This window comes from Phyllobates terribilis, unplaced genomic scaffold, assembly GCF_046119375.1.
Source record: "Phyllobates terribilis strain yellow unplaced genomic scaffold, ASM4611937v1 Scaffold_1__5_contigs__length_1240528914, whole genome shotgun sequence".
Lineage (NCBI taxonomy): Eukaryota > Metazoa > Chordata > Amphibia > Anura > Dendrobatidae > Phyllobates > Phyllobates terribilis.
In genome coordinates, this window is record NW_027362761.1 from 565,016,363 (window position 1) to 565,593,078 (window position 576,716).

Consider the following 576,716-nt stretch of genomic DNA (forward strand, 5'->3'; position numbering starts at 1 on the left):
CATACTTTTGATGCTGAATTTTATGGTGAGGCTGCAGGAGAGGTTTTCTTCTGATGACTCTTCCATGAAGGTCATATTTGTGTAGGTGTCTTTGAACAGTAGAACAATGTACCACAAAGCTAGAGTCTGTTAAATCTTTCTGTAGGTCTTTTGAGGTCAAGCGGGGGTTCTGATTTGCCTCTCTAGCAATCGTACGAACAGCTCTCACTGAAATTTTGCTTGGTCTTCCAGACCTTATCTTGACCTTCACTGTTCCTGTTCACTGCCATTTCTTAATTACATTTCAAACTGAGGAAAGGGAAACTTGAAAAAGCTTTGCTATCTTCTTATAGCCTTCTCCTGTTTTATGGGCCTCCACCATTTTCATTGTCAGAGTGCTAGGCAGCTGCTTAGAAGAACCCATGGCTGCTGATTTTTTGGCATAAAGTTAGAGGAGGCTGGGATTTTATAAAGCTGGGAAATTTTCATCACCTGGCATTTCCTAACGATGGTAGTGAACAAGCCATAACACTAACAGGCTAATTAAGGTCAGAAACCTTGGTCAAAATTATCAAAGCACACAAATCTCCAAGGGTGCCCAAACTTTTGCATAGGCCCATTTTCCTTATTGTAATTTTTTAAAATGAAAAAAAAGACCATCTATATACTTATTTGCCTAAAATACAACTGAAATATGTCATCTTTAACAATATGCCTTTTAGAGATCATTTAATCTTCAACTTGCTTAACTGTTCACAATAACAATGATCTTGACCAGGGGTGCCCAAACTTTTACATGCCACTGTAACTACTATAATACTGCTCCTATATACAAGAATATAACTACTATAATACTGCTCCTATATACAAGAATATAACTACTATAATACTGCCCCCTATGTACAAGAATGTAACTACTATAATACTACCCCTATGTACAAGAATATAACTACTATAATACTGTCCCTATGTTCAAGAATATAACTACAATAATACTGCTCCCTATGTACAAGAATATAACTACTATAATACTGCCCCTATGTACAAGAATATAACTACTATAATACTGCTCCTATGTACAAGAATATAACTACTATAATACTGCCCCCATGTACAATGATGTAACTACTATTGTTCTGCCCCTATGTACAAGAATATAACTACTATAATACTGCTCCCTATGTATAAGAATATAACTACTATAATACTGCCCCTATGTACAATGATGTAACTACTATTGTTCTGCCCCTATGTACAAGAATATAACTACTATAATACTGCCCCTATGTACAAGAATATAACTACTATAATACTGCTCCTATGTACAAGAATATAACTACTATAATACTGCCCCTATGTACAATGATGTAACTACTATTGTTCTGCCCCTATGTACAAGAATATAACTACTATAATACTGCTCCCTATGTATAAGAATATAACTACTATAATACCGCCCCTATGTACAAGAATATAACTACTATAATACTGCCCTTATGTAGAAGAATATAACTACTATAATACTGCCCCTATGTATAATACTATAACTGCTATTATACTGCTCCTATGTACAACAATATTAGTATGATAACCAGATTTGATACTCTGAGATATGCCTAAGAGTTGGGAACACAAGTCATAATAAAAGCCAAACCTCGATCTGAGGAATAAACCCAGCAGTAGAACTGGGACCAGGTGATCAGAATGTCACAGTCAAACTAAAGTCAGTCCCCAAACACCACTTATAGTACATAGAGTAGGCCTTGTAAGCCACATATAGGTCATCGTCAGGTGGATGTAGCATGTTTGATTTCACGGGTTAATAATATGAATTCTGCAATATCTCAGTCTCCAGTTGGGTCAGACATCAGAACATGCAGTTCCACTCTTCCTAGAGAGACAGTTTGTCTAAGCTTAATACACAGTGATGACATTCTCTGGCATTGAGGTATCATACATCTGAGGCTTCGAGAACCCTCTCAGCAGATTAACATTCCGGCTTTATCAATCCCACATCATAACTTATCGTGTTTGCGACATAAATCTCCAGCCTCATAGTGTCGGTTGACCATGGAAACACCTTAATGTATAGTCTTGAGGGAATCCGTTACCTCCTTGTGCACTGACACCACATTCCTAATTTGGTGGAAATCACAGTCGAAGCAGTTGAGCCAGGATCTGATGAGCTTTAGATGATCTGTCTTACCAAACAAGTACTGATAGTAAAGTGTCTTCTGGAGTGCTGAAAACATGAAGAGTATGTAGGATTCAGTTTATACCCTTCAAAGTTTCCCTTACTTCTCCCTTCGGAGAAATACAATCAAATACGAGGTGACTTCCAGCCACCTATTCATCACAATGTCTTGCTGTGACCCTTGGAGGAACATAGATAAAAATATCTCACTTCTTCAAGAATAACAAACTGATAATATAATTCCAAGGGAATGAGTGAGCTGAATAGTTCAAGGGGCCCATAACATGTTAAATGTGGGATCCTCTTCTGTACCACCTTCTTTATACTATGACTGCTGAACTCAGTATTGACCCCTTTAACTTCTCATCCTTTGTAGTAGAGAAGGCATCCTTGGCCTCCAGGTTGGTTCCTCTCCAATGCTTGAAGGGATGGTGTCAACTTTTGCTGACCTTCCCAACATACCATTACATGGACTGTCAAGATGAAATATCGGCTTATTCGACCTGTTACCTATCATGGATCCATAGCTGAGCTCATAATCCAAAAACTTTTGGGGGGTTGACTACTGACTACAACTTCGGTCCTTCCTCTTTGTGACCAATCAGAGAGACAGTTTTTTTGAAGTTCATATTGTTCATAAAGTAAAGGGACAGGGGCAATTCGAGCTAGTCTTCAACTTCATAGTAGTTGCATGGACTACTACTAATGTCCATGCAACGTACCTCTGGGACCAACAGAAAAGTAATCCAACTTTTATATAGTTAAAGGGTTACTCCCAAAAGAACAAGTTATCCCCTATCCCTTTAACATAGATGATAACATATTGATCAATGGGTGTCTGACCTCTGAGATCCACAGGAATCTTGAGAATGGGGCTCTTAAATCGAGTAGAGGTGCACATGCTCATCCTCCGCTCAGGCGCGTATATAGAAATCATGGTGTCCCATAGCAGAAGTCCTAGCAGAAGTCCTAATTGGGTCTCCCCCATCCCCCCAAAAAAAAATTCAAAGGGGTCACAAAAGAGCTTATGTCACAACTTTGCAGCCCTTACGGAGTAATTTCACTCCTATTAAAGCCCCTTGTAGCGTCGGCGTCCCTGCCCTCTGCTAGGCAGGGACGCTGTTCCCCTCACCTCTCTGCTCCGAGCCCGGCATCCTCCTCCCGCTCTGCTGGCAGCGCGCGCTCCTTCCCGGCCACTGTGCTTAGGGCGCGCGCGCGCTCCCTCCCCCTTAAAGGGGCCGCGCGCGCCGTCCTAAGGAGTCCCCGGCCAATGGCCGGAGGACTTCACCATATATAAGGCACCTCCTCCAAAATGGAGGTGCCCGAGCAATGTTGTTGCACTGTTCACTACTCTGCTTCAGCCCTCAGGTCCCGTTGCCAGTTACCTGCCAGTTACCTGCCTGATTCCTGTCAGAGTCCTGCCAGTTTGCTGTCTGTTTCCTGCCTGATATTCCTGCTACCTGCTTGCTAGCCTGAGGTCCGACGGTCTGCCTTCCTACTCCTGTCAGTCTGTCTATGGACCAGCTTGCCCGCTCACCTGGGAGCGCTCCTCTGCTACCTGCCTGCTAGCCTACCTGGAGGCTCCGCCGTCACGTGCTGTGACCACCTGCTATTCCAGAGACTCTTGCCCGCTCACCTGGGAGCGCTCCTCCGCTACCTGCCTGCTTGCCTACCTGGAGGCTCCGCCGTCACGTGCTGTGACCACCTGCTATTCCAGAGACTCTTGCCCGCTCACCTGGGAGCGCTCCTCCGCTACCTGCCTGCTTGCCTACCTGGATGCTCCGCCGTCACGTGCTGTGACCACCTGCTATTCCAGAGACTCTTGCCCGCTCACCTGGGAGCGCTCCTCCGCTACCTGCCTGCTTGCCTACCTGGAGGCTCTGCCGTCACGTGCTGTGACCACCTGCTATTCCAGAGACTCTCGCTTGCTCACCTGGGAGCACACATCTTCCATCTGCCTGCTAGCCTACCTGGAGGTTCAGCCATCACAGGTCGTACCTACCCTTTACCCAGAGACTGCCCCGGTCACTTGCCGTGACCTCCTGCCCGTTCACCCAGAGACTGTCCCGGTCACCTGCTGTGACTGCCTGCCCGTCTTCCCTGGTCACCACCCGCTCCCTTACAAGGACCGCCGGCTTGTATAGTAGCTCAGAGGTTCCGCCTACCAGACCCGTTACACCCCTTAGTGTTCCCACACACTAAGATACCCCTTTCATGGCCCCCATAAAGAAAGATACCCCAAACACAGTAAGTTACTCTCACAGTGAATTCCTCCACAGCACCCTCCACACCCACAGTATGATGACTTTACAGTCCCCCCCCCCGGTATGTATGATACCCCCCCACAGTGACCCCAACACAGTATGATGGCGTCCATAGACCACACACAGTATGATGGCCCCAACACAACCTTATATACAGTATGATGGATCCCACAACACTCCACACAGTATAATAGTCTGCACACATTATAATGGCCACCACTAGCCCTCCAAACACTATAATGGCCCCAACTCATAGCCCTGCAAACAGCAGAATTGTCACGGTTTCACGTCTGCCTGTGGCCTAGGGACGCTGTGAGTGACAGCTCAGCCGCCCTATGGGATCTGTGGTGTGCTGGACTGTCAGTTTTGTGAGTGTCAGTCCAGTCATCCAATCTGATCCTGCAGCTGATTGTCAGTTGTAGATCTGCTTTAGATGGGTGTGTGTTTGCTCTGTGTCTGACTCGGATCTTGCTGATCACCATGGATTTTATTGTGACTATTCTTTTGGATTTTCCCCTCTGCTTTTGACTCTCTCTTACTTCAGGTTTCTGACCCCAGATTTGGCCTCTGACTATCAGTTTGTTGTACTCCTGGTTTTGACGTATCCTCCTAGCATTTGACCCCTGACTGTTACCTGACCACTCCTTTGTCTCACCACTCAGTACTACGAGCCCTCCTGGTATTTGACCTCGGACCTCCTGACTTCCCTGTCTCTTTGCTTGCCCGTAAATAGTGACTTAGTGACACATTACAACTGACCGTATACGTTTTGTTTGCCAGTATTCAGCCTGCTCACACGCTCTGTGACCAAGTGGTAAATTTGACTCAGATGATGCAGGACCTGGCTAAGGAATTCCAGAGTCTGGGATCATTACAGTTCCAGTTTCAGGGTCAAATAATTAGTCTTATGAAAACTCTCCCTAGCCCTTCACAGCTTGCTGAGACTGTGATGTCTGTCCCCTATGACATTTAGTTAGACTTCAGGTATCTGACCAAGGACTTGGCCTCTGACTATCCCTATGTTGTACTCCTGGTTTTGACGGATTCTCCTGGCATTTGACCCCGGGCTGTTACCTGACCATGCCTTTGTCTCACCACTCAGTACTACGAGCCCTCCTGGTATCTGACCTTGGACCTTCTACTACCCTGTCTCACGGCTTGCTTGTGAGTAGTGACTTAGTGTCACAATAATGGCCCCTGCACAACCACCACACAGTATAATGGCCCTCAAACAACCCTTCACACAATATAATGACCCTCACAAAACTCTCCACACTGTTTAATGCCCCACACACATAATGGCCTCCACTTGCCCTCCAAAGAGTATAATGCCCCCCACATAGCCATGCAAACAGTATAATTTCTCCCTCCAGCAGATTAGGTGGCAAAAACCTGGTGATAGATTATTTTTAACTCCAACCCCACCGCAGTCACTGACCACACACTGGTGTATTTAGTGGCACGTTTGTTGCAGGATCTGTTTACTCGCAGGAGTTTGTCGGAATCGTATCTACCATAGTATCCGGTATATTATCCTCTGAGAGCTATAATGTCTGGACTCCAGGTTTATACAATGTGTCTATGCAGGTAAAATGTAACTTACTGCATTCATCTTCCAAAGATTTGTCTAAACTGGATACAATTTTACCAAAGTTAGGCTGTGTGCCCACGATGCGGATTTAACACGTTTCTGCGGCTGCATTTCCGCCGCAAAAATCCATTAAAAATGCTTGTTAAGTTGTCTGCCATGTTTCCCAATGATAATCCGCATGCACATTGTGCGGAAATTTCCGCTGCGGATTATCATTGGGGAAAAATCCGCAGCACAACCGTTTCTTATGCGTAATCGCGGCGTTTTCGCTGCCATTGACATGCATTGAACCACATAACATCCGTATGTATACATGTATGCATGCAGATGTTATGCGGTTCAATGCACGGATGGTACCCGGGTCTGGAGAAGAGGAGACTCTCATCCGACCCGGGTACCATTAGTAAAAAAAAGAATTAAAACGTAAAAAATAAAAAAAAACATTATACTTACCTCTCCGGCGGCCCCCGGTCTCCTCTCCGGTGGCTTCCTCGGTCCTCGGTATGCCGTGGTGTCCTCAAAGGACCTGTGGTGACGTCATTTAGTCATGTGATGGTCACTCGACCGCTGATGTCGGCTGTTGCGTGACCTGTTAGCTGACGAAATGACATCAACGCAGGTCCTTTCAGAACACCGCGGGACGCCGAGGACAGAGGACGCCACCGGAGAAGGAGACTGGGGGCCGCCGGAGAGGTAAGTATGTTTTTTTTTTATTTTTTATGTTTTAATTCTCTTTTTTACTATTCATGCTGCATTTAAAGCAACATAAGTTGGTCACACAATATAAATCCATGCCAGTTGCATGGATTTATATTGTGTGAGCAACTTGTCAAGCACTTGATTTTGAGCATCACTTGGAAAAGCGCTTGAAAAAACGCTTGCGGAAATGCATGCAAAACGCTTAAAAAACGCTTCTCCCTGGCAGAAAAACGCATGTAAAATCTGCATCAATTCTGCATCGTGGGCACATAGCCTACTAGCTTAGAATCTTGATGTCAAGAAAAATACTTCCATTCACAGACACGAAATGAATTACCTACAGGCATTAATTATACATTCTCAGAGGATTTTTTTTTAGATTCACCCATCTGACAAGACCTTCCAGTTATTGCAGCATCAGGTTTAGGGTCATGGATGACTGAAGCTGAGATAAGGTCTGCGTTAATCCTGATGGTTCTGTAACCAGAAATAGCCCCATCCTGAGAAATGGCTTGGAGGGAGGAGACTTGTCTGCTCTGCATTGAGGAAAGTTAATATTTACTTTAAGGAACAGCCACAAGAGGTCATTAGTATGAGAGGTGTAATTACAAGGCTGATATTAAGATACACAATGACATGGCTCATCAGTACATTAGTCTTGGATGCCCCAAGAATGCCAGTCACAGATTTCCCCTAGTGACAGGCACCCACCAGTGTTCCAGGACCTTAGACCACACTAAACTTTCTCTGGTGACTTTTTCATTACATCAGTGCCTCCCATGATGGTGACGTGTAGTACTCTAGTGAGTGAAGACTGGCTGTATTAATTAGGGATGAGTGAACTCGTGGAAGCTTGGGTTCGTTGGGTTCGACTGAACTTTAATCCGGTTTAGGTAGCAGAACTGTACCAGAACTTTAAACAGAACCCCATAGAAATCAATGGAGACCCAAACTTCTCCTCCCCAAACAGTTAAACGGACTTCCATGAGTCTGTGTTCGGAGTTCAGCACCGGACACCAGTTGTCCAGTACGAACCCCAAAACTTTACAGTTCGGGTTTGCTCATCTCTGGTAGTAATGTCTCCCATACACAGCACACACAGACATGAGCTGTTCCTGCTCCATTGTCTCTATTTTGCACCTATTCTCAAAGTAGCAGCAGCATGTGGAGGACATAATTCAGCAGTACTGAGCAGTGTAGCTGGGAATCCATCACAGGAAAGAGATGAGAAAGTAGCAGCACCCTCTACTATTTCCTCCTTTTTATAAACTTCAATTGCCAGCTGTAATCTGATCCCTCAGTGATCGAGTTAGACTAAGATGGATTTTAGGTGTTGATCACAGTCAATGATGAGCTAAGGAGGCAGGGAGGAGGAGAAGAGATGGCTCATTAGTGAAGAAAGAATCATATTTATCTGAATTAGCTTGTTTTGATTTATGCAGTATCTGTTAATATGACAGTGACCATTTATATATGCATAGAGGGAGCCCTCTAGTGGTGGATTTTGGCAGATGGAATTTTAACACTGAATTCTATTACACTATACGAGTATTGTTAGAGGAAGGGCTGCTGACAATATTTTTTTTTTGGAGGGGGTGGACATTTTAGCTCTATTACAGGGTTGTGGCTCATTTTGTGTACGGTGCAGAATGGTAAACCACCATAGAGCCCTCATCGCCCACAATGAAGGCATCAGTGATTTATAAGGGGTTAATGCTAAGGTTTCTTACAGATGGAGGGTTGAATGGGTTTTGCTCAAAGTTTATTCCAGTTCAGTGCTCTTTAGATCCAGGGAGAAGCCCACTGATGGGGATGGCCCATGTCCGTGAATTGGATCAGACTGGAACAAGCTTTTCCCAGACACCGGACCACAAGCAGAACAGCCGGATAATCTCCGGACTGTAACAGCAGAGACGCTGCGTGGAGCGCTGCCATTCAGTAGATTTTTACAAAAAAATATGTCTTATTTCATTCCAGCTGCTAAAAATGGATCCTACAGAAAGCCAAGTCCAGATCCAAGATCTTCAATCTCCACATGTAACTTCACCGGATCGGCCAGCAACAAATATCGACCGGAACGGAGAAATAAATTCAGTGCTTTAACTCGGTCCAAGATGAGAATTCATCATGATCAGAGAGAAATGAGACAAACTGTGGCTGCAGATTAGGGAGGAATCTGGCGCAGTAATTATCACTCATACACGTGCCGTATTTCATAACCCCCCAAAAACCAGTCCCGGGAAATGTCATTAAGTTATATCTGTTTTTTGGAAAAGCAGGTGATACCAATATGGCCGCCTCTGGAGTCCTCGCTTTGCTTACAGTTAGTCCTACTAAGTGTTCGTGGTGTAAAAAGTCACAAACCACATTTACCACATTGATGGTAAAAATGGGCACACTGATAGTAAAAAGGGGCACACGGATGACAGACTGATAGTAAAAAGGGGCACACGGATGACAGACTGATAGTAAAAACAGGCACACGGATGACAGACTGATGGAATAAACGAGCACACGGATGACACACTGATGGAAAAAACGGGCACACGGATGACACACTGATGGAAAAAAAGGGCACACGGATGACACACTGATGGAAAAAACGGGCACACGGATGACAGACTGATAGTAAAAACGGGTACACGGATGACACACTGATGGAATAAACGAGCACACGGATGACACACTGATGGAATAAACGGGCACACGGATGACACACTCATGGAAAAAACGGGCACACGGATGACACACTGATAGTAAAAACGGGCACACGGATGACACACTCATGGAAAAAACGGGCACACGGATGACACACTGATGGAAAAAAAGGGCACACGGATGACACACTGATGGAAAAAACGGGCACACGGATGACAGACTGATAGTAAAAACGGGTACACGGATGACACACTGATGGAATAAACAAGCACACGGATGACACACTGATGGAATAAACGGGCACACGGATGACACACTCATGGAAAAAACGGGCACACGGATGACACACTGATAGTAAAAACGGGCACACGGATGACACACTCATGGAAAAAACGGGCACACGGATGACACACTGATAGTAAAAACGGGTACATGGATGACACACTGATGGAATAAACGGGCACACGGATGACACACTCATGGAAAAAACGGGCACACGGATGACACACTGATAGTAAAAACGGGCACACGGATGACACACTCATGGAAAAAACGGGCACACGGATGACACACTGATAGTAAAAACGGGTACACGGATGACACACTGATGGAATAAACGAGCACACGGATGACACACTGATGGAATAAACGGGCACACGGATGACACACTGATGGAATAAACGGGCACACGGATGACAGACTGATAGTAAAAACAGGCACACGGATGACACACTGATAGTAAAAACGGGCACACGGATGACACACTGATGGAAAAAACGGGCACACGGATGACAGACTGATAGTAAAAACGGGTACACGGATGACACACTGATGGAATAAACGAGCACACGGATGACACACTGAAGGAATAAACGGGCACACGGATGACACACTCATGGAAAAAACGGGCACACGGATGACACACTGATAGTAAAAACGGGCACACGGATGACACACTCATGGAAAAAACGGGCACACGGATGACACACTGATGGAAAAAAAGGGCACACGGATGACACACTGATGGAAAAAACGGGCACACGGATGACAGACTGATAGTAAAAACGGGTACACGGATGACACACTGATGGAATAAACAAGCACACGGATGACACACTGATGGAATAAACGGGCACACGGATGACACACTCATGGAAAAAACGGGCACACGGATGACACACTGATAGTAAAAACGGGCACACGGATGACACACTCATGGAAAAAACGGGCACACGGATGACACACTGATAGTAAAAACGGGCACACGGATGACACACTCATGGAAAAAACGGGCACACGGATGACACACTGATAGTAAAAACGGGTACATGGATGACACACTGATGGAATAAACGGGCACACGGATGACACACTCATGGAAAAAACGGGCACACGGATGACACACTGATAGTAAAAACGGGCACACGGATGACACACTCATGGAAAAAACGGGCACACGGATGACACACTGATAGTAAAAACGGGTACACGGATGACACACTGATGGAATAAACGAGCACACGGATGACACACTGATGGAATAAACGGGCACACGGATGACACACTGATGGAATAAACGGGCACACGGATGACAGACTGATAGTAAAAACAGGCACACGGATGACACACTGATAGTAAAAACGGGCACACGGATGACACACTCATGGAAAAAACGGGCACACGGATGACACACTGATAGTAAAAACGGGCACACGGATGACACACTGATGGAATAAACTAGCACACGGATGACACACTGATGGAATAAACGGGCACACGGATGACACACTCATGGAAAAAACGGGCACACGGATGACACACTGATAGTAAAAACAGGTACACGGATGACACACTGATAGTAAAAACGGGCATACGGATGACACACTCATGGAAAAAACGGGCACACGGATGACACACTGATAGTAAAAACGGGCACACGGATGACACACTGATGGAATAAACGAGCACACGGATGACACACTGATGGAATAAACGGGCACACGGATGACACACTGATGGAATAAACGGGCACACGGATGACACACTGATGGAATAAACGGGCACACGGATGACACACTGATAGTAAAAACGGGCACACGGATGACACACTCATGGAATAAACGGGCACACGGATGACACACTGATAGTAAAAACGGGTACACAGATGACACACTGATGGAATAAACGAGCACAAGGATGACACACTGATGGAATAAACGGGCACACGGATGACACACTGATGGAATAAACGGGCACACGGATGACAGACTGATAGTAAAAACGGGCACACGGATGACACACTGATAGTAAAAACGGGTACACGGATGACACACTGATGGAATAAACGGGCACACGGATGACACACTGATGGAATAAACGGGCACACGGATGACACACTGATGGAATAAACGGGCACACGGATGACAGACTGATAGTAAAAACAGGCACACGGATGACACACTGATAGTAAAAACGGGCACACGGATGACACACTCATGGAAAAAACGGGCACACGGATGACAGACTGATAGTAAAAACGGGCACACGGATGACACACTCATGGAAAAAACGGGCACACGGATGACACACTGATAGTAAAAACGGGTACACGGATGACACACTGATGGAATAAACGAGCACACGGATGACACACTGATGGAATAAACGGGCACACGGATGACACACTCATGGAAAAAACGGGCACACGGATGACACACTGATAGTAAAAACGGGCACACGGATGACACACTCATGGAAAAACGGGCACACGGATGACACACTGATAGTAAAAACGGGTACACGGATGACACACTGATGGAATAAACGAGCACACGGATGACACACTGATGGAATAAACGGGCACACGGATGACACACTGATGGAATAAACGGGCACACGGATGACAGACTGATAGTAAAAACAGGCACACAGATGACACACTGATAGTAAAAACGGGCACACGGATGACACACTCATGGAAAAAACGGGCACACGGATGACACACTGATAGTAAAAACGGGCACACGGATGACACACTGATGGAATAAACGAGCACACGGATGACACACTGATGGAATAAACGGGCACACGGATGACACACTGATGGAATAAACGGGCACACGGATGACACACTGATGGAATAAAAGGGCACACGGATGACACACTGATAGTAAAAACGGGCACACGGATGACACACTCATGGAAAAAACGGGCACACGGATGACACACTGATAGTAAAAACGGGTACACGGATGACACACTGATGGAATAAACGAGCACACGGATGACACACTGATGGAATAAACGGGCACACGGATGACACACTGATGGAATAAACGGGCACACGGATGACAGACTGATAGTTAAAACAGGCACACGGATGACACACTGATAGTAAAAACGGGCACACGGATGACACACTCATGGAAAAAACGGGCACACGGATGACACACTGATAGTAAAAACGGGCACACGGATGACACACTGATGGAATAAACGAGCACACGGATGACACACTGATGGAATAAACGGGCACACGGATGACACACTGATGGAATAAACGGGCACACGGATGACAGACTGATAGTAAAAACGGGCACATGGATGACACAATGATGGAAAAAACAGGCACACGGATGACACACTGATGGAAAAAACGGGCACACGGATGACACACTGATAGTAAAAACGGGCACACGGATGACACACTGATGGAAAAAACGGGCACACGGATGACACACTGATGGAATAAACGGGCACACGGATGATACACTGATGGAAAAACAGACACACGGATAACACACTGACGGAAAAAATGGGCACACTGATGACACACTGATGGAAAAAACAGACACACGGATGACACACTGATGGAATAAATGGGCACACGGATGACACACTGATGGAAAAAACAGACACACGGATGACACACTGATGGAAAAAATGGGCACACGGATGACACACTGATGGAATAAACGGGCACACGGATGACACACGGATGGAAAAAATGAGCACACGGATGACACACTGATGGAAGAACAGACACATGGATGACACACTGAGGGAAAAAACGGGCACACGGATGACACACTGATGGAATAAACGGACACATGGATGACACACTGATGGAAGAACAGGCACACGGATGACACACTGATGGAAAAAATGGGCACACGGATGACACACTGATGGAATAAACGGGCACACGGATGACACATTGATGGAAAAAACGAGCACACGGATGACACACTGATGGAAGAACAGACACACGGATGACACACTGATGGCAAAAATTGGCACACAGATGACACACTGAGGGAAAAATCGGGCACACGGATGACACAATGATGGAATAAACGGGCACACAGATGACACACTGATGGAAAAAACGAGCACACGGATGACACACTGATGGAAGAACAGACACACGGATGACACACTGATGGAAAAAATTGGCACACAGATGACACACTGAGGGAAAAATCGGGCACACGGATGACACACTGATGGAAAAAACAGACACAAGGATGACACACTGATGGAAAAACAGACACACGGATGACACACTGACGGAAAAAACGGGCACACGGATGACACACTGATGGAATAAACGAGCACACGGATGACACACTGATGGAATAAAAGGGCACACGGATGACACACTGATGGAAAAAACGGGCACACGGATGACAAACTGATGGAAAAAAACGGGCACACGGATGACACACTGATGGAAAAAATGGGCACACGAATGACACACTGATGGAAGAACAGACACACGGATGACACACTGATGGAAAAAATTGGCACACAGATGACACACTGAGGGAAAAATCGGGCACACGGATGACACACTGATGGAATAAAAGGGCACACGGATGACACACTGATGGAATAAACGAGCACACGGACGACACACTGATGGAATAAACGGGCACACGGATGACACACTGATGGAAAAACAGACACACAGATGACACACTGATGGAAAAACGGGCACACGGATGACACACTGATGGAATAAACGGGCACACGGATGACAGACTGATGGAAAAACAGACACACGGATGACACACTGATGGAAAAACGGGCACACGGATGACACACTGATGGAAAAACAGACACATGGATGACACACTGATGGTAAAAATGGACACACTGATGAGAAACAGATGAAAAAACATGACACACTGACGGTAAAAAAAGACACATGGATGACATACGGTTGGCAAAAACGGACACACTGATGACACACTGATCCAAAACACTGATGACACCGGCATCATTTTTTTTACACGGAAGTCTTTATACACTGACATGTGAATGATGCCTTATATTATAAAATGAATGGTGTAATTAAAAAACTACAGCTCGTCCCACAAAAAAATCCACCTTCCTACGGCTATGTCTTCTGAAAAAAAAAAGAAAAAAAAGAAAAAAGAAAAATGATGACGCTTGAAGGGGGAAAAAAGTGAGAACAGTGAATAAATAAAATATAATGGGCAGGTCTTGAAGGGGTTGAGTAGGAAAATGAATTAAATATATAAGATAGTAAACAAAATAAATAAATAAATAAACAAATGTGATTGTCCTCTTAAACACTCGCCTTGAACTGCTGGCAACAATGTATCTGCAGGCCACTATTAGCCTGTGACTATCTGTTCCTGTAGTAGTTTTGTTGCAATGTGTGACATTTGCAGATACTTTGTGTAATACTAGGAAGAGACAGACACTGATTAGTATGTTACCATCCAGATGCAGGAGTCCTACACCCCCTGTGAGGAGGTTAGTAGATGACATACCAAGCTCAGCCCCCTCCCTCTCTGATCACTCAACCTCTGTGCACAAAAAAAAAGGGGGAAAGGAAAACATCCCACAAGGTTTACAATCCAAACCTGTCACATGAAAGCATGAAATCAATCCCACCTTGAGGAGCAGCACAGAGGCAAGGAGAAGCAGGGGCCAGGATGACAGGGAGACACATATAACTGAAAGGTGTTACTGCAACTACAAACCCATGATCAGACATCTCTGCCTTATGGGGGAGAGGGGTCTACAGAGGATCCATGCAAACCTGGGAGATCAGAGAGAAAACAGAGGCTAAGGGGAAAAAAAAGCTGAACAGAGATAACAGAGAAGATCCTCACAACTCACACTACTAGAAAAGTCCAGACATGAATCCAGTAGACACAAGAAGATCCCCAGGAGATCAACTACAAGAAGCGATTAAACTCCAAAGATAAAATCTGCAAGAAAAAAAAAAAGAGACCAGTTTCCAAGTGGAGGTCAAGAAGACCTTCAGAGATTCTGCAAACACCTTCACGAGAAAAATCAAGCTCCAAAGACAGATCTACTCCAACCAGAATTAAAAAAAAAAAGGAGGATCGAGCTCCAAAAGAAGATCAGCCGCAAGAAGAGAGCGGACCAGAAAGAGAACTGCTCTCCTGGAGGCGCAGCCAGGAGCAGCTCCGGGACCGTGTGTGAGACTTCCAGTGTCCTTCACTCGTCTTCCAGAGGTCTTAGATCTGCATTTAGAGCTCCACCTCCAATGTTATACACCAGGCAGGCAGAGCAGCTCCAGCTATAGTCTGACTTGTGCTTCTTTCTCTCTGAACCTCACCAGTTCTTCTACACGATCACCTCTTACGGTCTCCAGAGCGCCCCCTATAGCTCATCCCTGGTGGTGTCCTGCTTATCCAGCGCATGTTGGAAGAACAGCAAGGCTGAAGATCAACTGAAGTGGTTGGGTGTGAGAGCAGAAGACTTCACACAGCTGGGCAAGGAGGGGGCAATGTGTGAGAGAGGTGCCCAGAGGATCTGCCTGTGCCTGGGCTGCCTCCTGCTGCTTGTATCCCTAGGACTGGCTTGGACATACAGGGAAGAAGTGGAAACAGACAGGTGGGTGCCTTCAGGTTACTTATATATTTTTACTTTGTCTCCAGGGGAACTTTTGATGGATTGTCACCTTCAGGTGAGGTGACACCTGCCAAGACCTTCCCTGTTGATAACACAAGTCTTGGGGACTGCACAGGGCATCTCCGGTTATTGCATCTGTTTCACTGATCTCTCTATTGGATGATTTTCTCGGTTTAGTGCTACCCATGGTTTTTACGGATAGCACTCATACGTATGATATTCTATGTACAACTTTTTAAAAAAAATTTTCCAAAAATCAGAGAAATGTCCAATTTTTATATGAGTGTGGGATCAAAATCGAAAACGCAAGTCTATGAGTCCGTGAAAAAAAATGGGGCCGATCTCGGATGATATCCGAGTGTGGTCCGATTTTCACAGACTGACACAATGGAGAAGGAGGAGAGACTATTTTTTTTTTTTCTCTCCACATCCGAGAAAAACTGATGAAACTCTGATCAAACTCTGATCAGAATAAGTGGATCGTTTTTTTCGGATATGGAGACATCGGTCGTGTGATCCTAACCTATGGGACGTTCGCAATGGGCTCAAAAATGACATTTGCAAGAGTTCAAGGGGGCAGTTTAAAATAATTCTCACTTTAACATCGATTGTCATAGTTTAAGGCCACGTTCACACGTTCAGTGTTTGGAAGCCAAAACCAAGAGTGGGTGATAAATGCAGAAGTGGTGACGTGTTTCTATTGCACTTTTCCTCTGAGTCTTCCACTCCTGATTTTGGCTTCCAAATACTGATGTAAAATACTGACCAAATACTGAACATGTGAACGTGGGCACAGAATTTTTTTTCTATTAAATATTAAAAAAATTAGAATTCATAAATTCATAAAAGGTGGGCACAACATACATTGAGCATGTATAGGAAAACATTACAGAAAAGTCACTCTGTATATATCTAGAAAAATAAATTCTTATTCCATATTTCGAATTCAGACAGAAGTCTAACAAGTATTTCATCACTGTCAGACTTCATGCACTTTTTTCAAGCAACCTGCAAATTACATAGCTCACGTAGCCTGAAATGTTTCTGCAATGGTTGCGCCTGTCTCCTTTAATAGCTTTATAACCTGATCACTTTACCATGGTAATTACTATTTCACGATCCTGTACACATTTTGCAATTACTCCCATCATCCCAGTTTAAAATCCTATTCTGTGTCGTAGGAAGCCAGTAGTAAACCAACCAATGTGCCTTTTTTTTTCTAACAGGTACAATAAAATCTATATTTTTCCTGTGACTACCCTGTAACTTCACATAACTAGATTATAATTTCCAGGTTGGAGACACCTGTCTAAGATTAGAGCAACACGTTTTTTTTTCCTTCCAGAAGCATTGACTTTCTTGTCCATGTTCTGTGTCTGGTGTTAGCCCCATTTACTGTACATGAGCTGCAGTACCAGACACCGCCTATGAACAGGTGTGGCGCTGTTTCAAAAATATAGTAGTCATTTTTTTGGTAATCTTATACACCCCATTTAAAAATGGTTTCTGACACTACAAGATATTTTCTGACAACATTTTGAAACGGAAATTCTGCTCCGGTCCCACAGTTTATGCCACTTTCACATCATAAAATAAATACAAGAGCCATAAAGACATATTGGGTGGTGAGCAAACATGCAGGTTTGGCAGAATTTTAAAAGTAAGTGTAGACCACAGTTATTATACCTCCATATTGGGAGTTATATTCCTTATTGTTGGAAAACCCCTTTAAGGCCATGTTCACACGTTCAGTATTCGGTCAGTATGGAACAATCAGAGGAAAAGTATAATAAACACGTCACCACTTCTGCATTTTTCACCCACTCCTGGTTTTAGCTTACAAATACTGATGTAAAATACTGATCAAATACTGAACGTGTGAACGTGGCCTAAATTTGATAATATAGGTAATGAACTGGGGAATATTCACATATGGCACACAGTGTCTCCAACCTTGAGGCTTCTCAGCTATTGCAAAATAAAACAATTCCCAACATGTTGATAGACGCAGAATGTCAGGGCATGCTGGGAGTTGTAGTTTTTCAAAAAATACAGGTTAGAAACGCCAGCTATACTGCAACAAGAACAGATGATGGCAGTCTGTACACCATAAAGCTTTGTGCAAACTTTTAAGAAGTTTTTTGAATCACATCCATTCTGAAAAAATTCATAAAAATTGCCTAAAAAGAAAGACTCGTCCTGCTCATTTTAATGTTAATCCACTTTGCTGACCATTTGTTCAGTATTTGGAGCAAAGTTTTTACACTTTGGGTTTTAAGTGGGAGAAAAAAAAAGTGCATGTTAATTTATTGAAGCGGATCCTGGTGGAATTTTCTCTAAACTAGGCATAGGCCAAACTGAAGGCTGAAAAAAAAAATATTCAGGAAAAAAAAAACACTTCCAAGATTCTTTGAGGGTATGACTTTTTCAGGCAGATTCCACTTCTGAAACTGCCTGAAAAACCTATCAGAAAATGAATGAACACCCGCATTTCTATGTAAAAATGACTTTCTGCGTTTATGTTCAGACTGTTGAACATTTTCTAACCACTTAAGGTTTCTAAAAACGCCAAGCAGTTAAATGAAGTGACCTGACTAAAGATAAGTGAACCGCAACTTAAAAATTTCGGGGTTTGTACCGGAAAGTTAGTGTCCGGTGCTAAACGCCGAACATGGACTTCTCCCGGAAGTCCGTTGCAATGGTCGGAGTTCCAGGGGAAGTCCGTTGCAATGGTCGGAGTTCCGGGGGAAGTCCGTTGAAATGTTCGGAGTTCCGGGAGAAGTCCGTTGCAATGTTCGGAGTTCCGGAGGAAGTCCGTTGCAATGTTCGGAGTTCCGGAGGAAGTCCGTTGCAATGTTCGGAGTTCTGGAGGAAGTCCGTTGCAATGGTCGGAGTTCCAGGGGAAGTCCGTTGCAATGGTCGGAGTTCCGGGGGAAGTCCGTTGCAATGTTCGGAGTTCCGGGGGAAGTCCTTTGCAATGGTCGGAGTTCTGGGGGAAGTCCGTTGGAGAGAGAAATTTTCCTGCTCCAAAGTTCGGCTCTCCATTGTTTTTAATGGGGTTCGGGTTCTGGTACTTTGGACTAAAGTTCAGGTCAGGTACCAGAAACTTCCACGGGTCCACATATCCCTAATCGGGTGTTTGCTCTAACAAGCCCTCTTGTCAAAACTGGTGAGAGAATCGCCAGTCAAAATGAACCGATCCCTCATCTTTTTCTTTTAGTATGTATAAACTAGTGAGCATCTTCCAAGCAAAAGCCACCTGAAGAATGGTCAGGTCACTTCATTGCAACTTCACAGCTTTCAAAATGGTTAAAAGAAGCTCAAAAAGATGGAACATTTGCACAATAAGCTTGTGCATATGATAATTCTTTATAGCAATGTCTTAATGTTTTAAGCGTCTTTTCAAGCGGATTTCAGGCGTCAGACGTTGTGTGTGTACATACACCGATTGCATGTGCACACTGCGACTTTTAGACGCCGGTGTATCTGCATTATTTTTACTATAGGAAGAATCTTCAAGAAAACGCCGGCTATGTTTTCCTTGAAGTGTATTATCTATTGTCTCTTCAGACTTCTTTTACGGCGCCACTGCTGCCGGCGGCTTTTTTTTTTTTTATTACATTCTATATATAAAATAATGACAGCTTCCAAATGGAACCACCAGAAGAATGGACAGGTCGTCCCTAAGGGCGACGCGGCATCTTTAATTCAACGGTGGAGCTGCCAGAGTTTTCTTTCACAAAGTCACTTCAGGAAAAGATGGCGGCTTTTTTCCTGACACGGCTCAGTTGGCGTTTTTGCAGCGTCGGTGGCTTTTTCCTTTATTTTTTATAATAGAGAGAGAACAGCTTCCCAAGCCACTCAAAGAATGAACGTGCTCCTTTATTTATCCTCTTCTTGGTTTTCGCACCATGAACCAGTTATAAGAAGTGACATAAAACGGAATGTGTGCACAGCAGTGTCGGCTTTATATTGCTGTGCACGGTGTTCATTGTTTTGCTGCGCTTTTTCAGGCTTATTCCAGGATGTCTTATGCACATATCCTAAAAATGGAGCGATTCCTCAAGAAGTTCCTGATTAGAAGGGCAGGAGCAGACGAGCGTATTTTCAGTTCAATGCAACCCGACAAAACATTGGATCGCACTCGGGCCAATGTTATTCTATGGGGCCGTGCACATGTCTGATTTTTGATCTGATTTGCATGCCCGATTCGGATCGCACTCAGCCATGCAAGTCAATGAATACGTGGAAACATCGGATTGCACTCGGATGACATCGGAGTGCAATCCAATTTCCACGGCTTCACAGAAAGGAGAAGATGGAGAATTTTTATTCTCTATTCTCCGCATCTGAGAAAATCAGAGCACACTATGATCACACTCTGATCACAGTGTCATTCGCACCATCGACCTGGCAGAGTGTCATTCGCACCATCGACCTGGTTCCCTCGAATGAGATAATTTATGGCCGTCTGCACCTGCCCAAATACTCATAGTTTTTGAATGCCTCAAAAATAAAACCTCTGTTTGCGCATAACTAGACTTAAAAGTTCGGGGTTCGTACTAGACAGTTAGTGTTTGGTGTTAAACGCTGAATGCAGACTTCTCTCAGAAGTCCATTTCCATGTTCGGAGTTCCAGGGGAAGAGAGAGAGAATTTTCTAGCTCCAAAGTTTGGGTCTCCATTGCTGTCAATGGGATCAGGGTTCACTTTGGGTACAGTTCTGGTACCCAAATTGAACTTTGTACTAAAGTTCGCATCAGGTACCAGAACCTGAACTTCCATGTGTCCACTCGCATTACCTAACTGTCCTTTTCGCAGGCACATAACCCTTTTCGCAGGCACATAAGTTGTGACGTAAATGGTGCCAGCATGTTGCAGGAAAGCAGTGTTTGCCAGGATTAACCCATTGCCACCAGACTCACTGTAGATCCTGATAGAAAATTATATTAAGCAATCACTTACATTGCAATTCTCTAATAGAAAAAAAAAGTCGCTCCTAACATCAGTCTTTACTTTAGGATGTTCCCCGTCATCCTTATGTTGACTCTTGCTTGTTCTTTATGATCTGTAGGGAAGTCTGTTCGGAGAACAAAGTCACCACCACCAAGTACCCCTGTCTGAAGTCTACAGGAGAGCTGACCACTTGCTTCAGGTGAGTTCTGCGCTTCATTTGATGCTGTTGATCATCACAGGTGTGGTTGTGATGCCGCGATGTGGGCGATAAGCAGCAGCGTGTCCGGGCACCAGAGGCGTGTAGCGCTTTCCATCTGGGTGATTAACCCCTTTGTTGCAGTGGATCTGTGCGGTGATTACACGGATTGTGATCTTCTCACTGTGCAGACAGAAGAATTATCCGCACATGTGTTTTGAGTGAAGTCAAGAGTCACATTCATTCAGCGCCTGGAGAATTGATGCGAATTTAGCATTCATGAAAGCGAGGTGTCTGCTTTTTGACTTGTTTAATATTTGGATGCACGAAAATGGGGGTCCAAAAAAAGTCAGAAAAGAGAAGCTGCGAACGCTCTCTACCATGTAAATACACGCGCTCTGATCCTTTACTGCATTTGCGCCGTTTTATCATCTGGTTTCTGATGCTTTTTGATTCTTTAAATTGCATTTTATTTTTGCTTGCCTGTTTTTTTTTTTGTTTTTTGTTTTTTTTTATGTTCATCATTGTAGACACGGTTTGGAGTTTTCAGATGATTTCGGCTGATTCATCTTCTCCAGATCTTTCAGGTTTCGGGGCTGTCACTGGGCCACATTGAGTTTCAGCTCCCTCCAAAGATTTTCTATTGGGTTCAGGTCTGGAGACTGGCAAGACCACTCCAGGACGTTGAAATGCTTTTTACGGAGCCACTCCTTAGTTGCCCTGGCTGTGTGTTTCGGGTCATTGTCATGCTGGAAGACCCAGCCACAACTCCTCTTCAATGCTCTTACTGAAGGAAAGAGGTTATTGGCCAAAATCTCACGATACATGACCCCATCCATCATCCCCTTAATACGGTACAATCATCTTGTCCCCTTTGCATAAAAGCACCCCCAAAGTATGATATTTCCCCTTCATGCTTCACGGTTGGGACGGTGTTCCTTCTTCTTCCTCCAAACATGGCGAGCAGAGTTGATACCAAAAAGTTATTTTTTGGTCTCATCTGACTACATGACCTTCCCCCATGCCTCCTCTGGATCATCCCGATGGTCATTGGCGAACTTCAAACGGGCCTGGACATGTGCTGGCGTGAGCAGGAGGACCTTGTATGCCCTACAGTATTTTAATCCATGATGGCGTACTGTGTTACTAACAGTAATGTTTGAGACTGTGGTCGCAGCTCTCTTCAGGTCATTGACCAGGTCCTCCCATGTAGTTCTGGGCTAATTCCTGACCTTTCTCAGAATCATCCTTACCCCACGAGGTGAGATCTTGCATTGAGCCCCAGATCGAGGAAGATTGACAGTCAGCTTGTGTTTCTTCCATTTTCTAATAATTGTGTCAACAGTTGTTGCCTTGTCACCAAGCTGCTTGCCTATTGTCCTGTAGCCCATTCCAGCCTTGTGCAGGTCTACAATTTTGTCACTGGTGTCCTTAGACAGCTCTTTGGTCTTGGCCATGGTGGAGAGGTTGGAGTGTGATTGAGTGTGTGGACAGGTGTCTTTTATAGAGGTAATGAGTTCAAACAGGTGCAATTAATACAAGTAATGAGTGCAGAGTAGGGGGGCTTCTTAAAGAAAAACTAACAGGTCTGTGAGAGCCAGAATTCTTGCTGGTGGGTAGGTGATCAAATACTTATTTCATTCAATAAAATGCAATTTACAATGTGATTTTACTGGTTTTTATTTTCAGATTCTGTCTCTCACAGGTGAAGTGTACCTACGATAAAAATTACAGACCTCTCCATTCTTTGTAGGTGGGAAAACTTGCAAAATCAGCAGCGTATCAAATACTTGTTTTCCCCACTGTAGATAGATAGGTGATAGAAGATAGATAGATAGATAGATAGATAGATAGACAGATAGATACAAAAAACATTCCTGATCCATGATATCCACTTACCTGCCATTAGATGGCGCTCTTCATTACCCAGCTGTGAGCGATTGTAGGCATCCCATGTCCCAAACACAAGAGAAAGCTCTCTTGGAGACGTTATAGTGCAGGTTTTAGGCTGCGTGTCCACGTTGCGTATTACAAGCGTATATGCTGCGGAATTTCCGCAGCGTAAACGCTTGTAAAACGCATGTATATCCGCACCCCATGGTCCCCAATGGCATTCCGCAATGTCAATGCCCATGCTGCGGTCAAAAATCCGCAGCATGTACATTAATTTTGCGTTTCCGCATGCGGAATCAATGTGCGGATGGTACCCAAGTCTGGAGGAGAGGAGACTCTCATCCAGACCTGGGTACCAAAGAACCTATAAAAAAAGAATAAAATAAAGTTTATACTTATCTTCTGATGTTTTCCCTCCGTCGCGCTGTTGTGTGAAGGACCTGCCACGTCATTGAGTCATGTGACCTATCACATGACTCAATGACGTCACCGAAGGTCCTGCACACAACAGCGCGAGCCGCTCAAGACTCCTAACGGGGCCGAGAATGCATCGGTAGGTGAGTATAAACTTTATTTTTTTATTTTTTACCATTCTGATTCTTTTTTTTTAACTATTACTTGGTCACACTATATAAATCCGTGCCGGTTGCATGGATTTATATAGTGTGAACAAGTTGTCAAGCACTTTTCCAAGTGATGCTAAAATCACTTGGAGAAGTGCTTGATAACCCGCATGCGGAAATGCATGCAAAGACGCTGCAAAGACGCCTCACAAACGCTTCTACCTGGCGGGAAAACCGCATGTAAAATCCGCGTGCAATTTTCCCGCCAGGGAGAAGCGTAAAAAATATGCTTCATTTCCGCAACGTGGGCACATAGCCTTATACTTGTACATGAGACCATTGTATGACTGGCAACAACACAATGCACTTCCACTACCTCCATAATCTGTATCGTGCCTTTTCTTGAATGTTAGGGAGTTGCACATTTAGCAATTGTCCTATATTTCCAGAATCGCCTTTGTCATTTGTATGAGTGATTTAGGCCATTTTGGGGTAGCCTGCATCTTCTGGACCCTTCTGCATTACTTGTACCAGGATCCCCCACCAGTGGTATTGTGTGGGTGGTCAGTGTCTTCAGCTAGCCATGCATCCATTGTCCCTCCCAAGTCCAGTATTGAACCCCTTATCCTCCAAGCACATGTATTATATTTTAAAAAAAATACAGATGTCGGTGTTTGCACTTTGACTTTTTTTTTTTCAGATTTTTGCCTAAATCCAACATAAAATGGTAAAAATAAAAATTTCCTCATTGTTATATTTCTTCACTTTTTAATTTTCATTACATTTTTTTATGCAACTATTTTGAAACCCTAGAACTACTTTTAACTTTAATCCTAACCCTAGTTTAAACTCTCACCCTAACCCTAAGAGTAACCCAAGCTTAAACCCTATAAATAACCCTAGCTAAAACCCTAAACCTAGTCTTAATCCTTGCCTAAACCATAGCACTAAGCTAGGCTTCAACCCTCACCCTAACCCTAAGACTAACCCTAGCCCTAATCCTAGCTTAAACTCTAAGACTAAACAAAGCCCTAACCTTAGCTTAAACCTTAGCTCTAACACTAAGATTAACCTTAACCATAGCTTTAACCCTAACTCAACCTCTAGCACTAACTCTAACTCTAGCTATAACCCTAGCCCCAACCATTGTCCTGTCCTAACTCTAGCTTTAACCCTAGCCCAAAGTCTAGCAGTAACTAAAATTCTAGCCATAACCCTAGCCCCAACCATTGTCCTGTCCTAACCCAAGCCATAACCCTAGCTTTCACCCTAGTCCACACTCTAGCACTAGCTCTAATTCTAGCCATAACCCTAGCCACAACCATTGTCCTGTCCTAAGCCTAGCCTTAACCCTAGATTTAAGCCTAACCCAAACTCTAGCACTAACTCTAATCCTTGCTATAACCCTAGCCCCAACCATTGTCCTGCCCTAACCCAAGCCATAACCCTAGCTTTCACCCTAGTCCACACTCTAGCACTAGCTCTAATTCTAGTCATAACCCTAGCCCCAACCATTGCCCTGTCCTAAGCCTAACCCTAGATTTAAGCCTAACCCAAACTCTAGCACTAACTGTAATTCTTGCTATAACCCTAGCCCCAACCCTGTCCTGTCCTAATCCTTGCCCTAACCCTAGCTTTAACCCTAGCCCAAAGTCTATCATTAACTCTAATTCTAGTCATAACCCTAGCCCCAACCATCGTCCTGTCCTAAATCTAACTCTAATCCTGGCTGTAACCTTAGCCCCAACCATTGTCCCGTCCTCCTAACCCTAGCCCTATGGTTGTTTTTTTATTTTAATGATAGCATTTCATTTTTACAGGAGACTGTTTGTACATTTGGTATAGCTCTCTCAGGAGGTCTCTGTCTCTCCTCACCCAAAATTTGGTGCCACGGCCCCCCACACCCACCTATCCAACAACTATGTAACATTTCTAATACCGGTGTCCAATGTATTAGAGGAGTGAGTAATGCAATTTCTGTTGCTCCTATAGATACCCCCCCCTCTGCTTACCAACTTTTGCATCTCAGGTCACTTCCAAAAAATACCCCAAATGCAGCCAGGACACTTGTTTTGATGCATCATTTCAATATAATATGCCACGGGGAAACCTAAGTCACCGCAGCTGCTTGCTGAGCTGATGGTATGACGGGGTCATTTAGTGAATACTTTCCTAATATCAGGGAATTTATCGTCATGAAATTTCCAAAAATATATACAGATATTTGTAAAGGGAGTGGAGCTATTGACTCAGAGCTCTACTGCTCTAATCACACAGGGGATTTTGGGACCCTCATTCTCAGCAGGCTGGACCCCCAGCAATCATAGATTTATAACTCATCCACTGGATTTTATGTGGCGAAAAACTCCTTTAAATGACAGTTTAACCTCTGCTACATCTGCGTTGTAATATACATGTGTTTTAAATACTAACTCGCTCTTCAAACTGTCTGCGCGCTCCTTGTTCTTGGTAAGTGTCCTTCACGCGGCTCTTGAGATGCATTCCTTACATTGCGCAGGCAGCTCGCTCGCTGACAAGGCTTTGTTTGAGAAGCACAAGTGGCGAAGATTTAGTCTAATTTAGGCTTTTTTGCACCATGTTATCCCAGCGCTAATCTTGGCTATAGATGGATGTTTTTATACAGGTGGTTCCGGCTCTCCTCGGTGTCTTACGGTTAGTAAGTTGACTTTGGTCAACGGCTTGTGCAACCTTAAAGTATCGCAATCCTCTTAGTCCTGCCGATATGGGGTTAATCTGGAGGTAAATAGCTTTCCAATGCTGCCCGACTGTCGGCTACCTGGAGAAGATGAACTTATTTCTTCCCGGGAGCTGCCAGCTTTAATTGATGGAGGCGTGCACGGGGCAATTACAGTCATTGCTCGCCATACTGTGAGCGGCAGCTGTAAGCACGCCCTGGCGTTTTGATTGACAGCCGGCTTCGTAGAGCATCTGTGTAGATGGAGCTGTCAATCAAAGTATTGACAGCTGTCGCTCACAGTATAGCGAGAGGTGACAGTATCCACACTGTGCAGGCTCACATAAATTAAAGTTGGTGGCTCCCGGGAAGAAAAAAAATTAATTTTCTCCCAGTAGCTGCACTTCCAGTAAGGCTGCCGGACAGCATTGCAACCCTATTTACCTTTTAGATTAACCCTATGTCTGCAATTAAATAGCATTTTCTGAGGTGACAGGTTTTATCCTTTAATTGAGATAATCTTTTGTGACAAGTTTATCAAGATGTTGCATTATTTATTTGTCAAGTTAACAGGGTTGTCCACTACTTGGACAACCCCTTCGGAATCGATATGTTTCCCCCGTTAGTGAAATAATAGCACGTATATTTACCTATAGTGCTGGCGCCGTCCCAGCGGTGTCAGCATTGGCTCTCTCAGGGATTGCTTGACATTTTGATGTCACACAATCCCTGCAACCATTGCCCTTGGGCAAATCAAGAAATCCAGAGGAAGAGAAATCTGTGGCTGCTTTCTCACCTCCTCCGGATGTCAATTATGTCTGTAGAAGAGGAGGGTGAAGCCAGCACTGATTGGCCACAGGGATTGCGTGACATTGTTATATAAGCATTGCTGGGTTTTTTTTGTTCATGTCACCTCCAAAAATAGAATAAAAAACAATTGAAGAAAAAGTTCTATGAACTATAAAATTGTATCAGTACTACTGTACAATACCAGTTGTCCATCCTGCAGGTCAATGAAGGGAAAAGTGAAAATGTCATAGATGTGTTTTTGTTGCAAAAACAAAAAAAGTTTATGAAAAGAAAAAGTTTTTTGATTGTGCAAAATTATTATATATACAATATAAAAACTATTTTAAATCATCTTCTTTTGTCGTAAGAAGTTATATCAAAGTGTAAAAAACAAAAAACAAAATTTTACATCGAGGCAAATAAAAAAAGTTTCATCACAGAAAGAGTTATGGATGAGCGCAGAGATTAAGTATGTGATTTCTCAAGCTCATACATTTCAGGAGAAACTTTGAGTAATTAAATTCGCTTTTAATTCTCAGTTCGCAGGAAAATCTTATTAGTGTAATCATCTCCCATTCACTGTGAGCGATCACTGATACTCCAGTTTGGCAACAAGAAACGACAGCGGAAGGCTGTGTGCCCACGTAGCATTTTTCAAGCGTATATGCTGCGGAATTTCCGCAGCGTAAACGCTTGAAAAACGCATGTATATCCGCACCCCATGGTCCCCAATGGCATTCCGCAATGTCAATGCCCATGCTGCGGATTTTTCCGCAGCGTATATGCTGCGGTCAAAAATCCGCAGCATGTTCATTAAATTTTGCGGAAGCGCAGCGGAATCAATGTGCGGATGGTACCCAAGTCTGGAGGAGAGGAGACTCTCATCCAGACCTGGGTAACAAAGAACCTGTAAAAAAAAGAATAAAATAAAGTTTATACTTATCTTCTGATGTTTTCCCTCCGTCGCGCTGTTGTCTGAAGGACCTGCCACGTCATTGAGTCATGTGACCCACCACATGACTCAATGACGTCACCGCAGGTCCTGCACACAACAGCGTGAGCCGCTCAAGCCTCCGGACGGGGCAGAGAATGCATCAGAAGGTGAGTATAAAGTTTATTTTTTTAATTTTTACCATTCTGAACAAGTTGTCAAGCACTTTTCCAAGTGATGCTTGGAGAAGTGCTTGATAACCAGCATGCGGAAATGCATGCAAAGACGCCTCACAAACGCTTCTACCTGGCGGGAAAACCGCATGTAATATCCGCATGCGATTTTCCCGCCAGGGAGAAGCGTAAAAAATATGCTTCAGGTCCGCAACGTGGGCACATAGCCGAAAACTCCACATTCATTGTTATGAGACCGGGAAATTTCTATCTGTCAAAAGGTCGGATGTGGAGAGTCCACAAGATGGAAGTTACCCATCACTGCAATGTGTCACTCTTACTGGATACATCACAGGGTGGATTTTTGGGAGCATAAATATAAGAACGGAATCAAAATTAAAACAGATAATAATAGATAGATGGATAGATAGATACATACATACAGCGGCGTAACCTGAGTCTGAGGTTCAAGATTTGGACCGGGCTCCTCCACCCTGAATATATATATACATATGCACCCTCCATCCTAGTATATATGTCCCTCATCCTAGCCCCATCCTGGTATATGTCCCCCATTCTGCCACTGTTCTTTAATGTATGGAAAAAAAATAAACCATTATACTCACCAGTGGAGTATATCGAAGTCATGAGGCCCCATGGCTGAAGTATAATGCACTCCCCATAGTCCTCCATATAGTATAACGCAAAGCCTATAGTCCCCCATATAGTATAATGCACTCCTCATAGTCCTCCATATAGTATAATGCACACCCCATAGTCCTTCATATAGTATATTGCACCCCATAGTCATCCATACAGTATAATGCACCCCATAGTGCTCCAGATAATATAATGCATCTCATAGTCCTCCATATAATATAATGCACCCTCCATAGTCCTCCATACAGTATAATACACACCCCATAGTCCTCCATATAGTATAATGCACTCTTCATAGCCCTCCATACAGTATAATGCTCTCCCCATAGTCCTCCATGTAGTATAATGCACACCCCATAGTCCTCCATATAGTATAATGCACTCTTCATAGTCCTCCATACAGTATAATGCACTCCCCATAGTCCTCCATATAGTATAATGCACTCTTCATAGTCCTCCATACAGTATAATGCACTCCCCATAGTCCTCCATGTAGTATAATGCACACCCCATAGTCCTCCATGTAGTATAACGCAAAGCACATAGTCCTCCATACAGTATAATGCACTCCCCATAGTCCTCCGTGTAGTATAATACACTCCCCATAGTCCTCCATGTAGTATAATGCACACCCCATAGTCCTCCATATAGTATAACGCAAAGCACATAGTCCTCCATATAGTATAATGCACTCCCCATAGTCCTCCATATAGTATAACGCAAAGCACATAGTCCTCCATATAATATAATGCACTCCCCATAGTCCTTCATATAGTATATTGCACCCCATAGTCCTCCATATAGTATAATGCACTCCCCATAGTCCTTCATATAGTATATTGCACCCCATAGTCCTCCATAGAGTATAATGCACACCCCATAGTGCTCCAGATAATATAATGCATCTCATAGTCCTCAATATAATATAATGCACCGTCCATAGTCCTCCATACAGTATAATGCACCTCCATATATATAATGCACAGCCCATAGTCCTTCATTTAGTATAATGCACTCTCCATAGTTTTTCTGAGACTTTTGATAGATTAATTGTATTTCGGTTATTTTTGCTTTTACTCTCATGGAAGACAGAGATTAGTAAATAACTTTGAGTGCAATTTAATTCTACTCAAATTTTACAAAAATCCACTGAAGCCAAAATATGGAAATTTTGTAATTCACTTTCACACGGATTTAGCAAAATAGTAATAATAAAAGGCCATCAAAATGTAAAAAAAAAAGCCTTCTCACGTGGAGCCAGGGCTTCCTAGTGGATAAGCTCGCGAGCTCGTGATGCCGGGACCTTTGGTGCGCACAGTTGGGGAATTCAACGTGAGGTGGTGACAATCCCGAGATGCAACGAAGACTGGACAGGTGACAGTGAGGAGCGGAGGGGCCGGGGAGGTGACTATAAGGATTTTTGTTTTGTTATTTTTAAGTCTTACATTTATTTCACTCTGGGGTATGGAGAGAGACCCCAGAACATAAGAACAGACATTAAATTTGCAGAGAATAATTTCACTGGAAAATCCGTTCGAACAAGCAAATTTGTTTTTTTTCCTGATCCGCTCTATTGTCTATTGGGAGTAAAACTCCACTTTTTTTGAGTTTTTTTTTTTCCATGCGCCAAATTTATTAAACACAGTTGACAAATTTGTATGGTTTTCAGACTCACCTGACAATTTTCTATTTTGTTGGTTAAAGTGGGCATGGCGTAGAGTAGAGATTCAGAAAGTTTTTGACAAATTAATTAATTGTAACTTTTTCCCACTCGGAGGTCGTCTCTCTGTTGCCCGGGGGGGGGCAAACACAATGACTTATATAAATCCTCACAAATGACATAGTACACAAAATAGGATCCGCGTCTGACATCTGATAAGGAGCATCACCTTTTTCAGGTGGTTTACTTTCTTCTCTGAAAACCCTGCAGAATTTGGGATATTCTGTATTGCGAGAAGTAATTCTGCTATGGAACAATCCTCTCTGTTCTCAAGAAAGGAGGGATTTTTAATTCTATATTTTACTACTGGTTTCCTAGGTCTCCAGCCACTGCTGCAGCCTAGCAGAGGTGGTCATTTCCCTGGAGCATGAGCTTGCAAGCCAGATTGCTGGATTTGGCGACACAGCTTTATCTTTACACTCCTCTGATGCTGCGGTGCGACCATGCCACTGGTCATCAGGAGCGCACTGCTCCCCGGCAGGCAGGACCCCCGGAGGCAGGTGAACAGTGCGCTCCTGAAGAGAGAACATGAGCACATCCCTATAAATTATCTGAGACAGACTGATTCCTATATACAAGAAAGCAGATATATTGTTTCCATTGTAATTATTAATCCGATTTGTTATAAAAATGACTGTCTTTTCAATAACAATTAAAGGGGTTTATCTCTTTTACCTATATTTTTTACCAACAATCTCAGATGTCCGTGAAATAATAAACTGAGCTTTACTTATTACGCTTTGCTTATATATCGCCATCAGCGTTGTACAGACCCCATCATCACTGTCCCCATTGGGGCTCACAATCTACATTCCCTATCAGTATGTCTTTGGAGTGTGGGAGGAAACTGGAGAACCCAGAGGAAACCCACGCAAACACCGGGAGAACATACAAACACCTTGCAAATGTTGTCCTTGGTGGGATTTGAACCCAGAACCCCAATTCTGCAAAGCAACAGTGCTAACCACTGAGCCACTGGGCACGTCTTCAGTGCTAACCACTAAGCCACCATGCGAGTCTTCAATGCTAACCACCGAGCCACAGTGCAAGTCTACAGTGCTAACCACCAAGCCACTGTGCAAGTCTATAGTGTACTGAGCCACCATGCAAGTGTAAAGTTCTAACCACGGAGCCTCCGTACAAGTCTACAGTGCTAACCACCAAGCCACTGTGCAAGTCTATAGTGTACTGAGCCACCATGCAAGTGTAAAGTTCTAACCACGGAGCCTCCGTACAAGTCTACAGTGCTAACCACCAAGCCACTGTGCAAGTCTAAAGTTCTAACCACCGAGCCACTGCAAGTCTACCGTGCTAAGCACTGAGCAACTGTGCAAGTCTAAAGTTCTAATCACCGAGCCACTGCAAGTCTACAGTGCTAAGCACTGAGCCTCAGTGCAAGTCTGAAGTTGTAACCACTGAGCCACCATGCAAGTCTACAGTGATAACCACTGAGCCACCATGCAAGTGACAGTGCTAAGCACTGAGCCACTGTGTTGCCATTAATTACCATTCCCCAATCCAGTGCTGCATCTCCACTACTGCCCAATCTCTATGGATTAACTGCAATGGTGAAGTATCATCAACAGCACTGCAGGCAATCGCTGAGCTTAGCGGCTTGTGATGTCTTCATCAGCCCTGCTGCAGAGATCAATGATTGGCTGCAGCCATTCAATAGAGACTGGGGCAGTGCGGGATCTGGAGAGGGTAAGTAGAGCTCGGGTTGTTTTCTAATATATTTGTGTGGGCAAAAAATAGATGAAAGGGGAGAACCCCGATGTGAAAGTCTAATTACTCAATAGCTTATCAATTACATAGTTAAAGGGTTCTTAATGGGAAAATCTGGTGAGAGGATTCCTAACTATGGCCAGGCTGTTTCCTAGCGTTGCTGCAGAAGGCTTGGTGGTAGTGATAGGTGCGCGCCACCACCAGTGAAGTGGACGGGCAATGGGACCATTATGATCTTCTCCGCTCCTGTAGGGCACCGTGTTGATGGATGATGTTGGTCACCGCTGCACAGTAGTCCGGTGCGTGTCTCCGCCAGTTATGTTCTGTCCGTCCTAACATCGCGCACAGCGTTCCCATTCTCCATCCTGGATCTCTGTTTCCCATCACAATAAAGTGCACGGGGTTGATATTGCCCAGATCGGTTTCGTGTCCGTTCAGCTCGCCAGCAACGTGTTTACAGATCGAGGACTGAATTCTGGAAGCCGCTCACATAATCTGTGCGAAGTGTTTACAGTTTTGCTGGATTTTCTCGTTTGCTCCGTGTTGGACGCTTGTTCTTCGCTTCCATAAACATTTATCTCTTTGCCGTTGTCTATATTTGTACAATTTTTGCATCATACATCGTCCAGAGTTCTCAGCATTGCTGCCAGCACAATAAATTACAATTCGAGGTTTCATTCACAGAGGTCCAAAGTTTAATGTTCTCTAAAGTCCTACCATGAAGAACTGGATTTCTACAAACATTACGACCTTATTCACAACTGGAACAGAGAGTTAAATCATGAAATTCCCAAATATGTCTGACCGACAGCTTCCAAACCAGATGTACAAGTCGAAATTTGGTCAGAAGTCCTTGGGTTGACCTTGAAACTTCAGGTGGACACTATGGATTGAATTCATCATTTACTGGAGTCACATTTCATGTTTTCTCTTGTGGTATCTGCTGACATTTTTAGGGTCAATTCTTCAAAATGGCACATTTGGTTCATGAACTTGGGGCAAATTAAAAAATCCCCCCCCCTTTGACCAGTTTTTGCAACTTTTTGGCAACAAAAGTCGCAAAAATTGAGAACTGGAGTGAGATGCACCAAAAAAAAGTGACATTTGGTAAAAGTTGCATTCCATGAAATCTGTCTAATGCTATGTTCACATATTGCATTTTTGCAACTTTTTTTGCTGCATTTTTTTAATGCAAATTAAAAGCTTTTTTTTACAGTATCAGCAGAAGCTGTGAGATACGCACAATTGTTTTTTTTTCCAGACTGAATTGAAAAAATGCGGCATTTTTTAAATCTGCAGGATGTCAATTCTTTCAGGGTTTTTGCAGCATTTTTTTCCACCCATAGAAAACCATAACAAAACTGTAAAAATGCTGCAAAAAACAACTATTTTTCTCCGTTTTTGGTGAATGAAACTAACTTTATTAAACATGTATTGTAGACAAATGATACATATAATCTGCACTAAAAATCTACCCAAAAAAGCAATTAAAAAAAGTAGCAAAACTTTTTGTAAGTAACTTCTGCTAGCAAGAGAGCAAGTTGTGCCTGTTCATAAAAACATATCCTAAAACGTTTGGATTAGCAAAATCGTCAAGGAAAAATAAAAAAAAGACTTAAAAAAGAAAGAGAACTTAAAAAGTGGCGCAAAATGTATAGAGAATAAGGTACAAATACTAATGTCACTAAAAAAGAAGCAAATTACTTAAAAAAAACTGGAGGAACATCAGTGATGAATCGGGGTCTTGACCCTGGAAGCAGACACTGAATTTTGACTTTTTGTGTCTGCGGTAGAGCGGACTACTTGACCAAGTCATGACTTGTGTTGAAGGATCTAATTAATTCAAGGGAGTATGTGCAGACAAGTCTGGACAAATCTAAGGATGATGATGGCTAATAAGTCTAGAATTTTGTTCCTGACACTTAAATTGTTCTGTCTATTAGGGGCCCTTTTTACTTGGACATTATGAAGATCAGATTGTCTCCTGAACTGATCTGAAAGGGGTATACAAAAGGCCACCATGTAGCACGTTAAAAACCAAACCTGTAGATCTGGTTGTCATCGTATGGTATGGATGGGCAGAGAAGTCTCTACTTTGTGATCGAATTGCAAAAAAAAGATTTTGGAGACGTGTCTGTGGCGCCCCTGCGGGTTCAGTCGCCACAGAGGTACTGCATCTCACCCAGAGGTGTGGTATCTCACTCTCAGGTAAGGATGGAGTACTGCCTGGGACCCAAACACCTGCATCCAACAATACACTACTCCAGACAGGCAGGAGGGGCAAGATGCGCTGCTCCTCTGCTGAGCCCTGTCCCTGGCTGGAGTGGGGGGAACAAAGAGAGGGGGAACCATGTAGTGGGTGTGGGTGGAGGAAGAAGATCAGGGGAGCACTTGAGAAGGAAGATATAAAAAGGGAAAGCCATCTTGGGAGTGGTCAGAGCAGTCTGAGTGTTCAGTTCAGTGAGTCAGGACAGTGAAAGGAGCAGGAGCTCTGCAGGAGCTCTGCTCAGGAGGAGGGCCTAGTGAGAGAGGCCCAGGACAGACTGAAGAGAGGAGAGGAGCAGGAAGGAAAGCTCCAGAACAGAAAGGATCCCAGGGGCACGGGCAGTGCAGATGCCACCCGTGCGCCCTAATCTACCAGGACTGGAAGGATCAGGCCGCAGAGGGGACCCGCACCTAAACTAGCAGAGTTCTTCAAGTCTCAACTAGATAACCGGAGGGTGCAGCATTTCAGGTGCTGCAGCCAACACCCACATCTAATCGCTAAAAAAGTGACCATAGAGGACCCAGGGGACAGAGAAGACGAAGGTCCGCGGTCACTGACTTGGGACACTGGATGTGAGGCGCAGGGCAGGAGGGTGAGAGCCAGCACAGGAAGACGGCCAGGAGGAACACACAGAAAGGAGTCCCGCTAGGTGCTCTGGGATTACCTGAGGATTGCTGAACCCCTCCCTGAGTAAACACAGGACGACGTGGGAGGTTATACATCGGTAACTGTAACCTGGAGTCTTAGCAAACTGTGAGTAAAACCTTGAAGACTGCACCCCACTGTCTCTGTGAATAATTGCTGCGCCATCACCCCCTGCACTACACTGTAACAGCAACATCTATGACATCCCCACTACACTGCCCTGAAGCTAAGCTCTACCTGTGGAGAGCTGAACCAACTCTGCTGCGTCATCATCAGCTCCAGAGGATCTGCACCACAGCGGCAGCTCCATATAGCCGCATACCACAGGTGGCGTCACAAACATTTAAACATAAAAACTATATTTCCTTTTCTTTATTCCCCTTTTATTGACCGCCCTGGGTCACGGACCAGGTCACCGCCACTGTGACGTCTCCCCTAGCAGCGACCGGCCCGGCTACCGAGTGCCCCACAGCCCAGGGAGCGCGTCATGTCCATGTCCTACTATATCCTTGCTATCATTATCAAGCCATGGTTGTTTGTGTTGGTCTTGGGGCTTTTCGATAAGGTACAAGCTAACATGTGCAGGATTCAAGAGAATGTAAGAGTCACAGAAATTTCCATAGAAGAATCCATTTCTGTTGGCGAATTAATGTCTAAAATTTGTAAGCGTCCTAAGTCCAGGATGATCAGAGACTTCATAGGGGAACCCATCTACAGGAGTAATGTGACTTCTAACTGGGGCAGACACAAATTCCGAGCCTGGAGGAGACCTTCAAAGCAGTCTGGGCAAGTGAGTATGACTCAGTTTATTATTTTTAATCAATTCATATCTAAAAAAAATCTATATATTTTACTGGTGGACAACCCCTTTAAGGGCTTAGGTGGTTTCACTATAAAGATGAGACATCCCCTTTAATTGTGAGGTGGCTTCATTATCTTGATAAAACAACCCCTTTTAATGATAATATTAATGATCCAACCATAAACAGCAGTCGTGAAGAATAATCTCTGTGGTTAATGGCATAGATTAGGGAGTAGTCTTGATATCCGTGGCGTCCTTAAAGGGAATGTCTTTATGTATGTAAGTTTAGGATAACCTCTTTAAATTGTTGTAGCTATTGGTTTTGTTCTTATTTTTTTATTTTATTTTGAAAGACTAATCTGTGGTTGGCCATATTGGAGCCCCATTTACTGTATTGTCTATGTGGACGGCAGCAGCAATTAATTGGAGTCCGATATCATAGTCAAGGAAGTGATGTAGAAAAGCCCTCTCCCCCAGACAGCATGGAGTAACAGGGTAGCTGTATATTATCCCTTTCTATGTGTATAATGCTCCTATCCTTCTGCCTTATCTATACCCACACAATAGAGCTGTCATTATCTCTTCCCCTCTTATTAACTTTTCCTGAGATGACTCTGTTACATCTGTCCCAAACTGTACAGTAAAGATGAAAAGTGAAAAGCAGAAAATAGGAAGTGCCAGCCTATTTTCTCTGCTTTAATTGCCAATGTGAAAACTGCAATATTTCAAGATTTCTTTTATATGAATAATAAGACTGAAAAAAGTAAAAAATGTTTTGTTTTTTTATTTATGTGTGTATAATAACAATAAAAAAGTAAAAAAAAAAGTTTTTCTAATAAAAACTATAGCACTATGTGTAAAATGCTACTATCCTGCCTTATCTAGGCCCGTATAATACAGCTGTCATTATCTCTTCCCCTCTTAGTAACTTCTCCGGAGATGACTCTGTTACATCTGTCCCAAACTGTACAGTAAAGCTGTTAAGTGAACAGCAGAAAATAGGAAGTGCCAGCCTCTTTTGTCTCCTTTAGTGGCCAAAGGGAAAAACTACAATATTTGAAGATTTATTTTATGTGGATAATAACTATAAAAAAGTTAAAAAAAAAATTCTTTCTAATAAAAAAAAAAACTATAGTACTATGTGTAATGTTATTATCATGCCTTATTTAGGCCTGTATAATAGAGCTGTATTGATCTCTTCCCCTCTTATTAACTTTTCCGGAAATAACTCTGTCACATCTGTCCCAAACTGTACAGTAAAGCCACGGCCCCATTATCAGTATTTGGTCAGTATTCAGTCAGTATTTTTTCTCAGGAGTGGGAGCCAAAACCAGGTGAGGAACAATCAGAGAAAAGGTATAATAGAAACAAGTCACCAATTCTGCATTTATCACTCACTCCTGGTTTCGGCTTCCACTCCAGAGAAAAAATACTGATCAAATACTGACCAAGTACTGATACTGCGGCCGTGGCCTAAAGCTGACAAGTGAATAGCAGAAAACAGAAAGTGATAGCCTATTTTGTCTACTTTAGAGGCCAGTGTGAAAACTGCAATATTTCAAGATTTATGTGGATAATGAAAAAAGTAAAAAAAAAAAATTCTTTATAATAAAAAAAACTATAGTAAAAAAAAAAAAAGCACTTTGTGTATAATGTTACTATCCAGACTTACCTAGGCTCATAGAATAGAGCTGTCATGATCTCTTCTGCTCTTACTAACTTTTCCGGAGATGACTCTGTTACATCTGTCCCAAACTGTACAGTAAAGCTGACAAGTGAATAGCAGAAAACAGGAAATGATAGACTATTTTGTCTACTTTAGTGGCCAATGTGAAAACTGCAATATTTCCAGATTTATGTGGATAATAACAATAGAAAAAGTAAAAAAGTTTTTTTTATTAAAAACAGTCTTAAATAATATATTTAATAATAAGTTAATTTATATATGTGTAAAGCAGAATTATGATTTATTGTGGAACTCTTGGCTTGTCTGTTCCTGCGCATCAGGGTTTTGCGTAGTGTCTGTCTATGAAACCTCAGATGATGAGAATATGGATGTATGGATTTCATAATCACCATTTTTGACTGATGAGAATGACGGCCACGATGATGAAGATGAAGCTCGGTAGAATAAGAGGAGGAGTAATGAGGTCGGGTAATTATATGTTGTGGTTTTTGTGAATCAGTGTCAGGATTTTCCTCTGATTTTAGTCTCATATTATCTCAATCAGCCTGAACTGTCTGGATTAAATAACATTGTTTTAGCCTTTAACAACTTGTATGTCATTATTACATTCCCATATGAAGTTTATTCCCCCTCCCGTATTTGTGAGTTAGAAGTCAAAATCATATTAGGAGACCTTCTTCAGGAAGCAATATTATACTATAACTGTCCAAGATTGTGGGACCACCCAGTTATGGCCATAGACTTGTAATAGATGCCTGTCGTGAGTTGACTCAGTCATCATCCCTAATCTTCCAACTAACAAAGCATCTTCCCCAAAACATCCCCCGTCAGTTCGCATGGTGTTCTTATGATTTATGGCTCTTCACATCTGGAGCCGTGAAGACCATAATATAAAATATTCCAGTAGATAGGGCCAGGTTAAGGCTGATGGAGACCCTTATACAAAAAATGTTGTAGGGGCCTCCATCTCACCTTTGGAACCTGGAATTCCTGAGACCCTCTTTTAGAAGCTTTGTATAGAAGAGTTGCCATTTTTGTTGTGATCTCAAGTCTATGGGAGTTATGGAAATAGCCAAGCCGGCGATGCATGCTTCTCCACCATTTTTGGGTGGTTTGAACAGCCATCAGATGCTCTTTCTTTTTTAAGAGGTAGGGGTTGTTCAGTCCCCCCCCCCCCTCATTGTAGCCACCTGTCACTGGTGTGTCAGAAGTGACAGACCATCGCCCTGCAGTTGGTTGCAGAAGATCTCTTCATTTGGCATTACAGACACCTTCTTAGCTGTCTCACTCTAGGACCCAGCGGCTACCTCTGTCCAGCTGATTGACACCCAGGCTGGGTGTTTAAATACTGGCTGTTGCTAGAGGGAGGTGCCAGTGGAGACCTCCTAGGCTGATCTGTAGTCACACTGGATCCTCTATCATCCCTATATTGGTTCCTCACCAATCGCCGCACAGGAACCTATCCCTGTATTTCCCTAGCACTTGGCCCTGCATAGAGAAGGAGGCGGTGAGTGCTAGTTGATCCCCACTGACAACTAAAGATAGCTAGGGGAGACAGACACGGGGGAAGTAGCTTAGCTTGAGTCAACTTCAGAGAGATGGCACACACATCCTCTTAGCACCAGAGAGGAAGTAAGAACTGCACTTGTTCTAAGCCTTCACAAGGGGTCATGTGAATATCACCGGCACCTCCCTCTAGCAACAGCCAGTATTTAAATAGCCGAAGGGAGGTAGCTGCTGAGTCCTAGAGTGAGACAGCTAAGAAGGTGTCTGTAATGCCAAATGAAGAGATCTTCTGCAACCAATTTCAGGGCGACTGTCTGTCACTTCTGACACACCCGTGACAGCACCATTTTGCCTGCACGTTGCCAGGAACCAGACCACAAAAAGTTTTGGAGCTTTGAAGAACCAAATGCAAAGTGGCCGTTTTTGGGAATATTAATACATTTTGAGACATTTCTGGGTGGTGCTTGGGTGGGGCGTTTGCAAATTTTTGGTAAGTATGTGATATTATTATTGGTTACAGACAAGAAAATCTGGTGAAATTTGAATTCTTCATATTTGCTTGAATTTGGCTGGAAATTTGAACAAAGTCGGTGTGAATAGAATCGACCAAAATGGTGTTGAAATAAAATCCTATACTGATTTCAACTCTGCCCTCACTTTAACGGTCATCGATGTAAGTGATGTGTGTAAGTCCCCAAATGGCTGCATGTCATTGTGTGATGCCATGGGGCTAGTGAAGAAAGGAGGCCTAGAAAGAGACAAAGACAGAAGAGAGAAGACAAAGCTGATCAGAGGACCATTGGTAGTGGTGATGAGAGAGGTATGAAGAGGGCCGAGGAGAGGTGAGTATATGTGAAAAATTTATAATGAATTTGATTCCCATATCCTACATCTTCTCATGCTTACTTTTGGATGAGAAGGAGAATCCTAAAACCAGTCTGTGCAGCAGGAAGAGGCAGTCTATTACATATCAGATAGGACTTCCTGTGGATTTTCCAGTACCCGCCTCCTGTTGTCTATCTTTTTCCATTTTACTTCTCTAAACTACACAGAAGACTTCTCTTGATTTAGGCCCAGCTATTGTACCTTCTCGATGAAGCAGGTGACTTGTCCAAGAAGAAGGGCGACCCAGCATTACTTCCGTATGTCGTGTGAATTGGGCAATGCCAAAAATCTGAGAAACATTTCAGTGACCAATATAGTAACAAAGTCGCCCTTTTTCTCAATAACGGTCATAAGCTCCATCCGTGGGGTCTGTCAGTTCCTTAATTTGTTGATGATCGGCTTTTTCGGCACCACCAACTACAGCCGCTAGACACTGATCAGAGAAGTGACTGTTTTGCCTTCACCATAAATCTCCCATTTAAGAAGGGCCACAAGTTCCCAGTAGGGTTTAGGTCAGGCGAGGAAGGGGCCGAGTCATTATTCTTTATCTTTAAGTTCATTACTGGCACCGAGCAGTGGAGACTTCGATGCTGCAATGGAGCAGCGTCCTGCAGAAAAATCATGGTTTTCTGGAGAGACTTTTTCCTGCTCCACTGCTGGAAGAAAGTGTCTTCTAAAAACTGTCAGTAGATTTAGATTTGATTTTGAGTCCATCTTCAACCTGAAAAGGTCCAACTAGAACATCTTTAATAATCCCAGCTCATACCAGCACCCGACCTCACTGGTGTCTGAGCTGAAGTGAAGGCTTGTGCCAATTTCTGATCCAGCCATTGGCCCATCCATTTGGTCCGTCAAGAGTCGCTCTAATCTCATTAGTCCATAAAACCTTTGAACAATCAGTCTTCAGATATTTCTTGAACCAGTCTTGACATTTCCTCCTCTGTGTCTTGCTCAGTGGTGATCGGGGTCAGCCTCCTCAACTCGGCCGTGTCTCTGAGCACAGAACATCTTGTACTTCTGGCCTCTAGGGAGGCTGAAGTTCTGGAATATGACATCACTGGAGGATAACGGCTCCTAGTCACTTCACATTAAATTTTTCTCCAATTTTTGGCAGTTTAATGTCTTTTTTTTCTTAACATGTTTTTTTGCCCTCTGTTGACTATTTGCAACAAAAATTTTGGTGGTTCTGCGATTTCACCCTGATTTCTACAGCTCGGAGCTGGAAAATCTGCATAAAAATGATGATATGGTCAAAATACTCACTGTCTAATAATTCTGCACACAGTCTATGTTTGCACAAAAAAAAAATGGATTCCATACGGAACCACGGTTTAGCATCCGATTATTATGGATACATTGCAATTATCTAACATAGGAAACGGTATTTGGTCTTCCAAATTTATAATAACTGGTGTTGTAAGGAAACGGATCGTACACGGATGATAAATGAGAAGAAAATCGTCTGGATGAAACGCTGACGATTTTTTTTACGGCCGCGTGAGCTGAACCTAACATTCATGGCTGATGCTGGAAGCACAGAGTGAGATCATCCCTGGATATCCGTATCTGTGGTTGGGGGTAGGTAGACCTCAACGTATCGCTCATTTTCTCTTTGGGGAGGATGAGACATCTAGATAAATATGAATTAAGGTTAAGAAGGTGCAGCTACTCGCACAGGTTTATAAATTACACACAGAGAAGAAGAATTTCATTACTAAACCTGATATATTATTCCTGCAGATGGAATTATTAACATTGCTGGATTATCAGGAATAGACCAATATATTATCATGTCCTCGCACATAGGTCATTCTCCGAGCAGAGAAAACATTCCTGCACTTGTAGAAGCGCAGCTCTCTGTAATAAACCAAATGTATATTATATGGCTGGGTCCTTTCCCCGCTGAAGGGCTGGTAAATCATTGGAGAGTATAAAGTATATAGTGGTGCCGGGTCATAAAGCAAAGCCACAAGATGAAAGAAAGAAGGATATAAGTAAGGTGGATATTCTGTAATAGTAATATAGATAGATATAATATTTACGGTGGGGAAAATAAGTATTTGATACACTGCCGATTTTGCACGTTTTCCCGCTTGCAATAAATGGAGAGGTCTGTAATTTTTAACGTAGGTACACGTCACCTGTGAGAGACAGAATCTAAAAAAAATCCAGAAAATCCCATTGTATGATTCTTACATAATAAATTTGCATTTTATTGCATGCGATAAGTATTTGATACGATAGAGAAACAGAACTTAATATTTGGTACAGAAACCTTTGTTTGCAATTACAGAGGTCAGACGTTTCCTGTAGTTCTTGAGCAGGTTTGCACACACTGCAGCAGGGATTTTGGCCCCCTCCTCCATACAGATCTTCTCCAGATCTTTCAGGTCTCGGGGCTGTTTCTGTTCAACATTGAGTTTCAGCTCCTTCCAAAGATTTTCTATTGGGTTCAGGTCTGGAGACTGGCTAGGCCACTCCAGGACCTTGAAATGGTTCCTACGGAGCCACTCCTTAGTTGCCCTGGCTGTGTGTTTTGGGTCATTGTCATGCTGGAAGACCCAGCCACGACTCATCTTCAATGCTCTAAGGGAAGGAGGTTGTTGGCCAAAATCTCGCGATACATGACGCCATCCATCGTCCCTTAAATTCGGTGCAGTTGTTCTGACCCTTTTTCAGAAAAGCACCCCCAAGTATGATGTTTCTCCCACCATGCTTCACGGATGGGATGGTGTTCATGGGGTTGTGCTCCTCCTTCTTCTTCCTCCAAACATGACATGTGGATTTGATACCAAAAAGTTCTTTTTTGGTCTCATTTGACCACATGACCTTCTCCCATGCCTCTTCTGGATAATCCAGATGGTCATTGGGGAACTTCAAACAGTCCTGGACATGTGCTGGCGTGAGCAGGGGGACCTTGCGTTCCCTGCAGGTTTTTAATCCATAACAATGTAGTGTGTTACTAACGGTATTGTTAAAGACTGTGGTCCCAGCTCTCTTCAGGTCATTGACCAGGTCCTCCCGTGTAGTTCTGGGCTGATTCCTGACCTTTCTCAAAATCATCCTATTCCTTACCCCACGAGGCGAGAACTTGCATGGAGCCCAAGACCGAGGAAGATTGACAATCATCTTGTGTTCCTTCCATTTTCTATTACATAGTTACATAGTTAGTAAAGCCGAATAAAGACTTGCGTCCATCAAGTTCGACCTGTTAGTTCTGTAATTGCTAAAGTTGATCCAGAGGAGGGCAAAAACCCCAAATGATTTAGCCAATCTTCACCTGAGGAAAAATTCCCTCCCGACTCTGAAACCAGCAGTCAGAATAAATCCCTGTATCAACCTACTATTTTATTCTATTTTTAAGTATATGCAGAAATCTGCCTGGTATCTAGAAATGCATCCAGTCCCCGCTTGAACTGGTTTAGTGAATCCGACATTACCGTCTCCTCACTCAGTGAATTCCATATTCTCACTGCTCTTACCGTAAAGAACCCCTTCCTATGCTGGTGCTGAAACCTTTTCTCTTCCAGTCTTAGTGAGTGCCCTCTTGTTACCGTAATATCCCTCCTTTTGAACAAATCCCGGGCAAGGTCTCTATACTGTCCCCTAACATATTTGTACACATTTATTATGTCCCCCCTCAACCTTCTCTTTTCCAGGCTGAATAGTCCTAGTTTTGCCAACCTCTCTGGGTATTGCAGTCCCTCCATTCCCCTTATTAATTTTGTTGCCCTCCTTTGTACCTTTTCAAGCTCATTTATATCCTTTCTATATATTGGGGCCCATAACTGAGCACAGTATTCCAAGTGTGGTCTGACCAGTGCTTTGTACAGTGGAAGAACAATGTTCTCATCCTTTGCAGCTATACCTCTTCTGATACATCCCATTACCCTGTTTGCCCTTACAGCAGCGGCCTGACTTTGGGCACTCCAATTTAGTTTGCTATCAATCAAGATGCCCAAGTCCTTCTCCATCTCTGAATTCCCCAATGATTTCCCATTCAGTGAGTACTGGTGACTTCCATTTTTCCTTCCCATATGTATGACCTTACATTTCTCCTCGTTAAACCTCATTTGCCATTTAATGCTCCACCTACCCAGCTTATCCAAATCCCTCTGTAGGTCTGCACTGTCCTCTTTTGTATTAATTGTTTTACATAACTTTGTGTCATCTGCAAATATTGATATTTTACTATTTATCCCGTTGACTATGTCGTTAATAAAGATATTAAATAACATTGGGCCTAGTACAGACCCCTGTGGTACCCCACTAGTGACGCTTACCCAATCTGAGTATATTCCATTTATAACCACCCTCTGCCTTCTATCCTTTAGCCAGTTAGCTACCCACTTGCAGACATTTTCCCCCAGCCCCATCATTCTCATTTTGTATACCAACCTATTATGTGGCACGCTATCGAACGCTTTTGAGAAGTCGAGATACACGACATCCACTGGTTCCCCCTGATCTACTCGAGAGCTCACCTCCTCGTAGAAGTCAATCAGGTTTGTTTGGCAGGAGCGATTCCTCATGAATCCATGTTGGTTCGGGGTTAATAGATTATTAGCATCAAGATGCTCCGTAATTGCCTCATTAATAAAGCCTTCAAAAATTTTGCCCACAACGGACGTCAGACTCACCGGCCGATAGTTTCCGGTGTTACTTTTTGCTCCCTTTTTGAATATTGGCACTACATTCGCCTGTCGCCAATCAAGTGGTACAGACCCAGTCTCAACAGAGTCCTTAAATATAAGATATAACGGTCTGTCTATCACATTACTTAGTTCCCTTAGTACCCGTGGGTGTATGCCATCAGGTCCTGGTGATTTGTTTATTTTAATGTTACTGAGGCGTTTCTGTACCCCAGCTTGGGTTAGATTTGTCATACTTAGTGGAGGATTAAGCTTGTCACTTCTCATTTCGCCTGTTAGTTCTTTTTCCTTTGTGAAAGTTGACGAAAAAAATTTATTTAATAGATTAGCTTTATCCTCATCTTTCTCTATTAATTGTGCCAACAGTTGTTGCCTTCTCACCAAGCTGCTTGCCTATTGTCCTGTAGCCCATCCCAGCCTTGTGCAGGTCTACAATTTTGTCCCTGGTGTCCTTAGACAGCTCTTTGGTCTTGGCCATGGTGAAGAGGTTGGAGTGTGATTGATTGAGTGTGTGGACAGGTGTCTTTTATACAGGTAATGAGTTCAAACAGATGTAATTAATACAGGTAATGAGTGCAGAGTAGGAGTGCTTCTTAAAGAAAAACTAACAGGTCTGTGAGAGCCAGAGTTCTTGCTGGTTGGTAGGTGATCAAATACTTATTTCATGCAATAAAATGCAAATTAATTATGTAAAAATCATACAATGTGATTTTCTGGATTTTATTTTTAGATTCTGTCTCTCACAGGTGAAGTGTACCTACGATAAAAATTACAGACCTCTCCATTCTTTATAGGTGGGAAAACTGGCAAAATCGTCAGTCTATCAAATACTTATCTTCCCCACTGTAGATATAAATGTCACTGTTGCAGAACGATGCACTTATAACGTCGCGTCGGACCTACTATGGTAATGAGAGGATGTGTCGGGTATGTCAGAAGTTAGGAAGAGTTTTGAAGGGTTCTGGTCTGGTAGCCATGGACATATTAACTCTAGGAAAGAAAAAAAGTTATTATTTGGGGTTATACATAATAGATATTAGAAAGAAAGAGAAATAAAGTGATGGATTGACAAATAGGTAATATAAATAATAATATTATAATTAGTGATGAGCGAGCACTAAAATGCTCGGGTGCACAATGCTCGGGTCGAGCACATTGGAATACTCGGGTGCTCGACCCAAGCAACGAGCCCAATGTAAGTCTATGGGAATCTCGAGCATTTTTCAGGCGGCTCCCCCCGGCGGTCTGCAGAGGGCCTAAAAATTGCCCAAATCGATGGGAACAGTGCTCAAATGACATGGGAACAGCATGGGGAAGACCCCTGGAAGCATTTCTGACTCCCCGGTCACTGCTGTCAACAAAGTTGTCAGAGTATTACGCCACTTTTACGGACTCACAATAAAACATGCAAAAACGAAAACAAAATGGATTTTCCTGGGAAATATGTTAAGGAACATCCTTTCCAGGGAAAAGACTTGTATATAAAGCAAAATAAATAACCAAATACAAAAATGCTCCTCCACACCTTGGGCTATGTTCACACGTAGCGTTTTTGATGCTTTTTTTCACTTTTGCATTGCTTTCAACCGTGACAAATGCATTCACCAGGAAATGTCATTTTAACATTTTACAACCTTATCTGGCCTTGTGGTGTGTGAGATATCATCAGAAAAAATTGTCGGGGTAAAAGATAATATATATTTTTGTAACTTTTATACTTTTGTAACTTTTATACGCTTTTTTGCTAATGTACTAACCACCATTTTGTGTCTTATAACAATAAGCTTTCCTTGCTACATATTACTCAAATCGAAACTTAAACTAAGACAGTTCCAGTGTTGCCAAGACTTATTTCAGAGAAACGAAACAAGATTATAAGCTGACGGCTGCAATATCTGCCCAGAGACTGAGATAAGGAGATGTGGACCAATCAGGAGTGGCCAGACACTGGACTTTCATGGCTTACCCCGCTCCGGACAACCTCTTTCCCCTCCCATTATGTAGTGTATTTAGGTTTGTGTATGTAGGAATAAACACAGAACATTGCTGAGAACGTTGTCTGTAGTAGTCTTTTGAGCGTGCTCTGAGTTTGAACCAGCTTGTTGTCTGACTCATTCTTTGAATGGTTGACCCATGCTCATAGTTTGAATTTGGAGTCACTGGAGGACGAGTGGAATGTCATCACGACCCCCACAACATCATGTTTCATTTATGAAGGAGGGACCCTGAAAGTCACAAAGCCTATTTTTATAGGGCCATCAGGCGGCCTTTACTATTCTTAAAGGACCAGCAGTCGGCCCTCACTATTCTTAGAGAGCCATCAGCTGGCTATGTTTTATTGTTCCCATTACTAAAGAGTGGGTCTCCTATACTGTTATTGCGTATGCAGTGAGTGACAGGGCTGCCCAAAATTTGGATGCACCCCAATACCACTTTGAAAATTTGGATGCACCCCAATACCACTTTGAAAATTTGAATGCACCCCAATACCCCTTTGAAGAGACTTAGAGGAGGGCCTCCTGAAAACAATGTTCCCATTATTAGGAAGTAGGTCTCCCATTGTGTTTGCCCATGCAGTGAATGTAAGGGTTGCCAAAAATTTGGAGGCACTTAATGCCCCTTGGAAAAGACATGGAGGTCAGAGGGCCTCCTGAAAACAATGTTCCCATTATTAGGAAGTGGGTCTCCCATAGTGCTGGCCTATGCAGTGAATGCAAGGGTTGCCAAAAATTTGGAGGCACTCCAATGCCCCTTGGAAGAGATGTGGAGGAGGGCCTCATAAAAAAAATGTTCCCATTAGAAAGGAGCAGGCCTCCTATACTTGTAATGCCCATGCACTAAGTGTATGGTCTGACAAACATTTACCCCTGGGGGTATACATGAACATACTGTATAAAAAATTTTTTACGGGCATCATAAACGCCCTATAAAAAAATTATGTGGGTGTTGAATCACGGACCATGGTCACCCTGGTGATATGGTGGTGGAGGATGAGGAGAAGGAGAAGGACAAGAGCAAATAGCCAAAATCAGGAAGCGTTTATCCATGTGTGGGTGTGAAGAGATGCATGGGAATACACCTCCCAAGAAAAGACACTGAATTGGAGTTTATGTTACTCTGCTATCATTCGGTGGTGTTGAGAAGTCTGGCCCAATCCAGCCCTTGTTCATTTTTATAAGAGTCAGCCTGTCAGCATTCTCAGTTGACAGGCGGATGCGCTTATCAGTTATAATTCCACCAGCGGCACTAAAAACCCACTCTGATAAAACATTGGCGGCAGGGCAGGCCAGGACCTCCAAGGCATAGAGAGCCAGTTCATTCCACGTATCCAGCTTGGATACCCAATAATTATAAGTCACAGAGGAATCACGGAGGATGTCGGTACGGTCGGCAAGGTACTCCCTCAGCATCTTCCCAAATTTTGCACTCCTTGTGAGAGTACCCATCGCCTCAGGGCCTGTGCGATGGGAGGGGCTGAGAAAACTCTCCCAGAATTTTGACAGTGTTCCCCTGCCTCTGCTGGATTGAAGTTGTGTCTCTCTCGCCTGTACTCCTTGGTTGTCCAACGAAGTGTGCCCTCTGCCGCCAGCGTTTTCAGATAGGAATTTTTTTAATAGTTCCGAAAACAAGGGCCTTCTGGTACAGCCCCATTTTTGTAGACCTGTCCGCCTCAGGAATAAGAGATATAAAGTTCTCCTTGTAGTGTGGGTCTAGAGTGTTACCAACCAGTAATGACTGTCACCCAAAATTTTGAGAACGCGAGGGTCATGGGAAAGGCAGCGTAACATAAACTCAGCCATGCATGCGAGACTACTAACAGGCAAGACTTCCATGTCCTCACCAAGAGGATGACTGACCATGCTCTCCTCCTCCTCCTCCTCTCTGTCCTCTGGCCATCCACGCTGAACAGACGGTATGACACCTGTGCAGGTAGTACCGTCTATAGCGCATTAAACTAGCTCCTGTCCTTCCTCCTCCTCCTCCTCTTCCTCATTGTCACCCAATCCACATTGGGATGAGATGAGGCTGGGCTGTGTGTAATCACCCTGTATGGTTCCTTACTCCATCTCATCATGCTCCGCCTGCAATGCATCCTCTTTGATTGTGAGCAGCGAGCGTTTCAGAAGACAGAGAAGTGGGATGGTGACCCTAATTATGGTGTCATCGCTGCTCACCATCTTGGTGGAGTCATCAAAGCTTTGGAGGATGGTACATATGTCTGACATCCAGGGTCGGACTGGGGTGCCTAGGGCCCACCAGGGGAACTGACTCTAGGGGCCCACACTACAGCCCACCATAAACGGTTTTATTACTTGTTATGCTTGTCTATAATGCACTATAGTTACATGATTGGCTGCGCTGTGGAGCACTGAGCGGCAGGACTTTGTTCGAACAGTAATTCCGTACTGCCAGAGTCCCTTTAATGGTAACTTGTCACCTTGAAAAACGCTATTTATCTGCAGATATAGGGGTAATCTGCAGGTAAATAGGGTTTAAAGCCTGGTTAGACGGCTTAATAGAAAAGCGTTGGCTACACGGAGAAAATTACGTTTTATTCTCCCTGCCGCCACTCGCTTCCTGTCATAGGATCGGTGCAAGGAGGGAGACATTACAGTCACTGCGAACTACAAAGTGAGGGTGCTGCAATAACGTCCGGCACCTGGATTGTGACACTTCCATGGAGCCCAACCCCAGGCTGAGCTTCATTGAACGACTAACATGGCAGCAGCACCTGGTAACTAGTGCTGAGCGAGAATGGTCAGATAAGGTGTGATCCCAGCATGCTCAGGTGTTATCCAGGTATCTTGTAGTGCTCTGCTAATATGCTCGAGTCCCCAGGGTAGCATGTTTTGCGGCGGTAGACAGACGCAACACATGCAGGAATTGCCTGTTTGTTAGGTAATCCCTGCATATGTTGCTTCTGTCTACCGCCGCAAAACATGTTACCGCAGGGACTCGAGCATATTAGCAGAGCACTACAAGATACCTGGATAACACCCGAGCATGCTGAGATAACACCTTGTCCGACCACGCTCACTCAGCACTACTGGCAACCCATCAGCAACCTGCAACTGCGTCACAGGGGGCAGAAGGGAGCAGGTGACTGCATGCACCGGTTAGCTAAATGCTGCTGTCAGTGATTGACAAGGGCACTTAAATACTCAAAACAGCAGCAATCAAGGCGAGCTCTGATCACTGCTGTTACAGGCAGACGCCGGCTATGTAACACAGCCGACATCTGCCTGGTATGGAGCAGGCTCAGCTCCTGAACCCGCTCCATACAAGTACAACCCTATGGTTATGACAAGGTTAGCAAATTTCACTTGTCTGTTCCTAAATGTGGAAAGACAAATGGAATTCCCTAACACATGTGAGTGAGTCCTAATAGATTTAGTAAAGGTGCCTCAAGCATATGAATGTTATTACACACCACAATGGACTCTTACATACACACATCTTACAAAATACATATTATTCCAGATACGTAGACGCGCACACACACGCAGACGCGCACAAACACGCAGACGCGCACAAACACGCAGACGCGCACAAACTCATCAGTACATGAATACATCATCTGAACCACCATCATTTGTAATGTCAGGTCAGCCCCATATATCTTTGTATCACATAAACCTACAACTCCCAGTATGTAACTAACAATAGAGATACTGGGAGTTGTTATCAGTCATCATCAGACTGCGGACCATACAGGAACCACAGTACTGATGAGACGCAGGCAGGATCACAAATGAACATTTACATCCAGGTATCTTACCTGAGACGTCTTCTCTGATTAGAGTCGTTCTCTCTCTTTTCGTCTCCCTCTTGTCCAGTCTCCATGATGACTTTTCTCATCCACAGCTCGTCTCTGCAGACTTCCATCTTCTCCGGTCTTCTGCAGCACATCCCGACACGATGCCCTTAAAGATAGCAGTGTCATTATAATGCTCCTGAATAAAAATATCTACACTGAGCCCCTGAATAAACCTAACTCTTACAATACTCCCTGCACAAAAAAATGACATACACTGTATCCCTCTTATGGTACCTGCTCTCCACACTGTCCTCTCCTTACCATACTGGGCCCCCTCTTCACACTGTCCTCTCACACTGTGCCCCCCCTAAACTGCCCAGTCTCTATACTGTGCCCCTTCATCACACTCCCCCTCCTCAGCATACTGTTCCCTCCTTGCTGTGCCCTCACACTGTTCCCCCCATACTGCCGCATCTCTATACCTTCCCCCACACTACCTAGTCTCTGTGCTGTGTCACCTCACACTTTTCTCCCGCCATACTGTCTCCTCACACTATTCCCCTACTCTCCATACTGTTTCCTCATACATCCCCATTCTGTTCCCGCACCCATTCCCACCCCTTCCCTAGTTCACCATACTGTTTCTTCACACATCTCCCCATTCTGTCTCCTAAAATTTCTCTCCCATCTCTCTCCAAATATAATAAATCTTCGGAAGAGCACACAGACATGCAGAAGCACGCTTACACACACAAAAGCGCACACAGACACATACTAAGGGCTCTTTCACACGTCAGTACATGTGGTGACCGTTTCCACACGTACCAGAGACACTGACACACGTAGACCCATTCACATGAATGCGTATGTGCACATGTCAGTGTGTTTCCACTTTCTACAGACCATGTGGTGTCCGTGGGCAAAACACGCTGGCATGTCTGTTTTTTACCTGCTGTCCAGACCGCAAAAAGTCCCGCACACTGATGACAGTTAGCACCCGGTGCTTGGGAAGAGCGCTGAGCGCTGCCCTCATCATAGATCCCTGCAGGCGCTGCGATCAGTACCAGCAGGGTCAATGATGAGAGTAATAGTCTATACAAGCTGTGTCCAACTGTAAAAAGAATAAAATAAAAAAAACCTTATACTAACCTTTACTAAGTGTCACCCACTGTAATCCGTGCGAGCGCTCACGCCGAGGAGAATGTCTCCTGCAGCGAGTGGGCTCCGGAGCTGCGCTCAACAAGCGGTGCCCTGTCATTCACTAAGCGCAGCTCTGGAGCAAGCTCGCTGCAGAAGTCATTCTCCTCGGCGTGAGCGCTCGCACGGATTACAGCGGGGGACACTTAGGAGAGGTGAGTATAAGGATTTTTTTATTTTATTCTTATTTTTACAGTTGAACACGGACACGGTGGGAGTAGACTACTACTCTCATCATTGACCCCGCTGCTGCTGATCACAGCGCCTGCAGGGATCTATGATGAGGGCAGCGCTCAGCACCCGGCTCTTGGGAACAGCGCTAACTGTATACTGATTCCCAAGCGCCAGTATGTGTCACTTGGATGACACACAGGTGGACAAGGATATCTCCAGTCCCGTAAATATCAGGACATGTGAAAGAGCCCTAATATACACACGCAGATACACATACTCACAGAAATGGGGACAAGTACACACACAGGCAAGCACACACAGAAATGCACAGACACACTCAGACAATCACACACAAAAATGCAGACACGCAGCGAAGCACACACACACGTATGTGTGAAGACACATAAACACACAGGCATACACAATGGACACACACAGGCATATACACACACACACCGGCATATACACACACACACACACACATACAGGCATATATACACACACACACACAGGCATATACACACACAGGCATATAAACACACACACACAGGAATATAAACACACACACAGGCATATAAACACACACAGGCATATAAACACACTGTACACACACACACACTGTACACACACACACACACACAGGTATATACACACACTGTACACACAGGCATATACACACACTGTACACACAGGCATATACACACACTGTACACACACAGGCATATACACACTGTACACACACAGGCATATACACACACTGTACACACACAGGCATATAAACACACACACACAGGCATATACACACACTGTACACACAGGCATATACACACTGTACACACACAGGCATATACACACTGTACACACAGGCATATACACACACTGTACACACAGGCATATACACACACTGTACACACACAGGCATATACACACACTGTACAAACACAGGCATATACACACACTGTACACACACAGGCATATAAACACACACACACAGGCATATAAACACACACACACAGGAATATAAACACACACACAGGCATATAAACACACACAGGCATATAAACACACTGTACACACACACACACTGTACACACACACACAGGTATATACACACACTGTACACACACAGGCATATACACACACTGTACACACACAGGCATATACACACTGTACACACACAGGCATATACACACACTGTACACACACACACACTGTACACACACACACAGGTATATACACACACTGTACACACACAGGCATATACACACACTGTACACACACAGGCATATACACACTGTACACACACAGGCATATACACACACTCTACACACAGGCATATACACACACTGTACACACACACACAGGTATATACACACACTGTACACACACAGGCATATACACACTGTACACACACAGGCATATACACACACTGTACACACAGGCATATACACACACTGTACACACACACACACATACACACTGTACACACATGTGACACCCCAGGGGTCTGGTTGCCACAGTGATAGAGATATTACGTCTGAGAGCAGGTGGGAGGTCTCTTGGTCAGGAATCCTATGCATGCCACACCTCCTGCCCAGTCCTGGGAGGGGAAGAACTTCCCCTATATAAAACTGGGGCTGAGGCAGGGTTAGTGAGTAGAGAAGAAGTAGAGACAGAGAAAAGAAGCAAATATAGGAACAGAACATCAGGAGCTCTGTGGGAGCAGTGTTACAAGGAGTCAGGGGCTGGCAGCTGCAGAGCTCGCCCTGACTGAGAAGATTTCTTACCGGACCCGGAGTCCGAGGCTGTGGGGACTAACTCCTACCCAGCAGCAGAATCCGTCAGGCAGGGGATTCCAGGTCCTCTGGCCAAGAAACCCGAAGGCACGGTCACACGCATGGGACCAGCACCGCCGTCGTGGAGCGGAAGCTACTAGAAGGCCCCGAGTCACCGGCCATACGGGTGAGCACCACACGGTACACTGAGGGACGTGGGCTACTTATACCCGCCTCTAGCAAGGTAGCCAGAAGAGTACAGTTAGTTTGGGAGGCCTACAACTCCGCCTGGCCAGGGGAGATCCCATCTGCTCAAGGACTGACCAGGCCCCAATCGCTAGCCAGTACTCCGGGAGGGTCTATCTTTGTCACCAGTAAAGACCCTGAACTACACCGTACCGTCTCCGAGTGGTTCCTGCTACCCCCATCATCCACGTCGGCTGCCCTGAGGCCATACCCCTCCCGTTGGGGGTTATACTATCACGCTGCACAATCCTACCACCGGCCTCAGCGGTCTGCCCTGCAGCAGCAGCTCCTTAGCTGTACTCAACGGGTGGCGTAGTCGTCCAACATCTCCCGCTGATACATCGCCGCTCAGTTTGACTCCCTGGGCACGGACCGGGTCACCGCCACGAGACTACAACCCTCAACAGATCCGGCTCCGGGTAAGCTCCCGCGTGCGCAACGCAGCGCGACACAGGCCCAGGGGCGCGTCAACTTTTGGCGTAGTCGGCAGGATCTCGTGCCCGCAACCACCGGGTACTGCGTGCCTGAAAAAGACTGTTCAAACTTACCTGTGGTGAAGATTCCCGCCATCCGGCGCCATCTTCAGCCTTCTTCCCGCCATCGGTGAAGATTCCCGCCATCCGGCGCCATTTCCAGCCTTCTTTCCGCCTTCCGTGGAGTTTTCCCGCCGTTGGACGCCATCTTGAAGACGTCGCGCGGGAAGAAGAGGGGCGTGGACTCCGAAAGCGCGCGAGAACTGAAGCCCCGCCTCACGTCCGGACGTCGCGTAAGGTCCTGGAAGGAGCCCAGCAGACGCCGACGTCACAGGAGCGCGACGGAAGGTCCTCAACCCTGACGATCTACTGCGGAGCCGCGGCCTACGGAAGAGGATCATCGCAAGGTAGGCCACGGTCCACTAGGGGGGAGGAGGATGTCGGATACGGAGGAGAGCTTCACTGCCTCAACCCCCGCCAGCGCCACCGCTGCTGCAGTCATGCCTTTCACCATGCCCTATATCCCGGGAGCGGCCTGGCTACCCCAGTACTCAGGGGAGTCACATACCCTGCATGACTTTAGAGAAAAGCTGGATAGCCTCTTCCAGGTGTACCCCCTCACAGAAGAGCAAAAAGTGAGCATCCTGGTGGCCCAATTAACTGGGGCAGCCCGAAGGGAGGTAAAGTCCTGGCCACCTGGGGGGAGGACTGTCGCAGGGATACTAACCCGGCTGAGGGACACCTTTGATACCCGCACCTCAGCCGAGATCAAGCTTAGATTCTACGGGTGCAAACAGCGGGCACATGAGAGTATAAGGGACTATGCCCTGAACCTACAAGAGGCCCTGAGAGCCATTAACCAGACCGACCCTGACGGCGTGGGAGACGAGGACAGGCTGTTGACTGAACAATTTACAGAGGGTTTATATTGCAATGCCCACCGAACCCAGTTGCGGGCAATGGCCTTACAGGACCCTCATCTGGGATTTGCACAGTTCAAGGACAGAGCCATCCGGGTGCTTCGAGAACCGGCACCAAGTGGCGTTGTGACCCCCAGACGCCCCACTACCACTTACCACCAGGAGGCGGCGCCCTTGTCGGCAGGGCCTGTGGGAGCTGATGCGCAGGCTTTGAACAATGACCCAGCTCCAGACCTGCACCATCAGGTCCAAGAGCTAGCTAAAAGCGTTGCTGCGCTAACCCGAACTGTGCAGTCTTTACAGGTTTCCACTCCAGGGAAGATCCAGCTGGCATCCGGACCGGAGGACATCCCGTGGCGTCGACCAAGGAGGACCCCACCGGCCAGAGGAAGACCCAGCGACCGATACAACGAGGACGGACGACCCATCTGCCGCCGCTGCAATCAACCCGGACATATGGCAAGGTACTGTCCTTTAAACTGGCACAAGCTGGGGTAGAGGGCCAACCCCCAGGAAAAAGATCACCAGGCCCATCGAACTGGCGCGACAAATTTGTGGGAGGACGTCCAGTCTTACCCGTGGTACTGGATGGCATTCCTATGAGTGCCCTACTGGACACCGGGTCACAGGTCACCACCATCCCGTACGTGCTCTTCAAGCAGTACTGGAATGACTCGGATATAACCCGCTACCCTGACGACGACTTGAGTATCATCGCCAGCAATGGTCAGCCCGTGCCACAGATCGGATTTAAAGAGGTGACCATTAAAATTGGTAGAGTTGAACTGGCAGAACAGGGACTGATCATTGTAGACATTGACAAACACGAGAGTCACCCAAAGATAACTCTAGGAACTAATGTAATTGAAAATTGTCTTGCAGAGGTGATTTTCCTTTTACAGCAGGTTGCCAAGAACGCCAGCTCCGGCGAGCAGCGAGTGCTCCAAAAAGAGATCCGGGCACTGATGCGACGGCAACAGGTGGAACTCTCCGGCGGTGAGATTGGTAGCGTGAGAATGTGTGACCCTTTCCCTATTGCCATGCCCCCAAAAAGTGAAATGATGATTTGGTGCCGGGCAGCTATTGGTCTGAGAGGTAGAGATTACCAGGCAATGGTAGAACCAGTTTACTCAGACAGTAGGCCCACCATCTTGACAGCACGGGGGGTGGTTAATGTACGCCATGGGAGGGTGCCCGTTCGCATAATCAATATCGGGAAGAGGGAAGTGTACCTGCCCCGGTATGCCACGCTAGCCAAATTATATACCATTAACCAAAATGCTATACAATCTGTGGAACCCTTGCCTCCATCTCACCCGGAGGAAGGTAACGGCTCTAAGAAAACAATGGAGGACTGTCAGCAACTACATTTGGGTACTGACTCCACTCCCTCACACCAGAAACAGGGAGTCTATCGGGTGGTTCAAGAGTACGAGAGAGTGTTTAGTAAACACCCGTTAGACTTCGGGCGAGTCAAGGGGGTAGAACACCACATCCCCACGGGAGACCATCCTCCCATAAAAGAGAGGTATCGACCCGTACCCCCTGCACACTACCAACACGCCAAGGGGATGCTTAGAGACATGAAGGAGGCTGGGGTGATCAGGGATAGCTGTAGCCCCTGGGCAGCTCCACTAGTCTTAGTCAAAAAGAAAGACAACACCATGAGGATGTGTGTAGATTACCGGAAAATCAACCGTATCACACACAAGGATGCGTACCCCTTACCAAGGATAGAGGAGTCTTTGGCTGCTTTAAGATCTGCTAACTTCTTCTCTACCTTGGATCTCACTAGTGGGTACTGGCAGGTTCCTGTAGCAGAGGTGGACCGGGAGAAGACCGCATTCACCACCCCGATGGGACTTAGCGAGTTTACCTGTATGCCGTTCGGACTCTGCAACGCACCAGGAACCTTCCAACGATTAATGGAGTGCTGTCTGGGCCACAGAAACTTCGAGACGGTCCTGTTGTACCTGGACGATGTCATCGTATATTCTAAGACTTATGAGGACCACCTGAAACACCTGGCGGAAGTGTTCGAAGCTCTGGCAAGCTACGGCCTAAAGGTGAAACCCTCCAAGTGTCACCTCCTGAAACCAAAGGTGCAGTACCTGGGACATGTGGTGAGCGCTGACGGAGTGGCTCCCGACCCTGATAAGATCACCGCAATTAAGGAATGGCCAAGTCCCTCCAGTGTAAAGGAAGTGCGGCAGTTCCTCGGGTTGGTAGGCTACTACCGCAGGTTCATCCCCGGTTTCACCAAAAAGGCAGCTCCTATGCAGGACCTCCTGATAGGCCAGTCCCGGAAGGCCAAGAACCAGAAGCCGCCCTTCAGATGGGAGAAGTTGGAAGAAGAGTCCTTCCGCCAGCTGAAGATGGCCCTCACGGGGGATGAAATCCTGGCGTACCCGGATTACAGCCAGCCCTTTATCCTCTACACCGACGCAAGTAACATCGGGCTAGGAGCCGTGCTGTCCCAGATCCAGCAGGGGAAAGAGCGAGTAATCGCTTACGCCAGCAGAAAACTGCGACCCACCGAAAGAAACCCTGAGAATTACAGCTCATTTAAGCTAGAGTTCCTGGCAGTGGTGTGGGCAGTCACCGAACGCTTTAAGCACTACCTCGCTTCTTCCCGGTTCGTCGTGTACACGGATAACAACCCGTTGACACACCTGGACACGGCAAGACTCGGTGCCCTAGAGCAGAGATGGATGGCCCGCCTGTCCAACTACGAGTTCACCATCAAATACCGGGCAGGACGCTCCAATACCAACGCGGACGCCCTGTCCAGGATGCCAAACCTACCGGACGTAGGAGAAGATCCAGAGGGACTGGAAGAAGTCGAACTCCCCGCGTTTCACCGTCATGGGACTATCCAGTATTCCCATCGGGTAAGGAGTAAGCAAGGCGCTACGCTTAACCCCTTACCTCACTACAACTGGGCGGAAACGCAAGACAGTGACCCTGCCGTCCGGCTGGTGAAGGAGATGCTGACTCGGCCAGAGGCTCGCCTTGACCCAGACGCTCCGGAGGAAGCCAAGCAACTGTGGGCAGAAAAGAGTAGACTGTTCCTTTACAAGGGGAAGTTGTGCCGCAGGATGGTTAACTCCCGGACGCATGAACTAATCTGGCAAGTAGTGGTGCCACGACGAGACGCAGCCATGGTGATGGAGGCATACCACGATGGAGCTGGGCATTTCGGATGGAAGAAGCTGGAGTTCCTGCTGCGCGGGCGGTTCCATTGGGTAGGCATGAGGGGAACCATCGAGAGGTGGTGCAGAGACTGTGGCCTGTGCAACCTGAGGAGGAAGGACCGTGCCAGCCAGAAGACTCCCCTGCAGTCCATCGTCACCCGGCAGCCGTTGGAACTGGTAGCCTTGGATCATGTAAAACTGACCCCAAGCAGAAGTGGCTACGTCTACGCGTTAACCATCGTGGATCATTACTCCCTGTTCTTGGTTGTCGTCCCCGTCAAGGACTTAACGGCTCAAACAGCAGCTAGAGCCTTCCAGCAGCACTTCTGCCGTCCACACGGGTACCCGGACCAAGTGCTGACGGACCAGGGACCTGCCTTTGAAGCGGAGGTCTTCCAGGAATTCTGCAATCTGTATGGCTGCCGGAAGATAAGGACGACACCCTATCATCCGCAAACTAATGGACTTTGTGAGAAAATGAACCAGGTGGTAATGGATCTTCTGAAAACGTTGCCCCTGGAAGAACGCAGTCTGTGGCCTGAGAAGCTGCCCGATCTGGTGGACCTATACAACCACATCCCGGTAGGTTCCACCAACTGTACCCCGGCTTACCTAATGAGGGCGAGACCTGGTAAGTTACCTGTTGACCTGGAAATGGGAGTCCTGACACCCGAGGACACTTCACCAGAAGCAGACTGGGACACAGAGAGGCAGCAGCAGTACCGGAAAGTACAGGAGAGCGTGGAGCGAAGTCTCTGTCAGGCTAGGGAGAGACAAGAGAAAACTTACAACCAGTATGCTCCCGCTGTTCCCCTGGTGCCCGGAGAGCAGGTCTTGAAGAGGAAAAGACGGCTCCACAAGTTGGACGACCAGTGGGAGAAGGACCCGTACACCGTACTGCCCTCAAGCCACGAGAACCCGAAGGTCTGTACCATCAGTAAAGACGGAGGGGAGACCACAGCCATTGTATCCCGGGATCACCTGAAGAAGTGTCCTGAACAGCTACGGAACCCTGAAGAGGAACAAGAAGACCATCGACCCGTAGAGGAAAGGGAAGATATGGTTAGTACTGTGCTCGGAGACTTCCCTCGGTCTTGGACTCAAGTCAATGGTGCAGTTGTGGTACCCGTACTCACCTTCCTCCAACCAGCATCCCAAGCACCTACGGAGCAACAGGTAGAGCTGGAAGAACAGCCGGTCCAGGAGGCAGAAGACCCCACACCAGCAGATCAGGAGGATCAACCCTCTGCTTGCAGTGAGCCTGCCATATCCCTAGTGAGCCAAAGGGCCCGTAGACAGCTGCCCAATTTACCCTTGACAGCTCCTACACCCTGTAGTTCAGGGCCAGACAGTCAGCTCCGTAGGTCCACTAGGGCTACTAGAGGCCAGTTACCCGCACGTTGGAGGATTTGAAGTGTATAAATTGTTTTATTTGTGGTTACCTGTTTTTCTTGTTGCTTGTGTATAATTATGTGTTTCTAGTTGTTTATAGGAGTCTTTGGTGGATTTACCGGGAATCCTGTGTACATAGTTGGAGCGTAACCCAGGACGGACTAAAGACTGTTAAGGACTCGGGGCAGGACAGACCCCTACCTGGTTACGTCTCCCTGTTTTGGTGAAATGGACACCTTGCTTTCTTCAGAGACTGCACCCGGTTACGGACATGCCGTGACCACCTTTATGTGTTTCTTTATTGTATTGTTATTGTTATATCTTGTTATGTTTTTCTAAAATATGTTTAGTCCCGGAGTACTAAATTTCACTAGGGGGGAATGTGACACCCCAGGGGTCTGGTTGCCACAGTGATAGAGATATTACGTCTGAGAGCAGGTGGGAGGTCTCTTGGTCAGGAATCCTATGCATGCCACACCTCCTGCCCAGTCCTGGGAGGGGAAGAACTTCCCCTATATAAAACTGGGGCTGAGGCAGGGTTAGTGAGTAGAGAAGAAGTAGAGACAGAGAAAAGAAGCAAATATAGGAACAGAACATCAGGAGCTCTGTGGGAGCAGTGTTACAAGGAGTCAGGGGCTGGCAGCTGCAGAGCTCGCCCTGACTGAGAAGATTTCTTACCGGACCCGGAGTCCGAGGCTGTGGGGACTAACTCCTACCCAGCAGCAGAATCCGTCAGGCAGGGGATTCCAGGTCCTCTGGCCAAGAAACCCGAAGGCACGGTCACACGCATGGGACCAGCACCGCCGTCGTGGAGCGGAAGCTACTAGAAGGCCCCGAGTCACCGGCCATACGGGTGAGCACCACACGGTACACTGAGGGACGTGGGCTACTTATACCCGCCTCTAGCAAGGTAGCCAGAAGAGTACAGTTAGTTTGGGAGGCCTACAACTCCGCCTGGCCAGGGGAGATCCCATCTGCTCAAGGACTGACCAGGCCCCAATCGCTAGCCAGTACTCCGGGAGGGTCTATCTTTGTCACCAGTAAAGACCCTGAACTACACCGTACCGTCTCCGAGTGGTTCCTGCTACCCCCATCATCCACGTCGGCTGCCCTGAGGCCATACCCCTCCCGTTGGGGGTTATACTATCACGCTGCACAATCCTACCACCGGCCTCAGCGGTCTGCCCTGCAGCAGCAGCTCCTTAGCTGTACTCAACGGGTGGCGTAGTCGTCCAACATCTCCCGCTGATACATCGCCGCTCAGTTTGACTCCCTGGGCACGGACCGGGTCACCGCCACGAGACTACAACCCTCAACAGATCCGGCTCCGGGTAAGCTCCCGCGTGCGCAACGCAGCGCGACACAGGCCCAGGGGCGCGTCACACACACACAGGCATATACACACACTGTACACACACACAGGTATATACACACTGTACACACACACACAGGCATATACACACACACAGGCATATACACACACTGTACACACACAGGCATATACACACACACTGTACACACACACAGGCATATACACACACACTGTACACACACACACAGGCATATACACACACACTGTATACACACACACTGTACATACACACACAGGCATATACACACACACTGTACACACACAGGCATATACACACACACTGTACACACACAGGCATATACACACACTGTACACACACACATGCAGGCAGCATATACATAAAAATCCATACAAACACACAAATATTACAGTACCTTGACTTGTCTCCAGTCCACAGACACGCTCCTAATGTGGGAGACTGCAGTGCAGGGCGCGCTGTGACGTCACTTTTAGCAGACGTGCTTCCCTGTTTGCTGAGTGTGACGCTGCAGTGCAGCCCCTGCTCTCCTGCTCCCAGGCCCCTCCCGCTACTGTCCTGGGCATCGCGTCGGTGAAAGTGCGTGCGCGCGCCCTTAAAGGGCCCACGACCACTTTTTTTTTTTAAATTCTTCAGTTCCCTCTGCATGGGGCCCGGGGCCCACCGGGAAATTTCCCGGCGCCCCGCCAGGCCAGACCGAGCCTGCTGACATCCATGTCCACTCCTGAGGTCTTATGTGTGGAGTCTGAACTGAATACCGACGGCCTTGTTGATGCTGGTACTCAACAACTGCCCTCTTCTGCTTACAAATCCTTCCCAACATCTGCAGTGTAGAGTTCCAATGCGTGGGGACATCACACACCAGTCTGTGAGCCGGAAGCTGCAAACGCTGCTGAAACACTGCAAGGGCGGCGGAAGCTGTAGGTGACTTTCTAAAATGGGCACACAGGCGGCGTACTTTAACAAGCAGATCCGGCAGCTCCGGGTAGAATTTGAGAAACCGCTGAACCACGAGGTTAAGCACATGGGCCAGGCATGGTACGTGTGTGAGCTTGCCTTGCCTCAGAGCCGCCACCAGGTTCCGGCCATTGTTACACACGACCATGCCTAGCTGTAGGTTCAGCGGTGTGAGCCACAGATCTGCCTGCTGTTTCAGAGCTGTCCACAACTCTTCAGCATTGTGCGGTTTATCACCTAAGCATATTAGCTTCAGCACAGCCTGTTGCCGCTTGGCCAAGGCAGTGTTGCAGTGCTTCCAGATTGTGACAGATGTGGTCATTTCGGAGATGGAGGCTGAAGAGGAGGAGGAGGCTGAGGAGGAGGAGGTGCAGGAACTGTAGACCGTGGAGGCAACCATGATTGACCTAGGGCCCGCAATCCTTGGCATCGGGAGGACGTACTCCGTCCCAAGGTCTGACTGGGTCCCGGCTTCCAGTATGTTAACCCATTGTTAACATATGGGTCTTCAGCGAGATGTACCGTCCCTGCCCACAAGCACTTGTCCACATGTCCGTGGTTAGGTGGACTTTCCCAGTAACTGCGTTGTTGAGGACATGGCTAATGTTTTAGGACATGTGCTTATATAATGCGGGGACGGCACACCGGGAGAAATAGTGGCTGCTGGGGACCAAGTACCGAGGGACGGCCGCTGCCATCAGGTTGCGGAATGCTTCCGTCTCCACGAGCCTAAAAGGCAACATTTTGAGCGCAAGCAGTCGTGAAATGTGAGAATTTAGTAGTGTGGCTTGTGGGGCGTTGGCTGCATATTTGCGCTTGCATTCCAAGGACTGGGGTATGGACAACTGAACGCTGCGCTGGGACAAGGACATGGACGTGCTTCCTGATGCTGCTACTTGAGAGTGTGCAACGACAGGTGCAGGGCAGGAGGCATCTTCGCATGCACCATGGACAGGAGATTGGCTTGCATGCACAACAGCAGAAGAAGCAATGGTGCCACCCGCAGACACTGTTCCTGGACCCTGGGGTTCGGCCAACAAAGTTGGCTGCTTTGCTGTCATGTGCCTTATCATGCTGGTAGTGGTCAGGCTGGTCGTTTTGCCACCCCTGCTGATGCTGGCCTGACAGGTGGTGCAAATGGCCTTTTTTGGGGTTATCTGCAGAGTCTTTAAAAAACAACCAGACTCGGGAAGACCTAACAGTTGTACTGGCTACTTCCTTTGTGTTGGTGTTACGGGGAACGGTTGCCTGCCTTCTGTCTGTGGCCACCACACTGCTTCTTCCTGCCTGTTGGGGTGCTCTGCCTCCCTCCCCCTATTTGCTGCTGTCCTCGCTCTGCATGTCCTCCTGTTAGGTTGGGTCAGTTACTATATCATCCACCACCTCGTCTTCCACTTCCGCACCCTGGTCCTCCTCCTGACTTTCTGGCAATTGTGTCTCATCATCGTCCACCTCTTGTGACACTTTCCCACTGTCGCCTTCGTGTGACTGTGGCTGCTCAAATATTTGGGCATCGCTACACGCGATCTCCTCTTGCCCCGCTTCAAGTGGACCGGGCGAGAGGCCCGAATCTATAAATGGAAAAGTGAACAGCTCTTCAGAGTGTGGGATCAGTTGTCTCCGGGCACTCGGCATGGTGGGAGGAAGGAGGATCAGGGTGAGGAATATGCGTCCAGACTCACGACTGCTGAGACTTGACCGTGTGGAAGACAGGGTGGTGGTGGTGGTGGCTAAGTGACTGGAAGCATTATCCGCTATCCAACTAACAACCTTTTGATACTGCTCTGGGTTCAATAGTGGTGTGCTGCGGTCCCCTAGGAATTGGGTCAGGAAGGTCGGGCTAGAAGATGTGGGTGTTTGTTGTGGCACAATTTCAGCTTGCCTACGGCCTTGTCCTCGGCCTCTGCATGCACCATCACCATCATGTCCAGTTCCCCTTCCCTTGCCACATGCCTTGCCCATTTTAAATGGAGGACAGTATCTTCCACGCTCACTGCAAATGACTAAGTTTGTAGCGAACTTATATGTAATCCGTGTGACGGAGAAAACAGAGTTTTAAATACCTGGCCTGTAGGTAATGTAATGCAGCGGCTTGCGGCATTACTGTAATGGTCCAGGGTGTATTTTGGCCGACCATGTACCTCCCCCAGGTGACTGGTCACATGACTGTGACATCAGCACAGGTCCTGTCTGTGCACTAGAGGATATATAAACCCTGGTAGATTTGAGACAGGTGTGAAAGGCGTGAGGCCTGTTCCCGTGTGGGACACCGCTAGAGTGTGAGGCCTAGTGAAGCCGTAGCCGTAACTAGTTTGAACAGCAAACTGGTGTCAATTGCTTCACTGACATACTGAAACAAATTTTTAATGGAGGCCAGAAATGGCAGTATTTTCTGACAATGTATATGTGATCCGTGTGACGGAGAAAACAGATTTTTAAATACCTGGCCTGTAGGTAACTAGTTTGAACAGTAAACCAGTGTCAAAAACTTCGCTGACACAGTGAAAAAAAATTGACAACAAGCAAATGGCGCAGAAAAACGGTGTTCTCTGGATTGCTTTTTAAGCAAATAATGAGGATTAAGATCCAAAGAAAAGAATTCCTGGCCCCTGAGACCTGGACCTTTGTCTAGAAATATCTAACAGCAACAGCGGACAGAACTGGAATGGAGCCTCTTGTGCTATATGCACTGCAGTCTGCTATATACCCTGCCTTCCTATATACAGTGCCTGCCTGATATCTCTGCAGATGGATTAGTCCTCAGAAGGACTGTTTGTTAAGATGGATATGTGTAATGTATGGTTTTTCTCCCTACACTACCTAATACACAAGCAAATCTCTCCCTGACGCAGCAGCAGCTCTCCCTACACTGTCTTATCTGGAGTGACTGTGACGAGCATGGCGGGGCCAGGTCTGATATAGACCTGATGACACTCTGCGCCATCCAGTCACTGTAATGCCACAACCGCTATGGCTGCAGCATTACAATGAGTGGCAGGCAATCCCTGCATGTTGATTGGCTCTCTAAAGAGCGCCAAACATGCAGGGTGGGGACCCGAGCATCTCGCAAGTACTCGGCGAGCTCCGAGCATCTCGAGTACTAAGATGCTCGGGCGAGTACCAAGTACTTGCGAGTATAATGCAGTAATAATGCATAATATTTAGATAAATATGAGATATCTATCTATTATCTATATATCTCTTATCTATCTATTATCTATCTATCATCTATGTATCTATTATCTATATCTACTGTATCTATCTATAATACTGTGGCACCCCAGGGGTCTGGTTTTCCACAGTAATGTAATGTTATGTCTGAGAGCAGGTGGGAGGTCCTTTGGTCAGGGATCCTGTGCATGCCACACCTCCTGCCCAGTCTTGGGAGGGGAAGAACTTCCTCTGTATAAACCCTGGGCTGAGGCAGGGTTAGTCAGTCAAGGAGAGTAGAGACAAGAAACAGTCACAGGAAGTCTGCCAGCTGCAGAGCTCGCCCTGACTGAGAAGCTTTCTTACCGGACCCGGCGTCCGAGGCTGTGGGGGACTAACTCTTACCCAGCAGCAGAAGCCGACCGGCAGGGGATCTCAGGTCCTCAGGCCCAGAAACCCGAAGGCCCCGAGTCACCGGCCATACGGGTGAGCACCACACGGTACACTCAGGGACGTGGGCTACTTATATCCGCTTCTAGCAAGGTAGCCAGAAGAGTACAGTCAGTTTGGGAGGCCTACAACTCCGCCTGGCCAGGGGAGATCCCATCTGCTCAAGGACTGACCACGCCCCGTTCACTAGCAAGTACTCCGGGAGGGTCTATCGTTGTTACCAGTAAAGACCCTGAATTACACCGCACCGTCTCTGAGTGGTTCCTGCTACCCCCATCATCCACATCTGCTGCCCTGAGGCCATACCCCTCCCGTTGGGGGTTATACCATCTACGCTGCACCATCCATCCACCGGCCTCAGCGGACTGTCCTGCAGCGGCAGCTCCATAGCTGCATTCAACGGGTGGCGTAGTCGTCCTACATCTACCGCAGTTACATCGCCGCTCAGTTTGACTCCCTGGGCACGGACCGGGTCACCGCCACGAGACTACAACCCTCAAGAGATCCGGCTCCGGGTAAGCTCCCGCGTGCGCAACGCAGCGCGACACAGGCCCAGGGGCGCGTCAACTTTGGCGTAGTCGGCAGGATTTCGTGCCCGCAACCACCGGGTACTGCGTGCCTGAAAAAGAGACTTTTCAAACTTACCTGTGGTGAAGATTCCCGCCATCCGGCGCCATCTTCAGCCTTCTTCCCGCCATCGGTGAAGTTTCCCGCCATCCGGCGCCATCTTCTGCCTTCTTCCCGCCATCCGTGGAGTTTTCCCGCCATTGGACGCCATCTTGAGGACGCCGCGCGGGAAGAAGAGGGGCGTGGACTCCGAAAGCGCGCGAGAACTGAAGCCCCGCCTCACGTCCGGATGTTGCGTAAGGTCCTGGAAGGAGCCCAGCAGACGCCGACGTCACAGGAGCGCGACGGAAGGTCCTCAACCCTGACGATCCACTGCGGAGCCGCGGCCTACGGAACAGGATCATCGCAAGGTAGGCCACGGTCCACTAGGGGGGAGGAAGATGTCGGATACGGAGGAGAGCTTCACTGCCTCAACCCCCGCCAGCGCTACTGCTGCTGCAGTTATGCCCTTCACCATGCCCTATATCCCGGGAGCAGCTTGGCTACCCCAGTACTCAGGGGAGTCACATACCCTGCATGACTTTAGAGAAAAGCTGGATAGCCTCTTCCAGGTGTACCCCCTCACAGAAGAGCAAAAAGTGAGCATCCTGGTGGCCCAACTAACCGGGGCAGCCAAAAGGGAAGTAAAATCCTGGCCACCTGGGAGGAAGACTGTCGCAGGGATACTAACCCGGCTGAAGGACACCTTTGATACCCGCACCTCAGCCGAGATTAAGCTTAGATTCTACGGGTGCAAGCAGCGAGCGCATGAGAGTATAAGGGACTATGCACTAAACCTACAAGAGGCCCTGAGGGCCATTAAGCAGACCGACCCTGATGGAGTGGGAAACGAGGACAGGCTGTTGACCGAACAGTTTATAGAGGGACTGTATTGTAATACCCACCGAACCCAGTTGCGGGCAATGGCCTTACAGGATCCTCATCTGGGCTTTGCACAGTTCAAGGACAGAGCCATCCGGGTGCTCCGAGAACCGGCACCGGGTGGCGTTGTGACCCACAAGCGCCCTGCTATCACTTACCACCAGGAGGCGGCGCCCTTGTCGGCAGGGCCTGTGGGAGCTGATGCGCAGGCTTTGGACAATGACCCGGCTCCAGACCTACACCATCAGGTCCAAGAGCTAGCTAAGAGCGTTGCTGCGCTAACCCGAACTGTGCAGTCTTTACAGGCTTCCACCCCAGGGAAGATCCAGCTGGCATCCGGACCGGAGGACATCCCGTGGCGTCGACCAAGGAGGACCCCACCGGCCAGAGGAAGACCCAGTGACCGATACAGCGAGGACGGACGACCCATCTGCCGCCGCTGCAATCAACCTGGACATATGGCAAGGTACTGTTCTTTAAACGGGCACAACCTGGGGTAGAGGGCCAACCCCCAGGAAAAAGATCACCAGGCCCATCGAACTGGCGCGACAGATATGTGGGAGGACGTCCAGTCTTGCCTGTGGTACTGGATGGCATTCCCATGAGTGCCCTACTGGACACCGGGTCACAGGTCACCACCATCCCGTACGTGCTCTTTAAGCAGTACTGGAATGACTCGGATATTACCCGCTACTCTGACGACGACTTGAGTATCATCGCCAGCAATGGCCAGCCCGTGCCACAGATCGGATTTAAAGAGGTGACCATCAAAATCGGTAGAGTCGAACTGGCAGGACAGGGACTGATCATTGTAGATATTGACAAACATGAGAGTCACCCAAAAATAACTCTAGGAACTAATGTAATTGAAAATTGTCTTGCAGAGGTGATTTTCCTTTTACAGCAGGTTGCCAAGAACGCCAGCTCCGGCGAGCAGCGGGTGCTCCAGAAAGAGATCCGCGCACTGATGCGACGGCAACAGGTGGAACTCTCCGGCGGTGAGATTGGTAGCGTAAGAATGTGTGACCCTTTTCCTATTGCCATGCCCCCAAAAAGTGAAATGATGATTTGGTGCCGGGCAGCTATTGGTCTGAGAGGTAGAGATTACCAGGCAATGGTAGAACCAGTTTACTCAGACAGTAGGCCCACCATTTTGACAGCACGGGGGGTGGTCAATGTACGCCATGGGAGGGTGCCCGTTCGCATAATCAATATCGGGGAGAGGGAAGTGTACCTGCCCCGGTATGCCACGCTAGCCAAATTATATACCATTAACCAAAATGCTATACAATCTGTGGAACCCTTTCCTCCATCTCACCCGGAGGAAGGTAACGGCTCTAAGAAAACAAAGGAGGACTGGTGTCAGCAACTACATTTGGGTACTGACTCCACTCCCTCACATCAGAAACAGGGAGTCTATCGGGTGGTTCAAGAGTACGAGAGAGTGTTTAGTAAACACCCGTTAGACTTCGGGCGAGTCAAGGGGGTAGAACACCACATCCCCACGGGAGACCATCCTCCCATAAAAGAGAGGTATCGACCCGTACCCCCTGCACACTACCAACACGCCAAGGGGATGCTTAGAGACATGAAGGAGGCTGGGGTGATCAGGGATAGCTGTAGCCCCTGGGCAGCTCCACTAGTCTTAGTCAAAAAGAAAGACAACACCATGAGGATGTGTGTAGATTACCGGAAAATCAATCGTATCACACACAAGGATGCGTACCCCTTACCAAGGATAGAGGAGTCATTGGCTGCTTTAAGATCTGCTAACTTCTTCTCTACCTTGGACCTCACTAGCGGGTACTGGCAGGTTCCTGTAGCAGAGGCGGACCGGGAGAAGACCGCATTCACCACCCCGATGGGACTTAGCGAGTTCACCTGCATGCCGTTCGGACTCTGCAACGCACCGGGAACCTTCCAACGACTAATGGAGTGTTGTCTGGGCCACAGAAACTTCGAGACGGTCCTGTTGTACCTGGACGATGTCATCGTATATTCCAAGACGTATGAGGACCACCTGAAACACCTGGCGGAAGTGTTCGAAGCTCTGGCAAGTTACGGCCTAAAGGTGAAACCCTCCAAGTGTCACCTCCTGAAACCAAAGGTGCAGTACCTGGGACACGTGGTGAGCGCTGACGGAGTGGCTCCCGACCCTGATAAGATCACCGCAATTAAGGAATGGCCAAGCCCCTCCAGCGTAAAAGAAGTGCGGCAGTTCCTCGGGTTGGTAGGCTACTACCGAAGGTTTATTCCCGGTTTCACCAAAAAGGCAGCACCTATGCAGGACCTCCTGATAGGCCAGTCCCGGAAGGCCAAGAACCAGAAGCCGCCCTTCAAATGGGAGGAGCTGGAAGAAGAGTCCTTCCGCCAGCTGAAGATGGCCCTCACGGGGGACGAAATCCTGGCGTACCCGGATTATAGCCAGCCCTTTATCCTCTACACCGACGCCAGTAACATCGGGCTAGGAGCCGTACTGTCCCAGATCCAGCAGGGGAAGGAACGAGTAATCGCCTACGCCAGCCGAAAACTGCGACCCACCGAAAGGAACCCCGAGAATTACAGCTCATTTAAGTTAGAGTTCCTGGCCGTAGTATGGGCAGTCACCGAGCGCTTTAAGCATTACCTCGCTTCTTCCCGGTTCACCGTGTACACGGATAACAACCCGTTGACACACCTGGACACGGCAAGACTCGGTGCCCTGGAGCAGAGGTGGATGGCCCGTCTGTCCAACTACGAGTTCAAAATCAAATACCGGGCAGGACGCTCCAATACCAACGCGGACGCCCTGTCCAGGATGCCCAACCTGCCGGACGGAGGAGAAGATCCGGAGGGACTGGAAGAAGTTGAACTCCCTGCGTTCCACCGTCATGGGACTATCCAGTATTCCCACCGGGTAAGGAGTAAGCAGGCTGCTACGTTGAACCCCTTACCCCACTACAACTGGGCGGAAACGCAAGACAGCGACCCTGCCGTCCGACTGGTGAAGGAGATGCTGACTCGGCCGGAGGCTCGCCTTGAACCAGACGCTCCGGAGGAAGCCAAACAACTATGGGCAGAGAAGAGTCGACTGTTCCTTTACAAAGGGAAGTTGTGCCGCAGAATGGTTAACTCCCGGACGCATGAATTACTCTGGCAAGTAGTGGTGCCACGAAGAGACGCAGCCATGGTGATGGAGGCATACCACGACGGAGCTGGACACTTCGGGTGGAAGAAGCTGGAGTTCCTGCTGCGCGAGCGGTTCCACTGGGTAGGCATGAGGGGAACCATCGAGAAGTGGTGCAGAGACTGTGGCCCGTGCAACCTGAGAAGGAAGGACCGTGCCAGCCAGAAGACTCCCCTGCAGTCCATCGTCACCCGGCAACCGTTGGAACTGGTAGCCTTGGATCATGTAAAACTGACCCCAAGCAGAAGTGGCTACGTCTACGCGTTAACCATCGTGGATCATTACTCCCGGTTTCTGGTTGTCGTCCCCGTCAAGGACTTAACGGCTCAAACAGCAGCTAGAGCCTTCCAGCAGCACTTTTGCCGTCCACACGGGTACCCGGACCAAGTGCTGACGGACCAGGGACCTGCCTTTGAAGCGGAGGTCTTCCAGGAATTCTGCAATCTGTATGGCTGCCGGAAGATAAGGACGACACCCTACCATCCGCAAACTAATGGACTTTGTGAGAAAATGAACCAGGTGGTAATGGATCTTCTAAAAACGTTGCCCCTGGAAGAACGCAGTCTGTGGCCTGAGAAGTTGCCCGATCTGGTGGACCTATACAACCACATCCCGGTAGGTTCCACCAACTGTACCCCGGCTTACCTAATGAGGGCAAGACCTGGTAAGTTACCTGTTGACCTGGAAATGGGAGTCCTGACACCCGAGGACACTTCACCAGAAACAGACTGGGACACAGAGAGGCAGCAGCAGTACCGGAGAGTACAGGAGAGCGTGGAGCGAAGTCTCTGTCAGGCTAGGGAAAGACAAGAGAAAACTTACAACCAGTATGCTCCCGCTGTTCCCCTGGTACCCGGAGAGCAGGTCTTGAAGAGGAAGAGACGGCTCCACAAGTTGGATGACCAGTGGGAGAAGGACCCGTACACCGTACTGCCCTCAAGCCACGAGAACCCGAAGGTTTGTACCATCAGTAAAGACGGAGGGGAAACCACAGCCATTGTATCCCGGGACCACCTGAAGAAGTGTCCCGAACAACTGAGGAACCCTGAAGAGGAACAAGAAGACCATCGACCCGTAAAGGAAAGGGAAGATATGGTTAGTACTGTGCTCGGGGACTTCCCTCGGTCTTGGACTCAAGTCAATGGTGCAGTTGTGGTACCCGTACTCACCTTCCTCCAACCAGCATCCCAAGCACCTACGGAGCAACAGGTAGAGCTGGAAGAACAGCCGGTCCAGGAGGCAGAAGACTCCACACAAGCAGAACAGGAGGATCAACCCTCTGCTTATAGTGAGCCTGCCGTACCCCTAGTGAGACAAAGAGCCGGTAGACAGCTGCCCAGTTTACCCTTGACAGCTCCTACACCCTGTAGTTCAGGGCTAGACAGTCAGCTCCGTAGGTCCACTAGGGCCACTAGAGGCCAGTTACCCGCACGCTGGAGGATTTGAAGTGTATAAATTGTTTTATTTATGTTTATCTGTGTATTGTTGCTTGTGTATAATTTTGTGTTTCCAGTTATTTTTAGGAATCCTTGGTGGATTTACCGGGAATCCTTGTACATAGTTGGAGCGTAACCCAGGATGGACTAGAGACTGTTAAGGACTCGGGGTAGGACAGACCCCTACCTGGTTACGTCTCCCTGTTTTGGTGAAATGGACACCTTGCTTTCTTCAAAGACTGCACCCGGTTACGGACACGCCGTGACCAGCTTTATGTGTTTCCTTATTGTAATGTTATTGTTTATACTTTGTTATGTTACAAAAATATGTTTAGTCCCGGAGTACTAAATTTCACTAGGGGGGAATGTGGCACCCCAGGGGTCTGGTTTTCCACAGTAATGTAATGTTATGTCTGAGAGCAGGTGGGAGGTCCTTTGGTCAGGGATCCTGTGCATGCCACACCTCCTGCCCAGTCTTGGGAGGGGAAGAACTTCCTCTGTATAAACCCTGGGCTGAGGCAGGGTTAGTCAGTCAAGGAGAGTAGAGACAAGAAACAGTCACAGGAAGTCTGCCAGCTGCAGAGCTCGCCCTGACTGAGAAGCTTTCTTACCGGACCCGGCGTCCGAGGCTGTGGGGGACTAACTCTTACCCAGCAGCAGAAGCCGACCGGCAGGGGATCTCAGGTCCTCAGGCCCAGAAACCCGAAGGCCCCGAGTCACCGGCCATACGGGTGAGCACCACACGGTACACTCAGGGACGTGGGCTACTTATATCCGCTTCTAGCAAGGTAGCCAGAAGAGTACAGTCAGTTTGGGAGGCCTACAACTCCGCCTGGCCAGGGGAGATCCCATCTGCTCAAGGACTGACCACGCCCCGTTCACTAGCAAGTACTCCGGGAGGGTCTATCGTTGTTACCAGTAAAGACCCTGAATTACACCGCACCGTCTCTGAGTGGTTCCTGCTACCCCCATCATCCACATCTGCTGCCCTGAGGCCATACCCCTCCCGTTGGGGGTTATACCATCTACGCTGCACCATCCATCCACCGGCCTCAGCGGACTGTCCTGCAGCGGCAGCTCCATAGCTGCATTCAACGGGTGGCGTAGTCGTCCTACATCTACCGCAGTTACATCGCCGCTCAGTTTGACTCCCTGGGCACGGACCGGGTCACCGCCACGAGACTACAACCCTCAAGAGATCCGGCTCCGGGTAAGCTCCCGCGTGCGCAACGCAGCGCGACACAGGCCCAGGGGCGCGTCAATACATTATACCTGCTGCCTTGCTCGGTGTGATCAGCTGCTTGGGGTCCCGTTCCCTGTCACCATTCATCACCCCTTCTGCCTGCATTGGGGTCAGTGTTATTTGGACATTCCTGTGGTTTCGGTTACAGTTAGTAATGATAATGGATTGTTGGGTTCTGCTGGGAGCGAGACCCCTGTAATATGTTGCCCTAATTATTAGGTATCAGGTTATAGACACTTGTGCACGGCCGGGGGCAGGGGTCTTCTATACAATCCGTCTTATTCTCTTCTGGAATCCACATTAGCGCTTGTGCTTCTCGCTGGAATCTCTGCATTTTCTTGGGACTGATACAGGTGTAGTAGAGTTGAGTTTGTCAGATGCAGCAGAGCTGAGCTTGTCTTACTTATTTACCTTTAGGGTATATTCACACTATGTTTTTGTCTGGCAGTCAAAAATGACAAGGTTCTGAAGTGGAAACCCTGGCAGTTTTTCTTCATCCTGAAGCGCCGTCTTAATGTTTTTGTTGCCATTTTCTGTAAACATTTTTTGAGCATTTTTTTATTCTTTGCATTTTTTGCATGTTTTCAACATTAAAGTGCTAGCATTTTTTTTAATCGAAAACACTTGCAAAGCACTAAAAAAGACGTCCAGGATTCTTCCCGAACCTTCCTATTGGCTTCTGTTATAAATTATGAAGCGTAGAGCTGAAATTGCCTGAATAATGCTCTGGTTACTTTTTTTTTAAATGTTTGGTGTTTTTGAAAGCCTAAAGAATTAAAAAAAACGCTCAAAAACAATAGAAGAAAATATCAAGAGCGAACGTTTTTTCCATGGAACTAAATAGGTAAATTCTTTTGAGTGTTTTGTGAGTGCTTTTTGACCTTTCTTGGAGCGGACCTGCTCAAAAAAACTCTGGTAAAAACATAGTGTGAACATGTCCATAGGATTTGTGCACATAGAGGTTTTTTTTAACCTGGTCCAATTCATAAAATGTCTTAAAAGTTGCTTTAAAATCGCTTGAAATACTCTTCTTATTGTAGCACCACTTTGCTGTTCACATGTTCAGTCTTCGGAGAGTTTATTTTTTTCCTCACTTCAGGTTTTGAAAAACGCCTGTTTAAAAAGAGATTGCATGTCACTTCTAAAGGTAAACACTCCAAACGAAGAACCGTCCAATCAAAAGGCTTAAAAAACACTTCAGGAGAAAAAAAAACTTTTCTAAACTCTTCAGGAAACAAAAAAATCTTCAAAAACTCTTCCAAAGACGGAGAAGAACATTCCACTAGAAAACACTGTTTTTGAAAGCCTCAAAAAATCTCCATGTGCACATAACCTTACAGTAGAGTCCGCAAACAGCTGGAGCTATATATAAAATGGAGGCGTGGCAGAGTTAAATTTGCCTTTTTTTTTTTTTGCATAATTTATGATTTTACATGGGACTGCAATAATCATTCTGTTTTAAATGAAAGTCAAGAATTCTGGTGTGATCTTAGTTAAGCCATGAAATATACTTAATGCTGGTTTAGAGCTAGGTTTTGTATTGATCTACAACTTCCTAATAATCTTTATGTTTATTTTCTTTACTTTTCTCAACATCTCTGCTTGCTGTCATTGAATAGAATCATTCTTATGTATTCCCAGAGAATGAATATTTTAAAAATATATATATATATTTCATTGCTAAGAATTTGCTACACTCGTTTCCAATCTTCAGAATTCTTCCTGAGCTAAATACACAAGCAGCACAAATCTCTCCTGTCCTGATAGCTTGCAACAATGTATCACTGCAGCTAAAAATGTATCGGTCTGGAATATAGGTTTATTAACTAGTTTAGATACAATGATAAAAACTTCAGTGGTCAGAAAAATTCCGTCTTTGCAGGATTTCATTCTCTGATTGTTACCAGAACATTGTTAATCACTGACAGCAAGCAGAGATCTTGAAAATGGTGATAATTAAAATGAATGTTTTATTAGGATGATTAAACATTACATAAAGCTCTGCTGAGTGCTACTGCTGACCCTTAGATATATCATTTAAATCATTGTAGGAGATTTTGTTGGATTTGCTTCCAAGATAAAAAAAACACAAAACTTTATCCCTAATATCTAATAAACGTGTCCTTTTTTAAATATTATTAATTATTATTTTTTTATTATTATTATTTTTAAATATAAGTCCCTGAAAATTAGTTGATTACAGGTTGTCCCAATACAGGGTCCATCAGTGATAAGCTAGGGAAAATATATATTCTTGTACCGTGTTAGCCAGAACTGTTTATTTCTTCCATAATAACTCTACTTTCCATCACCTGTCTTACCTATTGCATTTTTTGTGTGTCTTATTGTGTATAAATATGTGACTCTTCAGATTTTGTGGTATACTATGCCTGATGAAGAGACCTGAGTAGTCTCGAAAGCTTGCAATTTGTTACCATCTTTTCAGTTAGCCATTAAAAGGTATCAACCACTGAGGACTCTCAAATCTAAATATTTTTCAGTGAAAAGCTGCAAATCATGGGGAATTTTTCCTGCAGCGCCACCACTGAAGAAAAGAAGTATTACACAGTTGTCATTATAATAAATGGACACTGTGCAGTGGTGTAACTTGGAGCTCAAGGGCCCTGATGCAAAAGCTCCCACGGGGCCCCCCAATTATTGCAATTCTTTAATAGTATTGGTCTTTTCATATGTGTAAAAGGGCCCGGGTACGATTGCAACCCCTTCACCTATAGTAGTTACGTCCATGTCTTATGAGTAATGCATGGACATGCCTGGTCCTCCACAATATCAGACACTGAGAGATAATAGAGGGAACCCCCATAATTCCCTAAAGGGTAAAAGAACAAGGCTTTCTTAAAACAGACAAGCCCTATAATCCGATTTATAGCACATGCATTCTTTGTAATCTTGGATTCTTCAGCTATCATCAGATGAGCAGCAGGGTTGTGAGGGGGGATAATCAAAGCTTTCTGCTGTCCATATGGTGATTTATGTCCAACACTTTAAAAGCCTTTAACCCCCTTAATAACTAATTGATAAGCACTTCCCCTTTAAAGTGACATCTTAACAGTAATGGGGTTATCAGGGGGCGCTGATGATGAATGAGGGGGCTGTACATTATGTGAATTACACGTACACACATGTCCAGACCTGTCACCCACATACAGACATAACCCTGAAGAAATACTGACACCACTGATACATGACACTTTGTTCTTATCTGGAAATTAGACATACAGAATACACTGTGCAGTATCCAGGAGGTATACAGCTACGCGATATCTGCCAAGACTCTTCTTTTTTTTCTAGTACGTTTGGTGTCATTTATTTGTCTATTTATTTGTTATAAAAAAAAGGGTATAAATTAATTTTACAAACATTCTTTTATTTACCAAATACATCGGAAGTTAAACAAACAGGAAAAGAAACAACTTTGCAGAAATCCTTAATGTCTAATGTCCTGTATTTGGTTTGTATATACAGCTGAGGTGCAGAATGTGTCACCGATCCCCGTGCTTCATACTCACTTCTATCCTTTCACAATTTACCAAGAAGCAAAGGTCAAAAATTTATTTTAAGTTTACTGATATAACCTCCTTAAAATTGAAATTGTAAGACCAATGAATTATTTTGTACTGAGTACTGTACTGCATCCCGGCAGTTACAGAGAAGTCACGAAAGGATGGAAATCACAGGATGGAGATAGGACATAGGAGCAACGAGACAACGCAAGCAGCCTGTGTGGCCTAAACGTGCTACCATGGCTGCAGCGTCTCCGGACTTGTCTCCCATCGAGCACATCAGGGCCGTCATTGGTCAGCGATTATACAGGAGCTGCCAGCAGTGGATCTTGATGACTTGCCTAAGTTCATTCAGCAGCAGAACCTTCATCAGACGTCCATTAATAACCTCACTGATCACAACCGAGGCTGTAAGTTCCAGGATTTCTGAAGTTGGTGCTCATGCTCTAGACTGAGTAAATTGAGATGTGAGAAATTTTGGGTAATATTCATTAAGATTAAGCAGTTTTCACCCCAGTCTTAATGAAGGAGCATGGTGGAATAAGATGCACCTAATTGCTTAAGCGCTGCACTCACTATTCTGCTGGTGGAGTCACTGTGAACACACATTACATTACTGATCCTGAGTTACATCCTGCATTATTCTCCAGAGCAGCACTCACTATTCTGCTGGTGGAGTCACTGTATACATACATTACATTACTGATCCTGTACTGATCCTGAGTTACATCCTGTATTATACTCCAGAGCTGCACTCACTATTCTGCTGGTGCAGTCACTGTGTACATACATTACATTACTGATCCTGTATTAATCCTGAGTTACATCCTATATTATACTCCAGAGCTGCACTCCCTATTCTGCTGGTGCACTCACTGTGTACATACATTACATTACTGATCCTGTACTGATCCTGAGTTCCATCCTGTATTATACTCCAGAGCTGCACTCACTTTTCTGCTGGTGCAGTCACTGTGTACATACATTACATTACTCATCCTGTACTGATCCTGAGTTACCTTCTGTATTATACTCCAGAGCTGCACTCACTATTCTGCTGGTGAAGTCACTGTGTACACACATTACTGATCCTGTACTGATCCTGAGTTACATCCTGTATTATACTCCAGAGCTGCACTCACTTGAACAGCCGTCGTGGATGCATACTGCTGTGCGAGATGTGTGCACGTTGTGCGTTTGGAAGCCCAGGTACTGGATCTAAATGAACAGCTGGCAACACTGAGATCCATTGACAATATGGAAAGGAGTCTGCTGATCATTGAGCTGCTGCTCACTGGGGTAGATGTGCAGGGGGGTGGTAGTAGGGAGCTGCAGGACAGTGAGGCAACTAGCTGGGTGACAGTTAGAAGGGGGGGGGTAGAGGGAAGAGTGCTAGAGAGGCTAGTCCTGATCTGGCACATCCCAATAAGTTTGAAAAGTTGGCAGATGAGGGGGGTGTCGGTACCGGGGTAGCACTGCTGCAGCAAGGCATGTCCTCTGAAAGCCAGAGGAGTGTCAGCTCCAGTAAGGGGGGAAATAGGAGAGCAGGGCAGGCCAGGAAGGTGCTGGTAGTGGGGGACTCAATTATTAGGGGATTAGATAGGGCAATCTGTCACAAAGACAGGGATCGTCGAACAGTGTGCTGCCTACCTGGCGCTCGAGTCCGGCACATCGCTGATCGGGTTGACAGATTACTGGGAGGGGCTGGTGAGGACCCAGCGGTCATGGTGCACACTGGCACAAATGAAAAAGTTAGAGGTAGGTGGAAGGTCCTAAAAGATGATTTCAGGGAATTAGGCTGCAAGCTTAAAGCATGGACCTCCAAGGTGGTATTCTCTGAAATACTACCTGTACCATGTGCCACGCCAGAGAGGCAACGGAAGATTAGGGAGATAAATAAGTGGCTCAGGAACTGGTGTAGGAAGGAGGGGTTTAGGCTCCTGGAGAACAGGGCCGACTTCTCAGTTGGCTACAGATTCTACGCTAGGGACGGGCTGCACCTCAATGGGGAGGGTGCAGCTGTGCTTGGGGAGAAAATGGTTAGAAGGTTGGAGAAGTGTTTAAACTGAGGATTGGGGGGGAGGGTATTCATTTTATAGGTGGGGAAGATAGTGCGGATAGTGACCCAAAAGAAATTGGGGGTGGGGTTAGAACAGTCAATATAGTAAGAATGTATAGAGGTACAGAGAGATATATAAAATGCATGTACACTAATGTCAGAAGCCCCACCAACAAAATGGAGAAATTAGAATTAATTTTGTTGGAAAATAATTATGACATGGTAGGGATATCTGAGACGTGGCTGGACGAGAGCCATGACTGGGCAGTTAATTTACAGGGCTATAGTCTGTTCAGAAATGACCGTACAAACAAGCGAGGGGGGGGGGGTTTATATGTAAAATCATCCTTAAAACCCATCTTGCGTGAGAATATATGCGAATCGAATGAAAATGTAGAGTAGCTGTGGGTGGCTATAAGGGGAAGGGGAAAAAATAATAAATTACTGAACGGGGTTTGTTATAAGTCTCCAAAAATAATGGAAGCAGGAGAGAATATCCTCTTAAAGCAAATAGATGAAGCAGCGACTCAAGGAGAAGTCATTATTATGGGGGACTTCAACTACCCTGAAATGCATTGGGGAACAGAAACCTGTAGTTCAAGCAAAGGTAATAGGTTTTTGACAACTATGAGAGACAATTACCTTTCACAACTGGTTCAGGACCCAACAAGAAGGGGGGCACTGCTAGACCTAATATTAACCAACAGGCCAGACCGCATATTAAATATACGAGATGGGGGTCACTTGGGTAATAGTGATCACAAAATAATACGTTTTCATATATCCTTTAATAAGATGTCTAGTAGAGGGGTTACAAGGACACTAAACTTCAGGAAGGCAAATTTCCAACGGTTGAGAGATGATCTTAGTGCAATAAACTGGGACGATATCCTGAGACATAAAGCTACACAAAGCAAATGGGAGACATTCATTAACATCCTGAATAGGACCTGTGCACAATATATACCCTATGGGAATAAACATGCTAGAAATAGGAGGAAACCACTATGGCTAAATAGAGCTGTAAGGGGTGCAATAAGGGACAAAAAGAAAGCATTTAGAGAACTAAAGCAAGTAGGTAGTGATGAGGCATTAAATAAATATAGAAAATTAAATAAATTATGTAAAAAAAACAAATCAAGGCAGCAAAGATTGAGGCAGAGAGAATCATTGCCAGAGAAAGTAAAAATAATCCCAAAATATTCTTTAACTACATAAATAGTAGAAAACTAAAAAATGATAGTGTTGGCCCCCTTAAAAATAGTCTGGGTGAAATGGTGGATGAGGATGAGGAAAAAGCCAATATGCTAAATGATTTTTTTTCAACCGTATTTACACAAGAAAATCGCATGACAGAAAACATGATCAGTGATGACAAAAATTCTCCAGTAAATGTCACTTGCTTAACCCAGCAGGAAGTACGGCGGCATCTAAAAATCACTAAAGTTGACAAATCCCCGGGCCCGGATGGGATACACCCGCGAGTACTGCAGGAATTAAGTAATGTCATAGATAGAACATTATTTTTAATCTTTAAAGATTCCATAATAACAGGGTCTGTACCACAGGACTGGCGTATAGCAAATGTGGTGCCAATATTCAAACAGGGGACAAAAACTGAACTTGGAAATTATAGGCCGGTAAGCTTAACCTCTACTGTGGGTAAAATCCTGGAGGGTTTCCTAAGAGATGCTATACTAGAGTATCTGAAGAAGAATAACCTCATGACCCAATATCAACATGGGTTTATGAGGGACCGTTCCTGTCAGACTAATCTGATCAGTTTTTATGAGGAGGCAAGTTCTGGACTGGACCAAGGAAATGCAGTGGATGTTGTGTATATGGACTTTTCAAAAGCTTTTGATACGGTTCCACACAAAAGGTTGATGCATAAAATGAGAACAATGGGGATAGGGGAAAATATATGTATGTGGGTTAAGAATTGGCTCAGTGATAGGAAACAAAGGGTGGTTATTAATGGAAAACACTCAGACTGGGTCTCAGTTAACAATGGGGTACCACAGGGGTCAGTATTGGGCCCCCTTCTTTTTAACATATTTATTAATGACCTTGTAGGGGGCATACAGAGTAATATTTCAATATTTGCAGATGACACTAAACTCTGCAGGGTAATCAATACAGAGGAGGACAATTTTATATTACAGGAGGATCTATGTAAACTAGAAGCTTGGGCTGATAAATGGCAAATGAGCTTTAATGGGGATAAATGTAAGGTAATGCACTTGGGCAGAGGAAATAAAATGTATAATTATATGCTTAATTGTAAAACACTGGGCAAAACTGTCACTGAAAATGACCTGGGTGTGTTGGTGGACGACAAGCTCACGTTTAGTGGCCAGTGTCAGGCAGCTGCTGCAAAGGCAAATAAAATAATGGGATGCATTAAAAGAGGCATAGATGCTCATGAGGAGAAGATAATTTTACCTCTATACAAGTCATTAGTGCGACCACACTTAGAATACTGTGTACAGTTCTGGTCTCCGGTGTATAAGAAAGACAGAGCTGAACTAGAGCGGGTGCAGAGAAGAGCGACCAAGGTTATTAGAGGACTGGGGAGTCTGCAATACCAAGACAGGTTATTACACTTGGGGTTATTTACTGTGGAAAAACGAAGGCTTAGGGGTGATCTTATTACTATGTACAAGTATATGAGGGGACAGTACAAAGACCTGTCTACTGATCTTTTTACTCTGAGGTCTGAGATGGGGACAAGGGGGCATCTTCTACGTCTGGAGGAAAGAAGGTTTAATCATAATCACAGACGCGGATTCTTTACTGTAAGAGCAGTGAGACTATGGAACTCTCTGCCCCATGATGTTGTAATAAGTGATTCACTACTAAAATTTAAGAAGGGCATGGATGCCTTTCTTGAAAAATATAATATTACAGGTTATAAATACTAGATTCCTTGATAGGGCGTTGATCCAGGGAGCTAGTCTGATTGTCGTATGGAGTCAGGAAGGAATTTTTTTCCCCCAATGTGGAGCTTAGTGTTTGCCACATGGGGGTTTTTTTTTTACCTTCCTCTAGATCAACATGTTAGGCTATGGGGTGAACTAGATGGACTTAGTTTTTAAGTTTGAAGGAAGACTATGTTACTATTCTGCTGGTGCAGTCACTGTGTACATACATTACATTACTGATCCTGAGTTACATCCTGTATTATACTCCAGAGCTGCACTCACTATTCTGCTGGTGCAGTCACTGTGTACATACATTACATTACTTTTCCTGTACTGATCCTGAGTTACATCCTGTATTATACTTCAGAGCTGCAGTCACTATTCTGCTGGTGCAGTCACTGTGTACATACATTACATTACTGATCCTGAGTTACATCTTGTATTATACTCCAGTGCTGCACTCACTATTCTGCTGGTACAGTCACTGTGTACATACATTATATTAGTGATCCTGTACTGATCCTGAGTTACATCCTGTATTATACTCCAGAGCTGCACTCACTATTCTGCTGGTACAGTCACTGTGTACATACATTACATTAGTGATCCTGTACTGATCCTGAGTTACATCCTGTATTATACTCCAGAGCTGCACTCACTATTCTGCTGGTGGAGTCACTGTGTACATACTGTACATTACATTACTTATTTATAAAATATGAAATGCAATGCACATGTACTGAGACCTTACCATAAGTGTAATGTATGTACACAGTGACTGCACCAGCAGAACAGTGAGTGCAGCTCTGGAGTATAATACAGGATGTAACTCAGGATCAGTAATGTAATGTATATACACAGTGACTGCACCAGCAGAATAGTGAGTGCAGCTCTGGAGTATAATACAGGATGTAACTCAGGATCAGTACAGGAAAAGTAATGTAACGTATGTACACAGTGACTGCACCAGCAGAATAGTGAGTGCAGCTCTGGAGTACAGGATGTAACTCAGGATCACTATAGAATAAATAATGTAATGTACAGTATATATAGAAAAATGTAAGGTCTGGTGTAAAAGATCAAGGCTTCCCCATCTATACGGAGTGAGATGTTCTTTATGTTCCACACGGATTCACCTGAATGCAGCCTGTGATGTGCCGTGTACATACATTACCTGTCCTCGTCTTAGTGTTACAGGACATGTCGGGGGATTAGTCCGTCACGTCTTGTAAACACAATTTCCTTTTGATTTTCTTGTCTTTGAGGAGAGACTCTTTTCCTTTAAGTAAGCCATCGGGCCTTTAACCAGAGGTTTTACGCTTGAGCGCATTTGCGTTATTGCAAATCCATTATAAATTGCAAAGTGGTTGTAGGGATTTACGAGGTCTCCGCTATGTGAAATCAAACAGATCCCGTTCCAGGAGCTCGCAGTTCACTCGTGTAATGTGGATACATAATCCCCTCAGTTAATCTGGATTTCCAGAAACTAGTGGTTTTCAGTTTCATCAGATGTAAGTCACTTTTTTGCCATTGCCATATTTCATACCCAGCCATCTAGGCGATTTGCTGTGAAATTTTGGGGTAAGTGAGGACTGTAAAGTTGTCGGATCACGTTCTGATAAACCGTTTTGAAGCCTTGGGTCGACCCGGGGTCCTGTCGAGGTCTGTTTTCCGAAATCCTATCTTTTCTGCTAACCTGTTATGATTGAGTTATGGAAAACAGTTCTGCCATAAGGGGCCGATAGCAATTCTCTTCCAGAATAATATGACCTCTATTGGGGTTTTTCGGACAAGCACATTAGGTCACTACAGGTTCATCCTCTGTTTTGGTGCCGAGAGGTGACTGAGATATTTTCTCATAATTTTGCATTCTGACGCTCTTCTGTTATTCCTCTTAGAAATGCTTAAAGAGAAAGGGACATACCTGATGAAGGAGTCTGATCGACTCCGAAATACATAGTTACAATACAACCTTATCTTTTACCTCCTCTGGATCCCTCATGTAACACTAATGCTGGCGCCCCTGCATGGTTTCCCTTCCCCCTCCATGCAGGGACACTGACATACTCACCGCCTCTGTCGCACAGCTTGCTCCTTGGCATGCTCCCTGCATTCTGTCTCTGTGCACTTCTTGGTAGTTCACGCACTCCCTATTCTTGAAGGAGCAGTATGTGCCCCTGGGAGGCATCTAGTATAAAAGGCACCCTCCCTAATAGGAAAGTGCCAAAGCATTGATTTATTAGTGAGTTGTTAGGTCCCCTGTTCTTTGTGTGGCCAGGTCCTGAGTCTGAACCCCTGGTCCTTGTGTAGCCAGTGCCTGAACCTGCTCCCATGGTCCGAGTGTGGCCAGTGCCAGAACCTACTTCCCTGGTCCGTTTGTGGCTAGTGCCGGAACATGTTCCCCTGGTCTGTGTGTAGCCAGTGCCGGAACCTACTCCCTTGGTTCATGTGTGGCCAGTGCTGGAACTCACTTCCCTGGTCCATGTGACGCGCCCCCTGGGCCTGTGCTGTGCAGGGGGATACCCGGAGCCGGATCGCTGGGATGCTGGGGGTTGTAGTTCTCCGTGGCGGTGACCCGGTCCGTGCCCAGGGCGGTCAAACCAATGGCAGTCTTAATGTAATAGCAAATGTCCGACTACGCCACCCGTGGATTGCGGTCAGTGGGGACTGCCGCTGCAAGGCAGACCGCTGGGGCTGATGGTATATGCAGCTTAGGTAGTGTGACTCCGCACGGGAAGAGTGCAGCCCCAGGTTCAGTTAATGTGGGCGATAGGAGTGATGGTGAGAGAGTCCCAGTAGTAATGGTGCTGGTGCGGCAAGGAATCACAGAGACTTGTAATTGCAGTTTCCAAAGCTTTACTCACGGTTGTTATGCTGGTCACTTGTGCACATGAGGGACCGCCTGAGCCGTGCTGCGTTCACCAGGCAAGGGACTCGACCATCTCCCAGGCAATTCCAGAGCGTGGCACAGGGCTCCCTTCCTTTCCTTTCTCTGGCCGTCCCCACCAGTGACCCACCTTTGTCCAGCTCCCTCGGGCCTTCTGTTGGCGAAACCTTTCTCCGGTTTCCCTGACCCTATACGGTATGCCTTTCTGGTGGATGTAGTGAGGGGTCGCACCAAGATGTGGTAACAACCTCCGGTCTTTGGCTGAGGAATCTGTTGCCTCCACCAATTTGGGTTCCGGTACCCTGTTCTGCCAACCCGTCACCCGCAGTCTCCTGGGTCCTTAGGGTTCACTCTGTCCTCGTGTCTCTGGGCCTCTCTTGATGTTTCCTTCCTTGTTTCCTTTCTGACTTTCCTTTCTCTTCCTTCTCCTCTCTCTTTCTGCTGTTTCTGGCCTCCACTCCAGGCCTGGCTCTGGAGCTAGGCCCAGATGAGCCACAGCTCCCTGTCAGCCCTCTCTGGCTGAACTCCTGACTGAACTCGCTCCTGTCCTAAGATGGTGCCCACCTTATATACCTCCCTCTAACACCCGAGCCCAGGTGACTAGCAACCAAAGGGGTCCTACCTATGCCCAGAGACCCACCCCTATCTGCTCCTACACCACTGGGTGTACTTTCCCCTCCCCACTCCAGTCAGGGACAGATGCTGTCGTGCCTGCACTTCTATCTTGTGGGAGCACCGTTGAGCTGTCCCTCGGAAATGGGGTGTGTGTGGTGCATGCAGCCTACCGAGTCCTGGTCCACACTCCATCCTTACCCGGGAGTGGAATATCACACCTCTGGTCTGAGGTGCAATACCCCTGTAGCAGCCGAGCCCTCGGGGTGCTACACATGTGTGGAGCATAAATCTGACTCCACCATCAGGAGCTCAAGTGAACACCAGGTAGCCGCTTAGCTATGCCCCTTCCTAGGTAAGCCCGGCCCTTTAGCACAATTGGTCCACCAACCACGTGCGCCACCTGCGGGCACGGCACTTCACATCCTTGGCAGTGTTCACAAAGTTTGCAATTTTTGTCTATATATCCTAGAAATTCATGAATTAATTAACAATTGGGCATTACCCTTCTCTTTTTCAAAGGGATATATCCCGACAACCAACTGATATTGTCAGCACTGATTGGACAGTGTTAAGGCTTCTTCAGAGGTCTGTGCAAACCGATTCGAGCATGGATCGTGTTAATAGAAGTTCAAGAGGCTCACTGGGTGATGTGGATCCTCTAAGCCCAATGTCCAGGTGGGCACATGGGCAAGGGGCTTCGGTGCAGCAGGCTGGTGAGTAGAGGGACTGGAAACTATAGGTAGCAGATGGAATGCTGGAAACCGCAGGCAGGTGGAGGACATCAGGAAACCGCAGGCAAGCAGGTTGAGTGCAGGAAACCCCAGGCAAGAAGGCTGGAGAGTTCCAGGAAACTGTAGGCAAGAAGTTGGACATTAGGAAACCACAGGCAGGCATGTGGAGGTCAGGAAACCGCAGGCAAGCAGGTGAAGTGCAGGAAACCGCAGGCAGGCGGAGAATGTCAGGAAACTGCAGGTAAGCAAACTGGAGACATCTAGAAACCGCAAGCAGGTAGCAGATAACACTCAGGAGTAACAGGAAAGTCAGCAATCAAGGAAGCCGCACAGAGCCAGGAAGACATCCTGAAAACCACAGGTGGACACAGAGAAGAGGTCCATGAGACCTGGGGACAGGTAGCCGACAAAACTCCAGAGTCACAAGAAGCCACAGACAAGTATTAAGAAGCACTAGAAGCCGCTGAGATATATGAGGCTGTGACGTTCGGGTCGGGAGACCTGTGGTCATTCTGTGCACTGCAGTCCGTGCTGGGAACGATTTGCAGGGATGGCAGGGACACCCCCCCAACTGATATCCCCTGCTGTCAATTAATCAATTTATTTTTAATAGCAATTACAGAAGAATGTCACAATGCAGAGCCTTAAAATAAATAAATAAATATATATATATATATATATATATATATATTTATTTATTTATTTATTTATTATTTTAAATATGTTATATATATAAATAAACATAGGGAATTGGACCACTTTTCATTTATTTTTTTTAATATGCAGGGAGACAGATTGTCCATCATTACAAGAAATGTTTTTGCTTTTGGTCCCGCACATCTGAAGCAGAACAAAATAAAACAACAAAAACAAAAAGTTATTTCATTAGTCATGGAGACACATAGATCAGTATTGGAGCTGTATACACAAAACGGCAGGATATTTTCTTAATATTATTATTCTTAATTTTAGGTGCATTGGAACAAAACTGATTGCAAAAAGTGGACGCATCATTTGTGAGAAGTAAAGCAGGGGATTTGGATCTTTGGGTATTAGAAAAAATAAGTTCTGATACCAATAAAAATATAGGAGATAAATCGAGGTATGATTTAGAAAAAAATTTTTAAAGGATTTTTTTTCTTTTAATTTAATATGTAGTCCAGCTTATATAATGGGGCCCATTTAGGCTTAGGGCCAAATACTTGCGCTCATGATTGATAAATGTAAGGCCGGTCTGAGCTTGCAGTGACCTCTCCGGTGGGAAATGTGGAATGGTTCCTAGTATCAATCCCCTCCTTCATTACCTTAGTGGCATGTGTGGGTCACATAGATTATTCTTGTGGAAATCGATCTCCCACTGATAAAACCAAAACATCCCGAGCTGCTTATGTCACAGGGGGGAATGGGAGAAGCTCGGGGGTGGCTGGACCCGTCTAACAATATCCTCTCTGTGTTTTTAGCACTATATAAATGCCTGTCATTCTTCTTTAGTGGAAGTAAGTGATAATAAAACCCAAGCCAGGATTTCGGCTCCCCCCCCCCCCCCCAACTTAGAAAATTCCATCTATTTCGAGCCACAAAGAGGCACAAGTGGAGTAGGGTGGTACTACATATTATCCGTATTTAATCTCATTTTTATTACTAATGTATTAGTACCAGATGAGTTCAGCCCTTTCCTGGTTGGGAAAACATCAATGAATATCGCACTTTATCACTGCCAGATGGAAGATCTGCTTTGGGTCAGTCGTTCATCGCAGTCTCATCCTTTTTGATAAATTGGCACCTCTGGAACGATGCACGGGAGAATGCCTTTCTTACTAGGTAATGGTGGGAGGTTCGTGGTCGGCCATTCAGAAAATTATTGTCATCAGGTTCGGAGACAACAGGAATTTTTACAGCTTTACCTGGGTGGATCTGGGTCAGAGATTCAGCCTTGGCCTTTGGAGAACAATTATGTCTATAGCCAAAATTTGTACATGATGTCTTATGACTTTTTTTTTTCAGTTTGGAGCTCCTTGGGTCAAACTTCACCCCAGTGCAATGTCATATATGACGACGCTACCAGTTGACTTACTTGGGTATTGTGCAAGTTGTTGTATCCATACCATGACCGATGATTAGAGATGAGCGAACCCGAACTTAAAAGTTCGGGATCGTACCAGACAGTGTCCGGTGCTAAATTCCGAACATGGACTTCTCTCGGAAGTTGGTTGCAATGTTCGGAGTTCCAGGGGAAGAAAGAAAGAGAGAGAAGGAATATATTCTCCAGCTCAAAAGTTCGGGTCTCAATTGTTTTCATTGGGGTTCAGGTTCTGGTTCAAGTTCGGGCACAGTTCTGGTACTTTGGAATAAAGTTTGGGTTGGGTACCAGAACCCGAACTTCCATGAGTCCGCTCATCCCTACCGATGATCGAACTTTGTGTCCCTGGAATCATCTATTTTGTCTCACCTCTCTTCCTAGCTAGGGTGAAGATTTGGGTAAAAAGATAAGTTTAGGCATATTTGTCTCTGCCTAGGAGGCAGCTTCACCCATACAATACTGTGCTAAGCCATGCTCCTTTTAGCTAAGCCCCATTCGGTAGCATAACTACAGTTCTATGGGCCCAGGTGCCAAATTTGGACCGGAGCCCCCATGAACATCATGGTCAGATATATTGGCCCCTGTAATACTTACCCCATCCTATAATAATGTACCCTGTTATGGCACCTATCCTGTAATAATGTCACCCATCCTGGCACCTTTCCTGTCCTAATGTCCATCATCCTGTAATAATGTAATCTTGTAACAATGTCCCCCATTCTGTAATAATGTCCCCCATGATGGCGCCCATCTGTAACATTGTCCACCTTCCTATTGTAATGGCCCTTGTCCTATAATATTGTCACCCATCCTTTCACCTTTCCTGTACTAACGTACCTCGTTCTGTAATAATGTTCTCCATCTTGTAACAATGTCCCCCATTCTGTAATGTCCCTCATCATGGCACCCATCTGTAACCTTGTCCACCGTCCTGTAGTAATGGCCCCCATCCTGTAATAATATTCATCATCCTGGAACAATGTCCCCCATCCTGTAGGAATTGCCCCCGTCCTGGGGTCTTTATTTAATAATGGCCCCAATCCTGTGATAATGTTCTCCCTCATGCTGCTCTCCTCAAATTTAAACATTAAAAATAAATTAATTCTCCTTACCTTTCCTCGCTCTCGCGGTGAGTAGCATCATCTTCCTCCCCCATTGCTGATGCGGGGGGAGTGACGTCATGTGCTGCTTGCAATGGGCACACTGACAACAGCTGGCGATGGGCACACTGACAACAGCTGGCGATGGGCACACTGACAACAGCTGGCGATGGGCACACTGACAACAGCTGGCGATGGGCACACTGACAACAGCTGGCGATGGGCACACTGACAACAGCTGCTGGCCTCTGATAGGCTGACAGCCTCTATAGCTTTTGTGGTGTAAGAAGCCGGTCATTCTTTGCACTGAAAACAGAGCTGGCATCAGAGGGCCCCCCTCTTGTATTGACCCGGTTGCACCCTCTGTGACCGCAATCGTTACTCCCCTGGCCCTACTCACTCAGTCAAGAAATGCCCAAAGACGCATCCATTTTGTCTCTTCATCCCTCTCACCTGTCCAGTTCTAACATGGGAAATAATAGATTTGGGGGTAGAGGTATATTTAATTATGCTTCTCTCTGACTGGGAGGCAGCTTGCTGCTGCAGAAACCTACACCAATGAGACAGTATTACTCAAATCATAGTTCTTTGTACTTATTCCCACTCATACAGTCAAGATCTTATTAAAAAGTTTCCCAGGATGCATTCATTTTGTCTCCTTATGAATAGGAACCATTAAGGTTCGAAACGCGTCAAACAATTGTTTGCTTTGACTTGCTGTAGCATGAATGAGAATACGGGAATCTCCATGCACCATACAAAGTTTTTAACTTTGCTGGAAGAAATGGATTTGATATCGTCTTCTTCTTCAAATTCAGGACTTTTTGTGATTTTTGTCTCCTTTACCTTCTTACCCTTAAAGTTATGGCATGTGAAGCAATAGATTTACGAAAAGGGGCAAGTTGAGGCATATTTGATTCTGACTGGGAGGTAGCTTGCTGCTACAGAAACCTTCACTCAGTGGACAATAATTCTCTAAATCATAATACCCCTTTTAGGTAATCTCAATTTAGGGCTACTGAAGACATCGTTTTCACGTATGAATTCTGGTAATGTCATGTGTCTACCATGACAGAGTGGGCCAGAAGACCACAGTGTCTGATTTCCCATACTCCTGCACTGATTAGAAGCCTTTCAACATCATATTAAACAGTGCAGGGGTTAATATGCTCAGTTGAGAGCTCCTGGAGCTTTCTTGCTTTGATGGTCTCAGCTGTTCAGTGTTGGCCACTCCTCTCTGCTATATATATTCACCTCTGACAATCAGGGATTGTCAATGTTAGTTTTATACTGCCTGGTTCTGGAGTTGGACGTGTTTGTTGTTTAATGAGGCATTTGGAGTGTTGTTCTGAAGACTGTAGCTTGGTGTTTGTCTGTGTGCATATCCTCATCCTCTCTTATTTGGTTTTTCCTTCCTTTACTTTACTTCCCGATGTTCCACTCTGTTGTTTGTGAGTGAATATTTGTTTGATTGGCATTATCATTTATCCCTGTACGTCTTCCCTTGTTATTCTGGTTTGTGTATTCTTATACACTACTACTCCCCACTTCCCTGGGTTGGGAAGGAGACAGATAAGGGCTGATTTAGGAGCTCAGCAAAGCACGTGGCCCCAACGTCTTCACCATTAGAAGTGATCTGGAGATTAGGGATAGCTAGGGATAGGAAATCAGCCCCTAGCCACGGGATATCAAACAATAGTGCCGTGACAGGTAATAATTATGATAGTCTATGGGGTATTGCACATGTCTGATATTTTCCTTGGACCATGTGGTCTACACAAAATTACAGAGACTTGTCCGATATTTATCTGAGTTTCGGATCGCACTCGCCATTGCAAGTCTGGGATTCCGTGGAAAAATTGGACACCACTCAAATGCCATCCATGTGCTCTTGGTTTTTCACTATTTGATATGAGAACTTTGCGAAACCTTCATCAGTTTTATTTTTCATTCAATCTCAACTGTTGAAACTCAGAACAAACTCTGATATAAAAAATGACACTGACCAAACACTGATGAAACTCTGATCAGAATCACTGATGAAACTAAGACCGTTTTTTGCATGCGAGAAAAATCACTAACGTCTGAATGAGACCTTACTCAGTTAAACCACCCATCAAGGAGAAGCTGTGATATATTTTTCACGATTTTTCTTATTTATTTAAAGTTTTTTTTTGTATTTAAATGTATTACAATCACCACTTCATCATATGGAAAAGAGAATGCAATAATGTTCGCACAATAGCATATGGAGTGGCTGCATGTTCCAAAACAAAGTGATGATCAGGAGAAAGTTATTAAAGGTTGGAAATCGTTGCTGAAAAGCTGTTTTTTATCAGCAGGACATGGAACGTTGCGGTAAGCACAATATTCTCCATGCTGTAATGTGTTTGTTCAAGCTGAGATATTTATTATTAAACATTAGAAGCTAAACCTGCAGTAATCCCCTCACATGTCAAACATTATTGATGTTGAGTTACTCTGCTTCTATTGATTAGATGTGTTGGCATCGTCGGACTCGGCTTCAATGTTATGTTGGAAGCAAACGCAAGGTCTACCTATGAGTCAACCCTGAAGAACGGCAGTGTGGTTACTAGTTTATGTTTCTTTAGGAAATATGGAATAGAAAAGACTGGAACGTTGGGAAAGTCAAGATGTTCAAGGAGAAACCTTAGGTTCTTGCCTGTGGCTTGGAACTCCTTGGATGACCACTTATGGATCAGATCAATATCCATATTTTGCTTGGACAGCCTACTATATAGGACTGTTTTAATCCATGATCCAACTCTGTCTGCCATTTTTCATCTTTTGGTCTGATATGAGTGCAAACTACAAGTACTTCTTCTCAATACGAGTGTCAACAAGGGATCTTCACAATAGAATGGGGTTTTAGAGTTGTCAATGATTTGGCTATGTTAATTGCTATTTGGCAAAAGCCCCAAGAAACTAATCTTAATAAACATAGTGGTAAATCATTCTAAAATAAATAATAAAAAATTACAATGGTGAAAGTTAAGGTGGCCAATGAACATATATAGGATGTGGTCAAACCAATGGGATTGGCGATTCATCTACGTGTTTGGTTGACCTCTATTTGGCAGAGAATTATGATCGGTCATGATGGTATTTTTGACATGCCTGACTTTTTGCTCTTATTTTAGATAATTTGCTGCCAGAGGTGTGTGACAGGGGTACCCTAGGTCAAACTAGGATTGGATATGGATAGTGAAGGTTGGGATGATTAGCTGTTAGCCTGAATGGGGCACTTGGCTTACAACTGTTGAAGGTGTATAGCTGTAAAGGAGTGAAAGATGGTTTACACTCTCTGAAAAGCTGCTGATGTTAGTAAACTGTATTGCCATTTTCTATATTGATGCATTTACTGCTATGTTATAGTATGTTGTAGTAACGTTATCTGGGAAGGAAGGATAGGTAGCTGGTCAGTGAAGATATATAGGTAAAAATGCATGTATTTGAGAGGAATTTTGTGTGTAAAAGGGGGATACTTCTTGGTTAGTAAGGAGAGAGTTGCAGTGAGTTGGAGACTGAAAAGGAAGGAACCAGGCTGCATATTGTGTGTGTGTTAGAAAGGATGAAAATAGCAAGTTCGTGAACAGATTATGATACTGATTTGTGGTTAAGGATCTGGAGACCAGCTGGCAAAATCCTGAGATCAGTACTGAGCTCTGGAAAGAAGTGGCTTCAGTGGTACTGAGCTGGAAGTCAAGAAAGGTAGTCGTGTGTTTTGTTGGGACCCTGAGATGGCAAAAGTGACAAGGACAGAGGCTACATGTAAGCCTGACTTGTAGTTTAGCAGAAGTCTAGATAGCCAAGCAGGGGACCGAATTGTACTCTGGGAGTGTGCTTCAGGCTAAAGTAAAGGAAAGCACTATGAAGAAAGATGAAGGGCTAGTGATAGCTAATTAGTGTGACCGTTGGATACTGTAGAAGATATTTGCCACAGATGAAACCACTATATTTATGTCTTTGTTGGGAACAGAAAATGTGATGTTCAAGACATGTACCTGCAATTTTCTGTATAAAACTTCTATCAAGTTCGTTAGTAAAATCCAGGTTATCTTTTTTTTAACATGGAATGATCCTTCTTTGTCTACACTCTAAGTCTGAAGTTCCTTTATCATTTAGAAAAATACGGTCATAGATGGAAAAATCTGCAACAAGCACCCTGAAGAAACCCTTTCACTGGTGTCTAGGGCCACATGAGAATACCTCTGCCCATATAACCATTACGTTAGAGCACCATCATATTCCACAGCATTTTACAAACATCATTGTCACTTTCGCTATTGGGGTTCACAATTTAGATTCCCTATCAGTATGTCTTTGGAGTGTGAGAGGAAATCGGAGAACCCGAAGGAAGACCACTCAAACTCTGGGAGAATATACAAACTCCATGCAGATTTTGTTCTTAGTGGGATTTGAACCCAGGACCCCAGCATGCAAAGAAACAGTGCTAACCACTGAGCCACCATAATTTTAATAGAATATACTTGTAATTGGGTAATGAAAACTTTGGGAATAAGAACTCAAACAGAAATAATCAAGATCTTGTAAGAAGAGAGAAAATATCTCCATTCAATGACCTCGTAACTGATGATTATCAAGAGTCAAGTAGATGTTTAGGTTCAGTTACTTGGTTGTATTTTTTTGATCCTTTTTCAATAGGGAGAGAACCAAATAAATATATGTGTATTACCCATAATCAATTAAGAAATACTAATCGCTTTTAATGGAAAGAAAACCCAATGAACTAATGGTTTTAAAAGATTTCGACATTTCAGTAGGAAGAGAAGTGACTAATTGTTTGGGTTGGCTTGTAGTTGCCAGTAATCCAGAAATTGAAGAAGAATGTAATGACCTTTTGAATGGGAAGAGAACCCTGTAATCTTAAGCTTTTGTTTTGAAAAATTATCCCCAATCCAAAGAGTAGATTCTCCTTAGCTAATGATATTTGATTGTATGACCGTTGCTTGAGAAATTACCAATTACCCAAAGGATACAGGAGTAATATTAACGGTTTATTTATGGGAAGATAATTCTTTAATTCTAGGGTTGTGTCTTAAAAGCTTCCCAGTAATGTGGATTCAAAATGAGGAAGACTTTTGGTCCATCCATAGTAAAGAATCTTACAATCATAGCTTGTGCCTTGAAGAGTCATCGATAATCCAAAGAAAGGATGGAGAAAAAATATGAACAAATCCCTGCAATCTGACAACTGTGACACCCCTTCGAATGCTAGATCAAAGACGCTCAACCCTCAACTATTGACTATAACTGACAAAACATTCAGTTTCCAAGTTGAGCTTTCGGAAACTCAGGGAGTTTCATCCTTCAATTCACCACAATGATCATTTTCTAGTGGTCATCGGTAGGGATGAGCGGACCCATGGAAGTTCAGGTCCTGTTTCTCAACCCGAACTTTATCCCAAAGTTTGGTTCAGCTACCACAACTGTACCTGAACTTGTACCAGAACCCGAACCCCATTGAAAACAATGGGGACCCAAACTTTTGAGCTGGAAAATTCTCTCTTTCTGCAACGAACTCCCACCAGAACTCAGAACATTGCAACGGACTTCCGTGGAAAGTCCGTGTTCGGAGTTTAGCACCGGACACCAACTGTCCAGTGCGAACCCAGAACTTTTAAGTTCAGTTTCGCTCATCTCTAGTCATCGGAGATCACAGCAGTCATAGATCAGATATCTGCCAATTTGACATTGTAGTCAGACCATATAGAAATGCTATTAATGTTTTCATGATACAGCCCACAGACTTTAGCTTTGAAAAGTCCTTAGTCAAAAACATTGATTGATTTAACAAGATAAGAATCATGATTCTGTTCCATACCGAGAGACCCTGGTTGGAGACCATGATTGGTTGTGATTACAGTTGGTGTGAAATGATGGCTACTGGACAGGAGCTCTGAGAACTACCTTCTACCTCCTGGCATTTGTGGCTCCTCGTGTCTTGTTGGCCTGGCATGACATCAACATTATAGCACGATGTGATATCGGCTAAATGAAAGAAGAGCTGCAGATGTCGGTAGCCAGGAAGGAGATCTCAGGGTCCAACAGTCACAGATTGACGAAGTTCTGAGAATCGATTTGCACCAACTCTAGCAGCGATGGTTAAAGCGCCATGCTTCATTCTTTTATTGGTGCCCAAGAAATACAAATCTGTTTATTCCGGTAGGTATATTATACTGTACCACAAAAATACAAGCATCCTATACTAGCTCTATGCATCTGGGGAAATGCAGATCTTCTAAGCACTGTGTTGCCATGTTGATAGTCAGATGCCATGTTGCATAGTGACGTTATATGCTGGACCCATTGACCTTACAATGTGATTACATCTTTCATCTGATAAAGGAGGCTATAGCTATTGACACGTGCCCTGATATCCAAGATGTGATCATAGACTCATCATTTTAGTCACCACTTGGTCCTTATGTTGATGTCCAAGTGTCAGGAGGCCCATACACATTATAGTCGTTGTCCAGGTTTGGGGCTCAAGTATGCAGTCACTCTATGTGACTGCAGACTTGTGAATGCTCAAAGTGTGCACAATGAGGGCTGTCAGGATTCTTCGGCAGCAGCAGACGCACGCTTGACTGCAAGTATGGGATTTGCACACTTGCGGTCACATGCCAACTAGACGTGTGCAGCCTCATTCAATACATGTGAATTGAGGCCGGACACGTCGAGTCGGGATATGGCCGAAAGTATTCACATGCAAACTATACGTATGCAGCCTCATTGAATTTGGGCCGGACATGTCTAGTTGGAATGTGGCCGAAAATATGCGATTTGCATACATGTGGTCACATGCCGACTAGATGTTCTTGGCCTCGCTCGATGCAAGTGAATTGAGTGAGGATGGACAAGTCTAATCGAAATGTGGCTGAAAGTATACAAATTGCAAACTTGTGGTCACGCGCCTACTCGTTTCTTGGCACCGGATAATCCTGACAGTGTGCACTGTGTGCAGAGTGACTGCAGACTTGAGCCCGAGCCTGGACAACCGCTTAGAAGAAAAATTGACTGAATTAGATGTTTTCACAAGGACCAGGCAACTATGTTAGGTGTACACTTCTGGCTATCCCTTGACAAATGATGTTTGGGGAGGGAAGGATTGGGCATGTTGAGTTTCTGCATGCCCAATTCTTTTGTTATCAGATGAGGTAAAGCACCAACTGAGGCGGTGTGACTGATTCTCCTCTCCCTATTAAAAACACATGCACGCTTGGCTAAGCTGAATGTACATGTGTATGAGACATCAGACATCTACTAAAGCTCCATAGGCACCTCTTCTGTCTTTATGTATAGATAAGAGATTCAGAATGTCCCATCACCACTTTTCTATCCAAAAATTGCTCACTGATACATGATTTTTGGTGACTCTATAAGTAAGACGTTTGGAGGTCTGTAAAAGCCAAAGACTTCATTTTAGGTTCCTGTTGAGAATAGTAGATACGAGATAGAAACATAGATCAATATGAATTAGGTAGACAAATTGATATTGAAAAATTAAAGCTATAACCCATAGTTAAAGGGGCCCTTCTTTAGTGTGGCAACTTGCTTTATTCCCGAGATACTTTCTATATTTGTTCTGGAATTTCCCAAAGGTCTGATTATTTACTACGAATGCAACTACAAGATACATTACTGGAGGACCTATCACCAAGTAAAAAGTGGTCAGCTTTTGCTCTTTTTTTTAATTCTTGCTGGATACTCAGCGGAGCAGTGAGAATAAAAAAAGGAAAAAATTGGACACTTTTGACCTGGTGACAGATCCTCAACCTTAATATTGCTGTCACCGGACATGTCTGGAATATGGACCTTTCAGCATTTCAGGTCTAAATAAAAATCATATAAAAGCCAAGACTATTATCTTTGATCTTTAAGATAAGCTGAAATCTTTAGGAAAAAAGATGGAGAGATAACACAAGCCGGTTCCTACCTCAAAGGTCCGGCACTGTTATCTGATAACACAATCTGTGTCACAATCAGTGGTCGGCCGGGTTTAGTTTTAGTCTAGAATTGTATTATTGCTCCTTCTTGTACTTTGATCTCCAAACAAAGTAAAGTTATGATGCTGAATGTTGGGTTGGGCAGTTTTGTCATTGACTTAAAGGGGTGGGCTACTTGTCATAAGGTGGGTTCTGGGACTGACAAAGATGACTACATGTGCCTGTCCACCTCTCCAGTTAAATGTCATGTCGAAAAGCTTAGACTCATCTGACGGCCAACAGAACTGTAAAATACTTTGGATACCAATCTACCTTATAAGCCTGAAAAATAACTCCAAAGTGCCACCCACTAGGTGTCTTCTTTGTGTTTGACCTACTGTCTCCTGCCTGCTGTCAAGTGTAATCCTTCACTAGCAGCTGAGATGGATTATAGGAAGTAGGGGCAGGTCTTTGCCTCTCTACAATGAGGGGCAGGTCCTATATGTCTGGACAGTAAGTGGAAGGTGGGTCTTTGTCTCTCTACAGGAAATGAGGGGGGTCCTTTGCATTTGTACAGTAAGTGGGTGTGGACCTTTGTGTCTGTATAATAAGAGGGACGGGCCTTTGTGTCTGTATACTAAGGGGGATGGGTCTTTGTTTCTGTCTAGTAAGTGGAGCTGGGTCTTTGTGTCTGTATCATAAATGGGGGTGGGCGTTTGTATCTGTATAGTAAGTCGAGGTGGGTCTTTGTGTCTGTATAGTAAGTGGAGGTGGGTCTTTGTGTTTGTATAGTAAGTGGGGGTGAGTCTTTGTGTCTGTATAGTAAGTGGAGGTGGGTCTTTGTTTCTGTGTAGTAAGTCGAGGTGGGTCTTTGTGTTTGTATAGTAAGTCAAGGTGGGTCTTTGTGTCTGTATAGTAAGTGGAGGTGGGTCTTTGTGTCTGTATAGTAAGTCGAGGTGGGTCTTTGTGTCTGTATAGTAAGTGGGGGTGGGTCTTTGTTTCTGTGTAGTAAGTCGAGGTGGGTCTTTGTGTTTGTATAGTAAGTCAAGGTGGGTCTTTGTGTCTGTATAGTAAGTGGAGGTGGGTCTTTGTGTCTGTATAGTAAGTGGAGGTGGGTCTTTGTGTCTGTATAGTAAGTGGGGGTAGGTCTTTGTTTCTGTGTAGTAAGTCGAGGTGGGTCTTTGTGTTTGTATAGTAAGTCAAGGTGGGTCTTTGTGTCTGTATAGTAAGTGGAGGTGGGTCTTTGTGTCTGTATAGTAAGTCGAGGTGGGTCTTTGTGTCTGTATAGTAAGTGGGGGTGGGTCTTTGTGTCTGTATAGTAAGTGGAGGTGGGTCTTTGTGTCTGTATAGTAAGTGGAGGTGGGTCTTTGTGTCTGTATAGTAAGTCGAGGTGGGTCTTTGTGTCTGTATAGTAAGTGGGGGTGGGTGTTTGTGTCTGTGACGCGCCCCCTGGGCCGCACATGTGAGGGGATACCCTGAACTGAACCCGTTGCGGATGCTGGGGGTTGTAGTCCTCGTGTGGCGGGGACCCGGTCCCGTGGCTCAGGGTGGTCAACTCAAATGGCGGTCTATTTATGTTTTTTTTACGATATTAAATGTCCGACTATGCCACCCGTGGATTGCGGTCAGGATGAACCGCCGCTGCAGGGCAGACTGCTGAGGCTGGTGTTGTGGGTGCAGCAGAGTGTAATACAACTCGCCACGGTAGGAGTGTAGCCTCAGGGCAGTGTATGCGGAGGATGGGGGTGATGGTGCAGGAGTAGCAGTGACGACACAGAGTCAGTGATGCAGTCCAGGGTCTTTACTCACAGTTCTTATTATCCAGACCACTTCTGCAGGTAATTGCTGCCCACGTCGTACTGTGCTTACCAGGTGAGGGGCTCGGCCGACTCCCAGGTATCTCCGGAGTGTTTCACAGGACCCCCTTTGTGCGTCCTTTCTCTGGCCTGTCATACCCCGTCAGTGAACTCGCTTCTGTCCGGCTGCCTCGGGCCTTCTCTTGGTAAACTTGGCGCCAGTTTCCCTGACCCTATATGGTGCCTTCCTAGCAGGTGTAGCGAGGGGCTGCGCCACATGAAATGTCACAGCCTCTGGTTCTTAGCTGAGGGTAGTTCCCCGCCTCCACTAGTTTCGGGGACCGGTCTCCCCCTTTGGCCTGACCCTTCTACGCAGGTAGATTCGGGCGTGCGGTGGCGACTCGCTGGTCCACACCCCTGGGGTCCCTTCGTTTCTTGTTCCTGGAGCCTCCTCCGCTCCTCTTCCTTCCTTCTCCTTCCTTCTGCTTCATCCAGGCTCCGGCCTCCCTGTTAGGCCTGCCTGCGGAGCAGAGCCCATGCGGAGCCTCTGCTCCCACCTCCTGCTCCCTCTTCTTCTCTCACTGAACTGACTCACTCCCTGATCTAAGATGGTGCCCACCTTTTATACCTCCCTCTAGGTGCACCCAGGAACTGCTTCCTCCCTGCTCCTGCACTACAGGGTTCCCCCTTCCTCGGTGTTCCCTTCCCCCACTCCAGCCAGGGACAGGGACTGTTGTGCTCTACTTGGAGCATATCGGTCGCCCTGCCCCCCGGAAATGTGGTGTAATGCATGCAGGTGTCGGGGTCCTGATCCACACTCCATCCTTACCTGAGAGTGAGATATCGCACATCTGGTTGAGATGCAATACCTCTGTAGCAACCGAGCCCTCGGGGTGCTACATCTGTATAGTAAGTGGGGGTGAGTCTTTGTGTCTGTATAGTAAGTTGGGGTGAGTCTTTGTGTCTGTATAGTAAGTGGGGGTGAGTCTTTGTGTCTGTATAGTAAGTTGGGGTGAGTCTTGTGACGCGCCCCCTGGGCCGTGTGTGGGGGAATACCCGGAGCCGGGTCTCTGTGTAACGTCAGGGGTTGTAGTCTCCGTGGCGGCGACCCAGTCCCGTGGCTCAGGGTGGTCCAACCAGTAGCGGATCTGTTTACTTGGTTTTTAATGTTGAAATGTCCTACTACGCCACCCGTGGATTGCGGTCACTGAGAACCGCCGCTGCGGGGCAGACCACTGAGGCTGATGTTGTGTGCGCAACAGAGGGTAGTATAACTCCCCACGGGAGGAGTATAGCCTCAGGGCAGTGAGTGCAGATGGTGAGGGTTGTGGTGCATGGGCGCAGCAGAAATGACTCAGAGTCCTTGCAGTGCAGTTCAGGGTCTTTACTGTTGGTAATGAAGAAGGCCCTGCCGGGAGTACTGGCTAACATTAGAGGCCTGGTCAGTCTGTGAGCGAATAAGAGTCTCCTTGGCCAGGTGGAGGTGTAGGCCTTCCCGTCTGACTGCACTCTTCCTGGCTACCATGCTGTAGTCGTGTAGTAGCCCACGTCCCTGAATGTACCGTGTGGTGCTCACCCGTATGGCTGGTGACTTGAAGCCTTTGGTACCTTCCGCTCCTGTCCCGGGGCAACCTGCTGGCAATCACTCTCAGGGGCAGCCCCCCCACGTTGATGGACATCTCTACAGCCGCACTCATGGCTGTTGGGGGTGGGCTCCGTTTTTGGTGCCATTCTGGGACCTGGCCCACGATGGGAGATGGCTTCTTGTTGTCTTTTGGTGTGCACATAATGGCGTCCGTTCTTCTGGGGCGGGCGCCACATTCAATACAGTGAAACAGTCTCTAGGCACACAATACCCGATGATAACGGGTTGGTTTCGAATCCTGCCGACTACGCCAAAGTTGACGTGACGCGCCCCTGGGCCTGTGTCGCGCTGCGTTGCGCACGCAGGAGCTTACCCGGAGCCGGATCTCTTTAGGGTTGTAGTCTTGTGGCGGTAATCCGGTCCGTGCCCAGGGAGTCAAACTAAGTGGCGGTCTATGGCAGTAGATGTTAACTTGATCGACTACGCCACCCGTTGAGTGCGGCTTTGAAGCCGCCGCTGCAGAACAGTCCACTGAGGCCAGGTGTATGAGGATGTGCAGCGTGGTGGTATAACCCCCAACGGGAGGGGTATGGCCTCAGGGCAGCAGGGATAGATGATGGGGGTGATGGTGGTACACGAGCGCAACAAAGACAACTCGGAGTCTTGGTGGTGCAGTTCAGGGTCTTTACTCACGGTTACTCGGTTACTGCTCCAGGCCACCGCTGCAGAGGTGGCCGCCTGTGTCGCGCTGTGCTCACCAGGTGAGGGGCTCGGTTAACTCCCAGGTCTTTCTGGAGTGCTTTGCAGGACCCCCTTTATGTCCCCTGTCTCTGGTCTTCAACCCCACTAGTGACCACGCTTATGTCCAGCTGCCTCGGACCTTCTTGGTGGGCAAACGTTGGCCTGCGTTTCCCAGGTCCTATGTGGTGCCTTCCTAGCGGGTGTGGTGAGGGGCTGCTCCACATGTAATGTCGCAGCCTCCGGTTCTTAGTTGAGGGTAGTTTCTCTCCTCCACTAATTTGGGATCCGGTTCCCATCTTCTGGACCTGACCCCCCTACTCAGGTAGCGGCGGGCGTGTGGTGGCTCCCAGCCAGTCCACACCCCTGGGGTCCCCTCAGTCCTTCCTGGAGCCCAGTCTGCTCCTCTTCCTCCTTCTTCCCTCCTCCAGGCTCAGGCCTCCTGACAGGGCCTGCCTGTGGAGCAGAGCCCGTAAAGCAGCTCTGCTCCCTGTCTTCTCCTCTCTCAACTCACTCCCTTTTCAAGATGGTGCCTCCCTTTATACTCCTGTACAGAGTGCACCCAGGATCTACTTCCCCCACGCACACACTACCGGGTTCCCTTCTCTAGGTGTTCCCTCCCCCCACTCCAGCCAGGGACATGCTCACTCGTGCCTGCATAACTAATGGGAGCGCCGTCGAGCTGTCCCCCGGAAATGTGGTGTAGTGCATGTGGGTGTTAGGGTCCTGAGCCACACTCCATTCTTACCTGGAAGTGAGATATCGCACATCTGGGTGAGATGCAATACCTCTGTAGCAACCGAACCCTCGGGGTGCTACATTCCCCCCTGGCAAAACCCAGCACGTCCGCGGGCTGGAACTGAGCAAAAGACAGGGTATACATTAGAACATGCAAATTTTTCATAAACAACAAGTATAACAGGTATCAACATTCAGTTTCCCTTTATGGGAACGGCTCTCTCTTAAACGGTATAAGTGCATATGTACTGTTCTGGAACTCTTTTTCATAGTAACACATTCTAGCATATAAATTTTTCATATAAAACATTTCTAGCAGCAGATCCACGAAGACGTCTCTTTGTAACAGGTCACAGTTTATTCTGCAACCAGGTGTCCATTTTCCTAAAACAGGGAGACGTAACCAGGTAGGGGTCTGTCCTGCCCCGAGTCCTTAACAGTCTTTTAGTCCATCCTGGGTTACGCTCCACTAACTGTACAAAGGATTCCCGGTAAATCCACCAAGGACTCCTATACATTACTAGAAACACATAATTATTTACAGGATATGGCCGCTCTCAGTCCTCGGCCAGGTAGGGGTGGCTGTTCTCAGTCCCCAGCCAGTTAGAGGGAAAAGGGGGTGGCTGTTCTCAGTCCCCAGCCAGGTAGGGGGTAAGGGAAACAGTTCTCTTTCTGTCCCAACGGGGACCACACTCTTAGTGGAAACAGTCCCACAACAGTCCTTATACCCGGTCGGGTAACTATTTACATCTCCTTTTTTACCGTTTACGATTAACGGTGTGCTCCACACGCTCCTTTCTCTTTCTCAGGTTCAGACCCGTCCGGGCCCTCTTGGTACTCGGGGTCTGAGTGGTACTGTTAATGACGCCCGGGGTCAGGGGGTGCGACTTTGGGCCTGGGCGCGGGCTAGTGGTGGCAGTGCCCAGGTCTGGAGGGCTCGGCTGCAGGGCTTGTTGCGGGGTCTGGAGCAGGTCTGCGTCTGCAGCGCCCGGGATCGGCGGCTCCACCGGGTGGCCCGGGAGCAGGCTGACGCTGGCAGCGTCCGGGACAGGGAGACTCCTCTTACCTGCTCCCGCGACCGCTCCTGCGTCACGCATCTTCTCCTGGTGCTGGTCGGGGCCCGCGACGGCTGGGGCGCTGCCGATGCTGGGCAGCTTAGTCTGCTGCCGGTCCGCCATCTTGCTGTCCGTTCCTGGTGTCCTCCTCCCCCCTGGTGGACCGTGGCCTACCTGGCGATGATCCTCTTCCGTAGGCCGCGGCTCCGCAGTTGATCATCAGGGTCGAGGACCTTCCGTCGCGCTCCAGTGACGTCGGCGTCTGCTGGGCTCCTTCCAGGACCTTACGCAACGTCCGGACGTGAGGCGGGGCTTCAGTTCTCGCGCGCTTTCGGAGTCCACGCCCCTCTTCTTCCCGCGCGGCGTCCTCAAGATGGCGCCCAATGGCGGGAAAACTCCACAGATGGCGGGAAGAAGGCTGAAGATGGCGCCGGATGGCGGGAATCTTCACGGATGGCGGGAAGAAGGCTGAAGATGGCGCCGGATGGCGGGAAAACTTCACGGATGGTAAGTTTTAAAAGTCTCTTTTTCAGGCGCGCAGTACCCGGTGGTTGCGGGCACGGTATCCTGCCGACTACGCCAAAAGTTGACGCGCCCCTGGGCCTGTGTCGCGCTGCGTTGCGCACGCGGGAGCTTACCCGGAGCCGGATCTCTTTAGGGTTGTAGTCTCGTGGCGGTGATTCGGTCCGTGCCCAGGGAGTCAAACTAAGTGGCGGTCTATGGCAGTAGATGTTAACTTGATCGACTACGCCACCCGTTGAGTGCGGCTTTGAAGCCGCCGCTGCAGAACAGTCCACTGAGGCCAGGTGTATGAGGATGTGCAGCGTGGTGGTATAACCCCCAACGGGAGGGGTATGGCCTCAGGGCAGCAGGGATAGATGATGGGGGTGATGGTGGTACATGAGCGCAACAAAGACAACTCGGAGTCTTGGTGGTGCAGTTCAGGGTCTTTACTCACGGTTACTCGGTTACTGCTCCAGGCCACCGCTGCAGAGGTGGCCGCCTGTGTCGCGCTGTGCTCACCAGGTGAGGGGCTCGGTTAACTCCCAGGTCTTTCTGGAGTGCTTTGCAGGACCCCCTTTATGTCCCCTGTCTCTGGTCTTCAACCCCACTAGTGACCACGCTTATGTCCAGCTGCCTCGGACCTTCTTGGTGGGCAAACGTTGGCCTGCGTTTCCCAGGTCCTATGTGGTGCCTTCCTAGCGGGTGTGGTGAGGGGCTGCTCCACATGTAATGTCGCAGCCTCCGGTTCTTAGTTGAGGGTAGTTTCTCTCCTCCACTAATTTGGGATCCGGTTCCCATCTTCTTGACCTGACCCCCCTACTCAGGTAGCGGTGGGCGTGTGGTGGCTCCCAGCCAGTCCACACCCCTGGGGTCCCCTCAGTCCTTCCTGGAGCCCAGTCTGCTCCTCTTCCTCCTTCTTCCCTCCTCCAGGCTCAGGCCTCCTGACAGGGCCTGCCTGTGGAGCAGAGCCCATAAAGCAGCTCTGCTCCCTGTCTTCTCCTCTCTCAACTCACTCCCTTTTCAAGATGGTGCCTCCCTTTATACTCCTGTACAGAGTGCACCCAGGATCTACTTCCCCCACGCACACACTACCGGGTTCCCTTCTCTAGGTGTTCCCTCCCCCCACTCCAGCCAGGGACATGCTCACTCGTGCCTGCATAACTAATGGGAGCACCGTCGAGCTGTCCCCCGGAAATGTGGTGTAGTGCATGTGGGTGTTAGGGTCCTGAGCCACACTCCATCCTTACCTGGAAGTGAGATATCGCACATCTGGGTGAGATGCAATACCTCTGTAGCAACCGAACCCTCGGGGTGCTACAGACGCGCCCCCTGGGCCGTGTGTGGGGGAATAACCGGAGCCGGGTCTCTGTGTAACGTCAGGGGTTGTAGTCTCCGTGGCGGCGACCCGGTCCCGTGGCTCAGGGTGGTCCAACCAGTGGCGGATCTGTTTACTTTGGTTTTTAATGTTGAAATGTCCGACTACGCCACCCGTGGATTGCGGTCACTGAGAATCGCCGCTGCGGGGTCGACCGTTGAGGCTGATGTTGTGTGCGCAGCAGAGGGTAGTATAACTCCCCACGGGAGGAGAATAGCCTCAGGGCAGTGAGTGCAGATGGTGAGGGTTGTGGTGCATGGGCGCAGCAGAAATGACTCAGAGTCCTTGCAGTGCAGTTCAGGGTCTTTACTGTTGGTAATGAAGAAGGCCCTGCCGGGAGTACTGGCTAACATTAGAGGCCTGGTCAGTCTGTGAGCGAATAAGAGTCTCCCTGGCCAGGTGGAGGTGTAGGCCTTCCCGCCTGACTGCACTCTTCCTGGCTACCCTGCTGTAGTCATGTAGTAGCCCACGTCCCTGAATGTATCGTGTGGTGCTCACCCGTATGGCTGGTGACTTGAAGCCTTTGGTACCTTCCGCTCCTCGATGGCGGTGCCGGTCCCTTGCGTGTGACTGAGCCTCTGGGCTTTCTATGGCTAGAGGACCTGAAATCCCCTGCCAGGTGGTTTCTGCTGCTGGATGTGGATATCCTCACAGCCTCGGACTCCGGTGTCCGGTTCTCTGCGTCTTCTGCCAGGATGAGCTCTGCTAGCTCCAATCCCTGGCTCTCTGCTCCTGTGTTGCCTCCAGAGCTCCTTGCTGCTTCTCTGTCCCTGTCTCTGGAACTACTCACTAACCCTGCCCCAGATCCAGTTTATAAAGGGCAGGTTCCTCCCCTCCCTGGACTGGGGCAGGAGGCGTTGCATGCAATAGTGCTCCTGACCAGGAAAACCAATGCTCGCTCTCAGACATGGTATTTCTACCACTGTGGCAACCAGACCCCTGGGGTGCCACATTTGTGTCTGTATAGTAAGTGGGGGTGAGTCTTTGTGTCTGTATAGTAAGTGGGGGTGAGTCTTTGTGTCTGTATAATAAGTGGGGGTGAGTCTTTGTGTCTGTATAGTAAGTGGGGGTGAGTCTTTGTGTCTGTATAGTAAGTGGAGTTGGGTCTTTGTGTCTGTATAGTGAGTGGAGGAGGGTCTTTGTGTCTGTATAGTAAGTGGAGGGGGTCTCTGTGTTTGTACAGTAAGTGGAGGTGGGTCTTTGTGTCTGTATAGTAAGTGGGGGTGGGTCTTTGTGTCTGTATAGTAAGTGGGGGTGAGTCTTTGTGTTTGTATAGTAAGTGGGGTTAGGTCTCTGTTTCTGTATAGTAAGTTGGAGTGGGTCTTTGTGTCTGTATAGTAAGTGGGGGTGAGTCTTTGTGTTTGTATAGTAAGTGGGGGTGGGTCTCTGTGTCTGTACAGTAAGTGGGGGTGAGTCTTTGTGTCTGTATAGTAAGTGGGGGGTGAGTCTTTGTGTCTGTATAGTAAGTGGGGGTGAGTCTTTGTGTCTGTATAGTAAGTGGGGGTGGGTCTTTGTGTCTGTATAGTAAGTGGGGGTGAGTCTTTGTGTCTGTATAGTAAGTGGGGGTGAGTCTTTGTGTTTGTATAGTAAGTGGGGTTAGGTCTCTGTTTCTGTATAGTAAGTTGGAGTGGGTGTTTGTGTCTGTATAGTAAGTGGGGGTGGGTCTCTGTGTCTGTACAGTAAGTGGAGGTGGGTCTTTGTGTCTGTATAGTAAGTGGGGATGGGCCTTTGTCTCTCTACATCCTTCTGTGTCTGCTCTCATATCTGTCAAGCTACATACAGGCATAACAGAGAGATGTGCTTTCAGTTCAGCTCAGGTAAGTTACTAGACAATGGCACAAGCATTGTATCCTGGGAAGTAAGGTAATGGAAGTTCCAACAGCTATAGTGCTGGCAGAATGCTGATGAAGCGGAACCTACCACCCAAAAAAGAGTGGATGGTAAAATACAGAACAGGCCCATTTCTGGACATATTAGACAGGTATGTGCACCTAAAGTAGTTTTTCCTTGTCACAGAGGATGACGGCAGCAGGTTTTGGTTGAAATCACAGATATGCTTTAAGTCAACTTGAGTTATGGAAGACTTTGAATAAGATCAAGAGTTTAAGGAGCTCTTTATAAGGGATTGTGACACTTTTATGCTAAGCATAATACCTCTTTAATTGAATTTTATTCTTTACATTAATTTGGAGGTTTCCCTGTTTTGCTCCACTGCGAATGCTGCTTGGGGGTGGTCTTGTTTGAAGCTGAATACCCACCTGCCAGGAAACAAAGAAGCAGTACAACAAATTGAGGAAGATTATAAGCCAGAAAATTGATGATTTATTGGTATTTTCACCAGAATGTACAGAAGTCAAGTAGATCATACGGATGTAAGGCCGGATTCTGCAGGGCCTCATATCCCAGCTGCTGGGAGGCTGCAAAGGTGTGAACTGTGAGCAAAATCCATTCCAATATAACATTTATAGGCGAGCAGTTCTGCCGACAGATGGAAAGTTTTCTGCTTCAGATTCTACATAGAAGAAGCAATGGACAATATAAAAAAGGCTAAAATGCCTTATAGGAATTCTTTTTTTTCTGTATATTTTTATACATATACTAGGGGGAGCAGCAAGAATAAAACTGTCAAATGTGCTTGATGGGGAATGCCCCTTTAACATTCAATTTTTCCATATTTTTTTTCTTTCCATTTTTTTTTAAATAATGTCCTTGTAATATTGACAACGATCCATGCTTTTTTACAAGTAGTTTTTACTGGTGTGTTCCAAAGTAGATGAAGGAGAAATGGAAGAAAAATGCCAATCATGGAGTAGTGCGTGGAGCCGCCCTACTGGTCACTGATGGAAAGTGCAGGTTAAGTTGCTGTAGAGCTTCTACTGCCTGCACTGAGTTACATTGTGATTTATAAGGCAGTGTATCCGCAGTACCACGTCCTCACCACTTACCCAGCGCTGGATGATTTACATCCGTCTGATGTGGTCCACATTATCTACGTATTAAACGTAACGGTTATATGTGAATGTTAATTTGCCGCACAACATCTGTTTTTCAGCAGTTGAAATGTCGGAACATGATTGCATGTAATCGGACATAGTTAGATGTCAGCTGTGTTTTTTCAGGTTAATTTATGCAACCATAAGAATTTAATAAAATGATCGCTGTTTCGGGTTCGGATTTTTATTGCTTTTATAGTTAAGAACAGATTTGAAATTTGGCTAAGTAAATCCTATTTCTGTACCAAATGCAAAAAGTTTGACGGGCGAGAGGCAGTAATTGTTGTATCTGCTAAGTATCCACTGCCGGATTTGGCTGGGGATTGGATTTCATAAATCGGAGCCTTTGTAGATTATATAGAGACTCATGTATAGGCAACAATGTGCAAAGTGGTCATCCAACACTTATCACCTCCGAATTGGGAGGTGAAAGGCGCTGCCGTGGTGGCATCCGTCAGCCGGAAGTGTGTATCCTATTCTAAATAACGGGATACCTGCCGATCCTGCACAAGACTTGCAAAGTGGCCGATGTGCAGATATGCTGGATAAACCCTTTACTCTATTCTTGCCACCTGTCTGGTGGAAATTTTGTCTTGAAAATCTTTTGCATGATAATTTGCAACTTTTTCAAAATTTTTTTGCAGCTTTTAGGCTATGTGCCCACGATGCAGAAATGAAGCCGAAAATTTCCGCTTCATTTCTGCATCTCCTTGCCCGGAAAAACGCGTGCGGAATTTGACACGCGTTTTTCGAGCGTTTTGCACATGCAGAATTGCCATGCGTTTTCTAATGCATTGTAGATGGCAATTCCGCATGCGTAAACGCACAAATAATGGACATGCTGCGGATTTTTGAGCGCATCAAAAACGCTGCGGAAAAATCCGCAGCATGGGCATTGAAAGTGCGGAATTTCATTGGGGACCATGAGGGAAGGTTTACCAAGCGTTTCCCAAGCGTTTATGCTGCAAAAATTCCGCAGCATAAACGCTTGAAAAACGCATCGTAGGCACGGACCATAAAAAAAAAAAATGGTAAAAAGTGGGTTTAGTTGAGTCGACAAATAGAGTTGGGGGAAATTCAAATTTGCGGAGCTCGGTACGCGGAGAATTTATTCTTCACAAATTAAATGCAAATTATTATGCTCAGGGTTCTTGAAAGAGATGTAAAAAATAAAGAAAATCCTTATACTCACCTCATCGCTCACCTCTCTGGCCCCTCTGCTCCTCACCGTTACCCATCCCATCCTTGCCACATCTTCACATCCTGGCCACTCGTGCTGAAATCCCCGGACCTCTAACTTTGGACTGGGATGAGGCCCGGTTCTGCGTCATGGTCTTTCGCGTTCTTGCACAGAACCCTCCCAACCGGGGATTTCAGGGCAAGCAGCTGTGATCTAAAGATGCGGCAAGGACTGGATAGGTGCCGGTCAAGAGTAGAGGGGCTGTAGAAGTGAGCGTCGAGGTGAGTAAAATGATTTTTTTTTTACTTTTCAGCATTTTGATGGCCTTTTGCAGTCCAGAAACTTGGTGCCAAGCTTGGCCGCCATATTGCTGAATGTGAGAGGAAGTAGAATGAGATGTGTAACATGATCATAGGGGTGTGATGTTCAAGTATCCACATACTTTTGGAAATCCTTTTTTATACCATTGCACCAAAACCAAAGTTGTCCAAAGTTCTGGTAAAATTAAGCTTGATGAGGTCAAGACTTTCACAAAATCTTGGATGGTCGTAGGATGGTATTCTTCACTTTGTGCTACTGTAGCGCATGAGGTAGCAGTGGGCGAGGTACTCGTCTCCTCTTATGCCATGGCACGCTACATGAAAGTGTGGGTCCTGGCTGGGTGTGTGGACTCGTGCTCTGAGGGCCTGAAGCCCGTGCCGTCATGCCGCATGTAGCCGGCAATGTGGGCTGGCCAAGACCATGTGTTTCACAGTTCAAAGGGAGAGACTTCCATTCTAAAAAAACTCTTTTCTGAATGGTAACTTAGTGGTTATATAAAAGGGATAGCGGGTACAAAGTCTTATGGATGTCTCCTTTACAGTATTAAGCATTTTCCACTTTCAATATCCTTCCTTCGTAGTTTTCTCCAGGGATAGTGAGGCACACTGTTTCTCTCTACTCCGCCGCAACCCAGCTTTAATGCTACAGTCCTGATCAGCAAGTCTCTTTACTTGCTCTTCGGCTCCGTGTCTTATCTCTTTCACTACTGGCGCCCTGGAACACTTGCAGTCAGGACTCCCACTAGTCAGTAGTATTCAGTCCTGCTTAGGTCCGTTAACTTTTGGGTTACAAGCTCTGGGGTTCGTGACTCAGTGTCCTATCCAAGGACCCTTCTCTGGAAGACCACTCTTTCTCGTCAGTAACTTCTCTTCAGAATCTCACTATCCCTAGCCTTTGGTCTCCTCTTACTATGGATCACCCATTAGTAAGCACTGCTCACTTTTCACTTTAAACTCGAACTCCCTAACTATTAGGAAGAAGTCACTTGCCCAAACACTAATCCCACCCCATGTGGGCTAGTCCCAACATTAACTCTGTCCTAACTTAACCTATCGTCACTACCTATGTAACAATCAACTATCTACACCCACTACCTGCCCTATACTAGACATTACTAACATTACACAGGAACATATTACACCATGATATATACAAAGACGCATGACCCAATACACACATATAACGCGATGTGACCCCGACTTTGCATGATCCATCCCACGTGACAAAACAGGCTTTTACTTCATGATTTATGAATGGTGATTGCTCAAGGCACATTGTGTCGGACTGTCCACAGAGACTCCATTAGATTGAGATCTCAGATGTTCCTTAATTGAGCTCTTGGAGAAAAAAATGTGACCACTCCATTGAAGAATTGGAAGATCTCCAACTAACAGAGAACAGGGAATTGAGGCCATTCATTGACTTTAGTTGTGTAGCAAGATTTACTATGAAGATCTGACACACATCATATACTATGGGGAGTTACCACAAGGACATAAAGAATGGCTTATCGGGAAGGTGACGAATCCGTGTACAAGTTGGGCTCTATCGTAGCCTGTACAACTCTCCACTGGGTTACGATAACAAACGCGTGGAGTCACTTCAGCATCTGTTTCTCTTCTCTCAAATCCCACTCCTTCAATTCAGAAAATTCCCTTTGAAAAATGGTTCTTACATAACACTCCGACAAACCTGGGTTTTCTGCCAGAAGAAAAAAAAAAAACGTTAATTATTTTTTAACTGATTATGGGTCATTTTGATGAATGACCCAGAAACATGGAGCGCAAGTCCAAAATAAACAGAGAAGTGCAGTAACTGCTTGGGGGGAAACAGGCGTCCTTTCTCTATGAATTTAAGTGTTGGGAGACATATGGCTGGCTTAATTAGTTTTTGCATTTTTACTGGTGCAGCCTAATTTATACGTTTCCTCCAAAATCCAAACTTATGCAAATATGGCCGTCTTATAAATTCACAGAGATGTCAACCAAAGTCCTGCAATGTAAATCAGCAACTACGGACAACAAACATAGCAAGCGACAAAAATACAAACGTTCTGGTGACAGGCGTTCTGCACATAGCGTAGAGCGGAGAACCAATGGCCAACAGATGTATCCTGACAAACGTTCATTTCACACTTGCTACATCTGTATATCGAGACGTTGAAAAAATGGATTAACAAACTTCTGAATCAGTTACTAATGGCGCCAAAACCTTTGCACCCAGAAACTAGGTAATAGAGCACCAATGCGGTAGACAGTGACTTATGGATTTTTTTTTTAATAAAAGGTAAATCACAAGAAAAAATGGAACATGACAGAACATTAAATCGTACAATAAAAAAGCAGACAGTTTGATCTGTGGTTTATCTCATCATGTTGCAGCGGTCACTTATTTATGACACATAACTTCGGGCGAACCGTAAATCAGCAGAAAATCCCTTAAATCGTAGAAAATATTTATGCGAGAGGCTACAAAGAGCATCTGTATTCCTGGAGGAACTGGCATGTCCTGCATTACACAGCCTTATGATTATGAAGATAGATTATGTACTGTGTGTATGTATGTACAGTACAGACCAAAAGTTTGGACACACCTTCTCATTTAAAGATTTCTCTGTATTTTCATGACTGTGAAAATTGTACATTCACACTGAAGGCATCAAAACTATGAATTAGCACATGTGGAATTATATACTTAACAAAAAAGTGTGAAACAACTGAAAATATGTCTTATATTCTAGGTTCTTCAAAGTAGCCACCTTTTGCTTTGATGACTGCTTTGCACACTCTTGGCATTCTCTTGATGAGCTTCAAGAGGTAGTCACCGGAAATGGTCTTGCCACAATCTTGAAGGAGTTCCCAGAGATGCTTAGCACTTGTTGGCCCTTTTGCCTTCACTCTGCGATCCAGCTCACCCCAAACCATCTCGATTGGGTTCAGGTCTCGTGACTGTGGAGGTCAGGTCATCTGGTGTAGCACCCCATCACTCTCCTTCTTAGCAAATAGCACTTACAGAGCTTGGAGGTGTGTTTGGGCTCATTGTCCTGTTAAAAAATAAATGATGGTCTAACTAAACGCAAACCGGATGGAATAGCATGCCGCTGCAAGATGCTGTGGTAGCCATGCTGGTTCAGTATGCCTTCAAGTTTGAATAAATCCCCAACAGTGTCACCAGCAAAGCACCCCCACACCATCACACCTCCTCCTCCATGCTTCACGGTGGGAACCAGGCATGTAGAGTCCATCCGTTCACCTTTTCTGCATCGCACAAAGACACGGTGGTTAGAACCAAAGTTCTCAAATTTGGACTCATCAGACCAAAGCACAGATTTCCACTGGTCTAATGTCCATTCCTTGTTTTCTTTAGCCCAAACAAGTCTCTTCTGCTTGTTGCCTGTCCTTAGCAGTGGTTTCCTAGCAGCTATTTTACCATAAAGGCCAGCTGCACAAAGTCTCCTCTTAACAGTTGTTGTAGAGATTTATCTGCTGCTAGAACTCTGTGTGGCATTGACCTGGTCTCTAATCTGAGCTGCTGTTAACCTGCGATTTCTGAGGCTGGTGACTCGGATAAACTTATCCTCAGAAGCAGAGGTGACTCTTGGTCTTACTTTCCTGGGGCGGTCTTCATATGAGCCAGTTTCTTTGGAGCGTTTGATGGTTTTTGCAACTGCACTTGGGGACACTTTCAAAGTTTTCCCAATTTTTCGGACTGACTGATCTTCATTTCTTAAAGTAATGATGGCCACTTGTTTTTCTTTACTTAGCTGCTTTTTTCTTGCCATAATACAAATTCTAACAGTCTTTTCAGTAGGACTATCAGCTGTGTATCCACCAGACTTCTGCACAACACAACTGATGGTCCCAACCCCATTTATAAGGCAAGAAATCCCTCGTATTAAACCTGACATGGCACACCTGTGATGTGAAAACCATTTCCGGTGACTACCTCTTGAAGCTCATCAAGAGAATGCCAAGAGTGTGCAAAGCAGTCATCAAAGCAAAAGGTGGCTACTTTGAAGAACCTAGAATATAAGACATATTTTCAGTTGTTTCACACTTTTTTGTTAAGTATATAATTCCACATGTGTTAATTCATAGTTTTGATGCCTTCAGTGTGAATGTACAATTTTCATAGTCATGAAAATACAGAAAAATCTTTAAATGAGAAGGTGTGTCCAAACTTTTGATCTGTACTGTATGTGTGCGTGTATATATGTGTGTGCATATATATATATATACACTGCTCCAAAAAATAAAGGGAACACTCAAATAACACATCCTAGATCTGAATGAATGAAATATTCTCATTGAATACTTTGTTCTGTACGAAGTTGAATGTGCTGACAACAAAATCACACAAAGATCATCAATGGAAATCACATTTATTAACCAATGGAGGCCTGGATTTGGAGTCACACCCAAAATTAAAGTGGAAAAATACACTACATGCTGATCCAACTTTGATGTAATGTCCTTAAAACAAGTCAAAATGAGGCTCAGTATTGTGTGTGGCCTCCACATGCCTGTATGACCTCCCTACAACGCCTGGGCATGCTCCTGATGAGGTTGCGGATGGTCTCCTGTGGGATCTCCTCCCAGACCTGGACTAAAGCATCCGCCAACTCCTGGACAGTCTGTGGTGCAACGTGACGTTGGTGGATGGAGCGAGACATGATGTCCCAGATGTGCTCAATCGGATTCAGGTCTGGGGAACGGGCGGGCCAGTCCATAGCTTCAATGCCTTCATCCTGCAGGACCTGCTGACACACTCCAGCCACATGAGGTCTGGCATTGTCCAGCATTAGGAGGAACCCAGGGCCAACCGCACCAGCATATGGTCTCACAAGGGGTCTGAGGATCTCATCTCGGTACGTAATGGCAGTCAAGCTACCTCTGGCGAGCACATGGAAGGCTGTGCGGCCCTCCAAAGAAATGCCACCCCACACCATTACTGACCCACTGCCAAAGTGGTCATGCTGAAGGATGTTGCAGGCAGCAGATCGCTCTCCACGGCGTCTCCAGACTCTGTCATGTCTGTCACATGTGCTCAGTGTGAACCTGCTTTCATCTGTGAAGAGCACATGGCGCCAGTGGCGACTTTGCCAATCCTGGTGTTCTGTGGCAAATGCCAAGCGTCCTGCACGGTGTTGGACTGTGAGCACAACCCCCATCTGTGGACGTTGGGCATTCATACCACCCTCATGGAGTCAGTTTCTAACCGTTTGTGCAGACACATGCACATTTGTGGCCTGCTGGAGGTCATTTTGCAGGGCTCTGGCAGTGCTCCTCCTGTTCCTCCTTGCACAAAGGCGGAGGTAGCGGTCCTGCTGCTGGGTTGTTGCCCTCCTACGGCCCCCTCCACGTCTTCTGGTAGCGCCTCCAGCCTCTGGACACTACGCTGACAGACACAGCAAACCTTCTTGCCACAGCTCGCATTGATGTGCCATCCTGGATGAGCTGCACTACCTGAGCAACTTCTGTGGGTTGTAGAGTCCATCTCATGCTACCACGAGTGTGAAAGCACAACCAACATTCAAAAGTGACCAGTGGCCAGAAAGCATTGGTACTGAGATGCAGTAGGGAAATGGGAGAAAGTTCCACAAAGTCAACTATCACTGCAGCCCTCCACAAGTCAGGCCTTTATGGCAGAGTGGCCCGACAGAAGCCTCTCCTCAGTGCAAGACATATGAAAGACCGCATAGAGTTTGCTAAAAAACACATGAAGGACTCCCAGACTATGAGAAATAAGATTCTCTGGTCTGATGAGACAAAGAACTTTTTGGTGATAATTCTAAGCGGTATGTGTGGAGAAAACCAGGCACTGCTCATCACCTGCCCAATACAATAGTGAAACATGGTGGTGGCAGCATCATGCTATGGGGGTGATTTTCAGCTGCAGGGACAGGACGACTGGTTGCAATTGAAGGAAACATGAATGCGGCCAAGTACAGAGATATCCTGGATGAAAACCTCTTCCAGAGTGTTCTGGACCTCAGACTTGGCTGAAGGTTCACCTTCCAATAAGACAATGACCCTAAGCACACAGCTAAAATAACAAAGGAGTGGCTTCAGAACAACTCTGTGACCATTCTTGACTGGCCCAGCCAGAGCCCTGACCTAAACCCAATTGAGCATCTCTGGAGAGACCTGAAAATGGCTGTCCATCAACGTTCACCATCCAACCTGACAGAACTGGAGAGGATCTGCAAGGAAGAATGGCAGAGGATCCCCAAATCCAGGTGTGAGAAACTTGTTGCATCATTCCCAAGAAGACTCATGGCTGTACTAGCTCAAAAGGGGGCTTCTACTCAATACTGAGCAAAGGGTCTGAATACTTATGACCATGTGATATTTCAGTTTTTCTTTTTTAATAAATTTGCAAAAATTTCTACATTTCTGTTTTTTTTCAGTCAAGATGGGGTGCAGAGTGTACTTTCATGAGAAAAAAAATGAACTTTTTAGAATTTACCAAATGGCTGCAATGAAGCAGAGTGAAAAATTTAAAGGGGTCTGAATACTTTCCGTACCCACTGTATATATATATATTTTTTTAGGTATGGATTGATTAAAAATAATAAACTGAGTCATACTCACTTGTCCAGACTGCTTCGAAGGTCTCCTCCAGTTTCGGAATTTGTGTCTGCCTCAGTTAGAAGTCACATCACTCCTGTAGATGGGATTTCCCTATGAAGTCTCTGATCATCCTGGACTTAGGTCGCTTACAAATTTAAATGAATTTAAGTGAAAAATTTAAAGGGGTCCGTATACTTTCTGTACCCACTGTGTATGTGTATATGTATGTGTGTATATATATATATATCCAACCTCTGGGACCCCCACAAATCACAAAAACAGGAGTCCCATATTCTCCTGTATGAATGGAGAGGTAGTGAGCATGTGCGACCACTGCTCAATGTCTACATGAGTGGTGGTCGCACATGCTCACTAACTCTTCACTTGCGCAGAGGACTTTGGCACCCAGTTTGCATATTTAGTAGCCAGGTTCCCTTATGATTGTGACTCGCCCCCTGGGCCGTGGGGCACGCGGAACCAGGCAATAGGGAGACGCTGGGAGTAGTAGTGGCGGCCCGGTCCCGCGGCTCAGGGTGGTCAGACCAATGGTAGTCTGCTACTGTACTTTAGATAATGTCCGACTACGCCACCCGTGGATTGCGGTTATTAGGAACCGCCGCTGCATGCAGACCGCTGGGGCTGATGAGGTGTGCAGCTGGGGTAGTGTGACTCCCCACGGGAAGAGTGCGGCCCCAGGGCAGTGCAGTGGATGGTGGGAGTGATGGTGGTGAGAGTCCCCGTGCTGATAGTGCTGGAGGAGCGAAAAAGCACACAGACAACGTACTGCAGTCCAATGTCGTTTACTCACAGTTCAGGTACTCCAGGTCACCTCTGTACAGGTGGTGACCGCCCGAGTCGTGCTGCGTCCACCAGGTGTGGGGCTCGGTCAGCTCCCAGGCAGTTCAGGAGCATGGCACAGGACCCCCTTTAATCCTTTCTCTGGCCTGCCTCACCAGTGACCCACTTTTGTCCAGCTGCCGCGGACTTGTGCGGTTAAACGTGGGCCCCGTCCTCCGCTGTCCTATATGGTGCCTTCCTAGCAGGTTTGATGAGGTGTCGCACCAATATATGATCACGACGACCGGTCTTTGGCTGAGGGTTGTTTCTCCTCCACCAACTTGGGATCCGGTACCCTTAATCTGCCTGACCCTTCACCCTGGATTCTCGTGGGTTCTTAGGGTCCCTTCCACCTTCTTGTTCCTGAGCCCTTCTGTTTCTCTGTCTCTCCTTCTCTTTCTCTGTTCCTTTCTGTTCCTTTCTCATGGAGCTGGGATGAGACTTAATCACAGCTCCCTTTCACCTCCTCTCTCTCTCTTCTCCGGCCTCTCTCTAGGCCCGCTCCTGAGTGGAGCTCATACAGAGCCTCCACTCCCGGTCTTCTCCTCTGACTGAACGAACCTAGATCTAAGATGGTGCCCACCTTTTATACCTCCCTCTGACCATGAGCCCAGGTGACCAGCAACCAATGAGCTCCTTCCTACACTCAGGAACCAACCCCTATCTGCCCCTACAGCACTGGGTGTTCCACCCCCCTCCCCACTCCAGGCAGGGACATAGTCGGTCGTGCCTGCACTTCTGTCTAGTGGGAGCACCGTTGAGCTGTCCCTCGGAAATGGGGTGTGTGTGCTGTATGCAGCTAACTGAGCCCTGGTCCATACTCCATCCTTACCTGGGAGTGGAATATCACACCTCTGGTCTGAAGTGCAATACCCCTGTAGCGGCCGAACCCTCGGGGCGCTACAATTGTACATTTATTATCCTATCATCTGGTTTGATAAAAAATGGTGTTTATAGGACAACCCCTTTAATGACAACCGTGTAATACCTTATTTCTCCTGAGGGGGCACTGCAGAGAAATGTAATACTTACTCGTAAGTTTCTGATACAGTTCATAGCTGACTTAATCCAGTGTCCAAGTTCTATGCACCATTGATTAATTCTGTACTTGCTCGGTAGGGCCTCCCACTAGGCCACAAGTGTTACATCTCATTACAGAGAATTGGCGCAGCACGCGAGACGTCTTGGAGATGGGAATGGGACGTTCGGATTATTGAGGATGTTAGTCTTAGGTAATTAGCAGAATGGAGGGCAAGGGTAGGGTGATAGACAGAGATGAGGGAGGAGATGTAGAGTGGTACTGAATCGTGGAGAGCTTTGTGGCTGAGGGTGATAAGTTTATATTGAACTCTGTAGTGCATGGGTAACCAGTGCAATGACTGGCACATTGAAGAGGCACCAGTGTAGCGTTTGGAAAGGAATGTGATCCTGGCGGCTGCATTCAGGACATATTGGAGAGGAGAAAGTTTGGTTAGAGGGAGACCGATTAGTAGAGAGTTGCAATAATCCAGTCGAGAATGAATAAGAGGAAGAGTAAGAGTTTTTGCCGAGTCAAAGGTAAGAAAAGGTCAAATTCTAGAGATGTTTTTGAGGTGTAGGTGACATGAGCAAATCCCGAGGCACCAGAGGATGATCCTTAAACAGTTAGATCTTTATTCCATGATATTAAAAAAATCACAAAAATAGGAAGACAAGGCAACTATTCGGCCATATGTGGCCTTTCTCAAGCCTCAATATCTGTATTTTGAGGCTCGAGAAAGGCCAGATATGGCCGAAACGTTGCCTTTTTTCCATGATTTTTTTTAATATTATGAAATAAAGATCAACCTTTTTAAGGATTATCCTCTGGTGCCTCGGGATTCTTGGATATTCTACAGATCATAGCTGATCTATCTTCTTGTAGAAAGATTTTCTCCTATCAGATTTTTGGCCGCAGGTTCCCTTCTAGCATAAAAGGATTGTTAAAAAGAAAAATATCAAACGGCTCATTAAATTTCAATCCCAACTGTAAGTACAAGTCATGGGGTCACTACTTCTGTCAAGTACTTCTGTTAACTATTTTAGATCTGTTTCTGGGAAATTTGTGTGACATCCAATATGGTCCCATATGAGCCCCTCCCCATGAGGTTTGACATCTAATTTTTTGAAAGGGAATGAGGTTTACAAAGGGTTGTCCACTTTTCGGGACTTTTTTTTTTACTTTTTAGGAATCTGTCGACGGGTTTTTCAATGTAATCTGAGAACACCATGATGTAGGGGCTGAGACACTGATTCCAGCGATGTGACACTTATTAGGCTGTGTGCTGTAGTTTCAATACTATCAGTGTTTTATCAGCAGGAGATTATCACTGCAGGACTAGGTGTCTGGTGCCTCCTGGTCCAACCACATCCCCCACCACTGATTAGCAGCTTTGTGTCAATATATAGTGTACACAGAAAGCTGCCAATGTGTGAGTGGGATCAGCTTTCTGAGCTCTGCTACATTTACAGCAGGGAAAACTGTGATTCTATTGCAACTGCTGCACCCAGCAAACTAAGTGATACATCACTGGAATCAGGGTCTCTTTCTCTACATTATGCTGCTTTCAGATGAGATAGCAAAAACCTGCTGACAGATTCCTTTTAAATGCATGTATTTGGAGCTTAAAATCATTTTTGCAATTGGGTATCATTAAAAATGTTGCACTTTTTTGACTTTTTACAGGCTCTTTGTATTCCTGCACATTCAACTTTGATGTGGTCTGTGTCATAAATCAGCTGATAAGACAGATAACAGTTGTGAGCTCCCCCCATGACAGCTTCAAAATGTTCTCACTGACAGATTATCAGTTAACTCATTCTGCTGCCTGCAATAGATAGCGCAACCTAGAGGTTATAAAAAGGCAAACTGTGCAAAATTTTTAATGAAACCCATTTGCAAAAATAACTTTTAGCCTCAAATCCTTGCTTTTAAGTAAAAAAAAAAAAAGATCTTCGAAGGAGGGAAACGCCTTTAAAAATCCCTACATTGTGTATGGTAAAGGAATGACTGCTGAGAATACTCAGGAATTGTTAGATTATTATTATTATTAATAATAATAATAACATTTAATTCTTAATTATTATTGTTTTTTTTATTTAGCAGCCATTCGAGTCCTTGCATTCAGTCTTGCAGCATGATCATGTCAGGGAATAAAGTAGCCATATTGATTGTGTAAACCCCATTCAGAAGCTGACAAGGACTTCCTGCAGCATTCCACACGCCAGCGCCGCTGGTCATGAAACTATCCACAGCAGTAGCAGGGTGACCCAGGAGTCACGGTGTCACGTCAGGGCAAGAAGTCATTTACAGCCAAAATAATAATAATGAAAAAAAAAAAGTAAAAATGTGATTTTCTTTTTATTTTGAACATGTTCCAAATAGAGACTTTTCAAATTGAAGATACAAATTAATTGATTTAATGCAAATTTAATTCATGTAAAAAGTTTGGGAATTCTTTGTACTTCCAAACAATTTGTTTTTCACGAATCGCCAAAAATGCCCACCAATATTTTACACAATGCAAAAGGTTGCATCCGCCAGAGAAGTCTGACACAACCAGCTGGTCTTTCCCATAATTCCTTGTACACATCACATGGTATATCACAGCTAATAAGGAGGGAATATTAAAGCCTGTGTAAAAGCCAAGGCAGGGAATGCGGCAGCCAACTTGGGATGAATCTGGCTAGTGAGAGTTAGAGATGAGCGAATCCAAACTTGCAAGTTTGGGGTTTGGTCCAGTGCAAAACGCTAAACATGGACTTCTCCTGGAAGTCTATTTTAATGTTCGGAGCTCCAGGGGAAATCTGGTAGAGAGAGATAGAGTTTTTTTCCCCCAGATCCGGCTCTCCATTGTTTTCAAAGAGGTTAGGGTTCTGCTTTAAGCTCTGGTCACCGAACCCAACTTTAGACTAAAGTTTGGGTCGGGTACCAGAAACTGATCCTCCACGGGTCCGCTCATCCCTAGTGAGAGTACATCACAGCTTAGCCATATAGAGAGGGAGATAAAGCCATGAAACACTGAATAAACTGTACAGATAGTGTGTGACAGCACAACAGTGAAAGAACAGGCTGCTGGTTATCACCTCTTACCATCCAACTGTCCATAGCCATTTATATTGAGGTCACTTTTGACAATACGTAGATTTTATGTTTAAGAGCTTGGAAGTAGTTGGAATAGTCCTAGGAGACCTCAGTGTGTTATATATGTCTTTTCGGGGCAATTGGAGTACCTGCGATTTGCGGCATCTCGATTTGCTGCAAATCTAAATTTTCTGAAAAGTTCGACAAAGCTGGTAAACTCGATTTTGCTCATCTTGAAAGTTAATACCTCTTTTCAGGATTTTCTTTTCTTGCTATGATAATTATTGCTATGGATTTATTTATTTATTAGAAAAAAATAGTGATTTTAATTAACATTTTATTTATTTTTTAAAATGTCAAAACTTAGAGTTCTGGAGCATATTCAGGCAGTGATAATCTCCTGCTGATAAAACTCTCATTTTATTGAAGATACAGCGTACAGCCTAATAAGTGACAGATCGCTGGAATCAGGGTCTCCGGTCCTACATCATGCTGTTCTCAGATTACATAGCAAAATCCTGCTGACAGATTCCCTTTAATCCATTATATTACCGTTTAGAAAGTCTAATAATTCAGCACTTGTTTACAGCAAAGATTAATGAATAGCTAAAAATGGGCCTGACTAATATGTAGTTTGGACAGATATGCAAATATTTTTATATTTATGCCAAAAAGAGGAAAACAATGAACAGTTCTTGGAGCACTGCTCCCTTCCTATGTGGTAATGAAACCATTGGTCCCATCAGAACCCAGACGGCTGGCGCTGCCCTGCACCCCTTATAGTCGTGGTCCTGGATTAACTTGTATTTTTGCCATTCAGTCGTGTAACGCTGGTAGCAAATGTTATGATGGAGTAAAAAAAAAATCATTAGATGTTATTTTTGTAAGACTGAACATATTCCACAGTGCTCGGGATCATTCTCACCTCCAGGCTCCTTACAGAGCTATCAACCCCCCGTCTGCACATTGTCATGATCAAGTGCTTGTCTCTGCTCTCCGCACGGTCCTACTTTGGGATGCAGATAGTCTCCTTCAAGGAGAGGTCCGTACCACAAAGACTGAATTATGTTGTCACATCTACAGCTTGTCAACTCCTTCCTTCCATTTCAGCCTCCTTCCCCCTGACTTTAGTCCCAAGCATACTTGTCATTTTCTATAACTATTTCTATAAATCCATACCCCTGCCCCCCCCCCACCTACTTTTTTGTAAAGTTGGCTGACACCGGTAAGACTTTTCAGTTCCCACAGACAACTTTCCAAACTGTCCAAAAGTAATAGAGATCGTTAACAGCACAATGCCTTTAATTCATAGAACTGTACCAACATGACTGTATAATCATTACTACAAGTTTAAACTGTCTTTGCCATCCTATTATGACTGACAGCTCCTCAGTGTCCCTCCTCCCTGCTGCTAAATCTCCATCCATCTAACTTATTTAAAAGCTCCTCCCTGACAAATCTGTGCCCACCTAACTTGCTTGACATCTCAGTATCCCTCTTTCCTGCTGCTAAATATCTGCCAAGTTAGACTGATTTGCAGTTCCTCAGTGTCCCTCCTCCCTGCTGCTTCTGAAATCTCACACTGCTTAGTACAACCTGCAGCTGTCAGTCAGGCTAGGTGGACAAAGATGTATTTATTTTACTCACTTATATAGCGCCATTAATGCCACAGCAGTTTATAGACATCATTCATCATCACTGTCCCCATTGGGGCTCACAATCTACATCCCCTATCAGTATGTCTTTGGAGTGTGGGAGGAAACTGGAGAACCTGAAGGAAACCCACACAAACACGGAGAGAACATGCAAACTCCTTGCAGATGTTGTCCTTGGTTGGATTTGAACCCAGGACCCCAGCACTGTAAGTCTACAATGTTAACCACTGAGCCACCATGGTCAGGATACATTTGGACTCATGAGTTCCCTCACTCATAAAATGCTCATATTAATATCACATATTTTACACCTGTGCAGTGTCTACTTTTGCCACTCACAATATTGCTGTATTTTCGGCATCTAGCGGACCAGTGGAAGTTCGGGTGCCAGAACTGTACCCGAATTTGAACCAGGAACCATTGAAAACAATGGGAATCCGAACTTTGAAGCTGGAAAATTCTCTCTCTCTCTCGGACTTTCCCCGGAACTCCGAACATTAAAACAGAATTCCGGTAGAAGTCCGTGTTTGGAGTTTCGCTCCGGACACTAAGTGTCGCTCATCTCTAATTGGCAAGAAAAATGCTATGTATATTACGCGCATTTTTTATGTTTTTTTAAAAAAATAAAAAAAAAATTTTATGCATTTTTTTTATCCATGTGATTAAATGGATAAAAAACGCAGCAATGAACGCTGAAAGAATTGACAGGAAAACGCACGCCGGCTCAAAAAAAAACAGAAGGAACGAAAAAAAAACTCGCCATTTGAATGACATTTTAAAAATCTAATTCATTCTGCTGCAACTGTAAAACGCTTTTTCAACACGAAAAAAAAAGCTGCAAAAATAATTCTATTTGTGAACAAGCCCTAACGGGTCAATAGAGTGACCACCACACCCTTCTGAAATATTTTTGTTTTTTACTTTATAGGACATTTATTTTTATAAATCTAAATTTCACAAATTGTATCCGTGTTATAATCATAGGAAAGTACATTTTTGCATTCGTGTTTTGCGACGTTCCATCGACTCCGATGAGGAGATGACCATCCATCACTTCCATAAACAAGGTGCGGCGCTGCTTGACGGCTGTGCTAGTGTAAGGAAATCCTTTAATCCTGACCCTTAAGGACTGGAGCTACGATCCTTCACTGTATTACTTGGAGCTGAGGGAAGCGGTGTAATCCTTCTCTGGGTTGTTATACAAAACCTTCTATGTTCTATTATTACCACATCGCTCACTGGGTTTATATGCAACCGGCGGACGCTCTGCATTTGTCATCATTATACAAATCCTACACGGGGCAGGATAATCATCACCTTCCTTATGTATGATCTGTCCCGGGATGTGGTCGTCAGCGGGTGTAATAACTCACCGTGGGGTGTAATAACTCACCGTGGGGTGTAACGCCGATTAACCAGAAAGGAGCGCAGGATACAAATGTTACAAAATGTATCTTTTCTTCAGATGGATTTTACTAAAAAAATAATGACCCCATTGGATATGGATCACTATAGTTTTTAACGTGTGGTCAAAAAAAGACTCCGTCTCATCCAAAAGTTCATCCCCTTGCTAAATTTCATGCATTCGTAATGTATCAAATGTTTGTAGGCCGTTGGCGTTGCTTTAGAGGGTTTGTCACTATCTATCTTTAGGGGAAAACCATTCGCCTGCCTCCCGACTTCTTGCTTGGTTGATTGACAGTTGGACCAACGGCATTGTTGTGTCTGTGGTCCCATCTGTGCTCTCTCCGATGTTGCAAGCAGATGCAACTTTGCCTCTGCGGTATCTGAGGAGGGCGATGAAAGACTCTGGCAGGATTCAGCTCTCTGGCTAACTTTGGGGCAGCGCTTACAAGCTCTATTGAAAAGAGCTTGTAACTAGGGATGAGCGGACCTAAACTTTAAAGTTTGGCATTCATACCGGACAGTTAATGTCTGGTGCTAAACGATGAACACGAACTTTCCCCGGAAGTTTGTTGCAGTGTTTGGAGTTCTGGCGGAAGTCCGTTGCAGAAAGAGAGAGAATATTTTCCAGTTCAAAAGTCCGGGACCCCATTGTTTTCCATTGTGCTCGGGTTCTGGTTGAAGTTTGGGTACAGTCCTGGTACCCGAACCAAACTTTGTAATACAGTTCAGGTCGGGTACCAGAACCCAAACTTCCATAGGTCCGCTCAGCCCTACTTCTAACTAATTACTGTACTCCTTGCCTAGGAGATTGGCCAAAACTCCAGAGGTGACAATGAGAAAGTTAACTATAGAATTATAAATCCTACCATTTCCCAGAACAATGAGGATATTTAATAACAAGTAAATTGTAAAGTTATTTGTTTTCACATGCACTTTGCAATTTTAACCATTTATTAAAATTGGTAAAACAACACACCATACAGTCCTACTGCAGCGATGCAAATTAAATACTCCTTTGCTCCCTAAAATGCTGATACGGTTGCAAGATTGAGAGGTGAAGACTGTGATCTATCACCACTACCATTCCCTTTTGGCTGATCGGACAAGAGCGATCGCTTGTCTTATCCCACCACACTGTTGCGTGATCTGGAATTTGGGGACCAAGTAGTCCAGCTACTCGTAAAGCTTCTATTGGGTACCTTACTGGTGCCATTATTTAAAAGGATTTTTATATAATAAAAGGGCCAAACTCTAAGGTTGCTCATAGAGGAACAGATTAAAATGAAGCCCTTGCCAGTGCTCGTTAACACTACCACACCCCTAATTACCTGTTAGGATGGCCTTGTGAAATGGACCGAGTAAGCCCCAGATCGAAGTAGGTATACAGATCCCAGGCGTTGGTGCAGCTGGCATGATGGCACGTGGGGAGCCATGATGTGGCACACTCAAGAATCTTGGGAGCAGCAGGACTGATGAAGTGAAGTCAACAGAGATAGAAGCCAGGTTAAGCCAGGTGTGTACAGGAGATGGAGAACACCAATCTAGAGTCTTGAATCACAATCTGAAGACACCTTTTTCGTGTGTCCTAATGTGCCTTAAAAGGGATCATAGAGGTGACATCACTGACCCACGCCAGGCAACTTGTAGAACCCGAAGTGGAGCACAACAGAGGGAAACTGACCGAGGTGAAGAAAGCCGAGCCTGGGATACCCAGGACAGTTGTGTAATACTACCTGAGACAGGAGAACTTGGTGCTTATTTTGCCACCATCAAGTTTCCATGATTTATGGGTTGATTTATGATGATACCTTTTATTTCAAATAATGTAGACCCTGTGTAGAAAACATATTCTCCTACTCATTAAGATAAGAGATGCAGCCAATCTTGGTCTCCTATTTGCGTGGATCCGATGGCAGCCCCATAGGCCACCTATGTCATACGTCCTTGCTCTTTAGCCCAATTCTACACACCAAGCACTGAATGGCATGCAGAGAGATATTCTGATAACATGTATCAGTGTGTCCTAGGTATCTCTTTGCAGGAAGTTCTTCCTATGTATACGTTTGTTATTGGCCACTTAGGAGAAGACTTGTTGGGAAAGATGTCCATGATGTTGTTCTTCCATTTCCATCAATAACCTTCTACAAGCTTTGCAATCCATACTGAGGGTAAAAACTGAACAATCCCTTTTTGATACTTTGAGACACTCCTCAGGGGTTCTCTGTTTTGGTGGATCCTGAACTAGAGAGCTTGATGCTACCATGTTTTAGATCAGTGTTCCCCAACTACAGTCCTCAAGAGCCACCAACAGGTCATGTTTTGAGAATTTCATTAGTATTGCACTGGTGATAATTCCATCACCTAGGCCATACTAAGGGAATCCTGAAAACATGACCTGTTGGTGGCTGTTGAGGACTGGAGTTGGGGAACACTGTTTTAGACGATTGACCATTCAGTGGTGTCATATAAAGCCACATTTGTAGAAAGTATGTGAACAGAAATTGACTTCTATGATGAAAGCCAATTGTCATGGGTGCTCTAGTTGGATCTTCTTTGGGAAAGATGGTTGTCATAAAGGAGCAAACTCTTCGATGGATAAGAAACCTTCATGATCCTCTTCTAGGTCTTAACCTACTACATTGTAAGTGTTCAAGATGAAAACTAAGACCCTCCAAAGAGCTCTTTGACTGTCATCAGAAAGTCTGCTGATCAACATTACTGTAATTAGGAGGCGAGTAGGTCAGGAAGGAGGGCTATCTCTATATGGTCTCCTTCTCCAGCTATCAGTAAACCACAGGGCATTGCACTATTACACTTTGGAGAGGATCTTTCTACTTTGTTAATATGTCAGGGCTTGCATACCACTAACGACTGGAATTCCACCTACTGTAAACATTTGTGCGGAGCTGAACTCCTGTGCCGACCACTGGAAATGCTTCAGTGGAAATGATTATGAAATTATGAAGATGTATGTGCTGTGCGCTCAGCTTTTTAACTACAGAATATCACTGAGAAGATCATTTGCAATGGATTGTCTCTTTACTTTCCTCTTGATGGGTTCCAGAGGCATGAAATACAAGCGAATGTCAAGAAGAGAGAATCTCAGACCTAGCTTCGGGCAAAATAAAATTAATCTAGTTCTTGCCGTAAGTGGGTTATTAAGAGTCAAACTAGATGTAGCAAAAATCAGAAAAAAACAAGTATTTGGGAAATTTAAATTGTGAGTTTACGGTATCAGGGTTGGCCTTTTTTTAACATAAATGTCTGTGTCATGTAAAGTATCTTGCCGAAGACTATCAAAGTGACCCACATGGGCATTCTCCATTATCTGCCCTAATTTCAAGACCAAAAGAGTTTATAGTATTTTTTAGGGAATCTTTCAAACTTGTGATAAATAATGGAGGCTCATGTACATTAGTGAGCCAAACTCACCTGTCGAGTGCCATCCACCCATTATGTTGGGCAACCCTAGTTCCTAACATGCCTAGTTAGTAATCTGCTCCTTGCAAATCCACTAAATAATATGACTATAGACTTTAGAGGCTGCTTACATTGAGCCACTGAGATCGAGAAGAAGTGTGATAGCCTTAAAGCCCATTTAGAAGGGCCATTTAGAATCGACCATATACAATTCGCTCACTGGTTAGTTTACTCTTTTACTCATTCATTGATTATTGGCTCGAATAAATGGGCCTTTACTTAGCCGTACACAAAATTTTTGCAATAAACCACTATTTTCTTGATAGTTGATGATCCCCGAGGTGAGACTTGCTCATCTCAGGTGGTTTTGGTATCAATTTCAGATAGCAAATACCCTCCTAAAGAAGATTTTCATGATTTTGAAATTGATGGCCTATGATTGTCTATTTTTTAATCGGCGGGGTTCTGGTTCTTGGCACCCCAACTAATTAGCTCATCGCTGAGGCTGCAGCACTGCTTTGTTGGTTCCTTGGCACAGCTCTGCAGTTTTAGTAGCATCTGTGCCTGGTATTGCAGCTCACAACTGAGCTGATTGGCATCCCTTCTCTGTTTGGCAGGCACTCCTCCATAAAGTCCTATTTACCTGAATGTGAATATGGTATAGTGAGCTGAATGGGAAAACCACCTGTCCCTAGACTGCATTTAGCTTTATTCCTCCTCCCTGGGTCCAGTACTGAGTCTCCATCGCTGCCCCTGGTGTCTTTTATGTGCCCTGCCTGTATCTGTGTAGCAGCTGGCTGCCCTCCTGCGTGCCCTGCCTGTATCTTTGTAGCGACTGCTCTCCCGCATGCGTTGCCTGTATTTTTGAAGTGGCTGGCTGTCCTCCGGCGTGCCCTGCCTGTATCTTTGTAGTGGCTGGCTACCCTCCCACATGCTCTGCCTGTATCTTTGTAGCAGCTGGCTGTCCTCCCACGTGCCCTGCCTGTATCTTTGTAGTGGCTGGCTGCCCTCCCGCATGCCCTGCCTTTATCTTTGTAGTGGCTGGCCACCCTACCGCGTGCCCTGCCTGTATCTTTGTAGCGGCTGACTGCCCTCTTGCGTGCCTTGCCTGTATCTTTGTAGCACCTGACTGCTCTCCCACATGCCCTGCCTGTATCTTTGTAGTGGCTGGCTGCCCTCCCAAGTGCCCTACCTGTATATTTATAGTGGCTGGCTGCCCTCCCGCGTGCCCTGCCTGTATCTTTGTAGCGGCTGACTAACCTCTTGCGTGCCCTGCCTGTATCTTTGTAGCGGCTGACTACCCTCTTGCGTGCCCTGCCTGTATCTTTGTAGCGGCTGGCTGCCTTCCCGTGTGCTCTGCCTGTATATTTGTTGCAGCTGGCTGCCCTCCCACATGCTCGTCCTATATATTTGTTGCGGCTGGCTGCTCTCCCGCGTGCTCTGCCTATATTTCTTCTACAGTACGGATAACACTTCTAGAAGACTCTGAATATCCTAAGAATTATCATTGTTCTGTGTTTTTTTTTCCCGCACTTGATGGAGTCTTTTGGGGTTACAATTAAAACGCATCATAAATTGTATCTATTCTAAGAAGCAAAAGCTGCTGGGAAACACAAATGGGACACATCTGCATCGATGTCAAGTTAGAATGGCACAGTTTCTCATTTCATGTATGCCATACTGATCACGCTGATGTATAGAAATAGTAGTTCCCTGCTTGTAGTTGTGCTTCAAGTCAGGAGCAGACATACCATTGGTGCAAATGGGGTCAGACTATTGCAGTGTCTGGTGACACATACACCTGAGGTAGTTAGAACAGCTTCACTGTCCTATTAGCAGTTCTGGCTTTCTCTTCTCTGGTGCTGCAAGGGTTAAACTGCTTAGTTGGACTCCTGGAGTTCTCTGTCTTGGGTTATATCAGCTGTTCTGAGTTGTTACTCCCAACAGGTATAAGAACCTTCCTCCTTGCTTCCTTTCTTGCCAGTGATAGTTACCGCTACCTGGTTTTGAGTTGAAGGAGAGAGTTCAGTGTTTGGAGTTGGTGTCTGGAGAGTTTTTCAGGAGATTGCTGTGTGGAGTTGGCTTGCATGTTTATCCTTACCCTCTCCCATTTGGTTTCTTCCTTCCTATGCTTCCTCTGTTTCCCACTCTGTTGTTTTGTGAGTGTATGTGTATTCTTTTATCCCTGTCTGTTAACCCCTGTCTGTCTGGTTAATGTTTTCCTATACATTTCAGCCCCCTCACCTCTCTGGGTGGGTGAGGGATCAGATAAGGGTTAAGTTAGGAGCATAGATAGGTACGAGACCCCGGCGTCTCCACCATCTGGGGTAATGCAGGGGACAGGGATAGATTAGGGCGCCTCTAGTTCGAGGAATTGGGTAGGTGCTTACAGTCGCTTGTCACTACGTGACGGTTAAGGGGGCCTTAGCCACCTCCAAAGCAGGTGGAATTGTACATTATGAAGAGCTATTGCACTGCAGAGGGCCCATATATTGTTCCTGTACAGGGGCCACTTCTGTCTGTATCCGAAAAGTGCTTCAAATAGTCTTTATTACATGTTTCGGGTCTGTATTGAACCCTTTCTCAAATAAAACTACATATGTATTTACAAAAATAGTGCACTGATCTATATGTCTAGGATGTGACTCGCCCCCTGGGCCGTGGGGCACTCGGAACCGGGCTTCAGGGCAATGCTGGGAGTAGAGGTGGCGACCCGGTTCCGTTGCTCAGGGTGGTCAGACCAGTTATAGTCTGCTATGTGCTGCAGGTAATGTCCGACTACGCCACCCGTGGATGGCGGCTACTATGAACCGCCGCTGCAAGGCAGTCCCCTGAGGCTGATGGTGCGTGCAGCTGAGATGGTATAACTCCCCACGGGAGGAGTGTAGCCTCGGGGCAATGTAGTGGATGGTGGGGGTGATGGTGCAGGGAGTCCCAGTACCGTTAGTGCTGGCAAAGCAAAAAGCACAAAGACAACGTGTTGCAGTCCAGGGTCTTTTACTCACAGTTCGTATATTCCCAGTCACTTCTGTCAGCAATGACCGCCCAAGCCGTGCTGCGTCCACCAGGTGAAGGGCTCGGTCAACCCCCAGGCAGTTCAGGAATATGGTACAGGACCCCCTTCCATCCTTTCTCTGGCCTGCCCCACCAGTGACCAACTTTTGTCCATCTACCGCGGACCTGCGCGGGTAAACGTGGGCCCCGTTCCCCGCTGTCCTATATGGTGCCTTCCTAGCTGGTTTGGTGAGGTGTCGCACCAATAAATGATCACGACCTCCGGTCTTTGGCAGAGGGTAGTTTCTCCTCCACCAACTTGGGATCTGGTACCCTTAATCTGCCTGACCCTTCACCCGGTATTCTCATGGGCTCTTTGGGTCCCTTCTGCCTTCTTGTTTCTGAGCCCTTCTACACTTTGGGTACTTCTCTTTTCTTTGCTGTTCCTTTCTGTTCCTTTCTTCTGTTTCTGTTCCTTTCTGTTTCTGTTCCTTTCTTCTGGCTCCGGCCTTCACCATAGGCCTGCCTCGTGGAGCTGGGCCCACACTGAGCCACAGCCCCCTGTCAGCCCTCTCTGGCTGAACTCCTTCTCTCACTGAACTCAACAACCCAGAACTAAGATGGTGCCCACCTTATATACCCTCCCCTGTGTGTGTGAGCTCAGGTGACCAGCAACCAATGAGCTCCTACCTATGCCCAGAAACCGTCCCCTTCTGCTCCTACACCACTGGGTATTCCACCCCCCGCCCCACTCCAGCCAGGGACATGGTCTGTCGTGCCTGCATTACTGTATAAATGGGAGCACCGTTGAGCTGTCCCCCGGAAATGGGGTGTGTGTGATGCATGCAGCCTACCGAGCCCTGGTCCATACTCCATCCTTACCCGGGAGTGGAATATCACACCTCTGGCAGAGGTGCAATACCCCTGTAGCGGCCGAACCCTCGGGGCGCTACAGATGCATTTACCATGTACTGAAAAGTATCCACCATATGGATTGCACGCATGGTATAAATGTAGGGCACACGTATGACAAATGAAGGCACATCCCCGAACTAGAATCAGCCACATTTTCCTTAAAGAATAATCTTCGTTTAAATTAGTATTAAATAAGTCAATGGTAAACGTTAAAATAAGAAACTTTGTAATATATCTAATCAGAGAAATCTTCTTCTTTCTCATACTGGATTGATCATTCAGGGGTAAAAGTTTTAAAACATGAATATTCAGTAAAGACAGATTTTCCTATTACTGAGATAGATGACAGTTGGTGCTTTTAAAATTCTATGGAAAGGGGAGGAGCTACAGTTTCTGCTGCAAGTTCTCCTGAAATGACAGTTACAATTCTCCATAGAACTTTATAAGCACCAGCTGTCATCTCACTAGTAGCAGCCGAGGCTGTAAGTGACCGGATTCCTGCACGTGGTTCATACTCCATATAGAATACTCTGAGATTTAGTTTCCATTTTTTCATTTATATATATGGTAAGTAATACGCCTATCCATCCTGTGATTTCCTTAAGAACGTGACTTCTCCTTCTTGGTGGTGCAGTCTCAATGTTGAAGAGTCGCACATACTGTATATATATAATAGTGTCACAGTATATACAGTCATGGCCAAAAGTTTTGAGAATGACACCAAAATTATATTTTCACATGATCTGCTGGCCTCTGGTTTTTATTAGTGTTTGTCTGATGTTTATATCACATACAGAAATATAGTTGCAATCATATTATGAGCACCAATAGGTTATATTGACAGTTAGAATGAGTTAATGCAGCAAGTCAATATTTGCAGTGTTGCCCCTTCTTCTTCAAGACCTCTGTAATTCTCCCTGGCATGCTCTCAATCAACTTTTGGACCAAATCCTGACTGATAGCAGTCCATTCTTGCATAATCAATGCTTGCATTTTGCCAGAATTTGTTGGTTTTTGTTTGTCCACCCGTCTCTTGATGATTGACCACAAGTTCTCAATGGGATTAAGATCTGGGGAGTTTCCAGGCCATGGACCCAAAATCTCTATGTTTTGTTCCATGAGCCATTTAGTTATCACCTTTGCTTTATGGCAAGGTGCTCCATCATGCTGGAAAAGGCATTGTTGGGCGCCAAACTGCTCTTGGATGGTTGGGAGAAGTTGCTCTTGGAGGACATTCTGGTACCATTCTTTATTCATGGCTGTATTTTTAGGCAAGACTGTGAGTGAGCCGATTCCCTTGGCTGAGAAGCAACCCCACACATGAATGGTTTCAGGATGCTTTACAGTTGGCATGAGACAAGACTGGTGGTAGCGCTCACCTCTTCTTCTCCGAATAAGCTGTTTTCCAGATGTCCCAAACAATCGAAAAGGGGATTCATCAATGGAAATGACTTTGCCCCAGTCCTCAGCAGTCCACTCCCTGTACCTTTTGCAGAATATCAGTCTGTCCCTGATGTTTTTTCTGGAGAGAAGTGGCTTCTTTGCTGCCCTCCTTGAAACCAGCCCTTGCTCAAAGAGTCTCCACCTCACAGTGCGTGCAGAAGCACTCACACCAGCCTGCTGCCATTCCTGAGCAAGCTCGGCACTGCTGGTAGTCCCATCCCGCAGCTGAAACAGTTTTAAGATACGGTCCTGGCGCTTGCTGGTCTTTCTTGGGCGCCCTGGAGCCTTTTTGACAACAATGGAAGCTCTCTCCTTGAAGTTCTTGATGATGCGATAGATTGTTGACTGAGGTGCAATCTTTGTAGCTGCGATACTCTTCCCTGTTAGGCCATTTTTGTGCAGTACAATGATGGCTGCACGTGTTTCTTTAGAGGTAACCATGGTTAACTGAAGAGAAACAATGATACCAAGAACCAGCCTCCTTTTAAAGTGTCCAGTGATGTCATTCTTACTTAATCATGACTGATTGATCGCCAGTCCTGTCCTCATCAACACCCACACCTGTGTTAATGGATCAATCACTAAAACGATGTTAGCTGCTCCTTTTAAGGCAGGACTGCAATGATGTTGAAATGTGTTTTGGGGATTAAAGTTCATTTTCTGAGCAAATATTGACTTTGCAAGTACAGTAATTGCTGTTAAGCTGATCACTCTTTGGCATCCAGGAGTATATGCAAATTGCCATTACAAAAAATGAAGCAGTAAACTTTGGAAAAATTACTATTTGTCTCATTCTCAATACTTTTGGCCATGACTGTACACTGCTCAAAAAATAAAGGGAACAGTTAAACAACAGAATATAACTCCAAGTAAATCAAACTTCTGTGAAATCAAACTGTCCACTTAGGAAGCAACACTGATTGACAATCAATTTCACATGCTGTTGTGCAAATGGAATAGACAATAGATGGAAATTATTGGCCATTATCAAGATACCCTCAATAAAGGAGTGGTTCTGCAGGTGGGGACCACAGACCACATCTCAGTACCAATGCTTTCTGGCTGATTTTTTGGTCACTTTTTAATGTTGGTTGTGCTTTCACACTCGTGGTAGCATGAGACGGACTCTACAACCCGCAGAAGTTGCTCAGGTATTGCAGCTCATCCAGGATGGCACATCAATGCGAGCTGTGGCAAGAAGGTTTGCTGTGTCTGTCAGCGTAGTGTCCAGAGGCTAGAGGCGCTACCAGGAGACAGGCCAGTACACCAGGAGATGTGGAGGGGGCCGTAGGAGGGCAACAACCCAGCAGCAGGACCGCTACCTCCGCCTTTGCGCAAGGAGGAACAGGAGGAGCACTGCCAGAGCCCTGCAAAATGACCTCCAGCAGGCCACAAATGTGCATGTGTCTGCAGAAACAGTTAGAAACCGACTCTATGAGGGCCCAACGTCCACAGATGGGGGTTGTGCTCACAGCCCAACACCGTGCAGGACGCTTGGCATTTGCCACAGAACACCTGGATTGGCAAAGTCGCTACTGGCGCCCTGTGCTCTTCATAGATGAAAGCAGGTTCACACTGAGCACATGTGACAGACGTGACAGAGTCTGGAGACGCTGTGCAGAGCGATCTGCTGCCTGCAACATCCTTCAGCATGATCGGTTTGGCAGTGGGTTAGTAATGGTGTTGGGGTGGCATTTCTTTGGATGGCCGCACAGCCCTCCATGTGCTCGCCAGAGGTAGCCTGACTGCCATTAGGTACCGAGATGAGATCCTCAGACCCCTTGTGAGACCATATGCTGGTGCGGTTGGCCCTGGGTTCCTCCTAATGCAGGACAATGCCAGACCTCATGTGGCTGGAGTGTGTCAGCAGTTCCTGCAAGATGAAGGCATTGAAGCTATGGACTGGCCCGCCCGTTCCTCAGACCTGAATCCGATTGAGCACATCTGGGACATCATGTCTCGCTCCATCCACCAATGTCACGTTGCCCCACAGACTGACCAGGAGTTGGCGGATGCTTTAGTCCAGGTCTGGGAGGAGATCCCACCGGAGACCATCCGCAACCTCATCAGGAGCATGCCCAGGCGTTGTAGGGAGGTCATACAGGCACGTGGAGGCCACACACAATACTGAACCTCATTTTGACTTGTTTTAAGGACATTACATCAAAGTTGGATCAGCCTGTAGTGTGTTTTTCCACTTTAATTTTGGGGGGTGACTCCAAATCCAGGCCTCCATTGGTTAATAAATGTGATTTCCATTGATGATTTTTGTGTGATTTTGTTGTCAGCACATTCAACTTCGTACAGAACAAAGTATTCAACGAGAATATTTCATTCATTCAGATCTAGGATGTGTTATTTGAGTGCTCCCTTTATTTTTTTGAGCAGTATATATAAACATACATACATATTGGTGTTGATTGTGGGAAGAAGCAGTCATATTTCTCTAATCTTTCCAATAGTGAATTCCACGGTCAGTGACAGCGCCCGAGTCCAAAGAACATCCCGTCATATCGCAATGTTTGGGTTATGAAATGATATCCTGTTACATAAAATATAAATAAATTGTGTAAAGTTCAATCCCAATGATAAATAAATGGAGGATTCGGGAATCGGCCGAGGTTTTGGATTTATTTTGTGTAGACGGCAATGTTTGGCGGAGCTGTGAAGTGTCATGAAACCTAATAACATAATAGGATGATTGCGCTGCAGCATTTATAGAAACCAAAGGGGGAAGGAAGAAAATGTAAAACCGCTATAATAACTGTCCAGGCATGGTGAGACTACAACTCCCAGCATGGCCTGACAATGATAGTGACTATAGGGAACAAATTGTGATGTTCCCAAAAAGGCTCCTGCTCCTGGACCCTACTAGATTGGGGATAATTCCTTTTCCTAATTACTTTTATGGACTTGGTGATGGTGATATAAGGAGAGCCATATTGTCTGGGCAGTGTATATGTTGAATGTTGCGTGGAAGCCGTAGAAGAGAAGTATATTACAGTACTATTTATATTAAGCATGTGTTTTTATTTAGGCACGGTATAGGGGTCTTAATTGAATGTTGCGTGGAAGCAGTAGAAGAGCAGTATATTACAGTACTATTTATACTAAGTCTGGTGGTTTTATTTAGGCACTGTATAGAAGTCTTACTTGAATTTTGCGAAGAAGCATTAGAAGAGCAGTATATCACAGTGGTATTTATACTAAGTATGTGGCTTTATTTAGGTATTGTATAGGGTATTGGATGTTGCGTGGAAGCATTAGAAGAGCAGTATATCACAGTACTATTTATACTAAATATGGTGGTTTTATTTGAGTACTGTATAGGGGTCTTAATTGAATGTTGTGTACAAGCAGTAGAAGAGCAGTATATTACAGTACTATTTATAGTAAATATGGTGATTTTATTTAGGCATTGTATAGGGGTCTTAATTAGATGTTGTGTGGAAGCAGTAGAAGAGCAGTATATTACAGTACTATTTATACTAAGTCTGGTGGTTTTATTTAAGCACTGTATAGAAGTCTTACTTGAATTTTTTTGTGGAAGTGTTAGAAGGTCAGTATATCACAGTACTACTTATACTTTATATGGTGGTTTTATTTAGGCGCTGTATAGGGGTCTTAATTGAATGTTGTGTTGAAGCATTAGAAGAGCACTATAGCATATCACAGTACTATTTATTCTTAGTATTGTGGGATTTTTTAGGCACTGTATAGGGGTCTTAATTGCATGTTGCGTAAAAGCATCAGAAGAGCAGTACATCGCAGTACTACTTATACTTTAATATGGTGTATGTGTTAATTGAATATTGTTTGGTAATATTAGAAGGGCACTATATAGCAGTACTATATAGGCCTCATACAGATGTCAAGTTTTTTGACGTACAAGAAAAACTGACCAAATTTAAGTAGTTTGTCGGTCAGAGTTTCGGCAGTTTTTTTCACTGATGATAAAAAAAAAGTTTCTCCACCTTCCCGTATATATCAGTCAGTGAAAATCAGACAGCGCACATATGGCACCGGAATGCTATCTGTTTTTTTTTCACTGACCCATAGACTTGCATTGCTGATTTTCATCCGACACTCGGAGAAATATCGGACATGTCGTCTTGATTTTGCACCGACCACTCGTTCCACAAGCTCATATGTGAAAAACTGACGTGTGAACGAGGCCTTACGTATAGCATTGGGGTTTTATTTTGGCGCTGTATCTTTGGGGCCCCTCCGGTATTTCCTATCTACAGTCAGTATAAAGGGTTACTGACTGTCAGCAGCTGCCTGACACACTGTGATATTGTCCTGATAGAGCAGTTTAGGGGCTGCCGTCTAATTCTAGTCTGATGGTGTCAGTTTAGGGGATAAGGTCCAATTCCTGCATAATTATCTGCAATATCAAAGGCTCCGGAAAATTGTCTCCGACGAGGTTTCTTTACAATCACTTTAACTGTTTCTGTAACTGCGGAGCGAGTTCAGGTATAAAACAGATCACAATTAACTGAGAAAATTGGATTTCTGGCCATAATTGTGTATCTGGATACATTTTCCAGGATTTTGCAAGGTGTGGGCAGGAAATGGGGATATTATGGGATTATCGTCGTTATCCTTTATTTTTATAGTGCTGGAATATTTTTCAGTCCCGTTCAGAGCATTCACACCAGAGGAGCTTTCAGTCTAATTTTCTAAACTTAAGCTCATGTAACCGGAGCAGCTGAAATTTCAGATGCAAAAAAAAAAAAAAAAAAAATTGCAAAGCATGAAACGATATAAGAATTTGCAAAGGTCTAGTGTTTACATGGTGCGACCTGTATTGGAGAACTACAAGTACCAGAATATTTTGACTGTATTGTCCTATTAAGCTAAGTTTTAAAACATTTTGGCAGAAACTTCTCCAACTTTTGATCCATCTGAATCGAGTCAGCGCCAGTCACCAAAATAATCCTATTTAGATGGCAGTAGCGTTTCTTCAAGAAATCTGCCACCTATGAATATCCCCTAAGGCTATGTGCACACGGTGTGTTTTTTCCGCCCAGAAATGGGCCAAAAACGCATTGCAATCCTTATCCCAGCATTTCCTATGAGAATTTGGAAGATCTGTGCACTTGATCACAGAATTTCATGTGCGTTTAAATAAGCAGCATGTCCATTCTTTGTGCGGATTTGCCAGCGTATTTCCTATGCAATGCATTGGTAAAAACGCATGAAAACGCAAAAAAAAGCATAAAAATTTGCAGAATTTCTGCAGAGTTTTTGCTGCCAAAAGGTGCAGACACTCTGAAGAAATTTCTGCAAGCAAATACTGATCGTGCGCACATAACCTTAGGGTGTATGGATATAATAAGGAGAAGGGAGATCTGGTCAGCACTAGGGATGAGTGTATCCGGGGAAGTTTAGGTTCTGCTACCCGACCCGAAATTTATTCCAAAGTTCGGTTCAGGTTCCAGAACTGTACCCAAACTTGAACCAGAACCCAAACCTCATTGAAAACAATGGAGACCTGAATTTTTCAGCTGGAAAAAAATCTCTTTGTACTGGACAGTTAGTGTCCGGTGTTAAACGCCGAATACGGACTTCTCCCAGAAGTCTGTTGCAACGTTCGGAGTTCCGGGGGAAGAGAGAGAGAGAATTTTCCAGCTCAAAAGTTCGGGTCTCCATTGTTTTCAATGGGGTTCAAGTTCTGATTCAAGTTTGGGTACAGTTCTGGTACCGAAACCACTTTGGAATAAAGTTCGGGTCGGGTACCAGAACCTGAACTTCCACGAGTCCACTCATTCCTAGTTAGGACCCTTCTGTGTCTGAGTTATTCAGACATCATATGAGTTTTATCTGTGTTTTCGTACCTATAAGGCCACATTCACACGTTCAGTATTTGGTCAATATTTTACATCAGTATTTGTAAACCAAAAATGTAGAAGCGGTGACGTGTTTCTATTATAATTTTCTTCTGATTGTTCCACTCCTGGTTTTGGCTTACAAATACTGATGTAAAATACTGACCAAAATACTAACCGTGTGAACGTGGCCTATGGCGGTCTATGAGTCTGCGAAAAAATTGGACAGCTCCTGGATGCCCTCTGGGTGCTGACCCTTTTTCACTGACCTTCATCAGGTTATTTTTTTAACATGCAAGAAAAACTGATAAAATTCCGATGACAAGAACTGACAATGAATAGGGATGAGCGGACCTGTGGATGTTCGGGTTCGTCGGGTTCAAGCAATCTAGTCCAAAGTTCGGTTCGGGTAGCAGAACTCTACTTTACAGTTCAGGTTCACTCATCTCTACACACGAACCAAAGTCTGATGAAAATCTGATCCAAAACACTGATGAAAATTGATCATTTTTTTTGCGTATGAGAAAAAGTAAATGGTGTGTGAATGAGCCCTTAGCCTTATTTTTTCAGGCATGTGCTTACAGTGTCTTTTAGACAACGGCACAGCACCTGAGTTTTCCCAGGCAAAGTCACTTAAGGAAAATGCCAGCTGGAACCCTTAGTATTGTAGAGTTCCATCCGGAATGGAGTGGAGATCCGCATGCTTGATCTTCATTCTATTCATTGTCTATGGGACTGCTGGAGAAAACTGAGTAAAGTCCTTGGGTATTTCCAGCAACCCAAAGCATGAGCATCTCCAGAGCCCCGTCCTTGGTATCACTGTTGGATCCTATAGTCAGACCCCCGCTGTGAGCATGTCATTCCCTATCCTTTGAATCCATGGTATCACTGGGGGATCCTATAGTCAGACCCCCACTGTGAGCATGTCATTCCCTATCCTTTGTATCCATGATATCACTGGGGGATCCTATAGTCAGACCCCCGCTGTGAGCATGTTATTCCCTATCCTTTGTATCTGTGGTATCACTGGGGGATCCAATAGTCAGACCCCCGCTGTGAGCATGTCATTCCCTATTCTTTGTAAACGTGGTATCACTGGGGGATCCTATAGTCAGACCCCCCGCTGTGAGCAAGTAATTCCCTATCCTTTGGATCCGTGGTATCGCTGGGGGTTCCATTAGTCAGACCCCACTCTGAGCAAGTAATTCCCTATCCTTTGGATCTGTGGTATCACTGGGGGATCCAATAGTCAGACCCCCCGCTGTGAGCATGTTATTCCCTATCCTTTGTATCTGTGGTATCACTGGGGGATGCAATAGTCAGACCCCCCGCTGTGAGCATGTTATTCCCTATCCTTTGGATCCGTGGTATCGCTGGGGGATCCAATAGTCAGACCCCCGCTGTGAGCATGTCATTCCCTATCCTTTGTATCTGTGGTATCACTGGGGGATCCAATAGTCAGACCCCCCGCTGTGAGCAAGTAATTCCCTATCCTTTGGATCCGTGGTATCGCTGGGGGTTCCATTAGTCAGACCCCGCTGTGAGCAAGTAATTCCCTATCCTTTGGATCTGTGGTATCACTGGGGGATCCAATAGTCAGACCCCCCGCTGTGAGCATGTTATTCCCTATCCTTTGTATCTGTGGTATCACTGGGGGATCCAATTGTCAGACCCCCCGCTGTGAGCATGTTATTCCCTATCCTTTGTAAACATGGTATCACTGGGGGATCCTATAGTCAGACCCCCCGCTGTGAGCAAGTAATTCCCTATCCTTTGGATCCGTGGTATCGCTGGGGGTTCCATTAGTCAGACCCCGCTGTGAGCAAGTAATTCCCTATCCTTTGGATCTGTGGTATCACTGGGGGATCCAGTAGTCAGACCCCCCGCTGTGAGCATGTTATTCCCTATCCTTTGTATCTGTGGTATCACTGGGGGATCCAATAGTCAGACCCCCCGCTGTGAGCATGTTATTCCCTATCCTTTGGATCCGTGGTATCGCTGGGGGATCCAATAGTCAGACCCCCGCTGTGAGCATGTCATTCCCTATCCTTTGTATCTGTGGTATCACTGGGGGATCCAATAGTCAGACCCCCCGCTGTGAGCAAGTAATTCCCTATCCTTTGGATCTGTGGTATCACTGGGGGATCCAATAGTCAGACCCCCCGCTGTGAGCATGTTATTCCCTATCCTTTGGATCCGTGGTATCGCTGGGGGATCCTATAGTCAGACCCCCCGCTGTGAGCAAGTAATTCCCTATCCTTTGGATCTGTGGTATCACTGGGGGATCCAATAGTCAGACCCCCCGCTGTGAGCATGTTATTCCCTATCCTTTGGATCCGTGGTATCGCTGGGGGATCCAATAGTCAGACCCCCGCTGTGAGCATGTCATTCCCTATCCTTTGTATCTGTGGTATCACTGGGGGATCCAATAGTCAGACCCCCCGCTGTGAGCAAGTAATTCCCTATCCTTTGGATCTGTGGTATCGCTGGGGGTTCCATTAGTCAGACCCCGCTGTGAGCAAGTAATTCCCTATCCTTTGGATCTGTGGTATCACTGGGGGATCCAATAGTCAGACCCCCCGCTGTGAGCATGTTATTCCCTATCCTTTGTATCTGTGGTATCACTGGGGGATCCAATAGTCAGACCCCCCGCTGTGAGCATGTTATTCCCTATCCTTTGTATCTGTGGTATCACTGGGGGATCCAATAGTCAGACCCCCGCTGTGAGCATGTCATTCCCTATCCTTTGTATCTGTGGTATCACTGGGGGATCCAATAGTCAGACCCCCCGCTGTGAGCATGTTATTCCCTATCCTTTGGATCCGTGGTATCGCTGGGGGATCCAATAGTCAGACCCCCCTCTATGAGCATGTTATTCTCTATCCTTTGTATCCGTGGTATCGCTGGGGGATCCTATAGTCAGACCCTCGCTGTGAGCAAGTAATTCCCTATCCTTTAGATCCGTTGTATCGCTGGGGGATCCAATAGTCAGATCCCCCACTGTGAGCACGTTATTCCCTATCCTTTGGAAAGAGGATAAGTCATTAGTCTGTGAATAACCCTTTAAAGGAAGATCCCGATTCACTGACCCCTTTTCACTACTGACCCCATTCTCCATGCACTGTAGTGGTGACGCGGCACTGCTTACATGGCTCTTTTCATAACTCCCATAGACTTCAGGGGAAATGGTTTCACAAAGGAGGACACTTCTGCATTGAATGTGATGAGTGGGGTTTCTAGATCCTAATTCTCCCTTGGGTGAAGCATACACACATATGGGGCAGACGGATAGACCTGTTTCTTATACATCTGATTTGTTTTTTTTCATAATTTACAGTTACACCCAAAGTCTATGCATATTTTTACGTTTTGCAAATTCTTTCAGATGCATGGACAATTGATTGCCGGTACGGTTACGTTTCTCATACCACACACAGTCCTACTTAGCCTTCATTGACCCTCACATGAGTGATTTCTAAATGCTGCCCTTACAAAATTACTTCTCCTTTAATGCAACCCCCTGACACAGTGTAGAGGTCATATTATCTTATCTTCCACCACTTCTCATACAGTATCCAGACTGAAAGACCTCATACCTCGGTTAAGTGAGGTACGCCCAAATTCTTCATATTTTAAATCAACCAAGATGGATTCATGTGTTTCTGACCATGACAACCTCCAGCCATTCTCCTACCTCTTCTAGACTTGAAATACTAGCTTTGATTTACAGAGACCTCTGAGACGCTGACAAGTCATCCATCAGTGGAGCCTACTCCCTTAAACGCCTTTTTTTTTCACTCTGGTCATCTCTCCCCCTCTTGTATAACCTTTCCTTACTCCATCAACAATATGTCTGGAATTCCTAATCATGCCAGACCCAAATCTGGAAACAAAGACAAAGATTGTAACTGAACAGATCGTGTAGGACATTTTCCAATACCTAGGACTTCATTAAAGCAAACACTTAAAAAGACGACCTGGAAAATAAAAATGTCTATAAATGTTTCAGGAACCTGTCAGGACTCGATATATTTAGCATTGACTGTATTTCAATGAAGGAAGTTCCTGGTCATGTTTGGAAGAGTATGGATTTATTTGTAGTCCTGGAGAATCTTCTCATGTTTCCTCCCTACTAACCTACCTGTAACCGAAATTATAATATCTGTGGGTGGTTCTACCATCATTTCCAAGCAGCACGCTCGTGCTTTCAGGGTTACATTTGACTCAGGTCCTTCCTTCACTCTAGACTTAAACAGATTGATCTGCTGAGGGTCAAATTTGAGTGATTTCACGCGAATTTGAACACACTTTGCAGTTCGCAAAAAATGAAACTTGGCCGACACAGTTTCCCACACTTCTGAAGCAGGGCAATGTCTTTGTAACACTATTACCAGCTCCCCTGCATGGTTTCCCTTCCCCCTCCATGCAGGGACGCTGGCATACTCACTGCTGCAGCTCCGTGGTGTGGTTCCCTTCTGCTGGCATGTCTCCTGCTTGTGTACATCGCACTTCCTGGAAGCACGCCTAGTGCGTGCGCAAGCGCTCCCCAGCACGCACAACATAGCAAAATGCCCCCAGTGAATAGCTGGGAGACATTTAGCATGATACGAACGATAGAAAAAATAGAAAAATCATCACTCACCATTTAATTAAAAATAGTGTCCTTTATTTCATGGGGCGGAACAATCCTTTTAGAAAAGCATGGGGAGCGGGGAGATTGATCAGGACAACAGCCGTGTCCCGCCACATGAAATAAAGGACACTATTTTAAATTAAATGGTGAGTGCTGATTTTTCTATTTTTTTCTATCGATCATCTGAATTTATGAATTTTTTTCTTGCACCACTATTTGAATAATTGCGAAGGTTTGCTCTTAAACAACAGGTATTCTCTTTAACTGATGATGTGTTGCTGCCATTTTTCTTTCATAAATTAGACATTTAGTATCAGTTCACCTGCTGGATGGCTCTCAGCCTATTACTGAGAGTCATCCTTTATAAAAGATTCCCTCTCTCTTAGGGAGTCGCTGAAGCAACAGCTTTCATTAGTATGTAGTCTTTCCTACAAGAGAGCTGTTAGGTACTCTGGTTCCAGGACTTGAACCCGAATCCCTGGTCCCGGTATGGCCAGGTCGTGAACCCGAATCCTTGGTCTCGGTATGGCCAGGTCCTGAACCCGAATCCCTGGTCCCGGTATGGCCAGGTCCTGAACCTGAATCCTTGGTCTCGGTATGGCCAGGTCCTGAACCCGAATCCCTGGTCCCTGTATGGCCAGGTCCTGAACCCGAATCCCTGGTCCGTGTGGGGCCAGCGCCTGAACATTGTCCCCTGGTTTTGCTGCGGCCAGTGCTGTTCCCCAAGTCCCAAGGTCCCAGTGCGGCCAGTATCTGAACGTTTCCCTATCTGAATCTCAGTGTCAGTAATCATTCTGCATTCTATTAGTCTGAATGGAGCCCTAGTCTGTGTCAGCTAACCTGACCTGACCTGGGGTCAACTGCGCAGTACCGGCATCTGCCTAGGAGTGGTACCAGGGCTACCTGCAGCCCAGCCAGTCTCCACCATCTGGAGCTGCAATGAACACCTGGTAGCCGTTTAGCTACGCCCCTACCTAAGCAGACCCGGGCCTGTAGCAAGGTGGGTCCACAAATCCATATGGGGCACCATTGAGAGTAACAGTCTTTTTGCGTGGCCATGAGGGTGTCCTTATAATGCATTGCAACTATGAAATCTTACAGATTACCATACCTTGTACAGTGATGGTCAGTACCTAGGCCATCACAAAGGAGGAGTTCCCAGTGGAGCACAGTTTGTATGAAAGAGTTGTTTTCCATCTCCAGAATAAATGGGTAAGGCCACGTTCACACGTTCAGTATTTGGTCAGTATTGTACATCAGTATTTGTAAGCCAAAATCAGGAGTTGAACAATCAGAGGAAAAGTATAATAGAAACACGTCACCACTTCTGTATTTCTCACCCACTCCTGGTTTTGGCTTACTAATACTGATGTAAAATACTGACCAAGTACTGAACGTGTGAACGTGGCCTAAGTCTCTCTCCAGTAGAGTGTAAGCTCTTATGATCAGTGAGGTCCTCTCTTTCTCTCTCCTTTTATAGTGAAAGATCTTATAGTCAGTGAGGTTCTCTCTGTCTCGTCTTTCCCACTTGTATTTTCTGAGCTTTGCAGTATTGAGATTCACGGAAATTGAATTTTGGGGGAAAATTTAATGAAGTTGGCAAATTCTAATGTCAAAAGACACATTCATCTCTACTTCACTCCCTATATCCAATCGCTCGCTCAAGTCACCTACAGCTCAAAAACATCTCTAGAATTCGACCTTTTCTACGTTTGACTCTGCAAAACCTCTTACTGTCGCTCATATTTATTCTCATCTGAACTATCGCAGCTCTCTACTGATCGGTCTCCCTCTTACTATACTCTCCCCTCTCCAATGTGCCCTGAATGCAGCAGCCAATCTCCTCTTTCTTTCCAGCAGTCATTACACTGATGTCTCTACCCTGTGCCAGTCATTGCACCGGTCACTCTCACCCACAAAGCGCTCCATGGTTCTGCACCACCATACATCTCCTGCCTCATCTCGATATGCCACCTTACCTGTGCTCTCCATTCCACTAATGATCTAAGGCTACGGCCCCACTATCAGTATTTGGTCAGTATTTTTTCTCAGGAGAGGGAGCCAAAACCAGATGAGGAACAATCAGAGAAAAGGTATAATAGAAACAAGTCACCAATTCTGCATTTTTCACCCACTCCTAGTTTTGGCATACAAATACTGAGAAAATTACTGAGAAAATACTGATAGTGTGACCATAGCCTTAGACTAAAATTTTGTATAATCTGAATGTTTCACTCCCAACTCCAGGACTTCTCTCCCACTTTACAAATTCTCTGGAATGCACTACCCTGGACAATCCCGATAATTTCCAGTGTCCACAGCATTGAGCATGCTCTAAAAACACATTTCTGTAGACTAGTCATTTGACTTCATTAGTTTAACTACCTTTTCTCTCCTCCCAACTTTTCCTTAGAATCTGGACACTTCTATCATGTTTCCACACTCTCCATGTGCTCGGTTGTACTTTGTATCTTTGCATTCCTGTTTTGTATCTGAATAGTTGATGCAACGTTATTTGATTGCTCCTATTTATTATTTCGAAGGCTGGACCGTACAATAGAAGCACTTTTTTATTTTTACCTTTCATGTCTCCCCTATTTTCTCATGGATTGTAAGGGCTCTAATCCCTGTAGGTATGTGTTGAATATGTTGGTGGCAAAAAAATTTAATTATTTATTATTATTATTATTATTATGACCTGTAACTTTGTTTCACAGGATAGAACAGTTAGTGATGACAATTTTATATAGTTTTTTTTTTTTCACTACTTAAATATAAATTATCAAAAATATTCAGCCTTCCTTCAGTCTCTTTATTCCTTTTTTTTTCAGTTGACAGACTTGTACAAGTACTTGTGCTGTAGTTTTTATTGGTATCAATTTGGAGACTATTCTACTTTCTAATTATGGTACTTTTTCTCCATTTTTTTTTTTTTTTTTAAATGTGAGCGATTTTACTAATTTGAACTTTTTTTTACATTTTTTTTCACCGTATGTGATAAATATTTTAATATTCTATTAATTTATTCAATGATGATCATACAAAACAGATGCTCTTTTTTTTCATTAGATTTTATGTTTTGAAAAAAGTTGTTTTTTTTTACATTTTTTTTTAATCTGCTATTGCTTGATTGGTGATCAAAACTGACGATCCTCTATGAAGCCAAGCCAAAGTCTGGACTTCATTAGTGTAGTAACATGGCTGACAAGGGGGCCCCCGCTGTCATTTCAATGAAAACGTCATGTAGTGGCTGAAGGGGGTCAAAAGCAAAACCCTAACACCCATTCCTAAACTCTTAAATGCAACGATCACAATTTCCAGTGTCATCTATGTGGTTAAACTGTTATGATTTAATCTAGCTCTGACTACATCAGTTACTCTCGAGTGATGGCTGTATAACACAGCCACCGTCCACACTATAAGGCGCGGGCTCAGCTCCTGAGGCCTACCCTATCCTGCTTTACTTATGGTTTATTAGTGACAGTCATACTAACAGATTCCCTTTAAATATATAGCATTTTTAAGTATTCAACCCCAAAAAAGAAGTTCTTGACTTGCTGATTGAGCATGCACAGTTCCTTTAGACTTTTTCCCTACATTATGTGCTGACTTTCTCTGTGTGGGGAGACTTCTCATGTGTATTTATCTACCCTGACTGCATTCGCTATGTCAACTTCTTGCATCCTCCGTATTCATTATAAGTTCCAATAGCGTCAGGGTTGTTTTCAATGCAGATTTTCCCATTACTTAGATGGAGATAACAGTTGGTACTTTTAAAATTCTATGTTATAGGTAGACACAGATATTCTGCTGCAAGTTCTCTTGAAACGACAGTTACAGTTCTCCATAGAACTTTATAAGCACCAACTGTCATCTCGCATCTCATTAATGGGAAAGTCTGTATTCGCTGAAGGCAGATTTTACTCTCGAATTGAGAATAAAGGAGGAGAAAAAAAAAGCGTTTTTTTTAATAAGACTTATTGCAACATTTCTTATATTCATAGTTACTATTGATTTAAGTAAAAAAAAAATAAACCTATAGTTACTCTTTTAATTTTGCTTCTAACTGCGCCCTTTCTGGGGAACGGCCGATGCCCTTTCCGGGATTACTGACCCACCCTAGAATGTGCACTTTTGGCGGGGGTTTACATAATGGGCACGGGGGAGCTCTAATCTCGGCCATATTGACTGTCACTCAACTACGTAAACCGTGAACAGAATTAGAAACTAGAGGACGACCGTGGGTCTGATATGATGGTGCATAATATATATATACAATACAGATCAAAAGTTTGGACACACCTTCTCATTTAAAGATTTTTCTGTATTTTCATGAGTATGAAAATTGTCCATTCACACTGAAGGCATCAAAACTATGAATTAACACAAGCGGAATTATATACTTAACAAAAAAGTGTGAAACTACTGAAAATATGTCTTATATTCTAGGTTCTTCAAAGTAGCCACCTTTTGCTTTGATGACTGCTTTGCACACTCTTGGCATTCTCTTGATGAGCTTCAGGAGGTAGTCAACATATATATATATATATATATATATATATATATATAATATAATTTTTTTTATTTTATTTTTTGGGGGGAATTCTTTTTTTTTTTTATAGGCAAACTAGAGTCGGCCTTTAAGTGCCGGCAGGAATCTGTGGCTCCGTGCTTCTAATCCTGGCAGTCTTGTTCCGTGCTAATGTCCAGGTGAGTAATAGACATTTAAGTGAAATAATATGGCAGGAGGCTTAAAGTTAATAATCCGTACAATCCAGCCAATGAATCGTCTCTAATATACAGAGGAAGAAAAGATCAGACGAGGGGTCTGGAACTCATCAGGATGGGTGTAAATTGTACAGAGAGCTCCGCCATATTATGATTGAATCTGTGCAGGAACTGGACGGCCGACATCTGGAAAGCATCTCTATCCCAGCGGCATTCAGACGTATTATCTTTATAAGATCCTGATCCTATATGGGATCTTCCTTACTATAAAGGGATGGAAAGAAGCCACCCGGATAGACCTGTGTAGGGCACAGAAACCAGGATCAGACATGTTACTTTACTTTATTCACCCTTTGCTGGCAAATATGGCGGCATCGTGAGTAAGATAGAGGTGTGCATGGCCTAAGCCAACCCATAAAAGAAAAGTACAGCAACCTTTATTTACTGTATATATACATAAATATATGGGCAGCATGGTGGCTCAGTGGTTAGCACTGCAGCCTTGCAGCGCTGGGGTCCTGGGTTCAAATCCCACCAAGGACAACATCTGCAAGGAGTTTGCATGTTCATATAGGGCCCTTTGCATCAAAGCTTTAACACCAGAATCCTGGTGTAAAAGCTTTTAAGAAGTCGCAAAATTTTGCAACTTTTTGAGTTCTCACTCCAGTTTCTCGGCACGGGGGAATGGCCACCGCCGTTTGTCAAGTTCATGATGAGCGGTGGCATTTGCTATTTGACAAATCTTACTCCAGTGGGGTCTTAGGTAAGATTTGTGGCGAGGCGCACACAGATGTGTACGCCGCTTATCCGATGCTCCCTATTCGTGAAGAGACCCCAGCCCTTCTCCTCAACAATGCCTATCTTGATGCATTGGGCACAACTTCAAGTTGGGGTCACAATATAGTCGGAAAATTTAGGCACAACTCCAAGTTGAGCCTAAATTTTGAGACTTTTCAAAGCTTTTATAGCAGAATTCTGGCATGAAAACGTTGATAAATCGGGCCCAAAATTGGGCACATTTATCAAAAGTGCCTAAGTGAAAGTCTGTTTTTGTTGTCCATAGCAACCAATAAGACTGTTTTTGTAGTTCATAGCAACCAATCACAGCACAGGTTTCGTTTTATCAGAGCCATCTATAAAATGAAAGCCGAGCTCTGATTGGTTGCTATAGGCAACAAACACGGTTTTGCCTTATAGATACTCTTGAACCTGTCAAATTTGCATTAGGACTGCATTATTTGCCCCTTGTAATAATCCAAGAGGGGAATTTCGGAATATATAAGTCAGATCGGTTGCAATTAGAGAGGACTGAATCGATTCGTGACTAATCAAATTGGGTTTAGAGGATTCCATTTCCACAAGTACATCACAATGGCCACCAATTTAGCTGGCTTCTTTGTAGGGTTGGGGTGAGGTTGAAAAATAATAAAATATTCTATTCCCCTGTTCTGTCGCCGCAGCTCCCCGCATAGTCATCCAATCACTCTGAATTGATCGGCATTCACTCTTCAGTCCTGATCTTCTGGCGCTGAATAGACCTCATACTGTCACGATGGGGCAGGACGATCGCTAGTGACGTGAGGCCTAGTCAGTGCTGGAAGATTTGAAGCTTGAAGACTAATACGAAGAGCGATCTGAGGACCAGCCGGGGGAATTGTGGTGGCAGGATAGGTGAGGGTCTAGTGATTGGTAAGTATTATATTTTATTATATTTTTAATCCCCTCTCTCCCCTCTGTTTATTATTATTTATGGCCCGGGGAGACCTCAGAGGATAATAGACATCTTTCAACAGTAACCAGGGCACTGATTGAATCAAATTGATACCACTGCTCCCTCTCCTGGCTTTCTCTGCCTGTGGTGGGAGAGAGGGATTTTCTTGTGACCCCTGCAGCCAAGTAGTGGCTGCATGACTCAAGCAGTTGATTGACTGCAGTGGTCACATGATATGTACCCCTGCCTGAAGAGGAAGCCTGTCCTGTGGGGGATGCTGGCAGCCGTACGAAGCAGTGGCACTGATGCGGTAGATGAATATGTTTTCTGGGGTTTTCTGCAGCAGGTATATATTAGGAGATAGAATTATGTTACTTCCAGGCGGCCATTATGAAACCATTTTTATTTTTTTTTAATTTGTAAAAATGTCCTTCCCTGATAAGAGTTAGACGCTAAAACCCCCATATTAGATGAACGTCGTCCGGACCTGATGATTTTGGTAGGACTCACCTATCATATAATGTATACGGGGGTCTTCCAACTATCTCCCAACAGATAATGTTGGAGGAGAGAAGGATCGGACAGTTGGAATTTCGAGACTTGATTCTTTGGGTTCAGGGAAGATAAGACGCTGGCAGCGAATTTCTCCTTTAAAGCACGGCCAAGCTGAGCACTCATGTATGGAGGAATTTGGAAAGATAGATGTCCAATAGAAATGAGTTTGGGGTTCTTACCGAATGGTTAGTGTGCGGTACTAAACATCGAACACGGACTTCTCCCGGAAGTCCATTGAAATGTTCGGAGAGAGAGAATTTTCCAGCTCAAAGGTTCGTGCCCCCCATGCTTTTCAATGGGGATTGGATCCTGGTGCAAGTTCGGGTACAGTTCTGATAGACGGACGTGTGAAGGAGGCTTAAAGCAATATCTGGACTTTGCTGGAATTTCCTGCTGTGCTAGAGGCAGAGGGGGCTGCTTTGTTTCATGTACAGAGAGAGAGATGTTGATCTTGCTGAAATAGAAAACACAGCTAATATATTTATAATAGTGGCATCCATTTCACGTATATGAAGAGGATTTGTTTTTTGTTCATTCCTTGTATTCATTTTCCTTACGCCTAGAAATAAAATTGTAAAAACAGCGAATTCTTTTCCACTTATTCCCTGGCAGCATGAATTGTTTTTTTTGCAATTATTTTTTCTTTTCTTTATTTTTTTTTATCAACAGTTACCTAATTTGTTAAGAAGATCCTCCACCTCCCTTTACTACCATCCTATTCTTGGATTTGCCCTGGAACACTCGGCCAACGAACAGTATTTTTTTGGTATTCAAGCAGCGGCCAAAGATACGTCACTTTATCTGGGATTTAGCACAGCTTTCTGCTAAATAGACTTCAGAATGAAATCATCCCCGAGACCCATGAACTTTGCAGTTTGCAGAGCTTGCATCCAATTAGTATTTATGACAGCACTTAAGTTCTGTGTACAGGACTCTGATTTAAGTGACTCCATTTACATAAGTAGTTCTCATACTGTTGTCTCCCGCGATGTCCGAGGACAAAAGTGCATTTCAGAGCACCACATTCCAGCTTAATAAATGTGGACACACTATAAAAAATGTAAATGTATTCACACCCTCCACCAAGCAGAAATGAAAAATAAGAATTTACTCAGCAAAATCTATTGGGGGTTCCAGAAGTGTTTCTGCCCGGCCAGCTAGTTTCCAATGGAAGTGGACGCTCCCTTTAATCGCCACTGGTCTGGCTTCTGAAATCTTTTGTGATCAGCAACCTCTATTGGGGACATGGAGTATGACCTGGTAGCCATTTATTAGAGTTGAGTAAAAAGATTTGCAGAACCCTTTGTTAGAACAAATTTAGATTTTATTTGTGGCAAAATACATAAAAAAAGATAAATTCTGCCATTTTTTTTCATAGTTTTCCAATTCATTTTCCTTTTAACTTCTTTTATATTTTTATGTATTTTTAAAGGTTATATATATATATATATATACAGAGTGGGCCATTTATATGGATACACCTAAATTAAATGGGAATGGTTGGTGATATCAACTTCCTATTTGTGGCACATTAGTATATGGGAGGGGGAAAACTTTTCCAGATGGGTGGTGACCAAGTCGGCCATTTTGGATCCAACTTTATTTTTTTCAATGGGAAGAGGGTCATGTGACACATCAAACTTATTGAGAATTTCATAAGAGAAACACTGGTGTGCTTGGTTTTAACATAACTTTATTCTTTCATGAGCTTTTTACAAGTTTATGACCACTTATAAAATGTGTTCAAAGTGCTAGCCATTGTGTTGGATTGTCAATGCAACTCTCTTCTCCCACTCTTGACACACTGATAGCAACACCGCAGAAGAAATGCCAGCACAGGCTTCCAGTACCTGTTGTTTCAGATGCTGCTCATCTTGTATCTTGATGGTATGGTGTGGTATATGGGGTACAAAGATAGTGGGGCCATTCTTCATCAATGGAAACCTCAATGCCACTGGATATCTGAAATTGCTACATGATAATGTGTTGCCCTCTTTATGTACTGAAGATGGCACGTTCCCTGGGTTTTTCCAACAAGATGGTGCACCACCACATTATGGGTGTTTTTATACAATCAGTGTTTTATCAGCAGGAGATTACCACTGCAGGACTAGGTGTCTCGTGCCTCCTAGTCCAACCACGCCTGATTGGCAGCTTACTGTCACTGAACATAGAAAGCAGCCAATTAGAGGTGTGGGCGGAGTTATACACAGCTCAGCATTCCAAGCTCTGCTGCAGAGAAAACTGTGATTGTATCTCAACTGCTGCACCCAGTAAAGTAAGTGGTACATCCCTGGAATCAGAGTCTCTGTCCCTACATCATCTCAGATTACATTGAAAAAACCTGCAGACAGATTCCCTTTAAACCTGCAGCAAAAGTACAGTCCAAATCCCAATTTTCCAGCTATGGCTGCAGAAGCCTTTTTTTTGCTTTTGGGAGCATTTTTCAATATTACATATCATTATTACTTCTGACTTAGTTGGAGAATCTAAATGATATATTTGTGCGATGACAATTTGAATCCATATACAATGGCTTGATGTACAGAATTGTTTGAAGAGAAGTCTATCAGCTGACCTGGAAAATACCTCTCGAGGCTGCACTGACTTGTATTAATTCTTTTCTACTTTGAAAACCTAAGGAGAAAGGAAAAAAAAAACATTATTTTGTCATTTTTGGCGCTTTTATTTTATTTACGTCTTTTTCCATATGGTTGAAATGTTAATAGTTAAACTTTATTTTACGTGTTTTTACAAATGCAGACATACAAAATGTGTGCACTCTTTTGTGAAATAAGCTCACTTTTTATGATAAAATTTATTTATCTTTTTCTTTTAGTAACCGCCTAGATGCCACACGTACTATTGACCGTGACATCTAAAGGGTTAACAATACAACTGCAGTGGTAGGCGAGGGGTTAATCATTTAAAGTCACGGGGAATAAGATGTTTTCATTTTTGGTTGAGCAATAAGACAGTACAGTGAGTAACATGTCCTATGTCTTGTACAGGAATCCACATTGCTGACACGGAAATAGTTGTGTGACTCGATGTCAGAGGTATTTTATTTTATTTTACAGCTTTCGCAACATTTAATAATAACACTTTATGCGCTCAAAGCTGTCAAGGACCCAACAGATGAAGCCCATCGCGATATCCTGAGGAATGTGCTTTTACTTTGTATCTTACTAGGAAATCACAGACAACAAGAAAATATTCTCAAAGTCTTCCCAAAGGAAAACTGATCTACTGCTAAATTAATTTTGTGCCATTCATTATCTATTTTGTGTGGGGTCTTTTAAAGGGAATTTATTCTAGAAAAAAAAATACATCATACCAATCAAATTTTTATTCCAAAAGTATTCAAGCTATAGCATAGCTTTTGCACTCTCCACTAGGAGATGCTATAAGCTGACACTTCATGCTTTCTGCAGCCCACTTGTCAGCTTTGTTGTGTAGAATAGGACTGGATGAGCACAGTCATTTCATTATCATTAGAGATGAATCAACCTGAACTGTAAAGTTTGGGGTTTATATGGTGCTGAATTCTAAACAATTACTTCTCCCAGAAATCTGTTTTAGTGTTCGAAGTTTGGATGGAGAGAGAGATTGTGGGGATATTCTGCTTTCTTTGGCAGTCCCCTAGCCCATACTATGACCATTTTACAGCACCAACGTTTGGGTACCCATTGTCCACTCTTCTATGGGGTTCGGATTCAAGTTCTGGTACCTGAATCGATTTTTGTAGTAAAGTTTGGTCGAATCCACGGGAGAGAGAGGAGAGAAGAGATAGAGAAGAGAGAAGAAGAGAGAATTTTCCTGTTTAAAAGTTTGGGTCCCCATTGTTGTCAAGGGGGTTCAGGTTCTGGTTCAATTTGAGTACAGTTCTTATACCTGAACCGAATTTTGGACTAAAGTTTGGTCGAACACGACTATCCACAGTAGATAGAGAGAGAGAATTTTCCTGTTTAAAACTTCGGGTCCCCGTTGTTTTCAAGGAGGTTCAGGTTCTGGTTTAAGTTCTGGTACCTGAACCGAACTTTGGACTAAAGTTTAGTCTAACACAACTATCTACAGGAGAGAGAAGAGAGAGAATTCTCCCGTTTAAAAGTTTGGGTCCCCACTGTTTTCAATGGGGTTTGAATTCTGGTTCAAGTTTTGGTACAGTTCTGGTACTTGAAACCAAACTTTCACGGGTCGGCTCATCCCTAAAGATGAGTTAATGATGGAAAATAGTAATATACACTGATAAAGTTGTGTTTGCAGTTCTTCTGCCACTTCTTAGTGTTTGAAGGAGAGGGCTTTGCTTCTTTACTTCCTGGAGACCATATTGATGACATTTTCCTTTCAATTGACTCTCATTCATGGCAACTGCCACAATGCACTCACCCCCTTGCTGCAGAAAATCCAAAAAGGAAGGGTCCCCAATTTGGCCCCTTATTCTGACAATAACGACTCCCCCTGCCAGGTATGAAACATAAGTGTCCTGATGAACTGGAGAGCTTAATATGATCTCTTTGCTTCACTGACCAATGTGAAACGCCACAAGAAAGTAAGAAGGGATGGTAGAAGCGGAGCAAAAGTTACAGTCAATGATTGAGCAGAGAAGTCCATCAGTCTTATCATGAGCCATGTCATCCAGCTGTCAGTACAGACAGGGGCGTCTGCTGCCAAATGCACCGCAAATTATTTGGCACCTATCTTTTCACGACAAATAAAAGGCAAAAGCCAAGTTATTTTTGCACGAGTAAACTCTGTTTCCAGATAGGCAGATCGCCCGCTGGTGTAAGAACAGCCCTGAGCATCTGAAGCATCTCAAATCAGTGACAGCTGTGCTGATTCTGCTGAAAAATGCTGAGCGTTCAGTAGCAACATCAGACTTTAAGGTAGGAATAGACGTCTCCCAATGTACTGATATTAAATATTTTAGATATTAAAGGGCTTGTCCACTACTCAGGCAATTCCTTTTGAATCCCTGTTTCCCTCCCCCAGTAAAATAATAACATTTATGCTCATCTCTGGTACTGGCACTGTCCCAGCAGTGTTGGCACTAATCTCTCCCGGGGCTTGCGTGACACAGCAATCCCTGCAGCCAGTCAGCTCTGGCTTCACTCTCTCCACCTTCAGACAAATCAAGGCTTCAGAAGGAAGTGAGAGAGCAGCTCTTCCTTTCTCCGGATGTCAATAACGTCCACAAGATAGAAGATTGAAGCCAATGCTGATTGACCTCAGGGATTGTGTGACATAATGAATGAGGAGAGCCAGTGCTAACACCGCTGGCACTGGAATAGCGTCATCACCGGAAGTGAATATAAGTGTTATTATTTTACTGGTGGAAAACATAGGGATTCAAAAGGGTTTTTTTGAGTAGTAGACAACCCCATTAATCCTTTGTAATACTGGCATTTGTACTCTTGAAAAATAAGGGTCAACACTATTTAAATGTTGAGTCTTTGCATAAACTTGATGTATTTGTCAATAAAAATGTAAAAATGATAATTGCACTTCAATAACCATAGAAACATCCAACTAACAGATCAGAAAACACTGAAGCAGAAAACTTTGTGAAAAACAAACTTTGTATCAGTCTCAAAACTTTTGGCCACAACTCTACACCTATACGATTTGCTTGCCGTACCACTATATATAAGTGCCTTACTGTTGTGTTACCATAAAAAATTGCCAGCCAGCTTTGCCCTCATAATCAGTGCTTCCTACATATTCTACTGACTGTTTAACGTATTTGCCAGCTGTGCCCATCCATCAAGTGCCACCCAGCAATGCCATCATGTACAATGCCTGCTAGCATTGCCGATCAGTTGTGCCCCATAAATAGTACTTGCCGGCTACTCCACCTCTAGTTTTGTCCATCTCTCAAGTTCCAGCAGTGTCACTATATACTGTGCCAGCCAGCTATGTCTCCCTAAATAAAGTACCTGCAAGTTGAGCCTATATCTTTATCTCCTGCAGTTGTTCCTCAATTTAATAGTGGCATCAAATAATAGAAATACCGGTGGCATCCCATGAAAAGTGAAGAATATAGTTGGGTGAGGGTGTAGAAAACAACAACCCAAGTCCAAGGGAAACAAATGCCAATGGTCATTACAGTTCCTCCTCAATTCTTTTCAGGGCTCTAACCAATAAGTAAAGATTGCCCTGCACTGATCTGTATGGCGGTATTATATTGGCAGTACTATTAGACAGTATTATTTAGGCAGGTACCTGGAGACTGTATGTCGTTTTGTGTGGGGGCACTGAAGGGTAGTACAGTGTGGGCAAAACATGGTAATATTATAAGAGCACTATATACTGGTATTATTATACTATATGGAGGTATTATTTATTACAGTAATATCTTATTTTGCAGCATTTTATATTACTGGAAAAAACTCTACCATTAATTAATGGAGGTGGTCCGACTTTGCCTCATTTTCTATAAACCCAGCCCTTCATGTGGCCCTTGCTACATCTCACTGCCGGGACCTTCTTATGTTCCCTCTTACCCGCCCAGTCTGTGTTTTCACCTTGTAACTTGCTTTTCTTTACGATACAAGGTGCTAAGTGGTGTGAAGAACGCGGCATTTAGTAACATTAACTCTTAGGTTTTCTGCCGCTGATTGGGTTCTAAGTGGCCACAAATGATATCGATTTCACCAAGGAGTCAGCCGAGGTGACAGGTCAAACACCTCCAGAGGTTGCGGTCACAGACTAAAATAAATGTTAGTTGTTTGGTCTCTTAAACACTTCCAGACACTTGGGATCCTTAACCTCATAGAAATTCCAGTGCCTAAAGTCAGTGGTGAACCTTGAACTGCTGTCATTTACTCACTGGCTATGTAACAATCAATTACTGTTCTATCTCTTTCCAGTAGAGCTGAATGACCTGCAATATGGCCACCATTACAGCTCTCACACCTTTCCTACACTCCTGAATGGGGCAAATTTTGTTAAAGGGAATGTGTCACCCGTAGGGACGAGCGAAACCAAAGTTAAAAATTTGTTGTTCATACAGGACTGTTAGTGTCCAGTGCTAAACGCCGAACACGGACATTCCCCGGAAGTCCGTTGCAATGTTCGGAGTTCGGGGGAAGTCCGTTGCAATGTTCGGAGTTCGGGGGAAGTCCGTTGCAATGTTTGAAGTTCTGGGAGAAGTCCGTTGCAATGTTCGGAGTTCCGGGGGAAGTCCGTTGCAATGTTTGGAGTTCTGGGAGAAGTCCGTTGCAATGTTTGGAGTTCTGGGAGAAGTCTGTTGCAATGTTTGGAGTTCCGGGAGAAGTCCGTTGCAATATTGCGGAGTTCCGGGAGACATCCGTTGCAATATTCGGAGTTCCGGGAGACATCCGTTGCAATATTCGGAGTTCCGGGAGACATCCGTTGACGAATATTTGGAGTTCCGGGAGAAGTCCATTGCAATATTGCGGAGTTCTGGGAGAAGTCCGTTGCAATGTTCGGAGTTCCGGGAAAAGTCTTTTGCAGTGAGAGAGTGAGAATTTTGCAGCTCAAAAGTCTGGGTCTCCATTGTTTTCAATGGGGTTCAGATTCTTGTTGAAGTTCGAGAACAGTTCTGGTACCCAAACCGAACTTTGGAATAAAGTTTGGGTCAGGTGCCAGAACCCAAACTTCTACAGCTCCACTTATACCTAGTCACCAGGTTTTTCCTATGTAATCTGAGAGCAGCATGATGTAGGCACAGAGACCCCGATTCCAGCGATGTGTCACTTACTGGTCTATATTTTGCTGTGTTTCAATAAAGTCACTGTTTTATCAGCAGGAAATTATCACTACAGGACTAGGTATCTCGTGCCTCCTGGTCCAACCATGTCCCCATTAACAGGCAAGTGGTGGGGACATGGTAGTAGTGTTTATTGTATAAAGTATACAGTATGCTCCCTCTAGTGGTGGTTGCTCGCAGTTAGAATAATATTTATCTCACCAGTTGCTGCCTTTTTCCCCTGACTATCCTTCTTGTGGTGTTGCATTTTATTCAGCTCTGGTCCCAAAATGATACATGTTACACTGTGTCTGGGACTGTGCCAGGAGGAAGACTCTCCTCACTCATCATAGTGGAAATTCCACATATATGACACCATAATGATCCGGGTCAGGACCGGGCTGGAGCAGCCGCTGAGATCTGGTGCGTCTGTGGAATGTACAAGGCTCCGGTGTTAATGAATCGTCTTAAGCCCCCCATAATCCACATAGTGTTCTGATGTCATATCCTTAAGAGGAAAGTCAAGATGAATGGTAAGTGGACAGGGAAGGCGTCGTCATTACTTTTCGAGGGAATTTTTCTAAAAGGGTTTTTATGTAAACAGAATTTACCATTTTCTATAAAAAATATAGGTTAAGTGGATGTTTTCAATAAACCGAATTCCATAAATTTGGACGCTACCTCTCAGTTCTCGCATTTTTTTCTCATGCATCCATTACTTTTGAATGAGATGAAGCAATATTAATGGAGACATAGTGGGCGTAAATTGAAATTCAGAGTGTAAAGACTGTAGCAAGACTCTGCACCCATCAGATGTCATTCGCAGTAGTGGCCCCTCATATTTAGAAGAGACCTTGTAAGCTCCAAGTATGGTCAGGAAAAGGGGTAGGCGAGGATAAAGGACCACCTAGAACACCATGTGTCAGAGAATCAAGAGATCCCCTGACCATTCACCCTGGAGAGCTAGTAATGTACCCTTCACCCCCTTTTCTCTACCAATAATCCAGTCATCTATCTATCATCTATTGTCTATATATTATCTATCTATTATCTATTGTCTATATATTATCTATCTATCATCTATCTATCTATTATCTATCTGCTATCTATATATTATCTATCCAATAGTTATTTAATATTATAACATCTATTCATCCAGTTTTCTTTCTTTTTCTTTTCTTTCTCTTTCTTCCTTTCTCTGTTGATTTCTTCTTTTCTTTCTTTTTTTCTCCTTTTTTCTTTCCCTCTTTTATTTTCCCTTCTTTCTTTTTCTCTCTCTTACTTTTCTCTTTTTCACTCTTTTTAATTCCTTGTTTCTTTTCTTCTCTGTCTATTCTTTTTTTCTGTTTCTTCTTTCTTTCTTTAATTTTTCCTTCTTTCGTTATATTGCTTTATTTTCTCTCCCTCTCTCTTTTTCGTTCTTTTTTCTCTTTCTTTCCCTGTCCTCTCTTTTTCTACTTTTTTCTTTCTTTTGCTCTCATTCCTTTTTTCTTTCTCTTCTTTTTTCCTTCTTTCTGTCTCTTTTCACTTTTTTTCACTGTTTTTCACTCTTTGTTTCTTTCTTTTTTCTGTCTATTCTTTTTTTGTTTCTCCTTTTTTTCTTTTTCTCTTATTTTCCTTCTTCTTTCTTTTTTCCTGTCCTCACTTTCTTTCTCCTTTTTTCTTTTTCTTCTTTTTTTCCTTCTTACTTTCTCTTTCTTAGTTTTCTCTTTTTCTTTTCTGTCTATTTTGTTTTATTTCTGTCTGTTTCTCCTTTTTTTTCTTTTATTTTATCCTTATTTCTTAATCTTCTCTTTTCTCTTTCTCTTTCTTTTCTGTTCATTTTTTTGTCTTCACTTTTTTCTTTTTTTTTTTCCTTTCTTTCGCTGTCATTCTTTTTTTTCCTCTCTTCTCGCCTATCCTTTGCCTAGTATTTTTATGTGTTTCTTTTACTACTTACTATGCTATGTGCAATAGTGTGTTGAATATTTTAAGATCAGGACACTTCTGACTCTTCTGGTTTCTAGATTTTACATGGCAGCCATGAGCAGTAAACGAGGGTGGTGTCCTAGAGCTGAGTAATAGGAGATGAAGTTTCTTCCCTATGAGTCTCAATGGAAGAATATGAAATTATAGATAGACAGTAATAGTGCAAAGTATAGGAGGCGATGAGCAGCGTTTTATGGAAGATCATTACTGTCGGAGCCTCTTAGCGTTGCGGGAGAGTCGATGAGCGAGCTCCATCAGGCGGAGCACTGAACTATGAGCGACATGTGCCGAATCTGCAGCTCATTATGGGGTCACTGTCAAGCACTTTATATAGAGAGATGGAGATAGCACCGACACCTCTGCTCCGAGCATAACTGCACTGAGGATATCTATTATCTATCTATCTATGTTCTCTGAGGTCCACTTTATAAAATATGTAATGCTTCATTTCTCCTGTGGAGGTGCTGCAGGGAATTAAACACTTACTTCTTGGTTCCTTGTGGCCCATTTTTAGTCAGAAATACGTTTTTCCTCTAAGATATTAATTGGCTTCTGCCTTAGATGGGTTGTTTGGCTTTCCTCTAGATTGTAATAGTCTAGGTTTTATTAAATGGATATATGAATTTAATAAGTAAAGGGAGCCTGACAAAAATTTTAACCGCACCAGATCTTTTATACCACCTTGTAGCTCTTTAAAACAAAACCAGTCAATCCCTTTATGACTCCAAAGAACTTTTCCAACAGTGAGAAATTATGTTTTGAAATTTAGTCTGGAAGTGCATTGGGGCATGATGATGCACTTACAGCTTCTCAGCCTCACGCTGTATTTCCTGCCTCGTAGCACTGTCCCCAAGTAGATTGACAGATTGTTTGCTCTGGTACATGGCCAGTGACCTGTCAATCAGCCAAGGGAGGGTGCTACTAGGTAGGAAATACAGCGGAGGCTGAGGAGCTGTAAGTGCATCTTCATGCCCCAATGTATTTCCAGACTCTATTTCAAAACTTGATTTCTCGCTGCCCCAAAAGAGCATTGTTGTTATAAAGGGATCAACTGACTTATCTGTTAAAGAACTGCATAATCATATTATAATGGTTTGGGGGTAAAAGTTTATGAGAGGTTCCCATTAAGTGCTTAATGGATTTAATGACTTTGTTACTTTGTTCATCCTGTGATCTTCAATAGGAATTATATTGTCATGCAAGATGTGGGAAAGACTAAGTGTAACACGAAGGGAAGAGGAGAAGGGAGCCCAGACTCTAGGGAAAGGGGGAGTGGAGACCTCCTAGGCTGATCTGATATCACCCTGTCTCCCCTATCGTCCCTATATTGGTTCCTCACCAATCGCCACACAGGAGCCTAAACCCTGTATTTCCCTACCGCTTGGCCCTGAATAGGGAAAGGGGGGGGGGAGCACTAGTCAGTCCCCACTAACCACTAAAGACGACAAAGGAGACAAACACGAGGAAAAGTAACTTCGCTTGAGCCGACTTCAGAGAGATTACTCCTAACGTCCTCAAAGCACCAAAGAGGAAGTAAGCAGACTGCAACAGCTACAAGCCTTCACAAGAGAACAAGTGACTATAACTGGCGCCTCCCTGTAGCAAACATCAAGTATTTAAACATCCAGGCCTGGGTGTCAATTAGCAAGAGGGAGGTAGCCGCTGGGTCCTAGAGTGAGACAGCTAAGAAGGTGTCTGTAATGCCAAATGAAGAAATCTTCTGCAACCAACTGCAAGGCGACTGTCTGTCACGTCTGACACACCCGTGACATATATCCATGGAATTTGCCCATAAATGTCAATTAGATGACAGTCTCACAAGCGTTCCCTCCTGTCCCACCTCTGGGACCTCCGTGTGGAGTACAAGTATCCCCATCCTACCTGGTCAATGTGAAACTGATACACAGGGCTGTTCTTCCTAAGCTCGGTAATCTGGTTGTGTATGTCTCACCCCATTCACCCCCTTATTGTAGTGACCCCACAATGAGCTCCAATGATGATGGTGGATTGTCACTGTGATGATTTACTTCATTGAAGGTCCCCGGTGGGCCGCTCTTGTGCTCTTCCATGGTTTCGTATATTGATGGCAATCATAAGTGCAGGACAGACCAGACAAGATGTTGTCACACTGGAAGAAGCTGTATCAAATGCAATCATTGATTTATGTATGAATAAGTCTTCGTGTGCTGCAGCTTGTTAACACTTGCAGCTTCCGAAAAATATTGAAAAAGTCTTATAAGGTCATGTCAATGCACACTAGTATTAGCACATCTGCAGTAACTCCTACTTTGGGGGGGCTCCAAGCCCTTTATATGTTTTTTGCATTATTTTAATTGCCAACTGCATTGAGAAATGTGGATGGTGAACAGGAGATCACCGGTATTGAACAGCCACATGCTTGGTGATCAGTGTAGGGCTACTGCACCACAGGGACAGCCAGGGGCAGACATACTACTGGTGCAACCATTAGGTAGGGGGGCCACTACTATCTATGTAGCATGTGATAATTGTGCATTATGAGGAGCTTTTGGACTGCAAAGGGTCCTTTTACTGTTCTTGTACAGGGGCCCTCTTCTGTCTGTGTCTGCCACTGGGGACAACCACTATAAAGCAGAGGCGTAGCTAGGGGTTCAGCTCGGGGTCGAAACATCTGAGTGGGCCGTAACTGGTAATGCTGATTACAACTATGGTGGCGCACCCTAATAGTGGATGTAGAAGAACCTCAGCAGATGACCGCGCTGTTAATGAAAAAAAAAATCTCTACATAAGACCAACACTGATTATTCCTACCATATGGTGACATATAGTGGTAGATACCAGTGCTACAGAACATATAGGAGATTACAGTACAGTTATATATAGTAACTTACATCTGATGTTCTTTTTGGTGGAGTCGTTCACTTTTCCCGTCTTTTCCATCTGGCCCAGACCGACATGACGACTTCTTCAGCCACGACTCGTCTGCAGATCACAACAAAGACACATATGACTTCTCACTAGTGTTGAGCGAGCATGCTCGACACTGCTCGGTACTCGACCGAGCATCTCACTACTCGGGATGTTTGGCGAGCACCGAGCATTTTCGGGTTACTCGGGCGGGAGCTTGGGTCTCCGCCCTGCATGTTTGGAGCTCTTTACAGAGCCAATGAACATGCGGTTCACTTTTCCCGTCTTTTCCATCTGGCCCAGACCGACATGACGACTTCTTCAGCCACGACTCGTCTGCAGATCACAACAAAGACACATATGACTTCTCACTAGTGTTGAGCGAGCATGCTCGACACTGCTCGGTACTCGCCCGAGCATCTCACTACTCGGGATGTTTGGCGAGCACCGAGCATTTTCGGGTTACTTGGGCGGGAGCTCGGGTCTCCACCCTGCATGTTTGGCGCTCTTTACAGAGCCAATGAACATGCAGGGATTGCCAGCCAGTCACTGTAATGCCACAGCCATGTTGGTTGTGGGCATTACAGTGATTGGCTGGCCGCACAGCATCACCTCGAGTATTTAAAACTGGGCGCCGCCATCTTGGACACAGTCGCTCCGGATCAGACAGTGTAGGGAGAGTGCTGCTGAGTTAGGGAGAGATATATAGTGCGAAACAGGTAGTGTAGGGTCTCTAAAGCCTGCAAAATCAAACAAACAGTCCTTCTGAGGACTAATATCCATCCCAGATATCAGGCAGGCAGGCAGACTGTATAGGAGGCGCAGTGGTTATACCAACAAACACTGCATTACAGTCCTGTGTGCTGCTGCTGCTCAAATTGCCCCAGGTCTCAGGGGCCAGGAAAAATCCTTTTTTTTTCATCTAAATCCTCTTTTTTTTTTCCCTCAGTCAGACTGTACAAATACCCATCTTATTAACCTTTTGGTATCCCCCCCCCCCAAAAAAAAAAAAAATTGAGTGTGTCTGTGAGTGTTCAGACACAAATATATCTGTTTAAAAGAGTCTGGTTTTGGCCAGATAACTAGAACTGTGGTTTTGCAGTTCCACGGTTCAAATCTCTGTATTATCCACTTTTTTGCCTTTTTTCCATAAAAAAAACAGTTTGCGTGTCTCGCTGACTGTTCAGACACAAATATATCTGTCCATATCCCAGACCTTTGAACGAAAGCGCAAATTCGCAGCCAACGCCCCACAGGCCACAGTCCTAAATTCGCACATTTCATGACTGTTTGCGTTGGAAATGCAGCCTTTTAGGCTGGTGGAGACGTAATCCTTCCGCAACCTTATGGCGGTGGCCATCCCTGGGTACTCGGTCCCCAGCTGACACTATTTTGCCCGGTGTGCCATCCCCGCACTACACAAGCATGTGTCCCAAAACATCTGCCGTGCCCTCAACAACGCAGTTACTGGGAGAGTCCACCTGACAACGGACACGTGGACAAGTGCTTGTGCCCAGGGACGGTACATCTCCCTGACGGCACACTGGGTAAACATAGTGGAAGCCGGGACCCAGTCGGAACTTGGGACGGAACAAATCCTCCCCACACCGAGGATTGCGGGCCCTATGTCAGTCAGAGTTGCCCCCACAGTGTACAGCTCCTGCGCATCCTCCTCCTCCTCCTTATGTTCAGCCTCCATCTCAGATATCACCACATCAGTTACAAGCTGGAAGCACTGCAGTACAGCCAAGCGGCAACAGGCTGTGCTGAAACTCATAAGCTTAGGTGATAAACCTTACACTGCTTGTGAGTTGTGGACAGCTGTGAAAGAGCAGGCAGATCTGTGGCTGAGACCGCTGAAACTACATCCAGGCATGGTCGTGTGTGACAATGGCCGTAACCTGGTTGCGGCTCTGAGGAGAGGCGAGATCACACACGTACCATGCCTGGCTCATGTGCTTAACCTCGTGGTTCAGCGGTTTCTTAAATCGTACCCCGAGTTGCCAGATCTGCTCGTCAAAGTATGTCGCCTGTCAGCACATTTTCGGAAGTCGGCTACAGCTTCCGCCGCCCTTGCTGTGTTGCAGCAGCGTTTGCAGCTTCCGGCACACCTACTGGTGTGTGATGTCCCCACACGTTGGAACTCTACCCTCCACATGTTGCAAAGGATTTGTGAGCAGAAGAGAGCAGTTGTGGAGTATCAGCTGCAACAAGGCTGTCGATATTCAGGTCAGACTCCACACATAATACTTCAGGAGTGGACTTGGATGTCTGAGATAACCTGACAAACTTTGAGGAGTCCACCAAGATGGTGAGTGGCGATGACGCCATCATTAGCATCAGCATCCCACTTGTCTGTCTTTTGCAACACTCTCTGCAGAGAATTAAAGAGGAGGCATTGCAGCCAGAGTATGATGAGATGGATCAAGAAGCCGTAGCAGGCGATTACACACAGCCCAGCCTCATCTCATCCCAACATGCATTGGGGGCCAATGAGGGAGAGGAGGAGGACGAGGAGGAGGAGGAGGAGGAAGAACAGGAGCTGGTATCATACTCTGTAGACGGTAGTACCTGTACAGCTGTCATACCGTCGGTTCAGCGTGGGTGGCCTGAGGACAGGGGGGAGGAGGAGGAGGAGGAGGAGAGCATGGTCAGTCAACATCTTGGAGATGACACGGAAGTCTTGCCCGTTACCAATCTGGCACGCATGGCTGACTTTAGGTTACGCTGCCTTAACCGTGACCCTCGCGTTGTCAAAATGTTGAGTGACAGTCATTACTGGTTGGTGACCCTTTCAGACCCCCGCTACAAGGAGAACTTTCACTCTCTTATTCTTGAGGTGGAGAGGTCTACAAAAATGGGGCAGTACCAGAAGGCCCTTGCTGCAGAACTGTTAAAAAAATTCCCACCTGAACACGCTAGCGGCAGAGGTCACAGTTCGTTGCCCAACCAAGGCGTACAGGCGAGAGAGACGCAACTCCAATCCAGCAGAGGCAGGGGAACACTGTCAACGTTCTGGGACAGTTTTCTGAGACTCGCCCAGCTTACAGGCCCTGAGGCGCGGGGTACTCTCACAAGGAGTGGAAAGTTTCAAAAGATGGTGAGGGAGTACCTTGTAGACTGTACCAGTGTCCTCCGTGATTCCTCTGTGCCTTTTAATTATTGGGTATCCAAGCTGGACACTTGGAATGAACTCGCTCTGTACGCCTTGGAGGTCCTGGCCTGCCCTGCCGCTAGCGTGTTATCGGAGCGTGTTTTTAGTGCCGCTGGGGGAATTATAACTGATAAGCGCACTCGCCTGTCAACTGACAATGCTGACAAGCTGACCCTTATCAAAATGAACAAGGGCTGGATTGGGCCAGACTTCTCATCACCACCAAATGACAGCAGAGTAACAAAGTCAAATCCAATGTGTTATTTCGGGAGGTGTATTCCCATGCACCGCTTCACACCCCCAATAATGGGAATAATGTTTTTAATATGCTGTACTGCATGGCTCTTGTCAGGGGCATTGCAAGTTCCTCCGTCCTAATTTTTGGCAGCTTTTGCTTGGAAGGCATAGGCAAAGACTATGGGAGACCCACTCCCCAATAATGGTAATAATCTTTTTAATATACTGTACTGCATGGCTCTTGTAAGGGGCATTGCAAGTTCCTCCGTCCTAATTTTTGGCAGCTTTTGCTTGGAAGGCATAGGCAAAGACTATGGGAGACCCACTCCCCAATAATGGGAATAATGTTTTTAATATGCTGTACTGCATGGCTCTTGTAAGGGGCATTAAAATCGTCTTGTTAAGCTACTGTGACCTTCACATCTCTTCCAAGGGTCATTGATATTGTCTTTTTATTCCACTGGGACCTCCACGTCTCTTCCAAGGTGCATTGATATTGTCTTTTTATTCCACTGCGACCTCCACCACTCTTCCAAGGGGCATTGATATTGTCTTTTTATTCCACTGTAACCTCCACCACTCTTCCAAGGGGCATTGATATTGTCTTTTTATTCCACTGGGACCTCCATGTCTCTTCCAAGGGGCATTAAAACCGTCTTGTTAAACCACTCTAAACTCCACGTCTCTTCCAAGGGGCATTAAAACCGTCTTGTTAAGCTACTGTGACCTCCACGTCTCTTCCAAGGGGCATTAAAACCGTCTTGTTAAACCACTCTCACCTCCACAGCTCTTCCAAGGAGCATTGAAATGTTGTTTTTAATCACCTCTAACCTCCACGACTCTTCCAACGGGCATTGCATTTCCTCCTAATTTTAGTCAGCTTTTGCATTTCAGTGCATAGGCGAACACTAAGAGAGACCCACTCCCCAATAATGGGTAGAAGGTTTTTAGTACGCTGTAATCCACGTCTGTTTCAAGGGGCATTGCAGTTCCTCATAATTTTTGGAAAGCCTTCCATTCACTGCTTAGGCCAACAGTGTACAGGAGACCCAGTTGCTATAAATGGAAAAAAACGGTTTAGTTAAGGCCCTCTGATCTCCATGTCACTTCCAAGGGGCATTGGAGTGCCTCGAAATTTTTGGTAGGCATTGCACTCACTGTATGCCCTATAACTGTGTAGCCGAACCGCTCCTTTTGGTACAGAAACATATCCTACAAGACATGTGTGGTTGACTGGTCTGATATTGATTTGAATGGTCCCTGTTCCTCCTGCTCTTTCTCCTTTGCCACCACCTCATCCATCATTCATCACCTGAAGCTTTGTTTTAACGGGAGTCATAGAACTGGGATTATAGCAGGAAAACATCCAGCAATCCTCGGAGGACGTAGGATATTCGCCAAAACGCTGACCACCTCAGGCCTAGCCGCTACTACATACATGCGCTTGCATTCTAAGGAACAGAAAGCTAAGGAGATGGATGGCCTCATGATCATGAATAATTTACTCGTTGTGTAGGAGGCCGACCACTGCTGCTGTCTACCTTCTCAACTTTGTGTTGAAGCCTGATTGACCCAGGACCCGCAATCCTCTATGTCTGGAGGACGTGTTGCATCCCAGTGTCCAACAGTGTCCCGGCTTCCACAATATTAACCCAGTGTGAAGGCGTCAGTGAGATGGACCATCCCTGGCCACATTCACTTGTCCACGTGTTTGTGGTTAGGCTGTCATTCCCACTAAATGCACTGGGGAGGGCACAGGTAATGTTTTGGTATGCGCGCTTGTGTATAAGGCGCACCGGGACAAATAGGGGCAGCTGGGGACCGTTTATGGACACCCGGCCGCCGGGCGGCTGGGGACTGAGTATGGATACCAAGCCGCCGACGCAGCCATGACGTGGTTGCCAGATTCTGCCTCCACATGCCTAAAAGGCCCAATTTCAAGTGCAAGCAAGCAAGCAGTATGGTATTAGAGCCTGGACGTGGGTGGGTGGCAGGCTGCATACTTGCGCTTGCATTGCAAGGAATGGGGGAGGTACAATTGAACACTGCCCTGGGGCAAGGACTTGAATAGGGATAGTTGCAAGTCTGCAATGACAGGTGCAGGGCGGGAGGCATCTTTGCATGTGCCATGAACAGTGGGTTGGCGTGCACACACTACATCGGAATAGGTTGTCCTTCCCACTAAATGCACTGAGGAGGGAACAGGTAATGTTTTGGTATGCACGCTTGTGTATAAGGCGCACCGGGACAAATAGGGGCGGCTGGGGACCGAGTGTGGACACCTGGCCGCCGGGCGGCTGGGGACTGAGTATGGATACCAGGCCGCCGACGCAGCCATGACATGGTGGCCGGCATCTGCCTCCACAAGCCTAAAAGGCCTCATTTCAAGTGCAAGCAAGCTAGCAGTATGGTATTGTTGCCTGGTGGTGGGTGGGTGGCAGGCTGCACACTTACGTTTGCATTCCAAGAAAACAAAGTAGATGCTAACTTCTGTCATCATCATCATGCTCCTCACCTTGGCACTCTCAACTCCCCTGATGGAGAAGCCAGGGCCCACCGGACACTCGTCTGGTTGTCTGGTGGGCTCTTCCAATGCTGCCCTAAAGCAGGCCAGGCTAAGAAAAGTGTGGGGAAGGGTCCCGGGACAAATAATGGCACCTGGGGACTGAGTATGGAGACCTCGCCACCGACGCAGCCATGAGGTAGTGGCCAGCTTCAGCCTCCTCCAAACTAAAAGGCCCCATTTCAAGTGCAAGCTAGCAGTATAGTATTGCAGCCTGCGGGTGGGTGGGTGGTTGGCTGCATATTTGCGCTTGCATTGCAAGGAATGGGGGAGGTACAATTGAACACTGCCCTGGGACAAGGACTTGCACGGGGATATTTGCAAGTCTGCATCTTCTGATGCGGCAAGGATCACTTCTGATGGGCACACTTTGAGGCAGTGACCTGGGTGTCAGAGATGCTTCCAGGGGTCTTCCCCATGCTGTTCCCATGTCTTTTCAGCACTGTATGCATGTGTCACACAGCACATGGCCAGATAAGGTTGTAAAATGTTAAAATTACATTTCCCGGTGAATGCATTTGTCACGGTTGAAAGCAATACAAAAGTGCAAAAACGCATAAAAAATGCTACTTGTGAACATAACCCAAGGTGTGGAGGAGTATTTTTGCTTTTGGTTATTTATTTTATCTTATACACAAGTCTTTACCCTGGAAAGGATGTTCCTTAACATATTTCACAGGAAAACAGTTTCAGTTTAGTTTTTGAACGTTTTATTGTGAGCCCGTAAAAGTGGCTTAATACCTCTGACCACGTTGTTGACAGCAGTGACCTGGGGATCAGAAATGCTTCCTGGGGCGATCCCCATGCTGTCCCCTTGTCATTTGAGCACTGTCACTATCATTTTGGGCACTTTTTAGGCTTTCTACAGACTGCCGGGGGTGCCGCCGCAAAAATACTCGGGTCTCCCATAGACTAACATTGAGCTCGTTGCTCGGGTCGAGCACCCGAGTATCACGGTGAACTCGGCCCGAGCTTCGAGCGCCCGAGCATTTTAGTGCTCGCTCAACACTACTCACATTTCCAGCATCATCCCCAACTATTCCCAACCTGCACAAGCTACTCATTCTACTGATTCCCCAATAATGAGCAGCTGCTGCCGTATGTGTCCCTATTACTGCACCTGCTGTGTGGTAAAAAAACAGAGCTCCTCTTTCTGCCCCACATATTAATTTTTTCCCACCATGCTCTATAAATAGTAAATAGGGGTATAATGGCCCCTACATAAGCTATATAAGCCATACTGTATAATGGTCCTCCACACTAACTCCCACACTGTATAATGGCTGCCACAGTAGGCCCCACATCGTATCATGGCCCTCAAGGTAGGCTCCAAAATGTATCATGGCTCCCGCATTAGCTCCCACACTGTATAATGGTCATCCACATTAACTCCCACACTGTATAATGGCTGCCACAATAGGCCCCACATCGCATGATGGCCACCGAGGTAGGCTCCAAACTGTATAATGGCACCCACATTAGCTACCACGCTATATCATGGCCCCTGCATTAGCTCCCACGCTGTATAATGGCCCCTGCATTAGCTCCCACACTGTATAATGGCCCCCACATTAGTTCTCACGCTGTATAATGGCCCCTGCATTAGCCCTGCATTAGCCCATATGCTGTATAATGTCCCTGGTATTAGCTCCCACACTGTATAATGGCCCCCACATAAGTCCACAATCTGTATAATGGCCACCACAGTAGCTCCCTTGCTATTTAATGGCCCCCGCATTAGCTCCCATGCTGTATAATGGCCCCACCATTAGCTCCCATGTTTGTTAATGGCCCCCGCATTAGCTCCCACACTGTCTAATAGCCCCCGCATTAACTCCTACTCTGTATAATGGCACATGGAAATCCAAATTACAGACTTTTCAGCCCATCCTAGGCTTTCATCATTAATTATAATAGCCCTCCAAATATTATAATGGCCCCCACATAGCCCTTCATATAGAATAATGCACCCCATAATCCTCCATATAATATAATGCACTCCCCATACTCCTCCATATAGTGTAATGCACTCCACATAGTCCTCGTTTAATACACACCACATAATTCTCCATACAGTATAATGCATAGTCCTCCATACAGTATAATGAAGCCCATAGCCCTCCATATAGTAAAATGCACCCCATAGCCCTCCATATAGTATAATGCACCCCCTCATAGTCCTTCGAATAGTATAATGCACCCTATAATCCTCCATATAGTATAATGCACCCCATAGTCCTCCATATAGTATAATGCACCCCCCATAGTTCTCTATACAGTATAATGAACTCCACATAGTCCTCCATACTGTATAATGCACTCCCCATAGTCCTCCATATGGTATATTGATCCCCCATAGTGCTCCATACAGTATTATGGCCTCCACAATTTACAAAAAAATTACAAGACTCACCTCGCCTCATTTCCCCGCTACTTTGAAGCGCCACACATCTCAGCGCGGTGGGCACCATGTAATAATATCATTGCACCCACAGCGTTGAGGAGTCAGACACCGAGGAAGAATGATGGAGGAGGACGTGTCAGCTGACCCTCCCTCTTTCATAATTTTTTCCAACTGTATCAGCACCCAGGATGCGGATTCAGTTCAACGTGCGATGACTGGCAGGGTGGACCTGGCGCCTGCGCTGGCACCGGGCCCCATAGCAACTTCCATTAGCGGTACGCTACTGCTATAAAGACATGATCTTACCCATTTCCATGCACATAAGACAGATACCCGTCACCATCAATGGCTGCTATGTAATGCTCCACATTCCCTGCAGTGCGACACTACAAAGGTTCACTTGTCAATTGATAAGATATCATCTTGTAACCTATGAACTTTTTTATTTCTGTCACTGTAGCCGGGGCAGGGTTGCTTTTATTTTTTGAAGGTCGAGTTGTAGATTTGAATTATACCATTCACTTTCCCATGTAGTGTACTGGAGAACTGGAAAAAAAATTACAATTGGGGTGAAAAAAATAAAATTCTGTGTTTTTTTTTAGGGGAAGTTGTTTGTTATTATGGTGTTTATTGTGCAAAAAAGAATAATTTAGCAACATGATTATCTGAGTAATGACCATGGCAATAGCAAGCATGTATAGTCTTTTCATGTATTTTAGTGTCTTTTAAAAAAATGTAGAACTTAGTAAAAAAAAATGGTTTGCGTCTAGGGATGACCGAACCCAAACTGTAACGTTTGGGGTTCGTATCGGACATCTAGTGTCCTTACCGAACCCTGAACACGGACTGTACATCCGTGTTACTGTTCTGGTTCAGCAGCCTAATAAAGCTTGTTGAATGGCTGCAGTGCAAGTCCAAGTAATGGCATGGCTGTGATTGGCCTGCCCTGCACACCACATGACCCAGCCTGGCAGTGTAAAAGAAATAGATAAATAATTTTAAAGCCAGCTAAGGAAAAGTAGACAGCTGTGAGCTGGTCTTATCATGCTGGAAGGGGCCAATATCCATGGACCTTCCCAGCCTATTAGTATCAGCCCCTAGCTGTCTGCTTTTCCTTTGCTGGTTATTAAAAATGGGGAGACCCTAAAAAAAATGATAGACAATTAATTTTTTTGTTTTACGCCATTTACCATAGGGGTTATTATATACAGTGGATGAAATAAGCATTGATCACGTCACCAATTTCCTAAGTAAATATATTTGTAAAGGTGCTATTGACATGAAATTCTCACCAGATGTCGGTAACAACCCATCCATTAGAGGCAAAGTTTGGAAAGGTCTGATCGGGCATTTGCATATTCTGTCTTGGTCAGAGTATTCAAATATGAGGCTATGAACTGAATATTTATTGTGGGGGAGTAAAGGAAAGCTTTGCTATGTCTCTCATGGTTTCTTCTTTCCAGTATTTATTCCAGTGGTATAACTTGAGGGAAAAGTTTTAGGACATCTTTTCCTTTTGCAGAGGTCCTCCTGACCTAGAAGCAGACAAGTGTTTGGCTTTCAGATTTCATTAGCAACAAGTTGCGCAGCTGGACGAACCTAAAATATTCTGTAAATATTCCGTAACCTTCCACCCCCCCAGGTGGTAATTAAATCCCCAGATCAAAGGTTGGATCTGATGCCCCATGTGTTATTAGATACAAGTCTTCATTACATATTGACTAACACGAAAGGAAGCAAACTTCTGAGCCGAGCAGTAAAACATTTTATGTGTCTGCTGTGACTTCCAAATATATCGGGATCCCCTGAGGGAGAAATTGTTTCGCTTCTATTGCACAAAAGTGGTGAAAGGAGAGATATCACCTGGAAGGCAAATTATTACATGAGCAATTGACTTTGTCTCACGATCGGTGTGGTCTAACGTTACACAATTAACTTCACGATAGCATGTCGGCTCCATTTAGCTTCTGTACAGAGGAGTTAAAATCTTCAAAATGACGCTGCTAATGAAGGTATGGACAAGAAAATGAAAGGAGATGTCCAGGTCTAGAAAATCAGGGTAGCTTTTTTCCTTAAAAAGTGCCATATTTATGCAGCAGTTGTCAATTCCATTACAGTGAATGGGGCTGAATTGCAATTCCAGGCGTAGCCTGTAGTCAGTAGGGGGCGCTATTATTGGAAGAAATGTTTTTTTTTAATCTCCTATAACACTATCCTGAACCTTGCAGAAGGGAATTGATTTGTAACCTTCAGGACTGTTAGTTAATGGAGCATATTAAAAAAGTTTTATAACTTTCTCCTTTACCTTCTACTTCAATTCTCATTATGTTTACTTCCCCTTCTTATGGTCAGTAAATAAGAACAGTCTTGTTTTTATTCAGCTGCAGTAACTTTCTACATAACTAGTACTGCGCTCCACTGAGAAGTGGATACAATTGTATCCAGTGTCAATGATGCTCTGTGAGCTAAAAAGCCTGAATTCCAGACTGATCCATTGTAGCAAAACAGCAGAGATTTGTGTAAGCAATCTTTTTTGCCCATTTCTATAGGGTAGCTGAAGCTTGGAGGCGCATAGGATAATGTCGGAAATTCATCTAGGAGTTCAGCTCAAGAGGGGCGAAACAGCTGAGTGGGTTCCTAACCATGTTCCCATAGCTCCCCTATAACAATATAATGGCCCCAAAGGCCCTCTATTCACAGTATAAGACCCCAAAGCCCACAACAGTATCCCTCATAGAGCATAAAGCCCCCTATACACAGTAAAATATCCAAAAGCATAATGCCCCAAAACCCCTATGCACAATAAAATACCCAAAAGACCCCCTGCACAATATAATGCCCCAACAGTAGCCCTCGCTGAGTATAATGCCCCCAAAACTCTATGCAAAGTATGATGGTCCCTGCAGTCGCCGTCACACGGTTCTCAAAGCCCCCTTATACATAGTGTAATTCTCCCCTTACTGAATGATACCCCCAGAGTCACCTTACAAGTAATATTACAATAAAAACTAAATATTATATACTCACCTAACCATGGATCCTGGCAAGTCCACTGGTGGACAGCAACAAGGCGTGGGTGGACCAACGCGGTGATGTCGTTGTTCCAGGGCGCACACAGTGCTTCAGAGTCCTGTGGTGCTGACATCATCATTGCCCAGGACTCGTCCAGAGCATCACCCACGACTCGTCCAGAGCATCACCCTGCTGTTCTGAAGGTCGCAGCTGTAAAGCATCCTGTGGCCTACAGAATGGAGAGCGGTAGTGCCAGGAGACCGTGCTGTACACTGTGATATAGTTACAGTGACTGTCGCTTTGGGTGAGCCCTTCTTTTGGGTGAGCCCTTCTTTTGGGTGAGCCCCTCTTTTGGGTGGACCCCTCTTTTGGGTAGGCCCCTCTTTTGGGTGGGCCACTCTTTTGGGTAGGCCCCTCTTTTGGGTGGGCCCCTCCTACAGTTCCCCTAGTATTTTTAAAGCCTACCAACACCCATTGCCATGGGTGTCGGCTTGTGAAGGCCGGTCAAGAGGTTTTCACGGATCGCTAAAATAAATTCCAATAGTTCTTTTTAGCTTTTGTTATTAATATTAAGCACATTTATTGTCTTCTGAGTAAAGCTGAGCAAAGATATGACATAACTAGATAGAAATGCCTTTAAAGGGATTTTCCCGTTTTGGGAAAACTCCTGCCTCCTAATTGCACTTTAAAAATAAACTGCGCTTTCCTCACCCTCTCCAGGTCCGGAGAAGAATCTCGGCTGCTGCTCCCAGTGTTTGTTATTGTTTGACATCATATTAAGCTCGAATTGACACAATGAGCAACTGAATGGCTACAGCGCTGTAGACGTGACATGAGTGGCACAAACAATAACAGACCATGGGAGCAGCAGCTATGGACCTGGTGAGGTTGAGTAAAGCGCAATTTGTTTATTTGCAACAGAATGTAGCCGGGGAAACCGGGTTTTTACCCTTTTAAAGGAGTGCTCTGATCTCAGTAAGGGATGGCATGCTGCTAGGATATGTCATCATTCATTACTTAAAATAGCCCTATCATTTCCAGTGATATAATATGTGTTACTCCGTTCAACATGCTGCACATTGGTGGCATGAAGGCACGCGCAGTGCTGTGTACAGGCTAAGTCAATGGGTCTGTAGACCTCTCCGTGTGTGCTCATGCAAAAGCAGAATGCTTCTGCCTCCTGAGCTGCACTCTTCTGTACTCTGTACTGTATCTTTTTAGCGATGGCTGGTCTCCTACATGTCAAAGGGTGTATCTGACGCGCCCCTGGGCCTGTGTCGCGCTGCGTTGCGCACGCGGGAGCTTACCCGGAGCCGGATCTGTTTAGGGTTGTAGTCTCGTGGCGGTGACCCGGTCCGTGCCCAGGGAGTCAAACTGGACGGCAGTCTGTTAGCGGTAGAAAATGGTTGATGACTACGCCACCCGTTGAATGCAGCCAGGGGGCTGCTGCTGCAGGGCAGACCGCTGAGGCCGGTGGAAGGATGGTGCAGCGTGATAGTATAACCCCCAACGGGAGGGGTATGGCCTCAGGGCAGCCGACGTGGATGATGGGGGTAGCAGGAACCACTCAGAGACGGTACGGTAGCGTTCAGGGTCTTTACTGGTAACAACGATAGACCCTCCCGGAGTACTTGCTAGCGAACGGGGCCTGGTCAGTCCTTGAGCAGATGGGATCTCCCCTGGCCAGGCGGAGTTGTAGGCCTCCCAAGCTGACTGTACTCTTCTGGCTACCTTGCTAGAAGCTGATGTAAGTAGCCCACGTCCCTGAGTGTACCGTGTGGTGCTCACCCGTATGGCCGGTGACTCGGGGCCTTCTAATGGCTTCCGCTCCACGATGGCGGTGCTGGTCCCACGCGTGTGACCGGGCCTTCGGGCTTCTGGGCCAGGGGACCTGAAATCCCCTGCCTGACGGATTCTGCTGCTGGGTAGAAGTTAGTCCCCACAGCCTCGGACTCCGGGTCCGGTAAAGAATCTTCTTAGTCAGGGCGAGCGCTTTAGCTGCCAGCCCCTGACTCCTTGTGACTCTGCTGCTTCCTATGCTGCTCTTGTCTCTACTCTTCCTGGACTCCCTAACCCTGCCTCAGCCCCGGGTTTATACAGGGGAAGTTCTTCCCCTCCCAAGGCTGGGCAGGAGGTGTGGCATGCACAGGATCCCTGACCAAAGGACCTCCCACCTGCTCTCAGACGTAATATCTCTATCACTGTGACAACCAGACCCCTGGGGTGTCACACTCCCCCCTAGTGAAATTTAGTACTCCGGGACTAAACACTTTTTAGAAAAATATAACAAGGTATATCAAAGAACAATAAAATACAATAAGGAAACACAATAAGATGGTCACGGATGTCCGCAACCGGGTGCAGTCTTTGAAGAAAAGCAAAGGTGTCCATTTCACCAACACAGGGAGACGTAACCAGGTAGGGGTCTGTCCTACCCCGAGTCCTTAACAGTCTCTAGTCCATCCTGGGTTACGCTCCAACTATATACAAAGGATTCCCGGTAAATCCACCGAAGACTCCTAAAAACAACTAGAAACACAAAATTACACACAAGCAACAATAAACAGGTAAACATTGTAAAACAACTTAAACATTTAGATCCTCCAACGTGCGGGTAACTGGCCTCTAGTGGCCCTAGTGGACCTACGGAGCTGACTGTCTGGCCCTGAACTACAGGGTGTAGGAGCTGTCAAGGGTAAACTGGGCAGCTGTCTACCGGCTCTTTGTCTCACTAGGGGTACGGCAGGCTCACTATAAGCAGAGGGTGGATTCTCCTGTTCCGCTTGGGTGGAGTCTTCTGCCTCCTGGACCGGCTGCTCTTCCAGCTCTACCCGTTGCTCCGTAGGTTCTTGGGATGATGGTTGGAGGAAGGTGAGTACGGGTACCACAACTGCACCATTGACTTGAGTCCAAGACCGAGGGAAGTCCCCGAGCACGGTACTAACCATATCTTCCCTTTCTTCCACGGGTCGATGGTCTTCCTGTTCCTCCTCAGGGTTCCTCAGTGGTTCGGGGCACTTCTTCAGGTGGTCCCGGGATACAATGGCTGTGGTTTCCCCTCCGTCTTTACTGATGGTACAGACCTTCGGGTTCTCGTGGCTTGAGGGCAGTACGGTGTACGGGTCCTTCTCCCACTGGTCGTCCAACTTGTGGAGCCGTCTCTTCCTCTTCAAGACCTGCTCTCCGGGTACCAGGGGAACAGCGGGAGCATACTGGTTGTAAGTCTTCTCTTGTCTTTCCCTAGCCTGACAGAGACTTCGCTCCACGCTCTCCTGTACTTTCCGGTACTGCTGCTGCCTCTCTGTGTCCCAGTCCGTTTCTGGTGAAGTGTCCTCGGGCGTCAGGACTCCCATTTCCAGGTCAACAGGTAACTTACCAGGTCTTGCCCTCATTAGGTAAGCCGGGGTACAGTTGGTGGAACCTACCGGGATGTGGTTGTATAGGTCCACCAGATCGGGCAACTTCTCAGGCCACAGACTGCGTTCTTCCAGGGGCAACGTTTTTAGAAGATCCATTACCACCTGGTTCATTTTCTCACAAAGTCCATTAGTTTGCGGATGGTAGGGTGTCGTCCTTATCTTCCGGCAGCCATACAGATTGCAGAATTCCTGGAAGACCTCCGCTTCAAAGGCAGGTCCCTGGTCCGTCAGCACTTGGTCCGGGTACCCGTGTGGACGGCAAAAATGCTGCTGGAAGGCTCTAGCTGCTGTTCGAGCCGTTAAGTCCTTGACGGGGACGACAACCAGAAACCGGGAGTAATGATCCACGATGGTTAACGCGTAGACGTAGCCACTTCTGCTGGGGGTCAGTTTTACATGATCCAAGGCTACCAGTTCCAACGGTTGCCGGGTGACGATGGACTGCAGGGGAGTCTTCTGGCTGGCCCGGTCCTTCCTTCTCAGATTGCACGGGCCACAGTCTCTGCACCACTTCTCGATGGTTCCCCTCATGCCTACCCAGTGGAACCGCTCGCGCAGCAGGAACTCCAGCTTTTTCCACCCGAAGTGTCCAGCTCCGTCGTGGTATGCCTCCATCACCATGGCTGCGTCTCTTCGTGGCACCACTACTTGCCAGAGTAGTTCATGCGTCCTGGAGTTAACCATTCTGCGGCACAACTTCCCCTTGTAAAGGAACAGTCGACTCTTCTCTGCCCATAGTTGTTTGGCTTCCTCTGGAGCGTCTGATTCCAGGCTAGCCTCCGGGCGAGTCAGCATCTCCTTCACCAGTCGGACGGCAGGGTCGCTGTCTTGCGTTTCCGCCCAGTTGTAGTGAGGTAAGGGGTTCAACGTAGCAGCCTGCTTACTCCTTACCCGGTGGGAATACTGGATAGTCCCATGACGGTGGAACGCAGGGAGTTCAACTTCTTCCAGTCCCTCCGGATCTTCTCCTCCGTCCGGCAGGTTGGGCATCCTGGACAGGGCGTCCGCGTTGGTATTGGAGCGCCCTGCCCGGTATTTAATTGTGAACTCGTAGTTGGACAGACGGGCCATCCACCTCTGCTCCAGGGCACCGAGTCTTGCCGTGTCCAGGTGTGTCAGCGGGTTGTTATCCGTGTATACGGTGAACCGGGAAGAAGCGAGGTAATGCCTAAAGCGCTCGGTGACTGCCCATACCACGGCCAGGAACTCTAGCTTAAATGAGCTGTAATTTTCGGGGTTCCTTTCGGTGGGTCGCAGTTTTCGGCTGGCATAGGAGATTACTCGTTCTCTCCCCTGCTGAATCTGGGACAGTACGGCTCCTAGCCCGATGTTACTGGCGTCGGTGTAGAGGATGAAGGGCTGGCTATAGTCCGGGTACGCCAAGATTTCATCCCCCGTGAGGGCCATCTTCAGCTGGCGGAAGGACTCTTCTTCTAGCTTTTCCCATTTGAAGGGCGGCTTCTGGTTCTTGGCCTTCCGGGACTGGCCTATCAGGAGGTCCTGCATAGGTGCTGCCTTTTTGGTGAAACCGGGAATAAACCTTCGGTAGTAGCCTACCAACCCTAGGAACTGCCGCACTTCTTTTACGCTGGAGGGGCTTGGCCATCCCTTAATTGCGGTGATCTTATCGGGGTCGGGAGCCACTCCGTCAGCGCTCACCACGTGTCCCAGGTATTGCACCTTTGGTTTCAGGAGGTGACACTTGGAGGGTTTCACCTTTAGGCCGTAACTCGCCAGAGCTTCGAACACCTCCGCCAGGTGTTTCAGGTGGTCCTCATAAGTTTTGGAGTATACGATGACATCGTCCAGGTACAACAGGACCGTCTCGAAGTTTCTGTGGCCCAGACAGCACTCCATTAATCGTTGGAAGGTTCCTGGGGCGTTGCAGAGTCCGAACGGCATGCAGGTGAACTCGCTAAGTCCCATCGGGGTGGTGAATGCGGTCTTCTCCCGGTCCGCCTCTGCTACAGGAACCTGCCAGTACCCGCTAGTGAGATCCAAGGTAGAGAAGAAGTTAGCAGATCTTAAAGCAGCCAATGACTCCTCTATCCTTGGTAAGGGGTACGCATCCTTGTGTGTGATACGGTTGATTTTCCGGTAATCTACACACATCCTCATGGTGTTGTCTTTCTTTTTGACTAAAACTAGTGGGGCTGCCCAGGGGCTACAGCTATCCCGGATTACCCCAGCCTCCTTCATGTCTCTAAGCATCCCCTTGGCGTGTTGGTAATGTGCAGGGGGTACGGGTCGATACCTCTCTTTTATGGGAGGATGATCTCCCGTGGGGATGCGGTGTTCTACCCCCTTGACTCGCCCGAAGTCTAACGGGTGTTTACTAAACACTCTCTCATACTCTTGAACCACCCGATAGACTCCTTGTTTCTGGTGTGAGGGAGTGGAGTCAGTACCCAGATGTAGTTGCTGACACCAGTCCTCCATGTCTTTCTTAGAGCCGTTACCTTCCTCCGGGTGAGATGGAGGCAAGGGTTCCACAGATTGTATAGAATTTTGATTAGTGGTATATAATTTGGCTAGCGTGGCATACCGGGGCAGGTACACTTCCCTCTCCCCGATATTTATTATGCGAACGGGCACCCTCCCATGGCGTACATTGACCACGCCCCGTGCTGTCAAAATGGTGGGCCTACTGTCTGAGTAAACTGGTTCTACCATTGCCTGGTAATCTCTACCTCTCAGACCAATAGCTGCCCGGCACCAAATCATCATTTCACTTTTTGGGGGCATGGCAATAGGAAAAGGGTCACACATTCTTACGCTACCAATCTCACCGCCGGAGAGTTCCACTTGTTGCCGTTGCATCAGTGCCCGGATCTCTTTCTGGAGCACCCGCTGCTCGCCGGAGCTGGCATTCTTGGCAACCTGCTGTAAAAGGAAAATCACCTCTGCAAGACAATTTTCAATTACATTAGTTCCTAGAGTTATTTTTGGGTGACTCTCATGTTTGTCAATATCTACAATGATCAGTCCCTGTGCGGCCAGTTCGACTCTACCAATTTTGATGGTCACCTCTTTAAATCCGATCTGTGGCACGGGCTGACCATTGCTGGCGATGATACTCAAGTCGTCGTCAGGGTAGCGGGTAATATCCGAGTCATTCCAGTACTGCTTGAAGAGCACGTACGGGATGGTGGTGACCTGTGACCCGGTGTCCAGTAGGGCACTCATGGGAATGCCATCCAGTACCACAGGCAAGACTGGACGTCCTCCCACATATCTGTCGCGCCAGTTCGATGGGCCTGGTGATCTTTTTCCTGGGGGTTGGCCCTCTACCCCAGGTTGTGCCCGTTTAAAGAACAGTACCTTTCCATATGTCCGGGTTGATTGCAGCGGCGGCAGATGGGTCGTCCGTCCTCGCTGTATCGGTCACTGGGTCTTCCTCTGGCCGGTGGGGTCCTCCTTGGTCGACGCCACGGGATGTCCTCCGGTCCGGATGCCAGCTGGATCTTCCCTGGAGTGGAAACCTGTAAAGACTGCACAGTTCGGGTTAGCGCAGCAACGCTTTTAGCTAGCTCTTGGACCTGATGGTGTAGGTCTGGAGCCGGGTCATTGTCCAAAGCCTGCGCATCAGCTCCCACAGGCCCTGCTGACAAGGGCGCCGCCTCCTGGTAGTAAGTGGTAGTGGGGCGTCTGTGGGTCACAACGCCACCTGGTGCCGGTTCTCGGAGCACCCGGATGGCTCTGTCCTTGAACTGTGCAAATTCTAGATGAGGGTCTTGTAAGGCCATTGCCCGCAACTGGGTGCGGTGGGCATTGCAATATAAACCCTCTATAAATTGTTCGGTCAACAGCCTGTCCTCGTTTCCCACTCCATTAGGGTCGGTCTGCTTAATGGCCCTCAGGGCCTCTTGTAGGTTGAGTGCATAGTCCCTTATACTCTCATGCGCTCGCTGCTTGCACCCGTAGAATCTAAGTTTAATCTCGGCTGAGGTGCGGGTATCAAAGGTGTCCTTCAGCCGGGTTAGTATCCCTGCGACAGTCTTCCTCCCAGGTGGCCAGGATTTTACTTCCCTTTTGGCTGCCCCAGTTAGTTGGGCCACCAGGATGCTCACTTTTTGCTCTTCTGTGAGGGGGTACACCTGGAAGAGGCTATCCAGCTTTTCTCTAAAGTCATGCAGGGTATGTGACTCCCCTGAGTACTGGGGTAGCCAAGCTGCTCCCGGGATATAGGGCATGGTGAAGGGCATAACTGCAACAGCGGTAGCGCTGGCGGGGGTTGAGGCAGTGGAGCTCTCCTCCGTATCCGACATCTTCCTCCCCCCTAGTGGACCGTGGCCTACCTTGCGATGATCCTGTTCCGTAGGCCGCGGCTCCGCAGTGGATCGTCAGGGTTGAGGACCTTCCGTCGCGCTCCGGTGACGTCGGCGTCTGCTGGGCTCCTTCCAGGACCTTACGCAACGTCCGGACGTGAGGCGGGGCTTCAGTTCTCGCGCGCTTTCGGAGTCCACGCCCCTCTTCTTCCCGCGCGGCGTCCTCAAGATGGCGTCCAATGGCGGGAAAACTCCACGGATGGCGGGAAGAAGGCTGAAGATGGCGCCGGATGGCGGGAAACTTCACCGATGGCGGGAAGAAGGCTGAAGATGGCGCCGGATGGCGGGAATCTTCACCGATGGCGGGAATCTTCACCACTGGTAAGTTTGAACAGTCTTTGCTTTTCAGGCACGCAGTACCCGGTGGTTGCGGGCACGTGATCCTGCCGACTACGCCAAAGTTGACGCGCCCCTGGGCCTGTGTCGCGCTGCGTTGCGCACGCGGGAGCTTACCCGGAGCCGGATCTGTTTAGGGTTGTAGTCTCGTGGCGGTGACCCGGTCCGTGCCCAGGGAGTCAAACTGGACGGCAGTCTGTTAGCGGTAGAAAATGGTTGATGACTACGCCACCCGTTGAATGCAGCCAGGGGGCTGCTGCTGCAGGGCAGACCGCTGAGGCCGGTGGAAGGATGGTGCAGCGTGATAGTATAACCCCCAACGGGAGGGGTATGGCCTCAGGGCAGCCGACGTGGATGATGGGGGTAGCAGGAACCACTCAGAGACGGTACGGTAGCGTTCAGGGTCTTTACTGGTAACAACGATAGACCCTCCCGGAGTACTTGCTAGCGAACGGGGCCTGGTCAGTCCTTGAGCAGATGGGATCTCCCCTGGCCAGGCGGAGTTGTAGGCCTCCCAAGCTGACTGTACTCTTCTGGCTACCTTGCTAGAAGCTGATGTAAGTAGCCCACGTCCCTGAGTGTACCGTGTGGTGCTCACCCGTATGGCCGGTGACTCGGGGCCTTCTAATGGCTTCCGCTCCACGATGGCGGTGCTGGTCCCACGCGTGTGACCGGGCCTTCGGGCTTCTGGGCCAGGGGACCTGAAATCCCCTGCCTGACGGATTCTGCTGCTGGGTAGAAGTTAGTCCCCACAGCCTCGGACTCCGGGTCCGGTAAAGAATCTTCTTAGTCAGGGCGAGCGCTTTAGCTGCCAGCCCCTGACTCCTTGTGACTCTGCTGCTTCCTATGCTGCTCTTGTCTCTACTCTTCCTGGACTCCCTAACCCTGCCTCAGCCCCGGGTTTATACAGGGGAAGTTCTTCCCCTCCCAAGGCTGGGCAGGAGGTGTGGCATGCACAGGATCCCTGACCAAAGGACCTCCCACCTGCTCTCAGACGTAATATCTCTATCACTGTGACAACCAGACCCCTGGGGTGTCACATATCTCATATATATATATGTGTATATGTATACATAAAATATATATGATAGTCACACCTTACTCATTGCTGGGGTTATGAGCACTTAGACCACCACCAATCTTGAGAATGAAGGGGCCCCAGTGCTGCGTTACAGTTTTCCCTGAATGGCGTAAAAAAAATTAGCAAAAAAAGTAATGGCAGAATTGTTTTTTTTTTCCCTGTAAAAATATACAATGCAGCATTTCAAGAAAAATAAAGCTTAACCAATAAGATGAGCACAGGGAGCAGAGCGGACACGTGCAGGGAATCTAGATGGCTCCTTCGAGCTTCTTGCTGTAGAGAGAACCTGTCAATCAAACCGAGTCAGGCAGAGAAAAACTGGAAGGAGTGACCTGGCAGACTTTTCCACCAGTGCCGTGCCCCTGATAATTGGGGCATAATGTGCTTCATTTCTAGATATATCTGCCTGTTGCCATTGATTAGATGCATCGCTTTCTTAAATATCCCTCACATTGTGGGAGGTTAAAATACTTTAGTTGGAATAAAAGCCTTCACTTTAGAGACCAGCACAGAAGGAAAAGATTTGCTGTGTGCACTGGAATAAGCGGATCCTTGTACAATTCCTTCTAATGGTGCTCCGGTCTATAATAGTCAGCTGATTTCAATGGTGCAATTACTTGTCTCATTTTATCACACCCGGATCTGCTGTGCAGGGTCTCTGTGTTTATCAGTGAGGGGCTGGAGCTTTGTTGGCTTTGGCCCCTGTGACCTCCATAAAGAATACAATTGTGGTTTCCTGATTTTTGCCAAAATGCGAGTACTGCTTGGCTGATGTGGAATCACAGCGGAGCGGCCTTCGGTCTGAACGTGGAGAAATTAATTCTGCCAGGACCCATTACATCACGTCAATTTACCTAATGAATCATGGGAGCTGGCAGACACATCGCAGTGTATCACTGGCGCAATTTATCACCGCCAGAATCTAAACAAACATTTTTGCAATGAAATATGGAAGAATGCAGATTATTGGCTCGGTGACGGGAGAATTTCTGTGTTTAGTGCACATTTCTTCCCTGCCAAGGGCATATGAACCATAGATCCGACCAACGCAGCTGCTAGGGGGTCCCATGTAAGGGCAATTTAAGAATGGTCATCCATCCTCAGATCTTCTGCAAGAAGAGAAAAAAATGACTCATGGGCTTGTGGAAATGGACAAGTACATGCATTTTGCTGAAGATAAGGGTTAATTTCCCTCCATCCTGCAGATTTTATTGCAAAAAATGATGATTGATATTTGGTTTTGTTCACCTGAATGGGGTTCTTTCAGATGATTAGGAAAGTTGCAGAAGTTTTTATGTTGCTTAGCTTTTTCCCCATTAAATCTGCAGCAAAATCTGCTCGATCGGCAAATCGCATCATGTCAATAAGTTTGGTGGAAAGGCAATTTTTTTAAGTAATTTATAGCTATTCTTTTCAATTGGGACCCCAAATCTGAAGGTAAATGCTTTTTTACCCAAAAAAACTACATAAAAATGCATGAATAAGTATGGAAAATGTGTAGATTTTAGAGGCAGAAATGCTGGTGGATTTTTGTTTAGAAAGTTTGTGCAGATTTTGGTGTAGATTTTATTGCAGATTAGCTTCACATTTCACCTTTTCCATCGCAAAGGGGGAAATCTGTGCAGGATTCAACACAAAGAATTGACATGCTGCAGATTTTAAGATCTGTACCGCAGGTGAGTTTACAAGCCAGAGTTTTCTGCAACTGGTACAGTATTTGGCTCACACATTGCATATTTGGTACAGATTATACGAATGTAAAACTTGCTACATTTTACAGAACAGCAAAGTGAATGAGCTTTAACTTAATCTCATCCACATAAGGAGTTTTTGGTAAAGAATCTGCACAGAATTCTACTTTTATTGCATTTTTTTTTAAAAAACAAAACAAACCAGCATCATGTCAATAACTTTGGTAGTAAGGCAATTTTTTAAAGTGATTTATAGCCATTCTTTTCAATTGGGACCCCAAATCGGCAGGTAAGTGCTTTTTCCCAAAATGCAATGCGTGAACCTAGCCTTACCTTGCTGATTTTGGCTATGAGTCTAATTCGGTCTTGGAGAAGAGTGCTTCTGCCCCCCTCTATTTTAGTGATCGACAAAGATGTGGGGAAGAAGGAATTAAACTATTAAGCTCTATACAGAGTTTAAAGGGAATCTGTCAGCAGCATGATATAGTGACAGAGACACTAATTCCAGCAATATATCACTTAGTTTACTGGGTGCAGCGGTTGTGATCCAATCACAGTTTTCTCTGCTGAAGATCTACCAGAGCTCGGAATGCTGAGCTGTCTATAACCCCGCCCACATCACTGATTGGCAGTGTACACCGAAAGCAGCCAATCAGTTTTGGGGGTGTGGTTGAACCAGTAGGCACGTCAGACCTATTCCTGTAGTGATAATCTCCTGCTGATAAAACACTGATTGTATGGAAACAGCAAAAGACAGCCTAGTAAGTGATAGATCACCGGAATCAGGGTCTCAGCCTCTATATTATGCTGCTCTCAGATTACATAGCAAAACCTGCTGACAGATTCCCTTCAAAGGGACTAGGGAAGGGTGGACCTATGGACGTTCAGGTTCTGGTACCCGAACTTGAACCTGAACTCCATTGAAATCAATGGGGGCCCAAACTTTGGAGCTGGAAAATATTTCTCTCTACTTCACCCTGAACTCCGAACACTGAAACATGTGTTCGGAGTTCAGCATCAGACATGGTATGAACCCCGAACTTTAGAGGTCGGGTTCCCTCATCTCTAAAAGGGACACTACCTCTGAAGTCAATGACTGTACGTATACAAAGTGGATTTTTTGTTCGCATGGAAAATCTGGTATTACAGTAGCAACATCGTGGAGGAAACTTGACAAAATCTCATCCAAGCGCTGCAGAGAAAATCCACAATGGAAATTGTGCTGCAGAATTGAAATCCACAGCATGTCAGCAGATTTTCTGCTGCGGATAACTCCCATGTGCATGCACCCTAATGAACATAATCCCGCTCTTTTGGTATCCGTTGTCACCTAACAAGAAACTGATAAAGTAAAAAATGATCTTGCCGGCAGTAGACCTGGGTGACCGCTTCTGCTGACGTTAATGACCTTACAAGATGACGGTGTTTTGAGCGTGTCAAATATTTGTGTTCTTTGGATAGGATGGAGCTGTGAGTCTGTGGTTAAGCCTTTAATTAGATTACGGAGGGCTGGCGGTCACACTGGCTCTGTATGCCGCGCTGCGGGGTCCTTATGTGACTGACATTACCTGCTCACCTCTATTATATGGGCAGAATATCCTGATGTGGGGCTGCAGGTCAGATCCATGGTTTCCCATCCCGGCTGAACTGGCTAATTGTCACGAATGCTATAGTCTATCCTCTCGGGTGGTCTCCATATTTTTTGCTTTCCAGCTGTCTAAACTGTTTTCTTTTTGTGGTTTTAAGCTTTGACTTTGTCCTTATGCAAAGCTATGGCTGCCTGGCTGACAAGTGTACCTTGCCAATGGCTGAAAATCTGCAACTCCCAGAAAGCCCCAGAGTCACTGCTGCACAGTTTGCATCACAACCTATATACTCCATTCACATACGGATCTGCGGTCACATTTTTGCTGCTTGTTCAGGCTGCTTTCACTCAAAGCGTTTGGTAGAAAAATGGCACGTTTTTATCTGTGATGGCACATTGCAGTTTATAGTGAAATATTACATTCCTTAAATACAAAGTGTTTTAGTTCGTGGCATTTTTTGGGTTAGCTCATTAAAAAAAAGCATCATGCGTGAGGTAGGGTGATTTGTTTTGTGTTTTTCTCCGTGGGTTCTGCATATTACCTTTATAAAAGGCACATTCAAAATTACATTAAAAAAAAGCCGCTAAAATCATTTGTAAAAACACCATAAAACTTTCCCAGAAAACCTATAGTAAAGTTTTGCTGCCCTGATCATCCATAAATTAAAACGTCTGCAGGTACCTGTCTAATATGTCTAAGAACTGACTAATTCCCATGTTCTGTGACTTGCCATTCATTCCTTTTTAGTGGACGAATCTTCTTCATCATCATTCTGCCAGCACTATAGGAGCTGGAAGTTCCTTCTACTCATTTTCCAACAAACACTGGCCTGTTACTGTCCAATGGCTCACCAGCCCTGAGCCTCTCTGTTATGGCTGTATGCATTTTGACGAACCAGAGAGCAGGAACAGAAAGGCAAATAATTGCCCCAACTTCCTACCAAAAGACAGGTCATTCCACTTCCTATTGAGAGATAAAGCCTCCTCCTCCCACTTTCTGAAGAAAGACAAAGACCCATCTACCACTTCCTTCAGAGCGACAAATTCCCACCCTCACTTCCTGTAGAGAGACAGAGAGCTAAAGCCCTATCACTTCCTTCAGAGATAAAGCCTTGCTACCCACTTCCTGTAGAGATAAATCCCCACTTCCTGTAGAGAGATAAAGCCTTGCTACCCACTTCCTGCAGAGATAAAGCCTTGCTACCCACTTCCTGTAGAGATAAATCCCCACTTCCTGTAGAGAGATAAAGCCTTGCTACCCACTTCCTGTAGAGATAAATCCCCACTTCCTGTAGAGAGATAAAGCCTTGCTACACACTTCCTGTAGAGCTAAAGCTCCACCTCCAAATTTCCATCTCCCACTTCCTTTAGAAAGACAAAGCCCTACCTCCCACTTCCTGCAGAGAGATAAAGCCTCACCACCCACTTCCTGTAGAGATAAAGCCCCACTACCCACTTCCTGTAGAGACAAAGCTCCGCTTCCCACTTCCTGTAGAGAGATAAAGCCTTGCTACCCACTTCCTGTAGAGAGATGAAGCTCCGCCTCCCACTTCCTGTAGAAAGAGAAAGCCCAGTCTCCCACTTCCTGTAGAAAGACAAAGCCCTACCTCCCACTTCCTGTAGAGATAAAGCCCTACCTCTCACTTCCTGTAGAGAGATAAAGCCCAGTCTCCCACTTCCTGTAGAAAGACAAAGCCCTACCTCCCACTTCCTGTAGAGATAAAGCCCTACCTCCCACTTCCTGTGGAGAGATAAAGCCCCACTAACTACTTCCTGTAGAGAGATGAAGCCCTGAGAGACAAGTCACAATTGACCATTGCCAAATCAGTTCTCATACTTTGCACTGATGAGGGGCAATAGCCCAAAACACCGTGTCTGCAAATTTAGATTCTAAATTGGCTATTATCCTAAGTCATATTGCAAGACTTGTTAAAGGATCGATTGTGACTTGTAGGATTTCTGCTTCCAACAGGTGGTGCTATAGTTCAAGTCCTCTTTTTCTCTGAAGAGGCAATTTGCATATTAAGGTTCCAAGACGAGCATTGCACAGCAAATAAGCCTCCTTACCTTGGCATGCCAAAGTCGGTATGTCACTCTCCACAAGGAGAAACGTTACCCCTTAAACCTCAGTCCAGAGCCTCTCACCTAGCCAAATCAGATCTCATACTTTGCACTAATGAGGGGCAATAGTCCGAAACACCGTGTCTGCAAATTGAGATTCTGATTTAGCTTTTATCCTAAGTTGTATTGCAAGACTCGTTAAAGGGTCAATTGTAACTTGTAGAATTGCTGCTTCCAACAGGTGGCGCTATAGTCCAAGTCCTCTTTCTTTCTGAAGAGGCAATTTGCATATTTTTTTTTAGAAACAAAATAGCTAAAAGAATAGATTGATGGAGAGATCCCTTTAATTTTAAGTGGAAACATAAATCCTAACACAATACTCACACTGTACAATGCATTGCATCATGGGCTGGATGGATCCCCCCCTACAATGTTCCCTGCACTCTGCAAAAAAATTACCTTTCTGAAACAGGCTTGAACTTTCTCTTTTATGTTGTGGTGTAACCCCAGCCCTGGATACAGATTAACCCACTAATTGCCATGTTTAACTAAAAGTACATTTGTTTACTTATAAAAAGAACAGTGGAGAGTCAATTAACCTTTTGGCAAAACCATCAAAAGCCCGACAGTCCATATAGAATCCCACCCTTTCCCCCCTCCTCCATACTTGTTTATAGGTCTGAAAGTCTTAAGTAAAAGTTTAGACTGCTGGCTGGTTCGGAGGAAAAAAAAAACCTGATGACTCTTAATTAGGAAAAGCTTGTAAAACAGATTTGTATCAATCGAAAAACGCTACAAATTGTAAACAAATGTGCACATATGGTTGAGATTTGCATCGGTGCAGAACTTTCCATCCCTCTCTTGTTCTATAAATATCCAGACTTCTATACATAAAAATAGTCTTCAATCCCCCAATACTTAACTTCTTAATAAATTCGCCTGGTAGTTTATTTCGCGTTTATTCAATCTTCATATCGAGGGTCAACTAAACCCATTGTCATTCCTGGTACTCCAAATAGTAAATTTTAAATTCAGCAATTAAAAATCACCTGTTATAATGTAAAAGTTGTTCCATCCTCTTCCGGCAATTTGTTAAAATTTCCTTTTTTTCTGTGTTTTTCTAAACCAAAAACACTGACCCGATGGTAAAAGCAAACAGAATTGTTGCAGTATATCTTATCAGAGTGATATATTCTTCTTTCTCCATTTATGAGCCTCATCTTCTTACACTGTCTCCTGAATTCATTGATTAGTCTTAAAAAATGATAAAATTCAGCTTGTTCAAAGACTGTCTGCCCGCTGAGGGATCAGATTACAGCTGCCTGTTGATGTCTTTGGAGAAGGGAGAGAAGAGCACAATGACAAAGATCCAGAAAGAGTTACACTTGGCACCTTCCAACTATTGTTTTTTCACCTGAAAAAGACGCTAGTCCAGCTTTGAAACGCGTTGTGGAAATAAAAACCGTTCAACTCATCTTGGTCCTAAGGATTCTTCATTACAGCAGCGCAGCCTAATATCGTGTTACAATCCAAATTGGTTGACTATCCTGGAGGAGATCATCCCCTAGCCATGAGGAAGCAGCTGCTGATATTTAGGCATTTAGGCGCACAACCCGCTCAGATGAGCATCTTCCTTTTACTTTCATTATACCTAACAGGGTATCATCCGATGGACTTGTGCACTTTTGTTCTGCTACAGTTTTTATACTAAAGACCCAGAGAGACACATATAGAACTGAGCTGTTTCTTTCTAGTAAGTGTTTATTTCACCCCCAAGGCTGGATTCACAGTTACACTGCTCAGTACTTCTGTACAATGTCCTCCATGCGGTTGATTCTTCTGAACATGTAGTATATAGACACAAGGGAGAAGGAATTGCTCATGTCTGTGTGTGCTGTGTCAGGGAGACATCATAGAAGCTAGTCTGAAACCACTAACTCAGAGACAACTAAAAATTAGAGATAGAACAGTGAAGAAAACTGATGAAAATGCAGGATACAAGTCATATAATGGACAGAAATAGACACAGGGGAGCAGGAATAGCTCATGTCTATGTGTGCTGTGTAAGGGAGACATTGTAGCCGCTAGTCTGCACTCACTAGCTCAGAGACAACTAAAAACTAGAGATAGAACACTGGAGAAAACTGATAAAAATGTAGGATACAAATCATGTAATGGTCAGAAATAGTGTTATTCCTCATGATTACGCACATGACAGATAATATATAGTTGTCAATGTACAATACACACACATTATATATATATATATATATATATATATTATATATATATATCTCACTGCATGCAGTACATTTTGGCTTCTGACATTTAGTGGCATATTTTGGGTTTGTAGTGTTTTCTCATTGACGTCTCTAAAGGATTCGAATAAAATGCAAGTAAAAAAGGCACAAAAAAAGCACCACCAAAAATACTATAAATATGCATGCTACATATAAGAAAATGCTGCCGTCTTTAAAATTGTCAGACAATGTACAATGGTAAAAACTGGTAAACCAAGTTGGGGCAGACTGAACTCCCAAAACCTGCAAGCAGGGGTTTTACTGAAGCAGCGAATAAGAATAATGGAGCTCATTGCATGCTCATGTACATGTTCATGTTCCATTCAGAATCCTCCTTGCCACGGTCACATGGATGAGGTGGATAGGGAATACTAAACTGCTCCAAGAACCCCCAGTGATTAGCTGTGATCTGTGGGGGAACCTGGCAGCAAGGGTCCAATTCCTCTGCAGCGCCACCACAGGAGTAATTAAGAATTACATTATTCTAATAGAAATCATGGAGCTGGTCACATAAAGCATGGACATCCTGAGTCCTCCAGAGTGAGAGAACCCCTTTGTAACCATATGGCCAATTTATGATTTCTCAGTGTTTACTCAGAATTCCCTAACAGGGTTTTTAAAAAATGGATTAACGAAACTACAACCCTATTAATTTACTAGAGTTTCACTTTTCAGAAGTTGCAGTAAAAAATGATCTCATGAGGTCATAAGTACACCCGATCCCTCTATAGGGGCCCTTTATTCTGGAAATTATTGATGAACTAGAATCACAGATTTCACTAATATAATTGTTTATGTATTAACTCTTACAAGTACCTTTCTTTTTACCTTTTAAAGGGTTCTCTGCTTTGGCAATCACAAATTTATCTGATCGCAAAGTATTTTCCTTCTTGGACCACCATGGATTAGCTGTAATTAGTGTGAGAACCCTGACAGTAAGTGTTTAGGTTTCCAGCAGCACCTCCGCAGGGCAAATAAAGTATTACACAGTGTCCATTCACATCAATGGCTGTTTTTTTTAAGGTCATGTGCGCACGTTCAGGATTTGAAGCAGAAATTTTGACAGCATTTCTGCATCGCTTTCGCAGGAAAAACGCTGCGGAAAAAAACACGCATTTTCGCGATTTTTTGATGCGTTTTTGAAGCGTTTTTTGATGTGTAAAGTTATTTGGAAAAAGAAATGTGGGACATTGCTTCAACCCTTGGATTACCATCAGAACTGGGGTGAGTATATTGGTTAATTTAAGAATGTGTCTGTTGTATTTCAAGTAAAGTGTTTGCTCTTTTTCTGTGTGTTTATTTAATTCAATGCAGGACAGCTCCTCCAGAGACTGAGGCGCTCTTTGTTACGACTGTCACGGCAGAAGACTCCCTCTATTTGCTCACAATTCCCTAATGGGTTATCTGACAGTTGGTTTTCTAAATCAGAGAACCCTTTTAAGTTAGAGGTCAGAAAATACCCGAAATATGAACTAAAGCAGGTTCTTGCATCAGTGGTAGATTAATCAAGTCCTGTTTTTGGCAGACGGAGATATGAAGTGGTTATTAGTGAAATATGTGGATGTCGTCACCTCGGACTCTTTCGGAGGGACTTACGGTAAAATAGTGGCGCCATTAGGAGCATAAAGGTTACGCAGACCCCGGGGGATTTTAATGCAGATGATTAGACTTCACGCGTCTCGCTATCGAAAAGGAGTGAAAATTCTTTCTGCAACTGTGTAGTGATTCCTAATGGCTCCCTGGATTGTTCCCTTTATTCCATGAGAGTCGGATTAAGCAGCTCTTTATTCCAAGCCGTCCCTGCAGGGAATGAATCCGCATTCTCTGGTAAGCATCCTGCAGGCTCCTCCAGCTGCCAGACTAAGTACATGTCCATTTCCTTCAAGGAGACAGCCAAGTTGCCGTCTAGTTCAATGAAAATTTTCTGCTTGTGATTTATAATTTTTTGGTAATCTGAGTAAGCACGAGCTTTACAATGTGTATCTTTGGAAATTCTTTGAGCATGAATGATAAAAAACATTTTGCTCATTTGCCAATTTTTGCCCTGGATAGGAAGAATTATACAGCGGTACATTTTCTGTACTATATGATACTATTATCTGTGCACCGTGAACCACTATTATTTGTGCTCTGCATAGATGCTGATTGATGATATTTAACTGAAAAACTGTATTATTTTATATTGTACAATAGTGTTATTTGTACTCCATATGGCACTATTATTTTATATCATTTATTTTATTATTTTACTTTTAAACCTTATTTTATACTATTTTATTATTTTACTATTATTAGTTTAATAATACTTGAAAAAATTGTATTCTATTATTTTTATTAATTTAATATACTATTTTATTAATACTTAAAATGAAATAATAAAATTATTTCAAGTATTAATAAGCTATCAAATAATTATAAATGAATAATGTAATACAATAATGGTAAAATAATAAAATACAATTAAAGTATTAATAAAATATTATAACACAATGGTAAAATAATAATACAATTATTAAATCATATTATTTTATTGATACTTTAAATAATTTAATTAACCGGTACTATTATTTTAGCATTTCAACATCAATTTATATTATTTTATTAATACTTTACAGAATTTTATTATTTTACTATTAATGTATGTATTTATAATTATTTGATATTTTATTAACACTTTAAATAATTGTATTATGTGATTTTGTTGTTTTACTATTACTTTAGGATTTTATTTTATTATTTTACTATTGATATTATTATTACTTTAAATAATGTTATTGTATTATTTTATTCTATTATTTTATTAATATTATTATTATTAGCTTGTATTATTATTTTACTATTTTACTATTATTTTATGATATTCTTTTACTAAACTACTGATATTATGGTATGAATACTTTAAATAAATTTTTTAGATTATTTTATTCTGTAGATATTATTTTATTATATTATTTTATTAATTTAATATTAATTTATATTAATTTATATTATTTTATTAACACTTTAAACAATTTTATTATACTATTTTATTATTCTATTATTAATTTAGTGCTTTATGGCATTATTGTGTAAGCACTGTACAACAGTATAATTTTTTTCACTGTACGGTACTGTTATATGGGCTCTTATTTGTGCACTGCATAGACACTGTTTGATTGTATTCTTTGTGAATTTTAAAGTCAGTATTATTTTTCCCACTCTATATGGCACTGTTGTTAGGGATGTATATTGCATTATTACTTGTACTCTGCATGCCACTATTATTTGTGTCCTGCATAGGTGCTGTTTGATATTCAGTGAGAACCGTAAAACCATAGAATTTTATACTGTACAATGATTTTATTTGTACTTAACCGCTCATCTTTATCGCTTTGTTATTTTATTATTTTACAATATTTTAATTGATTATTTTCCTATTTTTTTTAGTGCAATATTGGCACCGGTCTGTGCAATGCATGCCCTAATTTTTGTGGTATTTGATGGTATAGCTTTAAGGGCAGTATTATTTTTCTCACAATGTTATTCATGATTTGTATTGCATTATTATTTGTGCACTGTTTGGCATTCAGGGAGAACTAAAAAACTGTATTATTATTTATTATACAATGCAGTAATTCATTTCTCTGTATGGCAGTATTATTTTTGTGCTTTATGGCAGTATTCTGTTGGAACTATACAAAGGTATGATTTTTGTACTGTATGGTTTACGGCACTTTTTTGTGTTCTGCATGTCATTATTACTTGTGTACTGCGTTGGCGCTATTTGGAGGAATTCTGTGTAAATTGTACAACAGTGTTATTTTTCCAGTATATTGCATTACTATTTAATCATTGTACGGCACTATTACTTGGGCACTGTATGGCGACATTTTTTTTCCATGAGATATTTTTTTCTTATGTCTCTTAGCTTTCTCAGAAAAGGACATTAACTAAAAACTGAGATGTATTTTTAGGGGGTCACTCAATGGGTGGGGCCCCTTTTATGTTACAGTAAGACTTTGTAGACTCTGGTAGAAATATTTATGGATGTTTTTTTCAAGATTCTGCGGTTTATACATTTCTCTCCTCTGTTTTTTGTGTTTTGCTGTAATATAAGCAGAGTCTTGGAAGGAGATGTCCGAATGACAGACAAAATCAAGATCTTGAGAGGCATGTGTAATAATATATCCAAGGCACATAGAGGAGGGAAAGTGAAATAACTCTGTGTGGCAGATAGAATAAATCTCTGTGTGTATTCCAAATATCCTGAGGCAAGTAGCCCCCGAGGAAACCTTGTCTACCTCGTCTGCTCAGCTTCCATTAACACCATCACAAATGGTGCCCACATTCACCTTTGCAGCATACACTCACCTGGCTCCCTCTGCCAAGGTCTCCATAAAGACTTAATATAAAATTTAACTAATTACTCTCCAGATAAAGAAAGTTTTGAAACGCGTTGACAATAGATTTACGGTGATGCAACCATGGGAGTAAGAGTGAGGGTGGGTTCTTTAAGTTGTAACCAAGATTGAGTAGGACATATGCCAAGACATCTTTAGTTGATAGGCAGTTAGTTACAAAGTGACGGAGTGGCCATCAAGAGGACCGGCATGGACAGAGACAACTGAGTGCAAAACTTCTTAATTTTCCCCATGGCAATGGGTAGCATCACTGGTACTGCATTAAAGGGATAAATGACAAGATCCCTTGTGGTCAAGTGACGTAAATAGGTTAGCAATACTATAATAGTGTCCCTGATGGTCTACAGTGATAAAGGTTATAAGAGTATCATTCCTGGTAGCCTAAGGAAATGAAAGGATTAATGATGACATTTGTGGTAGTCTAGTGAAGACAAGAAGTAATAACAACATCTCTGGTGGTCTAGTATAGTAAAATGCAAAAGCACTAAAGTGGCGTTTTAATTTATTTCACACCCTTTCCCCTAGTAAGATATTTACCAGCTTCCGTCTTCTGCTCTTCCTCGTTCTGGCTCTTTGACTTAGGCTGTGTGCCCACGTAGCGTTTTTGATGCGGAATTTCCGCAGCGGAAACGCTTGTAAAACGCTTGGTAACACGCACCCCATGGTCCCCAATGGGATTCCGCAAGTTCTATGCACATGTTGCGGATTTTTCCGCAGCGTTTATGCTGCATACAAAAATCCGCAGCATGTCATTTAATTTTGCGTTTCCGCAAGCGGAATTGCCTTTGTCCAATGCATAAAAAACGCAAGGCAATTCCGCATGTGGAAAACGCGTGATAAACGCGCGAAAAATGCGCGATAAACGCGTGCGGAATTCCGCATGCGTTTTTCCGGGAGAGGACTTGCATTTATGAAGCAGAAATTTTCTGCTTCATAAATGCAACGTGGGCACATAGCCTTATATTGAGAAGTGACTTCCGGTCCGCCCAGCAAACGCTGGAGCGATCCGGCAGGTAAAAAATTGCACAAATCGACTTGAGTAGTACAAATTCTCAAATCAGCTGTGTATCCACAAGACTTCTGCACAACACAACTGATGGTCCCAACCCTATTTATAAGGCAAGAAATCCCACTTATTAAACCTGACAGGGCACACCTGTGAAGTGAAAACCATTTCCGGTGAGTACCTCTTGAAGCTCATCAAGAGAATGCCAAGAGTGTGCAAAGCAGTCATCAAAGCAAAAGGTGGCTACTTTGAAGAACCTAGAATATAAGACATATTTTCAGTTGTTTCACACTTTTTGTTAAGTACCGTATTTTTCGGACTATAACACGCACCGGACCATAAGACGCACCTAGGTTTTAGAGGAGGAAAATAAAAAAAAATTAAATTTAAGCAAAAAATGTGTTGGTTATGCACTTTTAAGGGGGAGGGGGTCTTCTGCTGACACTGGTATAGGGGTAATGTCCCCAATTCTGACAATATCCCCCATCCTGGTATATATGCTGCCCCCCTTCCTTTTATATGTGGTCCCCATCCCCATCCTGGTATGCATGGCACCCCTCATCCTTATCCTGGTATGCATGGCACCCCTCATACCAATCCTGATATGCATGGCACCCATCATCCCTGTCCTGGTATGCATGGCACCCATCATCCCTGTCCTGGTATGCATGGCACCCCTCATCCCTGTCCTGGTATGCTTGGTACCCCTAATGCCTGCCCTGGTATGCATGGCACCCCTAATGCCTGCCCTGGTATGCATGGCACCCCTAATGCCTGCCCTGGTATGCATGGCACCCCTAATCCCCATCAGGCTGCACATAAAAAAAAAATAAACACTCATACTCACCTTTCTTCTCTCCTCCAGCGCTGCGTCCTGTCTGCCTGCACTGATCTCTCCATGTGAGCTGCGCATGACGTCACTGCCATGCGCGGCTCACAAGGAGAGATCAGCTGCCGGAAGTCACTGCTCCCTACTCCGGGTCTGTGTGTGCGGGGAGCAGTGACTTCACTCTCCTTCATAGCCGGCACACAGCGGAGCCGCGCTGCAGCTGCTGCTGCCGACTATCTCCTGTGCCCGCTCATTAAAGGGCATGAATATTCACCCCCTCCCCACGTCCATGGGAGTGGAGAGAGGATGAATATTCATGCCCTTTAACAGCGGGCACAGGAGATAGCCGGCAGCAGCCGCAGCGCGGCTACACTGTATACCGCTATTAAGGAGTATGAATATTTAGTGCTCCCCACACCCCATGGGCGTGGGGAGCACTGCATATTCATTTTCTTTAGCAGCGGGGACAGTGTAGGCTGCAGTGTAGGCTCCTGTTCCCCGCTCCTCCACCGATACCGCTCCCCCCACACCACACCAATATACACCCCCCCCCCAACATTCGGACTATAAGACGCACCCCCTATTTTCCTCCAAAATTTTGGAGGAAAAAAGTGCGTCTTATGGTCCGAAACATACGGTATATAATTCCACATGTGTTAATTCATAGTTTTGATGCCTTCAGTGTGAATGTACAATTTTCATAGTCATGAAAATACAGAAAAATCTTTAAATGAGAAGGTGTGTCCAAACTTTTGGTCTGTACTGTATATTCTATAGATTTTAACGGCCGTTACAAATGGATAACTCCATTCTTTAGATCCCTCAGGTTGGACCCCAGTGATCAAACTTTTATATCAAATGGATATGCCCTCGAAGTATGTAGAGACAAAATTTATTTAATATGGAAATTAGATCACCCGAATTATGATTTGTAAAATATTTTGGATTATCAAATGGTCTATAAAACTCCTGCAATACAATCACAATAAATAACATTTGATAATTGTTAACCTCTTCAGCTTCCCTCAGAGAATCTGCAGTTCTATTTCAGTAATAAGTTTCAGACTATCAGAATTTCTAGATGATTGGATTCCGGACTATTGGAATTTTAGAGTAATTCTTGCTGCTGTTTTTAATTATGTAGTTGGTGAAATGTCGGCCTTTGTTCTATTTTTGGATACTTTGTACGTAATGTGCGTCATGCTGAACTTTTGGTACTTTCTAGATTTCGCTGACACAGTGTTCTGGGGAAAGCACTTTTCTCGTCAGTGATGGATGTTGATGTGTCAGGATTCAGTCTGTGCCGTAAGCCGCATTATGTGCGGCCTCGGGATGTGCATTGTGCAATAATCAAGGATAAAGCAAGTGCGTAAAAATCATCATGAATGGCGTCCGAGGCTACGTGGATCTTTTTATATTCTAGAATAAATGCCAAATGTATCATAGATAGATACTGTACGTGCTACTGTCAGTGATGGAAAGATGCAGGTCATCTGTGCCTGCCATCTCTGCTAGTCTCCTATAGCTGTCTCAGCTGTGTCACATGTGCCTTTCACCACTGTCATCTCTATGTGTCTCCTGTACCTGTCACCTCTGAGTCTCCTATACCTGTCAACATTATCACCTGTGGCTGTCACCGCAGTGTGATTTGTCTCCTGTGAGAGCCACCACTTTCATCTGTGCCTGTCACCTCTGTCATCTGTGTCACCTGTGCCTGTCACCTCTGTCATCTGTGTCACCTGTGCCTGTCACCACTGTCATCTGTCACCTGTGTTTATCACCATTGTCACCTTTGTCTCCTGTGCCTGTCACCACTGTCATTTGTCACCTGTGCCTGTCACCTTTGTAGTCTCTGCCTGTCCCCTGTGCCTGTCACCGTTTTCATCTGTCACCTGTGTCTGTCACCAATATCATCTGTCACCTCTGTCATCTCTGTGTGTCACCTGTGCCTGTCACCATTGTCATCTGTCACCTGTGCTTATCATCACTGTTACCTGTCTCCTGTGCCTGTCACCACTGTCATTTGTCACCTGAGCCTGCCACCACTGTCATCTCTGTGTGTCCTGTGCCTGTCACCACTGTAATCAGTCACCTGTGCCTGTCATCACTGTCACCTCTGTGTCTGTCACCACAGTCATTTGTCGACCTGTGCCTGTCACCACTGTCTTCTGTCACCTGTGCCTGTCACCACTGTCATCAGTCACCTGTGCCTGTCACCACTGTCATCTGTGTCTGTCACCACTGTCATCAGTCACCTGTGCCTGTCACTACTGTCATTTGTGTCCTGTGCCTGTCACCGCTGTCATCAGTCACCTGTGCCTGTCATCACTGTCATCTGTCACTTGTCTGCCACCACTGTCACCTCTGTGTCTCCTTTGTCTGTCACCACTGTCATCTGTCACCTGTGTCTGCCACCACTGTCATCTGTGTGTCCTGTCCTGTCCTTGTCACAACTGTCGTCAGTCGCCTGTGCCTGTCACTACTGTCATCTGTGTCCTGTGCCTGTCACCACTGTCATCAGTCACCTGTGCCTGTCATCACTGTCACCTCTGTGCCTGTCACCACTGTCATCTGTCACTTGTCTGCCACCACTGTCACCTCTGTGTCTCCTTTGTCTGTCACCACTGTCATCTGTCACCTGTGTCTGCCACCACTGTCATCTGTGTGTCCTGTCCTTGTCACAACTGTCATCTATGTGTTCCATCTTTTCATTACCTATAATTTTCATCGCTGTCCACCGTGGCTGTTTCCACTATCACATGTGCCTGTCACAGCTGTCACTTTTGATGTCACCTCTGTCCCCTGTACCTGTCATTACTGTCAAATAAATGGCTAATAAAACAAAATGGAGCATAAGCGTAGGATGAATAGAGAATCCCATGGAGCGATTCCCACCAGCGCACCGCTGTGCATACCTATAGATAACTGAATGTAATATCAAAAACATAAACTGACCTTAAAATAACACAAATATTCCCATTTTGGCAGTGTGTCACGCATCTCAGCAATGCTAATATGTCTGAGGTCTGAAATGTGCAGACAAAACATCTGCTGGGCATTTTAGGGGCAGTAGATCGGCCGAGTAACCGTCTGGAGGAAACATCCGTTATTAAAATGCTGACGAATTATAGCACAAAAACTACAAAAAACACCGGACAATTTATTGCATTGTTGATCGGCTAACACAGAAGAGTCTGACCGCTTCTTTTTTTCTTTTCTTTTATACATAGTTTGTCTTTTTTTGTCCTAGGATGGATTTATGTTAACACCTGACATGCTGAAAATCACTTATCGAACGCTCCAGATTTTTCCAGAAGCTCCTTCTTAGCAGATGCTCTGCTTCTGGGTCATCACTTCTTTTCCGCGATCCTAATAAGGATGGCCGAGCATAGATCCATTGGAGAGGCCGACAACATTTAAAATTGGGATTTGGTGCAACACCAATTGGGCGAATAAAAAGACTACAGCACCCCTTAAAGGGATCACTGTTTTATCAGCAGGAGATTATCACTGGAGGGCTAGTAAACCTGCTTCCATGTAGTCAAGCATATTTATGAGCTCTGTATAACCCTGCCCCCACCACTGATTGGCTGCTTACTGCCAATGTACACAGAAAGCAGCCAATCAGTGATGTGGGCGGGATTATACTGAGCTCAGCATTCAGAGACCTGCTGGATCTGCAGCAGAAAAAAACTGTGATTTTATCTAAATGACAGCAAGCAGTCCAGTAAGTGATACATCGCTGGAATCAGGATCTCAGCCCCCTACATTATGTTGCTCTCAGATTACATAGCAAAACATGCTGATGAATTCCCTCTAACTGCAATTGTGCCTGTTCTCGGTCCAGCAACACAGTAAAAACAAACAGAACAATCCAGCTCACCCGGATTGTAGTGATTATACATGAGCATGCGTGGAATGATGTACAAACCTTACAGAATGACACTGCTCTTTGAGGGCTTATATATAAGCAGAGTGACCCTTTGGTATGAGCAATTGGTGAGGGTCTCAGAACCTGCATCACCACCAATCAACAGTACTTAAGTGGGGCTAGTCCATATCAAGATTTTTTTTTAAGTTTTGAGGAGCTTATGCCCCATGAAGCCTTAGTTTCTTGGTTTTAGAGCATGTTGTCTACCAGTCAACTTGAGGACATTCTCCTTAAGCATGACCCATAGTATCAAAATTTTTGAGGTTGAAAGAAGACACAAATTTATCAAGATCAACTGAAAACCTATGACGCGCCCTGGGCCTATGTGATGTAGCGTTGCGCACGCAGGGACTACCCGGAGCCGGATCTGATAGGGGTAGTAGTCTCGTGGCGGTGACCCGGTCCGTGCCCAGGGAGTCAGACTAAGTGGCGGTATATTAGCAGTAGATGTAGGACGACTACGCCACCCGTTGAATGCAGCTATGGAGCTGCCGCTGCAGGGCAGGCCGCTGAGGCCGGTGGAAGGATGGTGCAGCGTGGATGATATAACCCCCAACGGGAGGGGTATGGCCTCAGGGCAGCCGACGTGGATGATGGGGGTAGCAGGAATCACTCAGAGACGATGCGGTGTAGTTCAGGGTCTTTACTGGTGACAAAGATAGACCCTCCCGGAGTACTGGCTAGCGGTCGGGGCCTGGTCAGTCCTTGAGCTGATGGGATCCCCCTTGGCCAGGCGGAGTTGTAGGCCTCCCCAACTAATTGTACTCTTCTGGCTACCTTGCTAGAGGCGGGTAAAGGTAGCCCACGTCCCTGAGTGTACCGTGTGGTGCTCACCCGTATGGCCGGTGACTCGGGGCCTTCTAGTAGCTTCCGCTCCACGACGGCGGTGCTGGTCCCACTCTTGTGACCGAGCCTTCGGGTTTCTGGGCCAGAGAACCTGAAATCCCCTGCCGGTCGGTTTCTGCTGCTGGGTAGGAGTTAGTCCCCACAGCCTCGGACTCCGGGTCCGGTAAGAAATCTTCAATCAGGGCGAGCTCTACAGCTTCCAGCCCTGACCTCCTCTTAGCACGACTCCCACAGAGCTCCTGATCTTTCTTTCCTATTACTGCTTCTCTTCTTCTCTCTACTCTTCTGACTAACCCTGCCTCAGCCCCAGGTTTATATAGGGGAAGTCCTTCCCCTCCCAGGACTGGGCAGGAGGTGTGGCATGCATAGGATTCCTGACCAAGAGACCTCCCACCTGCTCTCAGACATAACATTGCTGTTACTGTGGAAACCAGACCCCTGGGGTGCCACATTCCCCCCTAGTGAAATTTAGTACTCCGGGACTAAACATATTTTTAGAAAAACATAACCAATACAAACAGAAACGGTACAATAATAAAAAAAAACATATTAGAATGGTCACGGCGTGTCCGCAACCGGGTGCAGTTTTTGAAGAAAAGCAAGGTGTCCATTTCACCAAAACAGGGAGACGTAACCAGGTAGGGGTCTGTCCTGCCCCGAGTCCTTAACAGTCTTTAGTCCATTCCTAAGTTACGCTCCAACCAATTTTACAAGGATTCCCGGTAAATCCACCAAGGACTCCTAAAAATAACTAGAAACACATAATTATTTACAAGTAACAGACAGATGACCACAAATAAAACAATTTAAACACTTCAAATTCTCCAACGTGCGGGTAACTGGCCTTTAGTGGCCCTAGTGGACCTACGGAGCTGACTGTCTGGCCCTGAACTACAGGGTGTAGGAGCTGTCAAGGGTAAACTGGGCAGCTGTCTACAGGCTCTTTGGCTCACTAGGGGTATGGCAGGCTCACTATAAGCAGAGGGTTGATCCTCCTGATCTGCTTGTGTGGAGTCTTCTGCCTCCTGGACCGGCTGTTCTTCCAGCTCTACTGGTTGCTCCGTGAGTACTTGGGATGCTGGTTGGAGGAACGTGAGGACGGGTACCACAACTGCACCATTGACTTGAGTCCAGGACCGAGGGAAGTCTCCGAGCACAGTACTAACCACATCTTCCCTTTCCTCTACGGGTCGAGGGTCTTCTTGTTCCTCTTCAGGATTCCGTAGCTGTTCGGGACACCTCTTCAGGTGATCCCGGGATACAATGGTTGTGGTTTCCCCTCCGTCTTTACTGATGGTACAGACCTTCGGGTTGTCGTGGCTTGAGGGCAGTACGATGTACGGGTCCTTCTCCCACTGGTCGTCCAACTTGTGGAGCCGTCTTTTCCTCTTCAAGACCTGCTCTCCGGGTACCAAGGGAACAGCGGGAGCATACTGGTTGTAAGTTTTCTCTTGTCTTTCCCTAGCTAGACAGAGACTTCGCTCCATGCTCTCCTGTACTTTCCGGTACTGCTTCTGCCTCTCTGTGTCCCAGTCTGCTTCCGGTGAAGTGTCCTCGGGTGTCAGGACTCCCATCTCCAGGTCAACAGGTAGCTTACCGGGTCTTGCCCTCATTAGGTAAGCCGGGGTACAGTTGGTGGAACCTACAGGGATGTAGTTGTATAGGTCCACCAGGTCGGGCAGCTTCTCAGGCCACAGACTGCGTTCTTCCAGGGGCAATGTTTTTAGAAGATCTATCACCACCTGGTTCATTTTCTCACAAAGTCCATTAGTTTGCGGATGATAGGGTGTCGTCCTGATCTTCCGGCAGCCATACAGAGTACAGAACTCTTGGAAGACCTCCGCTTCAAAGGCAGGTCCCTGGTCCGTCAGCACCTGCTCTGGGTAGCCGTGTGGATGGCAGAAGTGCTGCTGGAAGGCTCTAGCTGCTGTTTGAGCCGTTAAGTCCTTGAAGGGGACGACAACCAAGAACCGGGAGTAGTGATCCACGATGGTTAATGCGTAGACGTAGCCACTTCTGCTTGGGGTCAGTTTTACATGATCCAAGGCGACCAGTTCCAACGGCTGCCGGGTGACGATGGACTGAAGGGGGGTCTTCTGGCTGGCACGGTCCTTCCTTCTTAGGTTGCATGGGCCACAGTCTCTGCACCACCTCTCGATGGTTCCTCTCATGCCTACCCAATGGAACCGCCCGCGCAGCAGGAACTCCAGCTTCTTCCATCCGAAGTGCCCAGCCCCGTCGTGGTATGCCTCCATCACCATAGCTGCGTCCCTTCTTGGCACCACTACTTGCCAGATCAGTTCATGCGTCCGGGAGTTAACCATTCTGCGGCACAACTTCCCCTTGTAAAGGAACAGTCGACTCTTCTCTGCCCACAGTTGCTTGGCCTCCTCCGGAGCGTCTGGGTCAAGGCGAGCTTCTGGCTGAGTCAGCATCTCCTTCACCAGCCGGACGGCAGGGTCACTGTCTTGCGTTTCCGCCCAGTTGTAGTGAGGTAAGGGGTTGAACGTAGCGGCTTGCTTACCCCTTACACGGTGGGAATACTGGATAGTCCCATGACGGTGGAACGCAGGGAGTTCGACCTCTTCCAAGTCTTCTGAATCCTCACCCTCGTCTGGTAGGTTTGGCATCCTGGACAGGGCGTCCGCGTTGGTATTGGAGCGTCCTGCCCGGTATTTGATTGTATACTCATAGTTGGACAAGCGGGCCATCCATCTCTGCTCTAGGGCACCGAGTCTTGCAGTGTCCAGGTGTGTCAACGGGTTGTTATCCGTGTACACGGTGAACCGGGAAGAAGCGAGGTAGTGCTTAAAGCGTTCGGTGACTGCCCACACCACTGCCAGGAACTCTAGCTTAAATGAGCTGTAATTCTCAGGGTTTCTTTCGGTGGGTCGCAGTTTTCGGCTGGCGTAAGCAATTACCCATTCTTTCCCCTGCTGGATCTGGGACAGTACAGCTCCTAGCCCGATGTTACTGGCGTCGGTGTAGAGGATAAAGGGCTGGCTATAATCAGGGTACGCCAGGATTTCATCCCCCGTGAGGGCCATCTTCAGCTGACGGAAGGACTCTTCTTCCAGCTTCTCCCATCTGAAGGGTGGCTTCTGGTTCTTGGCTTTCCTGGACTGGCCTATCAGGAGGTCCTGCATAGGGGCTGCCTTTTTGGTGAAACCGGGAATGAACCTTCGGTAGTAGCCTACCAACCCGAGGAACTGCCTCACTTCCTTTACGCTGGAGGGGCTTGGCCATTCCTTAATTGCGGTGATCTTATCAGGGTCGGGAGCCACTCCGTCCGCACTCACCACGTGTCCCAGGTACTGCACCTTTGGCTTCAGGAGGTGACACTTGGAGGGTTTCACCTTTAGGCCGTAGCTTGCCAGAGCTTCGAACACTTCCGCCAGGTGTTTCAGGTGGTCCTCATAAGTCTTGGAATATACGATGACATCGTCCAGGTACAACAAAACCGTCTCAAAGTTTCGGTGTCCCAGACAGCATTCCATCAATCGTTGGAAGGTTCCTGGTGCGTTACAGAGCCCGAACGGCATGCAGGTAAACTCACTAAGTCCCATCGGGGTGGTGAATGCAGTTTTCTCCCGGTCCGCCTCTGCTACAGGAACCTGCCAGTACCCGCTAGTGAGATCCAAGGTAGAGAAGAAGTTAGCAGATTTTAAAGCAGCCAAAGACTCCTCTATCCTTGGTAAGGGGTACGCATCCTTGTGTGTGATACGGTTGATTTTCCGGTAATCTACACACATTCTCATGGTGTTGTCTTTCTTTTTGACCAAGACTAGTGGAGCTGCCCAGGGGCTACAGCTATCTCTGATTACCCCAGCCTCCTTCATGTCTCTAAGCATCCCCTTGGCGTGTTGGTAGTGTGCAGGGGGTACGGGTCGATACCTCTCTTTTATGGGAGGATGATCTCCCGTGGGGATGTGGTGTTCTACCCCCTTGACTCGCCCGAAGTCTAACGGGTGTTTACTAAACACTCTCTCATACTCTTGAACCACCCGATAGACTCCCTGTTTCTGGTGTGAGGGAGTGGAGTCAGTACCCAAATGTAGTTGCTTACACCAATCCTCCATTTGTTGTTTAGAGCCGTTACCTTCCTCCGGAGAAGATGGAGGCAAGGGTTCTACGGACTGTATGGAATTCTGATTGATAGTATACAATTTGGCTAGCGTGGCATACCGGGGCAGGTACACTTCCCTCTTCCCGATATTTATTATGCGAACGGGCACCCTCCCATGGCGTACATTGACCACCCCCCGTGCTGTCAAAATGGTGGGCCTACTGTCTGAGTAAACTGGTTCTACCATTGCCTGGTAATCTCTACCCCTCAGACCAATAGCCGCCCGGCACCAAATCATCATTTCACTTTTTGGGGGCATGGCAATAGGAAAAGGGTCACACATTCTCACGCTACCAATCTCACCGCCGGAGAGTTCCACCTGTTGCCGTCGCATCAGTGCCCGGATCTCTTTTTGGAGCACTCGCTGCTGGCCGGAGCTGGCGTTCTTGGCAACCTGCTGTAAAATAAAAATCACCTCTGCAAGACAATTTTCAATTACATTAGTTCCTAGAGTTATCTTAGGGTGACTCTCGCGCTTGTCAATGTCCACAATGATCAGTCCCTGGGCTGCCAGCTCGACTCTACCGATTTTAATGGTCACCTCTTTAAATCCGAGCTGTGGCACGGGCTGACCATTGCTGGCGATGATACTCAAGTCGTCGTCAGGGTAGCGGGTTATATCCGAGTCATTCTAGTACTGCTTGAAGAGCACGTACGGGATGGTGGTGACCTGTGACCCAGTGTCCAGTAGGGCACTCATAGGAATGCCATCCAGTACCACAGGCAAGACTGGACGTCCTCCCACATATTTGTCACGCCAGTTTGATGGGCCTGATGATCTTTTTCCTAGGGGTTGGCCCTCTACCCTAGGTTGTGCCAGTTTAAAGGACAGTACCTTGCCATATGTCCGGGTTGATTGCAGCGGCGGCAGATAGGTTGTCCGTCCTCGTTGTATCGGTCGCTGGGTCTTCCTCTGGCCGGTGGGGTCCTCCTTGGTCGGCGCCACGGGATGTCCTCCGGTCCGGATGCCAGCTGGATCTTCCCTGGAGTAGAAACCTGTAAAGACTGCACAGTTCGGGTTAGCGCAGCAACGCTTTTAGCTAGCTCTTGGACCTGATGGTGCAGGTCGGGAGCCGGGTCATTGTTCAAAGCCTGCGCATCAGCTCCCACAGGCCCTGCCGACAAGGGCGCCGCCTCCTGGTGGTAAGTGGTAGTGGGGCGTCTGTGGGTCACAACGCCACCTGGTGCCGGTTCTCAGAGCACCCGGATGGCTCTGTCCTTGAACTGTGCAAATCCCAGATGAGGGTCCTGTAAGGCCATTGCCCGCAACTGGGTTCGGTGGGCATTGCAATATAAACCCTCTATAAATTGTTCAGTCAACAGCCGGTCCTCGTCTCCCACGCCGTCAGGGTCAGTCTGCTTAATGGCTCTCAGGGCCTCTTGTAGGTTTAATGCATAGTCCCTTATACTCTCTTGTGCTCGCTGCTTGCACCCGTAGAATCTAAGCTTGATCTCGGCTGAGGTGCGGGTATCAAAGGTGTCCTTCAGCCGGGTTAGTATCCCTGCGACAGTCCTCCCCCCAGGTTGCCAGGACTTTACCTCCCTTTGGGCTGCCCCAGTTAATTGGACCACCAGGATGCTCACTTTTTGCTCTTCTGTGAGGGGGTACACCTGGAAGAGGCTATCCAGCTTTTCTCTAAAGTCATGCAGAGTATGTGACTCCCCTGAGTACTGGGGTAGCCAGGCCGCTCCCGGGATATAGGGCATGGTGAAAGGCATGACTGCAGCAGCGGTGGCGCTGGCGGGGGTTGAGGCAGTGAAGCTCTCCTCCGTATCCGACATCTTCCTCCCCCCTAGTGGACCGTGGCCTACCTTGCGATGATCCTCTTCCGTAGGCCGCGGCTCCGCAGTGGATCGTCAGGGTTGAGGACCTTCCGTCGCGCTCCTGTGACGTCAGCGTCTGCTGGGCTCCTTCCAGGACCTTACGCGACGTCTGGACGTGAGGCGGAGCTTCAGTTCTCGCGCGCTTTCGGAGTCCACGCCCCTCTTCTTCCCGCGCGGCGTCTTCAAGATGGCGTCCAACGGCGGGAAAACTCCACGGATGGCGGGAAGAAGGCTGAAGATGGCGCCGGATGGCGGGAATCTTCACCACTGGTAAGTTTGAACAGTCTTTTTCAGGCACGCAGTACCCGGTGGTTGCGGGCACGAAATCCTGCCGACTACGCCAAAAGTTGACGCGCCCTGGGCCTATGTGATGTAGCGTTGCGCACGCAGGGACTACCCGGAGCCGGATCTGATAGGGGTAGTAGTCTCGTGGCGGTGACCCGGTCCGTGCCCAGGGAGTCAGACTAAGTGGCGGTATATTAGCAGTAGATGTAGGACGACTACGCCACCCGTTGAATGCAGCTATGGAGCTACCGCTGCAGGGCAGACCGCTGAGGCCGGTGGAAGGATGGTGCAGCGTGGATGGTATAACCCCCAACGGGAGGGGTATGGCCTCAGGGCAGCCGACGTGGATGATGGGGGTAGCAGGAATCACTCAGAGACGATGCGGTGTAGTTCAGGGTCTTTACTGGTGACAAAGATAGACCCTCCCGGAGTACTGGCTAGCGGTCGGGGCCTGGTCAGTCCTTGAGCTGATGGGATCCCCCTTGGCCAGGCGGAGTTGTAGGCCTCCCCAACTAATTGTACTCTTCTGGCTACCTTGCTAGAGGCGGGTAAAGGTAGCCCACGTCCCTGAGTGTACCGTGTGGTGCTCACCCGTATGGCCGGTGACTCGGGGCCTTCTAGTAGCTTCCGCTCCACGACGGCGGTGCTGGTCCCACTCTTGTGACCGTGCCTTCGGGTTTCTGGGCCAGAGAACCTGAAATCCCCTGCCGGTCGGTTTCTGCTGCTGGGTAGGAGTTAGTCCCCACAGCCTCGGACTCCGGGTCCGGTAAGAAATCTTCAATCAGGGCGAGCTCTACAGCTTCCAGCCCTGACCTCCTCTTAGCACGACTCCCACAGAGCTCCTGATCTTTCTTTCCTATTACTGCTTCTCTTCTTCTCTCTACTCTTCTGACTAACCCTGCCTCAGCCCCAGGTTTATATAGGGGAAGTCCTTCCCCTCCCAGGACTGGGCAGGAGGTGTGGCATGCATAGGATTCCTCACCAAGAGACCTCCCACCTGCTCTCAGACATAACATTGCTGTTACTGTGGAAACCAGACCCCTGGGGTGCCACACCTACATATACACATGTGGTGCCCCTGAGGGTTCAGTCGCCACAGAGGTACTGCACCTCACCCAGAGGTGTGGTATCTCCCTTCTCTCAGGTAAGGAGGGAGTGCTGCCCGGAACCCCAACACTCACATTCAACACTACACTACTCCAGACCGGCTGGAAGGGCAAGATGCATGCGCAGTGCTGAGCCCTGTCCCTGGCTGGAGTGGGGGGAACCCAAAGGTAGGGGGAACCAGTAGTGAGTGTGGGTGGAGGAAGCAGTTTAGGGGAGCACCATAGAAGGAGGTATAAAAAGGGAAGCCATCTTAGGTGGCGAGAGAGGACAGTTTGATCAGTGAGTGAGCACAGTCAGTCAGGGAGCAGAGTCTCTTTAGGAGCTCTGCCCCACAAGTGGGGCCTAGTGCTAGAGGCCCAGGAGGGGAGCAGAGGAGGAAGGCTCCGTTCTGTTAAAGGGATCCCAGTGGGTACGACGAGTGCAGGACGGCACCCGTACGCTCCAAATCTGTCAGAAGACAGAGGGATCGTAGGCCGCAAGAAGGGGACCGGCCCCTGGACCAGCCGTGTTACTCCAGGTCTCGGCTGGAAAAACCGGAGGCTTCTGGATTTTATAGCTCAGTTGCCAAAGCCTCATTCTAATCTCCGTGAGGGTCAAGCAGGTCCGGGAACTCCAGTTAGACAGGAGGGACTTCAGAGCACCCGAGCGGGACTGAGAGTGGGGAAGCGCAGGGCAGGAGGGAGAAGACCCAGCGTGAAGTCGGTCTAGAGAGGAACACATGAAAGCGGGGTTCCGTCAGGTACTCCTAAATTCCCTGAGGAAGAGCTGAACCCCTGACTGGTGAACGCAGCGGGACGTGGGAGGCTGTAAGTTGGACAGTACAACCTGAGGAAATTAACAACTGTGAGTAAAGACTCGGATGACTGCACCGCATTGCCTCCGTCCATTGTTTCAGCTGCGCCATCTTCCCCCTGCACTACAACGCCCAGCGCAACCAACACCTACACTGCCCTGGAGCTAGCTCTTCCTGTGGAGAGCCATGTGGCGCCCCTGAGGGTTCGGTCGCCACAAGGGGGGATACTGCAGCCTGTCAGCAGGTGTAGTGTCTCCTCACCCAGGTAAGGAAGGTGCACTGGTCGGGACCCTGAATCTACATTCAACACTACACACTCCTGACCTATGGGGGGCAAGTATGCACCATAGTGCTGCCTCAGCAGGATCACAAGTGGGGGGAACCAAAAGTTAGGGGAACCAGGTAGTGGGTGAAGGGTAGAACACAGTTTTAGTTTACACACATAATTTGATATATAATAGCCAGCCATCTTAAGCAAAAGGTTCTTGATTCTTAGTTCCTATTCATGGAGTGTGATCTTCAAAGCTGGCAGCGGCCATGTGTTGGAGCCTGCAGCATGTTGTAGATGCACGGTCCTCGTGCTCTGACCTTGACACGAGGATCGGGTATGAGTTAACAGTGTCTCTACCCCGGTCAAGTTCCCTTGCTCAAGAAGGTCGGGAGCTATAGTGAAACAGCTCCACAAGCAAAAGGATCCCAGGGAGTACGGACGGAGCGGCGTACGCCACCTGTACTCTCCATTCTGGCCCAGCCAGAGGGACTCCTGCTGCAAGAGGGGTACCGCCCCCCGACATCTGACTTTGCCACTTCACGTCTCTGTCAGAGAAGCCCGGAAGGCTACAGTGGATCCCGTCGCGGGACGGACGGAACAGCAATTGCCGCCGTGCCCCAAATCTGTGCATAGTCCAGAGGGAGACCCAGCCTTTGCACGCACGCGGACAGGAGAGGTCGAAAGGGACAGTTTAGGAACACTCAGAGGGTCCTGATCGAAGTGCCTGAATATCCTGGGTGATCCGTGAGGAGGAGCGAGAAACCTTGCTGCTGCTTACAATAAAGTGAGTAAAAGACCTGGAAGACGATCCCTAAGGCCTCCGGACTCTTTATTCTGCACCGCACCACACGGCACCAGAGTATTCCTATAACTACTCCTTCCATCCTCCTGCTCCCCTGCCCTGAGGCCCTGCTCCGCCTGTGGGGAGTCATAACATCTCAAGCTGCCATAACATCCAGCCTCAGAGGACTGCTAGCAGCGCTGGTGGCGCATCACCAGACACCGCAGGTGGCATAGTCTCAATTCCACCACTCGTCCTCACCAACACCGATAGCCCATTATTTTTAATGTGACGGCCCTGGGCACGGAACGGGTCCAGGCCACGGCTACATCCCCTCGACATCTGACCCGGCTCCGAGTACCCCCATCTTCCCAGGGCAGGGCTGCGAGCATCACAGCTACACCATCCCTGCTGCAGTAACATCAGCTTCAGAGGACTGCTCCGCAGCGGAGGCTCCCTTTGGCCGCATTCCACAGGTGGCGTCACGAACTTTAAAAATCTCTTATAAATATTCCCCTTTTTGTTGACCGCCCTGGGCCACGGACCGGGCCAGCCACCGTGATATCCCCCACCAGCATCCATAGGCCCGGCTGCCGAGTACCCCACGACTCTGGGGGTGAGTCACACAAAATGGAAGAAAAATTAGAAAACTCTGTTCAGGGTCAGAAGTGGTCTTATTAATGAGATGGTCATCTGGAAAGGTTTTGCTTTGAGGAGCGTATTGAAAACTCATCTAGAGCCTTCATCTTGAGACGTGGTCAAAGGCTTCCTTCCTCTGTTGTTCAATACATCTCTTCCATTTATCAGATGAGATGTAGACTTGGGTAGTTGGCCGGTCAGTCGGACTGTGGAAAGCATCAGAACTACCAAGAATACTTCTTAGTATGTATCCTACTTAAGTTTTACGGCTTGTCCCCTACCTGGAGAACTTGGCGGAGCAGATGTTGGGCTTTCCTGTATCTTGAGCGTCCCATGTAATGGTTGTTGCTTGTGTCCTTGTTTGGGATCTATTTATATGCTTGACAATAAGCCGTAGCCTTATAAATCACCCAGAACATGTTGGCGTTTGAAGAATAAGCCTTAAGGAAAACAAATTAAGACATTTACTTTGAAGTTAAAGCTCAAGCACAGACTTACCATAGCCGGGCAGAGGAGTTAGTCAGCGTGTGACCACATTTTTATTGTCCTGCTCCTTCTGTTATTCCTTCCTGTGCGTCATCTCTTCATCATCTTAAGTTGTGGACATGTGGTCCTCATTGTACATTTCCTTTAAGAAATTTCTGGTACTATCAGGTTTTTATTAAACCATATATACAGTTTATGTGAAGATTTTTGTTCCTGTCCACTTAAAAATAAATAAAAAATGATATTGAAATATTACAGCGTTTACACTGGCCATTAGAGCGGATGCATTTCTGTTTTGCTGTTTTCTGCAGTTCACTCGTCTGCTTTGCTGTATAGACTTAGACAGAACGAGCAGAGTCATCTCATCATTAGAAGATGAGGGATACAGTGACAACTTTGTTGTACTGCTGGAGGCCTAGATAATAAAAGATAATACAATTATACACTGTACACGCAGAGTGGACTTCCTTTATGCAGTTCCTTGTCATTTCCTGGTTTCTAGGTGGAGGGGCCGTACTCCACCATTTCCTGTAGATGCACATTAATTGTAATTGACATACAGTAAATCACACTTTGCAGTTCTTTTATGTATGGAAAATGCATGAATAAAGTGAATGCCTCTAACATGGTTGCCCCCAGGGAGAGTTTTAAACAGTAATTGGGCTTTTATTTTTTTCTTTAATAATTTTGTCCAGTACTGAAACTTTTGAAACTTTGCAAATTACTTTATTAGGGGATTTGTCTTCATTCCGGTAAAAGAAAGATTGCATGTAAGTGGCTTCCAAACCTGTTTTTCCCCACTCTATTTGCCTGTCTTAAATTGCATTGATATCGAAACGTACACATTTGGAGTACAGATGATGGCAGTGATGGGTCAGCACTCAGCACCTGTGTCTCCTTATCTTTGGGAATAAGCTGCTGAAGAAGATTGTTCTGATAAACCCAAAATTCAGATGAGGGGACAGAACATGTGCTGTTGACCCATCACTGCCATCATCTGTACTCCAAATGAGTATGTTCTGATATCAGTACAGCTAAAGGCAGTCGAGTAGCCTTGGCTTAAAAGAGGGGTTTGGAAGCCACTTAAATACAATTATTTTACAGTAATGAAGACAAATTCCCTAAGAAAAAGATTTATAAACTTTTGCAACTTTACATGCTGGAAAAAAAGTCTTAAAAATAAATAAAAGTTAATCTTTAAGAATAAAAAAAATACAAAATTAAACAACAAACACAATTTGGCAGAGTTATCAAAACTGACCAACAGTATAACTCTTTGGGTTGCCCATTTTAAATGCTGCTCCAGATGTGACTAAAGGATAGCACATTTACAGTAAATTAAGTTATTTTTTAACTTAGTTAAAAAGTTAAAAACCTTTGTAGAATTATTGTGTATTAAAAATCGTAATAATCAGACACCGAGCTCTGGTATTTTCTTACAAAACGAAAGTAGCAAAACTTTCTGAATTTCTGGTAATCTGGCACCTGTCAGGTACCATAAAGGGATTTTTGACCCTATCAGTAAACTCCATTATGCAGCAACTGGCCCAAAGTACCATAAATGTTATATACATACCATTTACAGTACTGACCAAAAGTCTACCGGCCCGGCTCCAGGTACCCCACGGCCCAGGGGGCGCGTCACCTGCCCTTAGCAGTGGTTTCCTAGCAGCTATTTTACCATGAAGGCCTGCTGGACAAAGTCTCCTCTTAACAGTTGTTGTAGAGATGTGTCTGCTGCTAGAACTCTGTGTGGCATTGACCTGGTCTCTAATCTGAGCTGCTATTAACCTGCGATTTCTGAGGCTGGTGACTCGGATAAACTTATCCTCAGAAGCAGCGGTGACTCTTGGTCTTCCTTTCCTGGGGCGGTCCTCATGTGAGCCTGTTTCTTTGTAGCACTTGATGGTTTTTGCAACTGCACTTAGGGGCACTTTCAAAGTTTGCCCAATTTTTCGGACTGACTGACCTTCATTTCTTAAAGTAATGATGGCCACTCGTTTTTCTTTACTTAACTGCTTTTTTCTTGCCATCAGCTGTGTATCCACCAGACTTCTGCACAACACAACTGTACCGTGGTCACAAGGTCCTCCAGACCTGCGATGACTGTACACCTATAAGACCATGCCTGATTAGTAGTAATAAAACTAAAAAAAACTATACATATTTGGTACAGACATAATTATTTCAACCCTTAGAATAAATTAAAAATATTGTATATATAACAATATAAACATAAAATATAAAAAAATAATATTGTACTTTTTCTCTTTCCCCCAAAAATGAGCAAATGTAAAAAGTAATCAATAAATGAAATTAACCCACAAAAAGTGGCAGAGAAACTGACCTCTTCTACTCTGAGCACTCCATTGGGGATGTGGTCAGATTTTTACCTACAAAAACGGGACTTGGACGTGTCCCCTGATTTATCCATACCCGTATCGATGATCAAAGTTTGGACTTCATTTGAGCTCCTTGTTCTTTTTTTGTGCGAGACATAAAAGTGTATCAACATCCTTTGGACTGTGTTTTATTACAGTAAATGTAGGGGTACACCTGAATCTTTTATTTGGAAGCAAAGATATAACTTCCCCTGACAAAATGCTCAGTGAAGAGCAGTGTAGAAGTGTGAGCCTAAGTCAATGGCAAAACATTGGAATTAATGTTGTCTTTTAAATGTTTTTAATCCTGGTTTATTCATTAGGTGTCCAATAAATATTTCTATTTTTACTATCTTTGGTTTTTGGTGATATTGTAGGGATGTTAGTGCATATTCCATACCCTCTTCCTTTTTTGTTCCTTACTATTGTCCTTGGTTATATAGCACATCCCTATGTATTTGGCGGTGCCAATCCACTATCTCACTATCTATAAAAAATTGGAATAAATGCTTGGTTTTATGGATCCAAAGTAGAGGTAACAATAAACCATAATAAATTTTGCTACTTTTAGAAATTTGGAGCTTATAATTTGGGTAGGAGGAGCACCAATGGAATGACAGACTATAGGAATTGTATTATGTAATAATAAATAAATATATATATATATATATATATATATATATATATATATACAGTACAGACCAAAAGTTTGGACACATCTTCTCATTTAAAGATTTTTCTGTATTTTCATGACTATGAAAATTGTACATTCACACTGAAGGCATCAAAACTATGAATTAACACATGTGGAATTATATACTTAACAAGAAAGTGTGAAACAACTAAAAATATGTCTTATATTCTAGGTTCTTCAAAGTAGCCACCTTTTGCTTTGATGACTGCTTTGCACACTCTTGGCATTCTCTTGATGAGCTTCAAGAGGTAGTCACCGGAAATGGTCTTCCAACAATCTTGAAGGAGTTCCCAGAGATGCTTAGCACTTGTTGGCCCTTTTGCCTTCACTCTGCGGTCCAGCTCACCCCAAACCATCTCGATTGGGTTCAGGTCTGGCGACTGTGGAGGCCAGGTCATCTGGCGTAGCACCCCATCAATCTCCTTCTTGGTCAAATAGCCCTTACACAGCCTGGAGGTGTGTTTGGGGTCATTGTCCTGTTGAAAAATAAATGATGGTCCAACTAAACGCAAACCGGATGGAATAGCATGCCGCTGCAAGATGCTGTGGTAGCCATGCTAGTCAGTATGCCTTCAATGTTGAATAAATCCCCAAGAGTGTCACCAGCAAAGGACCCCCACACCATCACACCTCCTTCTCCATGCTTCATGGTGGGAACCAGGCATGTAGAGTCCATCCGTTCACCTTTTCTGCGTCGCACAAAGACACGGTGGTTGGAACCAAAGATCTCAAATTTGGACTCATCAGACCAAATCACAGATTTTCACTGGTCTAATGTCCATTCCTTGTGTTTTTTAGCCCAAACAAGTCTATTCTGCTTGTTGCCTGTCCTTAGTAGTGGTTTCCTAGCAGCTATTTTACCATGATGGCCTGCTGCACAAAGTCTCCTCTTAACAGTTGTTGTAGAGATGTGTCTGCTGCTAGAACTCTGTGTGGCATTGACCTGGTCTCTAATCTGAGCTGCTGTTAACCTGTGATTTCTGAGGCTAGGGACTCGGATAAACTTATCCTCAGAAGCAGAGGTGACTCTTGGTCTTCCTTTCCTGGGGCGGTCCTCATGTGAGCCAGTTTCTTTGTAGCGCTTGATGGTTTTTGCAAATGCACTTGGGGACACTTTCAAAGTTTTCCCAATTTTTCAGACTGACTGACCTTCATTTCTTAAAGCAATGATGGCCACTCGTTTTTCTTTACTTAGCTGCTTTTTTCTTGCCATTATACAAATTCTAACAGTCTATTCAGTAGGACTATCAGTGTGTGTATCCACCTGACTTCTGCACAACACAACTGATGGTCCCAACCCCATTTATAAGGCAAGAAATCCCACTTATTAAACCTGACCTGTGAAGTGAAAACCATTTCCGGTGACTACCTCTTGAAGCTCATCAAGAGAATGCCAAGAGTGTGCAAAGAAGTCATCAAAGCAAAAGGTGGCTACTTTGAAGAACCTAGAATATAAGACATATTTTCAGTTGTTTCACACTTTTTTGTTAAGTATATAATTCCACATGTGTTAATTCATAGTTTTGATGCCTTCAGTGTGAATGTACAATTTTCATAGTTATGAAAATACAGAAAATCTTTAAATGAGAAGGTGTGTCCAAACTTTTGGTCTGTACTGTATATATATATATATATATATATATATATATATATATATATATATATATATATACTAGATGGTGGCCCGATTCGAACGCATCGGGTATTCTAGAATAGGTATGCGGCCGACGGGGCGCAATTAGCAGAGCGGCGTTTAAATTTGGCGCCCAAATCGCTGATTGGTCGCGGTTGCCTAACGCGACCAATCAGCAAAGCGGTGTTTAAATTTGGCGGCCGCGACCAATCTGCAATCCGTGTTAGTGAGGACTGGAGAGCGTGTTTAAATTTGGCACCAAAATCGCTGATTAGTCGCGACCAATCAGCAGAGCGGTGTTTAAATTTGGCGCCAATACTGCTGATTGGTCGCGGTCGGCGGCCGCGACCAATCAGCAGAGCGATACAGAGCGGTGTTTAAATTTGGCGCCAAAATCGCTGATTGGTCGAGGCCGCCGACCGCGACCAATCAGCAGAGCGATACAGAGCGGTGTTTAAATTTGGCGCCAAAATCACTGATTGGTCGAGGCCGCCGGCCGCGACCAATCAGCGATTTTGGCGCAAAATTTAAACAACGCTCTGCTGATTGGTCGCGGCCGTCAGACGCGACTAATCAGCAACTTTGGGGCCAAATTTAAACCCCGCTCTGCATCGCTCTGCTGATTGGTCGCGGTCACTGGCCTCGACCAATCAGCAGAGCGTTGTTTAAATTTAGCGCCAACCTCGCTGATTGGTCACGGCCGCCGCCCACGACCAATCAGCGAACCGTGTTAGTGAGGAATGGAGAGCGTTGTTTAAATTTTGCGCCAATCTCGCTGATTGGATGCATCTGGCGTCCGCGACCAATCTGCAGAGCGTTGTTTAAATTTGGCGCCAAGCTCGCTGATTGGTCGCGGCTGGCGTCCGCGACCAATTAGCACAGCAGTGTTTAAATGTGGCGGCAAGATCGGTGATTGGTCGCGGCCGCTATTTAAATGTGGCGCCCAAATCGGTGATTGGTCGCGGGCAGCGTCCGCGACCAATCAGCACAGCGGTATTTAACTTTTGCGCTAAGATCAGTGATTGGTCGGGTCCGAAGACCGCGACCAATCATCGAATCGTCTTGGTGAGGACCGGGGAGCGGCGCTGCCTGTGCGGCTACTTCCGCTGCGAGAACCCGGGACATGAGCGGGCGCTCGCAGCAGAAGTACCCCGACCCGCAGCGCCGCTCCCCAGTCCTCCCTTCCGCATGGATGTCAGTGACGCCGGCGGTCCTTCCGCTGCTACCGACCGGGACATGAGCGCCTCGCGCTGCTCATCTCCCGGCTGCATCTCCGTCCCGCAGATGGGTCCGGCGGTCGGGGTCCTTCTGCTGGTACCGGCCGGGAGATGAGCGCCTCGCGGCGCTCATCTCCCGGCTGCAACGCCGCTTTGCTCCGTCCCGCAGATGAGCCGCTAACGGCCGCCATCTTTTTTCTGAAATCCCGCGGCGCTAATTGGCCACTGCCGGACCAATGAGCGACGCGGGATTTCCTTGGCAGACAGACAGACAGACAGACAGACAGACGGGATAAGACAATTATATAGTAGATATACAGTACAGACCAAAAGTTTGGACATACCATCTCATTTAAAGATTTTTCTGTATTTTCATGACTATGAAAATTGTACATTCACACTGAAGCTCATCAAGAGAATGCCAAGAGTGTGCAAAGCAGTCATAAAAGCAAAAGATGGCTACTTTGAAGAACCTAGAATATAAGACATATTTTCAGTTGTTTCACACTTTTTTTGTTAAGTATATAATTCCACATGTGTTAATTCATAGTTTTGATGCCTTCAGTGTGAATGTACAATTTTCATAGTCATGAAAATACAGAAAAATCTTTAAATGAGGTGTGTCCAAACTTTTGGTCTGTACTGTATATATATATATATACTGTGTGTGTGTATATATATGGAATATATGTATATATATGTATATATTAGTATTGAATATGTCAATGCCATTAGTATGTTTTGCAACAATAAGGTTGTGAAGGTCTTGAGACAGCTCACTGGTTTTACCCATCATGAGATGTTTCTTGTGTGGCACCTTGGTAATGAGACCCCTTTTTATAGGCCATCAGTTGCAACAACTGATATTTTTCACTAAGTGGCAGGATTGCTTTCTAATTACTGAGATTTCAGCTGGTGTCATGGCTTTCCATGTTTTTTTGCACCTCTTTCTTCATGTGTTCAATACTTTTTCCCTGTATCATTTCTCATTATTACACATAATTTATGGACATTTATGATGATTTCTTTGCCTGTGTGGATTGGATGGGTTGTTACCGACATCTGGTGAGAATTTCATGTCAATAGCACCTTTAGAAATATACACAATTGGGGACGTGTTCAATACTTATTTAATCCTCTCTGTATGATATAAAGCCAAATTCCTTGGGAACTTGCCCTATATTCACACCCGTGCAGCAATAACCTTGACAGTACGCCTGGTCTGTAGCGTAAGCGACCTGTCCGTTTAGATCTGCTATTTGTACAATGGAAAGACAGAACTTGATAGATGCCCTTTTAATGGGCAGCGCCAGCATGCAGTGACAGCTCCATACACACAGCTGCTAATGAATGGTCCCTGGTCACTTTCTCTCCATTAGGAAATGTCAGTGGTAAATTGGAGAGAACAGCCAGCGCTACTGGGCGAGGCGGACCCCCGATAAACTGGGATCTTTGCTCTGGCTATACGGTTACAGCAATGAAAGCCAAACCGTCTGTGCATGTAAACTGGACATTTCACATGACTCTCAGCACTGGCCTAATGTGTCCCCTGAGCTCGGACAGCTGCCGTCTGCAATTTACATTTTCTTTTAAGGACTGGACCATAAGTAAAACAGAGTTATAATGTAACTGATGGAAGTCCCCGTAAATAGCCTCATTAATCACGAGGGTGTTGGGCGATGTCTGCTCTCGGCTACTCCAGTCTCTGGAAGTGCTTTTATCGTTACTTATCTCTGTTCTGAGACAGAATTCCTCAATGTCCTTATATGCTTTAACCGCGATAATTTTTCATCACAGACCCCTACAGATCAATAAAATGAAGGGGGCAGAAGTGCCCAACGGATGACTGCTGTCCTCCAGGACTCAAGAAAGGTTCAAAAGAAAGTCTAGAGAAAATCTTAATCGAGTTCCAAGGATATGGATGCCCATGTAAAAAAGTTCAGTTGTAACTGTCATTTCCCAAAAAGTTTTCACTTGACGTTCCATGTTTTGAGACCCTCACCAATTTTCTAAAAAAGAAAAAAAAAAGAGCCGAAGCGGTCTCTTTTCTCAGACGGGGTGAATGGAAAGTATACAAGTCCATCTCCAGTCTCGGAGTAGAGCAGCACCTGGCTGAGCGCTTCTTTGTCTCCATTTTAGCAGTCAGGGGGGGTCACAATGGCTAATCCCTAGGAATGAGTGGATTAGGCAAAATTTTAATTCACCTGTCAGTGATTTGAGACCGGGATGGAGGTTCACCTTCCAACAAGACAATGACCCAAAGCATACTGCTAAAGCAACACTCGAGTGGTTCAAGGGGAAAGGTGTAAATGTTCTGGAGTGGCCTAGTCAAGGCCCAGACCTTAATCCAATTCAGAATCTGTGCCTGTGGTCAAAATTGAAGATGTTCACCAAAGGAAACCATCTAACTTGAAGGAGCTAGAGCAGTTTTGTCCTGAGGAATGGGCAAAAATCCCAGTGGTAAGATGTGGAAAGCTCATAGACATTGCAGCAAGAGGAGGCTCTACAAAGTACTGACTTTACGGGGGGCGAATAATTATACACACTGAAGTTTTCAGTCATTTTGTCCTACTTGTTGTTTGCTTCACAATAAAAAGAAAACCATATGTTTACAGTTGTACACATGTTCTTCACATGAACTAATGCAAACCCTAAAAAAACAGTGAAATTCCAGGTTGTGAGGTAGTAAAACATGAAAAATGCCAAGGGTGTGGGGAATACTTTCACAAGCCACTGTATGTAAGCAAATGTCCTAATTTCACAATCGCTCAATTTTTATAAGTAACGATGGGTGTGATTATAACTGGCAAACCTAAATCGGGATATTTTAAGCCCCACCTATGCCTGCAAATGTCAAAAAATGTTCAGGAAATTAAATTTGCATAGAAGTTATTCTCCACAAATTTAAATAACCTATTGTTATGCTTTGAGGTCTCTCCAGACACAAGCGCATATTAAATGTAAGATGTAAAAGTATAAAAAAAAAGTCTTATACTCACCTCACCGGTCACCTCTCTGACCCTCTCGGCTTTTCATAGTCACCTGTCCGTTCCTTGCCACATCTTCGTATTGCCGCCACGAGTGCTGAAATCGCTGAGCCTCTCACGTTAGGCTGAGACTTCCGAAGGTTCTGCCCACGCAAGGTCACAGCATGTCGTGGCATCATAATGTCGTGACCTTTCACTTGCTTGCAAAGAACCTTCCCAGGCCTCATCAGATTCAGAAGTCCTGGCCTAGCGTGAGAGCCTGGAGATTTCAGTTCTCGTGGTGGGGGATCAGAAGATGCAACGAGGACTAGACAGGTGAGGAGCGGAGGGGCTAGGGAGGGGAGTGGTGAGGTGAGTATAAGAATTTTTTTTTAAATTTCTTCACATTTCGATGGTCCATACATACAGCTTCAAAAGGTGTGTGTCAAGTTTGTAAGTGATCCCCTATTCTATGGATAAAGGATTGTTAGGGATCTAACTGCTGGACCCCTAACGGCCCTGAACAGGGCACTGCAAGAAAGTCATCTGTCTCCAACAGCCCCATAAACAATAACTAGAGGTGACGGCTCTGCAGGGCCCCATTCTCGGGATCGGTGGTGGTCCCAGTGGTCAAACATCTAAGATATCCCCTATCTTATATAACTTAATACAATGCCATGTGCCTTTTATGTACTGAGAAGGAAGCAAAGGAGGAAATTCCCTACAGCAAAGTGAGATATACAGTATGTTCTAATAAATGAGCAACTAATGTACATATTGAAAGAAAAGTCTAATTGACGTCCTGTTTAACACATCGCTCCCGCCAGCAAGAAGTATCATTTTTCAGTTTTTCGTGTGGGTCACAAGTTTACCTGAATAATTAGCCGTCTATCGTTATCGTGTTACTTTGTTATTGTTGCATATGAATAAAATCCTCCGAAATCTCTTACGGTCTTAGATAACAGCAGTTGACTTTCTCGCTGGAGACTTTGTCACAACTGAGAAGGACTTCTCTCTGTAACAGATGGCCGCCCCTCTGGACATAAAATGTCCTTAATCCTCCCCTTCCCCGTTACATAGTAACACTGACCTTCAGATTGTGCAGGAAATGATTGCTAATTTATATCTGTCACATTGTATACAGAAGTCAGTACAGCCGCACATGTTCTGTAATCAAGTTTCGGTCACTGATCTGTATCACAGTCAACATACAGTTAACGGTAAAGTTAGGTTTTCTGGAATGGAGTCTTGTGATTGTTTATATGGTTCAAAGTACACTCATTTATTAATGAATTGACTCAGGAAACCACCCTTGAAATGGTCAATGAGCAGTCTTCTGGAAGAAGGACATCAACCAAAGATTCCTAAGAAGGGTGTTAATTAAATGTGGTTGTGTTAATCTGGTTTATGTTCTTACGAACCACTCATTCTTATGGGAAAGTAAATTAGGAAATGCTAGAAGAATTCTTCAAGAAATGAATCCCCAAATGAATTACAGAACAAAGAGGTTAAGGTGCTCCAACCGCTCATGGACGGTCAATTACTGGTCTTCTGGAAGAGGGACATCAATTAGAAACGCCTTTGAAGCCTGTTAAAATTGTGTTAGTCCAGTTTTTGAGCCTACAGATCACTCTTTCTTGTGGGAAAGTAAGTTAAGATGTGTTGGAATATTACTTAAAGAAATGGAACCCTGAAATAATAGAAGAACAATGAGAACAAGGTGCTCATACCGCTCATGGGCAGTAAATGGGTGGTATTCTGGAAGAGGGACATCAACTTAAAACTCTTTGGAAGGATGTTAAGATGTGACTATGTTAATCCAGTTCTTGAGCCGACTGGTCACTCTTTCTTGTGGGAAAGTAATTTAGGATATGTTGGAACATTACTTCAAGAAATGGAACCCCCAAATAATAGGAGAACAATGAGATTAAGGTGCTCAAACCGCTCATGGGCAGTAAATGGGTGGTGTTCTGGAAGAGGGACATCAACTAAAGACTCTTTGGAAGGATGTTAAGATGTGGCTATGTTAATCCAGTTTTTGAGCCTATGGACCTCTCTTTCTTATGGGAAAGTTTGGATATGTTGGAAGAATACTTCAAGAAATGGAACTCCCAATGAATTGCAAAATAAAGATCAAAATGCTCAATCAGTACATGAGACCACCCATAAAACGGTTAATGAGCAGTCTTCTTTAAGAGGGATGTCAACTAAAGAATGCTTAGAAGGATGTTGAGTTGATATCTTAATGTCCCAGTTCATGATCTAAAACTCAACAATTATTATGGTAAAGAAATTTAGGACATTTCAGAAGGCTATTTCAATAACTTGACCATCAAAGAGCTCAATGATGATCGTCTTGAACTTTTTCCATAACTAGTAATTGTTGTTGGACCCATGAGTGAAAATTATTAAATTTGTCAAAAGGATCCCCCAAATATAGCTATATCTTTTTTGTCAAAAGGATCCCCCAGATATAGCTATGTCTTTTGGTATTTAATGGGATAGGTGAGGTCTTTTGGAAGAAGGATGTCAACTAAAGACTAACTGTAAGATGTTAATTTGACGTCATGTTATTCCAGTTCTTGATCTTACAACTTAACGATTCTTACGGGAAAGCAAATTAGGACATTTCTGAATATTATTTCAAGAACCTCCAACAAATTCCAGAACAAAGAGATTGAGGACCTCAATGATGATCCTTCTGAACTTCTTCCATACCTAGAAATTATTGTTGGGCTCACAAGTGAAAATTATTCTTTTTCTCAAAAAGATTTATGGAACGGGTGAGATCTTCTGGAGCAGTGAAGTCATCTAACAACTAGTGTTTGGAGGTGTATTGACTTGTGGCCATGTTAATCTAGTTCTCGAGCTTATAAGACATTCATATCTATGAGAAAGCAAGTTAGGACATGGTGGAAAAGTAGTTCAAGACATGGAACATCTAATGAAATGCAAAAGGAAGAGATTGTTGTGCTGAATGATGACCCTCCTGAACGTCTTCCATAACTGAAAATTGGTGTTGAGCTCCCTAGCGGGAATGATCCCTAAAAATAGGCTTATCGTGAGATGGTTTTAGAGTAGTGTGCTGAAAACTATAGCAATCAACTGTAATCTATGGCAGCACTAGAGTGCCACCAGGAAGAGGAAAATAGAATAAGCTCTCTATGTAAAGCATGGATGGAGTTTGTCCTCCAGAGACTGTGATGCTCTCTACTCTGGCCTGTGGAATATGTTGGCTCTATTTAGCCCCCAATGGATGCCATCTAAGTCAATGAGGTCCATGAGAATTTGCAGGTATCTGTTTGCAGACTGATGTTGCCTTTCTGTCATTGTACTGCTAGGAATGGAGACGCGACCACCCATGTGCGGCTCTCTCCATTCATTTGTATTAGAGTTCCCAAAAATTGCTGTGTGTGCTTTTTGTGGATATGCCATTAATGTCCAAGATAACAATATTGCTTTTCAGTCATGAACTTCTATTCTAAGCATTATTTTAGAAGGACCCTTGATGCGATGTTGACTCACAGTAGTACACTGTTGGAAATTACTATTTTTTGTGATGAGGCATTTACTTTCTGCCAAAAACAGTACCAACCCTGACCACAGGTTGTGTTTGGTAATACAGCCTAGCCTTGTTACAGCACCACCCCTGACCACAGGTTGGGTGTGGTAATACAGCCTAGCCTTGTTACAGCGCCACCCCTGACCACAGGTTGGGTGTGGTATTACAGCCTAGCCTTGTTACAGCACCAACCCTGACCACAGGTTGCGGTTGGTAATACAGCCTATCCTTGTTACAGTACCACCCCTGACCACAGGTTGTGTTTGGTAATACAGCCTATCCTTGTTACAGCACCACCCCAGACCACAGGTTGGGTGTGGTAATACAGCCTATCATTGTTACAGCACCACCCCAGACCACAGGTTGGATGTGGTAATACAGCCTAGCCTTGTTACAGCACCACCCCAGACCACAGGTTGGATGTGGTAATACAGCCTATCCTTGTTACAGCACCACCCAAGACCACAGGTTGGATGTGGTATTACAGCCTATCCTTGTTACAGCACCACCCCTGACCACAGGTTGGATGTGGTAATACAGCCTAGCCTTGTTACAGCACCACCCCAGACCACAGGTTGGATGTGGTATTACAGCCTATCTTTGTTACAGCACCACCCCTGACCACAGGTTGGATGTGGTAATACAGCCTAGCCGTGTTACAGCATCGCCCCAGACCACAGGTTGGATGTGGTATTACAGCCTATCCTTGTTACAGTACCAACCCTGACCACAGGTTGGATGTGGTAATACAGCCTAGCCGTGTTACAGCATCGCCCCAGACCACAGGTTGGATGTGGTAATACAGCCTAGCCTTGTTACAGCACCACCCCAGACCACAGGTTGGATGTGGTATTACAGACTATCCTTGTTACAGCACCACCCCTGACCACAGGTTGGATGTGGTAATACAGCCTATCCTTGTTACAGCACCACCCCAGACCACAGGTTGGATGTGGTAATACAGCCTATCCTTGTTACAGCACCACCCCTGACCACAGGTTGTGTTTGGTAATACAGCCTATCCTTGTTACAGCACCACCCCTGACCACAGGTTGGGTGTGGTATTACAGCCTAGCCTTGTTACAGCACCACCCCAGACCACAGGTTGGGTGTGGTAATACAGCCTAGCCTTGTTACAGCGCCACCCCAGACCACAGGTTGGGTGTGGTAATACAGCCTAGCCTTGTTACAGCACCACCCCAGACCACAGGTTGGATGTGGTATTACAGCCTATCCTTGTTACAGCACCACCCCAGACCACAGGTTGGATGTGGTATTACAGCCTATCCTTGTTACAGCACCACCCCTGACCACAGGTTGGATGTGGTAATACAGCCTAGCCTTGTTACAGTACCAACCCTGACCACAGGTTGTGTTTGGTAATACAGCCTATCCTTGTTACAGCACCACCCCTGACCACAGGTTGGGTGTGGTATTACAGCCTAGCCTTGTTACAGCACCACCCCAGACCACAGGTTGTGGTTGGTAATACAGCCTATCCTTGTTACAGTACCACCCCTGACCACAGGTTGTGTTTGGTAATACAGCCTAGCCTTGTTACAGCACCACCCCAGACCACAGGTTGGATGTGGTAATACAGCCTATCCTTGTTACAGCACCACCCCTGACCACAGGTTGGATGTGGTAATACAGCCTAGCCTTGTTACAGCACCACCCCTGACCACAGGTTGGATGTGGTAATACAGCCTATCCTTGTTACAGCACCACCCCTGACCACAGGTTGTGTTTGGTAATACAGCCTATCCTTGTTACAGCACCACCCCTGACCACAGGTTGGGTGTGGTATTACAGCCTAGCCTTGTTACAGCGCCACCCCAGACCACAGGTTGGATGTGGTAATACAGCCTAGCCTTGTTACAGCACCACCCCTGACCACAGGTTGGGTGTGGTATTACAGCCTAGCCTTGTTACAGCACCACCCCAGACCACAGGTTGGGTGTGGTAATACAGCCTAGCCTTGTTACATCGCCACCCCAGACCACAGGTTGGATGTGGTAATACAGCCTAGCCTTGTTACAGCACCACCCCAGACCACAGGTTGGATGTGGTATTACAGCCTATCCTTGTTACAGCACCACCCCTGACCACAGGTTGGATGTGGTAATACAGCCTAGCCTTGTTACAGCACCACCCCAGACCACAGGTTGGGTGTGGTATTACAGCCTAGCCTTGTTACAGCACCACCCCAGACCACAGGTTGGATGTGGTATTACAGCCTATCCTTGTTACAGCACCACCCCTGACCACAGGTTGGATGAGGTAATACAGCCTAGCCTTGTTACAGTACCAACCCTGACCACAGGTTGTGTTTGGTAATGCAGCCTATCCTTGTTACAGCACCACCCCTGACCACAGGTTGGATGTGGTAATACAGCCTAGCCTTGTTACAGTACCAACCCTGACCACAGGTTGTGTTTGGTAATACAGCCTATCCTTGTTACAGCACCACCCCTGACCACAGGTTGGGTGTGGTAATACAGCCTAGCCTTGTTACAGCACCACCCCAGACCACAGGTTGGGTGTGGTAATACAGCCTATCCTTGTTACAGCACCACCCCTGACCACAGGTTGGGTGTGGTAATACAGCCTAGCCTTGTTACAGCACCACCCCAGACCACAGGTTGGGTGTGGTAATACAGCCTAGCCTTGTTACAGCGCCACCCCAGACCACAGGTTGGATGTGGTAATACAGCCTAGCCTTGTTACAGCACCACCCCAGACCACAGGTTGGATGTGGTATTATAGCCTATCCTTGTTACAGCACCACCCCTGACCACAGGTTGGATGTGGTAATACAGCCTAGCCTTGTTACAGTACCAAGCCTGACCACAGGTTGTGTTTGGTAATACAGCCTATCCTTGTTACAGCACCACCCCTGACCACAGGTTGGGTGTGGTATTACAGCCTAGCCTTGTTACAGCACCACCCCAGACCACAGGTTGTGGTTGGTAATACAGCCTATCCTTGTTACAGTACCACCCCTGACCACAGGTTGTGTTTGGTAATACAGCCTAGCCTTGTTACAGCACCACCCCAGACCACAGGTTGTGTTTGGTAATACAGCCTAGCCTTGTTACAGCACCACCCCTGACCACAGGTTGGGTGTGGTAATACAGCCTAGCCTTGTTACAGCACCACCCCAGACCACAGGTTGGGTGTGGTAATACAGCCTAGCCTTGTTACAGCGCCACCCCAGACCACAGGTTGGATGTGGTAATACAGCCTAGCCTTGTTACAGCACCACCCCAGACCACAGGTTGGATGTGGTATTATAGCCTATCCTTGTTACAGCACCACCCCTGACCACAGGTTGGATGTGGTAATACAGCCTAGCCTTGTTACAGTACCAAGCCTCACCACAGGTTGTGTTTGGTAATACAGCCTATCCTTGTTACAGCACCACCCCTGACCACAGGTTGGGTGTGGTATTACAGCCTAGCCTTGTTACAGCACCACCCCAGACCACAGGTTGTGGTTGGTAATACAGCCTATCCTTGTTACAGTACCACCCCTGACCACAGGTTGTGTTTGGTAATACAGCCTAGCCTTGTTACAGCACCACCCCAGACCACAGGTTGTGTTTGGTAATACAGCCTAGCCTTGTTACAGCACCACCCCAGACCACAGGTTGGATGTGGTAATACAGCCTAGCCTTGTTACAGCACCACCCCAGACCACAGGTTGGATGTGGTAATACAGCCTAGCCTTGTTACAGCACCACCCCTGACCACAGGTTGGATGTGGTAATACAGCCTAGCCTTGTTACAGTACCAACCCTGACCACAGGTTGTGTTTGGTAATACAGCCTATCCTTGTTACAGAACCATCCCTGACCACAGGTTGGGTGTGGTAATACAGCCTAGCCTTGTTACAGCACCACCCCAGACCACAGGTTGGGTGTGGTAATACAGCCTAGCCTTGTTACAGCGCCACCCCAGACCACAGGTTGGATGTGGTAATACAGCCTAGCCTTGTTACAGCACCACCCCAGACCACAGGTTGGATGTGGTATTGCAGCCTATCCTTGTTACAGCACCACCCCTGACCACAGGTTGGATGTGGTAATACAGCCTAGCCTTGTTACAGCACCACCCCAGACCACAGGTTGGGTGTGGTATTACAGCCTAGCCTTGTTACAGCACCACCCCAGACCACAGGTTGGATGTGGTATTACAGCCTATCCTTGTTACAGCACCACCCCTGACCACAGGTTGGATGTGGTAATACAGCCTAGCCTTGTTACAGTACCAACCCTGACCACAGGTTGTGTTTGGTAATGCAGCCTATCCTTGTTACAGCACCACCCCTGACCACAGGTTGGATGTGGTTATACAGCCTAGCCTTGTTACAGTACCAACCCTGACCACAGGTTGTGTTTGGTAATGCAGCCTATCCTTGTTACAGCACCACCCCTGACCACAGGTTGGATGTGGTAATACAGCCTAGCCTTGTTACAGTACCAACCCTGACCACAGGTTGTGTTTGGTAATACAGCCTAGCCTTGTTACAGTACCAACCCTGACCACAGGTTGTGTTTGGTAATACAGCCTATCCTTGTTACAGCACCACCCCTGACCACAGGTAGGGTGTGGTAATGCAGCCTAGCCTTGTTACAGCACCACCCCAGACCACAGGTTGGGTGTGGTAATACAGCCTATCCTTGTTACAGCACCACCCCTGACCACAGGTTGGGTGTGGTAATACAGCCTAGCCTTGTTACAGCACCACCCCAGACCACAGGTTGGGTGTGGTAATACAGCCTAGCCTTGTTACAGCGCCACCCCAGACCACAGGTTGGATGTGGTAATACAGCCTAGCCTTGTTACAGCACCACCCCAGACCACAGGTTGGATGTGGTATTACAGCCTATCCTTGTTACAGCACCACCACTGACCACAGGTTGGATGTGGTAATACAGCCTAGCCTTGTTACAGTACCAAGCCTGACCACAGGTTGTGTTTGGTAATTCAGCCTATTCTTGTTACAGCACCACCCCTGACCACAGGTTGGGTGTGGTAATACAGCCTAGCCTTGTTACAGCACCACCCCAGACCACAGGTTGGGTGTGGTAATACAGCCTAGCCTTGTTACAGCACCACCCCAGACCACAGGTTGGGTGTGGTAATACAGCCTAGCCTTGTTACAGCACCACCCCAGACCACAGGTTGGATGTGGTATTACAGCCTATCCTTGTTACAGCACCACCCCTGACCACAGGTTGGATGTGGTAATACAGCCTAGCCTTGTTACAGTACCAACCCTGACCACAGGTTGTGTTTGGTAATGCAGCCTATCCTTGTTACAGCACCACCCCTGACCACAGGTTGGATGTGGTTATACAGCCTAGCCTTGTTACAGTACCAACCCTGACCACAGGTTGTGTTTGGTAATACAGCCTATCCTTGTTACAGCACCACCCCTGACCACAGGTTGGGTGTGGTAATACAGCCTAGCCTTGTTACAGCACCACCCCAGACCAAAGGTTGGGTGTGGTAATACAGCCTAACCTTGTTACAGCGCCACCCTAGACCACAGGTTGGATGTGGTAATACAGCCTAGCCTTCTTACAGCACCACCCCAGACCACAGGTTGGATGTGGTATTACAGCCTATCCTTGTTACAGCACCACCCCTGACCACAGGTTGGATGTGGTAATACAGCCTAGCCTTGTTACAGCACCACCCCAGACCACAGGTTGGGTGTGGTAATACAGCCTATCCTTGTTACAGCACCACCCCTGACCACAGGTTGGGTGTGGTAATACAGCCTAGCCTTGTTACAGCACCACCCCAGACCACAGGTTGGGTGTGGTAATACAGTCTAGCCTTGTTACAGCGCCACCCCATACCACAGGTTGGATGTGGTAATACAGCCTAGCCTTGTTACAGCACCACCCCAGACCACAGGTTGGATGTGGTATTACAGCCTAGCCTTGTTACAGCACCACCCCTGACCACAGGTTGTGCTTGGTAATACAGCCTATCCTTGTTACAGCACCACCCCAGACCACAGGTTGCGTGTGGTATTACAGCCTATCCTTGTTACAGCACCACCCCTGACCACAGGTTGGATGTGGTAATACAGCCTAGCCTTGTTACAGCACCACCCCAGACCACAGGTTGGGTGTGGTAATACAGCCTATCCTTGTTACAGCACCACCCCTGACCACAGGTTGGGTGTGGTAATACAGCCTAGCCTTGTTACAGCACCACCCCAGACCACAGGTTGGGTGTGGTAATACAGCCTAGCCTTGTTACAGCGCCACCCCATACCACAGGTTGGATGTGGTAATACAGCCTAGCCTTGTTACAGCACCACCCCTGACCACAGGTTGGATGTGGTAATACAGCCTATCCTTGTTACAGCACCACCCCTGACCACAGGTTGTGCTTGGTAATACAGCCTATCCTTGTTACAGCACCACCCCAGACCACAGGTTGCGTGTGGTATTACAGCCTAGCCTTGTTACAGTACCACCCCAGACCACAGGTTGGGTGTGGTATTACAGCCTAACATTGTTATAGCACCAACCCTGACCACAGGTTGGGTGTGGTATTACAGCCTAGTCTTGTTACATCGCCACACCTGACCACAGGTTAGGTGTGATATTACAGCCTTGCCTTTTTACAGCGCCACCCATGACCACAGGTTTAATATGGTATTACAGCCTAGCCTTGTTACAGCGCCACTCCTGACCACAGGATGGATGTGGTATTACAGCCTAGCCGTGTACAGCGCCACCCTCCGAACACAGGTTGGGTGCAGTATTACAGCCTAGCCTTGTTACATCGCCACACCTGACAACAGGTTGGCTGTGGTATTACAGCCTAGCCTTGTTACAGCGCCATCCCTGACCACAGGTTGGCTGTGGTATTACAGCCTAGACTTGTTACATCGCCACCCCTGACCACAGGTTGGGTGTGGTATTACAGCCTAGCCCTGTTCTCTTCAATGGAGCTATTCTGCAATACCAGATGCAACCTGTGGACAGGGGTGGTGCTGTTTGTGGGAAAAAAGCAGCCACGCGTTATCCAACACACTGCATATGAAGCTAATGGTAAAGCACTGGTTATGCACACATAGTGCGGCACTTAAGACGCACATGCCCCCAGCATCATATATTTTGGCTTCCATGATATATGCCTATTACTTATGTGCATTATATTTGTATAACACTCATATGGGCCATAAATATGTCCCGACTTGATGCACACACACTTCATTATCACAGGCGATCGTGGAGGATCATAATGGAGGTTGAGGAGAGATGAGTCCTGAATCATAAAATGTTCCACATAAATATATAATTAAATACCCTAGAACTTAAAACCCACAGATGTGTTCCTGAAAAAACAGAACTGGCGCGCGCTTTGACGACGGTCGTTGTAAGTAATCCGTATTAAAGGAAATGGAGGAAGCATTGTCAATCCCCTCCAGAATATTATCCTTCACACATAATATACAGTACGTACATATTATTTCATTTCAAAAAAGCTTTTAAGCTTCTCGGTATATACTCCTACCCCTGGTGTCTGTCAGAGAGACTTCAGTGCCAGGGAGCCAGGAATTTTGGCTTGGCTTTATGGAGCGTTACAAAGGTCAAGCCTGGATCAGGAATGTAATTGTAATCTTAGTTAAGTAACGCAAGATTATTTAATGCCTTTTAATGTCAAGTAAAAAAAGAAAATATGACTGCGAGGAAGAAAGAAATGTTCCATAAATATTCCCTGTCATCAGCAAGTTCATTCAAAAAAGGTTCCGAGATGGAAGCTGGCTGGTAGACATGTCACTTACAAGAAATGCAACGTGAAAGTGCGGCTGCGGGAGTGAAGAGCAGGCTCCAAGAAATGAAGACCAACCAACTATAGAGAAGACGTTGAGGGTTTATTACTATCTCTAAGGTTAGTGTCACACCAACACTCTCTCATCTTAGAGAATCGGGTAAGTTATGCAGATCACACTAAACTCTGATCTAATTTTGTTAGATGAGAAGATGGAAAAAATTTTTTCCATCCTCTCCATTTTGTCAGTCCGTGAAAATTGGACTGCACTCAGGTGTCTTTCTACTTTCTTCAAACTTATTGATTTGCATGGCCGAGTGCAATCCGATAATCGGATCCAACTTGAGCATGCTGTGATTGTTTCCTCGGGCCGGCTTGGTCCGAGAAAAAAATTGGAAATGTGCATGGCCCAATAGTATAACATTGGTCCAAGTGTGCTCCGATGTTTTGTCAGATCGCATTAAGACCAATAATACGGTCATGTGTACAAGCCATAACAAGGGCCTACACAAGAGGAGAATGGAGGGACATGTGTCCAAGGTTCTGGGTGGTGCCACCAATCCATTATGCACCTCTAGAGTATTAGCCATTTAGATATAGGGCCAGGGCTGTAAGCTAAATTTCTGGCTTCCATGAAGGGAAGCCTGGTGATGACTGGTCAATGCTGATAGTTGAATATCTCATAAAACAGATTATGACCTAGTGCTCGTAAGAACAAACAAAGGGAGCTGGACCTTTACATATAGGGCCTGGGCCGTAAGCTAAATTTCTGGCTTCCATGATGGGAGGTTTGATGATGACTATGGTCAATGCCGATTTTTGAATATCCCATAAACCAGATCATTATATAGTGCTGGTAGGAACAAACAACATGAGCTGGAACTTTAGATATAGGACCAGGGCCATAAGCTACATTTCTAGCTTCCATGAAGGGATGTCTGGTGATGACTCTGGTCAATGCCGATCGTTGAATATCCCAAAAACCAGATAATCATTTAGTGCTAGTAGGAATAAACAGGAGCTGGACCTTTAGATATAGGGTCAGAGCCACAAGCTAAATTTCTGGCTTCCTTGAAGGAAAGCCTGGCAATGACTCTGGTCAATGCCAATCTTGGAATATCCCATAAATCAGATGATCACCTAGTGTCGGTAGGAACAAAATGAGCTGGACCTTAGTAGACGTAGGCTGTACTTGTGGATGCTAGGTCAACCCCGGTCACAAGGAAAAACAACCATATGAAAAAAAGAGATTGAATTGTCCTTTATGTCTCTTATGACCTCATGTGAGGACGTGATGAGAAGAAACAGATTTTTTGAAAAATGAAAGCTCTATCGTGATGGGAAAATATCCCAGAAATTAAGTAGAAGAGCTCTTCAATTAATGACTTGCTTACCAAATTTTGGAGCTCCTATAGAAATGAATTAAGAGAGCAATGCGACCACCTCTCCTAGAGTTAGCGCTCAGTGGAGCCCTGTTCTCGAGAAGGAATCAGGTCCCAGTGGTAGAACGTGCATCTATCGGACATTAGTGGCATATCATTTCAATAAACCATAAATGTCCCAGGTGAAAAAAAAACCTTTTTTGTAGAAACATACGGAAGATGCCGTCTCTCTCCTAATTTACCTCTGGGTGTAGAAATTTCTGAAGGATTTCTAAAGGAAGCTCTACACAACCTCGTTTTTAGGTCACGTTCACACGTGGAATATTTGGTCAGTATTTTACATCAGTATTTGTAAGCAAAACCCAGGAGTGGATGAAAAATGCAGAAGTGGTGATGTGTTTCTATTATACTTTTCCTCTGATTGTTCCTCTCCTGATTTTGGCTTACAAATACTAATGTAAAATACTGAACGTGTGAACGTGGCCTTATGGTGGGAATATTCATAAGGAACTTCATATCGAAGGTCAAACTAGACCTCCCAATATGGTGGTGGGGTTGGCCAACCAGCGCAGAAGGGCTTGGTGATTGTTTTTCCTTCCACTCCGTTTTTTAAGACCCTTGGGTCAGTTCCAAGTCTGCTTGTGTGCAAGCAATGACAATCGCCAGAAAGGGAATCCTGTACTTATCACCGAAAATCCAACGACAGTGCTCACCAAGGACACTATAGCAGCCATAGGGTCGGCCATAGTCAATTCTGAATTATTTTTTTTTTATTTTTTTTTGTATTTTTGGCATTAAGGTTAATTATTAGTGTTGAGCGAACATGCTCGACACTGCTCGGTACTCGCCCGAGCATCACGCTACTCGGGATGTTCGGCGAGCACCGAGCATTTCCGGGTTACTCGGGCGGGAGCTCGGGTCTCCGCCCTGCATGTTTGGCGCTCTTTACAGAGCCAATGAACATGCAGGGATTGCCAGCCAGTCACTGTAATGCTGCAGCCATGTTGGTTGTGGGCATTACAATGATTGGCTGGCCGCACAGCGTCACCTCGAGTATTTAAAACGGGGCGCCGCCATCTTGGACACAGTCGCTACCGGATTACACAGTGTAGGGACAGCGCTGCTGATTTAGGGAGAGATATAAACTGCGAAATAGTTAGTGTAGGGTCTGTAAAGGCTGCCAGAACAAACAAACAGTCCTTTTCAGGACTAATATCCATCCCAGATACCAGGCAGGCAGGCTGTATAGGAGACGCAGTGGTTATACCAGCAAACGCTGCATTACAGTCCTGTGTGCTCCTGTTGCTGAAATTGCTGGACTTAGCACCAGGTGTCGGGGGCCAGGAAAAATCCTTTTTTTTTCATCTAAATCCTCCTTTTTTTTTCCTCCTTCACACTGTACAAATACCCGGCTTATTAACCTTTTGGTGTGTCCCCCCCCCCCCCCCAAAAAAAAAGCGTGTCTCTGATTTTTCAGACACAAATATAACTGTTGAAAATAGTCTGGTGTAGGCTAGAGAAACAGAAGTGTTGTTTTCCACGGTTCAAACCTCTGTATTATCCATTTTGGGCCATTTGTATCTAAAAAAAAAGCAGTTTGAGTGTGTCGCTCACTGTTCAGCCGCAAATATCTCTATTTAAAAAAGTGTGGTATACCCCAGTAAACAATAACTGTGGTTTTGCCATCCCACGGTAAAAAATCTCTATTATTCAGGTTTTGGTAGTTTTTTCCGTAAAGAAAAACAGTAGTGTCTCCTGACTGTTGTGACACAAAAATATATCTGTTGAAAATAGTCTTGTGTAGGCCCGACATCCCAGTGTGGTTTCGCAGTTCCACGGGTCAAATCGCTGTACTATCCAGTTTTGGGCCTTTGGTATCTAAAAAAAAAAGCAGTTTCAGTGTGTCGCTCACTGTTCAGCCGCAAATATCTATTTAAAAAAGTGTGGTATACCCCAGTAAACAATAACTGTGGATTTCCTCTTCCACGGTTTTAATCTACTCTTTATTACCCTTTTTCCATTGATAGTGCAAGTGTAAGCTATTTTACTTCATTTACAATGGGCAAGGTGCATGGCAAGGGACGTGCAAGTGGACGTTCTGGTGATGGTGCTTGTAGAGGACGGGGCCGTGGCCAAGGTGAAAATGTGCCACAACCAACAGCCACATCTTCTCGCTCCCACTTCTTGACCGAATTACTAGGGAAGCACAGAACAACACCAGTATTGAGAACTGATCTGTGTGAACAGGTTATTAATTGGATAGCAGATAATACTTCCAGTTACCTGGGCACCACCACCTCCGGTCTGTCTTCCACATGGTCAACTCTTAGTAGCCGTGAGTCTCGACCGCATACTCCTCCTCACCCTGATGCTCCTTCCTCCCACCATGCAGAGTGTCGTCAGACAGCAAGTGATCCCACACTTGGACACTCTGAAGAGCTGTTCACTGGTCCATTTCCATATTTGGGCCCCTCACCTGATACGCTTGAAGTGGTGGAAGAGGAGATCCCATGTTGCGATGCCCAAATATTTGAACAGCCACGGCCACAGGAAGTTGACGTTGGCAATCTGTCACAAGAGGTGGACGATGACGAGACACAATTGCCAGGAAGTGAGGAGGAGGATCGTGGTGCGCAAGTGGAAGAGGAGGAGGTTGTGGATGATCTAGAAACTGACCCAACGTGGAAGGAGGACATGCAGAGTGAGGCCAGCAGCACACAGGGGGAGGGAGGCAGAGTACCCCAACAGGCAGGAAGAAGCAGTGTGGTGGCCGCAGACAGAAGGCAGGCAACCGTTCCCCGTAACACCAACACGAGGGACGTTGCCAGTACAAGCGGTAGGTCTTCCAGAGTCTGGAATTTTTTTAAAGACTCTGCTGATAACCCCAAAAAGGCCATATGTTCCACCTGCCATGCCAGCATCAGCAGGGGTGACAAAACTACCAGCCTGACCACCACCAGCATGATCAGGCACATGGCAGCAAAGCACCCGACTTTGTGGGGCGAAACCCAGGGTCCACGACCAGTGTCAGCGGGTGTCACCACTGCTTCTTCCATTATTGTGCGTGCAATAGAACCCCCTGTTGTGTGTGCAAGGCAATCCCCTGTCCATACTGCATGTAAAGATGCCCCCTCCTCTCAGTCTTCACTTGTTATGGCAGTTTCTCAAGAAACAGCATCCACGTCCACGTCCCACCGCAGCGTTCAATTGTCCATATCCCAGACCTTTGAACGAAAGCGGAAATTCGCAGCTAACGCCCCACAGGCCACAGTCCTAAATTCGCACATTTCACGACTGCTTGAATTGGAAATGCTGCCTTTTAGGCTGGTGGAGACGGAATCCTTCCGCAATCTTATGGCGGCGGCCGTCCCTCGGTACTCGGTCCCCAGCCGACACTATTTTGGCCGGTGTGCCATCCCCGCACTACACAAGCACGTGTCCCAAAGCATCTGCTGTGCCCTCAACAACGCAGTTACTGGGAGAGTCCACCTGACAACAGACACGTGGACAAGTGCTTGTGGCCAGGGATGGTACATCTCTCTGACGGCACACTGGGTAAACATAGTGGAAGCCGGGACCCAGTCGGACCTTGGGACGGAACACATCCTCCCCACACCGAGGATTGCGGGCCCTATGTCAGTCAGAGTTGCCCCTACAGTGTACAGCTCCTGCGCATCCTCCTCCTACTCCTCATGTTCAGCCTCCATCTCAGATATCACCACATCAGTTACAAGCTGGAAGCATTGCAGTACTGCCTCCGCCAAGCGGCAACAGGCTGTGCTGAAACTCATAAGCTTAGGTGATAAACCTCACACTGCTTGTGAGTTGTGGACAGCTGTGAAAGAGCAGGCAGATCTGTGGCTGAGACTGCTGAACCTACATCCCGGCATGGTCGTCTGTGACAATGGCCGTAACCTGATGGCGGCTCTGAGGCGAGGTGAGATCACACACGTACCATGCCTGGCTCATGTGCTTAACCTCGTGGTTCAGCGGTTTCTTAAATCGTACCCCGAGTTGCCAGATCTGCTCGTGAAAGTACGTCGCCTGTCAGCTCATTTTCGCTAGTCGGCTACAGCTTCCGCCGCCCTTGCTGTGTTGCAGCAGCGTTTGCAGCTTCCGGCACACCGACTGGTGTGTGATGTCCCCACACGTTGGAACTCTACCCTCCACATGTTGCAAAGGATTTGTGAGCAGAAGAGAGCAGTTGTGGAGTACCAGCTGCAACAAGGCCGTCGATATTCAGGTCAGACTCCACACATAAGACCTCAGGAGTGGACCTGGATGTCTGACATATGTACCATCCTGACAAACTTTGAGGAGGCCACCAAGATGGTGAGTGGCGATGACGCCATCAATAGTGTCAGCATTCCACTTGTCTGTCTTTTGCAACGCTCTCTGCAGAGAATTAAAGAGGAGGCATTGCAGCCAGAGTATGATGAGATGGATCAAGAAGCCGTAGCAGGTGATTACACACAGCCCAGCCTCATCTCATCCCAACGTGCATTGGGGGACAATGAGGGAGAGGAGGAGGAGGAAGAACAGGAGCTGCTATCATGCGTTGTAGACGGTAGTACCTGTACAAGTGTCATACCGTCGGTTCAGCGTGGGTAGCCTGAGGATAGGGGGGAGGAGGAAGAGGAGGAGGAGGAGGAGGAGAGCATGGTCAGTCGTCATCTTGGTGAGGACACGGAAATCTTGCCCGTTACCAGTCTGGCACGCATGGCTGACTTTATGTTACGCTGCCTTAACCGTGACCCTCGCGTTGTCAAAATGTTGGGTGACAGTCATTACTGGTTGGTGACACTTGTAGACCCCCACTACAAGGAGAACTTTCACTCTCTTATTCCTGAGGTGGAGAGGTCTACAAAAATGGGGCAATACCAGAAGGCCCTTGCTGCAGAACTCTTAAAAAAATTCCCATCTGAACACGCTAGCGGCAGAGGTCACAGTTCGTTGCCCAACCAAGGCGTAGAGGCGAGAGAGATGCAACTCCAATCCAGCAGAGGCAGGGGAACACTGTCAATTTTCTGGGACAGTTTTCTGACACCCGCCCAGCTTACAGGCCCTGAGGCGCGGGGTACTCTCACAAGGAGTGGAAAGTTTCAAAAGATGGTGAGGGAGTACCTTGCCGATCATACCAGCGTCCTCCGTGATTCCTCTGTGCCTTTTAATTATTGGGTATCCAAGCTGGACACTTGGAATGAACTCGCTCTGTACGCCTTGGAAGTCCTAGCCTGCCCTGCCGCTAGCGTGTTATCGGAGCGTGTTTTTAGTGCCGCTGGGGGAATTATAACTGATAAGCGCACTCGCCTGTCAACTGACAATGCTGACAAGCTGACCCTTATCAAAATGAACAAGGGCTGGATTGGGCCAGACTTCTCATCACCACCAAATGACAGCAGGGTAACATAAAGTCAAATCCACTGTGTTATTTCGGGAGGTGTATTTACATGAACCGCTTCACACCCACACATGGGTATACGCTTCCTTGTTTCGGCTGTTTAATCTTCTTCTCCTTATCCTCAGCCTCCACCACCACTATACCACCAGGGTGCCAGCATTGCAAGTTCCTCCATCCTTATTTTTGGCAGCTTTTGCTTGGAAGGCATAAGCAAATGCTATGGGACACCCACTCCCCAATAATGGGACTTATGTTTGTAATATGCTGTACTGCATGGCTCTTGTAAGGGGCATTGCAAGTTGCTCCGTCCTAATTTTTGGCAGCTTTTGCTGGGAAAGCATAAGCAAATACTATGGGACACCCACTCCCCAATAATGGGACTTATGTTTGTAATATGCTATACTGCATGGCTCTTGTAAGGGGCATTGCAAGTTGCTCCGTCCTAATTTTTGGCAGCTTTTGCTGGGAAAGCATAAGCAAATACTATGGGACACCCACTCCCCAATAATGGGACTTATGTTTGTAATATGCTGTACTGCATGTGACGCGCCCCTTGGGCCGTGTGTACACGTGTGTGGGATACCCGGTGCCGGGTCTCTGGGGTCTGTAGTCTCCGTGGCGGTGACCCGGTCCCGTGGCTCAGGCTGGTCAAACCAGTGGCAGTCTTTCTTAGGTTTTGAGGTTAATTGTCCGACTGCGCCACCCGTGGATTGCGGTCAGGGAGTACCACCGCAGCGAGGCAGACCGCTGAGGCTGGTGTTGTGTGCGCAGCATAGAATGGGATAACTCCCCTCGGGAGGAGTATAGCCTCAGGGCAGTGAGTGTGGATGATGGGGGTGATGGTGCACAAGCGCAGCAGGAACGACTCAGAGTCTTTGCAGTGCAGTTCAGGGTCTTTACTGATGATTATAAGGTAGACCCTCCCGGGAGTACTGGCTAGCATAAGAGGCCTGGTCAGTCTGTGAGCAAGCAGGAGTTCCCCTGGCCAGGTGGAGTTGTAGGCCTCCCCGTCTGTCTGCACTCTTCCTGGCTACCTTGCTGTAAGCGGGTAGAAGTAGCCCACGTCCCTGAGTGTACCGTGTAGTGCTCACCCGTATGGCTGGTGACTTGGGGCCTTCTGTTAGCCTCCGCTCCACGACGGCGGTGCTGGTCCCTTGCTTGTGACTGAGCTTCCGGGCTTCTATGGCCAGAGGACCTGAAATCCCCTGCCGGCTGGTTTCTGCTGCTGGATATATAAGTCCTCACAGTTTCGGACTCCTGTGTCCGGTTCCTATTGTCTTCTGCCAGGGCGAGCTCTGCTCAGATTCCAGCCCCTGGTCTTTAGCTCCTACAGAGCTCCTTGCTGTTACTTTCCCTTGCTCTCACTCTGACTCTTCTCTTACTCACTCAACCCCACCCCATATCCAGTTTATAAGGGCAGAATTCTCCCCTCCCAGGATTGGGGCAGGAGGATGTTGCATGTTTAACCACTTTGCGCCAGAGCCTGTTTTTGCCTTCGTGACCGGGCCAATTTTTTCAATTCTGACCACTGTCACTTTATGAGGTAATTACTCTGGAACGCTTCAACGGATCCCCCTGATTCTGAGATTGTTTTTTTGTGACATATTGTACTTCATGATAGTGGTAAAATTTCTTTGATATCACTTGCGTTTGATTGTGAAAAAATCAGAAATTTGGCGAAAATTTTGAAAATTTTGCAATTTTCAAACTTTGAATTTTCATGCCCTTTAATCAGAGAGATATATCACACAAAATAGTTAATAAATAACATTTTTTACATGTCTACTTCACATCAGCACAATTTTGGAACCAAAATTTTTTTTTGTTAGGAAGCTATAAGGGTTAAAAGTTGACCAGCGATTTCTCATTTTTACAACAAAATTTACAAAAACATTTTTTTTAGGGACCACATCTTATTTGAAGTGACTTTGAGGAGCCTTTATGACAGAAAATACCCAAAAGTGATACCATTCTAAAAACTGCACCCCTCAAGGTGCTCAAAACCACATTCAAGAAGTTTATTAACCCTTCAGGTGCTTCACAGGAATTTTTGGAATGTGGAAGAAAACAATGAACATTTAACTTTTTTTCACAAAACTGCTACTTTAACCTCAAATTTTTAATTTTCACAAGGGCAGCCAGAAAAAATGGACCCCAAAATGTGTTGTGTAATTTCTCCTGAGCACGCTGATACCCCATATGTGGTGCAAAGCCACTGTTTGGGTGCACGGCATGGCTTGGAAGGTAAGGAGCGCCATTTGACTTTTGGAATGGAAATTTGACTGGAATGGATAGCGGACGCCATGTTGCATTTGGAGAGCCCCAGAGGTGTCTAAACAGAGGAAACCCCCAACAAGTGACCCCATTTTGGAAACTAGACCCCTCAAGGAACTTATCTAGATGTGTGGTGAGCACCTTGAACCCCCAGGGGCTTCACAGAATTTTATAATGTTGAAGTGTGAAAATAAAAAAACACATTTTTAACACAAAACTGCTACTTTAGCCTCAAATTTTTAATTTTCACAAGGGCAGCCAGAAAAAATGGACCCCAAAATTTGTTGTGCAATTTCTCCTGAGCACGCTGATACCCCATATGTGGTGCAAAGCCACTGTTTGGGCGCACGGCATGGCTTGGAAGGTAAGGAGCGCCATTTGACTTTTGGAATGGAAATTTGACTGGAATGGATAGCGGACGCCATGTTGCATTTGGAGAGCCCCTGAGGTGCCTAAACAGAGGAAACCCACAACAAGTGACCGAATTTTACAATCTACTCCTCTGTATAAATTAATCTAGTGGTGGGAAAATAAGTAGATAGGTAAATGGTCACTAAACCCATAGATGAATTCCCACAGAGGTGTCATTTCTATAATGGGGTCACTTCAGGGGGGATTATGCTGTTCTGGCACTTTTCAGAGTACCAGAGCTAAAGAATCCCCCCTGAAGTGACCCCATTTTGGAAATGAAACCCCTCTGGGAATTCATCTATGGGTTTAGTGACCATTTTAACTCAATGGATGATTTCCAGAAACAAGCACGCAATGGAAGGTTTAGATTCTGGAGAACCCCCCCCTGGAAATTAAGTGAGCTCTACTCGAATGTGTCATTCACTAAATGAACCAAATGTTTGAATGACAAATTGGGATACATTTTTACAGTTTAAAAACGTGGTTCTGTGTGGAAGATTTTAAAGCAGTCAGTGACGCATAAGGATGGCAATGATGGGCATTGTGGGCAATAGTAGCGGGTATCACGCCTCATTCCTCTCTTAGTACATACACGACATCTTTTCTGGGGGTTCCTTCTTGTTTCCGTTGCTGGAATAAGTGCAATAAAATGTCGCTCAGTGAGTCTTTTCACATCCTCAGATTCTAATGGATGAGCGGGGCTAACACTTTGAAAGACAAGATTTTCAATTACCTTTTCTTGATAATCAAGAAAAGGATCTGAATTTCCTGCTTTTTTGTACAACACAAAAGAATTGTATGTGGCCACCTGAAACAAATAAATAACCAACTTTTTATACCAGGTATAGGACTTTCTTGATACCTGGTATGGCTGTAGAACCTGGTCTGCAAGGTCCACACCCCCCATGTGTTTGTTGTAGTCAATGACTGACACAGGTTTTTGCTTCGGAGTGGTGGATCCTAGTTCTACAGTGGCCCTTGTGGCATCTGTGTGGATCGAGCTGAGGACAAAAATATCCCTCTTATCCCTATATTTCAGGGCAAGCAGCTCTCCGTTGCGTACAGCCCCTGACTGCCCCTTTTGAAACTTTTGGTTGACCAATGGTTGTGGAAACCCCTGACGGTTTTTACGGATGGTCCCACAAGCCCCGATGTTGTGTTCAACCAGACTTTTAAATAGGGGTATGCTGGTGTAATAATTGTCCACATATAGATTGGAGCCTTTTTGAAAAAATGGACTTATCAGCTCCCAAACAATTTTTCCAGATGTCCCCAGATAAGTAGGGCATCCTGGTGGGTTTAGTTGGCTATCTTTCCCCTCATATATGCGAAAAGCGGATGTGTATCCGGTTGAACTTTCGCACATTTTATAGAGCTTTATTCCAAACCTTGCCCTTTTAGATGGGATAAATTGCTTGAGGTGCAGTCTTCCTTTGAATTTTACAAGGGACTCGTCTATAGAAATATTTTGTGTTGGGGTGTAGAGGCTTAAGAGTTTTTCTGACAAATTTTCAATGATGGGTCTAATTTTATATAACCTGTCATGTTCTGGGGCATTTCTGGGCAGGCATTGACTATTGTCGTTAAGATGCCAAAACCGCATGAGCATTTCATAACGGGTCCTAGGCAGAATGACTGAAAACATAGGGGTGGCTTGAACAGGGTGGTTGGACCAGTAGGATCGAATGCTCGGTTTTTTAACAAGCCCCATGGCAAATGTAAGTCCTAAAATTTTTTTTATTTCCGGGACATTAGTTGGTGTCCATAAATTTGCTCTAGCATAGTAAGATCGGGGATTCTGGCTTATGAATTGGGACGCGTATAAATTTGTTTGCACGACAATATGCTCTAGCAAGCTGTCTGTAAAAAACAAATTAAAAAAATGAATTGGTCCAAAATCTTCCACCTCCACATTTATACCAGGAATGGCGTTGAAATCAGGGCTGAATGGAGCAGCCGAATCTGAAGCCTCCCATCTGGGAAATGCTAGATCATGTGGCAACGCCCCTTGTACACTGGGGTGCGCCAATTCACTAGTAGCAGGGACAGCGCTTGTACTGGGCAGTGTTCCCTGATTTGGAGACGTTTCTCCAGTAGCGCTATTTGCACCTATTGCTGTACTGGTCCTTGGGTTTGAGGATGGAACAGAATCACTGCTCATTTCTGGGCTCTCAGTGTCGCCGCTACTAAAGCCCTCAAAATCCATATCTCCATCTGAGATTGCGCTGTCATCAGTGTCAGAACACAGCAGGGCATACACCTCTTCTGCGGTATAAGTCTGACGGGCCATTTTATTTTTATATTTTTTGACTGGACTGAACGGACCGGACTGAAAGGACGGGACCGGACTGGACTGACCGGACTGATCTGACAGGACTGACTGACTGATGTGACAGGACTGACTGACTGATCTGACAGGACTGACTTACTGACAGATCTGACAGGACTGACTGACTGACAGATCTGACAGGACTGACTGACAGATCTGACAGGACTGACTGACTGACAGATCTGACAGGACTGACAGATCTGACTGGACTGATCTGACAGGACTGACTGACTGACAGATCTGACTGGACTGATCTGACAGGACTGACTGATCTGACAGACTCACTAACCCTAACTCTTACTTTCTTTTTTATTTTTATTTTTTTTTACTTTCACAGTGGCAAGGCTGACACAGCTCTTGTCACACTGTTTCTCCTCTGCTCTCTCACTGAGATCGGAGGAGAAACTGCATTTATCAGGCAGATCGCCCGGGAAAGTTTGTTGCTAAAACAAACTTCCCTGGTGATCTCTCTGATTGGCTGGTGTGACGCTGACATCATCGAGACCTGAGCCAATCAGGTCTCGATGATGTCAGAGGTCACAGCACCGGGATCCCCGCCGCTGACAGGTATGTGGGTGTAATGCAGGTGCCGGAATGCAACGCACAGAGACACAAGGCGAGAACAGTCAGAAATGTTTGTAAACAGTTTTATACAACAGGTATACTGAAACAAGGGATTAGCAACAAGGGTAATGAACAGTGGTTTGAAATATCAGAAAAATACGAAATTTCTCAAAATAAGGCGCAGTCTCTTAAAATAAGGCGCAGTCTCTTAAAGTAAGGCGCAGTCTCTTAAAGTAAGGCGCAGTCTCTTAAAGTAAGGTGATGCCCTCAAGCATGAGAAGCACCACACAAGTTCTTTAACCGTGAATTTGGCCCTAGCGGGGGTCACCGGTTATTCCCGCTAGGCCGTGAGTCTCTTTCCGGATGAATTCAATTAAATCACGTTGTGCTACTTTAGCCCCAACCGTCCCCCTCCCAACCTGAGTACTTAAACCCAATTGTCCCCGGTACCGTGGGTGAGCAGTGGAAGTGACGGCCCTGCTCACGTATGCAGCTCCTCTCTGCTTGGCTGTTGGGGGCAGTCTCTCGAGCCTTGGATAGGGGGGTCCAGGCCTCGTCTGTCGGCGGCCGACGTCGGGTTCCGCGAACTCACTCAGCACAGCGATCAGGTTCCTAGTATCCTCAGCAGGCACAGCACTCGAGTCACAACTGTGAGGGATCCGGAGCTCTTTTACCGGTGCCCGGCTGGAGCACCTCTCAGGCCTCTGGATTTGGCCTGTCACACGGGGTTTCTCAGGACGCAGGGAGCACGTCTGCTCCTCTCTTCTGCTTGGCGCCAAAGACCCCTCAGGTTTGGCGCGCTGGCCTCTTATCTCTCTGAACTCCTTCCTGGAAGTCACCTGATCGGGTCCAGCCTCTGAATCTCCCCTGCCTGCAACTTCCTTTGTGTATTTTGGTTCCGCTTGACTGTCTCTGGCCAGTAGATGGCAGTCTCGCTCCATCCTTGAAACGTCATGTTGAAGTTCTGTTACAAGCTTTTTAGCTCGTTCTACATGGGGGGTCCCGATCGCCGACCACCGGCTGTCCCTATCTTTTAAATGCCGCGATCGCTATGGATCGCGGCATCTAGAAGATAGGAACAGGTTAACATCATGGGGACCTGATCCAATCAGGTCCCCATGATGCCACATGTCAGAGCTATCGCTCTGAACCGGTACCGCAGCGCTAGCAGGACCCTGGGGGTCCTGAGCGCTGCGGGACCACCCACCGTTTTTAAACATCGGCGCTGCACAGAGCCCAGGCAGCGCCGACGTTTATGTACAGTGGGCGGTCCTGAACCGGTTAAGGGATCCTGACCAGGAAACCTCCCACTTGCTCTCCGAAGTAATATCTCTATTACTGTGGTGACCAGACCCCTGGGGTGCCACACATGGCTCTTGTAAGGGGCATTGCAGTTCCTCATAATTTTTGGAAAGCCTTCCATTCACTGCTTAGGCCAACAGTGCACGGGAGACCCAGTTGCTATAAATGGAAAAAAAGGTTTAGTTAACGCCCTCTGACCTCCATGTCATTTCCAAGGGGCATTGGAGTGGCTCGAAATTTTTGGTAGGCATTGCACTCACTGTATGCCCTATAACTGTGTAGCCGAACCGCTCCTTTTGTTACAGAAACATATCCTACAAGACATATCTGGTTGACTGGCCTGATATTGATGTGAATGGTCCCTGTTCCTCCTGCTCTTTCTCCTTTGCCGCTACCTCATCCATCATTTATCACCTGAAGCTTTGTTTTAACGGGAGTCATAGAACTTGGATAGTAGCAGGAAAACATCCAGCAATCCTCGGAGGAGGTAGGATATGCGCCAAAACGCTGACCACCCCAGGCCTAGCCGCTACTACATACATGCGCTTGTGACGCGCCCCTGGGCCTGAGTCGCGCAGCGTTGCGCACGCGGGAGCCTACCCGGAGCCGGATCAGATGGGGGTAGTAGTCTCGTGGCGGTGACCCGGTCCGTGCCCAGGGAGTCAGACTAAGTGGCAGTCTATTAGCAGTAGATGGTGGATGACTACGCCACCCGTTGAGTGCAGCTATGGAGCTGCCGCTGCAGGGCAGACCGCTGAGGCCGGTGGAAGGATGGTGCAGCGTGGATGGTATAACCCCCAACGGGAGGGGTATGGCCTCAGGGCAGCCGACGTGGATGATGGGGATAGCAGGGACCACTCAGAGACGATGCGGTGTAGTTCAGGGTCTTTACTGGTGACAAAGATAGACCCTCCCGGAGTACTTGCTAGCAATCGGGGCCTGGTCAGTCCTTGAGCAGATGGGATCTCCCCTGGCCAGGCGGAGTTGTAGGCCTTCCCAACTAACTGTACTCTTCTGGCTACCTTGCTAGAGGCAGGTAAAAGTAGCCCATGTCCCTGAGTGTACCGTGTGGTGCTCACCCGTATGGCCGGTGACTCGGGGCCTTCTAATGGCTTCCGCTCCACGATGGCGGTGCTGGTCCCACGCGTGTGACCGTGCCTTCGGGTTTCTGGGCCAGAGGACCTGCAATCCCCTGCCGGTCGGTTTCTGCTGCTGGGTAGGAGTTAGTCCCCACAGCCTCGGACTCCGGGTCCGGTGAGAAATCTTCTCAGTCAGGGCGAGCTCTGCAGCTGCCAGCCCCTGACTCCTTGTTGCACTGCTCCTACAGAGCTCCTGTAGTTTCTTCCTATGCTGCTTCTCTTCTCTACCTCTTCTCTACTTCTGGCATGGCCCAGGAGCTGGGCCCAGCCGGAGCCACAGCTCCCTGTCAGCCCTCCTGGCTGAACTCTCCCTTTGAACTCCCCAACCCTGCCTCAGCCCCAGGTTTATATAGGGGAAGTCCTTCCCCTCCCAGGACTGGGCAGGAGGTGTGGCATGCATAGGATTCCTGACCAAGAGACCTCCCGCCTGCTCTCAGACATAACATTGCATTACTGTGGAAACCAGACCCCTGGGGTGCCACATTCCCCCCTAGTGAAATTTAGTACTCCGGGGCTAAACATACTTTTGTAAACATAACAGGGTATAACAATAATAATACAATAAGAAAAACACATAAAGGTGGTCACGGCATGTCCGCAACCGGGTGCAGTCTTTGAAGGAAACAAAGGTGTCCATTTCACCAAAACAGGGAGACGTAACCAGGTAGGGGTCTGTCCTGCCCCGAGTCCTTAACAGTCTTTTAGTCCATCCTGGGTTACGCTCCACTAACTGTACAAAGGATTCCCGGTAAATCCACCAAGGACTCCTATAAATTACTAGAAACACATAATTATTTACAGGATATGGCCGCTCTCAGTCCTCGGCCAGTGGGGATAAGGATTGGCTGCTCACAGTCCTCAGCCTGGTAAGGGATAGGGGATGGCTGCTCACAGTCCTCAGCCTGGTAAGGGATAGGGACACACGGGGAACAATTCACTAATCCCAACGGGGACCACATTTTAATTAGCAGCAGTCCTTGTACCCTAACGGGTAACTATGTACAGCTCTTTATTCACGCTACTTCCCTTCAGTAGCTATGTCCTCTTTGTGCTCCCTCCTGAGGGTAGTCCTCAGACCCGTCCGGGTCCTCTTGGCTTTCCTCGTATTGGTAGTACTGCAGCTCCTCCTCGGTTAGCCGGGTTAGTATCTCTGCGACAGTCCTCCTCCCAGGTGGCCAGGACTTTACCTCCCTTTGGGCTGCCCCAGTTAGTTGGGCCACCAGGATGCTCACTTTTTGCTCTTCTGTGAGGGGGTACACCTGGAAGAGGCTATCCAGCTTTTCTCTAAAGTCATGCAGGGTATGTGACTCCCCTGAGTACTGGGGTAGCCAGGCTGCTCCCGGGATATAGGGCATGGTGAAAGGCATGACTGCAGCGGCGCTGGCGCTGGCGGGGGTTGGGGCAGTGAAGCTCTCCTCCGTATCCGACATCTTCCTCCCCCCTAGTGGACCGTGGCCTACCTTGCGATGATCCTCTTCCGTAGGCCGCGGCTCCGCAGTGGATCGTCAGGGTTGAGGACCTTCCGTCGCGCTCCTGTGACGTCGGCGTCTGCTGGGCTCCTTCCAGGACCTTACGCAACGTCCGGACGTGAGGCGGGGCTTCAGTTCTCGCGCGCCTTCGGAGTCCACGCCCCTCTTCTTCCCGCGCGGCGTCCCCAAGATGGCGTCCAACGGCGGGAAAACTCCACGGATGGCGGGAAGAAGGCTGAAGATGGCGCCGGATGGCGGGAAAACTTCACGGATGGCGGGAAGAAGGCTGAAGATGGCGCCGGATGGCGGGAATCTTCACCACAGGTAAGTTTTAAAAGTCTCTTTTTCAGGCACGCAGTACCCGGTGGTTGCGGGCACGAAATCCTGCCGACTACGCCAAAAGTTGACGCGCCCCTGGGCCTGAGTCGCGCAGCGTTGCGCACGCGGGAGACTACCCGGAGCCGGATCAGATGGGGGTAGTAGTCTCGTGGCGGTGACCCGGTCCGTGCCCAGGGAGTCAGACTAAGTGGCAGTCTATTAGCAGTAGATGGTGGATGACTACGCCACCCGTTGAGTGCAGCTATGGAGCTGCCGCTGCAGGGCAGACCGCTGAGGCCGGTGGAAGGATGGTGCAGCGTGGATGGTATAACCCCCAACGGGAGGGGTATGGCCTCAGGGCAGCCGACGTGGATGATGGGGATAGCAGGGACCACTCAGAGACGATGCGGTGTAGTTCAGGGTCTTTACTGGTGACAAAGATAGACCCTCCCGGAGTACTTGCTAGCAATCGGGGCCTGGTCAGTCCTTGAGCAGATGGGATCTCCCCTGGCCAGGCGGAGTTGTAGGCCTTCCCAACTAACTGTACTCTTCTGGCTACCTTGCTAGAGGCAGGTAAAAGTAGCCCACGTCCCTGAGTGTACCGTGTGGTGCTCACCCGTATGGCCGGTGACTCGGGGCCTTCTAATGGCTTCCGCTCCACGATGGCGGTGCTGGTCCCACGCGTGTGACCGTGCCTTCGGGTTTCTGGGCCAGAGGACCTGCAATCCCCTGCCGGTCGGTTTCTGCTGCTGGGTAGGAGTTAGTCCCCACAGCCTCGGACTCCGGGTCCGGTGAGAAATCTTCTCAGTCAGGGCGAGCTCTGCAGCTGCCAGCCCCTGACTCCTTGTTGCACTGCTCCTACAGAGCTCCTGTAGTTTCTTCCTATGCTGCTTCTCTTCTCTACCTCTTCTCTACTTCTGGCATGGCCCAGGAGCTGGGCCCAGCCGGAGCCACAGCTCCCTGTCAGCCCTCCTGGCTGAACTCTCCCTTTGAACTCCCCAACCCTGCCTCAGCCCCAGGTTTATATAGGGGAAGTCCTTCCCCTCCCAGGACTGGGCAGGAGGTGTGGCATGCATAGGATTCCTGACCAAGAGACCTCCCACCTGCTCTCAGACATAACATTGCATTACTGTGGAAACCAGACCCCTGGGGTGCCACACTTGCATTACAACAAAACAAAGCAGATGCTAACTTCTATCATCCTCATCATGCTCCTCACCTTGGCACTCTTAACTCCCCTGATGGAGAAGCCAGGGCCCACCTGAGGAGTCTGATAGTCCGGTGGGCTCGGCCAATGCTGCCCTAAAGCAGGCCAGGCTAAGAAAAGTGTGGGAAAGGTTACTGGGACAAATAGGGGTGGCTGGGGACCGATTATGGACCCCCGGCCACCCCTTGGAAGCTGGGGAGCAAGCGGGGACACCCGGCCACCAGGCAGCTGGGGACTGAGTATGGATACCAGGCCCCCGACACAGCCATGGCGTGGTGGCCAGATTCCGCCTCCACATGCCTAAAAGGCCCAATTTAAAGTGCAAGCAAGCAGTATGGTATTGCAGCCTGGGGGTGGGTGGGTGGCAGGCTGCATACTTGCGCTTGCATTGCAAGGAATGGGAGAGGTACAATTGAACACTGCCCTGGGACAAGGACTTGAATGGGGATAGTTGCAAGTCTGCAACGACAGGTGCAAGGTGGGAGGCATCTTCGCATGTACCATGAACAGGGGTTTGGCATGCACACACTACAGCGGAATAGGCTCTCCTTCCCACTAAATGCACTGGGGAGAGCACAGGTAATGTTTTGGTATACGCGCTTAATCTTATGTATAAGGCACACCAGGACAAATATGGGCGGCTGGGGACTGAGTATGGATACCTCGCTGCCGAAGCAGCCATGAGGTAGTGGCCAGCTTCCACCTCCTCCAAACTAAAAGGCCCCATTTCAAGTGCAAGCTAGCAGTATGGAATTGCAGTCTGGGGGTGGGTGGGTGGCAGGCTGCACACTTACACTTGCATTAAAAGAAAACATAGCAGATGCTAACTTCTGTCATCATCATCATGCTCCTCACCTTGGCACTCTCAACTCCACCGATGGAGAAGTCAGGGCCCACCGGAGGAGTCTGGTTCTCTGGTGGGCTCGTCCAATGCTGCCTAAAGCAGGCCGGGCTAAGAAAAGTGTGTGGGGGGATGTTCCAAGGAGAAATAGGGGCGGCTGGGGACCGTTTATGGACACCCGGCTGCCCCCAGGCGGCTGGGGACCGTGTGTGGACACCCGGCCACGGGGCGGCTGGGGACTGAGTATGGACACCCGGCGGCCGGGCGGCTGGGGACTGAGTATGGATTCCAGGCCGCCAACACAGCCATGACGTGGTGGCCAGATTCTGCCTCCACATGCCTAAAAGGCCCAATTTCAAGTTCAAGCAAGCAAGCAGTAAGGTATTGCAGCCTGGGGGTGGGTGGGTGGCAGGCTGCATACTTGAGATTGTATTGCAAGGAATGGGGGGAGGTACTTTATGCATGTGTCACACAGCACATGGCCAGATAAGGTTGTAAAATGTTAAAATGACATTTCACGGTGAATGCATTTGTCATAGTTGAAAGCAATACAAAAGTGCAAAAACGCATAAAAAATGCTACTTGTGAACATAGCTGAAGGTGTGGAGGAGTATTTTTGTTTTTGGTCATTTATTTTAACTTATACACAAGTCTTTACCCTGGAAAGGAAGTTCCTTAACATATTTCACAGGAAAAAAGTTTCACTTTCGTTTTTGAACGTTTTATTGTGAGCCTGTAAAAGTGGCTTAATACCTCTGACCACGTTGTTGACAGCAGTGATCTGGGGGTCAGAAATGCTTCCTGGGGCGATCCCCATGCTGTCCCCATGTCATTTGAGCACTGTCACTATCGTTTTGGGCACTTGTTAGGCTTTTAAAAGACTGCCGGGGGTGCCACCGCAAAAATGCTCGAGTCTCCCACAGACTAACATTGGGCTCGTTGCTCGGGTCGAGCACCCGAGTATCATGGCGAGCTCGGCCCGAGCTTCGAGCACCCGAGCATTTTAGTGCTCGCTCAACACTATTAATTATGTATCATGTTATGTAAATTGTCGTTGAAGTTCATTTCTCATACATTCAATCACATTATATTTCTTGCCAACCAAAGTAAATTGAAAAACAAATTTTTTTTTCACTCAAATTTACGACTTAACAAATGCACCGAAGCCCCTAGTTCTCTCCGATCCAAGTCATCCCTGGCGTTCTCACACTGTCACCAGATCAGGTTTTCTGTTTTACGAACATCTTCTTTGTATAAAGAGCTTTATCTGAATCCATTCATTTCTCCCGGGTTATTGAAAACAGCAATGTTCCAGATTTATAGATCCTGGAGACACCTACTGTCTAACTACAATAGACCTCATTAGGAGGATGAGCAGGTATTCACTCAGTTCTGTGTCCAGTCGTTGGGTTGGATTCTAACCAAGATTTTATGTTCTACCTGACTATTTATGCCTGCTAGAAAAAAAAGTAGACTAAAGTTTAGTTTGTAGCAGATACACTTCAGTTAAAGAGCTCGTACACCTCTATGACCGATTATTTCTACTGTTTCAATCTAAAATTAAAGTGATTAAAATGTTCCTAAACAAATATATATATATATATATATATATATATATATATATATATATATAAAATTTCTTTACTTTTTTTTTTTCAATAAAATGGCAAAAAGGACTGTGGCATATTAATGGCATCCATCAAAACTGATTCATGTTAATCCAAGCATAACATACTGTATATGATTTTGTAACTGCTCCTTTTATTAAAGGGGTTCTCCATCTTGGACAATCCCTTCTGAGTGGAAGGCTCCCTGGTTAGTAAATTGGTGAAAATCCAAGAGATCAGCTATGATTTGTAGAAAATTATAATATATAGCACTCTTGCAGTAACTGATTCAGGTGCACAAGGAGGGTATCCAACCCATATATCATAGAGAGCAGAAAAACTTGGCACTCTTTGAAAATAAGTTCCTTTTATTTGCATTCATATAGCGTTAAACGTTTTCGGTCCTGATACAGACCTTCATCAGAACTGAATGCTTCAGGTATGGAACTCCCAGAGAAACGCGCTTGTGTGTGCGACCGATGTCGCTTGAGGAGCGCCCCAGCTGTGATTTGTGCCAAAACATTAAGGTGACCCTACTCTGGACGGTCCTAAGCTCTATTATTAAATGTACATATATATATATATATATATCATGTATCAAATGATGTAAATGTGAATAAGGGCTGAGCAGGACCGAGTCCCCGACTAATGTGTGGAGAAGAATGAATATTCATTCTCTTTAGTAGGGGGCACAGAGGATAGCGGAACAGCAGCAGGAGTGTGGCCGCTGCTGTGTGCGCTATTAAGGAGAATGACTATTCACTCCTCTCCACGCACATAGTCCCGGCATGGAGATGAGTGAATATCCCCGCAGCTCACCTTGGCAGTGATGTCATGCGTTGCTCAGATGCTGAGATCAGCTGCTGGCAGACACGATGCAGCGCAGGAGCAGAGGGGAGGAAGGAAGGTGAGTATAAGTGTTTATTTTTTTCATGTGCGCAGTGAAGGGGGGCCATGCATACCAGGATTGGGTCTGAGGTGGCCATGCATTCCAGGATTGGGTCTGAGGTGGCCATGCATACCAGGATTGGGTCTGAGGGAGCTATGCATACCAGGATTGGGTCTGAGGGAGCCATGCATACCAGGATTGGGTCTGAGGGGGCCATCCATACCAGGATTGGGGCTGATGTGGCCATGTATATTAGGATTGGGTCTGATGGGGCCATGCATACCAGGATTGGGGATGAGGGGCCATGCATACCAGGATTGGGGATGAGGGGGCCATGCATACCAGGATTGGGGATGAGGGGGCCATGCATACTAGGATTGGGGATGAGGGGGCAATGCATACTAGGATTGGGTCTGAAGGGGCCATGCATACCAGGATTGGGGATGAGGGGGCCATCATACCAGGATTGGGTCTGTGGGGGCCGCGGTGCTTACCAGGATTGGGGATGAGGGGACCATGCATACCAGGATTGGATGTGAGGGGCCCATGCATACCAGGATTGTGTCTGAGGGGGCCATGCATGCCAGGATTGGGTCTGAGGGGGCCATGCATGCCAGGATTGGGTCTGAGGGGGCCATGCATGCCAGGATTGGGTCTGAGGGGGCCATGCATACCAGGATTGGGTCTGAGGGGGCCATGCATACCAGGATTGGGTCTGTGAGGGCCATGCATACCAGGATTGAGGATGAAGGGGCCATGCATACCAGGATTGACTATGAAGGAGCCATGCATACCAGGATTGGGGATGAAGGGGCCATGCATACCAGGAATGTGGATGAGGGCCGTCTACTGAATACCCCTCATTACCAGAGCCCCTCTGACAACTCCTCCTGCCAGGGGAGAAAGAAATGGTAAATGGGCATGGATTGGAATGTGGCCAAAATTTGCCGCGGCGCGCTATGCGCACCGCATGATCTGTCCCTCTTTCTCTTATCAAGGGTTGGGAGGTATGCTGAAAGTCTTATGTGGTCCCTGGATGGCTTCTCTCCGCCTCACTCTAGTTGATTCACCGGTCTCTCTCTATGCACCTGTCAGTCAACTGCTGCAGAACAGGGAGAAGCTGGCTGGATGGACAGTTTTTCTCTGAAATATCGCAGCGTAAAACATGCAAAGCTTCGATAGCTGAGCCGTTGTGTGATTGTTGCTGCTCATGTTTCGGGCAGCATGAATATAGTAACAGGTTCCCTATGAGTCATGTGAGCGGCCAGGTGCGGTGCCCTGAGACTCAGGTTTAGTTCTGATTGTGGTTATGATAATGTAAGAAGCATATTGGGCTCATGTGATGGAAATGATGGAATACGCAGCTGAGAAAACATTCCACATGTGAAGAATGTGCCGTTCTTGGAGGTACAAACACATAAAATCCTACGTGTCCAAATGAAAGAAATCTGCTCCCGATGTATAGGAGGGTTCCAGGTTAGTTATTGTATAGTCTTCAATTAGTGGTTTACCCGCTGTTGTAGGACTACTACTCCCAGCAACACAGCATTCTAAACTGCACATAAACTAGTGACAGTAAATTCACTTATTCATACACATTCCCATTTATGATTCCCATGGATATCACTGAGCAGAGGAGCTACTTAAAACCTTTTGGGTCCCAATGCAAAATCTGTAGCATTACCCCTCCACCCATGTGCCAATATCTTCCCTTTCTGCCCCATCAGTGACCCTAATTCTACTTCCCCTACCCCTCTTACTACATACAGTCTCAAAGATGCAGAGAAAGAAACTGCAGCTGCATCTCCCTCTTCCCCCTATTTACAGCATTTTTCTTTTTTTTTAGACTGAGGCTTTTTCACAGGTTACATTTTTGATGCATTCTTATTTCTGTGCATTTTTTCAGGTGAAAAAAAAAAGTCAGCAAGTCAATTCTTTTAGCTTTTTTTACTGTAGTTTTATTGAAATCAAAATTGTTTAGCGACAAAAAAAAAAATACATTCCAAAAATTGAATTAAAAACAGCAACAAAAATGCAATAAGTTTTGCTGCGATTTTCTGCCCATAGTTTGCGTTTTTCATTGAGAAACCAAAAGCGCATTAAAAAGTTAGGTGTGAACATATTCCTAGGCTGTGAGATTATTTGCAAAATTGCAAGTCTTTGAAAACAATGTGTTGCGGCCCAAAAAAAAAAATGCAGTGTGAATGGAGTATGTTCACACTTTTAATAAATGCTGCGTCTTTTTTTTCTGCACGTTTTCAGCAGCGGTCCGCGCCAAAAAATTCACTATAACAATCTGTGCTCTGATAATTGTGGTTTTGCTGCATTTTTGGTGCAGATTTGCAGCAGCTTTTTTATTGTTTTTTTTTTTTTTTAATTCAGAAAAGCTTTCATTTTGCACTTAAAATGACAACTGCATTTTTCAGGCTCCTCCTGGAAGCCTATAGAGAAAAAAAAATGTCTTTAAATACACAGTGGGTAAAAGTTTCCATGAATTCACATCCAGTTTGCTTGGACAATTAAACGCAGTGGATTTTCTACACCAAAAATAGTGCAGCAGAAAAAATGTAGTATTTACGCAACATGGGAACATAGGACATGTTCACATAGTGCATTTTTTTTGCAATGTCATTTTTTTAACTAAAAGCGCAAAGTGTTGGCAGAAAAATATGCTGCATATGTACTGTCACATGACTTAGGATAATAGCCAAAGCCAAATTCTTAAGGCTCGTTAAAGGGTCAATATTGACTTTTAGGATTGCTACTTCCTATAGGTGGCACTAGAGTTCTAGTTCTCTTCCTCTCTGAAGAGACAATTTGCATATTTCCCAGAGGAGCATTGCGGCTTAAAAGCCTCCTCACCTTGACATGCTTAACATGTCACTATCCGCAAGGAGAAATGTTACTCTTTGGATCCCGGTCAGACACCTCTCACCCTGCCAAACCAGATCTCACACTTTGCACTGATGAGGGGCAGTACCCTGTAACACAGTGTCTGCAAATTGAGATTTTGGTGTTTTGGCTATTATCCTAAGTCCTGTGACAAGGCTTGTTAGAGAGTCGATATTGACTTTTAGGATTGCTACTTCCTATAGGTGGCAGTAGAGTTCTAATTCTCTTCCTATCTGAAGAGACAATTTGCACTATTCCGTCATGAAACATGACAACGTTTTATATAGGTGTTACGTGCTGTTACGGGTCCGGGTGGTGGAACCTCTGTGCTTCGGTGCAAGGAGGGACCAGAAGGGCATGACTAAGTGCCTACATGACGGCTTAGTCGACTCCGTGAACCAGGAAGGAACCGGGCTGGTGGACCAGGTGCCACTCTGGGACCGACCTTGTATGAGAGCAGGTGACTCCCACGGGTCAGATAGCAGGAACTGACCAGTACAGTGGATGAGCACGGCAGGAAGGCTGACTGGTAGACCGGGTAGATGAGCAGGCTGGTTCGGTAGATCGCCAGACGGGTGCTCCGGGTAGGCAAGTTGGCGGGCACGGCAGGTTACAGACAGGTGCTCCAGGTAAACAGGCTGGCGGGCACGGCAGGTTACAGGCAGGTGCTCCTGGTAAGCAGGCTGGCGGACACAACTGTAGACAGACTGGAGGACAGAACTGTTAGACAGGCTGGCAGGCAGGACTGACAGGCAGCGGGAACTGAGGGCTGGAGCAAGTGTATAGCACACGGAACAACAACCTTGCACAGGCACCTCCATATTGGAGGAGGTGCCTTATATAGGGGAAGTCCTCTGGCCATTAGCCGGGGACTCTATAGGACTGCGCGCTCGGCCCCTTTAAGAGGGAGGGAGCGCACGCACCCTAAGCACAGAGCCCGGGAAGCTGCGCGCCACAGCAGCAGGGGAGCGGGAGGACGCCGGACCTGGACCGCAGCGATTAGGGGAACGGCGTCTCTGCCCAGCAGGAGGTAGAGACGCCGATGCTACTGTATATGTGCTGAGGACAGTACAACCATTTTTTGGTGGCCTTTGGACCCCTTTGACCCTGCATTAAGCATAATGCACTGTTTCAGCTTTGCATAGAGAGTTCCTTTAAATGAAGTCTCCTATGACTAATCCTTTTACCAGAGCTTTTCATAATGACCTTAAAAGCACCTGACACCTCATATAAAGTGGAGTTTATTGCTCCTGTGATAGGTTCAAGAATTTTAGGAAGCTCTTGTTTGTTCCTGCGGTTTCCCTACTTTACAGTCTTCTATGCAGGGTGTTACTAATAAAATCTCCTTTTTGTGTGCGAAGAAAAGTAGGAAAATTGCTGCTGATTCTTCCTGAAAATAAATAATAGCCCAGAATAGAGGTCCGATGGCCGGATATGCACCGTGCTGCTGCATTACCGCAAGTTATTGCTTTCTGTATTTAATAAACATCGAAACAAAATGATACTATTAGATCAACACAATGAAAAATAGGACCCTTGATGTAAATGTCTGTCCTCAGCTCCCTGTTTTCGGAATTAACTCCCTCTGGTCCTAGGTGAAGAATTTTCTACATGTTTTTTCGTCCCCTTTTTTCCCAAGAGCCAAAACTTTTTATATTCTTCCGTAGCCATACAAGGGTTTGTTTTTTTGCAAGACTATTGTGAATGACGCCTTTCATTTTACCATATAATGAAAAATACGGGAAACAATGTCAAGTCCGGAGAAATGATGATAAAAAACGCATTTTGATTATTTTTTTTTGCATTTTTTGGGGGAGCTGTGATGACTAAAATCTGGAAATTCTGGTGTTTTATTTTTTTTTTTACTTTATGGAATTTACCTTACGGGTTAAATTTTGATAGTTTGGACTTTAATGGTCGCAGTGATACTAAATATATGTATTTTTTTTCTTTATTTTTAAGCTGGGATTCAATTATTATATTTTTTTTAGAGTTTTAAAAACTTGACATGAGGGGAATTGAATCTGCAATTATTTTGAATATACTATGATAACATCCTATTGCAGTGTATAAGGAAAATTATGGAAGAATAATGGAAAACTATGAAGCCTAGCAAGTGTCTGGGCTTCAAAGTAGTACTGAGATGGCAGCCATAGGGGTCTTCAGCAGATCATGGCAATCCATTGACCATCTACAATCACAGAAATTGACAGTGGTGGTTAAAAGGAATCTGTCAGCAGGTTTTTGCTATATAATCTAAGAGCAGCATGATGTAGGGGCAGAGATCCTGATTCCAGCGATGTGTCACTTACTGGGCTACTTGCTGTCATTTTGATACAATCCCTGTTTTCTCTGCTGCAGAACTAGCAGAGCTCGGAATGCTGAGCTGTGCATAACCCCGCCCACAGCACTGATTGGCAGCTTTCTGCGTATAACCCCGACCACAGCACTGATTGGCAACTTTCTGTGTATAACCCCGACCACAGCACTGATAGGCAGATTTCTGCGTATAACCCGGACCACAGCACTGATTGGCAGCTTTCTGTGTATAACCCGGACCAAAGCACTGATTGGCAGCTTTCTGTGTATAACCCGGACCACAGCACTGATTGGCAACTTTCTGTGTATAACCCCACCCATAACATTGATTGGCAGGTTTCTGTGTATAACCCAGCCCACACCACTGATTGGCAGCTTTCTGTGTATAACCCGGACCACAGCACTGATTGGCAACTTTCTGTGTATAACCCCACCCATAACATTGATTGGCAGGTTTCTGTGTATAACCCAGCCCACACCACTGATTGGCAGCTTTCTGTGTACACTGTATATTGACAGTAAGCTGCTAATCAGTGTTGGGGGCGGGGTTGGACCAGGAGGCACACGACAACTAGTCCTGTAGTGATAATCTCCTGCTGAAAAAATACTGATTATATTAAAACAACAAAACACAGCCTAGTAAGTGATATTCGTCCCCTCATAGGCTACTGGTATGTCTTCCACACTTGACATCCAGCCTGTGCCTTTCAGGGTTCTTCACCAAGCCGGCTCTCCCTCAAAGGCCACAGACATCCACGCACCGGATCCAGGCTCGGCCTTTCAGGCTGCCAGGCTTCACTCTCGGCCTCACTAGGCCTCACACGAACGGTGTCCCACACACACGGAGCACAGGACTCACGCCTCACACCAAACACACCTGTCTCCCATCAAGCAGGGTTTATATATGCATCCCGTGCACACACACACATACTGACAGGACCTTAACTGTGTGCATAAGGACCTGTGTGATGTCACGGTCATGTGACCAGTCAGTTAAAGGGGAAGGTACATGGTCAGGTAAAACACATCCTGGACCATTTACAGTTATGCTAGCAAGCTGCTGCATTACACAGGTTAGAGTATCAGTATGAAACAGGGTAACCATTCATCTATTCCTCTTCACCAGCATTCTGCCAGCACTATAAGTGCAGGAACATTTTCAATTCTTACCTCATTCGTAAAATTGAACCATAAACTGTCATTCACATGACAGAGGCCAAACGAGTGCCAGGATAGAGTGTCAGCATGAAACAGGGTAACCATTCATCTATTCCTCTTCACCAGCATTCTACCAGCACTATAGGTGCAGGAACATTTTCAATTCTCCCTTCATTTGTAAAATTGAACCATAAACTGCCATTCACATGACAGAGGCTAAAAGAGTGCCAGAATAGAGTGTCAGTATGAAACTGGGTAACAACTTTTTTTTTTTGCTATATGGAATAGAACAAGGACTCTTAAGACTTTGAAACCCAAAATCTCATGATCCCTCAAGGTCCCAGTAATTGAATCCCCAGTAATCATACATTTATCACCTATGCTGTGAATATGTGATACATTTGTTTATGGGACAACCCCTTTAACCCTCCGTTTTCGATAATCCTTGGTATATTGTACTTTCCTGTTCATTTGGATGAGAGTTTTTATGTATATGTGTATGTATATACTATGTAAACTACTTGTATGATCACTGATTGATCTGCTGGCCTATAGCAAGACGTGAATGGATCTAAATCTTGATTTATGTTGTTAATTTCCTCTCGCTGGCTGCCTCTGATCGGTATTACATGCATCTTGAGATCTCCATGAACTTTAGCCAAACTTCACTTTGCTTCCAAGCTGAGACATTTGATTATTTTTCATTTTAATTAATTATCAGCAGAACAAAGAGAAGAATCCATTCTCTCCCTGATTTAATTTTCTGGGCTGAGCTTAAGAATACTGATGCACAAAAGGGCATAACTGTGTACTGACAAACACATCATATAAAGGGTATACCCATTTTTGTAACGTGTGTGGAGGTTCACTTGCATATGGTGACGCCTGAATTATGTATGACGTATTTAATTTCCAATATCTGATTTCTTTGGCGTTTCTGTTTTTTGAGCTGCAGGTTCTGAGCTCAGTGGGCATTCGCTCTATGCTTTAGCCAACGTGTCTAAAAATTATCCAGCCTGAATTCAGGAATGTAATGCCTCACACAAGGGTGTCTCTTTATAATGTAAAGAGCTGAGATATGGGCGATATTTATATATTGACTTCCATAACTGGACTTCAAATCTGCTCATCATATTGGTTCGCCATCTTTAATGTTCTCTGACATCAAATCCCAAATAGATGATCCCCAACTCAATATGTGTAAATATATCTATATAACTACACAGTTAATATACATTGTCATGTTATATTTCCTATTTACTTACGCGGAACTAACTTGAAACAAGCTTGTCAGTGCTAAAAAATTATCAAAAGAATTGCCAACATGGGCACCAGTTTACCTATGTTCAGTATTTCATTAGCATCAAGAGAACCGTCAAAAGTGACCTATTTTAAATGAGTTTTATTTTCACCATTTTTTTCAGTTTTTACTAATTATTTCCATCAACATTTAAAAAACATCCTGAAATCCTTATAGTGTCTACTTGACATTTGCTATTTTGCACAGACACTTTTCAGTAGTCTCATTATCATCACAGACAATGAAAGGTAAGACTTTTATTTACAGTAGATATTTCTGTATGCAGTAGGTAATAGAGGATCCATTATTCACAATAAGTGATGTCACAGCTCACCTCCTCCTCCATACACAATGATAACACCTCTATACACAGTAGATAACACAGGATCCACCAGTCAGAATAGGTGATATCACAGCTCACCTCCTTCTCCTCCTGTACAATGACTGATATCTCCCCTATACACAGTAGATAACACAGGATCCAACATTCACAATAGGTGATGTCACAGCTTACCTCCTCCTCCATACACAATGATAACACCTCTATACACAGTAGATAACACAGGATCCACCATCCACAATAGGTGATATCACAGCTCACCTCCTCCTCCTGTACAATGACTGATAACACCTCTATATACAGTAGATAACAGTATCCACCATTCACAATAGGTGATGTCACAGCTTACCTCCTCCTGTACAATGACTAATAACGCCTCTATATACAGTAGATAATACAGGACCCACCATTCACAATAGGTGATGTCACAGCTCACCTCCTCCTCCTCCTGTACAATGACGGATAGCCTCTTTATACAGCAGATAACACAGGATTCACCATTCACAATTGTGAGATGTCACAGCTCACCTCCTCCTCCCTCCTTCCAGTCCCAGAACAGTGGTCTCTACATGTCACGGAGCATGCTGAGTCCACTCTAAGATAGAAGTCTGTGAGTCATTTTTTGGAGCGAGGCTTCCAATGCTATTTACAGATCTAAACAGCAACTGGGGGAATTGGCTGCCCCCATAATTGCATAGGAAAAATCGATTTCAAAATATACAAAAAAAAATCAGTTTTAGTTGCAATTAGCAAACAGAATGTATATAGGTTCTACATCTCCTTTTACTGTTATATAAAAACTTTTATTTCCTCCGCAACGTCCCGTTCCGTGATTAATAGAGCCCTTAAATTTTCGAGAACGATTTTCCCCGTGTTTGTTGAGTTATTACTGCTTAATGCAACCTGGCCTGTCCTCAGCGCTATTAAACATGTTATTGCAGATTAAAATTTGGAAGCGATGACAGAATTAGTCATTGCAAGGTGTCTGCAAAACAAGACGAGTCTCATATACCTGTTGTAGTCGAGGCCATGACTTGGTCACATCTTTACCAAAAGGTGCGGGGGGATTTGGCAGCCATGCAGGATACATCAAGTTCGAGGATAGAGCCAAATATTTTGTTGTGGGGGTGGGACGGTGTAAGCATTTTTCGGAGATTGTGAATTACTGTTGCTAGGAGACGTTTGTTAACTTGATTTTAAATAGAAACATTCTAGCACTCCCCTGACTAATAGCATCATGTGTAATAATGGCGCTGTTTGGATAGCCGCGCTCTCGCTTTGTCTTATTTATGTCGCTCCCACATGGGATATTTCAAGGCTGTTTGTGTTCATTTGAGGCATTTTTTTTTCTTTTTCTGCTTGTTAGGGAAATTTGCTATTTTACAACTTTATTTTGGAAGGGTTCCACCTCGTAGAAGGAAGGTCGGAAGGATTTGGGCTCTGCCAGTCGTAAGGAGAACTGAGTCTTAAGTATTTGGTCTTATCTGCTCGGGTTCGGTATCGAATAAATGCAGAATGATGGAGAAATAATCTTGCGGTCACTTTGGAATGAATTCTGCACGGATGTTTTTTTGGAAACCATGTCTAAGGTCACGCAAAGAACTGATGGAAATTTTATGACCAGAGATTTAGTATTCAAGATGAGCCAGGGTTCCCACTCGCTGGCTTGTTTGCGGAATTTACAAATCTGGCAGAAAAACTGATTAGTGAAAGAAAACAAAAATAGAAGTTGTGTCAGTGTTTCCTTGCTTCGTCCAAGGCTCGTGTGTTAGACTGGAATGCCCTTTCAGTCGGTATTTTGGGGCTGTACATCGATTTTTCCTTATGGAATTCCTTAACGCAATTGTAATACAGATTTAACATACATGTAAGAAAAAATTTAGTTTCTTCCAAAAAGAAAGAAGTTTTTGGAAGAATGCTAGTTTGCATATGGAACACTGACAATAAGATTCTATACTCAGCTGGTCTCCTTAAAGGAGTTGTGCCAAGTTTGGAAGTTATCTCCTATCCATTGGATAAGGGATAACTTCTTTATCGCTGGTAGTGCGATCGCGACGACCCCCACTGATGCCGAGAATGGAGATCTGAAAGACCCATCTGAATGGTGCAGAAGTCAAGCATACACCTTGGCACCGCTTCACTCAGATGGTCCGCTCTCGTCTCGACATTAATGGGGATCCATATTATCCTACTCCAACAATTGGGAATTTATCAATAGAGTAATTTCTAACCTTGGTACTTCCCATTTGCCCTTTAAGAAGTGTTTGAACTCCTCCTTATCCCTGAAGCTAAGGTTAACTTTAGATAGATATAGAAGTAGTTAGGAAAACAAATATATATAATATGAGAGCAATGATGTAACTAGAGTCCTATGGAACAAGAAAAGTGAAGTCTTGTGTGGATAAAAAGTATGGGATAAAATCCATGACAGGGAAAAACAAGGAATTCTTCTAACGCGTTTCGAGCAAATGGTTTTTCTACGATTAACAACAGGAACTGTGCTCGAAAATGGTAAGAATTCCTTCCTTCAATTCACTTTTCTCGTTACTATTGATTATGGTCGTAGGCCTGTGCACCTAATCTCCCAGTGAGCTGACTACACCACCCTTCCATGTGCCAGAATCCTATGGAATTACGACAAAATTTGAACCTTGCTCCCCCGCCACAACTCAATGTTGCTCAGATGCGTGGGCCCTAGTGGCGTTGAGTCAATGTTAGCCCCCCATAAAAAAAAAAAATATAAAAATACAACATAGACAGAAAAAACACTGCAATAAGTGTGACCCCATACGTTAACATCCATCTATGTGGACCCCATAAATTAATAATGTCTCCCTATGTGGTCCCCATAAATTAATAATGTCCCCATAAAATAACGTTTCCCTATCTAGAACCCATACATTAATAATGTCCTCCTATGTGGCCGGGAAAAAGTAATAATGTCCCCATATGTGACCACCATAAATACTGTCCCTGTATGTGGCCCCATAAATTAAATTGCCCCCCTATGTTTCCAGTATAAATTAATAATGTCCCCCTTTGTGGACCCGATAAATTAATAATAATCCAATATGTAGTCCCATTCATTAATAATGTCCCCCTATATATCCACACTACATTAATAATGTTCCCCTATGTAGCCCCCATACATTAACAAGGTCCCCTATGTAGCCCCCATATATTAATAATCTTCCTCTATGTAGCCCCCATACATTAATAATGTTCCCCTATGTAGCCCCCATACATTAATAATGTTCCCCTATGTAGCCCACATAAATTAATAATGCCCCCTATGTAGCCCCCATACATTAATAATGTCCCCCTATGTAGCCCACATAAATGAATAATGCCCCCTATTTAGCCCCCAAACATTAGTAATGTTCCCCTATTTAGCCCCCATACATTAATAATGTTCCCCTATGTAGCCCCCATAAATTAATAATATTCCCCTATGTAGCCCACATACATTAATAATGTTCCCCTATGTAGCCCCCATACATTAACAATATCCCCCTATGTAGCCCCCATGCATTAATAATGTTCCCCTAGGTAGCCCCCATAAATTAATAATGTTCCCCTATGTAGCCTCCATACATTAACAATGTCCCCTATGTAGCCCCATATATTAATAATGTTCCCCTATGTAGCCACCATATATTAATAATGTTCCTCTATGTAGCGCCCATACATTAATAATGTCCCCCTATGTAGCCCCCATACATTAACAATGTCCCCCTATGTAGCCCACATACATTAACAATGTCCTCCTATGTAGCCCACATACATTAACAATGTCGCCCTATGTAGCCCCCATACATTAACAATGTCCCCCTATGTAGCCCCCATACATTAACAATGTCCCCCTATGTAGCCCCCATACATTAATAATGTTCCCCTATGTAGCCCCTATAAATTAATAATGTTCCCCTATGTAGCCCCCATACATAAACAATGTTCCCCTATGTAGCCCCCATACATTAACAATGTCCCCCTATGTAGCCCACATACATTAACAATGTCCCCCTATGTAGCCCCCATACATTAACAATGTCCCCCTATGTAGCCCCCATACATTAATAATGTTCCCCTATGTAGCCCCTATAAATTAATAATGTTCCCCTATGTAGCCCCCATACATAAACAATGTCCCCCTATGTAGCCCCCATACATTAACAATGTCCCCCTATGTAGCCCACATACATTAACAATGTCCCCCTATGTAGCCCCTATACATTAACAATGTCCCCCTATGTAGCCCCCATACATTAATAATGTTCCCCTATGTAGCCCCTATAAATTAATAATGTTCCCCTATGTAGCCCACATACATTAATAATGTTCCTCTATGTAGCCCCCATAAATTTATAATGTTCCCCTATGTAGCCCCCAAACATTAACAATATCCCCCTATGTAGCCCCCATGCATTAATTATGTTCCCCTATGTAGCCCCCATACATTAGTAATGTTCCCCTATGTAGCCTCCATACATTAGTAACGTTCCCCTATGTAGCCCCCATACATTAATAATGTTCCCCTATGTAGCCCCCATACATTAATAATGTTCCCCTATGTAGCCCCTATAAATTAATAATGTTCCCCTATGTAGCCCACATACATTAATAATGTTCCTCTATGTAGCCCCCATAAATTTATAATGTTCCCCTATGTAGCCCCCAAACATTATCAATATCCCCCTATGTAGCCCCCATGCATTAATTATGTTCCCCTATGTAGCCCCCATACATTAGTAATGTTCCCCTATGTAGCCTCCATACATTAGTAACGTTCCCCTATGTAGCCCCCATACATTAATAATGTTCCCCTATGTAGCCCCCATACATTAATAATGTTCCCCTATGTAGCCCCTATAAATTAATAATGTTCCCCTATGTAGCCCACATACATTAATAATGTTCCTCTATTTAGCCCCCATAAATTTATAATGTTCCTCTATGTAGCCCCCAAACATTAACAATATCCCCCTATGTAGCCCCCATGCATTAATTATGTTCCCCTATGTAGCCCCCATACATTAGTAATGTTCCCCTATGTAGCCCCCATACATTAGTAATGTTCCCCTATGTAGCCTCCATACATTAGTAACGTTCCCCTATGTAGCCCCCATACATTAATAATGTTCCCCTATGTAGCTCCCATACATTAATAATGTCCCCCTATGAAGCCCCCATACATTAATAATGTGCCCCTATGAAGCCCCCATACATTAATAATGTCCCCTTATGTAGCACCCATACAATAATAATGTTCCCCTATGTAGCTCCCATACATTAATAATGTCCCCCTATGAAGGCCCCATACATTAATAATGTGCCCCTATGAAGCCCCCATACATTAATAATGTCCCCTTATGTAGCACCCATACAATAATAATGTTCCCCTATGTATCCAGATACATTAATACTGTCCCATATGTAGCTCACATACATTAATAATGCCCCCCCTATGTAGCCCACATGAATTAATAATGTTCCCCTATTTGGCCCTCATAAATTAAAATACACCTCCTGTGTTACTCCATAAATTAACATTTAACCTATTTTTCGCCCATAAGTTAATACTGTCCCCCTATATGGCCCTCATCTCAGAGTAATGCCCTCACAGTACTGTCGTGTTCTGCCTCCCCAGTGCTCCTTACTCCATCCTTCTCCTGGCGTAGGTGGTGCAATTCAGTGACATCATTACGCCTCTTGCAGCATGACGCCGGCGTGCTCTGCAGCTGTGGGCCTCGGAGGTGGCTGTAGAATAAGTGTGGTGCGGGGAGCCAGTGGCTCTCTGCTCCACACTAGTTTCCACAGTTTTTGCGACTCTTTTTTTGCCATGCCCGCTGTTCTAGACTTTATTCTACACAGGTTTTTGGTGCAGTTTGCTCCAATCTCCAGATTTACATGTAATAATAGCAGTTGAATATTGTGACTATTGGGGTTAGGAGCAGCCTTCGATCCGCTACCAAATATCGATAATTATATACATAGTATCATTTCTTTAATCTGGCATCCAACGATGCAATAATTCTCGTAGACGGTCTGTCGTGCATTAACTGCTCCTCGGATAATTAGCTCGTTTTCAGTAGTCAGTATACACAGGACCTGGTATAATTACAGACTGATGGGCGTTAACAGGGGAAACCCGACACTGGCTGTAAGTAATTCTCCACATATGTGCGTTTGCCGTGGAGGACGTCTTGGGGTAATTATGAGTTGCTTGTCACAAACCACAAGACACTTTTATTAGAATTGTAATAATGGCTAGAAGCATGCTGGACCATAGCGTCTAATTATATCCATCTCCCATGATGTCATCCCGCTCGCATTGATTATTCCATGTCATAGGGGAAACTAGAAGCATTTGGTGCAATCACTGCTGCGCATTTTATTGTGTTGTGCGGGAAGATCTGTCACAATTATCCTCTAGTGTGACCTTTGTTACGCTGCTGGAGCCATGTTGCTACCATATGTAAGTCAGACAGCGTGGGCTCTTGTTTTTCCCTTGCACTTTATAAAACACAAACCCCTTGATAATCCATTTAGTTTTGACATTTTTTTGGAAAAAAAAAATTTTTTTTTTTTTGAAAAATTTCTGAATTCCAGATGTTCGCTTAGATATTGTATGCATTTATAAGGTACACAAATCCTAACTCTATCTGCTGCTTACTGATCCTTTTTGAATTATGGACATCTTATTCTACATCGTAGGTCATATATTCTGGAAGTTTGTATCTAATGCATGTGCATATCCAATACATACCTGTATGTCTAGAGAATTAGGGGGGGGGGTGGGACTCATCTGTTACATTGTAGCACATTCAAAACTAAATAAAGAACGAGAATTCGGCAATAAGTAAAACTAAATTACACAGAAATATATACACTAGAAATGCGCAAATTGTTTTGATGTGAATCGACTTTGCGTCAAATTGTAGGAAATTCACAGGACCCGATCAATTTACTATTCGATTCTTAACAATCATCAAAAATATTCCTTGAGCCAGAAAAGTTTGACATGACCTCAGCTATCACATGGTGTAGCACAGCTAATCAAAGTGTACTATTATAGACCTTGTAAAAGCCAAAGCAGGGAATGCAGCAGCCATTTCAGGGTGAATCTGGATAGTGGAAGGACTTCACAGTTTAGTAATATAGATAGGGAGTAAAAGACATAAAACACTGAATAAATTCAGGTCACTTGGACATTAAAGCTGAAAGAGCTTGAAAAATATTCAGTTCAGTTGTAGAAGATCTCAGAGTCTCACACGATCGGTCGGAATCCAACACAAGGTACTCCTGCCAATCAGCTGTTTTCAGTGGTTGCTCTATTGCCGAGCTGCTCCGTCTTCTTATAGTGGCCGCAGCAGGGTACTACGCGTCTGCCTCCTATTCAAATCAGTAGGAGGCGGATGTGACAAGCCCAGGGGGATGGGGACAACTCGGTACCCGGGCCTTTGCCTGGCCTTTGGGGATGTCGCGGTGGTCGGCTCCCGGGCCCGTACCCTGGAGTCAGCTTTTAAAAGGGGATTATTTGTTAACTCTATGAAAGTTCGTGACGCCACCTGTGGCTTCTGGTGAGAATCACCAGCGCTGCGCAGTCCACTGAGGCCGGTGATAAGGCAGCTTGATGGTATAGGTCCCCACAGGTGTAGCTAGGCCTCAGGGCAGCGTACGGAGTGGGGGATGCAGGACAGGCGAGACCCAGCCGGGTCAGAGAAAGAGCAGGGGCAGACACGATAGTCACTTCAGTACCTTTTACTGATGGAAATTCAGGCACGTCCCGGAGCACTGTAGGGAGAAGGGTGCATATCAGGATCCTCCCCAATGAGCGGGTGTAGGGCCTCCTGTTTCTTGCCTCTGCGTAGTAAGTTTCTGACCTGCCTGAAGCTAGGCCTAACTTTATCTCTGTCCTGCACCGGCTGACGTTGTGGTAGTGCCTTCTCTTGGAGTGCACGCTCCCAGTTTATGGGGCCTATGTGTCTCCTGGCTCTGTTAATTATCAGCTCTCTGGTGAACCTGGGACCTGTAGTTCTCCAGGGATTCCGGTTATGCCTTACTGAGTCGTAGAGATCCCGGTAAGCTCGGACCCGGTGTCCGGTATATGTTTCGGGGTGAGCTGGGTAAGCTCCTCTGCCCCCTCTGCTACTCACTTTCCACTCGCCTTCGGCCACGCTCGGGCCCTCACTAGGCTACTCACACTAACGGCAGCTTGCCGCGCTTCACCGATCTTATGGCGCCGGCACACCTAAAGCTCACTATTCTGAGCTACAACTGAGTCTTAGTCTGGATGAGCTCCACTACAGGCTAGCAACTGCAGGAGCTGGAGCAGGCTCTGTCCTCTGAGGTAACTCTTCTCAGACCGTACTGGACTCGACTGCTAAACCAGACTGAACTAGACTGAACTGCCTGGCTCCACCTACCCTATTTATATCCCTAACGGGCTCCCTCTGCTGGTCTGAGGTGGAAGGTGGAGATGTGTGAATGTTTATGGGGGCCTCTTGTGGAGGAATCCATCAATGCACTCTTCTAGGATCTGTGATACCAAGCGCAGCTGGGCGTCACAGATGTGTAGTACCCTGCCGCAGCCACTATCAGAAGACAGAGCAGTTCCACAGTCGAGCAGTTCTGGTCGACGGCCTCCACCAACACAGAAAAGGCTGGTTGGCGGGGGTGCCGAGCATCGGACCCCGACCTATAATACATTGATGACCTATCCTAAGAATAGGTCATCAATGAAAAAGTAGTGGACAACCTCTTTAAGTTATTTTAAGAAACTAGACAAAGCTATAAAATTCAAATTTCAGGGACTAGTCTGTGTAAAAGTCGAGGTAGGGAATGCAGCAGCTACTTAGTTGTGAATCTGTAAAGAGGGATGGCTTCACAGCTCGCCGCTTAGTGGTAAAGATAAGGAGAACATTTTTTTCAACCTCTGAATATACTGTACAGATAGTGTTTGACATCATAGCAGTGAAAAATAGTTCCTACCATTCACCAATAACCATTATGTGTTATTTAGGTGCACTTGGACATTAATAAGGGGGGTAGGGGTTGAGTTCAGTTCTTTTACATTTTTTTGACTAAGCTAGTATATATGAATTTCAGAAAATGTGCTCATCTCTAATATACACTGATCAGTCAGAGATGATGTCTTTCCACCTAGCGCATGCAACTAGCTGTCCACATGATGTAAAATGTGAATCAGCCAACCCGACCACCTTCTTCCATTGCTCCAGTTATGCTTTTGGTGGTGGACTGGAGTCAGCATGGGCACTCTGCTCTGCAGCTTCAGATCCCATACATGGTAAACTGCGATGCTCTGCATATTCTGACTCTACTCTATGACAGTCGCAGTAACTCTTTCAGCAATTACTGCTTCTCTGTAGAGTCGGACCAGATGGGCATCACTTACCCTTGTGTGCCCCTAATCCTGTTGCAGTTTCATCAGTTCTTTTTTTCTTGGACCACTTTTGGTAGATACCAACCACTGCATACTGGGAACACCCCCACAAGACCTGCCATTTTGAAAATCCTCTGACTACAGATGAGCTGATCAGGCAAAATTCAAATTTGCCTGTTTTCTATTTTTGCTAGGAAATTCGATTTGTGGAAGTTATTCTACTCTAATTTAATATTCTTCATTATGCTCTGGGGTCTTTGTAGACCCTAGAGTATAAAAAAGATAATTTGTGAAAACTTGATAAAATCCATTCAGTCACCTAACCACTCTCCTCTACGGCCCCTCTGCTCCTCATAGTCACCCCTCTGGTCCTCGTCGCATCTATTGATCCGCACCACACGCGTTAAAATCCCTGGGCCTCTCAAACTTAGACAGGACTTCTGGCTCTGATAAGTGTTCTTCGCAAGTGCATAAAAGGTCATGGTGTCTGCCATGACCTTTGGCGCACATGCATAGAACCGCCGGAAGCCTCATCCTTCACCAGAGGTTCCGGCTCAGTGTGAGTGGCCTTGGGATTTCAACGTGAGTGGTGGGGATCAGAAGATGCGACGAGGACCAGAGGGGTAACGGTGAGGAGCGAAGGGGCCGGAGAGGAGAGCAGTCAGGTGAGAATAAGAATTTATCTGAATTTTTTTAACCTTTTGATGGCCCTTTTTAAGCTATTGACAGCTGTTGCCATTTTGCTGAATCTGAACAAGAGCGAATTACTTAAAGTTAGCATTTTGGCAAAAGAAGAATTTTGTAAAATTCGAGTTGAATTCTATTCCATTCAAATTTCTTTACTGATCTCTACCTACAGCCATCACAATTTGGCTCTTGTCAGAGTTTCTCAGATCCATTGGCTTTCTCTGGCTGTCCCATAGTCAATGAATGGAGCGGAGGTGAAGCATGTGCATGTCCACTCCATTCCAGACGAAGCTCTGCAGTTTGAGAACCCCATTCCCAAGATCGATGAGTGGTTTTGAGATGAAGTCTCTAAGATAGAAGTATACATATTTTTATATATTATATACCACATACATAGTATAAGTCACATCACCATTACATGGCTCTACAACGAAGAATACAAAATGTACCATATTTTGACTCGTCAATCTCCAGAAAGACTCAGTAGAGAAGTTTATTGAACGTCCCACTCATAAAAGCCGGTAAAGACCTCAACGCTGACATTTTTTGTCAAAACAACAGAGTAAGAAGAATTTGTTAAGGGCTTAGAGTTTTGTTCCCGGGGGAGCAGTAAGAACACTGGCTTGCTGCTAGAACTCAACTCCATCATAAGTTGGGAAGGAAAAATCATTAAGCAGTGAACGACGCTGGTGCCAAACTCACTAAAAGAGGCCCGAAAACCAAAGGACAGAATTAATGATCTAGAAGATACGGCCCAGGTTAGCAGCGTGGATCAGGTTCACAGTCTATAGAGGGCTCCATGAAACATTACACGCTGAGGCCTGTACATCAAGGACTTAATGATCCCATAATAGACCGAATGCATCCATCCCTTCATAGATTTATAGCGGTTTGGCATACTGTGCTATTCTCCCATGCTACAATACTCAACGCAAGCGAACCTGGTGATTCTTACCTTCATTCTTTGGAGAAGAAAATACCTAAATAATGTATAAAATGCATCTGACATTCACAAGCGACACATTAGTGTGAACAGGTTTTATACTAAAACACAACCAAAAAACATGGGCCAGCACACCAGTTAGTAAAAGTGTAAAATGTAGGTCCACATATTCATGCAGTTATATTCTAGTACATACAGGCAGTACTATAGTAGATATATTCTTGTGTATAGAAAAAAGAAATGTGGTCTTCCAGCGGATCTTCGATAAAATTAAGCTTTTATTAGGAACATATAAAAGCAGCCATGTCACAAGGACAATACACGGGATACAAGGACACAAGACATGATAGTCCCAACGCGTTTCAGCTAAGTATTAGCCTTAATCATGGGATAAAGTCACTGTGGGACATAATGGTATATATAGCTATGCATACAAACATGGCTCCACCTAGACACAGATGGTAAATAATTAGTTAATTACTAGGTGGGAGTTAAATTAAAAGTGACAAGCCGGTAGAACAAAATAAAACCACTATATTTTACTGACACTACAAAAGAAAAACAGTTATACAGAGTATATATATATATGAATCATGGAACAGTACAATCTGAAAAAAGTACGAGAGTTACCTTAAATGTATAGGGGCAGTATTATAGTAGTTATATTCTTGTACATAGGGGGCAGTATTATAGTAGTTATATTCTTGTACATAGGGGGCAGTATTATAGTAGTTATATTCTTGTGTATAGGGGCAGTATTATAGTAGTTATATTCTTGTACATAGGGGGCAGTATTATAGTAGTTATATTCTTGTGTATAGGGGCAGTATTATAGTAGTTATATTCCTGTACATAGGGGGCAGTATTATAGTAGTTATAGTCTTGTACATAGGGGCAGTATTATAGTAGTTATATTCTTGTACATAGGGGGCAGTATTATAGTAGTTATATTCTTGTACATAAGGAGCAGTATTATAGTAGTTATATTCTTGTACATAGGGGGCAGTATTATAGTAGTTATATTCTTGTACATAGGGGCAGTATTATAGTAGTTATATTCTTGTGTATAGGGGCAGTATTATAGTAGTTATATTCCTGTACATAGGGGGCAGTATTATAGTAGTTATATTCTTGTACATAGGGGGCAGTATTATAGTAGTTATATTCTTGTACATAGGAGCAGTATTATAGTAGTTATATTCTTGTACATAGGGGGCAGTATTATAGTAGTTATATTCTTGTACATAGGAGCAGAATTATAGTAGTTATATTCCTGTACATAGGGGGCAGTATTATAGTAGTTATAGTCTTGTACATAGGGGCAGTATTATAGTAGTTATATTCTTGTACATATGGGGCAGTATTATAGTAGTTATATTCTTGTACATAGGAGCAGTATTATAGCAGTTATATTCTTGTACATAGGGGGCAGTATTATAGTAGTTATATTCTTGTACATATGGGGCAGTATTATAGTAGTTATATTCTTGTACATAGGAGCAGTATTATAGTAGTTATATTCTTGTATATAGGGGGCAGTATTATAGTAGTTATATTCTTGCACATAGGGGCAGTATTATAGTAATTATATTCTTGTACATAGGAGCAGTATTATAGTAGTTATATTCTTGTATATAGGGGGCAGTATTATAGTAGTTATATTCTTGTACATAGGAGCAGTATTATAGTAGTTATATTCTTGTACATAGGGGCAGTATTATAGTAGTTATATTCTAGTACATAGGAGCAGTATTATAGTAGTTATATTCTTGTACATAGGGGGCAGTATTATAGTAGTTATATTCTTGTACATAGGGAGCAGTATTATAGTAGTTATATTCTTGTACATAGGGGGCAGTATTATAGTAGTGATATTCTTGCACATAGGAGCAGTATTATAGTAGTTATATTCTTGTACATAGGGGGCAGTATTATAGTAGTTATATTCTTGTACCTAGGAGCAGTATTATAGTAGTTATATTCTTGTACATAGGAGCAGTATTATAGTAGTTATATTCTTGTACACAGGGGGCAGTATTATAGTAGTTATATTCTTGTACATAGGGGCAGTATTATATTAGCTATATTCTTGTACATAGGGGGCAGTATTATAGTAGTTATATTCTTGTACACAGGGGGCAGTATTATAGTAGTTATATTCTTGTACATAGGGGCAGTATTATAGTAGTTATATTCTTGTACATAGGGGGCAGTATTATAGTAGTTATATTCTTGTACATAGGGGGCAGTATTATAGTAGTTATATTCTTGTACATAGGAGGCAGTATTATAGTAGTTATATTCTTGTACATAGGAGGCAGTATTATAGTAGTTATATTCTTGTATATAGGGGGCAGTATTATAGTAGTTATATTCCTGTACATAAGGGAAGTATTATAGTAGTTATATTCTTGTACATAGGAGCAGTATTATAGTAGTTATATTCTTGTACATTGGCAGCAGCATTATAGCAACAATGAAACAATGGATACTGGAAGCCTGTGCTAGCATTTCTTCTGCAGTGTTGCTATCAGTGTGTCAAGAGTGGGAGAAGAGGGTTGCATTGACAATCCAACAGAATGGGCAGCACTTTGAACACATTTTATAAGTGGTCATAAACTTGTAAAAAAACTCATGAAAGAATAAAGTTACGTTAAAACCAAGCACACCATTGTTTCTCTTATGAAATTCTCAATAAGTTTGATGTGTCACATGACCCTCTTCCCATTGAAAAAAATAAAGTTGGATCCAAAATGGCCACCATGGTCACCACACATCTGGAAAAGTTTTCCCCCTCCCATATACTAATGTGCCACAAACAGGAAGTTGATATCACCAACCACTCCCATTTAATTTAGGTGTATCCATATAAATGGCCCACCCTGTACATGTAGATTCACTGACACCTTCCTGCTGCCATCTCTAAGCAAGCTCAGCATTGGTGTTTAACCAATACTGTAGCTGAGTCCTCTTTAAGCAAGGGTCTCAGCACTCCCTGAACGCCCAAGGGCCCCTTTAAGTTCTCTTCACAGAAATTGAACCTCTCTCTTGAAACTTCTCGATTGCTTAATTCATGGTTAAATTAGGGGCAATCTTATAGGCAGCAATGTCCTTGCCTGTAAAGCCCTTTTGATGTAAAGCTATGATGACTGCACATGTTTCCTTGGAGGTAATCATGGTTAACAGAAAAGGCCAATGATTTTGAGCACCATCCTACATTAAAAGTAACCAGTCTGCTCTTATAATTTAATCAGCATGATAGAGTAACTGTATTTCAGCTGCATTGTCCTTGTTACCACTTTCTCCTAATGAGAAGATCACTAAAATAACGTTAGGTGGTCAACTTGTGACAGAGCTGAATTTTAGTGGAAATGAGGTTTTCGTGATTTAGTTAATTTTCATGGCAAGAAATGACTTTGTAATTTTTTGCAATTCATCTGATCACTCTTCAGAACAATCTAGAGTCTATGTATATTTCCACTGTAAAAAATGAAGCAGAAAACTTTGTGAAAACCAAAAATTAGTGTCAGTCCCAAAACTTTTGGCCGCGACTGTCCAAGTCTTTCTGAACTGCCGAGAATTCATGATTAGCCAATAACAAGGAAAGTGATTTGACAGCTTATTGAAACCAGACTTGCTCCTTAAATTTATCGTTAAGTTTTGTTTTGCCGATTCACTGTCATCCTACATGACAAAGATGTCGGCGCTGCCAAACATCTGCTGGTTCCAAATGGAGTTAGCTTTACTCCTATTGACATCAAAGAACGTAAGAACAATTATTGTGAGTAGGTGTTACAAGTGATGGAACGTTCTACGAGCCACCTGAAATATGATGCATTGGTTAATTTTCCAGCGGGAGTGAAAACTTGTTTGGCCACAATTGCAGAGTCATTAAAGATGTTAATCCTTTAACATCTGCTCGCACTTTACATGGGATAATTATTCCTTAAGTTAAACAGAATTGATGGGAAAATAAAAAAAAATACTAATCCTAAAATTATCCTTCATCTCTGGTCTCATGTGGATTTTTTTTCCCACCTGCATTTGTGCAAAACATTTGGCAGATTCTAAAATTTTTGGGAAAAATGACAAAATTTGGCATTGGACTTTGGAGAGAGGATGATTGTGTGTAAGCTCCGGCTGAGAAAGGAATGATCAGGGTTTAATACTCATCTTCGTGCTTCCAAGTTTCTGACTCAGACGGCATTCCATAAAAACAAAAATTCCACACATTTTAGAAGCAAATAGACCTTGTGTTCTTGGCCAACTTTTGGTATTATTGTATGGAAATCTTACAATCTTAAAAATGCTTAAGTGAAAAACATCTGTCCAAATGTCTGTCATACTCATAGATTTTTATTCTTCGAGTATATTTCACATCGCCATCTTTCACTGATCTTTTTGGTTTCTGTACATGGCCAAGGAGGCACCGTAGTGATAGATAGTTTACATCCATGACCCTATTGTGTCAAAAAGCCATTCTGTCATTTTAGGCGTAGGGAAGAGTGACCCCTTGTGTGCAACCCTCGGAAAGACTAAATGCATGGACTGCAACTCTGGATTTAAAGGGACATTGATCTGCTATAACTTTATGATCTCTTGTGAGTGTATTAATCTACTCATTTACGTCTGCTTTCTCCGGGCTCCAGCACCGTTCTTCTCCGCTTCTCACTGACGTCACCGCTTTGCAGACTGGCCAGGTCATGCTACGATCTCTCTGACCCATAAGTCTCTTTTACAATAAAAGCCTATGGAGTGTCAGAGCAAGGCTTTCATTGTAAGAGCGACTTTCGGCTCATGCATAGCGCATAAATCGAGCCAGCTAGTCACAATTGCAGAGACTTCACGCAGAAGAAGAGAAGAACAGCGCTGGACATCGGAGACAGTGGCGGTAGGTGAGTATATTAATACACTCACACTACATTACATGCATGTATAAGCACATATAATGGAAAAAAAAGTTAGTGGGAGTGCATCTTTAATTTGGCAACTCTGCCTACTTGTGCAGCTGCAAGTTCTGAGCTCAGTTGGTGTTCCCTCTCCCTTCTTTCATGTCACTCTGACTTAACTGGGCACAAAGTGCTTTTTTGTGATAAAAAGTATGTTATTCCTCCTCAGGGGAATAAAACCTGTATGTGTAAATAATACCAACATGACGGGAGGATCAGACTAAATACATCATTTATTTGTAGAATCTATCCTCGCATATTTGTGCATAGGAGCTGCATACATCATACAACAAGCAGTATATTCTTAATCAACTATGTCGATTGTTTTCAGCAGTTTTATTTTTTATTTTTTTTAAATTTTAGACACTTTGGAACCAAAAACAATAAACATACTCCTTCATGGAGACCCGTCTCTTTCCGTAAATATATATTTTTTTTCCTGGAATCTAGCATTTTTCTTTTGTTTGTTTTTTTTGTACCTCTCCATTCCTGAAATAGAGCTCCCTCTTCTTTATATGTAAACTTGGTTTTATTAGCCAACTCATCTCTTCTCTGTGAGATTTTTCATAAGTTTCACACCCACTTGGCTATCAAGACTCAATTTATATACAAAGGATAGGGGGCCATATCTCAGGAACGGAGAGATGCAGGAACAGAATAAGCACTATGCTAGATTCAGGAGAACAGTGGCATTTGCACCAGGTAAAAAATATATATGTTAATGGCAAGTCACAGGTCCTTTTTAAGGACTGTATATTGGGGCAGATTCTTTTCTATTTTTGGTTATTTTGGGGTACATTTCTTAGTACATGCAACCGAACCAAATGACTATCCTGCAAACCATCCAAAATTCGATCCCTACCAGTAACACCCAATAGAAACCAGATCTGTTCATCAGGACTGACCCCGGGTGCAGGAAAGTTGTTATCATGCACCTTGTACACCATGTTGACTATGAAAGTAGAACCACTTGTTCAGCACGTCTGCGCCATTTATCTCTTGTAAATCTTTCACTACACCGTGTTTCATTATTTGTTTTACTTACGAGATGAGCCGATGAATAGAAATGCGGTGGGCAGGCGGGAAGAATTACCTTGACATTTACAATAGCTGACTTGATTCTTACATGATGAGAACCAGATTTCAGACAGAGGGAGAACAATAGAGCAGAACATGTGAAGCTTCTTCCTGCCACGTGTTGCCAGTCCTGTTTTCATATGTGCAAAATATTTCTTAAATCTTCTGTGCTCAATTTGTTTGTATCATTTCTACCCACTGATATGTCAGTCTTACTGGTTTTTATGCACACAGTGTAGTTAGAGGGGTCTGCGGGACAATGACCCCCGGTGTACTTAGAGGGTACTTGTGACTTGCCATAAATATATATTACTTTACCCGGTGTAAATGCTGCTGTTCTTCTGAATCCGGGGATGTTTTTCTTTTGTTCCTGCTCCTCTCCGTTCCTGAGATATGGCCCCTTCTTCTCTGTATATAAATCGAATCTTGTTATCCAAAGGGGCGTGGTCCTTAAGTAGACTCCAATTGTGAACTATGCCCACTTGGCTAACCAGACTAGATTTATATATAAGAATATCTCAGGATCAGAGAGGCTCACGAACAAACAAAAAACAACGCCGGATTCAGGAAAACAGCGGCATTTACACCAGATAGAAAAATATATATTTATAGCAAATGACAGGTCTTTAAAGGAATATGAAACTTAGAAATGAATGTATAAAATAGACTATAAATTTAGTAATTGTTACTGTTTGCATTTTCTACAGTCGTAGTTGAAGAAGTCCTCCAGACAAAATAAGGGGTAATCAGGTCCAAAATCAGCAAAGGCGACTGAAGTCCCATTTTCTTAGCCATGAGGATGGGGCTGGGTAATCTTTTGTCCTACTGCCCATAGGGGAGGCTTCTGCTGCAGTCAGTTGTCTCACAGCCACACACAGGACAGAGGAAGAGTTGGGGCACATGTCTGTGCCCCTAAGACACATGGAGAAGATTTCTTAATATATTAGTTTCAATCATAAATTAGAGAGTCAAAGAAAAGATTAGGAATTGTTGAGCATTTTCTGTCTTTAGTTTTTCTATACATACAGGGATAGGACATCAACTTGAATCCCTTTGTGAAGGAAAAACTGTCTACTCGAGATTTTACAAGGGAACAGAATATGCACGCGCTTACTCTAGCTCTGCAATTCGCCATAACTTATAACTATAGGAATCTGAATGAAGAATGTGACCTATATCAGGGGCCGACATACCAATGGTGCAACCTGTGCAGCCACCCAGGGGCCCAAGAGGTAAGGGGAACCTCGTCCAGCCCCAAAGCAGGGGCAATTATGCATTATGATGAGCTATTGGGCCAACGGGTTAAGGGGACTCACTTCCAGCTCCAAGCATACTGAATTGTGAATTATGATGAGCTATTGGACTGCACAGGACACTAGGTATTGTTCTTCAAAGTCAGTGGATCTGTCCACCGTGCTGGATATGTATATCCACTGCAAACTTTAAGGGTAGATCCCGTGCTAAAAATCTACAACCATGTGCAGTGCAGTGCAAAATCTGTGCATGCCCCATATTCAATTCTTCCGGGTTCTTGCAGAAGATTTCACTCTTTCTAATGCAAACTTTGAAATGTGCTGCAAAATCGTTGGTGCAATTATCAGTTGACTTGCGGCCATATCCAAAGAGGAAATTTTGTGTGATGTACGAGCACATCTACAGGGCAGTAGATCTCTTCAAAGCACTACTTGCCTCTAAAGGGGCGCGCATATCACTGATGCAACCTGTCAAGGTCCAAAGGGGTTAAGGAGGCCCATGTTCACCTCCAAAGCAGGTGGAATTGTGCATCATGATGAGCTATTGGACTGCACAGGGCCCATATATTGTTCTTGCACGGGGGCCTCTGTCTGTGTCTGCTCCTGTGCTTATCCTATACACTGGGCATTAAAGGAGTTGCCTCATTGTTACCACCCCTTGTCCATGTGCCTGCTGGCATGCATTGCTTACCAACTCTCCAGGATCAAGGGAAGACCTATCAAACTCCTAGAAGAGTCATCAAAACTTGCGAGTTCCATCGAACTTGTCTGAAACCTTCCACAAACCAGATATTCTGGGAGCTTTTGTCATTCAAGGAGGTGGGAACGGATCGCTGTTGGTGGTGATGAATGGTCATAGAGAGGGTACAGCTTTGGCAAAGAGGAGTAACTATTGCCAAAGTACAGATAGGGCATATGGAGGTCATAAAGTGATTTCCCACTCGCGACCTCCGTTACAAGGCATAGGGCCACTAAGTTACACAGGCTTCCATTCAGGCAGAGTTATCAGAGCCATGGATGACAAGGTAGAGTTCCCCTTTAAGGGTAATATAACACAATAGACCCAGTATGTCAGTATTTTCCGAACATTATATTGCCCATAGTATTTCAGCTCTGCTCACTTAAGACATTTACTTCCTCGATCTCACCATGAAATTCAAGTGATTTGACCTGGAGGAAAGGTTCCTTCAACATTACCAGTCATAATTGATCAAATCTGAGCTTAAAGTCTTAGTATGGATTAATCGAATGAAATATTTCTTACTTGGGAGACTGAGTTTCCCTGGTGCTTTCCACCCTTACACAAGAAGAATGGAAGCGAAGATAAGCCTGGCTCTAATTAATGCCAAGAGATATAATCTTGTCTATTGCAGACCTGCCCAACCATAACATTTTTTGGAGCGCCCTTTCGGACCACACCGATCTGCCGAGTTCAGCATCACTCCATGTATCATATTTTCAATAATTGTAGCTTAAATATCCTAAATCACCGTCCGAACGTCATGTATGCCAGATTTACTGGATTTTCCTGCATCCCGTATTATGATTAAGTAGAGCCATTGAGATAAGTGTAAACCATTTATGTCTGTGGCACTAAAATGATTATTCATTTAAATAAAAACCACATGAAAAGAGGGAAAGGGGAAGACATCTGCTGGAAATTGCAAGTTTAGGAATTTCAGTGATGCAGATATGTTCTGATGTAAACCACATTATGGTCATTAAGCTAATAGTAGAGAGAATAGATGATAATTGAGATATGGCGGAGGGGATGATTCCATAATCCATACTGGGTAGTGTTTAAGGCTAGTGCCAGACAAGTGAAGAGATCAGTCAAAAGTTACAATAGTGTTCTGTCTCGAAAAGGTCAATGAACGGAGAATAGTCTTACCCCTGGGCAACAAGCAGTGGTATTCTAGATCCAATAACGACATACGTGTTTACTACCCATGTAATGGTATTCCCTGTTCTGGCTCCTTCTTGTAATAATCTACTTCATCCTGGGCCCCTTCCAGAAATAATGTCCCCATCCTAGCCCCTTCCAGTAATAATGCCCCCCATCCTGATCCCCATTCTATAACATGTTCCCCCATCATGGACCCATTCCTGGTATAATCTCCCTCATCCTGGTATTATGTCCCCCATCCTGGTATAGTGTCCCAAATTCTGTTATATTGCTCCCATTCTTGTATAATGCCCCCATCCTGGTATAATCTCCCCCATCCTGGTATAATCTCCCTCATCCTGGTATAATGTCCCCCATTCTGGCATAATGCCCCTATTCTGATATAATGTCCCCATCCTGGTATAATGTCCCCTATACTGGCATAATGCCCCCATTCTGGTATAATGCCCCATACTGGTATAATGTCCCCCATACTGACATAATGCCCCCATTCTGGTATAATGTCCCCATTTTGGTATAATGCCCCCATTCTGATATAATGCCCCCATTCTTGTATAATGTCCCCCAACCTGGCATAATGTTCCCCATCCTGATATAATGTTGCCCCTTCTGGTATAATGCCCCCATTCTTGTATAATGTCCCTCATTCTGGTATAATGTCCCCATCCTGGTATAATGTCCCCCATCGTGTTATAATGTCTCCATCCTGGTATAATGGTCCCCATTCTAGTATAATGCCCCCATTCTGGTATAATGCCCCTCATTCTGGTATAATTCTCCCTATCTTGGTAAAATGTTCCCATTCTGGTATAATGTCCCCCATCCTGGTATAATGTCTCCATCCTGTTATAATGTCTCCATCCTGGTTTAATGTTCCCCATTCTGGTTTAATGCCCCCATCCTGGTATAATGCACCCATTCTGGTATAATCTCCCTCATCATGGTATAATGTCCCCCATTCTGGCATAATGCCCCCATTCTGATATAATGTCCCCATCCTGGTATAATGTCCCCATTCTGATATAATGCTCCCATTCTTGTATAATTTCCCTCATTCTTGTATAATGTCTCAATCCTGATATAACGTCCCCCATCCTGGTATAATGTTCCCCATTCTGGTATAATGCCCCCCATCCTAGTATAATTCTCCCCATCCTGGTATAATGTCACCATTCTGGTATAATGTCCCACATTTTGGTATAATGCCCCCCATCCTGGTATAATTCTCCCCATCCTGGTATAATGCCCCCATCCTGGTATAATTCCCCCATCCTGGTATAATTCCCACATTCTGGTATAATGTCCCCATCCTGGTATAATGTCTCCATCCTGTTATAATGTCTGCATCCTGGTATAATGTTCCCCATTCTGATATAATGTTCCCCATTCTGGTATAATGCTCCCCATCCTGGTATAATTCTCCCCATCTTGGTATAATGTCCCCATTCTGGTATAATGTCACCCATTTTGGTATAATGTCCCCCATTTTGGTATAATGCCCCCATCCTGGTATAATGCCCCCATTTTGGTTTAATATCCTCATTCTTGTATAATGTTCTTATTATGGTATAATGCCCCCATTCTGGTAAATTGTCCCCATTCTGGTATAATGTCTCCATAAAAAGCAACAAGCAATTCTACTCACCTTCACCTGCTTTCATGACGCGCGGTGTCCTCTTCTAAATCCGGCACAGGAGCCGACACATGACGGCACTGCCTTGCACTGAGTGTCACTGGCAAGCTAACAACAGCTGCTGGCCTCTGATACATTTAATCTTAATGTTCATCAAAGGACGCATATCCAAGTGAAATTGCCCCACCCCCTCCCCCACGGGCTCAGTCGCACCCTCTAACCGCAATTGTTACGCCCTTGACAACAAAGTAGGTTCTACCCACCTGATATTCAGCTTTTGGTCTATGGGTCACTCTTTCTTCTTGTGGAACGCACCAATGCTTCCTGGGAAAAAAGTATGCAAATTAGTCATCCTTTGAAAGGAAGAAAGTTGGCTTTATATTGGCTGTGTTATTATAGGTAGCTACCCTTTAAGTCAATTTCAACCCATTAACAAGCCTTGCCACATGACTTAGGATATTTAACCAAATAGTCTTCTCCAAAACGATAAAGAGACCCATTTGTAGATGGCTATTACAGGGTTCTTCCTCTTTGTCATTGCAGAGCTGGGTACGGTTTGGCTTGCCAGCCTCCATAAGAGGGAATTGTACCCTCTAGACTTCCGTTAAAGGTCTCTTACCAAGCCAACCAGTACCCTGCTGTTCACTGAGGAGGGGCAAGAACTAAAAGCTGTCTACAGATGGATGTCTCTGGCTTTTTAGAGCACACACTTATCCATGGAAAAATTGATAACTTATTGATTGCTGGGCATCCGAGCATTGGGATCTCAAGCATGCATTCGGAGTGGTTGCCTGAAGAAAAACTGCACGAGTCAGATGTCTCTTAATGATGTTAGAGTGGGTCTTACAACTGGAAGGAAAGCAGCGCCGAAGCATGGAGAGAAGCAAACTTTCCTCAGTTGACAGAGCAGAAAGGGCTTTTTTTTCACTTCTGCTTCAGTTTTTCGGAGAGGTTCTCACTGTACTGTATTACATTGTTGACATAGGTCTCCTTGAAGAGTATCCTTGATTCATTTTCAAAGCACATTCTAGAGCAAGTCAGTAAGAACTTTAGAGTTTGGGTGCAGCACTGGAGAAGTCCTACGGACAGATGCAATAAAGGACATTGATGGTCCTAGGTCATTGTCTGAGCCAAAAGCACAGCTCCTTAAAGAGAACCTGTCAGAATGATTAACCCCACTAAATTATTTATATGTCTGTGTAGATCCAAGAGAAGCCAGTTGAGCCACTGGGGCTCACAATCTAAATACCCGATCAGTATCTGTCTGCTGTGTGGGAGGAAACCGGAGAACCTGGAGGAAACCCATGCAAACATGGGGAGAACATATAAACTCCTTGCAGATGTTGTCCTTGTTGGGATATGAACCCAGGACCTCAGGACTGCAAGACTCGAGTGCTAACCACTAAGCCAACATCCTGCCCTTTATGACCCCAAAGTGCTCCTCCAGCAGTGAGAAATTGATTTGAAGTTGTATATAGAAGAATATTGTAGCAAGACGATGCACTTACAGCTTCCCAGGGTCACCATGTACTTCCCTACCTAGAAGCACACTCCACTGACTGATTGTCAGGTTAGTGGTCATGTACCAGAGAAAACGACCTGTCAATCAGGAGTAGGCGCTGCTATGTAAGGAATACAGCAGAGGCTGAGAAGCTGTAAGTGTATCTTTACACTCAAATGCACTTCCACATACAACTGCAAAATGTGATTTCTAACTGCTGGAGCAACACTTTTTAAAGGGATAAACTGGCTTATGTTTTGAAAGGCTACACTGTCATATTTATGTTTTGGTTTTTTTTTTGAGGGGCTTAATTTCTGACAGGTTCTCTTGAAGGAGAAATTGGAATCAAATTGATGACGCGTGCCTCTAAACGCTATTGGATCCACCTACAAAGAAAACAATAAGCATATTTTGAGAAGCTCTCTCTTCTTCCATGAATACAAGTTTCCTAGAATGACGAAGATGAAAAATACAATACTCTCTTATGTAGGTGATGTAGCTTTGCAGGACTCATAGATGCTTTAAGGACCTACCTCCTAATTTCCAGAATTTGGTAGATTTTAAGGTTTGCATGGTTCTTCAATAACAATTTGATATTGATGAAGATCTTGCACCATGCACAGTCTGTTGATGCTTCAGCACCAGTAATGGTCCAGTAGAGAAGATGTGACATTCTATAGACAAGTCATGCGCTGCTTGTGATACAAAGTCCCTTCTTTATTTTCCATGTCGCTCCCTTTGCAGACCTGTTGTACTGTTTTGCTGTGTGGACTGACTCATCCTCTGGCTTCATCTAGCTTGGCTCCTTCAGTCATAGTAGCATCCATAATGTATATTTGAGGAGTTTTATTACTATGTGGTGTTTGCAGTTTTGTTTAGTAAGCCTCGGTTTATGAGCATTTACGTCCACCGTCAGCCAGGGTTTTTTTGCAGGAAAGTCAGAGAATAACAGAAATAGTTTGTTTTTCATGACTTCTTTAGGGAAATGTCCAACTTTGAACAATGGCTCAGTGAAGAATTGTGGGTTTAATTGAACTGAAGATGTGGATATCATTTGCCTGAAGGTATGGATTCCTGGAAAAGCAGCTGAGATTGTGTTCATATTGCCACCTTCTCATATAATATGGTTTTGAGCCAATCTGCATGATGTAACTACACTTAAAACGGGAAAGGAGGTCACTCTTTGCCTTCAAAGTTCGATCATCCTTTAAACAAAACTAATGGTCCCATTTTAGCTGTTCTATCACAGTAATCTTGTCCGTTAAATGGTCACCGTTGTCTTAACAAACTTTGTATATTTGTAATATATCTTATCAGAGAAACATGCTTTTTTCTCCACTTTGAGCCTCTTCTACATCTCTCTCTTCCTGTGGGACTCTCTGAAAAATAAGGTGGGCTACCAGCTTACACAAGGATCACAACATATCTTTTTTATTCAAGTCTGTGGAAATGAAGGAGTATGAGCAGAGCGAGAGAAAGAGAAACCATGCAGCTGCCTCCCAGTAAGTGGATTCACAGCTACACTGCTCAGTACTGTTGTATAATGTTCTCCATGCTGCTGCTGCTACTGAACATATCTTATATAAAGACAGGAGAGCAGAAATACTTCATGTCTGTGTGTGCTGTGCATAGAAGACATCATAGCAGCTAGTCTCCACCTCCACCATGCTGGCTAAATCAGCTGATTTTGCTTGGATCACTGGACTGTGTAGTCTCCCAACTGTCCCCTTGGTAAAGAAGAATTTTTCCTGTGGGATAAAATCTGCTGGAGGGAACATAGGTATCTTATAGTAACTAATGGGGGGGGCTGGAAGGAACAGATGTTAGATGAACAATTTGTCCAATAGTTAATCCACAGTACATGACAAGCTTAAGCCTGTAAGTAATGTAAAAAGCATGGATTGTTGATGGATCTTGAGGGTCAAGTTTGGAAACTACTGACCTATGGGTTTTTCAGTTCCCAGAAATTAGACATGCAGGAGTCCAAAGCAGGGAAGAATCCTTCCGAATCAGAAGTGCGGTGTTTTATGCAACTTTATATCAAATTGTTTGCCTTCTGGTTGGCTAAAAAGTCACATGTGTCAGTTAGAGCCAGGAATCCTCCCCGTCTGGGTCTTCAGCATATCAACTTCGTATGAGGTACAAGAAAGAGATTTACGCACCAGTATACTTAGAAAATAATGTCACCATTAGTATGCTTTAGAGAACACGAAAACGTCTCTTTCATTGATGACATTGTTTTTGCTCTTTTTAAAAATTAGCAAAGTAGCCAAGTTCTTAAGTTTGTGCATCCAAAGCTACTTGGAGATATCCCTTGGCATATACTGTACTTAGAAATTAGTTAAAGAACTCTTTCTCACCTATCACTAATATCTCCCAGTAATGCTATCATGGAGGATTATTGGAGGCTTCTTTCCAGGATATAGCACTTCATTCCCTCATTCTCGTTCCAAGTCAGGAATGTTGTGACGTCCTAAGAGCTAGAAATGTCTGTGGAGAAGTATGCCAGGCATGTGCATGGGACACAATGTTTTTATATTGTAGCATTTGTTGTGACCTTGCTGCTTGTTATTTTATCATTATGAGTGTTTCCATCCATATGTATTGAGGACTCATTGTTAACCCCTTTCCGGTCCCTTTTATTTTTATATTAATTTCACTTTTTCAGAGCCCATAACTTTGTAGCCACGTATGCTACTCAACCCTCCATCATTTCCAACACAAAACATTTTAACTACCAACTGTCAATGTTCTCACTTAAGAGTCCAGAATTCCTCCTGATGTCTGCACATCCACTACTGGTTCATTTAATTTTAGCATTGTTTATTTGATTAGGTTACATGGATGAGAACATCTATCCAACTCATCTTCAATCTATAGGGGGCTGAAGATCTGATGGATGATTTGTGGTGAGTGACTGCTAAGGAGGCAATATCATTTTATGTTAAAAAATTAAAGGCAATGTATCATCAGAAAATTACTTAATGTTTGAATCAAATTTGGACAGCGTCCACCCCGACGCACATTTTGGCAAGCGCCTTCATCAGGAGGTATGAGAATAATCGCAGTGGTCAGTGCAAAAACTGTAAGATTTCTAATTTTTTTGTAATACAGATCGGGATATAAAAAATTGGGAAGTAGAGGAAGTTGATCCAGCTTCTGATCCATGAATCAGGATGGTGTGGTTAATATCATGGAGTCTTTATTTCAAAGACACCAATGTGTGTGTTGAAATTGACCTTATTAATGTCTACAAGTGATGGCCCAGAAATCATACCCGTTTCACAAAATCGGTACCCATACTTTTAGGTTATGTTACCACAATGAGCTGTTGGTGAGTTTTTGATGTTGCAGATTTTCTGCACCAAATAGATAAATTAGGTTTCTTGTGTTTTTTCATTGCATTTTTAAGCTAGTGTTTTTAAAAATTTTTTTTTTTATGCATTTTTTTGTCTCTTGTTGGAGTTTCATTCTTTAAAGCTGCTTTGTTTTTTTATACTTCCTGGTACTTGGTTTTGACAAAACTTTATTAATATAGTCAGGTGTGTGTTAGGCTATGTGCACACGATGCGGTTTTAATGCGTTTCCGCGGCTGTTTTCCCGCCGCGGAAATGCATTAAAACCGCTTGTTAATAGGTCTGCCATGCATAGCAATGGTAATCCGGATGTGCTGTACACATGATGCGGAAATTTCCACTCCGAGATTACCATTGCGTAAAAAAACGCAGCATTACCATTGTTTAGGCGTTTCCGCCGCAAATTCGCACTCATTGACTTGCATTGAATCGCAGCAAACCCACAGGTATAATATCTATACCTGCGGATTTGCTGTGTTTCAATGCAAGTCAATGGGTGCGAATTCGCGCCAGAAACGTGCTGCGGGTGGTACCCGGGTCGGGAGAGGAGGCTATTACTCCTCTCATCTGACTGCCACTCTGACTGATAACAGCAAGAGCGGCATGGATGGGAGGAGCAGTAGTCTGCTCTTTCCAGCCCGCGGTAAAAAAAAGAAGGCGATGTCTTCAGCCCGGCGGCCAGTGGTATCTTGCGGGGCTTGGGCTACTGTGCTTCGGTGACGTCAGCGATCAGCTGATGGTCGCGTGACCATCAGCTGATCGGTGACACCAGCGATCAGCTGATCGGTCACGTTCGCAAGAATGTTCCCAGGGTGGTAAGTTCACCGGAGTTGATAAGCTGATCTTCAGCTGATGAACCCCAGTGACCTCCTGCAGCACTGCATACTGACAGGAGTGATTTCACTGACAGGGTTTAAGCAATGTCCCACCAAATAACTTTATTTAGCTCCAAAAAGCATTCATTGATGTACAAAAACGCTTCAAAAAATGCATGTAAAAACGCATCAAACGCGCCAAAAACGCATGTAAAATCCGCATGTGTTTTTTTTTCTGCCAGGGAGAGGCAAAACGCTCAGGAAATTTCTGCTTCAAATCGGCATTGTGCGCACATATCCTTATAGATGTTTTTGATGTCTTTTTAACATGCTGATTTTCCACATCTAATGGAAGTCTATGGGGAAAAATCTGCACATAAAACTCTGCATACCTGTAAGAGAAACTGATATGTTGTAGATTTGAAACTCTCACCGCAGGTCAGTTTACGCTGAGTAAAAAATAAGTACAGAGTGTATGAGGTTTCTATAAGTCTCATCCCCTTTGCTGAAACAGTAAGACGCTGCATTTTTGATGCAGTGAAAATATGAAGCATCAAAAACTCAACAAAAACTCATCTTGGAAACACAGCCTTAGGTGATGTACACGCGTTGAGTTTTTGTTGCTTTTTTCTGCCTGGATTTGGTGCCAAAAATACGCCTCATTTTAAAATACAAGCAAAGTGAATAAGATTTGTGAGCTCTCATGCACACGTTACTTATTTTTTTCTTTCAGATTTGCAGCAGATTCTAATCTGCAGTGTGTCAATTCTTGCAGCAGATTTTACCTATGCTAATAAGTGGGGATAATACGCAGGAAAAATGCGTTTTTTACACAGTGTTTTTTTGCCAACACATCAGGATATGCAGCAGAATTTTCTGCTGCACATCCTGAAAGTGTGCACATAGTCTTAGACAGAACTGGGCTGAAACTCTTAATACAGTTCCTTTGACAGATGGATTGTGCATGTTGAGTGTCAGAGATCCAGAAGTGTCCGGGATCTGCTTTTTCCGCCTTTTGTCTTCTAAATAAATATGCATCCTTGCCCAAGCTGAGCTCGCTGCTTTTACGGGAAAACAGTTGCATAAAATGCATGGCAACTTCTGGGGGCTCAGTGTTTCTCACACGAGTGCTTTCTGTGTTTTTCCTATGATAATCTATTGGGTAGTTAACATGTCCTATTTTTTCACATCGAGTGGTCAGCACAATATCTCAGAGACTTGTTTGACTTTGATCTGAGTGTCAGATCAAAGTCACCAATGCAAGTCTATGAATCGGTGAAAAATTTGGACAGCACTCATATGCCATCCATGTGCCGGTTGTTTCTCATGGACTGTTTGATACTAGAAGCTTGAGATATTTTAATCAGTTTTTCTTTTTCTTCCGAGAAAGTCTGATGAAACTCTGACCAAACTCTGATGGTAAAAACAGAAACTAAGCAAAATCTTAAGACACTGATCAAAAACACGGATGAAAAGCGGACTCTTTTTTATGGAACAAGAAAAATCAGTGATGTGTGAAGGAGCCCTAAATCTAGTAGCCATCTAAATCCAAAATTGCAAAATTGTCTGAGGTTAACCATAGTTGACGGAGTAAGTAAGAGGAGAGATTTTCACTAGGGATGAGCGGACCTGTGGAAATTCGAGTTCTAGTTTACGACCCTAACTTCATTCCAAAGTTCGGTTCGGGTACCAGAACTGTATCCGAACTTGAACCAGAACCCGAACCACATTGAAAATAATGGACACTCAAATTTTGGGTCTGGGTAAAAAAAAAACTCTCTGTGTAACAGATTTTCCCCAGAACTCCAAACATTGCAAACGGACTTCCGGGGAAAGTCAGTATTCAGCGTTTAGCACCGGACAGTTTGCTCTGTACGAACGCCAAACTTTTAAGTTCGGGTTCGCTCATCTCTAATTTTCACTTTATCTCCAACTGGTGGTGCTAGAAATGAGACGAATGACCGACCTGGATTAAATTGCTTGTGTGAATACCACCCTACACATTTGCTCAAACACCTGCTATGCTAAATCCAATCCATACATAACTCTGCAAAACTCCAAGGAAGTCTACCACAAAATTATACATTTTAGTTGGTGTTACTAGGGTATTCAGCCAAATAAGGAACAACCAGAACAAGCGGCAGATCACAGATCACAGCTCTGCTACATCTATAATCCCTAGCTTGCCTTATAGTACATACTGTATTCCTATGCATCTCATATTCTGTCCCCATAACAGCAGGTGCGCATTCTTGCAGCACTCTTGCCACTGCATCTTTCCTACGGTTCATAAATTATTCCCTAAGAACGAGTCACCATGGACCTCCATGAAGTAAGGTGATAATTCAGGCCATGGATCTCCAGGACAAAAACTTATCCTCTAATTCATCACTAATACCCAAAAGAGAGTGCAGCAAACAGTGAGCCCCTGATTCTGAACTTTGTACATCGCCGCTGCGTTTGTAGCCTTTCAGGGCGATTCCCCGGGGAGCTTATAAAACAAAAAAAATACTAAGATCTCAAAATATATTTGGCTACTCTATTTAGTTTATTAACTTTCCTAAATCAGATTCAGCTTTTGCTTATTCCCTGCAGCCTTGCAAAATACATCTGGATTCCCGGCTCAATCATTGATATTCCCTCTGTAAATAATGTATAGATGATTTCCACAAGGCCATTCATCTTCAATCTGTCTCGGCGTTCATCGGCCCATAAGACGGGGGGCATCATATTTTCTCTAGCACTCATGTACAATGTGTAAGTCATTTATGGCCTGATGGAGAGTAGAGGAGAAGAAAAATATGGATGTAACAGAAGCATAGTGTATTATGGAATATAGAGATTTTTTTTTAAAAAAAACTGTAAAACTTTGTACTCTAAATATGTAATTTTTTTTTAACCTGGGGTGAATGCCGCTGTTCTCCTGAATCCGGCAATATTTTTCTTTTGTTCCTGTGCCCCTCCGTTCCTGAGATATGGCCTCCTCTTCACTCTACATAAATCTACTCTTGTTAGCCAAGTGGGCGTGACTCTCATGAAGACATCTACAGAGAATAGTTGAAGACCATGCCCACTTGTATAAAAATAACAGGGAAGAGGAGGCGATATCTCAGGAACGGAGGGGCGCAGGAGCAAAAGAAAAATATTGCCGGATTCAGGAGAACAGCAGCATTTACACCGGGTAAAGAAATTGCATATTTATAGCAAGGGACAGGTCTTATTTAACTTAGAAAGGATATTCCAAGGACATCTCCAAGCAAATGCCACTGCTCCTTCACAGTATTTATCTGCACGCCATTCAATCAAATGGGTAAATTTGCTAATAATTCAAAGGGAACTTGGTCCTTTAGGTCGTTCCCCCATATACATAATCTATTGCAATATCCTAGTTACGTCATAGCATTGTAGGATGGGGATACCCCTTTACAAAAATTCAAGGTGGGCTAGAATTTTAGTGTTTTAGTCACTCAAGGACCAAGAATGTGTGTATCCCTGGTAAATGTGGTTGGATTTTCAAGCCTAGTTATACAGAAAAACAGTAAAAATAGTGAAAAATTAAAAATGTATAAACATTTTTTTCCAGGTGATCAGGTGATTGCTGCAGATCTGGCTTTAAAAAAAATTAGCTGCAGTGGCCACTAAAGGATAAATGTGGTATTACATGCTAACCATTCGCAAGCTAGGTGTATCGGGTTTTTCATCCTGTTTTAATCATCGGTGCTGGAAACATTTAGAAATCCGATCCTTTATTCCATGTACACAAAGTTATTTATAGAGGGAAACCTATGAGTTGCTGATACAAACCTGATACTGTTTATTTTATTTTTAGGAATTTGTAACATTGTAACACAGCAGATTCCACAGTAAGTGCTAGAAGAACAGGGTGGTTCAATTATTTATTAACGAATGTCGAGTTGTAGCCTATATACAGTAAGTCACGATCTATAGGTGATTCGTATCTACAGTTTATTATCTTGGCTTCTGATCCATTAGGACTAGTGATGAGCGAGCACTAAAATGCTCGGGTGCTCGAAGCTCAGGTCGAGCACATTGGAATACTCTGGTGCTCGACCCGAGCAACGAGCCCAATGTAAGTCTATGGGAAACTCAAGCATTTTTCTGGCGGTCCCCCCCCCGGCGGTCTGCAGAAGGTCAAAAATTGTCCAAATCAATGGGAACAGTGCTCAATTAAACGTCAGGCAGGCAGAATATATAGGCAGACAGGCAGGCAGGCTATATAGGAGGGTGCATGAAAAGCATAGCAGGGCACTTGGAACACACTAGTGCCCTCCAATTTTCATGCACCCGTCTCTTTAAAAAAGCCGGCCGGCAATTCATCAGCGGCATACATTGGTACCCGACAATTTAGAACAGAAAGAATAGAGCATCACACATAGATTAGATAGATAGAAACATGTCAGTCACATATATATGAAGTACAGTGACAGTGTTGGTTACTGTACTTGTCATTTAGTGTTAAAATAAAGGATTTATAAAAAAAAAATTGGTGTGGGGTTCCCCCTAATTTTAGTCTCTAGCGGAGGTTAAGCAGACGGCTGGGGCAGATGTTTGAAGCCTGGGAAGGGGGTAATACCCACGGAGTTTATGAAGGGAAGGACTCCCGGATTGAACCCCCTGAATGCCCCCCTGTTCTGGGAGTGAGTGGGAAAATTGTGTGGGACTTGGTGCACCCACTGATGGATAAAGGTTACCACCTGTACGTGGATAACTTTTATACAAGTATCCCGCTCTTCAAGTGCCTCTCTGCACGACATACCGCAGCTTGCGGTACTGTCCGCAAAAATCAGAAAGGCCTCCCAAAGACGCTAATTGGGCAGCTGCTCAGAAGGGGTGAGAGCAGAGCCCAATGTAGCGACCACCTGTTGGTGGTCAAGGACAAGAGGGATGTCCTTCTCTTGACCACCATACATGGTGATGGCAGCACCCTCAGCACTGTAAGGGGTTCCACTACACAGGTCGCCAAACCAGACTGTGTAGTGGTGTACAACAAGTACATGGGGGGAGTTGATCTCTCCGATCAAGTCCTCCAGCCGTACAGTGCTTTGAGAAAGGCCAAGGTATGGTATAAGAAGCTGGCCGTGCACATTGTTCAGATGGCAATGCACAACGCTTTCCTTCTGTCAAAATGTGCAGGCCAGACTTCTGCGTCGTATCTTCACTTTCTGGAGACAGTTATCAAGGCCCTGATATTTGCCAGTGGTGGCGGAGCGGGCCCCACTACTTCTGGAACTGAAGGACCTCGAATTGTACCGGGCCAGAATTTCCCGGGGCAGATCCCTCACAGCGGAAAAAAAGGTAAGTCACAAAAGAAGTGCCAAGTGTGTTACCGAAGGGGAACACGCAATGACACCATTTACCAATGTGACACCTGCCCCAACAAACCTGGCCTCTGCATGAAAGACTGCTTCAAAAGGTACCATAATTCCATGGACTATTGAATTAATTTCTGACGTATGACAACCTGACAAACACTACACAGCTGACGTAGTGTTCGTCAGGTTGACATACTTCAGTTGTGTAGTGTTTGTCAGGTTGTCCTACTCAACTGGCTTATAACAGTACATTATAAAATTGACAAATCAGGTATGCATTCCAAAAAGGGGGCACTTGTTGGGCATTTCCACTGTTCAGGCACATCAGGGGCTCTGAGAACGTGACATGACGCCCGCAGACCATTCCATCAAAGTCTGCATTCCAAAGCGTCACTCCTTCCATTCCGAGCCCTGACATGCGCCCAAACAGTAGTTTTCTCCAACACATGGGGTATCAGCGTACTCAGGAGAAATTACAAAACAACTTTTGGGGTCCAATTTCTCCTAGTACTTTCGTGAAAATAAAAATATTGCGGCTAAAAGAGCGTTTTTGTGGAAAAAAAATGATTTTTTTTTTCACGGCTCTACATCATAAACCTTTGCAAAACACTTGGGGGTTCAAAGTGCTCACCACACATCTAGATAAGTTCCCTGAGGGTTCTAGTTTCCAAAATGGGGTCACTTGTGGGGGAGCTCCAATGTTTAGGCACACAGGGGCTCTCCAAACGTGACATGGTGTCCGCTTACAAATTGGAACCATGTCGCGTTTAGAGAGCCCCTGTGTGGCTAAACATTGGAGCTCCCCCACAAGTGACCCCATTTTGGAAACTAGACCCCCCAAGGCACCTATCTAGATGCATAGTGAGCACTTGGAACCCCCAGGTGCTTCACAAATTAATCCGTAAAAATAAAAAAGTGTTTTTTTTTCCACTTTTTCATTTTTACGAATCAATTTGTGAAGCACCTGGGGGTTCCAAGTGCTCACTATGCATCTAGATAGGTGCCTTTGGGGGTCTAGTTTCCAAAATGGGGTCACTTGTGGGGGAGCTCTAATGTTTAGGCACACAGGGGCTCTCCAAACGCGACATGGTGTCCGCTAACAAATTGAATGGAAAATCGGCTCAAATTGTTAGCGGACACCATGTTGCGTTTGGAAAGCCCCTGTGTGCCTAAACATTGGAGCTCCCCCACAAATGACACCATTTTGGAAACTAGACCCCCCAAGGCACCTATTTAGATGCATGGTGAGCACTTGGAACCCCCAGGTGCTTCACAAATTAATCCGTAAAAATAAAAAAGTGTTTTTTTTTCCAGTTTTTCATTTTTACAAATCAATTTGTGAAGCACTTGGGGGTTCCAAGTGCTCACTATGCATCTAGATAGGTGCCTTGGGGGGGTCTAGTTTCCAAAATGGAGTCTCTTGTGGGGGAGCTCCAATGTTTAGGCACACAGGGGCTCTCCAAACGCAACATGGTGTCTGCTAACAATTTGAGCCGATTTTCCATTCAATTTGTTAGCGGACACCATGTCGCGTTTGGAGAGCCCCTGTGTGCCTAAACATTGGAGCTCCCCCACAAGTGACCCCATTTTGGAAACTAGACCCCTCAAGGCACCTATCTAGATGCATAGTGAGCACTTGGAACCCCCAGGTGCTTCACAAATTAATCCGTAAAAATAAAAAAGTGTTTTTTTTTCCACTTTTCATTTTTACGAATCAATTTGTGAAGCAAAAATTTTCGCCAAATTTCCGTTTTTTTCACAAATAAACACAAGTGATATCGAAGAAATTTTACCACAATCATGAAGTACAATATGTCACGAAAAAACAGTCTCAGAATCAGGGGGATCCGTTGAAGCGTTCCAGAGTAATTACCTCATAAACTGACAGTGGTCAGAATTGTAAAAATTGGCCTGGTCATTCACTGTGAGCACTGTTCCCATCGATTTGGGCAATCACTAATGTGACGCTCACAGCCCTCACCCTGGGAAGTGGGGGGGGGGTTACTCGGAGCCGGGTCAGATGTCGGGGGTTGCAGTCGTGGCCCGGACCCGGTCCGTGCCCAGGGCGATCACAATAAAAGATGTAATGGGCTTTCAGGGTTGAGTGGTATTTTCCGACTACGCCACCTATGGTTCCCGGTGATGGACACCAGCGCTGCTTCAGTACACTGAGACTGGTGTTACAGGCAGCTGAGATGGAACGGCTCCCCGCAGGCGGAGCAGGCCTCAGGGCAATGTGAGGAAGGAATGGTGGGTGCAGTGCCGCTCAGTAAATAACAGGCTGAAGCGGGGTGTGAAGTAATCCAGGGTATTTTACTCACTTGATGAAGTTTCAGCCGCAAAGCTTCCCTCTGCTCCTCACGGCGTGCTGCGGCCACCAGGAAGGGGGGTCCAGCACTTTCCAGATAGATCAGGAGCACCTGTCGAGACCCCTCTGGTGTGTGTGTTCCTCTCCTAGGTGAGTTCTCCCACTGAGTCTCCACTTGACTGTTTGTGTGGTTAGAACTAGGTGTAAGGCCGGGTCCCACTGGATGAACGCAGGTAGAGCGGTACAGGTGGCGTATGCCGCTCCGTCCTTATCCCTCCTGGGATCCACTAAGCCTCCGGGCTTTTCTGACAGAGACGTGAAGTAATAGAGTCAGATATCAGGGGCCAGTCACCCCTCTTGCAGCAGGAGTCCCTCTGACTAGGCCAGAGTAAGAAATACAGGTGGCATGTGCCGCTCCGTCCGTATCCCCCTGGGATCCTTTTGCCTGTGGAGCTTGTCTCCTCTACTCCCCTCCAGGCCTTCTTAGGTAGGGACCTTGACCGGGTAGAGACAGCCGTTAACTCTAGCCCGCTCCTCGCCTCAAGGCCTGAGGACGAGGACGTGTATCTTCAACGGGCTGCAGGTTCTATCAGAAAGCCACATTCAGCGATGAAGATCACAATCAAAGACCTTGAACTTAAGATGGCTGAAGATTAAATATGAATGGGTAAGCGTAACCTAAAAATGTGTTCTCCACCCTCACCCACTACATGGTTCACCCTATCTTTGCTTCCCCTCATCTCCTATATCCCGGGCCGGGGCAGCACCCTGGTGCATTTAGGCCCCCTTCAGGACAGGAGTGGTGTAGTGTTGAATGGTGAAGTAGGGTCCTGAGAAGTGCTCCATCCTTACCTGGAAGAGGAGACACCACACCTCTACTGAGGTGCAGTACCCCTGTGGCGACTGAACCCTCAGGGGCGCCACACTAATGCCACAACCACAATGGCTGTGACATTACAGTGAGTGGCAGACAATCCCTGCATGATTGGTGCTCTAAATAGCGCCAAACATGCAGGACGGGGACCCGAGCTCCCGCCCGAGCATCGCGCAAGTACTCGACAAGCTCCGAGCATCTCGAGTATTGAGATGCTTGGGCGAGTACCGAGCAGTGACGAGCATGCTCGCTCATCACTACTGATCAGTCATCATCTGCCGGGAAAGATGCGGATTCCGTGTGCGAGTCTACATCAAAGGCAAGGACACGACCTGTAAATGTTCATCATATTTTGCGAAGGGGTTAAAATATTGAGGAGGAAGGCTATATAGAGTGGCATTCAGAAGTTTGGGAAAGGTGACCCTATATAATGGTAGCCTCAGAATATGGTTCTAACACGTTGACTTTATAACCCTCGGAGTTACCTTCACAATGAATATCCATATGTTTAGCTGATTGTTGCTATGAACAGGATTATTTTGCCTATAACGCAGCTCATTTGCCACAAACAATATGGAATAGATTATTTCAGAAGAGAAAAGAATAAACTGATCCATATTTCTCTTTCATGTAAAAGGGAAGGTCAATTAAATTTATGTCTCGTATATATATCAAATATTAAAATTGTCAAGGCTGGAAGTGACACTGGACCTGGGCCAGCTCGCTGGATCCGAGCTACGAGGAGTGCTGACATAGGGGGATGTGCAACAGATGCCCATGCAAGTCGGCCTCCCTTGGGCGTTATAAAGTGCTGATGCCTTATTATTTGGTCTTGTCTGCACCTACTGGGATTTCCCTTAATTTATGAAGTCGGTTCTAACGTCCTGCACTCAGCACCATTAATGAATAAATCACTAGAAGGGCAGAGGATAAGTCTTGTATCGGTCTGATGGATGGGTTTTGCATGCTCCTTTCATGAAGCCGAGTTCTCCATTGACCCTGTACTGTGATGCATTCAGATCGGTATGAGCTTTCTGGCCCAGAGCCAACATAACGATTAAATCTAATGATAACTGTGATCTCCGAGGCATCCTGGGATAGTGACACTCTTAATCAAGAAAGTCTAGTGATTCTTGAAAGTTTCTGCAACTTCCTGAGAACTTTGGTTTTGGAAAGATCTATGCATAGAATATTTTCAACTCCATTCATTAGGGATATCAGGCGGACTTTTTCTATGTGACTTTTCATTCATGGTGTATCTAATGGTTTTGTATATTTTTGGATGGCAATGCCATTACATTATAAGTGACTATTTTGCCGACTTTGATGAATTTTTCCAAAAAATTTGATTTGCGGCAACTAAATTTGTATGAATGTCAATACTGCTAAAGCTAGTAATTGCTCAGAAAATACACAGGAAGGAGAGAAGAGAGAGAGAGGACCCCACTGACCATAAGAACTTACACTCTACAGGAGACAGAGGACGCTGCTGAGAATAAGAGCTTACACTCTATAGAAGAGCAAGAGAGAGAGGACCCCACTGACCATAAGAACTTACATTCTATATGAGAGAGGGAGGACCCCTCTGACCATAAGAACTTTCACTCTACACGAGAAAGCAGACCCCGCTGAGCATAAGAGCTTACACTCTATATGAGAGTGAGATGACCCCACTGACCATAAAAACTTAGACTCTATATATAAGAGAGAGAGAGGACCCCGCTGACCATAAGTCAAATATAAAAAACAAAAATGAAAACCAGAAAATCACATTGTATGATTTTTAAATAAGACTCTGAAGGCCTAATACATTAAATAAGCGTAGGCGAAACAGCGTCGGGGTGGAGAGGACACGGCTTAACGTTCTTACAAGTCGCCGGCTGATTAGGTAACTTTACCCTTATATTGATAATTACTTGGATAGTTGGCCTCCGGAAGAAGCATTGGCGAAACGGCGTCGGGATGGAGAGGACACTGCTTCACGTTCTCACAAGTGGCTGGCTGATTAGGTAACTTTACCCTTATATTGATAATTACTTGGATAGTTAGCCCCCGGAAGAAGCATTGGCGAAACGGCGTCGGGATGGAGAGGACACTGCTTCACGTTCTCACAAGTGGCCGGCTGATTAGGTAACTTTACCCTTATATTATTAATCATTTCGATAGTTAGCCATTGTTATCAGGTTTACATAGATGGCACATACTTAGATGGGAAGTCCTCTTGCCTGTCAATTCCTCTGCACTTTGCACTTTAGATTTTGTTAGGGGTGAATATTGTGCATACAGGTATTCCCTATTTGGTACTCTCATTAGAAAACGTTATTTATATGCTTATTGCATTTATTGGATTGCCTTTTCAACTGATTACGGGGTGACATGTTATTTTCTCTATGTATCGCATTTTCATCTCCTGATTATTATTGATAGCCTGTATAGGGATTACAGTCCCATTTATGCATGTGTCCTCCTTTTTTGGAGGTTGTTGCCTTGTCTTTTTAAATTTTAAATTATATTTTTATCATTAAGCTGGAATCTCTTGTTTTCTAGACTGCTATATATCGTGCTGATTTAGATGCTGGTTGTTAATTGTAAATTAAAGTGTCCAGCAATGGATAGGATTGAACATATATGATTATCTTACTATTTCTGGTGGTATTAAACATGTGCAGTCTCCCTGGTGGGTTTATAGCTGAAAAATGTAATACCCTGGTGATACAGAGTTTAATCGAAAGTTTCCTGGTGGTTCGGAAGTTAATTTAAATTTTCCTTGCGTTCTATGTTAAATGAGATGTCCGGTGAAAAGACAATTGCTGCACACTGCCACTGCATTCTAACAGTGCCCCCTTCTGGTGAAATGGGGGGTCCCTGTGGTTGGACCCCCAACTGTCACATTGGGTGAAGGAAGGAACAAGTGTACAACGATAGGAAGTGGGGTAAGGGAGCCCAATAACTAGTGAAAGGGGGAGTGGAGACCCCTAGACAGATCTAATATCACCCTGACTGCCCTGTCATCCCTAAATAGGTTCCGCACCTATTGCCGAGCCGGAAACCTAATCCCTTACTGTCCCTAGAGCTAGGCCTAGGTAGGGAGGGGATGGGGTGAGCACTAGTCAGCCCCAACTGCAACTAAAGACAAGGTAAACAAACAAAGGGGATACATTTAGCTTGACAAGACACCAGAGAGATTACGCCAACTATCCTCCAAGGGAACCCCAAGGAGAAACTAGCTGACTATTAGTACTTCAGGCCTGGACAGAGGAACATAGAACTATCACAAGAGACTCTCTGGAGACACTGAGCGTTTTTAACCATCAAGAAAGGGTGTGTCAATTAGCAGAAGAAGGTGGAGGTCACTGCTGGGTCCTAAAGGGAGAAGGATGTCATTACACTACAGAGATAAAAGGATCAAGAAGGCATCTGCAAAGTAAAGCGCAGTGACCTTCTAAAGCCGGATCCAGAACGACTGTGTGTCAGTCACAGTTGATACACCCGTGACCCCGACAATCTATAACTATTCATGTATCCTGTGGATTGGAGTTAAATTATTTTCATTGGACAATCCCTTTTAAAAACTCTTATCACTGGTGTCCAGATTCAGTCCTGTCCCTTCCGCTGGTGTCACAAGGTCTTTGATTAGATATTTTTAATGCCTATTTTATTTGCTGGTCGTTTTACCTTCCACAACTCTCTTAATTTTTTTTTCTAGTGGTCCATGATACAACTTTTTGCATATAACTACAGAAGAACATTGACAGAAATATCATTTCCACATTTTACTAAATCACTTTTAGAATATTTCACTCTTCACGTGTCGAGTTATCATCAGGGCCAACTTTATAGACGAAGGAAAAATAAACTATGCCTTAAGTTTCCACAACTTTTTTTTTTTCCAAAGCAAAAACATTAAAAAAAAAAAAAGAAAAAAAGATCTCCCGGTGTTTACTTATTTGCAAAGCCGACGGTTCGCAGCCAGTTTCAATATGTTGGAATATCAAATAATGTCAAACACACCAGAGCTGCGGAGGATTGCGGGCTTAGCTGTCCAAATAAACACATTCATTCGTGTCTCACTTCTCTATTGTTGTGTGGCTGCGGGATAAGTGTACCCTAATCTTGCGCGGATTTTCAGAAGGAACATCTGGAACGCTGTTTAGAGTGGTACATGAAACCCAAGCTGACCTTCAGCAAATCTCACCCAATTGCCAGCGCCGTGACCCCACAACACTCTATCAGCCAACTAATAAAAGCGCATTCCTCACTTCACTGCTTTGGCCTCTCCTTGGTTTATAAAACAGAAATGAAGTGAACGTCTTTGTGCCTCATCTAGTTTTTGATTTTTTATTTTTCATAGGAAATTCAAACCAGTTAAGGAATCTGCACTTTATGACAATTTTGTCATATTTTAGTATTCAGTACGGAGATATTAGAATTTTTAGTATTTACACGCAGAACTTAAAGGTATTTTTCCATCTGGGTTATTTCTTATGGCTTATCGAAAGGATATACCCTAAATGTCCACTAGAAGCAGGTCCTACTCCTGAGACCTACATCGGTCTCAAGACAGGGGGGGGCGAAGCATGAAGTCAGAAACGGAAGAATGTGATGTGTGCATTGTAACACCATTCTCTAGATAGATAATTAATAGTGCCTCTTTTGGACATTATTTTGACTTAACCTATCAGGTTGCCATAAATGTTCTGGATGGAAACAACTTTTTTAAGGTAGAAATTTTAAGGATGATATACCGCAATAAAAAAAACCTCCTCTAAAAATAGGTCACTGCATGGTACAGAGGTCTTATACTGGGCTTTCCCAGATTTGATTGGTAAATGTCTAAGTGATTTACAATCGATAAAACAGTTAAAGGGGTTCTCCAAAAATGTATTAAAATGACCCCATCACATCATTCAAACTGCAACCAGTCCTAGTCACATGTCAGGACAGGCTACAGTCACACTAAACGCATCTCATGAGACCTACCTCTTCATGTCTGACTGAGCATGAAAAAAAATCTTTTGTGCTTAGTCAGACATGAAGAGAAGATATATTTCTTCTCCTGTCGCACACTTTTCCCTGGTGTGTGTGCTTACAATACAGCCCCTTCAGTTGAGACTCAGGTCTTAGAAGCTGTTTTTTTCAGACTGCAGACCACCCTGACACATGACTAGAAATATGTGATGGAGAGCATTTTACTACATTCTTGGAGAAGCACTTTAATGAGGTGAGAAGAAGTAATGATTGTTTCTATACCTTCCATAGATTTGGGCTACACACGTTTGCCCAAGACTGCCCATATCAGGTTAAAGGGGGGCTCTGCAAAAAACCCCTGTGGAACAGCCAAGCCATTGGCTTCTTCAACTTCACGGCTGTCCATAAAAGGTGCTGAAAGAGGCCAAGATGGTTACATTAGTCCCTGTCCCCAAAGTGGCTCACAATACAATTGCCAACTTACTAACGGCCAATGTCATGGGAAATCATACGTGACGGTATGTTTTTGGATTGCTGACCCTAGAGTAAACACTCGGAAACATGGGAAGAAACGGCAATATCAAATTATCATTCCCTGTATCTCTTTACTCCAGTGTTTTGTGTGCTGAGTCTCTTGGTATCATCCTGGTCCATTTGCTCTTCTGTCTGATGGGTTCCTGAAGCAACGCGACATGCACCTGTGACATCACCCTCCCTGCCCTATTTGCATGGCTTAGGCCTGAGTATTCAGCCATTTGTTGTCCTGCCACTACATTGTCCTGGGTACATCTCTCTGCCTCCACCCTGTTGTTCCATGATTCCAGAATCAGTCTCCGCTGTTCGGGTCTGCTATTCTATGATTCCATCACTGCTACATCAGTTTCCACTATTCAGTTCTGCTGTTCCATGGTTCCAGCACTGCTACATCAGTCTCTGCTGTTCAGCTATGCTATTCCATGAATCCAACACTGCTACATCAGTCTCTGTGTCACATCTCCGGTTCCTACTCCTGCAATGTCTGCTTCTGTCACCAGGCGCCAGTGTATTCATTCTGCTTGCAATACTGGTGATGGAGGAGACGTCAAGACCTGAAGCTATGATTGGTGCAGGCTCTGTCTAGCCACTGAGACTAGGGAAGCTGGGACCTGTAGTGCCATTCAGTCTGGCAGTATATGTGTGTGTGCTGTCTAGCCAGAGTAATCAGCTCCCGTCCTTAGCCAACCGAACAGCACCACACCTTACTCAAACTCCCTGCTTATTGCTGGCAGTTGCCAGATATAGTTTTACTAGCCCTGTTTCATGTTTGTAGTCCAGACTCTATTTAACCTGTGTTACTGCCGCTCTGATCTCTGCCCGTTTCCTCACTATTATTTTGTCTTTCAATTTTGTTCCTTGTCTAACCTTCTGGTTCTGGCCAGGCGACCTGATCATTCCTGCCATCCCTCTCCATTGGTCAGCAACTACTTCGAGAACTCAGCCTGGGGTCTCTGTGTAAGTCCACATCCCTATTCAAGGGTTAAAAGGTGATGGTCAGGGCACATCCTGGGACCTGATAGTAAGAGCAGCCAGGCCTGTCCATGAAAGCCCTATAAAGAGCTGCCAGGTGACCAAAGACAGAACCATGTTATACTCTGCTGTTCAGTTCTGCTATTCCATGATTACAGTACTGCTATATCCGCAGGTTATCCAAGGTTTCACTACAGCTACATCAGTCTCTGCTGATCAGTTCTGCTGTTCCATGATTTCACTACAGCTACATCAGCCATCTTTTATACCATCCCATTATTGCAAATTCAGCTCTGCATCATTTCCCCATTTCTCCGGCAGCTCTGTCACTTCGTGCTACCTACTTTGCTTCATCATGGATTCCATCTCTGTTACCCTAGTTGCCATTGTCCCAGCGCTGCCGCATCTGCCACCTTTATTCCATTTTGATTGCCCATCTGCACCAGCACCACCAGTCCGTGCTTAGTTAGAACTAATCATCCAGAACAAGGTCTTTGATGATCCATCTCACCAGGTAAGACATAACATACTGTAGTTCTGCTGGATAACATTACTACCCACTGGGTCAGCATGCAACCCTCGTTATATATATATAGCTGGTACTGATCTGACCCACCAAAACCTTGGCATGGTGGTCAATCCTTTATGCTATGATCCACTTATTTCGTCATTTACAGAATTTCACCCCGAGACTATTAGATAATTCTTCCGATGTTTTCACAATTGGATAATTGCAGTAACATGAGAATTTCTTGGAACATCATTGGACGTGTATTATTTATTACCGGCCGATGGTGGATTAATTTAATTAGCTCAATTATGTTTTATTGATTCTCCTGTCATTGGCGATGGATATACCACACACATTTCTACACACGCCCAAGTGCGGCCGTCTGTTACATAGAATTTTCATTCTTCCTGTGGAATATTTTCAGCCAAGTATCTCACATTCAGAGAGGGATTAATTTCTTCCGTAATTATGATTTTTTTCCTGACTCTTCATCTAAATCACTGGCTGCCCGATGAGTGCTGCTACGAACATGATCGCCATGTTGGTTTGTAGTTGTCAAGCCAACGCTCACATCCCACAAATAACATAAAACGTAGCAGAACAAGTCATAGTCAGCGCTGGTAATTGGCAAAGAAAATAATGAAAATGTCAAAGTCATTTAGAGTAGTAAAAGGTGGGGTGTGCATAGAAATAACAGGGCACCAGAGCAAAACCTGAAAGGTCCCAGCCAACCCCACCGCAATTCTACACCACCACTGCCCAAAGTAGAAATAAGCACCACTACACAAAAATCCCTTCCCACCGCGGCTATTTTTCATTTTTTCACTTTCATTATTTCCTCCCCTTCTTCCAAGAGCCAGAACATTTTTTTTTATTTTCTCGTCGCTAGGAGGAATTGTTTTTTGAGGAATGAGTTGTAGTTTAGTATGACTCCAACCAAAATATCAATTTGCAGACACTGTGTTTGGGGGTACTGCCCCTCATCAGTGCAAAGTATGAGATCTGGTTTGGCTAGGTTAGAGGAATCAGCTCGGGATCCAAGGTGTAACGTTTCTCCTTGCAGAGAGTGACACGTCAAGCCTGACATGCCAAGGACTTTTAGGTGGCAATGCTCCTCTGGGACATATGCACATTTTCTCTTCAGTGAGGAAGAGGACCAGAACTCTAGTGCCACCTATAGGAAGTAGCAATCCTAAAAGTCAATATCGACCCTTTAACGAGCCTTGCCATATGACTTAGGATAAAAGCCAAACCATAATCTCAATTTGCAGGCACTGATTTTTGGGGGGCTGCCCCTCATCAGTGCAAAGTATGAGATCTGATTTGGCTAGGTGAGAGTCTAAAGAGTGGAATCTAAAGGGTAACGTTTCTCCTTGTGGAGAGTGACAAGCCAGACTTGGCATGTCAGAGTGAGTAGACTTATACATCATGTATGATCCCCTGGGAAATTAAATATACAAATTGTCTCTTCAGAGAGGAAGAGGACTAGAACTCTAGTGCCACCTATAGGAAGTAGCAATCCTAAAAGTCAATATCGACTCTCTAAAGAGCCTTGTCACATGTCTTAGCCAAAACCAAAATATCAATTTGCAGACACTGTGTTTTGGGGTACTGCCCCTCATCAGTGAAAAGTGTGAGATCTGGTTTGGCAGGGTTAGAAGCATTTGATCATGATCCAAGGGGTAACGTTTTCCCTTGCGGAGAGCGACATGTCAAGCATGACATGCCAAGGTGACGAGACTTTTAAGTGGCAATGCTCCTCTGGGAAATATGCAAATTGTCTCTTCAGTGAGGAATAGGACCAAAACTATAGTGCCTCCTACAGGAAGTAGCAATCCTAAAAGTCAATATCGACTCACTAGCGAGCCTTGTCACATAACTTAGGATAATAGCCAAAAACAAAATCTCAATTTGCTGACACTATGTTTCGGGGTACAGCCCTTCATCAGTGCAAAGTGTGAGATCTGGTTTGGCTGAGAGAGAGGGGTAACATTTCACCTTGTGGAGAAAAAAATATATAATTCTTTGTGGCACAGAAGTGAAAATTTAAAAAAAAAAAAAAAAAAACGGAAATTGTTTCTTGGGTTTCTTTTTTATAGCGATCAATGTACAGTAAAAATGACTTGCTATCTTTATTCTACAGGTCAGTTTAAAGGGTTTTTCCATAGGTCTGCAGCGGTTCACCCCATTAACACCAGCAGAGCCGCTCAGTGATTGGCTGCAGAGGTATCAACATGAGTAAAGCACAGAGTAAAGCACAGTTTTAATAATAAAAAGATCAAACTGCAGCCAGGGGAGAGGGATATTCCAAAATCCGAACACCACTTTAAGTATCAAATTTGTATATATTTTTTATTTTTATTAATGAAGGTTTTAGGGGGCCAAGCTGAAGTTTTTATTGGTACCATTTTAATTTACATACAACTTTGTATTCCATTTTTTTGCAAAAAAAAACCCCCCCTGCAATTCAGGCATTGATTTTCATGGCATTCACTGCGCAGAGTCAATAAAATAATAATTAATAGCTTGGACTTTTATAGATGGAGACCAGAGCTGTTATGTTTCTTTTTTCTTTTCTTTTTTTTGCATTAAAAAATTGGAAAGAGGGATTTCAATTTTTATATATTTTTTAGATATTTTAAAGACATTTTTAGTCGTTTTTGCATTTTATTTTTAGTCCTCCTTGAGGACCTGAAAATGCTATCTCTTGATGAGTTATATTTCTGTATTGCGATGTATTATTATTTTAGAAGTCTCATGTCCCACGACTTGGGAGTCATATGGTATTGTATTGTATTGTTGCTGTTGTGTTGCTATTCAATAAGGTTTGACCTTCCTCTCTCCCTGTAGCCCAGCTTTGATGTCAGTAACCCCTCCCTTCTTCTTCCCCAGTCAGTGTATGTCAGCCATGTTAAAAGGTTCATGTCTTGCAGCTCTGGTTCAAAATTGTAAGCTTGGAAATTAAAACTTCTTCTCGAATCATCATATGTGCCTCTGCAGTCGAGTCAAGCTATCTTATCAGATCACTTTGTGTGAGTACTGGCACATACAGACATCTATAGAAATGGTGTATCAAGTGCCCTACACTTTCAGCCTAGTTATGGAGTCATAATAAAACCCCTGCCAGGGTTTTATTCGAGTAAAAAGATGGCTGACACAGCGGCATTCATTAGACCTCCACCTGTCATGGCAAATACTCTCCTTCTCCCCCACACTTTGGAGGGGGAAGTCCATGGGTTGACAGAGGAGGCTTCCCTTATCTGATCACATAGTGTCACGGGTGTGTCAGAGGTGACAGACAGTCGCCCTGCGGTTGGTTGCAGGAGATCTCTACATTTGACATTACAAACATCTTCCTAGAGGCTGGCTGTCCCTAGGACCCAGAAGCTACCTCCCTCTGGCTAATTAAGCTCCCTTAGCAAGAGCAGTACTTTGTCCTCTCTGGAGCTTGAGGCCTCATTTGTTTGAAGTCGTCTAAAGCTAAGCAAATCCCCCCTGTTTGCCTACCCTTGTTGTCTATAGAGTTTAGTGGAGATCGACTAGTGCTCATCTCCTTCCTTCCCTAGCCTTAGCCATACGCCAGAGAAAAGTCAGGGCGAGTCACCCGCGATTGGTGAAAAACCAATATAGGGACGGTAGTTGAGACAGGGTGACACTAGACCAGACTAGGAGGTCTCCACTCCCCCCTTTCCCTAGTGTCTCTGCTCCCTTTCCCTCTTCCCTCTGTGTTGCACTAAGTCTTTCCCACACCTTGGTGACACATAGATGCCAATATTGACCAATAAGACTAGCTAAATTGTTCATATCATGCCAACCATGCAACCCAGATAATAATAAGCACTGATGGTGACACCCCTCTTCCTCTCTCACCCAACACCACAATGATTGCCATTTTTGATTGGGGAATATGGCGAGATTCACTATGGACATATTTCAGTCCCTGTTTAAACACTGAAAGGGATGTCCTTCTAAATTGCTCAAAAGGTGTCAGAAGTAAGACTTGCATTGATCAGCTGACCGATGGGTCAGTTTCATCTCCAAAAGTGGTTTTCCTAAATCGCACAACCTTTCTAAAATCAGCATTAGAAATAAGCGGACCCATGGAAGTTTGAAAACAATGGAGACCCGAACTTTGAGTCTGGTTAAGAAATATACTCTCTCTCTGCAACGGACTTCCTCCGAACATTTCCAACGGACTTCCGGGGAAAGTCCATGTTTGGCATTTAGCACCGATCACTAACTGTCCGTTACGAATGCCAAACTTTTAAGTTTGAGTGTGGTCATCTCTAATCAGCATCTTTCTCCTTGATCTTTGTTACCGATTGCAGATATTTTATTAGTCCGGGACTCAGCTATATTCAGAGGTTGGAAAGTTTATTTTTGTAATGTTTATTCTGTCAAAGAAAGATAAAAATATAAAGTTTATAAGTGTTGAAAGTGAACTGTTTATTACCCAGTGGGAGTAAGAAAAAATAAAATAAAAAAATGAATGAACATCTGCACCAAGGATATTTTAATGATTACTCCCTATGCAACAGTTCAACAAACCTTGGAAGAATGATACAGATCAAGATAAATTGAATCAAGATCCGAGATTGGCAACGTGTCTGCAAGTATCTAAATATTAGGTATTTGCCCAATGTTCATCCTTTCAAATAGTGAAAACACGCCATAAGGAGTGTGCCAATACATAGCAGCCCTGCCTGATCGTGCCTTCGGCTGCTCAGGGCGTGGGTCTGCTGATAGGGGATTGTAGAAATGTGCATTATTTCATGTCTTCTTTCCAGGGAACTCTTTAAGCATAAGACCAACTTAAATTGTCAGTGCTCGATACTTGCAGCCCTAATCCCAATGTGTTTTGTACACTTTTCTATATCAAGTTGTGTAGTAACCTCTTGTCAAGGGTCTGGTGCCTGTTTCCACATTGCAGAAGATTGCAACAGCCACAGACAGTTCACGTGATCTTCGGACTTACCCATAATGCCTTGCAGCTATCACATCACATGGCATAGCACAGACAATCAGGAGGGACTATTAGAGTCTGTATAAAAGCAGAGGCAGGAAATGCAGCAGACATTTTAGGGTGAATCTGTATAGTGAGAAGACATCACAGCTCACAGCTTAGAAATAGAAATAAGGAGAGAAAACCATAAAACACTGAATAAACATTAAAGATAGTGTGTGACAGCACAGCAGTGATAAACAGATATCATCCTTTTACCTATTGTTACTCACCTGTCCCGGATCCAGCCTTTGCTCCCCTCTCCCTGGTCCGCTGAACTCTATTGTGCTTCATGTTGGGCTTTGCAGATTGCCTGGTGGGATCCCATGTAATCATCTACCTAGGCCTATATAAGGTCCTCCAAGACACACACCTGTGTCCTGTTATTAAGACCTCTAAGTGCTCTATAGTCCTGTGTGCCTGCAGCTTCCAGGTCCTTTGCTACTAGTTTACTGTCTCCTATTTGCCTGTGGTCTCCAGGATCTCTGCTACTTGTCTGCTTTCTCCAGGACCTCTACAACCTGTTCCCAGCCTCCTGTTTGCCTATGGTCTCAAGGGCCTCTGCTACCTGTCTGCAGTCACCAGGACCTCTGCTACCTGTTTCCGGTCTCCTGTTCACCTGGGGTCTCCAGGACCTCTGCTACCTGTTTGCGGTCTCCAGGACCTCTGTTACCTGTCTGTGGTCTCCAGGACCTCTACTACTTGTCTGTAGTCTTCATGACCTATGCTACCTATTCCCGGTCATCTTTCCGCCTGCGGTCTCCAGGACCTCTGCTACCTGTCTGTGGTCTCTAGCACCTATGCTACCTGTTCCCAGTCTCCTGTCCACATGTGGTCTCCAGAACCTCTGCTGCATGTTCCTGGTTTCATATCTTCATATCTGTGATGTCCAGGACCTCCAATATCTGTTCCTGGTCTCCTGTCCGCCTGTGGTCTCCAAGACCTCTGCTACCTTCTTCCCGGTCTCCTATCAGCCTACGGTCTCCAGTATCCCTGCTACCTATTTCCTGCGTGCCTCAACTGCCTGCTGCACTGACACCCATGGCCTGTGTACCCACCCAGACCTTGAGCTTTGAGGATCCACCTCACCAGTTGAGCCTAACACCCCTAGCTAGATATGTTGAGATCATAATGACGTTACTAAAGCTGTGTTTGCATTAAAGACACTGAAATGAGTTGGATATGGTCCTAGGAGACCTCAGAGTTTTACGATTATCTTTACAGGGTAATAAGAGGCATTGTTGTATTGTATTTCGCAAATTGATTCTCTGTGATTCCTTGTGAATCCAATTTTTAAGGAAAAATTCAACAAACTTCTCGAATTCAAGTTTCAAAAGGTTTGCGAATCTCTACTTTTCTTCTCCTCCACTGTCTGTAGAATGTAGAAGAGGAAGCAAATGGAACTGGACCTGACTGTTAAGATCCGGCAACCCATAGGGTTTGTTTGCAGACTATAACAATGGAGATGCATAGATCTGCATGAGAGCTGTAGACACAAAATGGTTTTAGATTTTCAATTTCCGATTACTTGCAGAGCAGCTTCATTTTTTACTTTAGATGAATTGTAGCATTAAATATAATAGCTTGTAAAAATGTACTTAAATCATTTTTACAGCATCTATAACGGTATTATAAATAAATGTAAAAAAAAAAATAAGTTGTTTAATTAAATTAAAAAATAAAATCCACAGCGAAAATAAAATCAAAATGATTTTTTTTTCCCTATCAAAATAACTTATTATGGGAATAAATAAAACCTATCTATAAATAATTGGTATTGATGCATCTGTAACAACCTATAATATAGAATGAACACATTCGTTTACCTGTATAATTATTGTAAAAACAAGGAAAAAAAGGCTAAATTGCTGTTTTTTTGTTCATCCCATCTCCCCAAAAAGTTAAAAGAAAAAATAAGGGGAATGAATCAATCCCCCTACAAAAGTTTTAGTAGTAAAGAGTTACAAATTATGGCGCACGCCATTATTTTCTGACATTCATACAACTTTTCCAAAAATTCCAAAAATAGTGGATGATACTTATCCAGAAATTGGCATAAATTAAAAAGCAAATCATGGTCAACGTACTGTAAATTAGATTTTTTGGCTCATGGATATGTCAAATATATTTTATAGACATATGCATCTACATAAACATATTAAATCCCGTTCTTAAGAAATTCCCCCACATCTTTTTATATTCCCAAAATTACACAGTTGCAAACTATGGTCCCCTATTCATCATTTCTGTTTCTCCATCAATTTGCTCCATTTTAGTGACTTTAGTATTTATACATTTTGTACCACCTTTAAGCTATTTTTCTTTAAGTCTTTTTTTTTAATCTAATTTCTCCTTGACAACTTTGCTTATCCAGATATTTTAGACAGATTTATAAAATGTGACTTTTACCAAATGTCGTTTTTTTTTTTTTGTCGCATCTCACTCCAGTTCTTCACTGGAATAACGTAATAATTTGCCACATTTTTTTTACTTTTTCAAGTACCACTCCAGTGTTTTTTTTTTTTTATTTCAGCGCTGGCGTGGTGCTTCTAATCTAAGATCCTTGACGCAAGTCTTATACTTACACGCCACCGTCTTCACCTTCCATCAGCGCCGCTCCAGTTGTGACCTGCCGGATTGCTCCAGTGTTTCATGGAGCGAGCCGAAGGTCACTTTTAAATACAAGTCTATCAGACCCTCGTTCTTGCTCTCACAGACTTACATAGAGCGCTTGTGACCGTTACTTTTCACTTCCGGTCAGTCAGAAATTAAGGTCACAAGATGGACACCGTGGGACCGGAACAGCGCCGATAAAATTTGAAGACAGCGACGGGTAAGTATAATACTATGGTCAGGGAGCTTAGATTAGTAGCACCACTCCAGCCCTGAAAAGAGACCCAGCTGGAGTGGTGCTTTAATGGATTAAAGGATTTATGACTTTTGGTGCTAAAAAGTATCAAAAAACGGTTAAGAGCATTTTAAATTTTGCTCCAAATTCATGGATCGTGTGCGCAATCTTCAAAAAGCGAAAACCGCAAGACATTCTTGCAAGACATTTCATTCTGAAAAAAATCATACAAATCCATTAATATAAAAAAATAAATGCTATGAAATTTGGAGTCCAGTAACACAGAAAACTGAATAATGCAAAAGATAAAACCAGGTGAATGCAATAAAACAAATCTCCAATAAATAATACAAAATTGCTGTTTTTTATTGTTTTGTTTTTTAAAATATTTTATTTCTTTTTTGAGCTGTGATTGCGCAGATCAGTTGTGTACACGTCAGAAAATGAATGACAGCTTCTGTCTTGCATTAACAAATTTATCTCTTATAATACTGCTATTGAGGCCATATTCACACGTTCAGTATTTGGTCAGTATTTTACATCAGTATTTGTAAGCCAAAACCAGGAGTGGGTGATAAATACAGAAGTGGTGACGTGTTTCTATTATACTTTTCCTTTGATTGTTCCACTCCTGATTTTGGCTTACAAATACTGATGTAAAATACTGACCGAATACTGAACGTGTGAACGTGGCATGACATAATTACGGTATGTCATTGTAAAGAAAGGGCTTCTTTGTGCAACCTGAATGTCAGCCCATGCAATGAGGATGGTCAATGGTTGGTGTTTTTAAGGGTTAAACTCTTAACTCTCTACTTGAGAGAATTTCCAGCACTATCCCTAATATATGAACTATAGTAACGCAAATCAAAAGAATAGGAAGAAAACTACAAATACCAGATATTGAGACGTCTCGATTAATGGACGTCATGAGATTTGCTGAAAATAAAGACACGGTCGGTTCCAGGTACTTTTGAGCCGTCTGTCGGAAAAATTGATCGCCAGCCACCCAGCTGTTTGGCTGAACCTCAAGTGGGATCTGAGATGATTTTGCTTTGGATCAGTTTCTTGAAAAGTTCCTAGAACAATTATTTTCAATCTACAAAATGTCCAAAATATTAATAAAATTTAGTGCAGTAACAGATCTATGAGATTCGACCATAGATCACAATCCTGCGCTGCGCCGCCACTGATCGGAAGAGAGATGATCAATATAAAGTGTTCCCTCGTTTTAGTAAAAAATAGTAACTTACTATTTCCAGTAGTTCTGTGCAATGGAAGAAGGAACCTCACGCAACCAAACCAGTTTTCGGCCAACAGCTATTGAAGGCGTATGGGCACCATTAGTTTCCATCTTTTGGGTCACATCTACAGTATCGTTATCTTATCCCTTCTCTTGGAAAAACTGGCGATTCTCCCACATTGTAAATTATGCTCAACTCTCCCTTTTTATGGATTTTTCTTCACTCTTGGGCACCAGGCTGTCAAGGGTGTATCAAGTGTGACAGTCGCTGTGGATCCAGCCTTAGAGGGGCACTGTGCTTGGCATTGCAGATGCCTTCTTGATCCTCTCATCTCTGTAGTGTAGTGATATCCTTCTTCCTTTAGGACCCAGCAGCGACTTCCACCTTCTGCTGCTAATTGACCCACCCTTGCTTGGTAGTTAAAAACTCTGTGTCTCCAGAGAGTCACTGGTGATAGTTCTATGTTCCTCTGTCCATGCCTGGAGTACTAGTAGTTGGCTAGTTTCTTGTTGGACTTCCCTTGGAGGACAGTTGGCGTTATCTCTCTGGTGTCTTCTTAAGCTAAGTGTAGCCCCTTTGTTTGTTTGTCTTGTTGTCTTTAGTTACAGTGGGGCCTAACTAGTGTTCACCCCGTCCCCTCCCTACCAAGGGCCTAGCTCTAGGGACATTCAGGGATTAGGTTTCCTGCTTGGCGATAGGTGCGGAACCTATTTAGGGATGATAGGGTAGTCAGGGTGATATTAGATCTGCCTAGGGGTCTCCACTCCCCCTTTCCCTAGTTGTTGGGCTCCCTTCCCACTCTTCCCATTGTTGTACACTTGTTTCTTCCCTCACCTTGCATGATACAGGCACAGACAACGGTCTGGGGCCAGGAACTGATGTCATGACTAGAGATGAGCAAACCCAAACTTAAAAGTTCAGGGTTCGTACCGGACACTCGGTGTCTGGTGCTAAACTCCGAACACGGACTTCTCCCGGTTCAGGGGGAAGACGGGGACGAGAGAGATTGATTTTCCAGCTTTAAAGTTTGGGTCTCCATTATTTTCAATGGTTCAAGTTTGGGTATAGTTTTGATGCCTGAACCAAACTTTGAGCTAAAGTTCGGGTCGGGTCCCAGAACCTGAACTTCCACAGGTCCGCTCATCCCTAGACATGACTCTTAGGCGGCATGCCGATGATGAATTTTTGTTTCAAACCTGCAAAATGTCAATTTCTCTTGAAGGTACGCCGAGTTTCATGTGCAAATTTTTCCCATAGACTTGCATTAGATATGGAAAATCCACAAGTAAAAAAACGCATGACATAAGACGGAACATGTGCATAGTAATGCCATTTTCAAATTACTGCGCATTATATTAATTTTATGCTGTGGAAGAACACACTGTTCCTGGTTATGTCCACACTGAGTTTTTGCTGAGCTTTTGGAACAGAAATTTTCCAAAAACCACAAGAAGCTTCACAATCTACTAATTTTGATTGAAAAGATGAAGAGTTTTTCCTCTGAAAACTCAACAAAAATAGTCAGTGTGAAACTTCAGGTTTCTAAGAACACCAAGTGGTTCAAAGAAATGACTGGTCCATTTTTCTGGCGCTCTCCTCTTTGAAGACACTCTGAACTTTACAATACAAGTGAATGGGAGAGCTCAAAGACACCTGGAAAAGGACCAAATGTTTTTTGGAGTGTTTTCCATTGTTTTTGTGTAAAAGTAACTAGTGGTTCCTTTCATTACTCAATGGACTGGAAAACGACAATGAAAAAGGCATAAAAAAAAATCATTGGAAAACCCTCCAAAATTCAACCAGCAGCCAAAATCATTGGGAATATGGTAAGAAAATTACCAAGAAAACAACACAAAAGAAAAACTCATCAGGTTCGTCTGAGTTTAAAAGCCGTCATGTGCACAGAGGCAATTTTTGCTCCAAAAACTTGCTCACAACACCTTGAGGTGCAGGGGAAGGACAAGATCCCTACCTATTGGTATTGGGTTCTTTTGAGTATTTATATGTTTGCAGTATTATTTTAGTTTATCATAAGTTCACTATTTCCCCAAAATAAATAACAATTGCTATAAAAATAGAATTAAAAAATCACTAAATATATATGTGGTATAAAAAAGAAGCGTGGGAGGTAGACCGGATATAGATGTTTCGCAGTTGGGTCTTTGTAGCATTTGCATGTCCTGATTGAAATGGGCTTGTTTGGTGTCTATTCTTCCTTTAGATAGGGGTTCAAAAGGAGCTGGCAAGAGATATGCGAACCCCAACTTAAAAGTTCTGGGTTCGTACTGGACAGTTAGGGTCCGGTGCTAATCGCCGAACACGGACTTCTCCCGGAAGTCCGTTGCAATGTTTCGAATTCCGGGGAGAGAGAGTGAGAATTTTATAGCTGAAAAGTTCAGGTCCCCATTGTTTAGAATGAAGTTTGGGTTTTGGTTCAAGTTCGGATAAAGTTCTGGTACCTGAACCGAACTTTGGAATAAATTTCGGGTCGGGTACCAGAACCCCGAAATTCCACGATTCCGCTCATCCCTTGAGCTTTCATCTTTGTAAAGCCAGAGATGTAGCCTATGATGGCATCATGAATTTTTCCAGAATATAAAGTTGAAGAAAAGGCTTATTAGAGATAAGCACTGTATAATGGAGTGTCCCTCTAAGAAAAGCCGTCAACCCAAGAGAATTGGATGACTTTGGACGGGCTGATGGGACTTCCAGTTCTCTGGATTATTCTGAGCTCAGTTGCCCCTTTCTTTCCAAGAATACAGATAGTGGAATTTTTAGATAACTCAGACAGGATCCTCTCTGTGAAGCAGATGTTCTGGCACCCAGTTTGGCTGTTTATGACATCCAGAGTTTAATGGAGCCGTACGTGTAAAATGCATGTTCAGTGTTTGGTAATGGAGAAAGGTTGTACCGATAACACATGTTCTCATGCGGACTTTCATCATTGGGTTGTACTGGAATTGGCAGCTGTATAAAGACAAATTACAGAGTCCTGCAATGTGATTCATTATTCCCGGGCTCTGTGTGTAGTGCACATTGGTAAACCCCAGCTCTGTATCTGCTACGAATCTGCTACCCATCAGGCTTTCCAGGCAGAAAATATATTTTATAGGTCAACGTCCATGACCTACGTGATTACATATTTTGTACTCAATGTTATATAGATTATAAGGGTTATAAAGAAACTAAGCACCAATCACCACATATCAAGAGATGGAGGAAATGTGTATCCAAACGCTAATCATCCACATGCACAAGAAGTACTTCCAAATCCTAGATCTACTCAATATACAGAAGAGACATCAGATAATTATACATTGTCCCCATAGAAATTCCATCCAGACCCCTACATTGCCCCAGAAGTTAGCAAATGTGACCCTGCTCTGCAAACCCTAGAAAAATAGAGATGAGTGGATTAAAGAAAATAAATTAACAAAAAATAAATGTAAAAAATATTACAAAAAATGTTTAAAAATATAATATGAATTGATATGCAAATGAAGCTAAAGAGCTATAGTAGATCTGAAGCCTCTGTCACTCCAGCTCTATTCCTTGCCCAGCGCTGCTTCATCCTACCTGACTGACAGCCTCTATGTTGTGTGACTTCAGGCAAAGGAGCCATCAGTCAAGCAGGAGGAGGTGGCGCTAGTTGCGGAATAGAGCTGGAGTGACAAAGGCTTCAAATCTACCATAGCTGTTCAACCTCATTTGCTGGTATTGCTGGGCTTCTCTTTGATAAATGTTCATATACATATAAATAGTTTGGGATGTGATATCCTGCTGACATATTCCCTTTAGATGACAGATTCCCACTTTGGCATCTATCTTGTCACTTCTCATGGTTTATTGCTTGTTTTTGTTTGTTATTGTGGTTTGATCTCTGGCTTTTGACTGCACATCTGGTTTTGTCCCTTGGCATTGTATTTTTCGACTTCTGGATTGACCCTGAAATAGTTTATCCAGAATACCCTGGAAAAAAAGCATCCATAACTCTCACTAATCAGAAGCTACTGTGAGGACAATGACCAGCAGATATGCTTGCATTGGCGCCCAACCCCAATGAATGAGTCAATACTGAAGACATAAATTATACTTTATCAGGCCACAGGTGGAATTCAGCATCTTCTCTTCCCTACTTTTGCTTCAGAGACATCTTCCTTTTCTTTGCAAACAGTATCGTTATTTTCTTCTATGGTTTGTTGCTTTAGTTCATCCTAATAGTTTGACTCCTGGTTCTGTCTTTTGATGGCACTCGCTTGGCTTGGCCTCCTATGATTCTAGGAGACACATTGAATATCTTCTTAATGAGCACTGCTTTTACTGATTGGTGGCCACTCTGAAGACCAGGGGATTTCACTGCATGAATGGGTCGAAAGTGAACACATACAGTGGCTTGTGAAAGTATTCACCCCCTTTGGCATTTTTCATGTTTTGCCACCTCACAACCTGGAATTTCACAGTTTTTTTGAGGGTTTGCATCAGTTAAGGTAAATAATCTGCCTACTACTGTGAACATTTGGTTTATTTTATATGTGAAGCAAACAACAAATATGACAAAATAACTGAAAACTTCAGTGTGTATAACTATTCATCCCCCTAAAGTCAGTACTTTGTAGAGCCTCCTTTTTCAGCAATTACAGCTGCTAGTCACTTTGGATAAGTATATGAGCTTTCCACATCTTGCCACTGGGATTTTTGCCCATTCCTCAAGGCAAAACTACCTCCAGCTCCTTCAGGTTAGATGGTTTCCACTGGTGAACAGAAATCTTCAAGTCTGACCACAGATTCTCCATTGGATTAATGACTAGGCCACTCCAAAACATTTGCATATTTCCCCGTAAACCACTCGAGTGTTTCTTTAGCAGTATGCTTTGGGTCATTGTCTTGTTGGAAGTTGAAAATCTATTCCAGTCTCAAATCACTGACAGACTGAAACAGGTTTTGCTAAATCGCACCATCTATCTTACCCTCATCTCAGACCATGTACCCTGATGCTGCTGCCAAAAAACATTCCACAGCATGATGCTGCCACCACCATGTTTCACTGTGGGGATGACGTTCTTGGGGTAATGAGCCGTGTTGATTTTGTGCCAGACAAAGCGTTTACCTTAGTGGCCAAAAAGTTCAAATTTGGTATCATCTGACCACAGCACCTTCTTCCATACATTTAGGGAGTCCCCCACATGTCTTTTGGAAAACTCAAAATGAGCCTCACAATTTTTGTGTGTAAGTAAAGGCTTTTTCCTCCCACTGTTCCATAAAGTCCACCTTTATGGAGTGTACGGCTTATTGTGGTCGCATGGACAGATACTCCAATCCCTGCTTGGGAACTCCACAGCTCCTTCAGTGTTACCTTTGGTCTCTGTGCTGCCTTTCTGATTAATACCCTCCTTGCCCGGGCTGAGAGTTTTGGTGGGCAGTAGAGATGAGCGGTGTTCGACTAGAACTGTTCGCCAATCTCAAATTCGAGCTGTTTTGGGCGGTGTTCGAGTTGTTCGACGAACCCGAACGATTTGCAAAAAATTCGGCTGTTCGAGGTTATGTTCGATAACTGTTCGTGCACCAAAAGCTTGTCCTGCATGTCTGGCGCTATTTAGAGCACCTATCATGCAGGGATTGTCTGCCACTCACTGTAATGCCACAGCCATGGTGGTTGTGGCATTACAGTGATTGCCCAAATCGCTGGGAACAGTGCCAACAGTGAAACATGAAAAGCCGGCAATTCAGCAGCGGCATACACCGGTACCCGACAATTTAGAACCGAAAGAATAGAGCTTCACACATAGATTAGATAGATAGAAACATGTCAGCCACATATATATGAAGTACAGTGACAGTGTTGCTTACTGTACTTGTCATTTAGTGTAAAGGATTTATCAAAAAAAACAATAGTGTTTTCATGCACCGTCTCTTTAAAAAAGCCGGCCGGCAATTCAGCAGCGGTACCCGACAATTTGGAATAGAAAGAATAGAGAATCACACATAGATTAGATAGATAGAAACATGTCAGTCACATATATATGAAGTACAGTGACAATGTTGCTTACTGTACTTGTCATTTAGTGTAAAGGATTTATCAAAAAAAATAATAGTGTTTTCATGCACCGTCTCTTTAAAAAACCGGCCGGCAATTCAGCAGCGGTACCCGACAATTTGGAATAGAAAGAATAGAGAATCACACATAGATTAGATATATAGAAACATGTCAGTCACATATATATGAAGTACAGTGACAGTGTTGCTTACTGTACTTGTCATTTAGTGTAAAGGATTTATCAAAAAAAATATTAGTGTTTTCGTGCACCGTCTCTTTAAAAAAGCCGGCCGGCAATTCAGCAGCGGTACCCGACAATTTGGAATAGAAAGAATAGAGAATCACACAGATTAGATAGATAGAAACATGTCAGTCACATATATATGAAGTACAGTGACAATGTTGCTTACTGTACTTGTCATTTAGTGTAAAGGATTTATCAAAAAAAATAATAGTGTTTTCATGCACCGTCTCTTTAAAAAAGCCGGCCGGCAATTCAGCAGCGGTACCCGACAATTTGGAATAGAAAGAATAGAGAATCACACATAGATTAGATAGATAGAAACATGTCAGTCACATATATATGAAGTACAGTGACAGTGTTGCTTACTGTACTTGTCATTTAGTGTAAAGGATTTATTAAAAAAAATAATAGTGTTTTCATGCACTGTCTCTTTAAAAAAGCCGGCCGGCAATTCAGCAGCGGTACCCGACAATTTAGAATAGAAGGAATAGAGCATCACACATAGATTAGATAGATAGAAACATGTCAGTCACATATATAAGAAGTACAGTGATAGTGTTGATTACTGTACTTGTCATTTAGTGTTAAAATAAAGGATTTATTTAAAAAAAAATTGGCGTGGGGTTCCCCGTAATTTTAGGCTCTAGCGGAGGTTAAGCAGACGGCTGGGGCAGATGTTTGAAGCCTGGGAAGGGGGTAATACCCACGGAGCTCCCCAGGCTACTAATATCAGCCCCCAGCTGAACAACTAGCCTTTACTAGCTATTAAAATGGGTGACCCCCCCCAAAAAAATGACGTGGGGTCCCCCCTATTTTAATAGCTAGCAAAGGCTAGGCAGGCAGCTGGGGGCTGATATTAATAGCCCAGGAAGGGTGCCATGAATATTGGCCCCCTCCCAGGCTAGAAACACCAGCCGTCAGCTGCCCCAGAAATGGCACATCCATAGGATGCGCTAATTCTGGCACTTAGCCTCGCTCTTCCCACTGCCCTGTAGCGGTGGCAGTGGGGTAATAGGGCTGGGGTTGATGTCAGCTTATAATGCCAGCTGACATCAAGCCCAGGTTAGTAATGGAGAGGCGTCTATAAGACACCCCCATTACTAACCCCATAGTCAAAGTTAAAAGAAAACACAAACACCCAGAATAAAGTCCTTTAATTGAAATAAACACACAATTCTTTATTGTTCTAAATTAAACCATACTTACCGTCACGCCCATTCCAGCTGAAGCCAACGATCTCCTGCAATAAAAGTAAAATAATAAAGCAACCTCATCCTTACCTTTCCATGGTTCCCACGACAGCTTCAGCTCTGCTACATCGAGATGACAGGCTGGACCTCAGGAGAACGCTGCCATCCAGCCTGTCATCCCGCAGACACTGAGAAGCGCAGGCATGCTTGCGCTCCTCAGTGTCTCGCTGTGACGGCATCCAGATGAGCCGACAATGAACTCGGCTCACCTCATGCACGTCACTGACAGCGTGGGAGAATTCTCCTGCACTCAGCGCTTCAGCGTGAGAATTTTCCCACGCTGTCAGTGACGTGCATGAGGTGAGCCGAGTTCATTGGACATGAATGAGCTCACCTCATGCACGTCACTGACAGCGTGGGAAAATTCTCACGCTGAAGCGCTAAGTGCAGGAGAATTATCCCACGCTGTCAGTGACGTGCATGAGGTGAGCTGAGTTCATTGGACATGAACTCGGCTCATCTGGATGCCGTCACAGACAGACACTGCAGAGCGCAAGCATGCCTGCGCTTCTCAGTGTCTGCGGGATGACAGGCTGGATGGCAGCGTTCTCCTGCAGTCCAGCCTGTCATCTCGATGTAGCAGAGCTGAAGCTGTCGTGGGAACCATGGAAAGGTAAGGATGAGGTTGCTTTATTATTTTACTTTTATTGCAGGAGATCGTTGGCTTCAGCTGGAATGGGCGTGATGGTAAGTATGGTTTAATTTAGAACAATAAAGAATTGTGTGTTTATTTCAATTAAAGGACTTTTTTCTGGGTGTTTGTGTTTTTTTTAAATACTTTACTAGAAATTCATAGTGGTCATGTCTAATATTGGCGTGACCCCATGAATTTCGGGCTTAGGGCCAGCTGATAATGCCAAGCTGGCCCTAACCCCTTTATTACCCAGTGAGCCACCGCACCAGGGCCCTGGATGAGTTGGGTACAGCGCCAGAAGATGGCGCTTCTATGAACGCGCCATTTTCCGGGGTGGCTGCGGACTGCAATTTGCAGCGGGTGGGGCCCAGAAAGCTTGGGCCTCCCTGCGCTGCAGATTCCAGCCCCAAGCTGCCTAGTTGTACCTGGCTGGACACAAAAATAGGGCGAAGCCCCACGTATTTTTTTTTTAAATTATTTCATGAAATTCATGAAATAATTAAGGAAAAAAGGCCTTTCCTATATTGTTGTGTCCGGCCAGGTACAAATAGGCAGCTGGTGGTTGGGGGCAGCCCGTTCCTGCCTGCTGTACCTGGCTGGACACAAATATAGTGCGAAGCCCCACGTCAATTTTTTTTTAAATTATTTAATGAAACTAGATGGTAGCCGGATTGTAACGCTTCGGGTATTCTAGAATATGTATGCGGCAGACCCGGCGCAATCAGCAGAGCGGTGTTTAAATTTGGCGCCAAAATCGCTGACTGGTCGCGGCCAGCAACCGCGACCAATCAGCAAAGCGGTGTTGAAATTTGGCGACTATATCACTGATTGGTCACGGCCGGCGGTCGCGACTAATCAGCAGAGCGGGGTTTAAATTTTGCGCCAATAATGCTGATAGGTTGTGGTCGCGACCAATCAGCAAAGCGGTGTTTAAATTTGGCGCCAATAATGGTGATTGGTCACGACCTCGACCATTCAGCAGAGCGGTGTTTAAATTTGGCGGCAACAATGTTGATTAGTCGCGGCCGGCGGTCGCGACCAATCAGCAGAGCGGGGTTTAAATTTGGCACCAATAATGCTGATTGGTCGCAATCGCCGGCCGCGACCAATCAGCAGAGCGGTGTTTAAATTTGGCGTCAAAATCGCTGATTGGTCGCGGAAGGCAACTGTGACCAATCAGCCGAGCAGGGTTTAAATTTGGCGCCAATACTACTGATTGGTCGCGGACGGCGACCGCGATCAATCAGCAGAGCGGTGTTTAAATTTGGCGCCAATAATGCTGATTAGTCGCGGCCGGCATCCGCGACCAATTAGCAGAGCGGGGTTTAAATTTGGCGCCAATCTCGCTGATTGGTCGCGGCTGGAGTCCGCGACCAATCAGCAGAGCGTTGTTTAAATTTGGCGCCAATCTCACTGATTGGACGCGTCTGGCGTCCGCGACCAATCAGCAGAGCGTTGTTTAAATTTGGCGCCAAGCTCGCTGATTGGTCGCGGCCGCTATTTAAATGTGGCGCCCAAATCGGTGATTGGTCGCGGGCAGCGTCCGCGACCAATCAGCAGAGCGGTGTTTAACTTTAGCGCCAAGATCACTGATTGGTCGCGTGCGGAGAGCGCGATCAATCAGCTAATCGTATTGGTGAGGACCGGGGAGCGCCGCTGCCTGGTCGGATACTTCCGTTGCGAGAACCAGGGACATGAGTGACTACTCGCAGCAGAAGTATCCCGACCCGCAGCGCCGCTCCCCGGTCCTCCCTTCACACCCTAGCCGCTGATGTCCCCACAGTATCCGCATGGTGTTACAAAGATCCGGACATTTGTGTTAAAAATCGCTGATTGGTCGCTGGCGCTGCCCGCGACCAATCACCGATTTGGGCGCCAAATTTAAATATCGGCCGCAACCAATCACCAATCTTGGCTCCACATTTAAACACCGCTGTGCTGATTGGTCGCCGACGCTGGGCGCGACCAATCACCGATTTTGGCGCCACATTTAAATAGCGTCCGCGACCAATCAGTACAGCGGTGTTTAAATGTGGAGCCAAGATGGGTGATTGGTCGCGGAGGATATTTAAATTTGGCGCCCAAATCGGTGATTGGTCGCGGCTGATATTTAAATTTGGCGCCCAAATCGGTGATTGGTCGCGGGCAGCGCCAGCGACCAATCAGCGATTTTTAACACAAATGTCCGGACCTTTGTAACACCATGCGGATACTGTGGGGACATCAGCGGCTAGGGTGTGAAGGGAGGACCGGGGAGCGGCGCTGCGGGTCAGGATACTTCTGCTGCGAGCGCCTGCTCATGTCCCGAGTTCTCGCAGCGGAAGTATCTGCACAGGCAGCGCCGCTGACATCCATGCGGCTAGGGTGTGAAGGGAGGACCGGGGAGCGGCGCTGACATCTAATTGGTCGCGGCCGCTATTTAAATGTGCCGCACAAATCGGTGATTGGTCGCCGTCTTGACCGCGACCAATCACTGATCTTGCCGCCAAAGTTAAACACTACTGTGCTGATTGGTCGCGGACGCTGCCCGCGACCAATCACAGATTTGTGCGCCAAATTTAAATATCGGCCGCGACCAATCACCGATCTTGGATCCACATTTAAACACCGCTGTGCTGATTGGTCGCGGCCGATATTTAAATGTGGCGCCCAAATCGGTGATTGGTCGCGGTCTTGGCGCGCGACCAATCACTGATCTTGCCGCCAAAGTTAAACACTACCGTGCTGATTGGTCGCGGACGCTGCCCGCGACCAATCACCGATTTGTGCGCCAAATTTAAATATCAGCCTCATGCACGTCACTGACAGCGTGGGAAAATTCTCACGCTGAAGCGCTGAGTGCAGGAGAATTCTCCCACGCTGAAGCGCTGAGTGCAGGAGAATTTTCCCACGCTGTCAGTGACGTGCATGAGGTGAGCCGAGTTCATTGGACATGACCTCGGCTCATCTGGATGCCGTCACAGCGAGACACTGAGGAGCGCAAGCAAGCCTGCTCTTCTCATTGTCTGCGGGATGACAGGCTGGATGGCAGCGTTCTGCAGGTCCAGCCTGTCATCTCGATGTAGCAGAGCTGAAGCTGTCCTGGGAACCATGGAAAGGTAAGGATGATGTTGCTTTATTATTTTACTTTTATTGCAGGAGATCGTTGGCTTCAGCTGGAATGGGCGTGATGGTAAGTATGGTTTAATTTAGAACAATAAAGAATTGTGTGTTTATTTCAATTAAAGGACTTTATTCTGGGTGTTTGTGTTTTTTTGTAACTTTCACTATGGGGTTAGTAATGGGGGTGTCTTATAGACGCCTCTCCATTACTAACCTGGGCTTGATGTCAGCTGGCATTATAAGCTGACATCAACCCCAGCCCTATTACCCCACTGCCACCGCTACAGGGCAGTGGGAAGAGCGAGGCTAACTGCCAGAGTTGGCGCATCCTATGGATGCGCCATTTCTGGGGCGGCTGACGGCTGGTGTTTCTAGCCTGGGAGGGGGCCAATATTCATGGCACCCTTCCTGGGCTATTAATATCAGCCCCCAGCTGTCTGCCTAGCCTTTGCTAGCTATTAAAATAGGGGGTACCCCATGTCATTTTTTTTGGGGGGGGTCCCCCATTTTAATAGCTAGTAAAGGCTAGGTATTCCGCTGGGGGCTGATATTAGTAGCCTGGGGAGCTCCGTGGGTATTACCCCCTTCCCAGGCTTCAAACATCTGCCCCAGCCGTCTGCTTAACCTCCGCTAGAGCCTAAAATTACGGGGAACCCCACGCCAATTTTTTTTTAAATAAATCCTTTATTTTAACACTAAATGACAAGTACAGTAATCAACACTGTCACTGTACTTCATATATATGTGACTGACATGTTTCTATCTATCTAATCTATGTGTGAAGCTCTATCTTTCTGTTCTAAATTGTCGGGTACAGATGCTGAATTGCCGGCCGGCTTTCTTAAAGAGACGGTGCATGAAAACACTATTATTTTTTTAAATAAATCCTTTACACTAAATGACAAGTACAGTAACCAACACTATCACTGTACTTATTATATATGTGATTGGCATGTTTATATCTATCTATGTGTGAAGCTCTATTCTTTCTGTTATAAATTGTCGGGTACCGCAGCTGAATTGCCGGCCGGCTTTTTTAAAGAGACAGTGCATAAAAACACTAATATTTTTTTTAATAAATCCTTTACACTAAATGACAAGTACAGTAAGCAACACTGTCACTGTGCTTCTTATATGTGTGACTGACATGTTTCTATCTATCTAATCTATGTGTGATGCTCTATTGCTTCTTGTCTAAATTGTCGGGTACCGGTGTATGCCGCTGCTGAATTGCCGGCCGGCTTTTTTAAAGAGAGTGTCTTCTGAGCAGTTTGTCAGCTTTTGGACACCTTTGAAGGTGTTTTCTATGTGTTTCTATGTGTTTTTGTTTGCCTGCCATTGGTTTTAACGGTGTTCGACGGTGTTCTAAGGTGTTCGACGAACAGTTCGACGAACAGTTCCTCGAACATCCCGGTGTTCGACGAACCGAACCGAACCCGAACACTACGGGGGTGGCTCAACACTAGTGGGCAGCCCTCTCGGGGCAGGTTTGTTGTGGTACCATATTCTTTCCATTTGATGATAATGAATTTGATGGTGCTCTGGGTAATCATCAGTGTCAGGACTCGAACCCAGCAGCTCTTGTACACCAGGCGGCAGCTCTTTCTTCTGAGCTATTCTGCTTGCTGGACAGTTCCTGGCTAAACTAGATTCGAATATATGTGTTGCTCCTGATTGGCTTAATCCTGTGAGTTCCTGATTGCACATCCTATTTAAACCTGGCCTGGACCCTCCTACTTGCGAGATTATTGAGCTCCCAGCCTTTAGTCAAGCTTTTCCTTCACCTGCTGCCTCCAACAAGATTATACTTCTTTCCTATGTATCGACCCCTGTCTTTCCCTGACTGCTACCTGCCGCTGCTGCCTCTCGTGGTTGTAATACCACTACTCCAACCAGGTCAGTTCCTAACACATAGATTGGGATATTTTTTTTATAACCCAACCCAACTTCTCAACCACTTTGTCCCTGACTTGTTTGGGGATCTCCTTAGTCTTCATGGTGTTGTTTGGTTAGTGGTGCCTCTTGCTTAATGGTGTTGCATCGTCTGTGGCCTTTCAGAAAAGGTAAAGTGTATATACTGACAGACATGTGACACTTAGATTGCAAACAGGTGGACTTCCTTTCACTAAGCATGGGACTTATGAAGGTAATTGCTTGAATCAGACATTTTTAGGGGCTTCATAGAAAATGGGATGAACACATATGACCATGACAATTTTTAGTTATTTGATCCCACAAATTAAGTTTATGCCTATATTTTTCTCACTTCACCAACTTAAACTATTTAGTGCTGATGGATCGCACACAAATCGGATTAAAAAAAAAATTTAAACACAGGTTGTAATGTAACAAAATAGGTAAAAAGCTTAATTAGACCATAGGAAAGAATGTAGACTCCATCTTGGGTTGTTCTCAACGATTGAATCTTGCTTTGCCTTTAGACTAAACATCTCTTTTTCTCCCTTCAATTTCTGGATAGACCCTGAGTATCTTCTGACTATTTTTAATATCCACATCTCTCACATCTCAGAAGCTTCTCTGAGGGCCAAGACCAGGAGATTTCTGTAATTTGGAACCCAACCCCAATGAATGAATCAATGTTGAAGACATACATGTATATACTATTTTATCAAACCATAAATAGAATTTGCTCTTTATTACTTTCCTACATTTCATGCCGAACCATCTTCCTTTCCTCTTCAGTTTCTGACTTTCTCGTATGGTTTATTGCCTTGGGTTGGATCGCTCTCGTGATTTAATTCCTAGTTTTGTCTTTTGACTACACATCTGGTTTTGTCCCTTGGCTTGACTTCCTTCAATTCCTGGATAGACCCTGAATATCTTCTTATTATGTTCAATAATTGGAGGCTACTAAAGGAAATGTCAATACTTCAAAGACCATGTCCGTAGAAGGAATCCAAGAGAAGGCTTCCTAACTGCTTCATCGGAGCATGGGTGAAATTTACTATCTACCATCTTCCTCTCTCCATACATTTCATGTAGAGTCATCTTTGGGTTCCTTTGCTATACATTACTTGTTCTTGGCTTCCCTTTCTCCTGCCAGCAAAGAGCTGAAACTATTTTAACTTCTCTTTAATCAAAAACAAATCCCGGTGCCTCATTTTATACAACAGGAAGGCAAGAAACGCGCTGACGGGAAGCTCGAACCAATCATCCCAATTTATCTTGATATTCTTTTTCCAGCTGAAAGTCTATTGAAATTGGCAAAGGATACGAAGTTTAGTAGTTCATTGAAAGGATTCATGTAGCATCCCCCTAATGATAAAAGGCTACAACGATTTTAGGCGATTTAGACGCAGTTAAACGTGCGATCAGCATTTCTGGAGCTGTACCTTAGAAACTACTATGAAAATAGTTACAGCAAATAGAACCACATGTCTAAATGTGGCTGCGGAGAGAGGTATAAGAAACATATGTGAAGTTTTTGTTACTCCGTTTGGTTCTGGTACAATGTTGTAAATAGAAGAGAGCGAGAGAGGTACCGGGCATTGTTGTGATTCCTTATAGAAAATCCCATCCAAAAACCTCATCGTTATGGGAGATTGGTTGCAATATCGGAGAGTATCTTGGCCAACGCCGGCATTCCCGGGGCATGTGTGAAAGCCTGGCTCGCATCCTATCCATCCGCAGATATAACCGGGCCTTGCACGATAACTGCTGAACGCATCTGGTACAAGTAATCGCACTTCAGAAACTGTAATAATCTAACAATTAGGGAATCGCATATAAACACAATGCAGGAGTTAATGAGTTCCCAACTCTAATGTTCCTAGAAGGTTCCAAAAAGATTCAGGATTCTAAAAAAAAAACCTAAATTATTTGCATGTCAGCTTCCCTGAGTGTTACCAGTCCTCCGCAACTGCAAATCTACCTAGCTATAAATTATATGGGGGTGAGATGTATCCCTACATCTCCCAAAGTCATCCAGAATCATTGCAGATCTGTTCAGGCCTTGTTCTTTACAATTTGGGGCTGGGTAAGAAGTATGTGGACCCCTGAGCAATAGAGGAATAGTGAGCCCCATGTCTATATCATAAAAAAATAAAAATCAGAAATATTGCAATTTTCATACATGTGTTTTACACCTATTCGAGACACACACTACGTAACATCTTTATAGATGTAGTTAACACAGGGTCCTCCATTGACAATAGGTGATGTCACAGCTCACCTCCTCCTCCTGTACAATGACTGATAACATCTCTATATACAGTAGATAACACAGGATCCACCCTTCACCATAGGTGATGTCACAGCTCACCTCCTCCTCCTGTACAATGACTGATAACACCTCTATATACAGTAGATAACACAGGATCCACCATTCACAATAGGTGATGTCACAGCTCACCTCCTACTCCTGTACAATGACTGATAACACCTCAATATACAGTAGATAACACAGGATCCACCATTCACAATAGGTGATATCACAGCTCACCTCCTCCTCCTGTACAATGACTGATAACACCTCTATATACAGTAGATAAAGCAGGATCCACCATTCACAATAGATGATGTCACAGCTCCCCTCCTCCTCCTCCTGTACAATGACTGATAACACCTCTATATACAGTAGATAACGCAGGATCCACCATTCACAATAGGTGATGTCACAGCTCACCTTCTCCTCCTATATAATGATCATTAAATAAAACAGTAAATATGATCCTAATATTAAGCCTAGCGTCCAGAGTCAAAACTGCAAAGTATCCAAAATATTTTTTGATACAAATAGTGAAAAAATTTATAAATATTTAAAAAAATATATATTTAACATTAAAATCTGATTTAGACAACCGGTCCCTTTCTGATGACACATTCCCTGTAAGGCAGGGTTTCTCTTTCTCCTAAGTTGTGACAGATTGATCTGATTTTCTCAAGGGTACAAAAAGGTGGTGCATTTCTTCAAAATGAACAACAAGGGGCTAAACCCATACAAAGTATATACTGCACCTCGTGTACTCTCCACCTTTGGCTACATAACCGACTGGGAGAATACGTAATAACTGGAACGTGCGCCTTGTGGAGGATTGAAAACCATTTAGCCCTGTCCTGTTTAAGTCATAAAGCTTTTTCCGAGTACAGTCAATGTGTAATTTGATCTGGTGGATTTTACAGGTGACTTATCTGGGATTTCTTTGATATTACTTAATAAAGTTTTCTGACAACTTTTTAAGCCGTGGATAGGTTATTAAGCCAAAATGTTTCTCGTCTTGGGCCTTGTTTTCAAAGTAGATTTATTTTTTTTATTTTCTGCTGCTAAGGGAAAGTTTTACTTCATAATCTTTACTGTAGATGTTTCTTGATTTTAAGTGGCTGTCCAGTCGTAAAGTTACTTTTAGTACCTTGCGTTTTGTTTATTTGCTATATAGACACATGGACAAAAATTGTAGGTACCTTTCTGGTAAAGTAAGAAAAATCCACAATGGGGACGGAAATAACTTGAAACTGAGAAAAGTAATTTTCAATTTAAATTTACTGAATATCAACTAATAAAAGTCAGACTTTTGCTTTTGAATTGTGGATCAATGGAAGAATAAACATAAAAAAAAACTAATGAAAATGGCCTGGAAAAAAAAATGATGATATCCAAATATAAGATTGAAAATAATTTGACCAGAGGGACCTGTGAAACTAAGTTGTGTCTACAAACTTGTAATCAGTCAGTCTGTCTAGTTAAGGGATGAAAAGTAGTCAATGTGCTGTTTGGTATCATCGTGTAAAGTAGTCAATATGCTGTTTGGTATCATCGTGAAAAGTAGTCAATATGCTGTTTGGTATCATTGTGAAAAGTAGTCAATATGCTGTTTGGTATCATTGTGAAAAGTAGTCAATGTGCTGTTTGGTATCATCGTGAAAGGTAGTCAATGTGCTGTTTGGTATCATCAATAAACAGTCGGCTATCAGTTTGTTTCCTTGTGGTGGCAAGAGGAATTACAACCCTTAACTGGCTTTTTTTTCTAGCACTAACCCCTTGAGGCCTCACCAAAAGTAATTTCAATATCTTACAGTTTAATCATTGGTGCTGTAATGTAAAATGTATTTTATTGCCCGTCCCATATTCATAGCTTGTAGCTGTATGCCATACTATTTTTTGGTCTATGAATTTTCTCTTTGTCAACTATTTGCTTCCGAATGTCTAACTTTTGTCTGAAACAAATGCAAAAGTTGTTTTGTCTCCAAGCTATTTCTATCTTTGGACACATAACTTTTGTGCTCACAACCCCTAATTCTGCTGCTTTAATCTGACGCAGCATTTCAGTATTTCATCTACATTTTTTCCTGTGACATGTGGCAAAAATGAAGCAATAAAAATAGTTGGCAATTTATAGTCACTGGGACAAAGGCCATCAAGAATGGTGGCTTTCTTGGTTGTGAAAGTTATACCCTATTACACAGCTTTTTAGGTTCCTGCCCCCCCCCCCCCCCAGTACCAGCAATCGCTGCCAGGAAAAATGCAGAGTTCAGAAATTGGATTATGTCAGCTCCTCGTGATGTGATATAATGCACAGAAGAAGGAAAGTTTGGGAAACTTGTTTTGGTTCCAACATATGTATTTGTATTATACACAGTTGGCATCTTAGGTTAGTTGTAGAATCTGTTCTGTATGAAGAACAAAAAATAATCATCTCAAGGTTTGAACCAATAAACCTGAATACAGAAAATATTTAAAGGGAACCTGTAAAAAGAAAAAAAAAGATAATTACAAGCAGCCATATTGCTGATCTGCAGGTAAATACTATATGTGGCCACTCACAAGATGTTTGACTTCAGGGAGAAAAATTAAATCAAATTCCCCCTACAGCTGCTCACTTCCAGTCATCAGGGCTGCGACCGTGCCGTGATCAATGAGCGCTCACTGTCCCTGCTATTTGACTGATATCCTGCTAAGCATACAAGCACACACCAGGGTTCCTGAAGAATCTTAGCCTATTTCTATTGGGAAATAGATTCAATCACTTATTGGGAAATCCACTATCTTGCCCTCCACATACTGCAAGTTTTCAGTGCAAAACAGCCCTGGAGCATAACTAAACTACCACCATGATTCACTGTAAGCATCACCGAGTCACCACCATGCTTCAATGTAGTTATCACTGAGCCCCCACCATGTTTCTCTGTAGGCATCACCGAGCCACCGCCATGCTTCACTTTAGGCATCACCAAGCCACCACCTTGTTTCAAAAAAGTCATCACTGAGCCCCCACCATGCTTCACTGTAGGTATCACCGAGCCACTGCCATGCTTCACTCTAGGCATCACTGAGCCACTGCCATGTTTCACTGTAGGCATCACTGAACCACCACCAAGCTTCACTGTATGCATCACCGAGCTCATTTCATGCTTCACTATATGCAGTCACCCACCATCATGCTTCACTTTAGGCTTCACTGTAGGCATCACCGAGCCACCACCATGCTTCAACTTAGCCATCACGGAGCCCCCACCATGCTTCACTGGAGGCATCACTGAGCTACTGCCATGTTTTACAGTAGGCATCACTGCACCACTGCTATGCTTCACTCTAGGCATCACTGAGCCACTGCCATGTTTCACTGTAGGCATCAATAAACCACCACTAAGCTTCACTGCCGTACATCACTGAGCCATCTCTTTGCCTCACTGTAGGCATAACTTAGTCAATGCCATATATCACTGTAGGCATCACTGAGCCACCACCATGCGTCTCTGCAGATATCAGTGATCACCCACCATGCTTCATTGTAGGCATTACTGAACCATCGCCATGCTTCACTGTAGGCATCACTGAACCATTGCCATGTTTCATTGTAGACATCACCAAGCTACCCCCAGGCTCCACTGCAGACATCACCGAACCAGCCAAATGTTTCCCTGTAGGCATCACTGAGCCACCACCATGTTTCACTGTAGGCATCACCGAGCCACCACCACTCTTCTGGATGAGAATGGGACCGATTATTTATAGTGGGTACGAAAAGTATTCAGACCCCTTTAAATTTTTCACTCTTTGTTTCATTGCAGCCATTTGGTAAATTCTAATTTTTTTTTCTCATTAAAGTACACTCTGTACCCCACCTTGACTGAAAAAAAACAGAAATGTAGAAATTTTTGCAAATTTATTAAAAAAGAAAAACTGAAATATCACATGGTCATAAGTATTCAGACACTTTGCTCAGTATTGAGTAGAAGCACCCTTTTGAGCTAGTACAGCCATGAGTCTTCTTGGGAATGGTGCAACAAGTTTTTCACAACTGGATTTGGGGATCCTCTGCCATTCTTCCTTGCAGATCCTCTCCAGTTCCGTCAGGTTGGATGGTGAACGATGGTGGACAGTTATTTTCCGGTCTCTCCAGAGATGCTCAATTGGGTTTAGGTCAGGGGTCTAGCTGGGCCACTCAAGAATGGTCACAGAGTTGTTCTGAAGCCTCTCCTTTGTTATTTTAGCTGTGTGCTTAGGGTCATTGTCTTGTTAGAAGGTGAACCTTTGGCCAAGTCTGAGGTCTAGAGCACTCTGGAAGAGGTTTTCATCCAGAATATTTCTGTATTTGGCCGCTTCATGTTTCCTTCAATTGCAACCAGTTGTCCTGTCCCTGCAGCTGAAAAACACCCCCATAGCATGATGCTGCCACCACCATGTTTCACTGTTGGGATTGTATTGGGCAGGTGATGAGCAGTGATTGGTTTTCTCCACACATACCACTTAGAATTATCACCAAAACGCTCTATCTTCGTCTCATCAGACCAGAGAATCTTATCTCTCATAGTCTGGGAGTCCTTCATGTGTTTTTGAGCAAACTCTATGAGGGCTTTCATATGTCTTGCACTGAGGAGAGGCTTCCGTTGGGCCACTCTGCCATAAAGGCCCGACTAGTGGAGGGCTGCAGTGATCGTTGACTTTGTGGAACTTTCTCCCATCTCCCTACTGCGTCTCTGAAGCTCAGCCACAGTGATCTTGGGGTTCTTCTTTACCTCTCTCACCAAGGCTCTTCTCCCACGATTGCTCAGTTTGGCTGGACAGCCAGGTCTAGGAAGACTTCTGGTGGTCCCAGACTTCTTCCATTTAAGGATTATTGAGGCCACTGTGCTCTTAGGAACCTTGAGTAATGCAGAAATTCTTTTGTAAACTTGGCCAGATCTGTGCCTTGCCACAATTGTCTCTGAGCTCCTTGGGCAGTTCCTTTGAGCTCATGATTCTCATTTGGTCTGACATGCACTGTGAGCAGTGAGGTCTTATATAGACAGGTGTGTGCCTTTCCAAATCAAGTCCTGGCAGTTTAATTAAACACAGCTGGACTCCAATGAAGGAGTAGAACCATCTCAAGGAGGATCACAAGGAAATGCACAGCATGTGACTTAAATATGAGTGTCTGAGCAAAGGGTCTGAATACTTATGACCGTGTGATTTTTCAGTTTTTCTTTTTTAATAAATTTGCAAAAATTTCTACATTTCTGGGGTTTCTTTCAGTCAAGATGGGGTGCAGAGTGTACTTTAATGAGAAAATTTTTTTACATTTTTTTTAGAATTTATCAAATGGCTGCAATGAAACAAAGAGTGAAAAATTTAAAGGTGTCTGAATACTTTCCGCACCCACTGTATATGGAACTGTTAGCAAACTCTAAAGGTGATGTTTTGGAGGCCAGACATGGAGACCTCCATTGTTTAGTATGCGCCTTACTGTACAAACTGAAACCTAAATTTGGAGATATCTCTATATTAGTTGTGTTGAGAGATTTACATTGTTCTTGTTTTATTGGTTTATTGCAAACAGCAGAAAGTTTGTATATTCTAGTAACAAACCGAATTTACATTGGGGGGGGGGGGGGTGGCTAATTTTGATTTACATGCTATGTTCTAGGGTCAAATACAATGAAGCAGGCGGCCTGGAAAACCTTATTTTTTTCATTATCAAAGGCATTTCACCTGCCGGAGAGCGGCTTCATTTCACTTTATTGAGCTTTAATTTCATCCAGATGTTACTAATGGATCAGCAACTCCAACTATATGTCACCGTAAGGTCTGTGTCGAAAGTCGTGTCCAGAAGAAATTAAGATTCTGTTTACTGTGCGCCAAGTAATCTGCTGCTAATGTGAAATGTCTGATGGTCACGGAGGCCGAGCGTTAGTAAATTTACTGACAGTATAGAAAATGTTACATTACTTCTGTCATCAACAACTAACTAACATTTTTACCGATAATCATGTTCTATCTATCTATCTATCTATCTATCTATCTATCTATCTATTATCTATCTATCTATCTATCATCTATCTATCTATTATCTATCTATCTCCTGTCTATCTATCTATCTATTATCTATCTATTATCTATCTATCTATCATCTATCTATTATCTATCTATCTATCATCTATCTATTATCTATCTATCATCTATCTATTATCTATCTATCTATTATCTATCTCCTGTCTATCATCTATCTATTATCTATCTATCATCTATCTATTATCTATCATCTATCTATCATCTATCTATCTATTATCTCTCTATCTCTTATCTATCTATCTCCTATCTATCTATCTATTTATCTATCTATCTATCTATATCTTTATTTATCTAATCCTATATCATCTGTCTGTCTATCCTTCTGTCTTTAGATACTTTCAGACCCTCCATTTTGAAGTTTCTGGGGTTTTTATATTCCTCAAATTATGGAAACCTTCATACATGACTACAACAGGTTTACAACGTTTAGGAAAATAAAATAAAACTGTTTTATAAACGTGGTAAAGAGAAGACGTTGCTTGAACTTGAGCAGATCATGATGTAATGCATATTTTTGATTCTTAAAATGTTTGTAGTGCCAAATATTTATTCACACAGTATTTTTCCACACACCAGGCATAATAATAACAAAGGCCTGAGTTATCCGATACCACGGAAATTTCTATAAAGTATGACACAGAGATGATGCAAATTAGCAAAGAACTAATTATAACCATACTCAACTAGGACCTATGTTATACACTGTATATTTAAAGAGAATTATCATGGTCACTGTATTGTAGTTAACATTAGAGTTGAGCAAATTTCCCCAAATTCTAATCAAGCACTATGTATACTGCTATTTGAGGTCATCTGAAATTTGATTCAGGCACATTTGTTCAATGTAAGGGGAAAATTTGATTGCAAATTAATTACCTGGAAAGGGGATAAAAAATTGTTGTACTCACATTTTTTTAGCCCCCCCTCTCCCACCGTTGCAATCCTCTGATTGACTCTTCTATTTTCCGTCTTCTATCTCTTTTCTTTAATCTTAAGTTCTATCTTCAATCCTGTTTTCTATCTTCTTTAATCTCCTTTATCTTATATCTTCTGTTTTCACTATCTTCTTTCCTGCATCTCTTCTCCGCTTTCCTCCACCTTCTATCTTTTTTCCTCTAACTACTATCTTGTCTTTTATCTTCTCTCTTCTATCTTCTATCCTCTATTTTCTCTCCCCTATCCTCTGCTCTCTATCTTTTCTCCTATATCATATCCCTCCTCTATCTTCTCTTCTTTTACATCATCTTCACTCTTTTATTTCAGGGGTCTCAAAGTTGACTGGGTAAATGGACCACACATAGAAACATGCCATTTTTGCCCCTATTCTGTAAAAATATCCTCCATCCTCACCCTCAGTCTGTAATACTTTTCCCCATACTGGATCCCATCCTGTAATAATGTGTCCCTTTCTGGACCTCATCCTATGAGAATGGCCCCCATCCTGCCACTCTTCACGTACGCATAAAAAATAAATAATCAATCCTTCTCACCTGTCTTCTTCCTGATTCATAGAGCCGGCGGCTCTCTGTGCCGCAATATATTTTGGTTGGATATGAGTCAGAGTATGCACATTCAGCTTAAAACCAGCACTGAGGTCAGCGGGTCCCCCTTCGTCCTCAAGGCTAGTTATTGTTATTTCTCTGGTTTCTAGTGCCATGTGCCCATGTGTTTGAGATCCCTGCTTTATCTTCTATCTTCAATCTTCTAGCTTCTATCCTCTACTGTCTATCCTCTGCCCTTTATCTTCTATCATGTATTGTCTATCCTCTATAGTCTATCCTCTGCCCTTTATCTTCTATCATGTACTGTCTATCCTCTATCTTCTATCCTTTGCCCTCTACCTTCTGTCTTCTCTCCTCTATCTTCTATCTTCTTTCCTCTATCTTCTGTTCAACATCCTCTGTCTTCTATCCTCTATCTTCTATCTTCTATCCTTTTTCTTCAAATTTCTATCTTCTGTCCTCTGTCCTCCGTACACTATCTTCTCTCCTCTATCTTCTCTCCTCTATCTTCTCTCCTCTATCTTCTCTCCTCTATCTTCTGTCTTCTATCTTCTGCCTTCTATCCTCTATATTCTATAGTCTATCTCCTGTTAACTATCCTCTGCCCTCTATCTTCTATCCTCTGTCCACTGTCAGCTATCCTCTATATTTTTTCCTCTGTCCTTTGCCCTCTATCTTCTATCTTCTCTCCTCTACCTTCTGTTCTCTATCCTGTTTTCTGTCTTCTATCCTCTACCTTCTGTACTCTATCTTGTCTTCTGTCCTCTATCTTTTATCCTCTATTTCTGTTACTTGCCCTATGTCTCCTTTCTTCGATCTTCTATCTTTTATCCTGTATCCCCTGTCTTCTATATTATTTCCACTATCTTCTGTTCTTTATCCTCTGTCCACTGTCTTCTATCCTCTATCTTCTTTCTTCTGTCCTTTGCTCTCTGTCTTCTATGTTCTATCTTCTCTCCTCTATCTTCTGTTCTCTATCTTCTTTCTTCTGTCCTCTATCTTCTGTTCTCTGTCCTCTGTTTTCTGTCTTCTGTCCTGTATCTTTTATCCTGTATGCTCTGTCCTCTATTTTCAGTCCTCTATCTTCTGTCCTCTATCCTCTGTCTTCTAACCTCTGTCCTTTGTCCTCTGTCTTTGGTCTTCTGTCCTTTGTCCTCTATATTATGTCCTCAATCTTCTGTTCTCTATCCTCAGTCTTCTGTCTTCTATTTTCTGTCTTCTATCGCTTATCATCTATATTCTTCCTCTTCTCTTCCTTCCGGCCTGGTCTTCCAGACAATAGTCCTTATGTCATCACATTGGGCGTGACGCACATCATTGACGAAATGGCGTGGGTACTAGTGAATGGATGACCTGGCTGAAAGAAAGATAGAAGGAAAAATATCTGAGGCAATAGATGACCCAATATAAGACGGGTAAGGGTAGTACCAAAGAGAGATCAGTATAAGATTATTTTCACCTTCCTGGCTAGCCACCATTTTTCTGGATTCATCTGAAGGAAATAAAAAAAATGAGTTTCTGGAGAATCAGAATGTTTTGTAAAATTAGACGGAAATTCTATTTGCCTTGAATCGATTCACTCATCTCTAGTTACCATTCTGCCAAAACATATTGTTTCATGTAAGTACATACCGACCTAGTACGTGTAAGTACACACCGTCCTAGTACGTGTAAGTACACACCGTCCTAGTACGTGTAAGTACACACCGCCCTAGTACGTGTAAGTACACACCGTCCTAGTACGTGTAAGTACACACCGCCCTAGTACGTGTAAGTACACACCGCCCTAGTACGTGTAAGTACACACCGTCCTAGTACGTGTATGTACACACCGTCCTAGTACGTGTAAGTACACACCGTCCTAGTACGTGTAAGTACACACCGTCCTAGTACGTGTAAGTACACACCGTCCTAGTACGTGTAAGTACACACCGCCCTAGTACGTGTAAGTACACACCGCCCTAGTACGTGTAAGTACACACCGTCCTAGTACGTGTAAGTACACACCGTCCTAGTACGTGTAAGTACACACCGTCCTAGTAAGTGTTAGTACACACCGTCCTAGTACATGTAAGTACACACCGTCCAAGTAGCCTCTTTTTTTTCTTATCTTTCAGATCCATTTCTTAACCACTGTAATAATTCATAAATGTGTTCTGTACAGGTGCACGCACTGTGCACAGGCAGGTGAAGTCATCCTAAAGCTCAAAATATCATTTATCAATGTGACTTAAACAATTCTTCAAGAATTTGAGTATTTCGAGCATTCGAAGATTGACTTTCTTGGCCTTGACTCAAAAAGAGAAATATGAAAGTTTAGCAGATTACTTTATGAAGCTGAAGTAAGCAAGGTCTCAGGTTTGAAGCCATCACAGGTGAACGGTAGGGACCTGCCGTCTACACAGATGTCTTCTGCTCCGGAAGCTGCTGAGCGTGTCATGGCAGAGATTGTGGATTTGTGGCTTGACTTCACCACGTGGGTGTCACCTGTGCAGTAGATGATTATGCACTGAGTGATTTGTAGATGGTTTATGTTCCTAGGAAAGGCTCGCCGGGCTTAGTAAGTAATGGAAATCAGATCTTAGAACACGTGAAAGGTTCTGTTATAAGAAAGTAACCGTGGAGATAACGCCTCAGGTCCTTGTGTCTGGTAAGCCATGGACAACACTCCCAACTGCACTCTCAGTGTAACAGTAACCGTTAAGATGGTACTGTCACTGTAATTGCCACTCAACTTCGACTTTCAGTGACCTCAAACTGCTCTGACCACTTTAGGCATGGGCTCTACAAGACCTTCGATGGCGATGTTTAAGTAAGTGGCACATGTGTTGTATCCATATGATGCCAGGACCCAAGGTTTTCCAGCTGTACATTGCCCCATCAAGCGGTCATCTCCGACTTGTCTTCTTCCCATAGTGCATTCTGGTGCCATCTCTTCTCCCACTTCAGTGACGCATGCGCAACTAAACATTCACATGATGATACGTCAGGAAAGATGAGTGAATTTTTTTAAATTCGAATTTGCAAGTTTCGTCAACATTTTTTGGTTATGAAAAATGATTTGCCACGAATCTCAGGAACGGCAAAGCCTTGAGTTGCCCTGAAAAGGCATGTGTAACACTCTGAGGTCTCCTAGGACTGTATTGAACACTTTTCAAACTCTTTAACGCAAACACAGCCTAAATATTCTCCAAGTGAATTCAACGTATGGCAATGGGTAAACGGGTGGTACCTGTCTTTCACTGCTGTCCTGCCATACACATTATGGCCCCAATTCATTAAAGCTTTGAAAATGTGCAACATTTTTGAGACTTATGGCATTTTTACACCATTTTTCCTGAGCTCCGACAAAGTGGGCGGAACTGAGGCAGAATGGGGGGCATGACATGGTGTAGCAAGCACAGCTCATCAAGAGTTTCTTTACCAAACAAATTTTACTCCAGTCCCTGACTGAAGTCAGATTAGTGGTGAAGTGCACATGCGCCTCTTAATGGATCAGCCACCTCGCACTGTCCCCGCATGAAGGCTAATGTGAAGAATGTTGGTCTTAATGAACCGGAGCATCTATGTACAGTTTATTCAATGCTTGTGGTTTTCTCTTCCCATTTCTACGCTAAGCTGTGAGGTATGACATCACTCATTATCTAGATTTATTGCAAAGTGGCTGCTGCATTCTCTTCATCGGCTTTTACACAGGCTATGATAGTCCGTTCTGATTGACTGTGTTGTACCTTGTGATGTTATAGTGTAGCACCCCGAGGACTCGGCTGCTACAGGGGTACTGCACCTCGACCCAGAGGTGTGGTATTCCACTCCCGGGTAAGGATGGAGTGTGGGACTGAGCTCAGTAGGCTGCATGCACTACATACATCCCATTTCCGGGGGACAGAACTACGGTACTCCCACCAGATAAATGTGCAGGTACGACAGCGTCTGTCCCTGGCTGGAGTGGGAGGGGGGGTGGAACATCCCAGTAGTGTAGGGGCAGATAGGGGAGGGGCTCTGGGCATAGAGATAGGAGCCCATTGGGTGCTAGTCACCTGGGCTCACACATAGAGGGAGTATATATGGTGGGCACCATCTTAGATCAGGGTCAGTTCAGCCTGAGGAGAAGCCGAGCAGAGGAGCTCAGCCAGGAGGGCTGACAGGGAGCTGTGGCTCCTGCTGGGCCCAGCTCCAGGGCCAGGCTTGTAGTGGAGGAGGAAGAAGAAAGGCCCAGAGACGCAGAGCCAGAGGGAACCCTGAGATCCCAGAATTAAGCCAAAAGGGTGAAGGGTTGGCAGAAGAGGGCACCGGATCCCAAGCTGGTGGAGGCAAAAGTAACCCTTAGCCAGGAACCGGAGGTCGTGGTCAAGCTTTGCCATGACCCTCACCACATCCACCAGGAAGGTACACCAAGAGTAGGGTCAGGAAAGCCAGAGAAGGTTTTGCCACCAGGAGGCCCAAGGGAACCGGACAAAGGTGGATCCCTGGTGGGGACGGCCAGCAGAGAGAGAAAGAGAAGGGAGCTCAGGACCACGCTCCGGAACCGCCTGGGGGTTAGCCGAGTCCCACACCTGGTGAATGCAGCACGGCTCGGGTGGTCACTCAAGGCCAGAGTGACTGAAGGAACACCAGTGAGTAAAAAAAACCCTGAAATTGCATCTCACGTCTCTGACTCTCCTTTCTGCACTATCACTACCCCCATCATCCGCACCAGCTGCCCTGAGGCCATATCCCTCCCGTTGGGGGTTATACCACCATCGCTGCACCCATACTACCGGCCTCAGCGGACTGTTCTGCAGCGGCGGCCTTGTGACCGCAAATCAACGGGTGGCGTAGTCGACACTTAACAACATCTACAAAGACTGCCACACACTTAGTTTGACACCCTGGGCACGGACCGGGTCACCGCCACGAGGACTACTACCCCTGTCAGATCCGGCTCCGGGTATCCCCTGAACATGGCCCAGGGGGCGCGTCAACTTTGGCGTAGTCGGCAGGATCACGTGCCCGCAACTACCGGGTACTGCGTGCCTGAAGAAAAGTCTAAATGTACCGTAAAAAGAAGTCTCCCGCCAGTTCCGGAGGGTCCCCGCCATCGGACGCCATCTCGGATCATTTCCCGCCGGTTGCCCGCCATCTGCAGCTTTTTCCCGCCATCCACGGAGTTTCCCGCCACTGGGAGACGATTCCCGCCATCAGAGAAGATTTCCCGCCCTGGCAGAGCGGACGCCATTATGGGCGTGCCAGAGGGTGGCAAGAGACCACCTCCCATCGTGGGCCAGGTCCAAGAATGGCGCCAAAAGCGAAGACCGCCCCCACCATCAGAGACTGTAATGATTGAGATGTCCGTCAGCGTGGGGGGTCTGCCCCTGGGACTGACAATCACCAAGTTGCCCCAGGACCGCCCTGAGTGTGGGCGGATCAAGAACAAAAGAGTGAGGATGGGTGCAGCCTGGAGGAGTCTGGAGAGGTCGCACCCGGAGATGGATGGAGAGTCAGGCAGCACCGACCCTGTGGTCAGGAGCCTGTTGCAAGCCACCACCCCACCAGGCCTGGTGGAGATCCTGGCACAGCTCCCCCGAGACCGGGAGCATGCCCAAACCGCGCTGGAGGGCCTCGCACGCAGGATGGCCCGAGTGCAGCGAGAGGTGCTGACTGAGTGGAGCAGGGAGATGGCCCAGCAGGCTGGAACCCGCCAGCGGAGCACGCCAACCGAGACGAGGAGTCTGATCGCCTCTGAGGATGGTGCAGGAGGAATGAAGGCCGGAGACGACGCCGTGGAAGGAGCTGAAGAGACGGAGGCAGGTAAAGGGGACGTCACTACCCCAAGCCTAGAAACCGTAAGCCTGCCCCAGCTCCCCGTCGCAGAGCCCGAAATTCCCCCTACCGTGCCCGTCGCTGCACCGCCACCGCTCCGGACTAGGCCTCAAGCAGGAGCCGCGGCCATGCCCCCTGTGACGTCACGCGCCTCAACTCTGAGCGCGGCCGAGCAGAAAGTGCTCCCGGCCTGGTCGCAGGGCCAAGTACTCCCGGGCGCCGCCGTTTTCACAGCGCCCTCTACCTCCATCATGCCGCCGGCCTGGTCGCAAGGTCTGGTAGACCCGGGCGCCGCTGCCTCTAAAGCGCCCTTTGTCTTCAGACTACCTTCGGCCTGGACGCAAGGCCAGGAGACCCTGGGCGCCGCAAGCACCACAGCGCCCTCTGCCTCCACAGAACCAACCACCTCGGACGGACTGCTCTTCGTGTGGCCACCTAAATACATCCACCCCCGACTACGGAGGGAACGGCCTCTGGATGAGCCTCTACTTCCGGCTCCGGCGCCCGCCAAACTCGACCCGCTTCCGTTGGAGGACGCCCAATTTGAGTGGGACCCTACCGGTGAGGACCTGATGGGATTCACCGAGGAGACCCGGGCAGCCGCAACCCAGCGTGCGGAATGCTGCCGGCAGCAGCTAGAAGTTTTCGATAAGGAGCGGCGGGAGAGGCGGGTCCGTGAGGAGCGGCTCCAAGTTCAGAGCGCGGAGCAAAAGCGCCGGGCCCGCAGGAACCCTCGTACTGCCCACGGTCCCCGTGCCAGCGGGACCGTAATTAAATTCCAACTGGAGCACGGTTGGGGTTTTATCCGGGACCACAGAACCCCTGGCGACGTCTTTGTCACCCGCAGGGACGTCGAAAGCCATCTGCCGGAGGGACACAGAGGTCGTGACCTTTACCTGGGTGATGAGGTCACCTTCACCCGGCATCAATGTGCCAAAGGTCCATATGCTCTCCATGTACACAGATTGACCGAGGAAGAGCTGCGGTTCGAGGAAGGTCAAGAGGACCCGGACGGGTCTGAAGATTACCCTCAGGCAGGAGCAGGAGGACGTCGCCACTGATGTACAGTAAGAGCATTGTAAATAGTTACCCGTGAGAGTACAGGAACTGTTACCAGTACGATGTAGTCCCCGTTGGGACCAGCAAACTGTTACCGTGTATTCCCTATCCCTTACCAGGCTGAGGACTGTGAACAGCCATCCCTTATTCCCTCTACCTGGCCGAGGACTGAGAGCGGCCATACCCTTGTATATAGTTGCGCTTCCTAAAGCGCCCCCTACTGGTTTTATAAGGAACTGTTTTTTTTCTACAAGGAAGTAGTGACTGTTGCACTGTACCTGGTCACAAGATGCACCGTGGCCAGAGACCAAGAATATATTTTGAGAATGTTTATGTGAAAATGTCTTAAAATGGAAAGTTTAAAATGCTGCCGAAATAATAATGCTAAAAGTCTTGCATAATGTTTCACAAAAGAGTTCCGGTGGCATTAGCCAGATATTTTATAATGTCTTAGGAAAAATGTTTTATACCCGTAACGTTAAAGGAGAAAAGTACCTCCCATAAAGGGATGAGTTTTCAGTTAATGTTTTATAAATGAGTGCACTTTCAAAATTTGTATGTTTATATGTTTTGCTCTTTTACAGCCCGAGGACGTGCTGTGATTTACCAGGGGGGAATGTAGCACCCCGAGGACTCGGCTGCTACAGGGGTACTGCACCTCGACCCAGAGGTGTGGTATTCCACTCCCGGGTAAGGATGGAGTGTGGGACTGAGCTCAGTAGGCTGCATGCACTACATACATCCCATTTCCGGGGGACAGAACTACGGTACTCCCACCAGATAAATGTGCAGGTACGACAGCGTCTGTCCCTGGCTGGAGTGGGAGGGGGGGTGGAACATCCCAGTAGTGTAGGGGCAGATAGGGGAGGGGCTCTGGGCATAGAGATAGGAGCCCATTGGGTGCTAGTCACCTGGGCTCACACATAGAGGGAGTATATATGGTGGGCTCCATCTTAGATCAGGGTCAGTTCAGCCTGAGGAGAAGCCGAGCAGAGGAGCTCAGCCAGGAGGGCTGACAGGGAGCTGTGGCTCCTGCTGGGCCCAGCTCCAGGGCCAGGCTTGTAGTGGAGGAGGAAGAAGAAAGGCCCAGAGACGCAGAGCCAGAGGGAACCCTGAGATCCCAGAATTAAGCCAAAAGGGTGAAGGGTTGGCAGAAGAGGGCACCGGATCCCAAGCTGGCGGAGGCAAAAGTAACCCTTAGCCAGGAACCGGAGGTCGTGGTCAAGCTTTGCCACGACCCTCACCACATCCACCAGGAAGGTACACCAAGAGTAGGGTCAGGAAAGCCAGAGAAGGTTTTGCCACCAGGAGGCCCAAGGGAACCGGACAAAGGTGGATCCCTGGTGGGGACGGCCAGCAGAGAGAGAAAGAGAAGGATGCTCAGGACCACGCTCCGGAACCGCCTGGGGGTTAGCCGAGTCCCACACCTGGTGAATGCAGCACGGCTCGGGTGGTCACTCAAGGCCAGAGTGACTGAAGGAACACCAGTGAGTAAAAAAAACCCTGAAACTGCATCTCACGTCTCTGACTCTCCTTTCTGCACTATCACTACCCCCATCATCCGCACCAGCTGCCCTGAGGCCATATCCCTCCCGTTGGGGGTTATACCACCATCGCTGCACCCATACTACCGGCCTCAGCGGACTGTTCTGCAGCGGCGGCCTTGTGACCGCAAATCAACGGGTGGCGTAGTCGACACTTAACAACATCTACAAAGACTGCCACACACTTAGTTTGACACCCTGGGCACGGACCGGGTCACCGCCACGAGGACTACTACCCCTGTCAGATCCGGCTCCGGGTATCCCCTGAACATGGCCCAGGGGGCGCGTCAATAGCTGCAAGGCATTATGTGGAAGCCTTGAAAACTGCAACTACAGTATGATGCAATCTTCTACTTTGTGAAAAATAGTGGTGGGCATTTTTTTGCTTATTCACGTGAATCCAATCGCAAAGAAAGTCCAGCAACTTTTCTAAAATTCGACACGTATTTGATTTCTACTGAATCAATTCACACCAGGTCACCTTATGTCAGTTCTCCATGGTCGGCTCTGATACTACTGCTCGTCTATTGTAGGTACTTTCGGTGGTTGCAAGGAGGTCGGCATTGGTACTCTAACTGGTCCAAATTAGCACACTGCCTGTTCTGACATCTTCTATCATAACACGCAGCAACATTTTTAGCAATGTGTACCATAGTACAAATCGGAATCGGACCAGTTGGGCTCACCCTCACCCTTACCCACCACATGTATGAATTAGCTGTGGTTACCCTTGACTAGGGATGAGCAAACCAGTGGAAGTTCGAGTTCTGGTACCCTACCCAAACTTTATTCCAAAGTCTGCTACAGAACCTGAACCCCATTGAAAACAATGAGGACCCAGACTTTTGAGATGGAAATTTTTCTCTCTCCTCTCTCTCTTTCCTCTCTCTCTCTCCTTTATCTCTCCTCTCTCTCTCCTCTCTGCTCTCTCTCCTCTCTCCCCTCTCTTTCTCCTCTCTCTCATCTCTCTCCTCTCTCTCCTCTCTGTCCTCTCTCTGTGTCCTCCCTCTCTCTCTCCTCTCTGCTCTCTCTCCTCTTTCTTCTCTCCTCTCTCCCCTCTCTCTCCTCTCTCTCCTCTCTGTCCTCTCTCTGTGTCCTCCCTCTCTCTCTCCTCTCTGCTCTCTCTCCTCTTTCTTCTCTCCTCTCTCCCCTCTCTCTCCTCTCTCTCCTCTCTGTCCTCTCTCTGTGTCCTCCCTCTCTCTCTCCTCTCCCTTTCTCTCTCCTCTCTCTCTCCTCTCCCTCTCCTCTCCCTTCTCTCTCTCCTCTCTCTTTCCGCTCTCTCCCCTCTCTTCCTCTCCTCTCTCTGTCCTCTCTCTCTGTCCATGTTCTGACCCAGTCGTCCATCCATTACAATTTGGCACTTGTCAATGTCACTTACAGAACATTTTCCCATTGCTTCAAACCCATAAACTTCAAGAACTGACCGTTCGCTATCTGCCTAGTATTTCCCACCCTGGACAGGGGACATTGCCACGAGATAATCCACGATATTCACTTTATTCTTTGTATTCGTTCTTCCATTCGTCTGGTTCTGCAGACTGGTCCGGATTTCTCAGGAACGCTCTAAGGCTCTGATCTAGACATCCAGGACGTCTCCTTTGCTGAGCTTATAAAATAAATGCGTGAAGGATTTGTTACAGGCTGCAGAGGGGCCAACGCTGGAATCTTTGATCATCTGGAATAAAAGCTTCGGGGATTGTAAAAATAACCGAAAGCTGTTTTTCTTTAATGTGGCTCTGTCACATTAAGCCCTAAACATGCCGTCTCCTCCGCAAGTGTTTCATTTACCCCGATGATAAGAGAATTTGGACTTCTCAGACTGTTACCTTAGCTCAGCGCTCTGCATTCCAATATGCTTCGTGTTTGGCCCGGCCGTGGGGCTCGCTGTCAGCTCTTGCTCCTCATAGTTTTGTGCCTCGGGACCAGATGGACCTTCTCATACATATGTGAATACCACCGAACAAACCGGAGAATGATATCTCAGCCGAGACAACATCATGTGCCAGCAACCTGCCTGGATAAACATTTCATAATGAATATTCATAGTCATGCAGCTGGAAAAGCCGGATGTGTGCTCAGTATCAAAAAGTTAATTTCCCTGCAAAAATGCAACTGTGGACCAATGTTTTTAATCAACTGGGCAATAAAGGATTTAAAAAAAAAAAAAAAAAAAAAAAAAGAGGATACTTTATCTTTCAAAAACAGCGCCACGCCTGTCATCAGGTCATGTCTGGTATTGCAGCTGTGTTCTAAAAACTTCACTGGAGACGAGCAGCTATGCGAACAAGTTTGGTGCTGTTTCTAGAAGAAAGCTGGCATGTTTTTTTGTAGTTCTGAACAACCCCTTTAATTTGCACGTTGGTTGTTTTTTTTTTAAAGGGATCATGCACATGGACGTATTTTGGGGAAAGGATATGACACAGCTCATGGCCCTGGGTTCAAATTCCAATTTATGTTAAAAAAAAAAAGTACATAAAATAAAAATAGATTGACGATAACAGAGTAAAAGAACAGCTAAAGATCTAGCAGAGCTGAGTTTGTAGTTTAGCTCAATGGGGCGATATCACTTTTGTGTTTTGGTACCTCTGTCATCAAAAACTATGTAGTCTGTCTAGGTGGAAACCCACAGATAACAAATAATGATATCACCAACTATTAATAATGTGCCAACCGACAAACTCAGCCCCACTGTATTCATTTCTATATTCAGATTGGAGTGCAGCGATCATTAATAATTATAGCAAAGGTATTTATTTATTCTTAATAATGCAATAATGTGAACATCAGTGGCATAACTAGAGTGTGATGGGCCCCGGTGCAAAATTTGGATCTGGGACCCCACCTACATGTTGGTCAGATGTATGGGTGCTTGTAGCGCTCTAGAACCTATAAAACCATGCATATTTCCCCCCCCCATGTAATAATGTCCCTCATCGTGGTATAATGTCCTCCATCCTGTCTCCTTCCTGAAATAATGTCCCCTATCTGGCCCCTTCTTGAGTTAAAGTCCCCAGTCCTGGGCCCATTCCTGTAATAATGCCATCTTGGGTATAATCTTCCCCATCCTGGGCCCCTTAGTGGTATAAAATCCTCCTTCCTGGGCCACTTCCAGGCATAATGTCCCCCATCTTGTGCCACTCCCTGGTATAAAGTCCTCCTTCCTGGGCCCCTTCCTGATATAATGTCCCCCATCCTGGACCACTTTCTGGTATAAAGCCCTCATTCCTTGGCCCCTTCCTGTTATAATGTCCCCCATCCTGAGCACCTTCCTGGTATAAAATCCTCCTTCCTGGGTCACTTCCTAGCATAATGGCCCCCATCCTGTGCCACTCCCTGGTATAAAATCCTCCTTCCTGAGCCCCTTCCTGATATAATATCCCCCATCTTGGACTACTTTCTGGTATAAAGTCCTTCTTTCTGGGCCCCTTCCTGGCATAAAGTCCTCATTCCTGTTTCCTTTCCTGGTATAATGTCCTTCTTCCTGGGCCCCTTTCTGGTATAATATCCCCCATCATGGGCCACTTGCTGGTATAAATTTCCCACATCCTGGGCCCCTTTCTGGTATAATATCCTCTATCCTGGGCCACTTCCTGGTATAAAGTCTTGGGCCCCTTTCAGTAATAATGTCCATCTCCTGGCCCCTCCATGCGTCACCCGTCCCATGCAAGCCGACGTCTGCAGCCGGCCTTTGATTGGCCAGCTGCGTGTTTTATAGTGCAGTGAGCCGGCGAGTCTCTGTGCCACAATACGTTTTAGCTGAGTATACGTCAGAGGACGCACGTTCAGGTGAAATAGGCTCTGACATCAGGGGAACCCCTTCCAGCATGGGCAAGGTATCCAAATGTGCAACCGTGATCGTTATCCCCCTGGTGAACATATACCCTAAATTATCACGTGCACCTCAACAATATTGTTAACATTATTATTATTGTGATATCTGGATGGACTGTGAGTGGTGAATTAAAGAATATAGACATTTGTCCCCTAAATGCATGTGACGCGCCCCCTGGGCCAGTGTTGTTTGGGGAATACCCGGAGCCGGATCAGATGGGGGTTGTAGTCTCCGAGTGGCGGTGACCCGGTCCGTGCCCAGGGTGTCAAGCTCAGTGTGTGGCAGTCCTACAGATGTTGCTGGATGTTCTTTAGTGTCGACTACGCCACCCGTTGATTTGCGGTCAATACGGCCGCCGCTGCAGCAGGGTCCGCTGAGGCTGGTGGTGTGTGTGCAGCTTCTGGTAGTATAACCCCCAACGGGAGGGGTATAGCCTCAGGGGGTCAGTTGTAGAGGGTGGTGGTTGTGGTGGTGCAGTGATGATGGTATTAAGACTCAGAGTCGGGCTGTGCAGTTCAGGGTTTTTACTTACTGCTGTTGTTCTGGTCACTCCGGCCTTGAGTGACCGCCCGAGCCGTGCTGCGTCCACCAGGTCCTGGACTCGGCCAACCCCCAGGTAATTCTGGAGCGTGATCCTGAGCTCCCTCTCTGACGTTCCTTTTCTCTGGCCTTCCCCACCAGGGATCCACTTATGTCCGGCTCCCTCGGGCCTCTTGTTGGTAAAACCCTTGTCTCTGGGTTCCCTGACCCTATACTCGGTGTGCCTTCGCAGTGGATTTAGTGGGGGGTCGTGGCAGATCCTGCCCACAACCTCCGGTCTCTGGCTGAGGATTAGTGCCCTCCACCAGCTTGGGATCCGGTACCCTTGTGCCAACCCTTCACCCTGTTGCTTGTATTTGGGCTCTTGGGGTTCCCTCTTCTTCCCCTCTGGGTCCTTCTGACTCCTCTCTCTCTTCTTTCAGGACTGCTTGACCCTCTACAACAGACTGACTAGTAGCTGTCTGCCTGTCTGACCCTGATCTAAGATGGTTCCCACCTTATATACTCCCTCTATGTGTGAGCTCAGGTGACCAGCACCCAATGAGCTCCTAGCATTACCCAGACTGCTCCCCCTATCTGCCCCTACACTACTGGGATGTTCCAACCCCCTCCCACTCCAGCCAGGGACAGACACTATCGTACCTGCACATATATTGGTGGGAGTACCGTCGATCTGTCCCCCGGAAATTGGATGTATGTAGTGTATGCAGCCTACTGAGCTCAGTTCCACACTCCATCCTTACCCGGGAGTGGAATACCACACCTCTGGCTTGAGGTGTAATACCCCTGTAGCAGCCGAGTCCTCAGGGTGCTACATTCCCCCCTGGTAAATCACAGCACGTCCTCGGGCTGTAAGAGAATAAACATCCAAAACATACAATTTTTTTTTCATAAAACATAAACATATAAAACATCATATATTATCAGCATAAACTTTTTCATAAATAACATTCTTGTTCCTCCGGCCACGGTGCAACTAGTGACCGGGTAAAGTGCGACAGTCTCTTCAAGAAAAACAACAGTTTCCTATAAAACCGGTAGGGGGCGCCTTAGGAAGCGCAACTATATACAAGGGGTTATGGCCGCTCTCAGTCCTCGGCCAGGTATAAGGAAGGAATGACCGCTCTCAGTCCTCGGTCAGTGGGATTAAGGGACACACGGATTAACAGTTTACACTTGTCCCAACGGGGACATATTTAAAGCAGCAACAGTTCACTGTACCCCGACGGGTAACTATTTACAGTCTCTTTACCGTACTTTAACGACGGCGTCCTCCTGCTCCTTCTTTATCTTCAGACCCGTCCGGGTCCTCTTGCTCCTCCTCACACCGCAGCTCCTCCTCCGTCAGGCGATGCACATGGAGGGCGTAGGGTCCTTTGGCACATTTGTGCCGGGTGAACGTGACCTCGTCCCCTACGTACAGGTCACGACCTCTGTGTCCCTCCGGCAGATGGCTCTCTACGTCTCTGCGGGTTACAAAGACGTCGCCGGGGGTATGATGGTCTCTTATGAAGCCCCACCCATGCTGCAGGTTGAATTTAATCACAGTCCCGGTGGTACGGGGACCATGAGCTGCACGGGGGTTCCTCCTGGTCCGGCTCTTCTGCCCTGCGCTCTGTTCCTGCAGCCGCTGCTCTCGGATCCGCCTCTCTTTCAGCTCTTGCTCAAAGGCTGCCAACTGCTGGCGGCAGCACTCCACTCGCTCTGCTGCAGCTGCCCGCGTTTCTTGAGTGAACCCCATGAGGTCTCCTCCGGTGGGGTCCCACTCGAATTGTGCTTCTTCTAGCGGGAGCGGGGTTCTCCTGACGGGCTTCGGAGCCGGAATCAGGGGCTCGCACAGGGGCCTTGCTCTTTGGAGTTCCAGTTGGTAGTACTCCTGGGGCCATACAAAGGGCTGCCCATCCGGGCACGTGTGCTGGGCAAATAGATCTTCGCCCAGGTGCGGCACTCGAGATGTTGAGGGCGCGTTGATGGAAGCGGCGCCCGGATTGACCAGGCCTTGCGACCAGGCTTGGGGCACCCTAAAGGTAAAGGGCACCGTAAGGACGGCGGCGCCCGGGGTTACTCGGCCCTGCGACCAGGCCGGTGGCTCCGCGGAAGTAGGGGGCGCTGTTGGAATTGCGGCGCCCGGGGGTACTAGTCCTTGCGACCAGGCCGTTGGTATTTCCTGTTTGGTCGCGCTCAGGGTTGAGGCGTGTGACGTCACAGGGGTCGCGGCCGCGGCTTCTACTTGAGGCCTAGTCTGGCACGGTGACGATGCAGCGACGGGCACGGCAGGGGGAATTTCGGGCTCTGCGACGGGGAGCCGGGACAGGTACACGGTTTCTCGGCTCGGGGTAGAGACGTCCCCTTTACCTGCCTCCAGTTGTCCAGCTCCCTTCTCGGCGCCGTCTCCGGCCTTCACTCCTCCTGCACCATCCTCAGAGGCGGTCTGTCTCCTCGTCTCGGGTGGCGTGCTCCGCTGACGGGTTCCGGTCTGCTGGGCCATCTCACGGCTCCACTCCGTCAGCGTGTCTTGCTGCACCTGGGCCATCCTCCGTGCGAGGCCCTCCAGCGCGGTCTGTGCACACTCCCGGTCTCGGGGGAGCTGTGCTAGGATCTCCACTAAGCCTAGTGGGGTTGTTGCTTGCAGCAGGCTCCTGACCACTGGGTCGGTGCTGCCTGTCTCTCCCTCCATCTCCGGGTACGACTTCTCCGGAGTCCTCTCCAGACTTCTTGTCTCCGGGTGCGCTCTCTCCAGACTCCTCCAGGCTGCACCCATCTTCGTTCCCTTCTTCTGTCTCCGCCCACATTGAGGGTGGTCCCAGGGCAACTTTGTGATTGTCAGTTCCAGGGGCAGTTCTCTTACGCTGATGGACACTTCCAGCATCACAGTCTCTGTTGGTGGGCGCGGTTTCCGCTTTTGGCGCCATTCTTCGACCTGGCCCACGATGGGAGGTGGCCTCTTGCCACCCTCTGGCACGCCCATAATGGCGTCCGCTCTTCCAAGGCGGGAAATCTTTGGAAATGGCGGGAATCGTCTCCCAGTGGCGGGAAACTCCATGGATGGCGGGAAAAAGCTGCAAATGGCGGACAACCAGCGGGAAACGACCTGTGATGGGGTCCGTTGGCGGGGACCCATCGGAACCGGCGGGAGACTTCTCTTTGAGGTAACGGTGAACTTTTCTTCAGGCACGCAGTACCCGGTTGTTGCGGGCACGTTATCCTGCCGACTACGCCAAAGTTGACGCGCCCCCTGGGCCAGTGTTGTTTGGGGGATACCCGGAGCCGGATCAGATGGGGGTTGTAGTCTCCGAGTGGCGGTGACCCGGTCCGTGCCCAGGGTGTCAAGCTCAGTGTGTGGCAGTCCTACAGATGTTGCTGGATGTTCTTTAGTGTCGACTACGCCACCCGTTGATTTGCGGTCAATACGGCCGCCGCTGCAGCAGGGTCCGCTGAGGCTGGTGGTGTGTGTGCAGCTTCTGGTAGTATAACCCCCAACGGGAGGGGTATAGCCTCAGGGGGTCAGTTGTAGAGGGTGGTGGTTGTGGTGGTGCAGTGATGATGGTATTAAGACTCAGAGTCGGGCTGTGCAGTTCAGGGTTTTTACTTACTGCTGTTGTTCTGGTCACTCCGGCCTTGAGTGACCGCCCGAGCCGTGCTGCGTCCACCAGGTCCTGGACTCGGCCAACCCCCAGGTAATTCTGGAGCGTGATCCTGAGCTCCCTCTCTGACGTTCCTTTTCTCTGGCCTTCCCCACCAGGGATCCACTTATGTCCGGCTCCCTCGGGCCTCTTGTTGGTAAAACCCTTGTCTCTGGGTTCCCTGACCCTATACTCAGTGTGCCTTCGCAGTGGATTTAGTGGGGGGTCGTGGCAGATCCTGCCCACAACCTCCGGTCTCTGGCTGAGGATTAGTGCCCTCCACCAGCTTGGGATCCGGTACCCTTGTGCCAACCCTTCACCCTGTTGCTTGTATTTGGGCTCTTGGGGTTCCCTCTTCTTCCCCTCTGGGTCCTTCTGACTCCTCTCTCTCTCTCTTCTTTCAGGACTGCTTGACCCTCTACAACAGACTGACTAGTAGCTGTCTGCCTGTCTGACCCTGATCTAAGATGGTTCCCACCTTATATACTCCCTCTATGTGTGAGCTCAGGTGACCAGCACCCAATGAGCTCCTAGCATTACCCAGACTGCTCCCCCTATCTGCCCCTACACTACTGGGATGTTCCACCCCCCTCCCACTCCAGCCAGGGACAGACACTATCGTACCTGCACATATATTGGTGGGAGTACCGTCGATCTGTCCCCCGGAAATGGGATGTATGTAGTGTATGCAGCCTACTGAGCTCAGTTCCACACTCCATCCTTACCCGGGAGTGGAATACCACACCTCTGGCTTGAGGTGTAATACCCCTGTAGCAGCCGAGTCCTCAGGGTGCTACACATGTATTTTAGTCCAAAAAATATTTTTGCAATTGGGCTTCATCAAAAATTTTACACCATTTGGCTTTTACAGTCTTTTTTTTCATTGGAAATTGCTGGCTGCAGTATGAGCTAACTGAGGTTCCATTAGTGAGCTTCTACTGACAGAGTTTGTCACTTGTATGTCATTTTTTCTGAATTCCTCTGTACTGATTTAGGACAACAGACCACATCGAAAGAGCACAGAAAAAGACAGATAAAAGCATCACAATATCTCCGTCCCAACCAGTTTATTGATGGATTCTCAGTTAACTCAAGATGTGCAGGGAAACAAAGACCCTGTACAAGTCAAACGGTGCAATATTTTTAATGTTAACCATTTGCAGAAAGTGATTTTTAACCTAAAATACTAAGTGGGTTATACAGAGCTCAGCATTCAGAGAACTGGGGAATCTGCAGCAGAGAAAACAGGGATTGTATCAAAACCACAACATGCAGCCCAGTAAGTGACACATCGCTGGAATCAGGGTCCCTGTCCCTACATCATGCTGTTCTCTGATTACATCGCAAAAACTCCAACCCAGGGGCGGATATATCATTGGTGCAACCTGTGTAGCCGCACAGGGGCCCGAGAGGTCAGAGGGCCACATCCACCTCCAAAGCAGAGGAATTGTGCATTATGAGGAGCTATTGGACTGCAAAGGGCCCATATATTGTTTTTGCACAGGGGCCTCTTCTGTCTGTCTCCGCCAGTTCCTAATCAGTTTTTCTCATTATTGATTTTTGGTGTTTTGCAGGAAGAAATGCTGCAGAGGATTTAAGTTCGTCCTGGGACAATGCATCCCGGAGGGTAAGTGACATTTGCACGTTACAGTTAGTGCCGCTTCCTTTGCATTGGGGCATCATAGAGGACAGAGCATTGTGCTGAGTGGATTTATAATGCAGTATATGGCGGTATGTAAGGAGACATTGCAGGGGATCATCTCCTCCTGGACCCTCTATATTATTAACCAACGTAGAGATCCAAGGAATTTTCTGCAATATCCAAAAAAAAATAAACTTTTTTTTTGGGCAATATCATAAAGTCCCCAAATCCAATCCCTCCTGCTGCAATCAGCTAATATAACAAACGTTATGTCACTTTCTAGCATGCGTTGTACTTCAGTTGTTTTTAGTTATCACCCAACTTTTCTAGGTTCCTGAATGGCATAATTACTAATATACAGTAACATATCCCCTTCCCAGCATCGCAGCATAGCCAAGCTGATATCCAGTGTAATTTCCCCCCCAAAAATAAGGAAGGAATCCCAATTTTGGTTGTCAGAGGGCTAACAGCAAAGACGTGTTGATTTTCAGTAGATTATTAAAATGTGTGTTTTTTTTTAAATTATTATATTTTTATTTTGCTATGATTACACACAAGCACTCAAAGTGCAATTGTCGTATTCACATGCAAATTGAATAAAAATTGAATTAAAAACTTTTTTGTAAAAATATTACACAACGCGTTTCAGCTATATAGACCTTCGTCAGGTGTCTAATACAATATGCCCCATATGAACTATTTATACCCTCGTCCATAACCTATGGGGGCGGTTTATCAAACTAGGGATCCAATCACAGTTAACTTCTTTTCTTTTAAAGGTATCACGTGGTAAGTGTTTGTTCAAATGTTATGTCTAAAAGCTATGGAGTCTGAATATAGGCCAACACTATTGGCTAACTTATTCATGAAAAATTGTGGGTTCGCAAAGGACCAAAGGTATATACCCAAATTGCACATTCGTGAAAAAAATGTATAGTATATAAGATCCTCTGATTTTATAATCAAACGGAACCTACTCCATGCAAACATCAGATCGCATCTACAACAAATTCTGAGTAGTCAAACGATCTGGTGACCGCCATCTATCATGATGAATATTATAATTCATCATGAGGCAGGCGGTGTCACTGAGCATAAATATCGTTGACTTAAAGGAGTATTCCCATCTCCAATATCCTATCCCAATATGTAGTAGGTGTAATAATAATAATAATAATAATAATAGAAGAAGCTGGCGGCGAAACGTGCGTCGGGGTGAGGGAACGCTGACTGCTCATTTCTCCTAAGGAACATTATTACAGGTATTTCACCTTTCTAATACAATGGAGTTATTTATTTATTTATTGGTGTACCACAGAGTTCATTATAGTGTATTCCAGCTTTTAAATTTATGATATGCTCTATCAACCATTCCATACATATACTTTTTATGCCTTTGATGGGCATATATGGTGCATTATTTCATGCATCGTATATAATTAAGTACTACTTTTTTAGGATATGCCTTTACCCTAAGCATAGCCTATTTACAACCTCTTAAAGGTTAAGTTGACATATACTATATTCAATTAGCCCCTTATGACTGAAAGGTATATGTGGAAGGCAGGGATGAGACTCCTTGGATCCGTATTTCTGGATTATTCCTTTCACATATTTTACTAAACTTTTGGTTCAGGGTCCCCTATATGGAATTTTGCTTTCTTATTGTTCTTGTTTTAATGGTTTCTAATAAAATATGGTTTTAATTTGATGGATCGCTTCTTATCTCAGTCGGATATACCATTTCTGAGGTTTTTTGTTGTACTATTGGTGTGAAGTGCCATCCCATTAATTGCGGACATTGGTAATTAATGCTTCAATTAGAAATGTTGTATAGTTTTTCTGATTCACTATGTCTATTTCCTTATGTGCAGGGCCTTAGGTATTCATGGTTACAACCACTAATATAGTGACAGATAGCCAGTTGCTAATAGTCATAACCATGGAAACCTAAGGTCCTGCAATGCCCTGCACATGGGGCAAGCGACATAGTGAATCAGAAGAACTATACTACATTTCTAATTGGAGGTATTTACTAATATTATTATTATTATTACACCTACTACATATTGGGATAGGATCTTGGAGATGGGAATACCCCTTTAACTCCATGCTGATTTTGTGTGGGTGATGCCCATCCATCAACAAGTGCAAGCTCCCATCGCAACCAACCCGCTTGATGACCTGTTCAGACTAAGTGGTCACATGCACTTGTTACCAGAGAGTCTCGGCCCTCTATTCCAATATAGAACACAGTTTGGACTTGGAGGCTATAGATTTCTTCCCAAATATATTTTCTGAGCAAAATACATTTCTTCTGAATGGTCTAAAATTTATTTTGGAACACAACCTGTTCTCATTTCAAGATAAACTTTACCTCCAGCAGTTTGGGACAGCGATGGGCACTCGGTTCGCCCCAAGTTTTGCAAAGTCGTTCATGAGGAGATTTGAGTCCTTTGCACACCCACAATTGTTCATGAATAAGTTATTCAATAATGTTGGCCTATATTCAAACTCCCTAGTTTTTAGACATAATATTTGAACAAACACCACTTGATACCTTTAAAAAAAAAAAGAGGTTAACTGTGATTGGATCCCTAGTTTGGAAAAACCGCACCCAAAGATAATAAAAAAGTGTATAAGTAGTTCATATGGGGGCATATTGTATTAGACACTTGATGAAGGCGTATATAGGTGAAACACTTTGAATAAAAAAAAATATTTTAAAAATATTACACAATTTGTATGTGAATACGACAAGTGATTGTTGTTAGAACCCTCCTGTTTGTTTTTTCCATCTCGTGTTTTGCGGTCACGTGACCATCTGCCTTTATATTCCAGCTCCGCCCTTTTGGCTGTGCTGGACTGTTTCTCTAGCCAGGTGCTTCTGTGCCTTTCTCTGTCAGTTCGTTTGGTCCTCTGGGACCTCTAGTACTTTTTTGTCTGTTTTGTCTTTTTGTGTTCTGCAACAACTTCTCTGTTTAGGAGGTGTCCCTTTTTTGCCACACTCCTTAGTAATTTTAGGAACCCCTCCCCTTATGCTATAGGTCTTCATTCAGACTAGCCGAGGACTAAGGCGGGTCTGTTCACTAGAAACAGGCAGCCCGCTACATCGTAGGGATTCAGCTTAGTCTTACTGTAGGTGACGCGCCCCCTGGGCCTAGTGTGGACGTGTGTGGGTTACCCGGAGCCGGGTCTCTGGGGGTTGTAGTCTCTGTGGCGGCGACCCGGTCCCGTGGCTCAGGGTAGTCAGGCCGATGGCAGTCTTTTAGCGGTTTTAGGTTGATTGTCCGACTACGCCACCCGTGGATTGCGGTCAGGGTGTACCGCCGCTGCGAGGCAGTCCGCTGAGGCTGGTGTGGTGTGCGCAGCAAAAGATGGGATAACTCCCCACGGGAGGAGTATGGCGTCAGGGCAGGGAATGTGGATGATGGGACAGATGGTGCGTGGGCGTCCCAGCACTAGTAGTGCTGGTGCGGCGATGAGCAGGAACGACTCAGGGTCTTTGCAGTGCAGTTCAGGGTCTTTACTGGTGATATTAAGGCAGACCCTCCCGGGAGTACTGGCTAGCATAAGGGGCCTGATCAGTCTGCGAGCAAACAGGAGTTCCCCTGGCAAGGTGGAGTTGTAGGCCTCCCCGTCTATCTGCACTCTTTCTGGCTACCTTGCTGTAAGCGGGTAGAAGTAGCCCACGTCCCTGAGTATACCGTGTGGTGCTCACCCGTATGGCTGGTGACTTGGGGCCTTCGTTAGCCTCTGCTCCTGGATGGCGGTGCTGGTCCCTTCCTTGTGACTGAGCCTCCGGGCTTCTATGGCCAGAGGACCTGGAATCCCCTGCCATCTGGTTTCTGCTGCTGGGTGGATATCAGTCCCCACAGCCTCGGACTCCGGTGTCCGGTTATCAGATTCTTCTGCCAGGGCGAGCTCTGCTCAGCTCCAGCCCCTGGTCTTCAGCTACTGCTCCTACAGAGCTCCTGCTGTAACTCTCCCTGTGTCTGGAACTGTCTCCAGGCTCTGTCTCAACTGACTAATCCCGCCCCAGACCCAGTTTATAAGGGCAGATTCCTCCCCTCCCAGGTCTGGGCAGGAAGTGTTGCATGATTAAGGGCTCCTGACCAGAGAAACCTCCCACTTGCTCTCAGACATAATATTTCTGTTACTGTGGTAACCAGACCCCTGGGGTGCCACATTCCCCCCTAGTAAATTTTAGTACTCCGGGACTAAACACATTTTTAAGAAAACACAAATACAGGGTATAAACAATAATACTACAACATATGTACAAGAAGCTTTAGTCTTTAGAGGTCACGGCATGTCCCTAACCGGGTGTCCATATCACCCAACAAGGTGAAGTCTTGGCACAGAGTAGGGGACCTGTCCAAAGCAAACCCCAAGCGTTGACCCCAGACAGGTTTTTCTCTTCCGCGGCCATCTTCGCAAGAGGCACCAAGGTGCAACTATCTACAATGTAGTTCCGGTTACTCAGCGTCCATAACCAGTCAGTCCAAATAAACCTGCAGGGCAACTAGAGAAACATAATCAATGAACAGGCAACAAAAACATAAACCTTTTTCAGCATTTACGTATGTACAGGTAAATATATACTTGGCATTAGACTCTCCAGCGAGCGGGCATCTGTCCTCTAGTGCTCCTGGTGGACCTACGTAACCCACTATCTGGCTCTGCACTACAGGGTGTAGGAGGTGTTGCGGGTAGGTCTGGCAGCTTTCTGCGTACTCTTTGGCTTACTAGGGGCACAGCAGGCTCACTACTAGCAGAGGGTTGATTCTCCTGGGCTGCTGGTATGGATTCTTCTGCCTCCTGGGCCGGCTGCTCTTCTGACACTACCTGTTCTTCTGTAGGCTCTTGAGGGGCTGGCTGGAGAAAGGTGAGGACGGGTACCACGACTGCGTTGTTGATCTGAGTTCAGGACCGGGGAAAGTCTACGAGTACGGTACTGATCATTTGTTCCCTTTCCTCTGCGGGTTGAGGGTTTTCTTGATCTTCTTCAGGGCTTTGCAGCTGCTCGGGACACTTCTTCAGGTGGTCTCTGGAGACAATGGCTGTGGTCTCTCCTCCGTCTTTACTGATGATACATACTTTTGGGTTCTCATGACATGAAGGCAGTATGGTGTACGGGTCCTTCTCCCACTGGTCGTCCAACTTGTGGAGCCGCCTCTTTCTCTTCAAGACCTGCTCTCCGTGTACCAGGGGAACAGCAGGAGCATACTGGTTATAAGCCTTCTCTTGCCTTTCTCTTGCTTGAGACAGACTTCGCTCGATGCTCTCCTGTACTTTCCGATACTGCTGCTGCTGTTCTGTATCCCAGTCTGCCTCTGGCGAGGTGTCCTCAGGTGTCAGGACTCCCATATCCAGGTCAATAGGCAGCTTACCAGGTCTTGCTCTCACTAGGTAAGCCGGGGTACAGTTGGTGGAGCCTACGGGGATGTGATTGTACAAGTCCACCAAATCAGGCAGTTTTTCAGGCCACAGACTGCGTTCCTCCAGGGGCAACATTTTCAGCAAGTCCATCACCACCTAGTTCATTTTCTAACATAGTCCGTTAGTCTGAGGGTGATAGGGCATTGTTCTTATCTTCCAGCAGCCATACAGATTGCAGAACTCTTGGAAGACCTCCGCTTCGAAGGCTGGTCCTTGGTCCGTCAGCACTTGCTCCGGATACCCGTGTGGATGGCAGAAGTGCAGCTGGAAGGCCCTGGCTGCTGTTTGGGCCGTTAAGTCCTTGACAGGGACCACCACTAGGAACCGGGAGTAGTGATCTACGATGATGAGGGCGTAGACATACCCAGATTTGCTTGGAGCCAGTTTCACATGGTCCAGGGCTACCAGTTCCAGTGGCTGCCTGGTGATGATGGGCTGCAGGGGACTCTTCTGGCTGGCACGGTCCTTTCTTCTTAGGTTGCACAGGCCACAGTCTCTGCACCACCTCTCGATGGCTCCTCTCATGCTTACCCAGTAGAACCGTTCACGCAACAAGAACTCCAGCTTTTTCCATCCGAAGTGTCCTGCTCCGTCGTGGTACGCCTCCAGAACCATAGCCGCGTCTTGTCTTGGGACCACTACCTGCCAGGTCAGCTCATGTGTTCTAGAGTTGACCATTCTCCGGCACAGCTTCTCCTTGTAAAGAAACAGCCTGCTTTTCTCCTTCCACAGTTGCTTGGTCTCCTCCGGAGCGTCTGGGTCAAGACGGGCATCAGCCTGTGTCAGCATTTCCTTCACCAGACGGACTGCGGGATCACTGTCTTGTGTCTCCGCCCAGCTGTAGTGGGGTAAGGGATTGAACATGGCAGAGCGCCTGTCCTTTACACGGTGGGAATACAGGGTTATTCCATGACGGTGGAACGCAGGGAGTTCAACTTCTTCCAGTTCTTCTGGATCTTCCCCTATGTCCGGTAAGTTTGGCATTCTGGACAGGGCATCCGTGTTGGCATTTGAGCGTCCCGCCCGGTATTTGATGGTGAATTCGTAGTTGGACAGGCGGGCCATCCATCTCTGCTCCAGGGCACCAAGTCTTGCAGTGTCCAGGTGTGTCAACGGGTTGTTATCCGTGTACACGGTGAACTTGGAAGAGGCAAGGTAATGCTTGAAACGTTCGGTCACTGCCCACACCACTGCCAGGAACTCTAGCTTGAATGAGCTATAATTCTCAGGGTTTCTTTCTGTGGGCCGTAGTTTTCGGCTGGCGTAAGCGATTACCCGTTCTTTCCCCTGCTGGATTTTGGACAGTACGGCTCCTAGCCCAATGTTGCTTGCGTCCGTGTGGAGGATAAAGGGCTGGCTGTAGTCAGGGTACGCCAGGATTTCATCCCCCGTGAGGGCCATCTTCAGCTGGCAGAAGGACTCCTCTTCCAGCTTTTCCCATCTGAAGGGCGGCTTCTGGTTTTTGGCCTTCCTGGATTGGCCTATCAGGAGGTCCTGCATAGGGGCTGCCATTTTGGTGAAACCGGGAATGAATCTTCGGTAGTAGCCTACCAACCCGAGGAACTGCCGCACTTCCTTTATGCTGGAGGGTCTTGGCCAGTCCTTAATCACGGTGATCTTATCGGGGTCGGGAGCCACTCCGTCAGCACTCACCACGTGTCCCAGGTACTGCACCTTTGGTTTCAGGAGGTGACACTTGGAGGGTTTCACCTTTAGGCCGTAGCTTGCCAGGGCGTCAAACCCTTCTGCCAGGTGTTTCAGATGGTCCTCGTAGGTTTTGGAATAAACGATGACATCGTCCAGGTATAACAGGACCGTCTCGAAGTTCCGGTGTCCCAGACAGCATTCCATCAACAGCTGGAAGGTTCCTGGTGCGTTGCAGAGCCCGAACGGCATACAATTGAATTCGCTGAGACCCATTGGGGTGGTGAACGCAGTCTTCTCCTTGTCCGCCTCTACTACAGGAACCTGCCAGTACCCGCTAGTAAGATCCAAAGTGGAGAAGAAGTTAGCAGATTTTAATGCAGCTAAAGATTCTTCTATTCTAGGTAATGGGTACGCATCTTTGTGTGTGATTCGGTTGACCTTTCTGTAGTCTACACACATTCTCATTGTGTTGTCCTTCTTTTTCACTAGAACTAGTGGAGCTGCCCAGGGGCTACAGCTGTCCCTGATTACCCCAGCCTCCTTCATGTCCAGCAACATCGCCTTTGCATGCTGATAGTGCGCAGGGGGTACAGGTCGGTATCTTTCCTTTATGGGTGGATGGTCTCCTGTGGGGATGTGATGTTCTACCCCCTTTACTCGCCCGAAGTCTAGCGGGTGTTTACTAAAGACTCTTTCGTACTCCTGAACCACCCGGTAGACTCCCTGTTTTTGGTGTGAGGGAGTGGAGTCAGTACTCAAATGCAGTTGCTGACACCAGTCCTCCATTTGTTTCTTAGAGCCGTTACCTTCCTCTGGTTGAGATGGAGGCAAGGGTTCCACGGCCCTTACAGAATTTTGGTTTATGGTGAACAATTTGGCTAGCGTGGCATACCGGGGCAGGTATACTTCTCTCTCCCCGATATTTATGATGCGGACGGGCACCCTCCCATGGTGTACATCGACCACCCCCCATGCTGTCAAAATGGTGCGCCTACTGTCTGAGTAGACGGGTTCTACCATTGCTTGGTAGTCTCTACCTCTTAGACCAATAGCTGCCCGGCACCAGATCATCATCTCACTTCTCGGGGGCATGGCAATAGGGAACGGGTCACACATTCTCACGCTACCTATCTCACCACCAGATAATTCCACTTGTTGCCACTTCATCAGTGCCCGGATCTCTTTTTGGAGAACACGCTGCTGGCTGGAACTGGCGTTCTTGGCAACCTGCTGTAAAATGAGAATCACCTCTGCAAGACAATTTTCAATCACGTTAGTTCCCAAGGTTATTCTAGGGTGGCTCTCATGACGGTCTATGTCCACAATAATCAGTCCTTGTGCCGCCAGTTCGACTTTACCGACCTTAATGGTCACCTCCTTGAATCCCACCTGCGGCACGGGCTGACCATTGCTGGCGATGATACTCAGGTCGTCATCTGGGTAGCGAGTTATGTCCGAGTCATTCCAGTACCGCTTAAAGAGCACGTACGGGATGGTAGTCACTTGTGACCCAGTGTCCAGTAGGGCACTCATAGGAATGCCATCCAGTACCACAGGCAAGACCGGACGTCCCCCTACGTATTTATCACGCCAGTTCGATGGGCCTGATGATCTTATGCCTGGGGGTTGGCCCTCTACCCCAGGTTGTGCCCGTTTAAATGACAGTACCTTGCCATGTGTCCGGGTTGATTGCAGCGGCGGCAGATGGGTTGTCCGTCCTCGTTGTATCTGTCGCTGGGTCTTCCTCTGGACGTTGGGATCCTCCTCTGTCGGCGCCACGGGACGTCCTCCGGTCCGGATGCCAGCTGGATCTTCCCTGGAGGGGAAACCTGTAAAGACTGCACAGTTCTCGTTAGCACGGCTACGCTTTTGGTTAACTCTTGGACTTGATGGTGCAGGTCTGTAATCGGGTTGTTATCCAAAGCCTGCACACCAGCTCCTACAGACTCTGTAGACAAGGGCGCCGCCTCCTGGTGATAGGTAATAGCAGGACGCCGGTGGGTTACAGTGCTACCCGGTGCCGGTTCTCGGAGCACCCGGATGGCCCTGTCTTTGAACTTTGCAAAGTCTAAACCAGGGTTCTGCAAGGCCATTGCACGTAACTGGGTTTGGTGGACGTTGGACAGCAGACCCTCAATGAATTGCTCAGTTAACAGTTCATCTGCATTCCGCACACTGTCAGGGTCTGCCTGTTTAATGGCTCCCAGGGCCTCTTGCAAATTCAAAGCATAGTCTCTTATACAGTCTTGGGCCCGCGGCTTGCACCCATAGAATTTCATTTTGATCTCTGCTGAGGTACGGGTATCAAAAGTGTCCCTCAGACAGGTTAAGATTTCTTTTACAGTCTCCTTGTCCCGGACTGACCAGGACTTTACTTCACGTTGGGCTGCCCCGGTTAGCTGGCCTTCCAGTATGCTCACTTTTTGTCCTTCTGTCAGGGGGTATACCTTAAACAGGCTGTACAGTCTCTCTTTAAAGTCGCTTAGGGTATGTGTAGCACCCCGAGGGCTCGGCTGCTACAGGGGTATTGCACCTCAGTCCAGAGGTGTGATATTCCACTCCCGGGTAAGGATGGAGTGTGGACTAGGGCTCAGTAAGCTGCATGCACCACACACACCCCATTTCCGAGGAACAGCTCAACGGTGCTCCCACTAGACAGAAGTGCAGGCACGACAGCATCTGTTCCTGGCTGGAGTGGGGAGGGGGTGGAATACCCAGTGGTGTAGGAGCAGATAGGGGTGGGTCTCTGGGCATAGGTAGGAGCCCATTGGTTGCTAGTCACCTGGGCTCGGGTGTCAGAAGGAGGTATATAAGGTGGGCACCATCTTAGAACAGGGTTCAGTTCGGTTCATTTCAAGCCAGTTCAGTGGAGACAGTCTGAGGAGAAGACGGGAAGCAGAGCCCCTGCATGGGCTCTGCTCTGCAGGCAGGCCTTGTCAGGAGGCTGGAGCCTGAGAGAGAGAGAGAGAAGAAGGAAGAGAAAGAAAAGTAGGAAAGGAACTGGAACAGAGGAGAAAGGAAGCAAGGAACACAGAGAAAGGTCCAGAGACACGAAGGCAGAAGGAACCCCATATGCCCAGGAGATACAGGGTGAAGGGTTGGCAGAGCAGGGTACCGGAACCCGAATTGGTGGAGGCGACTAATCCTCAGCCAAAACCGGAGGTTGTGACCACATCTTGGTGCGACCCCTAACTACATCCACCAGAAAGGCATACCGTATAGGGTCAGGGAAACCGGAGAGAGGTTTCGCCAACAGAAGGCCCGAGGAAGCTGGACAAAGGTGGGTCCCTGGTGGGGACGGCCAGTAGAAAGGAAGAGAGGGGAGCTCTGAACCACACTCTGGAATTGCCTGGGAGTTGACCGAGTCCCTTGCCTGGTGAACGCAGCACGGCTCAGGCGGTCCCTCATGTGCACAAGTGACCAGAATAACAACCGTGAGTAAAGCTTTGAAAACTGCAACTGCACGTCTCTGTGATTCCTCGCCGCACCAGCACCATAAGTACTGGGACGCTCACACCATCACCACCATCATCCACATTAGCTGCCCTGAGGCAATACTTCTCCCGTGGGGAGTCATCCCATACTCAGCTGCGCAAACAACATCAGCCTCAGCGGTCTGCAGCGCAGCGGCGGTCCCCACTGACCGCAATCCACGGGTGGCGTAGTCGGACACTTATTACAATACAAATAGACTGCCACTGGTTTGACCACCCTGGGCACGGACCGGGTCACCGCCACACGGAGACTACAACCCCCAGCATCCTACAACCAGCGATCCGGCTCCGGGTATCCCCTGCACAACACAGGCCCAGGGGGCGCGTCAACTTTGGCGTAGTCGGCAGGATCATTACCAACCCGCCACAAGCGGGTATTGCGTGCCTGAAGAAAACTGCACATGTACCTTAAAAAGAAGTCTCCCGCCATTTCCAGAAGTTTCCCGCTGTCCGGAGTCGTTTCCCGCCATCCGGAGCCGATTCCCGCCATCAGACGCCATTTTGGACCGTTTCCCGCCATCTTCATCCGTTTTTCCCGCCCTGGCAGAGCGGACGCCATTATGTGCGCACCAAAGGACAGCAGGAAGCCACCTCCCATCGTGGGCCAGGTCCCAGAGTGGCGCCAAAGAAGGAGCCCGCCCCCACCAGCCATGAATGCAGCAATGGAGATGTCCATCAACGTGGGGGGGCTGCCCCTGAAGGTGATTGTCAGCAGATGCCCCCAAGACCAACCCCCATGGGGGCTGATAGGAAAGAAAACTGAGGGGCTGGGTGCGGCCTGGATCAGTCTGGACCTGCTGCACCCGGAGATGGAGGGAGCAGAAAACTCCACCAGCACCCTGGCCCGCAGCCTGCTGCAAGCAGAGCCACCCTGCAGCCTGACAGAACTGCTGGCCCAACTGCCTAGAGACCCGAATCGTGCGCGTGCAGCGCTGGAAGATCTGAATAGAAGAATGGTCCGGGCGCAGCGGGATGTGTTTGCCGGGTGGAGAGAGGAGATGGCCCGGCAGCACGGAGGTGACCAGCAGAAGACCCCGCCGGAACCGGGCAGCGCGCTTACCACTGGGCGCGGAGAAGAGGGACCGGCAGCTGCAGATGATGCCGCGGAGGAGGCCACGGAGACCGAGGCAGGTAATGGGGACGCCACCACCCCAAGCCCGGGGAACACCAGCCTGCCCTCACCCTCCGTTGCGGGACCCGAAGCCCCGGGGACCGTACCTGACACCATGCCTCCACCGCCACCAGCTAGGCCTCAGGAAGCAAGCACAGTCGTCACGCCCCGCCCCGCGCTGTGCCCTCTGAACCCTGGCGCCGTACAGCGTGAGACGTCACGGGCCAGGACGCAAGGCCTAGCACACCCGGGCGCCGCTGCCTCACCAGCGCCCCCTACCTTGGCGGTGCCACCCACGGGCACGACCAACAAGCGACCACCGGCCTGGTCGCAAGGCCGAGTGCCCCCGGGCGCTGCCACCAGTCCGAAGCCCACAGTGCCACCCTTGGGCGCGGACCTGCATGCCCAATATACCAGCCCAGACGGGCTACCCTTTGAATGGCCGCCGGAGTTCGCCAACCCCCGTCTCCGGAAAGAGCGACCCCTGAGTGAGCCTTTGATCCCGGCCCCGGAGCCCGCCAACATCGCTCCACCCCTGCCGGAGGATGCCCAGTTTGCATGGGACCCCACTGGCGAGAACCTCATGGGCTTCACCCAGGAGACCCGGGCGGAAGAAGCCCAGCGCCTGGAGTGCTGCCGTCAGCAGCTAGCCACCTATGAAAGAGAGCGACAGCAAAGACGCATCAGGGAGCAGCGACTCCAGGCCAGGAGCGCGGAGCAAAAGAGGAGGGCCCGACAAGACACCCACGCCATCCGCGGACCCAGAGCCACCGGGACCGTAGTCAAGTTCCAGCTAGAGCATGGCTGGGGCTTCATCAGAGACCCGGAGGCTGACACCGACGTCTTCGTCACTAGAAGGGACGTTGAAAGCCACCTGCCAGAGGGACATCACGGACGTGACCTGTACCCCGGTGACGTGATCACCTACACCCGGCACAAGGGCGCAAAGGGACTGTGCGCCCTCCATGTCCACCGTCTAACGGAGGAGGAACTGCAGTACCGCCCAGACGCGGAATACACTGAGGATCCGGACGGACCAGAAGATTACCCGGAAGAGCGAGAAGGACACCGTTACCAGTAAACGGTAAAATGGAACTGTATATAGTTACCCGTCAGGGTACAAGAACTGTTACTTGTGTGCCCCTTCCTAAATTACCAGGCTGAGGACTGTGAGCAGCCACTCCCTTATCCCCACTGGCCGAGGACTGAGAGCGGCCATCCTGTAAATAGTTGCGCTTCTTAAAGCGCCCCCTACTGGTTTTATACAAAAAACGCAACGTCTACCTCAAGGCGGATTAAATGGACTGTTGCACCTTTACCTGGTCGCAAGTTGCACAGCGGCCAGAGCTCAAGAATGTTCTACTTGAAAAAGTTTTATATTGAAAAGTTCTATATGCTGCTAGAATAATAATGCAAATGTTTTATGTGATGTTTTATATGCTAAAAGAGTTCCAGTGGCATTAGCAAGATGTTTTATGAAAAGGAGTACCAGTAACGTTAAAAAGAGAAGAATACCTCCCATAAAGGGATGAGTGAAAAGTTATTGTCTTATATACGAATGCATTCTAAAAACTTGTATGTTTAAATTGTCTTTGCTCTTTTCCAGCCCGAGGACGTGCTGTGATTTACCAGGGGGGAATGTAGCACCCCGAGGGCTCGGCTGCTACAGGGGTATTGCACCTCAGTCCAGAGGTGTGATATTCCACTCCCGGGTAAGGATGGAGTGTGGACTAGGGCTCAGTAAGCTGCATGCACCACACACACCCCATTTCCGAGGAACAGCTCAACGGTGCTCCCACTAGACAGAAGTGCAGGCACGACAGCATCTGTTCCTGGCTGGAGTGGGGAGGGGGTGGAACACCCAGTGCTGTAGGGGCAGATAGGGGTGGGTCTCTGGGCATAGGTAGGAGCCCATTGGTTGCTAGTCACCTGGGCTCGGGTGTCAGAAGGAGGTATATAAGGTGGGCACCATCTTAGAACAGGGTTCAGTTCGGTTCATTTCAAGCCAGTTCAGTGGAGACAGTCTGAGGAGAAGACGGGAAGCAGAGCCCCTGCATGGGCTCTGCTCTGCAGGCAGGCCTTGTCAGGAGGCTGGAGCCTGAGAGAGAGAGAGAGAAGAAGGAAGAGAAAGGAAAATTAGGAAAGGAACTGGAACAGAGGAGAAAGGAAGCAAGGAACACAGAGAAAGGCCCAGAGACACGAAGGCAGAAGGATCCCCATATGCCCAGGAGATACAGGGTGAAGGGTTGGCAGAGCAGGGTACCGGAACCCGAATTGGTGGAGGCGACTAATCCTCAGCCAAAACCGGAGGTTGTGACCACATCTTGGTGCGACCCCTCACTACATCCACCAGAAAGGCATACCGTATAGGGTCAGGGAAACCGGAGAGAGGTTTCGCCAACAGAAGGCCCGAAGAAGCTGGACAAAGGTGGGTCCCTGGTGGGGACGGCCAGTAGAAAGGAAGAGAGGGGAGCTCTGAACCACACTCTGGAATTGCCTGGGAGTTGACCGAGTCCCTTGCCTGGTGAACGCAGCACGGCTCAGGCGGTCCCTCATGTGCACAAGTGACCAGAATAACAACCGTGAGTAAAGCTTTGAAAACTGCAACTGCACGTCTCTGTGATACCTCGCCGCACCAGCACCATAAGTACTGGGAAGCTCACACCATCACCACCATCATCCACATTAGCTACCCTGAGGCAATACTTCTCCCGTGGGGAGTCATCCCATACTCAGCTGCGCAAACAACATCAGCCTCAGCGGTCTGCAGCGCAGCGGCGGTCCCCACTGACCGCAATCCACGGGTGGCGTAGTCGGACACTTATTACAATACAAATAGACTGCCACTGGTTTGACCACCCTGGGCACGGACCGGGTGACCGCCACACGGAGACTACAACCCCCAGCATCCTACAACCAGCGATCTGGCTCCGGGTATCCCCTGCACAACACAGGCCCAGGGGGCGCGTCATATGCGACTCCCCTGAGTACTGGGGCAGCCAGGCCGCTCCGGGGATATAGGGCATTGTAAATGGCATTACTGTGGCAGCGGCCGCGCTGGTGGTAGAGGGTCCCTCCGTATCCGTCATCTTCCTCCCTCCTAGATAAGTGTGGCCTACCTTCTGTTGCTTCTTCTCCGTAGGCCGCGGCTCCACAGACGATCGTCAGGGTGGAGGACCTTGCGTCGCGCTCTGGTGACGTCAGCGTCGCTCTCTCTCCCTTCCAGGACCTTGCGCAGCGTCCATGCGTGGGGCGGAACTTCGGGTCTCGCGCGCTTTTCGACGTCCACGCCCCTCTTCTTCCCGCGCGGCGTCCCGAAGATGGCGTCCGATGGTGGGAAAGTGACTGCGGATGGCGGGAAACTTTTGAAGATGGCGGGAAACTTTTGAAGATGGCGGGAAACGGCTCCGGATGGCGGGAACCTTCACCACGGCAGGTAGGACAGTCTTTTGAAGGCGTGCAGTACCCGGTGGTTGTGGGCACGAAATCCTGCCGACTACGCCAAAGCTGACGCGCCCCCTGGGCCTAGTGTGGACGTGTGTGGGTTACCCAGAGCCGGGTCTCTGGGGGTTGTAGTCTCCGTGGCGGCGACCCGGTCCCGTGGCTCAGGGTGGTCAGACCGATGGCAGTCTTTTAGGGGTTTTAGGTTGATTGTCCGACTACGCCACCCGTGGATTGCGGTCAGGGTGTACCGCCGCTGCGAGGCAGTCCGCTGAGGCTGGTGTGGTGTGCGCAGCAAAAAGATGGGATAACTCCCTACGGGAGGAGTATGGCCTCAGGGCAGGGAATGTGGATGATGGGAGTGATGGTGCGCGGGCGTCCCAGCTCTAGTAGTGCTGGTGCGGCGATGAGCAGGAACGACTCAGAGTCTTTGCAGTGCAGTTCAGGGTCTTTACTGGTGATATTAAGGCAGACCCTCCCGGGAGTACTGGCTAGCATAAGGGGCCTGGTCAGTCTGCGAGCAAACAGGAGTTCCCCTGGCCAGGTGGAGTTGTAGGCCTCCCCGTCTATCTGCACTCTTTCTGGCTACCTTGCTGTAAGCGGGTAGAAGTAGCCCACGTCCCTGAGTATACCGTGTGGTGCTCACCCGTATGGCTGGTGACTTGGGGCCTTCTGTTAGCCTCCGCTCCTGGATGGCGGTGCTGGTCCCTTCCTTGTGACTGAGCCTCCGGGCTTCTGTGGCCAGAGGACCTGGAATTCCCTGCCGGATGGTTTCTGCTGCTGGGTGGATATCAGTCCCCACAGCCTCGGACTCCGGTGTCCGGTTATCAGATTCTTCTGCCAGGGCGAGCTCTGCTCAGCTCCAGCCCCTGGTCTTCAGCTACTGCTCCTACAGAGCTCCTGATGTAACTCACCCTGTGTCTGGAACTGTCTCCAGGCTCTGACTCAACTGACTAATCCCGCCCCAGACCCTGTTTATAAGGGCAGATTCCTCCCCTCCCAGGTCTGGGCAGGAAGTGTTGCATGATTAAGGGCTCCTGACCAGAGAAACCTCCCACTTGCTCTCAGACATAATATTTCTATTACTGTGGTAACCAGACCCCTGGGGTGCCACATAGGGACAGTTTTTCCTTATCTTTCCTTAGTACATGTTGCAGATCATAACACTTGTTTGTAATAATAGCAAAATAAATAAAACATTTTTTTTAATAATCTACTAGAAATCAACCAAAATTGGTATTCCTTCCTACAAATGGAAGCACCTTCTGGATCTTCATCTAACACTACGTCCACATGGATAAAAACTACCCCCCACGGTCCACCGGATGGGCAGCATGCCAGTGAAGGGATCCTCTGTATTCACAAGTGGAATCTAGTGTTGTGCCTAATTTGCACAACCTTTTCAGATGAGAAAATTAATTTTTAACTCACGCACGCACGAACAATTACAATAATCTTGAACACAATGTGACAGCGACTGGTACAGGAGGAGCAAGGACCCTGCCTGCGAGGGCTCACAATCTACAAGGTCTGATACATTGGGGTAGAGAGTTCCAGAGTAGGGGGGATGCACGGGAGAAATCTTGTATACGATTGTGGGAGGAGGAGATAAGAGGGGAGTAGAGAAGGAGATCTTGTGAGGATCGGAGGTTGCATGCAGGTAAGTAACGGGAGACTAGGTCGGAGATATATGGAGGAGACAGGTTGTGAATGGCTTTGTATGTCATGGTTAGGGTTTTGAATTGGAGTCTCTGAGCAATGGGGAGCCAGTGAAGAGATTGACAGAGGAGAGAGGCCGAGGAATAGCAGGGGGACAGGTTGATTAGTCGAGCAGCAGAGTTTAGGATAGATTGGAGGGGTGCGAGAGTGTTAGAGGGGAGGCCACGGACAGGAGGTTGGAGTAGTCAAGGCGGGAGATGATGAGGGTGTGCACTAGTGTTTTTGCAGATTCATGGTTTAGGAATGTGCGGATCCGGGAGATATTTTTGAGTTGGAGTCGGCAGGAAGTGGAAAGGGCTTGGATATGTGGTTTGAAGGAGAGTTCCGAGTCCAGGGTTACCCCAAGGCAGCGAGCTTGAGGGACTGGGGAGAGTGGGCAGCCATTGACGTTGATAGATAGGTCAGTTGGGGGGGGGTTGAATGAGATGGCAGAAAGATGATGAATTCTGTTTTGTCCATGTTAAGTTTTAGAAATCTGGCAGAGAAGAAGGATGAAATAGCAGACAGACATTGTGGGATTTTGGTTAGTAAGGAGGAGATATCGGGTCCAGAGAGGTAGAACTGTGTGTCATCAGCATAGAGGTGATAATGAAAGCCATGAGACTCTATGAGCTGTCCCAGGCCGAAGGTGTAGATGGAGAAGATCAGGGGTCCTAGAACTGAACCTTGGGGGACACCGACAGATAGGGGGCGAGATGAGGAGGTGGTGCGTGAGTGGGAGACACTGAATGTCCGGTCTGTTAGGTATGAGGAGATCCAGGATAGGGCCAAATCTGTGATACCGATAGATGAGAGAGTCTGTAGTAAGAGGGCATGGTCCACTGTGTCAAAGGCAGATGACAGGTCTAGGAGGAGGAGGACAGAGTAATGTCGCTTAGATTTGGCGGTTAGTAGGTCGTTGGTGACTTTAGTCAGGGCCGTTTCAGTAGAATGGTGCGGTCGGAAACCAGATTGTAGGCGGTCAAAGAGGGAGCAGGAGGAGAGGTGGGAGGACAGTTCAGAATGGACGTGTTGTTCCAGTAGTTTTGAGGCATAGGGGAGAAGTGATATGGGGCGATAGCTAGACACAGAGGATGGGTCAAGGGAGGGCTTTTTGAGGATGGGTGTGATTGAGGCATGTTTGAAGCATGAGGGGAAGACACCAGTTGTTAGTGATAGGTTGAAGAGGTGGTCTAGGGCTGGGATGAAGATGGTGGTAAGGTTTGGGATGAGGTGGGACGGGATTGGGTCAAGTTTATAGGTGGTGAGGTGTGATTTGGAGAGTAAGGAGGAACGTTGATCTTCAGAAATGGTGGAGAATGTGGTTTTGGAGGAGGAGGATTGAGTAGGTGTGGGGAGGGGCTGTGGGGCTTTAGGCAAAAACTTTGTCTGATGGTGTCAATCTTCTGCTTGAAGAATGAGGCAAAGTCTTCGGCTGATTAGATAGCGATCCCCACTTTTTTCCCCCTTGATTTTACCTTTCCAGGTTCTATAAAAAGTAGGGAATGTTATAAAATAAAGTAATAACCTTTATTCACCTGTTATATCTCCCAGTCCTCAAGGGGCGCCGCTCTGGTGGTGTTACAAAATCTGCATCCTTTTTGTAATTCACATGACCGCTGCAGCCAATCACCAGTCTCAACAGTCACATGTTGTACAATGAAATGTCACCTCTGAGGTCAATGATTAGCTGCAGGGGTCACTTGAATAAAGGACAAAAATGACATTACTGAAGGACACAAGGGCCATCACAAAGTATATGCGGGCCCTTGGAAAACAGAATCCCAGGGGTCCCTCTTTGCTTTTGATTTTTCCTTCTCGCCTTCTGTACCATTACTGTTTTGGGGTCTATGCCACTTTCTAATTTGTTACTTTTCATTTTTTTTTTTGTCATAGATTTTTTTTTTTTTAGTTTACATTTTGAAGTTCACTGTACAGGATAAATATAAAATGTCATTAGTAAGGACCACAAACTAACTATGTTCATTTATTTTTATTTTATTTTTTTTAGACTTTATTCACATTCTGGGAAAAGCGGGTGCTGTGAAGTTTTATATTTTTGTACTTTTTTAAAATGATTTTATTTTTCACACTTTTTATTGGTCTCTCTAGGAAATTTAACTTTGTTTAATTTATGTTCTCGGAAAAGTGGGTGCTGTGAAGTTTTACTTTTTTTTTACGTACATTTTTGTTTTCACACTTTTTATTGGTCTCTCTAGAGAACTTATAATTTATGTTCTCGGAAAATTGGGTGCTATGAAGTCTATATATTTTTTTTCATTTTTTATTGCTCGAGTTATCACATTCTGGGGAACGTGGATGCTATGAACGTGTATATATATATATATATATATACTGTATATATACATATATATATATATATATATATTTTAAACTTTTTTTTTTTACACTTTTTATTGGCCTCCTTAAATGTCTCGAATCTACGATTGCTTGTACAATACGCTGTGTTACTGTAATATTATAGTGCAATGTAAAATTGAATGAATGCCAGCCATACAGGGGCAGCATGGTGGCTCAGTGGATAGCACTGCAGCCTTGCAGCGCTGGGGTCCTGGGTTCAAATCCCACTAAGGACAACATCTGCAAGGAGTTTGTATGTTCTCCCCGTGTTTGTGTGGGGTTCCCCCAGGTTCTCCAGTTTCCTCCCACACTCCAAAGACATACTGATGGGCAATGTAGATTGTGAGCCCTGATGGGGACAGTGATGATAATGTCTCTAAAGCACTGTGGAATTAATGGCACCATATAAGTGAGTAAAATAAATAAATAAATAAATATATACATACATAGGTGTACATTCTTTAGACCTTCCAACTGCCATGACAATGCCATCAACACCCCACAACCATGTTAAAGATGGACTGATGTGTGTCAACAGGGCCACCTTCCAACCACTTACATGCTGCTGTCACAAATGACTGTGGCATCTAAGGGGTTTAACACAGTTGCTCTCTGGTGTTGACTGTATAACGCAGCTCCTGACCCCTCTCCATACATGCAGATATTGAAACCTCGGCGCTGTGGACCCAGTAGAACCGCTAGGGGCCAAAAGAATGTCAGCATTGGAGCAATTATTATTTTCTAACATTCTTTGGTCAATTTCGGGGAAACACCGATAAACCCCTTTAAATAGAGCAGAGCTTCAATACCACACACAGCCTATGCAGAAGAGTGGCGCTGTTTACGAAATCTCATATTATTTCTAATTTCAAGGGGGAAGGAAAATATTGCAATTAAGTCGTAACGTTTTAGTCCAGGTTATCCGTTTGTTCCGATCTAGGACACTTCTGGCAAAAAACCCGTCCTGTGATGAACCCCTATAGATCGCTTAATGTCCATCTGGCAGCCGATGGTTTTGTTCCATGGTCTCTGGCTGAAGGCTTCATGTTCTAAGTGGTCTCCCTGGTCGCCCGGGGCTTAGCAGTGAGATGGAGGTGTTAAAATGTTCCCCGTGTCCTGCACCGCGGATTACAGGGTCTTTGGCATCTCGTCCCCAGCTGAGTCATAACTAACATATTAAAATCCATTGCCAGCTTACATTAAACTCCCAGAAGTGTCGAGCAGTAGATCATATGAAACATAAGTGCGAGAACCGCTTCTCTTGGCATCTGAGCCTATTGCTAAAAATCAAGCCTTTCCTCTCTGACTTACTGGCCGCGATGACAACCCCTTCACCGTGCGCCCTCCCTGCCCGGATCTTGCGGTCGCCATGTGTTGCACCCCTGGAGCAGGTTGCTGACTTTCACAGTCTTTGGGAAAATAAATTGAAAACTTATCGTTTGGTTTTCTAAGATTTCTTTATTTAAGACTTAAAAATATTTTTCCAACGAGGAAAATTTCATCCAGTTCACATGAAAAGCTGATTTTAACATCCCGGGTCCCAGTAGGTGGTTTAAGAGAAAAAAAAAAGCCAACTAAAACAATGCTTAACCCTGCGAGAGAAAACATATGGGAAGAGGCTGAGCAGAGCAAATATCAAATTCACAGAAGAAGGCCAGCAAGAATTTATTATTGTTATTTAAATAAGTGCAAAATTGTCAGATTAATTTCTTAATATATCTTTATTGTAGTTAAAGCTCCTTTTTTACTAATACAACATTTTAAATCCTTTACAAAGTCATAGAAGGTGAATATAAAATTTTTCATTTTCTGCAGTGACCACTAGGGGGAGCTCCCTGTAAACATATTTAGTTTTCATTGGACTATGTATCTGTATGCATTGAGCTCCCTCTAGTGGTGACTGCAGGCGGACAGTATGGTAACATTTAAAGTGTAACCATCATTTTATTTATTTATTTTCCACAAATCAATAGTACATGTGAAAAAAAAAACTTTGCAGTATATCTTATTAAAAAAATGTTTTTTCTCCTCCAGGACTGATTTTCATTCTTAAGATCCTCAGTACACAGGTAAATTCTGTCTTCAGTGAATACTGATTTTCCTATTATTGAGATAGGAGATGACAGTTGGTGCTTATAAAGTTCTATGGAAAACTGTAACTAGTCTCATGGGAATTTGCAGCAGAATGTGTGTCTGCCTCTAGTTCCTTCCCTCCACTCTCCATAGAATTTTAAAAGCACCAACTGTCATCACGTATCTCAGTAATGTTTTCACTGAATACAGATAAATTACTTATAAATTGAGAGTGAATGATCAGTCCAGGAGGAGAAAGAAGCAGATTTCCCTGATAAGATATATTACAAAGTTTCTTATTTTCATGTGTATTATTGATTTGTAAAATATGAATGAAAATGGTGGTTACTCTTTAAAGGAGTTTTCCAGGATTTTCATACTAATGACCTTTCCTTACGGTAGGGTCACACCAGTATATATTCTATCACCTGAGATAATCAGGCCTATCAAAGTGTGATCAAAGTGTGATCTGATATTCCTGGATGAGGAGAAGATGGAAAAAAATTCTCCATCTTCTCCATTCTTTCATTCCATGAAAATTGGACTGCACTCAGATGTCATCAGAGTGCAGTCCAATGTTTCCCATGGACTCACTGACTTGCATGGTCAGGTACAATTTGAATACCGGATGCAACTTTTTTCCTCAGGATACTCTGTCTGAGAAAAAAATCGGACATATGCACGGCCCTATAGACTAACATTGGTCCAAGTGCAATCCGATGTTTTGTTGGATTGCACTTCGACCAAAAATACAGTTATCTGCACAAGCTGTTAAAATTGGTCATCAACATGAAATCATGGAGGTTGGAATCCCAGAACCCCGACCAATTAACTGATGAAAGGTGCTGAAGATATACAGCTCTGTTATTGTACAGTACTGTTGATCTCTGCTGGACACCAGCTAACGGATCAATGATGTTAAAGCACACATGCCACTAAGTTGATGTAGATGGTGGTCTGTCAGACCATTGTTATCTTCCACCACCTACATCAACTTAGCTGCATGTCCGCTTTAAAATCATTGATCTGTTAGCTGGTGTCCAGTAGAGATCAACATTCCTAAACTCCACTAAGCTCCATCTACACAAAGGAGGACTGCAGAGTTAACACAAACATGGCTGAGCTGTGTGTGATGCCTGCTGCTGATAGATCAATGGTGTAAAACTGGAAAAGCCACTCTGTTGTTGATGCACATGGCAAAGGATTATCTTCTGCCATATGCCTCAATAAAACAGCATTTGAAGTTTCACATCACTGATTCAACAAGACTATATTCCAAAGCAAATCTCAAAGTCCACCAAGGCTTGAATTAAGAAGACTTCCCAGAAGATTCTGTAGTGGTTGAACCCCAAAGAAAATCTTTAGTTAGAATTGAAGAAGGCAGGTTCGGCACACAAATCTAAGAATATTAGTGGATTTGATATCAATCACCCATTAGAAATGCACTAAGATACCTCAGGAACGCTGCCAGAAGCTGATATCTACCTGTACAGACAAGAATAGGTTGTCAAACTCATAAGTTGATATCCAGCTGCCAGGGCAAAGTCTGGAAAAAAAGGGTCAATACTGTAAATATTGAGTCTTTGTATAAACTGGATGTATCTGTCAATAAAAGTGTAAAAAGATCTAAAAACATAGGAGCAAAAAAAATTAGTGATAACGAAAATTTGTGCCAGTCATTTGGCCAGGACTGTGCAGCATTTTTGCAGCAGGTTTTAACAGCCAGAGAAGCTCTAGATGTCTTCAAAGGGTGAATAATTCTGAGCATGCAGTAGTCAGTAAAAGTGGCATTTTGTAGTGAATTTGGGTAAACCCCTTTTTCGGCAGCACAGTATATATGTCTGGTCCTGCTTACTTCTGTTTTTAACATGTTTCGATCTCCTTACAGATTATGACGTTTGCTCCGAAGCCCCGTGTGAGCAGCAGTGCACAGACAACTTTGGTCGGGTCCTGTGTACGTGTTATTCTGGCTACCAGTACGACCGGGAGAGACATAGGAACAGAGAGAAGCCATATTGCCTAGGTATGTATACCCCATAAATGTGCGGCACATAGTTGTCACGGGTGTGTCAGATGTGACAGACAGTCACCCTGCAGTTGGTTTCAGAAGATCTCTTCGTTTGGCATTACAGACATCTTCTTGAATCTGTCTCACTCTAGGACCCAGAGGCTACCTCCCTCCTGCTAATTGACACCCAGGCCTGGGTGTTTAAATGCTTTTAGTTTGCTATGGGGAGGGGCTGGTGATATTCACATGTTTCCTTGTGAAGGCTTGGAGGTATTGCAGTCTGTTTACTTCCTCTCTGGTGCTAAGAGGACGTTAGGAGTAATCTCTCTGAAGTTGGCTCAAGCTAAGTTACTTTCCCCCTTGTTTGTCTCCCTTGTTGTCTTTAGTTGTTAGTGGGGACTGACTAGTGCTCACCCCCCCCCCATTCCCTATCCAGGGCCAAGCTCTAAGGAAATACAGGGTTTAGGTTCCTGTGCGGCGATTGGTGAGGAACCAATATACGGACATTAGGGTAGACATGGTGCTATCAGATCAGCCTAGGAGGTCTCCACTCCCCCCTTTCCCTAGTGTCTGGGCTCCCTTCCCCTCTTCCCTTCATGTTGCACTTAGTCTTTCCCACACCTTGCGTGACATTGTTATCATGGTCAGCGTGGGCATCAGACTGTGTAGAGGGTGAAGCTCTTTTCTTGCTGTGTCAGGGGTAGAGTAAATCGGGGACCTACATATGGCGGCAATATTGGTCGTCTTGACAAATTTCCTAACAACAGACATGACGGAAATACACAGCTCGGCTTAGATTATTTGTGATTTTTTGGGTTTTGGGATCCTGAACTTCATGGTTTATGGGGCAACAGATTAGTTCTGACGCCTTGCTTTCTAAATTCTTCGATAAATGCTTCCTCTGCTTCCAAACGTCTCTTGTGAAAATTGATACTTAATGAAATTAAGAGGAAGCACAACGAGCGCAGACGATATTCTGCATTCTCCGTCCATTGTTCACATTCTGGAACTCACATGAAATTATATACTAATCTTCTAATGCTGAAATATTTTAGGTTCCACGTGGGTGTTGTCAATAAGCCTGGATGCAATGATCAACTTTACAAGGAACGGTGTATTCTGTGCAGGCAAAAGATGAGGATTGAAAAATAACAGCTGTTTTTTCATGAAAACATAAGTTCACTCCGTGTTTTAAAGACAATGCTTAAGTTTGTGGGGGAAAGGGGCTTCGGTGCATTTTTTTCCTCTACAGGCTTTGATGAGGAACCTGACAAAATGCATGAGAAAGCTCAGTTACATTTTTTAAGTGCAGAATTAAAAGGTGTTTTGTACTAAAAAGCTCTGCTGTAAATCTGCATCAAAAGCACAATAATTTTAGGAGAAAACAGAAAAAATGTTGAAAATCACAATAGTCAGAGATGATTGTTATTGCATATATTCCTTCAGACAGCGGAAGAAAAAAGACCGATGAAAAGCAGAAGAAAAAAAAAGGCCTTGAAGTTTTTTTTACAATATTATAATAGTTATTTTCTTGTACATAGAAGCAGTATTATAGTAGTTATATTCTTTTATATAGAAGGCAGTATTATAGTAGTTATATTCTTGTACATAGGGAGCAGTATTATAGTAGTTATTTTCTTGTACATAGGAGCAGTATTATAGTAGTTAATTTCTTTTACATAAGGAGCAGTATTATAGTAGTTATATTCTTGTACATAGGGAGCAGTATTATAGTAGTTAATTTCTTTTACATAAGGAGCAGTATTATAGTAGTTATATTGTTATACATAGGAGCAGTATTATAGTAGTTATATTCTTGTACATAGGGACAGTATTATAGTAGTTATATTCTTGTACATAGGGAGCAGTATTATAGTAGTTATATTCTTGTACATAGGGACAGTATTATAGTAGTTATATTCTTGTACATAGGGAGCAGTATTATAGTAGTTATATTCTTGTACATAGGGGGCAGTATTGTAGTAGTTATATTCTTGTATATAGGAGCAGTATTATAGTAGTTATGTTCTTGTACATAGGAGCAGTATTATAGTAGATATATTCTTGTAAATAGGGGGCAGTATTATAGTAGTTATATTCTTGTACGTAGGGGCAGTATTACAGTAGTTATATTCTTGCACATAGGGGGCAGTATTATAGTAGTTATATTCTTGTACGTAGGGGCAGTATTACAGTAGTTATATTCTTGCACATAGGGGGCTGTATTATAGTAGTTATATTCTTGTACATAGGAGCAGTGTTATACTAATTATATTCTTGTACATAGGAGCAGTATTATAGAAGTTATATTCTTGTACATAGGAGCAGTATTATAGTAGTTATATTGTTGTACATAGGGGGCAGTAGTATAGTAGTTATATTCTTGTACATAGAAGCAGTGTTATACTAGTTATATTCTTGTACATAGGAGCAGTATTATATTAGTTATATTCATGTACATAGGAGCAGTATTATGTTAGTTATATTCTTGTACACAGGAGCAGAATTATAAGGAGTTATATTCTTGTACATGAGGAGCAGTATTATAGTATTTATATTTTTGTACATGAGGAGCAGTATTATAGTAGTTATATTTTTGTACATAGGAACAGTATTATAGTAGTTATATTCTTTTATATAGAAGGCAGTAATATAGTAGTTATATTCTTGTACATAAGAGCAGTATTATATTAGTTTCATTCTAGTACGTAAGAGCAGTATTATATTAGTTTAATTCTCGTACAAAGGGGGCAGTATAGAAGTTTTTATATTCTTGTACATAGGAGCAGTATTGTAGTAGTTATATTCTTGTACATAGGGGGCAGTATTATAGTAGCTATATTCTTGTACATAGAAGCAGTATTATAATAGTTATATTTTTGTACATAGGGGCAGTATTATAGTAGTTATATTCTTTTATATAGAAGGCAGTATTATAGTAGTTATATTCTTTTATTTAGAAGGCAGTATTATAGTAGTTATATTCTTTTATATAGAAGGCAGTATTATAGTAGTTATATTCTTGTACATTGGAGCAGTATTATAGTAGTTATATTCTTGTACATAGGGGGCAGTATTATAGTAGTTATATTCTTGTACATAGGGAGCAGTATTATAGTAGTTATATTCTTGTACATAGGGGCAGTATTATAGTAGTTATATTCTTTTATTTAGAAGGTAGTATTATAATATTTAGATTCTTTTATATAGAAGGCAGTATTATAGTAGTTATATTCTTGAACATAGGGAGCAGTATTATAGTAGTTATATTCTTTTACATAGGAGCAGTATTATATTAGTTATATTCTTGTACATAGGAGCAGTATTATAGTAGTTATATTCTTTTATATAGACGGCAGTATTATAGTTGTTATATTCTTTTATATAGAAGGCAGTATTATAGTAGTTATATTCTTGTACATAAGAGGAGTATTGTATTAGTTTAATTCTAGTACATAGGAGCAGTATTATATTAGTTTAATTCTTGTACATAGAGGGCAGTATTGTAGTAGTTATATTCTTGTACATAGGAGCAGTATTATTGTAGTTATATTTTTGTACATAGGAGCAGTATTATAGTAGTTATATTCTTTTATTTAGAAGGTAGTATTATAATATTTAGATTCTTTTATATAGAAGGCAGTATTATAGTAGTTATATTCTTGAACATAGGGAGCAGTATTATAGTAGTTATATTCTTTTACATAGGAGCAGTATTATATTAGTTATATTCTTGTACATAGGAGCAGTATTATAGTAGTTATATTCTTTTATATAGACGGCAGTATTATAGTTGTTATATTCTTTTATATAGAAGGCAGTATTATAGTAGTTATATTCTTGTACATAAGAGGAGTATTGTATTAGTTTAATTCTAGTATATAGGAGCAGTATTATATTAGTTTAATTCTTGTACATAGAGGGCAGTATTGTAGTAGTTATATTCTTGTACATAGGAGCAGTATTATTGTAGTTATATTTTTGTACATAGGAGCAGTATTATAGTAGTTATATTCTTGTACATAGGGGCAGTATTATAGTAGTTATATTCTTGTACATAGAAGCAGTATTATTGTAGTTATATTTTTGTACGTAGGAGCAGTATTATAGTAGTTATATTCTTTTATATAGAAGGCAGTATTATAGTCGTTATATTCTTGTACATAGGAGCAGTATTATAGTAGTTATACTCTCGTACATAGGGGGCAGTATTATAGTAGTTATATTCTTGTACATAGGGGGCAGTATTATAGTAGTTATATTCTTGTATATAGGAGCAGTATTATATTAGTTATGTTCTTGTACATAGGGGCAGTATTATAGTAGTTATATTCTTTTATTTAGAAGGCAGTATTATAATATTTATATTCTTTTATATAGAAGGCAGTATTATAGTATCTATATTCCTGAACATAGGGAGCAGTATTATAGTAGTTATATTATTTTACATAGGAGCAGTATTATAGTAGTTATATTCTTTTATATAGAAGGCAGTATTATAGTAGTTATATTCTTGTACATAGGGAGCAGTATTATAGTAGTTATTTTCTTGTACATAGGAGCAGTATTATAGTAGTTAATTTCTTGTACATAAGGAGCAGTATTATAGTAGTTATATTCTTATACATAGGAGCAGTATTATAGTAGTTATATTCTTTTATATAGACGGCAGTATTATAGTAGTTATATTCTTGTACATAGCAGCAGTATTATAGTAGTTATATTCTTGTACATAGGGGGCAGTATTATAGTAGTTATATCCCTGTACATAGGGGGCAGTAATATAGTAGTTGTATTCTAGTACATAGGGGGCAGTATTATAGTAGTTATATTCTTGTACATAGGAGCAGTATTATAGTAGTTGTATTCTTGTACATAAGGAGCAGTATTATAGTAATTTTATTCTTGTACATAGGGAGCAGTATTATATTAGTTATATTCTTGTACATAGGAGCAGTATTATAGTAGTTATATTCTTGTACATAAGGAGCACTATTATAGTAGTTATATCCTTTTATATAGAAGGCAGTATTATAGTAGTTATATTCTTTTATATAGAGGGCAGTATTATAGTAGTTTTATTTTTGTACATAGGGGGCAGTATTATAGTAGTTATATTCTTGTACATAGGAGCAGTATTATAGTAGTTATATTCTTGTACATAGGAGCAGTATTATAGTAGTTATATTCTTGTACATAGGAGCAGTATTATAGTAGTTATATTCTTGTACATAGGAGCAGTATTATAGTAGTTATATTCTTGTACATAGGAGCAGTATTATAGTAGTTATATTGTTGTACATAGGAACAGTATTATAGTAGTTATATTCTTGTACATAGGGGCAGTATTATAGTAGTTATATTCCTGTACATAGGGGCAGTATTATAGTAGTTATATTCTTGTACATAGGGAGCAGAATTATAGTAGTTATATTCTTGTACATAGGGGGCAGTATCATAGTAGTTTTATTCTTGTACATAGGAGCAGTATTATAGTAGTTATATTCTTTTATATAGAAGGCAGTATTATAGTAGTTATATTCCTGTACATAGGGGCAGTATTATAGCATTTATATTCTTGTACATAGGGAGCAGTATTATAGTAGAAATATTCTTTTATATAAAAGGCAGTATTATAGTAGTTATATTCTTGTACATAGGGGGCAGTATTATAGTAGCTATATTCTTGTACATAGGAGCAGTATTATATTAGTTATATTCTTGTACATAGGAGCAGTATTATAGTAGTTATATTCTTGTACATAGGGTGCAGTATTATAGTAGCTATATTCTTGTACATAGGGTGCAGTATTATAGTAGTTATATTCTTGTACATAGGGGCAGTATTATAGTAGTTGTATTCTTGTACATAGGGGCAGCATTATAGTAGTTATGTTCTTGTTCATAGGGAGCAGTTTTATAGTAGTAATATTCTTGTACATAGGGGGCAGTATCATAGTAGTTTTATTTTTGTACATATGGGGCAATATTATAGTAGTTATATTATTGTACATAGTGGCAGTATTATAGTAGTTATATTCTTGTACATAGGGAGCAGTTTTATGGTAGTAATATTCTTGTACATAGGGGGCAGTATAATAGTAGTTATATTCTTGTACATAGCAGCAATATTATAGTAGTTATATCCTTGTACATAGAGGGCAGTATTATAGTAGTTGTATTCTTGTACATAGGGGGCAGTATTATAGTAGTTATATTCTTGTACATAGGAGCAGTATTATAGTAGTTATATTCTTGTACATAAGGAGCAGTATTATAGTAATTTTATTCTTGTACATAGGGGGCAGTATTGTAGTAGTTATATTCTTGTACATAGGAGGCAGTATCATAGTAGTTATATTCTTGTACATAAGGAGCAGTATTATAGTAATTTTATTCTTGTACATAGGGAGCAGTATTACAATAGTTATATTCAACATAGGGGGCAGTATTACAGTAGTATAGTCTTGTACATAGGGCATTTTAGGATTTTCCAGCCTAGGGATAGGAGGTCATAGTGCACGATTCATCATGACAGAGAGTGGATATGATGGACTAAACCATTGTGTGGTATACAGCTGCAGTGCTGAAAAAACATTGAAAATGGTAGTAGTAGTCTCAGACTATGAATCATTTTACAAAGATTCAAGTGATAGCGAGGTGCAGGATCCGCAGAGTCAGTGTGACTGTTAATTGGTTGATCCGAGATTTACTGCTGTAATAGCACCTTAATAAATATTTTTTTTATTTTTCTAACACTGCAAATAAAGAAGGCAGATAAATTCCTATCTGTCTTAATTTTGCTTATTTTGCCTTATTTTGGGGATTTTTTTTCCTTAGATATTTTGAAGTCACTTGCATAATACGGTCCTAGAATACCTCAGAGTATTACATACGTTTTTTTCCGGGCATCAAGGCGGCTTTGCAGTATTAAGAAATAAGGCAAATGTATTCACCATGAATGTAATTTTTGGGAGGTGAGGGATTCAACAATTGTGGTGATTTTGAATTTAAAAAGAGTTTCTCAACTTTAGTATATAGTCTTGCCTTTATCTGAAATGCAATAACAACATACTGCCAGACAGCTTCACACAATGACAAAGTAAATACTGCCATACAGTACAAATAATACCAACGTGCAGTGACCAAATAACATCTTTATCTATAGTAACAGTCCTATGCAATTTCTAAATAAAACTGCCGTAACAATTATTATTAAGCTTTGTGAAGGCCAGAAGCAGGAGTGGCAGCCTATCGATTGCACCTTTTCAGTCGGCGAGCCCTCCAATCATCCTACAATTCTATACAAGTCAGGAATAAGCAGAGCTTTAATCCTAAATTGTCTTACTTATCATCTGCAATTTTTTTTAAATCACTGTTCTTCTTTTTCTGTCATGGTATTCACTGATGGTTTGTTTTAGCCAAATTTGTGCAAAGTCTTTATTTTTGTCATTTACCTTTTTAGGCTATGTGCGCACATTCCGTATTTGAAGCAGAAATTTCATGTGTGTTTCTGCATCTCCTTGGCAGGAAAATGCATGCGGATATTCCATGCGTTTTTGACACTTTTTTATGCGTTTTTTTAAGCATTTTTGTACACCAATGAATGCTTTTTGGAGCTAAATGAAGTTATTTGGTGGGACATTGCTTAAACCTTGGATTACCATCAGAACTGATGATTAAATAATGTGATTAAATAATGATTAAATAATGTGCCTGTTGTATTTCAAATAAAGTGTTTACTCCATGTCTGTGTTTATATAACTCTTTACTTTGCTTTAATTAGGTTTGGTTATGACAAGGTCTGATTGACACCTTGACATCACCAAATGAAAGAGCTAGGTGTCAGCTATTCCCATTCACCCAGTCTTAATTAGCATTTCTATTCATGTAATTTATGCGCCAGCTGTGAGCTTCTATTCTTAGCCTGGGAATGTGGCATTTGCAAACATGGTCCCTGGCCATAATTAACAGCTCATAGCTGTTTCGCTAGCCGCTATATCTCCCTGATCAGAACTCAGCAGCTCTTTGGACGCAGCATATTTTTGTTGCGTCCGAAACGCGGTGTTCTAATGCCGCACTTTTGTTGTCGGTACATGTGAATTCACCGCATATAATGACACTTCAATCGGTCAAAATCTTCAGCGGAGACTAGTGTGTCCTCCACAGAAATTGACATGCTGCTGGTGAGTTTGAGTACGTGGCCACGATCAGGAGCTGCTGCAGGTTTGACGCTGCGTGTTTATGCAGCGTCAAACCCGCAGCGTCCGGATGTTACGGTATAGTGGATGGGATCTCTAGAAATCCAATGTCCACTATGCATGTATCAGAGGCTGCAAATCACCTGTGGACATGGACAAGCCACACGTCTTTCAGGATCGCAGCATGTCAAATTCTCTTGTGGAGTCGCTAGGTTCCGCAACAGAAATATGACCACTAAAAAGTATTGAATGCACTAAATCCACATCCGTGTCACTTTTACAGCAATGACATCAGTGATAGAAGACAGCATTGCATACTGACAGGGGTGTAAAATCACTCCTATCAGTATACATGCTGAAGGAGGTCACTGGGATTCATCAGCTGATCAGCCACGGTGAGCTCACCACCGTGGGAGCATTCTTCAGAATGCTCCCAGAGGAGGTCACGTCAGCATCAGCTGATCGGTCACGTGAGCATCAGCTGATCCCTGACATCACCGCAGGTTCTGGCAGCTCAGTATACTGCTGGGAGTGAGCCCGCTCCCCGCAGTATACCGCCGGACGTCGGGAGCAGCGCATCGCCGCCGGGGACCAGGAAGACACCGGGGGCCGCCGGACAGGTGAGTATCAGTTTTTTTTTCATTTTTTACTTTCTATTTTTTTTTTTTACCGTGGGCACGCAGGCTGGGCAGAGCAGACTACTGCAACGGAGGTCGGATGAGAGGAGTTGTAGTCCTCCTCTTCCGACCCGGGTACCACCTGCAGCGCGTTTCCGCTGCTTATTCGTGGCCATTAGCTTTTATTGAAATGCAGCAAATCCACAAGTAAAGATATTATACCTGCGAGTTTGCGGCGATTCAGTGCAAATCAATGGGTGCGAATTTGAGGCGGAAACCCCAAAACAATGGTCATGCTGTGGTTTTTAACACGATGCGAATCCGGAGCCGAAATTTCCCATCATGTGCACAGCACATCCGGATTAACATTGCTATACCTGGCAGACCTATTAACAAGCTTTTTCACAGCGTTTCTGCGGTGGGAAAAACGCTGCGAAAGCACATCAAAAACGTTTCGTGTGCACTTAACCTTAGAGTAAAAAGTTAAATGTTCTGTGAAAATGGAGCAAAAATTGCACAAAAATTTGAGGTACACGTAAAATCACTCCGATGTGAGGGCGGTGAGACCAGAGTACATTTGAGCAGAAATGTTGCGACTTTTTATAAAGTTGCTCTTGATTAACTGACTGCAAACCTCTGTAAAACATAAACCTTTAACAAGTTGACGAACCTAAAACAAAAATAGAAAAACAAGCGAAAACTTATAAAATAGAATTTGAATTTTTGTTTATTCTAAGAAGAATTTGGTGTAAATCAAAGCACCAAAAACTAGACAAGAAATAGGCACAAAAGGCAATAATTTATCCGGCTGAAAGATTTTAGAAAATTACCAGAAACGTTGTTATTACAGAGCTTCAATTTGGTTGATTTTTGTGTCTAGAGGGAGACAAAAAATGTGAGTGATGTTAGGACTTGGACAGACTCTGGGCAAAGTTCAGAGGTGCAGACAGTTGAAGTAGGTTTAGTTTTGCACCAGCTTCCAAACTAGACACCTAATTTTCCAAAAGAGGAGTTCTATTCTCAGATATAGTAATATATATCAGCAAGGTGATATTATGACAGGTATGGCTGAGAACTTCTAACAGTGTCAACTGGAGGGAATGGCAATGTAGCCACGACCCCTACATAATGGTCCTGCCAGCGACATGAGCTCAGCCATGGCATCAAGTCCTAGTATGACCTTCTGCTAGGACACCATAGTCCAACAAGTGCTTCTTTCACTCTTGCTTCAGCTCCTGATCTTCTCTGTGGTCTTGCTGCTTTGGGTTATGGTTGTGTGTATTCCAGTTGCATGCCCTGGTCTCCCATGTAAGGTGAAGATATCCTGTCATATTTTGCCTGTTGATTATAGAGTATCTAAACTTTTATTTTTAATTATTGCTAAACCTTTGCAAACATATGGATCTTAGAAGTATACCCCATTACCTTATTTAACTTCTCTCTCAAGCATCATGCTGAAAGTGCTGCTCTAACTACTTAGTTCACGCTCTTTTAGAAGCTGCTTTGAACTGCTGCTCTAGCAAGAATCTGTACTCACACTTTATTTAGAAACACTCTCACTGAGCATGGAGGAAGGGAACCTATAAGCTCACCCAAGAGAGAGCATTTCTTAAGAGTGTTTGAGTATGGATTCTAGCTAGAGCAGCAGTTCAAAGGAGCTTCTAAAAGAGCATGAGGTCATTAAAACACCACTGCAGTTTGGTGTTCAAGAGAAAAGAAGCAAAATAAGATAATGGAGTATATTACAAAGATTAAAAGTTAGAAAAGTTAGATAGAAAAAGTGTACTTACTTTTACCCTTTACAACATGGTCAGTAATACTACGCACTGAACCGAGCACATGTCAGCTGATTCTTACAGCTGACATGTGCCCGAAACTGCTGCGGGTGGAATCGTGATCCACCCGTGGCTGTTAACTAGTTAAATGCCACTGTCAATCTCTGACAGCGGCATTTAACAGCGCCGCGCCAGAAGCGCGTCACTTACCCGCCCATTGGTGACCCCGTCACGTGAACGCGGGTCACTGATGGGTGGGCATGGCAACGCGGGGTCTGCAGCAGACCCCTGCTGTTGTCATGTAATGATTGCTATGAGTGCCACCTAGTGGTCGGCACTCATAGCACATGACATATAGCACATAGCACTCTACTACATAGAGGTGATCTGCTGATCATCTGTATGTAGCAGAGGCAATTGGACAGCTGCTGCTTTTAGTCTCCTATGGAGACTATAGAAGCAAGCAAAAAGTGTAAAAAAAATGTTTTTAAAAATATTAAAAAAATTTAAAAAATATAAAAGTTTAAATCACCCCCCTTTCGCCCCATTCAAAATAAAATAATAATAAAAAAACACATACACATATTTGGTATCGCCGTGTTCAGAATCGCCTGATCTATCATTATAAAAAAGAATTAATCCGATTGATAAATGACGTAGGGAGAAAAAAATTCCAAGCGCCAGAATTACGTTTTGTTTTTTTTTTGGTCACCGCAACATTGCAGTAAATGCAGTAAAATGCAATAATGGCGATCAAAACATCGGATTTATCCCAAGATGGTATCAATAAAAACGTCAGCCCGGCGCGCAAAAAATAAGCCCTCACCCGGCCCCAGATCCCGAAAAATAGAGACGCTACAGGTCCCGGAAAATGTCACAATTTTTTTTTTTTTTAGCAAACTTTGAATTTTTTTTTCACCACTTAAATAAAAAAAGTACCGATACATGTTTGGTGTCTACAAACTCGTAATAACCTGGAAAATAATAATGGCTGGTCAGTTTTAGCATTCAGTGAACGTGGTAAAAAAAAAAAAACAACTGTGGAATTGCATTTTTTTTTGCAATTTCACCACACTTGGAATTTTTTTCCCGTTTTTCAGTACACGATATGGTAAAACCAGCGATGGCGTTTAAAAGAGCAACTCGTCCCGCAAAAAATAAGCCCTCACATGGCCATATTTAATGAAAAATAAAAAAGTTCTGGCTCTGGGAAGAAGGGGAGCAAAAAACGAAAATGCAAAAACGGAAAATGCTCCGGTCATTCTCTCCTGGCTTTTTATCAAATATTCATGGAAACTTTTTAATTCTGACAATACGAGAAGCTTTTATAAATTGAAGGACAGAAGAAGGGAAGGAAAGAGAAAGAAAGGAAGGAAAATAAAGGAAAGGAGAGTAAGGAAGAAAGTAAGGAAGCAAAGGAAGGGAAGGGAGGAAGTGAAGGAAGGAAACAAGGAAGGGTACATAGATGACATCCTCATTTTGGATCCATTGAATAACTTTCACTATAAACAGAGATCAAAGACAGATATCACCAGGACAAAATAAACCTATATTTGTGGTCAAGTTATATTTTTTTAACCCCTTTATCTGCTACTCGAAATATGAAAATCTGGAACCCACCTTCCTCATAGTCATTTAAAACCTTAGCTATCTACATAAACCCAAGTTAATACATGAGGCTAATCTCACATCTGGCCATCAGAAGACTTTCAGATGCACCTTGTTTCACCCAGATATGTAGATGTATATACAGTAACTTCCATGTGATGTATAATTTATTGAACAGAGCAGACATACATTGTAACTAAAATGCTAGTAATAAATAACGTAAAAACACTGTGCATGAATTATAGGCTCAGACCGCGGCCATGTAACCAGCACAACAGGGTCTAAAAGCAAATGCAATAAGAAACATGTGTAGAGCAGAGGCTGGAAATAAGAAAAAAAGCTTGATAATAACAATAGATCCCTACAACATACCGTATGTGCACTGAAACATATGTATCATGAGGACAGAGCATCTATACTGAAAGATTACCTGCCCAGCTTGTGAAGTATATTGTAAGCTTTACTAATTATTCATATCAACTTAATCAAGTATTTTTTAGAATTTATTTTATGCTCTTATTGTATTTTTTATTAATTACTAAATGTATTATTTAAAATGTAATCCATATAATTTCTTTAATAATAATTATATTATTTTATCCTATTTTCTGTGTATCATTTTGGAGGCGGAAAGTTGACTTTATTGACTTCTATGACAATTTAGTGAGCATGCTCAGTGATAAATGCAGAGGTCATTGCGCTGCGGGAGGGAGGAGTCGAACATGAAGTTTAGCCGAAATTTAAATTTTAGTTAATAATTAAATTAAACACAATTTAAAAAAAAAATGTTTGTGGATACAGCTCATCCCATCCAATATACGTGTGTTTGTTCAATCTGGTTCCTGGGAAATCCACTCCGCTGTGCATGGCTAAGGCTTGTGAGTAGTGTTGAGCGATACCTTCCGATATCGGGAAATATCGGATCGGATTGGATCGGACCGATACCGAAAAAGTATCGGATATCGCCGATTCCGATACCGGAAACCAATGCAAGTCAATGGGACATAAATATCGGAATTAAAATAAACCCTTTCTTTCCTTGTAGGTTAATTCTACATGAAGGAAAACAACTAAGAATAATGTAGAATGTATTGGGGGAGGTGGGGGAGACAATAAAGGCATAGAGGTTTAGCCCAGTCAAATGGAATAGCAGGAATTACTATTTTTTTAAGATGTTCTGAGTTACGGAAATATTAACTATGTTAAGTATTTTTATATTTTGTCAGATATTTATGTTTCACTACTTCCATGCTCTTCACCTTCTTTTTTACTTCTCCCACACTTTCTCCTTCATCATCCTCAGCATCTTTTTCATCCACTTCTTCTTCATCTTCTTCTTCTTCACCTTCTTCGTATTATTCTTTTTTTTACATTCTTCATATTCTACTTCTTCATCTTCTTCATATTCTTCTTCTTCATCATATTCTTATTTGTGACAGGCATTCCTGTAGTTGTTATCTATAAAAGGTTGGACATTACACCTTTCGTTCTGCCCGTCACAAAAGATTCACAACAGGATTTGTCCGCGTTCAGTTTGGCCTGCAGCAGCAGGTCTTTTCCAGGGGCACCACGAGGAGGAACGGACTCACCCCCATACACTGCTTAGTCATATTCTGCTTATAATTTAGATATTATCTTTTGCTCTGAATTTTAATCTTATGCTTAATGTTCTTCCGCTTTTTGTTCTGCAGCTTCTTGTATTTCTGCTTCTTGGTTTTCTGTCTCTTGTTCTTCTGTATCTTGGTACTTGTCTTCTCTTCTTTGTCCTCTTGGTCAACTTCTTCAGGGTCATCTTCTTGGTCTTCTTCAGGGTGGTCTTCAGGGTGGTCGTCTTCCGGGTCCTCGTCTTCGGGGTCCTCGTCTTCTTCGGGTTGGTCTTCTGGGTCCTCGTCTTCGGGGTCCTCGTCTTCTTCGGGGTGGTCTTCAGGGTCCTCGTCTTCTTCGGGGTGGTCTTCAGGGTCCTCGTCTTCTTCGGGGTGGTCTTCAGGGTCCTCGTCTTCAGGGTCCTCGTCTTCTTCGGGGTGGTCTTCACGGTCCTCGTCTTCAGGGTCCTCGTCTTCGGGGTCCTCGTCTTCTTCGGGTTGGTCTTCAGGGTCCTCGTCTTCAGGGTCCTCGTCAGGGAGATCCAGAGTGATTACCAAGAACCATTTCAAAAAGCTTGAACTTGGAAATGTAGCAGAAAGTACAAGAAGGCTGAGGAACTACCGAGGACCAGCTGACGGTACTGGAACCCGGATGGGTAGCAGAAGGTACAAGAGCCAGTGGAACTACCGAGGACCAGCTGATGTTACTGGAACTCGGTTACTAAGCAGGAGGTACCTGTGCCAGAAAGCACTACCAAGGACCAGCAGACGTTGGTGGAACTTGGATACCAAGAAGGAGGCACCTAATCCAAAGGCACTGCCGAGAACCAGCTGACGGTACTGGAACCCGGATGGGTAGCAGAAGGTACCCATGTAAAAAAAAGTTCAAGGCCGCGAGCCGGCCGCAGTTACCAAAACCCACAGTCCTACAGGGGGTGCTTGTCCTATTGGCACTATGGAACCAGCCTTCATTGCCAGATCCCGCAGCCCACATAGGAGTCACCTAAACTGCAGGCACCATAGAGTCGGCTAACCCGACCGCAACACGACAGGACAACGCATTGGAGGCAAAGTGACGTTGACACTACCCGGAAACAGCTGGCGTGCTGGAACCAGGCTGGGCAGGAGGGAGTACCCGTGCCAAAGACACTGCCGAGAATAAGCTGACGGTACTGGAACCCGGATGGGTAGCAGAAGATACAAGAGCAAATGGAACTACCGAGGACCAGCTGACGGTACTGGAACCCGGATGGGTAGCAGAAGGTACAAGAGCCAATGGAACTACCGAGGACCAGCTGATGTTACTGGAACTCGGTTACTAAGCAGGAGGTACCTGTGCCAGAAAGCACTACCAAGGACCAGCAGACGTTGGTGGAACTTGGATACCAAGAAGGAGGCACCTAATCCAAAGGCACTGCCGAGAACCAGCTGACGGTACTGGAACCCGAATGGGTAGCAGAAGGTACCCATGTAAAAAAAAGTTCAAGGCCGCGAGCCGGCCGCAGTTACCAAAACCCACAGTCCTACAGGGGGTGCTTGTCCTATTGGCACTATGGAACCAGCCTTCATTGCCAGATCCCGCAGCCCACATAGGAGTCACCTAAACTGCAGGCACCATAGAGTCGGCTAACCCGACCGAACACGACAGGACAACGCATTGGAGGCAAAGTGACGTTGACACTACCCGGAAACAGCTGGCGTGCTGGAACCAGGCTGGGCAGGAGGGAGTACCCGTGCCAAAGACACTGCCGAGAACCAGCTGACGGTACTGGAACCCGGATGGGTAGCAGAAGATACAAGAGCAAATGGAACTACCGAGGACAAGCTGACGGTACTGGAACCCGGATGGGTAGCAGAAGGTACAAGAGCCAATGGAACTACCGAGGACCAGCTGATGTTACTGGAACTCGGTTACTAAGCAGGAGGTACCTCTGCCAGAAAGCACTACCAAGGACCAGCAGACGTTGGTGGAACTTGGATACCGAGAAGGAGGCACCTAATCCAAAGGCACTGCCGAGAACCAGCTGACGGTACTGGAACCCGGATGGGTAGCAGAAGGTACCCATGTAAAAAAAAGTTCAAGGCCGCGAGCCGGCCGCAGTTACCAATACCCACAGTCCTACAGGGGGTGCTTGTCCTATTGGCACTATGGAACCAGCCTTCATTGCCAGATCCCGCAGCCCACATAGGAGTCACCTAAACTGCAGGCACCATAGAGTCGGCTAACCCGACCGCAACACGACAGGACAACGCATTGGAGGCAAAGTGACGTTGACACTACCCGGAAACAGCTGGCGTGCTGGAACCAGGCTGGGCAGGAGGGAGTACCCGTGCCAAAGACACTGCCGAGAACAAGCTGACGGTACTGGAACCCGGATGGGTAGCAGAAGATACAAGAGCAAATGGAACTACCGAGGACCAGCTGACGGTACTGGAACCCGGATGGGTAGCAGAAGGTACAAGAGCCAATGGAACTACCGAGGACCAGCTGATGTTACTGGAACTCGGTTACTAAGCAGGAGGTACCTGTGCCAGAAAGCACTACCAAGGACCAGCAGACGTTGGTGGAACTTGGATACCGAGAAGGAGGCACCTAATCTAAAGGCACTGCCGAGAACCAGCTGACGGTACTGGAACCCGGATGGGTAGCAGAAGGTACCCATGTAAAAAAAAGTTCAAGGCCGTGAGCCGGCCGCACTTACCAAAACCCACAGTCCTACAGGGGGTGCTTGTCCTATTGGCACTATGGAACCAGCCTTCATTGCCAGATCCCGCAGCCCACATAGGAGTCACCTAAACTGCAGGCACCATAGAGTCGGCTAACCCGACCGCAACACGACAGGACAACGCATTGGAGGCAAAGTGACGTTGACACTACCCGGAAACAGCTGGCGTGCTGGAACCAGGCTGGGCAGGAGGGAGTACCCGTGCCAAAGTCACTGCCGAGAACCAGCTGACGGTACTGGAACCCGGATGGGTAGCAGAAGGTACAAGAGCCAATGGAACTGCCGAGAACCAGCTGGCGGTGCTGGAGCCCAGGGTAAATACTAAAAACAGAGGAGCCAGAGGTGTATTTGGAGGAGGTTTTAAATCCGTAGTACAGTGGATGTGGACAAAGCAGGAGAATTTGCCGGACACACAGCTGGGGATCAGCTGACGTTACTGAACCCCAATGACACTGGAGCAAGCGTTGACTGTGCAGACGGCACTTCTGAGCAGCAACTAGCGGTATTGGAGCCCAGGGTAAATACTAAAAACGGAGGAGCCAGAGGTGTATTTGGAGGAGGTTTTAAATCCGTAGTACAGTGGATGTGGACAAAGCAGGAGAATTTGCCGGACACACAGCTGGGGATCAGCTGACGTTACTGAACCCCAATAACACTGGAGCAAGCGTTGACTGTGCAGACGGCACTTCTGAGCAGCAACTAGCGGTATTGGAGCCCAGGGTAAATACTAAAAACGGAGGAGCCAGAGGTGTATTTGGAGGAGGTTTTAAATCCGTAGTACAGTGGATGTGGACAAAGCAGGAGAATTTGCCGGACACACAGCTGGGGATCAGCTGACGTTACTGAACCCCAATAACACTGGAGCAAGCGTTGACTGTGCAGACGGCACTTCTGAGCAGCAACTAGCGGTATTGGAGCCCAGGGTAAATACTAAAAACGGAGGAGCCAGAGGTGTATTTGGAGGAGGTTTTAAATCCGTAGTACAGTGGATGTGGACAAAGCAGGAGAATTTGCCGGACACACAGCTGGGGATCAGCTGACGTTACTGAACCCCAATAACACTGGAGCAAGCGTTGACTGTGCAGACGGCACTTCTGAGCAGCAACTAGCGGTATTGGAGCCCAGGGTAAATACTAAAAACGGAGGAGCCAGAGGTGTATTTGGAGGAGGTTTTAAATCCGTAGTACAATGGATGTGGACAAAGCAGGAGAATTTGCCGGACACACAGCTGGGGATCAGCTGACGTTACTGAACCCCAATAACACCGCAGCAAGTGTTGACTGTGCAGACGGCACTTCCGAGCGCCAATTGGCGGTGTTGGAGCCCAGGGATAAGAATGAAAACAGAGAGGAGCCAGAGGTGTAATTGGAGCAAGTTTTAAATAAGTAGCACAGTGAATATGGACAGAGCAGGAGAAATTGCCGTGAACACAGCAGGGGAACAGCTGACGTTACTGAACCCCAATAACACCGCAGCAAGTGTTGACTGTGCAGACGGCACTTCTGAGCGCCAACTGGCGGTGTTGGAGCCCAGGGATAAGAATGAAAACAGAGGAGCCAGAGGTGTAATTGGAGCAACTTTAAAATGTGTAGTACAGTGGATGTGGACAAAGCAGGAGAAATTGCCGTCCGCACAGCAGGGGAACAGCTGACGTTACCGAACCCCAATAACACGGCAGCAAGTGTTGACTGTGCAGACAGCACTTCCGAGCGCCAACTGGCGGTGCTGGAGCCCAGGGATAAGAATAAAAACAGAGAGGAGCCAGAGGTGTAATTGGAGCAAGTTTTAAATAAGTAGCACAGTGAATATGGACAGAGCAGGAGAAATTGCCGTGAACACAGCAGGGGAACAGCTGACGTTACTGAACCCCAATAACACCGCAGCAAGTGTTGACTGTGCAGACGGCACTTCTGAGCGCCAACTGGCGGTGTTGGAGCCCAGGGATAAGAATGAAAACAGAGGAGCCAGAGGTGTAATTGGAGCAACTTTAAAATGTGTAGTACAGTGGATGTGGACAAAGCAGGAGAAATTTCCGTCCGCACAGCAGGGGAACAGCTGACGTTACCGAACCCCAATAACACGGCAGCAAGTGTTGACTGTGCAGACAGCACTTCCGAGCGCCAACTGGCGGTGCTGGAGCCCAGGGATAAGAATAAAAACAGAGAGGAGCCAGAGGTGTAATTGGAGCAAGTTTTAAATAAGTAGCACAGTGAATATGGACAGAGCAGGAGAAATTGCCGTGAACACAGCAGGGGAACAGCTGACGTTACTGAACCCCAATAACACCGCAGCAAGTGTTGACTGTGCAGACGGCACTTCTGAGCGCCAACTGGCGGTGTTGGAGCCCAGGGATAAGAATGAAAACAGAGGAGCCAGAGGTGTAATTGGAGCAACTTTAAAATGTGTAGTACAGTGGATGTGGACAAAGCAGGAGAAATTGCCGTCCGCACAGCAGGGGAACAGCTGACGTTACTGAACCCCAATAACACCGCAGCAAGTGTTGACTGTGCAGACGGCACTTCCGAGCGCCAACTGGCGGTGCTGGAGCCCAGGGATAATACTGAAAACAGAGGAGCCAGAGGTGTAATTGGAGCAACTTTAAAATGTGTAGTACAGTGGATGTGGACAAAGCAGGAGAAATTGCCGTCCGCACAGCAGGGGAACAGCTGACGTTACCGAACCCCAATAACACGGCAGCAAGTGTTGACTGTGCAGACAGCACTTCCGAGCGCCAACTGGCGGTGCTGGAGCCCAGGGATAAGAATGAAAACAGAGGAGCCAGAGGTGTAATTGGAGCAACTTTAAAATGTGTAGTACAGTGGATGTGGACAAAGCAGGAGAAATTGCCGTCCGCACAGCAGGGGAACAGCTGACGTTACCGAACCCCAATAACACGGCAGCAAGTGTTGACTGTGCAGACAGCACTTCCGAGCGCCAACTGGCGGTGCAGGAGCCCAGGGATAAGAATAAAAACAGAGAGGAGCCAGAGGTGTAATTGGAGCAAGTTTTAAATAAGTAGCACAGTGAATATGGACAGAGCAGGAGAAATTGCCGTGAACACAGCAGGGGAACAGCTGACGTTACTGAACCCCAATAACACCGCAGCAAGTGTTGACTGTGCAGACGGCACTTCTGAGCGCCAACTGGCGGTGTTGGAGCCCAGGGATAAGAATGAAAACAGAGGAGCCAGAGGTGTAATTGGAGCAACTTTAAAATGTGTAGTACAGTGGATGTGGACAAAGCAGGAGAAATTGCCGTCCGCACAGCAGGGGAACAGCTGACGTTACTGAACCCCAATAACACCGCAGCAAGTGTTGACTGTGCAGACGGCACTTCCGAGCGCCAACTGGCGGTGCTGGAGCCCAGGGATAATACTGAAAACAGAGGAGCCAGAGGTGTAATTGGAGCAACTTTAAAATGTGTAGTACAGTGGATGTGGACAAAGCAGGAGAAATTGCCGTCCGCACAGCAGGGGAACAGCTGACGTTACCGAACCCCAATAACACGGCAGCAAGTGTTGACTGTGCAGACAGCACTTCCGAGCGCCAACTGGCGGTGCTGGAGCCCAGGGATAAGAATGAAAACAGAGGAGCCAGAGGTGTAATTGGAGCAACTTTAAAATGTGTAGTACAGTGGATGTGAACAAAGCAGGAGAAATTGCCGTCCGCACAGCAGGGGAACAGCTGACGTTACCGAACCCCAATAACACGGCAGCAAGTGTTGACTGTGCAGACAGCACTTCTGAGCGCCAACTGGCGGTGCTGGAGCCCAGGGATAAGAATAAAAACAGAGAGGAGCCAGAGGTGTAATTGGAGCAAGTTTTAAATAAGTAGCACAGTGAATATGGACAGAGCAGGAGAAATTGCCGTGAACACAGCAGGGGAACAGCTGACGTTACTGAACCCCAATAACACCGCAGCAAGTGTTGACTGTGCAGACGGCACTTCTGAGCGCCAACTGGCGGTGTTGGAGCCCAGGGATAAGAATGAAAACAGAGGAGCCAGAGGTGTAATTGGAGCAACTTTAAAATGTGTAGTACAGTGGATGTGGACAAAGCAGGAGAAATTGCCGTCCGCACAGCAGGGGAACAGCTGACGTTACCGAACCCCAATAACACGGCAGCAAGTGTTGACTGTGCAGACAGCACTTCCGAGCGCCAACTGGCGGTGCTGGAGCCCAGGGATAAGAATAAAAACAGAGAGGAGCCAGAGGTGTAATTGGAGCAAGTTTTAAATAAGTAGCACAGTGAATATGGACAGAGCAGGAGAAATTGCCGTGAACACAGCAGGGGAACAGCTGACGTTACTGAACCCCAATAACACCGCAGCAAGTGTTGACTGTGCAGACGGCACTTCCGAGCGCCAACTGGCGGTGTTGGAGCCCAGGGATAAGAATGAAAACAGAGAGGAGCCAGAGGTGTAATTGGAGCAAGTTTTAAATAAGTAGCACAGTGAATATGGACAGAGCAGGAGATATTGCCGTGAACACAGCAGGGGAACAGCTGACGTTACTGAACCCCAATAACACGGCAGCAAGTGTTGACTGTGCAGACGGCACTTCCGAGCGCCAACTGGCGGTGTTGGAGCTCAGGGATTACAGTTCAGGTGGTAGAAACATGAACAGAACAGGAGACCTGGATACTGTTGCCAACCAATTATTTATTCTGGAAGAGGACTGGCAAATTCATGAGAGATCCAGGCCTTGTTCATTTTGAGAAAAGTAAGCCGGTCAACGTTATCGGAGGATAGTCGCATGCGACGGTCTGTTAGTACACCACCTGCGGCACTAAAGACGCGTTACGATAATACACTAGCAGCAGGGCAAGCTAGCACCTCCAATGCATACTGACTAAGCTCTGGCCATGTATCCAGCTTACAGACCCAAAACTTGAAGGGAGAAGAGCCGTCTGGGAGTACACTAAGAGGGCAAGACATGTAGTCTGTCACCATCTGACGGAAACGTTGCCTCCTGCTGACTGGAGCCGTCTGTGATGGTGTAGACATTTGTGGCGGCGGGGACACAAAACTTTGCCACATTTCGGCCATAGTGGTCTTGCCTTGTGCTGAGGCGCTGCTTCTGCTCCCTCTTTGTGCAGAGCTTCCTCCACTGCCTCGACGCACTGAGCTGCTTTGTAAAGCACTAGCAGCACTGCTCTCTCGGTTGGAATGGAGAACATGATGGAATGCACCAATGAGTCTTGGTACTCCCGCATTTTACGCTCCCGGTTCAACGGTGTTATGAGGCTTTGTAAGTTGTCCCGGTAGCGAGGATCTAGGAGGGTGGACACCCAATAATCAGCCGTATTGAGAATGTGGGCGATGCGGCGGTCGTTTCTCAGGCACTGCAGCATGAAATCAACCATGTGCTGCAGACTGCCAACTGGCCAAGAAACGCTGTCCCCTGCTTGAGGCGTGATCTCTGCCTGCTCTGCATCACCCCACCCTCGCTCTAGATACTGACTACTAGAGCATTGTGTACCTCCCTCCTCTGGACAGATGTCTTCCTCATCCATTGACTCCTCCTCATCCTCCTCACAAAGTGTCCCCTGCCTAGGCCTTTGTGAGGAACCACGTTGCGCAGACTGTAGAGAAGCAGATGGCATTTGTGACTCCTCATCCTCCACCTCTTCCAAAACCTCGTCCCTTAGTGCTTGCAGTGTTTTTTCAAGCAGGCAGATAAGGGGGATAGTCATGCTGACTAGTGCATCATCTGCACTCGCCATCCGCGTGGAATAATCGAAGGCACGCAAAACGTGGCAAATGTCCTTCATAGAGGCCCACTCAGTGGTGGTGAAGTGTGAACGGCGCGCACTGCGATTTGTTTGCTCCTGCTGCAGCTGGTACTCCATTACTGCTGCCTGCTGCTCACACAACCTCTCCAACATATGTAACGTTGAATTCCACCTGGTGGGTAGGTCACATATGATGCGATGTTCCGGAAGACGTAATAGGCGCTGCAGAGCTGCAATGCGTGATCTTGCATTGCTTTAACGCCGCAAGTGAGCGCACTCTATGCGGACCTTGTGAAGCAGTGCATCAAGATCCGGATAGTCCCTCAAAAAACTCTGCACGACCAAGTTGAGCACATGTGCCAGACATGGGATGTGAGTGAGGTTGCCTAGGCCCAGAGCTGCCACCAGATTTTGGCCATTGTCACACACTACCATGCCTGGCTGGAGATTCGCTGGCACAAACCACACGTCGCTCTGCTGCTTGATGGCATTCCAGAGCTCCTGCGCTGTGTGGCTTCGATTCCCCAAAGAAATTAATTTTAATACGGCCTGTTGACGTTTGGCGACGGCTGTGCTCATATCGGTCATCATAACAGGTAACCGTTCACGGGTCGATGTGGAGGTAGACCGTGACGGCTCCTGCAGCGCTGATTCAGAGGAACTGGAGTATGAGGAGGAGTCAATGTGTACAGACTGGATTCCTGCAATCCTTGGAGTTGGCAGAACACGTACAGCGCCACTCTCAAGATTTGTACCCGGCTAGACAACATTTACCCAATGGGCAGTGAGGGAAAGGTATCGTCCCTGTCCATGCTTACTGGTCCACGCATCAGTGGTCAGGTGGACCTTGCTACTGACGGCGTTTTGTAGCGCATGTTTAATTTTTCCCTCCACATGATGTTGCAGGGCAGGGACGGCTTGCCTGCTGAAATAAAAGTGGCTGGGCACGTTGTATTGTGGGACTGCCAATGCCATAAAGTTACGGAATGTGTCAGTCTCCACCAGCCTGAATGATAGCATTTCAAGGGCCAGTAGTTTAGCAATGCCAGCATTCAGAGCCTGTGCTCGGGGGTGGTTTGCCGAGTATGGGCGCCTTTTCTCCCATGCCTGTGCTAACGATGGCTGTAGACTGGCCTGGGAGTGTGAGGATGACTGGGAAAGTGGTGCTGTGGGTGGAATTACACTGTGTCTCTGTACAACAGTGCCAGAGATTCTTCCATGGCGATCCTGTGAGGAAGCCGAACCAGCTGTGTGTGAGCTGGAGGAAGAGGCTACAACACGAGCTGAAGAGGTGGTAGGTGGCGCTGTAGGTTGGCCTAGGTCTTCAGTGTGTTTTTGTAACTCCACCACGTGCTTGGTCCGCACATGTTTCCACATATTTGTGGTATTGAGGTTGCTGACACTTTTCCCTCTTTTCACCTTCTGATTACACAGCTTGCATTTGACAAAGCAAATGTCATCTGCAACTGTGTCAAAAAAGGACCAGGCACTGCAAGTCTTGGGAGCGCCCGCTTTGGATTTTGGAAGAGCCATGCTCCTAATGGGTGCCGAAGTGGAGGCTACAGGCAACCAAGTCTGCCCCCTCCCTCTCCCTCCTTTTTGGGCCGTTCGGGGAATCTCTTCCTGTCCCTCACGCCATGATGGGTCAAGGACCTCATCATCTACACCACCCTCTTCAAACAACTGCTTCTCCTGGGTAGTCTCGACAGCACAGTACGCACCAGAAAGTGGCACCTGAGTCTCATCATCAGATGCGTACTGAGGTGTGCTGCTGACCATAGGCACTGGCCCACCCGCCTCTTCAGATTCAGAGAGACAAAACGGTTGCGCATCACTGCATACTACCTCTTCTTCAAATTCTAGAATTCTGCTTGGCTGGCCCCCTCTTTCCAAGCCAAGAGATACAGAGAACAGAAGTAGAGATGGCTCCTGTCCAGGGCTCTCTGACTGCCTGGGAAATTTGGCAGGTGGTGAAGAGACAGATGGGTGCTCTTCAGTGCTCAGGACCTGAGAGGATCTGGAACTAATTGAAGTCGATGCGTTAGCTGCCATCCATCCGACAACGGCTTCAATTTGGTCCTCGCGCAGCAGTGGGGTACGGCTAGCTCCTACAAAGCTGCGCATAAAGGACTGTTCCCTGGTAAAACTGGGGGATGCTGAGTCACTGGTGCCCGCAGCAGGCACAGAATCCCCACGTCCTCTCCCTGCAGGCACAGAATCCTCACGTCCTCTCCCTGCAGAAACTCCACGCCCACGACCACATGCCTTACTCCCTGCCTTCTTCATCTTGGTAGACTGATAAAGATAGGCAGAAAAGTACTAAGGGCTTAGTGTGCTTATTCCTGAACAGCTGCTAACAGGTATAAGAAACACTAATTTTATAAAGTGTGGACTAGACTTTAATATGAGCTAATGTGGCCTACACAACTGTAAAGTGGAGTGTTTGGTGAACTTTATTTAGGTTTTTTTTTGTCACAAAAAGACACTGGATGTGCCTAAAGATGTAATAACGATAGTATCGCAAACTTTTTGTAGCTATTACAATGTAGGAAGGTAACCTACAATGCAATAGACGAGGCTGCAAAAAATAGGCTAATACTAATCTGGCTGGGGCTGCAGGGCCCAATGCTGCAGAAAGGCTCCTCTATCTACTCCTATATAGTGTGTTTGGAACCAATTTAGCTGAATACGGATGGAACCACCACACTAATAGGAGATTTCAGGAAAAATTATGAATTGGCAAGAAAGGACAATGTATGAGGCTGTGACACACACTGAGTGCACTACAACCAGACGTGGCTGAAGCACACACTACAGGGTGAGCTGCACTCACACACCAGACCTTGCAGACAGCGGTGAACAGTACAGATGCAGAGCACTGTGCACTAGCGCTGCAAGACCAAAAAAATTTCTCTATCTACTCCTATATAGTGTGTTTGGAACCAATTTAGCTGAATACGGATGGAACCACCACACTAATAGGAGATATCAGGAAAAATTATGAATTGGCAAAAAAGGACAATGTATGAGGCAGTGACACACACTGAGTGCACTACAACCAGACGTGGCTGAAGCACACACTACAGGGTGAGCTGCACTCACACACCAGACCTTGCAGACAGCGGTGAACAGTACAGATGCAGAGCACTGTGCACTAGTGCTGCAAGACCAAAAAAATTTCTCTATCTACTCCTATATAGTGTGTTTGGAACCAATTTAGCTGAATACGGATGGAACCACCACACTAATAGGAGATATCAGGAAAAATTATGAATTGGCAAAAAAGGACAATGTATGAGGCAGTGACACACGCTGAGTGCACTACAACCAGACGTGGCTGAAGCACACACTACAGGGTGAGCTGCACTCACACACACAGACCTTGCAGACAGCGGTGAACAGCACAGGGAACTGTGCACTAGCGCTGCAAGGCACAGTGATTTAGAAAGTAGCTTGGGTAAAGCAGTATAGAGCAAATAGGTAGCTAAAACTGTCCCTCAGAACAACAGCGTCCTATCCCTAACTGAATTCACAGCAGAGTGAGCTCAAAATGGCGGCGGCGGCTTTTATATTGCATCATGACATCATTTCAGCAGCCAATCACAGCCATGCCATTAGTTAAGATGCCTACATGCCTAACAGGATGTGCCCACACTTCTTAGGATCCTCATTGGCTGAATAAAATGAAAATGGCTCATTGCATTATGGGAACTTCCGATTCCGGTATACGATATTGCAAAAGTATCGGAATTAAGTATCGGAATTCCGATACCGCGAATATCGGCCGATACCCGATATTTCAGTATCGGAATGCTCAACACTACTTGTGAGGTATCAAGAAGCTCTGTTTATCATGATGATGAAGGTTTTTCAATCCATCACAATGAATTAAAAGAAAAAAATCCTTATTGTGGCTCTATTAAAATAGTTGCATAGGCATAGAAACATATATGACGCGTTTCGAGTCTAGCTGACTCATAATCCAAACGATTAAGAGCCAGCTATAGTTGAAACACGTCATATTTTTCTATGCTTGTAACTCCATTAAAATAGTAGTTTTATAAATGATTTTTTTTGCTTTTAAGATTAAAAGTCAGCTAAACTCAGATATTTTTCTATGCCTATGCAACTATTTTAATGGAGTCACAATAAATATTTTTTTTACTTTTACTATAGTTAGCTAGACTCCAAATGCGTCAGTATTTTTCTATGCCTATGTTACTACACTGCTCAAAAAAATAAAGAGAACACTTAAACAACAGAATATAACTCCAAGTAGATCAAACTTCTGTGAAATCAAACTGTCCACTTAGGAAGCAACACTGATTGACAATCAATTTCACATGCTGTTGTGCAAATGGAATAGACAATAGATGGAAATTATTGGCAATTATCAAGACACCCTCAATAAAGGAGTGGTTCTGCAGGTGGAGACCACAGACCACATCTCAGTACCAATGCTTTCTGGCTGATGTTTTGGTCTCTTTTGAATGTTGGTTGTGCTTTCACACTCGTGGTAGCATTAGACGGACTCTGCAACCCACAGAAGTTGCTCAGGTAGTGCAGCTCAACCAAGATGGCACATCAATGCCAGCTGTGGCAAGAAGGTTTGCTGTGTCTGTCAGCGGTAGTGTCCAGAGGCTGGAGGCGCTACCAGGAGACAGGCCAGTACACCAGGAGATGTGGAGGGGGCCGTAGAAGGACAACAACCCAGCAGCAGGACCGCTACTTCCGCCTTTGTGCAAGGAGGAACAGGAGGAGCACTGCTAGAGCCTTGCAAAATGACCTCCAGCAGGCCACAAATGTGCATGTGTCTGCAGAAACGGTTAGAAACCGTTTCCATGAGGGTGGTATGAGGGCCGGACGTCCACAGATGGGGATTGTGCTCACAGCCCAACACTGTGCAGGACGCTTGGCATTTGCCACAGAACACCAGGATTGGCAAAGTCGCCACTGGCGCCCTGTGCTCTTCACAGATGAAAGCAGGTTCACACTGAGCACATGTGACAGACGTGACAGAGTCTGGAGACGCCGTGGAGAGCGATCTGCTGCCTGCAACATCCTTCAGCATGACCGGTTTGGCAGTGGGTTACTAATGGTGTGGGGTGGCATTTCTTTGGAGGGCCGCACAGCCCTCCATGTGCTCGCCAGAGGTAGCCTGACTGCCATTAGATACCGAGATGAGATCCTCAGACCCCTTGTGAGACCATATGCTGATGCAGTTGGCCCTGGGTTCCTCTTAATGCAGGACAATGCCAGACCTCATGTGGCTGGAGTGTGTCAGCAGTTCCTGCAAGATGAAGGCATTAAAGTTATGGACTGGCCCGCCTGTTCCCCAGACATGAATCCGATTGAGCACATCTGGGACATCATGTCTCGCTCCATCCACCAACGTCACGTTGCACCACAGACTGTCCAGGAGTTGGCGGATGCTTTTGTCCAGGTCTGGGAGGAGATCCCACAGGAGGCCATCCGCAACCTCATCACGAGCATGCCCAGGCATTGTTGGGAGGTCATACAGGCACGTGGAGGCCACACACAATACTGAGCCTCATTTTGACTTGTTTTAAGGACATTACATCAAAGTTGGATCAGCCTGTAGTGTGTTTTTCCACTTTAATTTTGGAGGTGACTCCAAATCCAGGCCTCCATTCGTTAATAAATTTGATTTCCATTGATGATTGTTGTGTGATTTTGTTGTCAGCACATTCAGCTTTGTACAGAACAAAGTATTCAATGAAAATATTTCATTCATTCAGATCTAGGATGTGTTATTTGAGTGTTCCCTTTATTTTTTTGAGCAGGGTATTTTAATTGAGTCACAATAATTTTATGCTTTTAAGATTAAGAGTCAGCTGCACTCGAAACGCGTGTGTTTTTCTTTGTCGATGCCACCATTTTAATAGAGTTACAATAAAGCTTTTTTTGGTTTTTAAGATTGAGTCGGCTAGACTTGAAATGCGTTAGTATTTTCTGTGCCTATGCTATTATTTTAATTAGTCACATTTAAGAATTTTTGGCCTTCAAAATTAAGGGTCAGTTAGATTCGAAAAACGCGTCAGCTATTTTTTTCTATGCCTATGCTAAGATTTTAGTGGAGTTACAATAAAAAAATTTGCCTTTAAAATTAAAGAGTCGGTTAGACTAGAGACGCATTAAGTATTTTTCTCTATTCCTATGCTAGTATTTTAATGGAGTCATAATAAAGATTCTTTTGATTTTACAATTAAGAGACAGTTAGACTCGAAATGCGTCAGATAAAATTCTATGCTTATACAACTATTTTAATGGAGTCACTATAAATAATTTTTTGCTTTTACGATTAAAAGTCAGCTGGACTCGAAACGCGTCAGTTATTTCTATATGCCTATGCCACTACTTTAATGGAGTCATAATAAAGATTCTTTTGACTTTACAATTAAGAGACAGTTAGACTCGAAACGCGTCAGATATAATTCTATGCTTATACAACTATTTTAATGGAGTCACTATAAGTAATTTTTTGCTTTTATGATTAAGAGTCAGCTGGACTCGAAAGCGTCAATTATTTCTATATGCTTATGCCACTACTTTAATGGAGTCAGAATAAAGATTTTTTTGCTTTTAATTCGCTTGATAGAAAAAAATTTTAAATCAATCTGAACAATAAAAAAAAAGTAATTATGGGAAACAAAAAGATTGTAGCAGTGTAACTTTTTTATGTAAAATATACCAGACAATGGAATTGAAAAGTGAACATTCACCAAAATTACCTTTTAATAACACTCTTTAAGCAATAAATTATTATGAAATTATTATGGAGTTACTAAGCTTAGACCTGCCCCGATTCATTTTTGAGGCAATGAATCTCTTGTATTATTACTAGTGATGAGCGAGCATGCTCGCTACTGCTCGGTGCTCACCCGAGCATCTCACTGCTCGAGATGTTTGGCGCTCGCCGAGTATTTTCGGGTTGCTTGGGCGGGAACTCGGATCCCCTCCCTGCACGTTTGGCGCTCTTTAGAGAGCCAATGAACATGCAGGGATTGCCTGCCACTCACTGTAATGCCGTAGCCGTGTTGGTTGTGGACATTACAGTGATTGGCTGGTCGCACAGCGTCATCAGGTCTATATCAGACCTGGCCCCGCCATGCTCGTCACAGTCACTCCGGATCAGGCAGTGTAGGAAGAGCTGCTGCTGTGTCAGGGAGAGTTTTGATCGTGTATTAGGTAGTGTAGGGAGAAAAACCGTACATTACACACATCCATCTTAACAAACAGTCCTTCTGAGGACTAATCCATCTGCAGAGATATCAGGCAGGCAGGGTGTATAGGCAGGCAGTGTATATAGCAGACTGCAGTGCATATAGCACAAGAGGCTCCATTCCAATTCTGCCTTCTGCTGCTGTTAGATATTTCTATACAAAGGCCCAGGTCTCAGGGGCCAGGAATACTTTTCTTTGGATCTTAATCCTCATTATTTGCTTAAAAAGCAATCCAGAGAACACCATTTTTTCTGCGCCATTTGCTTGTTGGCACTGCAGAATACAGCCAGGTCCTTTCCATATTACAGCGCTAGAAATCCAGATATTTAAAACTCTGTTTTCTCCGTCACACGGATCACATATACGTTGTCAGAAAATATTGCCATTTCTGGTCTCCATTAAAAATTTCCTTTAGTGTGTCATTGAAGCAATTCACCGCAGTTTGCTGTTCAAACTACTTACCTACAGGCCAGGTATTTAAAACTCTGTTTTCTCCATCACACGGATCACATATAAGTTCGCTCCAAACTCAGTCATTTGTAGTGAGCGTGGAAGATACTGTCCTCCATTTAAAATGGGCAAGGCACGTGGCAAGGGACGGGTAACTGGACGTGATGGTAATAGTGCATACAGAGGCCGAGGACAAGGCCGTGGGCGAGCCGAAATTGTGCCACAACAAACACCCACATCTTATCGCCTGACCTTCCTGTCCCAGTTTCTAGGGTACCGCAGCACACCACTATTGAACCCAGAGCAGTCTCAAAAGGTTGTTGGCTGGATAGCGGATAATGCTTCCAGTCACTTAGCCACCACCACCACCCTGTCTTCCACATGGTCAAGTCTCAGTAGCTTTGAGTCTGGACCCCATATTCCTCACGCTGATCCTCCTTCCTCCCACCATGCCGAGTACCCAGAGACAACTGATCCCACACTTGGACACTCTGAAGAGCTGTTCACTTTTCCATTTATAGATTCGGGCCTCTCGCCCGGTCCACTTGAAGCGGGGCAAAAGGAGATCGTGTGTAGCGATGCCCAAATATTTGAGCAGCCACGGTCACACGAAGGTGACAGTGGGAAAGTGTCACAAGAGGTGGACGATGATGAGACACAATTGCCAGAAAGTCAGGAGGAGGACCAGGGTGCAGAAGTGGAAGACGAGGTGGTGGATGATATAGTAACTGACCCAACCTGGCAGGAGGACATGCAGAGTGAGGACAGCAGCACACAGGGAGAGGGAGGCAGAGCACCCCAACAGGCAGGAAGAAGCAATGTGGTGGCCACAGACAGAAGGCAGGCAACCGTTCCCCGTAACACCAACACGAAGGAAGTTGCCAGTACAACTGTTAGGTCTTCCTGAGTCTGGTTGTTTTTTAAAGACTCTGCTGATAACCCCAAAAAGGCCATTTGCACCACCTGCCAGGCCAGCATCAGCAGGGGTGGCAAAACGACCAGCCTGACCACCACCAGCATGATCAGGCACATGGCAGCAAAGCACCCGACTTTGTGGGCCGAACCCCAGTGTTCAGATACAGTGTCTGCGGGTGGCACCATTGCTTCTTCCGCTGTTGTGCATGCAAGCCAATCCCCTGTCCATGGTGCATGCGAAGACGCCTCCTTCCCTGCACCTGTCGTTGCACACTATCAAGTAGCAGCATCAGGAAGCACGTCCATGTCCTTGTCCCAGCGCAGCGTTTAGTTGTCCATACCCCAGTCCTTGGAACGCAAGTACAAATATGCAGCCAACGCCCCACAGGCCACACTACTAAATTCTCACATTTCACGACTGCTTGCTCTCGAAATGTTGCCTTTTAGGCTCGTGGAGACGGAAGCATTCCGCAACCTGATGGCGGCGGCCATCCCTCGGTACTTGGTCCCCAGCCGCCACTATTTCTACCAGTGGGCCGTCCCCGCATTACACAAGCACGTGTCCCAAAACATTAGCCGTGCTATCAACAACGCAGTTGCCGGTAAAGTCCACCTAACCACGGACCCGTGGACAAGTGCTTGTGGGCAGGGACGGTACATCTCACTGATGGCACACTGGGTTAACATAGTGGAAGCCGGGACCCAGACGGACCTTGGGGCGGAACACGTCCTCCCGACGCCAAGGATTGCGGGCCCTAGGTCAGTCAGGGTTGCCCCCACGGTCTACAGCTCCTGCACCTCATCCTCCTCAGCCTCCACCTCCTCTCCAGCCTCCATCTCCGAAATGACCCCATCAGTCACAAGCTGGAAGCACTGCAGCACTGCCTCGGCCAAGCGGCAACCGGCTGTGCTGAAGCTAATATGCTTAGGTGAAAAACCGCACAATGTTGAAGAGTTGTGGACAGCTCTGAAAGAGCAGGCAGATCTGTGGCTCACACCGCTGAACCTACAGCCAGGCAAGTGGTGGAGGCGGAGCCTGCCGTGTGCTGCAAGAATTGTGCTGTGTGTGGAGAGAGCTCCTGGGAAGGGAGGAGAGCCAGGCGGAGGTGACCGAGCGGACCGGGAGGACCAGTAGGAGGCGACCGGAGGGACGAGCGCAAGAGAGCGCTGTGGCAGCGTGCAGTGCCGGCCAGCGGAGGGTGCCAGGTGGTGGTGACCAGGAGGTGATCAGGAGGACCGGTAAGAGGCGACCGGAGGGACAAGCGCGCTGTGATAGCGTGCAGCGTCCCTAGAGGAGGTGAGTGAGGGGCAGGAGGCCGCGATAAGCGGCCCTACTGAACCCAAGTGTGTACTGTACTGTATTGTATTTGTATCTGTATTGTAATTGTATTGTATTCCCTAGTCCATATTTAATTGATTACCCCCCCGTCCATATTTAATTGATCACCCCCATCCATATTTAAATTGATTCCCCTGAACACCCCCGTCCATATTTAACTGATCCCTCTGACCACATTAAATTGACCCCCCGTCCTCATTTAATTGATCCCCGACCACCCCCCGTCCATATTAAAGTGATCCCCCTGACCACATTTAAATGATTGACCCCCCCAGCCCATAATTGATTGATCCCCCTTGTCCTATTTAATAGATTCCCCTTGTCCACTTTTACTCATCCCCAGTCCCTATCTATTTGCCTTATCCCCCACCATATTTAATTAACCCCTGTCCATAATTAATTGATTGATTCCCCAGACCACAATTAATTATTTCCCCAGTCCATATTTATTGATATTATTGATACTTATTGATCCCCAGTCCTTAGTTAATTGACCCACCGTCCATACCTATTTATTTGCTTTACCCCCCATCCTATTTAATTAAACCCCCTGTCCATAATTAATTGATTGATTCCCTAGTCCACAATTAATTATTTTCACAGTCCATACTTATTGATCCCAGTCCATAGTTAATTGACACACCGTCCATACTTAATTAATCCACCTGACCCACTCAGCTGATCCCCCGTCCATACTTAATTGATACTTAATTGATCCCCCGTCCATACTTAACTGATCCCGCGCCGATATCTAATCGATACACTTGCACATCCCTAATTGATCCCCGTCCATACACCTATATATAAATAATTGTGTTTTGTACTTGTACATATATACTGACTGTATCCCCATATTTAGAATGACGTCCATGTTGGCCGGAGCCGTGCAGTGTACATCTTGCGCAATGTATGCATTCCCTGAGCTACCGCTCAGGGATCCATACTGCTGCGAGAGATGTGAGCATATCGTGCACTTGGAAGCCCAAATCCTGGATCTAAGTGCTCAGGTAGCGGTACTGAGGAGCATCGACAACATGGAACGGAGTTTGCTGCTCACCGAGCAGACACTCAATGGGTCAACACTGGGGGTGGAGCTTAGTGGGGAAGCGCAGGCTGAACAGGCAGGGAGCTGGGTAACAGTTAGAAGGGATAGAGGGAAGAAGTATAGGAAGGCTGGTTCAGAACCGGCATTATTGGAGCACGACAGATCCTCTGACCGCCGGGGGAGTGTATGTTCCAGTAATGAGGGGGAGGGGGGAAGTGTAGGGCAGGCTAGACAGGTCCTGGTAGTGGGTGACTCTATTATTAGGGGGACAGACAGGGCAATCTGTCACAAAGACCGGGATCGCCGAACGGTGTGCTGCCTCCCTGGCGCTCGAGTCCGGCACATCGCGGATCGGGTTGACAGGTTACTGGGTGGGGCTGGCGAAGACCCAGCGGTCATGGTCCACATTGGCACCAATAACAAAGTGAGTGGTAGATGGAGGGTCCTTAAAAATGATTTCAGGGATCTAGGTAGGAAGCTTAGGGCAAGGACCTCCAAGGTAGTTTTCTCAGAAATACTACCAATCCCGCGAGCCACACAGGAGCGCCAACGGGAGGTTAGGGAGGTGAATAAGTGGCTAAAGAGTTGGTGCAAGGCAGAAGGGTTTGGGTTCATGGAGAACTGGGCCGACTTCGCTGTCGGCTACAGGCTCTACCGTAGGGACGGGCTGCACCTCAATGGGGAGGGTGCAGCGGTGCTGGGGAAGAAGATGGCTAATAGGTTGGAGGAGTTTTTAAACTAGAGACAGGGGGGGGAAACCAAGGAAATAGGTGGGATGTGAGGCAAGCAAGGGGGAAGGGGAGAAGTGAATATAATGAGGGTGGAGAGGGGGGTGGGGATAGTACAGTTAGATCGTTAGAGAAGAATAGGATGCTAAATAACCCCAAAGTTTTATCTTGCATGCTGACCAACGCAAGAAGCCTGACCAATAAGGCGGATGAGCTGCGGGCGCTTATATCGGAGGAGAGGTATGACATCGTAGGTATAACAGAGACTTGGCTAGACGATAGCTACGACTGGGCGGTAAATTTAACAGATTATAGTTTATTTAGAAGGGACCGGAAACAGGGGAAGGGCGGAGGAGTCTGCTTATATGTAAGGTCATGTCTAAAGCCCAGACTAAGGGAAGATATAGGAGAGGGAGAAGAGGGGGTCGAGTCCATGTGGGTAGAGATAGAGGGGGCAAAAAATAAAAATAAAATATTACTGGGGGTCTGCTATAAGCCACCTAATATAACAGAGGAGAATGAGAAACTGCTATTAGGACAAATAGACAAAGTAGCAAAACATAATGAAGTGATTGTTATGGGGGATTTCAACTACCCGGATATTGACTGGGAAACAGAAACCTGTAGATCTCAGAAAGGAAAAAGGTTCTTGACAAATATCAAGGATAATTATCTCTCCCAACAAGTGCAGGAACCAACGAGAGGGAAGGCAGTGTTGGACTTAATATTGACTAATAGGCCTGATAGAATAACTGAGGTACAGATAGGGGGGCACCTAGGTAATAGCGATCATAATATTATCAATTTCAAAATGCCCTTCAGTAGGGTTATCAATAAGGGAACAACTAAAACATTAAACTTTAGGAGGGCGAAGTTTGATCAGCTGAAAGAAAACCTTCAACTTATAGACTGGGACAAAGTTCTTAATCAAGGAAATACGAATAGTAAATGGGAAACCTTCAAAAGAATTCTGAATACTCAGTGTGAGAGATATATACCGTATGGGAATAAAAGGGCCAGAAATAAGAGGAAACCAATATGGTTGAATAAGAACGTAAAAGGGGCGTTAAATAGCAAAAAAGAGGCATTCAAGAGATTAAAACAGGAAAACAGTAAGGAGGCACTAATGTGTTACAAGGAAAAAAAAAGTGAGGAAGGCAAAATCATAAAGATGAGGATAAAGCTAATCTATTAAATAAATTTTTTTCGTCAACTTTCACAAAGGAAAAAGAACTAACAGGCGAAATGAGAAGTGACAAGCTTAATCCTCCACTAAGTATGACTAATCTAACCCAAGCTGGGGTACAGAAACGCCTCAGTAACATTAAAATAAACAAATCACCAGGACCTGATGGCATACACCCACGGGTACTAAGGGAACTAAGTAATGTGATAGACAGACCGTTATATCTTATATTTAAGGACTCTGTTGAGACTGGGTCTGTGCCACTTGATTGGCGACAGGCGAATGTAGTGCCAATATTCAAAAAGGGAGCGAAAAGTGACGCCGGAAACTATCGGCCGGTGAGTCTGACGTCCGTTGTGGGCAAAATTTTTGAAGGCTTTATTAATGAGGCAATTACGGAGCATCTTGATGCTAATAATCTATTAACCCCGAACCAACATGGATTCATGAGGAATCGCTCCTGCCAAACAAACCTGATTGACTTCTACGAGGAGGTTAGCTCTCGAGTAGATCAGGGGGAACCAGTGGATGTCGTGTATCTCGACTTCTCAAAAGCGTTCGATAGCGTGCCACATAATAGGTTGGTATACAAAATGAGAATGATGGGGCTGGGGGAAAATGTCTGCAAGTGGGTAGCTAACTGGCTAAAGGATAGAAGGCAGAGGGTGGTTATAAATGGAATATACTCAGATTGGGTAAGCGTCACTAGTGGGGTACCACAGGGGTCTGTACTAGGCCCAATGTTATTTAATATCTTTATTAACGACATAGTCAACGGGATAAATAGTAAAATATCAATATTTGCAGATGACACAAAGTTATGTAAAACAATTAATACAAAAGAGGACAGTGCAGACCTACAGAGGGATTTGGATAAGCTGGGTAGGTGGAGCATTAAATGGCAAATGAGGTTTAACGAGGAGAAATGTAAGGTCATACATATGGGAAGGAAAAATGGAAGTCACCAGTACTCACTGAATGGGAAATCATTGGGGAATTCAGAGATGGAGAAGGACTTGGGCATCTTGATTGATAGCAAACTAAATTGGAGTGCCCAAAGTCAGGCCGCTGCTGTAAGGGCAAACAGGGTAATGGGATGTATCAGAAGAGGTATAGCTGCAAAGGATGAGAACATTGTTCTTCCACTGTACAAAGCACTGGTCAGACCACACTTGGAATACTGTGCTCAGTTATGGGCCCCAATATATAGAAAGGATATAAATGAGCTTGAAAAGGTACAAAGGAGGGCAACAAAATTAATAAGGGGAATGGAGGGACTGCAATACCCAGAGAGGTTGGCAAAACTAGGACTATTCAGCCTGGAAAAGAGAAGGTTGAGGGGGGACATAATAAATGTGTACAAATATGTTAGGGGACAGTATAGAGACCTTGCCAGGGATTTGTTCAAAAGGAGGGATATTACGGTAACAAGAGGGCATTCACTAAGACTGGAAGAGAAAAGGTTTCAGCACCAGCATAGGAAGGGGTTCTTTACGGTAAGAGCAGTGAGAATATGGAATTCACTGAGTGAGGAGACGGTAATGTCGGATTCACTAAACCAGTTCAAGCGGGGACTGGATGCATTTCTAGATACCAGGCAGATTTCTGCATATACTTAAAAATAGAATAAAATAGTAGGTTGATACAGGGATTTATTCTGACTGCTGGTTTCAGAGTCGGGAGGGAATTTTTCCTCAGGTGAAGATTGGCCAAATCATTTGGGGTTTTTGCCCTCCTCTGGATCAACTTTAGCAATTACAGAACTAACAGGTCGAACTTGATGGACGCAAGTCTTTATTCGGCTTTACTAACTATGTAACTATGCATGGTCATGTGTGACAATGGCCGGAACCAGGAGGCGGCTCTGAGGTGAGGCGAGCTCACACACATACCATGCCTGGCCCATATGCTTAACCTCATGGTTCAGCGGTTTCTCAAATCCTTCCCCGAGCCGCCGGATCTGCTTGTTAAAGTACGCCGCCTGTGTGCCCATTTTAGAAAGTCAGCTACAGCTTCCGCCGCCCTTGCAGTGTTTCAGCAGCGTTTGCAGCTTCCGGCTCACAGACTCGTGTGTGATGTCCCCACGCGTTGGAACTCTACACTGCAGATGTTGGGAAGGATTTGTGAGCAGAAGAGGGCAGTTGTTGAGTACCAGCATCAACAAGGCCATCGGTATTCAGTTCAGACTCCACACATAAGACCTCAGGAGTGGACATGGATGTCAGACATATGTACCATCCTCCAAAACTTTGAGGACTCCATCAAGATGGTGAGCGGCGATGATGCCATAATTAGCGTCACCATCCCGCTTCTCTGTCTTCTGAAACGTTCTCTGCTCACAATCAAAGAGGATGCATTGCAGGCGGAACACGATGAGATGGAGCAAGGAGCTATACAGGGTGATTACACACAGCCAAGCCTCATCTCATCCCAACGTGGATTGGGTGACAATGAGGAAGAGGAGGGGGAGGAGGAAGGACAGAGCTAGTTTCATGCAGTATAGACGGTACTATCTGCACAGCTGTCATACCGTCTGTTCAGCGTGGATGGCCAGAGGACAGAGAGGAGGAGGAGGAGAGCATGGTCATCCTCTTGGTGAGGACACGGAAGTCTTGCCTGTTAGTAGTCTGGCACTCATGGCTGAATTTGTTACGCTGCCTTTCCCATGACCCTCGCGTTCTCAAAATTTTGGGTGACAGTCATTACTGGTTGGTGACACTTCTAGACCCACGCTACAAGGAGAACTTTATATCTCTTATTCCTGAGGCGGACAGGTGTACAAAAATGGGGAAGTACCAGAAGGCCCTTGTTGCGGAACTATTAAAAAAATTCCCATCTGAAAATGCTGGCGACAGAGGGCACACTTCGTTGGACAACCAAGGAGTACAGGCGAGAGAGACACAACTTCAATCCAGCAGAGGCAGGGGAACACTGTCAAAGTTCTGGGAGAGTTTTCTTAGACCCTCCCATCGCACAGGCCCTGAGGTGCGGGGTACTCTCACAAGGAGTGCAAAGTTTGGGAAGATGCTGAGGGAGTACTTTGCCGACCGTACCAACGTCCTCCGAGATTCCGCTGTGCCTTATAATTATTGGGTATCCAAGCTGGATACGTGGAATGAACTGGCTCTCTATGCCTTGGAGGTCCTGGCCTGCCCTGCTGCCAGCGTTTTATCAGAGCGGGTTTTTAGTGCCGCTGGTGGAATTATAACTGATAAGCGCATCCGCCTGTCAACTGAAAATGCTGACAGGCTGACTCTTATAAAAATGAACAAGGGCTGAATTGGGCCAGACTTCTCAACACCACCGAATGATAGCGGCGTAACATAAACTCAAATCCAGTGTCTTTTCTTGGGAGGTGTATTCCCATGCACCTTTTCACACCCACACATGGGTATACGCTTCCTGATTTTGTCTATTTGCTCTTTTCCTCCTCCTTCTCCTCATCCTCCACCACCATATCACCAGGGTGACCGTGGTCCGTGATGCAACACCCACATAATTATTTTAAAGGGTGTTTATGATGCCCATAAAAAAAATTTTTTATACAGTATGTTCATGTATAAACCCCAGGGGTAAATGTTTGTCAGCCCATACACTTAGTGCATGGGCATTACAAGTATAGGAGGCCCGCTCCTTTCTAATGTGAACATTTTTTTATGAGGCCCTTCTCCACGTCTCTTCCAAGGGGCATTGAAGTGCCTCAAAATTTTTGGCTGCCCTTACATTCACTGCATAGGCCAACACTATGGGAGACTCTCTCCTTTCTAATGGGAATTTGTCGTTACTGTGTGCTCTGTGTGTCTTTAAATTCTTAGTGGGGTTTTTCCTAAAATTGGTCAGCCGTTGGACTCACTGCATACCCTATAACTGTATAGCAGACCCACTCCTTTCTAATGGGAACATGTCGTACCTTGTTACTGTGGCCCTGCCCCATGTGTCTTTAAATTCTTAGTGGTGTTTTTCCTAAAATTGGTCAGCTGTTGGACTCACTGCATATCCTATAACTGTATAGCAGGCACTCTCCTTTCTAATGGGAACATGTCGTACCTTGTTACTGTGGCCCTGCTCTATGTGTCTTTAAATTCTTAGTGGGGTTTTTCCCAAATTTTGGCAACCCTTGCAGTCACAGCATGGGCATTACCACTATAGGAGACCTGCTCCTTTCTAATGGGAACATTTTTTTTGCTGAGACCCTCCTCTATGTCTCTTCAAAGGGGTATTGGGTTGCGTCCAAATTTTTGGCAGCCCTTGCAGTCACTGGATACACAATAACAGTATAGGAGACCCACTTGTTAATAATGGGAACAACAAAGCATAGCCAGCTGATGGCTCTCTAACAATAGCTGGGGCCGACTGCTGGCCTTTTAAGAATAGTAAGGTCCGTCTGATGTCCCTATAAAAATAGGCTTTATGACTTTCAGAGTCCCTCCATCATAAATAAAAAAGGATGTGTCTGATGATGTGTCACACACCACATTGCCAGATAAGGTTGTAAAATGTTAAAATGACATTTCCCAGTGAATGCATTTGTCTTAAAAAATAACGTAAAAAAACAAAGCAATAGGATCTTTCTTTAGTATAAAAAACAGCGTCACCAATTTAACCTCAATGTAATCACATTGTTCAGCTCATGCACCTCCTCCTCCATCTCCGAAATGACCACATCAGTCACAAGCTAACAGCACTGCAGTACTGCCTTGGCCAAGCGGCAACAGGCTGTGCTGGAGATAACATGCTTAATGCTTAATTGATAAAAACGGCCAGCGCTACAGAGTTGTTGAAAGCTGCAACACAGCAGCCTGATCTGTATCTCTCACCGCTGAACATACAGCCAGGCATGGTCGTGTGTGACAATGGGTGGAACCTGGTGACAGAGAAATGACAGCCGGGGTAGATACAGTTTCCCTCTATGCCAGTCCTTTCACCGAGCTAAAGAATATGGCTGTGGTGAAATGCAACTCCCACTGAAAAGCTTTTTCAGATTGAAAAACATTGTGCCCACCAGAGGATTTGATTCTGAGGGCTAACCTTTCTCACCCGCTCAAGAGCCCCATAGCAGCTGCAAAGTTAGCGCTATCATGAACTCTCCTGAGGTAGAAGCCAAGGCACACCAGAGGATTCTCTGGTGGGACCGTCCAGCCCTGCTGAGAAGCAGTCCTGGCTAAGAAAAGTGTGTGGGAAGGTTTCCGGACACTCTATGGCTGCTTTTTTACTGAGGAGGAAACACACGCAAACACAGGGAGAACATACAAAGTCCTTGCAGATGTTGTCCTTGCTGCGATTTGAACCCAGGATCCCAGCGCTGGAAGGCTTCAGTGCTAACCACTGACCCAATGTGCCGCCGTTCACCCTCTAATATCTAACAGGCTGGAGAAACTTGCACCTACAGTCATGGCCAAAAGTATTGAGAATGAGACAAATAGTAATTTTTCCAAAGTTTACTGCTTCATTTTTTGTAATGGCAATTTGCATATACTCCTGAATGTCAAAGAGTGATCAGCTTAACAGCAATTACTGTACTTGCAAAGTCAATATTTGCCCAGAAAATGAACTTTAACCCTCAAAACACATTTCAACATCATTGCAGTCCTGCCTTAAAAGGAGCAGCTAACATCGTTTTAGTGATTGATCCATTAACACAGGTGTGGGTGTTGATGAGGACAGGGCTGGCGATCAATCAGTCATGATTAAGTAAGAATGACATCACTGGACACTTTAAAAGGAGGCTGGTTCTTGGTATCATTGTTTTCTCTTCAGTTAACCATGGTTATCTCTAAAGAAGCACGTGCAGCCATCATTGCACTGCACAAAAATGGCCTAACAGGGAAGAGTATCGCAGCTACAAAGATTGCACCTCAGTCAACAATCTATCGCATCATCAAGAACTTCAAGGAGAGAGCTTCCATTGTTGTCAAAAAGGCTCCAGGGCACCCAAGAAAGACCAGCAAGCGCCAGGACCTTATCTTAAAACTGTTTCAGCTGTGGGATCGGACTACCAGCAGTGCCGAGCTTGCTCAGGAATGGCAGCAGGCTGGTGTGAGTGCTTCTGCACGCACTGTGAGGCGGAGACTCTTTGAGCAAGGGCTGGTTTCAAGGAGGGCAGCAAAGAAGCCACTTCTCTCCAGAAAAAACATCAGGGACCGACTGATATTCTGCAAAAGGTACAGGGAGTGGACTGCTGAGGACTGAGGCAAAGTCATTTTCTCTGATGAATCCCCTTTTCGATTGTTTGGGACATCTGGAAAACAGCTTATTCGGAGAAGAAGAGGTGAGCGCTACCACCAGTCTTGTCTCATGCCAACTGTAAAGCATCCTGAAACCATTCATGTGTGGGGTTGCTTCTCAGCCAAGGAAATCGGCTCACTCACAGTCTTGCCTAAAAACACAGCCATGAATAAAGAATGGTACCAGAATGTCCTCCAAGAGCAACTTCTCCCAACCGTCCAAGAGCAGTTTGGCGCCCAACAATGCCTTTTCCAGCATGATGGAGCACCTTGCCATAAAGCAAAGGTGATAACTAAATGGCTCATGGAACAAAGCATAGAGATTTTGGGTCCATGGCCTGGAAACTCCCCAGATCTTAATCCCATTGAGAACTTGTGGTCAATCATCAAGAGACGGGTGGACAAACAAAAACCAGCAAATTCTGGCAAAATGCAAGCATTGATTATGCAAGAATGGACTGCTATCAGTCAGGATTTGGTCCAAAAGTTGATTGAGAGCATGCCAGGGAGAATTACAGAGGTCTTGAAGAAGAAGGGGCAACACTGCAAATATTGACTTGCTGCATTAACTCATTCTAACTGTCAATATAACCAATTGGTACTCATAATATGATTGCAATTATATTTCTGTATGTGATATAAACATCAGACAAACACTAATAAAAACCAGAGGCCAGCAGATCTTGTGAAAATATAATTTTGGTGTCATTCTCAAAACTTTTGGCCATGACTGTACAGCCACTCTATCTTCAGCTCCTTTGTGAGAAAATGTATTTGGGCAGCCACTCAGTCTACCAAATAAAATTCCTGAGAAGGAAATTGGGGATGACTTCGCTACTGGTACTGGGGGCAGTGCTAATACCATGGCATCGTACCATAGTTTGCTGTAAATATTCCAGGCTGGTAGGAGGCAAGCAAATTCCCACAGAAAAGTACCAACAGTAATGTTCAGGCCACATTTCAAGTGCAAGCAGCTTTAGAGGACTTCCTGGGAAAAATGACACGCAGGGTAGATACGGTTTCCTTCTATGCCAGTCCTTTCTATGCCAAGCTAACTACAACTCTCAGCAAAAAAAGTTGTAGACTGGCTCCGTACCGTCCCTGGCCACATTCACCTGCCCACGTGTTTGTGGTTAGGTGGTCCTTCCCAATAAGTGCACTGGGGAGGGCACGGGTAACGTTGTGGTACCTGTGCTTGTGGAAGGCGGAGGCAATACCGGGAAATATAGTGGCGGCTGGGGACCGAGTATGGACACCTGGCCGCCGCCGACATGAGGTTGTGAAAAACTTCCACCTCGACGAGCTTAAAAGGCCATATTTCAAGTGCAAAGAGCTGCCCAGAAATCTGGCAGTTTAGTGTTGCGGCCTGTGGGTGGGTGGCTGGCTGCATACTTGCACTTGCATTCCAAGTAACAGAAAACTAAGCAGATGGTGGCCTGTATCATCAACATGGCCTCACCTTGGCACTATGAACTCTCCTGAAGGAAAAGCCAGGGCCCGCTGGAGGAGTCTCCGGTTCTCTGGTGGGCCCATCCAACCCTGCTGAAAAGCAGCCCTGGCTAAGAAAAGTGTGGGGGAAGGTACCCAGACACTCTATGGCTGTTTTTTTAATGTGCTTATGCATGTTATTTCTCAAAACGCATTACAGATCAGGCCAATGTGCAACTCTGTATTCAAGAAATTAAATGCGCAAAGGAAGATGTGTGTGTGTCAAAGCACCACCGACAAGGGCGAGTTGATGTTGGACGGGCTGCCATTGCTTCTGCAACAAGCTCAATTACAGGACTTCCTGGGAGAAATGACACGCAGGGTATATATAGTTTCCCACTATGCCAGTCCTTTCACCGAGCTAAATACAATTCTTAGCAAAAAAAGTTGTGAACTGGCTCCATACCGTCCCTGGCCACATTCACCTGTCCACGTGTTTGTGGTTAGGCGGTCCTTCCCAGTAAGTTCACTGGGGAGGGCACGGGTAATGTTGTGGGACCCGTGCTTGTGGAAGGCGGAGGCGATACCGGGAAATATAGTGGCGGCTGGGGACCGAGTATGGACACCCGGCTGCCGCCGGCATGAGGTTGTGAAAAGCTTCCGCCTCCACGAGCTTAAAAGGCCACATTTCAAGTGCAAGGAACTGTCAAAAATTTGGCAGTATAGTATTGCAGCTTGTGGGTGGGTGGGTGGCTCGCTGCATACTTGCGCTTGTGCCGCGCCCCCTGGGCCGTGCGGTACTCGGCAGCCGGGCCTCTATGGATGCTGGTGGGAGATATTACGGCGGCTGGCCCAGTCCGTGACCCAGGGCAGTCAATAAAAAAAAGGGGTTTATTTATAGGGGATTTGTAAAGTCTTCGTGACGCCACTTGTGGAATGCAGCCAAAGGGAGCCACCGCTGCGGAGCAGTCCTCTGAGGCAGATGTTAGGGCAGCTTATGATGGAACGGCTCCCCACAGGTGGAGCAGCAGGCCTCAGGGCAGTGTAGCAAGCGAGGGTGTGCTGGGTGTTGTAGTGCAGGGAGGGAAAGATGGCGCAGCTGGAATAATGGACGGAGGCAGTACGGTGCAGTCATCCGAGTCTTTACTCACAGTTCTTATGAAAGTTCCACTGGTGCACTGTACGGGTTTCAGCCTCCCACGTCGCGCTGCGTTCACCAGGACGAGGGTTCAACTCTTCCTCAGGGAGTTTAGTAGTACCTGACAGAACCCCACTTTCTTGTGTTCCTCTCTAGACCGTCTTCACGCTGGGTCTTTCTCCCTCCTGCCCTGCGCTTCCCCACTCTCAATCCCGCTCGGGTGCTCTGAAGTCCCTCCTATCTTACTGGAGTTCCCGGACCTGCTTAACCCTCACGGGGATTAGAATAAGGCTGCGGCAACTGGTCTATGAAAGCCAGAAGCCTCCATTTTTTTTTCTGGTCCAGGGGCCGGTCCCCTTCTTGCGGCCTACGATCCCTCTGTCTTCTGACAGATTCGGGGCGTACGGGTGCCGTCCTGCACTCGCCGTACCCCTTAGGATCCCTTTGCAGAACGGAGCCTACTCCTCTGCTCCCCTCCTGGGCCTCTAGGACTGGGCCCTACTTGTGGAGCAGAGCTCCTAAAGAGACTCTGCTTCCTGAATGACTGTCCTCACTGTCTGAACTGACACCCTAAGATGGCTTCCCTTTATATATCTCCTACTATGGTGCTCCCCTAAACTGCTTCCTCCACCCACACCCACTACTGGTTCCCCCTACCTTTGGGTTCCCCCCACTCCAGCCAGGGACAGGGCTCAGCAGGAAAACACATTGCGTCTTGCCCTTCCAGCCGGCCTGGAGCAGTGTAGTGTTGGATGCAGGTGTTGGGTTTCCGGGTAGCACTCCCTCCTTACCTGAGAGAAGGGGATACCACACCTCTGGGTGAGGTGCAGTACCTCTGTGGCGACTGAACCCTCAGGGGCGCCACACTTGCATTCCAAGGAATGGGGTAGGGACAACTGAACGCTGCAGTGGGACAAGGACGTGAACGGTGATTATTGCAAGTCTGCAACGACAGGTGCATGGCGGGAGGCATCTTCGTATGCACCAAGGATCACTTATGATGGGCACACTTTTAGGCAGTGACCTGGGAGTCAGAGATGCTTCCAGAGGTCTTCCCCATGCTGTTCCCATGTCTTTTCAGCACTGTATGTATGTGTCTGATGATGTGTCACACACCACATGGCCAGATAAAGTTGTAAAATGTTAAAATGACATTTCCTGGTGAATGCATTTGTCTTGGTTGAAAGCAATTCAAAAGTGCAAAAACGCATCAAAAACGCTACGTGTGAACATAGCCCAAGTTGTGGAGGAGTATTTTTTTTTTTGGTTATTTATTTTGCCTTATATACAAGTCATTACCCTGGAAAGGATGTTCCTAAACATATTTCCCAGAAAAATCCATTTTGGTTTTGTTTTTGTATGTTTTATTGTGAGTCCGTAAAAGTGGCGTAATACTCTGACAACGTTGTTGACAGCAGTGATCTGGGAGTCAGAGATGCTTCCAGGGGTCTTCCCCATGCTGTTCCCATGTCATTTGAGCACTGTTCCCATCAATTTGGGCAATTTTTAGGCCCTCTGCAGACCGCCGGGGAGAGCCGTCTGAAAAATGCTCGAGTTTCCCACAGACTTACATTGGGCTCGTTGCTCGGGTCGAGCACCCGAGTATTCCAATGTGCTCGACCCGAGCAACGAGTACCCGGGCATTTTAGTGCTCGCTCATCACTAATTATTACCACAATATTTTGTGTTTGAGATTTCCAGTTACCAAAATTATCAAATTGTTCATAAGAGGTTGACTTTTAAAGGGATACTCCCAACATTTAAAGCTATCTCATATTCACATCATAACATCATATGTGATATTTAGTGGATCAGTGAGGATTCAACATCAGTGATACGCCACAGATCCGAAGATCGAGGAACTGCCCAGTGTGACTGAAGTTGTGGTGCCCATGCATTGACCATTTCAGATCATTGGTGATCCTAGTGGTTGGATCCCCACCAATCCTCAAGTTATCAACTATCCTTTAACTAGTTGATAACTTTATATGATGGGAATAACCCTTTTTGTGCCATGGTCCTTTTTGTAAGGGTGATTGGTCTGGTGTGACGCAAGGTGAGGGAAAGACTAGGTGCACAATGACGGGAAAAGGGAGAGGAAGTCCAAACACTTCGGAAAGGGGGAGTGGAGACCCCTAAACAGATTTGATAACACCCTGACCCCTGACTGCCCCTAGCGACAGGCCCTAGATAGGGAGGGGATGGGGTGAGCACTAGTCAGCCCCCACTGCAACTAAAGACAAACAGGTAAACAGACAAAGGAATACACTTAGCTTGAAAAGACACCAGAGAGATCACGCCAAATATCCACCAAGGAAACTCCAAGAAGACGCTAGCCAACTACTAGTACTTCAGTACAGAACAGAGGAACATAGAGCTATCACTGGCGACTCTCTGGAGAGACTGAAGATATTTAAACATCCAGGAAGGGTGTGTCAATTAGCAGCAGAAGGTGGAGATCACTGCTAGGTCCTAGAAGGAGAAGGATATCACTACACTACAAAGATGAAAAGATCAAGAAGGCGTCTGCAAAGCCAAGTGAAATGACCCTTTACAGCTGGATCCAGAAGGACTGACTGTCACACCTGACACATCTTTGACATCAGGTCCCAGTTCACGCCTCTTTCTAACACGTGAGCTGATGGACTTCCCCTTAAAGAAGACACTAGTGGCATCAAAACCTTAGAAATATAATGTTATATCGTAATTATATCAGATTATTGTACCGATATATTCTTTAATACTGCATTAACGCAATACTTTTAAAATACAGTCAACATGGCTTAATAATACTTCTTATCTCATTTCACTAAATGTAAGGACATGTTAGTGAAGATTTTTGCAAATCCTTGGGATATAGCCGTACACTGCTACATGTGCTGATACTGCCTCCCAGAGGATGGAGGTGGCATACATTTTTCTTTTTGCAGGAATTTGCTCAGTTAGCAGCCTCTAAATGTTTATTTTATTAGGCATCTGTGCTCCAGCGTTAAGTTCTCTACTAATAGTATTGTATCACCGGGTGCTGCTTGTATAAGGGAACAATAAATTGCAGTGTGATGAGTCACGACAATATAGCATACCTCCCAACTTTGAAAGTTAAGAAAGGGGGACACTTCGACCAGCCGACTTTAATTCAGACCTAGACAAGACTTCAGCCTTAACACAGACTCTAGACCAGATCTCATCCTTACCATCAACCTAAGACCAGACTCTCATAAAACAGAAAAAGACCAGACCCTAGACTAGACACCGTCCTTAATACAAACCCTAAATACAGACCAAGACCTACCACCACTCAATACAAACCTAAACTAGGACCTCCTTTATACACTGCTCAAAAAAATAAAGGGAACACTTAAACAACAGAATATAACTCCAAGTAAATCAAACTTCTGTGAAATCAAACTGTCCACTTATAGGAAGCAACACTGATTGACAATCAATTTCACATGCTGTTGTGCAAATGGAATAGACAATAGATGGAAATGACGCGCCCCCTGGGCCGTGGGGTACTCGGCAGCCAGGCCTCTGGTTGCTGGGGGGATATCACAGTAGCTGCTCCGGTCCGTGCTCCTAAAGAGACTCTGCTCCCTGACTGTTCTCCACTGACTAATCTGACTGAACTGCCACCCTAAGATGGCCTCCCTTTTTATACCTCACTCTATAGTGCTCCCTCAAACTGCTTCCTCCACCCACACCCACTACTGGTTCCCCCTACCTCTGGGTTCCCCCCACTCCAACCAGGGACCGGGCTCAGCAGCTGCGCACATGCATGTTGCCCTTCCAGCCGGCCTGGAGCAGTGTAGTGCTGGATGCAGGTGTTGGGGTTCCGGGCAGCACTTCCTCCTTACCTGAGAGAAGGAGACACCACACCTCTGGGTAAGGTGCAGTACCTCTGTGGTGACTGAACCCTCAGGGGCGCCACAGAAATTATTGCCAATTATCAAGACACACTCAATAAAGGAGTGGTTCTGCTGGTGGGGACCACAGACCACATCTCAGTACCAATGCTTTCTGGCTGAAGTTTTGGTCACTTTTGAATGTTGGTTGTGCTTTCACACTCGTGGTAGCATGAGACGGACTCTACAACCAGAAGTTGCTCAGGTAGTGCAGCTCATCCAGGATGGCATATCAATGCGAGCTGTGGCAAGAAGGTTTGCTGTGTCTGTCAGCGTAGTATCCAGAGGCTGGAGGCGCTACCAGGAGACAGGCCAGTGCACCAGGAGACGTGGAGGGGGCCGCAGGAGAGCAACAACCCAGCAGCAGGCCGGTACCTCCGCCTTTGTGCAAGGAGGAACAGGAGGAGCACTGCCAGAGCCCTGCATAATGACCTCCAGCAGGCCATAAATGTGCATGTGTCTGCACAAACGGTTAGAAACCGACTCCATGAGGGTGGTGTGAGGGCTCGACCTTCACAGATGGGGGTTGTGCTCACAGCCCAACACCGTGCAGGACGCTTGGCATTTGTCACAAAACTCCAGGATTGGCAAAGTCGCCACTGGTGCCCTGTGCTCTTCACACATGAAGGCAGGTTGACACTGAGCTCATGTGACAAACGTGACAGAGTCTGGAGACGCCGTGGAGAGCGATCTGCTGCCTGCAACATCCTTCAGCTTGACCGGTTTGGCAGTTGGTCAGTAATGGTGTGGGGTGGCATTTCTTTGGAGGGTCGCACAGCCCTCCATGTGCTCACCAGAGGTAGCCTGACTGCCATTAGGTACCGAGATGAGATCCTCAGACCCCTTGTGAGACCATATGCTGGTGCGGTTGGCCCTGGGTTCCTCCTAATGCAGGACAATGCCAGACCTCATGTGGCTGGAGTGTGTCAGCAGTTCCTGCAAGATGAAGGCATTGAAGCTATGGACTGGCCCGCCCGTTCCCCAGACCTTAATCCGATTGAGCACATCTGGGACATCATGTCTCGCTCCATCCACCAACGTCACGTTGCACCACAGACTGTCCAGGAGTTGGCGGCTGCTTTAGTCCAGGTCTGGGAGGAGATCCCACAGGAGACCATCCGCAACCTCATCAGGAGCATGCCCAGGCGCTGTAGGGAGGTCATACAGGCACGTGGAGGCCACACACAATACTGAGCCTCATTTTGACTTGTTTTAAGGACATTACATCAAAGTTGGATCAGCCTGTAGTGTGTTTTTCCACTTTAATTTTGGGGTTGACTCCAAATCCAGGCCTCCATTGGTTAATACATTTGATTTCCATTGATGATTTTTGTGTGATTTTTCTGTCAGCACATTCAACTTTGTACAGAACAAAGTATTCAATGAGGATAATTCATTCATTCAGATCTAGGATGTGTTATTTGACTGTTCCCTTTATTTTTTTGAGCAGTGTATAATAGTTAGACCAGACCTCCTTCATGCAGACCCTATGCTAAAAACAGATGACAGACCAGACTCCTCCTTAATAAAGAGCCCCTAAATACAGACCTGAGACTAGACCTCTCTCTCTTACTACAGACCTTACACCAGATCCCATTATTACAGGCCTAGATCCCTTTTATACAGACCCCAAACCAGATTCCACCCATAATACAGACCCTAAACAAGACCCCACTCTATACAGACTCAAGACCAGACCTGTTTAATATAAACCTAGACTAAACCCCCATTTAATACAAACCTTAGACCAGACACCAACTTAAAAACCTAAACTAGAAACCCCCTTAATAAAAGCCTTAGAGCAGACCCCCTTTATACAGATCCTAGGCCAAACCCTTAATACATATGACATACTAGACCCTCCTCCTTATTACAGACCTAGGCTCTCTTAATACAGACCTCCGACCAAACCCCTCTTCATCAAGCTAGACCTCCATTCAAACAGACCCAGACCAGACTGCTATTAACACAAAAGCTAAACCTCTCTAATTACAGACATAGACCCCCTTAATATAGGTCTTCCTACAGACCTTAGACTAGATCCCCCTTAATACAGCTCTCAGACCAGCCCCCCCTTCCTACAGAACCTAGACCAGACCCCTTAATGTAGACCTAAACCACCTAATAAAGACCACAAACAAGATCCCCCCATACTTCAGACCCTAAGCAAGACCCCACTTAATAGAGACCTTAGACCATATTCCTTTAAAAGAGACCCAGACACCCACTTTATACAGAACTCCGACCAGATCCCTCTTCATAAAGGTACAGACCACACCCCTACCGTATACAGACCTTAAACCAGACCCCCATTCAAACAGACCCAGACCAGACTGCTCTTAATACAGACCCCAAACATCTTTCAATACAGACCTAGAGCCATTAATCCAGATCTCAGACCAGACCCCTCTTCCTACAGACCCTAGACCAGATCCCCCTTAATACAGACCTAGACCATCTTAATAAAGACCATAAACAGGACCCCCCATACTCCAGACCCTAAATAACTCCCTTCTTAATAGAGACTCTAGACTAACTCACCTTATAAGAGACAGCCACTTAATACAGACCCCTGACTAGACCTCTCTTCGTAAAGGTACAGACCAAATCCGTATCTTATACAGACCCCAAACCAGACCCCCGTTCAAATAGACCTAGACCAGACTACTCTTAAAACAGACACCCAAAACTCTTCAAATACAGACCAGATCCCCAGACCCTTTCTACAGACCTCTCTGGAAACTTAAGATCAGTTAGGTGGATTGGACATGTACAAATCCTGTGCTCTGTTTGTCATATGTAGCTCCCAGTAACTTCATCCCATTCATGTGAGTGAGACTAAGCTGTAATACGAGGAGGTATGGCCACTGCAAAAAATCCAGATTTGTGTCTAGTAAACAATCAGCGAGAGCCACGGACTTCTCCAATAAGATGATCGAAAGAGGGTCTACCTGAAATTGATGGTCAACTGTATGAAAAGGATGGACAATCAAGTTCATGCTGTTGGAGAACTCTTTAATTTGTAACCTACTATGGGCTATTGTGGCGCCCCTGGGGGTTCGGTCGCCACAGAGGTGTTGCATCTCAGCCAGAGATGTGGCATCTCACTCTCAGGTAAGGAAGGAGTACAGCTCAGGACCCTAACACCTGCATCCAACACACCACTCCAAGCCAGCAGGAGGGGCAAGATGCCTCCCACGTACTTGCTGAGCCCCTTTCCTGGCTGGAGTGGGGGGAACCCAGAGAGGGGGGAACCATGTACTGGGTGTGGGTGGAGGAAGTAGCTTAGGGGAGCACATGAGAGGAAGGTATAAATTGGGAAGCCATCTTAGAAAGAGAGTTCAGTCAGGGCTAGTCTGAGGGAAGAAGTGAAAGGAGCAGAGGCTCTGCAGGAGCTCTGCTCCAGAGGCTGGCCTAGCCAGTGAGGCCCAAGTCTGAGAGGAAGGAGAGAAGAGAGGAGAGGGAGCAGAGAGGCTCCAGGAACAGAAGAAAGGACCCTAGGGGTACGGGCCGTGCAGAAGGCCACCTGTACGCCCGCATCTGCCCGGTGGTGGAGGGGTCAGGCCATCTAAGGGGAATCGGTCCCTCAACTAGTAGAAGATTGCAAGTCTCAGCTAGAAACCGGAGGCTGCAGTACTTTATGTCCTGTAGCCACAAGTCCACGCCAGTCTTAACGAGAAGGTATCCACATAGGACCCAGGGGACGGAACAGACGTCGCCCGCCAAGGCCCGTGGGTACCGGATTGGAGATACTAGGTGTGAGGTGCAGGGAAAAGGCCAGGGAGAGGACACAGAAGGGGGTCCTGCTAAGTACTCCGGAGCTATCTGCGGGTGGACTGAACCCCTCACTGAGTAAGCACAGCACAACGAGGAAGATTACGTTGGCGCCTGTAGTCTGGACTGCATTAACTGTGAGTAAAGACCCTGAGGACTGCACCCCATTGTCTCTGTGTTTCTTGCTGTGCCATCAACCCCTGCACTACAACGCCAAGCACAAACCGGCCATATCTTCTACACTGCCCTGGAGCTAGCTCTTCCTGTGGAGAGCCACACCATCACTGTTGCAGTAACATCAGCTTCAGAGGACTGTTCCGCAGCGGCGGCTCCCTTTAGCCGCATTCCACAGGTGGCATCACGAACTGTATAAAAACACTATAAATCCCCTATCCATAACTCCTTTTATTGACCGCCCTGGGTCACGGACCGGGTCACTGCCACTGTGACATTCCCCAGCATCCACCGGCCCGGCACCGGGTACCCCACGGCCCAGGGGGTGCGTCACTATATTATCATACTGTCATGGTGGCCAAAAAGTTTGGACACCACCAGTGCCCGTGTACTAAGATACGAGTATGTGTGGCAGGTTTAGTACAGATACGAGTATGTCTGGCAGGTTTACTACAAATACGGCCACATTTACTTCAGCTCCAAGTTCCAAGAACAGGAGAAAAGGGACTTCAAAAATGTCAACACAAAGGGAAAGAATTATATTGCTGTAACCACTCAAAACATTCATTAGTAAAAAATTACCACCACCCAGCCATTATTCTGAGCAGCGGATTCCCAAATGCGCTCTATTTGCCTGTTTAGCTTGGTAACTACTTTTCCAAAATCAACAATAACAGTGTTACATTGCATGTCTCCTCATTTATCCTCACTCTGATATGTTCTGCAAAACTTCCAAAAATCAGATCCTTCATCCGTGAGCTCCTGCAGCCAACCGGGCCAAATAAAGAAAAAAAGATGAGAACGTTCTCAGCGCAGAAATAATAATAGGAATGGATGGGTTAAGTACTACACTTTCCTGGTGAAAACTGCTCTCTGGTGAAAAGTAAGAGCCTGTTATTGATGTCTTATATAAAAATGGATGTACGATGTGCTGTGTTTGGCAACCACCGAGAGTCAATCACCGCTGCAGAACGTCTCGTAAAACACCAAGATCCCATCAAGAAGGAAAGGCTGAAACGTGATATCTCCTTAAGATTAAAAACCACTTTCAAGGCCGAGCAAACTCAATGGAGAGTGCACTCCTATTCTTCATGCCCGTATCGTCCAATGACTGCATTGCGGTCTGATAGATGATCCAATTATTAAGTTCAGGCGAGGACTGTTCGGAGATCTCGGAGGAGACATTTTCATCAGCATCACACGTAGGTAGGATGTAAAGATGTAGCAACCTCGTCAGTTCTCGAGAAGTGGAGCAGGAAATTTCACAATGTGGTCCAAGATTCGGGAGGAATTTTTTATGCCGTCCCCGAAGTCATTGTGAACGTGTCCTTGGACGCCCACTAAGCCGCTTTTCATATTAGTATAAAAAAAAAATTAAAAGAGGAGTTGAGAAAACAATTGTCTAAGGCTTGAGGAAATCTTCTCATACATTGCCAAGGTTCAGGTAAAAGTCACATTCTTCTTCTGTGTCGAGGGACGGTGAGGTTGGGTGAACCATGCTCTAGGATTTCACCCTCATATGTCTCAAGCTCCATTTGGCTGGTATATGTATTATCTATTTGTGGGAAAGATGGGTGACAATCATTGTGGCTGTTAATGCATCTGAATCATCCAAAATAAAATATCCAGAAGATATTTGGTTTCATTAGAGATAAGAAAATATTTCCAAATTTGCCAGATTCACCAAATTTTTCCTGAAAAATTTGATTTGCCATGAATTGATTTGCAAAGATTCGAAAATATTTTAGTTTCCCCCTACCCTGAAGAATATGTATGAAACTAGTCTTTTCCTCACACCCTAACCTTCTTTATTTTGGTGCTGTCACACACTATCTGTACAGTTTCTTCAGTGCTTTATGGCTTTTTTTCCTTATCGCCATGGCTAAGCTGTGAGCGAGGAAACGTCTCTTTATTTTTGTAGATGTGGTTGTTTCATAGTCGCATCTTTAAGAAAGTTAAGTGATCATCCCAAATACTTAGATGGGTATTCCGGCCTCAGTAGGTGATGGCCATCACTTAATGATCGCTGAAGGGTCTGTGGTGCTTGTCCTCTGCACAGGGGCGTTACCGACCACCCCATACATCGTGGCTCTATTCAGGTGAATGAAGCTGGCTGCAGTTCCCCAGTGCTGCAGTCTCTTTATTTGTAGGATTAGTAAAGGGTTTCAGAGATCGGATCCCCAGAAATGATTAACCCTTTACAGACATATGACATGCTGTTACGTCATGTGTCATCTCCCTGATGCTGAGCCAGCATCTTTGTCGGCAGATGATGGCTGTTATATTCAGCCATCATCTGCCTCTAAGAGTAGCGAGTGGAGTAGAATTCCACCTATGTCTGTTAACCTGTTAAATGCTGCGGTCAGTCTGTGACAGTGGCATAAACAGCGCCGGTCTCAGCGGGAGCCATGATAGCCGTGGCTGGCGTTCATAGAGACTGTGATTTTTGCTATATAGAGGAATATACTGGTATTGCTGTATATATTATAAGTGATCCGGTGATTCAAGTCCTATCATTATATATAATTAATTAACCCGATCTGCAAATGCTGTGATTAATCTAAAACTCCAGAATTGCATATTTTTCGACCACCACAACAGCTCAAAAAATCCAAGAGGTGATCAACACATCCTATCTACCCATGAAATGCTATCAATAAAAACATCATCTTGGGGTGGTACAAACGTCCTAATTTTTTTTCACAATTTAAATCAAAAAAAAAAATTGAGTGTGCTTGGTGTTGTCACTATTGTACTGATCTGGAGCATCATATTGCCCGGTCATTTTTACCATGTAATAAACATTGTATAACATTTTTTTTTACAAAAATGATTGTGGAATTGTGCTTTTTTTTCTAGCTATTTGGCTTAATTTTTTTTTTTTTTTTTCCTGCTTTCAATGCATCACGTGATAAAATGGATGGTGTCATTCAAAAGTACAACTCATCCGACAAAAAGATAATTACCATATTTTGTGGTTTATAAGACGCACGGAGCATAAGATGCACCCCAAATTTTGGGGAGGAAAACAGGCAAAAATTTTTTTTTAATAAAATGGTGGTGCGTCTTATAGTCCACTTTTGCTGTAGCTTAACGGGAAAGGAGACAAGGTCACTGCTGCAGGAAGCTGGTGGCTGCGGCGGCAGGAGCGGCGTGATTCTGCTGGTCCCCGCACTGGGTGGAGGGGGTGTTCAGCGGTGCAAGACTGCGTTGACCATGGGTTTTTACCAAATATTGGTAGAGTACCTGCACTTTCCATCGTTTTCACTGCGGGGGACTTCGGGAAAATGGCTGCCGGAAGCGACGCATGCACAGATTGAGATATTGGGAGCCGAGATCTCAATCTGTGCATGCGCCGCCTCCAACAATGGGAACTGCGGGGGCTCCTCCGACATTTTGTAAAAGCCCAGAGTCTGCCACAGCCTCGCAGAGCCGAGACTGCCCCCTCTTCCCAGCCCGGGGCCCGGCTTTGTCCTGTAAACAGGTGGTCTCTCTGCATTGGTTCTTGGTCATTATTATGGGCACATCCCTATTTTTAAATGTTACTATTAAAAGTTATATTTTAACAATAGAATCTTTTAATGCTATTTACTATCGGTGTTTATATGCCAAAACTAGGAGTGGAACTTACAGAGAAAAACTATATCTGAAAGATTGACATCTGTTCGGCACAATCGTTTTCCCTCCATCGGTCAGATTATGCTAATTAGACTTTGATCAGGTGGGATCCAATTTTCTCCATTATGTCAGTCCATGAAAATCGGAAAGCACTTGGATATCATCTAAGTGCGATTTGATTTGTTTCTTAGACAAGAATGGTCGATCGCGATCCGATTTTCTGGGGAAAATCGTGCACGCTGCAATTTTTTTTACCCTTGGACGAATTTTTTTTGTACCAATGTATCTGGAATGAAAAATAAAATAACGTTGCAAATAGTGGTGATTAAATACGTCCGATTGTTTTGTGGGCACTGTCACTAATTTGCACAAGTAGAAATAGCTGTATGACCACCAGATCCCACGTCTCACTTCCCCTGATAGCACAGTTCTGCCATTGAGTGCATACTTTTGTGTTTTTTCCAGATATCGATGAGTGCGCGCTGAAGAACCAGACGGTCTGTTCTCAGATCTGCATCAACACTCCGGGAAGTTACAAATGTGAGTGTCATGAAGGTTATTTCCTGGAAGAAGATGGTAAAACCTGCACCAAGGGAAATGAAGGTAAGACGACAAAAAAGAAAAATGCTGAAGTATTAAAACCGGAAAAAGTGTAGAATCCTCCCCAAAAAAAGTGATAGTCAGAGCTCAATTAGGTGCCCTGTCCCTTCCCTACATGTTCTTATTGTCCTCCATCTTCCTCAGAATAAAACCATAACGGTGTAATATGTCCTTATTCTCATGTTGTGTAACTTGCCACACACTTTTCAGCATCAACATTCAGCCAGCACTACAGGTGTTGGAACTATTTTCCCTCACTTTCCTTCATGCTTTTCTCCTGCAAATGTTCAATGTTTTGTTTGTCCTGAACTAAAAACCTGCCTCTCTGTTGTGCCTGTATGGAAACTGAGAAACAGGAGAGTAGGAGCAGAGACAAAAGACCCTGCACCCCCACTTCCTATATTCCTATAGAGGTAAAGAGACCATCTCCTTTATAGAGACCAAAACCCCAACACTGTTATTCCTGACTTAGTGACTGCAACCTCTGCCCCCAGATGACGCTTCATTTGAGTATCCCAGCATGCACTGGGATTTTTAAACGAAGCGTCATCACAGAGGAAGTAGGGAAAACAATGGAAAAGCTGTGAGATAGTGTAGTTAGGGAAGCAGAGAGAATTTTTAATGCAAGTGCTGTATGTTAGAAAATAGTTTAGATTATGGCATCAGATAGGGATTTAGAAATTTTCTTTGTCTTCGGACCACCTCTTCAAGGATAAATTTTTTTTATTTTTTTTTTTTGTTTTTGCAGTTTGGTTTTATTAATAACTTTTCACCATTTGCCTCAGTTTCACAATGTCTATTGCTGGTTGCAAAATGAGTTATCTGAGAAACCGTCAGTGAGCTTATTCTGACAGTCTAATGGGAGACTTTGTAACCCTTTTAGGCTTTGTGCCCACGATGCAGAAATTTTCCGGAGCGTTTCTGCATGTCCTTGGCAGAAAAAACGCACACGGATTTTACACGCGTTTTTGAAGCATTTTCACTTGCGGATTTGCCATGCGTTTTTTCCAATGCATTGTATAGGAAAATCCGTATGCGGAAACGCACAAGAAATGGTCATGCTGCCTTTTTTTTCCTTACCTAAAATCCGCGCAGAAAAAAACCCTGACCATGTGCACAGAACTTGCAAAATGTCATAGGAAATCATGGGATAAGATGTGCAATGCGTTTCTGCACGGAAAAAAAAACGCACCAAATCCGCATCGTGTGCACATAGCCTTATTTCTGACCTGCTCTCGGCTGATTTATAACCCCAGACTACATCAAAGTTAAATGCGTTTGTAAAGAAAGAGCCTGTTACAGCCAAAAGGTGAAAAATCTTTAATGAAAACCAATTGCAAAAATTATTTTTGGGCACAGACACATATAATTAAGTATTAAAAAAAAGTCTCCAAAGGTGTACAATCCCTTTTTAAGTATGTAGAAAAGTTTGTCTTTTCCGTAGCAAACGTCTTGCTTTCACCACTAGGGGGCGAGCTGTGTGATGCTATGTACATAAATGACCACTGTCCGGAATTTGCATCGCTGTCCTGACTTTTCAAAAACATTTCCTGCAAATTTGCAGTATCCCAAGCCAAAGTGGGGCAGGGTTTGGCGTCTCAGGTAGTATTGGGGCAGTCCAGGACTAAGGCAGGACTAAGGCAGGATTCGCAGGAGACCGAGCGTCTGGGTCAGGTCTTCGGATCCGAGCTTATAAGGAATCCTATTCCTCTGAATAGAAACTTATCAATAACTAGGGCTCCATATGTGCCAGTAAATAAGTAAATGAATAAATAAATAAAATGCAACCTCTTAATTATAAAAAAATATAATTTTTCATATTAGTCATAAAATCAGTCCATTCAATTCTCCGAGCAAAAATAGCGCGTCCCCCTGACGCACGCTGCAGAGCGGGGGTCACCTCTCTGCCCCCTTTTTCAGGTCAGGTCTGGAAAATTTCGCATTTCACATCTCTGCAATGTTAATCTCATTTACTTATTGTCTGGAACTGCTTTAGAAATGAAGATGAATATCAGCCCGAGTATTTAATGGCTCGTGTTTTCTAGCGTAGATCAAACGCCGCTTTTCCCCCCGCTGCTCTCGAAGTTTTCCAGAAAATGTTTTATGCTTTTCATATTTTTTTAATTTATTATCTGCAATACAGAGAGACAGGTTATACCAATAATCATTATTGTTACAAATGTAAATTGCAAACACATTGGCGCTCGGCGGCCAGGACGATCTGTATCACCGCATCCATCACATCAATACGTCCAGTGCTCATCCCTGCTACGTGTAATTCTAGTCTAATATGGGGCATATAGGGGATATCTGCACATGAGCCGCAGCTATGCGGAAACATGATGGGCAAAGCAATGGGAAGAGCTCCACCAGGTGGTGAGTGGCAGTCCTGCACCTGTTAGCAAATGGATCTTATTTCTGGGAAGCCTTTATTTATTTATTTATTTAAACCCATTTTACAGTACAATACATAATAGATGCAATGAATAATAATAATGATAAGGCTTTGGTTGTAATGTCCTCTGGTACTGGGATGGGGATCCTGAAAATACATGGAACTGAAGGGTAATAAGTGCAACTATTAAAATATAGTTAAAAAACTTTAAATATTAGGAAAGAATGGTGATCATTCAGACCATTTCCAACTTTGCTATGTACCAGACCCTTTCCGACCCCTGCTCTCCAATATAACAGACCTCTCCGTTCTTCCATATACCAGACCTCTCCATCCCCCGCTCTCCCATATACCAGACCTTTCCGTCCGCCGCTCTCCCATATATCAGACCTCTCTGTCCCCTGCTCTCCCATATATCAGACCTTTCCATCCACCGCTCTCCCATATATCAGACCTCTCTGTCCACCGCTCTCCCATATATCAGACCTCTCTGTCCCCTGCTCTCCCATATATCAGACCTTTCCGTCCACCGCTCTCCCATATACCAGACCTTTCCGTCCCCCGCTCTCCCATATACCAGACCTTTCCGTCCGCCGCTCTCCCATATACCAGACCTTTCCGTCCCCCGCTCTCCCATATACCAGACCTTTCTGTCCGCCGCTCTCCCATATATCAGACCTCTCTGTCCCCTGCTCTCCCATATACCAGACCTTTCCATCCACCGCTCTCACATATACCAGACCTTTCCGTCCACCGCTCTCCCATATACCAGACCTTTCCGTCCCCCGCTCTCCCATATACCAGACCTTTCTGTCCGCCGCTCTCCCATATACCAGACCTTTCTGTCCGCCGCTCTCCCATATACCAGACCTTTCTGTCCCCTGCTCTCCCATATACCAGACCTTTCCGTCCACCGCTCTCCCATATACCAGACCTTTCCGTCCCCCGCTCTCCCATATACCAGACCTTTCTGTCCGCCGCTCTCCCATATACCAGACCTTTCTGTCCGCCGCTCTCCCATATACCAGACCTTTCTGTCCGCCGCTCTCCCATATATCAGACCTCTCCATCCTTCTATATACCAGGCCTCTCCTCTCCATCCCCTGCTCTTCTATGTACAAATTTATGTACAGTATCTGTTAATAATAATCTTTTTATTTATATACCGCCAACATATTCTGCAGCGCTTTACAAGTCAGATAATTTCCAGACATTATGGTCACTGTCCCCATTGGGGCTCACAATCTAAAGACATACTGATAGGGAATGTAGAGTGTGGGAGGAAACTGGAGAACCCGGAGGAAACCCACACAAACACGAGGAGAACATACAAACTCCTTGCAGATGTTGTCCTTGGTGGGATTTGAACCCAGGACCCCAGCGCTGCAAGGCTTCAGCACTAACCACTGAGCCACCATGCTGCCACCTACTTGGTAGGAGTCTTGTACTTTATGGAAGTATCAGATAGATAATTCCAATCCCAAGAGTTTCATCTCTTCAATATCACGGTAAAGACAGAGCCCTACATCTGGACCGAAAGAGAGACGTCTGTCTACTACCCCGCTGATGCTCCTGCGATGCGATTTGCAGGGCGTTAAATTAAAAAAAAAAACTAATAGAATTTCAGAAATGTAAAAAAAAAAAAAGCAGGAAACTTTTTCACCCGTTTTAGAAGTTATCGATGTCAGAATGTGATGACCCAATAACAAATGTTTTTTATGGGTTTTTTTTGTCCAAAGAAAAAATGTTATCTCTATTAAAAAAAAAAATGGATGATAGTGTAAAACTATTGGTTTTCTGAATGTGCTCGTGTAGGCGATGTTAGTACAGGATAGCATTCATTTTATATAGTATAAAAGTTTACAATACTCTAATAGTATACCAAAGTAATAACATTACAGTGTATTGCAGAGGAGTTCAAGCAATCACAGGTTCAAGTTCATTAAAGGAAATAAATTAAAATGTAAGAAAATACATTAACAAATATTGAAATCAAAACATAAAAAACACACACAAAACATATAAAAGTTTCAATCACCTCCCATTTCCCTAAATATACAGTAAATATATATCTAGATATTTTTTTTTTATATAAAAGTTTCTAGCAAGTTTTCAAGTTTTAGAGAAGCCTAAAAAAAAATAATTAATTAAATGAACATATATTAGTGTGGCTGCATACCAAATTATCAAAATAAATATTTTAAAATACTTGTCTCAAGGGTTAAATGCCAAAATAGAAAAAACAAAAATAGAAATATTAAAATAGTTTTGCAGGAGCAAAAAATTGAATAGAGATCAGAAAGTGGTGTTGATCCCAAAATGGAAAAAAAATAAAAGCTATAGCTCAACCTTTAAAAATGTTTTTGTAAGGTTTTATTTTTTGTTTCTTTTTTTGTTGTTTTTTTTTTAAAGCAGTTAAACAAGAAAAAAAAACTAAATAAATTTGGTATCATGATAACTGTAAAAAAATAAAAGTTACCAGGTCATTTTTAAGTGAGCATTGCAAAAATAAAAGCCTAAAGAACAAAGGAGTGAAATTAAAATTTTTCTTCAGTTCCCCTCAACTTGAATGTTTTTTCCTTTTTCGTTACAATACAAGGAAAAAAGAATAATGTCATCCAAATTTACCATTTGTCCCATAAAATAAAGCCTCACATGGCTATGTTGATGGAAAAATAAAAAATGTATGAAGTTAAAAAGGAGGAAAAAACTAAAGCGAATGAGTGAAAAAATGTCTGAAAAAAGGTGTTAATATACTGTATCTTATACAAACTTTTAATTTTTGTTATGTAGTTCTAGTGTCAGTCCTTCTCTCCACTACAGAAAACGAATCCCTCTGAAAACAAAGGGGACGTTTCCCCACAGGATTTCACCGAGTCCTTTATAATGCAACATACAATCTAAAAACCAAATGTGAAAATGCAAAGGATCTGTCAGCGCTGGCCGCTCGCACATAGAGAGGAGGTAATGAGTTTATTCCAGTCTAACAAACATTACTTTATTTACAGGAGAATTTGAGCAATCGAACAACGTGCTGAAGCCAGGAATTTGCTCGGATACTTGTAAGGAATTCCACCAAATAAAACAGACTGTCTTACAGCTGAAACAGAAGGTACGTGATCGATCTCAGACACTGTCCACCCTGCCGAGATTACAGAATTGTACACCGATAAGAAACACTTACACACTGTATTGTAATATAGTAGTTATATTCTTGTACATAGGAGTAGTATTATAGTAGTTATATTCTTGTACATAGGGAGTAGTATTATAGTAGTTATATTCTTGTATATAGGAGCAGTATTATAGTAGTTATATTCTTGTACATAGGAGTAGTATTATAGTAGTTATATTCTTGTACATAGGAGTAGTATTATAGTAGTTATATTCTTGTACATAGGAGCAGTATTATAGTAGTTATATTCTTGTACATACGGAGCAGTATTATAGTAGTTAGATTCTTGTACATAGGAGCAGTATTATAGTAGTTATATTCTTGTACATAGGGAGTAGTATTATAGTAGTTACAGTGCCTACAAGTAGTATTCAACCCCCTGCAGATTTAGCTGGTTTGATAAGATGCAAATAAGTTAGAGCCTTCAAACTGCAAACGAGAGTAGGATTTATGAACAGAAGCATAAATCTTACAAACCAAAAAGTTATGTTGCTCAGTTGAATTTTATTAAATTTTAAACATAAAAGTGTGGGTCAATTATTATACAACCCCTATGTTTAATATTTTGTGGAATAACCCTTGTTTGCAATTACAGCTAATAATCGTCTTTTATAAGACCTGATCAGGCCGGCACAGGTCTGTGGAGTTATCTTGGCCCACTCCTCCATGCAGATCTTCTCCAAGTTATCTAGGTTCTTTGGGTGTCTCATGTGGACTTTATTCTTGAGCTCCTTCCACAAGTTTTCAATTGGGTTAAGGTCAGGAGACTGACTAGGCCACTCCAACACCTTGACTTTTTCCCTATTGAACCAGGCCTTGGTTTTCTTGGCTGTGTGCTTTGGGTCGTTGTCTTGTTGGAAGATGAAATTACGACCCATCTTAAGATCCTTGATGGAGGAGCGGAGGTTCTTGGCCAAAATCTCCAGCTAGGCCGTGCTATCCATCTTCCCATGGATGCGGACCAGATGGCCAGGCCCCTTGGCAGAGAAACAGCCCCACAGCATGATGCTGCCACCACCATGCTTGACTGTAGGGATGGTATTCTTGGGGTCGTATGCAGTGCCATCCAGTCTCCAAACGTCACGTGTGTGGTTGGCACCAAAGATCTCGATCTTGGTCTCATCAGACCATAGAACCTTGAACCAGTCTGTCTCAGAGTCCTCCAAGTGATCATGAGCAAACTGTAGACGAGCCTTGACATGACGCTTTGAAAGTAAAGGTACCTTACGGGCTCGTCTGGAACGGAGACCATTGCGGTGGAGTACGTTACTTATGGTATTGACTGAAACTAATGTCCCCACTGCCATGAGATCTTCCCGGAGCTCCTTCCTTGTTGTCCTTGGGTTAGCCTTGACTCTTCGGACAAGCCTGGCCTCGGCACGGGAGGACACTTTCAAAGGCTGTCCTGGCCGTGGAAGGCTAACAGTAGTTCTATAAGCCTTCCACTTACGGATGATGCTCCCAACAGTGGAGACAGGTAGGCCCAACTCCTTGGAAAGGGTTTTGTACCCCTTGCCAGCCTTGTGACCCTCCACGATCTTGTCTCTGATGGCCTTGGAATGCTCCTTTGTCTTTCCCATGTTGACCATGTCTGAGTGCTGTTCACAAGTTTGGGGAGGGTCTTAAATAGTCAGAAAAGGCTGGCAAAAGAGATCTTTAATCCACACATGTGAAGCTCATTATTCTTGGTGCCTGAACTACTTCTTAATACTTTAGGGGGACCAAACAGAATTCTTGTGGTTTGAGGGGTTGAATAATAAATGACACTCTGAATTAACTTTTTACGTTTTAAAAAAAAACAAAAACAAAAAACAAAAACAAAATTTGCTGCAGTGCATTTCCCACTTCCAGGCTGATCTACAGTACAAATGTCACAATGCCAAGTTAATTCCGCATGTGTCAACCAGCTAAATCTGCAGGGGGTTGAATACTACTTGTAGGCACTGTATATTCTTGTACATAGGGAGTAGTATTATAGTAGTTATCTTCTTGTACATAGGGGCAGTATTATAGTAGTTATATTCTTGTACATAGGGGCAGTATTATAGTAGTTATATTCTTGTACATAGGAGCAGTATTATAGTAGTTATATTCTTGTACATAGGAGTAGTATTATAGTAGTTATATTCTTGTACATAGGGAGTAGTATTATAGTAGTTATATTCTTGTACATAGGGGCAGTATTATAGTAGTTATATTCTTGTATATAGGAGCAGTATTATAGTAGTTATATTCTTGTACATAGGAGCAGTATTATAGTAGTTATATTCTTGTACATAGAGGCAGTATTATAGTAGTTATATTCTTGTACATAGGAGTAGTATTATAGTAGTTATATTCTTGTACATAGGAGTAGTATTATAGTAGTTATATTCTTGTACATAGGAGTAGTATTATAGTAGTTCTATTCTAGTATATAGGAGTAGTATTATAGTAGTTATAGTCTTGTACATAGGAGTAGTATTATAGTAGTTATATTCTTGTACATAGGGAGCAGTATTATAGTAGTTATATTCTTGTACATAGGAGCAGTATTATAGTAGTTATATTCTTGTACATAGGGAGTATTATTATAGTAGTTATATTCTTGTACATAGGAGCAGTATTATAGTAGTTATATTCTTGTACATACGGAGCAGTATTATAGTAGTTATATTCTTGTACATAGGAGCAGTATTATAGTAGTCATATTCTTGTACATAGGAGCAGTATTATAGTAGTTATATTCTTGTACATAGGAGCAGTATTATAGTAGTTATATTCTTGTACATAGGAGCAGTATTATAGTAGTTATATTCTTGTACATAGGAGCAGTATTATAGTAGTTATATTATTGTACATAGGAGCAGTATTATAGTAGTTATATTCTTGTACATAGGGAGTAGTATTATAGTAGTTATATTCTTGTACATAAGAGTAGTATTATAGTAGTTATATTCTTGTACATAGGAGCAGTATTATAGTAGTTATATTCTTGTACATACGGAGCAGTATTATAGTAGTTATATTCTTGTACATAGGAGCAGTATTATAGTAGTCATATTCTTGTACATAGGAGCAGTATTATAGTAGTTATATTCTTGTACATAGGGGAAGTATTATAGTAGTTATATTCTTGTACATAGGAGCAGCATTATAGTTGTTATATTCTTGTACATAGGGGGCAGTATTATAGTAGTTATATTCTTGTACATAGGAGCAGTATTATAGTAGTTATAGTCTTGTACATAGGGGGCCGTATTATAGTAGTTATATTCTTGTACATAGGGGCAGTATTATAGTAGTTATATTCTTGTACATAGGGGCAGTATTATAGTAGTTATATTCTTGTACATAGGGGCAGTATTATAGTAGTTATATTCTTGTACATAGGGGCAGTATTATAGTAGTTATAGTCTTGTACATAGGGGGCCGTATTATAGTAGTTATATTCTTGTACATAGGGGGCCGTATTATAGTAGTTATATTCTTGTACATAGGGGCAGTATTATAGTAGTTATATTCTTGTACATAGGAGCAGTATTATAGTAGTTATATTCTTGTACATAGGGGGCAGTATTATAGTAGTTATATTCTTGTACATAGGGGGCAGTATTATAGTAGTTATATTCTTGTCCATAGGGGGCAGTATTATAGTAGTTATATTCTTGTCCATAGGGGGCAGTATTATAGTAGTTATATTCTTGTACATAGTGGGCAGTATTATAGTAGTTATATTCTTGTACATAGGAGCAGTATTATAGTAGTTATAGTCTTATACATAGGGGGCAGTATTATAGTAGTTATATTCTTGTACATAGGGAGCAGTATTATAGTAGTTATATTCTTGTACATAGGGGGCAGTATTATAGTAGTTATATTCTTGTACATAGGGAGCAGTATTATAGTAGTTATATTCTTGTACATAGGGGGCAGTATTATAGTAGTTATATTCTTGTACATAGGGGGCAGTATTATAGTAGTTATATTCTTGTACATAGGGAGCAGTATTATAGTAATTAAACATCAAAACAAGAGAATCTTTAAAAAAATTACTGGTCTTTTCTTGATCAAATAATAGCGCTCTCTTCCTTGGGGGTTAATACATTACGAGAGCACTTGGTCGTTTTGACCGCACCAACTTTAGCATTTTTGTGCTTGTTAAGGTTGTACCCAGAAATTACATTGTCTACGTGTTCACTTTACATCAAAGACTTGATTAACTATAAGTAAAAATACCAAATTCTGAGAAACCACGGTGGCCTTTCTTCTTTAACGTATCACATATGGCACAGTTAATATAATGGAGCTGGAATCTGAACTTTAATAAGAACTGAACACAACACATGAACATAAACAAAAATTCTTCGGTGCTACATATTTGCAGCCATTTATATGGCCAGAGCCATGCTCCCGTGCTCACTGCCTGGCATCAAGTGTAAATCTGTGACATTTCACAATAAAATACATGTGGATGGGAGTTTTGAAAAAGAAATCCACATGGAATTCAGGGAACGCTGAGGATTTTCAGATCCACCGGATTCCCAACCTGCTGCACAAATGTCACATGGATGGAAAACTCTGTCAATGTGGAAATTTAAACCGGTTGTGTCACCAGATTTCACAATACAAATAGCATAGATGGCAAGTATAAGGATGTAAAAATGGCTGTATAATCCTTTATATAAGTTTAACTGAATCTCCACCCATCTAGCTTGATTAACTGCTCCTCAGTGTCCCTCCTCTCTCCTGCTGTTGACCCTCTCTCCAGCTAGCCTGATGGTCAGGTCTTCAATGTCCCTTATTCCTACTACTGAATCTTCGCCCGCTTAGATTGACAGACAACTGCTCCTCAGTTTCCCTCCTCCCTTCTGCTGCTGAACCTCTCCCCACATAGGCTGATAAACAGGTCCTCAATGTCCCTCCTCCATGATGTTGAGTCTCTGCCCATCTAGACAGACTAACAGATCCTCAATGTCCCTTCTTCCTCCCACTGTTGAATCTCTTACCACCTATTCTGATGGACAGGTCCTCAGTGTCCCTTCTTCCTGCTGCTGAATCTCAGCCCACCTAGACTGACTGTTCCTCATTGTCCCTCCACCCTGCTGCTGAACCTCTCTCCAGCCTGATGGACAAGTCCTCAATGTCCCTTATCCCTACTGTCTAATCTCCGCCCGCTTAGATTGACTGACCGCTCCTCAATGTCCCTCCTCCCTGATACTGAACCTCTCTTTACCTAGCCTGATATACTAGTCCTCAGTGTCCCTTCTCCCTGCTGCTGAATCTCTGCCCACCTAGACTGACTGTTGTTCAGTGTCCCTCCTCCCTGCTGCTGTACCTCTCTCCACCTAGACTGATGGACAGGTCCTCAATGTCCCTCCTCCCAACTGCCTAATCTCTGCCCACTTAGATTGACTGAAAGCTCCTCAGTGTCCCCTCCTCCGTTCTACTGAACCTCTCTTCACCTAGCCTGATGTAAAAGTCCTCATTGTCCCTCCTCCCTGCTGTCAAATCTCTGCTCAAATAGACTGACAGCTCCTTATGGTCCCTCCTCCCTGCTGCTGAACCTCTCTCCACCTAGCATGGTGGACAGCTCCTCAGTGTATCTCTTCCCTGCTGCTGCTGAGATCTGACACTGCCCAGTACAAGCTGCAGGTGTCAGTCAGGCTGGGTTTAGTACAGGAGATAAGTGGGGGACAGAAAAGAACAATAGGGTCTTATACATTAAAAGAGGGCGGTGTAAAAGCAGGGAAATTGCTCATCTGGTCCAGTTGTGTACCACACAACAAGAAAGGAGCTTGGATATATCAGCTGCTGCAGATCCACGGGTAAATGAACCATAAAGAGAAAGAAGAGTGGATAATATGTGGTTCCTCTGCTTGAATGTTTCAGGAGACAAAATTACAGCCATTTTAACATTAATTTTTAAAGTAAAGACAACAGTCTGATCAGGTCTGAAAAATTTATTTAATAAGGTATATAGTTAGGATTGTGAAATCTCACAACTCATTCATTCGGATTTTCAATAAATTTTTTTGTGATACATGGGGCCTAATTTTTATATAATTTTTGTATTCACTTTTCTCATGTTTTGGCTATACGGAGTGAAAATGTCAAGAAGGAAATGTACATTTATTTTTACCATTTTTTTTATTTTATTTAAATAGCAGAAAATGCCACTTAAGTCGGTTTTAAATTATGCTCCCTATTTCGTTTCAGTAATTTTTATGGGATGAATAGCTTTTTCAGAGGGTTATTTTCGGAAGCCGAACTAGAAACTACACTTTGGATTAGCAGTGGCTTTTTTTCTCTTGTTTATTTAATTATTTAAGTGTTTTTTTTATTCACTTAAATATTTTAACCCCTTAACGACCGCTGATACGCATTAAAACGCCGGTCATTAAGGGGCCTTATTTTTTTAGGGAATAGCGGCGCAATCCACGCGGGTGTCAGCTGTGTGTGACAGCTGACACCCTGCAATATCGGCCCAGGCCGGTTTTGCGACCCATTGGGGCCGATTAACCCATTAAATCTCGACAGCGGTATTCAAAAAAATTCCTATGGTTTCAAAATGCACACTACACCCCTAGATAAATTCCTTAGACAGAAAAGTTTCCAATATGAGGTCACCTGGGTGGGTTTCTGCTGTTCTGGCACCTCAGGGGCTCGGCTAATGGAGCCCACAATCTATTCAATCGGAATTTGCATTCTAAAAGCCAAGTAGCTCCTTCCCATCTGATCCCTGCCGTGTGCTCAAACAGTAGTGTATAACCACATAATGGGTACTGCCACATTTGGGAGAAATTGCATAACAATTGTTTGGTCCAATTTCTCCCATTATTCCTCGTGTAAGTTATAAATTTGGTGCTAAAACAGTATTTTAGTGGAAAAAATAATATTTTTTGTTCTCACATCTAAATGTTATAAAATTTTGTTAAATCACCGGTAGGTTAAAAATGCTCAGTACACCCCTATATGAATTCCTTAAGGGGTCTAGTTTCCAAAATGGGTTCACTTGTGGGGGAGTTTCTGCTGTTTTCGCATGTCAGGGGCTCTACAAATGTGACATGGCATTCACAATTTATTCCATAAAAATAGCTCTTTTTCCTTTCCTAGCCTTGCCATGTGCCCACACAGAAGTTTTTGACCACATATGGGGTATCATCGCATTCGGGAGAAATTGCATAACAAATTATGGGGTCCATTTTCACCCTTTACTCATTGTGAAAATTACAAATTTGGGGCTAAAACAACATTTTTGTGAAAAAAAATGAAAATTTTCCATATGACAACCTAATGTTAGCAAATTCTGCGTAGTACCTGTGGGTTCAAAAAGCTCAAAATACTCCTGGATAAAATCCTTAAGGGGTGTAGTTTGTAAAATGGGGTTATTTGTGGGGGTGTTTCCACTGTTTAGGCACGTCTGGGCCTCTCCAAATGCGATATGGCGTCCGCTCTCAATTACAGCCTTTTTCGCATTCAAAAAGTCAAATGGCGCTCCTTCCCTTCTGAGCCCTGCCGTGTACGCAAACAATAGTTGTCGCCTTCATATGGGGTATTGGCATGCTTCGGAGAAATTGAACAATACATTTTGTGGTCCATTTTATCCTGTTAACCTTGTGAAAATAAAAAAAATGGGGCTAAAGTAACATTTTTGTGAAAAAAAGTTAAATGTTTATTTTTTCCTTCCACATTGCTTTAGTTCCTGTGAAGCACCTGAAGGATTAATAAACTTCTTGAATGTGGTTTTGAGGACTTTGAGAGGTGCAGTTTTTATAATGGTGTTACTTTTGGTTATTTTCTGAGATATAGGCCCCTCAAAGTCACTTCAAATGTGATGTGGTCCCTAAAAAATGGTTTTGTAAATTTTGTTTTTGAAAAATGAGAAATCGCTGGTCAACTTTTAACCCTTCTAACGTCCTAACAAAAAAAAAATCTTTCAAAAATTGTGCTGATGTAAAGTAGACATGTGGGAAATGTTATTTATTAACTATTTTGTACGACATAACTCTCTGGTTTAAGGGCGTAAGAATTAAAAGTTTGAAAATTGTGAAATTTTCAAAATTTTCAACAAATTTCCGAAATTTTCATAAATAAACACAAGTCATATCGAAGAAATTTTATCACTATCATGAAGTACAATATGTAATGAAAAAAACAGTCTCAGAATCAGTGGGATCCGTTGAAGCGTTCCAGAGTTATTACCTCATAAAATGACAATGGTCAAAATTCAAAAATTTGGCCGGGTCATGAAGGTCAAAATTGGTTGGGTCACTAAGGGTGTAAACATTGTGCTCCCTCCATCTCCTCGTCTCTTATCCCTCATAAGTTCATAAAAAGACGTTAAAGGCTATGTAACATGTTGCGTTTTTGCAGCATTTTTTTTTCCTACAGGCAAAACCTGCTCTCTTAGCAATAAAGAAGTTGCTTACAAGAAGTTGCGTTTTTGCTGCTTCTTTTGCTGCGGGTTTTTTTTGGTGCAAATTATATGTTTCATTTGTCTACAGTACATGTTTAATAAAGTTTGTTTTATTTGCAAAAAACGCTGCAAAAGTGTTTTTTGCAATGCTTTTGCACTTTTTTATTGCTTTCTATAAAGTGAAAAAAATGCTACAAAAATGCTGAAAGATTACAAAAAAAAACGATGCAAAAAATGTGCGTTTTTTACATGCATTTTACAGTCTCAAGGGGGTAATAAAGTATCGATTTTTATCTTTATTATATGTAATCTCCAATGTCCTTAAAGAGTAACTAGACTTTTATTTTATTTTTTTTAATAATTTTCAACATGGAAAGTTATGAAAGTTTTCAAATCGCTTTATTAGGGAATTCATCTTAATTAATGATAAAAGAAAAATTTAATGTGTCTTCCTAATTCCTACTTTTACCCAGTCTATTTGCTGCCTTCAGCTGCATTGATATCAGAGCTTACTCATTTGGAGTACAGATGATGGCAGTGATGGGTCAGCGCCTGTGTCTCACTAGCTCTGGGGATAGGCTGCTGCAGGAAAGAGGAGGAGACAGGAGCTGACCCATCACTGCCATCATCTGTACTCCAAATGAGTACATTCTGATATCGATGCAACCACTTACTGTCCATGCATTTTTTTTTAGAGTAATAATGAAAAATCTGTAATCAATTAATTTACAAGGATTCAGAACTTTGATACTTGAGGAAATTATGTTAAAAAATGAAAGTTTAGTTTCTCTTCAAACGGAGGGTGTTAGCCTAAACTAAGGGTCCGTTTTACATCGCACAATACTACCACCAATTATTATACTAGATCGCTCAGTGCGTATAAGTAGCCATAGTTCTTGGCAGCGGGTGTCTGGTTTAAACAGGACTATGTGCTGCCGAGAATGGTGATTTTTTTTATGCCGCATAAAAGATTATTTCAGCCGATGAACGGGCATTCTGCTAGTTCATCAGGTGATCGTCAGCCTGTCTAAACTGCAAGATAATTGTGAAACGAGCGTTTTTAACAACTATTCTCTTGCTGAGTAAATGCACCTAATTAGTATAAGCTAAGCACTTATCCTTGTAGGGCAAATAGCTCCTATAAAAATCGCTGCCTCCATTGTGCAGAAATTGAAGATTAATCGGCTCCTTGCACTTGGGTATGGAAAGAGTCTCAGTGCTCCATTCCACCTACTGGTCTTGCATGTCCCCACCTCCCTTTCTGTTGATTGACAGCACTGACAGTTACCGGTAAGGGAGGTGGGAACATGCAAAATCAGTGGGCAGAGCCATGCACTGAGTTTTCTGGCCATGCCCAAGGTGCACGGAGCCTTCTGGCTATGCCCAAGGTGCACGGAGCCTTCTGGCCATACCCAAGGTGCACCGAGCCTTCAGGCCAGGCGCAAGGTGCACCGAGCCTTCTGGCCAGGCCCAAGGTGCACCGAGCCTTCTGGCCAGGCCCAAGGTGCACCGAGCCTTCTGGCCATGCCCAAGGTGCACGGAGCCTTCTGGCCATGGCCAAGGTGCACGGAGCCTTCTGCCCATGGCCAAGGTGCACCAAGCCTTCTGCCATGCCCAAGGTGCACCAAGCCTTCTGGCCAGGCGCAAAATGCACCGAGCCTTCTGGCCAGGCCCAAGGTGCACCGAGCCTTCTGGCCGTGTCCAAGGTGCACCGAGCCTTCTGGCCGTGTCCAAGGTGCACCAAGCCTTCTGGCCAGGCCCAAGGTGCACCAAGCCTTCTGGCCAGGCCCAAGGTGCACCAAGTCTTCTGGCCATGCCCAAGGTGCACCGAGCCTTCTGGCCAGGCGCAAGGTGCACCGAGCCTTCTGGCCGTGTCCAAGGGGCACCAAGCCTTCTGGCCAGGCCCAAGGTGCACCAAGCCTTCTGGCCAGGCCCAAGGTGCACCAAGCCTTCTGGCCATGCCCAAGGTGCACCGAGCCTTCTGGCCAGGCGCAAGGTTCACCGAGCCTTCTGGCCGTGTCCAAGGTGCACCGAGCCTTCTGGCCATGTCCAAGGTGCACCGAGCCTTCTGGTCAGACCCAAGGTGCACCGGGCCTTCTGGTCGTGCCCAAGGTGCACTGAGCACTCTGATTAGCATATTATATTCTGCATAAATTGCAATACAAATTCGCGATTTTTATCAAGGGGCTGTATTACCTACAAGACTCTATGCTTAGTCTATAATGCCGGTTTCGGCAGACAAACTCCCTTTAAGTGAGTGTAATCTTTATACGCCTGCAGTCAATAATACTTTGTTTCTCTGCTTTCAGCTGGCATTATTACCGAATAGTGTTTCCGAATCCAGCAAACACATCACAGCTGATAAAGTGTTGGCCTCCACCATGTATGTTCAGGGACCACCTGGGTTACCAGGAACGCAAGGACCCCCAGGTAGGACTATGAATAGCTTTGTATATATATATATATATATATATATATATATATATATTGGTAAATCCTAGCCATGTGCATAACTTTACTAGCAAGTCCTAAATAAACATATGAAAAAGTAAGGCCACAGTCAGCCACAATAGTGCGCCTGGCCAAGACCCTTGTGGTGCATCCCAAAACCATTACTAGATGTGCCTTACATTAGCAAAATATACAAAAAGGTATAAAAAATCTTAACTATAAAAATATCAGTTCTCTTTTTCAAAAAAAGACACAAATTTTTAAAAAAAATTTAATGTCAAGAAACTGTTACAATTGAAATGTAACCAATCACTGTGCCCCTTTAAAGGAGGATTCCAATGGTATAAGTTATCCCCTATCCGTGACAGAATAGCTGATAACTGCCAGATTGGCGCGGTCTGATCACTGAGACCCCCATGATCACCAAAAAGGAGGTCCATTTTCAGTGAAGAAAAAATGTCGAACAGCTTTAAAGGGATTGTACAGTGAAAAGAAATAATAACCTATTAATCAGTGGGGGCCCGACCGCTGGAATCCCCACTGATCGGCAGAACAGAGCGCTTTTATCTCCATTAGGGTACAGTCAGACATATTGCTCGCGCAAAGATCTCATTGCAATCCTCGGACTGGCAGTCGGGTCTCCTGACATGAGCATGACAGAAAGCTTCTAATCAGTGCTGGCAGCGAGGTTGGACCAGGGGGCACTAGGCCTGTTGTCCTTTAGTGATAATCTTCTGCTGATAAAACCTTGATTGTATTGAAACAGCAAAACACAGCCCAGTAAGTGACACATCATCGGAATCAGGTTCTCTTCCAGTACATTATGCTGCTCTCACATTACATAGCAAATACCTGCTGACAGATTCCTTTTTTTCACCAGAGAACTCTTTTACATGGTAAATTACATACCTTGTCAATATACTTTTATTAGAATCCCCCCATCGTCGCTCAGGTCCACGGGTCCCTGTTGCTGCACTTTGGCTCCGGTGCTCGACACAGGACAACACTTCCCTGTTGGCACAAGAGGCTTGGCTGACTTAGAAGGGGGCTGGCTTAGCTACTGATATTAGCACTCACGTATAAGCTCTGAAGTTGTTAAGAAGCATGCTCCTCCCTGACACATTATAGCTGGCTCACTGTAACCAAGAATATTGTGCTAAAAAAATATTATGATTATTTTTTGTTATTAAAGGATTACCTGGCCCAAAAGGAAGTGCTGGTCATTCTGGTCTGCCTGGACCACCAGGTCCTCCTGGCCCACGGGGATTCATGGGACCAATGGGGCCTTCTCCAGAGATATCTCCTATTAAACAAGGAAGGAGAGGACCTGTGGTTAGTGCTGAGCAGAGCTCTCTTATCTATGTTTTCTCTATCCATCCATCTCATATCCATCTACAATATCCATCTATCTAATGTTTATTTATCTAATATCTATGGTTCTCATTTATCTATCTATCTCATATCTATCTATCTATCTATTATCTATCTATCTATCATCTATCTATTATCTATCTATCATCTATCTATTATCTATCTATTATCTATCTATCATCTATCTATCTATCTATTATGCATCATCTATCTATTATCCATCTATCTATTATCTATCTATCTATTATCTATCTATCTATTATCTATCTATCTATTATCTATCTATCTATCTATCTATCATCTATCTATTATCTATCCTCTATCTATCTATCTCATATCTATCTATTATCTATCATCTTTCTATTTATCATCTATCTCATATCTATTATCTATCTATCTATTACCTATCTCATATCTATCTATTATCTATCATCTATCTATCTCTTTATCACATACATACACTTGTCCCATACTATCTATCTATCTATCTATCTATCTATCTATCTATCTATCTATCTATATATCTATCATCTATCTATCTATTATCCATCTATCTTTCTATCTATCTATCTATCCATCCATTTATCTATCATCTATCTATCATCTATCTATTATCCTTCTATCTATCTATCCATCCATCTATCATCTATCTATCATCTATCTATCATCTATCTCATATGTATCTATTATCTATCTATCTATCATCTATCTCATATGTATCTATTATCTATCTATCTATCATCTATCTCATATGTATCTATTATCTATCTATCTATCTGTCTATCTATCCTTCTATCTATCTAATATTCTATCTATCTAATATTCTATCTATCTAATATTCTAATATTGTGTCAATCCATATCATATGTGTGTTTCTATCTATCTGTCATATATATAGTATATATATATACAATATAAGTTTTCTAACTGTGAAGTAATCCGGTTATTTTGCAGGGTCCTCCAGGGGCGTCAGGAAAGGATGGACTGAAGGTGAGTAGCAGACATTTACTTTATTGCTCTTTCTCCTTTGTACTGTACAAACAATAGCACTACTGAGGAAAGAAGGAATCTAAAAAGATAAAAAAATCGCCAGAATGTCAGCGATTTTTCCTTAAAACTTTTGTTCAGGGACTCTTTTTTATTCCTTTTATAATTGAATATCTGGATCACAATCACTCTCATGCTCGTGTAAGGGTCGTCACCAACTTTAGCTCCAGAATCCTGAAATGCAAATGTCAACCTTTTCATCTGAAACGGTTGTCACCCAGAAACTGATTTGACTAAAATCTGCCCATAGAGGGCGACACTGGGAATCATATGTATAGTTGTTTCTCCTTGGGTCCTTACCATGTCATGCTTTCCTTTTCCAGGGTGACCGAGGAGCTCCAGGACCAAGAGGACTTCCAGTAAGTATCTGCATAGACATTGGCACAAGATTTGGTTTTAAGCAGTTAAAAATCAAGTGTCCCATGGTTTTGGACAAAGCTGCGTATTATCTGATGGTGTAAAGATAATTTTACTGTAGTAATGAAGTGTAATAACTATAATATATCCAAAGGTCACTTATCTTGTGTTTTCTGTTACTGAACTTTTTACTATGTTTTTTAAATAAAAAAAAGGCTTTGATTTAAAACAAACAAACAAACAAACAAACAGCACCCCATCAGGCTGTGTTTGGTATTGCATTTTTCCATTTTTCAAGTTAGGAAATAAAAGATTATCTCCTCTTAAGGAAGTAGTAGACCCTTTTTCTTATGTCGTACAATCCCTGTTTTCATCTCCACACATTAAGAGCCAGAAGTTATTTTCTCGTCAGTGTAGCTGTATAAGGGCAGATACGGACATGATGTATTTGCTAATGAAAATTTCTGCTGCTATTAAAATTCCCCACAAGATCCAATAGTGACCATGATACAGATTGCAAAATCTACTCCACAAGTGCTTTCTATTGCATAAAAAAATATCTATTTAAATTGTACCTCTTTAGATTTATTTCAATTTTAGGACCTGTCACCTGCCATAAATATGTAGTTTTTTTTTACTTGGTGTAAATGCCGCTGATCTCCTGAATTCGGCGATATTTTTCTTTTGTTCCTGAGACTCTCCGTTCCTGAGATATGGCCCCTTCTTCTCTGTATATAAAACTAGTCTTCTTTGCCAAGTGGGTGTGGGCGTCTTCTTGATGACTACACCCAGTTGGCTAAAAAAAAATAGATTTATATACAGGGAAGAAGGGCCCAGATCTCAGGGACAGAGAGGCTTATGAACAAAAGAAAAATATCGCCGGATTCAGGAAAACAGCAGAATTCAGACAAAAAAATACACATTAATGACAAATGACAGAATTTCTTTAAATTGCTGTGGATTTTGGAAAGTTCAAATGGTTCAAATGAACCATTTCAGTATATATGTAGTATGTATATACTGTATGTATGTATATATATATATATATATATATATATATATATATTAATTTATTATAGATTTATATGATATTATTTTCTCTATATATATTTATATTATGTATTAATTATATAATGAATAATAAAGGTATATATACTGAGTATGGCGTATATAAAGTTTTTGTGTGTATGTGTATCTATATAATATAAATATACAGAGAGAAAATCCTAGCATAAAATATATAATATAAACATAAAATATAAAATAAAAATGATATTATATAAATATACAATTTAATTAGAAAAAAAAAAACAAATCTGCCGGGTACATACTTAAATTACAGATTCTAAAAACACGCTTATCACTGTTTTGATAGTAGCCATTAGCTCCTCCGCAGAAGTTTCTGCACGTTTCGCACGTTTTGATCTCGCTTCCTCAGAGGCTCTAGTACCTTTAATTTATTAAATCATTTTTAAACATGTATAGCTAATAAATAAAATATGTATTTTTTTTTTATATTGTATATAATCTAATATTAAAAGTGGTAAAAGCTATTCTATTTTTTTTGCCAATATGATCTATTGCAAAAAAAAAAAAAGAGAGCTATTAAGTTGTTTCGGCATATCCATACGCAGGAAGGGGTTAAATGCTATGTGCTAAACTCTGACCATTTTAATGTAAATGAAGCAACTTTGCAAATAGTCTTGATAAAAGTAAACTCATGCCCGTTTTGTGTATACAGCCCCACTGCATTTTTTGTAATCAGTATAACATCCTTTGCACCCTCAGGGCCCCCCAGGTTCCTTTGACTTCTTATTACTAATGATGGCCGACATCCGGAACGACATCGCAGAACTACAAGATAAAGTTTTTGGCCACCGATCACACTCCTCCACTGAAGAGTTTCCGTTACCTCAAGAGTTTTCTAACCATCACGAGTCAGTGGACTTTGGTTCTGGAGAGGACTATAAACATCGAACTGTGACAAAGAACCTAAGAACAGAGAAAACAAGCCATCATTAACCAACGACGAGCCGGGGAAGGGAGAAATAATTTTATATGTCTTCAATTGTATAAAACGATGCACTGATATTGGAAAGAGTATCTATTTTTGTTTTTTTTGAGTTTATTGTTATTAATATTATTATTTGTATTATTATGTTGCTTCTCGGTTGTACAGAAAAAGAGTCGTATTCCAAGATGGTCAACTGGAGATCCGGGGTTCTCAGAGGAAATAAATTCACATTTTATAGAAAATTAGACAATGTTTTTTAGAAAAGTTTTAGGGAATTTATAAAAAAAAAAAAAAAAAAAAAAAATCAGTCGTGACTACAAATGTAGCCAGAAGTGAATATTTGCAAAATTTATTGGACAGATTGGCGGCATTTATAAAGTTTGTTGGATTTCCAGAAGACGTATTGTCTAAAAACTCCACTAATAATTTGGAGCCCTCCATTTAATGTGTTGACTCATATAAGTCCACACGCGTAGGAGAAGGAATGTTTGGTATTGATTTTTTTTTCCTGGGTCTCTCTTAACCATTTGAATCAGAGGGCACTATTTTTAGGTGGTTACTAATAAAAATTATATTTTAATACCTTTACGGTCATCCATCTTTCCCTGTCATTCATGCATGATGTATTTCAATACGGCTGATCTTCTTTCCCAGCAGAAAATAAGCGGCACCAGAGGAAACCATTCACCGATTTTACTCTACATTTAGAAAAAAACATGACCCCAATCTAAATGGAAAGGGAGTGTTAGCCCTGTACTGTAGGCACATTCCCAAGACTTCACAATGTTATTTACTGCCTTTGAACTCAATATATAGCATGGCAAAGAAATTTTAATAATGAATATTTCCATTTCCATATTATACAAGGAGCCTAAAACATAGAAAATCATTGTTTGTTTTATTACATATTCAAATATACATTACATTACTGTACTTATGCAGTAGTGATCCTGAGTTACATCCTGTATTATACTCCAGAGCTGCACTCACTATTCTGCTGGTGCAGTCACTGTGTACATACATTACATTACTGATCCTGAGTTACATCCTGTATTATACTCCAGAGCTGCACTCACTATTCTGCTGGTGCAGTCACTGTGTACATACATTACATTACTTATCCTGTACTGATCCTGAGTTACATCCTGTATTATACTCCAGAGCTGCACTCACTATTCTGCTGGTGCAGTCACTGTGTACATACATTACATTACTTATCCTGTACTGATCCTGAGTTACATCCTGTATTATACTCCAGAGCTGCACTCACTATTCTGCTGGTGCAGTCACTGTGTACATACATTACATTACTGATCCTGTACTGATCCTGAGTTACATCCTGTATTATACTCCAGAGCTGCACTCACTATTCTGCTGGTGCAGTCACTGCATACATACATTACATTACTGATCCTGTACTGATCCTGAGTTACATCCTGTATTATACTCCAGAGCTGTACTCACTATTCTGCTGGTGCAGTCACTGTGTACATACATTACATTACTGATCCTGTACTGATCCTGAGTTACATCCTGTATTATACTCCAGAGCTGCATTCACTATTCTGCTGGTGCAGTCACAGTGTACATTGCATTACTGATCCTGACTTACCTCCTGTATTATACTCCAGAGCTGCACTCACTATTCTGCTGGTGTAGTCACTGTGTACATACATTACTGATCCTGAGTTACATCCTGTATTATCCTCCAGAGCTGCACTCACTATTCTGCTGGTCCAGTCACTGTATACATACATTACATTACTGATCCTGAGTTACATCCTGTATTATACTCCAGAGCAGCACTCACTATTCTGCTGGTGCAGTCACTGTGTACATACATTACATTACTGATCCTGAGTTACATCCTGTATTATATTCCAGAGCTGCACTCACTATTCTGCTGGTGGAGTCACTGTGTAAATACAGTACAGACCAAAAGTTTGGACACACCTTCTCATTTAAAGATTTTTCTGTATTTTCATGACTATGAAAATTGTACATTCACTCTGAAGGCATCAAAACTATGAATTAACACATGTGGAATTATATACTTAACAAAAAAGTGTGAAACAACTGAAAATATGTCTTATATTCTAGGTTCTTCAAAGTAGCCACCTTTTGCTTTGATGACTGCTTTGCACACTCTTGGCATTCTCTTGATGAGCTTCAAGAGGTAGTCACCAGAAATGGTCTTCCAACAATCTTGAAGGAGTTCCCAGATATGCTTAGCACTTGTTGGCCCTTTTGCCTTCACTCTGTGGTCCAGCTCACCCCAAACCATCTCGATTGGGTTCAGGTCTGGTGACTGTGGAGGCCAGGTCATCTGGCATAGCACCCCATCACTCTCCTTCTTGGTCAAATAGCCCTTACACAGCCTGAAGGTGTGTTTGGGGTCATTGTCCTGTTGAAAAATAAATGATGGTCCAACTAAACGCAAACCGGATGGAATAGCATGCCGCTGCAAGATGCTGTGGTAGCCATGCTGGTTCAGTATGCCTTCAATTTTGAATAAATCCCAACAGTGTCACCAGCAAAGCACCCCCACACCATCACACCACCTCCTCCATGCTTCACTGTGGGAACCAGGCATGTAGAGTCCATCCGTTCACCTTTTCTGCGTCGCACAAAGACACGGTGGTTGGAACCAAAGATCTCAAATTTGGACTCATCAGACCAAAGCACAGATTTCCACTGGTCTAATGTCCATTCCTTGTGTTCTTTAGCCTAAACAAGTCTCTTCTGCTTGTTGCCTGTCCTTAGCAGTGGTTTCCTAGCAGCTATTTTACCATGAAGGCTGTTATGCACACGCCCGGGCTAAGCGGCGTGTGCGTGGGATTGGTAGTGATTCCACTGGACCGTGCCGGAGAGTGAATGCCTGGAGGGGCGTGACTAAGTATTCACCCGATCCGACCAGGGTCGCACGACGGCATACGACGCCAGTGCACCAAGGAGGGACCGAGCAGAGGGACCAGGTGCTACTCCAGGACAGACCCCGGACACGGCTGTTGACCCACACAGGGGAATACAGGAACAGGCTGGTAGGCTGGCACACAGACTGGTGGGTATAGGCAGGCACGACTGGTATGCAGGCAGGCGGGTATGCAGGCAGGGGGGTAAAGACAAGCACAGCTAGAGTGCAGACAGGGAGGCACTAGCAGGTAGGAACACAGGCGGGATAGGACCCAGTACACACCGGGACTCAGGAACAATACAGGCAGAGGGGTACAGGCAAGCACAGCTAGAGTGCAGACAAGGCTGAGCAGGGAGGACAGGGCTCTGTTCACACGGAACAGACAGGAAGGGAAAAGACAGAGCCAGATACTCACACAGTACTTGCAGAGACAACAAGCAGGAGTTAGGTACGAGTTCAGACTCTGCAGAAAAAGGAAGGGAACGGACATAGAGGCAAAACAGGTAAAGGACAGGAGAGAGTTCAGACTGGAACTGAGTGTACGGAGGAGACCGACACTGCAGAGGGATACAGGAGCGGGTCTGGGAATACGGCCACTAGAAGGCGGAACGAACAGGCAAGGAGCGTGTTCAGACAGGTCAGACAAGATACAGGAACGGGTCTAGGTAATCGGCCCCTAGAAGGCAGGAGGAACAGGCTAGGAGCGTGTTCAGACAGGTCAGACAAGATACAGGAACGGGTCTAGGTAATCGGCCCCTAGAAGGCAGGAGGAACAGGCTAGGAGCGTGTTCAGACAGGACAGACAAGAGAACACAGAAAGGACTCAGTTCAGACACGGAACTAATACCGAAAAGCAGGAGACATACAGGACTCCGTTCAGACACGGGAGCTGATACCGAAAAGCAGGTGACATACAGGACTCAGTTCAGACACGGAAACTGATACAAAAAGCAGGAGACATACAGGACTCAGTTCAGACACGGGAACTGATACAAAAAGCAGGAGACATACAGGACTTAGTTCAGACACGGGAACTAATACCGCAAAGCAGGAGACATACAGGACTAAGTTCAGACAGGCCTGGAAATACAGCCTCCAGGAAAGGCAGACAAGGAAACAAAGACGGGACCTGGCACCTTCAGAGTGCAAGCACACACTGAAGGAAAACACTATGCTCAGGCCGGGATAGAAGGGAGCTGCTGAGCTATATACCAAGTGACAGACAGCAATAGGCTGAGGACGCACAAGGGGAGTGACCCACAGCAGGTACAAAAGGCAGGAAGTGATCGGGCGCCGCCCTTAAGCAGCAGAAACAGACACAAACAGACAGCATGGAGGGAAGCCAGAGAGACATTCTGGACAGGAGATCAAGTGCGCCCTCTTGCACAGTGGGAGATGGACCACCATGCAAGGACGCCGCCAGGTATGTTACAGTACCTCCCCCCTTACGCCCCCTCTTCTTCAGGCCTGCCAGAATCTTCCGCAGGGAATTCGAGGGCCAGTCGTTCACTGGGTTGGAGGGGGACAGAGACTTAAGGGTAATCTCTGCTTCGAGGTACATCTTGTCAAGCTCACAGGAAGAAATAGACGGGTTATCAGGTACATAATGAGGAAAAGTCACTGTCTCTTTGTTATCTGGTGGTATCCCGGAGGATTCAGGAAACAACTGGAGGTCCTCCGCCGGGTCAGAAGAGTGCAGAGGCTCAGAGAAAACAACTGCTTCAGAGTACACTAGGTCGGACTCACTGGAGGAAGCAGGCGAGGTATCGGGTACCGAGTATAGGAAAGTCTCTGTCCATTCACCACCAGGTGGCACCCCGAAGGGTTCTGGAGACAGCTGGCGGTCCTCCGCCTGGTCAGAGGGGTGTAGAGACTCACGGGTAACCTCTGCTTCAGAGTACACTAGGTCGGACTCACTGGACGAAGCAAGCGAGGTATCAGATCCAGGATATAGGAAAGTCTCTGTCCATTCACCACCAGGTGGCACCCCGAAGGATTCTGAACACAACTGGAGGTCCTCCGCCTGGTCGGAGGGGTGTAGAGACTCAGGAGTAACCTCTGCTTCGGAGTACACTAAGTTGGACTCACTGGACGAAGCGAGCGAGGTATCAGGTACAGAGTATAGGAGAGTCTCTGTCCTTTCGCTACCAGGTAGCACCCCGAAGGGTTCAGGAGACAACTGGAGATCCTCCGCCTGGTCGGAGGGGTGTAGAGACTCGGAGGTAACTACCACTTTGGGGTACCCATTGTCAGGCTCACAGGACGAAGCGGACAAAGTATTGAGTACCGGGTGTAGAGAAGTCTCTCTCCATTTGTCATCGAGTGGTATCCCGGAGGATTCAGGAGGCAACAGGGGATCCTCCGCCAGGTAGTAGAGGTGCACAGACTCAGAGGAAACCACAGCTTTGGAGCATCCTTGGACATGCACACCGGTTAAAGAGAGAGAAGCATCTGATGCCGGGTGCAGGAAGTTCTCCTGTGTGGAGTCTGGATGGGCAGAAGTCTCTTCGGGCAGGAGAACTGGTGCACTACCCACGCACATTACCCATTGGGGTTTCTCCGGGATACAGGGAGATGAAGCTTCAGTAGGGACTTCAAGGTTGGGGTCAGGAGGTCTCAGGGAGGACAGACCCTGGCGTGACGGCTTGCCTCTAAGTCTAGCACGTCTGGACTGCCTCTTGAGGTTGAGAGAAGTATTCCGGAAAGCGTAGTCACACTGTGAGGATTCTGGGTGGGCAGTAGTCTCATTGGGCTGGAGGACTATTGCGCTACCCACACACATTACCCATTGGGGCTGCTCCGGGATATTGGGAAGTGAAGCTTCAGCAGGAGCCTCCGGGTTAGGATCATCGAAGACCACTAGAAAGGCCACCAGGAAGGCCATTAGGTCCCGGAGGATCGGATCCTGTGTTTCATATAGGGGGTTGATCCATTCCAAGGCATCACCCGCCAGGTAAGACATCATAAAGGCCACTTTAGCCCAATCGGAAGGAAAATAGAGAGGGTAGGCCTTAAAGTGTAGCATGCATTGCTCCACAAATGCACGACACTGTCTTGGATCCCCATAGTAACGTGGCGGATCCGCAGGAACGAGAGCTGATAGATCCATCTGGACGGTGCGTAATTCGCCTGGAACTCAGCTAAGGGAAAAAAAAATTATTTATTTATTTTAATGCATGTATTCGCTGGAAAAACTTCTCAGAGAGCGAAGGCCGTGGGGCTCAACGGGAACCATGGCCTGAGCATGCTGTTATGCACACGCCCGGGCTAAGCGGCGTGTGCGTGGGATTGGTAGTGATTCCACTGGACCGTGCCGGAGAGTGAATGCCTGGAGGGGCGTGACTAAGTATTCACCCGATCCGACCAGGGTCGCACGACGGCATACGACGCCAGTGCACCAAGGAGGGACCGAGCAGAGGGACCAGGTGCTACTCCAGGACAGACCCCGGACACGGCTGTTGACCCACACAGGGGAATACAGGAACAGGCTGGTAGGCTGGCACACAGACTGGTGGGTATAGGCAGGCACGACTGGTATGCAGGCAGGCGGGTATGCAGGCAGGGGGGTAAAGACAAGCACAGCTAGAGTGCAGACAGGGAGGCACTAGCAGGTAGGAACACAGGCGGGATAGGACCCAGTACACACCGGGACTCAGGAACAATACAGGCAGAGGGTTACAGGCAAGCACAGCTAGAGTGCAGACAAGGCTGAGCAGGGAGGACAGGGCTCTGTTCACACGGAACAGACAGGAAGGGAAAAGACAGAGCCAGATACTCACACAGTACTTGCAGAGACAACAAGCAGGAGTTAGGTACGAGTTCAGACTCTGCAGAAAAAGGAAGGGAACGGACATAGAGGCAAAACAGGTAAAGGACAGGAGAGAGTTCAGACTGGAACTGAGTGTACGGAGGAGACCGACACTGCAGAGGGATACAGGAGCGGGTCTGGGAATACGGCCACTAGAAGGCGGAACGAACAGGCTAGGAGCGTGTTCAGACAGGTCAGACAAGATACAGGAACGGGTCTAGGTAATCGGCCCCTAGAAGGCAGGAGGAACAGGCTAGGAGCGTGTTCAGACAGGTCAGACAAGATACAGGAACGGGTCTAGGTAATCAGCCCCTAGAAGGCAGGAGGAACAGGCTAGGAGCGTGTTCAGACAGGACAGACAAGAGAACACAGAAAGGACTCAGTTCAGACACGGAACTAATACCGAAAAGCAGGAGACATACAGGACTCAGTTCAGACACGGGAGCTGATACCGAAAAGCAGGTGACATACAGGACTCAGTTCAGACACGGAAACTGATACAAAAAGCAGGAGACATACAGGACTCAGTTCAGACACGGGAACTGATACAAAAAGCAGGAGACATACAGGACTTAGTTCAGACACGGGAACTAATACCGCAAAGCAGGAGACATACAGGACTAAGTTCAGACAGGCCTGGAAATACAGCCTCCAGGAAAGGCAGACAAGGAAACAAAGACGGGACCTGGCACCTTCAGAGTGCAAGCACACACTGAAGGAAAACACTATGCTCAGGCCGGGATAGAAGGGAGCTGCTGAGCTATATACCAAGTGACAGACAGCAATAGGCTGAGGACGCACAAGGGGAGTGACCCACAGCAGGTACAAAAGGCAGGAAGTGATCGGGCGCCGCCCTTAAGCAGCAGAAACAGACACAAACAGACAGCATGGAGGGAAGCCAGAGAGACATTCTGGACAGGAGATCAAGTGCGCCCTCTTGCACAGTGGGAGATGGACCACCATGCAAGGACGCCGCCAGGTATGTTACAAAGGCCTGCTGCACAAAGTCTCCTCTTAACAGTTGTTGAAGAGATGTGTCTGCTGCTAGAACTCTGTGTGGCATTGACATGGTCTCTAATCTGAGCTGCTGTTAACCTGCGATTTCTGAGGCTGGTGACTCGGATAAACTTATCCTCAGAAGCAGAGGTGACTCTTGGTCTTCCTTTCCTGGGGTGGTCCTCATGTGAGCCAGTTTCTTTGTAGCGCTTGATGGTTTTTGCAGCTGCACTTGGGGACACATTGAAAGTTTTCCCAATTTTTCGCACTGACTGACCTTCATTTCTTAAAGTAATGATGGCCACTGGTTTTTCTTTACTTAGCTGCTTTTTACTTGCCATAATACAAATTCTAACAGTCTATTCAGTAGGACTATCAGCTGTGTATCCACCAGACTTCTGCACAACACAACTGATGGTCCCAACCCCATTTATAAGGCAAGAAATCCCACTTATTAAACCTGACAGGGCACACCTGTGAAGTGAAAACCATTTCCGGTGACTACCTCTTGAAGCTCATCAAGAGAATGCCAAGAGTGTGCAAAGCAGTCATCATAGCAAAAGGTGGCTACTTTGAAGAACCTAGAATATAAGACATATTTTCAGTTGTTTCACACTTTTTTGTTAAGTATATAATTCCACATGTGTTAATTCATAGTTTTGATGCCTTCAGTGTGAATGTACAATTTTCATAGTCATGAAAATACAGAACAATCTTTAAATGAGAAGGTGTGTCCAAACTTTTGGTCTGTACTGTATATATATGTATATCTATATATCTATATCTATATAATATCACATCCTGCACTGATCCTGAGGTGCATATTCATCCTGTAAAGCAATACATGCTGGAAGATTTTAGCTCTAAAACTAGCAGATCTGTAAAAATATGTTGAGTCCACTGGCTGAATATTGAGTGCATATATGTTTAGGTACCTTAAGGAATAGTAACAGGTTCCGTTTATAATAATTGAAATTTCCTATGTGCACATGTTCAGGGTTTGCAGCAGAAAATGTGTTAGGAGGAAAAATGCTGTGTAAAATATGCATGGTTATTGTTGTCCATTTTCCCCCACTCATTAGTTGAAATATTCTGAAAAAAACGCTGAATATTGACATGCTTCATATTTGAACCTGCTGCACATCCGCAAGGAAAAAATAAGCACCGTGTGCCTGAGATTTCATAAATCTCATTCACTTTGCTTGTACTGTATAACACTGCGCATTTTCTTCAACATATCCGTGCACAAAACAACAAAAACGCAACATTTGCGCATAGCTCAAAGGGGAATCTGTCAGTAGGTTTTTCCAGTGATGTGTCACTTGTTAGTCTGTCTGCTGTCATTGTGATACAATCCCTGTTTTCTCTGCTGCAGATCTAGCAGAGCTCGGAATGCTGAGCTGTGTATAACCCCGCCCACACCACTGATTGGCTGCTCTCTATGTACATTGACAGAAAGCTGCCAATCAGTTGTGGGGGTGGGGTTACACAGAGCAGGAGGACTACATGGCACAGACACCAAGTAATGGGCGAACCCGTGACTTCGGGTTTGGCCAATTGAGAAGAACTCTGAACAGTTTTTTAAAAGTTCGGGTACCAAAACGGTACCCGAACTCCGAACCCGGACACGGACCCCATCCATGTGAATGTCGGACCCGAATTTACCTGGTTTTCCTCGCTGTCATTTGCGTGACAGCGCAGGAAACACAGTCACTGATCGGTGATAAACAGGTGTCAGCATGATCCCACAGCTGTGACAGTGACCTGCAGTAAAAAGCTTACCACGGGTCATAGGTGCTGGTTGATGGTACTACTACCACCATCAGCCGGCACCTCCTGCCATAGGAAACAGCGAGCACAGGCACCACTGGATGGGAGCAGTAGTTTCCCATCCGTTGGCATCTGTGTTCTGCTGAAAGTTTAAAAAAAATGTTAAAATTAATTTAAAAATATTAAAATAAAAATAAAACACATTATACTCCCCTACACCTTGTCCCCGATGTTCTCCGCCCCTGCAAAAAATAAAAAATAGAAAAACACCATATACTCTTCTTCCACCTAATCTCCGAAGCCCACAATCACCTATAATAAAAGTAAAATAATAAAGCAACTTCATCCTCACCTGTCCGCAGCTGTCTGAATAGCGAGGGTCCCACGAAGATCCCATAAACAGAACGGCCACATTGTAAAAGCTCAGTGTATCGCTAGCAAATGAGGTCCACGCATGCGCAGTGAGTATTTTCCCACGCTTGCAATGAGTAGAACTTATAGACGCCTCTCTATTAATAACCTGGGCTTGATGTCAGCTGGCATTATAAGCTGACATCAACCCCAACCCTATAACCCCACTGTCACCGCTACAGGGCAGTGGGAAGAGCGAGGCTAAATGCCAGAATCGGCGCATCCTATGGCTGTGGGCTCCTGTTTCAAGCCTCGGAGGGGGCCAAGATTCATGGCCCCTTCCTATGCTATTAATATCAGCCCCCAGCTGTCTGCATAGCCTTTGCTAGCTGTTAAAATAAGAGGACCCCACATAATTTTTTGGGGGGGTTCCCCATTTTAATAGCCAGTAAAGGCTGAGTATACAGCTGGGGGTTGATATCAGTAGCCTGGGAAACTCCACGGGTATTACCCCCTTCCCAGGCTAAAGGCATCCGCCTCAGCTGTCCGCTTTCACTCTGCTGCTTAATAAAATTACGGGGACCCCACAACATTTTTTTTCCAGAAATTTACTTATTTATTAATAAATGACATGAACAGTAAGATACACATGCAAAGCACAGATTATATATATCACATATTTATATCTATCTGTATATCTGTTTATTATCTATCTATTATCTATATATCTAACTACCAATATATCTACAGTTCTGCTCAAAAGTTTACATACCCCGGCAGAATTTTCCCTTTCTTGGCCTTGTTTCAGAGAATATGAATGATAACAAAAAAACCTTTTCTCCCCTTCATGGTTATTGGTTGGGTGAAGCCATTTATTGTTAAACTACTGTGTTTTCTCTTTTTAAATCTTAATGACAACGAAAAACATCCAAATGACCCTGATCAAAAGTTCGCATACCCCAGGTCTTAATACCGTGTATTGCCCCCTCTAACATCAATGACAGCTTTAAAGTCTTTTGTGGTAGTTGTGGATGAGGTTCTTTATTTTCTCAGATGGTAAAGCTGCCCATTCTTCTTGGCAAAAAGCCTCCAGTTCCTGTAAATTCCTGGGCTGTCTAGCATGAACTGCGCGCTTGAGATCTCCCCAGAGTGGCTCAATGATAATGAGGTCAGGAGACTGAGATGGCCACTCCAGAATCTTCACTTTGTTCTGCTGTAGCCAATGACAGGTTGACTTGGCCTTGTGCTTTGGATCGTTGTCAAGTTGAAACGTCCAAGTACGTCCCATGCGCAGCTTCCGGGCTGATGAGTGCAAATTTGCCTTCAGTATTTGCTGATAACGTTCTGCATTCATCTTTCCTTCAACTTTTACCAAGTTTCCTGTGCCTTTGTACCTCACACATCCCCAAAACATCAGCGATCCACCTCCATGCTTTACTGTAGGAATGGTGTTTCTTTCATCATAGGCCTTGTTGACCTCTCTCCAAATGTAACGTTTATGGTTGTGGCCAAAAAGTTCAATTTTGGTTTCATTACTCCAAATTACCTTGTTCCAGAAGTTTTGAGGCTTGTCTCTGTGCTGTTTGGCGTATTGTAGGCGAGATACTTTGTGCCATTTGCGCAGTCATGGCTTTCTTCTGGCGACTCGACCATGCAGCCCATTTTTTTTCAAGTGCCTCCTTATTGTGCATCTTGAAACAGCCACACCGCTAGTTTTCAGAGAGTCCTGAATTTCAGCTGATGTTATTTGTGGGTTTTTCTTTGCATCCCGAACAATTTTCCTGGCAGTTGTGGCTGAAATTTTTGTTGATCTACCTGACTGTGGTTTGGTTTTCACAGAGTCCCTGATTTTCCATTTGTTAATCTCAGTTTGAACACTGCTGACTGGCATTATCAATTCCTTGGATATTTTTTTGCATCCCTTTCCAGTGTTATACAGTTCAACTACCTTTTCCTGTAGATCCGTTGACAATTCTTTTGCTTTCCACATGAATCACAATCCAGTGGGTGGATGAGAGATGCAAGAGTCTGTCTGGATCCCAGAAACTCACTCAGCTTTTATGCACACACACTGATTACAAGCAAACAGGTCACAGGTGAGGATGCTACCTTTAGTAGCCATTCAAACCCATTTGTGTCAAATTCTGTGCATGTTATCAGGCCAAAATCACCAGGTTATGTGAACTTTTGGACACAACCATAACAATTGGAGAGAGGTCACCGAGGCCTATGATGAAAGGAAAATTATTCCTACAGTAAAGCATGGAGGTGGATCACTGCGCATGTGCACTGAGTATTTTCCCGCGCTTGCAATGAGTTCAACTCACTGCGCATTTGCTGACCTCATTTGCCGGCAATACACTGAGTTCAGTGTATTGCCGGCTGCTGAATAGAGCGGTCACATTTTACAATGTGGCCGTTCTGTTCATGAGATCCTCGTGGGACCCTCGCTATTTGGACTGCGGCGGACAGGTGAGGATGAGGTTGCTTTATTATTTTACTTTTATTACAAGTGATTATGGGCTTCGGGGATTAGGTGTAAGGTGAGTATATGGTGTTTTTTATTTTTTATTTTTTCAGGGGCGGTGAATATTGGGGACAAGGAGTAGGTGAGTATAATGTAGTTTATTTTAATATTTTTTTTTATTAATTTTAACATTTTTTTTTTACTTTCAGCAGAGCACAGGCGCTGGCGGATGGAAGACTACTGTTCCCATCCAGAGGTGCCTACGTTCGTTGTTTCCTATGGCAGGAGGCGCTGGCTGATGATGGTAGTAGTACCATCAGATGGTGCCTATGACCCGCGGTAAGCTTTTTACCGTGGGTCACTGCCACAGCATGATGCCACAGCGCTCTGACCGCGGTAATGCTATTACCGCCGATCAGAGCCTGTATTTCCTGCGCTGTCACGCAAGCGGCAGACACCCGAACCGCAACCCAAACGCTAACACGGACTTCCAGAGGAAGTCCGTGTTCGGGGTCCATGACCTAACAGTAGTTGTTCGGTACGGACCCTGAACTTTACTGTTCGGGTTCACACATCTCTACAGACAACTAGTCCTGTAGTGATAATTTTCCTGCTGATAAAACATTGATTTTATTGAAACAGCAACACACAGATTAGAAAGTGACACATCACTGGAATCAGGGTCTCTGCCTATATATTATATAACAAAAAGTTGCTGACAGATTCCCTTTAATGGGACAAAAATGTGAAAACAATCTTGTGTTTGTGGATATGCCATCAATGTCTAAGGTGGTAAAACCCTTTTAAAACTTGATGTTAAAAAATAACTATTTACATTTTTTCCAAAAATGAATAGTGCATAAAGAGATTAGGTTACATCTACTGCTCAGAGAAGTGGAGAGAAAATGAGGAAAAAAAGAGAGCAGCTGCAGAGAAAGAGGCAGAGGGACAGACAAACGATGCTGCTGCCTCTAGTTTCTCCAGTCAGGGCTGGAGTTACAGCTACAGTGCTCAGTATTGCTATAAAGAGATAGGGGAGCAGCATCTTTTCTATGTGTACTGTGAATGAGAAGCATTGTAGCTATTCTCTACCAAATTTTAGAAAACTGACAATGGGAAATAGAGCTGACAAAAAATGTAGGATACATGTTTTTCGATTTGTGGCTATCTTCTAACTAAATCCAGCTGTAACCATTAGGAAAAGTATCCTGAAGACCTCGACCTGCAGGGTCCGTTCAAGGACGAAGACATGGAAAAGTTTTAGACGTCAGCACCAATCTGATCATAGGGTTTAGTACGTCAGCTGTAGCTTAGATTTGAGGGGGATAGGGAGCCCACACACGAGAAATGAAAGGAGACATCTAAGCTCTTGAGTCTTGCAGTTGATGGTTCCCTGCAGTATTCACTTCTCACTTCTTCCTAAAGCAATCCTGCACCTGGGAGTTTTCTGCACCCCCCACTATCCTCCACCCCATTATCAGCTTTGTGTCCGTTTCTCTCCTCCCTTTTTATACATGAAACGCAATAAAACATCTGCAGCAAGCATGAAATTCATCAATTATATTATTATACTATTTAACACTTTGCTGATTAGTCCTGCTCTCTGCTGAGAAAGTGGATACAGTTGGCAATGGCAAGGCAATGCTCTGTGAGTTAAACAGCCCATAGACTGGATACAAAGTGTCAAACTTCTCAGCAGAGAGCAAGATGGACAGGATTTCGACTTCTGAATGTAAACAGGAGTGTTCTCATTCACTGACAGCAAGCACAGATTTTTCAATCGGTAAGGAGTTGAAACACAAAGTAGATTAGAAATATGTAGAATACTAGATGGTGGCCCGATTCTAATGCATCGGGTATTCTAGAATATGTATGCGGCCGACAGGGCGCAATCAGCAGAGCGCTATTTAAATTTGGCGCCAATAATGGTGATTGGTCACAGCCGTGACCAATCAGCAGAGCGGTGTTTAAATTTGGCGCCAATAATGCTGATTATTTGCGACCGGTATCCGCGACCAATCAGCATAGCGGTGTTTAAATTTGGCGCCAATATCGCTGACTGGTCGCGGCCGGCCACCGCGACCAATCAGCAGAGCAGTGTTAAAATTTGGCGCCAATATCACTGCTTGGTCGCGGCCGGCCACCGCCACCAATCAGTGAAGCGGTGTTTAAATTTGGCGCCAATATCGCTGATTAGTCACGGCCGGTGGTTGCAACTAATCAGCAGAGCGGGGTTTAAATTTTGCGCCAATACTGCTGATTGGTCGCGGCCGGCGACCGCGACCAATCAGCAGAGCGTTGTTAAAATTTGACACCAATATTGCTGATTGGTCGCGGCCGGCGACCGTAACTAATCAGCAGAGCGGTGTTTAAATTTGGCGCCAATCCTGCTGATTGGTCGCGGCCGCTGACCGCAACCAATCAGCAGAGCGGGGTTTAAATTTGGCGCCAATACTGCTGATTGGTCACGGCCGGCAACCGCGACCAATCAGCAGAGCCTTGTTTAAATTTGGCGCCAATAATGCTGACTGGTCGCGGCCGGCGGGCTGGCGACCGCGACCAATCAGCAGAGCGGGGTTTAAATTTGCCGCCCATATCGCTGATTGTTCGCCGGGGAACGGCGCTGCCTGTGCGGGTACTTCTGCTGCGAGCAGCTGGGAGATGAGCAGCTGCTCGCAGCAGAAGCATCCCGACCGGCGGCGCCGCTCCTCGGTCCTCCGTTCACACTTGCCGTCGGGAGATCAGAGCGTTGTTTAAATTTGGCGCCAATCTCGCTGATTGGTCGCGGTCGGCTGGCGGCCGCAACCAATCAGCAGAGTGTTGTTTAAATTTTGCGCCAATCTCGCTGATTGGTCACGGCTGGCGGCCGCGACCAATCAACAGAGCGTTTTTTAAATTTTCCGCCAATCTCGCTGATTGGTCGTGGTCGGCTGGCATCCGCGACCAATCAGCAGAGCATTGTTTAAATTTGGCGCCAATCTCGCTGATTGGTCGCGGTCGGCTGGCAACTCCGACCAATCAGCAAAGCGTTGTTTAAATTTGGCGCCAATCTCGCTGATTGATCAGCAGAGCGTTGTTTAAATTTGGCGCCAATCAGCAGAGCGTTGTTTAAATTTGGCGCCAATCTCACTGATTGTTCGCGGCTGGCAGCCGTGACCAATCAGCAGAGCGTTGTTTACATTTGGCGCCAATGTCGCTGATTGGTCGCAGTCGGCTGGCGGCCGCAACCAATCAGCAGAGCGTTGTTTAAATTTGGCGCCAATCTCACTGATTGTTCGCGGCTGGCAGCCGTGACCAATCAGCAGAGCGTTGTTTACATTTGGCGCCAATGTCGCTGATTGGTCGCAGTCGGCTGGCGGCCGCGACCAATCAGCAGAGCGTTCTTTAAATTTGGCGCCAATATCGCTGATTGGTCGCGGCTGGTGTCCGCGATCAATCAGCAGAGCGTTGTTTAAATTTGGCAGCAATCTCGCTGAATGGTCGCGGCTGGAGTCCGCGACCAATCAGCAGAGCGTTGTTTAAATTTGGCACCAATCAGCAGAGCGGTTTAAATTTGGCGCCAATCTCGCTGATTGGTCGCGGCTGGAGTCCGCGCCCAATCAGCACAGCAGTGTTTAAATGTGTCGGCAAGATCGGTGATTGGTCGCGGCCGCTATTTAAATGTGGCGCCCAAATCGGTGATTGGTCGCGGGCAGCGGCCGCGACCAATCAGCAGAGCGGTGTTTAACTTTAGCGCCAAGATCACTGATTGGTCGCGGGCGGAAAGCGCGACCAATCAGCGAATCGTATTGGTGAGGACCGGGGAGTGCCGCTGCCTGTGCGGCTACTTCCGCTGCGAGAAGCCGGGAGATGAGCAACTGCTCGCAGCAGAAGTATGCCGACCCGCAGCGCCGCTCCCCGGTCTTCCCTTCCGCATGGATGTCAGCGCCGCTGCCTGTGCGGGTACTTCCGCTGCGAGCTGCTGGGAGATGAGCGTCTGCTCGCAGAAGTATACCGACCCGCAGCGCCGCTCCCCGGTTCTCCCTTCCGCATGGAGGTCAGCGGCGCCGGCGGTCGGGGTTCTTCTGCTGCCACCGGCCGGGAGATGAGCGCCTCGTGCCGGTCATCTCCCGGCTGCATCTCCGTCCCGCAGATGAGCCGCTAACGGCCGCCATCTTTTTTCAGAAATCCCGCGGCGCTGATTGGCCGCTGCCGGACCAATGAGCGACGCGGGATTTCCAGGACAGACAGATAGAAAGACAGACAGACAGACGGGATAAGACGATTATATATATAGATACAGTGATTCGGCTACACCGTATTTCCTTTAATCCTGTGGTGTACCGCTAATAGCAGACTATGCGGCCGCTACGGGACCCATGAGCTTGGTGGATCATGTGTGGGCACCAGGCCCCCCTCCGCCCAACTTTCAGCTGTATCTGCATTCTGGATGCGGATACTGTTGAAAGTAATGATGGAGGAGGGAGCCATCAGCTGGCGCTCCCTCCTCCATCATTGTCCCAGTGCGTCTGAGGTCTCAGCGCAGCGGGCACGATGACGTCATTACATCACAACTGAGCAGTGCAGACCACACACTCTAGACACGGGAGCAGTACGGGGAGAAGTGAGTTTTTTTTTTTTAAATCAATGAGTACTATTTGGAAGGCTGTATTTGGGGCCATCATACTATTTAGGGGCCATCATACTATTTGGAGGGCAATGTCGGGGCCATCATAGTATTTGGAGGGCTATGTGGGATTCATCAATTACGGATGAGGCTCAACAAGGAGTGTGCTTTCAAAGTTGGACATATAATCTGTCAATGTTTGATCACGTTTCAATTAATGTATCCAGATATTCTAATGGAAACTAAACAGACTTCACCATAGATAAAGGGATACGTCTGATGGTTTTTACGTCCATCATGCAACAAATACAGTTTTCAAGAAAATTGTGCTTTATTCCTGTTCAGATAGTACTTATGGGGATGTATTCATGTATGGATGGTGGTTCTTTTGATGTATTCATGTAGTGATGGTTGTTCTGGTGTTGTATTCATCACCAGAACCATCATCAGTACATGAATATGAAACCAAAAACATCATCAGTACATAAATAGAACACCAGAACCATCATCAATAAATAAATAGGTTACTAGAACCGCCATCAGTGCATGAATACAGCACTAGAACCACCATAAGTAGATAAATGCATCAACAGAAGATATATTAGTACATTAATGCATAACCAGAACCTCCATCAGTATATGAATGCATCAACAGAATTATAATCAGTACATGAATACATGACGAGAATCACCGTCAGTAAATAAATGAAACACCAGTACCATTATCAGTATATGTGTGTCACCCCAGGCCTGGATGCCACAAATATTAAAGGCTGTGTCTAAGAGCAGGAGGGAGGTTCCCTGGTCAGGGACCATTAGCATGCAGCACCTCCTGTCCCAGGCCAGTAGGGGGAGCAGGCTGCCCCTATAAAAGCTGGAACTGAGGACAGGGTTAGAGAGACCAGGACCCACTTCTGAAGCATCCAGAAGGGTTCCCAGAGGAATGGGACAGGTCAGCAGCAGCTGAGGAGTTCGGGAGGCAGAGGAGGAACAGCAAGCCAGGGACAGAGGCAACGAGAGCCGATCCTGGCTGAGAGAGAACTGCACAACCGGACACTGGGGTCCGAGGCTGTCAGGGTTGCAAGCCCGGCAGCAGATAACCGACCTGCGAGGGATTTTAGGTCCCTTGGCCTGAGAAGCCTGGAGGCTCCGCCACACAGAGGGACCAGTACAGCACGGAGAAGCAACAGGTACCTAAGGCCAGAGTCGCAAGCCATACAGGCGTAGTACACGGCCAGCTCAGGGACGTGGGCTATCACACCACGAAAAGGGGGATAGTCAGCAAGGGCAGAGAGAGAACGGTAGGCCTACCCACTCACCCTGACCAGTGGGGCTCGCCCGAATGCTCTCAGACACCCAGGCCCATTCCTACCCTGTACTCCTGTTGGGTCATTAGTACTAACTACAATAAAGACCCTGGACTGTTTGAAGCAGACTCTGAACCCTTATTATTGCGGCCTGCACCATCACCCCCAGCATCCTATTACACTGCCCTGAGACTACACTCTTCCCGTGGGGAGTTATCCTATCCCTGTGCTGCATACCAACATCAGCCTCAGCGGTCTGCCTTGCAGCGGCGGTCATCCCTGACCGCAATCCACGGGTGGCGTAGTCGGACATTCAAAACCCTACAAATAGACTGCCACAGCATTTGGTCTGACCACCCTGAGCCACGGGAACGGGTTGCCACTACTACCCCCATCATCGCACCGAAGCCCGGTTCCGGGTGCCCCACGGCCCAGGGGGCGAGTCAGCTTTGGCGTAGTCAGCAGGATTGTGACCAACCCGCCACAAACGGGTATTGCGCGCCTGAAAAAGACTGTACACATACCTCAAAAGGAAGTTTCCCGCCATTCGGAGCCGTTTCCCGCCATCTTCAGTCGTCTCCCGCCATCTTCAGTCGTTTCCCGCCATCTTCAGCCGTTTTCCCGCCATCGGACGCCATCTTCAGGACGCCGCGCGGGAAGAAGAGGGGCGTGGACGTCCAAACCGCGCGAGACCTGAAGCCCCGCCCTACGCACCGACGCTGCGCAAGGTCCTGGAAGGGGAGAGAGCGACGCTGACGTCACCAGGACGCGGCGCAAGGTCCTCGCCCGGAGCAGCACCAGCGGAGCCGCGGCCTACGGAAGAGGACCAACGGAAGGTAGGCCACGGTTAACTAGGAGGGAGGAAGATGACAGACGCGGAGGGACCTTCTACCACCAGCATGGCTGCAGCAGCGGTGATGCCGTTCTCCATGCCCTACATCCCTGGAGCAGCCTGGCTGCCCCAATACTCAGGGGAATCCCATACATTAACTGACTTTAAGGAAAGACTGCACAGTTTATTTAAAGTTTATCCCCTGACAGAAGAACAGAAAGTGAGCATTCTGACGGGGCAGCTAACCGGTGCAGCCCAGCGGGAAGTGAAATCATGGTCAGATGAGGAGAAAAGGACTGTAAAGGACATTCTGACCCAGCTGCGGAGTACCTCTGAAACCCGTACCTCAGCAGAAATCAAAATGCGGTTCTATGGCTGTAAGCAGCGAGCCCAAGATAGTATCAGAGACTATGCCTTGAACCTGCAAGAAGCTCTGGGAGCAATTAAACAAGCTGACCTTGGCAGCGTGCAGGACCCCGATAGACTGTTGACTGACCAGTTCATAGAAGGTCTGCAGTCCAGCGCCCACAGAACCCAGCTGCGCCTCATGGCCCTACAGAACCCCGATCTGACTTTTGCGCAGTTCAAGGATAGGGCCATCCGGGTGCTCCGAGAACCAGCACCAAGTGGCGCTGTAGTTCACTGGCGCCCTGCCATCACTTACCACCAGGAGGCAGCGCCCTACCCCGCAGACCTTGTGGGGGCTGATGCACAGGCCCTAAATCCATCCCAGCCCGCAAACCTGCACCATCAGGTCCAAGAACTAACAAAGAGTGTGGCTGCATTGACCAGGACCGTACAGTCGTTGCAGGTGGAACCGTCGAGACCAATCAAGCTGGCTTCCAGTCCGGAGGATGTCCCGTGGTGTCGACAGAGGAGGATCCCGTCGTTCAGAGGGAGGCCCGCCGACCGTTACACTGAGGATGGACAGCCGATTTGCCGCCGTTGCAGTCAGCCAGGACACATAGCAAGGTACTGTACTTTAAATGGGTCCGACCTGGGGCAGAGGGCCACCCCCAGGCATAAGGTTATCAGGCCTGTCTAATTGGCGTGATAAGCATGTGTGGGGACGCCCGGTCTTACCCGTAGTGCTGGACGGTATCCCCATGAGTGCACTGCTGGACACCGGGTCCCAAGTGACTACCATCCCCTACGTACTTTTCAAGTGGTACTGGAGTGACGCGGATATAACCTGCTATCCAGACGATGACTTAAGCATCATCGCCAGCAATGGCCAACCCGTGCAGCAGGTGGGGTTCAGAGAGATGACCATCAACATTGGTAAGGTGGAACTGCCGGCACAGGGAGTGGTCATTGTGGACATTGACCGTCGTGAAAGTCACCCTAAAATAACCTTGGGTACTAATGTGATTGAAACTGTCTTTCAGAAGTAATTGTGATTTTGCAGTAGGTGGCGATGAATGCGAGCTCCAGCCAGCAGAGGGTCCTCCAGAAAGAGATAAGAGCCCTGATGAGACGGCAACAGGTAGAACTGTCTGGTGGTGAGATCGGTAGCGTGAGGATGAGCGACATGTTCCCCATTGCCATGCCTCCCAAAAGCGAAATGATGATATGGTGTCGGACTGCAATCGGGTTAAGAGGGAGAGACTACCAAGCCATGGTAGAACCCATGTACTCAGACAGCAGGCCCACCATTTTGACAGCCAGGGGGGTGGTTGATGTCCGCCATGGAAGGGTGCCCGTCCGGATCTTAAACATCGGGGAAAGGGAAGTACACTTGCCCCGGTACGCTACACTAGCCAAACTGTTTGCCGTCGAACACAATGCTATCAGGGTCGTGGAACCCTTGCCTCAATCTTCCCCGGTGGAGGGTAATGGCTCCCAGAAACACAAGGAGGACTGGTGCCAGAAACTCCATGTGGGTGCTGACTCCACTCCCCTGCACCAAAAACAAGGAGTCTACCGGGTGGTTCAGGAGTATGAGAGAATTTTTAGTAAGCACCCGCTAGATTTCGGCCGAGTAAAGGGAGTAGAACACCACATCCCCACGGGGAGCCACCCACCAATAAAAGAGAGACACAGACCTGTAACCCCTGCACATTATCAGAATGCAAAGGGCATGCTGAGAGAAATGAAAGAAGCTGGGGTCATTCGAGATAGTTGTAGCCCCTGGGCAGCCCCCTTGGTTCTGGTAAAAAAGAAAGACGGTACCATGAGAATGTGCGTGGACTATAGACAAATCAATCGTATCACCCATAAAGACGCGTACCCGTTACCTAGGATAGAGGAGTCTTTAGCAGCTCTAAAATCAGCTAATTTCTTCTCTACTTTGGACCTTACTAGCGGGTACTGGCAGGTTCCTGTGGCAGAGGCTGACAAGGAGAAGACCGCCTTCACCACCCCGATGGGATTGAGCGAATTCAACTGTATGCCCTTCAGGCTCTGCAACGCACCAGGGACCTTCCAGAGGCTGATGGAATGCTGTCTAGGGCACCGAAACTTCGAGACGGTCCTACTTTACCTGGACGACGTGATTGTCTATTCGAAGACTTACGAGAATCATCTAAAGCACCTGGCCGAGGTGTTCGAAGCACTGGCAGGCTATGGCCTGAAGGTGAAACCCTCAAAGTGTCACCTGTTGAAACCGAAGGTCCAGTACCTAGGACACGTGGTGAGTGCTGAGTTAGTAGCCCCCGACCCCGACAAAGTTACAGCCATCAAGAGCTGGCCAAGCCCCTCTAACATCAAAGAAGTGAGGCAATTCCTCGGGTTGGTAGGCTACTACCGAAGGTTTATCCCCGGGTTCACAAAGATGGCAGCTCCAATGCAGGACCTCCTGATAGGCCAGTCTAAATCCAGAAGTCACAAGTCACCCTTCAAGTGGGACAAGCCGGAAGAGGAGTCCTTCCGCCAGTTGAAGATGGCCCTCACGGGGGATGAAATCCTGGCCTACCTCGATTATGGCCAGCCTTTTATCCTCCACACCGACGCCAGTAATGTGGGGCTGGGAGCCGTACTGTCACAAAACCAACAGGGCAGAGAAAGGGTGATCGCGTACGCCAGCCGGAAGCTGAGACCCACCGAGAGAAACCCGGAGAATTACAGCTCCTTCAAGCTAGAATTCTTGGCAGTGGTGTGGGCCGTCACAGAACGGTTTAAGCATTACCTGGCCTCCGCAAAGTTCACTGTGTACATAGACAACAACCCGCTGACACACCTGGACAATGCAAGACTAGGTGCCCTAGAACAGCGGTGGATGGCCCGGCTGTCCAATTATGACTTCACAATCAAATACCGGGCAGGCAGAACCAACGACAACGCAGACGCCCTATCAAGAATGCCCCACCTACCTGAAGGAGAAGAAGACTCAGAAGAGCTGGAGGAAGTAGAGCTCCCTGCGTTCCACCGGTATGGGGCCACTCAGTATTCACACCGGGTAAGAGACAAAGACCTAACCACCATCATGTTCAACCCCTTACCCCACCACGGCTGGGCTGAAACGCAAGATAGTGACCCTGCTATTCGCCTGGTGAAAGACCTGTTAACCCAGGCAGACACTAGCCCTGGCCCGGACGCTCCAGAGGAAGCCAAGCAAATATGGAAGGAGAAAAGCAGGCTATTCCTCTACGAGGGTAAGCTGTGCAGAAGGCTTGTCAACCACCGGACGCACGAGCTGACCTGGCAGATAGTGGTCCCAAGGCGAGATGCAGCAATGGTCCTGGAGGCCTACCATGACAGAGCGGGACACTTTGGGTGGAAGAAACTGGAGTTCCTACTGAGAGAGCGGTTCTACTGGGTCGGTATGAGAAGGGCCATAGAGAAGTGGAGCAGGGACTGCGGCCCATGTCACCTCAGAAGGAAGGACCGTACCAGCCAGCAGACACCCTTGAGGCCCATCGTCACCAGGCAGCCTCTTGAGCTGGTAGCTCTGGACCATGTGAAATTGGCTCCGAGCCGGTCGGGCTACGTCTATGCCCTGACAATTGTGGACCATTACTCCCGGTTCCTGGTGGTGGTTCCTGTTAAAGACCTGACAGCCCAAACAGCGGTCAGAGCCTTCCAGCAACACTTCTGCCGTCCACACGGGTATCCGGAACAGGTCTTGACGGATCAAGGTCCAGCGTTTGAGGCTGAAGTATTCCAGGAGTTCTTCAACCTCTACGGATGTAGGAAGATTCGGACAACGCCTTACCACCCGCAAACCAACGGGCTGTGTGAGAAAATAAACAACATCATCATTGATCTCCTTAAGGCGTTGCCCCTGGAAGAACGCAGCCTGTGGCCGGAGAAGCTGCCAGACCTGATTGACTTGTACAACCATATCCCGGTGAATGCTACAAATTGCACCCCGGCTTACCTGATGCGAGCAAGATCAGGTAAGCTGCCTATAGACCTGGAGATGGGAGTCCTGACACCCGAGGACACCTCCCCAGACGCGGACTGGGATACGGAACGGCGGCTACAGTACAAGAAGGTACAGGAGAGTGTGGAGAGGAGTCTGGCTCAAGCGAGAGAAAAGCAAGAGAGGCTCTTCAACCAACACGCCCCTGCTGGTCCCCTGGAACCTGGTGAGCAGGTCCTGAAGCGGAAGAGAAGGCTTCACAAGCTGGGCGACCAGTGGGAGAGAGACCCGTACTCAGTACTGCCGTCCAACCACGACAACCCGAAGGTATGTATGATTACCAAGGATGGAGGAGAAACCACTAGCACCGTCTCCAGAGACCACCTAAAACGGTGTCCCGAGCAACTGCAGAGTCCAAGTGAAGATCAAGATGACCTTGAACCCGCAGAGGACAAGGAAGAAATGATCAGCACCGTTCTCAGAGAGTTCCCCCGCACCTGGACTCGAATAAACGATGCCATAGTGGTACCCGTCCTACACTTCCTTCAGCCTACCCAGCAAGAGCCTACAGGAGAGCAGGAAGAACAAGAAGAACAAGCAGCCCCAGAGGCAGAAGAACCCATGCCAGCAGCCCAGGAGAGTCAACCCTCTGCTGACAGTGAGCCTGCCATGCCTGCGGTAAGCCAAAGAACCCTCAGACAGCTGCCTGCCCTGCCTGTAAACCCAGCTAGTAGCTGTACCCTAAATACTAGTGGGGAAAGCCAGGTTAGACCACCACCAGACAGTGGGTTACAGAGGTCAATCCGGTCAAATACCAGCTCGCTGGAAGATCTAAATGTTTAATGTGTTATGTTTGTACCCTGGTTATTAATAATGTTTCTCCAGTTTTCCTAGATGCAATGGACTAACAGGTTATGGACAGTGAATAACCGGAACTACCATGTAGATAGTTGCACTTGGTGCCCTCTTTCGAAGATGACCACGGAAGAAAAACCTGTCCGGCGTGGCCTCCTTGTGGTCCAAAGTAGGTAGCTCAGCCTTGCCGCCACGCCCAAGGCCAGGAACTTGGGGTTTATAGGGACAGGTCCCCACATCGCTCAAAAACTTCGCCTTATTGGGTGAAATGGACACCCGGTCACGGATCATACTGTGACCCTCTTCTTTTGTGGGTGAAATGGACACCCGGTCACAGACCACACTGTGACCTAAAGAACTTAATATGTGGTGCTGTTTGTTATTTCTTTCCCTGTTGTGTTTATGGTCATGCATTTATACCCTGTATTTGTGTTTCTTGTTTAGTCCCGGAGTACTAAAATTTACTAGGGGGGAATGTGTCACCCCAGGCCTGGATGCCACAAATATTAAAGGCTGTGTCTGAGAGCAGGAGGGAGGTTCCCAGGTCAGGGACCATTAGCATGCAGCACCTCCTGTCCCAGGCCAGTAGGGGGAGCAGGCTGCCCCTATAAAAGCTGGAACTGAGGACAGGGTTAGAGAGACCAGGACCCACTTCTGAAGCATCCAGAAGAGTTCCCAGAGGAAAGGGACAGGTCAGCAGCAGCTGAGGAGTCCGGGAGGCAGAGGAGGAACAGCAAGCCAGGGACAGAGGCGACGAGAGCCGGTCCTGGCTGAGAGAGAACTACACAACCGGACAGGGTTGCAAGCCCGGCAGCAGATAACCGACCTGCGAGGGATTTTAGGTCCCTTGGCCTGAGAAGCCTGGAGGCTCCGCCACACAGAGGGACCGGTACAGCACGGAGAAGCAACAGGTACCTAAGGCCAGAGTCGCAAGCCATACAGGTATAGTACACGGCCAGCTCAGGGACGTGGGCTATCACACCACGAAAAGGGGGATAGTCAGCAAGGGCAGAGAGAGAACGGTAGGCCTACCCACTCACCCTGACCAGTGGGGCTCGCCCGAATGCTCTCAGACACCCAGGCCCATTCCTACCCTGTACTCCTGTTGGGTCATTAGTACTAACTACAATAAAGACCCTGGACTGTTTGAAGCAGACTCTGAACCCTTATTATTGCGGCCTGCACCATCACCCCCAGCATCCTATTACACTGCCCTGAGGCTACACTCTTCCCGTGGGGAGTTATACTATCCCTGTGCTGCATACCAACATCAGTCTCAGCGGTCTGCCTTGCAGCGGCGGTCATCCCTGACCGCAATCCACGGGTGCTGCAGTCGGACATTCAAAACCCTACAAATAGACTGCCACAGCATTTGGTCTGACCACCCTGAGCCACGGGATCGGGCTGCCACTACTACCCCCATCATCGCACCGAAGCCCGGTTCCGGGTGCCCCACGGCCCAGGGGGCGAGTCATATGCATATGTGGCGCCCCTGTTGGTTCAGTCACCACAGAGGTACTGCATCTCACCAAGAGGTGTGGTATCTCACTCTCAGGTAAGGATGGAGTACTGCCCGGGACCCACACATTTGGATCCATTACACTCCACTTCAGAGGAAAGGGCGAGATTGCTCCTAAGGGAGAGCACAGTCCCTGGTCCCTGGCTGGAGGGCGGAACCATGTAGTGGGTGTGGGTGGAGGGAGTAGTTTAGGGGAGCACTTCAGTAGGAGTATAAGAAAGCAAGGAACCATCTAGAAGCAGCCAGTCCTGCTCAGGAGAGCAGTGGAGGAGGTCCAGGCTCCTGGCTCCAGTGCTTGGAGCAGGAGTTGAGAGGAGTGAGGCCTAGTAAGAGAGGCCCAGGAGAGAGAGAGAGAGAGGACGGGAGCAGGGAAGGCTCCAAGAGAAACAGAGGGGATCCTAGGGGCACGGGAAGGGCGGATGCCACCCGTGTGCCCGAATCTGCAGGAACGTATAGGGATCAGGCCAGAGAGGGGACCGGCCCCTTATCTAGTGGAGAACTACAAGGCTCAGCTAGAAACCGGAGGCTGCTGTACTTGCAAGGTGCAGCTGCTAACCACCACAATTACATTGCTGAAAAGGTGGCCACAGAGGGTCCAGGGGACTGCAGGTCGCCCGACAAGATCCGAGGCTACCGGCTTGGGACACTGTGAGGCGCAGGGCAGGAGGGTGAGAGCCAGCGCAGGAAGACGACCGAGGAAGGCACATAGAACGGGGTCCCGTTATGTACTCCTGAAATACCTGAGGGATTGCTGAACCCCTTCCTTGGTGAACGCAGGACGACATGGGAGTTTACTCTAGTACAGGTAACCTGGAGGTCAACAACTGTGAGTAAACCTTGAAGACTGCACCCCATTGTGTCCTGGAATTATTATCTGCACCATCCCCTGCACTACACTGCACAGCAACATCTACCTTATCTAAAACATCACTGCACTGCCCTGGAGCTTAGCTCTACCTGTGGAGAGTTGAACCAACTCTGCTGCGTCACCATCAGCTCCAGGGGATCTGCAACACAGCGGCCGCTCCCTATAGCCGCATGCTACAGACTGTACCAGAGTTGTCTGTCACTCAGGCTGAAAGGTGCCAGCCTTCCTCTTTGCATCAGACTGAGGGGGGAGATTGTCTCCTCCCCCTGCAGAGGGCTGTGTGATCTCATCCATCCAGCTGCTGCAGCCCTGTGCTGTGTGATCCCATCCATCCCATCCATCCAGCTGCTGGAGCCCTGTGCTGTGTGATCCCATCCATCCAGCTGCTGCAGCTCTGTGCTGTGTGATCCCATCCATCCCATCCATCCAGCTGCTGGAGCCCTGTGCTGTGTGATCCCACCATCCAGCTGCTGCAGCTCTGTGCTGTGTGATCCCATCCATCCCATCCATCCAGCTGCTGCAGCTCTGTTCTGTGTGATCCCAGCTGCTGCAGCTCTGTGAATACAATACAAGTGTGAGAAGCTGTGCAGCAAGAGTGCGGCTGTACAGTGACCAGCAGAGCAGTCTCGGTGACCGGCTGTGCAAGGAGCGACGACATAAGCATCTGGAGCGGTGAGTCCTACCCGGGCAAGGGTGAACTAGGGGGGAAGAAAGATGCCTACCTTAGGAGAAGCTCCAATGGCGGGTGCTGCCACAGCCCTCATAATACCAATGTCTATGCCATACATCCCAGGAGTGGCCTGGTTACCACTATACTCAGGAGAGAGGGGGTGGTACGCGCTTGATGTGCAGAAGGTGAGCGCAGAGAACATGCTCCTGACTTCTGGTGTCACTGACCCTGGCTGTCCACAAGCAGCTTCTGCTCCGGCTGCAGCTAAGTACCCTGGAGACAGGGTCATCTACACCTGTCACCATGGAGAACGTGGGTGGTACGCCCTACATGTGTGTAGAGAGGAGGAGAACATACCCCTGCCATCTAGAGCTGATGACCCGGCTGGGCCAGCCTATAGTGGACAGGTGTTTCCCAGGAAGGAGCACCACTATTGAACCATCGGTTAAAAGTGAAAGAAACTGTATATAGTTACCCGGGAGGGTATTGCGATAATGTTGAGTGTTTGAAAAATGTGTTTATTTAGAGTACCCGGTAAAGGTACAAGGACATTTAGCCTGTGGATGGTGAGCAGCTAAAAACTTTCCATGTAAATAGTTTGCACTTCCTCAAGTGCTTCTTATTGGTTTTATATAGACCGCAGAGCAAAAACCCGTTCGGCGTGGCCGAAGACGTGGTCCAACAGCTGGATCACCTATGCCCTGCAGCCACGCCCAGGGCCTACGTTGAGGGTTTTCGGACAGGTCCCTCAAAATTGCACTTTCTTCAGTAAAATGGACACCCGGCCATAGATTTCACTGTAGTTTATTGAAAATGCTTGATATGGAAAAATGTTTTATTGATGTGAAGAGAATTTTATTGAAAGAAAGTTTCATAGTGTTTTATAAACTGATATAGTAATATGTAACGTTCAAGAAAATGTGCCTCCCATAAAGGGAAGAAAAGTTGTGTGATATTCTTATATGTGATGCATCTAAAAAAAATTTGTATGTCTAAAATTTGTTTTACTCTGTTCCAGCCCGCGGACGTGCTGTGTTTTACCAGGGGGTTATGTGGCGCCCCTGCGGGTTCAGTCGCCACAGAGGTACTGCATCTCACCCAGAGGTGTGGTATCCCACTCTCAGGTAAGGATGGAGTACTGCCCGGGACCCACACACTTGGATCCATTACACTCCACTTCAGAGGAAAGGGCGAGATTGCTCCTAAGGGAGAGCACAGTCCCTGGTCCCTGGCTGGAGGGCGGAACCATGTAGTGGGTGTGGGTGGAGGAAGTAGTTTAGGGGAGCACTTCAGTAGGAGTATAAGAAAGCTAGGAACCATCTAGAACAGGGGTCTCAAACTCAGCTGGGCATATGGGCCGCACACGGAAAAACATTTAATTTGGGGGTCGCATTATTTGCATGACAAAGTGACATTCTTAGTGATACCATTTTATTTTCTATACACCTTTTGAACTGGTCCTCATCTTGCAGACATGGTCTCCCCTCCAGGTCCTCCATACTTCAGACATGGTCTCCCATCCAGGTCCCCCATACTGCAGACATGGCCTCCCATCCAGGTCCCCCATACTGCAGACATGGTCTCCCATCCAGGTCCCCCATACTGCAGACATGGTCTCCCATCCAGGTCCCCCATACTGCAGACATGGTCTCCCCTCCAGGTCCCCCATACTGCAGACATGGTCTCCCATCCAGGTCCCCCATACTGTAAACATGGTCTCCTATCCAGGTCCCCCATACTGCAGACATGGTCTCCCATTCTGCAGACATGGTCCCCCATACTGCAGACATGGTCTCCCATCCAGGTCCCCCATACTGCAGACATGGTCTCCCATCCAGGTCCCCCATATTGCAGACATGGTCTCCCATCCAGGTCCCCCATATTGCAGACATGGTCTCCCATCCAGGTTCCCCATATTGCAGACAAGGTCTCCCATCCAGGTTCCCCATAATGCAGACATGGTCTCCCATCCAGGTCCCCCATATTGCAGACATGGTCCCCCATCCAGGTCCCCCATATTGCAGACATGGTCCCCCATATTGCAGACATGGTACCCCATCCAGGTCCCCCATATTGCAGACATGGTTCCCCATACTGCAGACATGGTCCCCCATATTGCAGACATGGTCCCCCATCCAGGTCCCCCATATTGCAGACATGGTCCCCCATACTGCAGACATGGTCTCCCATACAGGTCCCCCATATTACAGACATGGTCCCCCATCCTGGTCCTTATCTTGCAGACATGTCCCCCATCCAGGTTCCCCCCATACTGCGGTCAGGGTCCCCGTCCCCCCATACTGCTCTGGGACGCAGATGTCAGCTGCTGACCTCTGATAGGCCGGCGCCTGACACTGGTATTGCTGTGCAGAGAACCGGTCTCTGCGCAGCAATACACTGGACTACAGCGCTGATGTTGGCGGCGGCTGGAGAGAGCTGCGATCGTTACGGGGTCTGTGCCTGCGGGCCGCAAGAAGCAGCCGGAGGGGCCGCATGCGGCCCGCGGGCCACGAGTTTGAGACCCCTGATCTAGAAGCAGTCAGTCCTGCTCAGGAGAGCAGTGGAGGAGGTCCAGACTCCTGGCTCCAGTGCTTGGAGCAGGAGTTGAGAGGAGTGGGGCCTAGCCTGAGAGGCCCAGGAAAGAGAGAGAGAGGACGGGAACAGGGAAGGCTCCAAGAGGAACAGAAGGGATCCTAGGGGCATGGGAAGGGCGGATGCCACCCGTGCACCCGAATCTGCAGGAACGTAGAGGGATCAGGCCACAGAGAGGACCGGCCACTAAACTAGTGGAGAACTACAAGACTCAGCTAGAAACCAGAGGCTGCTGTACTTGCAAGGTGCAACTGCTAACCACCACAATTACATTGCCGAAAAGGTGGTCACAGAGGGTCCAGGGGACTGCAGGTCGCCCGATAAGATCTGAGGCTACCGGCCTGGGACACTGATTATGAGGCGCAGGGCAGGAGGGTGAGAGCCAGCGCAGGAAGACGACCGAGAAAGGTACATAGAACGGGGTCCCGTTTAAGTACTACTGAAATACCTGAGGGATTGCTGAACCCCTTCCTTGGTGAACGCAGGACAACGTGGGAGGTTACTCTAGTACTGGTAACCTGGAGTTCAGCAACTGGGAGTAAACATTGAAGGCTGCACCCCAATGTGTCCTAGAATTATTATCTGCGCCATCACCTGCACCACACTGCACAGCAACATCTACCTCATCTAAAACATCACTGCACCGCCCTGGAGCTTAGCTCTACCTGTGGAGAGCTGAACCAACTCTGCTGCGTCACCATCAGCTCCAGGGGAGCTCCATATAGCCGCATATCACAGGTGGCGTCACGAACATTAAACTATAAAAACTATAATCCCCTTTTTATTGACTGCCCTGGGTCACGGACCGGGTCACTGCCACTGTGACATCCCCTGCACCGACCGGCCCGGCACCGAGTACCCCACGGCCCAGGGGGCACGTCATATACGTCACCAGAACCATCATTAGTACATGAATACATCACCAAGCTTAGTACAGCAATCAGTTGAAATGTCAGATCTGACCCATATACATTTGTATCTCATGAACCTACAACTCCCAGTATGTTTTTAACAATGGTAAGACGATGCTGAGTTGTTATCAGTCATGATCAAACTGCAGACAATACAGGAATCACAGTACTAATGAGACGTAGTCAGTATCAATAATTACACATTTACATCCAGGTAACTTATAGGTGATATCTTCTCTGATTGAGTAGTTTCTTTCTTTTTGTCTCCATCTTGTCCAGATGCCATGATGACGTTTCACATTCACAGCCCTCATCCGCAGACTTCCCTCTTCTCTGGTCTTCTGCAGCAAATTCCAACACAGCGCCTTTAAAAATAAGTGTGTTATTAAAATGCCCTCTGCATAAAGATATCTGTCCATACTATGCCCTAAATAAGCCTCCTATTGTATATGGCCTCCACACTGTCGGCCCTTATGAACTACACTCGCCACACTGTCCACCTTAATGAGGTATAACCGGTCCACTGTCTGACATTATCAGCTCTAACCGTCATACCGTCAGTGTCACGCTAGGTGAGGGGAGGGCCAAGTGTACAACGATGGGAAAAGGGGGAAGCCCAACAACTAGGGAAAGGCAGAGTGGAGACCCCTAGGCAGATCTTACAACACCCTGACTCCCCTACCGTCCCTAAATAGGTTCTGCACCTATCGCCGAGCAGGATACCTAATCCCTAACTGTCCCTAAAGCTAGGCCCTAGGTAGGGAGGGAAAGGAGTGAGCACTAGTCAGCCCCCACTGCAACTAAAGACAAACAAGGGAAACAGACAAGGGGATACTCTTAGCTTGAGAAGACACCAGAGAGAAGACGGCAATAATCCACCAAGAAACTCCAAGAAGAAACTAGCCAACTGATAGTACTCCAGACCTGAGCATGGGAAAATAGTTCTATCACCAGCGACTCTCTGGGGACACTGAAGATTTTTATATACCAAGCATGGGTGTGTCAGTTAGCAGCAGAAGGTGGAGATCACTGCTGGGTGCTAGCGAGAGAAGGATACCACTACACTACAGTGATGAAAGGATCAAGAAGGTGTCTGCAAATCCAAACACAGCGACCTTCTACAGCCGGATCCAGAATGATTGTCTGTCAAACCTGATACACCCTTGACAGTCAGCCATTATAAGCTATAACCGCCACACCGGCTGCTCTTATGAACCACGGCCTATACCATGACTGTCCCTTCTCCACTGTTTTCCCCTACACTCTATATAGCTCCACAATGTACCCCCTGCCATGCTAATATCTCTCCATACTGTGCCCATTTTTCACACTTTGTCCTCATCTTGCTCACCACGTTCTCCTCTCCAAACTATACCCCCACCTCATACTGTCCTCTTACACAGTATGATGGTCACCACAGTCAACCATACAGTATAATATCCACCAGGGGAGTTACTAGCGTCCTAAAAGATTAGGGGCCCAAGCCCCATACAATCTCACTGCCACTTATAAGAGGACCTATACATATATAATTACAGTAAACCACTCTTGCTAGCCTAACATACACAATGCAAAGACCAATATTACCAAAATTAATACTATACAAGGCAAAAATAATACTGCTACACAATGTCCTCTACCATCACCACTACACAGTGAGTACATAGTATTATAATATGACCATTGCCTCTACATAACACACACTGTACAAAGAGCAATAATATCTCCATACACATACCACTGAAACGCATTAAGCTGTTACTACATTTGAAAAAAAAAAAACGCTATTGGAAAGACTGATATTACCGCCATACGGTGACCATGTAGTGGTAGATACCAGTCCTGCCAACCATATTACAGAGATTACAGTTCAGATATGTACAGCACGACTCGTCTGCTGAGATTACAACAAAGACACGTTTGACTTCTCACATTTCCAGCACTGTCTCCGTCTAATCCCAACCTGCACAACCTCCCCATGCTGCCCGCTCTTCCAGCGTGGAACAGTGACCCCAGTACTTCAAGTATTATGTCATTACTATGATTACCACTCCACAAATTAGTGCTACAAAGTCAATGTGGCAGATAGAGGGGGCCTATAAAAATAATAGCGTCCCATAGAAAGTAGTAAAGCCCCCACTGTGCTACCTAGCAAATAGTAATGTTAGATATGCTCTTTTGAAAGATATAATATCCGAAGTGTCACTTCCAAGCAACAAATACCCTTGAGTATCCCCTTTAAGTAACAATGCCCCTCCCAAAAAGTAATAATGCCCCCTCAAAGACACAATCAAAACTAATAATGCAATTAAAATAAATAATGTCCTGAGTGCCCCCACAGGCTCCCTATATATTGTATGATAACCCCACAGATACCTACACACTGTATTATGGTCCCTACAGCTCCCTACACACTGTATGATGGTTCCCACAGCTCCTTTTATACTGTATGATGGTTCTCACAGCTCGCTATATACTGTAATATTATCACCACAGCTCTCTACACACTGTATGATGGTTCGCACAGCTCCCTTTATACTGTATGATGGTCCCCACAGCTCGCTATATACTGTAAGATTATCACCACAGCTCCCTACACACTGCATGATGGCATGATGGTCCCCACAGCTCCCTACACACTGTATGATGGTCCTCACAGCTCACTATATACTGTAAGATTATCACCACAGCTCCCTACACACTGCATGATGGTCCTCACAGCTCCCTACACACTGCATGATGGTCCCCACAGCTCCCTACACACTGTATGATGGTCCTCACAGCTCCCTACACACTGTATGATGGTCCTCACAGCTCACTATATACTGTAAGATTATCACCACAGCTCCCTACAAACTGTATGATGGTCCTCACAGCTCCCTACACACTGCATGATGGTCCCCACAGCTCCCTACACACTGTATGATGGTCCTCACAGCTCCTTATGTGACGCCTCTACTCAGAAAGCCCGTGTTTTACCCTGGGTGTTGGGGGACTCGGTGTCGGGCCCTGTTGGAGAGATGGGATGCAGCCATGGCCCGGGCCCGACCCGTGCTCAGGGCCGTCACATTAGAAAGAGATGGTGTGGGCTTGTCCGGGTTGAGTGGCTTATATTAACGACTACGCCACCTGTGGTGTCTGGTGAAGGGCCACCAGCGCCGCTAGCAGTCCGCCGAGGCCCGGTGTCGTGGTGGCTAAAGTTCTTACTGCTTCCCACAGGCGGAGCAAGGCCTCAGGGCAGGCAAACAGGATGAAGGGGGGTAGCAGTAGCGCGGGGAGTACAAGCACCGCGTCGCGTGGTATGGCGCGTAATGAACAGTCCGGAGGCCATAGGGGTGAACTTCCAAGGCTTTACTCACTCAGAGATATTAGCGGGAAGGCGACTCCCTGCTCCTCACGGAGTCCTGTGGCCACCAGGAACGGGGGTCCGACTACCGCCGAGGAAGTCCAGTGTTCGGTAGCGACCCTACACCAGAGTGTTCCTGCACTACAGACTTCACCCTTTCCCGTCTGTGCGTGTGTGGATAGGCCGGGTCTCCCTCTGAGCTCCTCTCAGGTGTAGGGCTCGGGTGGCAATTCCTCTCCATCCGACGCCCGGCGGGATCCTCAGGGCCTGACCGGGCTTTCCCGTCCTGGACGTAGAGTACGAGGTCGGGTACCCTTCTTGCAGCCGGAATCCCTCTGAATAGATCAGGTAGGCGAGGACAGGTGGCGTGCTCCGTTCCGTCTGCATCCTCCCCATGACCCATTTGCTAGGGAGTCACACTCTAAAGCTCCCGAGCCTTCTTGATCCTGGTCCTCAGCTGGGTTGAGACATTCCTTGTCTGCAACCTGCCTCTCGTCCCATAGATCGGGGTACGAGGGCTGTGTCCCATGCCGGTGCAGGCCCACACAGGATCTGCGCTCCCGGAGGGAAGTCACATTACACACAGTAGTTTGACAGCACACAGCAACCAAGGCCGACTAGCCAGGTTGTGCCAGGATGCACAAAAGACCAGAGGAGAACCAACTAACAAGGACCGAAAAGACTAGACAAGCACTAGCCTAAAGGACCAAGATCAAAGATGGCATTCTATTAAGTACTAAATTTAAAGTGTAACCAACTAGTTGTTCCTCCACCCACACCCACTAACTGGTTCCTACCACTTTGTGTTCCCTAGTCTCCCTGTAACCAGGGGAGCAGCACCTAGTGCATACTAGCTCCCTCTGGTGGAAATGTGGTGTTGGATGCAAAAGCTTAGGTCACTACCATCACACTGGCCTTACCTCAGAGGAGGAACACCACATTCCATTGAAGAAGTGCAGCATTCCTGTGGCGGTCGAACCCTCAGGGGCGCCACACCTACACACTGTATGATGGTCCCCACAGCTCCCTACTCACTGCATGATGGTCCCCACAGCTCCCTACACACTGTATGATGGTCCTCACAGCTCCCTATATGCTGTATGAAGGCGCCACAGCCCCTTATACACTATATTATGGCACCTACTCCCCCTTATATATAGTATGATGGCCCCACTGCCCTTTACACTTAGCATGATGATCCCCCATAGCCCCTTATATATATTATGATGGCACCCACACCCACTTATATATAGTCTCTTCATCAGTATGATTACGGCGATACCAAACTTATGTAGTTTTTTAGATATTTTTGCTGTGAAAAGAACAATTGGAAATTATTAAAATACATTTACAGAATTTTTTCATTTTTTTTTTATTGTGTCACCATTTCCAGAGACCCTTACCGTTTTTATTTTTCAGTTGATGGAGCTGTGTGATTCCTATTTTATGTGGGGAAAGACTAAATTTATTTTCATACCATTTTGGAATAGATATGACATTTTGATCACTCCTTACTGTATTTTTTGCAGCTTTTTGAAGATCAAAACATTTTTTTTTAACAGTCACGATGTTTACCTTTCAGGTTAGTTAAGGCTACACTCCAGCATTTTTTTTTCCTTCCGAGCTGGAGTGGTTCTCGTAATGTACGCTCCCTGCCCTTAGTCTTATACTTACCAGCCGCTGTCTTCAGCTCTTCCCAGTGCCGCTGATGTCCACTATCTTCTGACTGTGACTTCTGACTGACCGGAAGTCACAAGTAATGGTCACAAGCACTCAATGTAAGTCTATGAGCATCTCGTTATGGCCTCGTTCTGTCTCTCATAGACTTACAATGAATTGTGACCTCTGGATCGGCCAGAAAACACTTGCTCACCGGCAAGTCACGAACTACTGAAGAGCGACAAGAGCGGGACTGGGAACAGATGAAAACAGCAACTAGTAAGTATAAGACTAGGGGCAGGGAACTTAGATTAGTGGCACCACTCCAGAACTGCACTAAAAAATGCTGGAGAGGTGATTTAAGTTTACACATTGATAGATTGGACTTTTATGGATGCGGCGTTATTGCATATGTGTATTTTTTTTCCATTTTGTAAGATCAATATTTTTAATGGGGAAATGGGGGATGATTTTAATTTTTCTCATGTTATTTTACTGTATTTATTAGCCCCATTTAGGGGACCTGAACCTGTGTTTGTCTGATCACCTATGCTATATACTGTAATACCTCAATATTTCTGTATAGAGCAAAAGTCTTCTTTCAAGCCCAGACACAGCTGAGTACGTCGCAGGGCGGCCGATGGGCGCACATTGCTAAAGGGGTTGTCCAGTCTTTTTGGTAAAACTCTGCAGTCACTCTATGTGACTGTAGATTTCTGAATCATTCTCCGGTGTTGACAGTGAGAGTGGGCAGTCATGTGATCACAAATATTTAATTTCCATACTTCCGACCATATACAGACTAAACGTGCGTGGCCTCGCTCAATATACGTGTAGATGGAATGTGGTCGGAAGTAGAGAAATCACATACTTATGGTCACATGACAGTCCACTCTTACCGTCAATCCTCACAGCATGTGATCCTCGCTATGAGGATTCAGAAGACTATAGTCACATAGAGTGACTACTGACTTTTAGCATAAGACTGGAGAACATCTACAACTGGACTGAGTCTGCACTATAACGCGCCATACACCCACTCTCGACTTGCACCGTACATGTACGACGAATGTCGGGAAGGAGTTAAAGTGAACATGATACCTGAAAACGGATGTGAGTGGGGACTGGTTTTGTGCAGGATACGTTAGGGGTTTTATTGGTAACATTTTGGGGTACATAATATTTTTTTGATCGCTTCAAGTAAACGGCTGGATCACATTCTTGTGTTCTACGCTGAGCACTTGCATCGGGGGTTTCCATGTAAATCCCACAAAAGTGCGATTCAGACGAAACCCGCAACAGAACCACCCACCATAATGAGGCAGATGGAGATGCTTTGGAGTCCGTTTGGCGTCTGCTCCGGAGGTCTCCATCTTTATAGACATTCCCAGAACTCTGGTCGCCCACACTTGTGCTCTAAAAAGATGCCTAAAATGAAGGGACACCAATTGAACAGAGACCAGACGGAGTCCAAAGTGTCTCCATCTGCCTCATAAATGAGTGGTTCCGTCTAAGGTTTTGTCTGAATCGCGTTTTTTGGGATTTAGACAGAAAACCCGAATTAAGCGCTCAGCGGAGAGCGCAGGATAAATGTGACTGTAGCCTTATTCCAATTCTTGGGAGGCAGAATGAACAAATAGACAATAGTACAAGAATAGTTCTTATTTTTATTTTTGCGTGGTTCACTGTGCGGTATAAGTGATAAGATGGATTTATTCTTCAGGTCGCTGCGATTACAGAGATAACCAGATTTATATAGTTTTGCTACTATCATACAGTGAAAATACTTTTTTTTTAATAAAAATTTGTATTTTCGTCGCCATATTTTGCACTCCATAACATTTTTTGATCACTTTTTATCCAGATCTTTCAGATGAACAATTAATAAAAACAAGCAATTCAATTATTGTTTTTATTCTTATTCTTTTGCATGGATCACCGTGGGTAAAAGTGATTAGACAACCTTATTCTTTGGGTCAGTGCAATTACAGCGATACCAGATTTATATGCTTTGCTACACAGTAAAAAAAATATTTTACAAAAATGAATTTATTTTTCCATTGCCATATTCTGAGAGGGGTAACTTTTTTTATTTTGTTGCTGAATGAGCCCGTTTTTTGCGGGACCATTTGGTGTTTTCATTTATACCATTTTTTTATACATATGATTTTTTTTTATCACTTTTTATTTATTTTTTTGTGTGTCAGTCTGATGAAAAAGTGATATTTTTGGAGTGTTTTTTATTTACTTTTTAGCTGTATGGAATAAATAACATGACACTTTTATAGTTCGGGTCGTTTCGAACGTGTGGACACCAATTATGTGCAAGTTTTTTTGTTTATATTTATTTTAACACGCAGGCTGCGTTTTTAGCGGTGAAACAGCTTTTGTGATTTTTGTGCGGATTATTCTTACTTTTTTTCATATTTTCTTTAACTTCTTTTTACTTTTTTACTTTGTCTCTCTGTGGGACATGAATATTTTTTACTTTGATCGCTGGTGTCATACACTGCAGTACCTCTGTACTGCAATGCCTGAGACTTGTCAATTCTATCCTGATGCAGCCTGTTAGAACCGGCTTACAGCTGGGTCTAACAGGCCACTGTACCCAGGGGTCATCAGATGACCTTGGGGTACCATGGTAACAATCAGCACCCATGATTAAGATCGCGAGGGAATGATGGTGTTAAAGGAGGTGTTTTAACCCCCTTTTAACCACTTAAATGTCACTGTTTGACAGCAACATTTAAGGGTTAGCCGCAGGGTGTCAGCTGTCATATACAGCTGTCACTGTGGGATTTTCACTCACTGGGGTTCGCGTTACACTTAATCCTGGGCGCCGTGAGAAAGCGGTGCTGAGGATTAGGTCCCTTAATGACCGCTGTAATAAGAAGTATCGGCGGTTGTTATGTTTGCCCATTACATGCTACCATAAATCCACTCACTGACACATAGAAACACACACACGTTTACATATAAAAACGCACACACTCATATACACACAATGATATACATACACACACACCCATACACAGAAAAACATGTCAGTGGGGCAGTGCACAGAGTAACTTTCACCTGACTCGCTGTAGCCCCCACTGCAGTTTGACAGGAGATCCAGGGCTCTGATCAAAACGTTCAGGTTGGAGCCCCGGAAGTTTGACGCTAGCAACGCCCCTGATATCCACAACAGTCCCCAATATACACTATGATGTCCATCACAGCCCCCCATGCAGTATGATGCCCACCACAGCCCCCCATTATATACTATGATGGTCCACACAGCACTCCATAAAGTATTATGGCCCCCCCAGTCACCGATACAGTATAATGTCCCCCACAGCACCTCACACAGTATGATATCCACTGCAGCAACCCAATATAGAGTATAATATCCACAACAGCCTCCAATATACACTATGATGTACATCACAGCCCCCCATGCGGTATGATATCCACCACAGCCCCCTATTATATAGTAAGATGGCCCCCACAACTCATCACATCAAGGTGACCCTATTCGGGAGGTTAGGACCATCCCGAGTAGGGTCACTTTGATGTGGTGGGATAGTTTTTTTTTATCAAAACAATGTTAACTAACCTATGTTATTTTCATGCACTTTTGATATTTATTTACTTAGTGCGGGGTATTTGCTCATTTTATTTTTATCTTAGGTTTTGTCTGTTTAGTAGCCAATATGAACATGTACCTACACGTTGCATGCATACCAAGTTATATGCCATTTCTTTTGTTTTTTTTTCAATTATAGCAGCTGTCAGCTGAGAAATGGATACAATTTTAACTATCTAAATTAAACAATGCTCTGTGAGCTAAACAGCCCGGACTCTAGACTGATACATTGTAGCAAACTAGCAAAGAGATTGAGTTCACAGCGTTGTCCACGCTGGATACATTTGTAACCACTACTTAATCACAAAGAGGTTAATTCACATTTCCATTCTTTAGTGGTAGTAGTGAGATGCTAGTGCAGGTACGGCTGAGCAAATATTTATCTGTACTTTCCGTTCCATTTTTAGTAAATAGATAATTTCTCCTTCGAATAAACATGCCAGCATGCCGTGCCAAATTACCAGATCTGGGCAAGTTACCAGAATGCACTGAGCCCTATCAGTCTGGTCCACCAGTGGCCCCACACACCTGTGTTTGCTATATTCCACACGTATTTTCCCAAAAAGTCACCTGGACGATAATCAACTTTCTGAGTCCTTGACAGAATAAAGAGCCCTGAACTTCCCTGAAGGTTCAGCAAAGAAAACAACTCTTACAGGTGACTTTGAAGTCTGCAGTATTGCTGTACATAGCGCACATAAAGGCAGGATTTCAGTTTAGGGCAGGCAAACACTTTTCTGGTGTTTATTTCCTATTATTTTCATTGACACATGTATCGATGTACGACAAAACCAGTGATCCATATAGAACCCAGCAACAAGCATGGATATTATGGGGATCACTGGTTGTATGTCAATAACTTGGTCATTCGACATATTAAGAAACTTCAGTGGAAGATTTAGAAATCTATTAACCAAACAATCCAAATAATTATGATTTATTTCTGGAATCATGTCTGATCAAAGTCAATATATAAGCCAACAATTTAAGAAACCAGTGCATCTGACATAGGAGGCAAAGTTTGGTTTGTGGGTTTTAGCTGGGGTGTTAGTGATCAAAGTTAGTAACCAGTTAGAGTTTGGTTAAAGGGATTCTCAGTTTTGCAAAATCCCTAAGTTTTAGAATGGTCCCATGACAATTAAAAAAATCATAAAATGATAATCTGTGGGGAAATGTGGCAATAAAGGTTTAATTTGCCTGCAGCACCCCTACAGGGGAAAAGGAGCATTAAACAGAGTTTATTCATAGCAATGAGTAATCTGTATAATGCAGGAAAGGACGGGTGCTCCAGAAAGAGAGGAAATTTTAGGAATTGCTCTCCATGGCCAAAAGGGCAGGATTTGGAACAGAGCATTCCTGCCACATCAGGAGACAGCAGAGTAAACAACAGAGTAACTAGAATCTTCATATCTCAGTACCTCTGGTATCTCCAATATTAGATCAGGTACACAGGGAAGACAGCAGTGTGAGCAGCCTCTTCTTACCTCAGCACCCATGGTGTCTCCAGAAATAGATAAGATAGACAGGGTGGACAGCAGTGTGAGCAGCATCATCTTACTTCATCAGCCCTGAAACCTCTAGTATTAGATCAGATATACAGGGTGGACAGCCATATATATATGTATATACAGTGAAGGAAAAAATTATTTGATCCCTTGCTGTTTTTGTAAGCTTGCCCACTGACAAAGACATGAATAGTCTATAATTTTAAGGGACCTTGCCTCTCCAGACACACAACCACAGAAAAAAAAATAGTGACTGAGCATTTAACCTCGCTCAGCCACACCCTGAGGGGAGGTAGGGTGAATGACTTCCCACCCATCTCTATGCCATTCACACAAAACCACACCCTTTTTAGGTGAATTAACCCCCAACATATAACATGCTGGAGAAAAGTTGTAGGTTCAGTTTACACAGGCTAGCAACCGTAGCGACACATACCTCCCCTTGCACACAACGCCAGTGACTCTGTCACAAGGTGAATAACATAAATAGTCCTTCCTTCAGGCACTATGAAGCAAGGTAAATGTAGCAGCCTTTATTTTTCTGAGCAGTGTGTATATATATATATATATATATATATGTGTATATATATACACACTGCTCAAAAAAATAAAGGGAACACTCAAATAAAATATCCTAGATCTGAATGAATGAAATATTCTCATTGAATACTTTGTTCTGTACAAAGTTGAATGTACTGACAACAAAATCACACAAAAATCATCAATGGAAATCAAATTTATTAACCAATGGAGGCCTGGATTTGGAGTCACCCCCAAAATTAAAGTGGAAAAACACACTACGGGCTGATCCAACTTTGATGTAATGTCCTTAAAACAAGTCAAAATGAGGCTCAGTATTGTGTGTGGCCTCCACGTTCCTGTATGATCTCCCTACAACGCCTGGGCATGCTCCTGATGAGGTTGCGGATCGTCTCCTGTGGGATCTCCTCCCAGACCTGGACTAAAGCATCCGCCAACTCCTGGACAGTCTGTGGTGCAACGTGACGTTGGTGGATGGAGCGAGACATGATGTCCCAGATGTACTCAATCGGATTCAGGTCTGGGGAACGGGCGGGCCAGTCCATAGCTTCAATGCCTTCATCTTGCAGGAACTGCTGACACACTCCAGCCACATGAGGTCTGGCATTGTCCTGCATTAGGAGGAACTAAGGGTCAACCGCACCAGCATATGGTCTCACAAGGGGTCTAAGGATCTCATCTCGGTACCTAATGGCAGTCAGGCTACCTCTGGCGAGCACATGGAGGGCTGTGCGGCCCTCCAAAGAAATGCCACCCCACACCATTACTGACCCACTGCCAAGCCGGTCATGCTGAAGGATGTTGCAGGCAGCAGATCGCTCTCCACGTCTCTGTCACGTCTGTCACATGTGCTCAGTGTGAACCTGCTTTCATCTGTGAAGAGCACAGGGCGCCAGTGGCGACTTTGGCAATCCTGGTGTCCTGTGGCGAAATCCAAGCGTCCTGCACGGTGTTGGGCTGTGAGCACAACCCCCATCTGTGGACGTCGGACCCTCATACCACCCTCATGGAGTCGGTTTCTAACCGTTTGTACAGACACATGCACATTTGTGGCCTGCTGGAGGTCATTTTCCAGGGCTCTGGCAGTGCTCCTCCTGTTCCTCCTTGCACAAAGGCGGAGGTAACGGTCCTGCTTCTGAGTTGTTGCCCTCGTATGGCTCCCTCCACATCTCCTGGTATCTGCTCCATGCTCTCGACACTGTGCTGACAGACACAGCTGCCCTTCTTGCCACAGCTCGCACTGATGTGCCATCCTGGATGAACTGCACTACCTGAGTAACTTCTGTGGGTTGTACTGTAGACACCGCCTCATGCTACTGTACCTCTAGGGGTGAGAGCAATGGCAAAATGAAAAAGTGACCAAAACAACAGCCAAAAAGGATGAGAACAGAGAAATGGTCTGTGGTCACCACCTGCAGAACCATTCCTTTTATAGGGGGGTGTCTTGCTAATTGCTGATCATTTCTACCTGTTGTTTGTTCCATTTGCACAACAGCAGGAGAAATTGATTCACAATCAGTGTCGCTTCATAACTGGACAGGTAGATTTCACAGAACCGTTATTGACTTGGAGTTACATTGTGTTGTTTAAGTGTTCCCTTTATTTTTTTGAGCAGTGTATATATATTCTATATATATATACACACAAATGTGTAATACCAGGGGTGTTGAGGTAAGAGGATTTAATACTGGAGACCATGTCTATCTGATCTTATACTAGAGATATCAGGCGCCATTTTCATTAAGACTGCAGCCAGGTGAATTTTCTGTGTTTCTCCTCCGGGCCGCAAGTTGGCCCCACGTCTTTGTTGCGGTTGATGCCTGACAATGACAGTCCTTTTTTATTCCTGGGACTTTTGGCCAAAAGATCAGGGAGCTATGGTGTTAATTGTTCAATTTGATTACTCTTTCTGAGAGACCTGGGTGGGGCTGTCTGCTATTTAAACACCTGTGTCTCTGACTTCCACTGACAATGATTGAGTTCTGCTTACCAGGCTTGCAGCTTTAGTCCTTGTTCTTGTATTATATTCTTACTTTCACCAGTTTTGTGAGTTCAGCTTAAATTTTGACTATGTGCTTGCTTCCTTATTTTGTCCCTGATGTGACCTCTTGGCATTGACCCCGGATAGTGAACCTTCTTGCCTTCAGCTTGCTCCACCAGTCAGCAGATGACTGTGGCCCCAGCCCAGGGACCTCTGTGTATATCCATATCCCTGTCCAGGGGTTAAATGGTGAAGGCCAGGACAAACCCGGGAATCTGATAAACGGAGTGGCTTGTGCTAAGCATGTCCGTGGAAACCCTATTAACTGCTGTCAGGCTTCCACGAACAGCACAACTGTGACAATAAACTTTAACTGGAGGTGTATCACTCATATTTAAGATTAAACGTTTGCTTTTTTTTTTTTAATCCTAGTACATCATGGCAATATTATTTCAGTCCCCCAGGGTGGTACCTTTTGCTATCCTGAATAGCAGTACGGTTGGCACAGAGACTCCATGTTCTCATACATTGTAATTTGTGACTCACGTTGAACGAATGCTCCTACACATTTGTCTACATGAGTTTATTTAGTAGAACACATAGCCAAGATTCTAGATACATTGCTCAAGATCCGCCAAGGCAAACCACTGATAACAATGTGTGAAGGAAAATGAATTTTTTGATTGTTATGACAGGAGCTCAGAAGAAGATATTACCGTCAAGTGATCTATAATTCTAAACACTCCACCACAATGTCAAGCAACGACCTCGTCCTGCTCAAATATTGAACAATCATATTGTTCTATTTCCAAGATTCCTCATTCCTTCAACCTCAAGTGCATTCATTGCCTTGAATGTATTAAGCATTCAAGGACTGCAATGTCTCACCCTTGCCAGTTTCTCCACCTAATCAGATTAAAGACGTTTTCTAAGATTTACAAATTGATGACCTATCTTTAGGGTGCAGTCAGATGGCCTTCTATAATCAGACCGAGATGGGAACGCAGTGCACGGACTGGCCGGCGGCTCTCCTGACCCGAGCGTGACAGCTGCTTAGAAATACAGGAAGCTGTTGTGGCGCCCCTGAGGGTTCAGTCGCCACAGGGGTACTGCACCTCAGAATGAGGTGTGGTATCTCCTCTCCAAGGTAAGGATGGAGCACCACACAGGACCCCAACCACACACTCAACACTACACCACTCCAGTTCTGCAGGGGGCCTAAAAGCACCATAGTGCTGCTCCGGCCCGGAATGGAGGAGTTGGGGGGAACCAAAGTAAGGGGGAACCAAGTAGTGAGTGAGGGTGGAGGAAGCATTTTACTTTAGCACTTAATAGAATCATATATAACTGGAGGCCATTTTAATAACTGGGTCTTTTGTTGTGGGTCTTTGGGACGGCAAGTCAGCACAAAGCTGCTGCCGGCTGGAGGGTCCACGGTTCCCGGTCTCAGGCCTCGAGACGGGGGACTGGGGCAGAGTTAAAACCAGCTCTGTCCCCGGTCAGAGTCTAACCAAGAAGGCCCAGGAGGGGAGCAGAGGAGTTAAGCTCCACAGGCGAAAGGATCTTGGGGGTTGCGGACGGAGCGGAGTCGCCACCTGCATACCTTATTCTGGCCCTGCCAGAAAGACCCTGCCGCAAGAGGGGGTACCGGTCCCCGATTATCTGACTTTGCACTTCACGTCACTGTCGGAAAATTCCGAGGCTTATGTGGATCCCAGGGGGATACGGATGGAGCGAAGTCGCCACCTGTATTCCTTAATGTGAGTTCATCCAGAGGGACCCGGCCTTACGCCAAGTTCTCACCACAAGTAACCAAGAAGGGCACCCAGTCGGTCCGGGAGCTACAAGCTACCCATCAAGGATATCGCAGTACCCGTACGGGACGCAGTGGGGGACACAAGGAGGGAAAAGTGCTCCTGAACTACCTGGAGTGTGCGGAACCCCACCCTGGCGGCCGCAGCTCGCCGTGTGACAGCAGAGAGAAGCTCTGAGCTGAGAAAACACCACCGTGAGTAAAGACTTGGATGACTTCAAATATTGACTTTGTCTGTTCTTTCCTCTGCGGCTCTGCACCCGCCCGCGCTCTGTTCTGCATTCCTTCTCCTACTCTGCCCTGAAGCCCTGTTCCACCTGTGGGGAGCAGGACCAACTAAGCTGCCTGAACACTGACCTCAGAGGACTGTAGCAGCGCTGGTGATCCTCACTTGACACCACGGGTGGCGTCACGAACTTTCCCCTTTCCCATACACCTTTTCCCCCAATTGCTTTAGAGTGACCCCAGGGTACGGCCCCAGGAGCCGGCCACCGTGACATCCCCCAAAAACTAACAACAAGGCCCAGGCGCCGAGTCGTCCTCATCCCCTGGGCGCGTCACTGTCATCCCTGGGTATGGAGATGTTGGACCACCTCTGACCTGATATTGATGGTTATCATAACAATAGATCATCAGTAACTAAGTTTAGTAATTTCAAAAGTAGACAAAAGTCAACATAAAACCTAACAGAAGTTGACAATCTCTTTAAAGTCTACTTCTAAATGAACACATATAGCACATTTCTTAAGGCTCATTTAGAGGAGCCAATATAATTGTAAATGAGTGCTCAATAGATCATTCGATCACCAATTATATGCTTGTGTGAATATAAGGGGCGTAATGATTGCGGTCGCAGAGGGTGCAACCGTGACCGGGCCTGTGCAGGAGGGGGGCCTGCTCATGCCAGAGCATATTTCAGCTGCATGTGCGTCCAAGGACAGGGGGCCCAGAATGGGGGGCATGGAAACCAGAAAGGGGCCCAGGATGGGAGACATATATACCAAGAAGGGGCCCAGGATGGGGGACAAATATATCAGGATGAGCCAGGATGGGTAACATATATACCAGGAAGAAACCCAGGATAGGTGAATATATACCAGGATGGGCAACATTAGTACAGGATGGGGACATAATGGGGAACATGTATGTCCTTATAGAATTTAGAATGCTACAAAGCTTCATTCATCTGACCAACATATGGGGGGGACCCATCGAACCCTAGCTACGCCACTGGGGAATATGAGAGCTGTCACAAACACCGCCCATTTGCTGCACACGTGACTCAGATGTTACTGTAAAGGGGAACTCATGCCACCACTTGCCGTTTTGATTGGCCAGAAAGACACCTGCCATGGGCAACACACTAGTAAACACACACACGCCGCTTTCCCGAAGCACAGGGTACTTTTCTTGCAGTCTGGCGTACACAGGGTAACACAACCAAGCTGTACTTTCCCTCGTCGAGGTTGTGGGTACGTTTAGAGTAGCAACGAACAAACTTATAAGATTTTAAGTTTACTGTACAAAAAGAGTAAAGTGTTTAATAAAGGCTAGAAAAGATGAAGTAGTAAAAAGATGTATATATAGGCAAAAACAGTATAAAATAAAAGCGATAAAATACAGAAACACATTATTCATTTTGGATCCGTGAGCGCTTCTTGCGGATGAGAACGCAGCGGAACATATGGACAGATCTGCAATACTCGTTGCTTCTAATTGGGTCTGACATGAGTTTCTCTTGATGAGGTGTTATAGAGGGTCTTATCTAGACCCTTCACCCCTCTTGTCAGCTGAGGTAGGAAGAGGACAACTAATCATATGCATAGAAACACCCAGTTTAAGGCCTAATTCTACTTTGTCATATATTCCTAAAGGAACTTCCTAGTGGAATAATATATATATCCACTGTGTTTCCAAGCATATTTTTACCATCTTAGCCACACCAAACATGACTAAGATATGTCCATAATTTGGGTTGATATTGCACTGCAGTAGTTTGACACCACCAAAAAAAATATTGCAGCTGTAGCCACTGAAGTTAGCTATCCATGGATAGCTTTGACATTTGATATTATAGATCTAGCATGGAAAATATTGCACTTCCATTGCCATGCGAGGTCTCTGATATGGAACCGTACCATTTGCATTAGTGGTAATTATCTCCCCTTGCATGGATTAGCAACTCTTTGCTAACGATGATGTACACAGTCAGAGTTTGCCCTTCCAACACTTGTCAGCTACTCGCTTATTTAATATAAGCGGCCGAGTGTCCCGAGATATCAGATTTTGATTGATCTGATCCATAACTCCACTATAACAATGGCAATGACCCAATGGACTTTTTGGAAAATCATGGTATAAAAAAAACATCTGGTGAACATGGCCTAAAGGGCAGCTAAAAGGAAAGACTGTGTTCTCAGACCTTGTTCGACGAAGTCCAGAGCCAGTTTCTTCCACAATAACGTGACCTAACCCAACAAAGCCCAAAAGAACAACTTTTTTAAGGTTTTTGTTTTAGATTTTTTATATCCTTTTGTGGCGCCCCTGAGGGTTCGACCGCCACAGGAATGCTGCACTTCTTTAATGGAGTGTGGTGTTCCTCCTCTGAGGTAAGCCTGGTGTGATGGTAGTGACCTAGCCCTTTTGCATCCAACACCACATTCCACCAGAGGGAGCTAGTATGCACTAGTGCTGCTCCCCTGGTTACAGGGAGACTGGGGAACACAAAGTGGTAGGAACCAGTTAGTGGGTGTGGGTGGAGGGACAGTTAGTTAGTTACACTTCTAATTTCATATTTAATAGTAAGCCATCTTTGATCTTGGTCTTGGTTGCTGTCAAACTACTGTGTGTAATGTGACTTCCCTCCGGGAGCGCAGATCCTGTGTGGGCCTGCACCGGTATGGGACACAGCCCTCGTACCCCGATCTATGGGACGAGAGGAAGGTTGCAGACAAGGAATGTCTCAACCCGGCCAAGGACCAGGATCAAGAAGGCGCGGGAGCTTTAGAGTGTGGCTCCCTAGCAAATGGGTCCCTGGGAGGATGCAGACGGAGCGGAGCACGCCACCTGTCTTCTTCTACCTGATCTATTCAGAGCGATTCCGGCTGCAAGAGGGGTACCGGCCCCCGACACCCGACCTCGTACTCTACGTCCAGGATGGGAAAGCCCGGTTAGGCCCTGAGGATCCCGCCGGGCCTCGGATGGAGAGGAATTGCCACCCGAGCCCTACACCTGAGAGGAGCTCAGAGGGAGACCCGGCCTATCTACACACGCACAGACGGGAAAGGGTAAAGTCTGTAGTGCAGGAACACTCTGGTGTAGGGATGCTACCTCACCCTGGACTCCCTCGGAGGTAGTCGGACCCCCGTCCCTGGTGGCCGCAGGACTCTGCGAGGAGCAGGGAGAAGCCTTGCGCTGCTTGAGAGAACTGTGAGTAAAGCCTTGGAAGTTCATCCCTATGGCCTCCGGACTGTTCATTATGCGCCATACCACGCGACGCGGTGCCCGTATTCCCCGCACTACTAACCCCCCTCTATCCTGCCTTGCCTGCCCTGAGGCCACGCTCTGCCTGTGGGGAGCAGCAAGAACTCTAGCCGCCATGACACCGGGCCTCAGCGGACTGTAGCAGCGCTGGTGGTCCCTTCACCAGACACCACAGGTGGCGTAGTCGACAATTACCACTCAACCCGGAAAGCCCTAACATCATTTTTAATGTGACGGCCCTGGGCACGAAACGGGTCCGGGCCACGGCTGCATCCCCCTCAACATCTGACCAGGCTCCGAGTATCCCCCCATCTTCCCAGGGCAGGGCTTGCGAGCGTCACACTTTGACCTGTGTGTGTTTTGTTAACAGCAAAAATTCTTCAAGTACTGCAAAATGGACACTCACTTCATCTGATGGGTCCAAGGCGCGCTGATCTGAAGAAACATTAGGGACCTACTCTATTTAAATTAATATATTGGCCATTAGTTATCAAAATCAGTGTAGGCAAAAAGTTATGCTTGCCAAATTTTTTATAAGGTGTTGTGAGAAATTAGGAAGTATGGCATATAAAAATTTCTAATTTTTGCACCTTACAAGACATGCCTCACCGTCACCCCTTTTTCTGCACCTTGAATGTGTTTCTGGATGCAAGAGATAAGTCTGATGATGAAGCGTTCTGAAACCCTCCAGGGAGTACTATAGTAAAGTTCTGGAAGGCTTTTAGGGAACGAAATCTGCCAACTTGGGAGCATGGGAGATCTCCCCTTTTACTAGAAGTTTCTAAAGATTTAGTAAATATGCAAAAAACTTTATTGCCCATAGTGATCATTAAAAAAAACTGATCTGATTGGATGCAATGGGCAAATGCACTTTTCTTGTATGATCTACATGATGTCTTAAAGGAAGGAAACCACAAAAAATCCCCAGATCTAGAATAACTGAGAAAATGCAATCTCACATATGGGTTAGCAAGGCCAGTTTTTGGGCAGACATCCCCCCTCTGAATGATGCACACACCCCTCCACCTGCAAATCATTTCTATCATAACATTCTTGTACAGGTTTTAAAAGAAAAATATTAACAGAATAATTTGACATTTTATGGGAAATAGAATATATTCTTATAATTTTCATATTTCCCAGATCCTGGCTCGCTCCTTTATTAGGAATGCCTTTCTGCATATTCTTTGCCTTTGTTGTGTGAAGTGCAGAAATGGGAGAGTATCGTGTCATCGTCTGACAACACATTTGTGCATTAGTAACACGCCGAAATCATTGCGTTCTCGTCCAAACACGATCGACAATCCATTCCGTATGTTTTCCTTTCACTTTATAAAGATTAACAACATATTGTAGCATTGAAGTCCTATCTATCCATCTGAAACGACATGCGAGAGCCCCGCCGTACGCCCTACTTGCACGTGTTTGTAATGTGAGGCTTGAAAATCTGCTAAAAGGAAATGTTACTCAGGTGAAATTGGTTTCAGATTGTGTGAAGAGCGGTGAGACAGATGGGATGCATTCTTCAAAAATTTAGCGACTTAAAACTTTCCAAAGCTGGAGTCGTATAAATAGCGTTGCTTAGTAAAAGTTAAGTAAATCGAATTGTGCACTTGGATGGGTCTATGGCATCTGATGGATTGTGTCATCAATTTCAGGATAGTACAGGATATTGTGTTTGTTTGATCTCTTGTCATGGGGGGTCAATTAAGAATGCCTTCAAAATTGTACATTAGAAGTATTAAGTAAGACTCTTGGACCCATATACAAAATGTACAGTATTACTGGTGCCATTGGGCCAGGGTATCACTGCTGCCACTGCACCAACTGTATATGTATTGTGTATATCCCTCACTTGACAACAAACACAATCATACATGACAACAATCTCAATTTTGGATAGGTCACAGTAGTGGCCCAAAGCTTACTTGGCCCCATAGCTCTGGTGCACTTATCTCAAACTCCCTTGAATAGCATTTAAAGATGTTTGGATATGTTAGGTAATTTCAATGACTTCCAGTGCATGACACGCGGTGGTCACCCCGTCACCTGTCCCCATGAAGCCACAACTCTTCTTCTGATGGAACAATAACACCACTCTTTAAGATATTAGTAAAGTGCAGGATGTCTATAATTGTGAACTGCCCTATCAAGGTGACATGGAATTAGGCTACACCATAGTCTCAACATTAAGTGGTACTTTACTTTTGTCAAGGGACAAGTTTGAATGTTTCTTGAATCTCTTGAATCATTTACAGGAACAGCAAAATCTTTAGTGGAACAACCAACCAGGCCCAGCCAGTCTCCCTGTAACGATGGTGGATGTGGACTGCGCCACTGGCGGGGCTTACTCTGGAAGGGCGTGACTAAGTGGCTACTTGGTCTTCACTAGTGCCTCTGATGGTAAGGATAGGCTTGAGCCTCAGGATAGTCTGCAGGTGTCACTCCAAGTCAGTGTCCGGACCTGCAACAGCTGACCCACGGGTAAGAGCAGGTATGCAAGGTACAGAGGGCTGAGAAAGAAGAGTAGTCAGACAGACTGGGGTCGTGGAAAGTAGCACAGGTACACAAAAAAAGCCGGGGTCAGGAGCGGAGAGATCAGAACAGACGAGCTGACAAGCCGGGTCGAACACAGAGTAGACTGAACAGGGGTACACCCTGGCAGGAGGCTAGAGACTAATCACACTAGAACCTAAGCTCAATAAAGGCGTGGAAGGCGATGCTGCGTAATATTGCACTTGCTGGCTGATGATTAGTTGGGGAATCCAAACCCTGCAGGACACAGCAGGGTTAAATTCCTGCAGGATCTGACCACGTCCTCCTATCGCCATGTGGAGACATCAGGGATATGCAGCAGAGTTGGAAGTAGTTGTTATGATAGTGTAGCAACTTACTTGGGATAAAAGGTAACATACTGAAAACTGCAACTGACCTTGCTGGTTCCTGTAGAGACTAGAGATCTTGACCACACAGTTCCTAGTGGTTCCTGTGCGAGCTGAGATAGCCCTAACCACAGAATAGAGGATGGTAAAGCGGACCTATGCTGCCTGAAAGGCCGTCTAGTGTTTCAAGTTCCTCTTAAAGAACCAGAGGGCAGAGCAGAGTACAAATTACCTACAGAAGGGAAAAACGTGCTGAAATAGAATGAGATCACTCAGTGAGTAATATAAACCACGAAAAAAAAAATTAAGAATTAAGTATGTACTGTTAGAGAGTATGCCGCCTAATTCCTTAAAAGAAACAGAAGATAGGTGCAGGGTAAAGAACATAAACAGCAGAGAGATAAACCCTAGCTGGTCTTTCACTGACTGGCTTAAAGAACAGCAGTATGGCTGGATATCCAAATTAGCCTATCACCAGCAGGAAACATCAGCAGGGGGAAAGTATATAAAGCCCCACCCGAAAGGTGATAGGGCAAACAAATGATTAAATTAAAACACCTGTTTCCTTAAAAAGACTGAAGCAAGGATAACAGAAACTAAACACCCAAAGAAAAGGTTTATCTGCTGTGACTCGGAGGACAGAGAAGCCGAACCAGAAAGCACAGGTACAAGGGTTCGAACCCAGAAGCTTGACAGAAGTGCTGCATGAGGACTCAGAGCAGTGACACTCACCAACTCTCTTATACCTCTCATTCAAGACCATCCTGCCCGATTCCACTCTCTGGATAGCTCTTTACCTCACACTGTCTCAGTTCGGTATTGTACACATGTACGCGGATGCAATGGCACAGATGAAGACTCAGTAGTAACTTGAATCAATTGATTATTTATTTACTACAAACAATTTAGTTGGACAGAAATAAAAGGTCTAAAAGTTTAGTGATTTAAAAGAAACACTAAACTAGTTCACAATTGTGGGGGTTCTTATTCTGGGTATACAAGATACAAACATTATCTTTGATTTACAACACAGTTTTTTTTATCACAAAGTTAACTAACTAATAGTGATGAGCGAGCACTAAAATGAACAGGTGCTTGTTGTTCGTGTCGAGCAAATTGCAATGCTCGGGTGATCGACCCGAGCAACGAGCCCAGTGTAAGTCTATGGGAAACTCGAGCATTTTTCTGGTGGCCCCCCCCCTCCCGAAGGTCTGCAGGGGGCCTAAAAATTGACCTAATCGATGGGAACACACCTGGAAGCATTTCTGACTCCCAGGTCACTGCTGTGAACAATGTTGTCAGAGTATTACGCCACTTTTACGGACTCACAATAAAACATACAAAAAAGAAGCCAAAATTGATTTTCCTGGAAAAATGTTAACGAAAATCCTTTCCAGGGTAATGACCTGCTCCTCCACACCTTGGGCTATGTTCACACGTAGCGTTTTTGATGCGCTTTTGCATTGCTTTCAACAGTGAAAAATACATTCACCAGTAAGCGTAATTTTAACATTTTACTACCTTATCTGGCTAAGTGGTGTGTGAAACATGATCAGGCACATCCTGTTTCAATTATGAAGGAGGGGCTCTGAAAGTCACAAAGGGCCATCAGGCAGCCTTTACTATTGTTAAAGGGCCAGCAGTCGGCCCTCAGTATTATTAGAGGGCCATCAGCCGGCTATGCTTTGTTGTTCTCATTATTAAAGAGCGGGTCTCCTATAATGTTATTGCATATGCGGTGACTGCAAGGCCTGTCCAAAAGTTGGAAAAACCCCAATACCCTTTTGAAGAGACATAGAGAAGGGCCTCAGTTAAAAAAAAATGCTCTCATTATTAAGGAGAGTGTCTCCTAGAGTGTTATAGCGTATGCAGTAACTGTAAGGCCATCTCAAGATTTTGAAAAATCCAAATACATCTTTGAAGACACATAGAGGGCCTGATTTAAAAAATAAATTCCCATTATTAAGGAGCGGTTTTCCTATTGTGTTATAGCGTATGCGGTAACTCTAAAGCCTGCCCAAAATTTGGAAAAACCTCAATAAACATTTGAAGACACATAAAGGGCCTGATTTAAAAAAAAATCCCATTATTAAGGAGAGGGTCTCTTATAGTGGTAATGCCCATGCAGTGACTGCAAGGTCGGCCAAAAATTAGAACGCATTCCAATACCCCTTTGAAGAGATGTAGAGGAGGTTCTCATTAAAAAAATTGTTACTATTGTTAAGGAATGGGTCTCCTATACTGATAATGCCCATGCAGTGAGTGGAAGGGCTGACAAAAAATTGGACGCACTCTAATACCCCTTTGAAGAGATGTAGAGGAGGTCCTCATTAAAAAAATTGTTTCCATTGTTAAGAAATGGGTCTCCTATACTGGTAATGCCCATGCAGTGACTGCAAAGGATAGCAAAATATTTGACACACTCCAATACCCCTTTGAAAAGACGTAGAGGAGGTCCTCATTCAAAAAATTGTTACCATTGTTAAGGAATGTGTAACATCCCTGGTGGCGTGCTGGCATGGCTTACCATCTCCCACCATGCAGGACCGCCAACTTACCTACCAGTCCTGGCTGCACACTTTGCTCCATTACTTGCTGTGTGCATGTCTCTTGTCTGATTGCTTAGGGCTGCGGCGCTGTTACTTCCTGATTCTTAAAGTTACAGTGTGCGCAGTCCTAATGCGCCCCCAGCCTATTGCTGTGAGTCACTGGATACTTAAACCCCCTCCACCTAGTAAGATGTGCCTGAGCATCACCGTCTTTCAGTGTGCTCTGTGCAACTGAGTTGCCAGGTCCTGTCCTGTATCTCGTCTGTTTCCGCCACCGTGGGGGCTGAGTACCCAGGCCCGTTACCTGTATCTGTGACTTCTAGTCTATTCCTGCCACCCTGGGGCTGAGTACCCAGGCTTGTTCCTGTATCTCGTTCCAGTGTCAGTTCCTGTCTGAACTGTGTCCTAGTCTATTACCTGTTTGGCTCTATGTCTGATCCTTCCCTTTTCCTCCTGTGTCTGAACCAGTACCTATCTCCAACTCGTTGTCTCTGTACTTCTGTTTGTGAGTTTTGTGTCCACTCGCTACTTCATTGCAAGTACCTTGTGTGTATCTGGTTCTGCTTGTTCTGTTTCTCTGCCTCCGTATCTACCACCTGTGTTCTAGCTATCTTCCTGTGTTTCCCAGTCTGTTCCATGTGAGCAGAGCCCTGTCCTGTCTGCCTGCACCTGCGGCTCTGCTCCGCTTGCCCTCTGCACCTGCAGCTTAACTCTGCTCTGTTCCGCTTGTCCTCCGTACCTGCGGTTTCACTCTGCTCTGCTCCGCTTGTCCTCCGCGCCTGCGGTTCTGCTCTGATCCGCTTGTCCTCCGCGCCTGCGGTTACGCTCTGCTCTGCTCCGCTAGTCCTCCGCGTCTGAGGTTCTGCTTTGCTCTGCTTGTCCTCCGCGTCTGCGGTTCTGCTCTGCTCCGCTTGTGCTCCACGTCTGCGGTTCTGCTCTGCTCTGGTCCGCTTGTCCTCCGCGTCTGTGGTTCTGCTCTGCTCCGCTTGTCCTCCGCGCCTGCGGTTCTGCTCTGCTCTGCTCCGCTTGTCCTTCGCTCCTGCAGTTCTGCTCTGCTCTGCTCCACTTGTCCTTCGCGCCCGCAGTTCTGCTCTGCTCCATTTGTCCTTCGCGCCTGCGGTTCCACTCTGCTCTGCTCCGCTTGTCCTCTGCGCCTGTGGTTCTGCTCTGCTTGTCCACCGCACCTGCGGCTCTGTTCCTGTATCCTAGTCTGTACTAGTCCCTATCCAGCCTGTTTTCCTACCTGCCAGGACCCACCTGCCTGCATACCAGCCGTGCCTGCTGGTACCCACCTGCCTGCATACCAGCCGTGCCTGCCAGTACCCACCTGTCTGCATACCAGTCATGCCTGCCAGTACCCCCCTGTCTGCATACCAGCCAAACCTGCCTGTTTCTGCATTCCCTGGTGTGGGTCAACAGCTGTGACTGGGGTCTGACCTGGAGTAGCACCTGGGCCACCTCCCATGTCCCTCCTCAGACCACGGAGTCGATTAAGCCGTCGTGTGTTCGTGGTCGGATCTGGTGAGGCCCCTAGTCATGCCCCTCCAGTCACTCCTCGGTTCGTGGCCCAGTGGGACCACTAACCACGCTCACGCCAGTCTGTCCGGGCTTGAGCGTAACAGAATGGGTTTCCTATACTGGTAATGCCCATGCACTAAGTAAAAAACATTTACCCCTGGGGGGGTATACATGAACAGAACGTACTGTATAACATACAGAATGATAGAGGTAGGATCTAAAAAAATTTCCTAAAAACCCGTAAAAAAAATGATGTGGGTGTTACAGCTCTTCGGAGTTTCCAAGTGTGGGATCAGTTGTCTCCAGGTACTCGGCATGGTGGGAGGAAGGAGGATCAGGGTGAGGAATATGTGGTCTAAACTCACGGCTACTGAGACTTGACCGTGTGGAAGACAGGGTAGTGGTGGTGGCAAACTGACTGGAAGCATTATCTGCTATCCAACCAACAATCTTTTCACACTGCTCTGACTTCAAGAGTGGTGTTCTGCAGCCCCCTAGTAATTTGGACAGGAAGGTAGTTTGACATGATGTGGGTGTTTGTTGTGCTCCCTCAGCAGGCACAGTTTCATGTTGCCTACGGCCTTGGCCTCTGCATGCACCATCAGCATCACGTCCACTTCCCTGTCCCTTGCCACGTGCCATTACAATTTTAAATATAGTGTAATATTTGGCACTCTCCACAAAATGTCTGTATTATTACCGCAGTAATATGCGTGTGACGACCACGGTTTTAGGCTGTGGCCTTGTAGTATGTTACGGGTCCGGATGGTGGAACCACTGTGCCGTTGTACAAGGAGGGACCATAGGGGCGTAACTAAGGATCTACCTGGACCGACCCTGGCTACACGGCGGCTTAGTCGACTCCATGAGCCAAGGAGGGACCGGGAAGGTGGACCAGGTGCCACTGTGGGACCGACCTTGAGAGAGCAGACGACTCTCATTGGATTGGCAGCCGAAGAGGACAAGCATGACAGCTGGTCTGGCAGATGAGCACGGCTGGTAGGCAGGCAGGTAGTGCATGAAGACGGACAGGCTCGGCTGGCAGACAGACAGACGGGCACGGCTGATAGACAGGCAGGCGGGCTGATAGACCAAGCAGCAAGGAATGTGAGAGACCGGACAGCACATAGAAGGAGATTTTCTCTAAGTGAAGCATTCCTATCTGGAGAACTACAGGCTCTGTGACAAACAAGATGGACTCTGAAAGGGGCCTCCCATTCACTGAAGAAACCGCTAACAGATCCGAAAGACGTTGAATGGGGATCTGATACTGCTCCACAATGACCTGTTAAATAAGATTCCCAGCGGCACCGGAATCCAGATAGGCAGTCTCGAAAAAATGTATCTTACCCAAGGTTATCGATAGAGACAGAGTCAGGGATGGAGAGGAAGGATTTTTGCCTAGGGCGACCTCTCCAAGCAATCCTAGGCACTGCAGTTTCCCGGTCTCTCTGGACAAGAGCGGATTAGATGCTCCAAACTGCCACAGTAAAAGCATCTTCCCTCGGCGCGGCAGGCCTCCTGGCGAGACTTGACCATCTTTACCTGGTCTACCTGCATAGATTCAGGGATGGATGCCGAGGCAGAGGCTTGTGGAGAGACTTTTATTTAATTATTTTGTATCGTTCCTTTTCTTTTTCTTTGCTTTTCTATATGAGTTTTGTTATCATTTTGTTTTTTGATATTTCTTTGAAGAGAATGGTTTTGTAATTTTGATTCCTCCTGTTTATGTTAATTTTTGTGAAGTAATTTCCGTGGCTAAAGTCTATGCTATATGCATACTGAATGTTCCACTATTGATGAAAGCCAGGGAGAAGCTGAAACATCTTGTCTTATATGGATTGCCTTTAAAGAAATACTAATTCAACACGTGAGTGCCGGGGCTACCTTGCATGTGGAGAGACTTGCCTTTGGAAGGTTGGTGCAAGTCGCAGAGATTTCATCTCACGGAAACCTCCTTAGAACGCTCCTGGAACCTTATGTCGATCCGTGTGGCCAAAGACACCAGGTCGCCCAGAAAGGTGGGTATGTCATGTCCGGCTAGTTCATCCTTGATTCACCCTGAAAGACCGTCCCAAATGGAAGACACCAGAGCCTTGCTGTTCCAGGCAAGTTCAGACGTGAGGGTGCGGAAACGCACAGCGTACTGGCCCACCGTGAGGTTCCCTTGGCGTAGACGAACAAGTGAGGAGGCAGTCAAGGACATGCGGCCAGGCTCATCGAAATCCCTCCGGAAGGCCACAAGGAAAGCCTGGAGGTTGGACACCAGAGGATCCCCTCTCTCCCATAGGGGATTGAGCCATGCCAACCCTTCTCCGGTGAGATGAGACATGATGAATGCTACTTTAGCCCGGTCAGAAGCGAACTGATGAGCCAGGAGCTCAAAGTGCAGCGTGCACTGGTTGATGAAGCCCCGACATAGAGCGGGATCCCCGCCAAGCGAGGAGGGGCAAATAGTCGGGGTCCAAAGCTGGGTGCCACACCACCACTGGGTTGAGGTGCCACTGAAGCGGATGCCGCTTGGTTAGAAGCGGACACAGCCGGTGCGGACAGTGCATCCAAACGGGAGTTTACAGTCCACAGATAGGACAGGATTGTATCCTGTTGAGATCTCTGGCGGGAGACTTCTTGGTACAGGTCTGAAAGCGAGGGAGCCTGGGAGTCACCGGATTACATGGCCTGTGCAAACTGTTATGAGTCCGGATGGTGGAACCACTGTGCCGTGGTACAAGGAGGGACCAGAGGGGCATAACTAAGGACCTACCCGGACCAACTCTGGCTACATAGCGGCTTAGTCGACTCCGTGAGCCAAGGAGGGACCGGGAAAGTGGACTAGGTGCCACTCTGGGACCGACCTTGAGAGAGCAGGCAACTCCTACGGGATTGGCAGCCGAAGCGGACAGATGGTCTGGCAGATGAGCACAGCTGGTAGGCAGGCAGGTAGTGCATGAAGACAGACAGGCTCGGCTGGCATGCTGACAGGCGGGCACGGCTGATAAACAGGCTGGCGGGCACGCCTGATAGACAGGTAGGTGGGCACGGCTGATAGGCAAGCACTGGGACCTGAGGGCTGGAGAAAGCGTTAGCACACAAATTTCAACATTGCACAGGCACCTCCATTTTGGGGGAGGTGCCTGAAATAGCAGATGTTCTCCTGCCATTGGCTGGGGACATTTTAGGATGGCGCACGCGGTCCCTTTAAGAGGCAGGGAGCACGCGCGCTCCAAGCACTGTGCCCGGGGATCTGCGCGCACCCCAGGCACGCACAGCGTGAGAGCCGGATAGAGGAGCGGTGGACACCGGACCAGGGCCGTGGCGGTAAGGGGGTTGGCGTCTCTGTCGGGCAGGAGGCAGAGACGCCAACGCTACATAGATTTTAATATTGATCAGCGACCAAGTGTGAACAGGTTCAGCAAAACACATATGGCTGACTTTCATTGGAGTGGAACATTTGGCACGCTCCACAAAATGTCTGTATTATTACCGCAGTAATATGGGATCACGTGTGATGATGGAAAAGTTTCTCTGCTTATACAATACAGCAATGTGAATAAAATCAAAAAAATCTGGCTGTATTCTGCTAACAAGCAAATGGAGCAGAAAAATTGAGTATTGTATTGCTTTTAAGTAAACAATCCGGATTAAGAGCAAAAAACAAAAATAGCCCTGATATCAAGGGCTATGGATATCTGTAACAGCAGCACACAGAACGTGCAATGGACCCTATTGTGCTGTATACACTGTCCACAAACCCTGCCTGCCTAACTCCTGCTCACCAGTAATATATGCAGTGGATTAGTCCTCAGAAGGACTGTAAAGGCCCCGTCACACTTAGCGACGCAGCAACGATCCCGACAACGATACGACCTGTCAGGGATCGTTGCGGTGTCGCTATGTGGTCGCTGGTGAGCTGTCAAACAGGCAGGCTCACCAACGATCAGGGGAGCAGCGACATTGTGGAAAGAATCTTTCCACAATGTCCTGCTCCTGGTTACGAGCCTGCTGAAGCAGGAGCAGGCTGGTAACCATGATAAACATCAGGTTACTAGGGGCACACGCGCACCTAGTAACCCGTTGTTTATCATGGTTACCACTCTGCTACGGTGAGCGGGAGGTTACCGCTCACTTTAGCAGGCTCGTAACCATGATAAACAGCGGGTTACTAAATGCACGTGTGCCCCTAGTAACCCGATGTTTATCATGGTTACCAGCCTGATCGCTGCTCCCACTGGTCACACACAGCGATGTGTGCTGACCAGCGGGAGGGCAACGACCAAAAAATGGTCCAGGACACTTTGCTGCGATCAGCGACCTCACAGCAGGGGCCTGATCGCTGCAAAGTGTCACACATAGCGACATCGCTGGTGAGGTCGCTGTTGCGTCACCAAAACCGTGACACAGCAGTGATCTCGCTAGTGATCTCGCTATGTGAGACGGGGGCTTTAGTTTAGATGTATATATACAGTGGTGGCCAAAAGTATTGGCACCCCTGCAATTCTGTCAGATAATACTCAGTTTCTTCCTGAAAATGATTGCAATCACAACTTCTTTGGTATTATTATCTTCATTTAATTTGCTTGCAAGGAAAAAACACAAAAGAGAATGAAGCAAAAATCAAATCATTGATCACTTCACACAAAACTCCAAAAATGGGCCAGACAAAAGTATTGGCACCCTCAGCCTAATACTTGGTTGCACAACCTTTAGCCAAAATAACTGCGAACAACCGCTTCCGGTAACCATCAATGAGTTTCTTACAATGCTCTGCTGGAATTGTAGACCATTCTTCTTTGGCAAACTGCTCCAGATCCCTGATATTTGAAGGGTGTCTTCTCCAAACTGCCATTTTGAGATCTCTCCACAGGTGTTCTATGGGATTCAAGTCTGGACTCATTGCTGGCCACCTTAGAAGTCTCCAGTGCTTTCTCTCAAACCATTTTATAGTGCTTTTGGAAGTGTGTTTTGGGTCATTGTCCTGCTGGAAGACCCATGACCTCTGAGGGAGACTCAGCTTTCTCACACTGGGCCCTACATTATGCTGCAAAATTTGTTGGTAGTCTTCAGACTTCATAATGCCATGCACACGGCCAAGCAGTCCAGTGCCAGAGGCAGCAAAGCAACCCCAAACATCAGGGAACCTCCGCCATGTTTGACTGTAGGGACCGTGTTCTTTTCTTTGAATGCTTCTTTTTTTTTCCTGTACGCTCTATGTTGATGCTTTTTGCCAAAAAGCTCTACTTTTGTCTCATCTGACCAGAGAACATTCTTCCAAAACGTTTTAGGCTTTCTCAGGTAAGTTTTGGCAAACTCCAGCCTGGCTTTTTTATGTCTCGGGGTAAGAAGTGGGGTCTTCCTGGGTATCCTACCATACAGTCCCTTTTCATTCAGACGCCGACGGATAGTACGGGTTGACACTGTTGTACCCTCGGACTGCAGGGCAGCTTGAACTTGTTTGGATGTTAGTCGATGTTCTTTATTTCACCATCCGCACAATCTTGCGTTGAAATCTCTCGTCAATTTTTCTTTTCCGTCCACATCTAGGGAGGTTAGCCACAGTGCCATGGGCTTTAAACTTCTTGATGACACTGCGCACGGAAGACACAGGAACATTCAGGTCTTTGGAGATGGACTTGTAGCCTTGAGATTGCTCATGCTTCCTCACAATTTGGTTTCTCAAGTCCTCAGACAGTTCTTTTGTCTTCTTTCTTTTCTCCATGCTCAATGTGGTACACACAAGGACACAGGACAGAGGTTGAGTCAACTTTAATCCATGTTAACTGGCTGCAAGTGTGATTTAGTTATTGCCAACACCTGTTAGGTGCCACAGGTAAGTTACAGGTGTTGTTAATTACACGAATTAGAGAAGCATCACATGATTTTTCAAACAGTGCCAATACTTTTGTCCACCCCCTTTTTAGGTTTGGTGTGGAATTATATCCAATTTGGCTTTAGGACTATTCTTTTTGTGTTTTTTCATTGAAGACAAATTAAATGAAGATAATAATACCAAAGAATTTGTTATTGCAATCATTTTCAGGAAGAAACTGAGTATTATCTGACAGAATTGCAGGGGTGCCAATACTTTTGGTCACCACTGTATATATATATATATATATATATATATATGTATATGTATATATATATATAAATATTTATATATATATATATATATATATATATATATATATATATATATACTATATAATTGTCTTATCCCGTCTGTCTGTCTGTCTGTCTATCTGTCTGTCTGTCTGTCTGTCTGTCCAGGAAATCCCGCGTCGCTCATTGGTCCGGCAGCGGCCAATCAGCGCCGCGGGATTTCAGAAAAAAGATGGCAGCCGTTGGCGGCTCATCTGCGGGACGGAGCTCAGCGGCGTTGCAGCCGGGAGATGAGCGCCGCGAGGCGCTCATCTCCCAGCCGGTACCAGCAGAAGGACCCCGACCGCCGGAACCATCTGCGGGACGGAGATGCAGCCGGGAGATGAGCGGCGCGAGGCGCTCATGTCCCGGCCGGCAGCAGCGGAAGGACCGCCGGCGTCGCTGACATCCATGCGGAAGAGAGGACCGGGGAGCGGCGCTGCGGGTCGGGATACTTCTGCGAGCGCCCGCTCATGTCCCGGGTTCTCGCAGCGGAAGTAGCCGAACAGGCAGCGCCGCTCCCCGGTCCTCACCAAGACGATTCGATGATTGGTCGCGGTCTTCGGACCCGACCAATCACTGATTTTAGCGCAAAAGTTAAATACCGCTGTGCTGATTGGTCGCGGACGCTGCCCGCGACCAATCACCGATTTGGGCGCCAAATTTAAATATCGGCTGCGACCAATCAGCACAGTAGTGGTTAACTTTAGCCGCAAGATCAGTGATTGGTCACGGGCCAAGACCGCGACCAATCACCGATTTGTGCGGCACATTTAAATAGCAGCCGCGACCAGTTGGATGTCAGCGCCGCTGCCCGGTCCTCCCTTCACACCCTTGCCGCATGGATGTCAGCGGCGCTGCCTGTGCGGATACTTCCTCTGCGAGAACCCGGGACATGAGCGACTGCTCGCAGCAGAAGTATCCCGACCCGCAGCGCCGCTCCCCGGTCTTCCCTTCACACCCTAGCCGCTGATGTCCCCACAGTATCCGCATGGGGTTACAAAGGTCCGGACATTTGTGTTAAAAATCGCTGATTGGTAGCTGGCGCTGCCCGCGACCAATCACCGATTTGGGCGCCAAATTTAAATATCGGCCGCGACCAATCACCGATCTTGGCTCCACATTTAAACATCGCTGTACTGATTGGTCGCGGCCGCTATTTAAATGTGGCGCCCAAATCGGTGATTGGTCGCGGGCAGCGGCCGCAACCAATCAGCAGAGCGGTGTTTAACTTTAGCGCCAAGATCACTGATTGGTCGAGTGTGGAGAGCGCGACCAATCAGCGAATCGCATTGGTGAGGAGCGGGGAGCGGAATCGTATTAGTGAGGACCGGGGAGCGCCGCTGCCTGTGCGGATACTTCCACTGCGAGAAGCCTGGAGATGAGCAGAAGTATCCCAACCTGCAGCGCCGCTCCCCGGTCCTCCCTTGACACCCTAGCCGCTGATGTCCCCACAGTATCCGCATGGTGTTACAAAGATCCGGACATTTGTGTTAAAAATCGCTGATTGGTCGCTGGCTCTGCCCGCGACCAATCACCGATTTGGGCGCCAAATTTAAATATCGCCGCGACCAATCAGCACAGCGGTGTTTAAATCTGGAGCCAAGATCGGTGATTGGTCGCGTCCGATATTTAAATTTGGCGCCCAAATTGGTGATTGGTCCCGGGCAGCGCCAGCGACCAATCAGCGATTTTTAACACAAATGTCCGGACCTTAGTAACACCATGTGGATACTGTGGGGACATCAGCGGCTAGGGTGTGAAGGGAGGACCGGGGAGCGGCACTGCCTGTGCGGATACTTCCGCTGCGAGAACCAGGGACACGAGTGGGCGCTCGCAGCAGAAGTATCCCGACCCGCAGCGCCGCTCCCCGGTCCTCCCTTCACACCCTAGCCGCTGATATCCCCACAGTATCAGCATGGTGTTACAAAGGTCCGGACATTTGTGTTAAAAGTCGCTGATTGGTCGCTGGCGCTGCCCGCGACCAATCACCGATTTGGGCGCCAAATTTAAATATCGCCGCGACCAATCAGCACAGCGGTGTTTAAATGTGGAGCCAAGATCGGTGATTGGTCGCGGCCGATATTTAAATTTGGCGCCCAAATCGGTGATTGGTCGCGGGCAGCGCCAGCGACCAATCAGCGATTTTTAACACAAATGTCCGGACCTTTGTAACACCATACGGATACTGTGGGGAGATCAGCGGCTAGGCTGTGAAGGGAAGACCGGGGAGCGGCGCTGATGGGTCGGGATACTTCTGCTGCGAGCAGTCGCTCATGTCCCGGGTTCTCGCAGCGGAAGTAGCCGCACAGGCAGCCGCGCTCCCCGGTCCTCACTAATACGATTCCGCTCCCCGCTCCTCACCAATACGATTCGCTGATTGGTCGCGCTCTCCGCACGCGACCAATCAGTGATCTTGGCGCTAAAGTTAAACACCGCTCTGCTGATTGGTCGTGGCCGCTGCCCGCGACCAATCACCGATTTGGGCGCCACATTTAAATTGCGGCCGCGACCAATCACCGATCTTGCTGCCACATTTAAACACTGCTGTGCTACTTGGTCGCGGACGCCAGCCGCGACCAATCAGCGAGCTTGGCGCCAAATTTAAACAACGCTCTGCTGATTGGTCGCGGACGCCAAAAGCGTCCAATCAGCGAGATTGGCTCCAAATTTAAACAACGCTCTGCTGATTGATCGCGGTCGCTGGCCGAGATCAATCAGCAGTATTGGCGCAAAATGTAAACAACGCTCTGCTGATTGGTCGCGGCCGTCAGCGGCGACCAATCAGCGATTTTGGCGCCAAATTTAAACCCCGCTCTGCATCGCTCTGCTGATTGGTCGCGGTCGCCGGCCGCGACCAATCAGCAGTATTGTCGCCAAATTTAAACACCTCTTTGCTGATTGGTCGCGGTCGCGACTAATCAGCGATTTTGGTGCCAAATTTAAACACGCTCTCCATTCCTCACTAACACGGTTCGCTGAATGGTCGCGGCCGCCGCCCGCGACCAATCAGCGAGATTGGCGCCAAATTTAAACAACGCTCTGCTAATTGGTCGAGGCCGGCGACCAATCAGCAGAGCGATGCAGAGCGGGGTTTAAATTTGGCCCCAAAATCGCTGATTAGTCGCGTCTGACGGCCGCGACCAATCAGCAGTATTGGCGCCAAATTTAAACACCGCTCTGCTGATTGGTCGCGACTAATCAGCGATTTTGGTGCCAAATTTAAACACGCTCTCCTGTCCTCACTAACACGGTTCGCAGATTGGTCGCGGCCGCCGCCCGCGACCAATCACCAATATTGCCGCCAAATTTAAACACCGCTTTGCTGATTGGTCGCGGTTGCCTAACGCGACCAATCAGCGATTTGGGCACCAAATTTAAACACCGCTCTGCTAATTGCGCCCCGTCGGCCGCATACCTATTCTAGAATACCCGATGCGTTCGAATCGGGCCACCATCTAGTACTGTATATAGCTGTGGAATACCTGATTAAAACCACCACTTCTGTCCCTCACTCAACAACAGTTCTCCCTGCTCTGCTTGTTTCCAGGATAGACTGTGATGAGCATAGGGTCACCAGGTCTTACATAGACCTGATGACGCTATGCGGTCAGCCAATCACTGTAATGCCACAACCAACATGGCTACGGCATTAAAGTGAGTAGCAGGTAATCCCTGCATGTTAATTGGCTCTCTAAAGAACGCTAAACGTGCGGGGAGGGGACCCGAGTTCCCGCCCGAGCAACCCGGAAATACTTGCCGAGCATCTCGAGCAGTGAGATGCTTGGACGAGTAATGAGCAGTGGCGAGCACGCTCACTCATCACTACTTACTAATATAGCAAATGATATTTCTAACTGGTACCCTAGGCTGTGGTATGTTAAAGTCCGTGTGGTAGTTTTCACCGACGTCACCTATACACTAAGTCTGTCGTGTTAGTAACTATTACAGGCATCGATTGGAGTCAGCTCTATTTCTTCGGTGGGCCACAAGTCTATTGCCGTATTGTACTGATGAGTCACTTCACCAACGTGCCGTTGCATCTGCCTCCTTCTCCTACAGCGCAGTCTGGGTCCTCTCTGTGCCATCACCTAGACCTCTGGGTTTCAGCTCACCGGGTCATCCGAATCTCCAACCGCTCACTGGATTGTCAATATCCCTTTAACCACTCGTAGACCCCATACTACCGCTTCACCTGGGTGGTGCACCACTTTGTTAATGGGGCTTCTTGGTCTAAGCAAAGGATCTCATCCTGCCGTTCTCACGTCTCTGTGTGGCTGTAGGCCAGTTCAACTAGCACTGCACGTCTGATCTGACACAGGTCCTTGCCCTGATCTCAAAGGCTTTTTATATTTTCTAACTGCAACACAGCTGTCACATGACCTTGTGCCTCTTGCTTATTCTTCCTACACAGCAAAAACACATTCTCTTTTTAGTTCCTGCTTGCTTTTTTCTTGTTCCCATTCTTATACTCTGCGGTCACCAGATATCAGTGTTAATTTAGTTAGTCTCTGTGGCGCCCCTGAGGGTTCAGTCGCCACAGAGGTACTGCACCTCACCCAGAGGTGTGGCATCTCCTTCTCTCAGGTAAAGATGGAGTACTGCCTGGGACCCCAACACCTGCACTCAACACTACACTACTCCAGGCCGGCTGGAAGGGCATTATGCACTTTTTCTGCTGCCCTGTCCCTGGCTGGAGTGGGGGGAACCAAAGACAGGGGGAACCTTTAGTGGGTGTGGGTGGAGGACGCAAACCAGGGGAGCACTTAGAGAATATGTATAAAAAGAGGAGCCATCTTAGTTAGTCAGTACAGTGCAGTGAGTAGTGAGGAGAGAGAAGAGGAGAGGAGGGGAGCAGAGTCTCTTCAGGAGCTCTGCTCCATAGTGGGGCCTAGTGAGAGAGGCCCAGGAGAGGAGTGGGAGCAAGGGAGGAATGCTCCGGGAACAGGAGGGGTATGGTGAGTGCAGGACGGCACCCGTAAGCCCGAATCTGCCAGAGGGATCAGGCCGCAGGAAGGGAACCGGTCCCTGGAACAGCCGTGTCACTCCAGGTCTCGGCTGGTAAACCGGAGGCTTCTGCACTTCCATGGTGCAGTTGCCACAACCTCACCCTAGCCGCCGTGAAGGGCACCAAGTAGGTCCGGGAACTTCAGGTTGCCCAGAGGGATCTCAGAGTACCCGATCGGGACTGTGTGTGGGGAGCACAGGGCAGGAGGGAGAAGACCCAGCGCGGGAAGTCGGCCAAGGAAGGAACATAAAGAAAGGGGGTCCCGTTAAGTGCTTCTACTATACTTGAAGGAGTGCTGAACCCCTGCCTGGCAAACGCAGTGCAGCGCGGGAGTCTGACACCTGGACAGTGTACCCGAGGAACCTAAAAAGAACTGTGAGTAAACTCGGATGACTCCACTGTCTCTGTCAGTTATTTCCACCACGCTACCATGCCTGCACTACAACGCCCAGCATCACCATCTGCAACTACACTGCCCGGGGGCCCGCTCCGTCTGTGGGGAGCAGAAACATCCCAGCTGCCATCCCATCACCCCCGGAGGTCTGCAGCAGCGCCGGTACTCATTACCGGGAACCACAGGTGGCATCACGAGACAAAAACTGCTAACAAACCCCTTTTTAAAGACTCACCCCAGGGTACGGGCCCGGGAGCCGACGGCTGTGACCTCCCAAGAAGGTAAAGGCCCGGGTAACGAATCCCCCATATCCCCCTGGGCGAGTCATCTCTTCCTGGCGTCATGAACAGGATTTCGTACCCGTTATCACAGGGTACTGTGTGCCATATTTGAACTGCATTTCTTCGCTGAACTTGGCACCCGGACCCAGAAGAACGGGCGCCATTATGTGCGTACTCAAAGACAACAAGGAATCAACTCCCATCGTGGGCCGGCTCCCAGAATGGCGCCAAAAGTGAGGCCCGCCCCAAGCAACAGTGACCATGTATGTAGATGTGTCTATCAAGGTGGGGGGGGGGCGCTCCTAGGAGTGACCGACAACAGGCTGCCATGGAACCGCCCCTGAAAGGGGAGAGGAGGAGGAGAAAAGCAGTGGAGACAGGGTGTGGTCTTAACCAGTCTAGACAGACCGCACCCGGCAGCCAGCACGGACGGAAGCCAGGATCAAGCCTCCATCTCTGGCCTGCAGCAACAGGTGCCCCCCCTCACCCTGGAGGGAGCGACAAGCAAGCTGTCCCCGGAGGATGCCGAATTCCTCCAGGTCGAGGTGCAAGAGCTGAGCCAGCGTGTGGAGAAGGCCCAGCCAGCAGCGGTCGCACGGTGGAAGGAGGAGCTGCTGGCAAAGATCACAGCCTGGCGGCAATCAGCGCTGCGTGCCACCAGCGGCACCCCAGCCGCGGCGGAGCCTGATTAGCGCCAGAAGGCCACGTGCAGCACAGGAGCAGGTAGGAAAAGTTCCCCTGTCCCGGGCGCTGAAAGCGCCGACCTGCTCCTGGGCCTCCTGCAGCACCCTCCGTCCCCAGCCACATACGCCCTGGAGCAACCCGTGAGTCAGGAACCTCCACCCTCGGGCGCCGACTCCGCGGACCTGCTGTTCGGCTCCCTCCCTGAACCGCCAGCCCCGGCACCCGAGTGGGTGTACGGAGCGCCCTTTTTTGACTGGTCTGCAAAGTACGAGAACCAGCAACAACTTCCTCTAGTCCCTGCACCAGCACCCCCGGCTGCCCGCCAAGGAGGAGAAGAATTTAGGTGGGACAACCGGGGGGAGGACCTGATGGGGTTTCCGCAGGAGACCCAAGCTCAAGCTCTGCAGAGGGAGGAGTTCTGCAGACAGGAGCTCCTGCAGCTAGCAAAAGAACGGCGTACCCGGCGGGTGCGCTGGGAACAGATGGAGGCCAGGAACAAGGCCGCCAAAGCCGACGTCCGTCAAATGGAGTCCATCTGGCCTAGTCGCCGTGTGGAGGGACTGATAGTAAAGTTCGACCTGGAAGCCGGATGGGGCTTTATCCGCGATTCGCAGTTCGACAGAGACATTTTTGTCAATCGGCAGGATGTCAAGCCCCGCCTGGAACAGGGCCATCCCGACCGAAACCTCTACCCTGGTGACCGTGTCACCTCCACCAGGCACCACGGGGAACGCGGGTGGTATGCCCTCCATGTGTATCGTGTGGTCGAGGAGGAGGAGGACATGCCCCTGCAGCCTGAGGCTGATGACCCGGCTGGGTCAGTCTGCAAGAACCAGGCGTACCTCAGGCGGGGACACCACTATTGAGTAAGAGTGAGTGGAACTGGACATTGTAAAATAGTTACCCGTAAGGGTACAGTAGGAAAATTTGTTTCTGTGTGAACTAAAAATAATGTATGCCTTTAGTTACTCATGAGGGTATAAAGACTTGTAGATTATGGGCGGTGAATAACCGAAAAACTTTCCGTTGTACATAGTTGCACTTATTAAAGTGCCCCCTACTGGTTTTATATTAAAAGACCACTGAACAAAAAACCCGTTTGGCGTGGCCGAAGACGTGGTCCCACACCTGGATCACTTATGCCCTGTAGCCACGCCGAGGGCCTACGTTGAGGGTTTTCAGACGGGTCCCTCATGCTGCTTATGTTGCACCTTCACCAGTGAGATGGACACCTGGTTATGGGACTCACTGTAACTTTGAGAAAAATGTTTTATAAGCATAGAGAAAAATGGTATTTAAAAAGTCTTATAATGTTTTGATAAATGTAACTAGTAACATTTAAGAAAAAGTGCCTCCCATAAAGGGAAGAAAAGTTGTTTATTTTTCTCTATGCGAATGCATTCTAAAAATTGCATGTCTGTAATATACCGTGTTTTACTCTGTTCCAGCCCGCGGACGTGCTGTGTTTTGCCCGGGGGGAATATGGCGCCCCTGAGGGTTCAGTCGCCACAGAGGTACTGCACCTCACCCAGAGGTGTGGCATCTCCTTCTCTCAGGTAAAGATGGAGTACTGCCCGGGACCCCAACACCTGCACTCAACACTACACTACTCCAGGCCGGCTGGAAGGGCATTATGCACTTTTTCTGCTGCCCTGTCCCTGGCTAGAGTGGGGGGAACCAAAGTGAGGGGGAACCAGTAGTGGGTGTGGGTGGAGGACGCAGACCAGGGGAGCACTTAGAGAATATGTATAAAAAGAGGAGCCATCTTAGTCAGTGCAGTGCAGTGAGTAGTGAAGAGGAGAGGAGAGGAGGGGAGCAGAGTCTCTTCAGGAGCTCTGCTCCAGAGTGGGGCCTAGTGAGAGAGGCCCAGGAGAGGAGTGGGAGCAGGAGGGGTACGGTGAGTGCAGGACGGCACACGTAAGTCCGAATCTGCCAGAGGGATCAGGCCGCAGGAAGGGAACCGGTCCCTGGACCAGCCGTGTCACTCCAGGTCTCGGCTGGAAAACCGGAGGCTTCTGCACTTCCATGGTGCAGTTGCCACAACCTCAACCTAGCCGCCATGAAGGGCACCAAGTAGGTCCGGGAACTCCAGGTTGCCCAGAGGGATCTCAGAGTACCCGATCGGGACTGTGTGTAGGGAGCGCAGGGCAGGAGGAAGAAGACCCAGCGTGGGAAGTCGGCCAAGGAAGGAACATAAAGAAAGGGGGTCCCGTTAAGTGCTTCTAATATACCTGAAGGAGTGCTGAACCCCTGCCTGGCAAACGCAGTGCGACGCGGGAGTCTGACACCTGGACAGTGTACCCGAGGAACCTGAAAAGAACTGTGAGTAAACTCGGATGACTGCACTCCACTGTCTCTGTCAGTTATTTCCACCACGCTACCACGCCTGCACTACAACGCCCAGTATCACCATCTGCAACTACACTGCCCTGGGGGTCCGTTCCACCTGTGGGGAGCAGAAACATCCCAGCTGCCATCCCATCACCCCCGGAGGTCTGCAGCAGCGCCGGTACTCATTACCGGGAACCACAGGTGGTGTCACGAGACAAAACCCTTTTTAACAGCTTCCCAACCGCCCACTGTAGATAAACGTCCGCGCTGCCTGGGCTCTGTGCAGCGCGGACGTTTAAAAACGGTGGGTGGTCTCGCAGTGCTCAGGACCCCCAGGGTCCTGCAAGCGCTGTGAGAGCGGTGCAGAGCGTTAGCTCTGACAGGGAACATCATCGGGACCTGATTAGATCAGGTCCCAGTGATGTTAACCCTTTGCTGTCTTCTATATGCTGCGATCTATAGTGATCGCGGCATATAGGAGACAGCAGGAGGAGAGGGGGTCGTCCACTTACCTCTCCGACGACCCCTTGATTGCTTTCAGGACCTGGCGTTGCTATTGCAGCTGGAGGTCACATGACCGCCTCTAGCTCTGCCATATATAGTGTCCTTCCTGTCTGGCTTCAGCCTGTAGCTGATGCCAGACAGGAGACTGTGAAACAGTCAGTGAAGATCTCATATAATGTAATATATGTCTATTACATTACATGAGATCAGGGATCAGAAAAATAAAAATTAATGTCCCATGCAGGGACTAAGTAAAAATGTAAAAAAAAGTAAAAAAAAATGTTTTGAAACTGTTAAAAAAAAATACAAAATAAATAAAAATAAATAAATAAAATATTAAACCGATAAATCCATATAGTTATGCAAAAATAAAAAAAGTACACATATTTGGTATTGCCGCGTCCGAAACAATCCGAGCTATAAAACTGTCACACTAATTAACTCCTTATGTGTACACCGTAATAAAAATAAATAAAAAACGGAGCAAAAAACTATGCTTTTTCCTCATATCGCCAAACAAAAAGTGGAAAAAAATGCGATCAAAAAGCAAAATGGAAATAGAAATGGTACCGCTGAAAACGTCATCTTGTTCCGCAAAAATCAAGCCGCTATACAGCTCCATCAGCCAAAAAATAAAAAAGTTATACCTCTCAGAATAAAGCAATGCAAAAAAAATATTTTTTCTATAAAATTGTTTTATTGTGTAAAAGCGCCAAAACATAAAAAAATATACAGTAAATGTATCGCTGTAAATGTACTGACCCAAAGAATAACGCTGCCTGATCACTTTTACCACACGCAGAACGGCATAAAAGAAAACCTCAAAAAACAATTCCTGAATTGTTGGTTTTTGTTAATTTTACCTCCCAAAAAAACGGAATAGAAAGCGATCAAAAAATGTCCCGCACCCAAAAATGGTACCAATAAAAATGTCAACTCGTCCCGCAAAAAACAAGCCATCACATGACTCTGTCGGCCGAAATATGGAAAAATTATAGCTCTCAAAATATGGCGATGCAAAAACTAGATTTTGCAAAAAAAAAGCGTCTTTTAGTGTGTGACAGCTGTCAGTCATAAAAACCCGATATAAATCTGGTATCTCTGTAATCGCACCGACCCGAAGAATAAAGTAATCTAATCAGTTATATCACACTAGGAACGGCGTAAAAAAATAAATAAAACCAATTCTTCACTTGCTACTGATTTGTTTATTATGTCTCCCAAAGATCGCAGTATGGCTCGGCACACATTTATCCTGCGCTCTGCGCTGAGCACTTACGCCAGAGTTTCCATGTAAATCTCTGAAATATGTGATTCAGCCGGAACCCATGACGGAAGATTCCCTGTAATGAGGCAGATATAGGCCACTGTGGATGCCGTCTGGCCTGTGATCCCACGGTGTCATTTGTTTTAGGCGTGCATAAAAGTGCGGTTGGCCACAGTTTTGTGCACTTCTGAAAAAAAGGACACCGCTAAACAGAGGCCAGATGGAGTCCAGAGTAACTCTGCTGCCTCATTACAGTGAATGGATCCCGCAGGGGTTTCATCTGAATTACATCACTTGGAAATTTAGATGGAAACCCTGATGTAAGTGCTCAGCCTAAAGCGCCGGATAAATGTTACGTAAAATGTTCCCAATAAAAGCTTCAACTCAGTCCTCAAAAAAAGCTAGTCCCCACTCAGGTCCGTCATCTGTTAAAAATATAAGGGACTTCCAAGTTACTGGTAGCAGAAAGGCTCTGGAAAAGCGAAATGGCCCTTGCCCCCCAAAAGAAATTCAAAAAATTTTGTGCTCCCAAATCCAAATGCCTATTCTACAATAATTTGTTCTCCAATTGTCAAATAGCACTCCGTCCCCCCCAGATCTCGCCATATGGCTGAGCAGTACGATACAGCCACATATGGGGTATTGGCACTTTTAGAAGAAATTGTGTGACACATTTCGGCACCATTTTTACATATTGTCCTGTGTGAAAATGTAAAATCTGAGGGTAAAACTTTTTTTTTGTGGTAAAAATATAATTATGCTTTTTTCACTGCCCAATGGTATAAATTTAAAAATTAAAAAATACTCACTACTTCCCTAGATGAATTCCTTGAGAGGTGTAGTTTACAAAATGGGGTCACTTGTGGGGGTTTCTGCTGTTTCGGCATGTCAGCGACTCTTCAAATGTGACATGGTGTCTGCTGCCTATCCCAGCCAACATAGCGCTCCTTTCTCTTCCGAACCCTGCCGTACACCAAAGCAGTGGTTTTCCCCCATATATGGGGTATCGGCGTGTTCAGGAGAAATTGTACAACAAATTTCATGGTGCAATTTATCCTGTTACCCTTATGATAGTACAAAATTAGGGAAAGGAAAACATTTTTTGTGGGAAAAATGTGAAAATTTTATTTTTATGGCTCAATATTATAAACTTCTGTGAAGCAGCTGGGGGTGCAAGGTGCTCACCACATATCTAGATAAGTTCCCTAAGGGGTCTAGTTTCCAAAATGGTGTCACTTGTATGGGGTTTCCACTGTTTAGGCACATCAGGGGCTCCCCAAATGCAACATGGCGTCCGCTAATTATTCAAACAAATTTTACATTCAAAAAGTCAAACGGCGCTCCTTCCCTTCCGAGCCCTGCCGTGCGCCCAAACAGTGGTTTGCCTCCACATATGGGGTATCGGCGTGTTCAGGAGAAATTGCACAACAAATTTCATGGTGCAATTTATCCTATTACCCTTATGATAATGCAAAATTAAGGGATGAAAAACGTTTTTGCGGGAAAAATGTGAAAATTTTATTTTTACAGCTGATTATTATAAACTTCTGTGAAGCACCTTGGGGTTCAAGGTGCTCACCACACATCTAGATAAGTTCCCTAAGGGGTCTAGTTTCTAAAATGGTGTCACTTGTGGGGGGTTTCCACTGTTTAGGAACATCAGGGGCTCTCCAAACGCAACATGGCGTCTGCTAATTATTCAGACAAATTTTACATTCAAAAAGTCAAATGGCGCTCCTTCCCTTCCAAACCCTGCCGTGCGCCCAAACAGTGGTTTTCCCCCACATATGGGGTATCGGCGTGTTCAGGAGAAATTGCACAACAAATTTCATGGTGCAATTTATCCTATTACCATTATGATAATGGAAAATTAAGGGATGAAAAACGTTTTTGTGGGAAAAATGTGAAAATTTTATTTTTACAGCTCAATATTATAAACTTCTGTGAAGCACCTTGGGGTTCAAGGTGCTCACCACACATCTAGATATGTTCCCTAAGGGGTCTAGTTTCCAAAATGGTGTCACTTGTGGGGGGTTTCCACTGTTTAGTCACATCAGGAGCTCTCCAAACGCAACATGGTGTCTGCTAATTATTCAGACAAATTTTACATTCAAAAAGTCTAATGGCGCTCCTTCCTTTCCGAGCCCTGCCGTGCACCCAAACAGTGGTTTTCCCTCACATATGGGGTATCAGCATGCTCAAGAGAAATTGCACAAAAAATTTTGGGGTCCATTTTTTCCTGTTACCCCTGTGAAAATAAAAAAAATTGGGTCTAAAGTAACATTTTTGTGAAAAAAGTTAAATGTTAATTTTTTTCTTCCACATTCCAAAAATTCCTGTGAAGCACCTGAAGGGTTAATAAAGTTCTTCAATGTGGTTTTGAGCACCTTGAGGGGTGCAGTTTTTAGAACGGTGTCACTTTTGGGTATTTTCTGTCATAAAGACCCCTCAAAGTGACTTCAAATATGATGTGGTCCCTAAAAAAATGTTTTTGTAAATTTTGTTGGAAAAATGAGAAATCGCTGGTCAACTTTTAACCCTTATAGCTCCCTAACAAAAAAAAATTTTGGTTCCAAAATTGTGCTGATGTAAAGTAGACATGTGGGAAATGTTATTTATTAAGTATTTTGTGTGATATATCTCTCTGATTTAAGGGCATGAAAATTCAAAATTTGAAAATTGCAAAATTTTCAAAATTTTTGCCACATTTCTGATTTTTTCACAAATAAACGCATGTGATATCAAAGAAATTTTACCACTATCATGAAGTACAATATGTCACGAAAAAACAGTCTCAGAATCAGGGGGATCCGTTGAAGCGTTCCAGAGTAATTGCTTCATAAAGTGACAGTGGTCAGAATTGAAAAAATTGGCCCGGTCACGAAGGCAAAAACAGGCTCTGGTGCGAAGTGGTTAAAGAGTGACCCCAGAGTACGGGCCCGGGAGCCGACTGCCGTGACCTCCCAAGAAGGTAAAGGCCCGGGTACCGAGTCCCCCATATCCCCCTGGGCGAGTCATCTCCATCGTGCATTCAGCTATACAAGTCTTTCACCTCCATCCAGTATCACTTTGGCCCTCCCGCTCTGCAGTGCTAGTCCCGTCTTCCCTTTTGGCTGTCATTTCATTATCTCGCCTAGACATTGGAGGGAACTTCTCAGCTCTCACCGGCGGCACACTTCACTCGCTCCACTTGCCCTTTCCTCACTTAGAGACCATGGCAAGTCCTTTATGATCACTGGCTTAATTTTACTACAGTGGTGGCTGCTAATCAAACAGTACGGCTCTTCCTCCTTTCTGACATGCAAGCATTGATTACAGGGTTCCACCAAGGCTATCTTCTCTCTGTAAACTGGGGCGGCACACTCTGTGACCATCTTCCAGATTACACTGTCATAGGCTCCACAGGCAGTATAATCTCACTGTCTCCCTCTACAACTGACTCTAAGTGGAGGGAAAGCAGTCTTTAATTGTCTTGAGTCATGTTCAAGGGTGCATATTAACCCTGATATACACACTCCGCTCAGAGTTTCCTTACACAAACACTTACGCTAGACACTTACATACCTGGACCAGCTAGGTTGTGGCTTCCCTTCAACGACTCTCAATAGTCCTACATATAAAAGCATGGCGAAATAAACAAGTTACTAGACACAACATTTGGGCAGACCAACCAGCAAAAAATGCAGAATGAGCGCACAAAACATAAGTCCAGGTGGGAGGCAGCTTTCATTTTTCCACTTCAGTTTAAAGGAGTTGCCCATTACAGGACTACCTTTCTTTTAACTGCTTTATTGCCCTTTCTGGACATGCGGTGCTCCGGGTCCAATTTCCAGTGTTCATGTGACATTATTTTATTAGGTGACTGCTGCAGCTTATTATGCAATATTAGGCAATTAAGCAGGTAAGATGGTGTTGCCCAGTCAAGGTGACCAATTAGGCTTCAGACCTTTGCTAAAGTAAGAGATGAAATGTGATTGGTTGTTATGGACAACTATTCTACTTTTCCTTTGCGCTACTTTTAATAACTTGCCCCCATTGTACTTAAGCGTGTGCTTGAAGACTTTGTCGTAGTACAGCTCAAAAATAGTTTTTTGAGAAAGGTGAGTGGCATGTGGACCAAAACTACAGTATGTGACTGCACCCTTAGCTCTCCCACACGTACACTCAAGGCCTAACATAGAGGTAGACCATGCACTAGAGCCCATGAAGCGCAGGGTGACAGCCTTTTGCTAATGCATGATAAGAAGTTCTCCACAGGAATTACATGGCTAGAAGTCAATGGGAAATGGTCCAAGAGTCATTGAAAAGTTGTAAGGGTAATGCTCCTGATCCAGGTACTACCGTCCCAGGTGGCACCACATCGAAGAGGTTTTTTGATGTTGGTGGTGAAGCACCATAACGAGGAGCCTTTATTTGATGTTGGTGATGGGGTACCCTCCCGTCTACATATATGACTACAGTCACCATGTTTGCCCAAATCATTAATTGCTTTATTATTTGCCAATACCTGAACTGGATGGAAAAAATGGTTGGTGGACTGTGCCCAAGTCAACAGTAATCATAGCTGTCAACAAGCTCAAGTTTGCATGCATTGTCTCATTTTATCAGATACAATTTGAAGGGGGTCGGGGACACTCCCAAGCATGGGATGTAGATTGGGCAGCGGGACCTAAAACTTCCTAATAGAGATGAGCAAATAGATTCTTAAGGCTGCGTGCACACGATGCGTTTTTCATGCGTTTCCGCTGCGGAAATTCCGCATCAAACGCATGGTAATCCGCACCCCATGGTCCCCAATGGCATTCCGCAATGTCAATGCACATGCTGCGGATTTTTCCGCAGCATTTCTGCAGCGCTCATAAATCCGCAGTTGCGGAAGCGCGGCCATTGGCTTGCATTGAGACGCATAAAATCCGTGTCTGTACATTTGTACACGCGGATAATATGCGATTCAATGTGCGGATGGTACCCAGGTCTGGAGGAGAGAAGACTCTCATCCAGACCTGGGTACCATAGAATCTGTAAAAAAAAGAATAAAATAATAAATAAAGTTTATATTCACCTGTCCGGCGGCCCCTGTGACGCTTCTCCTTCCAGGACCTGAGATGACATCGCGGTCATGTGACCGCAGCCTGTCTCGCGAGAGCCCGGCAACCAGGAAGAAGCCAGGACGAGCGCGACAGCACACGTGGCGGGGCATCGGGGGTAAGTATAATTTTATTTTTTTATTTTTACGGTCACACTGTAAAAATCCATGTCATTTGCATGGATTTATATAGTGTGACCTAGTTGTCAAGCACTTTCCAAGTGATGCTATCGTCTGGAAAGTGCTTGTCAGTCCGCATGCGGAAACACATGTGTTAACGCATGTGGATACGCATGTGAATCCGCATGTATTCTGCAGGAAAAACGCATGCACAATCTGCATGCGTTTTTTCTGCCAGGGAGATGCAGAAATGCTGCAGAAATTTTCTGCTTCATTTCTGCATCGTGGGCACATAGCTTAACACAACAAATTCTTTCCAAATTTTTCCAAAAATTCAGATTCACCAGAATCAAAATTTTTCACGATTTGATTCATGCAAATTTGAACCTAATGGCAACCAGCTGGTTTCCCTTTTTCTGGATTGTGAGGGTCGCAAAGGTGTTGAATTAAAAGTCTTATCCCTAGATCTCGTCGGTCATTCCCATACTTCGCCCACCTCCGGTCTTCCGATCAGCATCTCTGTTTTCTATCCTTTTCTGTTTCTTGGCCTCTAGCGCTGCCGTTTTTCACTAGGTTCCATGTGGTCAAGTGGGGTGTGCCGTAGATTAATGATATTATGACGCACATAGTCAATGGCATGCATTGTTCCCTGTATGATGTCATGGCAAATAATGAAAAAGTGGCAGTTCCAGAGACCTGGAAAAGAAGAGGATAGAAGAAAAAAGAGAAAAAGATGGAGGAGCCAATCGGCAGCAGGAGAGGTGATTGTGAGTTTTTTTTAACACCTCCCTATTTGATTTGCAGATGAATTTGAGCAAATTTGCTTAATTCAAATTTTGGGAGAATTGCTCATCCCTAACCTTTTGCTACCAACTCTAATGTTGGTAAGTATGGGTACCACATTACTGTATTTTGTCCTCGGCAATTATCTGTATGGTGCCTGTGTACCCCAGGAAAGGGTGAACCAGTTACTTTGATTTACTCCCATATGACTGCTATAGACAGATATCTAACTCAATATATGCAAAACATTGTTGATTAAAAGGAAAATTCCATTTTAACTTTTATGTTTCCAAGTACGAGTCGTAATGAAGTGATCTATGCGGAATTTATTAAATATCAGCGCTGGCTTTTGGCACGATCCTCTCTGCTCAGATCAAAGTCGAGAAGAAAACTTCACCCATACATCAGCCCTGATTGTTTATCTTCTCCTGGCGTCTGTGAGGAAAGTCACACATCACTCATTCTTTGGGAATAAAATTGTATTTCACACCTAAACATGCTAACATCTCCGAGATTCCGCTTTTCAGCACATTAGCTGTAGATTAGATAGTTCGGTGTCGGCAGGAACATATTACACCTGGTGCTGGATCCATCATGCCCTTTCTTTGAATTATTTCTAGGAAATATTAAAGACCTTGCTGTTTTGTAATTACCTTGTGCCCTTTCTCCATGCCAGCGGCTGCAACATGGGCAGCACCTTAGTTGACATTGCACCAACCTAGGAGCCAATTATTAGGTATTATTACCTAATTAGATTTGTTTATTCCTGTGTGTTGCTACTTAGTATTAGGCTACTGAACGTCCCGGCTCATCTGACTCCCCTTCTTTTTCGCCCTTCTTTTCATCATATTCTCGGCTAGGCTACATCATCAAAACTTAACCCTGGCTTGTTTGACTACCATTCTGACCTGGGGACTACTGTATCATATACTTAGCTCCATTACTGAATATTGGCTTACCTAATTTCCTTTCTAATTCTATCTGTTACTCTACCATATACCTGGCTCTCAGGCCCGCTTCTGCCATGAAGCAAGTTAAGAATCTCGCCTCAGGCGGCAATCTGGGATGATTCTCAGGGGACAGCATTTTGCCATCCACGGTAGCAGGGAGCAGGGCAAGTCCATCAATGGTGGGAGCCAGCCTGACAAAATGTTAACAGTATCGGTGTCCTTATCGGTGACCCAGTAGTCAGGGTGGGGGGACTATGGGCCATCTTGTGTATAGGCAGCTGCTGGGGCATCATAGTGTACATAGTGAGCTGTGGCAGCCATCATACTGTATTTAGGTGAGCTGTGGGGACATCATACTATATATATGGAGCTGTGAAGGATATACTACTGCATATAGGGAGCTGTGGGGGCTATCATACTGTATATAGGGAACTGTGAGTCCATCATACTGTACATAAGGAGCTAAAAAAGGCCTTCATTTTGAATAAAGGGAGCTGAAGGTGCCTCATTCTGTATATAGGGAGCTGTGGGGGACATAATGCTGCATATAGGGAGCTGTGGGGGCCTTTAAACTGTATATAGGGAGTTGTAGGGACAACATACTGTATATAGGGAACTGTGGTGGCCATTATACTGTATATAGGTAGCTATGAGGGAAACATACTTTATATAGGGAGCTGTGAGGGCCATCATACTGTATATAGGGGAGCTTTAGAAGCCATAATACTGTATATGAGGGTCTGTGGGGGACAAAATATTGTGTGTAAGGGGCTATAGGACCATCATGCTGTATATAGGGGGCTTTGGGAACATCATATTGTATATAGGAAGCTGCATAAACCATCATACTGTATATAGGGAGCTGTAGGGAACATCATTATGTACATAAGGGGCTGTGGTGGCCTCATATTGTATATAGGGAGCTGTGGGGCCATCATAATGTATATAGGGGAACTGTGGAGCCATCATACTGTATATAGGTGGCTGTAAGACCATCATACTGTATATAGGAAGTAGTGTTGAGCGAGCACTAAAATGCTCGGGTGCTTGAAGCTCGGGTCGAGCTCACCGTGATACTAGGGTGCTCGACCAGAGCAACGAGCCCAATGTTAGTCTATGGGAGACCCGAGCATTTTTGCGGCGGCACCCCCGGCAGTGTGAAGAAAGCCTAAAAAGTGCCCAAAACGATAGTGACATTGCTCAAAAGACATGGGAACAGCATGGGGATCGCCCCAGGAAGCATTTCTGCCCCACCCCCAGGTCACTGCTGTCAACAACGTGGTCAGAGGTATTAAGCCACTTTTACGAGCTCACAATAAAGCGTTCAAAAACGAAACTGAAACGGTTTTCCTGTGAAATATGTTAAGGAATTTCCTTTCCAGGGTAAAGACTTGTATAAAAGGTAAAATAAATAACCAAAAACAAAAATACTCCTCCACACCTTGGGCTATGTTCACAAGTAGCATTTTTTATGCGTTTTTTCACTTTTGTATTGCTTTCAACCATGACAAATTCATTCACAGGGAAATGTCATTTTAACATTTTACAATCTTATCTGGCCTTGTGCAAAGGCGAAAGAGCAGGAGGAACAGGGACCATTCACATCAATATCAGGCCAGTCAACCACACGTCTTGTAGGATATGTTTCTGTACCAAAAGGAGCGGTTCGGCTACACAGTTATAGGGCATACAGTGAGTGCAATGCCTAACAAAAATTTCGAGGCACTCCAATGCCCCTTGGAAGTGACATGGAGGTCAGAGGGCCTTAACAAAACCGTTTTTTCCATTTATAGCAACTGGGTCTCCTGTGCACTGATGGCCTAAGCAGTGAATGGAAGGCTTTCCAAAAATTATGAGGAACTACAATGCCCCTTGAAACAGACGTGGATTACAGCATATTAAAAACCTTCTACCCATTATTGGGGAGTGGGTCTCCCTTAGTCTTCGCCTATGCATTGAAAAGCAAAAACTGAGTAAAATTAGGAGGAAATGCAATGCCCCTTGGAAGAATGGTGGAGGTCACAGTGGAATAAAAAGACAATATCAATGCCCCTTGGAAAAGTGGTGGAGGTTGCAGTAGCTTAACAAGACGGTTTTAATGCCCCTTGGAAGAGACGTGGAGGTCGCAGTAGCTTAACAAGACGGTTTTAATGCCCGTTGGAAGAATGGTGGAGGTCACAGTGGAATAAAAAGACAATATCAATGCCCCTTGGAAAAGTGGTGGAGGTCGCAGCAGCTTAACAAGACGGTTTTAATGCCCCTTGGAAGAGACGTGGAGGTCGCAGTAGCTTAACAAGATAGTTTTAATGCCCCTTGGAAAAGTGGTGGAGGTTGCAGTAGCTTAACAAGACGGTTTTAATGCCCCTTGGAAGAATGGTGGTGGTCGCAGTGGAATAAAAAGATAATTTCAATGCCCCTTGGAAAAGCAGTGGAGGTCGCAGTAGCTTAACAAGATGGTTTTAATGCCCCTTGGAAAAGACGTGGAGGTCGCAGTAGCTTAACAAGACGGTTTTAATGCCCCTTGGAAGAGACGTGGAGGTCGCAGTAGCCTAACAAGACAGTTTTAATGCACCTTGGAAGAATGGTGGAGGTTGCAGTAGCTTAACAAGATGGTTTTAATGCCACTTGGAAGAATGGTGGAGGTCGCAGTGGAATAAAAAGACATTATCAATGCCCCTTGGAAAAGTGGTGGAGGTCGCAGTAGCTTAACAAGATGGTTTTAATGCCCCTTGGAAGAGACGTGGAGGTCGCAGTAGCTTAACAAGATGGTTTTAATGCCCCTTGGAAGAATGGTGGAGGTCGCAGTGGAATAAAAAGACAATATCAATGCCCCTTGGAAAAGTGGTGGAGGTCGCAGTAGCTTAACAAGATGGTTTTTGTAATGCACATGCCCGGGCTGAGTGGCGTGTGCGTGTATATGTAGTGATTCCTCTGGACCGTGCCGGAGAGTGAATGCCTGGAGGGGCGTAACTAAGTATCCACCCGATCCGACCAGGGTCGCACGACGGCATACGATGCCAGTGCACCAAGGAGGAACCAAGCAGAGGGACCAGGTGCTACTCCAGGACAGACCCCAGACACGGCTGTTGACCCACACAGGGGAATACAGGAACAGGCAGGTTAGGCTGGCACACAGACTGCTGGGTATAGGCAGACACGGCTGGTATGCTGACTGGCGGATGCTGGTAAGCACGACTGGTATGCAGGCAGGGAGGTACTGGCAGGTATGACAGGTTGGAGCACCGAGTGGATAGGACCCAGTACAGACTGGGACTCAGGAACAGAACCGCAGATCCGGTGGACAAACAGCAGAGTGAGGCCGCCCAGAGCGGCGAGCAAGAGCAGAACAAGACGAGACCGCCTGGAGCGGTGAGCGAGAGAAGAGCAGGACAAGGCCACCTGGAGCGGTGAGCGAGAGAGGAGCAGGACGAGACTGCCGAAGCAGCGACCAAAGGGTCAGAGCAGAGCGAGACTGCCGGAGCAGCGAGCAAAGGGTCAGAGCAGAGCGAGACTGCCGGAGCAGCGAGCAAAGGGTCAGAGCAGAGTGAGACTGCCTGAGCAGCGAGCAAAGGGTCAGAGCAGAGCGAGACTGCCGGAGCAGCGAGCAAAGGGTCAGAGCAGAGCGAGACTGCCAGAGCAGCGAGCAAAGGGTCAGAGCAGAGCGAGACTGCCGGAGCAGCGAGCAAAGGGTCAGAGCAGAGCGAGACTGCCGGAGCAGCGAGCAAAGGGTCAGAGCAGAGCGAGACTGCCGGAGCAGCGAGCAAAGGGTCACAGCAGAGCGAGACTGCTGAAGCAGCGAGCAAAGGGTCAAAGCAGAGCGAGACTGCCGAAGCAGCGAGCAAAGGGTCAGAGCAGAGCGAGACTGCCAGAGCAGCGAGCAAAGGGTCAGAGCAGAGCGAGACAGCCGGAGCAGTGAGCAAGGCAGAGCAGGCAAGAACCGCCCGAGCGGTGAGCAAGGCAGAGCAGAGGGGACAGCACTCAGTTCACACGGAACAGACTGGAAGGGAAAGGCAGAACCAGGTACACACAGGATACTTGCAATGAAGTAGCGAGTGGACTCTAAACTCACAAACGGGAGTACAGGGACAGCGAGTAGGAGTTAGGTACGGGATCAGATTCTGCAGGAAAAGGGAAGGTACGGACATAGAGAAAAACAGGTAACAGGCTAGGAGAGTATTCAGACAAGAACAGACACAGCAGCAAGATACAGGAGCGGGTCTAGGTATGCGGCCCCTAGAAGGCGGAACGAAAAGGCTAGGAGCGTGCTCAGACAGGAACAGGCAAGATACAGGAACGGGTCTAGGTATGCGGCCCCTAGAAGGTGGAAAGAACAGGTTAGGAGCGTGTTCACACTGGCCTGGAAATACAGCCTCCAGGATAGGCAGAAGACAACAGTCTAGAAGATAGTTCAGACCGGACACAGTTCAGACACGGGAACTGATATCGCAAGGCAAGAAGCATAGACTGGACCTGGCACATCAGTGACAGGAAGCCAACTGACAGAAGACAATGCTCAGGCATGGATTCCAGGGAGGAGCTGGGTTAAATACCAGGTGGCAGACAGTAATAGGCTGAGGACGCACAAAGGGTGTGCCTGCAGCAGCTACAAGAAGCAGGAAGTGATCGGGCGCCTCCCTTAAGCAGCAGAAACAGAGGCAAGCAGACAGCATGGAGGGAAGCCAGGCTAGCAGACTGGACTGGAGATCAAGTGCGCACTCTTGCACAGTGGGAGATGGGCCACTATGCAAGGACGCCGCCAGGTATGTTACAGTTTTAATGCCTCTTGGAAGAGACGTGGAGGTCGCAGTAGCTTAACAAGATGGTTTTAATGCGCCTTGAAAGAATGGTGGAAGTCACAGTGGAATAAATAGACAATATCAATGCCCCTTGGAAAAGTGGTGGAGGTCGCAGTAGCTTAACAAGATGGTTTTAATGCCCCTTGGTAGAGACGTGGAGGTCACAGTAGCTTAACAAGATGGTTTTAATGCCCCTTAGAAGAGACGTGGTGGTCACAGTAGCTTAACAAGACGGTTTTAATACCCCTTGGAAAAGTCGTGGAGGTCGCAGTAGCTTAACAAGACAGTTTTAATGCCCCTTGGAGGAGACGTGGAGTTCAGAGTAGCTTAACAAGACGGTTTTCATGCCCCTTACAAGAGCCATGCAGTACAGCATATTAAAAACATTATTCCCATTATTGGGGAGTGGGTCTCCCATAGTCTTTGCCTATGCCTTCCAAGGAAAAGCTGCCAAAAATTAGGACGGAGGAACTTGCAATGCTGGCAACACGGACCACGGTCACCCCGGTGGTATAGTGGTGGTGGTGGCTGAGGATAAGGAGAAGAGCAAAATACAGCCGAAATGAGGAAGCGTATACCCATGTGTGGGTGTGAAGCGGTGCATGGGAATACACCTCCCGAAATAACACAGTGGATTTGACTTTATGTTACTCTACTGTCATTTGGTGGTGATGAGAAGTCTGGCCCAATCCAGCCCTTGTTCATTTTGATAAGGGTCAGCTTGTCAGCATTGTCAGTTGACAGGCGAGTGCACTTATCAGTTATAATTCCCCCAGCAGCACTAAAAACACGCTCCGATAACACGCTAGCGGCAGGGCAGGCCAGGACCTCCAAGGTGTACAGAGCGAGTTCATTCCAAGTGTCCAGCTTGGATACCCAATAATTAAAAGGCACAGAGGAATCACGGAGGACGCTGGTACGGTCGGCAAGGTACTCCTTCACCATCTTTTGAAACTTTCCACTCCTTGTGAGAGTACCCCGCGCCTCAGGGCCTGTAAGCTGGGCGGGTCTCAGAAAACTGTCCCAGAATGTTGACAGTGTTTCCCTGCCTCTGCTGGATTGGAGTTGCGTCTCTCTCGCCTGTACCCCTTGGTTGGTGAACGAACTGTGACCTCTGCCGCTAGCGTATTTAGATGGGAATTTTTTTAACAGTTCTGCAGCAAGGGCCTTCTGGTGCTGCCACATTTTTGTAGACCTCTCCACCTCAGGAATAAGAGAGTGAAAGCTCTCCTTGTAGCGGGGGTCTAAAAGTGTCACCAACCAGTAATGACTGTCACCCAATATTTTGACAATGCGAGGGTCACGGTTAAGGCAGCGTAACATAAAGTCAGCCATGCGTGCCAGACTGGTAACAGGCAAGACTTCCATGTCCTCGCCAAGATGACGACTGACCATGCTCTCTTCCTCCTCCTCCTCCCTGTCCTCAGGCCACCCACGCTGAACCAACTGTATGACAGTTGTACAGTTACTACCGTCTACAGCGCATAATACCAGCTCCTGTTCTTCCTCCTCCTCCTCCTCCTCTCCCTCATTGTCCCCCAATGCATGCTGGGATGAGATGAGGCTGGGCTGTGTGTAATCTCCCATTACGGGTTCTTGATCCATCTCATCATACTCTGGGTGCAATGCCTCCTCTTTAATTCTCTGCAGAGAGCGTTGCAAAAGACAGACAAGTGGGATGCTGACGCTAATGATGGCGTCATCGCTAATCACCATCTTGGTGGACTCCTCAAAATTTGTCAGGATGGTGCATATGTCTCACATCCAGGTCCACTCCTGAGGTCTTATGTGTGGAGTCTGAACTGAATATTGATGGCCTTGTTGCAGCTGGTGCTCCACAACTGCTCTCTTCTGCTCACAAATCCTTTGCAACATGTGGAGGGTAGAGTTCCAATGTGTGGGGACATCACACACCAGTCGGTGTACCGGAAGCTGCAAACTCTGCTGCAACACAGCAAGGGCGGCGGAAGCTGTAGCCGACTTCCGAAAATGAGCTGACAGGCGGTGTACCTTGACGAGCAGATCTGGCAACTCGGGGTACGATTTAAGAAACCGCTGAACCACGAGGTTAAGCACATGAGCCAGGCATGGTACGTGTGTGATCTCGCCTCGCCTCAGAGCCGCCACCAGGTTACGGCCATTGTCACACACAACCATGCCTGGATGGAGGTTCAGCGGTCTCAGCCACAGATCTGCCTGCTCTTTCACAGCTGTCCACAACTTACAAGCAGTGTGAGGTTTATCACCTAAGCTTATGAGTTTCAGCACAGCCTGTTGCCGCTTGGCTGAGGCAGTACTGCAGTGCTTCCAGCTTGTAACTGATGTGGTGATATCTGAGATGGAGGCTGAACATGAGGAGGAAGAGGATGATGATGCGCATGAGCTGTACACTGTGGGGGCAACTCTGACTGACATAGGGCCCGCAATCCTCGGTGTGGGGAAGATGTGTTCCGTCCCAAGGTCCGACTGGGTCCCGGCTTCCACTATGTTTACCCAGTGTGCCGTCAGGGATATGTACTGTCCCTGGCCCCAAGCACTTGTTCACGTGTCCGTTGTCAGGTGGACTCTCCCAGTAACTGCGTTGTTGAGGGCACGGCAGATGTTTTGGGACACGTGCTTGTGTAGTGCGGGGATGGCACAACGCGCAAAATAGTGTCGGCTGGGGACCGAGTACCAAGGGACGGCCACCGCCATAAGGTTGCGGAAGGATTCCGTCTCCACCAGCCTTAAAGGCAGCATTTCCAACGCAAGCAGTCGTGAAATGTGCAAATTTAGGGCTGTGGCCTGGGGGGTGTTGGCTGCGAATTTGCGCTTTCGTTCAAAGCTCTGGGATATTGACAATTGAACGCTGCGGTGGGACGTGGACGTGGACGTTGATGCTGTTTCTTGAGAAACTGCCAGAACAAGTGAAGACTGAGAGGAGGGGGCATCTTTGCATGCAGTATGGACAGGGGATTGCCTTGCACGCACAACAGCGGGTTTTATTACACACACCACAGCGGAAGAAGCAGTGGTGACACCCGCTGACACTGGTCGTGGATCCTGGGGTTCGTCCCATAAAGTCGGGTGCTTTGCTGCCATGTGACTGATCATGCTGGTGGTGGTCAGGCTGGTAGTTTTGTCACCCCTGCTGAAGCTGGCATGGCAGGTGGTACAAATGGCCTTTTTGGGGTTATCAGCAGAGTCTTTAAAAAAATTCCAGACTCTGGAAGACCTACCGCTTGTACTGGCAACATCCCTCGTGGTGGTGTTTTGGAGATCTGTTACCAGCCTTCTGTGTGCGGCCACCACACTGCTTCTTCCTGCCTGTTGGGGTAGTCTGCCTCCCTCCCTCTGTGTGCTGTTGGCCTCATTCTGCGTGTCCTCCTGCCATGTTGGGTCAGTTACTAGATCATCCACCACCTCCTCCTCTTCCACTTGCGCACCACGATCCTCCTCCTCACTTCGTGGCAATTGTGTCTCGTCATCGTCCACCTCTTGTGACAAATTTCCAGCGTCGATTTCCTGTGGCCGTGGCTGTTCAAATATTTGGGCATCGCTACATGGGATCTCCTCTTCCACCACTTCAAGCGGAGCAGGCGAGGGGCACAAATATGGAAATGGACCAGTGAACAGCTCTTCAGAGTGTTCAAGTGTGGGATCAGTTGCTGTCTGACGACACTTGGCATGGTGGGAGGAAGGAGCATCAGGGTGAGGAAGAGTATACGGTCGAGACTCACGTGTACTTAAACTTGACCGTGTGGAAGACAGACAGGAGGTGGTGGTGCCCAGGTAACTGGAAGTATTATCTGCTATCCAATTAATAACCTGTTCACACTGATCCGTTCGCAATACTGGTATTGTAGTGTGCTTCCCTAGTAATTTGGTCAAGCCGTGGGAGCGAGAAGATGTGGCTTTTGGTTGTGGCACATTTTCACCCTGGCCACGGCCCCGTCCTCTACACGCACCATCACCAGAACGTCCAGTTCCACGTCCCTTGCCACGCGCCTTGCCCATTGTAAATGAAGTAAAATAGCTTACACTCGCACTATCAATGGAAAAAGGGTAATAAAAAGGAGATTAGAACCGCGGAAGAGGAAAACCACAGTTCTATTTGTCTGGCCTACACCAGAATCTTTTAAACAGATATATTTGTGACTGAACATACAGGGAGACACTATTACTGTTTTTTTTTTTTTTACGTATAGCAGGCCAAAAGCTGGATAATACAGAAATTTGAACCGTGGAACTGCAAAACCACAGCTCTAATTTACTGGCGTATACCAGACTTTTTTAAATAGATATATTTGGGGCTGAACAGTCAGCGACACGCTCAAACTAATTTTTTTTATGTAAAAAAGACCCAAAAGTGGATAATACAGAGATTTGACCCGTGGAACTGCAAAACCACAGTTATAGTAATGTGGCGTACACCAGACTCTTTTAAACAGATATATTGGTGTCTGAACAGTCAGGGAGACACTATTACTGTTTTTTTTACGGCAAAAAATGCCAAAAGCAGGATAATACAGAGATTTGACCCGTGGAACTGCAAAACCACAGTTCTATTTTTCTGGCCTACACCAGACTCTTTTAAACAGATATATTGGTGTCTGAACAGTCAGGAAGACACTATTACTGTTTTTTTTACGGCAAAAAATGCAAAAAGCAGGATAATACAGAGATTTGACCCGTGGAACTGCAAAACCACAGTTATAGTTATGTGGCGTACACCAGACTCTTTTAAACAGATATATTTGTGTCTGACCAGTCAGGGAGACACTATTACAGTTTTTTGTTACGGCAAAAAATGCCAAAAACAGGATAATACAGAGATTTGACCCGTGGAAATGCAAAACCACAGTTATATTTTTCTGGCCTACACCAGACTCTTTTCAACAGATATATTGATGTCTGACCAGTCAGGGAGACTCTATTACTGTTTTTTTTACGGCAAAAAATGCAAAAAGCAGGATAATACAGAGATTTGACCCGTGGAACTGCAAAACCACAGTTATAGTTATGTGGCGTACACCAGAATCTTTTAAACAGATATATTGGTGTCTGACCAGTCAGGGAGACACTATTACAGTTTTTTTTATGGCAAAGATATATTGGTGTCTGACCAGTCAGGGAGACACTATTACAGTTTTTTTTATGGCAAAAAATGCAAAAAAACAGGATAATATAGAGATTTGACCCGTGGAACTGCAAAACCACAGTTCTATTTTTCTGGCCTACACCAGACTCTTTTAAACAGATATATTGGTGTCTGATCAGTCACAGACACACTCAAATTTTTTTTTTGGGGGGGGGGAATACCAAAAGGTTAATAAGACGTGTATTTGGACAGTCTGACTGAGGAAAAAAAAATACAGGATTTAGATGAAAAAAATAATAATTTGTCCAGGCCCCTGAGACCGGGGTGATAAGTTTATCAATTTGACCAACAGGAGCACACAGGACTGTAATGCAGCGTTTGCTGGTATAACCACTGCGTCTCCGATACAGCCTACCTGCCTGCCTGCCTGATATCTGGGATGGATATTAGTCCTGAGAAGGACTATTTGTTTGGTTTGGCAGGCTTTAGAGACCCTACACTACCTATTTTGCACTATATATCTCTCCCTAACTCAGCAGCACTCTCCCTACACCGTCTGATCCGGAGCGACTGTGTCCAAGATGGCGGCGCCCGGTTTTAAATACTCGAGGTGTTGCTGTGCGGCCAGCCAATCACTGTAATGCCCACAACCAACATGGCTGCGGCATTACAGTGATTGGCTGTCAATCCCTGCATGTTCATTGGCTCTGTAAAGAGCGCCAAACATGCAGGGAGGAGACCCGAGCTCCCGCCCGAGTAACCCGGAAATGATCGGTGCTCGCCGAACATCCCGAGTGGCGTAATGCTCAGGCGAGTAACGAGCAGTGTCGAGCATGCTCGCTCAACACTAATTTTTAGCAATATCATGGTCATGTGACTAAAGGTCTTTCACCTTGTGGAAATATGGAGGATCTGAAGATGAAGGAGCATAAGTCCTCTATGCTGTCTGTTATATAATAATTAGTGTTGAGCATTCCGATACTGTACTATCGGTTATCGGCCGATATTCGCGGTATCGGAGTTCCGATACTGAGTTCCGATATTTTTACAATATCGGATACCGGAATCGGAAGTTCCCATAATGCCTGCGCTCTGCAGTGTCTCTGAAGGATGACAAGCTGGATGGCAGCGCTCAGCTGCGATCCAGCCTGTCATCTCAATGCCATCCCAGCGGGGGAGAAATCTCCTGATTGTTTAAAAGCCGGCGGCTTTTTACCGCCCGCCGGCTTTTGAACAATCACACAGCCCCATACTCGCTTCCCCGCAGCCTCCCACCCCTATCCTCCGCTCCCCTCGCCACCTCCCATCCCGATGGTAAGTTAGGACCGGGCGGGGAGCATAGCACCAAGGAGAGGGAGCGAAGGACCCGGGCGGGGAAGCCGGCAGTGAAAAGACTTCACCGCCGGCTTTCCCGTTCTGTGCTGCGCTTTCCCGCCGGTTATTTCAAATGAACAGCTGAGGTATCAGGTGATGCTGATCAGCTGTTCATTTGAAGTCGCCGCGGTGCCCTCAGAGGGTTCATGTGAGTTCATGCTTGACTGCATTGCATGAACTCACATGAACTTTCCCACGGCTGCACAGGTCAGCCTCACCTCCCAGACCATCAGCCCGTCATGATTGGTGTGTACGTGCAGGCCGACATAGGCCGATGTGACACTACTACTCCCATCGGCCTATGTCTGTCCCCCGTCCACTCGTGCCAGCAGGATCAGCTCGATGGGAGCAGTAGTTCCCATCAGCCTGATCCTGCTATTTAAATTGCCCTACTGTTTCCCCAATAAATTTTAAATACATTTCATTGGTGGCCAGTGGTTACCTAAAATAAATTAGTTTATACATTACCTGTCCCCGCCGATCGCCACCTAAAATAAAGTAAAAAATAAAAAAATACACCTATACTCACCTAGACACCTAATTCCCCGAAGCCATCGATCTCCTGTAATAAAATATAAAATAATAAACCACAACCTTATCCTTACCCCTCTGTAGTAGTCCACGAGTGTCCCACGATGATCTCCAGTTTAGAGCAGCCACATAGAATGTGACCGCTCTGAACCGCTGCCGCCGCTAGAATGACGGGGCCGTAAGGCAGCCCCGTCATTGCATAAGCGGGTTCGCCGGAGTTCAGGCAGCGCTGCTCCGGTCAGCTCCTTTACGGCCCTGCTGTACCGTGAGAAATTCCCACGGTACAGCAGTGCCATAAAGGAGGTCTCCGGAGCTGCGCTGCCTGAATGCACTCCGGTGACCTCAGTCAGGGCTCCCGCTGCCGGGAGCGGACGTGTTCCCGGCAGCGTGAGCTTACAGCAGCCATGCACAGCTGTCACCATCTCCAGATGTGACAGCTGTGCATGGGAGATCAGCGCAGGAACGTTGACAGGTAACTATTTTTTTTAGTAAACTAAGAATTAAATAAAATGATGTGTTTTATTTCAAATAAATTATTTTTTTCTGGGTGTAGTGTGTTTTTTATTTTTAACACTTTGTAGGTTAGTAATGGGGGTGTCTTATAGACGCCCATCATTACTAACCTGGGCTTCATGGCAGCTGGCGTTGACATGAACCCCAACCCTATTACCCCCTGCCACCGCACCAGGGCAGTGTGGAAGAGCGAGGCTAAGTGCCAGAATTGGCGCATCCTATGGATGTGCCATTTCTGGGGCGGCTGATGGCTGGTGTTTCTAGCCTGGGAGGGGGCCAATATTCATGGCACCCTTCCTGGGCTATTAATATCAGCCCCCAGCTGTGTGCCTAGCCTTTGCTAGCTATTAAAATAGGGGGGACCCCACGTCATTTCTTTGGGGGGGTCTCCCATTTTAATAGCTAGTAAAGGCTAGGTATTCAGCTGGGGGCTGATATTAGTAGCCTGGGAAGCTCCGTGGGTATTACCCCCTTCCCAGGCTTCAAACATCTGCCCCAGCTGTCTGCTTAACCTCCGCTAGAGACTAAAATTATGGGGGATCCCACGCCAATTTTTTTTTTAATAAATCCTTTATTTTAACACTAAATGACACTTGAGGGGTTAATAAAGATTCAGTCCCTAAATTATTATTTATTATTTAATTAATTTTTCCCAAAAATTTTGACGTGGGCTTTGCCATATTTTTGTATGCCAGCCAGGTACAGAATCCAGGAACGGGCTGCCCCCAAATCCCAGCTGCCTATTTGTACCTGGCCGGACTCAACAATATAGGGAAGCCCTTTTTTTTTATTATTTCATGACTTTCATGAAATAAGTTTAAAAAAAAAAATACGTGGGGCTTTGCCCTATTTTTGTGTCCAGCCAGGTACAACTAAGCAGCTGGGGGCTGGAATCCACAGCGCAGGGTGGCCCAAGCTTTGTGGGCCCCCCCTGCTGTGAACTGCAGTCCGCAGTCACCCCAGAAAATGTTGCGTTCATAGAAGCGCCATCTTCTGGCGCTGTATCCAGCTCATCCAGGGCCCTGGTGCGGTGGCTCACTGGGTAATAAAGGGGTTAGGGCCAACTTTGTATTATCCGCTGGCCCTAAGCCCAAAATTCATGGGGTCACGCCAATATTAGACATGACCGCCATGAATTTCTAGTAAAGTATTTAAAAAAACCACAACACCCAGAATAAAGTCCTTTAATTGAAATAAACACACAATTCTTTATTGTTCTAAATTAAACTCTACTTACCGTCACGCCCATTCCAGCTGAAGCCAACGATCTCCTGCAATAAAAGTAAAATAATAAAGCAACATCATCCTTACCTTTCCATGGTTCCCAGGACAGCTTCAGCTCTGCTACATTCACATGACAGGCTGGATCGCAGCAGAAAGCTGCCATCCAGCCTGTCATCCCGCAGACACTGAGAAGCGCAGGCATGCTTGCGCTCCTCAGTGTCTGGCTGTGACGGCATCCCGATGAGCCGACAATGATCTCAGCTCACCTCATGCACGTCACTGACAGCGTGGGAGAATTCTCCTGCGCATGCGGTGAGCGTGAGAGACTTGGCTCATCTGGATGCCGTCACAGCCTGACACTGAGGAGCGCAAGCATGCCTGGGCTTCTCAGTGTCTGCGGGATGACAGGCTGGATGTCAGCTTTCTGCTGCGGTCCAGCCTGTCATCTCGATGTAGCAGAGCTGGAGCTGTCCTGGGAACCATCGAAAGGTAAGGATGATGTTGCTTTATTATTTTTCTTTTATTGCAGGAGATCGTTGGCTTCAGCTGGAATGGGCGTGATGGTAAGTATGGTTTAATTTAGAACAATAAAGAATTGTGTGTTTATTTCAATTAAAGGACTTTATTCTGGGTGTTTGTGTTTTTTTTTTAACTTTGACTATGGGGTTAGTAATGGGGGTGTCTTATAGACGCCTCTCCATTACTAACCTGGGCTTGATGTCAGCTGGCATTATAAGCTGACATCAACCCCAAACCTATTACCCCACTGCCACCGCTACAGGGCAGTGGGAAGAGCGAGGCTAAGTGCCCCATTTCTGGGGCGGCTGACGGCTGGTGTTTCTAGCCAGGGAGGGGGCCAATATTCATGGCACCCTTCCTGGGCTATTAATATCAGCCCCCAGCTGTCTGCCTAGCTTTTGCTAGCTATTAAAATAGGGGGGACCCCACGTCATTTTTGGGGGGGTTCCCCCATTTTAATAGCTAGTAAAGGCTAGGTATTCAGCTGGGGGCTGATATTAGTAGCCTGGGGAGCTCCGTGGGTATTACCCTCTTCCCAGGCTTCAAACATCTGCCCCAGCCGTCTGCTTAACCTCCGCTAGAGACTAAAATTACGGGGAACCCCACGCCAATTTTTTTTTTTAATAAATCCTTTATTTTAACACTAAATGACAAGTACAGTAACCAACACTGTCACTGTACTTCATATATATGTGACTGACATGTTTCTATCTATCTAATCTATGTGTGATTCTCTATTATTTCTGTTGTAAATTGTCGGGTACCGCTGCTGAATTGCCGGCCGGCTTTTTTAAAGAGACGGTGCATGAAAACACTAATATTTTTTTAAATAAATCCTTTACACTAAATGACAAGTACAGTAAGCAACACTGTCACTGTACTTCATATATATGTGACTGACATGTTTCTATGTATCTAATCTATGTGTGATGCTCTATCTTTCTGTTATAAATTGTCGGGTACCGATGCTGAATTGCCGGCCGGCTTTTTTAAAGAGACGGTGCATGAAAACACTATTATTTTTTTAAATAAATCCTTTACACTAAATGACAAGTACAGTAAGCAACACTGTCACTGTACTTCTTATATATGTGACTGACATGTTTCTATCTATCTAATCTATGTGTGATGCTCTATTCTTTCTGTTCTAAATTGTCGGGTACCGGTGTATGCCGCTGCTGAATTGCCCGCTTTTCATGTTTCACTGTGAGCACTGTTCCCATCGATTTGGGCAACCACCTCCCCCAATACATTCTACATTATTGTTAGTTGTTTTCCTTCATGTAGAATTAACCTACAGGGAAAGAAAGGGTTTATTTTCATTACGATATTTGTGTCCCATTGACTTGCATTGGTTTCCGGTATCGGAATTGGCGATATCCGATACTTTTTGGGTATCGGCCCGATCCAATCCGATCCGATATTTCCTGATATCGAAAGGTATCGCTCAACACTAATAATAATACATGAGTGTTACACACTGGTGTGTGAAAGTACCATGCACTGTGTGTTTAATATGAAGTGTGTGTGTGTCACATGCAGCGTGTGTGTGAATCTGTAACACACAGTGTGTGTACAGTTGTGTACAGTTGTAATTGCCAACAAACTCTAGTCTGCAGTGCCAATATTTATTAATGTGGATGTTGCACACACTGCATGTTGCAAACAGTTGTGCTCAAAAGTTTACATACCCCGGCAGAATTTTTGCTTTCTTGGCCTTGTTTCAGAGAATATGAATGATAACAAAAAGTCTTTTTCTCCACTCATGGTTATTGGTTGGGTGAAGCCATTTATTGTCAAACTACTGTGTTTTCTCTTTTTAAATCTTAATGACAACCAAAAACATCCAAATGACCCTGATCAAAAGTTCACATACCCCAGTTCTTAATACCGTGTATTGCCCCCTCTAACATCAATTGTGGCGCCCCTGCGGGTTCAGTCGTCACAAAGGTACTGCATCTCACGCAGAGGTGTGGTATCTCACTCTCAGGTAAGGAAGGAGTACTGCCCGGGACCCTAACACCTGCATCCAACACTACACTACTCCAGACCAGCAGGAGGGGCAAGATGCGTTGCTCTCCTGCTGAGCCCTGTCCCTGGCTGGAGTGAGGGGGAACCATGTAGTGGGTGTGGGTGGAGGAAGAAGTTCAGGGGAGCTCAGTAAGAAGTGATATAAAAAGGAATGGAACCATCTAGGAGGAGTTCAATTCAGTCAGAGGAGTTCAGTCAGAGGATGACAGTGAGAGGAGCAGGAGCTCTGTAGGAGCTCAGCTCAGGAGGTGGGCCTAGTCAGAGAGGCACAAGACTGAAGGGAGAGAGAGGAGCAAGAGAAAGGCTCCAGGAACGTGGAAGGGACCCCAGGGGTACAGGTAGTGCTGGAGGCCCACTGTCTCTGTCAATTATTACTGCTGCGCCATCACCCCCTGCACTACACTGCACCACGAGTGCTACTTCCATAACAGCAACATCTACACTGCCCTGGAGCTAAGCTCTGCCTGTGGAGAGCTTAACCAACTCTGCTGCATTAACACCAGCTCCAGATGACCTGCTCCGCAGCGGCTGCTCCCTTTAGCCGCATACCACAGGTTGCGTCACGAACTGTATATAAGAACTTTAACTCCTCTGTAAATAATCCCTTTTGTTGACTGGGTCACAGCCACTGTGACATCTCCCCTAGAAACGACGGGCCCGGCACCGAGTACCCCACGGCCCAGGGGGCGCGTCACAATGACAACTTGAAGTATTTTGTGGAGGAGGTTCTTTATTTTCTCAGATGGTAAAGCTGTCCATTCTTCTTGGCAAAAAGCCTCCAGTTCCTGTAAATTCCTGGGCTGTCTAGCATGAACTGTGCTCTTGAGATCTCCCCAGAGTGGCTCAATGATATTGAGGTCAGGAGACTGAGATGGCCACTCCAGAACCTTCACTTTGTTATGCTGTAGCCAATGACAGGTCAACTTGGTCTTGTGTTTTGGATTGTTATTATGTTAGAACGTCTAAGTACGTACCATGCGCAGCTTCAGGGCTGATGAGTGCAAATTTCCCTCCAGCATTTGCTGATAACAAGCTGCATTCATCTTTCCTTCAACTTTTACCAAGATTTCTGTGCCTTTGTAGCTCACACATCCCCAAAACATCAGCAATCTACCTTTGTGCTTTACTGTAGGAATGGTGTTCCTTTTATCATAGGCCTTGTTGACCTCTCTCCAAATCCAACATTTATGGTTGTGGCAAAAAAGTTAAACTTTGGACTCATCACTCCAAATTACCTTGTTCCAGAAGTTTTAAGGCTAGTCTCTGTGCTGTTTGGCATATTGTAGGCGAGATACTTTGTGGCATTTGCGCAGTAATGGCTTTCTTCTGGCTACTAGACCATGCAGCCCATTTTTCTTCAAGTCCCTCCTTATTGTGCATCTTAAAATAGCCACACTGCTAGTTTTCAGAGAGTCCTGAATTTCAGCTGATGTTATTTGTGGATTTTTATTTGCATCCCAAACAATTTTGCTGGCAGTTGTGGCCGAAATTTTTGTTGGTCTACCAGACCGGGGTTTGGATTTTATAGAGCCCCTGATTTTCCATTTGTTAATCACAGTTTGAACGCTGCTGACTGGCATTATCAATTCCTTGGATATCTTTTTGTATCCCTGTCCTGTGTTATACAGTTCAACTACCCTTTCCCATAGATCCGTTGACAATTCGTTTGCTTTCCCCATGACTCATAATCGAGAAACAGTGGCTGGATGAAAGATGCAAGAGTATGTTTGGATCCCAGAAACTCACTCAGCTTTTATGCACACACACTGATTACAAGTAAACAGGTCACAGGTGAGGATGTTACCTTTAGTAGACATTCAAACTCATTTGTGTCAAATTCTGAGCATGTTATCAGGCCAAAATCACCAGGGTATGTGAATGTTTGATCAGGTCATTTGGATGCTTTTGGTTGTCATTAAGATTTAAAAAGAGAAAACACAGTAGTTTGACAATAAATGGCTTCACCCATCCAATAACCATGAGTGGAGAAAAAGTTTTTTTGTTATCATTCATATTCTCTGAAACAAGGCCAAGAAAGCAAAAATTCTGCCAGGGTATGTAAACTTTTGAGCACAGCTGTATGTCACACAAAATAGTTAATAAATAATATTTCCCACATGTCTACTTTACATCAGTACAATTTTGGAACCAAAATTTACAAAACCATTTTTTTTAGCGACCACATCACATTTGAAGTCACTTTGAGGGGTCCTTAAGACAGAAAATACCCAAAAGTCACACCATTCTAAAAACTGCCCCCTCAGGGTGCTCAAAATCACATTAAAGAAGTTTATTAACCTTTCAGGTGCTTCACAGCAATTAATGGAAGGTGAAAGGAAAAAATGAACATTTAACTTTTTTTTTCACAATAATTTTACTTTAGACCCCAATTTTTTTTTCGCAAGGGTGAAAGGAAAAAATGGACCCCAAAATTAGTTGTGTAATTTCTCCTGAGCATGTTGATACCCCATATGTGGAGGAAAACCACTGTTTGGAAGCACGGCATGGCTCGGAAGGAAGCCATTTGACTTTTTGAATGTAAAATTTGCTTGAATAATTAGCGGACGCCGTGTCCCATTTCGAGAGCCCCTGATGTGCCTATATAGTGGAAACCCCCACAAGTGACACCATTTTGGAAACTAGACCCCTCAGGGAACTTGTCTATATGTGTGGTGAGCACCACATTGAACCTACAAGTGTTTCATAAAAGTTTATAATGTAGAGCCGTGAAAATCAAAAAATAACTTTTTTCCACAAAAATTTTCTTTTAGCCCCAATTTTTTCATTTTCACAAGGGTAACAGGAGAAATTGGACCCCAAAAGTTGTTGTGCAATTTCTCCTGAGTATGCTGATACCCCATATGTCGGAGGAAATCGATGTTACGGCACATGGCAGGGCTCGGAAGGGAAGGAACATCGTTTGAATTTTTCAACACAAAACTCGCTGGAATTGAGAGCGGACACCATGTCGCGTTTGGAGAACCCCTGATGTGCCTAAACAGTGGAAACCCCCCACACGTGACCTCATTTTGGAAACTAGACCACTTAAGGAACTTATCTAGATGTGTTGTGAGCACTTTGAACCCCCGAGTGTTTTACAAAAGTTTATAATGTAGAGCTGTGAAAATAGTAAAATCAATTTTTTTCTACAAAAATGATCTTTTAGCCCCTATTTTTTATTTTCACAAGAGTAAGAGGAGAAATTTGAGCCCAAAAGTTGTTGTGCAATTTCTCCTGAGTATGCTGATGCCCCTTATGTGGGAAAAAACTACTATTGGGGCGCACGGCATGGCTCAGAAAGGAAGAAGTGACATTTTGGAACGCAGACTTTGATTGAATGGTCTGCTGGTGTCATATCACGTTTGGAGAACCCCTGATGTGCCTATACAGTGGAAATCCCCCCCATGTGACCAAATTTTGGAAACTAGACCCCTCAAGGAATTTATTTAGATGTGTGGTGAGTACTTTGAACTCACAGGTGCTTCACAGAATTTTACAACGTGGATCTGTAAAAATGAAAAAATAAATATTTTTCCCACAAAAATGTTGTTTTAGCCCCCAATATTTTCATTTTCACAAGGATAGCAGGAGAAAACTGACCCCAAAATTTGTTGTGCAATTTCTTCTGAGTACGCTGATCCCTGATATGTGGTCAAAAACTACTTTTGAGGCACAGTGCAAAGCTCAGAAGGGAAGAAGCGCCATATTGGAATTCATATTTTGATGGGCTGGTTTGAGGGAAATGGGTAAAAATAGCACCAAAATTTGTCACACAATTTTTGCTGAATGTAGAAATACCTCATACACACGTGGTTAAAATTGTTGGTACTCCTCGTTTAATGAAAGAAAAATCCACAACCGTCACAGAAATAACTTGAATCCCTATAGCCCTATATACAGGCCCACTGACTGATTACAAGATTGTAGACACCTGTGATGCTAATTAGTGAACACAACTTGATTGAACATGTCCCTTTTGTCACATTATTTTCAGGGGTGCCATCATTTCTGTCCAGGCCTATTTCATGAGTTTAATTGTTTTTTAAAATTCTGTGGAAGCTGGGTTGAAAAGCTATGACTGACTTCCATTTGTTCATTTTCATAGATTTTTAATTTATTATTACTTTTGTCAGATTCAAGTTATTTCTGTTACCATTGTTGGTTTTTCTTTCATTAAATGAGGGGTACCAACAATTTTGACCATGTGTGTATGTGGCTGTACAGTATTGCTTAGCCACACGGCAAGACTCGGGAGGAACGGAGCGCTATTTGCCTCCTGGAGCACGGATTTTCCTAGAATAGTATGCAGACTCTATATACAGAGACCCTAAGTGCTAGAAGAGCAGAATCCCCCCTCAAGTGACAATCTACAGGTTTGGTGAGGATTTTAACTACATGCGTGATTTCCAGAAACAAGCAGCAGTGGATGTTGCTGAGTGAAAATTACAAACTGCCGTTGTAGTGACCAGTATGTTGTAGTGACCAATACTTTATGCCCAGCTTGTGCTTCTGGAGACATACACCTGTAAATTAGATGGGCTCTCATTGCTACAGAAATGCCAAACATGTGGACGCTAACTGGGGTTTAGGCACACTGTGGGGCTCGGAAGGGAGGTGGGCATTTGTAATTGGGAGCACAGAATTTGCTGAATTTCTTTTAGGGGGAAAGGACCATTTCGCTTTTCCAGAGCCTTTGTGCTACTAATAACGTGGAAGCCCCTATATTTCTGTTAACAGATGACAGATTTTAGTGGAGACTTGCTTCTTTTGTGGATTGAGTCAAAGCTTTTATTGTGATCCAAAATGTTAAGTAAAATGTTCCCATTTATCCTGTGATCTACGCTAAGCACTGATATCGGGGTTTCCATTTAAATCTCAGAGTGGCGTAATTCAGATGAAAACCTCCAAGGGATCCATTCATTATAATGAGTCAGCAGAGTTACTCTGGACTCCATCTGGCCTCTGTTTAGCAGTGTCCTTTGTTTCAGAGGTTCAAAAAACTGTGGCCGACGGCACTTTTATGCACTCCTAATAAAAAGATGGACACCACCGGATCACAGATCTTATGGCATCCACATTGCCTCCATCTGCCTAATTACAGGGAATCTTCCACCAGGGGTTCCGTCTGAATCACGTATTTCAGAGATATACACGGAAATCCCGATGTAAGCGCTCGGTGCAGAGCGCAGGATTAATGTGAGCCGAGCCATACTGCGATCTTTGGGAAGCAGAATGAACAAACCAGCAGCAGGTGAAGAATTGGTTTTATTTATTATTCACGCCGTTCCTCGTGCGGTATAAGTGATTAGACAAATTTATTCTTCGGGTCGGTGCGATTACAGCAATACTAGATTCATATCGGGTTTTTTATGTTTGGCAGCTGTCACACACTAAAAAACGCTTTTTTTTTTACAAGACTAGTTGTTGCATCGCCATACTTTGAGAGCGATCATTTTTCCATATTTTGGCCGACAGAGTCATGGTCATGTAAGGGCTTGTTTTTTGCGGGATGAGTTGATGTTTTTATTGGTACCATTTTCAGGCACGTGACATTTTTTGATTGCTTTCTATTACAATTTTTGGGAGGCAGAATAAACAAAAAACAACAATTCAGGAATTGTTTTTTTGGGGACTTTTTTATGCCATTCCATGTGTGGTAAAAGTGATTAAGCAGTTTTATTCTTCGGGTCAGTACGTTTACAGCGGTACCACATTTATATAGTTTTTTATGTTTTGGCGCTTTTACACAATAAAAACTATTTTATAGAAAAAATATTTTTTTTGCATCACTTTATTCTGAGAGCTATAACTTTTTTATTTTTCGGCTAATGGAGCTGTATTGCAGCTTGTTTTTTGTGGGACAAGATAACGTTTTCAGTGCTACCATTTTTATTTACATTAGTCTTTTTGATTGCATTTTATTCCACTTTTTGTTCATTGGTATGAGGATAAAGCACTGTTTTTTTTTGTTTTTTTTACCGTGTTCACTAAAAGGGTTTACTTTTGGGACTGTTTTATAGGTCAGGTTGTTACGGATGCGGTAATACCATGTATGTGTACTTAATAGTTTTGTTTTTTTTCATAATAATATTTATTTATGAGTACAATATATTTTAATCTTTTTAGAATTATTTTTTGATTATTTTTTATATTTTTACAATTTTTTTTCACTTTTTTACTTTGTCCCACTATGGGACTTTCATATTTTGCAGGCTGATCGCTTGTATAGCATAGAGATGCAAGAGCATCCCTATGCTATGCGGGCTGTCAGCGCTGCACTGACACAAGTTAGATAGATCATGCACTGCGCATGATCTAACTAACTTGCTGGTGCCTGGTGACGACATCGGGTCACCATGTCGTGCCTGGTGACGTCATCGCGGGGTATCCGATCCAAGGTAAGAGGAGCTGTCTTACCTCTGCCTGCTCCAAAATGCTGCAATGTAATTTGATCTCAGCATTTTGGGGGTTAATATGTCGGGAGCAGTGCGGGAATGCTCCTGGCACCGACTGCCAGGCGTCAACTATCAGAATCAGTGGCGATCGAGCCTGCACAGCATATGTGCGGGCGCGATCCATGAGACGTAATAATACATACCTGGTCATTAAAGGGGTATTCCCATCTCCAAGATCCTATCCTAATATGTAGTAGGTATAATAATAGTATTAGCAAATACCTTCAATTACAAATGTAGTATGTTTTTTCTGACTCGCTATGTCGCTTACCTGATGTGCAGGGCATTGCAGGACCTTAGGTATCCATGGTTATGATCATTGATATAGTGAGTTAGCTCATTGCTGATGGTCATAACCATGCATACCTAAATGTCAGGCAAGGTGTGGGAAAGACTTAGTGCAACACAAAGGGAAAAGGGAAAGGGAGCCCAGACTCTAGGGAAAGCAGGAGTCTGGTTTAGTGTCACCCTGTCTCAACTATCGACCCTATATTGGCTCTTAATCAATTGCCGCATGCGTTCCTCGCCCTGTCTTTGCCTGGCGTTAGACTCAGGCTAGGGAAGGGAGGAGATGAGCACTAGTTGATCTCCACTGAACTCTAAAGACAAAAAGGAAGGTCAAACAGGGGAAATCGCTTAGCTTTTAGATGACTCCAGACAAATGTGCACATGTCCTCAAACACCAGAGAGGAGGAAGTACAGCTCTTGCTGAAGCCTCACAAGGAGTAATGAATATCACCGGCACCTCCCTCTGTACACAGCAGGTATTTATACACTTAGACCAGGGAGTTAAGAAGATGTCTGTAATGCCAAACGTAGAGATCTGCAACCAATTGCAGGGTGACTGTCTGTCACTTCTGACACACCCGTGACACTAAGATCCTGCGATTCCTGCACATGAGGAAAGAGACATAGCTAATCAGGAAAACTATACTACATTTATAATTGGAGGTATTTGCTAATATTATTATTGATACACCTACTACATATTGGGATAGCAAATTGGAGATGGGAATACCCGTTTAAGGTCCAGGGCACAGGGACGTATTATTACACCTCACGTCAGAAAGGGGTTAAAGAGATCAAAAGGGGTCAAATACAGTCCTAGTATACCTCAGAGTGTTTCACACGTTTCTTCAGGGCAGTTGGAAGTACTTGTGATTCATGGCAAATCGACTCGCTGTAAATTACATTTTGGGGAAAAATTTAAAGAAGCTGGTGAATGTGAATTTGAAAAGATTCGCTTGTCTATAGAAGATATACAACTGAGCTGCGCTACTCTATACACCATCTACTGATAAACCCCATCCACAGTGAAATAACATTTAAAAGTAGTGGCAGATGCATCAATCAACTTCAGATCAAAGGAAGGAACAGTTTGACCTCCAGTTGTATCTAAGACTTGATCCTTTGTCATCGCCAGGCTGGAAACGTTTAAGTGACTAGTTTCTCAAAGTCATCCACCCAATTAATCTGTCATCTGTCATCCCCATTAAAATGTTGAAAATTCCTCACATGGAAAAGATTTGTGCTTCACAGCTTCACTCCAAACACTCCTGTACACTGGAAACCATGATTACATGTTGCCTAAGATCCTAAGCAAATATTTGTTTTCATGTCGGAAGATAATAAAGCCCAGGAGAAGATAGGAAGAGAAAGCAGAAGTGCCTAATTGTAGGCTTTTTTACTTACTTAATTTCTAAAATAATTCTATCTATGGAGAAGATGATAGCTTGTTAAAAAAACACTGGTTTACAGTCAAGAATACTGTAATACAACAGCTCTAATACTGTCACACTGTACATAAATATAATGACTACTAGATGGTGGCCCGATTCTAAAGCATCGGGTATTCTAGAATATGTATGCGGCCGACCGGGCGCAATCAGCAGAGCGGTGTTTAAATTTGGCGCCAATAATGCTGATTGGTTGCGGCCGGCGGTCGCGACCAATCAGCAGAGCGGTATTTAAATTTGGCGCCAATAATGGTGATTGGTTACGGCCGCGACCAATCAGCAGAGCGGTGTTTAAATGTGGCGCTAATAATGCTGATTGGTCACGGCCAGTGGTTGCGACTAATCAGCAGAGCGAGGTTTAAATTTGGCGCCAATACTGCTGATTGGTCACGGCCGGCGACCGCAACCAATCAGCAGAGCGGTGTTTAAATTTGGCGCCAATATTGCTGATTGGTCGCCTCTGGCGTTCACGACCAATCAGCAGAGCGTTGTTTAAATTTGACGTCAATCTCGCTGATTGGTAGCGGCTGGCGTCCGCGACCAATCAGCAGAGCGTTGTTTAAATTTTGCACCAAAATCGCTGATTGGTCACGGCTGGCGGTCGCGACCAATCAGCAGAGCGTTGTTTAAATTTGGCGCCAATCTCGCTGATTGGTCGCGTCTGGCGTTCGCGACCAATCAGCAGAACGCTGTTTACATTTGGCACAAATGTCGCTGATTGGTCGCGTCTGGCGTCCGCGACCAATCAGCAGAGCGCTGTTTAAATTTTGTGCCAAAATCGCTGATTGGTCGCGTCTGGCGTCTGCGACCAATCAGCAGAGCGTTGTTTAAATTTGGCGCCAATCTCGCTGATTGGTCACGTCTGGCGTCCGCGACCAATCAGCAGAGCGCTGTTTACATTTGGCGCCAATGTCGCTGATTGGTCGCGGCTGGAGTCCGCAACCAATCAGCAGAGCGTTGTTTAAATTTGGCGCCAATCTCGCTGATTGGTCGCATCTGGCGTCCGCGACCAATCAGCAGAGCGTTGTTTAAATTTGGCGCCAAGCTCGCTGATTGGTCGCGGCTGGTGTCCGCGACCAATCAGCAGAGCGCTGTTTAAATTTGGCGCCAATCTCGCTGATTGGTCGCATCTGGCGTCCGCGACCAATCAGCAGAGCATTGTTTAAATTTGGCGCCAAGCTCGCTGATTGGTTGCGGCTGGCATCCGCGATCAATCAGCAGAGCGTTGTTTAAATTTGGCGCCAAGCTCGCTGATTGGTCGCGGCTGGCGTCCGCGACCAATCAGCACAGCAGTGTTTAAATGTGGCGCCAAAATCGCTGATTGGTCGCGGCTGCTATTTAAATGTGGCGCCCAAATCAGTGATTGGTCGCGGGCAGCGGCCGCGACCAATCAGCACAGCGGTGTTTAAATTTTGCGCCAAGATCACTGATTGGTCGGGTGCGGAGACCGCGAACAATCAGCGAATCGTATTGGTGAGGACCGGGGAGCGGAATCGTATTGGTGAGGACCGGAGAGCGCCGCTGCCTGTGCGGCTACTTCCGCTGCGAGAAGGCGGGAGATGAGCGACTGCTCGCAGCAGATGTATACCGACACGCAGCGCCGCTCCCCGGTCCTCCCTTGACACGCTAGCCGCTGATCTCCCGACAGTAGCCGCATGGTGTTACTAAGGTCCGGACATTTGTGTTCAAAATCGCTGATTGGTCGCTGGCGCTGCCCGCGACCAATCACCGATTTGGGCGCCACATTTAAATATCGTCCGCGACCAATCACCGATCTTGGCGCCACATTTAAACACCGCTGGGCTGATTGGTCGCGGACGCTGCCCGCGACCAATCACCGATTTGAGCGCCACATTTAAATAGCGGCCGCGACCAATCACCGATCTTGGCGCAACATTTAAACACCGCTGTGCTGATTGGTCACGGACGCTGCCCGCGACCAATCACCAATTTGGGCGCCACATTTAAATAGCGTCCGCGACCAATCAGCACAGCGGTGTTTAAATATGTCTGCAAGATCGGTGATTGGTCGCGGCTGCTATTTAAATGTGGCGCCCAAATCGGTGATTGGTCGCGGGCAGCGTCCGCGACCAATCAGCACAGCGGTGTTTAACTTTTTCGGCAAGATCAGTGATTGGTTGCGGCCGAAGACCGTGACCAATCACCGATTTGTGCGCCACATTTTAATAGCGGCCGCGACCAATCACTGATCTTGCAGAGACATTTAAACACCGCTGTGCTGATTGGTCGCCGACGCTACCCGCGACCAATCATCGATTTGGGCGCCACATTTAAATAGCGTCCGCGACCAATCAGCACAGCCGTGTTTAAATGTGTCTGCAAGATCGGTGATTGGTCGCGGGCGCTATTTAAATGTGGCGCCCAAATCGGTGATTGGTCGCGGCGAGAGATCGCGACCAATCAGCGAATCGTATTGGTGGGGAGCGGAATCGTATTGTTGAGGACCGGGGAGCGTCGCTGCCTGTGCGGCTACTTCCGCTGCGAGAAGCCGGGAGATGAGCGACTACTCGCAGCAGAAGTATTCCGACCCGAAGCGCCGCTCCCCGGTCCTCCCTTCACACCCTAGCCGCATGGATGTCAGAGCCGCTGCCTGTACGGCTACTTCCGCTGCGAGAACCCGGGACATGAGCGGCTGCTCACAGCAGAAGTATCCCGACCCGCAGCGCTGCTCCCCGGTCCTCCCTTGACACCCTAGCCGCATGGAGGTCAGCGTCGCCGGCGGTCGGGAGATGAGCTCCTCGCGCCGGTCATCTCCCTGCTGCATCGCCGCTGAGCTCCGTCCCGCAGATGAGCCGCTAACAGCCGCCATCTTTTTTCAGAAATCCCGCGGCGCTGATTGGCCACTGCCGGACCAATGAGCGACGCAGGATTTTCTGGACAGACAGACAGACAGAAAGACAGACAGACAGACGGGATAAGACGATTATATCTACTATATAATTGTCTTATCCCATCTGTCTGTCTGTCTATCTGTCTGTCTGTCTGTCCTGGAAATCCCGGGTCGCTGATTGGTCCGGCCGCGGCCAATCAGCGATGCGGCATTTCTGAAAAACATGGCGGCCGATAGCGGCTCATGTGCGGCATGGAGGTCAGCGGCGATGCAGCCGGGAGATGCAGCCGGCTACTCGCAGCATAAGTCCCCCGACCGCAGGCGCCGCTGACCTACATGCGGCTATCGTCGGGAGATCAGCGGCTAAGGCCGCTTATCTCCCGAGGACAAGTGTGACGCCCCTCCCCTCCTCTCCCCTCCTCTCCTCTCCTCTCCCCTCCCCTCTCCTCCCGTCCCTTCCCCCGCTCGATCAGGACCCCGACACCCGTCATCATACTTACCCCTCCACTCCTCTCCCCTCTCCTCTCCTCTCCTCCCGTCCCTCCCCTCCCCTCCTCTCCCCTCCCCTCTCCTCCCGTCCCTCCCCCCTCCCTCCCTCGATCAGGACCCTGGCACCGGCGTCATTCTTACCCCTCCCCGTGCCTCCGCAGCAGCTCCTGTGTCTTCCGCTGATGCTCTGTGATGTCTCAGGTCAGAGGGCGCGGTGACGTCTTTACATCGCGCTCTCTCCTGACCGGTCACAGCGCACAGCGTCAACATGCCGGCTACGCTGGAGTCCAGAGAAGCAGCTGAGAAGGGAGGTGAGTATTGGATTTTTTTTTTTTTTGTATGGGGCCATAGGGGACCTGCATGGGGCACTATGGGGGGATGGATATACAGGGGATATGACTTCCTGCAAGGGGTATTATATGCGGGGGATGTGACATCCTGTATGGTGTATTATATACGGGGGATTTGACTTCCTGCATGGGGCATTATAAAGGAGGGTCGGGAGACACATGCTAGAAGACCCGATGCGTTAGAATCGGGCCACCATCTAGTATATAGATAATACTGCTCCGATGTACAAGTATATAACTAATATACAATTATAAACATATACTCTGCCCATACCGTCAAGATCCAGATGTAGAAGAGATCCATTTCACTAAAACCCATAACTTCTTTATTAGAAAATAGATTAAAACAAATAAATAAAATATTGAAACAGAGTGCCAAGTAGGGGGACACCGCTACATCCCCAATGTACTGCTATTCACATGGGAGATCCAACATTATGCAAAAAATAAGTAGAAAAGGGTAATTAACCAAATATACAGTGGGTACAGAAAGTATTCAGACCCCTTTACATTTTTCACTCTTTGTTTCATTGCAGCCATTTGAAAAATTCTAAAAAGTTCATTTTTTTTTCTCATTAAAGTACACTCTGCACCCCATCTTGACTGAAAAAAAACAGAAATGTAGATGTGGCACCCCAGGGGTCTGGTTTCCACAGTAACGGCAATGTTATGTCTGAGAGCAGGTGGGAGGTCTCTTGGTCAGGAATCCTATGCAAGCCACACCTCCTGCCCAGTCCTGGGAGGGGAAGAACTTCCCCTATATAAACCTGGGGCTGAGGCAGGGCTAGAGAGTTCAGTGGGAGAGTGCAGCCAGGAGGGCTGACAGGGAGCTGTGGCTCCGGCTGGGCCCAGCTCCTGGGCCCTGCCAGAAGTAGAGACAGAGAAGCAGCATAGGAAGAAACAACAGGAGCTCTGGGGGAGCAGTGTTACAAGGAGTCAGGGGCTGGCAGCTGCAGAGCTCGCCCTGACTGAGAAGATTTCTTACCGGACCCGGAGTCCGAGGCTGTGGGGACTAACTCCTACCCAGCAGCAGAATCCGTCAGGCAGGGGATTTCAGGTCCTCTGGCCAAGAAGCCCGAAGGCACGGTCACACGCATGGGACCAGCACCGCCGTCGTGGAGCGGAAGCTACTAGAAGGCCCCGAGTCACCGGCCATACGGGTGAGCACCACACGGTACACTCAGGGACGTGGGCTACTTATACCGCCTCTAGCAAGGTAGCCAGAAGAGTACAGTCAGTTTGGGAGGCCTACAACTCCGCCTGGCCAGGGGAGATCCCATCTGCTCAAGGACTGACCAGGCCCCGATCGCTAGCCAGTACTCCGGGAGGGTCTATCTTTATCACCAGTAAAGACCCTGAACTACACCGTACCGTCTCCGAGTGGTTCCTGCTACCCCCATCATCCACGTCGGCTGCCCTGAGGCCATACCCCTCCCGTTGGGGGTTATACCATCTACGCTGCACTATCCTACCACCGGCCTCAGTGGTCTGCCCTGCAGCGGCAGCTCCATAGCTGCATTCAACGGGTGGCGTAGTCGTCCTACATCTACTGCTAAAACATCGCCGCTCAGTTTGACTCCCTGGGCACGGACCGGGTCACCGCCACGAGACTACAACCCTCAAGAGATCCGGCTCCGGGTAAGCTCCCGCGTGCGCAACGCAGCGCGACACAGGCCCAGGGGCGCGTCAACTTTTGGCGTAGTCAGCAGGATCTCGTGCCCGCAACCACCGGGTACTGCGTGCCTGAAAAAGACTGTTCAAACTTACCTGTGGTGAAGATTCCCGCCATCCGGCGCCATCTTCCGCTTCCGTCCCGCCACACGTGGAGTTTTCCCGCCATTGGACGCCATCTTGAGGACGCCGCGCGGGAAGAAGAGGGGCGTGGACTCCAAAAGCGCGCGAGAACTGAAGCCCCGCCTCACGTCCAGACGTCGCGTAAGGTCCTGGAAGGAGCCCAGCAGACGCTGACGTCACAGGAGCGCGACGGAAGGTCCTCAACCCTGACGATCCACTGCGGAGCCGCGGCCTATGGAAGAGGATCATCGCAAGGTAGGCCACGGTCCACTAGGGGGGAGAAGGATGTCGGATACGGAGGAGAGCTTCACCGCTTCAACCCCCGCCAGCGCCACCGCTGTTGCGGTCATGCCTTTCACCATGCCCTATATCCCGGGGGCAGCCTGGCTACCCCAGTACTCAGGGGAGTCACATACCCTGCATGACTTTAGAGAAAAGCTGGATAGCCTCTTCCAGGTGTACCCCCTCACAGAGGAGCAAAAAGTGAGCATCCTGGTGGCCCAATTAACCGGGGCAGCCCAAAGGGAGGTAAAGTCCTGGCCACCTGGGAGGAGAACTGTCGCAGAGATACTAACCCAGCTAACTGAGGAGGAGCTGCAGTACTACCAATACGAGGAAAGCCAAGAGGACCCGGACGGGTCTGAGGACTACTCTCAGGAGGGAGCACAAAGAGGACATAGCTACTGAAGGGAAGTAGCGTGAATAAAGAGCTGTGAATAGTTACCCGTAAGGGTACAAGGACTGCTGCTAATTAAAATATGGTCCCCGTTGGGATTAGTGAATTGTTCCCCATGTGCCCCTATCCCTTACCAGGCTGAGGACTGTGAGCAGCCATCCCCTATCCCTTACCAGGCTGAGGACTGTGAGCAGCCAATCCTTATCCCCACTGGCCGAGGACTGAGAGCGGCCATATCCTGTAAATAATTATGTGTTTCTAGTAATTTATAGGAGTCCTTGGTGGATTTACCGGGAATCCTTTGTACAGTTAGTGGAGCGTAACCCAGGATGGACTAAAAGACTGTTAAGGACTCGGGGCAGGACTGACCCCTACCTGGTTACGTCTCCCTGTTTTGGTGAAATGGACACCTTGCTTATCTTCAAAACTGCACCCGGTTGCGGACACGCCGTAACCATCTTTATATGTTTTTCTTATTGTACTATTATTGTTTATACCTTGTTATGTTTAAAAATATGTTTAGTCCCGGAGTACTAAATTTCACTAGGGGGGAATGTGGCACCCCAGGGGTCTGGTTTCCACAGTAACGGCAATGTTATGTCTGAGAGCAGGTGGGAGGTCTCTTGGTCAGGAATCCTATGCATGCCACACCTCCTGCCCAGTCCTGGGAGGGGAAGAACTTCCCCTATATAAACCTGGGGCTGAGGCAGGGCTAGAGAGTTCAGTGGGAGAGTGCAGCCAGGAGGGCTGACAGGGAGCTGTGGCTCCGGCTGGGCCCAGCTCCTGGGCCCTGCCAGAAGTAGAGACAGAGAAGCAGCATAGGAAGAAACAACAGGAGCTCTGGGGGAGCAGTGTTACAAGGAGTCAGGGGCTGGCAGCTGCAGAGCTCGCCCTGACTGAGAAGATTTCTTACCGGACCCGGAGTCCGAGGCTGTGGGGACTAACTCCTACCCAGCAGCAGAATCCGTCAGGCAGGGGATTTCAGGTCCTCTGGCCAAGAAGCCCGAAGGCACGGTCACACGCATGGGACCAGCACCGCCGTCGTGGAGCGGAAGCTACTAGAAGGCCCCGAGTCACCGGCCATACGGGTGAGCACCACACGGTACACTCAGGGACGTGGGCTACTTATACCGCCTCTAGCAAGGTAGCCAGAAGAGTACAGTCAGTTTGGGAGGCCTACAACTCCGCCTGGCCAGGGGAGATCCCATCTGCTCAAGGACTGACCAGGCCCCAATCGCTAGCCAGTACTCCGGGAGGGTCTATCTTTATCACCAGTAAAGACCCTGAACTACACCGTACCGTCTCCGAGTGGTTCCTGCTACCCCCATCATCCACGTCGGCTGCCCTGAGGCCATACCCCTCCCGTTGGGGGTTATACCATCTACGCTGCACTATCCTACCACCGGCCTCAGCGGTCTGCCCTGCAGCGGCAGCTCCATAGCTGCATTCAACGGGTGGCGTAGTCGTCCTACATCTACTGCTAAAACATCGCCGCTCAGTTTGACTCCCTGGGCACGGACCGGGTCACCGCCACGAGACTACAACCCTCAAGAGATCCGGCTCCGGGTAAGCTCCCGCATGCGCAACGCAGCGCGACACAGGCCCAGGGGCGCGTCATAGACATTTTTGCAAATTTATTAAAAAAGAAAAACTGAAATATCACATGGTCATAAGTATTCAGACCCTTCGCTCAGACACTCAAATTTAAGTCACATGCTGTCCATTTCCTTGTGACTCTCCTTGAGATGGTTCTACTCCTTCATTGGAGTCCAGCTGTGTTTAATTAAACTGATAGGACTTGATTTGGAAAGGCACACCCTGTCTATATAAGACCTCACAGCTCACAGTGCATGTCAGACCAAATGAGAATTATGAGCTTAAAGAAACTGCCCAAGGAGCTCAGAGACAGAATTGTGGCAAGGCACAGATCTAGACAAGGTTACAAAACAATTTCTGCATTACTCAAGGTTCCTAAGAGCACAGTGGCCTCCATAATCTTTCAATGGAAGAAGAGATTCAGTAGGGAGATGGGAGAAAGTTCCACAAAGTCAACTATCATTGCAGCCCTCCACTAATCGGGCCTTTATGGCAGAGTGGCCCGACGGAAGCCTCTCTTCAGTGCAGGACATATGAAGGCCCACATAGAGCTTGCTCAAAAACACATGAAGGACTCCCAGACTATGAGAAATAAGATTCTCTGGTCTGATCAGACGAAGATAGAACTTTTTGGTGTAACATCCCTGGCGACGTGCTTGCATGATGCACCACCTCCCACCATGCAAGACTGCAATCTTACCTGTCAGTCCATGCTGCACTCTTTGCTCCAGTACCTGCTCTGTCCATGTCTCTTGTCTGATTGCTTAGGGCGTCTGCGCGGCTTTCTGCTTGTTTATTATAGCTACTCTGGGCACAGTCCTAATGCATCCCCAGCCTATTGCTGTGAGTCACTGGATACTTAAACCCCCTCCATCCAGTAGGAGGTGCCTGAGCAACACTTTCACTCAGTTTGTCCTTTGCAACTGAGGTGCCAGGTCCTGTCCTGACTCTAGTCTGTCCGCCACCCTGGGGGCTGAGTACCCAGGGCCTTTTCTTGTACCTGTGACTTCTAGTCTGTTTCCGCCACTCTGGGGGCTGAGTACCCAGGGCCGCTACCTGTATCTCTGACTTCTAGTCTGTTTCCGCCACCCTGGGGGCTGAGTTCCCAGGCTCGTTCCTGTATCTTGTTCCCAGTTCAGTTCCTGTCTGAACAGTGTCCTAGCCCGTTACTTGTTTCTCTCTATGTCCGTATCTTCCCTTTGCCTGCAGTGTCTGAACCTGCACCAAACTCCAACTCGTTGTCTCTGTACTTCTGTTTGTGAGTTTTGTGTCCTCTCGCTACTTCATTGTAATTACCTTGTGTGTATCTGGTTTTGCTTGTCCCCTTTCCCTGCCTCCGTATCTACCTCCTGTGTTCTAACCATCTTCCTGTATTTTCCAGTCTGTTCCATGTGAACAGAGCCCTGTCCTGTCTGCCTTCACCTTCTGCTCTGTTCTGCTCTGCTTGTTCACCGCTCCGGCGGTTCCGCTCTGCTCCGCTTGTTTACCGCACCTGCGGTTCTATTCTGCTCTGCTTGTTCACTTCTCCGGCGGTTCCGCTCTGCTTCGCTTGATTTACCGCACCTGCGGTTCTGCTCCGCTCTGCTTGTTCACCGCTCCGGCGGTTTTGCTCCTCCCTGCTTGTTCTACGCGCCTGCGGTTTTGCTCCGCTCTGCTTGATCACCGCTCCGGCGGTTCCATTCTGCTCCGCTTGTTTACCGTACCTGCGGTTCTATTCTGCTCTGCTTGTTCACTGCTCCGGCGGTTCCGCTCTGCTCTGCTTGCTCACTGCACCTGCGGTTCTGCTCCGCTCTGCTTGTTCACCGCTCTGGCGGTTTTGCTCCGCTCTGCTTGCTCACCGCACCTGTGGTTTTGCTATGCTCTGCTTGTTCACCGCATCTGCGGTTTCACCCTGCTCTGTTTGCTCACCGCTCCGGCGGTTCTGCTCTGCTTGTTCACCGCATTTGCAGTTTTGCTCTGCTCTGCTGTCCACCGCACCTGCGGCTCCATTCCTGTGTCCCAGTCTGAACTGGTCCTTATCCTACCTGCGTTCTACCTGCCAGTACCCGCCAGTCTGCATACCAGCCGTGCCTGCCAGTGCCCACCTGTCTGCCTGTCTGCATGCCAGTCAAGCCTGGCAGTCCCCTCCTGTCTGCATACCAGCCGTGCCTGCCAATACCCACCTGTCTTCATACCAGCCGTGACAGCCAGTACCCACTTGTCTGTATACCAGCCTAACCTGCCTGTTCCTGCATTCCCTGGTGTGAGTCAACAGCTGTGACCGGGGTGGGGTCTGACCTGGAGTAGCACCTGGTCCTGCAGCTCGGTTCCTCCCTGCTTCACGGAGTCGACTGAGCCGCTGTGTGACCTTGGTCGGACCAAGTTGATACTTAGTTACGCCCATCCAGGCACTCCTTGGTTCATGGTACAGTGGGATCACTAATCACGCTCACGCTAGTCAGTCTGGGCGCGAGCATAACAGTTTGCTCAGGCCATGGTTCCCGTTGAGCCCCACGGCCCTTCGCTCTCAGAGACATTTGAATCCTTGTCTGGCGAATACGTGCACTAAGAAAAAATTTTTTCTCAAGCTGAGGTTCAGGCGATTTACGCACCAGCCCCAAATGGAGCGATCAGCACTCGTTCCTGCGGAAACATCACGGTACTATGGGGATCCAAAACGAAGCCGTGCATTTGTGGAGCAATGCATGCTGCATTTCAAATTCTATGCTCACTATTTTCCTACCGATCGGGTTAAAGTAGCATTCATGATGTCCTACCTAGCGGGTGATGCCTTGAAATTGATCACCCCCCTATGAGAAGCATGGGATCCTATCGTCTCTGACCTGCAGGCCTTCCTGGTGGCATTTCTAATGGTCTTCGATGACCCTTATCCTGAAGCTTCTGCTAAAGCTTCCCTTCCCAATATCCTGGAGCAGCCCCGATGGGTGATGTGTGTAGGTAGCCTACCAGTTCTCCAGCATGAAGAGACTGCTGCCCACCCAGAATCCACACAGGATGACTATGCTCCACAGAATACTTCCCATCCCAACCTCAAGAGGCAGTCCGGACGTGCAAGGCGTACAGGTAAACCGTCACGCCAGGTTCTGTCCTCCCAATGCCCTCCTGTTCCCCAGCCTGTAGAGGCAGCTATCTGCACAGAATCCATGAAGGATGACTATATTCGTCAGGCAAAGCAGAGGCCAGAACTCAGTCACAAAATCAGATTGCGGTCCTGCTGCGGTTGTTTGGGACCCCCTGACGGTCTTTGTCCAGCGAAGGTTGGAGAATCCCAAGACAGTAGGCCTATAGGAGAGGCTGCCCTTTGGTGTTAGTGTTTCCTCTCCTCAGATGACTATGACTGTCTCCGTGGCAAGTGAAGGCCTCGGATTAACCGGAAGTTTCGGGCTTAAAGCCTTGAAGAGTCGGTGTCTGATTCCCATCCGACAACTCGAGAAGCCAGTTTGGGCATTGTCAGCGGAAGGAGGAGCCCTACTCAGAAACAGTCAAAATATGTCTGTACAAATTAAGCTCCAGATTGGAGCATTACACATGAAGAAGTTCACATTCCAGGTGCTGTCTGGTTTATCCACAGGTCGTCCAGAGCCGAGAGATCTAGTGCCCGCTCAGGTCTGGAGATTCGGTATGGTGTTTCCTGGGGGACTGCTGAGGTGCAAGAGGTGTCCAGTCCCCATATCTTCAGGACAGTCAGCAGTTTCTTCTTCTTCTTCACCAGATCTGCTAGTCGCTGACTCGCTGTGTGTTGAAGTCTCCGAAGGAAGGGAAGCGGAGGCATTGTTCTCACACAGTCTCGACGATTGTACCAATGATCTGGCTTTAGGCACCGCCAGGGGTGGATTAAGAGTAGCAAGGGCCCCGGGCAGTTTAGAAGGCGTGCCCCCCCCACCTGATTTATCACGTGACATGTCACATGATCCCCTGTGATAGATCATGTGATAGTTCACGGGAAATTAATTTGGCACAATATTAATTGTGCTGCCTCATCTGAGAGCAGCACAATATTGGGGCAGATACCCTGATTCCAGCGATGTGTCACTTTTTCAGCTGCTTGTTGTCATTTTGAGAAAATCACCGTTTTATCTGCTGCAGATCTAGCAGCTCTCTGAATGCTGCGCTCTGTATAGCCCCACTCACACCACTGATTGGCAGCTTTCTGCCCATGCTCAGTGTTCACAGAAATCTACTGATCAGTGATGGGGGTGGGGTCCTACACACACACACATACACACACACACCTGCCCACACACACACACACACACATACACACCTGCCCACACACACACACCTGCCCACAAACACACATATACACACACACACACACACCTGCCCACACAGACACACACACACACCTGCCCACACACACACACACCTGCCCACACACACACCTGCCCACACACACACACACCTGCCCACACACACACATACACACACACACACACACACCTGCCCACAAACACACACCTGCCCACAAACACACACACATCTGCCCACACACACACACATACATACACATACACACACACACACTCACCATCCCCCGGCTCCATTCCTCCTGCCTGCTCTCTCTCTCTTTTCCGGTGCAGCACTGCAGGCCGGGGCGCACTGCGTGACGTCACTGCTAGGAGACACAGCCGCGCACAGGGCCGTGTCTCCTAGCAGTGACGCGGCCTGGCCAGCACAGGGAAGTTAACTGCTGCAGTGCTGGCCCGGCCGATGAAGAAGTAGCGGCGGCCGCTGCTGGGGGAGCGGTCCGGGCCCCCCCCTCCCGCCACTGCTACCGCTATGTGCCGCGGCGGCCCGCACATATAATGAGGGCAATCCGGCATTAGACACCCCGCCTGGAGCCGCGGGCCCCCTGCAGGCTCGGGGCCCCGGGCGGTCGCCCAGATTGCCCTCATTATAATCCGCCTATGGGCACCGCCCCGCCTCACAGACATGTCATCTCAGAAACCAGACTGAAGTTGGTCCCTAATCAAGGATCCTCCATCCTCCATCTCTAACAAATCTGGCAATAAGTCCATCAAGGCGGTGGCTACCTCCAAGTCTCTGCACCCATCCAACCAGGTGGAGGACCTCCAGTTGCCTCCTGAATCCTCCGGGGTGCTATCTGATAACAAATGGAGAGAGACTTTTCTGCACCCTGTACCTGGTACTTCGCCCACTTCATTCAGTAAGCTTGGCAAAGTGTACGTCAAGGCGGTGGTTACCCCCGAGTCTCTGCACCCCTCCAACCAGGTGGAGGACTTCCAGTTGTCTCCTGAATCCCCCGGGGTGCTACCTAATAACAAATGGAGAGAGACTTTTCTGCACCCTGTTCCTGGTACTTCGCCCACTTCATCCAGTAAGCTTGGCAAAGTGCACGTCAAGGCGGTGGTTTCCCCCAAGTCTCTGCACCCCTCCAACCCGGTGGAGGATCTCCAGTTGTCCCGTGAATCCTTTGGGGTGCTACCCAATATTAATAAGTGGAGAGAGACTTTCCTGTGTCCTGTTCCTGGTACCTCGCCCACTTCATCTGTTGCTGAGGATGGCCCGATGGAAGGAAGCATCCTAGTTACCAAGATGATGAGACTAGCTTTGTTACCTCTAGTGGACAGAAGAGGAAATCTTCTTGAGGAGAAGGATGGCCTCCAAATTCTTTGCAGAAAATCCTTGCTAGCTGGAGGAAGAGGGGGCGTAAAGTGGGGGTACTGTAACATCCCTGGCGGCGTGCTTGCATGGTGCACCACCTCCCACCATGCAAGACCGCAATCTTACCTGTCAGTCCATGCTGCACTCTTTGCTCCAGTACCTGCTCTGTCCATGTCCCTTGTCTGATTGCTTAGGGCATCGGTGTGGCTTTCTGCTTGTTTCTTATAGCTACTGTGTGCACAGTCCTAATGAATCCCCAGCCTATTGCTGTGAGTCACTGGATACTTAAACCCCCTCCACCCAGTAGGAGGTGCCTGAGCAACACTTTTACTCAGTTTGTCCTTTGCAACTGAGGTGCCAGGTCCTGTCCTGACTCTAGTCTGTCCTCCACCCTGGGGGCTGAGTATCCAGGGCCGCTACCTGTACCTGTGATTTCTAGTCCGTTTCCGCCACCCTGGGGGCCGAGTATCCAGGGCCGCTACCTGTATCTCTGACTTCTAGTCTGTTTCCGCCACCCTGGGGGCTGAGTTCCCAGGCTCGTTCCTGTATCTTGTTCCCAGTTCAGTTCCTGTCTGAACAGTGCCTAGCCTGTTACTTGTTTCTCTCTATGTCCATACCTTCCCTTTGCCTGCAGTGTCTGAACCTGCACCTAACTCCATCTCGTTGTCTCTGTACTTCTGTTTGTGAGTTTTGTGTCCACTCGCTACTTCATTGTAAGTACCTTGTGTGTATCTGGTTCTGCTTGTTCCCTTTCCCTGCCTCCGCATCTACCTCCTGTGTTCTAACCATCTTCCTGTATTTTCAAGTCTGTTCCATGTGAACAGAGCTCTGTCCTGTCTGCCTTCACCTTCTGCTCTGTTCTGCTCTGCTTGTTCACCGCTCCGGCGGTTCCGCTCTGCTCCGCTTGTTTACCACACCTGCGGTTCTGCTCCGCTCTGCTTGTTCACCGCTCTGGCGGTTTTGCTCTGCTCTGCTTGTTCACCGCGCCTGCAGTTTTTCTCCGCTCTGCTTGTTCACTGCGCCTGCAGTTTTGCTCCGCTCTGCTTGTTCACCGCACCTGCGGTTTTGCTCCGCTCTGCTTGTTCACCGCACCTGCGGTTTTGCTACGCTCTGCTTGCTCACCGCACCTGCGATTTTGCTCCACTCTGTTTGTTCTCCGCACCTGCGGTTTTGCTACACTCTGCTTGCTCATCGCACCTGTGGTTTTGCTTCGCTCTGCTTGTTCACCGCATCTGCGGTTTCGCCCTGCTGTTTGCTCACGCTCCGGCGGTTCTGCTCTGCTTGTTCACCGCATCTGCGGTTTCACTCTGCTCTGCTGTCCACTGCACCTGCGGCTCTGTTCCTGTGTCCCAGTCTGAACTGGTCCTTATCCTACCTGCGTTCTACCTGCCAGTACTCGCCAGTCTGCATACCAGCCGTGCCTGCCAGTGCCCACCAGTCTGCATGCCAGCCGAGCCTGGCAGTCCCCTCCTGTCTGCATACCAGCCGTGCCTGCCAATACCCACCTGTCTTCATACCAGCCGTGCCAGCCAGTACCCACCTGTCTGTATACCAGCCTAACCTGCCTGTTCCTACATTCCCTGGTGTGGGTCAACAGCTGTGACCGGGGTCTGACCTGGAGTAGCACCTGGTCCCTCTGCTCAGTTCCTCCCTGGTTCATGGAGTCGACTGAGCCGCCGTGTGACCTTGGTCGGACCGAGTTGATACTTAGTTACGCCCCTCCAGGCACTCCTCGGTTCATGGTACAGTGGGATCACTAATCACGCTCACACCAGTCAGTCCGGGCGCGAGCGTAACATTTGGTGATAATTCTAAGCGGTATGTGTGGAGAAAACCAGGCACTGCTCATCACCTGCCCAATACAATCCCAACAGTGAAATATGGTGGTGGCAGTATCATGCTATGGGGGTGTTTTTCAGCTGCAGGGACAGGACGACTGGTTGCAATTGAAGGAAACATGAATGCGGCCAAGTACAGAGATATTCTGGATGAAAACCTCTTCCAGAGTGGTCTGGACCTCAGACTTGGCCGAAGGTTCACCTTCCAACAAGACAATGACCCTAAGTACACAGCTAAAATAACAAAGGAGTGGCTTCAGAACAACTCTGTGACTATTCTTGACTGGCCCAGCCAGAGCCCGGACCTAAACCGAATTGAGCATCTCTGGAGAGACCTGAAAATGGCTGACCACCAACGTTCACCATCCAACCTGATGGAACTGGAGAGGATCTGCAAGTAAGAATAGCAGAGGATCCCCAAATCCAGGTGTGAAAAACTTGTTGCATCATTCCCAAGAAGACTCATGGCTGTACTAGCTCAAAAGGGGGCTTCTGCTCAATACTGAGCAAAGGGTCTGAATACTTATGACCATGTGATATTTCAGTTTTTCTTTTTTAATAAATTTGCAAAAACATCTACATTTCTGTTTTTTTCAGTCAAGATGGGGTGCAGAGTGTACTTTAATGAGAAAAAAATGAACTTTTCAGAATTTACCAAATGGCTGCAATGAAACAAAGAGTGAAAAATTTAAAGGGGTCTGAATGTTATGATCTGCAACATGAACTAAGGAAAGATGGGGGAAAGCTGTCCCTACAGTAAGACTAAGCCGAATCCCTACGATGTAGCGGGCTGCCTGTTCCTAGCGAACAGACCAGCCTTAGTCCTCGGCTAGTCTGAACGAAGACCTATAGCATTAACGGAGGGGTGCCTAAAAGAACTAAGGACTGGGACAAAAATGGGAAACCTCCTAAACAGAGAAGTTGTTGCAGAACACAAAATGACAAACTGACATAAGGTACTAGAGGTCCCAGAAGGACCAAGCAAACTGACAGAGAAAGGCACCAAAGCACCAGGCTAGAGAAACAGTCAAACACTGAAGTGCAGCACAGCCAAAAGGGCGGAGCTGGAATATAAAGGCAGATGGCCACGTGACCGCAAAACACAAGATGGAAAAAACAAACAGGAGGGTTCTAACACTGAATACTTTCCGTATCCACTGTAGAGGTTATCATATATGGAAATCAGCTACATAGCCCAATGTGAAACTTAAACAGATATGGACAATATCGTAAATCAGAAGATGAATAAAACTCCCAAAATGACAGTATATACTGACACCCAGCAATTGCTCTGAATGAGATACAGACAAAATGTCCCAGGTCTGGTAGAATAAGAAATGATCCTGTTGCATAGCTCAATAGTAATGCATGAAGTAAATGGATAATCCTAATGTGGGTAATTGAACTCTACAAGGAAACTGTGGTAAGTGAAATAATTCATGTAAACAATGCATAGAGTCTAAGATTTGTATATTCAAGAAGCAGGGGTGTCTTTGTTCCAAGGGGGAGAATTGTGTTCCCCAGGATGAGCTTCCTTTCATTCATCCTGGGGCCACTAGAACTCCTCCAACTTAATATTGGTCTGATAGAAGATGCACACCAGGTATTATATGGTCTCTATGTAAAGGTAAAATCACCATGGAAAATATGATGTCAATATCTAACGCCTGGGACCTTCAGAGGCAAAAATGTCTGATAAGTTGGGGATCTCATAAAATCCTGAAGGGCTGAGAACATCCGACAAACAGCCTCACCTGAGCTCATCAAGGGGAGGTATGTGGGTGTAACTTAGAGCTAATAAAAAAACACAAACTGGCTTGTGGGAAGATATAGTTTGCTGTGTGAATGTCCATCTTCAAAATCAGGAGTGCTTCCGTTCGCTAAACTTTGAGCCATTTCTGTAAATGGGTTTAATAAAAAAAAGGCACAAGGGAATAACATAGGGGTATGACCCGAATGTATAATATAAAATTACAGCGGAAAATATGAGAAAATAATGAATTATGTCATACTATAAACTATGTAGGATAGTAATAGCAAAACCCAGGCAGTCATTAATAATACTGGAATAAAAAAGGAGGGACCAACCTACCATAAAGTCCAGAATATAAACTATTAGTAGAAAGTATATGTTTATTTAGCAAATCAGGTAAGTAATTAAAATATACAACTATGCAGGGGTGCACACACAATATATATAAAAATGATAAAATTATTTACAACATGGAATGCAAGGGGTCAAGCATCATGCCAACCTAATGTAAAGTCATATGTACTGCACAATATGTATATGTAATTGTATATGGGTAAGGCATATAACAAATAGAGGATGCAAGCATATTCAGTGTACAAGGATATTAAAAATAGGTAGGGTATAGTCAAGTGAAAGTGTATTCAATGCAATAGGATAATCAAAGAACCCCAGGCTGTATGGTGCCCACCCCAAAGTGCGTTTTGGCGTTGACCTTCTT

At 45.9% G+C, this 576,716-nt stretch overlaps 1 protein-coding gene and 1 long non-coding RNA gene across 3 annotated transcripts; one reads left to right on the top strand and one right to left on the bottom strand.

Moving 5' to 3' along the window:
* Nucleotides 1-15,203: 15,203 nt before the first annotated feature.
* On the top strand, nt 15,204-456,117 carry CCBE1 (collagen and calcium binding EGF domains 1). Of its 2 annotated transcripts, XM_073680708.1 has the most exons (11): nt 15,204-16,282; nt 21,374-21,454; nt 354,992-355,044; nt 378,215-378,349; nt 434,206-434,343; nt 439,744-439,847; nt 450,618-450,738; nt 451,952-452,091; nt 453,085-453,120; nt 453,501-453,536; nt 455,323-456,113. In XM_073680708.1, exons 1-11 carry the CDS (start codon nt 16,176-16,178, stop codon nt 455,554-455,556), a joined length of 1,185 nt encoding a protein of 394 aa, XP_073536809.1. In that variant the 5' UTR covers nt 15,204-16,175; the 3' UTR covers nt 455,557-456,113. The 2 variants fall into 2 exon arrangements, with proteins under 2 accessions (XP_073536809.1, XP_073536818.1); XM_073680717.1 differs by lacking the exons at nt 15,204-16,282; nt 21,374-21,454 and adding an exon at nt 145,920-146,028 and having other exon boundaries at nt 455,323-456,117.
* LOC141169040 (uncharacterized) lies at nt 152,118-171,700 on the bottom strand. The gene is made up of 3 exons (XR_012252282.1): nt 171,619-171,700; nt 162,939-163,029; nt 152,118-153,026 (listed from the first exon to the last, which is right to left on the bottom strand). It is a non-coding gene; the product is annotated as an uncharacterized lncRNA (long non-coding RNA).
* Nucleotides 456,118-576,716: the final 120,599 nt, after the last annotated feature.

Bases quoted from the DNA above. Each gene is read 5' to 3' on its own strand.
- CCBE1 (XM_073680708.1), top strand. From the start codon at position 16,176: ATGTGTGAGAGAGGTGCCCAGAGGATCTGCCTGTGCCTGGGCTGCCTC. The intron at 378,350-434,205 runs GTATGTATACCC...TGTTTTTTCCAG, and splicing joins AGAGAAGCCATATTGCCTAG to ATATCGATGAGTGCGCGCTG. The intron at 439,848-450,617 runs GTACGTGATCGA...CTCTGCTTTCAG, and splicing joins TCTTACAGCTGAAACAGAAG to CTGGCATTATTACCGAATAG.